Here is a 576,716-nt window from a genome sequence, read left to right as displayed (position 1 = left end):
TAATACAACCCTCTGCTCAAAGCAAGATCAACCCCAACTAAATGATAAACTGACCTATTCTGCTGACTCCCTCTGAAGCATCTGGCACCGGCTACTGTCTCAAGACAGGATGCTGGGGTAGATAGGCCACAGGTCTACCCAATGTGGCCGTTCTTTTGTTCTTAACTAATAAGACGTGATCCTTGCCCAAGAAGCATAAAATCCAGTTCAGGTGCAAATAGTGCATGGTGGGTCAGTGTGAATGGACTATGAGTATTTTTTTTTTTTTTTAAGGCTTCAGGGAAGAAGTATCTTTGGAGGAGTGAATTGAAGGAAGAAAGGGAAGGCTTTTTGTCACTAATGGTCACTTACTTGCTGAGGAAGCAATGGAGGAAAAGAGGGGATGAATTTCAAGTAGATCAGTGGAGGCTACTTGGGTTAAAACAGAAAGTAATGTGTTCCCTTCCTGTGTGTGAAGGTAGTGTCCTTACTAACAATGCAGCTAGTGAGTGGATAACTATAAAGGAGTGAATCAGTGCTCAAGATGCAAGCTGTATATTTGATTGTACTGCAAAAAGTGGCCCTACCAGCTAGGCGGTGCATGTGAATCCTTGTCACTGGGGGCAAAGGGTTTGGTAAAAGGATTGTAAATATGTTTGATTATGCAGCATACCTTAGAAGATAAAAGCACAGAGAGACAGATCTATCTCATTATTTATTTGCATCTCAGTATCATTAAATGATCTCCATTGAGACTGAGACTCCATTTTGGTGGGCACTGTCCATGCACATAACAGGACAGTTCCAGCTGCAAAGAGCCTACTATCTAGACAAGACTTACAAAAGCACAGGAGGAAGGGGTACAACAGATGTCCTGGGTGTCATGTTAGATCCATGATTTTTATTTGTTTGTAATGCACATTTTCTCTGGAGAGTCAAGTTTTTTAAAATAACTGTGTTATGGGAGATGAAGTTGGGTGAGGAGGACGGGCCGGAGGAGGGGATGAGTTAAGAGGAATAAAAAAGAGGAAGAAAAAGGATACTGAAGGAGGAGAATAGGATGGAGACTACCATGCAAGCCAGAAAGGACTATGGCTGGCAGCAAAAGGAATGTGGGTGAGGAGGCAGGAGGACACTATAATAAACAGCCAATCAGCAAATATTGTCCAGACAGATACTGGCAGACCCTGATGATATCACCATTGTTTAGAGGGATGCTTCAGCTGCTGAGGGTGATTGACTATGCTCCCTGTCTTGCTCCACACTGGGAGCTGCTGTTTTGCCCTTCCCTGAGGTGACGTGTCTGGGTGAGGAGGCAGCCTGGGGCCTGTTGCCTCTGAGGGAGGGCTTCTCTGATCAGGTATCCAGGGTGGAGAGCCATAGAGGAAGGCAATGGGATCCCAGATGGGCCTGCCCCATTCCCAATTCTGTTGTTGCTCTGGCTGCCTCTGTTTCTTCTAGCAACAGTCAGCAGAAAGGAGAGAGAGAAGGACATTGAAAAAACCCCCAGGTTTCCATGCTTCAGGAACTTCTTGTTAACTTAAAACAAGAAGGAATAAGTAAGCAATATGTTAAGATAACAGGAGTACTTGTGGCACCTTAGAGACTAACAAATTTATTATTATTTATTATAATATATATATTATATATATATGCATCCGAAGAAGTGGGTTGTAGCCCACGAAAGCTTATGCTCTAACAAATTTGTTAGTCTCTAAGGTGCCACAAGTACTCCTGTTATTTTTGCGGATACAGACTAACACGGCTGCTACTCTGAAACCTGTCAATATGTTAAGCTTTCCAAACAAGGGGCTGAGTAGGTGTTGATAGCTGGTCTGTGGGAATCTTTATCTTTTTTGCTGTTCACTCAAAGTGTGGTCAGTTCAGTCAGCACATTATGTTATTACCGACTTTCAATAAAGTGCAAGAGGCCTAGGCTGAGATAATCTAAGGGAATTAGGCACTCAATGTCCATTGAACTCCAATAGCAGTTGGGCACCTAACTCCCATGGGCTCCTTTGAAAATCCTAGCCCATGTCTTCAGGCAGTAACAACAAGCTGAGTGGTACCCAACAGCAATGATACCTTGAATGTCATAAAAGTGTGAAATGTAATATATATACCAAGTACATAAGACTGTGGTCTGTAGGAGCTGATGATGATGTAGATATGGTCCCTTCAAGTCAACCGTAAATTGCTGGCTTGCTGCAAAAACAAAAAATAAACATAACGGCTTCCTACAAAATTTCTGTAATTCTTGTGAATTCACATAGCTGACATTTTGAGCAGACCCCGCCCTGAGAGAGTTTGAAGTCTAGTACTTTGTAGTGCAAAACGCAGTGGAGCGTAGAGGGTCAGTAGAACCTGCTGTTGGAATCAGGCGCCAAGACGGAAAGAAGTGTGATCTGGCTGAGTGGAATGGTCTAAGGATGCTTTGCTGATGGGAGACCGTAGGGGTCAGTGGCAGCTCACCATTTCTGAGAGAGCAGTGGTGCTATAGGTTATTTCGCTTCATCAGAAATTCCTGGGTACTGTTTGAGTTAATTTGCCTGATTAAAAAGAAAATGATAATATATATTGAAACCTGCCAAAAATTAACATTCGGGAGCCAGTGCCCTCCCTGCTGATTTCATGAATTTCACAATGAGTGGCTTCAGGAGGGACTTGTATGCTTTAAAATTAAGCATGTCCTTACGTGTTTTGCTGGATCAGGGCCCTATTTTTTTTATTTTTTGCCTGTTAGAAGGAAAATGTCATTCCCCATGGAGAAAGTAAGATTCAGCTTTGTTGTTAACTTCTACACAGTGCTTTAAAAAAACCCTATTTTTGGTAATGTTTTAATTAAATCTGAAATTTTTCAAAAACATTGTTTTCCTTTAAACCGTTACGAAAATAAACGAATATTTTGTTTATATTCTATCTGAGGTACTTACATGCCCCATTCCTCTCATAGCTGAGGATCTCACAGGCTTGATTGTATTTATCCTTACAACAGCCCTGTGAAATAGGGAAGTACTATTCTCCCCATTTTACAGAAGGGGAACTGAGGCACAGAGAGACCACATGCCTTGTCCAAAGTCACTCAGGAAGTGTGGAAGAAAAATAGGACTTGAACTTGGGTCTACAGAGTCTCAGGCTAGTGCCCGAACCACCAGACCATCTCTCCTGTTGGAATGCCTCTCTGATATCACATATCAAATTCTTAGTGTAACAGAGTCCAAAATACCAATGATTGTGAATGGTTTTCTATTAGCAAAATTTTCACTGAGCACATAGATGGTTAAAGACTAGCCTAGACCCCTGCTCCCAGCAGGTATTATTCACCCTGAGTTAATGCAAGCAGTGCTGCTATTGCTTCCCCCCTCAGATCACTCCATCTGGGAAGGATAGCTTTAATATCCCATGGGACTCCATAGGAGTTCTGACCAAGGTGACTGATTAGGCAACATACTGAATGCGCTCATCACCTGGATGCGTTGTCCATGGCCGCCGTCTTATGGATTTTAAGGCCAGAAAGGACCCTTAGCTCACCTAGTCTGACCTCCTTTATATCACAGGCCATAGAATTTCACCCTGCATTGAGCCCAATAACTTGCATTTGACTAAAGCACATCTTCTTCCAGAAAGGCATCCAGTCCTGATTTGAAGACATCATGAGATGGAGAATCCATCACTTCCCTTCATTGTTTATTTGAATAGCTAGTCACTCTCACTGTTAAAAAATTGTGCCTTATGTCTAATTTGAATTTGTCTGACTTTCTTGCTATTGGCCTTTCCCTCCTAAGTTAAAGGGCCCTTTACTACCTGGTATTTTCATTGTAAGGTTTGTTTTATTTTTTTTTCCAGCCCTCTAATCATTTTTATTGCTCTTCTCTGCACCCTCTCCAATTACTCAGTATCCTTTAAAAAAGGATATTGGCCAGCATTGCCCAATTTGAGGGTTGTACTGGTCACTTCCAGGGGGGATAGAGCTTGTAACCATTTTCTGCTACCACAGCCTCTCTCAGGTGACTGGAAGCTTTGACCAGGGTTTATATCCGTGGAAACTGTCCTAGCATCTAGGCTGAATATGGCCTTATGTCTTAAAATGTTTTTTAGGACTCCATTTGAGGGAGAAGGGAGAGAACATTTCCTTTGTTAAAATAACAAATTTTCTTTCCCTCCCTTAAATTAAAGGGACATGGGTTAGGTCAAAAGACAAGGAGAGTTCCCCTTGTTAGACTTTTCACATTCTAGCATGGAAGTTCTACTGTGAATAACAAACAGATGCTGTAATAATAAATTATTCTTCTAAGCACCTTTAATTCCAGAATTCCTTTACAAGCATTTCTGAAGTCTCACAACACTCCTGTGAGGTAGGGTAAGTATTATATTCATTTCAAGAGCGATTACATGAAAGTACCTGGGATTAAGCGTCCAATCCCTCACCCATTGACTCAATGGGAGTTTAAATATTGAATTTAAAGGGAGCATAATTACCCAAGTGACTTTCCCAAGGTCATGCAATAAATTAATGGGAGCATGGAGAAAAGGTACCATATATAATGTATACGTTTCCTCTACAACCTGAGCCACTTAATGCATTTGATTTACAATATAAAAATTCAGAAAGCCAGGTTTTGTCAGTGACAAGTGTAAATTATAGTCTAAACGGCCTGAAATTTTGCCTGAAATTTTCACAAAGCAAAGTCCCACACCATCCAGGGTTCTCATAAGCAGAAGGTCTAAGCTTAAAATAAAATACTAAAACATTAGGTTGCCAAATACAAAGTATTTTAAAACAACTCATTTATTTCTGCTAAAGATTATAATAATTACAGACTATCAAGGTGGAAGGGTGAAATTGAATTGAAATGAATACTTGAATGGATAAAACACATTGGGATATATTCAGCTGTTGAAATGCCTGTGTAATTCCCTTTATAGTAGTTACACACATACAGTACAGCAAAATGAACCTCTTAGTATTATATATATCTTTTAATTAGTAGAGTTGCATCACATTTGAGTAAATAACTTAAACTAGTAGCACAAAGATATAGGGACAAATTCTGTCATATTGGCGAGACGGCTCCAGAACAGTTGCATGCTAAGGGTCCAATCCAACTCCCACCAAAAGCAACATGTCAATACTATAGCTAACGCAATACTCTTGTGCAACTGTATTCTGTTCAGCAAATAGCACATCTCTGCTCAACCCTCTTCCCATTTTTGCAGATGATTCTTGGGTTAATATATACCATTGCTAGAGGACATACACGCACCTGGAGGCCTCATCCTGGAATGCACCTTTCTGATTTCTGTTTTAGGCAGCTTGTGGGGTGGTTTCTCCATGGGTTTTTGGGAGAGCCAGAATTAGGACAGGAAACTCACACCCTACACTCTCAGCCCTGCACAATCACAAGTCTTCTGATATATACATAGACATGGATGCCAAAATTTGGCAAGTACTATAAGTACACCTCTACCTCGATACAACGCTGTCCTCGGGAGCCAAAAAATCTTACTGCGTTATAGGTGAGACAGCGTTATATTGAACTTGCTTTGATCCACTGGAGTGCGCAGCCCCGCCCCCCGGAGTACTGCTTTAGCACATTATATCCGAATTCGTGTTATATCGGGTCGCATTATATCGAGGTAGAGGTGTATAATAGAGTAGATAACATATATAATGGACACAGACAACACTTAACAACATAGATTAAAGTGAACAAACAGAGAAATTAGTATACAAGTGGAAAAATGAAATGTAGATGAAAGAATTTAACCTCTGGCAAAAAGCAAATGGCAGCTGAATAAAGTAAGCCTGACAAAATATGAATACAGTATGCTACAATATAATACACATGCAAAAATGGACAATCGGGGCTGATTCTCATTCACACAAAGGTGACCTTACACTACTCCTTATTTCTTGACTTTAGCAAAGCTTTTGATACGGTCTCCCACAGTATTCTTGCTGCCAAGTTAAAGAAGTATGGGCTGGATGAATGGACTGTAAGGTGGATAGAAAGCTGGCAAGATCGTCGGGCTCAACGGGTAGTGATCAATGGCTCCATGTCTAGTTGGCAGCCGGTTTCAAGCGGAGTGCCCCAAGGGTCGGTCCTGGGGCCGGTTTTGTTTAATATCTTTATTAATGATCTGGAGGATGGAGTGGACTGCACTCTCAGCAAGTTTGCCGATGACACTAAACTAGGAGGCGTGGTAGATACACTAGAGGGTAGTGATCGGATACAGAGGTACCTAGACAAATTAGAGGATTGGGCCAAAAGAAACCTGATGAGGTTCAACAAGGACAAGTGCAGAGTCCTGCACTTAGGACGGAAGAATCCCATGCACAGCTACAGACTAGGGACCGAATGGCTAGGTAGCAGTTCTGCAGAAAAGGACCTAGGGGTCACAGTGGACGAGAAGCTGGATATGAGTCAACAGTGTGCTCTTGTTGCCAAGAAGGCTAACGGCATTTTGGGCTGTATAAGTAGGGGCATTGCCAGCAGATCGAGGGACGTGATCGTTCCCCTTTATTCGACATTGGTGAGGCCTCATCTGGAGTACTGTGTCCAGTTTTGGGCCCCACACTACAAGAAGGATGTGGAAAAATTGGAAAGAGTCCAGCGGAGGGCAACAAAAATGATTAGGGGTCTGGAGCGCATGACTTATGAGGAGAGGCTGAGGGAACTGGGATTGTTTAGTCTCCAGAAGAGAAGAATGAGGGGGGATTTGATAGCAGCCTACAACTACCTGAAGGAGGGTTCCAAAGAGGATGGAGCTCGGCTGTTCTCAATGGTGGCAGATGACAGAACAAGGAGCAATGGTCTCAAGTTGCAGTGGGGGAGGTCTAGGTTGGATATTAGGAAACACTATTTCACTAGGAGGGTGGTGAAGCACTGGAATGCGTTACCTAGGGAGGTGGTGGAGTCTCCTTCCTTGGAGGTTTTTAAGGCCCGGCTTGACAAAGCCCTGGCTGGGATGATTTAGTTGGGAATTGGTCCTGCTTTGAGCAGGGGGTTGGACTAGATGACCTCCTGAGGTCCCTTCCAACCCTGATATTCTATGATTCTATGATACTCTGGTAGTGTAAAGGTGACTTAAATTGGCCATATATGTAATTTGAGACCACTTGAAGGCTGCCTTACATTGCAAGGGTGCTGTAAAGGGGCCTTCTAATAAAAGAGAATGAGGCCGTTAGTTTATAATGAGGGTGAGTTGAGGAGGAGGTGTTTGGATCTAGTTCCAGAACAGACTTTAGGCTAGGATTTGAGGTTCAGGTTTGAGACTGAACAAAGTACATTTGGAGTCTGGCTAAGCAGGTCTAAAAGCTTGCACGAAGTTGTGAGATTTCAGACAATAATAATGAAAAAACCTTATGAGATTTCTATCATCTAAAGCCCATTCTTAAGCTGAGCTGGTGAAGTATGGCTCCACTCAGACTGTTGCAGGAAAACAGTTCCTTCTGTCTTGGGATCTCTCCTGTAAATAAAACTGGAGAGTCAGGTTCAGATGCAATTATCTGAATCTCAGCACTCCATAAATTGTCAGCAGTGTGGAGTAAAGGTTCCTGCCTGGGTCCATTTTTAGTTTATGTTGAGCATGGTAAAATCAAAGAACAAAATAAATGTAAGAAGTAACTGAACATATACAGACATGCAATTCACATGTATGTAAAACCTCACCGATCTAAATAGATACTTGTATGGGTGAAATTCTGGCACCCTTGTAGTCACTGAGAGTTTTTCAATGTGTTAGTGAGTGAGTGAGAGAGAGAGAGAGAGAGAGAGAGAGACTCTCTCTCTCTCTCTCAGTGGTTTGAGCATTGGCCTGCTAAACCCAGGGTTGTGAGTTCAATCCTTGAGGGGGCCACTTAGGGATCTGGACAAAATCAGTACTTGGTCCTGCTAGTGAAGGCAGGGGGCTGGACTCAATGACCCTTCCCTTCCAGTTCTATGAGATAGGTGTATCTCCATATATTACACAGCAGAACTGTCACTGATTATTTTTATATATATAAAAATTAAAGATATGCCAAAAACCTGAATTTCTACACAATAAAAAAAGTAGAGCCCCAACCCAGATGGCTGTAGTCCATAACGATTCAGATATTCAGGCATTATACAATGTTATTTTAATAGTACAATGAGCATGTAAATTCCCAGTAATGGCATGTACTTTTTCTTCTTTATTTTGATGTTTTTTGCTGGGTATTCTTCTCATTTGGGTATGGCAGATCTTTTCTTCTGTGTAAACTCTGTTTAATTAACTCATTTTTTAAAAAACCTCCCTTCTATCAGTTTAGAAAGTCCCAAATTTTCTATGAAGTTAAATGGGAGCTGAATTTTTTAAGTCCTACTGTGTGCTATGATATTGTCAAGATAGCAGCTTCCTATTTGATTGCACCTTATTTATATCATACTTGAGACAGTTGTAATGATTGGCTGTTCAGTTATAATTAGATATAGTGATTAGCATTGGGTCTTTCCATCAGTAAGGATATATATCCTTTTAAAGGACAGAACCCACTTTTCGTACAACTTTTCTATGATGTCTCTGGAGACATACAGTAGATAATAGGCTGGCTGAGAATTCCCCTGGCATGGAGGAGCGATCCGCTGGCATGAAATAATGTAGCTGGCTCATATGAAAATTGACCCCCACAGGACAGTGTAGGGGACAGGAAGGAATGTATTGGGGCAGGTTGGAGGGGGTATTCATAGGGATCTTAACCAGCTGGTATAAGTTAGAGCAGACTCTACTTTACCTTAACTTATGCTAGAGAGGTGCGGCTAGCAAAAATAAATCATGAGAAATCAGAGAGCTACTGCTTGCTTCCTGACACCCCCACCTCTGCACTTTGCAGAAGGGAATATGGGCCATTATTTTCATGTCACCTGACTTGTGAGATGTCATGCTGTTTTGCAGCTTTATTGCAGTGTAAGTCAGGAACCTTACAGCTGCTGCTGCTATGGTTGAATAATGAATCTGAGTCTTATTTACTCACTTTAGACAACTGGCCAAAATATTTTTTAAAATAGTGTAAAAATCCCACCCCTTTCAGAGAATTAAGATTTTTGATTATACTGTGTGTGTGTGTGTGTGTGTATATGTGTGTGTGTGTGTATATATATATATATATATATGTATAAATTCCAAAATATTAGTTGTGTGGAAGGTCTAAAATATATATGTGTGTGTGTGTGTGTGTGTATAATAGAGAGAAGATTAATTTTTGGATTATGTGTGTGTGAGATAGAGAGGATTAATTCAGGTTTGGACAGAGAATCATTCTTGAGAAACTTCCTCTTTGCTCTAAGTATGGTACTTTAAGAATTGCTGCTAAATCTCCAAGGAAACCATTGCTATTTGTGACTCTGTTTAGTGGTAGAAAAATAATTTTTACCTGCTTTTCCAAGACTGACAAGTCATGACAGCTCCCAGAAGAAGTCTGCAAATCGATTATTAATCAAGTCTTGTAGTATTTTTAGTTATCTTTTCTCGTATATTTACATTGAACTACTGAGCTGCTCTATAGCATAGAAGTGGAAAAGACAACTGGTATCTAAAAACCTGGCCAAAAGATACATGTAATTGCAAAACAGTAAAAAAATATATATATATAAATTCTATATATATATATAGAAAATATAAACACCCTATCTCAGAAACTATTATTTTTTCTGTAGCCATAAAAATATGAATTTGTTCATATATGTATATTTGTTACATATGTATGTAATTATATAAAACTCTGTAAGTTGAGAGTGGATCCAGAGTCCACTAAATTGTCGCTGTCAGGCAGAACACTATCCTCTGTGCCAACCTTGGGTAAATGAAAATCTTTACCCATTCTTAAATCAGATGATAACAAGATCTCAACTTTCTGAGGATTTTTTTTAACCAGGCCTCCCAATAGGCCAGCGGTTCTCAAACTATGGGTTGAGCCCCCATTGTGTTGAAACCAAAGCCTGAGCCCCACCACCCAGGGCCAAAGCCGAAGCTCAAGGGCTTCAGCCCTGGATGACGGGGCTCAAGCTATTGGCTTTGACCCCCACCCAAGAGGTGGGGCATGGTCTCTGGCCCCCCAGCCAGGCAGGGTGAAGCTCAGGCGGGCTCAGGCTTCAGTCCACTCTCCTAGGGTCATATAGTAGTAGTTGTTGTCAGAAGGGGGTCGCAGTGCAATGAACTTTGAGAACCCCTGCAATAGGCCAATACATGTTCTTGCAGTCTCACAGCACTTTCTCCTACCTTTTCCCTCTGTCTTCTGCTTCACTGCTCCACCTTGCAAGCAGCGAAGTGAAGCTGACAAAATCTCTCAAGTGGGGTTTAAAGACAGGACATGTCATCATTTGCACACAGGGAGTGTGATTGTGTGGGATGGGGGTTGAAAAAGGTGGGAGAGAAGAGAGCAGTGATGAAATTAGGAAGCAGGGCTCTGTAGGGTAAGTGGTATCAAGCAAACTGTGCAATCAACGCTGGGCAGGGTGGTAAACACGGAGCAGGAGGAAGAAATATTACCTTTTTTGGTTTTTTTACCACTTCAGCCTCTTTATGGTTGTAAGGAGATCGATATACCCTACCTTAGACTCCTTACATAAGAGTGAACTTTGACTGAGTGACATCATTCCCCATGGAAAAAGTTTCTTGAAACCACAAAATAACCTACAGCTCTGGTTACTACTTTGAAGAAAAACTGCCTCAGCTGCAATCTTTTCAATGAGTATTCCTTTCTTTTAGCAGATTTTTTCCTTTGATTCAGTTACAGACCCCTCTTTGGTTTACATAATGGAGAATACTAAAACTAAAGTACCTTAAGTCTTGCCCAACTATGCAGCAAATGTAATGTGATACTCATTCATGACTCACTTTGCATTTTCACTATTGAAGTGTGGAAGTCTGAACCATGCTTTCAAGCTTGGTCAGATGTGAGTAATTATATTCCATAAATTACTTTCAAATGTAATAATTATTATTAAAGCTTCCAATTTATTTAACTAATTTAATTCACATATCTTTATCAATGACAGATTAATTTAAATAATGAGCTCAAGTTTATTCATTCTGTAAATTCATCCAAAAGGCTTCATAATTTAAATAGATCTCAATATATATGTGAACTTTTAAACATAGCAGGCCTGATATGCATGTCACAGTGGAGTAAATAAGGAGTAGCTCTGTTGAAGTCTGTAGAGTTTTACAGTGGTGAAATATTGACGTGAGAGCAGAGTAAGGCTCAGTGGATAAAGTTTTAAATATTTTAGGTTTCCAACAGTGTTCCTATTTTTATTTCCAGTGGTGCTTCCTAGGCATCAAAGTATAATCGCAAGATTTCCATCTGCCCCATTTTTTGGCCAATCATTCTTTTCATTGTCTTTTTTATGCCTCAGACTGTACAGCCCACTCCTTGCACTGTACAACTGATGTGCATTTATCTTACTGCTTTCCAATGGGCACTTCAGAAAAAGCTGCGAGTTGTTTTGGAACGTAACGAGAACAAGGTGGCGGTGGTGGGAGTTTGCCCAATCATTCACTTTATTTGGAAACGACCAAATGCTTTATATACATTGTGAGCCAAATTGAGATTTGACCCTGTGGTGAGGGTGCAGAGAGCTCCCTTCAGCCAAATGCCAGAGATGGGTCATATAACTGCAGTCTTTGAAATCCCCTGAGGACCAAGACTTCTCCTGCTAGCCATGCCAAAGAGGTCAAGGAGGAGGAGGAAGGCGGTGGTCCACTCCCTTTCTTCTGCACCAGAGTTGGCCAGGCTCCATGGTGAGTACATGATGCACCCTTCAAAAATTAGGCCAATGGCTGAGCTCCCTGGGAACTCCGGGAGGTATTACATGTAGCAGAAGCACAGTGCCTCTCAAGCTGGACCATTATGCCACTGCCTCAACCCAGGGCTAGGCCTTCAAGGCTCTGTTGAGCCACGGACACAGTGTATTTATGCTCGCAGCACAAAACTCCACTGGTGTCAGTGGGATCAGGAGTTCACTCATAGTTTACTATATTATACAGTCATAATGTCACTAGTTAATTTGGCTATTGAAAGCTTGATCCAGTAGCCCTTACTCATATGAGGAGTCCGATTCAACCAAATTCATCCCTCGGGTACTTCAGTGGAGTTACACCTTGCTTGAATTTGCCACCTTGAATTCAATTCACATGAGTAGGGCTGGTTACTAATAAATACACCATTATAAAGAGAGCTATTTTCACCACAAAAGGGATCAAAACCTGTTAGCTTCAGTAATTCAGTTCTCTCTCTCTCTCTCTTTTTTCTGTGTAGAATTTAGGTGTAATTGGCTGTTGCTTGTAATGAAGAAGCAATGCATCCAGTCAGGTATCTATTCTTTCTTTTTTGTATACTGACAAATACAAAAGATGTGCATATGTGTCTGAACATCATGACAATAAGGGAATTATGACGTCACAGATTTTGGGGTTTTTTTTTTATTTATTTTCATGGAAAACTATGATTTTTCCATCATTTTCTAGAAGCCAACAAACCATTAAAATAGTCTGGTCATTTCCTACTGAATCTGGAAAAATAGATCATTGCAGTATGTCTGTGGGTGAACCACTTTTTCTGTCATTCCTGGCAGAACAGACTCTAGTTTATTGTAAACTGATACTTAAACTGATATTACAATAGACATGGCTTTCTTGAGCTCATTAATTCATGCTGGTTTTCCTCATTTGGAACAAATATTTAGGCGTGGTCTATAAAAAAAATGTTTGTACTGTTAGGGGTGTGATCTTTCTACTGAAATAGTTAAATCGGTGTGGTCCTCTTAGTGAAGTTATGCTGATATAGTTATACTAGTATAGTTTACACCCCTTCCCAAATGGGAATAGCTGTATAAGCCCTGCTTGCTTGGAGTGGCACTCAGTCCCCCTCTAGTGGTAGGTAGGCTAGCTAGAGATTGATGAGCCTACTACAGCCTTGGCTAGGAAACACGTGTTTTTTGGCTCATGCAGTAGAAGCTCATGCGTTTAGTTCAAGAGATCCCAGGTTTGATCCCCACTGCCGATGCCTCTGTGTGCATTGGCATTACAATCGGTGGCCCATATGGTAAATTCAGGCAGTTCAGCTAGGAAGTCTCTGAAGCTTGGGCTGGGCTTCCCTGCCCAGGCAGAATATGTAATCCCTGCTTTCTCAGAGTGGCACTCTGTCCCCCTCTAGTGTTGGCTAGGCCACCTAGAGATTGATGAGACTACCACAACAGTGGTTAAGAGAGACATGTCTGTTTAGCTCAGGCAGTAGAGGCTAATGCATTAAGCTCAAGAGGTCCCAAGTTTGTCCCCTGCTGCCAGCCCCTGTGTGGGTTAGTGTCCTGGGTATAAGGTATCTTTATACTGATAGAGCTGTGTCCATGCAAAGGGAGGTTGTTATTGCTTTAACTACACTAGTATAGATAAAGCGGTACAGCTTGTGTCTGTAGTCAAGAGATATACAAACTTGTTTGTGACGCTTTTAAATATTTGCACTGGTTTATTTTCAGGCACATCAGTGGTTGTTCTATGTTCATTAGCTAAGTTGGAAGCCTTTGATACCCAGGCTTTGGTAGCTATGTCCATCCTTAAAAAAAAATCCACTTTATTAAAAAGAATCATGGATGACCATGAAGTATTCCTGGCTGTTCTTAATCCGTATGCTCACACTCTCATATATTCACATAGAGATTCACACTACTCTCCAGGACCTTTATCGTGCCCTGTCTTGCAGGTGGACCTGTTCTGGTGCAGTATCAGGGCCCTGGAGAGAATGACATATTGATTGTTAACTTTTTTTCTTCTTCAGAATCTGAAATTGAGATACTGAAGATAAAAACTCAGGGTGAAACCCTGGCTCCATTGACTTCAATGTTTAACTTGAAGTGATTACCCTAACAGATACAATACAAAAAATTCTATATTAAAGATAGACATAGGGTAAATGTTCACTTTGTCTCTGTTTTTATTATGGCTCCTTAAAACTCTACATGATTTCTCAAAACCAGAACTACAGCACAATTCCAAATCAATAGCTGATACTAAACTGCTCCATTTCTGACCCACATTCTTCCAACCTGTCAGATTGCCCCTTTCGACACAGATTTCCTACCTCGCTTACTTGTCCCTGAGTTGAATCATTGGCTGAGTTGAATCATCTATTCCAGAGTGTAGAGTATCACCCCTAATTTGTAGCTTGTAAAAATGTCCTGCTTGTTGTGACTTAAACCATTGTTCTTTTGTAGATCAATTGCTAGTATTGGAAGAATATTATTCAGAGATATTGCAAGTGCAGCCATATAGATCTTGATACTTCTGCTCGTGTGGGTACTCCTCAGAGAGGCTGCTTTTTGCTACCTGCCCCACTACTTACATACCCACTTATCTCTCTGTGCCTTGAGTTGCCTTGCTGACTCAGTGGATAGATGTGGTTAACAGGTATTTCAGGGCTTGCACATCTCTCTCAGTGTGATCACTAGACTTTAGTGTATGGCATTTAAAATCTACTTGTTTTTGCATGTCTGACATACCAAAAGGAAAAAAAAATCAACCATCAACTGCATACGCATCCAACATATTTTTTGCCACTATTTCCCCCATGTCTCATTCGGATCTAGCCATCAAGACCCACAAGTCAGCAAGCTTGTAAAGTGATTAAACTCATTTTCTTCATTTGCTGTGGCGCCAGCTTCCTAAGGTTCTTTATAAAAACTAGCTCAGTCATGCGGCAGGTTGAACTAGAGATTCCAGATGCAGATCATTACTCTCCCATAAATTATCTCAGCCTTACTCTAGTCAGAGTTTGAATCAGAAGATGACAGAAAAGATTTCTTTCCTTTATTTTCCCACTTGCCGCATTTAGCATTACTCCAGCTTGTAGAATGGAGAACAATGCATTCGATTTTATGATTTTATTAATATACGTGTTCAGTACAACCACAGTTTTAAAAAAGTTCTCTCCACTTCTAAAGCAAACTTACCCCCATCAGGGGAGTTTATGCCCCTAGAATTTCTCAAGTAGAGAGAGGCCCAAAACACTGAAAGAGAGGCAGTGTGGGGGACACCATGTTGCTGAGCAACTTTCACTTCATTGAGACGTGAGCATGTGCTTAAGTGCTTTGCTGAATAGGGGCCAGACTACAAGGGAGTTGGACTCCACTATTTTCAATTGTTTGTTTTCTTCTAATATGAACCTTTAAAACTGAATTTGGATTGTTTAAAAATTTGGAAAATTAAATTTGGGCTTTAAAGCATAAACTATAAAAAAACAGTTATTTTAGAAGGCATTAGTTAATTGTTAGGCCCTTACTGTTTATTAGAGCAGTTGAAACTAATCTCTTTGAACTAGGCTTTTCCGAAGGTAATAAAATGAGTGTCTTTGATGTCAGTGAGTCATAGTGAGTGTTTGAAGTGCATTAGTTACAGGTAAGATCAACTGATTGTCTTTGTATGGTGACTGATAATGATTAAGTGTGTGGAAGGAGCAGGGTCCTTGTGTTTTGTACTGGGAAGGTATAAATGCAAAACTAGCTGGTGGGAGTAGGGTGTCCCCTATAGGGACACCTCAATACTGGTTGTCTTGATCCTCCAGTTAAGAATGCCAGTTTTATGACCCACTTACAAAAGAGAAATAGAGGAGACTGATCATTAATTGAAGAAACAGAAGAAGATATTAAGGTGAATGGAAAATAGGTGAATAACATTCACTGTTCAGATGCCACAGTGCTGTTGGCTGATTCAGAAGATCTGATGAAGTTAGTGAAGATTATATATGAATATGGCAAAGAAAATGATCTAGAGTTGAATGTGGACAAGACAAAAACTAAGGTGGTATGCAAGGACCCTAGGAAAACATACAAACCCAGTGAACAACACAGCTGTATAGCAAATGAGAAATTATTGCTGTTTAGGACAGATCATTACAGAAGACGAAAGATTGGATATTGACATCAGCACCAGAATAGCAGAAGTGAAAAAAAGATTCTGAACGAATAACCATCTGATGAGAGAGGAAACAAATCTGAAGACTAAATTCCAACACTTAAAAGCTTAAATTTGGTTTGTATCAAATTATGGTTGTGAAACATGGGAACCAAACAATCAATAATAAAGAAACTACTATCCTTTGAATTATAGTGTTTTAGAAGAATTCTGAAAATACCATGGCTAGACCACTTAATCAACAAAAGAGTATTAGAGATAATTGGAACTCAGATCTTATGAAAAGAAAGATTCAATTTGCAGGGCACATTGTAAGTGGTTCAGTGGGTGATGCACATTTACAGGCCCTGGATGGCAGAAGAACGCAAGGCAGAGAAAGAAGATATTGGATGGACAATGAGGTATCCTGGTTGGATCAAAAGGCCTATTCAGCCACAAAGAGACATACAGAATGGGCTACCCATGACTGCAAACCTCCAGTAATAGAGATACCGAAGAAGAAGATCATTCCTCACACATATGGAGATCTCAGCAGGAGATGAGAATACCATTGTTAGACAGACAGGGTGAGGTACTAGGGGATTTGGTCATTAGAAATATTGATAACTGGCTCTGTTATGTCTGTGGGAACCATTTGGTGACTTCCCTACCAACTGCAAACATGGTGGATCTCACAAAACATCCAAACAGACTTTGTTGAGTATGGGGAGGATCTTATGGTGGTGTGTTGCATATCAGTGCCAGTGACACAAAGAAGTGTAAGAGAGTGATCCAGAAAACTACATTCAGCTTATTAGGAGAAAAGGCTTCGAGTCTGGGCCTCTATATTAGCTGGTTGAACAGGTGTTGCAGAGCACTCCAGTTGGACAGAGACATGTGCAAGGGATGTCAGTAACAGAAAAGGTACCTCTGTATTGGTAGTAAAAGGATTCACTGACCACACTTTTGCCCCTACTCCCTGAGCTTCTCTGTACCCCCCTCTGCGGCGTCAAAGACAGGCATCACAGAGCTTCATGAGACTTGAGGTGCAGAGTCCTGCACAGTCTGTCTGTTGGCTGCCCTCAGATACAAGGCAAAATTATGGCAGTTCTGCTGCATTTAGAGCTTTCCATATTTGTATGGTGGGCCAAGCATTTAACCTTCTCAGCAGTTGCATACGCCCTACACTTGTCCCTTATTAATACAGTTTGTTGAATGCATTATTCTTCAAATATTGCCTTTTTTCAACAAATAATTTTTCTAAATAAGTGTTTCTGATACTCAACCAGCTCTGCTTGTTGTTGGTGCTAGGTAAACCTCAAAAGTTCAGATAAGCTCTAAATAGATAAGATGATTTTCTGCAGCTCATCTGAACCAATTTGGTTTCCAATATCGGGCTAGCAACACTGTAAAAATGTGCTCTCTCCTGAGACTTCTGGTAGTTCCTGTTTTCAGTCCCAGACACAAAGCGGGAAAATAACTAATAAATAAAACAAAATTAAAGGTTACCACACTTCTTTAAACTTGAAAAAAGGTGTTTGGGTCCAACTGAAGACATTCCTCTTATGTGATGGAGGGATTTGATATGTAAAGCAGATCAACATCATATTTTGTTGGTTTTCGGTGAGCTATCCTGAAATCCTTTTGGAGGGTATAGACTATGATATTACAAGCCATAATCATGTGATAAATGAATTTAGAGCCATCCTTTTCATTAAAATGTGTTCTCTGAACGTGTGCTCAGCCACTTCTACCCATTTTTTTAAACTAATAGTTAAATATTTTCTCCAAAGATAAATGCAAGGTTATTTGACATACAGTAGGAGAAATTTGGAGTAACATGATATGACGAACCATGATCTCAAGAATGGCTAAGAGGAGAGATAATAGACTAGTGAAGTAATAGTTTCTGTTTCACTAAGGGCAGGTCGACACTACGGGGCTAAGTCAACCTAAGCTACGACGTACCTTAGGTCAACTTATTGCGGAGTCTATACCGCACTGGGTTGACGGGAGAAACTCTCCCATTGACTTACCTTACGCTTCTCGTTCTGGTGGCATACCGGAGTCGACAGGAGAGGGATCAGCAGTCGATTTAGCGGGTCTTCACTAGACCCACTAAATCGACCCCCGGTGGATCGATTGCCATGAGTCGATCCCCCAGTAAGTGGAGACAAGCCCTTAGTAGCTTTTCCAAGAGGACAGGGAAGCAGACTATTTTAAGAATCCAAAATGGCTGGAGGCACAGTATGTGATCTGAGAAAGGTGGTTGGTCTAGGAAGAAAGACTGAGTCCTGGTTCCATTTATAAGAACAACAAATTGAAAGCAAGAGTTTTGTGAACTGCCAAGTGCAGTAATGTGCAAGGAGAGATTTGATGGCCTGCACTGCTTTGTCAGGAGATTCTCCTCTCTATTGTCAAACTTGTTGCCCAGAGGGAAAAAAGCACCCTAAGAATATAGTTACAAATATAGTTGTGTCTGTCTTGTGTCTGTGGGGATGAAGGATTATACAAAGAAAATTGCATGGGTTTTCATGGTTGACTGAAATTTGAATTGACGAATTGAAAGTGGAAGTCTTTATGTTTCAGCTAGGCAAACCAGAGGGAGATGTTTCTGCTGTGTGCTGGAGAAGTGAGGTGAGCTTCCCTTCATGTAACCCAACATTTGTCATGTATTTCTAAGAATAACATGTATTGCTGTCATTTCAGCATAAGATTAGTCAAGTGTACTAGAGACAGGCAGACACACCTGGCAGACAATTTCAGTGAACAGGACATTCCGTAGTTACTAAAAGTGTTTATTACGCTAAATTATTGTTTCTCACTTCATTTCACATAATCATAACTTCTGTGGCATCTCTGTCTGTGACCTTCAGTTTAGATCAGAGGACACCGCTGAAACCAAACATGTTATTTACTTGAGTTTCTCCCCTTCCAATTAAATGAAAGATTTTTCTTTCTTCAGTTTCTTTTTTCCTTTTTCTTGCTTTGCTTTGCTTTTAGAGCCCCGTTCCAAATGTACCTGTACATTACCATTAAATTTTCAGAGATACCCTGACAAATTATTGTATGGGCGAAATACTGTGGCAATGTTATCTTCTTGCAAAGGCAACATGGTAGATATTTTTAATTTTTTTTTTTGTTTTTTGTTAGAAAAACAAGCATCAGGTAGATATTACAGAATTAGGAATACAGGTAAAAAACACAACAGAAGTGTCAGTCAAAAGTGACGCACGGTGACGTCATTATTTGAAAGTTGGATGTCTTTGCCCCATGGACGCACTAATTATTACCATTTTTATTTTTAACTCTAATTGAATTTTCTCTTTCATATCCACTTTTCATGTTCTTACCTTTCCCCTGAAATCATTCTTATCCTTCAATTTTTTTATTTTCTACACGGCAGAGTGTATTGTGGCCAAGCTGGCTCCTGGAATGGCATATATTTCATTAGCTCACTTTTACATTCTAGATTAAGATCTGCACTCTTTGTCTGGCAACTTGAAGAGACAGATGCTTTGCAGTATTTTCGGTAGAGGGATCAGTAATAAAAGTCAATCCTTAGGCCTAGACTCATTGCCATAGCAAATATACGCAAGGCAGCCAAGTTATACTTAACTCTCATTTCTCTGTACCATTAAGCCATAACTAGACCTTGACTTTATAGTATATACAGAGCTTTAAATGCTGGGTTCCTATACATTTAACACCAATGTAACAGTAGCGGGGTCATAGGAAGGTGACTGATGCTATCACACACTTCTGATGTAGATGATTTATTATGAAGAGAGAGAGAGGTCTTTGCATGGACTAGAACTGGAAATTTCAGTTGACTTCCTCAGCAGGTGCTCGGCCACTGAGCTAAAGAAGCATCTCTTTTGCTTCAAGCCCCAGAGTGTCTGTTGTGCTTTTCACACATTTCCTTATGGAACACAAAGTACAACACAGTCTGGAAATTTGGAACTCAAATAAAAAAATATTGCCATCAATATTCTCTGAATTATGTAGCTGCTATTAACATCAGGCTTACATACTGTAATTTTACTTCCTAAACTACACAAACATTGCTTAAATGTATGGATTTATTATCACATTTGGCATATATTATTTATAGCATAAGAAAGGTGAAACATCTTGCAGCATGCATGTAAAGATTAGGATTTATTGTCCAGGAATCCTTGAACAATTTTATCAAAAGCCCATTTCTAGGTGGTGTTTTTCTGCAATAAATCATACAGCAGAAATCTATCAGTGGACACTGGTAGGAGATAAATGAGAGTAGAGGAAAGAGGGTCATCACAGATTTTTTTTCTGTATCATGACCTGTCATTGGCAGAAATCCATTTATTATGGTTCACAGATTATTTTTTTTACCTACTCACTGGGTTTTCCAGTCTAAGGAGTGTTATCTAAAATAAAATGAAAACTTGGCAAAATGTAAGCTTTCAGAAACCATGAAAACAGAGATAACTTAAAGACTGTGAGGTACAAAGAGACATTACTTTTTTTTTCTCTTCTACATATCTACCAATTGTTTGGAAGGTTTTAGTTGGGGGAACCATAAACCCTTATATGAACTTAGGGTAACAGAACACAATTTATCTGGGAGGACAGGATACCAACAGAAAGATGGGGTGCCAATTCCATGGTATGCCCTCTCCTTCACTCTAGTCCCATAGAGCTGCTTTCCCGCCTCCTTAGGCAGCATGTAGCCAGATGGATATCTGTGCCTAAATTACTACTGATTGAGCCAGCTCTGAACCTCTGAGGGGGCTTTTGTGCAGGTATGGGTCACTTGCCCAATATCAGCATTGCTCCTATAGCTGCCATGCTGCTGGGGGTGGGGGAGAGAGACCAGGAAAAAAATGTGTGGAGACAGCTCTGCAGTTTGGACCAAGTTTTTAAAATATAGGCTATATCTGTATGCAAAATCTCTTGTGCAAATTGACCGCCATGGGTATTTGCATGCTTAAATTCTGTTATTTGCACAAGTAAGTGACAATGCACTGAAATTGTATGCACAAATTGTGCACACACAAAGGGAGGGCAGGTTAGGTCCTTCGGAAAATTTGGCCCTTTCACAAAATCCTTGACTGGATAAAGAGCTGAAGATGGGGGAGAGTGTATGCTGGTTCTCATTCCTCTAATAGGCTTACATTTTAGACCTGGTCCACAAGTATTTTCCTTTTCATAAATTAGATAAAGAATAAATGCAAAAACTGATATGTGCTGGGTTTACACTGGCACTACGTGAAATACATGAAATACATTCACTAAATGGCTATTCATCTGGGCTGGCTACTGTTTTTTCTGCCGCTGGTATCAAGAGAAGGATTGTCTAAGGCTGATAAGAACTGTTATGTAAGATTATGTCACCACTGGGAAGAACTAGCTGTAAGCAAACCACCAAAATAGGATCTTTCCTTTCTAATGTGCAACTGTCAATTCTGCCCTAACGTGAATGAGATACAGTCCTTGTACACAATAGGATTATTGCCAGATACATCCTTTGAGACTCTCTTTCTAATACTGCCCTATATAAACAAATAACCTGCATAGCACTAATGAAGCTTTTCCTTCTTCCTTTTTATTTTTTGTTTTGTTTTTTATTTTATTTAATTTTTTATTAAAAGGATCATTACAATAATTTGCCAAATGATTAGTATTCTTCCAGCATTCCTTTGGAGATTTTAAGGCTAAATGACATGCTCATCCTTCAGTAACCCACAGAGCACAAGAAAAAAACACCTTTTAATTATTTTCATGCACAGTATATATACAATCTTTTTAAATGTATCAGTGCTAAACTTACACAGAATTAAAAGATGAATTATTTGAAAGTGAACACCTTAAAGGGCCACCATCAGCTAAAAAAATCACAAGTGAAATCCTTTTCCCCAATTGTAATTTTGGTGCAGATTTGCAAAGGTATTTAGAGGTTCCTAATTCCCATTCAGTGACACCTAGATATGTTTGAGAATCTGGGCCTCTGTCATTGACTTCAGTGGGGCCAGGATTTCACCCCACATTTCTGTCTGAAAATATTTCACTTCTTGCTGCAGTAACAGATGTGATTACTAGAACTGAAAAAGATAACTGACAGAGCAAAACAGGTCTCCGTCTTTTATGTTTGTTTATACTGAACGTTTGCAGTACTTTTATAAAGCAAGGGAAACAAGGGAAACAAGAAGACTTTTTATCAATACACTAGAAGCAAGAGGAAGACCAAAGACAGGGTAGGCCCACTGCTTAGTGAAGAGGGAGAAACAGAACAGGAAACTTGGAAATGGCAGAGATGCTTAATGACTTCTTTGTTTCGGTCTTCACCGAGAAGTCTGAAGGAATGCCTAACATAGTGAATGCTAATGGGAAGGGGGTAGGTTTAGCAGATAAAATAAAAAAAGAACAAGTTAAAAATCACTTAGAAAAGTTAGATGCCTGCAAGTCACCAGGGCCTGATGAAATGCATCCTAGAATACTCAAGGAGCTAATAGAGGAGGTATCTGAGCCTCTAGCTATTATCTTTGGGAAATCATGGGAGATGGGAGAGATTCCAGAAGACTGGAAAAGGGCAAATATAGTGCCCATCTATAAAAAGGGAAATAAAAACAACCCAGGAAACTACAGACCAGTTAGTTTAACTTCTGTGCCAGGGAAGATAATGGAGCAAGTAATTAAGGAAATCATCTGCAAACACTTGGAAGGTGGTAAGGTGATAAGGGAACAGCCAGCATGGATTTGTAAAGAACAAATCGTATCAAACCAATCTGATAGCTTTCTTTGATAGGATAACGAGTCTTGTGGATAAGGGAGAAGCTGTGGATGTGGTATACCTAGACTTTAGTAAGGCATTTGATACGGTCTCTCATGATATTCTTATCGATAAACTAGGCAAATACAATTTAGATGGGGCTACTATAAGGTGGGTGCATAACTGGCTGGATAACCATACTCAGAGTTGTTATTAATGGTTCCCAATCCTGCTGGAAAGGCATAACGAGTGGGGTTCCGCAGGGGTCTGTTTGGGGACCGGCTCTGTTCAATATCTTCATTAACGACTTAGATATTGGCATAGAAAGTACGCTTATTAAGTTTGCGGATGATACCAAACTGGGAGGGATTGCAACTGCTTTGGAGGACAGGGTCATAATTCAAAATGATCTGGACAAATTGGAGAAATGGTCTGAGTTAAACAGGATGAAGTTTAACAAAGACAAATGCAAAGTGCTCCACTTAGGAAGAAAAAATCAGTTTCACACATACAGAATGGGAAGAGACTGCCTAGGAAGGAGTACGGCAGAAAGGAATCTAGGGGTTATAGTGGACCACAAGCTAAATATGAGTCAACAGTGTGTCCAGTTCTGGGCACCACATTTCAAGAAAGATGTGGAGAAATTGGAAAGGGTCCAGAGAAGAGCAACAAGAATGATTAAAGGTCTTGAGAACATGACCTATGAAGGAAGGCTGAAAGAATTGGGTTTGTTTAGTTTGGAAAAGAGAAGACTGAGAGGGGACATGATAGCAGTTTTCAGGTATCTAAAAGGGTGTCATAAGGAGGAGGGAGAAAACTTGTTCACCTTAGCCTCTAAGGATAGAACAAGAAGCAATGGGCTTAAACTGCAGCAAGGGAGGTCTAGGTTGGAGATTAGGAAAAAGTTCCTAACTGTCAGGGTGGTTAAACACTGGAATAAATTGCCTAGGGAGGTTGTGGAATCTCCATCTCTGGAGATATTTAAGAGTAGGTTAGATAAATGTCTATCAGGGATGGTCTAGACAGTATTTGGTCCTGCCCGCAGGACTGGACTCGATGACCTCTCGAGGTCCCTTCCAGTCCTAGAATCTATGAATCTATGAATAGTAAGTGTCACTGTTTCTTTTGTATAATCAGTTACATCCTGATCCGCTCAGGAAGAGTCCTGTGCCCCTGCTGAGCCATACTGATTTCAGCGGGATCTGGCACATCAGCAGAGTTTCACCTATGTGGATCCAGTTGCAGGACTGTGGTCTAAGTCCATTTTCCTGGTTGTTTGTGTGGGTCTTACACTGTGCTACAGGGGAGAGAGATGCATTACAAATAGGAAAATGTGATTGTAAAAACATGAACTGGCAGGCACTACTATTGAACAAGAATCTACTTTTAACTTTTTTCTTAATTGACTCGATTTTGAATTGTCTGTGTGGGCCTTTAACATACAAAACATTTTCAGATATAGTCTAAAATGACGTTATATTTGCTAATCTCATTACCTCTTAATACCTTAAAACTGATTGAGAACACTCCAAAGGTGTATAGAAGTCTTTGTTTTTCTGCTTTGCAGTACCTGTGGTCCAGGGTGTGCAACCAGTGTCGAGCTGCAAAACAGTAAGGTTCAAACATGAGTACAAACTGTCTGCAACCCTTCTTGGAAATTTACTATTATAAAATACTTTTACTATTACCATATCATACATGGTTTCTACAACTTGCAAATTGCTGGACTTGTTATATTCATGAATTTTGTGAATTGAATTAAATTTGCATTTTATGTGACTTCACAAATATATCTTCCAAATTCTGCTCCACCTTAACAAACTTACAAAAAAAAAATTTCAGACCTAAAATTACTAGTAAAATTACTTTATTTGGTGGCTTACTTTTAAATTAGTCTGAAAGATTTTAACACTTTGGATTAGAGTGGGGGGGAGGGATAGCTCAGTGGTTTGAGCATTGGCCTGCTAAACCCAGGGTTGTGAGTTCAATCCTTGAGGGGGCCACTTGGGGATCTGGGGCAAAATCAGTACTTGGTCCTGCTAGTGAAGGCAGGGGGCTGGACTTGATGACCTTTCAAGGTCCCTTCCAGTTCTAGGAGATGGGATATCTCCATTAATTATTATAGAGGAACCACAAACTAAATTGACTGTTGGCTGTTGAATCAATAAATATTTCACTTTCACATTCCCAATATTTTACTTTACAGTGAACTCAACTAAGCAACTATAACAGGTACACAAAGAGGGATATTATAAATATCAATCAGTACCATATATATAATAAAACCATTTCTATAAAACAGTAGTATCTAACAAATTAAATTAGGAGAAAACCTTTCCTGGAAACCAGTAAAATTCAGACATGAGAATAAACTGCAAACTTCCCTAGGACTGTTCTCAAGTGAACTTCTGATCTTAAATCTACGTTTTCCCTCTTCACTGTGAAATGAAAGCAAGAGGCAGTTTATGCTGCTGCAGTCCAGTCTTTCTTGGGGAAAGGTGGGTTGTATCTTTCTTGTTAGTATTTGTTGGTTGAAATCTTTAATTATAACTGATTGAATCTCCTTCTTCAAGATTAGGGGCCCACCTAGTTGTAGATACCCAGACAGTCTCTAGAGCTCAAACACAGATTAATGTGGGTGAAATTTCTAAGAGACCTTGCACTTTTACATATTATGAAAATCTAAACTACATTCCAATTGCAATAAAGTATTTACTTGAGGCAAATCCAATCTGGAGGTTGGACGGGCCCAGGTACGGCAGAATGGTTATTGTTCAATTGTGTAGGAAGGGCAGTCCACAGTATAGTTATGGACCCTCAACATCTGAGGGACACAGTATAGCAGGAGCTCACCAGGTGCCCCAGCAATGATGGATTTGAAGGCAGGGAGGAGCAGGAGTCAGTGAAAGGGGGGTTTGCTTCTGAGTTGCACCAACCGTTGTTCCTAAGGAACTGATGCACAGGAGGAGTGGGGGCTGTTTCATAGCTCTCAGGTGGCTCCACTGCTGCTCTATTGGCCTGCGAGGTGATGGAGGAGAAGTTTCTGAAGATAACACCTGCGGCAAGTCTGGCTGCCTGGCCATGAAGGTGAGGATTTAGGCCTTACTGATTACTTACTAGTCTGACGTTTGGTGTTAAATCTCTAAGAGTATCTCTGCTTTAGATTTGTAAGTGATGCTGAGGTGCAGGGAAGCTTCAGTAGCTAAGTATTTTCTGTTTTTGGCATTTAATGCAAATATATTATCTTCCGTGGCTGCAGTCAAAGACATTCCATTGCCTCATTTTCTCCATAGCTGCACAGGAAAATCATGATTCTTAAAGGGAAATATCATCTGCCTAGTGCTCCCTCTCAGGACTGGAATTTCAGTTCTTCTCAACCTGCTTTACCAAAAGAGGGGCCAGTTACAGTGCTCAGCTTCCATATATGGAGTCTTATACTCCCCTCAACCTTTGGGTCAAACATGTACTGAGACCATGAAAGTTCCACACATGCAGGTGACTATGGCCACCGAATTCCAGGGCCCTGTCTAGACTAGGGAAAAGGTGTTTTTTTTTTTTTTAAAAAGTGTTTGGTTAAACCATGTCAGCTGTTTAAAAATGTGTTAGGATCTAGAAAATCTGTCTACAGTTCTGTGGATGGGCATCTATTTAATAAAAGCCATCAGACATCTGTCACCCTTATTCTCAGTGTCTATAGAGAGAAACCCAGGACAAAATTGGCCTGGAGAGTGAGCTGTACTCTCATATTACAGGCGTTCCTGCCAGGTATGGGTTAAAGCACATTGGCTATGAAGGGTAGGGAAACTTGCATTGCCACAGCCTGTTTGCGGATACATAAGATCGCAGGTTCCAGAATTTATCAGTCCTGCACCTTTCATGCAGCACTGTATTCAGGTAAAAAAATTTTAGAGACCGCACACAATTTGATAATTTACTAACATCCATTCCTGAAGACACCAAGGGAGAGCTATTTATGTCAGGCATTAGCCTCTCTGATAGGAAGATATGAATGTCTGCCTTTGGTTGACCTCAGCCATGGACCCAATAGGCCGTGCAGCTCAATAAAGGGGCCATACAAGCCTAGAAGAGTTTGCAAAATAAGAAACAAGAAACCCAAATCTGCCACATACACACAGAGACCCCTCCTCTGAGTCATTGTGGACAGTTCTCTGAAAACATCCACTCAATGTGCAGCGGCAGTCAAAAAAGCAAACAGAATGTTGGGAATCATTAAGAAAGGGATAGATAATAAGACAGAAAATATCATATTGCCTCTATATAAATCCATGGTACGTCCACATCTTGAATACTGCATGCAGATGTGGTCACCCTATCTCAAAAAAGATATATTGGAATTGTAAAAGGTTCAGAAAAGGGCAACAAAAATGATTAGGGGTATGGAACGGTTTCCGTAGGAGGAGTGATTAATAAGACTGGGACTTTTCAGCTTGGCAAAGAGATGACTAAGAGGGGATATGATTGAGGTCTATAAAATCATGACTGGTGTGGAGAAAGTAAATAAGGAAATGTTATTTACTCCTTCTCATAACACAAGAACTAGTGGTCACCTAATGAAATTAATAGGCAGCAGGTTTAAAACAAACAAAAGGAAGTATTTTTTCACACAGCGCACAGTCAACCTGTGGAACTCCTTGCCAGAGGATGTTGTGAAGGCCAAGACTATAACAGGGTTCAAAAAAGAACTAGATACGTTCATGGAGAATAGTTCCATCAATGGCTATTAGCCAGGATGGGCAGGTATGTTTGCCAGAAGCTGGGAATGGGCGACAGGGGATGGATCACTTGATGATTACCTGTTCTGTTCATTCCCTCTGGGGCACCTGGCATTGGTCGCTGATGGAAGACCAGATACTGGGCTAGATGGACCTTTGAGCTGACCCAGTATGGCCGTTCTTATGTTCTTTGCCTCACTTTGTCTTTAAAAAAAAATCAAACAAACCTGAGCACCACCAAACCAACCATTGAGTTTGTTCTTCCCCTCCCTCTCTCTCAGCAAAGTCACACAAGGGAATTCCCACTTGCTTTCTCTAAAGAAGTCAACTTGCCTTCAAGCCACTAAGGACATAGGATAGCCAGCCTTCTGGGATTTTGTGAATAAAGTGTGTAATCACCCCCCAAAGGTGATTATCAATAATCTAAACTACAAGAAATTCATTTAAGGGCCTTAGGGGGATTAGAAATTTAATTTTAAATGTGAAAAATTTGAGGGATTTAAATTATTTCCGGTTTTTAAGTGTTTTGTCCTTCAAGGTCATAGGAAGTATCTGACTGGTGGAAATCAAAGAAGACAGGGCTATATTCTAGCCCACAGCTGGAGCATAAGTTAAACATGACTATGGCAAGCTTAAGTTAGAGCACACTGGCCATTCTTCACAGCTACTTTCTCAATAGCAGAGGAGAATTCTCCTTGCAAAGTTCCTCAGAGATTTCAATCATCTCCATTTCCCCACATCACACCCAGAAGAGTCCCCATGTTTATGTTTATCATGGATTGGAGAATTAGCTCAAAGTGTAATTTAAGGGAGAGATATTTTAAACATCTCTCCCTTAAATTTCTAAAATATCACCTCATACACAATAAAACACTCTGTAGGGGCAGCATAGATCCCTTTGTTACAAAAATTGAATGGATTCTTTATAAAAAATGCTGTTGGGGATGGTCATTTTAACCCATGAACTTTTGAAGAAATAAAGTGATAACTTTGATAATGACATAGGACTTTATCCTGAATTGGGGAGTGCTAACAACAAATAACCCCTAACCTTCCCTGCTGAAGTACCTCCAACGTTATTCACAATAGTCGTACCAAAGGAGGGTCATGGCCGGGATTTCTAGTATTTGAAATAATCTTGTCAAGGCTTTTACTGTTGTTGTGTAAAGGGCTGGCATGACTAGTCACCTTCAGTATATATTTTGAAACTTCATACCAATCAGGCCCAGAGAAAACATGGTGTATCATGTTTCTATCACTTAAAGATCTAATTGGGATATTGTTCTGTACATGCTGTTAGACACTGTAGTGACAAGAAGAATCTAGCCAACATTGGCAGTGAGCCAATACATACCTTCCGTGAACAAAGTGCAGAATAATTAAAATGTAAGCATTGAAGGAGCACTGCGGAGAGAACACAAAAATAGCCATCAATGGAGTGCTAGAAAATATATTTCTTAGGAATATCAGAGGATTGTTGTTGCATTCATTTGTTCCCCATATGCCTTTCATGGAAGGGGATTTTTCTTCTCTGTTCTTATGCTTTGGAGGAGTTTTTTATCTTAAATTCTCTGAATGTAATAAAGGATTAAAGACAAAGAGAGCTATAGGAAGCATGTTATAAAGGGCAGTTTCCTGTGTAATTGTTTTGAACAATACATAATATGGAAAAACAGATTCTGTATATAAGTAGATATTGAGACTGGTCAAATACTGGAAAAATATTAATATACTGCAAATACTAGGCCTTTTGTTCAATTCAAGAGTATGCAAGCCTTTAAGTCGTCATACATTCACCAAGCTTCAAAACACATCTGTATGACTAGGTTAAATATGTATTCATCCCACTGGGTGATCTGTGTTGAACCTCAAATACCAAAATCAGATACTCTGTGACTAATCAATAGGTTGCTATTTGGGTGCTCATCAGCCTCTTGTGACACTGGTCAGATATTTATGAATACGATATACATTTGCTAATCTCGGGATTGGTTCATGATTGCTCAACAGATAGCGATATATAGATATGGGGAATTATGAGTTAGAATCAAAGTGTAGGTGAACCTACAGAGGTTATTTTCATTCTTAGTTTCTATTCAGGCTGCCTATTGAACTGTGCACATTCCTTTCATGCAGATCGGCTGAAATGTTCTTGTGTAGCAGGTGTGGGAAGAGTATTTTTTAAGACCAAAATACTTGGCTTTTAATGGATTGCAATATGACCCTGTCAATCCTTGTTTAGTTTTCTAATATAGATATTTTGCTTCATTTACAAAGATTTGATTTGCAGTGTTATGTTTTAAAGCATTTTTTTTTTTTTTTTGGTAGTATGCTGTTAAGTACTGAGAACACTTTAGTATTCTGTTGCTGGTATGCAGAGGATTTACATGTCATCTCACCAATTGCACTAATGGGAATGATGCATATAAATTCCTGGCATGTGTAGTAAATAGAATCCTTAGAAATCCTTTCCCCTTTACAATGAAAATGACAGAATTTTACTAACATTTGTGTCCTTCCAAAAGGTAACTTTAAAATGGATTTTCAGTGCTACAGTTCCTTTACAGTATGTGCATTGCAGATGATTAGCAGATGCGGTCCTTATTTTCTTTTCTAATTTTTGAAAAACAATTCTTTATTCTGGAGGAAGAAAAGGTTAAACAGCAGGTGCCAGCTTTTTATCATTTTCTTTTTATGGAGTAAGCCATAGGGATATTATAATGGTACAGCACATAAGTACCTACATGGCAGTCCAAGGTCAAAAGGAGAGTCACAATAGACATATTTTATGTATACATGTTGAGAGTGCTGTCCCACGAAGCTCTAATCCTCTCTAATAAACTATTTTACTCTTTTTCAATGGCAAAACTTTGTGTTTCATGGGATTTTTCCAACCTGGTTTGAATGTTAAATTCAAGCTCACACTGATAGCAAAAAATTAATGAAGTTCTTAATAGGGTCACTTAATGATATTGTTAGGATTTGTAATGTAGGAGCTGCCAGCAAAGCATAAAGAATGAGTTGTTTTCCTTCTGCTGCAGCCTCAGCTGATTTACACCCACTTTGTGTTTGATGTTGGACAGGATAATTTCATCAGTCTCCAACCCTTGTGATCATGTCCCAAAATGACTAGTCAGGTGAAGCCCTAGCAGAAGATTGCTTGTCACCTGTAGGAAGTAGCTGTCTGCCATGAGTAGTCTTTACTCATAAATGTAATCATCTGTTAGTTATTCATTGAGCTATACTTCATGGTGGGGATGTAGTGATGAGGATAATGTACAAACAGCTCACTAGGAAAATGCTTTGAAACAACAGATGTGTCCATTAGAAACATTGATTTTTACATTGGGACAGCATCTTAAGCAGAGAGAACTTCCTTCCAAGTTCATTTCTGAAGGTTACTTAGGAAAACCCATTTAAAAAAAAAAAAAAAAAGATTCAGAGCAGTGTATGGCCTTTGGTTAAAAATAATGATTTTTTAAAAGTTTAACACCAATACTATTGCAGTGCTGTAAAGGAATCACAGCAAGATACAAATATATCTTTTGTGCATTATTGTTTGAAAGAACCAGTATGATCATATAGCCAAATCACTATGGGGCAAATCCTGTAGTCCTTACTGAGGCTAAATTCTCATTGAAGTCAACCAGATTATTTCTATCTTCAATACAGTGATGCATTTTCTTCACCTTTCCACACATGTTATCTGGCATGAAATAACTTCCCCTTTATCTGATTTTCTATTGAACCAAGCCTGGGATATGCCTTCTTGCTTTATCAGAAATAAAAGTCCCCTTTTGAAGAATAATAGCCAGTAAGAATTCTGTAAAAGTACCATAAAATTGCCAAAAATGAAAGTGATTCTGTTATTAGTCTGGTACGGCTGTAAATGATAAATTAAAAAGGCAACATGAAGAGACTGAAAAGTAGTGACAGCTAAAATGAGTACATTTTCCCCTTTCTCAGTGTGAGATCACAGTGCAGGAATATGTGAACTTAGAATCCCTTTGTGAAAATTGTGCTCGTTTTAGCTGTCACTACTGTAGGTGATGAGCACTCGCAACCTGTTGTTTCTTTTTTCTGCTTATAAGAAGTCAAGGAAAAAATTCTAGTGACCATGGAATAAATACACATATAGATATAATCACATAGATAATGGGGAATTTTCAGTATTATTACTGATTATGTATTTTAGGAAAGTTATCTAAACTTTATGACATGTTATATTAAAAATACAATGCAGCCAAACATTTAATTTCCTATATGAATAATTATTCATAAATTCAGAAAAAATCTTGTGCCAATTCCTTAACTATTCTAAGTTTGGTAGGGTCAAAATAGAATCATTTTTCCTTCTCAGATCTATTCACTAAGCCCTGCTTCAATATTCTTTTCCTAACAATAAATATCCGACATGGACTAAAGCTGCAAAATTTGGATCCAGAGTTCAAATACCCCAAAGTTCAGGAGTATTTGGATCCAGACTTCTGGTTTGGCGTATTATAAAGGTCATTTACAAATTTTGCATCTAGATCTGATTTACACGTCTTTTTGTAAATGATGAGATGATCAGTGATGCATGTGCAGGGGGATAATGAATTTTCATTTTTATGGATTCCAGTGATTTTGTTCTCTATGTTCCCCACTTGCATCTTTGGCTTGATTACTTTGTTTACCACGTTTTCCATTTCTTTTTGCAGGGAAGTCAGTTTGGCTTCTGAATCCTCAATTTTTGTTTGGATATCATCTTTCATTTCTTTGTTGCCATTTAAAATTTGCTTGAAGAATCTTCATAGAAGGTAGGTGAAGCAGAGTTTGTGTATTGACAGCCAGATCATCAACAGGAATGTGTGGCCAGGAGTGGTCCAGGCGAAAACTGGCCTAAACCCAGCCGTTCCCTTCTGTGCTTCTGCCTGGGATATTTTCAGTTGGAATTGAGAAGAATGTCAAAAGGAAAAAAATTAACATTTTCCTCATTCTTATAACTTAAAAAGTGCCCTTCCCCCAAAAACATTTTTTTTTAACTGTTAACAGAAAACTGTTCCCAGGCTGAGAGTTTTGTATGACTGTGTTCAGCCCAGGAGCCAACTTTTTACAGCCAAATAAAAAAAAAGAAAAAAAAATCCCTCTGAGAAAGGAGGTTCATAATGGGCATACTGATGACTGACTCCATCCTGACTATTACAGTGCTAGCAGGCACCACTGTAATAAAGGTGTTTCCTTTAATAAGGCTTTTCCATGTATAATGAATGAAGAAAGAGCCTTTGGCAATTGAAACAGCTCTTTGTGGCATCCAATGCCATTTGTCTCTATAAACACACATAGAAACTATAGTAATTGGCGTCAAGAATATTCCATATTCACCCCTGGAAGGCATTGCTTGACACAAGCCAAATCTTGTAGTTCATTGAATAGTCTTCTGTAAAGGTGTTTGTAATGTAAGTTATTTCTTTACTACCCTTTCTGAAAATTATACTAACACTCCATCCCTGTGCCTATGTATTGGACACGCAGCTAGAGCTAGTCTGTTACTGTTACCCCGTTTTCTCTTCTCTACCATTTGTTTGGTTTACCCACCTGTTACATCTTGTTTTAAACGAGGATTGTAAGCACTTTGAGGAGGGCACTGTCTTTTACTAAATATCTCAATAGCTTTAGGCCGTGCTACTGTATTGTAAATAATGATTGTCCTTCTGCTGCAAACTTTCAGGGATTTGCAACGTTTTAAATGTTCACTCTTGCTCTTTCAGTGAATATTTACTGCATGATGAGGTCTTCTGCTTTCAAATTGACTCTCTGCAAAGTTACTGCCAATACCATGATAATGAATGGGAGCAGTCCTTTCTTCAGGGAAGTCCATGGCAATAGTGTGACACACTGGGCCTGAGGAGATGCCAAATTCTGACTGTCTTACTCAATTTTCACTCTGATCGTAGTTGAGGAGCATTTGCCTGAGTAAGAGATGAGCTGGGGGCTAAGCACCTGACTGGAAAATGGGTGGTCCAGAATTTTATTCCCACTTTTGCTATTTTGCCCCTAAAAAGTAAGCAAATATCATTACCCCCAATTTTCAGATGGGAAAATAAGGCTCAGAGAAGATAAGTGCTATCCTGAGGGGCACTCAGAAAGTAAATGTCAGAACCAAAACTGTGAAGAACCTTGGTCTTAGTTTCCCTCTCTGTAAAATAGGTACACTGATTTTTACCATAAGCAATATTTTTAAAATGTACAGACTGTCAGGTGTCTATTGCAAATGTAGGAAGGAGGGATGTACTGAAGTAGTATGAGGGTCTATTCTCCAGGTTAGAAAACTGAGGCTCAGAGAGGTTAAATGACTTGTCTAGGAGGCACTGTGATCCGTTGGATTAGCTACCAGCCTACTGAGAGAAGACCTGAGAAGAAGCAGGATTAAAATTGACACCAACTAGCTGTGTGGCTTTGAGAACATCACTTCTCCTTTCTGAGCTTAATTTCCTCCTTCTGTAAAATGCTATTTTCCTATTTCCTAAGGACTCTGTGAGGCTTAGCTAAATTATACTTGTAAGAGCAAGGTAGTATTCAGGTGAGTAGGAGGCTGGGAGTAGAAATCAGAGTTCTGTTCTTAACCCACTAAACCATGTAGTTTTGGGGGAGATTCCCTTTTCCCTCACTATATTTTTGTAAGCTTCCTAACCCTTCCCCTCCTCCCCACCAAAAAAACCACTTCTTCCTGGCTGAAAATCCCCCAATGCAAGTTTTCATGAGTAAGTGACTTCTTAGATTTTTGTGTACCTCACTATGAAAAATGTTTTTTCTTTAAAAAATGTTTTGGCAAGAGTCTACGTTTCCAGGATGAAAAATACGGTAAAGCAAATTGATGAAAAAAACTAACACGGAAACATATTCACCAGTTTATCTCAACCCAGTCAGGTTTCAATTAAAAGAGAGCTAAACAGGGTGGAGGAGACTTCCAACTTTTAAACCTTTTTCTAGACAGCAGTGTTCATAGGCCACCTCACAGCACATTGCTTCTTCAGAGAGTCAATGTGTTTTGTCAGGGATTTATTTTTTAATTATAAAAACACACACCGTAAAGACCAATCATTGTTGCTGCTTTGCTGACTGTTACTGTCTTTCTTGGTAGTGACGGTCTGTCTCCTGACCACTGGCGTGGCTCTGTGGCTGTAATACATTGCCCTTTGCCTTGCATTTGATAGGGGGACTGCTCCCTTCATGAAGACAGCATTAAACCACAGCCACTCTGGTGGTGATAGGCGGGCATTGCCTGAAGTGACCCCAACAGAGCAACAGCAGTAGTGCTACCTGATGTCGAACTTGTAAAAATCTTTTATTTCTCTCTGTAGCTTTTCCTTTGGTTTCTCAGCCCTTCCCCTCTTTCTGGATCTCTTTTCTATCTTACTCTCTTCTTTCTCCCATTCCATTTTTGTTTTCCTGTCCCACTGACACCATGTGGCCCCTGGAAGTATGTAAACATGCAGCAATATCCATTTTTGAGGTTGTGTTTGTTTATGTTAGTAACAGGCTTTTTCTGCTACTTCAACAGTCTTAGCATAGGCTTGTCAGCATCAGTGGGCGCAAAGGGATAATGCCCCCACCTTGGCCTGGAATTGGCAACCAATCGATTATGATTTGCTGGGTTTTGTGATATTATTCCACATCTAGAGGGGAGTTTTCTAGCAGAATAATTCACTTTTCTCAAGATGTTCACATACTTCATCCTGATAGAAAGATTGATAAATACATAATGGTCTATTTGTTGTTGCTTTGGCTATTATAGACACTCAGCTAAAACACTGATTGGAGCAAATACAAAACCCAAAGATAGCTAGATATATGGACATCCTAGCAGAAATTAATTGGGACAAATCTCATTTAATAAAACTCTTAACTCATTTACAGACAATATCTCAAACATTCATCTCCATGAAACATAAGTGGCATGGATGACACTTTTCATTACAAAAAGATCCTGCATTACCAGGCAATTACTATCTGTTCCCTACCTCCAAGCCCAAGTATAGGCATTCATGCAGAAGAATTCCGCAGAGCTAAGGGGATTATGGTTTTCATTCCCAAGCACTGGAGCAGCAGTATAGCCACCAGTGCAGCCTCAGGACCCCAGTAGCTCCCACGTTGCTTGTGTCTACCATCCCCAGTTTTGCAGAGAGGAAACAAAACCAGTGGATTCACATCACCACAGTTCCACTGGCCCTGCCCTCACTTCTCCCAGGTCCCAAGCGACTGCTATGTAAGTGTTGAACACGAAACTGGTCTCTCCAGCATGCTAAAGTGTCCAGCCCCAGTAGAGGCTCCCAGCATCTTGCTCCCTTCTTACAAGGGAGCAGCATTTGCCCCATTCTTACAAGGATTCTATCACATCCTATTTACAGTCATATTCAATATACAAGTTCTTGGGCTAAGAGCACATTTTATAACAAAGTGTAAAAAGATGGCTTTTAGTCATTTTCAGATGATGCCAGTGTGAAAAGAACGAACTGTAGCTGATTTGTTTTGAATGCTTTTTTGCTGATAAAACCAAAAAACAATTTCAGGTTAAAAAGAAAAATTAGGCTCTCAGGTCATACCATGATACACAGTTTTGGCATTTTGAAAAAGCTTGAAACAGTTGTGATATTGATCTTTGTAACATGGTTATTTTAGGTATGTATTAACAACTTTTTAAGGATTTTCACCATACTTTTTTAAGGATATTTACTATTCATTTTAAAAAAATTGTTTTAATATGTATTCACATGATAGACCAGATTAGCTATACTACAATCAAGTAATTCTGGTGTACTGCATAATAATAATTTCCATTCTAAAGCCCCTCCCAACTCTATCATCTTCATCAAACACTCAGTCTCCTAAGGACCATTGTGCTAGCCAGAGTGACCACTGTTGATGGCATTGCATCAGGCATCCTGCGAATCCACAAATCTCTAGGGTACCCCTGAAGGCGGTGCCATGTCGGGTCAGGGCATGCACCCCCTTAGTGCTTCAATGGAGAGTTTGAAAACACTGTGTGCTGGTGTGGTTTTGTCCATTCTGATGACATGGCCGAACATGCGATGCTGCCTTTTGAATATAATGAGTGATTGAAGGAAGGTCAGATCTCTGTGAGATTGTATGAAATGTCACAAAGTCAAACCACTTTATGTTCAGGATTTTGCACTGACAGCGCATTTGGAATGCCTCTAGCTTCCCAACTCCTCTGCTGATTTGCGTAGGGTGCCCCATAATGTTCTTTTAAGAAAAATAGCAATACAATAAAATGTTAAATAAAAGACACACTCTTAAAATTCAAAACAAAACTAACGTGTATTTGATTGATGTAAAAATAGCACCTTCTTACTTGATAGATCTGTTCCCCTTGTGTTCAGATTCATATGCGCTTGCTTTCATGGTACAAAGTATTTTACTGCTTTTTACTCTATTGGTACCTCATATCATAACAAAAAAAATAATTATAACCTCATATTTCCCTCACAAATACATTCCCTGCTTAACCTGTGCATGTGTCAACCTTGAGTATCTGCTAATGTTGCTTAGGTTGTAATCAAGATTTTGCATCACACTGTGAGGGAGAGTCATGTGCGGTGTGCCCTGGTCTTCCTTATTCATCAGAAGCAGGAGGAAGTTCCTTGTGAAGCTGTGGAGTCTGTCACTGTCTGAGGCAATGTGTGGGCACGAGGGTATGGTTGAGAGGGGTACTTCCTTGTTTTTTGGGGTTTGCATTGGTGGGAATGTCATACTTAACCAGCTTCAATTCCTTTAAAGCTAGGTTTTTGTTTGTAGAATGTAAATGGAGTTTGCACAGCAATAGGCTGTGGGGTAGAGAAAGAATGAATTATATTCCAGGCAGCAGAGCACTAGTAAGCTACTGTGCAGCCATTAATGCAGCCATGGGTTGCAGTAGCTTCCACAGCCATTGTGCCACTTTGTAACCTCGGGTTTTCAAAGTTGGCTATGCCTCATTGTAGTTTCCCTGGCAATGTCAGCACCCTTTACCAGTCTGACACCTGCTCTACAACCTCCTCCCTCTCAAGCTACCAGACGTGGCTCTTGGTAGCCACAGCTCTGTGGCCACAGGGAAGGAGGACCAAGCTTGCAATGTGGCCTCCCTGTCCCAGGCCAGCTGAGTGGGACTGTGTTGGTTCTGCTGCCTTTTGGGTCCTATGAGCCTGTGGAAGGAGTGGGACTTGTTCAAGTCAGCAGAACCTTCCATGACTGCCTGGTCCAGGAAAAGACTTAAGGAGCCTTTGTGGTGACTTCAAAGACTCTTTAATCACTGCTCAGAGGAATGGATATTTTGTAATGGAAAATGCATCATATTTCAAAGCGTGTAGAGGTCAGAGGTGGCCTCTGGCCAAGCAAGAGGAGGAAGATGATAGGGATGACACCACTCCACAAGCAGTCAAGTTTACACTCACAACTCTTCTGAAGTACAACCTGCGAGTTAACAAACCTCCCCCATGACTGATCAGTGGGATGTGATCCATCACCCCACAGACAGTGGTCTGGACACTATGGTTTAGCTTGCTGTTAACCCCAGTTGAATGAGGGAAACATTTTATTCTATATATGCCCAGTTAATATTTTGCTGCGTTAGTGTTCACATTAGTTTAAATGGGAGAGACGTGTGGTGTAAGTCAGTAATACAGCAGAATTGGATCAACCAAAACATTTTGTGAATTCTTGTTAATTACATGGAATTGTTCTCCCTGCCCCCGCAAAAAAAAAAAAAAATTCTGAATAATTTTTTTTTCCGGTGTGACAAACATTTTCAATCTTTTTTCAAAACTGCCAGAAAACTGAATAATCAGTTATTTCCACAGCTCTAGCCAGCAGTCTCTTTCATGACTGTGTAATCCAGGCCAGCAGCAAGAGGCCTAGGAAACTCTGTGTGGTGAAGGCCTAGGCTGTGTTTAGTAACCTGGGAACCAGAAAGTCAGGGAGAACTACAGAAACTAGTCACTGTCGAGCAGCCCCTAAAATGAACCCTTTTTATATTAATTATAGCTAAGTTTTGTCTACAAGGAATAATACAGGCCCATGTGCTTAGTATTCATTCACAATAATTGCCCAAATTGCACCCCTCTGGTACTGGATTAAACTGTTATCAGTCTGTATAGAGTAATAAATAGTATGGGAATATGTATAATCATGTCTACAAAATGTAAACACACATACAAAATACATGATAGTGTGGTACGAAGGTTTATCGACAAGAATTTGGGTTGGCTGCATTACTCATGAGTGGCAAAGTCATACATGTCATCCAAAATTGGTACTAATAAAATGTTTATACCATACCCCACCATCATGTATTCTGTATGCGTCATGTATTTTACAGACAAACTACTTCAGAAGTGTTTGAGAAAATTTTAAAATTCTGTACTGGTTCTATTTTTGTATCTTTCTGCCCATAATACCAGGTACTCGAGTACCGTGAGTCCATCTGGATAGACTTTGAAAGACAGATAAAAGTTACTAATAAAATTACCTAAAATAGCTTTTTCAGATTTAAAAATGTGATCTTTAAAGGTCTGATATCTTGTAATCTAACCAAATGCTCCTAAATCCCAGTCCTAACTCTCTAAAATCATTCTAGTCTTGAGAATGAGAAATAATGGAACTGAAACCTGTTCTTCAAAGCTATGGATGATGCACATATCAACCATCCTAAATTTCAGATCAGTGTAATATGGAGAGGCGTGGAGGAGAAGTTTCATATTTATGGGACACAGGGGGAGAAAAAGTTCTCTGTGAGGTTTCTGGGTTGTTTTAAAGGCAGATGCTTGAAAGTGCTCATAGGTTTAGATGCTAGTAGTCCCAACAGAGGTGTATTAGTAACCAAAATGTATTTGAGGCTGACAAAGGTGAACTGTAAATGCAGATTATCACATGGTTCTGCAGTTTTTCACATGGATATTTCCAGCACATGTGGTCTGAAATCAACAAGGTGACGTTCAATAAAGACAAGTGCAAATTACTACACTTGAGAAGGAAAAACCAAATGCACAAATGCAAAATAGGGAAAAAACTGGCTAAGAAGTAGTACTGCAGAAAAGGACCCGGGGGTTATCATGCATCACAAATTAAATATGAGCCAACAATATGAAGCAGTTGTGAAAGGCAAATATCACTACATATTAGGAAAACTTTCTAATTGTAAGGGTAATTAAGTACTGGAATAGGTTACCAAGACAGGTTGTGGAATCCTGATTATTGGAGGTTGTTAAGAACAGGTAAGACAAACACCTGTCAGGGATGGTCTAGGTATACGTGGTTCTGCCTCAGTTGAGGGGAATGGACTAGATAACCTCTCGAGCCCTTATAACACCTACATTTCTATGATGGTTTTGTGTGTGTGTGTGTGTGTGTGTGTGTGAGAGAGAGAGAGAGAGAGAGAGAGAGAATTTTCATCTATACAGGCACATTACTGTCAGTTTGACAAGTCACCGGCAATGGCATATTTTAGGAGAAGCGTTCTATTTTACTAGTAACTGGAGGTTATGCTTTCATTTCCCGGGTCAACAATTAGCCAGTCTTAGCTAAAAATTTCTGTCCACAATTGTCTCACTACATTTAAACTACACAAAAAAAAAAATCTAATTTTTAGGTAAGGGGCAGAGGAAGAAAATTATTTAAAGTAAGAAGAGGGCCACCTAATTCCACCAACACCTAGCTTGAAATTATTCTGCATTTGAATGTAGAAGCTTTACTACCCACCTCCACATGAAAAAGTGGGTAAGAATACTCAACAGTCATCTGGATCAATGGTAAATGGAGATGGCAGTTCAGTTGACCTGCTCTGTGTCATGGCCTCCATTGCAAGTGGTCAGAGCCATCACATTCAGGATATATCTACACTGCAATAAAACACCCCTGGCTGGCGTGGGTCAGCTGACTCAGGCTCGTGGGGTTCTGGCTGTTGGGCTATAAAATTGCAGTGTAGATTTTCGGGCTCGGGGTGGAGGCTGGGCTCTGATCAAAGGGGGAGGGTCCTAGAGCCTGGGCTCCAGCCCAAGCCTGAACATCTACACCACAGTTTTGTAGGTCTGCAGCCCGAGCCCCATGACCCAACGTCAGCTGACATGGGACAGCCATGGGTGTTTTATTGTAGTGTAGACATACCCTCAGTTGTCACTACAGGGTGCCTGCAAACATAAGAGAAAAGCAGTGCTTTGTAACTACCACCTGCAAATTTCACATTGTTGGCAGGTGTTTTGCAATGAAGTACTAGAAAAGGATAATTGCTGGAGACAGAGTTGGCAAGAACAGCATATGGAAGACGCATTCGATTGCACATGAGTATGATAGGTGAACTATAAAAAAAACCCTGCCGTTAAATGTTGAACAGCTGAAAACTCTAGATCATCCATTTTGTTTGCTGTGGAATGGACAAAGGGGCTTGTGATGTGAGTAGTTCATAGTCATTGCATTGTTTGCATAGCAGAGTTACTCGTCTAGACCCTTCTGTGAGCAGTAGTACAAACTTTTAGGATAATAATGGTGAACACTGACACAGCTGCAGTGAAGACAGCGAAATCAGCTAATCGTTTACTTTATTTGCAATATTAATTTTATATTTCACCCTTAAGTAGAATGTGACATAAATGCTAAATTAAGCATTTAAAAAAATAGTTGATATCAATGTTTTACACATCAGCTTGCACTTACATGTGACATCTGTCTAAAGGCTTTGCTTGCATGGGGTGAGGATCACTTATGGTTCTGATACTTGTCAATTGGAATATCTGTAATAATTAACAGCATGTGTGATTTTACTGCAAACCTACGTTAGAAAAAAATGCAAAGAGGGAAGGAAGTAAAGATTAATTTTATCCCCTGCCAAATAGCTTTATGATTTATTGCCTCATGCAACCCAAGATTAGAGCCTGAGATTTTCCTTGTTCATAGTTTTCAGATTTAAGAGGGTCTGTCTACGTTAGAAAAAAAGGCTGTAGCCAAGATCTTCCTCACTCCCCACTCATTCACAGAGAAGGGGTTCCATCTGCACCAGATAGATCTACTCCCTCTCACGTGAAAGTAGTGATCAGGTACTGCTGTGGCATTGTTCTCCCACCCCTTTCCTGGCTGGGACTCCCACAGAGAGTCTTCCGTGGATACAGGAACCAAGTGAGGGGAGTAGGTGGAAAACGGATGGAAAGGGGCCAAGATCAAGGAGTAGGTTAGGCCTATGTTCAGTGGGGAGGAACCTGCATTGTCCCCACACCCACACATACAACTTGACCCCAGGGAAATGTCCAGGAAAAAGTAATCCCTAAACTGGGGAACCATGCTGAGTCCCCCGGGACATATGTAGCCAGTGGAGGCCATGTAGATACAGCTACATGTTGATCCTTCCAGATCCTTCCCATAGTTATTTCCAGAGGTGGGGTCAATTCAGTCCTATGTTGGTAGGTCTGCTCTAAAGATGGTATAAACATAGTTTGAACTACCATGGTTGAAACACAGCTTCCCTATCCAGTGTTTCTGTGTACTGCCCCTTACAACCAAGGACTGCTGTCTGCACGAAGTGGCAGCCATTCTGCATTCATTGCAGTACAGACTGATATGGAGGAGATATTTGGTCTGTTATAGAACATTTTTGCTCGCCCTTGAGGAGTTGTTCTTTTTAATCTAAAATAAAAGTGATTCAGTCTGACCATCCATTTACAGTTTGTGTATGGAGAAATATAACACAAATTGTAGGACTTTGTTTACACAGTCCTAGCAATTACATAGTTCTGCACATTTTTACAGTTGTGTTTTACAAAAAATGAATATCAACAAAACCCCCTCTTTTTATCTAGTGGTTTGAGTCATTCCTGATAACATAGATTATGTCTACACTACTGCTTATGTCGGCAGAACTTTTGTCACTCAGAGGTATGAATAAACTACTCCCCTGAGCGACAGAAGTTACACTGACAGAAGCGTCAGTGTGGACAGCAGAATGTCGTTGGGAAACCTTCTCCCACTGACATAGTTTCTGCTGCCAATGTATGTTTGCCAGTCTTCCCTCCATTTTGATGTAAAGACTCAAAAGAAAGGTTAGCCCAAGTGGGGCCTTCACCACTGACTGCTTTCCTGATTAACTTATCTTAACATCCAACTTGCTTGATTTTCTAGGCAATAAAATATCTCTAAAACCAAGAGAAACTGAAACAAAACAAAACAAAAATCACACTTTGAAATCCTCCCCCTTGGCAGCTCTCTCTTTTTCATTTTGGCAGACACTGAGAATTGCTGGCAGAACTGGTGGGGTTAGGCTAAAAGACAAATGGTTCATCGTGAATCCTTTAACTAAGCTGATATTTCAACACAAAGGATGCCAGCATTTTTCTTTGGCGTATGCTTTGTAGAATGTACATGACAGCCACATCGGCATTGTTAATATATTGGCATTACCTGGCTTATTTTTTTATCTCTCTATCACTCACACAAGTGAGTTTCATGAAAATATTACATAATAGAAGTCCATCGTTTTTTAGTGTTTATTTTTAGGTGCAAAAAATAAGACTAATTAAATAAATGTCAGGATTAGGGGGGAAATTCTTAGAGAAATAAAAATGGCCTCTAAATAAATCACATTTTATTTATCAGGACAATTATCTTGTGAACCACTACACTGTCATCACTGACTTTCAAGAATCAGGTATATTGGACGGTTGGAGTATTAGATTTTGGTGAACCAGTTCACCCAAAAACCAAACACAACCCCCTTTTTGAATGGTTCCAATATAATGTTTTGGTTTTGTTTACGTTTTTGACCATCTCTGCAAATGAGGCAACACTTTCAGGTTTCAGGAATTAGCTTGGTAGGATGGATCTAAGAGTCTTGATAAAAAAGAAACATTTCAAATTTCATAGATAAGACCAAATAACTTGAATGGAGCTAAGATTTCAGTCCAAGCACAAATAACAGCTTGATAAAGCCAGTAAATTTGAGCCAAAAGAAAACACACAGACACACTTGCATGCTGATGAGCCAGTCAAGATGAAGATGTGGTTAACAAACTTTATCTGGAGTTACCATGATATGCTCCTCTTGGGGAGAAGATTTTACAGTCACCAGGGGGAGACAGAATGTGAGGATTTATTGGTAATATAAAAATAACTGCTCTGTAATTGAAGAATGGAGAACACATTTTCAGGACTGATGACCAAGAACGCCTCGGCCAAGATTTCAAAAGTGAATTTATCAGGGTTTATCCATGTGTGATCGAATGCAACCTTGTATTCACACCCTACACACCATTGCAATAATTTTTATACAAAATATGCCTTGTGAGGTATCGTTTGAAAACTAATACCTTGCTGGTCAATATCATGGTGAAATGTGTGTAGCAACATTATATGTAAAGTTATGAACATAAGCTGAAATCATGACTGAAGTGCATTTACTGGACAAGTCTGGGGAGTGGGTAAATCTGTTTCTCAAAGACAAAGGACAAGCCGACACCTCTAGCCAGGTCTCATCAAAGCTGATGGACAATCAGCTATCAAGTGACCATTCTTTGACAAGGAAGGGAAGCAGGAACAAACAGATCTGCATCTTAGCATACAACAGCATGGAACCTCTTTCACCACTAGACTCCTTGTCTCCATCCTCACAGTGGGAATGAACTTTATCTAGGGGTAACCTTCAGAAAAATGCATTTCAAAGAGTGACTGAACTGTAAAAGTGAAAGGCAAAACCACCCCAAGTTCTCTTCTGTATCTGTCTCTAGTCTCTCTCTCCTTCACCTCAGAAGACAAAAGAAACAGACTTTGGACTTTGGGAGCAGATCTTGCCCTGAGAATTTGGTCAGCAATGTTACTGGAAACATGTGGTAAGGGACTTCACCTTGAGTCTAGTTTGTTAAGTTTTAGTATAGGAAGCATTTTGTATTTATTTCTCTTGTAATCATTTCTGACTTTAATTCCTTATACTTGTACTGACTTAAAACCTATCTCCTTGTAGTTAAATAAACTTGTTTTATTCTTTAATCAAAACTAATCCAGTGTTGTGAACTGTGAGGGTAACTCCATTTAGGGTAGCAATATTACATATTGATCCTGAGAGGGGCAATGACCTAATATATCTGGACTGTTCAGGACAGGGCTGGACAGTGCAGAACACCTGTTTTGGGGAAAAATACAGGACTGGGAGTGTGTTGAGGTCACTCTGCAAGTAGTAGCCAAGGGTGGTAGAAGCCGGAGTGTGACTAATGTGTGGCTGGCAGGCTGCAACTATGCAGACACTCAGGTGTTACCTGCATGCTGGCAGGCCCAGATAGGAGCTACAGCAGCAAAGCATTGTGAGGCACCCAAGTTTGCAGGGCAGGAGTGACAAAGCCCCTCATGGGTCTGGATTGCAACCCAGAATGACATCATGGGAATTCCAGGTATAGTTATAAACATTTGACCACAGCACATCTTATCACTATAAACATCAACCAATATAAAAGAAAGGTAAGTGTAATAAGGTATATGTAATAAAAATCATTTTGTTCTTAATCAGAATGGTTAGTTGTCTTCCCCTGACTAAGAAAGGTTAAAAATTGTAGGAATAAAACTATAAACTCTAACTTTCCAAATATTGATATTTACTTCAGGTTTGCTATGTTAGTGAGATTTGCAAAAAGCGACAAAGCAATGACAGGTTTTTCTACTTGAAATAAAATTGACTGTAGTGTTAGAATTTATTATTAGTAATAAGAATAAGAGACTGGAATGTAAGAACCTAAGAAGTCAATATGGAAAAAGCCCAACAAGCTCAACAAAGAATGAATAACAAACCATATATTTTTCAAGCTGTGACAGGGCACTGCATAAGAATACTTTAGGATGGATGCAAACAATGTGCTGGGGAGAGTGACAATAAAACAGGGATGGCAGCATAAGAAGAGAATGATGAATGCATTAATACAGGTAAAAGTGTTAGATAAAAGATTACAGGGAATGGCAGAAAATTCAGTCTAAACGGATCCTGAATAATCTAAAAGGAAACAAGTGCTAGGTAGTGTGGTGACACCAGATGTTCTTCCTCAAGGACATTGTCAGAATATTTCAGTGTACATATATAGAGATTAATATTTGTCTATAGCTATACATTTATAGATACTTATACTCTCTCTCTCTCTCTCTCTCTATATATATATATATATATTTTTTTTTTTTTGAAATCTCCGTGATAAATTTCTACAACCATGTGATAAACTGTATTTACAGGAGTTTGCACCTTTGCCTGCCTCATCTGCACTACCCTCACTAATCCTTTGCAATGGGACTTCTGGCAATACAGAACATCTAAGCTGTTTCCAACAGCTGTCATATTTGTTCAAATCTGCTATAAAAATATCTCCTCTTTTCCTTCCCATGTACTCCTCCAAATGTGGAATTTCCCCTTCAGTTTATCCTGCTTCCAAGATCCAGTCGTGGATTAGTGTTGTTTTTAAGATCCAATTCCGTTTATCTCTTAATCCACCAGGCAAACTGACCAGAATTGAAGGGTCCATTATTAGAACAAAAACTGATGTTAATAATATGGTAGCAAGATGCTTTATAAAAAAGAAAATTTCAATAGGTGGAAGAAAGATGTTATTCTTCTATACAAGAAAAAAAGAAAGGCAAACTAAACTTATTAAAACCTTAATTTTTAGTCCAGAAAATTTGTAATAGTACTGGATTTCAGATTAATGGATTCTTGACCAGAATTCTTCACAAAAATCAACATTCTTTAACAATTGAACCAACACAGAAAACAAGGAACCTAATCTGTGTGTTTATATTGACAATGAGAGTGCCTCTGTGATGCTACAACATAACTAAAAATTAAATTATATGTAGTGAGGCCTACATCATGATATTTTTGTTATGTTCTGTAGCCTATTCATTTCTGGAATAACATATTGATTGTTGATAGATTGTTTTATATTAGATTACAGTGACCTTGGTTAAGGGTTCGGCCTGTTGAACAACTACAGTACCAGGATTAGCAGAGTGAGAATCACCATAAGGATTATCATTATAATGGAGCACACAAAGAACGATGACCACAACTGATGTACTTAGAAGTTCTCAACTATCCTTTTATTAAGAATCTTACTAAAGAGACAAACAATGAAATACAACAGCAGAGAGAGAGAGAGAGCAAAGTTTTTAGCCCTATGACTAGCATCACTCACATCTTCTGCTAGGGGACCTTGGAGTGTCAGTCATTATCTTCCTTCTCCTCATCTTCATCATTATTACCATCATCACCAGTGGTTGCCATCCTACCGTCTTCCCATAGGTTCCCCCATCACACGGTCAGGCAACCCCTTTTATTCCGAGTTATCATTGTGCCTGCTAAGGCTCATACATATGCAGAAGGATACCAATCCTTTTTTCCTTATTCATACTTCTGCACCTCACTAATTTAGGGGCACCCCGTTTTTCATTGGCTATCCCCTTGGTTCCCAGTATTCTCATGAACATCTATGTCAATGAGTTACTGTAGCAATTTGAGGTTATTACAGAATCCCAGGCATCTTGGGGTATTAACTGTACACTGTGGCATATTTTCTAGACTATTGCTGCATAGTTTTCAGGACATCAGACGTAACACAGCAGTTCCCAAACTTTTTGCCAGCACAACCCCATTTTAATAAATTATTTCCTCCCAAGACCTAAGACAGCATGGGCCATTTTGAAGAGCAAAATGGCATCTTCCACTCAGTGTGACCTCGCATGCACCATACATGCAAGGTCACACCACAAGAGGGATGCCATTTTGCTATACAAAATGTTGTCCTCCGCACAGCATGACCTAGTACGTATGCATCATGACCTTGTTTTCAATGGGAGTTAGGTACCTAAATAATTTTGAGGATCTGAGCCTTAATGACTTCAGCGGGCTTTCGATCAGGCACTTTGATGCTAATACTCCAAAATTATTTTGTTTTACTAGTAGTTAGCACTCTCATGCTTCATCTCTCATGGTTGCCCAGTGACTTCTCTCTTTTAAAAAAAACAAAAAACTTTTTTTCTTTATTTTTATATACTATATTATTTAATATTTGAGATCTAGGGATGCCTGGGTGCCCTTCCCAAAATGTGTGTCATATATCCTAAGCCACTGAAAGGGTGAAGGAAAATGATATTGTTGATTCAGACCTTTTCTAATATAAAGGGACTGAAAGATGTGTCGATAGTCTTCAAGCCAGGTTCTGGTCTGCAAGTCAAAGCAGGTTTTGCACCCGTTACATCAAGTCTGAGTCTGGCCCTTCAACTTTAATTTACAGGGGGAAATTTAACAAGTAGCAGATAACCAAAGGATGATCCTTTTGTTGGTCTGTAAAACTTGGACCACTTGCTCAGAGTTAACTTATGTGTCTATACAATAATTTTATAATAAAACATGCGTTTGTAAATATTCCTGGTCCTTTAAATTCTACCTATCCTACAAAGTATGCCATTACAGAACATTCACTTCCTAATTTTTAGAAAAAACTAAAGATGCAGGATTGGTGGAATTCTAGCACTATGCCGAGGCAGTGGTACAATATTGCCTGAAAGGGAAGACAGCTGCCTGAGTCACCAGTAGATGAAGCTTATGCTTATTCTTAAAACTGCAGCTGTTTTACGCAACGTACCTTGTGTTGAAGTGACCCGTCTGAGAGATTTTCAAATTCTGGCAAACAAGTTCCTACAAAACACCTTGTGCTTCTTGTGTTCACCCACAAGGCCTGGGATGAGAATAGGGAGCCTGAAAGATTCCAATCTTTCTATATATATACAAGAATTTTAGTTTTAGCTGAGAAGGAGAGTAGTTGAGGTGGAAGACTTTGCAAATGACAATATTTCTCAGAGATTTTTTTCTAGTACCCTACTGCGTGCTACTGACTCGAGAGACCTATTAAATAAAGAGCGAGCACTAGCCTTTCAAAACTCTCACCATTCTATAAATAACCCACATAACATGTACAGTATGTTTAAACAGCATGACATGGTTTTTATGGAAGAATTTTCTCTGCAATAAAAGTAAAGTCAAAACATCCCATGGATGGCAGCTATTTTATTTATTTATATAGGAATATGAGAGCATATCAGGTGGCAAATTCTTCATGTTCAAGAGTGAATATAAACAATGAACTTTATGAGGCCAAAGCCATCCCAGCAAGATCCAAATGCAGCTTGAATGGAGTTAGCCAAGAAGTGACTGCTCAACATTTAGTAAAAGCCTCAGCTAAGTGAACAGTGAAAAAACAAACCATTCCAGCAGTAAAGATATCTGCCATCAACATTTTCTAGAGTTTGCCATCTGGGTCCTGCAGCCATCAATCAAGCCTTTTGTGTGACTCCAGCTGTTGACTTCTCTCCTTCAGAGTAGAAAGACATGAGAAAATAAAACAGAAGAATTAGAACAGCAGCTGGAAGCTTTAGTTAGTCAGCAGGAAAATCTCTTCCAGACATTAACTGGCTTATGATTATTTTTGATGGTATGAAAAATTCAAGATGTCCACATTTGTCAAAAAGTTTTGCCCAGTTCTACTCATAACCTGCTTTTACAGAGAAGTTGCATACTCTGAACTCCCCATGATTTTAGTGAAACTTGTGGATTCCCATCACCTCTTAAAAACTGGCTATTGTTCTTTAACAGAAAATCTCAGGTTTATTATAAAAGATTCTAGGTGCATCTAATTACAAAGAAGAGAAAATGACATAAATGTATGTGAAATGTAATAAAAAGAATAACAAAAACAACATGCAACGAAAAGAATAAAAAGGTAAATTATGACCGGATGCTTAACTACAGGGGAAAGGAACACAAGCCAAAATAGGGAACAAACAGGTTAAATAATATTTATATAAGTTAGATGTGTTCAAGTCAGTAGGGTCTGATGAAATTCACCCTAGGCTACATACGGAACTAGCTGAAGCAATCTTGGAACCATTAGCGATTATCTCATGGAGAACAGGTGAGATCCCAGAAGACTGGAGAACTGCAAACGTAGTACCTATCTTTATAATGCAGAACAAAGAGGACCCAGGAATTATAGACCAGTCAACCTAACTTTGATACCTGCTAATATACTAGAACAAATTATTAAACAATCAATTTGCAAGCACCTGCAGGATAATAGGGTTATAAGTAATAGCCAACATGGATTTGTCTAGAACAAATTATGTGAAACCAACCTAATTTACTTCTTTGACAGGGTTACTGGCCTAGTGGATACAGGGGAAGCTGTAGATGTGATCTAGATTGATTTTAGAAAGGTTTTTGACACAGTCCTACATAACATTCTCATAAGCAAACTAGGGAAATGCAGTCTAGATGAAATGATTATATTATATATATTATTATTATAAGATGGGTGCACAACTGCTTGAAAGACTATTCTCAAATATTAGTTATCGATGGTTCCATCTCAAACTGGGAGGACGTATCGAGTCGATAATGGAGTGGAAAGCATGCTTATAAAATTTCTGGATGACACTAACCCTTGACAAATTGATCAGAAATCAACAATATAAAATTCAATAAAGACAGGGGGAAAGTACTTCACTTAGGAAGGAAAAATCAAATGCACAACTACAAAATGGGAAATAACTGTCCTGCTGAAAAGGATCTGGGCTTATAAAGCATCACAAATTGAATATGAGTCAATTTGCACAATCCGCACAACTGATGCAGTTGTGACAAAGGCTAATATCATGTTGGGGGTGTATTAACAGGAGTATCACATGTAAGACACAGGAAGTAGTTGTCCTGCTGTACTCAGCACTGGTGAGGCCTCAGCTGCAGTACAGTTCTGGGTGCCACACTTTAAGAAAGATGTGGACATATTGGAAAGAGTCCAGAGGAGAGCAACAAAAAAGATAAAAGGTTTAGAAGACCTGACATGTAAGGAAAGGTTGAAAAAACTGGGCATGATTAATCTTGAGAAAAGAAGACTGAGTGGGGACCAGATAACAGTCGTCCAATATGTTAAAGGCTATTATTATAAAGAGGATGGTGATCAATAGTTCTCCACGTCCACTGAAGATAGGACAAGAAGTAACAGGTTTAATCTGCGACAAGGGAGATTTAGGTTAGATATTAGGAAAAACTTTCGAACTATAAGGATAGTTAAGCACTGGAATAGGATTCCAAGGGAGGTTGTGGAATTCCCGTCAATGGAAGTTTTTAAGAAAAGGTTGGACAAAGACCTGTCTGTGATGGTCCAATACTTGATCCTGCCTCAGCACAGGAGCTGGACTATATGAGTGCTCAGGGTCCCTTCTAGTCCTACATTAGTATGATTCTATTATTAAGAAGAAGGAAGCAGACATATTAGATTATAAACTCTTTGGGGTAGGGACTATCTTTTTGTTCTGTGTTTGTACAGTGCCATGCACAATAGGGTCTATGGCCCGGACTCTAGGTGTTCCATATTAATATGGTATTGATAATCTTGGCACCTTGGTGATTCAAAGTACGGATGAACAAAAATCATGTTCGGCTTTAGAAATAATTGGAAATAGGAAAATGTTAGTGTTGATTTAGGGTAAAAATATTCATTTTTGGTTAACTTACGTTTTTCAATAAGTATCAAATGAATTAACCTTTTAAAAAGGAATAGAAGTTATATTTCAGCAACTTTGAAATATATTGCCAGTGCTTTCCAATGAGAAAGCTGATCACTCAGTCCTGTGGCCAAACTTGGCCCCAGCTGGTGGTTATTACTACAGCTCCCAAAGAGCTAATCAGCCTATTAGTTGAATAAAGATAATGACAGTCACAGGTATTTATAAAAATCATTTAAAATATTCCTTTTAATGTTCTGTATATACAGTATATAGTACATAATGGTACAAATACATACATGACCTCCGCATGCACACAGTATTATTTACTGAATATTAGCTTCATCCTGAATTATAGCTCAGCACAGGAAAATTTCTTTAAAATACTATTTTCTGGGATTAATTTCATTAAATACAAACTTTTTATATATCCCCTACAAGTCAAAATAAGTAACGAAAAACCTTTATATTTGTCAGTGACTCTTAGAAATGTTATAATGAGTAGATAAGAACTATTTGTAATTAGCATGCTAATTGCTTGTATGCAAACGGCTGTTGTTGAAGTGGTTTGAAAAGTGCTTGAAAACAGTTTGTTTGCTTTCACTCTTAAGCAGGCTAAGCATTCCCACTTGCAGTCTTATTTACATTATTAATTTGCTTAACAAACATTTTTTTAATGGTGCAAACAGAAGGAGTGGAAGCCTTGTTTGGAGAGCTCTTGTGAAGAGTGCTGTTTGCTCTAGCTCAAGCAGATGAGCAGACACAATCAGACTGAAATGTGAGTTTTTCAGGCATATAATAGACCCTTGGCTTATCAAAGCCTCTTATCTGATTGCAAAAAAAATTATCAAAGGTAAACTTCACAGCTCCTGGAATTAAAAGACAAATGAGATGTCATAATTATCAAAGTGGCTAATTTAGAAAATTAAGCTATTCACATAGGTGACATAATTGCTTGTCACAATCACTCTTTTTCTCATTAGCCGCCTTCTCCTCAGCACCTACATACAGTGGAGCATTCTTTAGCCTTGGAAATGAGAGCATGTACTGTAATCTCTTCATAGTATTGATGTAGCCCCTGAAATTAATGCACAAATATCCTTATCAGGTTTATTGATTTAACAGGTTTAATCAAGTCTCATATTTCACAATTTGGTATTTGGAATTGTTTGTATTTTATCAGATCTCTTTTTTAGCATCTTTTAAAATTAAACAATTTAAAATTAATTAGTTAATTATGAAGGAAGGCTTTATCAAGCCAGCATGCAGTATGTTAATTGTTTTTTGGCAGCACTATGGTTTTAGCATACAATCAGGCTTTAATATATAATTTTTGTGGTTTGTATCTTGAAGATTAGATTGTCCTCCTAAATTATGAATGCAAATATATATATATTCATTATAAATAGAAATAAAATAGTATCTCTTTATATTAATGATTCATTTTATTTTTAGATTTCAGCCAATTTAAAATATCATCCTAAATAATACTCTGTATAAGAAAATCATTTGGAGGAAGTAGTTAGACTTCCCTGATAATCACATTGTTTATGAGTCAGCAAGTACAGAAATTATTAAGGACAATTTCTAAGAAAGAAAATGAGTCTGGTTTGCTATGTGTGTTTCGAGGCATGACATTGTAAATGGTCAAGGTTAAAGATTTTGGATTAAAAACATGACTGTGAGATTGATTAGGGTCCTACAGTCTTGTAAAGTTGGTAGAACATAGCTGACATGACTTATAGTTTGCTGAATTCCGAGAGATTACATTGATGTCATTCATTTGAAGAGATAGTTCATCCTGGATGCATATAGTGAAGCTGTCATCTGTACATTTCACAAATATTCATGTGGCTAACATGTTTTGATTAGACTAACACTGAATGACACCATTGAATGGGTCATGTGTCTGAAGAGCTATGTCATGTTAAAGTCAAAGCCTGTAGTTAAAAATAAAAAGCAAAACCCACAAAACAAAACAAGGCCACCTATCAAAACCAAGACTCTTTTAAAGGTTTCTGTGAACCTTCCATCTCCATGTCTGAGGTATATAAACATATGCAGTAACTTGTATTTTGCACCAAACCTAATAAAATCAATTAGGCCTCTGACAATACAAAACAAAGACAATATTCCCTCAGATTAATTATTTGTTCTGAGCTGACTCCTGCGCAGTTCTGCATGGATATGCTAGTAGGGAAATAGGGTTTATGGAACTTCCTCCCCACAAACAGTAACCGGGCAGGATTCCAACCTAGCGTTCATGAGAACGATAGGGAGAAACTATCTTCTCAACAGGGTACCACAGCCTCAAGGCTTCACAGTCCTAGGCAAATTGTATTAGGCTTAAGAACGCTTTATTTTTTTTTTAACTTGGTATATGAGGCGAACAAATATTTAACGTCAGATTTTGGTTTTTCTTATCTATTGAGTAACTCTTTCCTGTTGTATACGGTTTTATACTCTATTTGTTCTTCATGTATTATGTATAGTACTTGCTTTAATACAACTTATCCTGGGGACTACCAGACACACCATGAGCTTCCTGTCTAAATCTCTTTCATCTTCAGATAGTTTGGGGGGTGAGGGGAGGCTTGCAAAGAAGTCTAAATCTGTTATCAAGTGTCTGAAAGCAGGTGCTGATTTCCAACTCCTGAAGTGGTATAAAATGCCCATTTACATAGTGTCCTGACTGTAGGCCAAAGGTGAAACCAACTTCGGAGTTGGTGCTTGTACATTCCATCAGAGGAGTATTGACAGTAGTTTAGTATAAAGAAACATGTATGGTACATGCACTGATTGTTGGTGATGAACAGATTCCTTGGTCATAAACTTCTAAGGAAGTTTAACTGAATGGCATATATTCACTGCTAAAGACCAGGACCTACAATGTATAGATCTATAGTTAAGGAAAGATGTCATTGCTAACTAACTCTTTAACTGGAATATTTATAATAATTTTTTTCCTGTCAGACCTAAAAGCAAATTGTCAGTGCATTTGAAGCAGCTAGGGGTGCTGAATGGAACTGGAAAGAGGTCCCTCTGGAGAGGTCCAAAGCAACCTTCTTTGTAGCTTAGTCCAATTTCCAGCCAAATAGGTCAGCCTTCAGTGAGGTGCAGAAACTTATGCCTTGGCCTTGTGCATATGAGAGGGACATATCAACATGGGTAAATATTGTACTTCAGGTCTTTTGTTTGGACATTTCCTCCAGATTAATCAACAGTGCTTTAAAGCACATTTGAATTGATTAGATCTGGGATTGGCCCTGTGTGACGAACTGGGACTGTTCTTACTGTGGTCTGTGAGTGCTGACAGGGGAGTGTGGCTGAGATAGTCTGCATTGGGGGATGGGAGACTGACTGAAAATACCTGAGCCTGTAACATGAGAACCCAGGAGGGGGCTGGGGTGAGGTGACACCTTTGCCCGGGAAACTGAACAAAGGCTGTGGGAGGGGTTGCTGAAGGCAGAGTCTGGGAAGCTGGCTGGTGAGGTGGCTGGCAGGCAGGGAGGGCTCTGACCTCTGGAGGGGGGGCTGGGGTGCCCGAGGACCCCAAGATGGACCTAACTGAGGGGTATCCTGTTGTCTGTGCCTGCAAGACCTGTCTCGGACTGTATTCCCGTCGTCTAAATAAACCTTCTGCGTTACTGGCTGGCTGAGAGTCATGGTGAATCCCAGGAAGCCGGGGGTGCAGGGCCCTGAGTTCCCCCATACTCCGTGACACCCTGTAATAAAAGGAGTCTCTCCAGTGGCCCATTTTGGAAACCCCCTGAACAGGGATCAAATAGGTTTATGATGCCGTTTGACTATGAGTCTGATTTCCTACACACAGATAGAAGAAGCTCTTCACTCTTGAAAGTTTCTTCTGTAGCTGTCATTGCTGACCTGCAGCATCACATTCACTTATATGCGGGATAAAAGACATCATCAGTGTGGGAGTTAGTCAATACAGAGCATGCACTACTTAAAGATATTGCTTGCAACCATCCTTTTGTTTTCAAAGGGGTCACATGTTGGAGACAATTGTCTTATTACTTAAATGGAAACATCCTAACTGTGATTGTATGTACTTTGACATGTCCCTGCTTTTGTTTTGCTTAGAAAGAATAACAAGGAAGCTTCAGTAGCACCCCAAATGTAACTTGAAATCAAAGAAATATGTACACAAAGGTTGTTAATTGTCTTTACCAATGTTTACATAATGGAGATATTTTTTTCATTGCTCCACCTCAACATCATACTGTAGGAGGCCAGAGACCACAATGAGTTAAGCAGTAACCTGTGCTGGAAAAGGTGGTTGTTTTGATTCGGGTCTCTAGAAATTTAGCTCTTTGCTTATTGTAAAACACTTCAGTTTTGAAGGAAAAAATTTACATTTCTCATATTTAGATGCTTTTCCCCCCGTCTCCCTTTGCGAATCTCAAATCAAAACAGAAAAAAGTTATCTCCAAATAGAACTTGTTAAAATATTATCAAATCTGATTCAAATACAAACTCTTAATACCAGTAGCTTTTTGTTGTCATTTTTAAAGGATCATTTTCCATATAGAACCTTTTCATAAAGAAAAAAATAGTTTTGATTGTCAGAAAATACTTCCACTGGAGATATTATAGCAGTTTCGATTTTTGTATAACCTGGCAGTTTAAAATATGTTTTGTCACAACTATGAAAGCAAAGCATTTTAAAGAATTAGATATGCAATTAAGACAATCAAATATGTCATTTTGCAGTGAATATATGCCACTCTGTAACATATTAGGACAATGATGTCTTAGTTCACCAGATACAATTTTATTCCAAAGGTAGCCCTGCAGAATGAGCTTATATATTGTCTTTTGCACCTGCTGATGCAGGAAACAGTCTTTAAAATGGGAAACCAGTCTCTGTGTTTGTAACTGGCATTTTAACATAAAACTCCTGTATATTTTCATATTATAAAATAAACATACGCACCTTTACTTGTGCACATCATTGTTTCAGTTGAAAGAAAAGAAGGAAAATATGGTGTGGAAAAGACTAAATCATGATTCTACCCCCCCCCCCCCTCAACAAAACCCAACCATGAATACAAAGAGAGTGAAAGATGAAAAATATAGGGCCCGATTCTGTGTTTGGTACTAGACCCAAGGGAAAGTGGCTAAGCTTTGTAGCTTGTGGATTCTGTGGCTAGTTTGGTTCCTGACTAAAGTTAGGGCTGTTCTAACTTTCTCCTTTTTGCCTATGGCCCCAAAGGGACCTTCTGCCAGCCTAAAATAGCCAGAATATAGAGATGCTCCAATCCCATGCTCTTTCCTTTGCCACACCTCTTCTGTGATGTGTGATAAGGGCATGGGATAGAACCACAATGATGGCTCCATTTCACCCAGGGATTCCCCCTACAAAGAGCCCATAGTGTTAGGAATTCGCACTAGATCAAATTGACCAAGCATTTGTGTTTGATTAACAACACGAAACTTGCAGCAATAGCTTTTTCTACTTACCAAAATAGGTTACTTTTCAAAATGATCTACAAATATACACCTTATAAACAACAATAATATTCTACTGTATCTCTGAGGGGCACGGAGTGCTTTACAAACCATAGGGGCAGATCCTCAGCTGATGTAAATTGTTATAGCTCCAGTAACTTCAGTAGAGCTATGACCATTTACACTAGCCAATAATCTGTTCCTTAATCTTCACAACTCCCCTGAATTAGATGTTTTTATTATTTATTTATTATTTATTATTTATGTAGTATTTTTATTGTCTCCATTTCACAGATGGGAAAACTAAGACACGGAGAGTTTAAGTAATGTGACCAATGTCAGAGCTCGGAACAGAGCCCACAAGAGAGCTATGTGAACCTTCTGTACAGAAAACAGGTCTAATTTGCTAGATTTCAGTTTTTCATTATCTAGTCAAAACTCAGTTTAGGATTGCTAATTGTTTCCTGAGATTTGCATACCTTTTAGTGAGCTCATCCCAAGTTCAGAGTGAAGCTTGATCCAGCTTCCCACAAACCTAGATCCAGCTTCCCACAAACCTAAACCCGATGTTCAAGATCAGGCCTTCTCTTCCCTCAAGTAAGCATCACAACTAGAGCAGGGCAGGCCACTGTTTTCCCTTCCCACAACAACTTTTGAGATTTTGGATATTTTTCCCATCTGGCATTGGGACAAAACGTCAAAATCTTGAGAATTTTTGCAAATTGTAAATTCTAAAAAATGTTTAGTTTGGGTCAATCAAAATGTTTCATTTTGATAATTTCAAAACATTTTTGTTTTGATTTCAACCATTTTTAAAATTATAATTAGCTTACATTTTGAAATAAAAAGTCACTCCTAGCCAGAAAATCTAAATTTCTTTTTTGAAAGTATTGCAATGACACGTTTCAAAAAAAAAATTCAACTTTTTTTTTTTGAGTTGAGGAATACATCTAAACTGACCCTTCACCGTGAAACATTTCAGTTTCGATAAATATGCATTTTTCGGTGAAAAAACATTTTGTTGAAAAATTCCCAAGCAGATCAACTTCATAGAATCATAGACTTTAAGGTCAGAAGGGACCATTATGATAATCTAGTCTGACCTCCTGCACAAAGCAGGCCCACCCACTCCTGTATCAAACCTATGTCTGAGCCATTGAAGACCTCAAATAATGGTTTAAAGACTTCAAGGTGCAGAGAATCTTCCATGGTCAATATAAATACTGCTAATACACTCTTCGAGCTTGATTCACTCCTGGGCTTCCAATGCTAGAAGCCAGTTACACCTCTGCACCAGCAGGAGTGAATGGAGCCCTTGGAGGTAAGTCTGTCAATCTCTTGAATAGAGGCTCTGTGCCAAGGGCTCATCACAGAAAGGAGAAAGAAGAGTTATAAAAGAAAGGGAAAATGGCAGCCTGTAATAAAGACAGTGGTAGAAGTCCCATGACTCCCTCTTGGATTTGCCCTATTTCCTGAGTTACTAGTCTGAAAGATCCTGTTTATCATATACCCTGCTCTGCGTTGAGTGGATTACAGTGTGCTCTGGGATCTTTCAGTGGTAAAAATTGTGGGGTTTTGTTGTATTATATTTAAGAAGCTATGAATATAACATTTAATATATATTTATAAAGCCAATAAATGCAACTAATCATATGAGGCAAGTGCATAATCTGCATTCATCATCTAGAAAATGTCAGTTACAAAGAATTTTAGGTCTGTATGTGCCTGATCCTGCAGAAATGTACATACATAACTCTCATTCCTCTGGTTGGTCCCACTGGAGACAATGGACTACTCACATTGACATATGCTGATTTTGCAGGATTGTATAGTCATGTTGTTGGGGTTTACACTCATTTCATAGAATCCTAGAATATCAGGGTTCGAAGGGACCTCAGGAGGTCATCTAGTCCAACCCCCTGCTCAAAGCAGGACCAATACCCAACTAAATCATCCCAGCCAGGGATTTGTCAAGCCGGGCCTTAAAAACCTCTAAGGAAGGAGATTCCACCACCTCCCTAGGTAACCCATTCCAGTGCTTCACCACCCTCCTAGTGAAAAAGTTTTTCCTAATATCCAACCTAAACCTCCCCCACTGCAACTCGAGACCATTACTCCTTGTTCTGTCATCTGGTACCACTGAGAACAGTCTAGATCCATCCTCTTTGGAACCTCCTTTCAGGTAGTTGAAAGCAGCTATCAAATCCCCACTCATTCAGGGCCGGCTCCAGCTTTTCTGCCGCCCCAAGCAGAAAAAAAAAAAAAAAGCCGATTGGCGGCAGCTCAATCGTGCCGCTTCATTCTTCGGCGGCAATTCTGCAGCGGGTCCTGCACTCCCTCTCTTCCTCTTAGGTGGCACTTCAGCAGCAGCTCAAAGAGGAAAAGAGGAACTGAGGGACCCGCTGCCGAATTCCCGCCGAAGACCCGGAGGTGCCGCCCCAATACCGGACGGAGTGCCGCCCCTTTGTATTGGCCTCCCCAAGCACCTGCTTCCTTTGCTGGTGCCTGGAGCCAGCCCTGCCCTCATTCTTCTCTTCTGCAGACTAAACAATCCCAGTTCCCTCAGCTTCTCCTCATAAGTCATGTGCTCCAGCCCCCTAATCAGTTTTGTTGCCCTCCGCTGGACTCTTTCCAATTTTTCCACATCCTTCTTGTATTGTGGGGTCCATTGGAACAATGAAATCCTCTCAAAAAGGTCATGTTTTATCACAATCGTTTGTTATTAAACAATTAAAAATGCAATTATCATTTTTAAAACCCCTTGGATCAGAAAATAAGAGTGACGAGGAGTCCGGTGGCACCTAAAAGACTAACAGATTTATTTGGGCATAAGCTTTTGTGAGTAAAAAACCCACTTCTTCAGATGTAATACATCTGAATTCAGAATACAGACTAACAAGGCTACCCCTCTGAAAATAAGAGTGTTATGTGGACATTAGACACTTGAGAAGAGTTCTCTTTTCAAGGAGCTGTTTCCAGAATAACATGAATTAATCTTTTAATCTAAGGGTATGTCTACACTACGAAATTAGATCAAATTTATAGAAGCCGGTTTTATAGATATCGGTTTTATACAGTCGATTGTGTGTGTCCCCACATAAAATGCTCTAAGTGCATTAAGTCAGCGGACCGCGTCCACAGTACCAAGGCTAGCGTCGACTTCCGGAGTGTTGCACTGTGGGTAGCTATCCCACAGTTCCCGCAGTCTCCGCCGCCCATTGGAATTCTGGGTTGAGATCCCAATGCCTGATGATGCAAAAACAGTGTCGCGGGCGGTTCTGGGTACATGTCGTTAGGCCCCTCCCCCGCCATCAGAGCAACGGCAGACAATCGATTCGCGCCTTTTTACCTGGGTTACCTGTGCAGACAACATACCACGGCAAGCATGGAGCCCGCTCAGCTCAGCTCACCGTCACCATATGTCATCTGGGTGCCGGCAGACGTGGTACTGCATTGCTACACAGCAGCAGCTAATTGCCTTTTGGCAGTAGACGGTGCAGTATGACTGGTAGCCGTCATCGGCTATCTGGGTGCTGGCAGACGTGGGGCTGGCAGACGTGGGGCTGCATTGCACACAGCAGCAGCCCCTTGCCTTTTGGCAGTGGATGGTGTATTACGATTGGTATCCGTCGTCGTCGTACTCCTCAGTGAGTTCAATCAGAGGCACCCAGGAAAGTTCTTCAGCAGATTCCTCTAAGAAATACTGCACCAAACTTTCCACTCTGGGCATCTGATTCTTGACGATGATGGCTATCAATCGTAGTACATCATTTTCTGCCAAGCACCCAGAAGATGTCGATGGCTATCAGTCATGCTGCACCGTCTGCTGCCAGCTTAAGATGTAAAAAATAGATGGACCAGATTTGTTCTGTATTCATTTGCTTCCCCCTCCCTCCGTGAAATCAACGGCCTGCTAAACCCAGGGTTTTGAGTTCAATCTTTGGGGGGGCCATTCTGTGTGGCAGTTGTTTGTGTTTCTCCCTGATGCACAGCCACCTTTGTTGATTTTAATTCCCTGTACCTGTAAGCCATGTCGTCAGTCGCCCCTCCCTCCCTCCGTCAGTTTCGCGCCTTTTTTCAGACCAGACGCCATAGCACTGGGATCATGGAGCCCGCTCAGATCACCGCAGCAATTATGAGCACTATGAACACCACGCGCATTGTCCTGGAGTATATGCAGAGCCAGGACATGCCAAAGCAAAACCCGGACCAGCCGAGGAGGCGATTGCAGCGCAGCGACGAGAGTGATAAGGAAATTGACATGGACATAGACCTCTCACAAAGTACAGGCCCCAGCAATGTGGAAATCATGGTGTTACTGGGGCAGGTTCATGGCGTGGAACGCCGATTCTGGGCCCGGGAAACAAGCACAGACTGGTGGGACCGCATCGTATTGCAGGTGTGGGACAATCCCCAGTGGCTGTGAAACTTTCGCATGCGTAAGGGCACTTTCATGGAACTTTGTGACTTGCTTTCCCCTGCCCTGAAGTGCCAGAATACCAGGATGAGAGCAGCCCTCACAGTTGAGAAGCGAGTGGCGATAACCCTGTGGAAGCTTGCAACGCCAGACAGCTATCGGTCAGTCGGGAATCAATTTGGAATGGGCAAATCTACTGTGGGGGCTGCTGTGATCCAAGTTGCCAGGGCAATCAAAGACCTGCTGATATCAAAGGTAGTGACTCTGGGAAATGTGCAGGTCATAGTGGATGGCTTTGCTGCAATGGGATTCCCAAACTGTGGTGGGGCGATAGACGGAACCCATATCCCTATCTTGGCACCGGAGCACCAAGCCACCGAGTACATAAACCGCAAGGGGTACTTTTCAATGCTGCTGCAAGCCCTGGTGGATCACAAGGGACGTTTCACCAACATCAACGTGGGATGGCCGGGAAAGGTACATGATGCTCGCGTCTTCAGGCACTCTGATCTGTTTCGAAAGCTGGAGGAAGGGACTTTCTTTCCGGACCAGAAAATAACCGTTGGGGATGTTGAAATGCCTATTGTTATCCTTGGGGACCCAGCCTACCCCTTAATGCCACGGCTCATGAAGCCGTACACAGGCAGCCTGGACAGTAGTCAGGACCTGTTCAACTATAGGCTGAGCAAGTGCCGAATGGTGGTGGAATGTGCATTTGGACGTTTAAAAGCGTGCTGGCGCAGCTTACTGACTCGGCTAGACCTCAGCGAAACCAATATCCCCATTGTTATTGCTGCTTGCTGTGCGCTCCACAATATCTGTGAGAGTAAGGGGGAGACATTTATGGCGGGGTGGGAGGTTGAGGCAAATTGCCTGGCCGCTGATTATGCGCAGCCAGACACCAGGGCGGTTAGAAGAGTGCAGCAGGGCACGGTGTGCATCAGAGAAGCTTTGAAAACAAGTTTTGTGACTGGCCAGGCTACGGTGTGAAACTTCTGTTTGTTTCTCCTTGATGAACCCTCCGCCCGCCCCCCCCCCCAGTTCACCCTCCCCTCCCCCCTTCGAGCACCGCTTGCAGAGGCAATAAAGTCATTGTTACTTCTCATTCATGCATTCTTTATTAATTCCTCACACAACTAGGGGGATAATTGCCAAGGTAGCCCGGGATGGGTGGGGGAGGAGGGAAGGAAAAGGACACACTGCAGTTTAAAACTTTAAAACTTTAACACTTATTGAAGGCCAGCCTTCCGATGCTCGGGCAATCATCTGGGGTGGAGTGATTGGGTGGCCGGAGGCCCCCCCACCGTGTTCTTGGGCGTCTGGGTGAGGAGGCAATGGGACTTGGGGAGGAGGGCTGTTGGTTACACAGGGGCTGTAGCAGCGGTCTCTGCTCCTGCTGCATTTCCTGCAGCTCAACCATACGCTGGAGCATATCAGTTTGATGCTCCAGCAGCCGGAGCATCGACTCTTGCCTTCTGTCTGCAAGCTGACGCCACCTATCATCTTCAGCCCGCCACTTGCTCTGTTCAGCCCGCGATTCATCCTGCCACCTCTCCTCTCATTCATATTGTACTTTTTTGCACTCTGACATTGACTGCCTCCACGCATTCTGCTGTGCTCTTTCAGCATGGGAGGACATCTGGAGCTCTGTGAACATATCATCCTGAGTCCGCCGTTTTCTCCTTCTAATCTTCGCTAGCCTCTGCGAAGGAGAAACATTTGCAGCTGGTGGAGGAGAAGGGAGAGGTGGTTAAAAAAGACACATTTTAGAGAACAATGGGTACACTCTTTCACGTTAAATTTTGCTGTTCACATTACACAGCACATGTGCTTTCATTACAAGGTCGCATTTTTCCTCTTATATTGAGGGCCTGCCGGTTTGGTGTGAGAGATCACTCACGCAGTGCCAGGCAACAGAATTCAGCTTGCAGGCAGCCATGGTAAGCCACAGTTTTTTGGCTTTTTTAACCTTCATAACATGTGGGAATGGTTTCAAACAGCAGCGCCCTCATTTCCCATACCAAAGACCCATTGGGTTGGCCATTTAAAATGGGTTTGCAATGTAAAAGGAGGGGCTGGGGTTTCTGGGTTAACATGCAGCACAAACCCAACTACCCCCCCCCCCCAACACACACACCCCCAATTCTCTGGGATGATCACTTCACCCCTCCCCCCGACCGTGTGGCTAACAGCAGGGAACATTTCTGTTCAGCCGAGCAGGAACGGGCACCTCTGAATGTCCCCTTAATAAAATCACCCCATTTCAACCAGGTGACCGTGAATGATATCACTCTCCTGAGGATAACAAAGAGAGATAAGGAATGGATGTTGTCTGCATGCCAGCAAACACCAGGACCATATGCTGCCATGCTTTGTTATGCAATGATTCCAGATTACGTGCTACTGGCCTGGCGTGGTAAAATGTCCTACCATGGCGGACGGGATAAGGCAGCCCTCCCCAGAAACCTTTTGCAAAGGCTTTGGGAGTACATGAAGGAGAGCTTTCTGGAGATGTCCCTGGAGGATTTCCGCTCCATCCCCATACACGTTAACAGACTTTTCCAGTAGCTGTACTGGCCGCGATTGCCAGGGCAAATTAATCATTAATCATTAAACACGCTTGCTTTTAAACCATGTGTAATATTTACAAAGGTACACTCACCAGAGGTCCCTTGTGTGCCCTCAGGGTCTGGGAGCATGCCTTGGGTGAGTTCGGGGGTTACTGGTTCCAGGTCCAGGGTGATAAACATATCCTGGCTGTTGGGGAAACCAGTTTCTCGGCTTCCTTGCTGTGAGCTCTCTTCATTGTCTTCATCATCATCTTCCTCGTACCCCGAACCCGCTTCCCTGTTGCGTGTTTCTCCATTGACGGAGTCAAAGCACATGGTTGGGGTAGTGGTGGCTGCACCCCCTAGCATTGCATGCAGCTCCGTGTAGAAGCGGCATGTTTGCGGCTCTGCCCCGGACCTTCCGTTTGCCTCTCTGGCTTTGTGGTAGGCTTGCCTTAGCTCCTTAATTTTCACGCGGCACTGCTGTGCGTCCCTGTTATGGCCTCTGTCCTTCATGGCCTTTGAGACCTTTTCTAATATTTTGCCATTTCGTTTACTGCTACGGAGTTCAGCTAGCACTGATTCGTCTCCCCATATGGCGAGCAGATCCCGTACCTCCCGTTCTGTCCATGCTGGAGCTCTTTTGCGATCCTGGGACTCCATCACGGTTACCTGTGCTGATGAGCTCTGCGTGGTCACCTGTGCTCTCCACGCTGGGCAAACAGGAAATGAAATTCAAAAGTTCGCGCGGCTTTTCCTGTCTACCTGGTCAGTGCATCTGAGTTGAGAGTGCTGTCCAGAGCGGTCACAATGAAGCACTGTGGGATAGCTCCCGGAGGCCAATAATGTCAAATTCCGTCCACACTACCCCAAATCCGACCCACAAAGGCCGATTGTAGTGCTAATCCCCTCGTCGGAGGTGGAGTAAAGAAACCGGTTTAAAGGGCCCTTTAAGTCGAAAAAAAGAGCTTCGTTGTGTACATGTCCAGGCTTAATTCGATTTAACGCTGCTAAAGTCGACCTAAACTCGTAGTGTAAACCAGGCCTAACATGACAAACAAACTGGTTTGTAGTATTTATAGAAAAATTAGCAGTTATCCTGGGCAGGTAATGTAACATTATAGGGAGTCATCAGATGCCCACTATTACAGACAAGTATACAAGTCCAAATGTATACTAGACAAATTAGATCTTGGAGATATATTTATTCCGGGCTGTGATAAAAAAAAATTTGGATGCTGATCAAATCATCAGTAAAGTCTGCCTGAGCAGCCCTCTCTCTGACCAAGTGTTTTTATTCAGTGAAAAGTGGCTAGCTAAAGGTTATATCAATGCAAGGAAAAATACATGGTGCCAGAACTTTACATATGGCATTTGATAAAGACATGTACGATTGATGTCAGACATAAGTGGATTCAGTTTGAAAGGGACAGGACAGGCTTTAACTTTATTGAATAGCTATAAACATCCCATAGGAAGGGGTGCTGGGACTGCCATACTCCTTAAATTTGTCCCTCTCCAGCTGAAAGACCTCCAGTAAGGTTCTCTGATACTATGATACTGGGTGTGGTATAAAAAGTTAAATGCCAGGATGGGCTATAGCCTAATTCACTCTCATGCAGTTTTGTATACAACCACTAAATCCTTCTATAGATCGACCCCATCATTCGTCATATAGGACGAGTGATTCCTGCTCCAAGAGAGAAAGCATAGTCTCTGTCACACAACTGCTACAAGGTTAAATGCTGCACTCCGACTGCCAAATAATTAACCCTCTAGGTCCACCCTCTACCTGGCAAGCATCGCTTAAAAGTTTTTATTGCACGATAGAAAAGGAAAATAATATTAGGTTAATGAAACTATGTGATAGGAAAGGAAGAAAAAATTAGCCAGTGAACATAGATGTAGCAGTGCACAAACATTCAACTGCAATAAAAATGTCAGAAGCATGTGACAAATGTTTTTAGCCATCTGCTCCCCTGAACAGATTTAAAGCTGTTTTGGCTGGCACCCCAGCCAGCTAGTCTGATCTGTGGTGGTCTTCATGTTCCTAGCCAATGGTATATTGGCTCAGTGAGATTGGAGGGTGCCATTGGCCAAGCTAGGCTGCATGGATCTTTCATGCATCCCCAATAAGAATGCCCCAACTTGAAGGCCCCAGTTCTTTTTGGGTTCTCCAAAATTGAATGCTGAGAATAATAGCCCACTGTTTAGTGCTTTTTAGAGAGTGACAAAAAGTAGCTTTTGCGTGTTGATATTTAAGAATGCCCACTTCATTAAAACTCATCTATGTACTTTATTCAGTAAAGGAGAGTTAAGTAGAAAAGAAAGCATACTAGCAAAAGGTGCAGTATGTTTCCATGTAAGTTGCTAGAGAACTTGCTTACTAAAGATCTCCCTAAAATGTGAACTAAATATGCAACTTCTTTGATAAATGGATACAAAAATCATTATCTTTTGAATAATTATATGATTGGGTACATCCACATTAGATTGATCTAATATGCAATTAAATCATTTATATATGCAATTAAATCATTTGTATATGCAGTTCTCAGACTCATCATCAATAACAGGAGAGATGGCCAATGGCCAAATTTGCTTGCAAGAGCAAAATACTGTGTGTTGAAAAGAGGGTTTAGTCCTAATTGGAACATTGTCAAATAAAACTGAGATGCAAGTCATCCATTCAACTAACAACCGATGTTTATAGAAGTTTGTATATCTGTAGCTGAACAAATGTCTTAGTTTTATGCACAATTGGAAGCAGAGGCATGTACACTTTATAGTAAGGTCTAATCTTTCCTCCCCACAATATAAAAAGTGAAAATTGGGTGCTGAAATACTGTGGTGTGAATTCTATAGACAGACAAAAAGGCTGGAATGCAATGGTATTAAGACTTGATTCTGTAGTGGAGACTTCTACTAATATTTCTTGCAAAATTGAATATCAGTTTAAAGTTTCCATGTGCAGGGAGGGGCTTTAACTATTTTGTTTGGTGAGAAAGTTGAAGATCTTTAAGATGCTCAGTTATGTAGATTCCTAGTTATGTTTTTCCTTAAAAAGCCATACTACAGCGCACACATGTTGCATTTCTATTTTAATAAAGTATGTTCATGGGTATGTTCATTTTACCATTTTTGGCAATATTACTTTCACAAATACTGTTCCTACCTTTGTGCTTGTTTTGAGTGGTTATATTCACTTGAAAACAGGTTCCCGTCCTCAAATGAATAAATTGGATTTGAAATTAAAGAAGCTTCGCAGCTCCCATTGGCTGGGAACCACTGCAAAATAAAGACAATGGATTTAAAGAAGGCAGACTTTAGCAAACTCAGGGAGTTGGTAAGTAAGATCCCATGGGAAGCAAGTCTAAGGGGGAAAACAATAGAAGACAGTTGGCAGTTTTTCAAAGAGACATTATTAAGGGCACAAGAACAAACTGTCCAACTGTGTAGGAAAGGTAGGAAGTATGGCAAGAGACTACCCTGGTTTAACCAGGAGATCTTCAATGATCCAAAAATAAAAAAAGAGTCCTACAAAAAGTGGAAACTAGGTCAAATTACAAAGGATGACTATAAACAAACAACACAAGTATGTAGGGACAAAATTAGAAAGGCCAAGGCACAAAACAAGATCAAACTAGCTAGAAACATAAAGAGTAACAAGAAAACATTCTACAAATACATTAGAAGCAAGAGGAAGACCAAGGATAGGGTAGGCCCAATACTCAATGAGGGGAGGAAAATAACAGAAAATGTGGAAATGGCAGAGGTGCTTAATGACTTCTTTGTTTCGGTTTTCACCAAGAAAGTTGGTGGTGATTGGATGTCTGACATAGTGAAGGCCAGTGAAAATGAGGGAGAATCAGAAGAGGCTAAAATAGGGAAAGAACAAGTTAAAAATTACTTGGACAAATTAGATGTTTTCAAGTCACCAGGGCCTGATGAAATGCATCCTAGAATACTCAAGGAGCTGACTGAGGAGATATCTGAGCCATTAGCGATTATCTTTGAAAAGTCATGGAAGATCGGAGAAATTCCAGACAACTGGAAAAGGACAAATATATTGCCACCTATAAAAAGGGAAATAAGGACAACCCAGGGAATTATAGACCAGTCCGCTTAATTTCTGTACCCGGAAAGATAATGGAGCAAATAATTAAGCAATCAATTTGCAAACATCTAGAAGATAATAAGGTGACAAGTAACAGTCAGCATGGATTTGTCAAAAACAAATTGTGTGAAACCAACCTGATAGCTTTCTTTGACAGGGTAACAAGCCTTGTGGATGGGGGAATGCGGTAGACGTGGTATATCTTGACTTTAGTAAAGCTTTTGATACTGTCTCACATGAACTTCTCATAAACAAACTAGGGAAATGCAACCTAGATGGAGCTACTATAAGGTGGGTGCAAAACTGGTTGGAAAACCGGTCCCGGAGAGTAGTTATCAGTGGTTCACAGTCATGCTGGAAGGGCATAACGAGTGGGGTCCCGTAGGGATCATTTCTGGGTCCGGGTTCTCTTCAATATCTTCATCAATGATTTAGATAATGGCATACGGAGTACACTTATAAAGTTTGTGGACAATACTAAGCTGGGAGGGATTGCAAGTGCCTTGGAGGATAGGATTAAAATTCAAAATGATCTGGACAAAGTGGAGAAATGGTCTGAAGTAAATAGGATGAAATTCAATAAGGACAAATGCAAAGTACTCCATTTAGGAAGGATCAGTTGCACACATACAAAATGGGAAATGACTGTCCAAGAAGTACTGTGGAAAGGGATCTGGGGGTCATAGTGGATCACAAGTTAAATATGAGTCAACAGAGTAACACCGTTGCAAAAAAAGCAAACATTCTTCTGGGATGTATTAGCAGGAGTGTTGTAAGCAAGACACGAGAAGTAATTCTTCCGCTGTACTCTGCGCTGATTAGGCCTCAATTGGAGTATTGTGTCCAGTTCTGGGCACCACATTTCAGGAAGGATGTGGACAAATTGGAGAAAGTCCAGAGAAGAGCAACAAAAATGATTAAAGGTCTAGAAAACATGACCTATGAGGGAAGATTGAAAAAGTTGGGTCTGTTTAGTCTGGAAAAGAGAAGACTGAGAGGGGACATGATAACAGCTTTCAAGAATGTAAAAGGTTGTTACAAGAAGGAGGAAGAAAAATTGTTTTTCTTAACCTCTGAGGATAGGACAAGAAGCAATGGGCTTAAATTGCAGCAAGGGAGGTTTAGGTTGGACATTAGGAAAAACTTCCTAACTGTCAGGGTGGTTAAGCACTGGAATAAATTGCCTAGAGAGACTGTGGAATCCCCATCATTGGAGATTTTTAAGAGCAGGTTTGACAAACTCCTGTCAGGAATGGTCTAGATAATACTTAGTCCTGCCACCAGTGCAGGGAACTGGACTTGATGACCTCTCGAGGTCCCTTCCAGTTCTATGATTCTATGATTCATCTGTTCTAAAAAGCTTCAGTCATCCAGTTTGGAAGAGGAAACAATACATATGTGATCAATAACACATTGCCAATTGGAAGTGAACAGTTCGCAAACACCTCAGAGAATGAAAATTGTTCATATAAACTATTTGGCAAATACTTGCAAGTAACAAATATAGGTACCGAAATCTGAACTGATTCATGTACAATTCACAACTAGTCAAGAGGACTAACAGATAATCCAAATAATTCAACCAGCTCCAGTCAAGAGTAACCCCATTTTATGGCCATTCTACTGAACCTTTTCAGTCTGCATCTTCCTTTTTATTTTCATTTTAAAATATTGAAACATTACAGAGGAGCAGGGAAGGGTCCCAGCAGGATTCTCCCTCTGTTAAAAAAATTAGGGACAGGGGAATGTGCATTTCTAAAGAAGTAAAGAAGGAAGAATGGGAGGAAACGAGTTAGTCGGGGCAGCCAGAGGACATCACAACTTTCATACTATCTGGTATGAATTATACTCTTGTAGGCCTGAGACCCCCAACAACTTGTTGCTTCTATAGCTACAGTGACTTTATCTACTTACCTTTAGTAGCTATCTAAGGCATAGATATGTCTTGGTTTGCTGACAGTAGGGCTTAGAGCTGTGTGTGGAGCTAGTTTGATGTTAGTAGAGATCAATGTAAAATCAAGCTATTCACAGAATTTTACCATGGCTAAATACTACTTTGCATAGTGGGACCAGGATCCTGTCTCCCACAGTGACCAGAATCAGATACTTCAGAAGAAAGTGCAAGAAACCTTGTGGCACACCATTATGAAATAGTATTTGATCGTTCAGCTAAAGATTGTATGGTCGTGAAGGCACTTTTTACTTGCCTGTAAAGTGCTATGAACACCTGTGGCGCTATACAATAAATCATAATTATAATCTCCAACTGCTTTACCAATGTTCATCAGTCAAGCCTTACAACAACCTTGTAAGGTAGGCAATTTTCTCCCTTTCACAGATGGGTAAACGAAGGCCAAGAGGGATTAAGTGACACCCCAGCTTCATGCTCTAATTACTCCAATGATCCTTCCCTACAGGTGAGACAAGAACATGCAAAAAGCACTTTCTGCCCTTGTGAAACTCATTTTTCCTTTAGCGCATTGCCACCTTCTTATCCTATTTGATAAAAAGGCTCCAAATCTTGACAAAGTTAAACTACAGAAGATTTGTAACAGCTGAGATGAGTACATAGACCAAGGGCAGTTTTTGCCAAGCTGATGGTGGAACTTGGGATGGCTAATCATCCTGGAGAAACTCAATGCCAACATTTTCTTTCCAAATAAGAGGAACCTGGCACTACTCTTTGTAGTTTGGGAACCTATTTCTTATGGAAAGAAAACTCCATGGGATTGCACCGGGTGCAAGTCTGAGCAGAATTTGCCCTTTAGTTATCCTATGGGAGATTCTTGGATAATACTAACATTGTCCTAAATATTTACAATTAAAAGGGAAGCAATGCAAGTCTGACTTGATTTCAGTTTGGTGTTCCACTCCAAACAGGCCAGTTAACCTACCTGTGCTGAAAGACTTGCTACTGTTGGGTGAACCTGGGCCAGGTTTATGAGTCAGCGTCAAAATTGTGTAAAACTAGTTGTTTTTCACAATGTAACGTGAAACAAGAGTTTTCCTTTGTGATCTTGGGGTCAACTAAAACTAAAACTCTGAAAAGGGTGGGATGTGAACCATCCCAATCAAAAGAAATGTGGGCACAAACCTGGTGAAGTGAAGCCTGTGAATTCAAATCAGTACTAAGCAACACTTCATTTTAAGCATCACCTATTGATGAATTCTGCAGTTATTTATTAATGTACAGAATTTCCAAGCATGTTCTAAATAATATTCAGGACTATATACATTTTACAAATCATTTACATTTGTCTAGAGCATAGTACTACATACTTTGGGGATAGGAAAACCTAAAATCGATTAGACAGAAGAATTATAACCCTTTAAAAACATTGTAAAATCATTTGATGTATGTTATGAAGCCTTTTTTGTTTTATTGTTTTCTGTCTCACAGAGCTGTTGTGAAAATCAGCTTGTTGTTTGCAAAGCATTTTAAAGATAAGTGAAGAGCATGATGTTGCAGCTGGTACAAAAGGAATGTAGAAAAGGAATGTTGTGGCTAGTAGGAAAAGGAAGAAGAAACTGAAATAAATAAAATGATATTTAGATAGCCTATTTTTGGTCTTGTTGGGTTTGCAAAGGGAATTGGAGTTCTTAATTATTCTTTAAAATCTGGGAATCTTTCTGAAATAATTATGATGGGATTAATATGAATCAACTAAGCAAAAGAACCCCACATCCTAATCTCCGTTCATTCTATTAACACGTTACCAAAATATGTGGCTGATCATTGTTTCAGTGTCAAATGGATTGAGCTTTGGCCTTAAAATACAAGAGCAATGTAGGATAGCTCAGGTTGAGAATTTTATGGGGTTTGATTGGTTGGCTGTTCATTTTTAAGGAATGTGTGCATCTTTAATGTCTTGCTGAAAACCTTGATGACAAATATCGACACTGGGCTGTGCTTTAATACTGTCAGATTTTTAATTTCAGAAAGTGTAAACGTTGCCAAGTTTTGAAGGTCTGAACCAAGGATACTGACATAATTTTCAAAGGCATGGGTAATACCTCAGCACCTCCCCTCAACATAAAACCCAGGGGTTTGACACGAGCAAACCTCTCCATAATCCACTTCATGCATAACAATTCTGTCAGCCATCCTCACTGATTATTCGAGAATCCACATGCTGAATTGTGGTTTGCATATGAAGTTCGGATGATGTTATTTATTGCTGATACCGTTTCACCTGTATTTAGTTCCACTGACATGGAAAACACTGCAGCCAATTGTCCTTATTACAGTCCCTGTGTATTTCTTCCCAGTGCATTTGCACAGGGGGAAGATGTGAGCGTGGAGTGTACTTGACTGCCAGGCTGAATGGCTCTGTAATGTAGCTTCAGCATGGCATAAATTAAGCTGTCATTTTTTTGGCAGCAAGTGCAGAGAGGCGATTTTCCTGTACTGTAACATTTGAAACAACAATTTTCTGGCTCCAGTAGTAACTGACAGTTCTGTGTGATACATGCTCGACATTTGTGCTTCAGGGGCTGCAGCTGGAAAAAACCTTCAGGGCAAGGTATAGTCTTTATTAGCAAATTGAGCTTGCAGTCGCATAACATGAACGTTTCCTAACTCTTTCCAAGGAGGCTGTCACTCATATACCATGAAAAATTATATTTAAAATTTACTAGGTTTCATCAAGATATTTAACTGTGTTTCTTATATGCAAAACATTATTTTTTTATAATGACTGATAAATATATACATTGGGAAGATTGTTTACCCAGAGAGAGCTGGCCACTAGAGTTTGATGGGCATGTGTCTCAAGATGATGGTTTGAGGAGTGGCCAGGTTCAAAAATGATCTTGGAATTCATGGCCAGGTTCAGGCTGGTGAAGAAGTAGGACATTGATGAGGGGGCAACAGTACTGGAAGAGGGGCAAACTGCCCTTTCTTGGAGTGTCATTAATGAATGACTGTGAACATTTTTGAAGGAAACCTCACCTGTTTGTCTGCCCAGATGTAAGCAGCAGACTAGTTCATCTCAAAGAAGGTGAGGGGCAATTAATTAAGGAATCACCTGTGGTAACTTATCAATTTTGCAGACATCCCCTATTTCAGAATCTGAGTAAATGACTCCACTGACATTTAAGAAACCTTGGGACAAATTCTGACCCCACTTATGCTGGTGAAGTCAATGGAGTTATGCCAGATTTAGACTTGTGCAACTGAGAGCAGAAATTGGCTCAAAGTCTCTAATGTTACAAAGTGATCTTCTTACCATCGCTAAAAGATTGCTTAAATGAGCCCACTTTACCTTCAGATATTTTGACATTTGCATATACAGTACCTTTATTACCTCCAAGCTGACTTACTTCAATACGTTTCTAATTGGTCCCCTGGCAACCTCTATTAGCATTCACTTCATTCGAAGTACTACTGCCAGTCAGTCATTGTTGCCCGTTCTAAATGTTCAGGTCATAATATGCTCATTCTGAAGTCATTCCTTTGGTGTCTAATTCATTCTGGTATTGACTTTCAGATCCTGCTGTTAACTTTGAGACCCTGTTGAATATGGGCTTCTGATCTATGCATATTTTTATATTCCCCACTTGCACTTTTTTGTCTTGGAGTTCCTGGCTGACTTTGTCAAAGCCTCCTAAAAGATTTGGATGCCCAGTTTCCATAAAAAATAATGGGAATTGAGCTTCCAATTTCTGCTTTGTAAAATCTCAGCTGCAGTGGTTTTGTTGAATCAAAGGCTCTAGAGTTTGGGGGTTTTTTTTCAGTTGATGAGCTCAGTTTCTGAAACTGCTGCTTCTGAAGAACAGAAATGAACTACCCCAATTTCTCAAGCAAAATCTGAATACATTGCTGCCTTGGAAAGTTTGTCATTGTTTATATTCTCACCTAGCTCTGTGTTGAGTATTAGGCATGTTTTTATGAATTAGCTCCTAACTTTTATTATAGCAGCACTCAGTCTCATCAATATAATTAAGGGTCTGTCAATGCTTCTATTACATACCTCTAGTTTAAGAAGCTTAAAACTCAGCCATAAAATCTCTTTTGATTAAAACTTGGCAAATATGATCTCAGTCCGGAGTATGGGTGTGTGTTTTTTCAGGGGTGGGGGGTGGATTCTTCATTTTGTTATCTTTGAGTGTTTAAAATAAAAGAACTGAAATTCAGGAGGTGATTTATAGCACTCATAATAATAACTGATCATTTTTAAAGTGATATCTGCCCAATTCCCACCCACCCCCGAAAGCACTCAGGACTTGAGGTGTTGCATAAACAGTCAAAATGCAATACAATAAAAAATATAAATAAAGAGAGAGAATAAGAATTTCTGAAAACCAAATGGCTGAGTATTTAGATCATAATGTGGACTAATAATTTATCCAGATTTGCACAAAATAATAAAGTTTAAATCTGTATGAAAGTAGCATTATTTGGGGATGAATTTTCAGTGTGACATCTTGGTGGTTTACTGTACAATACCCGTACAAGCAAAACCAGATAAAAACATCTTGACCAAGTAGGCAGAGTTCTAAATCCTCTAGCATAGTGTTTCTCAACCTTTTTGATACCAGGGGCTGGCTTGCTGCCTTCCAAAACTGTGTCAAGCAGATCTTAAAGACTGACGCCAGTCCATGGGCCAGTCATTAAGAAACACTTCCCTAGTTGTATGGCGTCTCAGAGTTAGAGGACACCTCTGGAAAATGGGGAGGACTGGTTCAGATGGTCCATTAGAAGTTCTGTTAATTTGCTACTGTACTTTACAACCATTAATCAAAAGTCTACTTTCACGTTGATGAAGTGACTTGATGGAAGTCAGCAGAATTACCCCAGATGAGCACTCATCTTAGTTGACTTTGCCTCATTGGCTTTAATGGGAGGGAGACTAGTTGTGCATATGGTTTATGAAGACTTCTCTCTTTCTCATACTCCTCTTTTCTTCCAGAGGATGAGATAATAACACAGCAAGGTGGGAAAGTATGAGAATGAAGATGGGGAAAGAGTATCCTATCTAGGGTTTTCAGTCAGGAAAGCACCTATATTCAAAAAAGCACTAAAGCACATTCTCATTGAAGTCAAGAGGACTTTAACACATGCTTAAAGTTAAGCATGTGCTTTCCTGAATCAGGGCCCAAATTGGGATTTTCATTCACGTACAATCCTTCCACCTCAACTCGGCCATGGATGTTTAAATAATATGTTTTAAAATCTATTTAAATAATAGTGGGCCTCATGCCCCCAATAGCACATATACTGGTGATTAAAAAACATAGTCTTCTGGAAGATTGGGCAGCTTAACCCCTTCCATTCTATCATTTTCTTGTCATTCACTTGAAGTAGAGGGTAATGTAAGAGAAGGATGTATTTCTACATGATTTGTTCTTTAGCTGGATGGAATTAGATCATGGCATTCCCTGATTTAAGGCTCACAAACTGGTTGATCCTGCACAGTTTGAGTGTTATGTTCATGCCACTTTCTACATCTTCAAGTTATTCAAATAGACTGAAGCACCACACTATTCATGAATGAAGCATGAGTTCATCTGAAAAAGCACTACAGAAATTGTGTACATACTTAAAAAAAACAGGTGTGAGGGTGGTGCTGGGGAAGTTAACTTGTAAATATTTCATTCTACCAATGTAAAATTTGTATTCCAACACATGACTATAGCCCTGCATAAACAAGAGCAATATGGTATGCAAAGTGATATTTATTCCCATCTTTAAATAACATAGCCTGTCCACCACATTTATTATGTCAAATTAAGCTCCTGGGACAAGAATCTTGCCTGTATGCTCGGGGTTCTACTGATCGCCATATTTGGGGTCGGGAAGGAATTTTCCTCCAGGGTAGATTGGCAGAGGCCCTGGAGGTTTTTCGCCTTCCTCCGCAGCATAGGGCAGGGGTCGCAGGCTGGAAGATTCTGTTGTGGGTGGGTCAGCTTTTGTGGCCTTCATCATGCGGGAGGTCAGACTAGATGACCATATTGGTCCCTTCTGACCTTAAAGTCTATGAGTCTATGAGTCTATAAGTTTTAATATGAATCTTTTTAGGTCTTCTATCTTTCCTAAATGGTTTCAAGTCTTAGCAAAAGTGTCTCCACAAGTCTTGTTTGCCCATTCAATTTAACTGATAATTCCATTGTCTTTAATTGATCTTTCTACATAACCACAGATGTATCAAAAATACTGGGTTTCTAGCTGAATTGCTTCATGTCTGTTATTTTGCTCCATCTGATCAACAATGCTGGGTTTCAGTATTCCCCTGCTTTGTCAATGTTAATGCAATGGCAAATGATAAAGATGCCCTTTGCCAGGAAACATTGATAGCCCTTAATAATAAACAATTTATGCACTTCAGATTGCTGCTATATATGAGCAGGTTTAGTCAACCCCTGAAGAGAACCTGCACCTTCTCATTACCGGGCAGCAGTAGTGAGAAAGCAATTCACCAAGCCCTAGGGTTGGCAATCACCCGTATTTTCTGCTATGAGTAAATAACTTCAATTGATTTAATCATAAAAGAATAACAGGAAAACTACATTGATTTCTACATCCCTAATGTGAACATCAGAATATATTGACCAAGTTGCATGTAAGAAGGTTGTATCCATTTATATGAACTGAAGAAATGTCAATATTTGATCATTGCTCTAACAAAAAGAATATGACAATTTTGACTATCTCAGAATGGACTGAAGTAACATTATGCAGTACTATGGTTCATTATAGAGTATAAGTGATAACACTCTATACTATTCATTAGGTCAAAAAGAGCAAAATCCATAATTTCTGGCAAATGGATCGCCTATTAATTGTAATGGGCCATTCACAATCCTATAGTACATGTAATAATATAGCAGACCTTGTTTTTTATTAAAGAAATCAAACAGAGTGGTAGCAGGCTCATTTGTTATTCCTATAAACATAGCCACCACCACAAATGTTCAGTGCTAGCTAAACCCATAAGTGCAGAAACAACAAATTAAGAATACAGTTCCTTTTAAAAACTGTCCTAATATTTTACTGATGGAGCTGCTGAAACCATGATGCTTCTGCTGACAGCAAACCCTAAAATGATTTTTCTTTGCATTGAAGAATTTAGAATCATAAGTTGTTCAGTTAGAGGAACTGCTGTCATCTTTAAAAAAAAAAAAAAAAAAAAAACAGCCAGCAATAATTTAACTGTTTCATCTGTTTTGTTGGTTATTGTGTCAGATTGATAATAACAACATTGAATCTGTTGTTAAAGAGTTACTTTCTAAAACGGTACACAAACTTTTTCATAATGTGTCTCTATATTAATAGATAGATTGTCTCCAGAACCACTTCCCCTCCCATTTGCAGTCACATAACATACCTCAGGCAACTACACCAATTGCTAACAGGGCAAACTAATAGCTGGAAAGTAGTTAATGTATTTTTAGCTGGATTTAATGAAGTTTTGCAGCTGAAAACCAGGAGAAGATTCAAAACCTTGTGACCAGCGAGCTTTCTGCAGATCACAGTCTGAGAACTGATGATTCCAAAAAGAGAGACAGTATAAAATCCTGACCCATTCAAATAAATGGGAATTTTGTCATTGATTTCAATGGGGCCACAGTTTCACCCTGGGAACCCAACTTGATCTTTTTAGGTCATACATATAAATCCTGGAGTTTGTTATGAGTATCTTATGCAGCAAAAGTTGTAATATGATGCTTACAATTACAAAGCTTTTGTTGTAAACTGTATTTTGTAAACAGTTCATCACTGAGTAAAATAGGCATTTCATTTTGTTAGTTAAAAACACAAATTATAAATGGGATTTTCTCTCTTTTCTATATTCATCAGAACTGAGGCACTCTTATGATTGTGCCAGAAGATTCCTTTTGATGTCTCTGATCCTAATTCTGAAAATTCAACAACGTTGGGAGGTTTTTTTTATATTGTTGGACTTATTGTGGCTTCCTCATCCTCTGCTAAAACTCTACCAAAGCAGATTGGAGAGAACCCCAGGACACACCCATTTATCTGTAGTAAAGAGCAGGAATTAACTATGAATCACAGGAGCTTGTTCACAATGTCACCAAAACCTACATCTTCTTTATGGATCCTGTAAAGAAATGCTTGTGTAGAGTCAGAATCAACATCCCACTGCACAATACATAATTTGCTACAAGTGGATGAACCAGTTTGAAGAGCTGGAACATGATGCTTCTGAAATAATATGGAATCACCCTTGCGGAAGGTTACTAAAGAGGAGTGAAAAGTGGTAAGGAAAATAGGCACTCTCAAGCTGTCTAAGGCAAGAAAAGAAGAGGAAAGTGTTCTGAGAAAATACCACATGTCAAATTGACTGGTTATATTTGTGGGTCCTAATGTCAAAAAGTGAACAACTCAGCCCAGGTAAGAGCCTGATCCAAAACCCATTGAAGTTAATGGAAAGATTCCCATTGACTTCAGTGGGCTTTGAATTGGGCCCTGAAAGGGCTTTGCTTATGTGGAAATCTGCTGCAACATAAAGTAGGAATCTTGAGACCCAACATAGAATCATAGAACAGTAGGCCTGAAAGGGACCTAGAGAAGTCATCGAGTCCAGACCACTGTGCTGAGGCAGGACCAAGTAAACCTAGACCATCCCTGATGGGTGTTTTTCCATCCTAATCTTAAAAACCTCCAATAATGGAGATCCCACAGCCTTCCTTGGAACTCTGTTCAAGAGCATAACTACCCTTATAGTTAGAAAGTTTTTCCTAATATCTAACCTAAATCTCCCTTGTTTCAGATTAAGCTCATAACTTCTTGTCCTACTTGTCATGGACATGGAGAACAGTTGATCAAAGTCCTCCTTATAACAGTCCTTACCGTATTTGAAGACTGTTATCAGGTCCCTCTTCAGTCTTCTTTTTTCAAGACTAAACATGCCCAGTTTTTAAACTTTCCTTTTAGGTCAGGTTTTCTAAAGCTTTTATCATTTTTGTGTTTTCCTTTGGACTTATTCCAATTTGTCATCATCTTTCCTAAAGTGTGGCACCCAGACTTGGACAAAGTACTCCAGCTGAGACCTTGTGAGTGCTGAGTAGAGCAGGACAATTACCTCCCGGGTCTTACATACGACACTCCTGGTAATACGTCCCAGAACGATATTAGCCTTTTTTGAAATTGCATCGCTTTGTTGACTCATATTCAATTTGTGTCCTATTATAACACCCAGACCCTTTTCAGCAGTGCTACCACATAGCCAGTTATTTCATGTTTTGTAGTTATGAATTTGTTTTTTCTTTCCTAAGTTCAATACTTTGCACTTACCTTTATTGAATTTCATATTGTTGATTTTAGACCAATTCTCCAATTTGTCAAATTCATTTTCAATTTTAATCCTGTCCTTCAAAATGATTGCAACCCCTGACATCTTTGTATCATCGTGTCTTGTAGGACTAGGGTATCCTTGTAGCTGGCCCATTGCAAGCTACTACTGTGTACATCTGGTCAAACTTTTAGTTATAAATAATGTTAATTATGAATTTAATTTGTTTAATAATGCACCCTTTTTTTATTAGTAAATTGTTCACAATCAAATCCTTATTTCAGAGAGTGTATTTGTTGTTCACCACATAGTTCTGAAAAATCAATTTGACCTCTTGGTTGCTCACAATCTATTTGCTTTGAATGTTTGGTATTTATGTTGTGGGGTTGTGATTGGTCACCTGAGTCACATGATATTGTTTCTCCTTTATTGGATAATTTTGAACAGGAGAGTAATAAATGCCAGATAATGAACTTTCATTCTGCATTTTGGGCTAAACGATGATTATTCTTGTTAAAATGCATGAAACTTCTGGGGTTCATGAACTTTTTCACAAATACCTGGCAGTCATTGGAATACTTGTGAATAGGGAATAAATACGAGTGTGAGCCATAACAAACTGAACACTACACATGTACTATTCAATCAGCTATGTTGCTAGTAATGGGATGGAGTGGCAAACAGCCCATTGATGCCCTCCAACACTGGGTTTTGGCCATGTGGATCATGTGCTGTGTTTGGGCAGACTGGCCATGCCTTTTTTGTGGGTAACACATCCACACTTTCTTCCTCCCATTCGCTACAGGAAATCATTGTGGTTATTTAATCTGCGCTGTGCAGGAGGCTGTTGTGGCCAGATGATGTTATGTTTCCTTGAACAGATTAGGTATAGTGCTGAAGGGTTACAAAACCAAGAAAACCATATTATCAGTAATAGTGCTAAATGACAAATATTTCTTATTTGTAATAGTGCTTAACTTAATATTTCATGTATAGGCATTTTACAGCAATACGTAATTATGTCATTAATTCTGATGTCAAATTCATAAATTATAAGCCATGCCAGCTGTACTAACATGTCATCTTTAGACATCGAAATTGAAAAGAGTATATAATTGATTGGAGCTACATGTTGCAAGTGCGTTAATAATAATTAACATTCTTTTGCATTGCCATTGTGCTAGTTTTTGCTATCCAAAGTCCATAAACAGTCCTTGTTCTCTCTTAACTGATTGTTTCAGGGGAACTATACAATCCAGACTCCAACTGAGATCATCTCATAAATTTCCTCAAACTGATCAGAATTATCATCGTTAGAGTAGTACCCAGACCCGGGCCAGTGACCACTCATTGCTCATTTGAAGGAATAACATTTGTATGCATACATTTGAATTAAAAAAAAGAGTTCATGGAATTTAAATGACAGACAGTTCCTTAGCTTTCTCATTTACATTACACTAGGCTTGTCTACACTTACCGGGGATTGACATGCCGCGATCGATGCTTCGGCGGTCAATTTAGCGGGTCTAGTGAAGACCCGATAAATCAACCACAGATTGCTCTCCCGTCGACTCCTGTACTCCACCTGAATGAGAAGCACAAGGGGAGTCGACGGGAGAGCATCTCCAGTCGACATCACATAGTGTGGACCCCATGGTAAGTAGATCTAAGTACATTGACTTCAGCTACATTATTCACGTAGCTGAAGTTGTGTAACTTAGATCAATCTCCCCCCGTAGTGTAGACAAGGCTTAAAAATCAAGATGTATAGGAAACACATAGCAGGAGATTAAATACCCTCGTTATACAAGCCCAAAATAATGAAAATGTAGGACTTTTTATGTGTTTTTTTACCTAATTCTTGAGTTCTCAGTGGGAATTCAAATGACAAACCCACCAAAGTAAGAGATGGAAAGACCTGATAAGCCACCTAGTCTAGTTCACGGACAGTACCCAACAATTCAAGTTCTAGTGCTTTGTACAGTAAAGAGTCAGATGTGTCTGAGATGTAAATATTACAGGGCAGAGTGTGCTTAGTAGGCATAGACCTGCATCAGAGGTGGTGTGGAGGCACACCACTCCATTGGAAACTCCACCTCTCAGAAGGGTGCAACATGTATTCTGCCAAGCTTTGCAGCTGAGTCTTATGGTTGTAATGCTCTGAACAAAAACTGCAGCCTCTGACCAACATTCTGATTAGTGTCTGCACTTTGTTGCTTGGTCCCATTTCTGCTAATAATTTCTATTACAAATATTTTGTTCTTTTATTACTGTCTACTTATTTTCCAATATGGCATGACTAGCTAGATCTTTAATGTCTTTCCCTTTGTTTCCAGGCTTTAAAAATGTGCTTTGGTATGAAAGTGGATATTAATTTTTGTTATCTCTACAGGATCTTTATATAGTAGCTTTGTCCAAATGACAGTTCAATGATTATACATACCTATTTATATAAGAACCACTTTTCCCTCAACTAAAATGCAGCCACCTCTGGGTGAAACTCAACAACTGTTTAACAGTGTACAGCAACAGTTCATGACATAAAGTAAGAGTGAATACCATATCCAGTTGAAATTGCGTAGAAGATTTAGGCACTGAAGATATTATCTAATTACCAGAGTTGAAATTTGGGCAGGACATTGGGATTAACACCCATACTCTCATGAAAACTATCATGGATTCTTTAAGGTCACAAGTGGTCAAGACCATAGTTTTGTAGCTCATCTGAAAGACAGCTACACCTCAACAGCACAATGACCCGTAGACAACTCCGAGCCAGGACATTAGTTCAATATCTACTCAGAGGGAAGAGTGCCACCTACTGAATCACCAATGCCTCTTATTTCTTTCAAAATCCATTGCTTTCATAAAAAAAACCCCCACTGTTTGCTGTCTGATTTTGTGCTGCTTTACACCAATATTCAACCAAAATTACAAACAACATATGGAAAAACCATGCCTTTAGAATCTGTAACCCTGGTAGAAATTAACCCAGCACCCACCTCTATGCAAACTACATTTTAAAAAAAAAAATCAGTCCTGCATTGAATGGCTTCTGATTCAGTGGGTATTAATGTAAATCTGATATTTCAGAATGCTTGATAAGGAGCTTGTCTGAAAAAGGTGTTGTGCAAATGTAGATTGATTGACTGTATACCAGACATGAATTCAAATTTTTGAAAAACAAACCTGCTTACATGGAAATGCCAATAACTACCATATATTTAGTTAAATAAGAGCAATAAATAACCCTACAAAACGGTGATGCTAATTTTTATGTTTGCTGCACCATTTTAGCACCCTCATAAACCTGTAGTAGCTTTAACAGAAATATGGTCTAAAGCAGCATATTTTATTCTCCTACGTTAAAATAGAAAAGACCAAACAAGTAGAATATGGAAAGTCTTAAAACCATTTTTTGCACTAGATCTTGCTGAAATATTATTATTAATACATTTCACATCCTTTTTATTTTGGTGGCTGGTGATGGTACATTTATTATTTGGATTCCAGCTGTGGAAACCACCGAAGCAGACTGCATAAAGGAAATATTACTGTGTCTCTTAGCCAACCTTTCAGCAATCACACACTATGGCTTTTTCCAAAGGAGTGTTTGCTTTTAACTAAAAAAATAAAATAAAAGCTTGTTTGACCTTCAGGTGCTACTGTTCTGGAATGACATGAGCTATGGTGGCTGATACAATGAGGGGCACGAAAGAATTTAATATGGAATAGAGTTATTTTTCAGAGATTGTTGTATAAATTAAGTGCCACATTGTACCCTTCAACAGCCTCTTCTACAAGGGCCAGAGAGCCCACCTGGGTTTGCCTGGTGGAATTTTCAAAGTGCTTCTCTCAGGTGGAATTAGGGGTGTGGCCTTCAAACTCTGGTGATTTTATAGCTCCATAGGGAAAGGCATCTCCCACTGCACAGAGGGACTGCCTCTCTGCATTGCTGAAAGCCTCCTTCTTTTCCCCTGGCAGCCTGGCACCCTTAAGAACTGCAATGTCACTGACAGGCCCAGCTGTAGCTGCATCCTACTCTCCTTCGTGAGGGATAGGATAGCACTACAGAAAAGGCATTCTGGGAACCAGCATAAGCTATATTGGTATAAGGACTTCTTATACTGATATAACTGCACTTACATTAGGGCTTTTACCAGCATACCTATGTCAGCAAAATATCACTCCCTTAATTGACATAGCTATGCTCATAAAACTTTAAAGTGTAGACCAAACCTTTTTCTGAAATCCTGCTATTTTAGCCCATTTAGTATGCAAGTTACACCAATGTGTAAAGAAACCACCATTTAAGTCGCCTTTGAATTTGGCCCTGTATGCAAATATCTGTGATATTGGCTAACGGCTATTGTTAGTATTCAGCCTTCAGTACAATAGTTTGCTCTTATTCAGTTTCTGGGAACTGTATTTCGTCAGTGAAACTAGGACTTGTAATTCTCTACCAGTAGTGGCAGAGGTGGAAACTGATTTACTCTACAGTTTTTACCATTGCTATCATCAGTGGCAAACTACTCTCTGGACTTGGCTACACACACACAAGTACTGCTGTGACTATACTGGTATAATTAAATTCCATACTAGACATTGTACCAGTATAACTATATTGGTAAAATATATATATACCACTAACTAAAATAGCTATACTGGTACAAAACTTGTGTGTGGACCAGACCTCAGTGTTTCAAGTATAGACAAGGCCTCTAAGGGCAAGACATTACTGGAAGCATGGGAATGCACTGAGAAGACAACATCAAATTTAAAACAGAAAAGAGCAGAAATAAATGCAGAATTAATGAGTGGCATTCATAAGCAGTATCAGTCTAAAGAAGCAATCTTCAGAAGACTTGTTATTGTTGATGGTAGGCTATTGAACAGCATCTTATACAAGCCATTTTAACTACACTTAAGCTAAGTGAAAAACCAAAAAAGGGGAAAAAAACAGCTTACAAAGTTAAAAGGGCAGATTTTCACTTCAGCAGTTGTAATCATGAGTAACTGTAAATGTAAGATAATTTGCACAGATAATCATCCTTTGGGAAAAAAGTGCCGGTTTGAGTAAACATGATTTGAAAATGCTTTCCTTCACTTTGCTTCTCCAATCCATTCAGTCCTCTGTTATAGACAATATAATTTAGGTGCTACAGTACAAGGCTTGGCTAGCAGAGTTATTTATTTTAAAATAACTCAGACTGAGTATAGGCTCTTTAAACTAGAAGGAGATTGTCTGGATGATTTGTTGTTTACTCATTCAAGCTTCTTTCCCACCCACACGCTGTCTTCCTCAGTTGTAAAAATTCATTCACAGCAGGGGAACTTAATGGCTTTACCTGTCTTTAATTTATGCAGCATTTTCAAATTGTGCTATCCTTGCAGGTGTGACCAAGCTTTTGTTGAGGCTTTATTTTATTTTTTTAATTCTGATCTACCTGCTTGAATCTGTCAAGAGTCCATTTGTATGCACACAGCTAATGTGCTAGAAATAAAAGCCACAATCTGTCAAATAAACTCCCTGCACCTGTATGAAGTAGTTAAATTGTTCCATCTACCATTATTCTCTGAGATCAAAGGGTCCTCACTGTGAGGGGCTCCAAAGAAATAAAGGAAATGATAGACCTACTTGTCCTTGAGCTTAAAAAAAAAGTGAACTAGTTCAACTACCTGAAGGAGCTTTTGTTTGGCATGGGCACATGAACGCATTCTTTCACATTAAGAACCAAGAGGAAGAAATTCATTCACTAGTTATTATGGTGACGTAGCTGTGGCATTCATGTGTTTTTAACCTTGAATAATTTTTGTCTCTAAAGCTCCAAACAAGTTTTATCCTGTCCACAGGTCAGTTTTGTTACAAAGGCCAATTAGTGGTGCTACCTTAGCCTGCAGCAAAAAGCCAAGTAATGGTGGGGCAAGCCCCATCCAGAGGTGATGAATAGCCTGTAGAGCTATAATTTGAGAGGATGGGGGGAGGGGGACTTTGAAGCATTTACCTTACATGGAACTCCATTGTCACTGCAGGCTGTTTGATCTTAAAATAATTTACTTAATGATCTCACCATGGGAGCAATTGGCAGAGCAAGATTAGGTTGTAAGGGCCTAATGGACATGGGAAAACTTAAAATTACTCCAAGAAAGGTATGTACAGGACTAAGATTTTTCTGTGTGGATCCATGATTGAAATAGGCAAAAGCTACTCTGACGCTGACTTTGCACATATTGACAGAGGAAACAAGAAGAAATTCTGTATTTAATTAACATTTGAGGATATTTTAATACCTTTTTAATCCTCATGCTTTTTTCAAAGAACAGGGACATTATTTTTTTATAACAGGTTGAATATAGAATCCTTTAAAAACAAATAATGCAGCTGCTTAGAGCAGTCTATTGTTGAAAACACATAGTTAGCAAAATATTTCATTTTGGATAAATAGTGGATTGAAAAGTCTGAGGTAGAGGTTTGTGCTTGGGCAAAGTGTAACATGGCCCCTTTCACTCAGCAAATGCCATAAAATAAGAATTATTAGATGGTTTTATAATCAAACAGGAGAACCATGCTACATTTTGTGGAAATGGAATTTAGAATATACTGTATTCTAGATATACACTATTACATTAGTCACTGCCTTTTAAGTACTTGCAAATGGCAGTTGTAACCTTACACAGATATTCCATTCACTTGCAAAGGGAAGACCTCAGATACTACAGAAATGTTAATTAGGTGAACGGCAGAATTGTACACATTTTAATGGTGAATGCTCTATAATTATTTACTATGCCTTCATAGGCACACACCTTTATGTAAAATAGAAAGGATTAGAGAGTGTGCATGAGAGAGACTATATCACATGCAGACTCTAAGCTTTTTCTACTGTACATAAGTGTGTGTGTGCATTCAAAGATGTAGACATGATTTTACCATGATCACCATTAAAATAGAGACAGGGTGGTTGAGGTAGTATCTTTTATTCGACCAAGTTTTGTTGGTGAAAGAGAAAAGCTTTCAAGCTACACCACATTAAAATTAAAATACAGAATCATCTACAGTACAGATAAAAGGGCCAACTCCTGCTTGCCTGACACATGTTTCTAGTGTTTCTAGAGCCAAAGCAAGGGGAATAAACCCAGGAGCAAGGTAAGCAGTTTCTGGCTCAGAATCAGAAAGTAAGCGTATACAATAGTGACATCTGTTAGGACTCAGTTCTCTTTATAAGATAACCTATAATTAGAGCTGGTCAATTTATTTTATTTTATTTTATTTATTTATTTTAGAAATCATTTTGAAAACATTTTTTTCAAAATTTCCTGCAATTTTTTTTTGTTTTTGTTTTCCCCTTTCTCTCTCCTCTCCTTTTCCAGAGACTACATGGAAAATAGAAAAGAAAGCAAAAAGGGGAAATAACAACAACAACAACACTAAAAACTGAAAAAAGTTCATTTTGAAAACTGAAAAACTGAATATTTTTCTGGGCTTTTTAAAAACATTTTTCAAAAAGGAAAGTACAATTGCTTGATGAAACCTTTTGCTTAGGTGAAAAAAGATAATTTTCCATTAAAAATATTTTGATGGGAAACTTTCATCCAGCTCTATGCATAAGATAAACATGAGCCAAGTTCTCTTGCGCATTACAGCCACTTTGCACTGCTCCACTAGTATAACTGACCCCTGATGGTGTAAACACGCCTACATCACTCCAGCTCCCTGCTGTGGGCATCACAGGGAAATGGGGGCATAGCCAGAGCAAAGGGGCATGGATGCAATGTTCCTGTCCCAGGCCAGTCCTGGTCTGCACTGATGAATGAAGTCTTCTATATATCTACAGGGGGCAGCATGGCAAGCTTCTCACACACTGGCCGGCCGGCATGCCTCAGTCCTATCTGGAAGGGATTTCTTCCCGGGACAACAGGGGTAGTTCAGGCTCCACAATCCATGCGGTTCTTTTCCTCTCTGCTGAATCTGCCAATTAGTGTAAAGCAACAGGTGAGGTTGTGGTGTGGAAACTGGAGCAGAGATCCCACAAACTCATCTCATATAGGGGACATCAAACATCCATTAGAAATGGAAAACTTTCAATCCCTCCTGAGCTGGCCTGAACTCATACTGGTGGCTGGCTGATCAAAGAATTGTAACTCATTGGTCTGAGGCTGTCAGTCCCCCAGTAAGTGGGGTTCCTAGATGTATCTATTACCTCTTTTAAAAATCCCTACATTAAAAGAACATTAAGGTTGAAAAGTCAAGCAGAGTATTAGAAAATGCCAGCATTAAGGCTACTTGTGCACCTTTAATTCTGATCTTCTTGTGCAGATGTATTATGATGCAGTCTTTAATTGTATGATCACACACTACTTTTTCCTCCCTGGGCTGTCAGCAGGATCAGGGCCGCCGAAAGCAGGTTCGGGCCCCGGTGAAAAAAAATTTTGGGGCCCCCCAGCAAGGGCGGACCAGCTAAACAGGGCCGACGGGGGGGGGGGAAGCTGGGCCCCAGACCCCTTCTGGACCGCCGGGCCCCGGTAATTTGTACTGGCTTCCCCCCCCCCCCCCTTTCGTCGGCCCTGAGCAGGATGTAAACCCAGACATTCAGATCAACAGCACCAACCTCTTCTGCTTGAGCTAAAGGAGTAGGTTGTTATCCTCTGTGCAGCAGCCCCTAGAGAAGGACATGACACTCTTGAGCTGGCAGGTTGCTCACCTATCATGGCACTGCGGTGAAATCATGGGAGTCAGCATTTCTTGATTTTGTTCCTGGCTCTAGGAGCAGTGTGGTCGGGGGGTTACAGACAGCAAAGGCAGCACATCCATTTGGCGTTTACATTCTGAAAGGCAGTGTAACAAAGTGGATGAGATTTGGCAGTTATATTAAAAATTGTGATAACCTTGTACAACATCTCAGTTCCAATTCACTATAGCTTAGGTATTAGGGTGTCTTTTGAGCCACTAGTACATACTTGCTTAGGATACCACTGTGGTAGGCGCTGTATAAAAACCTAAAAGAGGTAGATCTATAATCATCATTAAAATGAATGGCAGTTACCATGGGCACACATTGATGGGGACCAAAAACCCCATAAAGTGTATATATACTCTCCTTCTCCCTCCCCCCACACCTTCCCAATCTTTTGCCCTTATGAGAAGCTTGGGAACATTTGGTTAAGTTTCTGCATCTTTCAACTTTGCTCCTCTAGTGCTCTGGGATTTTCCAGGCACACTGTACACTCTGGGGTGCTACTACTGAGGAAGTCCCAAGGAATGCAGTATTAAAGTAGGCAGCAGAGGGGCCAGCATCATAAAAACTAAGGAGCCTCCTCCTGAAGACTTCTGCTGCCACACTTGGTAACATGGGACGTGAAGGCTCTATGCTGAGGCGTCTGTTGGTCTCCAGCCTCCCTAAGGGCTGGTCTACACTGGGGGGGGGGATTCGATCTAAGATACGCAACTTCAGCTACGTGAATAGCGTAGCTGAAGTCAAAGTATCTTAGATTGATTTACCTGGGGTCCTCACAGCGCGGGATCGACGGCCGCGGCTCCCCCGTCAACTGCGCTACCGCCTCTCACTCTGGTGGAGTTCCGGAGTCAACGGGGAGCGCATTCGGGGATCGATTTATCGCATCTAGACGAGACATGATAAATCGATCCCCGATAGATCGATTACTACCCGCCGATCCGGCGGGTAGTGAAGATGTACCCCTAGAGATTAAGTGGTAGCAGGAGGAGGGCCACAGAAGCTCCCTTACAGAGTTCAACTGCCACCACTAAACAGGTTGTGGGGGCAGAGAGAAAGTAGAACCCTCAGAAGGGTCAGAATATATTTAGATATAACATATGATCTGAAACAAAGTTCTGATCTTATCATGATTTCCCCATCAGTATCTGAATCCTTCCCTTTGATACACACAAGTGCACACAAACGTGTGTGTATATGTGTGTAGATGCATCTATGCATATGTGTAGACCAAGAGGATTCTACACAGGTGGTCACACTACATAGCTGCTATGTAGATATCAAGAAATGCTCAGGACTTCATGGTAACCACAAGAGTGAAGATCAAATATTTGTGGTGATGTCATCCCTCATTTCTCTATATTATACTCCTTTTCATCCTTATTTTATTGTAATATCTTTATTCTTTTGTGATATAACTGTATATTAAATTAGACAAAAATTTACCATATAAATGCTTGCATAATAAAAATAACAATTAAAAAAGGTGAGGAAAAGGTTATGAATAAAACTCATTGCAGATAACAGCAGGGGTCGGCAACATGTCCATACACGGACACAAGTGTCATGGTCACCTTGGGCGGTTCCCCGAAAGCAGTTCCCCATCCCTGCTGTTGCTGGCGGAGGTGCAGCTGGTGGTGGCCCAGGCAGCTCTACACGCTGCCTCCGGCTCCACTCCCTGAGCACTGGGGGCGGAGGCACAGCTCAGGCTCAGGGCGGGCTGGGGCAGGGAGGGGAGTGCGCCGCCCAGGGGCCTCAGGGGCAGGAGAGAAGCAGGTGGCCAGGGCTCTCTGGTTTCACTCTGTGCCTGGCCCCGAGAGGCAGCATGTGCAGGCAGGGGAGGGAGGCTCCAGGGCAGAGAGGAGAAACGCTCTCCCATCGACACAGTGCAGTGTAGCCACCGCGGTAAGTGGATCTAACAACGTCAACTTCAGTTACATTATTCACGTAACATTATTCACGTAACTGAAGTTGCTAAAGTTAGCTCGATTTACTGCGGTAGTGTAGCCCGGGCCTGAATGACATAACCCCCCACCAATGTCTGACACTAAGTCCGGTAATTTTGTCAAGTGTCTGTCGCGCTATATGGTGGTGCTGACCCCTGGATAACAGATTAATACAATTCCATCTTTAAAATCTCTGCTAAAACTCTGCTTACCACTGAAAGGAAGTTCAAGAACTTGAACCAGGCATTAAAGAATTAGGAATACATCCTTTGGACAGTGAGTATTTTTATCAACCTTTACTAGCTGGCTGTCCTCCCGTGATAGGTTCAGGGCTGAAATGTACTTTCTACATGTTTGAGTACACTGTGGATGTAGGTGTCAAGTAGTACTTAACCACAACACAAAGAGGACTCACACACCTCCCAGTTCACTGACAACACAGCAATACATTCATTCATACTAAAGGAAAGAAGAGAAGAAAGGAAGAGAGAGATAAAAAAGAATGAGGTCAAGGTCAAGCTACTCACCCACTCTAACCCGCCCAGTTCCCCTCCCCAGAATTCATTCATTGCCTACTCTCGGTCAGATTTATTCCCACTGACCCAGAATCTGTCTTCTCTTCCAGAAGACATAATCTCCACCCATGTAGCTCTAAAATCCAAAATAATTCAATTTGTATACAGAATCTAGTGTTCATTTCATAGGCTGCTATCTCAGCCATGCAGATGTGCCATCCCTTGACATCTGATGCGATTCTACCCCTCCTTCTATTATATGAGTAATTTTTTAGCACTCAGAATTGTCACTGAACTTCATTTTCACAGATTACTGGACGTCCCCCAGCCTCCCCCAAAGTAATGAAGTGAAATACTGAAGGAGAGCCAATTGAAAAAAGGTTGCGCACTTCAAAGTAAGTTTGTAGAAGTTACCAAGGAAAGACCGAGTTCATAGTATTCACAAAAGATTGCCCCGTCTTTCCCCCATCACCAAAATCTATCTGAAGCATATGAGCATTACAAGAAGGGTGCCCAATAGTTTTAAGTTTGAGTCTTAGACATGTTTCCCAGTTGCTGATCAGCTGGGGAATTAGCAATTTCTGTGCTTTGTGTCTCTTCTAGTCTCTTTCATATATTTTTAGTGTTTCTAAGGATATTTTTGTTCAGGCAGAATCCATAAAAATCTGAGTAATTTGTGAGGCAAAGTGAGCCACTGATTCAAGTATCTACATGAGTGGTGGTGTTTGAGATGCCATAGGACAGGGGTCGGCAACTTTTCAGAAGTGGTGTGCCGAGTCTTCATTTATTCACTCTAATTTAAGGTTTCACGTGCCAGTAATACATTTTAAAGTTTTTAGAAGGTCTCTTTCTATAAGTCTATAATATATAACTAAACTATTGTTGTATGTAAAGTAAATAAGGTTTTTAAAATGTTTAAGAAGCTTCATTTAAAATTAAATTAAAATGCAGAGCCCCCCAGACTGGTGGCCAGGACCCGGGCAGTGTGAGTGCCACTGAAAATCAGCTCGTGTGCCGCCTTCGGCATGCGTGCCATAGGTTGCCTACCCCTGCCAAAGGACATACTTGGATAAATTATTCGGAGAGTGATCCATTCTGGGGTATCATCACCACTGATTTTTGCCTAGGTGAGATTTCTTTTGAGTATCACAGCTTCTTTTCCCATCTTTTCAATTTCTGCTTATTTTGATTGTTATAGAATTCTTTTTCCTCTAGTAGAATGTTTATGTAACCCCATATGAAAGATAAAACATCTAAATAAAATTGTTGTCAGTTTTATATTGTATACTTATATACTATTAATGTGTCATTTTAACATTTGTGTTTTCACCAAAGGTAGGTGCTGGTAGCATCTGTATCCTCCTGTGGACAAATAGAATTTTATGTTCTTTTGGTATACTCTGAGTCAAACTTGGTTTGTTTTGTAAATCTCTTCTGAGACTAAAAAATCAAACCAAATATAAAGGTTTAGGCCAATGTTTTCAAACTTGAGTGCCTGAAGTTAGGTAACTATATTCATATTTAGGCACCTATAGAGGCCTATCTTTGACACAATTAAATGCCTATCTTGGCTTATTTTACTTATATGCCTATCTTTGGCACACAAGTTTGAAATTTTGTCTTGTGTGTACTGCGCTATACTTACTGTAAGTGAGGTTGTATAAGAAATTCCAGTTTGTATTATATACTGTATTATTTGAAAAATAATGTATTATATAAAGAGATATTATTTAAAGTAAGACACAGGAACAGAAAAGGGGTCCAGATAAGGAGCTATAGTTAACTATACATTTTATGACTTTTAATTACTTGTTTTTTCAATGTTAACATTGCAATTAATGCCTTTTTTTCAGAAAATATCCTTATTTTATATTGGAGTTGTTTGTTGTTTGTTTGATTGCTTTGGAACCTGTAAATTCCATCATCTGGAACTGTCCATCTCCCTTTGATTGAGCCCACCTTAATGCACATGAAAATACTTAGGGCAGGCGTACACTAAAAAGTTAGGTCAACCCAACTATATCTCTCAAGGGTGTGAAAAATCCACACCCCTGAGCGACATAGTGAAATTGACCTAATACCCAGTGTAAACAGCGCTAGGTAGACGGAAGCTGTGCCACTGTAGTGGTTTAAATGTAGACATGGCCTCAGTTTATATTTATCAACTTTAATTGTAAAGAACTAGAGCTTAGAATTTCATACCTATTTAACACACCTGGTTAAACATCACTTAAGTACTTAGCGTTAGCTGAATGTGTTCCATTTGTAACAGAGAAGCCTGCCCCTTTACGGGCCAGAAGGCCAGGGGTCAGTCACCTCTCTTCAGTGCCAGAGTTCCTTTTACAAACAGGTGGTTGGGAATGGAGGGAATTAGATTCCTATAAAGGGCTGAAAGAGCATAGCTGAGGAAGAGCTACAGGAAGCAAGGTGGATCCTGTGGCTAGACTTGGAGTGGTGGTGGAAGGGGGGGAAAGAGATGCCCAGAGAAAGGCCTCTGAGCCCCTGCAGCCTGCTTTGGTCAAGGGTATTATGGGCATTTGGTAGTACGTATGTTGGGAGTCCTATGTTTAAAGAATAAAACTGTACCCTGAAAAAAGTGCCTGAAGAGACTTTGGATGTGGTGTTAATTCTTTCTGGGCTGGGGGAGACAGGTTTGTAGCCCTACACCATTAAGTGTAGCCGTGGTCCTCTGGACCTGCTGCTCACACACAGGGAAGAATTGGTAGGGGAAGTAGAAGTGGGTGGCAACCTGGGCAGCCGTGACCATGAGATGGTCGAGTTCAGGATCCTGACAAAAGGAAGAAGGAGAGCAGCAGAATACAAACCCTGGACTTCAGAAAAGCAGACTTTGACTCCCTAAGGTAACTGATGGGCACTTGGGCAGGATACCCTGGGAGGCTAATATGTGGGGGAAAGTAGTCCAGGAGAGCTGGCTGTATTTTAAAAAACCTTATGGAGGGCACAGGAACAAACCATCCCAATATGCAGAAAGAATAGCAAATAGGGCAGGAGACCAGATTGGCTTAACAGAGAAATCTTCGGTGAGCTTAAACACAAAAAGAAAGCTTACAAGACGTAGAAACTTGAACAGATGACTAGGGAGGAGTATAAAAATATTGCTCGAGCATGCTGGGGTGTAATCAGAAAGGCCAAAGCACAATTGGAGTTGCAGCTAGCAAGGAATGTGAAGGGTAACAAGAAGGATTTCTACAGGTATGTTAGCAACAAGAAGAAGGTCAGGGAATGTGTGGGACCCTTACTGAATGGGGGAGGCAACCTAGTGACAGATGATGTGGAAAAAGCTGAAGTGCTCAATGCTTTTTTTGCCTTGGTCTTCACAGACAAGGTCAGATCCCAGATTGCTGCACTGGGCAGCACAGTATGGGGAGGAGGTGAGCAGCCCTCAGTGGTGAAAGAACTATTTAGGACTATTTAGAAAAACTGGATATGCACAAGTCCATGGGGCCAGATCTAATGCATCTCAGGGTGCTGAGGGAGTTGGTTGATGTGATTGCAGAGCCATTGGACGATTGTAAAAAGCAAATATAGTGCCCATCTTTAAAAAAGGGAAGAAGGAGAATCCGGAGAACTACATACTGGTCAGCCTCACCTCAGTCCCTGGAAATATCATGGAGCAGGTCCTCAAGGAATCCTTTTTGAAGCACTTGGAGGAGAGGAAGGTGATCAGGAACAGTCAACATGGATTCACCAAGGGCAAGTCATGCCTGGCCAACCTGATTGCCTTCTATGATGAGATAACTTGCTCTGTGGATATGGGGAAAGCGGTGAACGAGATATATCTTGACTTTAGCAAAGCTTTTGATATGGTCTCCCACAGTATTCTTGCCAGCAAGTTAAAAAAGTATGGATTGGATGAATGGACTATAAGGTGGATAGAAAGCTGGCTAGATTGTCGGGCTCAACGGGTAGTGATCAACGGCTCGACATCTAGTTGGCAGCAGTATCAAGCGGAATGTCCTAGGGGTCCATCATGGGGCCGATTTTGTTCAAAATCTTCATTAATGATCTGGATGATGGGATGGATTGCCCCCTCAGCATGTTCATGGATGACACTAAGCTGGGGGGAGAGGTAGATATGCTGGAGGATAGGGATAGGGTCCAGAGTGACCTAGACAAATAGGAGGATTGGGCCAAAAGAAATCTGATGAAGTTCAACAAGGATACGTGCAGAATCCTGCACTTAGGACAGAAGAATCCCATGCACTTCTACAGGCTGGGGACCAACTGGCTAAGCAGCAGTTCTGCAGAAAAGGACCTGGGGATTACAGTGGACGAGAAGCTAGATATGAGTCAACAGTGAGCCCTTGTTGCCAAGAAGGCTAACGGCATATTGGGCTGCATTAGTAGGAGCGTTGCCAGCAGATCGAGGGAAGTGATTATTCCCCTCTTCAGCACTGGTGAGGCCACATCTGGAGTATTGTGTCCAGTTTTGGGCCCTCCACTACAGAAAGGATGTGGACAAATTGGAGAGAGTCCAGTGGAGGACAACAAAAGTTATTAGGGGGCTGGGGCACATGACTCATGAGGAGAGTCTGAGGGAACTGGGTTTATTTAGTCTGCAGAAGAGAAGAGTAAGTGGGGATTTGATAGCAACCTTCAACTACCTGAAGAGGGGTTCCAAAGAGGATGGAGCTCGGCTGTTCAAAGTGGTGGCAGATGAAAGAACAAGGAGCAATGATCTCAAGTTGCAGTGGGGGAGGTCTAGGTTGGATATTAGGAAAAACTATTTCACTAGGAGGGTGGTGAAGCAGTGGAATGGTTTACCTAGGGAGGTGGTAGAATCTCCATCCTTAGGGGTTTTTAAGGCCCAGCTTGACAAAGCCTTGGCTGGGATGATTTAATTGGGGTTGGTCCTGCATTGAGCAGGGGGTGGACTAGATGACCTCCTGAGGTCTCTTCCTGCCCTAATCTTCTATGATTCTATGATTCTAAGTGGACTTTGCTAACGTTATGCTAACGTTATCCTGATTAAACTGCAGTCATTTCCAGTTGCTATCGTTAAGGTTAAATCTCTTTCCTGGGGGATATCCCAGTAAAGCATTCATCATGATTCAGCATGTACCAGAGAAGTAGAATATATATATTATAATATTTTACCTTTCTGTAGCACTTTTCATTCTGAAGTATTTTGGAAATTAAAGATATACAGCACCACTGAACTGTGGTGGCCGCTCAGGTGGAAGGCAGCAACTAGCTGACTCACAGGATGCAGGGGAACCGGAGCAGGGGAAATTTTGTACAGTGAAACATTAAAATATTCCTGCAACCATTTTGTCGAGAAACTGTAGCTTCCCAATGATTGGAGCTGAGTCTTGAAAGTTGGCAGGGGGTTGTGCTGGTGTCAGCGATGTGCTTTTTGCTGTCCTTGTGAAAATCTGCCCATATTTGGCCAAATTATGAACTGCTGGAAATCTCAGTTTGCAATGCTCAGTACAGGCATGTTTGAGTTTGGCAGCTAAGTTCTCTAGAGATTCTGAACACACTGAGCATGCTCCCTTCCCTCACAGTGCTACCTGCTGACCAGACTACACATGTGACAACCCAAAGAACAACCAGTCAGGGAAGCAGGGGCTGAGCAGGACTTTCTCTGAAATTCCTCCTCCCAAATGTCAAGGGTCACTGGGCATCAGAACAGAACAGGGAGATTGTCTGTCTCTCCTGTGCTCTCAATGCTTTTGCTACTGACGCACAGCACAAGAAAGAAACAGCATGACTGGAATGCAGAGGAGTAAGGAACTGGGCTAGGGGGAGACTGGGACAAAGTAATGGGGAATGGAGGAGAGACCTGGACAAGGTGCCAAAAGAGTAGGGTAGTGGATTGGGAACTGGGACAATTTGCTGAGGGGTGTATGTGGGATGAAGAGCTGAGGTGGGAGGGAGCTGGCACAATGAGATGGGGATGGGGAGGTGGAGAGTGGGACTGAAATAAGGACAAGCTGGAAGGGCCAAGGGCAGAAGAGGTCAAACTTGGGGGAATAGACAAAAGGGTCTGTAAACACTAGAGCACATTCTTCTCTAGCACCTGGAACGGAACCCAAGATTCCTGAGTCTCACCATTCCTCTGCTGTCAGCAAATAACTGTGAAACCCACTGGCAAAGTGTGTATCATCCCCCTCTAGTGCTGGTCCACACAGAGGATGACAACCTAATATTGATATCAGTTATTCCATTAGCTCAAGTGGCACAGGTCCATGCAGTGGATCTAAAGGTTCAAACCTTGCTGACGAACCATGTGGGTGGCAATCTGATGACACATAATGAAATTTCTGGGTTTTTTTCAAGTTTGTTTTCTTAAGCATCTAGGAAATTGCCTACCAAAAAAAAAACCTATTATAAAAGGGCAAGGTTGCAAAATCACTCAAAATTTAGGAAATTATATATGAAAATACATATATAGGAAATGCAAGCATATACAATGATAAATTCTCTGAGAAATCAGTCAATAGGTACCTCAGACTGGCACCCAAAATTGATGGACATTTTTGACATTAATGTATCTCTGCCTCAGTTCCCCATCAGTAAAATGGGGATAATAACACCACCTCACTTCAGAAGGGTGTTGGGACAATAAATTCATTAATGTTTGTGAAGTACTCACGTTTTACAGTGACGAGTACCATAGAAAAACCAATGAGAAAATAATCCTCAGATCAGGATTTGAATGGTGTACAGTAAATAAGGTACATTGCCACACATTTAATGATGAGGATAAACAACATGTTGAATAACTGCTCAAGGGAGCACCATCCATCTTGTGCTCTGAATGAGGCAGGGGTCTTGTGGAAAAAATATGTGCTCATGTAATTAATGACTGTATCATAATGTATATGCAAAAGGGGGCTGAATTAAGGTTGTGCAGGCAACCTTACTTCTGGTATTTCCTAGCTTTTGAGTGGTGGACTTTGCAACATTAATATTCCTTTAACGTAGTTTTTTGTATGTAATATATATTTTGTGTGTGTGTATATACATACATAGACAGCTAACCACACCACAGATAATACCACTGTTAATAAAAAACAGAATCCTGTTAATAACCCTTGTTCTTGTCTCTCTGATGTTTTTAGGAAATGTCAGGGTAAGAGGCATTTTAATTTCTGCTCTGGCATTGTGAATCTGATTTCATCTAAATACAGAAAAAACCTTATTGATCTATCATTTATGCCACAAGCATTTCTGCTTTTAGCATGATTAAACAAAAGAGACACATACCGAAGCTCTTGTTTGAATAATGCAGCATTGATATTTTACATCTTGGGCTGCACTTCATTTTGTCCTCGGCAATGTGTGAGGACTTGAAAAGGATGCAGACGTTGCTTGCTAAGGAGTGTGTCAGTTAAGATATCTTTTCCTAAAAGATACAGGCATTTCAAAAAAGCACATTTTTAAATAGTTGTCGTCCTGTGCTAACCCAGGTCACCCCTCATGTCCTCATCCTCTGACATCATGAAGCTTGTAATAGTATATTTATGTATGTCTGTTCTAAAGGCGCTCAGTATTTTACTGTGTAGGTAATGCTTTACTCACCAATGATATGTGGCAACATCTTGGATGGAAAGTGGTAGCTATTTAACAATACATGGCAGCCCTACACAGCATTTTATTATAGGAAGTGAAGAATACAATATTCAGTAAAAATTTTCAGGGGAATATATAGGTAGCATGTAATTTCCTCTGCTAGAATTTGACCAGGCCATCAGGGCTAACACCCCTTTTCTTGTAAAAAGTGCTTTCAGACCTCCAGTGACAACTAGTGCTCAGTATGTGCGTTTTATGAATCATCTACTTTGTACAGTTAGAAGTAGAAGTTCTACTGATGCCTCTGTGACAGCCCTTTCTCTGGGCCACCTTAGCCCCTTGCCTAACCATGTGGCATGCTTTTGTGAGCTGCCCATCCTTGCCAGCAGCTTTGTAATCATACTTCCTTCTTTTGAGAGGAGCTGGTTCCAAGTGTCTGTGTTGATTTCCCCAAACTGTGCTTGTGCAGCTGAGATTGTGTCATTGGACTGGGGCAGTGGTTGTCCATGGCCACACTTTGCACTGGTTGCTCACTTGATTGAAGACATTGAGTTTAGAACTGATCATTGTGCTCATGCAGTCAAACGCTTTGGTTTCAAAATCAGCCTAAAGAAAACTGAAGTACTATAACAACTTGTGCCGGTCGAGGCACATGTCTACCCAATTATTTAGATTAACAATTCCCCTCTCGAGTCTGTGGAGAAGTTTTGTGGCCTAGGGTGTGTACTGTCACAGAAGAGGGCATGGATCAGTGTTCACATTGCACTCCCCGTCAGTACCTGGCCCAAGCCAGGAAGCTAATGATCCAACCAGTGAACCAAATTCAGTAATGGATCCTGGTCACGTGCCACCTCAGGCATGTTGCTCATATGCTAAGAAGACTGTCACAGAATACCACAGTTTAGGAGATTATTCATCACATAGCCAAGGCCAGCTCTGCATTTGGAATGCTGTCACACCACCTATGGAATGATAGGGGCATTAAAACAAGCATTAAGCTAAATGTCTATTGGGCAGTTCTATATGGTTGTGAAACATACACAACCTATTGCTGCCACATTAGGAAACTTGATCAGTTTTACAAAGCTTAAAAATAAATCATCAGGCAAAACTCAGCATTGGCAAATAAAGGTTATATGGGCCCAAATCAGACCTGATTTAAGTATGTACAACTCCATTTAGCTTTATGCGTTTAATAATATAGCATTTGCAATGGATTCACTTGTACCTTTGAGGCAAAGTAACTAATAATTTGGAACTGAATGAGAGCACTCGTTTTTAGTTTGTGGCAGTCAAACACACCCGTTCTTTATACCAATATTCACAATATTGACTAAGGTTCAAATTCTACCTTCAGATATACAAGAAACTCCTGGTGACGTCAAAAAATCCAGGGGTAGAATTTAGCCAAAGTGTTTAACTTTAGCATTTGAAGGCAAAAAATAAAAATAAAATTTAGCCTTTTAACAGATTTAAAACATATATTCAATATGTGCTATACAGTTTTTTTTTTTAATTACTGACTTTTTAGGAATATTTTCACAGAATATTGTACAAACCACTGAAGTTCCCCATATCACTGTCTAGAACCAGCAACTCTTTGTGTACTGTGTGCAATAATCTGTAAAATATATGCAAATAATGTATATGTAAATTTAGTTTATCAAACCTATTCTACCTACCTACCTACCCACCTACCTAACACATGTCTGAAAAGTATTTATATAGACTAGAGAATGTATTTTAATATTATCAGTTTCATTGCCAAAGCCTTTTGCATTATATATACAGAAAGCCTGGAAGGTAAATGACCAGTCTTTTGAAACTTAGAATAAAGATGTTTAAATACTTTTCAATTTATTAAAGTGTTTTAACACCACTCATATTATTCATATTATTATAATTGAATTGCTTTAGAATGAGGTTAGTGCTCTTTATAAAACCTGCTTTTTAAAACCCTACAGGAAGGGTCAAAGACCAGGAAATGCTCTCACTATAATTCTCATTTTCAGCTGAATTGGCCATGGCAACAGGGCTAAGAATGCAAGTTTGAATTTCATTATGTTCTAGAAACCTTTAACTTTGCATCATAATGACTCCTGTTGTAATAGAAGCAAGTTGCAGACATTTTTGATGTATTTGATATATTTAATTTATAATTTAATAAAGTTTCATTTTAACATAGGTAGTTACTTTTAAAAGCTAAAACAAAAAACTCATTCATTTGATTGCTACTAAATACATCCTTTTACATTTTACCTGTAAAATGCTCTGTGTTTGGTGACAGGTTAAATGTATACTATACACAAGGAGCCAACATTTGTCTTTGTAATACCACAGCAGCTTTAGCAGTTTTAGCAGCATTCTTATTATTTTAAGCCATCTCCATTGTCTTCTAAACACCATAATTAGAAGCTGAAAACTTACGGCAACCAAACTCAATAAGCTCTCATTATGAACAAAATATTCTACTGTTGCTCAACAAGTGACCCTATGTAGCCCAACATGATAAAGCATTCTTCCTCAATTGTGGGGCCATAAGTCCTTGCAGTGCTTTCAAAGGCAAATTTCCCATTAACTACAGTGGGAGTTTTGCCTGAGTGAGGACTTCAGCACTGGGCTCATTGGGGCAATGTCCTTTAGGCACTTCCATTTCTTTAGCTCTAATTATTCTCTCATTGGTTCTTGTATTTGACTTTTCATCTTGGTGGTAGTGGTGGTGATTTATTTTCCTGTGGAACAACAGGAGCTGAGCATCTCCTCAGATAAGACTGTTGTCTTGCAAGCACTTTGAGTGATAGATTACTGAGACGTAATGCTTGGGAATGGAATGATTTAAATGGGTGAGCCGACATACTCTCTATTGATATACTCTAAGGCTGTGTAAACCATGGAGCAAAACTGAGCAGTTCTGGCATCCTAAGGAGACACTAGCTAACACAATAAAACTGTCAACACACTCTTAGTAGTGATGCTATTTATAGAATGTCATTTCCAAATGTTCATAGAGTCTTTATTACATCTGCCTTTTAATTTTCTTAATATACTGCCAGAGAAACGCTAAAGACTGAATCCTTCCCCAAAATGCTGCAGAATTGCTCCACAACTGCAGCCCTTTCTGTTCCTGCCATAGTTGCAAATAGCCCTGGTTCGCCAGGGATCATCCCAGGTTTTTGCAAACAGTCCCAAATAACCTAATATTTCAGCCAGGAAAAAAGAGAGCAAGAGAAACAGAACTTAGTTTCAGCCAGAAACTTTTTAAACAAGTTCTGTGCCTTCTGGGGCTGGGTGAGGTTCTTAGGCCTGGTCTACACTAGGAGGTTATGTCGAATTTAGCAGCGTTAAATCGAATTAACCCTGCACCGTCCACACAACGAAGCTATTTAGTTCGACATAGAGGTCTCTTAAATTCGACTTCTGTACTCCTCCCCAACGAGGGGAGTAGCGCTAAATTCGACATGGCCATGTCGAATTAGGCTAGGTGTGGATGGAAATCGATGGTAATAGCTCCGGGAGCTATCCCACAGTGCACCACTCTGTTGACGCTCTGGACAGCAGTCTGAGCTCGGATGCTCTGACCAGCCACACAGGAAAAGCCCCGGGAAAATTTGACTTCCTTTTCCTGTCTGGGCAGTTTGAATCTCATTTCCTGTTTGGACATCGTGGCGAGATCAGCAGCACTGGCAACGATGCAGAGCTCTCCAGCAGAGATGGCCATGCAATCTCAGAATAGAAAGAGGGCCCCAGCATGGACTGATCGGGAAGTCTTGGATCTGATCGCTGTGTGGGGCGATGAGTCCGTGCTTTCCGAGCTGCGATCGAAAAGACGGAATGCAAAGATCTATGAGAAGATCTCAAAAGCCATGACAGAGAGAGGATACAGCCGGGATGCAACGCAGTGCCGCGTGAAAATCCAGGAGCTGAGACAAGGCTACCAGAAGACCAAAGAGGCAAACGGACGCTCCGGATCCCAGCCCCAGACATGCCGTTTCTACGAGGCACTGCATTCCATCCTAGGTGCGGCCGCCACCACTACCCCACCACTGACCGTGGACTCTGACGATGGGATATTGTCGACGGCCGCTTCCTCGGAGATGTTAGCGGACAGGGAAGATGAGGAAGGAGATGAGGAGGATGAGGCAGTCGACAGCGCTTACAACGCTGATTTCCCAGACAGCCAGGATCTCTTCATCACCCTCACAGAGATCCCCTACCAACCGTCCCCAGGCGTTAACCCTGACCCAGAATCAGGGGAAGGATCAGTCGGTAAGTGTTTTAAACATGTAAACATTTATTTTGAACAGAACATTCATATTAACAGTGGGTTTTTCATGATTTGTTTGCCCTAGGCGCTTAACGTTTCAGTCCTTGGCAGTGCAACTACTGCAAAAAAATCTAACAATGTCCGGTTTATCATGATTGGTTTGCCCTAGGCGCTCTACTGTTTAGTCCTTGCCAGTGCAGCTACAGTAAAATTCGGTCTATATGTCCGGGGATAGAGCTGAAATCCTCATGGGACATCTCCATGAAGCTCTCCTGGAGGTAATTGGAAAGCCTTTGCATGAGGTTCCTTGGGAGAGCGGCCTTATTGTGTCCTCCGTAGTAGGAAACGTTTCCGCGCCATGAGATCATCAAGTACTCCGGGATCATTGCCTTGCAGAGCAGGGTGGCATACGGCCCTGGTTTTTGCAGGCTTTCCCGAAGCATCCGTTCTTTCTCGGTCTCTGAAATCCTCATCAGAGTGATGTCGCTCATGGTGACCTGCTTTGAATTAGGTAGGGGAATGTTAGTATTGGGACTGCTTGCCTGTTCCTTTACAGAACTGTAACCGGCGGTTTACAGCCACACGGTGGAGGCGGGAGAGGGGCAGCATACAGGGATCTTTCCCTGGGACAGCCGCGAGGGGGTGGGACAGGGGCAGAGTTCATGCTTGCCGGATTGCTGGCAGCAGGAACTGGCCAACGCTAGGAGCATTGCTTTGACCGTGAAAGGAGGCCAGTGCTATTATTAAAGTTTTAAGCAGCCACAAGTCTATGGCTCACCATGTCAGCCTGCTACCCAAATTCCGCTGTCCTGCCCCGCTTCTCTGATCTGCACTGCAAGACCCCAGGCACTGAATGCGAAGGCCGATAATTCGACCTTGTCCTGAGTGCACATGTGATAGGTGCTGTGCATGGTCTTGTTCACAGAGAAAGACTATGTTCTTTGTTCACAACAAAATTTATCTTTCTGAGGAATTCACTCCCTTTTTCCCATCCCACAGCTGCGACTGTCTCCCGACCTACCCTGGCATCACACTCCCAGAGGCTGGCGCAGATTAGGCGTAGAAAGAAAAGGACACGGGACGACATGTTCTCAGAACTTATGGGCTGCTCCCGAGCCGAGGCAGCCCAGCAGACCCAGTGGAGGGAGAACATGTCCCAAATCCATCGAGCACACATTGAATGGGAGGAGAGGTGGCGGCAGGAAGACCAGCAGGTGACTCAAACGCTGCTTGGACTAATGAGGGAGCAAACGGACACGCTCCGGCGCCTTGTGGATGTTCTGCAGGACCGGAGGCAGGAGGACAGAGCCCCGCTGCAGTCTATCTGTAACTGCCCTCCCCCGCCACAAAGTCCCATACCCCCCTCACCAAAAGTACCAAGAAGGAGGGGCGGCAGAGTCCGTGAAAACTCTCACTCCACCCCTGCAGACTGCTCAAGGAGCAGAAGGCTGTCATTCCCCAAAATTTGATAAGTCCTTTCCTTCCCGCCTCACCCAAGCCCCCGTCCCAGTTTCATCCCCTAACTGTGTAGTTGCTAATAAAAAATACGTTCCTGTTAATTACTGTTTCCATCATGTTCCTTTTGAGGAGAGTCTGTTTGAAGGGGGGGAAGGGGGTTGGTAATTGGACAGGACAGTCACCTTTACCAGGGTACAGACGCGGGGGCAGGTTCAGCAGCAGGTCACACACACATTGCAGTCACTAGGCACCCTGGTCAGTCTGAGAGGTGGTTTTCATGTTCTGTGGGGGGGAGGGCTATGTGACTTTGTGGCGGGGGAGGGCAGTTAGAGCTCTTATGCAGCGGTCCTTATCCTGGATCACAGAGCCACGCAGCAGGGGATCTGTAACCGTCCTCCCCCTGCCACAAAGTCACATAGCCCCCACACACAGAGTCCCGAACAGGAGGGGTGGCAGGCTCCGTTGAAACAACCAGTCCACCAGTGCGGAGCCTGTCATTCCTCGAGTTTAGAAGCGTCCTTTGCATCACTACACTACACCCGCTCCCCACCACAGTCTGCATCCCAGTTTCAACACTTTACCGCGAAAACAGTAATAAAGACAACTGTGTTCATTAACAAATTTCCAGTGATTTTATTTTTAAACGTGTGTTGGAAGGGGGGACACGGGGTGAACGGGGTATGTAACTGGAGAGGATAGTGAACATTCACTGGGTAAAGAAACGGGGGCAGGTTCAGCTTCTCTGTAAACAAACTTAATAGTCACAGGTTACCCTGCTCACTGTGGAACCTAGCTTTCAAAGCCTCCCGGATGCACAGCGCGTCCCGCTGGGCTCTTTTAATCGCCCGGCTGTCTGGCTGGGCGTAGTCAGCAGCCAGGCTATTTGCCTCAACCTCCCACCCCGCCATAAAGGTCTCCCCCTTGCTCTCACAGAGATTGTGGAGCACACAGCAAGCTGCAATAACAATGGGGATATTGGTTTCGCTGAGATCAGAGCGAGTCAGTAAGCTTCTCCATCTCCCCTTGAGACGTCCAAAAGCACACTCCACCACCATTCTGCACTTGCTCAGACGGTAGTTGAAGAGTTCTTTTTCACTGTCCAGGGCGCCTGTATAGGGCTTCATGAGCCAGGGCATTAGCGGGTAGGCTGGGTCCCCGAGGATGACTATAGGCATCTCCACATCCCCAAGAGTTATTTTGTGGTCCGGGAAGTAAATACCTTCCTGCAGCCGTCTAAACAGACCAGAGTTCCTGAAAACACGAGCGTCATGAACCTTGCCCGGCCATCCGACGTTGATGTTTGTAAAACGTCCCCTATGGTCCACCAGTGCTTGCAGCACCATTGAAAAGTAGCCCTTTCGGTTAATGTACTGGCTGGCCTGGTGGTCCGGTCCCAGGATAGGGATGTGAGTTCCATCTATAGCCCCACCGCAGTTTGGGAATCCCATTGCGGCGAAGCCATCTATGATGACCTGCACGTTTCCCAGGGTCACTACCTTTGACAGCAGTACCTCAACGATTGCGTTGGCTACTTGCATCACAACAACCCCCACGGTAGATTTGCCCACGCCAAAGTGGTTCGCGACTGACCGGTAGCTGTCTGGCATTGCAAGCTTCCAGAGGGCTATGGCCACTCGCTTCTGGACACTCAGGGCTGCTCACATCCGGGTGTCCTTGCGCTTCAGGGCAGGGGACAGCAACTCACAAAGTTCCAGGAAAGTTCCCTTCCGCATCCGAAAGTTTTGCAGCCACTGTGATTCATCCCAGACCTGCAGCACTATGGGGTCCCACCAGTCCGTGCTTGTTTCCCGGGCCCAGAATCGCCGTTCCACAGCATCAACATGACCCATTGCCACCATGGTGTCCATGGCGCGGGGTCCCGTGCTTTGTGACAGGTCTGTGCCACTCTCAGACTTCATGTCCTCACCGCGCTGCCATAGCCTCCTCGCCCGATTTCTCAGCATCTGCCTCTGGAAAAGGTGGATGATAAGGTGCGAGGTGTTGACAACGGCCATAACTGCAGCGATGGTCGCAGCGGGCTCCATGCTCGCAGTGCTGTGGCGTCCGCGCTGTCACTGACCAGAAAAGTGCGCGAACTGATTGCCCGCCGGCGCTTTCAGGGAGGGATGGCGGGAGTGACGGTTGGATGACGACAGTTACCCAAAACCACCCTCAACACATTTTTTTCCCCAGAAGGCATTGTGGGCTCGACCCAGAATTCCAATGGGCAGCGGGGACTGCGGGAACTGTGGGATAGCTGCCCACAGTGCACCACTTCCAATGTCGACGCTTGCCCCGTTAGTGTGGACTCACAAAGTCGAATTACTGTCCTTAGTGTGGATACACACGTTCGACTTTGTAATATCGATTCCACATATTCGATTTAAGTAAAATCGAACTACTCTCGTAGTGTAGACATACCCTTAGTGGGGATGTTGTATAGGCAGAAAAGGCAGCTTTGGTGGGGTCCTGAGAGCTAATAAAGAATGGACATGTCATGTCAAAATATTCTCTTCATCAAAGTGTGCCTGGCTGCCATTTTAACTTCTAGCAGTGTAATCCAGGGTAACACATTTTGAGGGGTATGGCGAGCCCATCAAATGTGCCTAACCGCCCCCACAGTTTTCAACTCTGGTCCTGATGGGTATGGAAGCCCCTCAAACTATGCCCGCCCCCAGATTTGCATCCGCCCAGGCCTCATTTTGATGCCTTTCACCTTATGTGTCAAATGTGCCTTCCATGGGACTCGTAGAGAAAACTGGGGCATGGACACATTTTGATGGGCTCGCCATACCTGTCAAAAGGGACCCTTCTATAGACCTGATCTCTTGTTATAACCTCTCCCCTTCTCTCTTTTCCTCCATGCCATACAGTGGATGTCCAGATAATGTCTGCATTCCATGGTGTGGACAAAAGGGTCTGGGATATAGAGGAAACCGTCTCCCTGGGGGTTTTATCCCCATCTACCAGAGCTCTAATTTCATGTGTCGTTGCAGGATCCCTGCATTGATTCAGTGTACTTGAGGCAAAGTACTGAAACTGAGGGCAAAGGGCAGGAGAGAACAAGGGCCTCACTCAGACTTCAGTTCCCCCAGCGCACACGTGCATACATCCTGCACAGGCTCACTAGATATGTTCAGAGAAGCTTGCCCATACTCAGTCGCAAAAAGGGTGCATTTTGAAGAAGGGCACATTTTGACATGAAAGGTGAAATTTCAAACCTTCCCAGGTCAAAGGAAAGAAACAAACAGGGGAGAAGCCTGCTGGGCTTCCCCTGTACGAGAAGAGTAGGACATGCTCCTCGAATATACTGAGGGAATGGGTCTACTGCTAATATTATTTATTTATTGATTGATTTTATTTGATTTGTATTACCGTAATGCCCTAGGATCCACAGCCATGGACCAAGATCCCATTGAGCTAGGCACTATACAAACACAGAACAAAAAGATGGTCCTACCCCCTGAAGATGCCAGAGTGGTGTAGGGAGAGAGACTGCAGTACACTGGGCCGCTTCTGAAGAAGACAGCTACAAGTAAGGGGAGACACGTGTTGGGCAGGGAAGTTGTTTGGGGAAGAGCTAGACCTCAATGGATCTTGTAGCTGCTTACCTGCCCTGTAACCTTGTGAGGCCTAGAGATCTGACATATTCCTATCCAGTGATCTGGGAACAGCCTACCTGAGAGACTTCCTCTCTCCCCATGATATACTTCTACAGCTGAAGTCAGTGAAATGCAGATGTTAGAGCCGCCCTCAATGTTATGGAGAGATGGCTGCTAGCAAGGCATCCTTTGTAAGGGTCTCAGAGCTCTGGAATACTCTTCCTCTCTTAATCTGAAGTAGCCTGGTTGTTTTTTTTTACATTTAGGGTACTCTCAGGGGCCCATTTGTTTCAACGGGCTCTTGAGGAGATTAGTGTACTGGCCAATATGTAGGGGAAATGTTATTTGTATGAAGAGCAGCTCTTTGGTGTTTTAAAAAAAAAAGGGTGAGATGATGAAAATTTGCATTTGGTTTTGTAATTTTAAAAAACTGGACAGGCTCTCAGAACTTTATATGATCACTTTTTATTATTATACATTGAAATAATAAATATTAACATCACTTAAAATTACCAGGGTGTGAACATGCTACAGCTTCCTTCAGGCTTACTGAAAAAGGGTAAAAAATCTTAGCAAAAATCTTTGGGTGATCTGGTCTGTTTGTAATTGTAATAAAGCACAAAAGCTGGTGAAATTCTTGTGCTTTCAGTTTTCATTGTGCAAACTTTGTACAGAAATGAACAGAATCTCTTTCCTACCCCCAAACATTGTTCAAAAAACACCTTTACTGAGTAAAAATAGAACAGAAAGGGAAAGGGTGTATTTGATACTGGTGCCTTTCTTTTACTTATTCTTACAAGATGCCAAGGCAGAATAATGGAACATCTCTTGAGAGTGCATTAAAGTGTGAGTGATTTTCAAACTTTTTTTCTGGGGACCCAGTTGAAGAAAATTGTTGATGCCCATGACCCAACGGAGCTGGGAATGAGGGGTTTGGGATGTGGGAGGGGCTCAGGGCTTGGGCAGAAGGTTGAGGTGTGGGGGTGAGGGCTGCAGGGTAGGGCCGGGAATGAGAGGTTCAGGGTGTGGGAGGGGGCTCAGGGCTGGGGCAGGGGGTTCGGGTGTGGGAGGGGGTCAGGGCTCTGGACTGGGGGTGCAGGTTCTGGGCTGGGGCTTGGGATGAGGGGTTTGGGGTGCAGGAAGGGGTTCTGGGTTTGGGTGGGGCTCAGGGTTGGGGCACGGGGTTGGGGTGCGGACTTACCTCTGGTGGCTCCTGGTCAGCGGCACAGCTGGGGTGCAGAGGCAGGCTTCCTGCCTGTCCTGGCACCGCAGACTGCACTGAGCCCTGGAAGTGGCTCCTAGGTAGAGGCACGCAAGCAGCTCTGTGCAGCTCTCACCCGTAGGCACCGCCCCCTCCAGCTCCCATTGGCCAGGAACCAACCAATGGGAGTGTGGAGCCGGTGCTCAGGGCAGGGGCAGCGTGCGGAGCCCTGTGGCCACCCTGCCTAGAAGCCGGACCCGCTGCTGGCCACTTCCAGGGCGCAGCATGGTGTTGGAACTGGGTCGCAACCCGAACTTTGAAAAACGCCGCATTAAAGGATGAAACAGAGAGCCACCATATCTGATTGGCATTTTCTGTAAGGATCTCTTAGCAGAAGTAGCCAATACTGGTGCTCATTGATTTGCAACCATTCTCCAATCACATTGTGTTCGTTCTCAAGTGCTGAGGAGAAAAAAAATGCTTAGAGAATCAAAGGAGAAAATATATTGTATAAACTAATAGTATTTAAGACCTTGATAATGTAATCGTTCAGAATTTGGAACTTCCGTTGAAGTCAGTGGGAATGTTTGTGATATCTACCCATCTGTTTAGGTACTTTAAAAGTCCCAATTAGTATCATATGTGAGAACCTCCCACATATTTGAATGTATAAATAATAACAACAATCTCATTCTCTTCCTTCCTTCCCAGCATTAAGAGAAATAGCTTGATAACTTTATGGTTGCTTTTTATATTGGTCAGTGTGAGCGAGTGTGGTGTGTGTGGAAATAATTCACTGAGGGAAAGCAAAGTCAAAGCAAAGAGTTTTGCCTTTAATTCTGCCAGTGAATTCTGCAGCCATTGGTATCACTTGTGGGAGTGAGTTCCGTGCTTTAGGTCCAGTGGTGCGCTCACAAGTCTCTCCCTGTAGGCTGGCAGTTTCTTTGTTCCAGTGGAATGTAACGGTCACAGCAGGTCATGATCACTTCTCCCTCCAAGATCTAGGATGTGGCCCTTAAATTTCAATATAACTGTACCAAGGTAAAGGAGAAGTGAACACTGAAGGTAGAACTGCAGGTTCTTCCATTTTAAAGCAACAATCCATATCAGTGTACAAAGGCACAGGAGAAGTAAGCACTGACTCTGTTCACCCGGAGGAGGGAGGGATAGTAGTACAAAGCACGCTTTTTTTAACTACAACAGCAATCTTTTAACAGCAGCACCCACTCAAAAACACAGAACTCCGAGGCTGATAATCATCTTTCAGCTTAGGTTATTGCATGCAATTTTTCACATTCATTCAGTTTTCTTCATACTGCTCTTAGTAAGGTAACTCCCTTAACAATAAAAGCTTTTATAGCAGCCCATTACACTGGAGAACTAACCACTCCTAGGGTTTTTTTATTGGCTTCTTGGAATATTTATAGCAGTCTTTGTTCTCCCTCCAAGCTTATGCATTTGGGTGTGTATGGCTATTTTTTTGGCAATTGGGTATGACATTTTACATCTGTGAGGCTTTAAAGTTTTATATTTGTTTTCCTCTATATATTGTTTATTATTGGCACGGAAACCAGCATTTCCCCTGCCTCTTCATTGTTTAATACTTGAATATTCACTGCTAGACAATTTTCAGTCCAAGTTGCCTAACATAAAATTTTATATGCCGCCATGACACTTCTTCCTGATAAACTGGTTACACTGTACACAGATAGGTGGAGTGATATTTAGCTCCTTACTAACAAAGCAGAGAATCCCTTTGGTCACAATGAATGGATTCAATTTCCAATTTAAGAGTTTCATAGAAAAATCTCACAATACAATAAATTAGCGCCCTTGCACAGATCCACTCAATATTCATTGACGTTATCATGATAACAGCACATGCGCCTTACAGCCAAAACAATTCCAAAACATTTTATACAGTGTATATAATAGAGATGGACCAGAACTAGGACTCTGGATATGAAGACCCCTAACCTTTGCTTTTAAAATTACACTTCTACCCCGATATAACGCTGTCCTCGGGAGCCAAAAAATCTTACTGTGTTATAGGTGAAACGGCGTTATATCGAACTTGCTTTGATCCGCCGGAGTGCGCAGTCTCATCCCCCCCGGAGCGCTGCTTTACCGCGTTATATCCGAATTCGTGTTATATCGGGTCGCGTTATATTGTGGTAGAGGTGTATTGTATTTATTATAATTATTTTAATCTTGTATGCTTTCATCGACAAAGGCCCTGGTCCTGCATGGCCCATTTACACAAAACTCCTGCTTTAAGTCGTTGGGAGTTTTGAGTGTGCAAGGAATTTAGGAAGGGGGTATATTTTTAGTTATACCTTTTCAGTATATCAAAAGGAAAATTCAACACTAAGCCTGAGGGGAACAATGCCTTCTTCCACCTCCAGCTTGCTAGGAAAGTCTACTTACAAGGATTTGGCCACACGGTTATGAGCATTTGCCACTTCCAGACTGGATTAATGCCATTAACTACAGGTTGAAGAAGAAAGCAGTCTTCAGTTTATGCAAAATATAGCAGCCTGCTTCCTCAGCTGGATGAGCTACCAGGAGCCCTGTGCGCCGTCATTTCAATGTCTTGAGCCTGATCTTCAAAGCCATCATTAGGCATTACTGAGCTACATCAGTGACCGCATTTCTGTTCTTGACCTGCCAAGACAGCTGTGCTTCTTTGGGACAATGCAGCTCAAAATACCAACAATGAAGCATATAAGAACTGAAGATAAAAGCATTCTAGGGTAAGGGGGTCCAGCTATAGGATGATCTTTCAGATATTCTAACTGTGAGACTTTTCTCACCATGACCAGAGTGGGGGTGATAATGAATACCTGAACAAAAATTGAATATCCTAGGGAGAGCTTCCTGTAACTAGGAGAGAGACTTAAAGAGTCGAAGACTCCACGAAGGCCAGATCTACACTAAAAAGTTAGGCCGGTCCAGCTGCGTTGCTCAGGGTGTCCCTGAGTGCCATAGTTAAGCCAACCTAACCCCTGATGTAGATAGCGCTAGGTCAAAGGAAAAATTCTTCCATCGATGTAGCTAACGCCTCTCAGGGAGGTGGATTACCTACACCGACAGGCGAACCCCTTCCATCGGCATAAGTAGTGTCTACATTGAAGTGGCACAGCTGCTGCACTGCCATACCCCTCAAAATGTGCCACTGCAGCATTTCAAGTTTGACAAGCCCAAAGTCCTCCAGACATACTGATATGCAGATCCACTTCATCTGGAAAGTGCTTAGATGCTACTGTGATGGGCATTAAACCTTAAGGAAAATGGATAGCTGACCCCTGAAGATATCACAGGGCTGGCACAGACTTGCAGCTGACTTCCTGAAGACACGGAAGGTAAAAAAAAAACCCAAACAAGCAAAAAGCCCTCTGTTTTCTTTGGAAATGAATATGCAAATTAAATACCAGACATTTTCATGGCCCAGTGCAGGCTGCGGTGGTGCTGCTGTTTGTAAATGCACCCAGACAGCTCTGAGAGGGTGGTGGCTCCTCCCTTCTGAAAGAATTTTCCTAGAAATTCAGAACACTTCACATGACTTAAGTATATCCTAAAAGTGAGAGAGGTACTGTAAAAGCATTTACAATGAGACTATAAATATTTGCATACCTTTAGAGGTTTATACCTTATAAATCTTTGAAAATAATAGTGAAATACTATTTTTCCTTTCAAACATTTTTAATTTTCATACTGCCAATGCATTTTCTTGATTGAGCTGGAACACAGGGACATGTTGAGGTGCAGTATGATTGGGCTAGTTTGAATTAATATCCTTGTGAGTTGAAAGAAAGAAAGAAAAAAGTCAAAGAATACATTAGAAGTCAAAGCCACAAAGAAGTCAGAGAATATATTACTCTTCCCAATTTTAAAATGCAATGTATAAATATGATTTGTTTTCTGGTAAATAGCAATCATGTATAAAATGGGAACAAACTATGGAAAATAATTAAATAAAAGTCTATTCATGTGAAATCCCAGGAACTTTAGTGTTGTGGAACACTGTTGGGCAGCTTCAGATTTGTAAGCTCTTTATCTCAGCTGAAAGGTGAAATTAGCAGCTTTCTCAAAACCCTAGGAAGCTATTGTGTCAATGCTACACTGTGGAGACCACTGTTTGATTCCAGTGCCACTGGTTTAGATGAGCACTGCAATCAGGAATGTTAAAAGTGAGTTTTTGAATTGTGTTGCATGAAACAATGGCGCTTCTTACAAACAAAGAAACGGAACGAGGACCGTATTTTAGAAACATTTATAGTAGTATAACAATATTATACATGCCAAATGATGTAACTGAATTCAGCAGCATAAAAGCCACCAACACAAGTAAAACACTGGGAGTGGGGAGGTGGAATCTGAATAAAGAGAATGAAGTAATAAATATTTCAACGTAAGATGCTGGACATCTTACTGAATACTTAATTGTTAATATTGTGAAGAATAACAGAATAAAGTTGTCTCTAAAAATAATTTACAAGTCCATAGCTTCTCCTCTTGCGTACAATATTCTATTGGCTTTTTTAATTTTTAAAGATAATCTACAAGGTATTATTTTAATTTGGGCAGCAAATTGCATCACTGTTCATTACACTACCTACAATGTAAGTATAAAATTATCCAATTTTGCTCCATTCTTTTAATTTACTTTCTTGAAAGTTGCTAACAAAGCATCTTCAGAGGATACATGATGTTTCATATTACAGGAGGGCAGATTTTGGTCTCATTCACACTGATGTAAATCCAAAGTAACTTCACTGATCTGTAACTGTCATGTTGTGGCTACTGTTCACAAATTTAATTTTTTTAACACATCCAGGACATTTGCAAGTATTGTGGTAAACCAGTCAAAAAAGCTATATTAGAATAATTATATTTTTTGCTACCATGCGAAAGCATCCAAAGCAATATACTGTACAAGTTCATTACCAGAAATGATGAGAAATAAAATAGTCTTCCTGCTACACGATAGGGTTTATGAGACTATCCCTAGATGATTCATTAGTTTTAAACTGACATGAAAATCAATTAATTTTAATGGGGAATAACAGATTATGTGTTTAATAATTCATCTAATTTCCTGAGGCAAAGCGAATTAGACAATGCAATGTAAATCTAATAACAGTTGTGACCACATAATTTGACTGTCAAGAGCAAAGCTTAGTGAAATGATCAAGAATGAAACAGAGAGAAAAACATTAATTGTGTGTAAACTGAGTGACAGTCCCATGTAACCCTAAAAGGCTGTGAGTTCAGTGTAATTATTTCTATTCAGTCTTCTTTTAAAATTGTCCTACTATTTTTTTAATTATGTATTCACATTAATTGGACAAATTAATAAATAACATAAAATAACTTTCCTACACTTTCAATTTAGAGGTAATTTTCAGTTGCTAGAGACTTTACAGAGTGCATGAAACTATGTGAAAATTGTTTTATAGTCTGCATTAATTAAACAATAATGACCCCCAGATCAGGCATTTCCTGGTTGTTAATGACCAGCTGGAGGAGTTGAGGACCCGAAGCAGAGCAGAGGGTCCTTAACCTGGTTGGTCATTAACGTTCGGGAAATGCCCGACCCAGAGGTCATTGTTGATGTTATTCTAAATCATGATAATTGTTATGTTTTTCCATACACAAAGAGCAGGCATCTACATTCAGTCTGAATTATTTCAGATTAAGAGGAGCAACAAAACAGGAAAGAACAAAAGTAAAGGCACACAAGAGAGTGCAATGTGCATCTCCTCTGTAACATACTGCATCACTGCCTCACAATGTGGTAGCTGCAGACAGAGGGCTACTAGAAATGTTAAGGTGCAGTGCACAGAAAACAAGATCATAGCATTTACTAGCTTTATATCATACACCACACAGTAACAATAACGCACTAAGAAAAATAAAGGGATTACCTTTGTATATGTTAAAAATATATACATTGAAGTACATGTTGCCATGGATACAGGACTCTGTTTAGAGTACTGATCTTTTCCTCACAGCTTAAGGACACCATAATAACCAATAGGATTACAGGGCTTCAGTCTTAGTGTTGGTGATGTAATTACTAAAATAATCTAAAGAAATGGTATGAAAGGCCCAAAGTGCTTTCCTTCCCACTACCACTTATAACAGAGTCAGCACATTCTCAGATGGTTTTTATAGTTAAAATTCTGTGGAGTGTAATCAAAGCAAGTCGAACACCAAGCTTGTGATATGACCCTACTACTCTTATCTTCTCTTCTCCTATACTTCACGTTAGTTAATTTTAGAGTTGAGCCTGAATCAGTACCCTGAATTTAAACACCCTGAACTCTGGAAGTAACAGGATCTGGACATCAACCTGCAGTTCTAGATGCAAACAAGATATCAGTGTCCAGGTCCAGATTGGAAGGGCCTTCTTGAGTGTTTCCTACTACTGACACACACCATTTCTGATTACTCCTGCCTGCTCCCCTTTATACCCCAAGTTTGCTCCACCCCCTACCTTTTGTTCTCTCCTTTCTTCAGGACAGCACTACCTGCAAGGCTGCTGCCAGTGCAGGGGAGTCTACACTGATAGCTGCCTCTACATGACTGCTCTGGGGGCTGTAAACCACAGCAATATCTGCCTCCTGTTTCTGGAGGTAGGAGTAGAGGGAAAAGGGATACAGGGCTCCATCTGCTTTTCTCCAAGGTTGAGGAGAAGATGAGAAAGGAGTCCTGAACATGGCCCTCTCTGGTGCCCACTGCCACCTTGCAGCATGTGGTCCTTGGTGTTTTCCTTTGGGGTCAGTTCTTCTCTGCTACTTTTGTGCAAGGAAGTACAGGAAGGTCAAATATGGGGAGGGGAGATGAAGTGGGAGAGAGGCACAGATATAGGCTGGGTGAGGTAAAAAAGATGAATAGACATGGGGGATTGAAACCCCTTGCATGCTTCCAGATGACCCTTCTGACTCCCCGTGCCGCAAAGCACAAGCAGGAGATGGACGAGGTGAATACCACCTCCCCAAAGATGCCAATGGTAAGTGCAATATCATGTTGGGGGCCAGTGTCTTGCCTGCTACTATAGAAACAATGCTCATAAGAGCTGTGATTGAGTACTAGAGCTGGTCAGAAAAACTTAGATGGAACCGTTTTCCATCAGACAATGCTGTTCCACTGAAGTCAAAATGTTTAGCAAAATCGTGTTGATTTTGCTGAAATTTTATTTTGGAAAAAAACATTAAAAAAAGTTCTGATAATGTCAAAACATCACATTTTGACATTTTCAGAATGAAAAATGTTGATTTTCCATTTTGTAATGTTTAACTGTCTGCACTTAAGCCGCTTTGTAATGATGGGTCGGGGGGTTGCATGTTGTTATTTTATTCCACTATATGTTTATTCTATAAGTAGAATAAGAATTATTTAAAGGGGAAAGTGAGCAGGGGAAAATTTGGAAAGGGTAAAGTACTTCATATTTCAAAAGGCCATGAATCAAGAACTAAGGATGGCCATTGAAAAGGCAAAATATGATGATTAGTGTTGTGACACTATATATTTCATCATGCTAGAAAGTGGCATTGAGAGATACAGATAAGCTGGGTAAAACAGCTGAAAGTCCTTAGGGAATTTTAAATTTATTGTTTTTAACATCAGCATTTAAATGAATCCCTTGAAATAGGCTTATAGCAAATGAGGAATATTTATTCATAGCTATGTGTACATTAAATTTAAAGAATTGCATGAGGTCAGTTTCAACAGATTTCTATTGATTCTTCTAGTTAATAAAGAGTTAAAGGATGAAGTGAGTTTTTAAAAAATATAAGTGCTCTGAAGGTGCTAGAAAGGAAAAGCATAGTACTAAGTGGTCATGTGGCTAGTGCCATTCATCTTGGTAGTGACTATCTGTCAAAAGTGGCAAGAGCCCCTGTTAACAGCCCTGACCTGTGCTGTAATGAAGGGAGAGTGCACAGCAAAGTGTCCATTATCAGGCAGTTGGGAGCAGTAAATTGGTGTAGTTTGCCTCAATCTTGCAGCAAGTTGAGATGTAACATAGGTGGGGATCAGCAAGAGGCAATTTTATCCTATGATCATTTTTGTCAGATCACATCAGAGTGGGAACTTAGTCAGATTCAGGCTTTCAATTAAACAAGTCCCCACACTAAGTGACCACTCCCAGGAATGCTTTCTCTGGTCCTTTATGAAAAATCATGTAAATACACCTGCTGATATTTGGACAAGAAGCAGTCATGGAGAGTAAGGTAAACAACACACCTACATGACAGTCATGTACAATCAATCACATCTTGCACCCACTCAGCAGGGCTAACAGCATGTAATAAAAATAAGCCACCTATGTTACTGATACAGTACCACTACTGTGTTTACACACAATTCTAACTAGAAAAATCTGTTTAATATCGTTTGCTCTTTTTTTTTTTTTACAAATAAAAGCTCAGAGATGTTCACTCTTATTATAATGAATTATCCAGTTCCAGTGCCACTTTACTGAGTACTAACCACAAAAATCTATGCAGTGTCCAATGTCTGATTCAGATGCACAAAGACAAGCACAGTAAGTTAAGTCTGAAACTACTGTGCAGCCTTAACCTTAGAGAGCACTCAGTAAATTGCAGTAGGAAGCAGAAGACAAGTGTACTTGTCTCAGCTTCAGTTCACTCTTTCTCCCCCCATCAAGAGCCTCTATCATAATCCTCCACCCCCACCCCCCCATCCCTCCTAGGGGCTGGGGCAGGTTCCCTGATCATCCTCCATCCACCCTGCTAGTTCACTTCCTCTCCTCCGATATATAATTCCACACACCTCCCTACTGCCACCCACCTGGCCAGTTCTCTCCCCACTAATGAAATTTACCTGCCTCCCACAGCAGGTTCCCAACCACACTGTCAGGTTAGGAACTGCCAGCAGAGGTAGAGCACATGTCTGGGGAACAATGTGGTGAGACAGGTCAGGAATCTTTCTTACTCTGAATAGCAACATTCCCTAAGGGCCTGTTCTGACACTTTTCCCATATGGGAAAATCCTAAAGAATTTAATAGAGAATGATCTTCCTACAGACATTTTAAACTAACTTCTTGATTTCTATGGTAAATATCTATTAAATAGTCTATATGGAAATTATACAGGATGGCTCTGAAATTCTAGAGTAAGAATACAAATTTCTATTCCATGTTGTGATTGTTACAGGGGCACTTGTAGTGCCCCCTGTGTAAGTCGCCTAACAATTTACATTAGAAGAGATAATTGTGACCTTTTCTGAGACGCTCTAACACCTGTTGTTTGCAGTATGTTTTTGAAATTCTGCAGGGGCAAAGCCCTCCGGCTAGAAAAGTGCCTTTTCTTTATCCCATTAAATTTAATTCAGGATTTGCTGAGATAAATATAGAAAATCAGCTTTTCCTTTCTGTCATGTGCATGCCTCAGGAAAATTTTGGCAGCATGCCAAAAAAAATGACAGAACAGGAACATTCTGAAGCTGAACCCATCCAGCTGATAAAGCAGCAGCAGCAGCAGATTCTGCAGGGGGAATGCCTGGGAGCTGGCAGAGCAGCTGAAGCTAGGGTGGAGGAGAGATGTGCCAGGCCTTGCCTAGTGACTCCATAGACCCAGCACATATCCAAGCAGCCCATCGGGGGGTACCACATGGAGCAGGAACTCCAACCAACTCTTGGAGTGGGAGAAAGAAAGCCAGGCTGAACTTCTCCTAACTTCACCCCCAGCTACATATTCCCCACTCAGCCCGTTGCCTGCTAATGTAGTTAGTCCTGTAGCTCCAGCGGTAGCAGTCTGTGTTGCAGTGCTGAAGGTTCAGCGTTCAAACATGGATGGTGATGGATGGTTGTTATGGTTATACATAATAGAATTTTCTTTACCTTTTCCATAAAAAACAAAAACAAAATAAAACAAACCAATCCCCCTCCGCCATCTCTAGGAAATTACACACACACATTTTTTGTTGAAAGAATGTTATTAAGGTTGGGAAATCAGCATGCTAAATTTAGGAAATTCCAGATTTACAGTTGTTGTGCAACTTTGATTCGGCTCCCTTGAGTGGATGCATTATGATACAATCATGAATTACATGATCATATTCTATTTTTTTCCAGAGGACCCCTACCTCATTCAGTACACTGGATGGGTGCATGGGGGAGCAGAGTTAAGGCAGATTGCTGACTTTTCCTAACTTTGGACTGCTTGATTTACCAACCTAAATAACATTCTTTTAACATAGTATGTTTGTGTGTAATAGGATTCTAGAGTCATTTCTATAGAATTCTGTTACATTCCATGACCAGGGCCCCTGCCTTATAAGGCCTTCTGCCCTGCCAGTAAGCAAACATGGAGCACAGAATGAATAGAGACCCTAACTCAGCACTCTTCTCACTGCTATGGACACGTTTCAGAGAGCTCAGGCAGGGGCTTGGGAATGTTGTTTTTTAGAGTTGGGGACTGAGGGGAAGAGGAGCAGGCTGGCACTGTGGGTGAAGTGTGGAGGAGCAGCTTTGTGGTTGGACCCCCCCCCCCCCCACCTTCTGAGCTGGAAATAGCAGAGTCTGGGAAGCCTTTAAAGTAAATGAGAGGCAAAAAGCCAGGGAGAAATGTGCTCCTGATGTAAGGTGGGAGTCAAGTGGAGTTCTGCTGTGCTCCATTCTATTTTATCCTCTGTCAGTCTTTAATAAAATATAGATATGTAATTGGGGGGAGGGAGAGATAAGGGAATAGTCTCCTCTCTGCCTAGCTACTTTATACTGCATGGAAAGTATAAACACCACTGTGGGAAAATCCTTGAAATATTTAGGGACAAGCTAACAAGTAGAGGAAGGCGTTGCAGTATTGCCAGCCCCAAACATTCAAAAAAATCATGAGATTTTTAAAAAATAACCTATTTTGGTGTCTTGTTCTTTGTCTTCTAGTTTTTGAGCCTTTAGGATTCAAGTTTTCAAGATTTTCTCTACTACCAAGAGGTCAAGTAACTGTATTTTTTTTTGTTTGCAGTGAAAGCTGAGATTGTCTTGTAATCAAATGACTTCAGGAGCTGGTGCTTTGAAAAAACAACAACAAATATTGTCACACGTAATAAAATCACAAGAGTTGGCAATACTGGAGTTTTATCCTTAAATCTGTATGTCCTGGTTTCAAGAAGAGGAAACTTTCAGATATATCAGATGGAAAACAGATGTCTCTTACCTTTTAATGAGAGTTTTAAAATGCCATATTTGCAAATCATCACAGATAATTGTGTTTAAACCTGAGTTTTCGTCTTCCCAGCCCATTTTCTCTTCGTACTTGATCCTGTAATGAAATCATTACACTGAATTTATGACATCACATTCACTCCATGGCAACAAAGTGTGATGTTTACCAACCACGGGGATTAAGGTGACTTCACCACAGGATCCAGCTGCCTGGGGTGAGGAAAAAGCATTTACTTCAGACACAAATATCTGAAACCATTTCAAAGGAAAAAAGATGAAATTACAGGCAAGCTGCTTTTCATAGAAAATGTTCCAGTTTTTTTCAAATGTGAAAATGTCTTTAAACTTATCAGTTGAAAGAGATTTATTGCTTTAACTTCTTTCATTTTTTTATCTTTTTATAGCAGTATTTTTAAAAGTTAATAAAAAGCAGAAAATGTGCCATTAAAAGGTTATCCTTTTTTGACTCAAAGTGTTGTACGTTATTGTAAATAATTCACATCTTCACAAGCCAACCAGTGTTCTCAATTCCCCTATGTTCTGAGACACTCTTTTCTTCTTTTGCTAGGAGTTTCTTGTTGTGCAATGTAAGAATCCTGATTGGCTGATGAATTGAAGTGGGGAAAAAAAATAATTTCTCCGGATGGAATGTTCCATTCTAACAATTCCAACAGGATGTGTGTTTTTCTTAAAGAATATAAACAAAAAAAAGGGAGAGAATGTTTTTCAAAGTTGTTAATGTATACTGTACCGTAATAATAATAATAATTTGTACTTACATGGTATCTGTTATCTGAGCATCTCAGAAGTTTTACCAACACTAATGAAATTTAGTTTCACAGCTGTCCTAGAAACTGAAGAAAAGAGTGAATAAGGCCCACATTTTCAAAATAATTTTGAACATGATCATTTGCACCCATTTATTGCAACATTTTCAAACCTCAGTGCCTAAGTGTGGATTTAGGAAATGAACTTTAGGCACCCACATTTAAAAATTGTATCCAGAATTTTTGTGCAAATGGCTTTTGCATGTACACACTACCAGATCTCTGTGTGCAAATGCTGTTTGCACTCATATACATCCACACGTGTCTTTTCATGTCTGATTAGCCATGGCAAAGTTATGGCTAATACCATAGATGGTGGCCACTGTAGTCACACTGTGGCTCATAACCCTGAGAGGCTCCTGCCCGGGAAGCCTGAGTGGGTGGTGAAGTGCTATTGCGGTGGCTTTGTGCCACCAGGGATTATTCCCTTTCAGGAGGACCTTTAGACCAGGTTTCTGGCTGCTTTTCACCACCAGAGAAGACCTGAGAATTGGGTCCCGTATTTTCACAGTCTATGCCTTTGCCCCATTTCCTTCTCCCTGGTTATGTGTCCCAGTTGGTACATTGCCTATTTCCAATGGACCTATTTAGAAACAAATGTATTGAGAAGCAGATTTCTCCATAAAGAAGTGGTGATGTTCTGCCCCCACACCCTAAATTTTGCACCCATTTCCAATATCTACTGCTTTCTATGACCATTACTAATGGGTCTAAATAACACCTCCACTAGTAGCTTATTAGCATGTAAAGGGAGGTGAACTTTTTACATGCACTGTAGCTCAAGGTGGAGAAATGCATCTTTTAGAATTGGAACTCCAGAACACAAATGATTAAATCATCCCTATTTATACAGCAGGAAAAAATTCACATTGGACAGGTTGGACACCATCTGTTATCAACAGTACCACTGTATTGCACTACAAGTTACTGATTAAAGAAATACCTGACAGTGAGGGGCTATTTTCATTCCCTATCTTTGGATAGAAACTGAATGGAATAATAATTGTATGTACTCAACTGATACATAAGTATAAGTCTAATTTTGTGCAGGTTTGGAGAGTTTGAGTGGTTGTTGTTGTTTTTTAGCCTCAACATTGTGTAAATCAGCTTGAGACTGAATTAAACAGGTGGCATACCACCTGTACATGATGATTAACAGTGCTTATGCAATAATTTATGTGAAAATGCTATCGAACCCTGATAATATCACATCTGTTACTACTGTAGTACTCACTGTAGTGCAATATAATTTTAATCAGTGTATTAGCTGTTTGAAAAAACAAGCCTATGTTATTGATCTATCCTCCAGGAGTATTGGTTTGATATGAAGTGTCTGTTACAGCCTTTACTTTTTTAGCCTATTTGTCCATATTTTGTTTACTTGAACAAAAAATCCTCTAAACTTGCAGTATTACCAAGAAATTCAACTTTTGCCATAAACAGTTCAGAGGTTTATCAGGAAAAAAAATGCTCTAGAATATTTTCGGTATGTAAAAATCAGGAAATGAACCAAATGTTCTGCAGGTATTCATTGTAATAGTGGACTCTGCTTAGACTTCAAGATTATTTTATATAGAACTGCTTTTTAAACTTTGAGCACACACAAATGCATGTTTTGATGAAGTCAAAGAACCAGAGTCTCATATCACACTGGTGTAAATCAGGAGTAGCTCTGTTGAAATCAATGCATTTACACAAGTGTAAAATCGATGTGAGGTTAGAATCAAGCTCAAAGAGCCTGGCTCATCATCTTGTGTGGTCATTTACATATGTGCAGTCAGTGCCAAGTGGGTATAAAACACCATGTTTGTGTGAGCAAATGGAAGAATATTGATTTCATAACATTCTACACCCACTTTGCACAGGTGTACGTGACAACAAGGGGCAATATAATGGAGAATCAGGCTCAGTGATGTAAATACATGTGCATTTGTGTGAAATGTTACCAAATAAGTATTCTCTGCTCACACCATGGTTGCATTTTAGATTCCCTTTGCATAGGTGTAAATGACCATGTGAGGTGCAGTGATTGAAGGATCAGGCATGTAGTGTAGAATCTGAAGTAACTAAACCCATGATATTCAGACTGCTGTCTGATTAATGATTTTTAAGTATCCCGGGTTTATGCCTGTTTTATTCTTCTCTAAAGAATTTTAGTTCACTGTTTACAATAATTTTGTGATATAAAGAGCCTAGCAGTAAAACATACTTTCTGTGTAATCTGGTGATTAAACACACTGGTATATCACACTAAGGGGACTGCTAGAAGCCATGCATTTTGATATCTTTCCCTTTCTATTTTTATAGGGACAAAAATGACCCTTTTCATGAATGTACATTTTTTAATCATCTTTAGGTAAAGCTGCTGTAACATGGAAGTTAAATTACAGGCAGTACCGAGATTCCACTTTATAAAAAGTGCAGAATGTTTTTGTATTCAAGTCCACAAGGAATCTTCCTGGTTAACAGTGGAATCATAGGTAATTTTCTTAACTCATGAACCACATATGAAGAACATCATCAGCTGTTGTAAATGCATAACCAACAACAAATCATTATGTATCTTTGGTTTAATTATATGGGCTTATTACACACCTGTACTGTCGAAATGAAGCTGGTATTTGCACTCATGTTTTTTTCTCTATCCAAACAACATTAGCATTATAAATCTTTTCAAAGATTCATACAATTACCCCAGTATGCAGAATAGTTTTGACTGCATTCAAAACAGAAACTGAAAAGATGCACATATTTGTATGCATGTTATATTAACATATATGTGTTGTTTCTTGGGTAGGTCATTCACCACAGCGAATAGGAACCATATTTTCCCACCAAGACCACAAAGACTTGTGAATCAAACTGTAATTTAAGAAAAGGTTAAATAAAATCCAGAAAAAATTACCATCAGAATAGTAGTAATAATAAAAATAATTTAATCTTTCTTTCTTTCTTTCTTTCTTTCTTAATAAATAAATAAATATTGGAGAAGACACCATTTTGTAAACAAGAAGAATAAATGTCATCACATGATACTTTGCAAACACATATTTAGGAGGGTATTTTTGAAGGTAAAAAAGAGTTAAGTGCCTTTGAAAACTGCCCCTTTAGTTTAAATCACGAAATGAGTAAACATGTCAGACTTGATTCTCCTCTCCTCTTATAGCAGCATAAATCAGGAGTTAGTCCACTGAAATTAGTAGAGTTACACTGGTGTAAGACATATCAGAATCCAGCTCATGTTTTTTAAAATATTTATTGAATGCTCCACATTGAGAAGTTAACTTTGCTAAAATATCTTGTGACTACACATCTTCTTCAGCTAGAACAATTACATAACCAATATAAGCTTAAAAAGTTAAAAATGACTGCAGTTGAAATGAAACTCAAGACACTTATTAGATTTAGTGTGGGTAACATTACAATTATAAATTGTGTAGCAATGTATTAATCCCATCTTTACTTATACATTTTAAATTCCATTTCACTACAATGATAATTACCATTACTTTCAGGCATTAAAACTTTATGGTTACAGGGCTATATTACACCTGTAACCTGCTACAGTTAGCTAAAGTTTTCACATTCTTTCTTTACCGGTGCCAACCTTGTTTTCCTGGGGGGAAATGTGAGGTTACGCTGTGGAAGACAACACATGTTCTGACAAATATAATCCTATTATCATAATGAAAATAATACTGTTATGAAGGAATAAACAACAAATGGTGCATGAAACTTTGAGAAAATTAAAATTCTATTTGCATCTCCCAAAGGATCTAATACCAGTCCCAGAGATGAAATTTGATAGTTTCTCAGGTAGACAAAAGCTTACTGAAATAAGTTCTCCTCTATGGAAGTTTAATGTGCCAGCAAAGGAGAGTGGCTGAACAATATACTTAACTTGCAGTTGACAGAAGACTAAGGCAGTTGGCTGTTCTGATGGAAAAATCTAAACTTTTTTTCCTATGGTCAATTTTTAAAAAATTGTTTTTGTAGCCACGGGAAACTACTGTACATGAAAGATTTCACAGCTTTGTTTTTGTATAAAACGTCTGTCCCAATTCAACAAAAAAGCTCTGACCCATCTTTGTTTTGAACAATCTGCTTTTTTCCATGGCTTTCACAGTTTTGCAAAACACTGTAGCAAGAAAGATTTCTTCAAGCAAACTTGGGCCTTTTAGTCCCTTTAGGTTTAGAAAGTCATTCCTTACAATATTATCAGGGGTGAATTTCAATCCAATGCAGAGGGCCCTATGCTCCACTTAAATTTTAGGTTAAGATCTTAAGTGGGGGTGAAGTGGTACATAGGGCCTTCCTGCAGGTCCTGGCAGTGGGCTGAATTTCAGCCCTTGTGAGCATGCAATCAGTCTGTCCCCATGCCTTTTTCAAGAGCTTTTCTTCTCCTTTTAATTTTCGAGCACATGTATGAACTATTCATCCTGCCCTCCTTTTATCTAATATTACATCAGGATTGTTCCCCTCTGGTACAGAAACTAAACACATGTCCACTCAAGATTTTCAGTACATCTTTGATTAAAACCACTTGGCAGTCTACAGATATACAGATTCAGTGTAGCTGCTTACACAGATAAAGTGGCCTCCACCCCTTTCCTTTTGAAGTCCACCTTACCCTTCATCAATCTTAAAAGCAGTTAATAAGTATCCACAAATCACATCTTGGATTTGTGTATAAAATATATGTTACTTATATATATAGTATCTTGCAAACCTTGTTTCAATAAGTTGTTACGTTTTGTGCAAAAAACAGCTACAAAAAGTACTATAGATTGTCCTTTGCTCTAAAACAATCAGACTGATAATTTTGTTTTCTCTTTATGGCCCTGTTGTTAAAGGTCCAGATTCTCATCTACACACACCGCTTTGACAGTGTAACTTACTCCCACTTGAAGGGCTCTATACACTGCCAGAGTGGTGTAAAGGGTCTTAATGTAAATGTGCCCCTTCAAGCTTATCAAAGCAGCCACAGAACTACTCCTGGTACATGTTCCTTAGTTTTTCAGTTTCAGTACATTTTACATCTAAGCTATGGATAGTGATAGTAGCTCAGTATTATTACTGTAGTTCTATATCTGGTGCCACAGCTACTGTTTTCTGTCACTACTTCTCTGTATTCACCCCCTATTCATAGTAGAACATACAGCATGACAATCAGTTAGGAGCTTCTTCAAATACCCAATTGCTGCAATGGAGTGACTTCCAATATTAAAATTCTAGCCTAACCCACATTTGACTTGGGGAGTCAGTACTTCTTAACAGGATAAATGAAAGAATCCATTGAAAACATACATAACATATATTTTCTGCCTTCAGCTGAGTCCCTGTAGTTAGTTGGCCTCTGGACCCTTGGATTTTATGTCTATCCCATCACTTTCCAAGCTGTAATTCACTTGTTGTCTTTCAGCACTATGCTAACATGAATAGACGTTTTTACAATACAGAATCCTATGACTAACGCAAACAAGTATATTTGATCACTCATAATGTTCTCCTTTGTTATGCCAAGGGTGTAATATCCGTTGCACAAAAGGTGATGGAATTAATTGACATTTTGTGATTAATATCAATAAACTGCCATTTCTAACAAAAATTCACCATCTCTTTTGTAAGATATATCTTTTGACAAAAACATATAATAAAAAATGCAGGTTTAAAATTGTTCTCCCAAGCAGTCTTCAGTCCCTAGGTTGTCTACACAGATCCTTTAAAAACAGATTTAAAAAAAATCAAAGCATAGTGAAAGTGACTTACCATTCTCTATAGGGCACTGGACTGTACCCTACTGCTTCTCCAAAAAGATTGCTCCAGCATGAATTCTTCTCCCCATGGACACCTCAATGGGCTTGATTTCTTGGGGGGGGGGGTGGTATTTGTTTTCTTGGGAACCTAAATCCCAGGACTGGGTTTTCGTTGAGGTATTTTGTTTCTGCTACAGACAAAGGAGGGGGAAGTGGTGCTGTCTGGTTCTACTCCCTTGTCACTCCATGTCATCTTCTGATTCATTCCAATCATGTGAATTTTGTCCTTTCTATAAATAACAGTGATGTTAATGTTCCAGTGACACATAGAATGTACATGACACCTAGCAACATGCATTCCTTTCCAGCATCTTCACTTTTCAAAGGCATCCTAGTTTTTCCAGTTAAAGAGCCCTCCATTTCTCTTCAGTCTCACATTGCCTCTCATTAAAAGGCTGGGTTTTAAGAAGCACAATTTAAATCTGGGTTACTAATCTAGAAATTCTACTTAGTTTGAAGATGATTTCCTAGCTAAAACATCTCCACTATTTCTCTTGCTGAGTATGTGCTGTCCCTTTTCAGAAATGTTCCCGCTTTTGGTCCTGCTTTTTTTTTTTTTTTTTTTTTTTTTTGGGGTGGCTATTGTTCCTGAAGTTGGAAATGTATTTAAACAAGTAACATAGTTGATGCTACTTTTATGCAGCAGTTTGTAGCGGTGCTTTTATTTTTGTATTGGATTGTCAAGTACAGAGACTGGGGAGGAGCAATCGCAGTGTTGCCTTTGAGGCATTTGGTGCAACAAGTGACACTGATTGCTATATGATGATCCTAGATCACGTGGGTCTGAAATGGGAGAGAGAACAGAAGTCAGACTTAGACATAATGTGACTAAAGCAATAAGAACCTATCCTCGCTCTCTCTTCTTTTGGAAAGTTGCGCATGTAATTACTGTGATGGTTTTGCGAATCTTACATCCTGCCCTTTTATTTTCATTGATCTGGCTGCAAGCAGACTTTCTATAAGTGCACTGCTGTTAAACACAATCAGTATGTAATTCAGACATAGGCCAAGATCTCTTTTTAAATTTGTTTGGTCTATGCCATCGGCTGATTCCTTGGACCCTGTTCTGGTTGCTCTAAAGGCGCAGCTAAGGATTCCCCCTGTCACAGTGACACAAAGCTGGTGTGGCTGGTTCTTGTCAGGAATGAAAACTTGCAGTTGCCCCTGCTCAGCCTCTGGGCAGCTGATGCGCATAACTGAGTCAAAGCTGGGCCATCTGATTGGCTGAAGAAGCAAGCAAGCCTACACTTAAGCACTGGACACTCAATGCACACACCTGCAGCTGCAATCTCTCCTCTGCCTGCCTTGCTCCAGCTCTGAACCAGCCTTGTTCTGAGCCTTGCTCCTATCCTGCCCAGTCCACTCCAGCCCTGCTCCCCTTGGAGATGTTTGGTTCCTAGCTCTGGCTGGCTCTGACCTTTGGTTCTGGCTCCTGGTTCCTGAGTCTGGTCCTGTGATACTTTCTCAGGGCATCCAGAGCTTTAAGCCATCTTGTTACTTTTCTGCCTCAGCAAGAGATAGTGTGTGTCAACTCTTTGACAGTCCAGTCTGTTAGCTAGTCTAACAAACTCACAGAACTCTGCCCGTCCTTTCCTTACTTTGCAGGTAATTCTGGATGTCTCTAGTATGCAAACCCCTAGAAGAGTGTCCCTCTGCAGTATCCTGTCACTGTCACTGGACACTCACAGTGAGCAGACATTATTATCGCAAGAGACGTGATTTGTAAGTAAAATTAAGCCTCGCTCATGATCTTGCAATAGACGTCTCAAAGGCCATGGATTTTTTTTTTCAACTGCAGCTGGGGCTAGGGCTCCCGTTCTCAGCCCTGGGTGGCTGCTCCCCTGCCAGCCTGGGAAGTGGGAGAGGGGATTCCATTGCAGCCCCCGCCCCCAAGCCTGAGGATGGTTGATGAAGAACCCTAAGAAGAGCAGAGGTGAGGCCAGGAGGGTTGAACTATGGCCTGGGGGCTGCAGGGGGGCTGAAATGAGGGGGTGGGGGCTGATGGGTGGGGAGGCTGTATTGATTGTGGGATCTGAGCAGATGGGGTGAGTGCTGGGAGGGTGAACTGAGGGTGGTGGGGGTCGATGGAGTGCGGGGTTTAACTGATGCGGTGGGGATGATGAGGGACTGAACTGAGTGGGGCCTGAATTGAGAGGGTCTGGGGGACAGGATTTCAGAATTCTGAGTGTTTGAACTTCTGACTGTCTGATTAGCACAAGTATAAGAGATGCAAGCCTTTACATATGGCCTGTGATTTGACTGCAGGTTCAAAAGTATGTGCACAAATGATGTCCATGAAAGGAAGGCTGTCCTTAGGAAAATGGGGTCCTTGGATGACAAGCCAGGCCCTAAACTAGGAGTTTTGAACAGCGTTAAGACTGGAATTAAATAAATAAATAAATATATATATATATATATATAATTTAATTTAATTTAATATATATATATATATATATTCCTCATTTTATATCTATATATCAATAGCTATATATATATCTCACAGTGAGGGATAAAAATATCCCTCCAAACAGGATTGTAGAAGAGAACAAAACCTTCACATAAAGAGAATAAAAACTGATGAGATCATAAACACAAAAACGGGGGAAAATAGAGATAAAAATTGTAGGATTATTTATTGTAACTTAAGTGGAAAAGTCAGTGTATGTTCCATTTGTATTTCTGATTAATTTATCACTCTAGAATTGCTATTATTAACTGTAAGGTCAATATTATTTCTGACAAATAGTGTCAGAAACATAAATATTGGCTTCTAATATTAAAAATATGCTGTGAAAAGCAAGTATTGTAGAACAAACAGAAGGTATTAAAATTCTCACTTACCATAATTTCCCATAGGGGGATGTCTTTACAAAACAGAATAATATCTTTGAAATACCACTGGAGTCACAATAACACATTATTTTATTAATGTTAGAATTACCTAGGTGTTTCTAGCTACTGGTAACATTAAAGGTAAGAAACTTCCCAAACCAAATATATATATATATAAAGTATGTTTAAAATAGGGTTTTTTCCAAGTATAATAGTCTTTAGTTTGATTTTTTTTTTTTTTTTTTGTCCTAAGAAGTTATTTGTTAAATAGAAAGCTATGGTACAACACCAAGTGTAAACTTTCTAGGAAATACAGTGGAAGTAAATACTAATCTAGGGTCTGCTCCACACTTAAAATGTAGGTTGACATAGCTACGGTGCTCAGGGGTATGACAAATCCACCCACACCTTAGCTATGTTGATCTCACCCATGGTGTAGATGCAGGTAGGTCGATGGAAGAATGCTTCCATCAAGCTAGCTACTGTCACTTGGGAAGGTGGAGTTTCTACATTGAAGGAAAAATCCCTTCCGTCACTGTAGGCGGTGTCTTCACTACAGGGTTACAGCAGCATAACTACAGCGTTGTGGCTATGCCACTATAGCACTCAAAGTGTAGACATGAGAAATCCAAATCTTTGTCTTAACTGATCCGCATGCAGCATATTGTTATGGGAAAAGGTGCTAATGGCTTGCATGTTAGATGTCATTGATGTATAAGCACTCAAGAGGAAGCCCCTGATCAAAGGAGGTAAAACTGTCATGCAGTAACCATACCCAATTTTGTACATTTGAATGATAGAACCAGTGCACTCACCTGTATAGCTATAGGTTTGGCACACTTAGCCTATTCTGAAAAATAATATATCATTTCCTATGTCCTAAAGACATATTCAACATATTTTAAAATTTACACCTCAGTCTTGCACTAGGATCCGCTAGAACGGACTCCTTTGCCTGTACAGAGTCCCATTGCTTTTAAAGGGCCACAGAGATCTGTGTAAACGTACCTCATGCAGAATTAAGGCCATGTTTTGCAATAAGTAAACTGTATTTAAAATATTATAAAACTGATCGTTCAATATTTGTAATATAGCCCATCACATGCGGGGGCATATTCTATACTGCTTCTGCATTCTGTTTAGTGCAAGAGGATGGGAGGGAGCAGTCGGTGAGCTGGTTATGGATCCCTGATTCTGTGGGTTTGTCTGCACCTGTCCCAAGCCTTGCATATGGTCCCTTGGGAGCCATAAGCCAGCTGAGGCTCAGCAGAGCTCCAGTCTGACACAGCCCCAGCCTGCATTGATAGGGGGTTTAGGAGGCTGATGCAATAGCTACGGTCCTGGCTTTACACTTGCTGGGCAATTCTCAGCTGCCTAGCTACAGCCAGGATCCAGCAGACAGCTCATAGGCACCATACCTCAAGAGAATTTGGTGCCCAGATTATTTGAGAGATGCCCAATCAGATGCCAGGTGGCCTAGTGGCTAGAGCGCTGGACTGGGATTCATAAGACCTGAATTCTGTTAAATGTTAAGAGCTAAGTATTATTATGTGAGCTAAGTATTATTATCAAAAAGAATGAGGAGTCCTTGTGGCACCTTAGAGACTAACCAATTTATTTGGGCATAAGCTTTCGTGGGCTAAAACCTTATGCCCAAATAAATTTGTTAGTCTCTAAGGTGCCACAAGGACTCCTCGTTCTTTTTGCTGATACAGACTAACATGACTACCACTCTGAAAAGTATTATTATGTGACATACAAAACATAATGGTGGAAAGAAAAACAATATAGACCAAAGTTTTCAAACTTGGGTGCTTACAATTAGGCTTCTAAAGCCATATTTAGGCACCTAAATACAAGCAAATTTTAGAAGTGCAAAACATCTACAAATCCTGTTGAAGTTGAAGGGAGCTGCAGGTGCCCAACATCTTTGAAATTGAAGTTACGTATAATGAAGTGTCTAAATATGGATTTACCAGACTAACTTTAGGCACCAAGGTTGGAATATTTTGGCCATAGATTTTTGTATGGACTTCTTCATATTTTGATTCCCAAAATAATCATTTCATTGCCAAATAAAACTTCCAATCAAACATTGTCCTACCAGGAAAGTTTAGGGGAACAGTACCATATCTCAGAAACACAAAGAGGAACACAGTGTAATTTTCTTTATAAAACTAAAGTCAGTGCATCATTTTTTATAGGCCATGGCAGGCTGTGTGACACCATGTAATTTTTGAGGTATTTTATACTTTGCAAGGAAAACAATAACAATACCTAGTGTCTTTTTAAGACTGTTTTTGCTGCCAAAAGCATCCCATTTGCTTTGTCATGATTACAGCAGTAAATCTTACAGTGAAGGTATTTAATGATGGCTACAAAGATTCCTTTATTTGACCTTGCAAAGAGACGCTTTAGAACTTTACTGAGCATGCATCTGTCTGCATCTCAAGGAAATCAAAGAACACTGTGTGAAGCCTATTTTACCCAAGTACCGGGTACAGGTATAGCTGCAATAAAAGAGCACTGGTTCCAGGTAAGCACTAAGCCGCCATATCACATTAAACTATCTCCAAACCTTTCTGTGGAATGTTTAATTACATAGTAAATTAGCATCTGTATCTGGCTTTGCAAGGATGAGGGGGGACACAAAAGCCTTTGCACCGTGTTACCTCTTAGTGCTAGGGGTGCACAGGCCTCCCCAAAAGGAAAGAGGGGAGAGTGGCAGGTCAAGACCCTGACATCCCCCTTCCTTCTGGCTGTCAGAGTTGGCTGAATGCAGACTGTACCATTCTAAAGCATGGGGCAGCAGACATGCCTTCCCCCCCCCCCCTCGCATATTGAGGAGATCCTGAAAGGAAGGATTGTGCCTCCTGGAAGCATGATCCCGCCTGAAGCTCCACCTGGAACAATGTGGCTCTGCACCAATCCCTGCACGGAGCAGGGGTTAAATTAGGCCCATCACAAGAGAGGCTGAGCTAAAACTAATCGTGCTTGTCAAAGACCAGCTTCTCTCAGGGTTACTCGTCTGCAAGTGTGACATTTACACAGTCTGGCACTGAAAGGCACAGTCACTGCAGCTTAGATCAGGAAAGCTAAAATGAATGGACTTATTTTTAGAAAGTCAGTTTTTGGTGAGTGATTTAGTTATTTGAAGAAAACTTCAATCTCATCCATGGATCTCCCCTTCAGTCAGAAAAGAATTGGGAATTGTATGGGAGGTGAATTTACAAGGAAGGCTGAGGAGGAGGAGGAGTGGGTGGTCCAGAGTTTGAGATGAGACTAGGTTTAGAGAACATCGTCCTGACATTCTGCTTTCCCCTCTCAAGCCTGTGCATGGTAAAGTGCAGTTTGTTTAGAAGTGTGTTAATTGGAGTTGGGCAGAAAACTACAGAGAAATTCAAGTATTGGGAATTCTGTTCTTTCCAATCCTGAGGATTCACAAACACACATCCACATTCACAGCATTAACTCACCATCATGGCCCTGTGCACGAAGCCTGAGTAAATAGGTTCTGCATGTGGGAGTGGTTCTAGAGGCTTGGAGGGGAGGGGGATAAAATCCACAACCTGTCAACCTGCAGGCAGGGTGTAGAACGGCTTCATAGCCACTACTCAATCTCCTGGGCTAAAGTAGACTGTGACCTCTGTGTTTCCCCTAGGCAGGGGTTTATGGTCGCTGGGTCTGCACAATCACAGACCCAGTGGCCCTGCTTATTCTCCGGTCTCAGTGGCGTTCCATATGGAATGATCTCAACTAAATGCAGAAAATGTCCTCCTTTGTGGCCTGCACACTCACTCCACAGCCACCTTCCTGATTTTGGAGGAAAATCACAGCAGTCCTGCTGTGATGTGTTTCTTCTGTGTTACTTACCATGATGGGAGAATTTCATACTCCTTTAATCAGTCTACCAGCTCATCTACTACACTGAGCCATTCTTCCTTCAAGGCAACTTTCTTTCTTTTTTTCTTTCTTTCTTTCTCCACCTCCTTAGAAGCATAAACCCATTCCCCAACTCTGTGTAACTGATTTAAATGCTTGCTTTTCTGAAGCATTGTACAATTTAATGTAATCCTCTACTACTGCATATGCTAGTCATTGTTACTGCTACATTGTACTGAACTATCTTTTTTTATACTGTTTTCTTATTGATGTGTATTGCAAGCCATTCTTTCACAGTTATAAAGGAGATAGTCAATTGAACAGAAATATAATATAACTTATCTATTTCATCTATTTGAAAATCAAGATAAAAGAGCACATCATAGTCTATGCTCGGTCTTTGAAATGATGGAATATATGAATTGAACGTTCATAGAATATAATTCTTTGAACTGAAAGATTACTAATGAAAAGGCCATTCACTCTTTAATGCCACATTTTTCAAGATAATGTTAAAGGGACACTATGCAATAGTCAAGACCAGTGCTAGACACTTGGGGCCAGATTTTTAAAGGTATTTAGGTGCCTAAAGGGGCAGATCAGCACTTAGTGGATTTTCAAAAGCACCTTAAGCAGGTTACATACCTTGATTTTAGTTGTAAGTTGGCATCTAACTCACGTAGGTTTTTTTATAAATCCCATTAAACACCTATCTGTATCCTAGATGCCTAAATACCTTTGGAAATCTGCCACTTGGTGCCATAGGCTAGCTTGGGGTGCAGAGCACCCTTAAAAGAGCAAACATCCTCTCGCACACAAACAAACTGCCCCAGCTGGTGGATGGGCTGGCTAAGCAGGATTCACCTCTAAAAATTAGGCATTCTCAGCAGTCTTCTGAGCAACCTGCTCCAACTCTGGCAGACCAATTAATTTCAAGCTGATCACATTCAAATCCTTGAGTTCTTCAGGCCAGTCATCTTCCTTAACTAATTCCCTTAATTTTCCTTTTGAAATCCCTAGCCGCAGCCCTATTTTTGTTTATCCTTCCATTTAATTTCAACTCATGATCACTCAAAACAAGTTGTCCTCTCAGCCAGTTCTTCTATAAGGACCTTGGTACTTACCAATATTAAATCTAAAATGGCATCACCTCTTGTTGTTTCAGGGACTATATGGTGAAGAAATCTCTTGGCTATCACATCCAGGAATTTAAAGTCCCTGCCATTTTTAGTAGCATTTGTCCTCCAATCTATATCTGGGAAATTAAAGTCTCCCATAATCACACAATTCCCAGTTGTATTTATTTCATTAAAAATATTAAATAGTGTCTCTACATATCCAAATTATTCACTATCCCAGTGGAGCCTCTGTTACCTTTCTTCTGCAAAGTGATTTTGACCCAAACAGATTCTGTTTTATTATCCATTCCATTACTTCTAATTTCTGTATTGTCTACCTCATCATTTAAAAGCAATGCTACTCCACCACCTTTACCTTTATTTCTGCCTTTCCTGAACAGCACATACTCTTCACTACCTGTATTTCAGTCATGACTACTATTCCACCAGGTTTCCATTGTCCCTATATCTGGTTTCACTTCCTGCACCAGTAGTTCTAGTTCCTCCCGTTTGTTATCAAGCCTCCTTGCATTGGTGTACAGATATTGTAGTTGTTTCCGCTTGGTCCCATCCAGATTCCTTCAGCAAATTAGATACAATCATTTTACTGCTGGTATCACTTACCTGACTGTTACTGTCATTGGTATTGGCACTACCTTTCCTCTTGTTGTCCATTTTCCTTTGTCCATTTCTGTATTCTCTTTAACTTTATTTTCCACCTGCTTAATATTAGAGTCTCCCCCGAATTCCTAGTTTAAAGCTTTTTTAATCACTTGTGTCAGTCTCCATCCCAGAAGTCTTATTACCCTCCCTACTCCGGTGGAATCCATCCCATGAGAACATCCTGTGTCCATGAATGCCGCCTAGTGGTTGAACATCCCAAAGCACTTCGTAGAGTACCACTGCCTGAGCCATCTGTTGATCAGCATAATCTTGTCTTGCCTTTGCTCTCCTCCTCTAGTGAGAGGTAGAATCCCACTGAAGATCACCTGCACCTCCATTTCTTTAAGTGTCTTCACCAGCCTCGCATAGTCTTCCGTGATACATCCCAGAGAGAATCTTACAGTATAATTTGTTCTAACATGAAGGACAATCAGTGGATTCTTTCCCACTCCTATTAGGATTCTCTGCAGCCTTGGTCCACATCCAGTATCTTAGCTCCTGCCAGACAACACACCCTTCTGTTCTCCAGATCAGCTCTGGTGACAGACCTGTCTGTTCTTAGCAGGAAATCGCCAGTCATATAGACCTGCCTCTTTCTGGTATTGATGAGACTCTCAGACATTCCCCTTTCTGTTTTTTTCTGGCTGTAAATCTTCTAGTCTTCTGTTTCACCTGCAGTCTTCTGTGAGTCGTGCTCTATTTTTTTGGAGCTCTGAACTTTGGCTATCTCAATTGTCTCTTTCCATCTTCTTGTAAGGCTAGCCTTGCTCTCCCATCTTCTGTTATTCTCTGCCTCGCCCCTTTGTTTTCCAACCCAGTGAACCTGTTCCTCAGCTCTGTTTCTCCTTCCCTAGCTGATCTTTTCCTTTGTCTTGTTCTCATAGTCATGTGCTTCCAAGGGCCACTTTCTTCATCGAGTAGCTTACTATCAGAGTTCTCTTGTCCAGCATTCATCTGCAAGTCTTGAGTTGTCCCTTATCAGCCAAACTTGTATTCTCATAAAAAAAATCAAGTTAGTTTGACAGGATCTAATTTCCACGAACCAAGATTTAGTGGCATTAATTATATACCCTCCTTTAATTCTTTATAAATCTAGTCCTATATCAGTTGCTCCATTATCCTGCCCAGGATTGATGTTTGACAATCCTATAATTAGCCAGGTCATCCCGTTTACTTTTTTAAAATATTGGCACAACATTAGCATTCTTCCAGTCTTCTGGAACTTCCCCAGTGTTCCAAGACTTATTGAAAAGCAACATTATTAGTCTAGTGAGCTCCTCAACCAGCTCTTTTAAAACTCTTGGATACAAGTTATGTGGACCTGCTGATTTAAAAATGTCCAACTTTAGTAGCTGCTTTTTAACATCTGCCTGAGATACCAGTCAAATGGAAAGAGTGTTAGTAATGGTTCCTGCATGTATCCTTGTCCCAAACTCTTCCAACTCTTCTTTTAACTCAGGTTAGTAGCTTGAATTCAACCGAAGGCTCCCCTATAAGTTTTAACTCAAGCTACTAACCTGAGTTAAAAGCCAACTTGACATGTATTCACTGCTATTTTAACCCAAGTTAGCTGTTAGCTAACTCATGTTAAGAACACACTTTTTATTATTTGCAGTGAAGATATATCTCTAGCATAAACCAGGCCTGAGTTCAGCTACATGATGCCCATGCTCTTTATCACTAGTTATTACCACATGTGCAAGTTCCTATTTTGAAATCTATGACAGAAAATGTATTCCATTCTTGTTCCATCTAATCGATAAGGTTGTTTCAGACACAATAGCAAATTCACAGAAATTACTATAGTTTTTCAGGTTATACTAAGGTGTTCACGAAATTGTCATTAAACTTTCTTCTCCATGTTAACACTAATGGTCCTGATCCTGCAAACACTTATGCACGTGATTAACTATACTCATGCAAGCCAGTGGGAGTGCTCACAAGTAAAGTTAAGCACACACATACGTGTTTGCAAGACCAAGGTCAATACTGATGGAGACTTTGACTAGGGCTGATCTACACTACTGCAGTAAATCAATCTAACTACGTAACTGAAGTCAACGTAGTTAGATCTACTTATCGTGGTGGCTACACTGCATTGTGTCAATGGAAGAGCATCTCCCGTCGACTTCCCTTACGCTTCTCAGAGAGGTGGAGTACACAAATCAATGGGAGAGTTCTCTACGATCGATTCAGCATGTCTTCACCAGACCCACTAAATCGACACTCGCTGCATCAATTGCAGCAGTGCCGAACTATCGGTTAGTGTAGACATGCCCTTTTTAGGTAAAACTGTGAGAGCAGTAATGGATTCAAACTGTGTAGGAATCTCTTCCCCCACCCAACTTCTTGGCCAAAGAGAGGTGCACTTGTACCACATCTCTGTAGCCAACTCACTTTCAGAAACACTTATGAACATCTAAAAAGGCCAAATTGTGCCCACAGATCCACACCCCATATCTCCAAAATTCTTAATAAGTGATGGGATTGAGAGGTGATAGCAACCTCTGCACTTAATGTATGATATGCCAGCATACTGCCATTCCCCCAAATATGTGGTTATCCACGTCATCTGGTGAGTTCACAAGAGAGACCATGGATTTAGCCAAAAATTTCAGTTCTTCATGTCCCATTGTCTTTCTTAAACAGTGTTAGACCCATTTTGAAAGTGTACATTAGCAGTGATATGGAATAGTCTCTCATTGCTCTGTACACACAGCTTCCATTAATGTCAGTGGGAATTGCACATATGAAATGAGGGAGGTAATAGCCCATTCTCAGCTTTGGCCTGATCAGAGATTCAAAAGCAGAATGCAGCATTTCTGTGGGGCTATTTATAACACTTCCTGTAAAATTATTTCAATGGCCAGTCCCTTGTAGAGGGGGAGAAGCTCTCATGTTCGCCACTCCCTCACTTTCTGTTGGTGGAATAGCTAGTGTAAGTCTCCCAAAGATCAAGAGCATTACATCTCTGTTATTCAAAGACTGGGGCTATCAGCACCCATTTCCCTACAGATGGTGCAATTCTTTTTATTCACCCATTCTGACTCAGATCTGAGCCAGAACGCCATATCCTACTTCAGGAATCCATTTTACGCACTACTCTGAGTGTTTCTCTTTAATGAAATACTCTGCATTTCACAATGCAATAAAGGTACTGTGATGATTTAGTAACCAGGGTTAATACCCCCATTTATTAAACTAGTAAATAAATCATTGTTATAAAGTCATGATAAATGAACTGGCATTTGGCAATTTTCTCTTCAGAAAATGTCCAACATTTGTTTTTTTTAATGGCTGTCGCTTACCTCTCTGTGAGAGGAAAGAAGATGAGTGCTTTTCTTTTACCTCTTGAAACTTTGCTTCAGTGAGTCACACATACTCTTATGTGGGTAACAGAGTTTTCTGCTCTACATATGGACAAACTCTGCCACACACAATGACAATGGCAGTATAACCAGAAAGTGACTGTCACAGTATTGCCAATCCCAAGCATTCAAAATCATGAGATTGGCTTAAAAATCCATGTGAGCCTTTATAGGGTCACATTTTCATTCTTTTCTCTACACCCTTAATCACATGACTCCAGGAAGCTTTAAGTATATACCACATACTCCCCGACTCACAAAAAAACGGCAATTGACAATACTCTATAGTCATGGCGTGTCCCTGCTAGGCACTCTAACTGCTGCTAACAAGGGACAACTATGAAAGCAGCATTGCTTATGATTAGCAGAGCCAGCTGTAGTACTTTCCTCAAACATCTTACCATAGGGCTTGTGGTGCTGGAGTTTAGAGTGATGTTGAATTATTGTGTCAGATCAATTTCCACTTTTTAGATAGTATATTTTATTTGATTATAATCTTATGGGGTGGGGGAGGAGAATCCCCCACATTGCTACACACAAGAAGTGGAATTTGCCAGATTGTGGGGCAGTTTGGAGGTCATTGCAGAGGTTAACATCCGCAGTACAGATGGGGAAAGTGAGGCATGGAGAGGTTCAATGAGTTGCCCAAGGAGACACAGTAATTTAGCAGAGATGATAATAGAACCAGGTATATCCTGACTCCCAGTCCTGTGCCTTATTTACCTGACTGCACTGCAACAGTTTTATGCAGTTTATATGTATATATGATACAGTTTGTGTATCATCAAAAAGAACAGGAGTACTTGTGGCACCTTAGAGACTAACAAATTTTTTTGGGCATAAGCTTTCGTGGACTAAAACCCACTTCATCAGATGCATGCGTATATCATGTGTATCATGTGTCTGTTTTTTCCATGGGCTTTGTAAAGCTTAAGGAAGTCATTTATGGAGGCAAAATAATGCAAGATCTAATCATTTTTCATTATTTCAATTCCTAGAAGGTGCAAATATTATGAGAAGACAGATACTGTGTTATTTCAGCTCACAAATATTTCCCTGGGGCCAAGAAAAGTTAATGAAACAAGTACAAACACAAATATCAAAGTATTTGGATTTATTTGGGTTCCTATGGAATCTGAATTCACAGCAGTAGCAAAAAGTAACTTTGCTTATGCACACACAGTGGCATTAATACTTAAACATTAGAAGCCCAAAGGTGATTTTAAAATCTTTTAGACCTGCCCAGGCCTGAGTTCAGGGTTCTACTTCACCTGCAACAGATGATGAGATCAGATACTAAATCAAAGCGAAAGCAGCACAGATGTTAGTATATATGTCTACTAATGCAGAAGCAACACAGTACCCTGAACTCAGGTCTTGGGTAGTTAAGTGAAAGAAGAACCAATAGTCTCCTGGAAGTGCTGATAGACAGAAATACTTGTAATTCTGTTACTGATTTGGGCTCCTCAGTATTGTAATTAATTTATTTTTTAAAAAATCAATTCACCTTTAAAAACAATGTGATATGCTTGATTAGATATGGACTGCATATAATATGAAAATTTTTTATGTTTGGATCTACATTTATTATATGAAAATCTAATTCATTGTTTTCTGATGATATCCAATTGCATCCTACATTTAGGTCACCTCTTGCAATTAGTGTAGCCTCCTGATCAGTGCACCCCAAGCAACTTCCATGTCACTTGTAAAAATGATTTTTTTATTACAAAGGCTACCTGCTAGCAATAGTGTCCACCCCTCCACTTTGACTGTCTTCTCACAATATTGTAATAAACCAGGAGGATGTTGCTGATGTCCATGCAATAACACTGTTGTGAAGTCAGTGTAAGCAAGAAGAGAATCAGGCCCCATTTGCCTTTAACTGTACTGTATTTTTGGTTTGGGGGTTTTGTTTTTGTTTTACTATTATATGTTGCCTTGTTTTACTGCATCTTGTTCATAGTCATGCTATCCAACAGTGGTTGTGGATAGTTCATGATATAGCTAAGGATAAGTTCCAGTTTCCATTCAACCCTCATTCTTTTTCATTGCTCAGAACTTTGACAAATTCCTTTGGCTATGATATAAATAATAAAAATAATTATATTTGTTGTGATGAGAAACAAGAAGTTTTGTGCACCAAATGAAACAAAATTAAACACAACTGAAATGCAGTCAAAATGTATATGATGGTATTATTCATATTTATTTTTAATTTGAGAGATTCTATAATTATACTATTGGGATTAAAAGTATTATAATTAAGGATTCTTTTAATATGGGACTAACGCACTGTAGTATGCACACCTGTTTGAGACTATTTCTACTGCTCTCAGATTTGAAACTGTACAGTTATTGTATGCCTCAAATTATTAATTTATTTTAGAGTGAGAGAAGGTATTTTCTTCAGTTCTATTTACTTGTCCATGATATTATATATAAGGATATTCAATTTTGTGTCCCAACTAAGTGCTGCTTTTAATGGCTAATAGCTGCTAATGGCACCAATCATCTACTATGTTTTCCTCAATAGGTAATGTCTTATATGTATTGTCTAACTTAATCTTGTTACAACTCAGCTCTCTTCTGCCTAAAAACACCAGACCGTGATATTTCATGATGTTGCTGGCACCATATCATTTACAAATGGCCCACATACTTTAATGTCCATTGAGGTAGAAAGAAACTTGTCTACCATAAAGCTTTGTAAAACAAGTGAAACAACTTCCTACATTACATTAAAGGCAGCTCAAGGAAAAAAAATAGGGTTTTATAATGGCCCATTGTTCCTTGATGTATGGCTGCATTATGCAAACACTTAGAGAAGCAGTATCTGGATATCTTTCCGCAATTAAACTATTTGAAAACTATCTCTTCTCCATCGACAAAACATTTTTACTGAATAAGGGGGACTTGGAAGGGGAAGGGGAATGGGTTAGCTCACTAAAAGTATTTCAGTGTTGAGATGAAAAAATCCTAATTTTTAAGTAGCTCAGTAAAGATGAGTGCACACCAAAGCATGTGTGTGTGTGTGTATATATATATATTATATGACAATCTAACTCATTGTTTTCTAATGATATCCAATTGCATCCTACATTTAGGTCACCTCTTGCCATTAGTGTAGCCTCCTGATCAGTGCACCCCAAGTAACTGTTGTATACATTGTGTATATATATATTATATCTAGAGATGGTCCCAAAAATAGGCCATTGGATTCAAACCTGTGAGATCCAGATCCAATTTCTATAGAGATCTGAGATTCATGATTCAGGATCCATTTCTCATTACATGTACAAAAATTAGCCTGAAATAACTTTAAAGTGCTGTTCTACTCTCTAAAGTGACTCTCAAATGGTATTGAGAGGTTTGGATCTGGATGTTACAGGGAGATGATAATCAGTTGACAAGCTAAAAGATGGTTATCCTAACAACCAGCTTCTCAACCTTAACTTCACATATGAAAGTCAAGTTGCTTATTTACTACAGGCAATAAATGAGCAAAAAGAAAAGGGGGTGGGATTTTAAGCTCCAATTCAATAAGCTTCTTGGGCTTACTCTTAAGTGCTCATCAGTAGAAGCCATAAGTGTCAATCCTGCAAGTTGCTCCATGAGGGAAAAACACAGGACTAAAGGTCTGTCCATTCTGATCAGCTTGCAGGATTTGGGACCTTACCTTTGGTCCATATTTTTAAAGATATTTAGGTACCTAGAGATGCAGATAGGTTGCAATGGGATTTTCAAAAGTGCTTAAACACCTAAATCCCATTGTGGGAGTTAAGCACTAAGGCTCTTTCGGAAAAAATCCTTCTAAGGGCCTATCTGCATCTTTAGGCAACTAGATACCTTTAAGAACAGGCCCTTGGTCCCTAAAGTAAGCTGATCCATCTGTGAATATATTGTGGCAACCAGCGGTGTAGTGGCAAAAAAAGAAGTGGGTAAACTAACCTAAACTAAACTGCATATTCCCCATATGAGAAATGGGTATCTCGACTCACTGCTTGCGGCAACCAGTCTGCTGACTGAGATGGTACAAATTTTATATAGATTTTTTTCAGAGTAAAATCACACTTTATTATTTTATTTTTTGTGCATATACAAATGTGAAAGATCTGCCTTGCATACTGAAATCAACAAAGACCAAGAAGTGCAAAGAAAACGTAATAGTCAACCTGTTCCTGTTCTAAGTGTCTCAGATGTCTCTAGCTAGTTAATATTGCTATATACTTGGACTCTTCTTTCCCGTGGTATGTAACTGCTGTTAATGTTAATGGAAGTTAGGAATGCTCTTGAAGAGGAGAGTAGACCCCTTTATGTTCTGCAATCCTACAATGCAGTGGGTTAAAAATGTAGGGCTAGTCTTAACCTTAAATTTCCTGGGTGAAATCCTGGCCCCACTAAAGAGTGTTGCCAATGACTTCAGTGGGGACAGGATTTCACCAAATGACTTCTGACTGTAAATGAAACTACTATTATTTGAGGCTATTTATTACATTACTTTACTTTTATTTTTAAATAAAACGTAAAGACCAAGACACATTCTCCCACAACAATGTATGGGACCAGACACAACTGAATGCCACAAATCCTTCATGGACTTTCTGATTGATAGTTTATATAATGTGATTAAGACATATTTTTAGGTAACAGACCAAATCATATGCTGCCACTTTAAGTTGCCAAATTTCCATTTTAAAATTTAGGATTTTTTTTATATAGCACAATACAAAGAGCAAACAACATTTTGACCTGGTAAGGTGTGGGTAAGCAAACTTCCATAAATGTATGTTTATCTTTAGAGAAATAATCACACATCTCACTTCAAACTGAGCAAAAATGGCTTTTAAAAAAAACTGTGGAACAAAAATTAGCTTGCAGGCTGAGACCTTGTCTGTCCATTTTCTGGCAGAAATAAATTTTCCAGACAAAGTTATGAATTCCTGAAGAAATTAGTTTGACGGACACACTGACACCATTTAGCTGTTCCAGCACTTCATGAAGCTGTTATACAATGAATATCTATTTATCTTTAAGATCTTACTCATTTTCAAGAACAAGACACTTTAAAAAAAACACTTTTGTTTATACAAAGAATTGGTTTGGGTTTGTTTGTTTTTTACTAACCCATTAATGACATCACATCACGCGGTACTTAAACTGGAATATAGGTGCAAAAATGACAAATGTACAAAATGTACAAAAGATTACTTAAGCTATAGTATGTTAAAATGAAGGTAAAGAAATAGTTTTAAAATCTTAAAGCAAACACCTGTATCTAGTTCATTTCTTGCCTTATTAGGTTTTTCAAGATGCATACTATATCTCTTTGCTTTTATACATTAGAAATACATCTAAGATTGCTTCAGATGTTTCTAAAAGTAGAATGAAACATAACTGTCAATATTAGGTCTAATGCAGTCTTTGTGATAATCTTCTTAAGGATATATTATATAGAGAGATGTGTGTGGTATATTTTAGTCATAATTCTGTATTTGCATCATGGAAACATATATTGGGGTGGGTGTGCGTACAAACACACACACCACCAACACAATATTTGGACAATTATGAGATGTTAAGAGAGTTTATTCATGAGACAGATCACACATTCTTGTTTGCTAAGAAAATTAGGTGGTGCGTTAATTAATGCTGAATTGCAGTAGATTTCCAATGTAAGTACTTATGACATTTATAAGAATGCAAAATGAGTTCAGTCTGATCAATGTTATTACAATGAATGCCAAATGAATTAATAATGCTGGAACACTTAAAATGAAGAATTACCAAGGTTTGTGATATAACGCATATGGTTAATTATTATGTAATTAAAAACCCTGTAAGCTAAGAATCTCAGTAGGAAGAAAGCAAAATTCAGTCTCTGTGGCACAGATTTAAAAGTGGAGTCAAGCAAGATGTGTGCTGGCCTCACAGGTTTTAACTTTAAACAAATGTACTGTGTACTGTGTTACAGCCCTTTAAGAACACTGTCAGCATTTTAATTACCAGGGTCCCGTTGAAGAAGCAGTTTATAAATAGGTTTGCCTGCACTGGAATCTCATATTAAAGCTCTCTCGTGTCTTTCTGTTGTTGCAGTTTATTGTGTGCCTCCAATCTATAGCTTTACAAGAATTCACTTATAGGAAAATGGAGAAGTAGCCAGCCCCAAGGCTCTTTTAGCATGGTACTCCGAGTTATACCATTATGTGGGAGACATTCTGTACATAATTGAAAAGAAACTATTTGAAATATAATAGCCCAACTGCGTCTGAGTAAGTTATTGCTTCACAACTGCTAACGATAACCTGTATTGCACTTGTAATATTTATGCGTGTAGATGGAATACATTGCAACAATTCATATCTATTATAGACATGAAGGCATAAATGGGTTTAATCAGACATGTAATTATTTTTATGCCTCCAACTCAAAAATATGCATAAATGAATTTATGGTTATTTGGCAATCACTGGGAATAGTGTTTATAAATGTTGAAACAGCTGTTGGCAAATGTATGTGCAAAAGCAAGGAAAACAGCTTTTCACACCTATTAGTCAAGTTAGCAATAAAGGAACTACTCTTCCTTATTTAATACCTTAGGGCCAGATTCTGAGCTTATTTACACCACTGTAAATTCAAAGCAACTTTCCTGAAATCAGTCTATTTACTCTGAATTTATGGGAGTGTAAGCGATATCAGACTTTGGTCCCAAATCTTTGAATAGTTGTTTCATCATCTTTGATATTGTCTGTAAATATGAACACATATAACAGCAATTTCCTGTGGTATTGAGAGAATATTTTATTAAATGAGGATTTACTATACATTTCTCTGTCTTAACTCTTTCAGTTTAATTTCATAGTTGAAGTTGTCCATTTTGGTCGTGTTTCAGCAAAGCACTTAAAACTCTGTTTAAAGCTAATTGCATACTTATATATTTTGCTGAACAGAGATGGATTTAAGTATGTGCTTAAAATTAAGCACATGCTTAAATGCTTTGCTGAATCAGGGCCATTATGCTGCCTTGCTTGCTCATTCTCATTTACTGTGTTATTTGTGGTACATTCTACTTTACACAGAACACATGCATTTAAAATAATGGATGATGGTGATATATATAGTTCTGTCAAGTATGTGAAATCTGGCATCTGTTTGAATTTCTCACAGATAACTGTGTGCTGGTATACTGTACCATTTGTAAAGTTTTACACTGTAACAAGTAAAGCTAATCCTATGAATACATAGTTAGATTATTCCACACAATAAATTGCATTTCAGTCCATCCTGTACAAATAATCTAAAAACATCTAATTTGCTCTTTTTTCTTCCAATTTTAGATTTGAATTTTGTAATTTTGATTTGACAAGAACTGATAACAATGCAACTGAAATGTTCTGTAAACTAGCATATTAAATATTATCTGAAGGAAACAACAGCTTAGGCAATATTTTGCATTTTTTTGAATTCTATATTGAGCAGGTTTTTTGCACTGAATTGTCCAGTTGTAAAGCATTTTGTGTTATAATGTTAAGGCAGCAAACAAACAGACAATTTCTCTTTGCTGTATATGTGAACTTTGAATTAAAAGTATGTTTCACTTTACAGTGTTTAAAGGGTAGCTACCAACTAACAGTGTACTCCACAGATTTAACAATCTCTAGTATCTGACTCTCTCAAATGATGGGTTTCTCTTTAATTCATGTATTGTATGCTATTGTAGAGATCAGTAACATTTTCAATAAATTATACATTGACCAGTCCTAAGAGCTTCTGCCTGTTGTTGGAGTATGTTCTTCTAAAACCTTACTCTGTGAAACACACACTCAACCCGTAAAAGCTGCTGCTAAACGCCTTTGAAAACCATAGAGTGCCCTCTGTTGATCAAAAATGCTGCACATATTCCTTCATGAATATTAAAGCCTTTGGACACCAAATCTTAACAGCTTCATTTTTTCTAAACATCAGTAACAAAAAACAAAGCAACTCTGGTAAAAATGAAAGTAAATGTATACTATTTGGATACAGAATGTGTAAAATAACAAAAGGCTGAACACAAATGCCTTGATATATATATATATATATATATATATATATCCATGCACATGATACTGATTGGGTAAGTACATACCTTGAGATGCTAAGTGAGGTGACTTCTTTCCATATATATGTGTGTGTATGTGTGTCTTATGGATTAATTAATATAATGTGAAATAATATATTTAAACAATATGTAGAAAAATTTATATGAGCTATACTGGTAAATGTTGCAGAACCCAACTAGTAACAAAAACTGTTTTGTATATTGATGATTACCTACTCCTCTCAGGCTCAGAAAAAAGCAAAACAGCTGAGTGCAGCTTTTAGCTCCTGTGTTGTCTTTGTATGACATGGAAAAATTGATGGCCTGGTTTGCTGGTATCTCTTTCAAATAAGTTCCAGTGAGCCTTGATAAAACAGTAAATTTCATTGCAATTTTTGAGCAGTAATTCATGGAAGGGTGAGTACATCTCAGAGTTTGTTCAGCCTTTTTCCTTTTTTGTGTCTCTTTAGTTTGTAGGCTGAGTTAAAAAAAGCATCTTCACCGTTTAAAGTTGTTTCATGTGTTAGCTGATTTATGATGCCAACACTGAAAATTATTAATCTGCATAAAACATTTCCTGTAGAATAAATACATGTTTTCCTTTACATTGTTGTTGAAATGTTAATGCCAGAATGGATATAAATTAAAAAAAACACAAACAAAAAAAACCCCTTGATTGTTTAAGAAACTTGAATAAATAACTTAGTTTGCATCTTTAGAGTTGCATAAAGTTGACCTATTTCTAGAAGTAATTGTTCTGTTCTGTTTTGTGGTAGAGAAAGATACATTTTCTATTTGTAGAGTCCTTTTTAAATGACCAAAGAATGGAAAAATAAAATATATCATGTAGCTTGATTTCTTTATATTATATTATGGCCTGGATATAGCAAATGTTGCAGAATTCTGCTTAGAAACAAGCTCTGTGCTGAAGGTCTGTGCCTTCAGAAATACAATATTAATCATAAAACCATAAATACTGGAAACATCCCAAATCATCATTAAGGTGCTGGCAAGTATAAACAATGTGATAATTTTGTAACATTTATTTTCTGATATAAATTTATAATGTTAATTCAGTCGCTTGGAATTTAAAGAAGAAAAAAACAGAAACTCAGTTATTTAAGGATCTTTCTCCATACTTGCTTTATATTTATTCTCCAAATAGGATTTTTTTCTAATGCTATAATTAAAACATGTATTCATGAAACCGATGTTTTATTAAATTGAGAAGGTGATAATATATAATCTTTTTATGTACATTCATCATATCGTTTTTGCATATAATCTTGCTTTTGTCAGGTCCATAGATTACAGCATTTTCAGCTGTGAATTTAAACATCTCATACATGCTTTTATGAAAAAAAGGAAAAGATACAAGAAATGGTAAAAGGAAACACTAAAGTGTTTTTGTAAATTAACAACATTTATTAATGCTGATTTACACTTCTTTGAAACATGTTACTTAACAATTTTCTATTGCCATAAGCAGCTGTCGGCAAAACTATTCCTGTGCTATTAAGATTTTTTAAATGCAAATATTATAAAGATTTTAATGGTATGCAACTGGAGAAGATTAACAGCATTAATACTACTACCAGTACTGAAATACAACTCTAAAACTAATGGAAAATAACACATAATACTATAGCGCCTGAACGAAAAGAAAAATGTGTTTGAAGTAGATGTTTAAAATCAAATTGTCTTTTGTGTTTACAGAAATAATTCATATAATTCTTTTTTGAAAATGAACTCTAAACAGAAATCACTTTCTTTGTATATGATTCTAACTGCAAAACATCCCCATGACAACAAATATCCTAGGCTAGGTAGTAGTTTTGATATCCCCGTGTTTTAAATCTGATACAAACTGGCCACAAGAGGGCACTCAGTTTTTGTTATTGTGACTTGTGTTATGGTATCTGTGTATCTTAGACCTGTGTTGATTTACAAACAGTATTCTCATTTTTCAATATATTCTTTTTTTAAATGATAAAAATAGTATGTTTTGTCATTGAAGAGAATTAAACTTTGCTGATTTAAGATTAAAAAAACTAAAAGGTGAGTGAACAACTCTAACTTTTCTCCTCTTACACAGGTATCTCTTCATCATCATACTGTGGATGCTTTCACAAACATTGCATCTTGTTCTGCCCAGTGCATATGATACATTTAAAAATACCAATCAGCCAGATTTGCTTGAGGAGGCAGATGTGTGCAGTAAGGTCCTGGAATGACTGCTGGATTTGAATCCCAGTGGGCCAGAAAGTGGCATAAGACGAGGGGTCACAGCAGGATCCTACATTACATACCTAACCCCAACACATCTGGTTGATTGGTATTTGTTAAATGCACTACCTGCAGACCCAGGAACTGCAAGGAATAATATTTTTTCAGCCATTTATTTACTGCAGCCTGATTTTTCATTACATAAACAGAAGTTAACATAGCTCAATCTTCCAATTCGAGCTCCAAAAGAGCCCTTCAGAAGGAGACTGACAGGAAATGTACTTGTGATTCCTGGGTGCATCCAATCCTTTGCTAGCACCACCCACTTTCAGAAGTGTACTGGATTGTATTCTCCAAGCCCTACAGTGAACTGAGGGATGCAGGTATCATGCATCGCTACAGTCCTTATCTCTAGAGTCTTTCTGCTCTGGAAGCCCTGTGAAATGGATTATTCAGGCAGAAGCCAATTTATTATGGGGCTAAATTAAGCCCTGTATCTTCATTTATACTACCTTTATCTATGATTTTCAGGATTTTTCCCAATGAGGCTGGCTCTAAAACTTTCAAATATAAGGCTAACTTGTGACCAGCCCTTGTGAAAGTGCACAAGGCGAGAGGCACAACCTTCCTTGCCTTCCATGTGCACCTCGCACCCACTCATGGGAATCAGTCACAAGTGCAGTCCTTGCGCCCCCGGAGAGAGAGTGGGTGAAATCCTGGCATGATTTACACCAATAGGAGTTTTGCCACTGACTTTAATGGAGCCAGGATTACATCCCACAAAGTTCTGACTGGGTGCCGCAGTCTCCACACTGCTCCCAACACCAGGCTCAATATAAATTGTCAGTCTGACAACAGGGCACAATTTCCAAGATCTGTCAGTTCATCTGCATTCAAGGTCTAGCTATTTTTATTTCCTTATTGTGAGAGACGGTGACAGCTATCTAGATCCTTGTTCAATTTAGATTTTGGTCTCGGTCTATTTTCAGGATTAGTTAACTTTATGTAGAACCTGTCCCAGTGGCCCTTTTGTTTTGTGTTCATTTATTGCAAACGATAAAATATCACCAAAAAATAAAAGGCGAACCGAATATTTTTCCTGTGAGAAACTCAACTGCTGGTGCACAGGGTCCTGAGCACAGCCTCCCGGGGTGATCTGGATGGTTAAGAAGAGATCTTGTCAAAAGAACAAGAGTTATGGAACAGGCCTCTTTCTGACTGCAAAGCCTTTAGCTATTGCTAGATCGACACTCGAGAACTCAACCACACATGTATCGATTTCATAGAACTATTTAGGAGAACACTTTCATGCTTCCCAGGTAACTGGAGGATATCTTTTGAGTTTTCATTCTACAGTCTACAGTTATAGGATTACTTTTATTTTTTTTTCTATATCTGGGTGAGCGATGCAAAGGAAAGTGAGGGATACATATTGTACGGTCGTGTGTATTAGGCCTGAGCAGGTGTCACCTTACTATCTCTCTCCTAGACTTTGCCTGTTAAGAGAGTGCCAAATCTTGAGGAATTGTGCCAGATCGTATTTTTATAAGTGTTTGGTATTTGCATTACATATACTTATTCTGTGATACAATATCTGGAGATAACAAAAATTGTATAGATTTTTTAATTGTGGTTTTTGTTTCTTAAATTTGCTTGTAACTTCTAGGATCATAAAATCTTCTTAGTTATGCATTATGAAGTATTTCAGTATGCAGTGTTGTTGCAGCCGTGTTGGTCCCAAGATACTAGACAGGCAAGGTGGGTGAGGTAATATCTTTTATTGGACCAACTTCTGTTGATGAGAGAGACAAGCTTTCGTATTTATATAGAGCTTACGCAGACCTGAAGAAGAGCTCTGTGTAAGCTCAAAAGCTTGTCTTTCTCACCAACAGAAGTTGGTCCAGTAAAGGATATTATCTCACCCACCTTGTCTCTCTAGATTATTTTAGATGTTTCTGTCACTGCTTGTGGACACTCTCCACCCAGCAAGTCAGCCTCAAGGGAAGACGACATTAGTTCAACTCCCCATTTGGTATTAGCCTTGGAGATGCAGTCTCCCTAACATCAGCTGAGAGTCTGCAGCTGTGTTTTGGATTGTATTTCACGCTCACAAGGATTTCTTCAACCAGCAGCTTTGTCTCAGTCTTACATCTCTAATCCCCTTATTAAAAAGCCAACTCTTCATTGAGTTATGGACAAAAAAGAAAAAAAGGGATCTGTCTGAGCATCACTGGAAAAAGACATCCAGTAAAAGCAGCTTGGGGAAAGAGTGGAAGATAGTGTCAAATGATCAATCTTCAGGTATAGCCTTCAGGTCTCTTTCCCTACTGTCTGGGCTATGAGGATTTTTAAAAGGTACACATAGCATTTGTAGTTGTATATGCTAATGTAAGGGTTAAAAAAAAAGAGAGCCTTGCTATTTATTTCATTGCAAAACTGATCACCTGCAATGATCAGAGAGGAATATCCCTTCACTCCATGTGCCACCACCCATAAGTATAACATTGCGTCATTAGTTAGCAGCATTACCAGGATTGCAGGTTGCCGTCCCTCAAAGCACTAGCTATTGGTCACTGCTGGAGGAAGTATACTGAACTAGATGAACTAATCCTTTGCGCTGATATGCAAATATTTGAAACTAGGAGTGAGGAGTTAAAAAAATGCTATCAGCTCCAATAAGTGTAAGCACACAATATCATATTAATATTGAATTCATCCCAGAAAAATGATTTAAGTTCCAAACCAAAAGAATTCCCAATTAGCCAACCAGCTTGGTATCCATGAAAAATGTAGATTATGGATGGGTGATGAGATCTTATGCAGCCCCAGAATTTTTAGCTAGAGCATTAGTAATAAATAATGCCTCTGAGTGTACATGCTGTGAAATTGCTTTCTGTTATGAATACATCTCTTCATTATCTGCAGGTGCCGCAGTGAGAATGTTGGCACTGTTAATCACTCTCAAAGTGGGGAAATTGGAAAGATTTCCTTGGCTTACTGATGGGGTCTGGTTGAAATCTCAGTGAATCTAGACAGTACATGATGTCCAGAAATTTAGTAGGGTGCCTAGATACAGAATGGATATGTCATAGATCTGAATGACATACCTCCACTCCAACCTCCTTTCTCTCCCGCTACCCTTTGGAAAAGTCCCAACTTTAATACAGAAAGGCTGTGTAGGCAGGGAAATGTTTTACCTTGTCTTATAATCTATCTATCTAGGGAATAGGTCAAAGAAATCAATAGGGCTCTTCTGTCTGGGTGGGATACGCTGCTCAGCCATCACTCTCATATTTAAGAGTGCCAACATGCTATCCTTGGAAAACAGAGGTTCTCCAGCTCTCGACAGAAATGGTACAGCAAAAGCAACAAACAATACATGTTTCATCATGCTGTTCTTTCGATGAGCCTTGACAATGATCTTCATCACCTCACAGGGTGAGAAGTTAGTTTTGCTTCCATGCCTCCTGATACTTTGGTATCTTTACAAAATCCGACAAAAGGTTCAATTAGCACCAGTGGTGTTTGTGTTTTGTGGTCTGTAGATCATCTTTATTGCTACTCTTTTTCTCCTCAAACTTGTCACCTTCACATCAGATAGAAGTTAGTGTCAAACTAACTCTTAGTGGGAGCATTCCTTATCTGGTTATTATAAGGTTATATGAATGTGTGTCAGACATATTGAGAACAAGTATATACCCATATATAGGTGTAATGTTTCTCTATCTGTAGTTCTCTAATTCTTTCAGTTGATTGCCTCTGTCTGTAGCATCATGTAATCTAACTTCACTCACCCTCTCATCTTGTGCTTGCTTTTTAAAAGTTGTCTAAGTGGAGGATATTGCATTACCTCATAATAATGTGGGCTCACTCGGAGCCAGACAGAGCAAATTTGATAGTTTCATGATGGCCAGGGCTGCTTATACCAGCTTTGTAGAGAAGAGTTTGCTGTACTTTGTTGGTTTGGGCAAATTGTATTTCTTATTTTTTAACACAGTCACTGCCCTTTCTAGGATCACTGCCACCCTTGAGTGAAACAGGCAAGATTCCTGCACCCCAAATTCTGTAAGAGAGAAGACAAACTTTATGTAATGTTGTTACGGTACATTTTTCACCACCATTATTTGAAAATCAGAGAAATGCCACATTGGGCAAGAGAAGAAACATGGTGAGTTGATAAAGCACACAAGGGGTGTCTATTCAAATTCAAGAGATTTCTGTTCTGTTCCTGGCTCTTAGTCAAATTACTTAATTGTTCTGTGCTTCAATTTCTCAAGCTGTAAAATGGGGATCATAGTGCATACCTACCCCACAGGGTTGTTCAGGCTTAATCCATTAATGTTTGCAAAGTGCTTTGAGATCCTTGGATGGCACGAGAGAAATACAAATTATTATACAAGAAAGATTTTTCTTTTTCTTTTTTGTACAATATCTGGCAATCATAACATTTACACAAAACAAGTTTATATTCACTTGTACTTTAAAACTAATGGAAAATAACTGAATCTTTTGTAGTTAAGATTACTTTTCATTTGCAAAATTCATTAGCATTCGGTCCGCAGGCATAGTAGAAAATCGTTTGACAGATATATGACAGTTACACACTGAAAAATTATTTCATCTATCTTCTACACAGTTATTGTTCTTCATTTAAAACACTTCTGTCAACCATGTGCATTAGCATATCTCATGTCTATGTATATTGTAATAGAGAAAAACAAACAAAAGAGTCTGCATTCACAATACCCCAAACTGTGATCTTGTCAGATATCCTACTAAGTAGCATTGGACTGGTTCAGTAGCTGAATTGCTGCTTTTCCCCATTCGTTGGTGTTAGACTAATACTCCAGTAGCACAGTCACAGTGCCATCCAGCACAACTGGAGTACTACAGAAGGTGCTGTGTTTTGTCACAGCTGTAAAATCAAAATTATAATCACTTTTGGTCAATTAAAAAAATCCAATATTTTTTACAAGAAGAGGAATATTAGCCTTGGTGTCCTGTCCAAATTCCAGCTTGCTTAATTATATTCTTCATATTTCTGTTACATCTCTTGTTTCAGCTAGATACAGTAATATCCACTTCGAGCCTAACTCTGTTTACACTGACTTTTTAAGGCATCTTCATACTGCCAGAGTGGAGTAAAGGGACCTTAGTGTAAATAAGAAATCAGGCTCTACATGTCTTAAAATATTGCTTTGCACTGTTAAATAGTTGCAGCAATCAATCAAGGGGCAGCCACACTTCTGTTATGGACACGGTCATTCAAATATATATCACAGAAGTGTCAGTGGCAACTCTAAAATTAAGTTTGCACTGAGAATGGCACTTACAGCAGGAGGGTCATCCCACTATTTTACAATTACAAAATGCATTTTGGACTCATAATTTAATATGTGAGGTCTTCAGGTAACAATTTTCTATGCCATTTGCAGGAGTGCCCACTCAAATTCTTCATGGGGGGCGGGGGGAGCCAGAAAAAAAATCACCATTTTAAAAAATGTACCCTTGGTTACTTAACTTTTTTTTTCTTCCGTTTCTTCATAATTTGGGGTTTAAAAAGCATTGATACGTAAAACCACACACAAACACACCCAGATAAAAACTACATTAACATGGAGTTAGGACTGAGAATAAATATCAGTAATTTAGAGTACAGACATTACTGATATTTTGTAATTATTCCAAAAATAAGCATTATAAACCTAGGAAATTCAGAGTTAAGGTGAAACTTAAATGAAATCCAAAAATGTTAATATAGTTAAAGTGCCCAATCAACCTTAACTGTGCCCTACAAGTGATGCCATTATAACTGGGTTCAAAAAAGAATGCGCTAAATTCATGGAGGATAGGTCCATCAATGACTATCAGTCAAGATAGTCAGGGATGTAACCCCATGCTTTGGGTGTCACTAAATGTCCAAATGCCAGAAGCTGGACAACAGGGGATGGATCATATGAAATTGTCCTGCTCTGTTCATTCTCTCTAAAGCATCTGGCACTGGCACCTGTCAGAGACAGGAAGCTGGGCTAATTGGACCATTGAACTAGAATGGCTATTTTTTATGTTTATGTAATAATGATTAATGCATTTTAGTGTTTGTGGTCCCAGATTAGATGCAGCATATTTTAAAGGCACATTCCCCCCCCCCCCCCCCGTGCCACTAAAGGGCAGAGTTAAGGTTGTTTGAGTGCCTCAATTGAATGTTTCCATATCTTACCATGTTTAAATTTCTTTTACGTTTAAACTTAACTCTGAATTTCCTGGGTTTGTAATACTTGTTTTTTGGGATGAATACAACATCACTTTTATCCTTAAGTTACTGATATGTACTCTCAGCCCTGGTCTACACTATGGGTTTAGGTCGAATTTAGCAGCGTTAGATCGATTTAACCCTGCACCCGTCCACACGACGAAGCCATTATTTTCTACTTAAAGGGCTGTTAAAATCGATTTCTGTACTCCTCCCCTGACGAGGGGATTAGCGCTGGAATCGACCTTGCCGGGTCAAATTTGGGGTAGTGTGGACGCAATTCGACAGTATTGGCCTCTGGGAGCTATCCCACAGTGCACAATTGTGACCGCTCTGGACAGCAATCTGAACTCGGATGCACTGGCCAGGTAGATAGGAAAAGCCCCGCAAACTTTTGAATTTCATTTCCTGTTTGGCCAGCATGGCGATCTGCAGGTGAGTGCAGATTTCATCAGCAGAGGTGACCATGATGGAGTCCCAGAATCGCAAAAGAGCCCCAGCATGGACTGAACGGGAGGTACGGGATCTGACCGCTGTATGGGGAGAGAACTCCGTTCAAAAAGTTGAAATGCCCAAACATTTGAAAAAATCTCAAAGGGCATGAAGGACAGAGGCTATAACAGGGACCAGCAGCAGTGCCACGTGAAACTTAAGGAGCTGAGGCAAGCCTACCAAAAAACCAGAGAGGCAAACGGCCGCTCCGGGTCAGAGCCCCAGACATGCTGCTTCTATGATGAGCTGCATGCCACTCTAGGTGGTGCAGCCACCACTACCCAACCCCTGTGCTTTGACTCTGTCAATGGAGTAGCACGCAACAGGGATGCAGGTTTTGGGGACGAGGAAGATGATAGCTCACAGCAAGGAAGCAGAGAAACCGTTTTCCCCGACAGCCAGGAACTGTTTCTCACCCTGGACCTGGAGTCAGTACCCCCCCGAACCCACCCAAGGTGGGCTCCCGGACCCACCAGGCGGAGAAGGGACCTCTGGTGAGTGTATCTTTGTAAATATTATACATGGTTTAAAAGCATGCGTGTTTAATGATTAATTTGCCCTGGCATTCGCAGCCAGTACAGCTACTGGGAAAAGTCTGCTACCATGTCTGGGGATGGAGTGGAAATCCTCCAGGGACATCTCCATAAAGCTCTCCTGGATGTACTCCCAAAGCCTTTGCAAAAGGTTTCTGGGGAGGGCAGCCTTATTCCGTCCTCCATGGTAGGATACTTTACCATGCCAGGCCAATAGCATGTAGTCTAGAATCATTGCATAACAAAGCATGGCAATGTATGGTCCCGGTGTTTGCTGGCATTCAAACAATATCTGTTCTTTATCTCTCTGTGTTATCCCCAGAAGAGGGATATCATTCCTGGTCACCTGGTTAAAATAGGGTGATTTTATTAAGGAGACATTCAGAGGTGCCCGTGCCTGCTGGGCTGTTTGCCTGTGGCTGAACAGAAATGTTCCCCGCTGTTAGCCATGCGGTGGGGGGAGGGGTGAAGCGATCATCCCAGAGAATTGGGTGTATGGGGGGGGGGGTGTTAGTTGGGTTTGTGCTGCATGTTAACCTGAAAAACGCAGCCCCTCCTCCTTTTAAATGGCCAACCCATTTTAAATGGCCAACCCAACGGCTGGTTGGTATGGGAAATGAGGGCACTGCTGTTTGAAACCATTCCCATATGTTATGAACGTTAAAGAAGCCAAAAGACTGTCTTACCCTGGCTGCCTGCAAGCCAAATTCTATTGCCCGGCCCTGCGTGAAAGATCTCTCACACCAAACCAGTGTACCCTCAATAAGAGGCAAAATGCGACCTTTTACCAAAAGTACATGTGCTATGTAATGTTAACAGCAAGGTTTACCGTGAAAGAGTCTACCCACTGTTCTCTAAAATGTGTCTTTTTAACTACCACTCTCCCTTTTTTTTCCTCCACCACCTGCAAATGTTTCAACGCTCACACCATCTTCTCCTTTCCAGAGGCTAGCGAAGATTAGAAGGCAAAAAAAATGCACTCGCGATGAAATGTTCTCTGAGCTCATGCAGTACTCCCACACTGAAAGAGCCCAGCAGAATGTGTGGAGGCAGACAATATCAGAGTCCAGGAAAGCACAATATGAACGTGAGGACAGGTGGCGGGCTGAAGATAATAAGTGGCGGGCTGAAGATGATAGGTGGCGTCAGCTTGGTGATAGAAGGCAGAGGCAATGCTGAGGCTACTGGAGGAACAAACTGATATGCTCCGGCGTATGGTTGAGGTTCAGGAAAGGCAGCTTGAGCACAGACTGCCGCTACAGCCCTGTGTAACCAACTGCCCTCCTCCCCAAGTTCCATTGCCTCCTCACCCAGACGCCCAAGAACGCGGTGGGGGGGCGTACGGGCACCCAACCACTCCACCCCAGAGGACTGCCCAAGCAACAGAATGCTGGCATTCAATACGTTTTAAAGTGCAGTGTGGCCTTGTCCTTCCCTCCTCCCCCACCCCACCCGGTGTTTCCCTCCTCCCCCACCCCTCCCAGGCTACCTTGGCAGTTATCCCCCTATTTGTGTGATAAATTAATAAAGAATGCATGAATGTGAAGCAACAAAGACTTTATTGCCTCTTCAAGCGGTGATCGAAGGGGGGAGGGGAAGGTGGTTAGCTTACAGGGAAATAGAGTGGGGGGGGTTTCATCAAGGAGAAACAAACAGAACTTTCACACTGTACCCTGGCCAGTCATGAAACTGGTTTTCAAAGCTTCTCTGATGCGCACCGCGCCCTGCTGTGCTCCTCTAACCGCCCTGGTGTCTGCCTGCGCGTAATCAGCGGCCAGGCGATTTGCCTCAACCTCCCACCCCACCATAAACATCTCCCCCTTACTCTCACAGATATTGTGGAGCGCACAGCAAGCGGTAATAACAATGGGAATATTGGTTTTGCTGAGGTCTATCCGAGTCAGTAAACTGCGCCAGCACGCTTTTAAACGTCCAAATGCACATTCTACCACCATTCTGCACTTGCTCAGCCTATAGTTGAACAGCTCCTGACTACTGTCCAGGCTGCCTGTGTACGGCTTCATGAGCCATGGCATTAAGGGGTAGGCTGGGTCCCCAAGGATAACTATAGGCATTTCAACATCCCCAGTGGTTATTTTCTGGTCTGGGAAGAAAGGCCCTTGCTGCAGCTTTTGAAACAGACCAGAGTTCCTGAAGATGCGAGCGTCATGTACCTTTACCAGCCATTCCACGTTGATGTTGGTGAAACGTCCTTTGTGATCCACCAGTGCTTGCAGCACCATTGAAAAGTACCCCTTTTGGTTTATGTACTCGCTGGCTTGGTGCTCCGGTGCCAAGATAGGAATATGGTTCCGTCTATCGCCCCACCGCAGTTTGGGAATCCCATTGCAGCAAAGCCATCCACTATGACCTGCAATTTCCCAGAGTCACTACCCTTGATATCAGCAGCTCTTTGATTGCGTTGGCTACATGGATCACAGCAGCCCCCACAGTAGATTTGCCCACTCCAAATTGATGCCCAACTGACCGGTAGCTGTCTGGTGTTGCAAGCTTCCACAGGGCTATCGCCACTCACTTGTGAACTGTGAGGGCTGCTCTCATCTTGGTATTCTTGCGCTTCAGGGCAGGGGAAAGCAAGTCACAAAGTTCCATGAAAGTGCCCTTACGCATGCGAAAGTTTCACAGCCACTGGGAATCATCCCAGATATGCAACACTATGCGGTCCCACCAGTCTGTGCTTGTTTCCTGGGCCCAGAATCGGCGTTCCATGGCATGAACCTGCCCCATTAACACCATGATGTCCACATTGCCGGGGCCCGTACTTTGAGAGAAGTCTGTGTCCATGTCCTCATCACTCGTCACCGCGCTGCCGTCGCCTCCTCGCCTGGTTTTGCTTTTGCACGTTCTGGTTCTGCATATACTGCAGAATAATGCGCATGGTGTTTACAGTGCTCATAACTGCAGCGGTGATCTGAGTGGGCTCCATGCTTGCCGTGCTATGGCGTCTGCACTGAAAAAAAGGCATGAAACGATTGTCTGCTGGTGCTCTGATAGAGGGAGGGGTGACTGACGACATGGCTTACAGGGTTGTCACACAGAATGGCCCCCTCAAGGATTGAACTCAAAACCCTGGGTTTAGCAGGCCAGTGCTCAAACCACTGAGCTATCCCTCCCCCCACTATTAACAGAGGGAGAGAGGGAGGGGGAGCAAATGAATACAAAACAAATCTGGTCTCTTTATTGTTTTGATCCACTCCATCTCTCTTATACATCTTAGGCTGTCAGCAGATGGTGCAGTACGACTGCTAGCCATTGTCGTCTCCTGGCTGCTCGCCAGAAGACGGTGCAGTACGACTGCTGGCCATCGTCATCTCCTGGCTGCTTGCCAGAAGACGGTGCAGTACGACTGCTGGCCATCGTCATCTCCCATTTATATCCAGGTGCCCCCGACCGACCTCACCGAGGCCGGCCAGGAGCACACATGTCTGCCCAGGCGCCCCCAACCAACCTCACCGAGGTTGGCTAATTTGCACGCAGGAGATGACAACGACGGCTACCAGTCGTAATGCACCGTCTGCTGCCAAAAGGCAATGAGCTGCTGCTGTGTAGCAATGCAGTACCACATCTGGCAGCACCCAGGAGACATACGGTGATGGTGAGCTGAGCGGGCTCCATGCTTGCCATGGTATGTTGTCTGCACGGGTAACCCAGGAAAAAAGGCGAGAAACGTTGCCGTGACAATGTTTTTGCCCCATCAGGCATTGGGAGCTCAACCCAGAATTCCAATGGGCGGCAGAGACTGCAGGAACTGTGGGATAGCTACCCACAGTGCAATGCTCCAAAAGTCGACGCTAGCCTCGGTACTGTGGACACACTCCGCCGACTTAATGGTCTTAAGTTGGGACACACACAATCGACTGTATAAAATCGATTTCTAAAAAAATCTACTTCTATAAATTCGACCTAATTTCGTAGTGTAGACCAGTGGTCTCCAAAGTGGGGTGCACGCACCCCAGGGGGTGCGCAAGATGATCCATTGGGGGTCGCGGTGGGAGGAACGCCAAGGAGGGAAGGGCGGCCAGAGGAGGGAGGGAGGGAGCGAGCAGGGAAGCGCCCCACCCCCCAGGCAGGGTCACCCGGAACTCAGGGGCTTGAGGGGCTGCAGGTTCCTGGGCTAAGGGGGCCCCCGGGGCCCTAGCCTGCAGCTCTAAAGCCCCTTTCGGAATGCGGCCCTGAGTCCTCCGGCCCGTGGAGGAGCAGGAGCAGCCATGCAGCCAGCGGCTGGAGAGAAGCGGTGCTTTCCCCTTCAAAGCCGGCCAGAGAGAAGCGGCGCTTTGAAGGGGAAAGCGCCGCTTCTTTCCGGCCGCTGGCTGCACAGCTGCCCCTGCTCCTCCTGAGTCCTCTGGCCCGTGCTCGCAGGGCCGCATTCCGAAAGGGGCTTTAGAGCTGCAGGCCAGGGCCCCAGGGCCCCCTTAGCGCAGGGCCCTGCAGCCCCTAAAGCCCCTGCGTTCTGGGTGGCCCTGCCTGCCCGGGGGGGGAGGGGCAGCTCCCAGAATCGTGGCTCCCAGAATCGTGGCCATGGGTGTGGTGCAGCGCTGTGCAGAGCCACCTGCACACCCCCTGCACCAAACAGGAGCTGCTCCAGGTAAGTGCTCTGCACCTCCTGAATGCCCCAGCCCTGCACCAAACAGGAGCTGCTCCAGGTAAGTGCTCTGCACCTCCTGAATGCCCCAGCCCTGAGCGCCCTCCCGCACCCTAACTCCCTCCCAGACCCCGCACCCCCACCCTGAGCGCCCTCCCGCACCCTAACTCCCTCCCAGACTCTGCACCCCCACCCTGAGCGCCCTCCCGCACCCTAACTCCCTCCCAGACTCTGCACCCCCACCCTGAGCGCCCTCCCGCACCCTAACTCCCTCCCAGACCCCGCACCCCCACCCTGAGCGCCCTCCCGCACCCTAACTCCCTCCCAGACCCCGCACCCCCACCCTGAGCGCCCTCCCGCACCCTAACTCCCTCCCAGACCCCGCACCCCCACCCTGAGCGCCCTCCCGCACCCTAACTCCCTCCCAGACCCCGCACCCCCACCCTGAGCGCCCTCCCGCACCCTAACTCCCTCCCAGACCCCGCACCCCCACCCTGAGCGCCCTCCCGCACCCTAACTCCCTCCCAGACTCTGCACCCCCACCCTGAGCGCCCTCCCGCACCCTAACTCCCTCCCAGACCCCGCACCCCCACCCTGAGCGCCCTCCCGCACCCTAACTCCCTCCCAGACCCCGCACCCCCACCCTGAGCACCCTCCCGCACCCTAACCTTAATCCAGACCTTCGAATCGCTGTCACAAAGTGTTAAACCAAGTTTTTCAGAAATAATGAAGCATATTCAATCACATTGCTCTCACTAAAAAATATTGTTAATAATATTTTTTTTGTGAGAGCAAAAAGGGTTTTTGTACCATTAAATAAAATTAAATTAAAAAAATAAAAAATATTATTTCATCTTTATCTCATCCTTTTTTAATTTCTATTTTGGTGTATGTTTTATAATGTACATAATATATTAGTACAGTAGTAGATGTATATAATTTATACATAAATAAATATGCATATATTGGGGGTGCGTGCTCAAAATTTTTTTACTGATGGGGTGCACGGTCAAAAAAGATTAGAGACCACTGGTGTAGACATACCCTCAATCTTAAATCCATCTTAACATAGTATTTTTATTAATTGTCCTGATTTTGATAGGAAACTTGGATTTTCTTACTGAGCTAGTGTCTCCCATTAAAAGCATATAGCATATAACTTCTAATTGTAGAAAGTTTCTGCATCAAAAAAGGAAAAATATATTGTACACCTCCCAATGCTTGAGATTGATATGAGATGTTACATGTGATATAATATGATATTGACACTCATCAGTTATAATGTAGTCTTGAGGATACTCAGATGACTCTTCCAGGGGAGAAGGGTCCTACATTTTTAAATTAACAATTTAAAACAAAAATCTTTAATATGGAAGAGACATCTCTGGAGGAGATTTTTGGGGTGTGGGTGCTGGGAGACGGGTGGGAGTTCCATCTGTTTTCTCAACCCTGGTTGCCTCATGTTTGTTTTGTTGTGTTCAATAAAATTGCTGGTTCCAGGTCAACTAATGAGAGAGATTAAACAAACAATCAAAACATTGTTGTCTAAGGATGAAAGTCAGCGCATCACGTCCACTCTGTCCTGTTTGACAAGTATGTGAGGAAATCGCTGTGTGGTGCAGAGGTGATTTAGTCCCACTACCCCACCCACTCCTGCCCCCATGTGAGGGATAGAAAAGGGTGTGACTAGCAGAACAGGCTCCCAGGATTCTCTAATCTACACTGGGGCCAGTCTGGCTGCTGGTTGTGTTCATGAACAAGTGAGCACAAAGGTCCTGCACTGAGCCCAGCTCGGCCACATGTGAGGGTCTGGCCTAGTGTTAGGAACAGAAAATCAGCTAGAAATAATTGTATAATTTTTTGACTACATTTGAAGTTTAATAACAACCATTCCAATCATTGTCCCAGTAGCATTCTTGCAGATTCTTGTATTCTAAACCTTCATATTTGAAATACATAGAACCATCTCAAAGAAACAGCAACAGATCCTAAAACTAGGGCAATATCCATTGTCACTTTAGATAGAATTGGAGGTTTTGGCACGAAAGAGTGGATCATTCCAACATACATGTTTTGTAGGATTTGTTTTTGTGTGTTTTCTGAAAAATTGTCTTTGTTTTTTGCTCTCACTTTGTTTTATGTTTTGGTGTTTTCTTTTATGTTTTGTTGTGTTTCTGCTTTGTACATGTGCTCCACTTTATTAAAGGGTCACGTGAAAGGTATGTGCAAATGAGGCCCCCATTCACTTTCATGGGAGTTGCATTTGTCAGCATCAGAATAGTTGTTTGCTTTGGTCCCTATTTTATGCAGGGTAGCAATAGTGGGTAAAAATGTAAATTCAAAGGTGCAGAAGTCAGAAAAAGGTATTAGGTTTTCAAGCCTTTCTACATTTGTGAAATATCCAGTGTACCTATGTTTCTGCATTATTAGGTTGCAGATTTCCTTTATGGCCTGTGAAGGGAACTTAAAACAAAAACAACAGTTATTGTGAAATGTTGAAAGGTTTGAGTTCACTGGGTCACGTGTCCAAGGCAAGTGAATGCCAATCAGCATTAATGCATACCAAATGTTTAAAGTTTTTACAATTCTGACAATATTATATACTATTGTGCTTTTATTGCAATTCTCTGTTAGCATGCTAGACAAGTGCACTGTACTGTTGTGAATAAAATGCAATTAAGGAGTTCACTTTTTTCTTCTATGCTCCACAATTTCCCACTTTCTTCTAATCTATTTAAATTCTGTATTACTGCTGCTTCTGCCAGGTCAGATCTCCCCTGCTATGCTGAGATAACACTTAAGAAAATCCTGTCTCTTCCCAGCATGCAAAATCCTTCAGCTTCTGAAGTGCCTTTTCAGAGGAGCTGTAAATAGGTGACCACAGGAGTGTCTGAATGCATTAAAAATCAGAAAACTAGGAGGGAATTAGAATGAGAGGGGGTATAGAGAAGTGCCTTTTTCAGAAGAGAGAGATAAGGAAAAAAGTGTACAATGAAGAAAAGTGATGATGGAATAAAGAAGCAACTACTGAAGGGAAAATTGGGGAAAAGTGACAACAAAGGGCCTGATTCTCTGCTGCGTTGCATCTTGTATAGTCATGCACACCAGCCCGTGGTGAGTGTCAATCATTCTGACTGGGCAGTATTTTACAACCACTTTGCACTTGTGCAAGTGGCTGCAAGGGAGCAGAGACTCAGGCCCACAGATTGACTAGAAGGAGAAAAAAGAGGGAGAGAGTGAAAATGGGCCAGCAAAAAGGACTCAATGTATAACACAGTTTTCAAAATAGAGTATAGTCACATTCTCAAGAGCCACTCCCACTAAGAATTTTGCAGAAACTAAAGTTTGCTTAGCATGGGTGTGATGGGATGTACCAACCCTGCACTGGGCCAATGGGGCTTGATCAATCACTGTGGGGCCAGGAGATCATGACCCCTCACCCCTGCTGTGCGTGCTGTAGGTGGAGGAGACAGATAAAAGGAGGCAGCTCAGCACAGTTAGGGCTGGTGGAAGAGGAGGAAGGACATGTGTTGCAGGTTCCTGCAGAGGAACCTGTATCTCTCCAGGCTCCTGGGACTGTGGGCCAAACTATGCTATGGACGACCAGCTGACTGCAGAGACTGACTGGGATGCTGAGCTGCAGTCAGCCGAAATGCCCGAAATGGGCCTTATGGTAGGAAGTGACCCAGAGAACATATTAGAAGCTGATGCTTGAACCCTTAACAGGGAATATTCTCACTTCCTAGGGCACTGGGTCAGAACCCGATGGAGTAGGGTGGCCCTGGGTTCCCCTACCCACCCCCCTCTGCACTGCCATTCGGCATGGCTCCCAGCGGGCCTAGCTTGAGACTGAGCATTTGCTCTGCCCCATCTCAGGCGCTACAGACTGTTTGCTCTGCCCTGCCCAGGGGGTCAGAGCCCCCAGCTACTATTGTCTGCCCCAACCAGGAGCTCTGGGCTACAGACTGACCATTTGCTCTGCTCCTCCCAGAGGGACAGAGCCCCCAACAGCTTTATTTGCCCAAGCCAGGAGGCTTGGGAAGCCATAGACTGAGTGTTTGCTCTGCCCCGCCCCAGGGACTACAGACTTTGTTTGTTTCTTGGACCCTGCCAAGAGGGCCAGAGCCCCAACTGCTATTGTTTGTCCCAGCCAGGCGGCTAGAGACTGAGCGTTTGCTCTGCCCTGCTCCAAGGGCTACAGACTGCTTAGTTACTCAGCCCCGTCAGGGCCCCTGAGTACCCTCATCACAATTGTTTGACCCAATAGGGAATCCCAACAATCGTGTGATGGGGTGTACCAACCCTGCACTGGGCCAACAGAGGTGGCCCCGCTCAACACGCTGATCCCCCCGTGACAATGGGTATCAACTTCCTCTGGAAAAAAAGTGGACGAGACAAAAGTTCGCATTGTTGCTACTGAGTTTTATCAGTTCTGATGCAGAATGCATCTGTTCTCCTGTCTCCTTGTTCCTTCAGAAGAAACTCTCTGATAGAATTATGCATGCTTAGCCAAGGATGACAGTGCCTTGTCTGCCTTGGGTACTTGGATTCAGTGTGTCTTGGTTTCCTGACTTTTGTAGAGCCTTGGTTACTGTTTGCTCACATGCAGGCACCTATTGAGCTGTCCAGTCTCCCATGATGGCATCTTCTGCCAAGTTTGTCAGGTGGATTAGAGGTTCTTTTTTGTGTGTGTTAGAAGGAAGATGTACTTTGCTTTGAGACTGGAGGGTTCTACTTCCTCTTCCTGTAATTCTGAGGTAGAGGCAACATTTACCATCTTGAAGAATTTAGCTGCAAACTCTTTGCGAGGCATTTATTGGTCCGATTTCTCTGTCTCCATGCTCTTCTGAAGAAGAATCATCTAAGGAAATTGAGGACATCATCATTTTTATGTTTTTTTAAATCTACACTTCTTTTTTACTCTTTTTGGGGAAGGGGAAAGAAAAGAGGGCAAGAAATCTGTAGAGACGTTTTTGGCATCCCATTCAGAGAACTTGAAGTGATTAGAAAGAATCTCGGCTGTCTTCTCTTAAAGTGGTCATGTTCTTTCTTAATTAAGGAATTTTTCTGGTCTGAAGTTTGGGAGGGTTACCCTGGTACCTTAAAGCTCAAACTCATACTTATGAAGAAGCTGAGAGGGTTCAGGAAGACATGGGGCGGCAAAGCTACATTAGCCTTGAAAAAAAGATATGGCAGCTGGAACAGACTGTCTTTGTAGAATACTGCTAAAGGGGATTTGGAAGCAGTGAAGGAAGGCATCCTTGCAGAGGCTGACAACCCTAAGAAACTGATTAGAACTCTGTCAGAGTGAAACTACACTGCTAGACACAACCTTTTTTCCCCCCTCAAGAACAATGGTAGAAAAGCACTTTTATAATCAAAAACAAAATTTCTGCTATGACAGGGAGTGTCGCAGATGGCCTGCAACTCAGCGGAGGCAGGACATCTGGGAGTGTGATTGGGGACACAGCTGGCCAAATATTGAGGGCTTTATGTCTACACTCTAATCCTGTCTACACTGTAATCCTGTTTGAAGAGCATTATATTAATGTGAGCTAGGAATCTTAGTTCTTGCCTGCAGCATCCATATAGGTGAGTTACACTGCAGCAGTCTGGTGCGCACTGCTACTCATGCCCCTGTAACCCAAACTGTGGGTCAGTGAAGACAAGCCCAGGTCTCTGCTGGTTTCCTCCCCATCACTACCAAGTACACGAGAATCCCCATCAGAGAGGACTGCCAACCATGCACGCAGCTGAGAACAGAGTTTTGATTGACCTTTCTTAGGATCAGAGCACAGAGAACTTCCAAGCGTTGCTTGCAAAACAAATTCTTCTCTTTTTATGTCACTGATTTCTAAGACTTGTTAGCTTCTTAACAGGACTTGCTAGCTTCAAACAGATAAAACTACTGAACAAAATTATCTTGTGTAGAGCTTTTAAGGTGCAAATACAAACAGAGCAAGCATGTTTTTTCAGATCTCTGTGGTTTATTGTTTCAGTGTGTACAACAGCTAGCCATGTAATTTCACTGAAATACCTGTCAAAGTTTCTTGCATTATTTAAGTCTGATGATGGGTAATTCTAATGAAAAACTAACAATAATAGACTATAAGAACATAAGAATGGCCATACTGGGTCAGACCAAAGGTCCATCTAGCCCAGTATCCTGTCTTCTGATAGTGGCCAATGCCAGGTACCCAGAGGGAATGAACAGAACAGGTAATCATCAAGTGATCCATCCCATCACCCTTTTCCAGCTTCTGGCAAACAGAGAGTAGGGACACCATCCCTGCCCATCCTGGCTAATAGCCACTGATGGATTTGTCCTCCATGAACTTATCTAGTTCTTTTTTGGAACCCTGTTATAGTATTGGCCTTCACAACATCCTCTGGCAAGGAGTTCCACAGGTTGACTATAGAGTCCTCTGGGTTATGGCTTTACTCTAAATACTAGATTCTTTCCCATATTTAGCAAAAATAAAAATAACTCCAAAAAGTAGGTGTATGTTATGCACCGTACAAGAAGCATGATACACGACTCCCTCTGAAGAATCCTGATTGGGAGAGTAGGACAGCCAGTTGGGCCCTAAATGTCTTGGTGGGAGAAATGAGACTTCCAGATGCATCCTAAAAACCTCAGAGGAGTTTACACATTGGCTACTCCTTGAAAATACAAAAGGGGCATAATGGCTGCCAGGTTTTCACCTCCCCCAACCAAGAAGGCCAGGTTCAAACCTTCCTTCCTCAACCCTAGCAATGTCAACACAAAGCTACATCTATCTGACAAAGCATTTACACCATGCTCATCATGGTGAGAGCCTAACACGTACGTCATGCCTATATACCATCCTAATCAACAACAAATGCAACAGGAATGCATACAAGTCCACCTCTATGAGGGGCCTGTCCACCACTGTAGAATAATCCTGAGGCCCCATTATCACCACCACAACTGTGAATGATGTGCATAGGTAAACACTGTAATCACAAACACAGTTACATGTTCCCATCACATATAGCTCATGAAATGGCACACTTAAGTAAACAGTTGTGTAAGTCATCCACTAATACAGTGCTGCAGCCAATTACTCCTCCCGAAGTATGATTAGAAAGCGTATAACACTTCAATACAGAAATAAATACAAATGCGCTATATGGAACTGCAGCAGGCTTCACGCAAGTTGACCTGTGGTCAAACTCCTCCAGAGAATCTGGAAGGATCCCAACATTTTAATTTTAGATTGGTAATATATTTTATTATTTTAAAACCTCCCACATTTTGACTTCTTGGGCCACAAACTTTCCTGGTGATCTGCACAATTCATAAAAACTTTTAATCTAAACTCTTTTTTTTTTAAAGGCAACTCATAAATGTATTGCAGTCTTATGGCATACCATTCAGATTGATTTATAGGAAACATCTTGAATTTCTTATAGCTGAATTAACAAGCACAAGCCAGGTAAGCCATCATATTAAAAATAAATTTACTATGGGAACTGTATATTAAAAGTTAAATAATGGCTTGATTTTTAAGCTTAAACTGAAATATTTGCTTTTCTGCCAACTAGTCAAAAACAATCTCTAAATGATTGCATTATTTTTGCTTCCAAAATATTGTTTTTTGTTCACTGAAAGTCATAATCATTTGGACAAAACATATAGAATAAAAAGTGTTATTTTACATACTCTGACCTGCAGAGTTATTACAATGTCACCTTCTCACATCAAAAATGGACAGGTATAGCCTTAACCTGGCATAAGGATGCAGTGATTTTTTTCCAGCTGTAATCATTATGAGAAGTGATATACAGATATCTATATTTATAGCATGTATACACACAGATGCAATATTTTAGTATTTGAAAAACAGAGAATTACAAAAAAATTGTGCATGGTACTATTTTCATATGCCTCCTGAAAAAACAGGCTGTCTTGTTATTTAATACACTACTTGCTACTTCAACTGCACAAGCCTTGAAAGGTGAGCAACAGTCTCATTAATACAATGTAGAACCTTCTAAGAATGATCTAATATTTTTCTAATCATAATAATGTCTGCATTTTAAGCTTTTGCAATCTACAAGGCTAAATGCAAATGCCTTAGATCAGTGAAAAGGAGGGATTCCAAACTGTTCAGTGCTATAGAGAATCCACTTCTCTTCATAAAGTTCTCCAAACCTTAAACTTGGCACTGGTTCAGGATTGAATATTGTCCATCCTGCACCTCAGAGCGGTGTCATTTTCAGAAAATATTCTATATTTGAGGGAAAGAAGGAAATATTTTTGCAGCAGAGATGATATCAGAAGTGACATCATCATAATCAGTAGATATAGGTGAACTTCAAAAGATTTGAGTTTGTTAAATATCCACTTATTCATTCAACCAGAAATACCCAAGAAGTATTTCTTATGGTATAGCCACACCTTCACATTCACTTTCAGCTGAATGAAGGCATGGGAAACAAAACAAAAAGAAAAAAGTTAACTATTTTTTTTTCAAACATTAAATGATTCATTTGGGGATCAGTTGAGATTTTGGACAAAATCTCAGGTCATGTCTTTTTATTTGAGCTAGAATATCCATCCCTAACAAGGAGACATGTGAAGCAACCAATCTGGCTCTTACAAATTGATTAAGACTGTTTTTACGTTGCTGAAACCTATGCAAAGTTCTCATTCTGCATAAAGATCCAAGTAGTTCCCTTCATGAAATAAAAGGGAAGCCTTCTACCCATATTTAGAATCCTCACTCTGTTTATGACCAGGGAGTGCTTTACATTAATCAGGAATGCCCATTATTTGGGCAGGAGATTTTTATTGAGTTCTTTAAAGTGGGTTTTGGATGAGTCCTCTGATTGACACTGGGTCAGTTTGCTGTGCTGCATCAGTTTACAGTGTTTTGCATTATTAGTATAAAAAGTGCTTCGTACATACACTTGGAAAACTGTAATAGTGCATTTTATGAACTAGATACATAAATCAATGTTGTGAATGCCAGCCTCACCTCATGCCTCCCGGAAGGAGTTTACAGGATCTCATGCTGGTCAAGAGCTTTTTGTTCCCTTACCATGAGGGGAAAAGACATATATGAAACAAAGATAGATGGCAGCTGGGGTTGAGGGAGGAAAATGCAGGAGACTGTGATGGCCCTCACTCAGGGTTGGTTGGTAGGGGAGTGCTGCCTAGTGGTCAGGGCTTAGGCCAGTGACGTGCAGGGGGGTTGTTGGTAGGGGAGGCCAGGCCCTCCCACTCCACCAGGCTCCAACCCAGGGCCCTCTGAGGGCTATCAGTGCTCTTATAGCCAGAGATTCTTAAGGCAGCCCTCCCTGGGCCACTTCCTACCACTTACCTCCCTGTGATTATCCCAAGGTTGCTGTCTGAGGTAAGGCAGCACAAGGGTTATCTGCTCACCACAAGGCACCTTCTGGTGGCTGTGTGTAGCGAGGTTGTTCTTGTTGGGGCTGACGGCAAGTTACCTTGGGGCTGTTATTACAGCATAATTCGGGGGGAGCTAGTAGTGAACTGGCTTTGACCGGCCGGGCTGGCTGGCAGCCACTCAACTGAATAAACAAGTAGAGATAAGGAAGGCCAGAGAGTGTTGAGTGTGGGAATAGAGAGCAGCAGTGTCTCCTGCCAGAGCCTGCTTGTGGTGAATACAGTTTTTCTATTGTCTTTCGAATTTTCACTTCAGACAGCTGGAAAGTAGAAAGCAGATTCTCTTCCTCTTCTCTTATCTTTTGTTACAGTCTCTCTGACTAGGTCTCCTTGACATACCCACTGCACATAAGCCAGTAAGTGTTTAACAAGGCATTTTTTCTGGAAAGGGCCTATTTATGCAAAACCTGTTTAATATTGATAGGAACTGAGTCACAGACCGCCTTTAATTGCTAAATCTATCTGTTAATTTAAAAAGAAAAATGTGCATGGAGGCATTTTTCTGAAATAAATACAACTTACTCTTAATTCTTAGTTTATTTGCAGTTAGGATCAGATAGTGAAAGGATGGGCATTTCCCAGAATCCTGACTCAGTAATGTGTGGCAAGTAATTTCCTTACAGGACCATGGAGAGTGCATTTATTGGCCCTGAGAGGAATGTCTCCGCACTTTGCAGCTGGAATATAGTTCAAATAAATGTTTACAGGCAAAAGAATTGTTAAACTGAAGATAAGGCTGAAGTACCTATCAATGACTTAAGGGAAAAATCCCTTAAGAGAATGTTGTATTTATCTCAGCCCCCTGACATTCCATCCTGCACACTTGTCATTCCTTGCCTGTAAGATATTTTGCTGAAGGGGGTTTCAATAAGGACTTTAGTCTCTACAGCCTTTCACTATGGAAATTGTAAAATAGGAGTTCTCAAATGTTTCCATACTGTAGACTACATCTTAGCAGAGAGATGGTCTCACAATTTGCTTTTCCTCCCCTTCACAACTGCACAAAGCCTCTTCCTCCCATTGGTCATTGTGTATGTACTGCCTCACCTTCTCATTCATGACTGCATTACATCCCTGTGTCAGCTGCAGCAATTGTTTACATAGGGAGGTAATATTAGGAAAGCATTTAATGCATTTTTAGCTCTGTCTAATGCGATTTTAGCAGGTGAAAACAAGGAAAGTTGGCACAGGGTAGTCAGCCAGCTCTCCTCTGCGGACTGCAGTTTGAATATCTCTGCCTTAAAATTTTTAAGGTACGTAGCTGCCTACGAAGATGGACTCTTGAGTGGGACTTTGATTTTATACAAAACATATGTGTGAAACATAAACCAAGGACCTGATTCTGCTATCCCTACTCATGGTGAATAACACCTTAATCTGCAAGAAATCCCTTTAGTTTCAGTGGAGATATTTTGATTCAAATGGGACTAATCATAGATTAAGATACTATTCATTGTGTGTACCGGTGGCATAATCTGGCTCTAAATCTCACTATTGCATATGAAAACTTGTATACTTTGGAGCATTTGTCCTAAACAATTACTCTGAATATGGTTATTTTGGTGAAGAGATGTGAAAGCCTGTCTTTTTCTAATGACTCAGTATGGTCTTAAAGATAGGAGTAGTTGTGTGTTGGGAATAGGATTGCCTCCTGTTTTTCAGTGAGTGATAATACAAGGACAAACTCTGTAGAGCCAAATTAAATTAAATTACAAAACTGAATTTAAAAAACTCCCCCTAGTGAAAGTCATCAGTCCTTTACCAAGACTAAAGCTGAAAACAAATTTGGAGTTTCTAGCAGAAGCTGATTTGAATTATAAAGAGCCACAAAATCACCAGAAAAAATGATCGGGAGGTGACATCATCTTTTTTTCCCCTTCAGATTTCCCAAATACCTTGTCTAATCTTGCCTCTAACCTTTCAGAAAAATTCTATCTTGCCAGAAGATCAGGCTTATGAAATTTCAGGCAGATGCCTTGGCAAAGTTAGGCCTTTAAATAAAAGGTTGGCTTCACCCGTTACTACTGAATGACTAAAATCTATCCAAAAATGTAGCCTTTTAAAATTTGTGTAGCTTTAATTAATCAGGTAGCACTTTGATGTTATTAACTCTTTTAGAATAATTCATGATTTTTTAAAAAAAAAACTGTACATCTATAAATCCAAATTCTCAAACAAAAAGAATTCTGGCAGTCAACCAAATCCATCAGAAGGTATCAAACAGGAAATAATCTCTGCATGAGAAAAACTTATTCTGAAAAAAATTGCAGTCCAAAAATTGAGTAAATGGAAAAATTACCAACCTGTAAAAAAATAAGCCTACTCATATGTATAATATATGTAGCTATAAAGAATGTCTGTGTACACACTATATATATCTCTATATATTATACATATGAATAAGTTTATTTTCCTGCAGTATGGCAATTTTTCCACTCAATTTCTGGACTGCAGTTTTTTTCAGAATAAGTTTTTTTTATCAAATAAGTTTATAATTTGTCTAAGAAAACAGTACAGGGCATGACAGGTGTTTAGTTACAAGTTATTATTAATGGGGGGGGTGAAGATTTGAAACTGGACTCTAAGAGCAGCTGCAGAAAAGTTTTTTTTTATAAAGAGAGAAAGCAAACACTAAATTGTACTAGAAAACAACAGATTTGAACAAGTTCCAAAAGAATACCTGAAATTCCAGATCCTTTTCTCAGGCCTTCAGCAAAAAGCCTTTTGTAGTTGTTGTCAGTAAAGAAATGCTATACAGCTTGAACAAATCAAACACTTTCCATTCAAGACTGTCTCAGAGGAATGGAACTAACTAAAAGATTAGATGGAATCTGATTTTTAGACCTGAAATTCATCCTTAACAGGATTCCTTTTAATAGCAAATGCTATTTAATATTATTGATGTGGGCGTTACAGTACCCCAAAGCATGTCACCTCCTCAAGGAGCTGTATAATTCCTTTAGTAAGATGACTGTAAAGAAGTCTGCTCCCTCTTTGATAACTGACCCAGAGGGCATTTACTGAGTTCAAAGAGATGGGAAAGATAATTTTTCCCCATAAAGGCAGCATCTACACAGAATATAGAGCACAAAGTATCTCACTTTTTCTTTCTTTCTTTCTTCAACCAGAGGATTGATTTAATATGTGCATACAAGCATAATCTTTCTTTTCAAGGCTATTGACTCAGCTTTATTAAGGTCCATTTTTTTAGTATGCAACTGTGAACAACTGCAATGGATTAACCCTTTCTGTTACCTATGGCCAACACTAAACCTATTCCCTCTGTCTCTGAGCTGGCTCCACCAGAAAGCAAGAACTAAACCCCACTGTAAGCTGCCTAGGGTGCTGGGACTGAATTTAATGAACAGTCGAATTTCAAGTGAACCTGACAATGCATTTGGATACAACATCCAGATTGCCCACAGCAAAACAAATGACCAAGTCAAATCAAAAGGAAAATTAAGTAACTTCACAGAAATTCATATATGTATCTTGTTTTCTCTCTTTTGACTGTGGGACGTTTTCCTCGGCCCTGGCCCATATTAACAACAAGGGTGAAGAAACATAAGCCAGAACAGTTCATACACAGTTCAAACACAGGTTAAAGAATATTTATATAAGATAGATATATTCAAGTCGGCAGAACCTGATGAAATTCACCATAGGGTACTTAAGGAATTAGCTGAAACAGTCTTGAACCATTAGTGATTATCTTCAAGAAGTCATGGAGGACAGGTGTGGTTCCAGAGGACTGGAGAAGGGCAAAGTACCTATCTTTAAAAAGGGGAACAAAGAGGACCCAGCAATTATAGACTAGTTAGCATAACTTCAATACCTGGAAGAATACTGGAACAAATTATTAAACAATTAATTTGTAAGCACCTAGAGGATAGTAGGGTTATAAAGAATAGCCAGCATGGATATGTCAAGAACAAATCATGCCAAACAAACCTAATTTCCTTCTTTGAGAGGGTTACTGGTCCAGTGGATGTGGGGAAGCAGTAGACATGATATATCTAGATTTTAGTAAGGCTTTTGACACAGTCCCACATGACATTCTCATAAGTAAACTAGGGAAATGGGATCTAGATGAAATTACTATAAGGTGGGTGCATAACTGGTTGAAAGACTGGGAGGGCATATCTAGTGAGGTCCCATAGGGGTCAGTACGGGATCCAATATTATTCAATATTTTCATTAATTACTTTGAGAATGGACTGGAGAGTATGCTGATAAAATTTTCAGGTGATACCAAGTTGGGAGGGGTTGCAAGCACTTTGGAGGACAGAATCAGAATTCAAAACGACCTTGACAAATTAGAGAATTGGTCCAAATTCAGCAAGATGAAATTCAATAAAGGTAAGTTCAAAGCACTTCACTTAGGAAGGAAAAATCAAATGCTAACTACAAAATGGGGAATAAATGACTAGGTGATAGTACTGCAGAAAAAGATCTGGGAGTTATAGTGGGTCACAAATTGAATATGAGTCGTCAATGTGATTCAGCTGTGAAAAAGGCTAATCTCTCTGTGGGATGTATTAACAGGAGTGTCATATGTAAGACACAGGAAGTAGTTGTCCTGCTGTACTCAGCACTTTGTGAGACCTCCGCTGCAGTACAGTTCTGGGTGCCACACTTTAAGAAAGATGTGGGAAAATTGCAGAGAATCCATAGGAAATGAACAAAAATTATAAAAGCTTCAGAAAACCTGACCTATCAGGAAAGGTTAAAAAACTGGGCATGTTTAGTGTTGAGAAAAGAAGACTGGGTGGGGATCTGATAATAATTTTCAAATATATTAAGGGCTCATGGAAGGAAGGACAAGAAGTAATGCACTTAATCTTCAGCAAGGCCAATTTAGGGTAGATATTAGGGAAAATGTTCTAACTATACGGGTAGTTAAGCTCTGGAATTGTCTTCCAAGGGAGGTTGTGGAATCCTCATCATTTGAGGTTTTTAAGAACAGGTTGGACAAACTCCTGTCAGGGATGGTCTAGGTTTTCTTGTCCTGCCTCAGTGCAGGGTACTGGATTTGATGACTTGTGTAGGTCCCTTCCAGCTCTACATTTCTATAATTCTATGATTAAGACGTCTCTTCTGAGGCAACTGAAACATGACAGGAAAGTGGCCAATTCAGATGCCATGTATGGAGAGAAAAGAAGTGCAGCTGGTGACCCATGATTTTATTAGTTGGATATATATTGGTTGGACGGTCTAGATCAGTGGTGGGCAACCTGCGGCCCGCGGGGACGTGCTGGCTGCTGTTTCCCGCAGTTCCCATTGGCCAGGAATGGAAAACCACGACCACTGGGAGCTGTGGGCGGCTGTGCCTGCGGACAGTCCGTGTAAACAAACTGTCTCGCGGCCCGCCAGCGGATTACCCTGATGGGCCGCAGGTTGCCCACCACTGGTCTAGATAATACTTAGTCCTGCAATGAGTGTCGGGGACTGGACTAGATGACTTCTCGAAGTCCCTTCCAGTCCTATGATGCTATGCACTGGTTTGTAGTGTTGCCATATTTTAGTTAGGTTGAATAATTGTCCATTTCTGTTTGTCTTCCTTCTTATCCCCATCTCCATTACTTTTAGCAATTCCACTATCCTTCTTAGCCTACAGACTTGCAAGTAGGTAATTTTATTAATGTCTCCCTGGCTCTCCCTCCCTTCCATATGAATCCTTTTGCTAATTCCTGTTGGCTTCTCTTCTACAATATCTATGAAATGCATCCGATCCTCTCCATTCCCACCACTAAAATATTTGCCTAGGATATAATCATCACTTCTCACATTAACAACTGAAACTGTCTCTTCTCTGGACTTCCACCTTTGTCCTCCATCTTCCTTCTGACCAAAAAGTTGCTGCAGAAATCATCAACTTTGCTTACTGATCTGATCATATCCAGCCCTTTTCCTTTTTTTTAAATGTAGATTTTTATTTAAGTCATATCCACACATCCTCTGTAAATCAGCCTAATAATACATGTTTCCAAGATGCAGTACAGGTTGTATTTTCAGTGTTCAGCCTCTGAACTTTGCAAATGCAGTTATTTTGAGCACACCCTTCCAATAGCTTATCTTTTGTCTGTACACAAGTGTTGACTTTTTGTGCCTACAAAACTCATTGGGGGCAATATTTTTCTTGTAGCTTTAAAATTCATTTTAATTATGTTAAAATGTCATTTTCTCCTGCAATTGTAAAATATGAAAAATTTAATGGAGACACTTATATTTGTAATTTTCCACTAGCTACAAAAGAGGCAGGAAGACAATCTCTGCTATGAAATGTCTGAAAACTGCACTGCTTTGCTTCTGTATTTTTTTTAATGTCCTCCAGTCTCCTCTCCGTAAATATCTTTTTAATCTCCAACCCCTTAGTATACTATTTTTTCTTCTTAGAGCCCCTCTTAAAATGATTTGCAATTGAGGTAGCCCTTTTGTCATCAATTAAAAGTTGCTACTGTGGTTATACATGGCACCAAGCCAGCATTACAGTAAAGACATTTTGTCAATCACCTTTTTAATTTTGGCATAGACACCAGCATACTGATATGGCATTTCTAATTCTACCCTCCTATTTTGTCACTCTGTGTGCACTTATTATCTATCATCTGCTACATTAACCCAGGAGTTTCATCCCTTCTCATTTCAGAAGTTGAGCACTGCCCCAATGGAATTAGAGAAGTGAAAACCGATTCACAAAATGTTATGACAAGGAGGAAGCTTTGGTCTGTATTAATAAACCACAGTATTTAACAAAGATAATTAAAACATGACACCCCCTTCCTGTATATTCCCCTCTACATACATGTACACTTCATTAATTAATCAGTCATTCTATGTGCTGTTCTGGAGTTGCCACCTGTTAATGGAGAGTGGGGAAGTCCCAGATTTTCTTGCCACAGGACCAACATGTAGATCAGAAAATGAATCCAACCCTCTATTTACCTCTTTGTCAACAATATTTCCACAGCATTGTCACACTGAAGAGTTAGGCCTCAAAAAACTGACAGACTTAAAATTGCAACATTTAAATAAATAATGTTGTGTTTGTCTTGTGATATTGGAACCTTAAGGGACAAGCTTCCTCACCACCAGTTTGTGTGAAACTATTTCAGTTTGAACGTGGCCTGACATACGTACAAAAAACATGGGCCTCCCTATAGCTGCTAGAGGGAGATCCATTGACCTCTCTTACTCCCTGCAGTAGGGGAGCTCATTATACTTAACTTTCTTCTCCATGCTACTTTCTTCTTCTGCTTCCCCCACTGCCTTATGTTCCCTCTCCTCAGTCTCTTCCATCTTTCCATCACTGTCTCTTGCCCTCAGTCTTTCCTCACTGTCCCTGCATTCCCACATTCCCTTGGCCCCACCTTCCTCCCCCATTATTCCCCTTCTCACCCAGTCTCATTTCCCTACCACCAATACACGTTCCATTTAAGCACCTAATTGCCATTTGTGCCTTGAAAATCTCTCCCACAGTCAACAATATGGAAAAGCAAATATTTACCTTCCATGTTACACAAACAACCCTACCACTGATCCACAAGACATACTTACCAATTTGAAGACACATCATAAATATATATTAATTACTTTTTAAAAACTGCATTAAAAGAACTTGATTTAGGTTGCAAGTCAAGCACTCAGAAGTTAGGAAATGCAAAGTTTATGGTTGTCTTTGGAGCCTTAATTCTGCCCCCTTCTGCATACGCATTATGATATAGTCTTTAATTACTTGATCACACATTTTTTCCACAGGAACTCTGCCTTATTCAGTGCACAGGATAGATGCGCAAGGTGACAAATTTAGGATTTCACGGACGGTAGAAGTGCAACTACTCACAGAATGTTTTACCCATCAGCAGCTGTGCATGAATCCTTCTCCATTGTAAGATAACATCTGACAGAAAAGTGTTGTTCCTGATAGAGAAAGGTTTGTAGGTAGCTGCCTCCTCCTCCACTCCACCCCAAATCAGTCATGTGTGTCCCTGGCCTCCTGTGACAGAATATAAAACTGTGTCCACTATTGTAATCTTTGTACAAAGTATGCCTTGTGAGGTATCACTGGCAATGTCATAATTTGCTGGTCATTATTGTCCTGGTATAATGTGTGGCAACATTGTATGTAAAGTTATAAAGTTACATTCCACTGCATGGTGTTACTAAAACATGTTCCAAGTCTGGGGAGTGGCCAAACCAGCTCCTCAGAGACAACAAGCAAGCTGACGCCTCAGCCAGGTGTAAACAAGGCCTATGGGCCATTATCTGCTAAGTGGCCATTCTTTGGCAGGAAAGGGGGCAGGGGCAAAAAATCTATATCTTAGCAAAGAAACAGCACGGAGTTCCCATCCACAGAGACTGCCTGTCGCCATGCTCCCAGCTGGAAAAGTTTCTCAAAGGGGGAACCGGACTATAAAAAGAAGGGGCAAACACCCTCAATGGACCCCATCCTGCTCTCTCATTTTCTCTGCCCATTCTCTCTTCGCCAGTAAGCCTGTTGAGAGCATGTGGTGAGAAAAACTTTCCTTTGAATTTAATCTAGTTTGTTAAATTAGACACTAGTTGCATTTTGTCTTTATTTTTTCTGGTAACCATTTCTGACTTTCATGCCTCATTTCTTGTATTAATTTAAAATCTAGCTCTTTGTAGTTAATACACTTGTTTTATTGTGCTATCTAATCCAGTGTATTTGACTTGAAATGTTTGGGAAACTCAGGATGTGTGCATATCATTTCTATTAATAAAATGATGGACTTTGTATAAGTTTGTATTGTCCAGAAGAGGGATGGGCAGTACAGGATATACATTGGGGGGGGGGGGAATCTAAGACAGGGAGTGTGTTGGGGTCACCCTGAAGTATAAACCAGGCTGGTAAGAGCCTAGGTGTGGCTCAAACACAAACCAAGCTAATTTACATGCTAATTACTGTGAGCAGTCCAGGACTGGAGGCTACAGCAGCAAAGCAGTGTAAAGGGCACCCCAGGTTAGAGGGCAGGGAGACACAGCTACTCACTAGTCTGGATTGTACCCTGAGTATGTCACACCGCCGATAAGTTTTGTGTGCACAGAGTATAAACTTTCATTTATAACATGAATAACAGCTAAAAATTATCATAAATCCAACATTAAAAAAATAAACCAGCATCAGATCTTCTCTACCACTGTTTGTATGGATAGACAATACATTGTCAGAAATATTGGTCAACAATTAAAAGTAGAGCTGCCAAGGAAAAATTTCAGCAATAGCCCAATTTCAAAGATATGCTCATAAAAATGTATGGAGATAAACCAAATAAAAAGTACATAGAAAATTCACAGGGCATAAAAACTGCCCTATGTGAAATTTCATACCAATTGGTCACATACTTTCATAGATAACCAGGCATTTATGCCCCATTTTCAGCCAATTTTAGAATGGAACCCTAGTTGCTACCAAAACCTCCATAATTTATACATAGAAACTCCTGGGTACATACATTAAAAGGATTTGTAAGTACGTCTTGCTGATCAGAGTTAAGATTGTTTATTAAATCTGTATGGTTAATTTTTTTTGCTAGTGTGAGCAGCCCAATTTGCTTTCAGTTCCAGGTCACACATTGTGCAGTGTCCAAATTCACCCTCTTTTGAGGATTTGGTTTTAACAACTCATAAATTAACAATGACACAAAGTTCAGCCTTTTTCCTGGCTTGGTTCCTCCTAGAGTTCCCATTTCAAGCCTGCTCAGCCCACAGCCTAGTTCCTCTTTCACTGGAAAGCCATTCCATGGTCCCTTATGTTTGAGTGGGGTAATGAGCAGCAGATCCCACCTAACCCTTCCCCAGCAGGATCAATACCTGTTACAAGATGGGGTGTTTCAGGTAAGCACTTCTGTGCCCTGTGTTATGCAGGAAGTCAGACTTGATTATCAGAATGGTCACTTCTCATTTAAAAATCTATGAATCTTTGTTATACCTACTTCTATTTCTGTAGATGTATTTTAATTATGACTGAAATCACTTGCTTCTTTAGCCTTTGAGAGTTAAGGATAAATTGTTTCAGAGCAGTGATACAGGCAGTCACTCAGCTTCTAGCCAGTCAATATTTTTAGGGCATGCAAACATTAACACACAGCATGCAAAGTACTTCCGGTGCTACTTCTCACTCATAATACTGCTTTGCGTGTCCAGGAAGTGAATAACAGAAGATAGCATTGTTGGAAATCAAATTAGTTTAAAGTAGCATTACCATTTTCTTTTTAACAGTATTCATTTTTTTAAATTAGAATCAAGATCAATGGTTATACAATTAGTTTATTTCCTTTTGAACCAAAAATCAAATCCTTAGACATTCCCTGGAGTCCCAATATTTGCAACCCCGACATTATTTGCAACTAGGACTTCAGTGCAGTATTGATTTATCAGTGTATTTTCTCTTACTGATGTCCACTGGTACATTCATGGTCTATGTATATAGAATTTGAATGAAATTAATGATACATTAAAGATTTAGAATATCTACTTGAAAAACAAAACAAAAAAAATTATTTTTTCATGTCTTTGCTTTGAAATTTCTATAGATCTTATTACTGCTTTATGCCAGAGATTAATTTCAAAAAGACAACATAAATAATTTTTACTTACAAATTGTGGCACATTGTTTTCAACCACCTCCAACACTGTACTCAATATATGTGACTCAGGAATATAGACAGATGGTAAATTTCCCCATGGCAAAGTACATTAAAACTTTCTGTATATACAGGCATATTAATAAGAGTTTTTACTGTTATACTGCCAAACAATGCCACTAACCATACAGCAGTTTGAGGAGAGAAGACATTACCATTTTTATTTCAAGGACCACATATTTACAGTTATATTATTTAAGTGCTAAAGGTCACATGAACGCCATGTTATAGCTTGCAGTTCATCTTTCTAAGAGACCAGTTCTCCACTGAGTGCTTTCAACTTTCATTAAAGTTGTATTGACTTTAATGTGAGTTGAAAGTGCTTGTTTCATTCCAGGATTGAGCCCTAAGTATACTAAATTGTGCATTTAATTGTGAGCTGTATAACATGCTGTAGTTTTAGATCTCATATAATATGTTATTAGGTAGAGAGATCCTCTGAGTATTACCCTGTATAAAACATTTGCTAAATAAATGAGAGGCTTGCAGTGATAATGTAGGCCAACAAGAAGGTGTGAGTAACAGTAGGAGGAATAGTTCTACTTTGTGTAATGACCCATCCACTCCCAGTCTTTATTCAAGCCTAATTTAATAGTGTCTAGTTTGAAATGTTTGAGAAAAATAACAAGGATACTCTGTCAGAACCCTAATTCTGACACAAAAACAATTAGCTAATTTAGAGCTAAGGTTGCTCAAGTATATTTCCTATCAAGGCAATCACTAACAGTTAGGAAAATTACTATTCACAGCCACACCAAACCAACTCACATCCTTGCCATAAAAACATCATAATATCCAAACACGCTCACAGACTCCTCAATTCCACACAAAAATCACTTTCAGTTCTCTTCTAGAACCACCCGCAATGCACCCATCCAATCACATGGATTGGATCACATCAATATCACACAGAAATGGAGAACCTAACTTTGACCTTTGCTAAATTAAGCTATATTCCTTATAAACATACATGTAGTGGCCCGATTTTCAAAAGTACTGACAATCCACAGCTCTTATGTTGTTCAATAGGAAATAAGGATGCTCAGCATTTTTGAAAATCAGGCCATATAATATTATTTGCACATAGAACATAGGAGGTCAGAGTTAAAGGGTGGGATTGTATACTGCATCTCCAGAAGCTGCAGCATACACAAGTGCACCAAGGGGAGGGGCAAGGATGGCTCTCAGTCACTGTTGTTCTCTTGGGATTCTGGGTTGGCTGGGGGCTGATACAGCCCCAAGCACAACGTACTGTCCAAGAAAATAGGGGGGGAGGGAAATCAATGTCTTAAAATATGGCCCATGGTGTCAGTAGTCTGGTAACTGATCCACATACCAGTTCTGAGGTAAATTGTCTTTCATCTTAGGGTGATACCAGATCAGAATACCAGAGAACTGATTTCCTTTTTCGAATTAAGCAAGGGGTGAATGTATACGTGTGTGTGTGTACATATGTGTACGTACACACACACACACACACACACACGTACATATTATCCCTGTTTTACAGCCTACATTTATAGATGTGGGACTCCTGAATTAGTCTGTTTAAAAGTAATAACTCTCTTTTAAGTAGTTCTTTGAAGTATGTGAGTGTTGTAAGTGAATGAGGGCTAGAAACTTTTTTTTTTTTAAATGAAAGCTGAGATTTTCACATAATCATATGACTTCAGGGGCATGGACTTCAAGAAAAGCAATAAATACTGCAAGACTTGTATTAGTTAAAATTGCAATAGTTGACAACACAGCCTGAAACAGAATGAGGTGCTGACAGGGTGAACATTGAAAAGCTTGGACTGAGGAGGAGTTCAGCACTGAGGCGAGTGAGTTGTTAAATTTATTTGTTGGTGAAGTAAAGCAAAGAAAATTTGTTAAATAAAATAAACAACTAAAAATCCTTAGACCTCTTTCACCATATTTGCCATATCTCTTTTGTGCCTCATCCTCTCCTTCTTGGCTCCTCCACCTCTTGAATTCCATCTCAGCTCCATCTCCACTGACCATGTCTCCTGCCCCATGACCAATCCAGGCCAATCCAGTGAGGGTGGAATTCAAGAGGGGCCATGAGGAAGACGTACACTCCCTGCTGGTGATATCAGAACAGAGTTGAAGGCTCTTCCCCTACCAAAAAATACCACGACAGGAATTACTTCAGAATAATGAATAAACCCTAATGTTTGTCATAATATGTAAATAGGCAAATAAATAGGATAAACTTTGAAATTGTATGCCATTAATGGAATTTGTATCTGCATTTTATATTCTGATTGAGTCAATCTTTCCATGAACTACATGATGATTTCACAAGAAATAACAAAAGTATTTATGATATTTTCTAGAATGTACATTCTGTCAACATTAGCTTCATAAAATTAATAGACAATGTTTTCAGTAAACATTAATAAATTAGCCTTATGCATCTTTTTGTGTGCCATTTGCAGACAATGTCTTGTACTTGTAATTGTTCTCTTCCTCTTATTAGTTTTTCTTCATTTTCTATTCCACTAAGTTAACAAAAACATCTTGGTTCAGAGCTCATCACTCTATTTTTTGGGTGTGTGGGGAAACAACTATTGCTAAATCCAAAGTATATAAGCTCTCTATTCTCAGTTCCGAAAAATCAGCACAGCCTTTCTAATAAAAAACAAAAGAGGAAAAAAATATAATAAAACACAATCATTATTCCCATCCCCTGAGCATACTAATATATAGTTAACCAATTTGCCATTGTTGACATGCTTATATTTTCTGGAGGCTGCCACTTGTGATCACAACACCTGCTTTATTTAGAGATAAAACATTTTTTTAAAGAGGCAGCCTACCATTTTTATGACAGCCTTTCTTTTCTGAGGCATGATTCTGTTTTTGAACTGAAATCATCACAACTGAGATACTTTCATAAACAGCTATAATAATGCTGCAAAGAATGCAGATCAAGCCTAAGTACAGGTAATATTGAGCTTGATCCTTTTTCCACTGAAGTCAGTTGAAAAAGTTCCATAGATGTCAGTGGCTGCAGGATTGAGCCAATGGGGTGAAATTCACTCACATGTCAAGGGCCAGCACAAAGCCCTCTGCTTCTCAGATAGTTTCATTCATATAGTGGGTATGCTGGCTGAGGAGTCGCATATGGGTGCAAGGGAATCCCCTATGTGTTGGGGAAAAAGGTCTGTGTGTCAGCCTTGTATAGGCCAGCACAGAATACTACACTGGGAGGTGGGCTGGGGTTAGTGCAGGGGGGAGCCGCCGATCCAATATGGAATAGCAGCCATGGGGGGGGGAGGGGCGTAGAAGGATGTGTGTGCAACAGCCCTGCACCTGGCCCTGTCTTGTGAGAGGGTAGATTTCACCATCTCAGCCGCTCTGTACTCCTCCCATGTAGAGCCCAAATACATGGGCTTGATGTGGGTAGAGTGTACGTCAGCCACAGCTTACAGATATAGCCTGATGGGTACTACACTTTATCCCAAATGTATTATGATGCTTTGAATTGCACCCTTAATAGGTAATGAGTTTGGGAGAAGAGTGTTCCCTTAGTCATGAAGACAGTGAATGGCAGGCTGCTGTGATAATCAAGAGGTGAAATTTTTAGTGTCTGGGTCAGATGTGTCAGGGTCAGATGTGTCAGGGAAATATGCTAGGGCACCGAGAAAGACAAATAAACAACATAGAAACATGTTTTAAAAGATATTATTTCTGGTCAATGATCTTCATTATAGTCTCTCCAATTGATTGATTTAAAGATAACTCAAGAAAAGGATTTCTAAATCTTTTTGTTTTATGCGATACTTCACTACTAAAAAGTGCATTATATATCATACCTATTGTCTTCATAATTAACTAACCATGGGTTAGTTCTGTCTGAAAGAATTTGTCTTACATTATTTAAATTCCACATGTTGTTATTGCCAGGAATATTTAAAGGGGAAAGAAAAATGGGGAAAAAAATACAAACAATTGAAACCAGACTCTGTAAAGTTCTTGCTGGAGCAATTTTAAACTAGATTAAGAATAATAGAGTTGTATGTTATATTGAACAGCACTAAACTTCTCTTTATTACACACAGCTTCTTAGTAATGTTATATGTTTAATTGCCTGTTGTTCTAATACTATCTACCTAATACGTATCCCTCTTAAAATTTGACATTTAAAATGTATTTCAATTAAAGTCTAGCACTTTGAATTTCTGGAAAAGAGGAACTTGCTATTGTACTTTTATAGTACAAGATAATTGGGTTTGAACTGAAAAGAAATGAGATTCTTGAGCACTAAGGTATAAGAAATTCCAAGGTATTTCTTCTGCATTTAATACTATCAGTTTACTCATTATAAAAACAACATGGTGTTAAATTATGGAAACATAAACACATTGCTTGAGACCAAGCTATATTCTACAAAGTAAAGTCTGGGTTGGGCATTTTGAATAATTTGAATGTCCTTTAAGCTTAGATGAAAAATAGTAACAATTATTTTTCTGAAGATCCATATCTCAATGGATGCCAGCTGTGTGTGTCTGTGCGCCTCCAAATGGGCTTGAGGCGGGACTCTAACAAGTCTGCAGTCTACTATGCTATCAATACTGTTTCTAAAACTTCCCGCAAAAGGCACTTCAGAATAATGTAAGATTTACTTACTTCACTTTCTACATGCCACCTGCTAATTAGTTCAGCTGCGCTCCACCCCAGCTGCCAACCTGGGAAGAAAGAAACCCAGTGAGGAATTCAAGCTCAGATCCCTTACATGTCAGGGCATGTTTGTGTCCTTTGAAAAACATTTATTCCATCTCTTGGGTAGCTCCCGTTTCATTTTTCCTCCTTAGCCATAAAACATCCATGAAAGGGAAAACGATTTTTACATATGTCTACCAAACAGACCTCTAACAAATTAACTCAACAAATTCCGGAGAACATGATCATCTTCCTGCTTGATTTGAAAGGCTAAGAAGTCTTTTGACACTGATTCAGCAGAGCAAGACTGTGATACAGATAACACAGAACATAACATCTGTGAAAACTAGACTCCTATCAGCTTCAAAATTGTATTCATTTGCGCACAAGCCAGACATTCCAAAGATCTTGGAAAATATTACTAGACTGGCTTTTTATGTTCTAAAGGAAAGCAAAATTTACCAGAGAGTACCTTCATATGCCAGTCAAAAGAAATGCTCCACCTCCCTTGACTTCCAGCCCTCAGGGTCTCAAACTAACATGAAATTCCTTAATTTAAGCTTGCTTCCATGTCATCTATATGACTTTTCAAAGCTTTAGGGTCTTTTGTGTCCTCAGTTATAAAAGGCATCATCATGCTCATCAACAGTGATCATTATATCTTTTTTCTCTTTTGTGACCTGTATCCAAAATCTTTACTAGATGATAATTTGTTTACATGCTAAACAAAGTATTTTAAACCCTGCTTTAACTAAACTACTCAATAGCACATTAACTAGGGAGGAAGGATGGTCCAGTGGTTAGGCTGCCAGCCTAGGACTCATCAGATTTGGGTTTAATTACTTGTTCTATCCTAGACTTTCTGTATTACCTTAGGCAAGTTACTTAGGGTGTGTCTACACTTTGAGTTGCAGGGGTATTCCCAGCTGGAGGAGACATAGCTGCTGTGCTAGCTAGGAAGTTAAAAATATAGATGGTAGTGGGGGGGCATAGATAAGGTTGCCCTGCTTTTTCTTTCTGAGTTGATGTTTGTTACAAGGTGTGTGTTTATGGAACCACCATGAATCAACATTCATAATATCATGTACTTTTTCACAATCGGGAGCTAAATTTTGCAGAAAGGCTCTGGCTGAATTCTGCAGCAAATTGGAAATTCTGCAGCAGTGATGAAAAGTGCTATATAAGAGTTAAGTATTATTTAATGAGAAATTGAGGTAATAACTGAATTAAATATGAAAATGAATACTACAGTCAGTACATTTTTCTTTACCTTATTTATTTTGCTATTGAATTCAATGTATATTAATACTGCCCTCAGTGTGCCATAGATTTTTTTTTGACAGTGCATTACTGCATTACAGAAGTTATCTGAGGTATGTTCAAGGGGTTCGTGGCGAGCTGGAGGTTTTGATAGCTGTGGCCCTCAAATCTTTATCTACATCACAAAATTACTTGTGGCTGGCAAACTTTTTAAACCACATCTGAAATTATGTTGAATGCTCTTTGTCACTGGCTATGTTTGCAACTAAACTCTGATCAGCTCTGGTTTCACTGCACCCACTGCTGATTCCGTTTGTCCTCAGTGGGTAATTTTGTTACTGTAGACATAGGCTAAAGATGCTCAAATACTTTCAAATGTCACACTGATACCTTCAGTTCTTTTTTAATGTGTCCAGTATTGGTTAATGAGCCATGTCCCTTCTCTTTGTGATATTTTCTTCCAACAGATGATTTGTTTAAATACAGCAAAAGCCCTTGCTGGGTTACCAGCAAAGCTGAGCTCAAGTCAGTGGCCAAACTGTAAAATCTGAACAAAACAGTTGATTAGTTTCAAACGAAAAGCTGAATTTTGTTTTTGTTTTGTTTTTATAGATTCATAGATTCTAGGACTGGAAGGGACCTCGAGAGGTCATCGAGTCCAGTCCCCTGCCCGCATGGCAGGACCAAATACTGTCTAGACCATCCCTGATAGACATTTATCTAACCTACTCTTAAATATCTCTAGAGATGGAGATTCCACAACCTCCCTAGGCAATTTATTCCAGTGTTTAACCACCCTGACAGTTAGGAACTTTTTCCTAATGTCCAACCTAGACCTCCCTTGCTGCAGTTTAAGCCCAGTGCTTCTTGTTCTATCCTTAGAGGCTAAGGTGAACAAGTTTTCTCCCTCCTCCTTATGACACCCTTTTAGATACCTGAAAACTGCTATCATGTCCCCTCTCAGTCTTCTCTTTTCCAAACTAAACAAACCCAATTCTTTCAGTCTTCCTTCATAGGTCATGTTCTCAAGACCTTTAATCATTCTTGTTGCTCTTCTCTGGACCCTTTCCAATTTCTCCACATCTTTCTTGAAATGCGGTGCCCAGAACTGGATGCAATACTCCAGCTGAGGCCTAACCAGAGCAGAGTAGAGCGGAAGAATGACTTCTCGTGTCTTGCTCACAACACACCTGTTAATACATCCCAGAATCATGTTTGCTTTTTTTGCAACAGCATCACACTGTTGACTCATATTTAGCTTGTGGTCCACTATAACCCCTAGATCCCTTTCTGCCGTACTCCTTCCTAGACAGTCTCTTCCCATTCTGTATGTGTGAAACTGATTTTTTCTTCCTAAGTGGAGCACTTTGCATTTGTCTTTGTTAAACTGCATCCTGTTTAACTCAGACCATTTCTCCAATTTGTCCAGATCATTTTGAATTATGACCCTGTCCTCCAAAGCAGTTGCAATCCCTCCCAGTTTGGTATCATCCGCAAACTTAATAAGCGTACTTTCTATGCCAATATCTAAGTCGTTAATGAAGATATTGAACAGAGCCGGTCCCAAAACAGACCCCTGCAGAACCCCACTCATTATGCCTTTCCAGCAGGATTGGGAACCATTAATAACAACTCTGTGAGTACGGTTATCCAGCCAGTTATGCACCCACCTTATAGTAGCCCCATCTAAATTGTATTTGCCTAGTTTATCAATAAGAATATCATGCGAGACCGTATCAAATGCCTTACTAAAGTCTAGGTATACCACATCCACAGCTTCTCCCTTATCCACAAGACTCGTTATCCTATCGAAGAAAGCTATCAGATTGGTTTGACATGATTTGTTCTTTACAAATCCATGCTGGCTGTTCCCTATCACCTTACCACCTTCCAAGTGTTTGCAGATGATTTCCTTAATTACTTGCTCCATTATCTTCCCTGGCACAGAAGTTAAACTAACTGGTCTGTAGTTTCATGGGTTGTCTTTATTTCCCTTTTTATAGATGGGCACTATATTTGCCCTTTTCCAGTCTTCTGGAATCTCTCCCGTCTCCCATGATTTCCCAAAGATAATAGCTAGAGGCTCAGATACCTCCTCTATTAGCTCCTTGAGTATTCTAGGATGCATTTCATCAGGCCCTGGTGACTTGCAGGCATCTAACTTTTCTAAGTGATTTTTAACTTGTTCTTTTTTTATTTTATCTGCTAAACCTACCCCCTTCCCATTAGCATTCACTATGTTACGCATTCCTTCAGACTTCTCGGTGAAGACCGAAACAAAGAAGTCATTAAGCATCTCTGCCATTTCCAAGTTTCCTGTTACTGTTTCTCCCTCTTCACTGAGCAGTGGGCCTACCCTGTCTTTGGTCTTCCTCTTGCTTCTAATGTATTGATAAAAAGTCTTCTTGTTTCCCTTTATTCCCGTAGCTAGTTTGAGCTCATTTTGTGCCTTTGCCTTTCTAATCTTGCCCCTGCATTCCTGTGTTGTTTGCCTATATTCATCCTTTGTAATCTGTCCTAGTTTCCATTTTTTATATCACTCCTTTTTATTTTTTAGATCATGCAAGATCTCGTGGTTAAGCCAAGGTGGTCTTTTGCCACATTTTCAATCCTTCCTAACCAGCGGAATAGCTTGCTTTTGGGCCCTTAATAGTGTCCCTTTGAAAAACTGCCAACTCTCCTCAGTTGTTTTTCCCCTCAGTCTTGATTCCCATGGGACCTTACCTATCAGCTCTCTGAGCTTACCAAAATCTGCCTTCTCCATTGTCTGCCTTCTGCCAAATCCATTGTCTCTATTTTGCTGTTCTCCCTTCTACCCTTCCTTAGAATTGCAAACTCTATGATTTCATGATCACTTTCACCCAAGCTGCCTTCTACTTTCAAATTCTCAACGAGTTCCTCCCTATTTGTTAAAATCAAGTCTAGAACAGCTTCCCCCCTAGTAGCTTTTTCAACCTTCTGAAATAAAAAGTTGTCTGCAATGCAGTCCAAGAATTTGTTGGATAGTCTGTGCCCTGCTGTGTTATTTTCCCAACATATATCCGGATAGTTGAAGTCCCCCATCACCACCAAATCTTGGGCTTTGGATGATTTTGTTAGTTGTTTAAAAAAAGCCTCCTCCACCTCTTCCACCTGGTTAGGTGGCCTGTAGTAGACTCCTAGCATGACATCACCCTTGTTTTTTACCCCTTTTAGCCTAACCCAGAGACTCTCAACACTTCCATCTCCTATGTCCATCTCTACCTCAGTCCAAGTGTGTACATTTTTAATATATAAGGCAACATCTCCTCCCTTTTCCCCCTGTCTATCCTTCCTGAGCAAGCTGTATCCATCCACACCAACATTCCAATCATGTGTATTATCCCACCAAGTTTCAGTGATGCCAACAATGTCATAGTTGTATTTATTTATTAGCACTTCCAGTTCTTCCTGCTTATTACCCATACTTCTCGCATTTGTATATAGGCATCTAAGATACTGGTTTGATCTTTCCTCCCAGTTTTGTCCTGACCCTCCTTTCTTTCTGCCAATATAGCCCACACTCCCTCTCGTTTCCGACCCATCTCCCAGGTCTCCATGTTCCCCACTTACCTGCGGGCTTTGCTCACCTGTCCCCGTCGAACCTAGTTTAAAGACCTCCTCACTAGGTTAGCCAGTCTGTCTCCAAATAGGGTCTTTACCCTCCTCGAAAGGTGAACGCCCTCTCTGCCTAGCAGTCCTTCCTCAAATAGCATCCCGTGGTCTAGGAAGCCAAAGCCCTCCTGGCGACACCATCTTCGCAGCCAGGCATTCACCTCCATGATGCATCTGTCTCTGCCTGGGCCCCTACCTTTGACAGGAAGAATCGAAGAGAATACCACCTGCGCTCCAAACTCCTTCACCCGTACTCCCAGAGCCCTGTAGTCACTCTTGATCCGCTCAGTGTCACACCGCGCAGTATCATTTGTGCCCACATGGATGAGTAGCATGGGGTAGTAGTCAGAGGGCTGGATAATCCTCGACAATGCCTCCGTAATGTCTTGGATATGGGCTCCCGGCAGGCAGCATACCTCCCGAGATGAAATGTCAGGGCGACAGATGGGCGCCTCTGTCCCCCTCAGCAGAGAGTCTCCAACCACCACTACCCTACGTTTCCTATTTGCAGTGGTGGCAGCAGACCTCCTAGCCTTAGGGGTACGAGGCTTCTCCTCCTTTACTGTAGGGGGTGATGCCTTCTCTCCTGTATCAAGAAGAGCATAACGGTTACCTATTGCCATGGCGGGAGGGTTCGGAGCAGGGGTGGAGCACTGCCTGCTGCCAGAAGTAACCAGCTGCCAGTGTCCACCCTGAGCCATCTCCTCCTCCACCAGTGGTGTATCAGCAGTCCTGTGTACTGGGACAGCTACCTCAGCTGTCTCCACATGGACACTGTCCAGGAATTGCTCGTGGATTCGGATGCTCCTCAACCTAGCCACCTCCTCCTGTAGCTCTCCCACCTGCTGCCTGAGAGATTCCACCAGCAGGCACCTTTCACATTGGATGGCCCCCCCAGCCTGGATATCAGTAAGTGGAAATTGCAAGTTACAGTCTCTGCAAAACCACACCAGGATCTGGGTAGAAGCATCCATGCTCAGGCGCTCTGTCTGGCTACAGGCCCAGGTGGAGGAGACAGAAGCAGTGCTGGCACAGGTGTTGCGGGTCTTCCTAACCATCGTAAGCCTCCCTTTGTCAAACTCCCGTCTGCAGCCCCCTGTCCGCTGAAAGGGTTGTTTAAGCAAGAAGTTGTAGGTTTTAAGGGGAATAAATGGAAAACAGATAGAACCGGCAAGGGACCTTCGCCCCTTCCCACTCCCCTTGCGAAACTCCCTTGCGAAACTCCCTGTTAGCAGCCCCTGTTCGCAAAAGCTCCCTGGTCGCTTGTGCGCTGCTTTATAAAGCCCTGGCCTGTATGAATGCCCCGCCCACTGATTAAGGCTCAGCCACTTACCAGAGGCTTCTAGCTTTCAAACCTTCCTTTGAAGCTCACAGCTTCCAACCGCCAGCCACAGCACACGGTCCTTCAAACAACCAACCAACCAAACAGACTGACAAACACAAGCTCAGCACACAGCAAGTAACCCCCAAACACAAACAAACACACACACACAGACAGTCACTTACCCCAAAAGGGTGCTGTATTGCTCCTCCTTCACCTGGAGAACTCCCTTGCGAAACTCCCTGTTAGCAGCCCCTGTTCGCAGCCCCGGTTGTTCGCTCTTGGGACACAGGACCTTCCTCCTGGTGTCTGATAACGCTTGTGCTCCTCAGTCCTCCAGCAGCACACCCTCTCACTCTCAGCTCCTTGTGCCTCTTGCTCCCAGCTCCTCACACTCCCCTCAATGAAACAATTTTTCTCAATGAAACAAAAAAAACAACAACAAAGAAAATCAATTTGTGTTGAACAAAACTTTTCAACCTTGGTGCTCCCTCATTCCTGGGTTGACTGTGTACCATGCTAGTCCCTTGGAGTAGCAGGCTGCTCTAAATTATTCCTGTTGCCAACAGTCGTAAGGGACTAATATGGCAGCCAGGGATCCGTGGGGTATAGCAAATTCCCAGCCATGCCCCCTACACTGGCAGCTGGAGATGGGAAGAGGACTTAGTATAGGATCCTCTATGCTACTAGAAGATTCCCCCTCAATGTGATTATTCTTCCACGATTGGCTATGTCAGCTTTAGCGACAGAATCCACCATTATTATGGTGCTAAGCCTCTGCAGATCACAAGAATCACCATATGCGCCGCCCATCCCTGGCACACTCCTCCTCCCATATGTTGCCCATAAAGCAACCAGAGAAGGGACCAAAGATCTGGTACCTAATCTGTCTACTGCTGAATCTTAATTTAAAATGATATTTTTCAAATATATAAAGAGATGAATGTATTTTATATTAATTTTTGTTTTGAGGTTACTTGTCGCTTTGGTTTGTTTTATATTCAATTACCTAATATAAAAGAATGCCAAAAATGTAAAAGATCTCTTCAGTTGCATGGAACTAACTTACTTTTGCAGTGTTCATCCATTTGTCATTGCAAACATGTATTTCAGCAGGAAACCACATCAGATGAATTAGGATTTCCTGTTCAGCTTTCAGAGTAGCAGAAAGCTATTGACATGTCTAGCTAGTTCAGAGTTGTTATCTACCATTACAGGAGATACAACTTTGACATAAAAACACTTTAGTAGTTCTTCACTGGAAGGCTAAAGTGTCTGGGCTACATGGTGTCAAATTAGTTCTGTCCACCTCTGTGGATTGCTTGCAGCAACATGCAGCTACTGGGACTAGCAAAGTACAATAAATTGCAGCCTAAGAAAGCTGTCTTTGATGTCAGGCAACTGTGCTTGTGCTCTAAAATAAAAAATATGTATGTACGGTCATAAATCAAGGTGCTCTTCTTAGCCAGATGGAGACCTGTTCATGGCCATGCTCTTTTTTCCAAGCAAAAGAGCTCTCTTATTTCTTAGCAACATCATCTTATAACATCACATAATTCCAGGCAGTATCAGAAAGCAATTTCCTTTTCTCTCACACACAATAACTAAGACTGGAAGAACAGAGAAGAATTTTATGATTTATAATTTGATTTTTAACACTATGTGGGTGAATTATAGCGATCTGCATGAAGTTCTTTATAAAACAGAAAGCACTTCTCAGGCCTCTACCATAATTCAATCACACACAAAAAAAGTGTGTGTGTGTGTGGGAGGGGGGAGATATGACCAGTATAAAATGGCATAGTCATTTTCTTGACTGGTTTTTTGACAGCTTTTCCTTTAATTTCTTCTTTGTTCTTTTTTAAGTGATCACTGAATCCTGCCACAAGACATAACACTGAACAGGGGAAACTTAGTACAAAACAAGAACAAAGATAAATAGGAGTGTTTCACAGAGGTTTAATTTTCACTACAAAGATCAGTTACGTTTAAAATGTTCTAACTACTAGGTGTTTTTAAAGCATGGGGCCCCATCCATGAGGACAGAGGTATTTCCTATCTTGTCCTTCTTGGATGCCTTCCATTTATCTTCCATCTAAAGATAGGAAATGTATCTCCTTCAGGCTCATTTTTGTTAGCAGCTCAGCAATTTCATTTGTACATTCCTTCATAACTCTTGGATAAATGCCACCCATTCCTAGTATACAGTGTTGTTGTAGCCGTGTTGTCCCAGAATGTTAGAAAGACTAGGTGGGTGAGGTAATATCTTTTATTGGACCAACTTCTGTTGGTGAGAGAGACAAGCTTTCAAGCTTACACAGATCTGAAAAAGAGCCCTGTGTAAGCTTGAAAGCTTGTCTCATCTCAGAAATTAGTCCAATAAAAGATATTACCTCATCTATCTTGTCTAGCTATTCATTCCTACTTACTTATTGCAGTTTAAATTGTCAATTTATTCCACCACCACCTCATTTGCTACTTCAAGTGCTGACAGTGCCTTATCTTTGTTATCTGCAACAAGTAGCTCTTGAGTAGGTGTTTTCCTCCTTGTCTTATATGGTGAAGCCTTCAGAGAAGCTAAATAGATTCTTCCTTTGCATCACTGTCCCTTTATTCCAAGTAGCCTAGTGGAACCCTTGACTCTTGCAGGCTTCTGACTGCATATATAACCAAAGAATGCATTTGTCTTTGGATATTTTCTTTTCAAATTCCATCATAGACTTCCCAGCTTCCATTATATAATTTACCTGACACAATTTATGTCTCTACCTATTGGTATCACTTGGGCTGAATTTTTACTTTTATATGGATACTTTTTTTATTTGAATAAACTCTTTAACCAACATTGTTTACCTTCTTTTCTGCTTGTTTCTTGGTTTTGGAGTACACATGCACCCTGTCATTCTAGCATGGCATGCTTACATATATAGATTCCAATCTGATGCTAAGGATTTTACTTTCTTAACTTTTGTCTTCAGTTTCATTTTTAAAACAGGGTTTGTTTGTTTGTTTTTTTAAACTTTCTAAAATTATGATCACTTTACTAATCCTTTATTATCTTATGGTTATTCTTACTTAGTCACTCAGTTGCAATTACTTCTTAAACCAAATCTTGTTTGTTACTTAGAGCTAAGTCTCTTGTGTGCCAGCAAAGCCAGATATTCCTAGAAGCAATTCTTTATGGTGTCAGGAACATGCTTCTCCAAACTGTGCCCTGAATAGACATTTGATCAATTAAATTTGAGTAGTTGAAATTATTTATTAGTGTCCTCTTTGATTACTCTTTGTGTCCTCTTTGATTACTCTTAATATTGCACATCCTCTATCACTATCCTTATCCAGAGGTCACTACTAAATTGCCATTCTTATGAGTTGGAATTTGTATCCAGATAGAGTACCTGGCATCTACCTCGCCAATCAGAAATTTTATTTCAAAAGAGAGAGCGAGATTGCAATTGAATCAACTTGACATTTTGTTTCTTTGCCTTTTTACTAAAGTTTGGGGTGCAAATTCCATCTTGAGTCCCCCTCCAACACCTGCAGTACTTGGGGACTTGACACTTCCAGGAGGTACCCCTCATCTTCCTCCAATAAAGACCACTATGACTACTGAGAGTTCATTCAGTATCTCCCCCTGCAGCTCACTGCTGCGTTTTTCTCAACTCTCAGTCTCCAAGTGCAGTTTGTGCTACTGGGAACTGGTAGGAGAGGAGTTAATCACTGCAGGTTCAGCCTTCTTCCACCTCCCATACTCTTGGTTCAAGGGGTGAGGGCCCACGGTTCGGCTAAGCTGATTGAAATTAGTGGGCGTAACAGCGGCCTTTCTTTCAGGCACATGACAAGGCTTGAGTAGGTGTGTGTGTGTCTGTGCTAGAGTGAGAGCTTTTTGGTTTGAATGCTGGCTGAAAGTGGCTTGGAATTGTGGCCAAAGAACATGTCTGCTGTTGTTTGATTCCTACTGTGTTCAGGGAAACAGGACGTTAGGCTCCTAAGTCACTTTTGAAAATGGGACTTAGCCATCTAAGGCCATATCTGCACTACAGATGGTACTGCAGCACAGCTATGGCACTGCAGCTGTGCCACCAGAGTGCAGTAGTGTAGACATTTCCTACAGTGACTGAAGAGGTTTTTCCCTCGCTGTAGTTAATCCACCTTTCAGAGAGGTGGTATCTAGGTTGACCAAAAAAAAAATTATAATTCCATCAGCCTAGCCACTTCTACACAAACGGTTAGGTTGGCTTAACTACAGTGCTCATGGATGTGAATTTTTCACACCCCTGAGTGATAGTTAAGTCAAGCTAAATTTTAAGTGTAGACTACGGCTTCATTACGTAGGCCTTACAATGCTGAGCACAGCAACACCTAATACCTTTATAAATTTGGACTAATGTATCTGTGAGAAGAGTCAGGTACATGAGTACATGGGCAGACCAGAAGGTGAAAAGGAGAGAAAGCTAGAAGGAACCTACAAGGACATAAGTGGTAATTTGGGAGCAGCAAAAGCAATTTAGGAGAGAAATGGGGATTTGGATGGAAGAGTCACATTGGAGGGCAGAGAGAGATGAGATGAAAGATAGGGAAAAGGAAAGGAAGTATAAATTGATGGGGGAAAGAGATTTTAGTAGCCAGCAGAGGAAAAAGTTAAGAGAAAGAAAACAAAAGCTTACAAGATTGAAAACAAAAACTAGGATAGATAAGAAAGAGAGAAGTAGAGATGAAATAACTAAGATTGGACTCAATTAAGGTTGGAAGAGTGGGAACAATTTAAAAAATAAAAGGAACAGAGCCCTGGAACTATGGAAGAGAGAACAGTTAAAGGGCTGGGCCCGAAAGAAAACTGGGATGGGTATTTTGTTTTCTCTGCCCCTATTCTTTATTGTACAATTCCCCATGTTTTCTTTCATTTCTTCCAGTAGCAATTAGTGTGGCTGTCTATAACCCCTGTGTCAAGAAATATGTGCTACAGGGATTGATCCAACTCCCGTTTAAATAAAAAAATCAATGAGTTCAGTGGGAATTGGACCCAACCCACCTAGAGCTCTTTTGCAGCAGGCAGGGGAAGATTGCACACTGGGTCTTGTAAGGCTTTTTATCTGAATGGCTAGAGACAAGACTCAGACGACTTGAGGAGGAGCTGGAGAAAGGAGTCAAGTCATGAGGTAAATATGGGATGTAGCAAAGGAGTAGGGGTACTAAGTAGTGTATGAGGGGGCCCACTTTGATATAGTATGTATGGTAATTAAATATAAAAATCATTATACCTTACTGACACTACCCTTATTTCAATTCCCACCATCTGTCCATCACTGGCTTCCAATGTCACTTTCCTCTATCACCCAGTTAGACTGGGATAAGGCTGGCAGAATTGAACACTTGGGGGCTGATTTTAAAAGGTATGCAGACAGAGGCCTAGTGGGAATTTCATAAGTGCTTATATAGGTTAGGTGAAAAAGAGGGAGTTTTTTCATTATAATCTCTCTCCCCCCCAGCCTAGCCTTTATCCAACCTTTCTTTGTTTGTTAGTTAACAGATCTAACTCCACGGTTTGGAACAGGACCTTAAAAACCAGCAGGGGAGGATAGTTCTTGGGGTAATGGTGTCATGTGCTCTCCCCATGAAAATCCATCCAGATTTGGCCGAGTTATAAAATGTGGAATATTGCTATTTGCACATGGGAATTAGCAATTATAAGGCACTTGCAGTTTCATTTTCTGAACATTCTAGCTGCACCACACAGGCTCCCCAGTGCTGCCTAGAAAAGCCTAGAAGTGGCTGGGCAATTTTAAAATGGGTTTTGTGTCCTTTTTTTTATTCCTTATGATGCTTAAAGCCTACAAGATGTTTCTTTTTGCTGTGTTTTTCACTTTAGAAATATCATTAGTGGCAAGCCTGGTTTTCCTTTTTCTAGAAGACTTGTTGGAGGCCTCAGATGGATATTGGTAGCTTTCTCACACCTTAATGGAGGGATAAGTTTGATAGACATTTATCAAATAAGTTATTCCTCCAAAATACTTAGGTTTTGATATTAAATAGATATTAATAAAAACTGGTGTCTTAAACTTTAGTCTGACTATTCCCAGTCTTCATCCTCTTCTGGTGTCATAATTTCATAGCTCTTCTTTTGTTTGGAGTATAAAGTGTTGTCAAGGTCTGGACTTGTAATGAAAATGAGCAGATTTACAAAAATAGAAAAAAGGTTTTCCTGCCTTCTTTATACATTACAACATTTTTAAAAAGGGACACAAGCCTCTTTTATGAGACATGCATAAGGAACATAGCTAGGGTGACCAGATCACCACACTAAAATGGCACCCTAATGTGTTCTGATATCAGCCCTGCCCACAGTCCACCCCCACTCCTCCCAGGCTGCGCCCCCTCTCCACTCAGCCCCCTCCCCGCTCGGCCCCCACACCACGCCCTTCCTCATCCCCCGGCCTGCCGCTGGCTTGCTGCATCCCTCCTCAGTCCCCCACCCACCGCTCGCCTCCTCACCCCCCCGCCCGCCACTCACCCCTACAGCGCCGACTTCCCCTCTGCCGGGTGGGTGCTTGCCCATCCCCCGCCTCTTCCCGCCTCTGCACTGCCCTCGCCCCGCCCCCATTCCACTCCCTTCCCCCAAGTCCCTGCCCTGCCTCTTCTTCACCTCCTCCCCTGAGTGTGCCTCATCCCCCCTCCTCCTCCCTTGAAAGCGCTAAGCACCGCCAAACAGCTAGTAGGCGGCGGGAAGCACTGGAGGAGGGGAGGAGTGGGGATGCGGCGCGTTGGGGGGAGAGGGGAGAGGAGGAGGGAGGAGCTTGGCTGCAATTTTTCCCCATGGGTGCTCCAGCCCCGGAGCACCCACAGGGTCAGCACCTCCCTCCCACTCGCCTCCTTACCTGAATATTGGGACAAATGGCATCCCATCATACATTTATCGGGATGCGGGACAAAGGGTTAAATATCGGGACAGTCCCAATTTTATCTGGACATCTGGTCACCTTAAACATAGCCAATTGGGGATGGACTCACGCTGTTTTAAATCAGCAGTATAGGTCGACTAGTTGCAACAGGTCATTAATAACACGGGGGTGGCTTGTCAAGTGCTTTGAGATGCGTGGCAGGGAGGCTGCCATAAGATTACAGGGCAGCGGTTCCCCATTTTCTAGCTGGTCTGCAGCCAAGTAACGGTAAGGATGTGCAAGAGTTTCAACTGCTCATCCAACCTGGAGCCCCCCAAGCCCAAGGCTGGCTCTTAAAGCCTCGCCCAGTGGGCACCATAGGGAATTGAATGGCATCTCCTTGGAAACCCTCAACCTCCCCGCAGGGCCGGTGCAAGGATATTTTGCGCCCTAGGCGAAACTTCCACCTTGCGCCCCCCCCTAAAATAAATCACATATATTATACACAATACACTGTCACAGAGTAACGTTATAATTTAGAATTTATGTTTCCGTGCTTTAAGTTTAGCAAATTTAGAAACAAGTTCCTCCAAGTCAATGCTGTGAGCAATGTCATGTTCTATTGACAAGATAGATAGCCCAACAAGTCTTTGTTGCAACATTGATGTTCGCAAGTATGTTTTTATCAACTTGAGCTTAGAGAAGCTTCGCTCACCACTGGCCACAGAAACTGGGAGAGTCAAGAGGATGCGAAGAGCAATAACTGTGTTAGGGACACTATCTGCCAGCTTATTTTCCCATATGAAGTTCAATACATCTTGCGGTGATGAACTCCTTTGGACTCGTCTTGCAATAGCTTGCAATTCACTGCACAAGTCAAAGGCATCAATATCTTTGGATTCACCATGCTGCAAAGCTTGCTCCAGATTCAAGCAATGTTCCATAATTTGCTTTGGTGTTTTATTTTGCAAACTGTAAACATCATATATGAAGCCAAATACTGAACTAATTTGCTGCATCAATGTGAATCTTTCTTCAACCAAATGTATTGCTGTGTCAATGACTGCAAAGTAAAAGTTCACTTTGAATTTTTCTTTTGGATTATAAATAGGTTCATCATCTGCTTCATATGTGAACTGCTTCCTCTTCTTTCTAATACGGATTGGATCTGGTTCAAAAAGTGCCGGTACATCCAACTCCTCCGCAAGTTCACCTGCATCTACCAATGTTTTCTCAAAGGCTGCATCACTTCTGCGGCCCACAAGAAACTTCTTGGTTTCTCCAAGTTGTTTAATGGCATCACATATGTCGAATTCTTTTGCCTGAAGTTGTTTGCTAGTCATGTTGATCTCAAACAATATGTCATACCACAAAACAAGAGAAACAAGAAACTTGAAACTAGAAATGGCTTTTGTAAGAGCCTTTGCATCAACTCGTGACGTATTGCCAGATGATCCTGTTAGAGTAGTGTCTTCATAGATGTCTATCAGAGCATCATAGATGTCACCAAGCTGATAGCGAAGAGGTTTCAAGGCATCGATTCGACTTTCCCATCTTGTTTCACTCAACGGTTTAACTGTGAGATTAGATACGTGGCGTGTTAGAACTTCCCAGCGATGTGTAGAAGCTGAGAAATAAACATACACACGTTGAACTAAATCAAAGAAGGCGGTTGCCTCCAAGCAACACTTCGCAGCATCATTAACAACCAAATTCAATGAATGTGCACTGCAAGGAACGAAAAAGGCTCGTGGATTAATATCCAAAATTCTTCGCTGGACACCATTTTCTTTCCCTTTCATATTGCTCCCATTGTCGTAGCCTTGACCACGCAAGTTTTCTATAGGCAGTGACATCTCTTCTAACTGGTGAAGAATAGTTTCTGTCATACCAGCTCCAGTTGTCTCAGTAAGCGACACAAATCCCAAGAAGTGTTCCTTTATGCATACTGATTCAGTCTCATTCTCGGTCTCTGAAGTAGGCCTATCCACAAACCGAATGATCGTGGTCATTTGTTCAACGTGGTCTGCATCTGGTGTACAATCTAGAATGATCGAAAAGTATTTTGCAGCACGAGCAGATGCTATGATTTTTTGTTTGATGGCATTGGATAGAAGCTGAATAAGCTCATTCTGTATGTCTTTCCCTAGGTAATGTACATGCATCTCCTGGTCCTTAATCCTGCAAAGATGCTCATCCATAAGCGGGTCAAACAAAGCTAGATATTCGACAAATTTGAGGAAGTTCCCATTACCAGAAGTGTGCAGTTTTTCATGTGTTCCCCGAAAGGCCAGGTTTTGCACACCAAGAACTCTGACCAAAGCAATCAGACGTTTTAGTATTTGCTGCCAATACTTTTCTTCTTGCTTAATCAAGCGCAAATGTTCTTCATCAAATGTTCTCTTGTATTTCAATCGCAGTTCAAGTTCCTTCCATGTTTGAAAATTCGTCAAATGTTCACTGCTTTTCTCGTGCCGTGAAAGAATTGCAGACATGTTTTTCCAATCCCTTGAGCCTTTTTCAGAAAGAGATGATGTGTCAGTAGTACTACTGCCAAACAACTTGCAGCAGAAGCAAAAGACAGAATCACTTGATGTGGAATACTGCAGCCACTGACGGTGCATTTCTTCTCCATTAACAAGTCTACGTTTGTAATGAATTGTCAAGAATTTTCTTTGCTTACTATCTTTGGGAAAATCGAACTGCTGAACTTGTTCCGGCCCATGTTCCACCAGAATTTGTCGGACTTGATCATTGCATTTGGCCCAAGTAGCAGGATCACTAAAGCTCAAATTCAAACGAGTGACATTTTCGCTTTCACGGTCTTCCAAGTTTTGATCCTCGCATGTCTCATTTGATTCGTCTTCAATATTCAGATTACGTTCTTCAAACTCTTCTTCAACTTGTGAAACTCTCATCCCCACCTCCATCTCTGCTTGATCCTTTGGCATTGAACTACCTTCATCTCTGGCCAGTGGATGGAGATATTTCAGAAATGAATCTTCTTTCTTTCTTTCTTCTTTTTGCTTATCAGCCTTCTGCTTACGAAATTGTGACCCAGACAATTTTTTTTTAATCCGCCATGAGGCTGCATCAACTGAAAACGAAAAAAAAATGAAATTTTATTCCTATCAGTTCTTTTTCTTGTTCACTATTAAAAGTAAAGGATAGAGAATACATGTCACTTACTATAAGTCACTATTTGAATTTCATCAACTGTTTGATGTAAATATTGATTAAGAGATCAAGATGACTTTCCCTTAAAATTAAGCAATGTTGATTATAATCAGAAATACACCCTTTTTAGTCACGTATACTTCCTTCCTTCAGTCTTTCATATCAAAATCTGACTGGGAGTGCTGCAGAACCCATTCTGTCCAACCATCCATGCACCTCCAAATGATTAAAAACATCAAATGGTACAAACTCAATTTGAATGAAAAGTTCCATTTTCTAACTAAATAGGTCACACACTCTCAAATGGTTGCCAAGTGCTCTCTGTGGTGGTATGCTCATCTGCTCTACATGCCTACTAACTTCCCTGTGAGAATAATCTTTGACTTTGATCCAATGAAAGCAGGATGGAAAAGCTCCCCCACCCCACCCCGAAGACCTAAGACATGATGGCTGGATGACATAAACAGACACCTGTCCCTCACAGGCACTACCTCATAACATGCCAATTTTGCTAAGGACAGAACATCATAGAGGAATATTATGCATTCAGTGGTCTCTACACTGGCCAAGCAACAGCATGACAACTAACCTAACCTAACCAGTCCATCCAACTTTTTTGACTGCTTCTTGGGCACTGGTGAGCGGTAGCGGTGCCAGACTGAGCCCGGTGACAGGGGTGCACTACAAGTCTACAAACCGAGGCGAGGTGCTGGGCCTAGAGTCCTGCTGAGACTGCAGTCCTGCGCCAAGTGGAGCGCAGCCTCCATGAGGAGAGAATTCAAACAAATATCACGCTCCTTCTGCGTGATTCCCCCAAGCACTTTTTCAGGCAGCTGCTATGGAGGTCACTCACAGGCTTAGGCCTGCCTGTTGCAGGCATAACACAGCTGCAGGACTTAAAACCCAGATACCGGGCATGACAGAGGCTGGGGCAGGGAGAGGGGTGCACTGGGGCAGCTCAGCTCTGCAGGCTGCCGTCCTCTCCAGCCACCCACGCACAAGGGGAGCAGGAGCACAGACCAGCCACGGACCAAGAGGAGCAGGAGCACAGGCGCCCGAGGCCGAGCTGTGGGGAAGCGCTTACCTTGCCCAACGCACGGGCGTCGGGGTCCTCTTTCTTCCTCCACTGGACCTCTGCCCGAGGCTCTTTTGTTCTCCGTGCCCCCCCGCTGGGGCTGACCGTAGAGGCTGAGCCAGGAGGCAGCCGCCCGTTTCCTCCCGAAGCCCTGCTGCCACGCCCGTCACCGGGCTCGTGCCACGTGCGTTAAGCTGAGCTGTGGAGCTCTGCCCAGCCGCCGGCGCCCCCGCCGGCAATGACAATAATTGCATGGAGCGGCCGCTGCGCTGGGAGAGGGAGTCTGAGCCGCACGTGTCAGCGCGCCGCCGGCAGCCCAGCCCACGAACGCTGTAAAAAAAAATTGGGGGCATTGCTTTTTGGTGCCCCCAAATCTTGGGGCCCTAGGCAACCACCTAGTTTACCTTAATGGTAGCACCGGCCCTGCCTGCCCCCTGGGAGCTCTGGTGCAACCCAGCTGCGGCACGCTGCCCAACCTATCCTGCAGCCTGCCCGAGGGCTTCCCTTAGCGCATGCGCATACCAGGAACTACACATCCCAGCATGCTCCTCACTGCTCCTGGGCCAATCCGCAAGGCGAACCCACTTCCCTCCCTTCTCTCCCCATCCCACCGCCGGGTGTGAGCAATAGCCCTGCGGGGTGGGAAAGGACACCTGTTTCCCCGGCAAAGTGCTGCCGGCTGGTGCCAGGGCGCAGGGAGAGCGCGCTGGGAAGGCTGCAGCGTCTCCGCAGCTGGGCCTACAGAAGAATGAGGCGCGGCCACAGAGAGACCGACACAGGGGGCAGCGGGTCCCTCACAGAGTTGGGGGTGGGCTGAGCCCGGGGTGACTGAAGGGCAGGCGGGGGAGGGCCGCGTCGGGGGACTTGGCGGTTACAGCCCAGCGCCTTCCCGCGCGCTGTCAGTCAGGGGGCGTTAGGTACCCGGCTGCCGTTTGATTGGCTCATGCCGCGCGAGCCCGCCCACGTGTTCTTTTTCTTGTTCGCGCGCGCTGTCAATCAGCGCTCTGGCTGCTCGCGACGGGCACGGAGGCGCTTTGCCGCTCACCACCCCCGGCTTGGCTCCGCCCCTTCCCTGCCTCGCTTCGCGCTGTCAGGCAGCGTGGGGAGCCCTGCTGCAGGCGAAGGTTGACTTCGCTTAGCTCGCCTGCTCCGCAGCTCGCGCAGCTTTGGCCCCGCCCTCTCCCTCCCAGTGCGAGGGCCCCGACTGCCTGCTCTGGGCTTGGGTCGCGCGGAGCCGGCTCGGTAGCTGGCTCGCGCCGCCCTAGCCTAGCCCCGCCCATTTGCGAGGAGCCCAGCTCCGTCGGAGAGGAGCGGCCGAGTCGGCTGCTGGGCTCGGTTTCCTGCTCAGTGGGCGTCAGTTGGGCCTCGCTGGGCCCCGCCCCTCCTTCCCCCCCGGCTGGCTCTGAGCTGTCAATCAGGCGCCGGGCTCAGGGGCAGGCGGCGGCGGCGGGCGGAGAGAGGCAGCTACGCCACAGCCCAGCGGCGGCCATTCGTGGAAAAATAGGCCGTCCCGCTCCTCCCAGCTCCGGCTGCGACCGGCCTTCTCCCCGCTACCCCCACCCCACCCTCCGCCTCCTCCTCTTTCTCCTCCCCCCCAGAGCGGCGCCTCAGCGGGGCATTAATGCGGGATGAGCGGTATGTAACCCCCTCCCTCCCTGCCTCCCTCAGCCCGCTCCACCCTCCATCCCTCATCCCCCTTTCTTCTCCGCTCTCCCCTCCATGCCCCTCTATCCCGCCCTCTTTCAGTCCTCCTCTGGCCCTCCTTCTTCCCCCCTTTCTTCTCTTCCTTCCCTGCCCACTCCGCTCTCCGTCCCTCCTCTTTTCCTCCCTCCTCCATTCCCCTTTTCTCCCCAACCCTCCCTCCTGTGCACATCCTTCCCTCCTTCATTCCTCTTTTCCTCCCCTGTACAGCCCTCCTCCTGCCCCCTAAAGCATCGACGGCCACTGAGTGGCCGTCGATGCTTTAGGGGCAGGAGAAGGAGGAGGGTTGTGGGTGGGTTTTTCCCCCTGCTGTCTGGGAGAGGAAATCAAACCTCCCCTTTCTGGGTGTTAACTCTCCAGCCCCCATGGGTTGGGTTTCAAACCACGTTTTTGGGACTGGCTCTTTTGTCATAATGATTTGGATTGTGGTTTTCAGAGCGGTAAAATCGAAGGGACTGGGTACCAAAGAGGAGGGGCTAATAGGTTTTGCTTTTGTATAAAGAAAGGTAAATAATTAATCTGTTATGCTTTATATTTTTTGCAGATCAAAAGAAGGAGGAAGCTATGCCCACAGAGGGAGAGAAATCTCCTGAGGCAGAGAACAACAATAATAAAAAAAATAAAACTGGAGGCTCACAGGTAACTCATGCACACAAAAAGGGAACTGCACACCTCTTAAAACGAAACGTGCAGTTAACTGCATTTCCCGTTCAAGGTGTCTTTCTTTGGGGTGGGTGAAACATGAATGGTAATCTTGACTGCCTGGACATGTTTTTTGGGTGGATTATACTTTAAACTGATAAATTGCTTCCTGTGTATTGAAGAATTTTGTAAAAAGGACTGGATTGAGGAAGAAACACTTTGGTAGTAGTTTTATTTATTGGTAATAAATGGCCTTATTTTTCAAGCATATGTGAGGATCTGAGAATGTACTTCCTCATTCAGTACTGTATGATCTCGCTGTGTACTAAAACATCTTAAACATTTTTGTGTTTCCTGAATAAACTTTGATAGTTGAACTGTCAGAAATAACTCACACCTACTCTTCTTTTAAATTTGCTGCTGTTTTCTCTGTTTATGGGTAGGATTCTCAACCTTCACCTCTGGCGTTGCTGGCAGCCACTTGCAGCAAAATAGGAACTCCTGGTGAGAATCAATCAACTGGACAACAGCAGATTATTATAGATCCAAGCCAGGGTTTGGTGCAGCTTCAAAATCAACCACAACAGTTAGAATTAGTTACAACTCAACTTGCTGGAAATGCGTGGCAGCTTGTTGCTGCTGCTCCTCCTGCTTCAAAAGAAAATAATGTTGCTCAACAAGGATCTTCTATTGCTTCAAGCACAGCAAGTCCCTCCAGCAGCAACAATGGGAATACATCTCCTTCAAAAACTAAATCAGGTAATTCTGCTACTAACCCTGGACAGTTTCAAGTAGTACAAGTACAGAATCCAAGTGGTAGTGTCCAATACCAAGTGATCCCACAGATTCAGACAACGGAAAGTCAGCAAATTCAAATCAATCCTGCCAATGCTACAGCTCTACAAGATTTACAGGGTCAAATTCAGCTCATCCCTGCAGGGAATAATCAAGCTATCCTCGCAACTGCAAATAGGACCACTTCGGGGAATATTATTGCTCAGAACCTGGGAAATCAGACAGTTCCAGTGCAAATTAGGCCTGGTGTTTCAATACCACTGCAGCTGCAAACTATTCCAGGTACTCAGGCTCAGGTTGTAACAACCTTGCCTATAAACATTGGAGGAGTAACTCTAGCATTGCCTGTGATAAACAACGTGGCAGCAGGAGGCGGTTCTGGACAGGTTGGCCAGACTGCTGATAGTGGAGTTTCCAATGGGAATCAGGTAGTAACCACGCCTGTCACCACTGCTTCTGTTAGTACTATGCCAGAATCCCCTTCCTCTTCTTCCATTTGTACAACCACTGCCTCAACATCTCTGACTAGCAGTGACACTTTAGTAAGCTCGGCAGAGGCAGGCCAGTATGCAAGCACAGCAGGCAGCAGTTCAGAGCATACTCCTGAAGAACCTCAAACAACTGCCACAGAATCAGAAGCCCAGAGCTCCAATCAGCTTCAGCCTAATGGACTACAAAACGTGCAGGATCAGTCAAGTTCACTTCAACAGGTGCAAATTGTAGGTCAGCCTATTCTACAGCAAATACAGATTCAACAGCCGCAACAGCAGATTATTCAAGCCATTTCTCCACAGTCGTTTCAGCTCCAGTCAGGGCAAACTATTCAGACCATCCAACAACAGCCTTTGCAAAATGTTCAGCTGCAAGCAGTGAGTCCAACTCAGGTACTCATCAGGGCTCCAACTTTAACACCATCCGGGCAGATTAGCTGGCAAACTGTGCAGGTTCAGAATCTTCAAAGCCTTTCAAATTTGCAAGTTCAGAACGCTGGGTTACCCCAGCAACTAACCATCACCCCAGTGTCTTCAAGTGGGGGCGCAACTATTGCCCAGATTGCGCCAATGGCTGTTGCTGGTACCCCAATCACACTGAATGCTGCCCAGCTTGCTTCAGTGCCTAACCTCCAAACAGTAAGTGTTGCCAGCCTCAGTGCAGCGGGTGTTCAAGTTCAAGGAGTTCCAGTTACCATTACCAGTGTTGCAGGTAAGTGTTCTAGCACATATATTTTCTTATATTTAATAGTGTTGGGCATTGAGCGTGGTTTTGCTTATACTTCTGGGTTTAAAATTGTAAGAAAATTAACATTTTTTAAATGATTTTTTTTTTTTTAATGATACGGAGATAGATCAGGGGTTCTCAAACTGGGGGTCAGGACCTCTCGGGGTTATGAGGTTATTACATGGGGGTCAGGCTCCACCCCAAGTTCTGCTTTGTCTCCAGCATTTATAATGGTGTTAAATATATAAAAAAGTGTTTTTAATTTATAAGGGGGGGGGAGGGCTCAGAGGCTTGCTATGTGAAAGGGGTCACCAATACAAATGTTTGAGAACCACTGAGAGAGATGTATCCAGATCTCCCATCTGAGGCCTTTTCTAAATATGGAACTTGATTTAATTTGATTAAGTATCATTTGAAATTATATCTGAATAAGTGTTGTTTAGAACGTGTATGACAGAAAAAAGGACCGTTTACCAAAGGTGTGCTTTTTAGGTTTCTCTGCGGTCTGAGATTCTAGTAGTAAAACTTGATATATTTATCCAAACTTTCTGCAACATTAAACTTTTGGAGAACATTCAACTCTCTTGATCTAATGCTGATAATTGCTATTTTCGATGACAGGTGAAGGTGGAGATAGCAAGTGAACTTAGATAATCTTGTGGCCAGTACTCACTTCAATTGATTATAAAATTGCTTATCATTATGTAATTTCTGCACTGCCTTCTACTTCTATAAGCTGACCCCTTTACAGTCAGGGTTTTGCAAATATATCATCTGGACATAGAATGAGTGAAATGCTCTGAATTTGTACATATAGAACAGTGATTCTCAACCTGCAGGCCGCTTGCAGCCCAATCAGCACACAGTTGCGGCCCATGTGATATCTTCAGGGCCGTACAGGTAGTATATATGTTGTGTGGATGTGGCGCACATAACACACAGAGAGCTGCATATGTGGCCCACGATGGTAAATAGGTTGAGAACCACTGATACAGAGCATAATTCCCATAGTCTGTTTAAAAATTACTCTTAGCTGTGATTCAGTGTTTAGTATTGGAAGTCTTAATTTATGTTGTAATATGCTTGTCTGACTGCTCTTCTGTAGGTTAGGAAGAACTGTTTTTAAATACCTAAATGCTGCTGATAAACAAGAATTTTTTTCATAAATATTCTGCAGGGTCTCTGCATTTCCACAGTCAGGAAGAGGGGGAAACAGGGTGGTAGGGGCACGTGTGTGTGTGTGTGTGTGTGTGTGTAATATATAACATTTTAAAGTAAATTTTCATATGTAAAGTTTTGGCAAAAAAATTCACTTTTTTTATTACTTTTTAATTGACACAATATAGAGATTTTTCCCATTTTAGTAGTAAGGAATAGAAAAATCTCCAGTGTGTAGACATAGCAAATTACCACTAGAAAAGGTTTGCTAGTATAGATAAACCTAGTGAAGATGCAGCTTCTACCAGCAAAAAATGTTTTTGCCAGAATACTTTATACACGTTTCTTGAGCAAAATAAACTGTTCTGGCAAAAGCACTCTTTTTGTCAGTGAACTGAATCTGCACTAGAGGTTTTGCCAGTATAAAAAAATATATATTTTAAAGACACTCCATCTGACATTATTATACTGTCAGAAGTCTCTAGTGTAGATCTAGCTTTACTGTTGTACATGTATGCATATGCTAAGCAGGACGTTTCATGCCAAATGAATTAAAACTGTTATAGCTGTAGGCCTGAGGAGTCTTCACCTTTTTTCAGGGGGGGATTAGCCATCATTTCTATCTTCTGATAAGCAGACCTGAAAGTTAGTGTAGTTTTGTATCTCCGGTGGTACTTTCTTTTCATGGTTTTAACTATCAAGAACTAGTCTGTAATGATGGCATCATATCTGTGTATTTTCATTTTCCTCTGCAATATGGCATTCAGGTCACTTGCTTGGATTATCTGGGTACAGGTCACTTGCTGGGATTATCTGGGTATATCTTACTTAATCAGTTCCCTTCCATTGTAGGGTCCTTGGGCATTGGTGCACCTCTGTCACTTCTAGTCTCTATCTGTGGCATGTAATAGTGTGGTCTTCTATGGGCTCTAATACTTTAGTCTGATTTCAGTTGTTGGATTTAGTGTGCAGTTGCAGGGTGGTGGTTGTAGTCTGTGAGATATACAGTAGGTCAAACTAGATCTGATGGTTCCTTCTGGCCTTAAACTCTGACACCGTGTGCTGCTATTAAGACTCCTGGGTTTTTGAAAAAACAGTAAGTTTTTTCAGTGGTGTCTCATCTCTAATCAGCATTACAATCTTGACCTTTTGGCTGCTCTGGTTCAAACAAATGATATTGCACTCTGGGAATGGATTACATAGTTCTGCTGTTGTGCTAGCTGGCCAATTTGGATTGGAAAATTATATGCAAAATCCCCCGTCCACGACAGTCAAAAGAACTCGTTAGCATGGAACTCGTACTGGGAAGAGTGCTTGGGGAAGCAGTATAGGAAACAACAAATTTTCTGTTTCCTGTATGCTGTTTAGGCCTCAACTGTGTACTAGGCATAAGCAGGGCCGGCTCTGGCTTTTTTGCCGACCGAAGCCAAAAAAAAAATAAAAAATCGGCGTGGCCAGAACTGCAAAGCAAAAAAAAACCACACAAACCTGCGGCGCGGCCGGAGCCAGGGTGCAGGGGGACTCCCTGCGCTGCAGACGTGTCCCAGCTGACGGGGGGGCGGCCAGGGCTTCAGCGGGGCGCTCGCCACGCGGCCCCGACTGCCGCACCGCCTGCCGGGAGGGCTCCGCGCCGCTCTGGTCGATGGGGAGGGAAGGACGCGTACTGCCCTGCCGGGCTTGCTACAGACCTGGCACCGGCTGGGACAGACTGAGCGCACAGCCCCTCCCAGCAGGGTGCTCCCCTCCTCCGCGCCGCTGCCCCCTAGAGGGCGGCTGGATTGGCAAACAAAACAAAGAAAAAAAGCGGACGTGCCGCCCTAGGATTGGGCGGAATGCAGCCCCGTAGAATCTGCCGCCCCAAGCATGAGCTTGCTCGGCTGATGCCTGGAGCCGGCCCTGGGCATAGTTGGGAATTTGACTGAAAGGATAATATTGAGTTCTTTGACCATGCTGCTGTTCACACAGTTTACCAGCCCAGGTTATGAGGTCTTCTCTTGGAAGGAAGAGGGAGGAAGACATAAGGTGAGGGGAGAGAAATCAAATGGCAGTTGTATGGTACTATGGAGGCTTCACAGTAGATGAAGGTTCTTGCCTCTTGTCCCTTCCTCCAAAAACATTAACATACACAGCACACTTGCTTAGTGTTCTTGTGAATGAGGTTAGGTGTGAATATTGATTAAATGTCTCCTAAATATACCTACATCTTTCCTTGAAATATTTCTCCTTTAATATGAGTATTGTGGGATAGAGGAGAGGAATAAAAGTTAACTGAATTTTACTTGTGGCTGTCACTAGTGCAAAGCCTTAGTTAATAGTTTAAATTACTGTTCATTAGGAGACTCCATAGACTGCTAATTCACTATGATCTGATGTCGCATGTAGAAATTAGATTGGAGTTTTGTGACTTAATGGAGATTCTACCACCATTTATAAACTTAATATTTTAAAAAGACACTGCTTTTTGCTAGAAATGTTCTCACTTGCATAATAGAGGTGCACTACTATAAGCTAATAATTATATTCCATTGTCATAGATCCATAAATACAGATGAAAAGGGGAACTGTCATAATTGTCTTCAGGTAGTGTATTTTTTATTTTATTTGTTTATTTTTTGCAAAGTAATGTTGTCCTTCCTCAATAAGTTCTGTTTTGGCTTTGGCAATTTGTTTCATGTCTATACTACGGTGGGGGTCACACCAGGGGCTCCTTGCATTCCTCCATTTTACCTCCTCCACCCACAGCTCTGTGTGCCAGACTCACATCCCCCTCTATTTCAGGGATTCCTGTGACTTCCACCTCTCCAAACATGGAGCTCTCTGTACCCCTAATTTCCCTCCCCCAATAGCAGAGGCTCTGTGTGGCCCCTTATTCTCCCCTGTGCTGTATGCCAGATTCCCTCAATCTTTCTCTTATAGGGGTTCCCTGTGGCCTCCCATGTCCATCTCTTCTCCCATGCTTGAGGCACGGTGTGCCTCTTTCCTCCTCCCGTCTTATCCCAGAGATTATGTACATACTTTCCTCACTCCCATTATTCTTTCTGTCTGGGAGATAGATCATTCAAGGTGTCAACATGTTAAATTCTGTTGGGAGGATAGGCAGAAAGGAGATTGTGGTATTTTGTTGGAAGGCACTAATGAATGCCATTAACCAGTTGTTTGACCTATAGATAGTTTCAAAGGTACACCTCTACCCCAATGTAATCTGACCCGATATAACACGAATTTGGATATAAAGCAGTGCTCCGGGGGGGCGGGGCTGCGCACTCCAGCAGATCAAAGCAAGTTCGCTATAATGCAGTTTCACCTATAACGCGGTAAGATTTTTTGGCTCCCGAGGACAGCGTTATATTGGGGTAGAGGTGTACTTAAAACTCTGGCTCTGTTAATCATAAGAGGGACTCCATGTTTCCCTTTCTGGCTTTCTGATTTTTCCCTAAAATCAATAGGGTTCTGGCAATGAATGCCTAGAACACTTCCTGAAATTGTGGAATTGATTGGGTGTGGGTGATCAAAAATTATCATGTTACAAAGGCACAAACAGAAATGCTGTCAAGTTGAATGCCAGGACTTTGCAAGCTTAGTCAATAAAGTAGTAGTAGTGCATAGAGGATACTTTATTAATCATTAAATATATGTATGGCATACTTTACTAGATAGCAATAGATTATTGTAAAAAGGCTAACTTTTAGTTCTTTTGATAGTCCAATGTAGTTAGCTGCTATGTAAATTTGTATTGGTTTTATGCTGTTCATTCCACTCTCATTTGTAAATGTTTACATCTGGTAATGTCAGATTTATTGGAATTCCAACTTTCATCGTTGAATTCTGACACCATCAATGCAATTAAGCTTTGTCCAGCATTTATAGTGAAGACATCTATTGTAGCATCCCAGTGTAATAGTTAACCCTGGGCTATTCTAGCAGATAACACCATGGGTTTGCTGAGGTTATCTGCTAGATTTCAAACTGATGTGGAAAGGTCAGATTTACATTCTGAAAAGTTGCTTTCACCTAATGCTCAATATGTAGGTCATGAATGGATTGTGGGTTGAAACCTTGAACTTGCTGAGAGCGCCTTAGTGCCATGTAGTTCTAGTCATCCAGAATGCCTAAAGACACATAGGGCCTGATCCTGAAGTCAGCGGAAGTTTTGCCTGAACATGGACTGTAGGCTCTGGCTCAGAAATTGGATGTCTCAACTAACATAAGACAAGGAATCATTGCATTCTTCCAATCTGTTAATAAAAGGATTGATCTTTACCTGATCAGTTTAGAATCCAAGGCTTGATCTTGGTTTCAGTTCTTGGTAATATGAGGACTGTAAGATTGGGCTTCTAGTTAGAATGTCTTGTGTAACTTTCAATACATACCGTGTGTGCTAGATCATGCTGTCCTTTGGAATATTTTATTATATGTATTGCAGTAGTGCTTAGTAGCCACATCTGTTATGTTAGTATTAACATAATAAAGTGGTCTCTGGAATACAGACTCTAACTCAACGTTTTTTAATTTGGAGAGTCCCCACCCCTCTCTCCAGTGGGCACAAAGAACTTGCTAGGGTGAGGGTAACAGACAGACAAGCCCTCTGTTGTCCAGAGTCTTAGCATTAACTAAGGTCTCTATTTTGGTAGGATTGTGAAGAAAACCTTTAAAAAATTACCAATATTCACTGATACAGCAGTGTCTACATGAGTTTGCAGAGAACATGATACAATAGCTGTTTGTGAAATGCCCTATTCATTTCAATATGTGCTAACTCAAATTCTGATTAACAGTTTTGCCATTTAAAGTATAATTATTTAATTGCTCATCAAAAAAGTAAAGGAAACTTGTGAAAATCTACTATATCATCTCATTTCAGGAAAGCTTTTAAGAATACATGATAAAGTTGGAGGGGCTGTGGTTGGTTTCGTTTTTCTGAAGAGATGAGTGGGAGTTGGACTTGGCATTCAGAAGTTCAGGAAATGCTGTTGTAACTTGACCAGAAATATTGTATTTTGCAAAATTTCATTCATGTGATGTTTGCAATTAATTTTTTTCCAAAAAATTAATAAGTTGGTAGACCACTTCTATTTCAGTGTTCATGTTATAAAGACCTTTAGTATTCCACCATTAGTTGTTCTGAAGCAAAGTTTTTTAAGTTTGTGACAAATGACAGGAAAAACTAACTATTGGGTTTTTGCGGTTTTTTAAAATTCTTCTCACATAATGGAGACAATAAGAACCAAATGATTGAACTGAAGTGTTTTGTAATACTTGAATTTCCCCCTCACAGACACTTAAAGTATTTAGGAAAACATATACACAAGAGGGGTTAAACTAAGTTACTAATATGCACTATTAAAGCTTGAAAACTCCACTTGCCCACTTAATTATAGCAAGTAGGAAGCTTTCTTTTTCACTGCTATCAACTTCTATAAAGAAAAGCTTCTAGTCATTAGTTACAACATATATAAACTTTGTAACTGAAGCAGTCACCTTCAACATCTGGGGACTGATATATCCAGTACATCCACAGCAATTCTCAACTTTGTCAATATAGATACTTGTGGGCAACAGTGAAACTAGCAAGGAAGTGGAAAGAGGGAGAAAAAGTTCATAGCCAAATCCTGGCAGGCACACTTCAGCCAGAGGAAAACAAATAGTCCTAACTACAGTTTTTGGCAAGATGTTCAGCCCTTTCACGGGGATAAAGCAGTCTGTTTCCCATGTTCTCCTTGCCTCTTTCTCATGGGCTGGCCTGAGATTCTCTTGCCTTCCAATCTAGAGATGTAATGAAGCCAGGAGAGAACACTTTCTTCTGAGAACCCCAAGCTACATCATCTTCATTTTTTTATATACCTGCCTGCACGAGTCCAGGTAGGGATCTTTCCAGCTGGCAGACTGAGCCATTTCTCCAGGGCAGGCTTAGTGCCTAGTTTTTTGAAGGCATTAATCCTTTTCTGTATCTGAGTGAATGGCTATGTACACTCCATGTGTGGGTGAGGAGGAAGGTAATCAGCCAGAAGGATTTTTTGGTAGGTTAGGAAAACTGTAAAAGGCCCTTTGGATCTCCCTCTTCTTCCCCTCTTCCTCCCTCCCCCCCCCCCCCCCATGTTAATTTATATGCCCTTACTAGAGTATTTAGGAGAGCTTGATACCAAACCTTCCTGCTCTTGGAAGCTGTATGTGACAGAAGATTGCTTATACCTCTTGGCTCTGGCAAATAGCTACACTGGTTACTGGTCTTAACAACCGTAACAGCAGGTGTAGTGCCCATAATACGCACCCTTATAAGACTCTTTGAAGATCCCTTAGGCTCAGTAGTCTTAGGCTACATAGACAGTTTTATTATATACAAGTGATTTCTCCTCTTCTCCCTCCCCCCGCATCCTCCCCTCCCCAGTTTCCCTAAGCTGCTCTGGCTTGGTGGCAATGCAGAAACAGTTTAGTTAGGGAAGAAGTTCCAAATTAATCATACAGTCCTAGCTGTGAAAGTACCCTGTCTTAAATAAGGTCTTCACACTGGACTGTAAACTCCTTGAGATAGACATCTTTGACTTGCCTAAAGCACCACAAAAGCCTAAGGTAGCCTCTACATTAAAATATTACTTGGTCTCACCAGAATAAAGTTGTGCAAAAGTCTTCTGTTTAGCAAGGTAGTCCTGAATGCACAAGGACATTCAGAGATCTGGAACCCCAAAAGGTATCCCTACTTCAAATGGACTATTAGGTCACCATGTTATGATATATAATATGTCTTCGGTATTTTTTGTTTGAGACACTGTACCTTTCCACTTTCTTGGCAATGAAAATAGGCCCCCCACCCCACCCCTATCTGAAATTGCTGTCTCAGAAACAGGCTAAACAAATCAGCGTGGAGCTACATCTGAACTATTTTATTTTGCAAAAGATACTGGAAAATAACCATATTGAAAGGGCATACTTTCTCCTTTGATTAGGGATGGACACTTACCTGTACTTTCCCACTAATTGTTCTGATAAACACTGCTCTACAGCCAAAATGCTTCTGAAATAAATGTAGTCAAACTTTACTAATTCTGGGTCACTGAGAACGAAAATGATGCTTAAAATTGTTGATTGGCTCTAGTTTTCAAGATATGCTATTGGGTCAGTATATACGACCCTTGACTTGGGAATGGCGGAGGATAAGTGAATTATAAAGGGAAGGGATCTCAATTTAAACCAGAAATGACTAAAATAGATCTTTGACTGGATCTATGAATAAATCTATGACTGGGTTTGGACAGTACTTGCTTTTTAGGCAAAACAATGAATGATGCAATCTGAAGCTGGTATTGCGTCATACATGATATGAATTGCATCGTGTTATTCCTAGAAGTCATGGATGATGCAATCATAACGAAGCTTACATCACTCTGCTGAACAAATTGCCATATATGAGCTCTAGAAATCATACAGTGTCGTGCTCTCTTATTTGTCAGTGTTTGATTTTTGCAAAGGGACACATTTCTGTTTAGCCAAAGTGAGCAGAGATGCCTCGTACTTGTGTGAACAGTGCAGATAACTTCTGCTATGTTTGTGGTGAAGTGACTTTTGCATCACAAAAGCGCAGTATAACCACTATGGTTAAGAAAGCCTATCACCTTTATTTTGGCTGCAAAATTGGAGATCAGGACAAGAGGTGGGCCCCACACATATGCTGCGACACTTGTGCAACAAATCTTCGCCAGTGGTTGAACAGGAAAAGGAAATCTTTGCCTTTTGCAGTGCCAATGATTTGGAGAGAGCCAACAAATCATACCAGCAATTGTTACTTCTGCATGGTGCCTCCAGTTGGGAAAGGTGTGTCAAAGAAGAAAAAGTGGACTGTGCATTATCCAAACATTCCATCAGCTATACGCCCAGTACCCCACGGAGAAGGACTGCCGGTTCCTGATGCACCAGAATCATTCTCACTTGAGTCAGACGAGGAAGAGGATGAAACTTCTGGTCCTGAACCATCAATGTCACAGGACCCACATTTTCTCCCATCCTCCTCCTCTGAACCACACCTCATAACACAAGGTGAACTGAATGACCTTGTCAGGGATTTGGAGCTACCCAAGAGTAAGGCAGAGCTGTTGGGCTCCAGACTACAGCAGTGGAATCTCCTGGCAGGTGATGTTAGGGTTTCCATGTTCCGTGACCGTCAAAAGGATCTTGTCCCATTCTTCTTCATGGAAGGTGATCTTGTAGCCTGCAACAACATCGATGGTGTGATGGCAGCCCTCAACATCGTTCACGATCCAGATGAGTGGAGGCTGTTCATTGATTCATCGAAGATGAGTCTTAAAGCTGTTTTACTGCATAATGGCAATGTTTGCCATCAATTCCAGTTGGTCATGCAGTCCATATGAAGGAAACCTATGACAACATGAAACAACTTTTGAGGTGCATAAACTATGACCAACATCAGTGGCAGCTTTGTGGCGATTTGAAGGTTGTTGCTCTCTTGCTTGGTCTGCAGACTGGATACACAAAGTACTGCTGTTTTCTCTGCGAATGGGATAGTCGTGCAAGAGATTTCCACTACATCCAGAAAGATTGGCCACTCCGACAGTCATTGGAGCCTGGGAGGAAAAGTGTTCAGCATCCACCACTTGTTGAATCAAGGAAGATTTTGTTACCACCCTTACACATCAAGCTGGGTCTGATGAAGAACTTTGTCAAGGCCATTGACAAAACACAAGCAGCTTTCAAGTACCTCCGTGGAAAATTTCCAAGGTTAAGTGAAGCTAAGATAAAGGAAGGTGTCTTTGTTGGTCCTCAGATTCTTGAATTTCTTCGAGATGATGCATTTGACCATGCACTGCGAGGCAAGGAAAAGACGGCATGGAAAGCCTTCCAGTTGGTGGCAATAAATTTTCTCGGAAACAACAAGGCAGACAACTATAGGTTGTTGGTGGAAAACCTCCTCAAGGCATACAAAAGCCTTGGTTGCAACATGTCACTAAAGATACATTTTTTTGCACTCTCACCTAGATTTTTTTCCACCGAACTGTGGAGCAGTGAGCGACGAGCACGGCGAGCGATTTCACCAGGACATTGCAACAATGGAGAAACGCTATCAGGGCAAATGGAGCCCATCAATGCTTGCAGACTATTGCTGGACAGTGACAAGAGATGCTCCATTTAATGAATACAAGAGACAAGCCAAGAAGTGCCGAGTAGACACTGAATAGGACTAAACTATGTACAGAATAGTTTTTTGCCTTTTGTTTCATAATAAATTTTATTTATCTAACCCTTTTGCTGATTTTTAAAGTGTTACATAAACAGGACAGGTGAAATATCATGTAAAGCAACCATAGACACATGAAAAGACCTAGGTTTACAATTTATGATTAAAACTCTATCTACACAATATACATAGACATAAAATGTAAAAACTTAAATATCTTAGAAACAGTAGCCAATCAGTTGTTTTAATTGTCATATTTGAATTCAGCACATCAAAATACATAATAAATAGCACATTTTATCTCTGAAGCAGATGACTTCTCAAAAATTGTAGACCAGTGAATAGGTCATGAACAAGCTCAAAAAAGACAAACGTTTTCATAGTTGGTATTGGCAATGAGAAGTATGGGTTATTCTCTTAATGGATTGCTGTGAATGATTCAGCCTGAGGATTTGCCCACATCTGATCACACAGACTCAGGGCACCCTACATACCAATTCAGGATCCAATCTGTTTGCACGGCTGCTGAGAAGTTTGGTATTGAGCCCTCCTAAATGTTCCAAAGAGGGCATACAAATTAAAGTGGAAAAGGTGGAACTTGGGGTAGTTTTACTTTAATCCTAGAGACTTGTGGGTAGTAAGAGCTAGGCAAATAATTTATGGTTTTTATTTTTGTGTTTTGGTTGGTTGTGTTTTTCCCTCTTCCCCCCATTGGTAGTTTTAAACAAAAACTCAACTCTGTTTAAGGTAAGAGTGAATTTGAAAATTCCAAAAAAAAAAAATCAGCAAATCAAAAATGTCAGTTTTGGGTCGAATTAAATGTTTCAGAACATTTTGTTTCTGGATGTTTTTAAAGGTCTAGATTCACAAAGTAGGAAGGATGGTGGTGCCCCCCTTTATAAACTTTAGCCCATTGTTCAGGGTGATCGCCAAGGATGTGAAAGACCTGAGTTTATTTTCCCCTTTGCCTGATGTGGAGAAGGGATATGAAACTTGAGTTCCCCACATTTCAGGAGAGTGCCCCTAGTGAACTAGGAGATATGCTTAATCTATACTCATTTTAGTTAAGCAATTAAATAGTTTAACTTACATTTTTTAAGATTCTTAAATTTTATATTTTTTACATTAGAAAATGGTGAGTGATAAATTTCTTATCTACTAGATAATTGTGATTTGTGTTAAGCCCTACTTGGTCTTTAACTTTAAATTTAACTTCAATTTAAAGTGCACAAACAGCATTTTCAAATTGTTTATTAGTTAAATAAAATTACCTGTATGGTACATAAAACTTTTTTCTTAAGTGCAAAATGTGTTTTGATAAACTGATTTACTAAACAGAGAAACTGATTGTTTCTGGTCACCATGGCCTTTAAGATTTTAGAACTAGCAGATGTCGTTCTCTCTCACACACCTTGTTTTTATTCATAGATTACTCCCGAGGGAATTATGTGCCAAAAAAATAAAAATTCTGCACACACAAATTCTGCAAATTTTATTCGTCAATAAATAAATGTGGAGGCTCTAGCATGGCAGTGAGTGGGGAGCATAGGCAACTGGCTGCACGGAGGTGGGAGATCAGCCTGCAGCCTTCCCCAGGACACAGACTTAGCAGTGAGGCTGCACCTGACCCTGACACAGCACAAGAGCGGGCCTGCCCTAGAGGTCTGTATCCTGGGAAGGTCGGGGGGAGGGCCGCAGGGTTATCTCTCACCTCACAGTTGCCTGTGCTCCCTACTCCATGCTAGTGCCTCCACATTTATTTATTGATAATACAATTTGCAGAATTTTAAAATATTAGGTGCAGAATTTTTATTTTTTTTCTCTCTCTTTTCATTGTGAGATGAGTGGCATTTCAGCCTTTTTCTGCAAACCTCATGAAACTTTTTTTAACCCACTAGACCAAACTTAAATATGTACTTTAGGTACCAGGCTGAATTAGGGCATTAGTTTAGTGGAGGCCTCACTTTAGATTTGTTTTCTTTTTAGCAAATTCTGTAGCTGAAAGAGGTGATTAAATAATCCTTGAAAAAGATGATACTTTCCTCAGCTTCTGGTTTTATACTGTAGCAGGGTGCTGGTGCAAAAGCATCTAATTAGCCCCTCCCTGGTCAGCTCCAATCAAGGGAAGCAGATTGGGGCTGATGGAAAAGGCCTGATGCTGGCCTGAGGACTGGCAACACCTGCTGACCTGACAAGCGAGGGGCTATAAAGGCTGGGAGGGAGCCAGAAGGCAGGGGGCAGCAAGAGAGAAGTCAGTCAGTCAGGGAGGGAGTTGGAGGACTCCTAGTTGAAGGCTGACTCTGCCTGTAAAGCTTATATGTAGATGGACACTAGTGGTGGGACAACCTTAAGTAAATAAAGACATGGGTGTTGCACAACTCTGAAGCCTCTCTCAGCCTTATTGGGGAGAGCAAGTGGGCCCCAGGAAGAGGGGCGGGTTGTGAACCCTGGTACACATGGGGGCTTGTCCAGGATCCTTTAACAGAGACACAGTTTGGCGACCTGGAGATGGAGGGCACTCTGCAGTGGCTCACGGAGGAACACGGGGAGATTCAGAAGACACTGCAGGCCTTTCAGCAGTCCTCTGTCAGATGGCCCCGGCGGATGACCCCAACGCCTTTTTGGGTACCTTTGAGCGGGTGGCCCTGGGTGCGGGATGGGATAGGATAACCTGGGCCCTGTGGCTAGCCCCATATCTTGCTGGAGAGGCGCAAGCGACATATATGGCCCGGACGGACAGCCAGGCTAGAGACTATGACGCTATGAAGGCATCCATCTTGGACCGCCTGGGGCTTTCATTGGAAAAATATTGGCAAAAGTTTTGGGCAGCCCGGTGGGCAGGGAGCATGCGGCCCCAGGCCTTTGCCCAGGAATTGACGGACTGGGTCATGCGGTGGTTGAGGCCCGATGCCCAAACAGTGGGGTAGGTTATGGATCAGGTGATCCTCGAACAGTTTGTGCAGTGCCTTCCTGATAGCATGCGGGTTTGGGTGCGGCGACATCAGCCTGGCACCGTAGAAGCTGCCGTCAAAAGGACGGAGGAATATGCAGAGGCAGACTTCCCCCCGACGGAGCGTCGAACCCTGCGAGACACAGGGGGGGGCAAGAAACCCCATAAGCATCTCGCTGGGAAGCCGGTAAACAAGCGACGGGAGGAGCACAAGGGAACCCCTAGCTGCCCGGGACAGCTTGTATGCTGGCACTATGGACAGCCGGGGCATAAGAGCCCTGACTGCCCGGTGATGGACTGTGAGGCTGCTGAATTCTGTGGTTGGACCAAGGCTGGGGGGCGGAAGAAGAGGCGTGGAATAGTCCCATCCCCGTGTGGGTGGGGAGAAAGCCCCAGAGGGGTCTAGTGAATACGACAGCCCTCTTCCCTCATACAGCGGCACTTGGTAAAGCCACATTGGCTAATCCCTGGAGAAAGGATGATGGTGGAATGCATCCACAAGGATAGGGAGTATTGTCCCATGGCCCAGGTACCCCTGGAGGTGCAGGGACGGTTTGCCTGGAAGTGGGTGGGGGTAATGGAGGGGTTGCCATACCCCATGATCTTGGGGTTGGATTGGAACCCTGCCCCAAAGGGAAAGAAGGCATGGGGAGGAGACCAACAGAGAAAGTGAGAGAGAAGGACCTGGAGGGAGGAGGCCTGGCCCCTATGGGGGTGGACCCTGAGAAAGGGGAGTCCCCATAACCTCAAGGGGGAAAAGATACGAACCCTAGACAACACAGCCAGGATAGAGACCCTACTGGAGTGACCGATGAGGGAATGGAGGTCCCAGGACGGGACCACCCAAGGGAGGGAATCCCTGTGATAGAGGAAGAGAAGCCAAAGAAAGTTCAGAGGGTTGGAACCCAAAAGGGGGAGGCTCAAACTCCAGTAGGCAGAGGCCCTGAACTGGAGACACGGGGCAACCTCGGGACAGATTGGTGCCAATCTGTCTCCCCCACCAGGGAAGGAAGGAAGGAAGAACATCCGGGACAACCTGCCTGAGGTTGCAACTGGTGTGATGACCTCTGGGCGGAGGTGGACTTGTGGGGTGGCCCATCCCCTACCCAATGCAACTTTTGTGGGTGGGGCATGCCAAAACCCCACAGGGTTGAGCCCGGGGACCACCCAGATGAGCAGGGAGGCCATCCCCAGAGTAAAACCCCAGGCCGAGAAAAGCAGGGCCGAGCAAGATCAGGCCTGGCATCGGCTTAAGGGGGGAGCTATGTAGCAGGGTGCTGGTGCAAAAGCACCTAATTAGCCCCTGCCTGGTCAGCGCCAATCAAGGGAAACAGATTGGGTCTGATGGAAAAGGCCTGATGCTGGCCTGAGGATTGGCAGTACCTGCTGGCCTGACAAGCCAAGGGCTATGAAGGCTGGGAGGGAGCCAGAAGGCAGGGGGCAGCAAGGGAGAAGTCAGACGGAGGGAGCGGGAGGCCTTCTAGCTGAAGGCTGACTCTGCCTCTAAAGCTTGTATATAGATGGACACTGGTGGTGGGACAACCTTAAGTAAATAAAGACACGAGTGTTGCACAACCCTGAAGCCTCTCTGAGCCTTATTGGGGAGAGCCAGCGGGACCCAGGAAAGGGGGCGGGTCGTGAACCCTGGTACAATACATAAGGGAAAACAAAATCAAGTTCCACTTCAGATACGCTATTTTTCTCCCCCTGCCCCTTCCAACCACAAACATTGTTTAGAAAACCAGCTTTGTACTTTGGATGTGAAATGGGCTTAAAAATCTACTTTCAGTGGACCAAGAAATGGATAAAGATGCCTATATTCTTCTTTCATGATGTTCTCAAATGCTTGAAGCTTTTTAATAATCAGTCTATCCACATATCAGACATACAAAGCATCCATTGATAAAGCCCTTTCTAAAAGCATGAAAGTATATTCTGCAAGGGGCTCATGTTCATGGGATAAGAAACATAAGGCTTTGCCTGTGGAATTCACAATGGTACCATTTTAGATTTGCAGTTACTTCAGCAAGCTTTGTAAGACTGGCATTCTCCTCTTGATTGATGCAGCCTTTGTTCCTTTTGGGTGCCCTCAGTCTAAGTTAAGCAAGTAAAATTAAAAATACAAAATCTATACGAATAAATTTCCCAGGATTGAATTTCTTAGATTTGCTGCCTTATTTGATATCTTGTCCTTATTGCTTGCTATTTTCCATCAGTGAATGCATGTTTTATGCTTGCAACTTTTATTTTTCATATTTGAGAGCATCCACTGGTTTGGACTCACTATTCCTATATACCAATGTTCTTGATTTTAAAATTAAGCTTGTAGAAGTTCTATTATACCACAACCTATAGCATTTAGATATTCATTAATATTTTCTACATAGTTTTAGTTTCAGACTTTGAAACCCTTTCTGGCAAAGGGATCGTGAACTCTGGTGTGCAGGAGCCTAAAGTGCCTCCATTATAATGGATGGCGCATGTCTAACTGTGAACAATAGCCAAACAAGTGCATGATCTCCGCTATGAGAAATAAAAATTATAGTTAAGAAAATTAATTTTCTCCTTATCTTAAAAACAGCGAGGACTAGAAACTTCAAATGTGGTCTGGTGTGAAGTAGTGCTGGCTGTCATTTTCAAGAAAAGTAGGTATATGTTTGGCAATTCCTGATTACCCCTGAATGAATTCCCAAATGTTACATGAACACTTGTTGGTACTCCCTGTTCACTAAATAATTATAGACCTTGGAGGTTTATATTAAAAATCATAAATGCAAGCCCTTTTCCTGGAGGGAATAGTCTTCAAAATGTAAATGGATTGCTGAGTGTGTCACTATGATTCCTAAGCTTAAAGAAAAATTTCAGAGTTCTGCTCCTTTCCCCTTACAATCCAGACACTTTTGTCAGTGATGCTAGCCTCCTCTGCTCCTGGCAGCTATAGCACTGAATTAATTACTAATTAACAACTCCAAAAGTAACTCCTGGTGGGCAGCAGCATCTCCTTCCCTTCTTGCAGAATGGGTACATAAACATACTTTCAAGTTGTTCTTGATTTTTGGTGGCTACAGCAACAATGAAACCAAGAGGAAAAACTGTCTGTCCCTTCTCCAATACCAGTGCACTTACCTCCAACTCTCCTTCTTGCTGAGTGAAGAAACCATCTCCTGACACTTTTGGATGCTGATGAAATTCAGTGACATTATCCTCACCATGTGTTACATTTAATTTTGGAAGAGCATGCTTGGGTACTACTAAACACTATAGAAAGATCTGTTACAAACAGCTACTCTTTCTCCTCTACCCCCCCAAAAATCAGTTAGGCATGCCCCAGTATCTAAGAAAACCAGCCTCACGCTCTTTCAGCAGCTTTTTTGTCTCAGTGGGTTTCCCTCAGATTTCTGATGCAGTCTCCTGCTGTACCCTGAGGGCTGTCCCAGATCATGGAACCAGAACCCAGGTCATCTGCAGTACCCATTATACAAACTGCTTCATTTTTCTTTGAGTATCTGATTAAGAACTCTTAGGATTGGCAGGTTCAGAGGGAAAGGGAGTGGCAGATATTGCACTTAGAGGGGGATGTGGTACTTCTCAACGCAACACAAGTGTCATGGAAGTCACTAACCAGGAAGACCAAGGTACATGCCATGCAGATCTTGAAATCCTGGATCTTGGGCATACTAATAACCTAAACATTGTGGGTTTGAGGTGGTGGGGGAGCGAAGAGGGGAAACACCTAGACTTCTTCTACCATTATTTAACTAAAAAAAACTAAAGCTAGCTGGAAAAGAAAACTATAGAGAAAACTGGAATTTGAAACAGCAATGCTAGCACAGCTGCATACACTGACAAGTTGAGTCTTGGACCAAGGCAATAGAGTGGAACTGGAGAGATAGTAGGTCTATGCTACCCTTCATGCCCTTGGTTTGTAGCTCAGGCATGGACCAATGAATGCTGCTAATTTTAAATCTTCACGTCTTAGGTGCGTGGAGTGCACATACACCTTGAGTGGAATACACATAGGAACCATCACCAAAGATATTTTGTATACGTCAATCCCATGCTGAGCTCATGCACCCTATGTACAGATCAGAATCTTTTAACAAGTGGCTGTCAGAGCCACTCGTGCACCCTACAATAGCTTTGCTCTCCCTAGCTCCACCAGGCATAAAGGGTGGAGCACCTCCAGGAGTGGTCACATTTTTCCTTCACCACCTGGAATCCTGGTCAAAAAATTCTAAGCTGCAGGGAAGGAGGGCGGGCCGTGAGATCCACGTGTATAGAACATCTTGAACAATTGGTTACTGTAAGATAAGAAACTGTTCTTTGACTATCAGTACACACATGGATCTCATTCTCAATGTTTAGCCAGCAGTTAACTCCTCCAGGAAATGGGAGCGAGGAGCTCATCTAAACAATAATTGCTGAAATGCCTGATCAAACAGCATCAGAACTGGAGGCTGATGAGGATGAATAGTGGTTGGGGAATGTGTGAACAGAGCTCTATGAAGCTGAAAGCTGTGGAGCAGCTATGGGAATTCTACTAAGACATGCTGCCCAGGTCACCTGTGGCATGGTGGAATGAAATGAGAGAGGGAGGAGTCAACTTATAGATATCATAGGCTGTTCTAATACAGTCTATGATCCATTTTGAAAGTCTTTGTGCTGAAATAGCTTGCTCTTTGGACCTATCTCTGTGAATTGCAAAGGTAATCAGACAGTACTCTTCTCGCATCCAAAGTATTCAGTTTTGCCTCCCTAGAAGATGAACAATGGAAGAACACTAGGAAATGCATCTTCTAATTGATATGAAAGTCAGAGACCACCTTAGGTATAAATCTGGAGCAAGGTCTCATAGTTACTCTGTCTGCATAAAATATTATAGCTGGGGGACCCATCATCAGAGTCTGAATCTCACTCTCTGGGCAGAAATGATTGCTACCAAGAATGTAGTTTTAATTGTCAGATAATATAGTGAACACAGTGTCATGGGTTCAAATGGTGGCTATATCCATGAAGTAAGCACAAAGTTCAACTCCCACGAAGGGGAAATTTGCCTGACAAGTAGAAAACTGAAGACAATTCTTTTAAGAATTTGTAAACAGTAGGGTGAGACAAGGCCAAGCTATTTTGGACTAGTGGATGATAGGCAGATACTTCTGCTACATGAACTTTGATGGAGCTAACTGAAAGACCTGACTACTTGAAAGACAAGTAGTTCATTATAACCAGAATCAAAGTTTGTAATGGACCAAATCTGCACTTAGAAGACTGTGAGGAAAAACATGTTCATTTTGCACTATATGTACACTTAGTGCAGGGGTGGGTAAACTTTTTGGCCCGAGGGCCACATCTGGCAATAGAAATTGTATGGCGAGCCATAAATGCTAACAGAATTGGGGTTGGGGTGCAGGCGGAGGTTAGATCTCTGGTTGGGGTGTGGGCTCCAGGGTGGGGCCAGAAATTAGGAGTTCAGGAAGTGAGAGGGGGCTCCAAGTGGGGTGAGTGGGGGCAAGGGCTCCAGCTGGGGGTGCAGGCTCTGGGGTGGTGTTGGGGATGAGTTTGGGGTGTAGGAGGGTGCTCTGGGCTGGTACCAAGGGGTTTGGAGGGTGGGAGGGGGATCTGGGCTGGGGCTCGGGGTGCGGGAAGGGGTGCAGGGTCTGGCTAGGGGTGCAGGCTCTGGGGTAGGACTGAGGGGATTAGGGTGCAGGAGGGTGCTCCAGACTGGGATTGAGGGGTTTGGCGGGCGAGGGATTAGAGCTGGGGCAGGGGGCTGGGACGTGGGGAGAGACTCGGGTGCAGGCTCTGGGCAACACTTACCTCAAGCATCTCCTGGAAGCAGTGACATGTCCCTTCTTCGGCTCCTACACGGAGGTGCGGCTAGGTGGCTCTGCACGCTGCCCCGTCTGCAGGCACTGCCCCTGCAGCTCTCATTGGAGCACCAGAGGGGGCCATTGAAGCACGTAGGAGCCAGAGGGAGGCCATGCCGCTGCTTCTGGGAGCCGCGTGGAGCAGCCCCTGACCCTGCTCCCTGGCTGGAGCGCCGGAGCGGGGCCATGCCATGGCTTCTGGGAGCCGCGTGGAGCAGCCCCCGACCCTGCTCCCTGGCTGGAGCGCCGGAGTGGGGCAAGCCCTAGACCCCGCTCCCCAGCGGGAGCTTGAGGGCCAGCTTAAAACAGCTGGCAGGCCGGATTCAGCCCGCAGGCCATAGTTTGCCCACCCCTGACTTAGTAGAGAATTTTCGAATCTGAAGTAGAATACTGGATCTTCTACTGAACAACTTCTCTCCGCTGATGTCAGCCACATAGCATCCATGCTATCGGGTACAGGGACAAAGGGTCCAGGTCAAGGTCTAGACTGTAGCCCTTAGAATTTGTGCCCATCCAAGGTGGATATGTTATAAAAAGATGATCTGAGAGATATAGTAGGTCTGAAAACCAAAACTGACATGGCTGTGCTGGAGACCTAGGAAGGTCACCTCTCCTGGGGTCATATCTGATCCCCAAGTGATCCACTTTAGGACTAGTGGGGGCCCTAGGTTTGTTGTGCTTTGTGTTTCCATCTGGTGGCTGGTATAAACTAGTAGACCTTTTGATCTATAGGATGCTACACATTATAGTTGCCGGGAAGCAAGGATCAGATTATAAGAAAAAATCATTTTATTCCATGAAAACTAAGGGCAGATTAAAAGGGAAAGGAAACAGGCAGAGTTAACTAAATGAGTAATCAGCCAATCCTACAAGAATAATTTAAATAACTCAAAAGCCCAGAACAAAGTAAAAATAGTTTCCCACCCCCAAAGTCTTCCAGTGGGCCTTAGCTGCTGTTTGGAGTTGGTGCTTGAAGAAGAGTCTGGTACCCATCTCTGGGAAGTCCTGGTTGTCCCCTGTCATGCAGCTGGCAGTCAGTTCTTCCTGGCGAGAATTCATCTTGGGTGTCAGTCTTTCCTTTATGGAGAAGTGTGCTGCTGGTCAGTCTCAAGCTCTGGCTATCCCCCAAATCCCAGTGCAGGGGAATTATACCAGGCTTAGCTGGAAGACAGCTCTTTCAGGTAGAGAGAGACAAAATGGAGTCTCAAGTCTTTTGTGGAAAAGAGAAACTTAGGAATTGCATCTTCTACTGCTGTAACCAGATTCACTATAGACCAGGGATCGGCAACCTTTGGCACGCAGCTCGCCAGGGTAAGCACCCTGGTGGGCCAGGCCACTTTGTTTACCTGCCACGTCTGCAGATTCGGCCGATCACGGCTCCCACTGGCCGCAGTTTGCCGCTCCAGCCCAATGGGGGCAGCAGGAAGCAGCGTGGGCTGAGGGATGTGCTGGCCGACGCTTCCCGCCGCCCCCATTGGCCTGGAGTGGCGAACCGTGGCCAGTGGGAGCCGCGTTCGGCCGAACCTGCAGATGCAGCAGGTAAACAAACTGGCCCGGCCCGCCAGGGTGCTTACCCTGGCGAGCCGCGTGCCCAAGGTTGCCGATCCCTGCTGTAGATAGTTCTCTTCACAAATGCTGTCCCTGCCTGAGCTCAGCTAACATGTCAGGGTGGTCCCAGCCATGGACAGGCTTTCTGGGGCCTACAGTTGGTTGGCCAAATACGTCAGTCAGTTTCTGGTCTGGTAACTCTACTGTTTCGCCCCCATTGCTGGGCTAGGTCTCAAGCACAGATTAGACAGGCAGTCTCAATTTCAGTTCCCCAAGGCTGTGGTGTGTTGCTGGAGGCTGCTTTTCTCAAATCCCCAAAATGGTGCACACGGCTACATGAGTTGGAAAAATTAGTTGATTTATTAAATGAGCAATCTCTTATACAACAAAATGGCCATATCTTAAGGTGAGGCCTAGAAACTTGAAATTATTTATGAAGCTCTGGGTGACAGTTAAGTGGCAAATTAGGAATATCAGACTGTTCCACTAACATAATGAGGACACTTAAGGTCTACTAACCAAGCACCTTTTTTAAGTTTCACTTTCTCTTGGAGAACTAGCAAGATTCATAAAAGGTATGCCCTTGACAAGTTTGACAAAAGATCAATGGACTTCAGAATTCTGGAGCTTCAGTACCCCTAAAGACTCCAAAGGGCATTAAAAGTTTTATATGCAGTACAGGAGATCATCTAAGCTCTGTATAAATCAGTAACTCCTCTGAAGCTCTTATGTTCCAGGAGCTCATTCAAATTGCCTGCAGACCTTATAGAGGTTAAAGGAATTTAAGTAGTGCTTGTAAGCTCCTTGGCAGGGATCATCTTTTTGTTTCTAGCACAGTGGGGTCTTCTTTCATGACTAGGATTCCTAGGCAGTACAGTAATAGAAATAATAAATAGGTCTTCAGGTATAGCTTGGAAGGTACCGTACATTTTGTTGGTGGTCTGTCAAGACGGAGACTATGATATTCTAATTAATATGGCTGCTAACTAGGATGTCACCTAGTTTTAAAAATGTTTTATTTGGACATAAACATACAAGAACATTTCATGCGAGTATTAATACATTTTATTCATAAACTGTTATCTTCTTAAAGCACCCCTTTATGTCTGATCAACCTCTTATGTATTTTTGTTTATATTCCCAAAATGTTAATCAGATATTATAAACACTACTTGATCCTAATTTAAGACTGGCTGTCACTTTTTTCCATTGGAGGGATTTTCCATACTTTATTTCTCATGCCAATAATGTTGAGGGAATCTGTCCTTTTCCAAAAAGCAGCTACCACACATCTTTAGATACATAGTTGCTAATACATACAGGTACTTTCATATTGCAGGGATACGAATATTTTCCTTGATAACGGAAAGAGAAAATTAACCTCAGCTTTACAAAATTTTTGTCTGATAAAGATGTAAAGCAATTACTAAAGAATGCTGAAAGTTTTAAAGAAACATTCGTACGTTGTAAAATTTAAGGTAAAACAAAAAAACAACAACTACACAAAGGTTAGAAGGAATGAATACAAAGCTGAGATACCTGAAACAGTCTTAGCTTGCCTTCTTCCACCAGCATCTTGTTACCTAATATTCAATATTATCTTTCAGATTCTGTGTTTTATTTTCATTAGTCCTGTCAGACGATTACAAAAATTAATTGCAATTAATTGTGAGATTAAAAAATAGTCACAATCGCAGTTTTAATTGCACTGTTAATAACGACCATTTATTTAAATATTTTTGGATGTTTTCTACATTTTCAAATATACTGATTTCAATTACAACACAATACAAAGTGTACTGTGCTTACTTTATATTATTATTTTTGATTGCAAATATTTGCACTGTAAATTTTTTTTAAAAAATAGTATTTTTCAGTTCACCTATACAGTAGAATTTCAGAGTTATAAACGCTAGAGTTACGAACTGACCAGTTAACCACACACCGGAAGTACACAATCAAGCAGCAGTAGAGGGAAGGGGGGAAAAGCAAATTGAATACAGTACTGTTAATTGTAAATTATGGGGTGGGAGGAGGGAAAGCAACATTTTTCTTCTACATAGTAAAATTTCAAAGCTGTATTAAGTCAATGTTCAGTTGTAGAACAACCATAATGTTTTGTTCAGTTACGAACAGTTCAGAGTTATGAACAACCTCCATTCCTGAGGTGTTTGTAACTCTAAGGTTCTACTGTACAGGTACTGTAGTGCAATCTCTTTATCATAAAAGTGCAACTTACAAATGTAGAATTTTTTTTTTACATAACTGCACTCAAAAATAAAACAATGTAAAACTTTAGAGCCTACAGGTCCACTCAGTCCTATTTCTTGTTCAGCCAATCACTAAGAGAAACAAGTTTGTTTACATTTACGAGAGATAATGCTGCCTGCTTCTTATTTACAATGTCACCTGAAAGGGAGAACAGGCTTTCACATGGCACTGTTGTAGACGGTGTTGCAAGGTATTTACATGCCAGAAATGCTAAACATATGCCCCTTCATGCTTCGACTACCATTCCAGAGGATGTGCTTACATGCTGATGACGAGTTCTGTTCGATAATGATCTAAAGCAGTGTGGACCAATACACATTCATTTTCATCATCTGAGTCAGATGCCATCAACAAAAGGTTAATTTTCTTCTTTCATGGTTTGGGTTCTGTAGTTTCCGCATCAGAGTGTTGCTCTTTTAACACTTCTGGCTGTACGTTCCACACCTCGTCACTCTCAGATTTTGGAAGGCACTTCAGATTCTTAAACCTTGGGTCAAGTGCTGTAGCTATATTTAGAAATCTCATATTGGTACCTTCTTTACATTTTGTCAAATCTTCAGTGAAAATCTTCTTATATCGAACAACATATGCTGGGTCATCATCCAAGACTGCCATAACATGAAATATATGGCAGAATGTGAGTAAAACTATAGAGCAAAAGACATACAATTCTTCCCCAAGGAGTTCAGTCACAAATTTAATTAACATATTTTTTTAACAAGCATCATCAGAATGGAAGTATGTCCTTTGGAATGGTGGTCGAAGCATGAAGGGACATGTGAATGTTAAGCATATATGGCATGTAAATATCTTGCAACACCGTGTACAACAGTGCAATGCGAACACCTGTTCTCCCTTTCAGATGACATTGTAAATAAGTGGGCAGAATTATCTCCCGTAAATGTAAACAAACTTGTTTGTCGTAGCAATTGGCTGAACAAGAAGTAGGACTGAGTGCACTTGTAGGCTCTAAAGTTTTACGTTCTTTTGTTTTTGAGTGCAGTTGTGTACAAAAAAAAATCAACATTAAGTTACATTTTCATGATAGAGATTGTACTGCTACATATATGAGGTGAACTGAAAAATACTATTTCTTTTCTTTTATATAGCGCAAATATTAGTAATAAAAAGTAATATAAAGCGAGCACTGTACACTTTGTATTCTGTGTTGTAATTGAAATCAATATATTTGAAAATGTAGAAAACATCCAAAAATATTTATAAGAAGTTTAAATTGGTATTCTATTATTATTTAACAGTGCAATTAAAACGGCAATTAATCGTGATTAATTTTTTAATCCAGTTAATTTGTTTTGTATTAATCGCTTGAGTTAGCTTCAGTTAATTGACAGACCTCATTTTTAAGCTTATGGATTTAATAGAAGTTAAATGAACCACTTATTGTGGAAATGTTGTGAAAAACACCCAGTCGTCCCAGGATAAATCTGAATTTCAAACTTTCCACCATTTTCCCTCCTCCCCCCCCCCCCCCCCAAGTACTTCAGAGAAAAGCCTGTAATGTAGACATAAGCCAAGTGATTTGACCCTGCTGAGGTAGAGATGACCGTCCCGGTGCGGCCTTGACTGGAGCCAACTGGTCTGGTTAGAGCTCTTTCAGACTAAGCATGTGATCGAAACAACTGAGAGCAGCAGGAGGACCCACAAGAGCTTACGATAAAGACCGTATTGCCAGTGCTAAAGGGTCAAAACTCATTAGTCAAGTCCCATAAATCAGGAGATTTAAAAAAGAAAAAAAGACTATTCATTATTTACATACTTGTTTCTGAGCCTTAAGGGTACACTTCATGTTTTCAAACTGTTCTCCACAGCCACGAGGAATAGGAATTTGATTTATTTAAAATGAAAGCTGAGATTCCTGTGTAATCTGATTCCAACAGGTGAGTCTTTTAAAACACAAAATGTTATGAGCGTTACCAGTGTGGGAGAGGGGAGCTGCCTCTTCTGAAGAAAGTAATACTGTCTTTGAGTGAGAGGAGAGGGCCAGACTCCTTTCTTTTGAATGATTTTGTTTTTTCTTTCTTCTTCCTCGGCTGCTACCATTGATCTAGTGTACAAGTAAGCTGGCTTGGAGGGAATTAACTCCTCCTCCTCCCTGGCTCTATAGACCATAAATGTCCTTGGCCACTCTCACAATTTGCCCCCACCTCTTTCTGTCAAAGGTTATTTTTCCCATTGATGGTAATTCATATTAAGAACTCTTTGGTCTTGCTTAGTATTATCCCTCGATCTTCTTTTTGGTTGAAACCATAAGGATGTCCTTCCAAGAGGTGCTTAGCTAACTGTTCTGTCTTCTGACATTCTAATTACGTGCCCTACCCGGAGAAGTCATTGGGATTTCATTATATTTATTATATTTGGTTTTTCATAGACCTCCCACAGTTAGCTATTCTATCTTCTCCACACATCATTCTCCATTACTGGCCCAAAAATTCATCTCAACACTTATTTTCTAAGGTATTTGGCTGGGTGTCTTCGTTCTTAGGGTCTCTTATACATATAAAACAATAGGCCATATAATGGTCTTGTATAGCTAAAGTTTAGTCTTTTTCAGTAGTTGTTTGAAGCTTAAAATTCTCTTCAGAGAAGTATCAGGCATTCCCACTCTATAACTGCCTTAATTTTTTCCCTTACCAAATTGTTATTGGTAATTAAAGCTCCTAGGTATTTAAACTGTCTTAACTTACTGATATTTATGGTCATCAACTGCTTAGTGAGCTTGTCCATTATCTTCTCATCATCGTACAACCACATATTTGAGTTTATCTTCATTGATTTTAAGTCCCATTTTTTCTAGCTGCTCTCTTCAAGTCTCCAGTCATCCTTTGCACTGTATCTCTTCTCTCTCTCCTATGATAACCAGGTCATCAGCATATTCAAAAAATTAATACAGGCTATTTAAATTCACTCACATCCTGAGAATTTTGCTGTGATAATACCACATTTTTCCATAGGCAGAGTACTAGGGATAATGCCTTAGTACAGTATTGCTGCCAGATGGGGCAGAGATTTAATTCCCTATTCATACTCAACTTTTTGAACCACAAACACAGTTGTACCATCCTGTTAATTTTGTCAGCGATTCTGAATGCTTTTATTATGGCCCAGACGTCATCTCACAACATACTATCATATGCATCCTTAAAGTCTATAAAAGCTATGTATGTATTCTGATCATATTCCCATCTTTTCTCAAATAGTTGACAAATTGAAAATATTTGATCCACAGTGAACCTATTTTTTTGGAATCCACACTGATAATCTATCTTCTGTGTAAAGAGTAAGACCTGGTCTACACTAAAAAGTTAGGTTGAAGGAAGCCGCCTTAAATCAACCTGTTAATGTAAGTGTCTACACTACCGGGTCCTTTACGCCGACCTACATCGCCTCTAATGTCGACTTCTGTAATCCATCTGTGCGAGAGGCGTAGCACTTAATTCGATTTTTATGGGTCGACTATGAGGTAGTGCAGATGCAGTGTTGTGTAATTTGAGTTAATTGGCCTCTAGATGGTGTCCCGCAATGCTCATCTGTGACTGCTTTGGAGATCATTCTCAACTCTGTTGCACTGCAGCCAGGTACACAGGAAACAGCCCCTCCCCTGCTAAAGCCCCAGGAATTTTTGATTTCCCATTTTCTGTTCGATCAGCATTGGGAGCATGCCAGCTTGAGCATAGCTGATCATGGAGACTACACACCCCAAACGCACTCCAGCTTGGTCTGCACAGGAGGTGGTGGATCTCATCGCTTTGTGGGGAGAAGAGTCTGTGCAGGCAGAGCTCCAATCCAGCAAAAGAAACGCTGACATCTATGCAAAGCTCACTCATGGAATGGGGGAGAAGGGCTACACGAGGGACACACAGCAGTGCCATGTGAAAATAAAAGAACTTGGCCAAGCATACCAGAAGGCAAGCGAGGCGAACAATCATTCTGGTGCTGACCCCATACATGCCGGTTCTACAATGAGCTGCATGCGATTCTCAAGGGTGACCCTACCAGCACCCCCACAAGTAACATGGACACCTCACAGGTGTGTGAGTCTAGGGACAACCAGGAGGACGATATTTTGGAGGAGGAGAATGGAAGACAGGCGAGCAGTGGATTCATTCGCCCTGAGAGCACGGAAATATTTTTAACCCTGGAGCCCTGTGGGTTGCAGGACATCATGCTAATGTGCCTTTACTGTGTTCAGCATGGATCAGCAAGTAGTTTAAAGAGGCTGATAGGGGACTTGGGCCCCACATGATAGAGACTGCAGTTTGGGAGTGAAAACGTTCCCCTCCACCCTGTTCGTAAACAGCTTCCCATGGTGCTATGGGGAAGGGCCATTGTTGGACTAGCTACCTCCGCTCCCGACATGAGCCTGCCATAAACTTCATTAAAAGTGCGGTCACTCATGACCGGGGGGGGGGCCAGGACTACTCACCATGGCTGGAGCAATAAAATAGCACAGTAATGGTTACAGATTCTGATTATGTTATGGCTTGCAACTAGTGTAATAAGGTTTTTGTTTGTTTATTTTTTTATGAAAACGGCCTTGCTATGAAAACATTTTATTCATGTACAATGGCTCCTTTATTTTTTCCCATGACTGACAGCTGGAAATGTGTCCTTCAGCATGTCATCAACACCTGAAAGTAGACTTTTGCTGATTAGGAGGAAAAAAAGAACGTGGGAGGACATGTTCACCGAGATAATGAACATCTCCAGGACAGCTGACACAGAGCTGAGAGCGTGGAGGATTTCATTGTCCGAGAAGTTAGACATGGACGTGGAGAGCAGGAAAGCTTCCAATGAGCAAGAGCGTGCGATGCAGGATGAGACATGTTGAGGCATCTGGTTGATCTACAGGAACAGAAGCAGGAGGGTAGAGTCCTTTTACAGACCCTGGTGGACAGCCAGCCAGCATCGCCTGGTGCAGAATCACCCTCCCTTAAGCATTCCAGGAGGCATGGGCGAAAAGTCCATTATCCCTTTCACTTAACTCAGGGGGAGGGTACAAGGAACAGAAGGTGCCCATTCACAGACCTTTGATGGTGTGGAATGCAGTGTTATGTTACACAGCTGAAAATGTTTCTCCCGTTCCAACTTTACAACCCCTTTTCCCCAAGGTTACCTTTTTTTCTGTTCTCCCTTTTTATTTATGTTTGTTAAATAAAAGTAAATGGATTTGAGAAATAAATGTTCTTTATTGAGTAGAAGCAGTGGGCATGAGCATGTTGTCTCAGGGAAAAACATGCCATTCCACTCTTTTGATTGGGGGTTGGCTTTACAGGGACATTAATACAAGCCAGGTGAAGCTTTGTGAGAGCACAATGCCAACAAGCAGCTTACATTACTGAGACTCATGATTGAAACGGCTTTTCAAAGCCTCGCGGATACGCAGCATCCCTTGCTGTGCTCTTCTTATTGCCCTGGTATCTGGCTGCTCAAAAATGGCTGCCATGCGATCTGCCTCAACTGCCCACCCCGTGGAAAATTTCCCCCCTTTTTTTCCATAGATTTTATGGAGCACACAGCAGGCAGCTATAACCATGGGGATGTTCTCTTCACAAAGGTCCAACCTTGTTAGTAAACGTCTCCAACGCCCTTTTAAATGACCAAAGGCACATTCAACCACCATTCTGCACTTGCTGAGCCTATAGTTGAACCGTTCCTTACTGCTGTCCAGACGGCCCGTGTATGGCTTCATGAGCCATAAGAGCAAGGGGTAGACTGGGATAACTATAGGCATCTCAACATCATGAATGTTCATTTTGTGGTCTGGAAAGAAAGTCTTGGATTGCAGCTTTTTGAACAGACCCGAGTTCCTAAAGATGCGCGTGTCATGAACCTTTCCCGACCATCTTACATTGATGTCAGTGAAATGCCCCCTGTGGTCTACCAGTGCTTGCAACACCATTGAAAAGCATCCCTTTCAGTTTATGTACTCTTTGGCAAGTTGGGCTGGTGCCAAGATGGGGATATGCGTGCCATCTATCGCCCAAACCACAATTAGGGAACCCCATCGCGGCAAAACCATCCTCTATGTCCTGCACATTTCCCAGACTCACGACCCTTCATAGCAGAAGTCAATTAATGGCCCTGGACACTTGGAGCACAGCAGCTCCCACGATTGATTTACCTACTCCAAATTGATTCCCCACTGACGGGTAACTGTCTGGAGTTGCAAGCTTCCAAATAGTGATCACCACTCGCTTCTTCACTGTCAGAGCAGCTCTCATTTTTGTGTTGCTGAACTGCAGGGTAGGGGAAAGCTCTGCACAATGTTCCTGGAAGATGGCCTTCCGCATTCGAAAGTTCTGCAGCCACTGTTCGTCATCCCATACCTGCAAAACAATGCGGTCCCACCAGTCAGTGCTTGTTTCACGGGACCAGAAACGGCGCTGAAGAGTTCAGCTGCTCTGTGACTGCCAGCAGCAACTGTGAATTGTTTTTTTCAATGGCTTGCAGCAGGGCTGCTTGCAGGACATCGCTATGTTCCGCGCAGTGGACCCTACTTCGGCTCTGGAAATACTGCAGGAGAAAGCGCGAGATGTTAGAGATGCTCACAGCAAGAGTGCACAACTGAGCAGGCTCCATGCTTCTGGGGTTATGGCATATGCGCGGCGGTTTTAAGGTGCGAAAACCACTGGGTTGTTTGCTGTTGATATGAGGGAGGGAGCAAAGTGCATCATGGGATGTTGACTCAATGTTCCCATTCTCCCCTATGACAATGTTTTGGTCCCATGAGGCATTGCTCAAACTTCCCAAAACACACTGCGGCAAGTTGCACTTTGGGATAGCTACTAACGACGTACTGCCTTGTGCATTGATGAAGGCACTGCTAGTGAGGATGCACCCCATCGAAACAATAAGCCTGGTGTCACACACAATCGACTTAATTAATTTGGAGGTTCAAGGTCGAATTACATAAAGTAGACTTAATTTTGTAGTGTAGGTAAGCCCTAAATCTATGTAAGAGTATCAAAGATAGGATTTTATAGGCCATAATGAGGAGAAACATTTCCCTCCTCACAATAGTTTTTTAAATTCCATTTTGTCACCCTTTTTTTCAAAATTGGGCATATGACCAGCTGCTTCCATTCCTTTGGAATTTTTCATCCCTGTAGACCAACAAAATTACTTTTGTAAAATTATAATCTTTATAGGGAACTAAATTCATTGGAAAAGGAGGGAGAGAGGAAATAATGAAGAGAGAAGGAAGTGTTTCCTGTTTCCACTCTCTCCTCCCTCTGAAAAACAAATAGTACTGTTATCTCAGGGAAGAACATGCCATTCCCCTCTTTTGATTGGCTTAGTTCTCACGCTAGGTGGTTTTTGGTTGTCTTAGATGAGTGAATTCTGTAGACAAGTATGGCAGACTTCAAAGCAATGTTGGTTTAAAAAAAAAAAAAAAGCAGATTCTGAAGTAAGAAATATTTCTGCCAAAAATCCATTTCTGCAGTATTAAAGCAGAATGTTCTAGATTTTGTTTTCTATTATATGAAATACTCCAGTTGATCAAAAAAGAAAAATTATCTACAATTGCAATAAAATTTAAGCTCTCTCCTTCAGTATGTGATGAAGTTTCTAAATGGCAACCTGCCCTATAGAGGGAAAAGGTAACTGTGAAACAGTTGTTAGGTACAAAAACAATGTAACAAGGAAATTGCTGTTTTTAATTTGGAAGTATTTACAACTGCTAATGTACCACTCAGTGTGCTAGATAACCCAGCTCTGCATTTCTAATTGGAGGCAAACCTAGACTCTATTGGGGCCCTACAGATGTCTCAGTGGTTAGTAAATATCTCTCTAAAGTTTTTGATGACCATGTTGATGAAGTAACTTGACAGCTGCCTGTAGATTTTTATCTTTGATAAAACAACTGGTGCCCAAAATAACTCTTATCATTAATATACCTGCCATACTTTCACTCAGCAATGATGTTAATGTTGAACAGCCAGATGACCTCTGTACAAGAGTTTGCCGGGGTTCGACCCTCTCCGGGGCGGCGGGGAGCCACACCAGCTCACTACACACCAGTGAGCTTGGGAAATTTGTCGGGCTGTGGGGTCTCCCTCGGCAGCTCTTGCTGTAACCGGAAGAACACGGTAAGCCCGGCCCTGCTCAGGGCGGGCAATAACGCTACGTCAGGAGCTCAGGCCCTCAGTCAGGACTGAGCAACAAACGAGTACAAAGTATTAAGCCCGGGCCCTAGGTCAGGGCGGGGCAACAAACACTGAGTCAGGAGCTCAGGCCCTCAGTCAGGGCTGAGCAACAATAGTAGGCCCCAAGCCTCAAAAGGCCTGGGAGAAGGGAGACTGCAACCCACGGGTTGGGTGGCAGGGGGGACGCAGGCCCTCCCACTCCACTGCGTCCCATCCCGGGGCCCTAGCAGCGGCAGAAGACCCGCTGCTGTCGTGGGGATCCTGGCCGCAACACACTGACATAGGCTTTGGCAGTGCTGCAGCCAGACTGGGGTCGGCTGCCCCCGGGCTACTTCCACACTCCCTCTCGGGGCCTACCTGGGTCCTGGTGTCGGCCTCTGGGGGATCCAGGACCATGGGTTCGTCAGAGCAGGAATTGATCAGCAGGCCCGGCGGCTCCTCTGGATAGCAGGCACCCTGGGCCATGGAGTTTTCCCAGCTAGGCTGGAGACATCTGGTCTCTCCAGCAGCTGGGGCCTTATTGAGCTCTGAGGGCGAGCCTTTATACTTCCGGGTTGCCGCCTGACCCTCTGGGGGGCGGGCTCTGAGCTCCCTAGCTCCGCCCACTCCGGCCTCCGGATGGGCTCTTCCCCTCCGGGGCGGCGGGGAGCCACACCGGCTCACTACAACCTCTCAAAGCTATTGTATTGAATGTGTCTCTAGCTATTAATTTTAATGCATTTTCAGAAGCAGTATTGCAAACAAGTTCTTTGCATAAGAGTGTTTGTGACAGACAATTCTGTGCATGTGAGCAAGAGTTGGGAAAAACTTGAAACACACATTGTTTATGGGAGTTCAAGTTTGTGCAACATGAACTTAACTCCTGAACTTGCTGTGGGACATCTAGATGGAGAATTGTAAATACTTTAAATCTTGGTTTGAGGGAGAAGGAGAGAAGATAAGGGGAAAACCTGCACAGCTTCTTCTGCAAGGAGAGACTTACTAAAAAGAAATCCTCAAGCATTGCTACTCTTGCTGGCGATCACAAACACTACTTGTAGTCTTTCTATTTTCCACTATGCAGAATATTTAAATAACTAAATTTTTTTCCCCAAAAGAATGCTGCAGGTAATAATAGGTTAACTCTGTCCCTGCCACAAAACAAATTTTACAGTTGGGAGGCAGTGGAGCTCACATCTTTATTAGTGTAAGTGTTGAAGTAGGAGGTAGAGCAAGTAAACTCCGTTTGTGTAAAACAAGATACTGGATTTTGCCCCTCAGAAGTCACAGGGGAAACTTCTAAGCACAGGATATAGTGATAAGTAGTGTATTTAACCAAAAAAACACTGTTAATATTATAATTTTTACTACTTCCATTTAAAAAGTTTTCCACTACTTCTGCATGATCATCTCATGTTTTGCTGTATATTAAAAAAAGTTCAACTAGGTTGTCTCTTGCCTTAAGAGAAATTAACAAACTTGTGTTGATAGTTTCTCTGAATTGTTGGAATAATATGAAATGTTCTTCACCTGCTCGGAGATCTTATGGGCAAAATCAGGGCAGCCATCCAAAAGAACACGAGGCATTATCTTGTTTGAATTGCTAACTAAACCTCTAGTTTGCTGTGTACTACAATGATCTGTTCCAGGAGCAGCAACACATTGTGAAGAACCACTGAGTACCAACAGCTGGATTTATTTTATTATATTGTGTTCTTGGAGTTTTATATTGTATACTATATTGTTCTCAGTGGCTCTTTTACTACAGTTCAGTACCTGCTATACCAAATATGAAATAAGTAAATCATTTTTTTAATTAAATGAAAAACACTATGAAATGCAAAATCTCATTTCTGTCAGAAAATTTTTGAAGCTACGATTATTGCCCTAAAGAACATAGCTAAAATTTTAGAATTCAAAAGCTATTAATTGACTTAAGCTCCTGAAACCTCTTAGGCCCTTTTGCATATTTTACTCTCTGCTGGTGAGGAACAGAAATACAAATAGAAAACCTTTCTCCATCTTTTTTAAGAGGAGATTTTAAGAGTTGACAGCATCCATTTTATAAACAAGACTGCTGATATACCATTATTGCTAATTTTAAATTCAAAACTATTTCTCACAACAGCTGTAGCTTGGCTCTCTTGTTTGTCTATAGGGGCATATTTAGTGGTGTGCCTCCCAAGAGCTATGACACAGCAATCACAGGCCAAGTGAGGGACAGAAGTGGCTTTACAGCCCCCAGTGTTAACTGGAGCAACCTCAGTGACTGCTCTAGCTTATAGTAGCATCCTTGGAGCTGCCTATTGGGTGGCTGTGCAGCAACCCATATTCTCTGTAACACTTGGCATTATACTACTCCCCATCCTGCTGCAACTCACTCCCTTCACTAGGGAATGCATAGTACTAACAGGGTTCCTGTACTGGGGAATTTTTGCTTGGCCACTTGTAACACTTATATAGCCCTATTTGTCACTAGTGCAGGGCCAGAGAGTAGTATAGTATAGTATCTTATATTGAATACTGTTTAACTTGTGCCAAAATATGTGTTATGGCTTTTGTGGGATGTAGCCTATAGGATAGTTTAAGTTAAGAAAAAATAAGGTGAAGTTAGGTTTTGGGCCAAAGTGTTGAGGAGCATGGGAAATTGAAGTTACTAGCGTGAGATAAGTTGAAGACAAAGTGTTATGAGAAGAAGGTAAGAGTTAGTAAGGACATGACCCAGAGTTGTGTTCCCATTATACTTTGGTTATAAGTGGCTGGAGCAAGGTTTTTAAAGTGTTTTTGAGAATTGTGAATGTTTTATAAAAATGCTATCTATATTGCTAGTATGGGAAGGACATTGGTGCAGATGTTAATTTTAAATAATTGGTAACGTAAAGAGCCAAGTGAGAAGGTGGTGAAAATATAATTATGGTAAAGAGCAGTTTAATATTAATTAGTATTATAATAGAGTATAAAAGGAGTAGTTTTGTTAAATGGAAGGAGAGCTCCAATCAAAAGGGTACTGTTAGGTTCCAAGATTATAAGGCTGTACTTCACTCTGTTGTCAGCAACTGATCACCAATTCATGCACCATTTCATTTTTGAGTAAGAGTATAATTGTAGAGTTGTGTAAGTAGCAATTGCATGCCTGTTTGTTTAAACATTTTTCTTTTTAATAAAATTTGTATCATTCATAGTGTTGTCTAGTGGTCCTCTACTAAATACATTTTCTCTAACTGACCTAGAGGCTCAAACCTGAAAACTAAGTTGGGTTTTGTTGCACCCTTATCTACAGCAACTTAATATTATTTGGGAACATTTCAACATAAAAGTTACAAAAGGGCTACAGGGAGCCTAACTTTGCATTTATTTTGCACATTTAAATTATAAAACATAATTAGGTATTCACAGTTCTTGTTTAAGTGCAAAATGGTACCAAATTTCTAGAGAATCACACACTGAAATAAATGCAGAGCTTCAGATATATTCCCATTAGGAATCTACCACCTCAACTTTTTTTGGTTTTGTGAGAACATGACTAAACTTAATCCAAACTCTTGGTGTATGTATCCAGATGCCATGAATGGGAGCATGCTGGGGAGAAAAAAGGAGTGGATGGCTCTGAATTGAAATGGTGGGGGGAAGGGGAGAGGACTTCTATAAGCTGATGATGATACATACAAGCTTTTCAGTCCCAATCCATTTCATCTAGGCCCTCCCATGAGAGTGTCTGCTCACTTCCATCCTTAGGGCTGAAAGCCTGCTCTGAGTGTTTCATTCCAAAAGAGTGTAGCTGTTTCACACTGTTCTCCCCACAACCCCAATTGCTAGCACTCTAAACTGGCACACTTTCCCAGCCCCTTCTCTGGGACCTATTCTCCAACCTTAACAGTGATACAGATTCAATGCTGGAATACCTTTTTTATTTTTATTTTTTAACAGGTTATTCCTGTGATCTTTGTGAAGGGCCCATTGCTGGTCAGCTTTTACCAAGTAGTAACAGCAAAGCTTTAGGAGATACTTACACTGCTTGATCCTTAAAGCAGATTTTAAAATACACTTTTTCTAGTCAGTCCACTTTTGCTGCACCTTTCCTTCAAGATCCATCTCCTAAAATGTTTATTTCTTCTATCCTTCTGATTTTCCAGCAGAATTATGGTTCTTTCTCCTTTCTGCTGCTGCTTTGCTTACATTCTTGCTTTCACCAGTATTGGAGGAGCAGCGGGTTTGCCTACTCCGTCATGTGAACCAAAATGATGTTATAGGAATTTTCCCTCAAGCCCCCAACTCTGTGCTGCCTGGGCTAAAAGGAAACCTCTGTTTTGTATTTATAAGAACATGAGAATACTAGGTCAGGCCAATGGTCCATCTAGCCCAGTACCTGTCTTCTGACAGTGGCCAGTGCCAGATGCTTCAGAAGGAATGAACAGAACAGAGCTATTACTCAGTGATCCATCCCCCATCATCCAGTCCCAGCTTCTGGCAGTCAGTGGTGTAGGGAAATGAGGTTGCATCCCTGACCATCTTGGCTAATAGCCATTGATAGACCTGTCTTCTATAAACTTACCTAATTCTTTTTTGGCCCTTACAACATCTCCTGGACAACAAGTTCTAGAGGCTGACTGTGCACTGTGTGAGAAAGTACTTCCTTTTGTTTGTTTTAAACCTGCTGCCTATTAATTTCATTGGGTGACCCCTGGTCTTGTGGTATGTGAAGGGGTAAATAACACTTCCCTATTCACTTCTCCACACCATGATTTTATAGACTTCTATCATATTTCCCCTTAGTTGTCTCTTTTCTAAGCTGAACAGTTCCATTTTTTTTAATCTCTCTTCATATGGAAGCAGTTCTATACCCCTAAGCATTTTTGTTGCCCTTCTCTGTACCTTTTCCAGTTCTAATGTATTTTTTGAGATAGGGTGACCAGAACTGTATGCAGTATTCGAGATGTAGCATGGATTTTTTATAGTGGCATTTTTCTGTTTCTCATCTACTCCTTTCCTAATTGTTCTTAACATTCTATCAGTTTTTTAGACGTCGTACAGAGGTTTTCAGAGAACTATTAGTGATGACTCCAACATCTCTTTTAGTGGCAACAGCTAATTTAGAACCCATCATTTGTATGTATAGTTGGGATTATTTTTTCCAGTGTGCATTATTTTGCCCTTATTACCATTTGATTTTCATCTGCCATTTTGTTGCCTAGTCACTCAGTTTTGTGAGATCTTATAATATTACCTTTGTAACTCTTCGCAGTCAGCTTTGGACTTTACCGAGTAGTTTAATATCATTTGCAAACTGTGCCACCTCACTTTTCACCACCTTTTCCAGATCATTTATGAGTATGTTGAACAGCTACAGGTCCCAGTACAGATCCTTGGGGGACCCTGCTATTTACCTCTTTCCCTTACGAAAATTGACCATTTATTCCTACCTTTTGTTTACTATCTTTTAATCAGTTCCTGATCCATGAAGTCCTTCCTTCTTATCCAATGACTGCTTACTTTGCTTAAGATCCTTGGGTATAGGGCCTTGTCAGAGGCTTTGTGAAAGTCCACATACACTGTCACCTGGATCACCCTGGTCCATATGTTTGTTGACACCCACAACGAATTTTAATAGATTCTATTAGTAGTTTGAGGGAAAGGTTAAAGTCTCACCTTCACCTATCATCTCTCCCCCTGTCCCAAGGAAAAGGACTATCTACCAGCTTTAATAGTCAGAATTAAAAATCCAGAAGATGACATATTCCCACTTTACTTTCAGATAACTAGGCTAATGATAAGAGAGGTAAACAAAAAAATAAGAAGTAGAAAGATAAATCTTCCTATTTCTGTCATAGAGACTATGCAAGGTAGTTTCTGGCAGAGCTGGGACTAGAACCTCTGTTTGTTATGGATACATCTGTCATCCACTAAGCCTCAGTGGCTTTCATTTTGAACATGCCAAGTCTATGGCCTTGTCTACACTGGGGGTGGGGGGTGGGGATCGATCTAAGGTACGCAACTTCAGCTACGAGAATAGCGTAGCTGAAGTCGACATATCTTAGATCAACTTAGAATCACTTACTTCGCGTCCTCGCGGCGCGGGATTGACAGCCACCGCTCCCCCGTCGACTTTGCTTCCGCCTCTCGCCGAGCTGGAGTTCAGCAGTCGACGGGAGAGCGATTGGGGATCGATTTATCGCATCTACATTACACGCAATAAATCAATCCCCGATAGATCGATCGCTACCCGCCGATCTGGCGGGTAGTGTAGACATACCCTGAGTAATTGGCTATGCTATCTGTAACCACTACTCTAATACCTTTAGAGAAGAGTCAGGGACAAAATCCTGATACTGAACATTTCACTGTTTTCTAGCATTTATTTGTGTAACTTTCTGGCATATGGTTGCTGCTACCATTTATTCCTTTACCTTTAATGGTAGAAGTTTGCACTGTGGATCTTAAGGTCTGGAATTCAAACTGTGCTGACTATCTCTGTGTGGTGGTTGGAGGAAGGCAGTCATTACAGTTGCATATGATGGAATTTCTATTTTTTCAGTTTTCATTTTTAAAAACTTAGGTAATTAAGTAAAGTCATTAAAAGTATATTGCTCACGTTGCAAAGTCAAGCACTCAAAAATTAGGAAGTGCCATAATTTCATAATTCCATCAGAATAATTACTATCTGAGCATGTAATTAAAGATTATTTAAATTCAGCCATACATTGGGGCAGATTTAAGGTTGCATGGGCAATCTTAATTCTGGCATTTCCTACCTTTTACATGCTTGACTTTGCAGCATTAATGTTCTTCCAATATAAATTTGTTTTGAAGAAATCCTAATGGAATACATCAAGATACTGCATATTTTTATGTATAAATGAAGTTTGTGACTCAGTTGCTTGCAAAAATAGTAGGTTAATTCCATAAAATAACTTAAAAAATAAATGTGTGTGAGTTTTAAATAGGAATATGGTTTCCAAGGTTATTCTAGGGAAAAGCATCAACAGTAGAAAATAAATTCTGTGTAATGCTTTGTTTCATATCTTCTACTGATGTATCTCTTCAGTCTCTAAAAAAAGAAGATGCCTGTAAAACTAGTTATTTCCTGTTGAGAGCACACATTTTGCTTTACTGTACTCTTTTTATAATGAATTACATTAATCGAGGCTCTCTAAAGTTGTGTATAAAGTCTGTTTGTAGTATACTAAAGCACACTAGTAAACTTACTGGGTTTAAATTTTTTTGTGCAGTTTTCATCCACCTACAGTGGATAATCTCTTGAACAAAAGGTATATAAAATATTATGTTGTGACCTTTCTGAGATGATCACTAAAACTTATGAAGACTTTCTTATTTTACAGGTCAACAGCAAGGACAGGATGGAGGCATGAAAGTACAGCAAGCCACAATAGCTCCTGTAACTGTAGCCGTAGGAGGTATTGCTAATGCAGCAATTGGTGCTGTTAGTCCTGATCAGATCACACAAGTGCAGTTACAACAAGCCCAGCAAGCTTCTGACCAGGAAATACAGCCTGGCAAGAGGTTAAGAAGAGTTGCCTGCTCGTGTCCTAATTGTAGAGAAGGAGAAGGAAGGTAATGTTAGTTTGTCAGTTAAACTTTAGGTATCTTGTGGGCCTGCCTTATTTTGGGGGCTTTTTTCCTTGTATTACTGTCATGTTTCTAATCATGTCCATAGGAAATCATACTTGTAAATTTTCTATTCAGAAAGAGGATTATAATCAACTTAATTTTACAATTTCATTTTTTTCCTTAGAGAGCTGATAATATTTTAAAATAAAATCACCTAACTGCTTAACTTTTGATCCTGTCAGAGGCAGCAGTGAGCCAGGAAAAAAGAAGCAGCATATCTGCCATATCGAAGGATGTGGAAAAGTTTATGGGAAAACATCTCATCTCCGGGCACACCTTCGTTGGCATACTGGAGAAAGACCATTTGTATGCAACTGGATGTTTTGTGGCAAAAGATTTACACGGAGTGATGAGCTGCAAAGACATAGAAGAACCCACACAGGTTAGTCAACTGTCTGTATTCGATAGAGTAATTCCTTTAATGATGGTGGCCGTCGGTGAACAGTGATTTTAAATCAAGTTTCAAGCTGTTTCCCTGCATCTGCATTAGAAAAAGATTGAGTTTAGGACCTGGTTAACTAGCATGCATTGGCTAAAAGCCTGACCTAAACTTGATCAATTTTCCTAATCAAGACAAAGCCTTCGGGCTTTTTTACACAGGGGTTTAATCCACAGTAACGCTGGTTGGTTTGATGTGAAAATGTCTGCATGCACACAGCACAATTCGTTAGAGTGTTGTAACTCCAAAAACTCTGGAATACTCTTTCAAAGTGTATTACATTTAATGCAAATTGAGTTAGTGTGGTGCATTGTGCATGTGCACACAGTGCTGCTGTGCACTACTGTAGCAGTCCTCCAACTGGTATCCCACACTGTTTGTGGGCATCCATTACTGATCTGTCTGTTTACCTGTGTGCCCTCCACTGCTCTCGGATTAAGTTGACTGGATTTCCCTCCTGCATTTAAAAACTGTCATGGGGCCAGTATTTGCCCGTTTGCTCCTGGAATTTAATATATCAGCATTGGTACAACATGCCTCCAGCAGTTGCTTAGAGCTGTGCTGAGACGCTAGATCTTATCATTATCTGGGGAGCAAACTCTTGTGAAATAAAGATGTGTTTGTGGATTTTATCAAGTAGATGTCGATGAGGGGCCACAACCAGGACACCAACCAGTGCCAGATAAAGAGCAAACAGCTAAGAGGATTTACATTAAAATGAGGGATCCCAGGAAGAGGTCTAGCAATGGAAATGTAATCCATTTTTTGAGGAGCTGGACAGTATTTGATTAATTACACCACTGCTGAACTCAAATCGGTTGTGGACCCTGCTGCCTCCCCTACAGCCTTCCCCTGAGGACAAGCAGCAAGAGTCATCAGAGGAGGATCACGAGGAAGGCAGTGAAGAACTCTCCCCAGAAAGCCAGGATCTCTTTGAGACTCAGGATCTGATTCTGTCCGCATAGGAAGCAAGGTTATAGTTTGCAGGCAGAAACCCAGGCTGGGACTGAGGAGGCACACTCAGCTGTCATTCTACAAATACTGAGGTGATAGTTAAACAGTTCCTTCCTTCTGTCCACGTGGCCAATGAGGATATGTCGACACTGCATCTGAGAGCAAACCTCCCAGCCCAGATACAGTAGACCCTCAGAGTTACGAACACCAGAGTTGCAAACTGATTGGTCAACCACACACCTCATTTGGAACTGGAAATATGGAATCAGGCAGCAGAGACAAAAATAAAGCAAATACTGTACAGTATAGTAGTGTGTTAAATGTAAATTACCAAAAAAAAAAAGGGAAGGTTTAAAAAAAAAAGATTTGACAAGGTAAAGAAACTGTTTCTGTGCTTGTTTAATTTAAATTAAGATGGTTAAAAGCTTCATTTTTCTTCTGAATAATAAAGTTTCAAAGCTGTATTAAGTCAAACTTTTGAAAGAACAACCATAACATTTTGGTCAGAGTTACAGACATTTCAGAATTACGAACAAGCTCCATTCCTGAGGTGTTCGTAACACTGAGGTTCTGACTGTATATAGGGGGGCTTGTACTAACGTGTTAAAAATAGCTGTGTAGATGATACGGCTCAGGGTGGAGCCTGGGCTCTGTGGCCATGGAAACAGTGTCTACACAGCTATTTTTAGTGCAGTAGCACAGGCCCTTTTAGCATGAGTCTGTGGAGCTGGGCTGGGAGGCTCACTCCCAGATGTAGTGTGGCCATACCCTATATGGCAGGGGTGGCCAAACCGCGTCTCATGAGCCGCAGCTTGCAGAGCCCTCCGCTCCCCCTTTCTCCGCCTATCAGACTGTTTGGGGGGGCTCGGCGCTTCTGCCCTGCAGCAGGGTGGTGGGGCTAGGGGCTTCTGCCCAGCAGGAAGGGAGGTCTCAGGGCTTCAGCCCTGCGGGAGGCGCCTGCCAGGGCTCGGGGCTTCTGTGGGAGTAGGGCTGAAACCCCAAGCCCCGTCAGGTGCGCCCTGTGGGGCAGAAGCCCTAGCCCTATCACCCCGCCACGCACGCCCTGGCTCTCGAATGTCTGAAGATTGTCATATACGCTTTGGAGGGTCAATAAGTTCTTCTTTGATGCTGGTTCCTATGTGGATTCCAAACACAGAAGAGTAGCAAGCAGTGGTCAGCGTGGAGGTAGGCGCAAGGGCTCCGGAAAAGACCAAGTCTGTGGGACAGCATGACCGACTGCCGCATTCGTCGTTGTAGAGGGAGCAATGGCGAAATGAGTGGAGAAAGGTGTGTATGGAAGACCAACTGGCAGCTCAACAAATGTCCTGCCATGGAATGTTGGTGAGGAAGGCCAACGTGGCGGCGTATGCCTGCATGGAGTGGGCCGTGATTCCCAGTGGAAGTGGAATGCCAGATAGCTCATCGCAGGGCACAATGCAGCGGGAGATCCACTTAGAAGCACCGGTGGGATTTGCAGAAGCCGCAAGTGCAGTATAGATAAAAGGCGAGCACCCTGCAGACATCGAGGGAATGGAAAGCATGCTCCATGGGTGAGGCATGAGGTTTGGGGTAGAAGACTGGAAGGTGTATACTTTGGTTGAGGTGGAAGGAGGAAGCCACCTTGGGTAGAAACTTGGGGTGTAGACGTAAGGAGACTTTGTCCTTATGGAAGACAGTGAACGGTGGGTCTGCCATTATGGCTACCAGTTCACTGATACAGCAAGCAAAAGTGATGGCCACCAAGATGATGACCTTCATGGAGAGGTGAGGGAGGGAGCAGGTAGCGAGGGACTTTGGTAAGAGTAGAGAGGATCAAGTTGAGATCCCATAGCAGGGTGGGCCTTTGTACAAGAGGAAAAACATTGAGGAGGCCTCTGAGGAATCAGGAGGTCATTGGGTGAGTAAAGACAGAGAAGCCATCCATGGGACAGAGAAAAGCACTGAGCTCAGATAGGTGAACACAGATAGAGGAGTGCGCCAGGCCCGATTGGCGGAGATGGAGAAGGTAGTCCAGGAGAGAAGAAATGGAGACAGAGTCTGTTGGAATGTGGCGGGCCCTGGCAGTAAAGCGATGCCACTTAGCAGAATAACAGGTGTGAGTGGATTAGCATCTGCTGTTAGTGAGGATGTTGTGGATGGGTGCAGAGCAGCCCTGGTCTACACATGATCCCCAACCAAATACCAGGCCAAGTGAAGAGGGCGCGGGTTGGGGTGTCGTAGTCAGCTGTGGTCTTGCATCAGGAGATCCGGGATGGTGGGGAGGAGGATCAGGGGGCGAGTGGAGAGGTGGAGGAGATCGGTGTTCCAGTACTGGCGAGGCCAGGAGGGAGCTACGAGGATTACTGGAGGTTCTTTGAGATGTGTAGTCCCTATCTGGATTCAAATCCCGCCCTCCTTCCCCTCTGCTCCGGGCTTTTCTGTTGCTGAGTAAGAGGGAACTGGAACGGCGTCGACCGGCGCAGCCTCTTAAAGCCTCAGATGCGCCATGTGGCTGACGCATGATACACACGCAGATCAATGGACACGACTATGAACAGTTCCGGCGCATGGCGCCATATGCGCATTATGATTGGAATCCAGATAGGGACCACACATCTCAAAGAACCTCCAGTTACAGTAAGTAACTTCTCTTTAGCCACCCCTGCTATATGGCATCATTAACCACAGCAGCAGAGGATAAGGCAGCTCTCCAAGTATAACCGGAGCAGTCTCTACACCATTAATGCCCATAGTGATCCTGGCAGCAAACTGTCTTTGATTCATTTAGGTAAATCCAACTGAATTCCGAAAGAGCCTAGCATCATGGACCTTTCCAAATCACGCTCCTTTTATGTTTATAAACCTGCCTTGGTGGTCAACCAGCCCTTGGAGCACCATGGATAAGGCTGCAAGTCTGTCACGGAGGTTGTGGGAGTCACGGATTCCCTTACTTCACCAACATCTGGCTTAAAAAACCCCATGCAAAGGAGATCTGCAGGGCAGCACCATCCTAATTGGCCATCCAGCACTCCAAAGGAACCCCTGAATCTCTTCAGAGGAATGGCTGACCTCGATCCGTAGGGGACAGTATGGAAGCTACCTGGGTCCCCTCTCAGCAGTTTTTATCAAGTATTTTAGTCATGTTCTCCTTCCATCCTCTGCTAGGTTCTAAGTTTATGAAAGAGAATTCTTATTGAGAAGCTAAAATTCAGACCCTGCACGGAATAATCACAACAGAGGAGATATAGGCTGCAAGTATATCTGTTGAAAGCATTTTAAAAGGGAAGAGTAGTTTATTCAATGGGTCTGGAAATCAGACATTTACAGAAGATAAGGTTGTATCTATTTTGCAACTTTAGATACATCCAAACACTTTTAAAATGTTTTTGAATTGGGGGGGGGAAAGGCTTGTTTGAATGACTGAAAGAAGTTAAATACCTTTAAATATCTATTTCACTGACATTTTTGTTTGTTTTTGTTTTAAATTAGGTGAAAAAAGATTTGAGTGCCCCGAATGTTCTAAGAGGTTTATGCGGAGTGACCATCTCTCCAAACATGTCAAAACTCATCAGAACAAGAAAGGTGGTGGAACAGCCCTTGCTATTGTTACTTCAGGAGAACTGGACTCTTCAGTTACTGAGGTTCTTGGCTCTCCAAGAATTGTCACAGTTGCAGCCATTTCTCAAGATTCAAACCCAGCAACCCCTAATGTTTCAACAAACATAGAAGAATTCTGAAAGGATCATTTATACGGACACCTAGTGCTGCACTTAAGTTTACATACCTTTCATGATATGGAAGTGGGCTGGTAAAGTGGATTACAGAGCAGGAAATCATGTTTTCAGTCTTGACTTCTGTAAGTATTCCAAGTTGGAGGGTCAGGATGAGAAGTGTACACTGGTGCAACAAGACAAATTTTCAAAAATACAAACAGCGCAAATTGACATACTGGATAAACAGTTGGGGGAATACTGCTTCCATACTGTACTTTTTTAGTTATGTGGCTCTATATTATATAATTGTTTTAAATGACAATTTCCCCTCTCTTTTAGCATTTGTGTGTTGTTGTGTTTGTAAAATCAGACAATATCAATATGACAGGGTGGATCTTGGTTAGGAGTGTTGTCATTTGGAGATACTTTGTTTATAATCTAAATCTGTAATATTTTCAAGGGAACTTGTTTTCCCATAAGGCACAACAAAAATGCATAAGAATTAAGTGGTAATTATTTCTTTGCTCAGTTCTGTGGAATCTGTACATTGATTTTGGCCGTCTTTTCTCAAGTTTAGAAATTATTCAAATAGCAGTTGAATTTACATGCTGCAAAGCAGATCTGAGGTGCAGCTCAGATAATTTTGACCACTACATTATAGTAGTGTGTATAAATGACAATCACTGAACTCAGATTTCTCTCTTTCTTTGGAGAGTTAAAAGATATTTAGATTTAATGTATACATTAGAAAAAATTAAACTACAGAAATATATTAACATAAGATTTTACAGAATTAATATCTTTATGTAGGATAATAATAAAATATGTCAACTTGTGTGTTTAAGTTTTGATATTCCAGTTCATTACATTTTAAGACATCAGGAATCCATTTGTTAACTTGAGTCACAAAACTCATACTTTTGAATATTTAAATTTTATGAGAATACTTGGACATTAATTAGACAACTGAATTGTTTAATGAGTGTTGTAACTCATTCTCCAGTTCTCTCCTGTATATATAAATTATTATATTATGGTGAAGATGAAGAATTCTTTATACTTTGACTAAACAGCCAAAGAAAGGACAAATTATGACATTTTAACAACAAAAAAGGTAATTGTAAATTAATGTATTTTTTCTTTCTCTTCCTCTAAAGATTAATCATCTTATTTTCTTTCCAATTGTAAGTGCATAGGCTGGTAAGGAATATCCACCACCCATTTTCTTATATGATCAATAATTTTGAGCCTCCAGCCACAAGAGAAACTGGAGCAAAAAAGGAATATAAGTATCTTTTTATCATATAGCAACTAATTTAAAAGGTTTGATTATATTTCCAATATCTATTAACTTAATAGAACATAATTGTTGGAGAAATAAAACAACTGAGCATTTTTTATGTAAAAACTCCAGTGCATACATGGAGGAAAGATGGCCAAATATTTCACACTCAGGATTTTGAATTATTTCCCATAGGCGTAAATGGAATGTTTTACAAATGTAGCCATTTGGTATCTCATGACAGTCCATTTTTTTAAATTTATACATCAAAATATTTTTGTGATATAAAAGGGAGTACAGTGCAAGAAGGATTATTCTTTTTCCTGCAGGTTAAAGATGAACAGTTTATTTGGGAAATGTTTGTATGAGACACATAACAGATACCTTGTGCATTCCCTCAGAAAACATACTTCTCATATGAATACTTTATCAATCTTGTGATGTTTCATGTATTTTTGAAGAAAGAAATACCAATCATTGTTTACACTGTGTACACTTTAGGCCAGCCCTTTGTAGCGAAATATAAAGCTGAAGGTCTTTTATACTTTCAGTTTACATTAAAAGCTTTGAGATTAAAGGAAAAACAATTTTACACTGTGGTTATAGATTTCAAGTTTCTTAAAGCTTTTGTAGACTTGTAACAAAGTCTTTAAATTTTAGTTGGGTTTTGTACATTCTTTTGTATATTTTATTTAAAGTACTCTCAGCTGATGTATCTGGATTTAAAACATCAGAATCAATTAGATTACTACATTTAATACAAATGAACATTAGGTAGTGCTAATTGTTAATTTTGTTATATAAGAACTGAAACATCAAATATATATTTTATCATTATGCTTCACAATCAGTGCTATAAATTTCTTTATGCAAAGAAAAACTTTCCTAATGTTATGATCATGTTTCTTAGAAGTTAACAGTTTTTATAAACTGAAGGTATGAGCATTCTGCACAGCCATTTCATATTTTTTTCATGCATACTTATGTATGCAGATAAGAAACTGAAGTCATTTTTAATCTACAATGAGTCCATATTACAAATGTATCAAAATCTAAATCCGGTTGACTTCATAGTATCTAAAGTACATTCACTTATGTTAGCAGGTGCACATTTTAAGGCTGGAATTAGAAACATTTTGACAGTCTGTTCTGCATACCATTCTGAGTCCACTTTTCTGTCTTAGAAGGATCGTAAATTTCAATGTCCTTTATTTGACTCAGTGGGGTATAGCTGTTGTAAGTAATAGGGCACAGATGTGCAGTAGTATCTTGTTTAATGGCATTTCACTGTTCATTCCCTTTGCCACTGTTATAAAATTTTGCTTTATTGTAATTATCAGTGCAAAGTGTATTTATCATGGTAGAACTCCAGTGTTAGAATAGTTTTTTTCTTACAATATACATTCTTTGGTTAGTTTTGTGTATGTGTTGCCGATTACATTAGAAATTGGTGTTAAGTCATTATTTATCACACTCTTTCACAAGAGCAGTAATAAAAGTGTGTAATTTAGGAGAAAAAGTTAATTTGTCAAACTTAGGTAAGCATGATGTTTAGGTCCTATTTTTCAATTTTATAACTGTTTTATTGCAACAATATTTGTATTTAAGTCTTCATTTTAATGCCTTGTGGTGTTTTTTAATGCATGTCACTGAATTGTCATCCCGCATAAATTGATGTGCAGCATAGGGTATTAAATCTACATAATGATTTTGAAACAGAGAAATAGTTGATGGTAAAAATGTAAATGTTTTGCAAAAATTCCTTATAAAAAAGTTTTGTAGTAATATTTCACTTGTAAATTGTTTTCTAAAAAAATAGAAAAATGAAATAAAAAAAAAAGAGAGAGAAATAAAACCAGATTTCCCACATTCTAGAAGTTAGAACTGAATTCTGCCAGCAAAGCCTCTAAGGCATTAATTTGACATTTTTATATTGCTGATTTTTTTTTTTTTTGGTAGATTTAGAACTAAAATTATGTACAAGTTGTTGCCTGCAATAACAATTTTGCAAGTAACCTATTAAAATTCCCTTGAGTTAAAAATGTTTCTTCATTTAATTACTTATAATATGAAGCAGTAATAAATTATGTTTGAATGATCTGCTCATCAAGAAAAACAGTGGAAAGCAAATGCTTCTCAATGGAGAAGCATTGGCAGCAGCCTCGGGATTCATGTAATTAAGACCTATACTTGCTGGTCTGCGTTCCCCAACTGGCAGACTCCCAGCAGGGAATTAAAAAAGCAGATTCCAGCTCAGTGTGAATTTTGTCATGCTTGTTCAGCTCTTGGAATGGAAGTTATAGTTATGCCTGAACACATTCATTTTTATTAAAGAACATTACAAGAGGTGACTGAAGGAAACATTTAACTAAGATGAGAAATAGAAGAAACTAAGAAAAAAAATGTGAGAATTGCAATTTTTTAAAAAGAGACAACAGATGATAAAACCAAAATGTCTCAATTGTGTTTCAAATTAGAAATGAAATATAACAAATGTACTGTTTCCATAAAAAGGATGAAGGTACTCACTTGACTTGAGTACTCCAAAAATTATGCTGGATTTTACTTTGTTTCAGTGATCTAGATGGATTTGTGCTGCTGGAAAACAAAGTAATTATATTTTGCACTTTTGTAATGCCTTTTACCCATAAAACTTAAAGCATTTTATAATGAAATCTTCCAGAATTCCTGTGATGGACATACATAGTATTATGCCCACTTTACCAATGAAGAAACAGGTACAAAAAAATTGATTGACTTGCTCTGTGTTTCACACAAAATCTGGCATATATGGGAATAGGGTGGATTTGATTTAAATCATGACTTAAATCATAGTCAGGAAGACTCGATTTAATCATGGATTTCTACATAAAAGCGCATTCTTATTGGTTGTTATAACCTTAATACATATTCTTCACAACTCAGAGATAGATGTAGGTTTCATTTTTAGAAGGTACACACTATACATTTTTAAAGTGATTTATTTTGAAAACTTTTCAGATTAGTTTTACAGCTATATCAGAAAATGAATGATTGTTTGGTTATTTCATTTACCAAAGGTAATTGAAGCAGATATTTATGAAGTCATTGGGAGGTGAACTATCTCCAATTCAACAGGTTAATCATTAATATTTGGAGGATTTTCTTGTCATGCTGTATTTGAAGGAGAACATCACCAGACAGACATTTAAATTGTTTTATTTAACTAAAACAACAACGTTATGTATTCTGGATTTTTTTCTTCAGCAGCAAACATATAATATTTTAACAAGACAAGCATATGAATTTTTGAATTTAGTTAAACGTTCAAGTTTGTTAAAATTGTTTTTAACTAAAATAGTTAAATGAAATATTTAAAAAAAAAAAAATTAAATCGACCATGTCAGCCAGGTCAACATGAGAAACTTAAAATATTGGCTTCTTCAGCTAACTCAGTCATCTTCACCTTCATTTTCCTGTTTGTTCATAATCTGGAAAAGAAAAATAAGCTTTCCTGCTTTTTCAGGTCCCAAATGATTTCTCAATTTGGAATGAATTAGTCCAAAGGAAGAAAATATTCTTTCTACACTGGCCAAAGAAGCTACTGCAGTTAAAAGTGAGATTATCACTTCAACAGTCTCTGAATCCAAGTGCTTAAGTGACTTCCACCAGTTCACTGGTGTGACTTCCTTTAAAATATCATCAGCAAACATATATTTCTTGAATGGTTCACCCTAAGCTCTGAAGTTTATTGTAGTTGGCATTATGGAGGGATGATTGCTGGATGTCCATGTCATAGCCAACTCCTCTTCTTCAGCAGTTAAGGTTTGACCCAGGTACCGAGTATTGAGAATATTTGCAAGAAAATGAGCTGGAAATAGTGCTTGTCCCATTCGTTTTTTTAATTCTTGTAATTTAACTCTGTCACTGCATATTTCTCTTTTTAAGCTCTGACTCAGTTCCTTCAACAGCGTCAGCAATAAAATCGCTATTTCCCTGCATTTTGTTCAAGGCTACAGAAATAGGCTTCAGGGTACTCAGCATGTGTTCAACATTTCTCTTAAGCTCAATGTTGAGAACTTTGACTATGACTGTGCCATTTATTTTTTCACGATTTTGTTCGCAAACTGTCATCAGATTAGGCCAGTTCTTGATATAGTGCTCAAAACAGTCCACTACTGAGTTCCATCACACATCTTGTGGGAGAGTTAGTTTGGGTTCCTCCCACTTTTTTCAGAGCAGCTGCTGCAAAGTGGTTGTTACGGAAGTATTTTGCAATTTCAACAACATTAGCCTTTGTTCTATAACACTGAAGTCTTTGGCTAGGAGGTGCATCAAATGAGCACTGCAACCGTATGTTATTAGCTTGGGACTCTCTTCACTGTCTTTTAAATTTCTTCTCATCTTGGATACATTTGTAGCATTGTCTGTGACCAAGCTGTGTACTAGACATTTGAATTTTTTTTCACAGTTATAGCTTTTACTGTTACTTCTTGTAAGTATTCTGCTGTGTGTGCATTTACTGATGTATCAATTGTTTCTGTAAGGAAGACATACCCTTCTTCTGTTGTCACACAAGCACTTACAACAGGATCATTGTGGACATTGCTCCACCCATCAAGACTCAGGTTAACAATTTCACCCTCTAGACCTTTTGCACACTGCTCAATTTCTTTTTCATACACTTTATCCAGCAATTTGCCTGCGACATCTGCTCTGTTGGGTGGACTGTATCCTGGTCTAATGACTGAACCACGTTATTGAAGTGTGGGTTCTCAGTCATACAGAAAGGAGAGTTTGTTGCATAAACAAACGCAGCCATTTTTTCATCAATTGCCTCTTTTTGTAATCTGTTGGTTCTTATCACAAACTTATCTATGGTTGTTTCTGGATGATGGAGTTGTTGTTTTTTTCTTTTTGCTACAGATGATATACTGTGGCTATGTGACACGTGATGGACTGAAACACTATCATTGGCAGATAACTCTGAAACTATAGAAAATGATGGTGATCTTGAAGGTGGATAGTCTTCAGAATCCTGTATGTTGAGGATGGATTCTCCTAAACAAAATAAGTCAATGCAGTTATTTAATTATTATTACCATACTGCTCATTTAGTATTTCTCAATGCATTCACTGACACTCAGTACTACTTTAAAGGTGAAATTGTAAAAGGAAGATCTGCCTATTTCAGCTATTTATTTTTTATCACAACTGCATCTAAAATGATAGTACCATAGAGTAACAACTATATTTTTTGCTCAAACATGAGAATTCAAGAATAGTCCAGAAGGGAAGACAGGCAGTCCTTAAGAAAGAAGTATGAAATAAAAAAGTTTACCAACCTGAAGATCCTGCATGTTCAGACATGTTCCTTTCATCAGCTTCAACGCAGCTTCCTCATGAGAAGGAACACTTCTCATGATGTTGTTTCATTCGGGCAACCAGGCCTTGCATTTCTTTGTTGCACTGTTTGCATTTTCATGCATGCATGTCTTACCCACAGGTAGAGGAACTTCATTAAAATATTCCCAAACTGGGTCTCTTTTATGGCCTGCTGCCATTATAGATTTTCCCTTCTAGTGAGAGAATGGTATGGTAGATCTCAAATCAATGAAAGGTACACTCAGAAAGACCTCAAGACTTCTGGAATATGCTGCTCAGTTTCACCTTTATTTCTACTGCCTGGCCCTCCCTTCTCACATTTATCTCCAGACTTCTTCTCCTTGTCCAGATCTAGTCCGCCTCCAACGATCTTCTATTCATTGAACTTTTTGAAACTTTGCACTTTTAGAGAGAGGTAAGGGATTGACTCTGTGTTCACAATTTGCAGAGGGACAATAGGGTTGAGATCTGTTATTTCTCACCTCTATATATTATTTATTTATTTATTTAAAAACATTTTTGCTGTTAACAAGCATGTTATCTCTGGAGACACAAATCCACAGTTTGAGAACTGCAAAACTAAGCATCTCTGATGGTATCTTCTAGACTGAGAACTGAGTCCCATTGGGTAGATAGAAAGATTAACCTAAATAATCTATACAGAAGCCCCTGGAACCCCATAAGATTGGGTCCCTAATCCATGAACTATTGGAACTCATTTAGAAAACTTCTCTTAAACATTACATGAATATGTCTCATACTATAGAATTAGAATTTATAATCCCTATTCCATAATGATATCTTTGAGCTATAATGTATCTTAATTAAAACTATCTTTAGATAGGTTTTTTCCTCAAAAAGCATTTTATCAAAAAAAATCCGATTTAAATTTAAAAAATCTGATTTTTTTTTTAAATCATTGATTTTTATCCACCCTGGATGGGAACAGAATCTAAATTCCCGAGTCCTAGTCTTGATTTAAGACAACCATCCTTCTCCTCCTCTAATACAGACCTAGAATCCATGAGCTTCATTGTATCTACATGTTTGATGAGATGTGTTTAATTTCAAGTCTCATTAACTTCTGTTTGAGTAGAATGATAACTAATATTACACAAAGCTTTCAACTGTAGCCAAAGTCTAACAGATTTTGAATTAAGATCTATAGTTTCATGTAACCTATTACTAAGTCTATATTACAAAGTATTTTTAAAAAGACATTTTACAGGGACACAGGATTCTTATTTTTAGACGTTTACTGCTACTGAATGTTCTAAATTTTCTTAAATTGTTGAGAAGAGAAAAATCCTTCACTTTGCATCCATCACTGTAGTGTAGTATTAGAAAATGTAACACAAAACTTAAACCAATTAGGAGACTAAGGATAAATATTCAAACTTTCATTCCGTCCCCTTTATGTATGTGCCTTAAAATGTGGCCTTTCTATCATCTACTTTTGGTCAAATGTAAAATGTAATTCCAAATGGAATTTCTTATACAAGCTTAGATACAATAGTAATAAAAATAATGCATTGTACATACAGTATATACATTGATATACTTTTGTGAAATAGATACTGTGCAGGTAGGCTAGTAACATAACATTTTATATCCAGTTAAGTGGCAAAATACAGTATTAGAATTTTTCTGTAATGACCATAGATCAGCTCCGTACCCACCCCACCCCCCGCCTGGCTCCCACACCCCAGCTACTTCGCACCTTTCTAACAAACCTAGGAATTCCATTAGATTAAGGGGAATCGTCAGGTGGCATAGTAGGCCCTATATCATTTTGCCCCACCCCTGTTGTCTCATGAGAGAGGGGTATGTTAGGAGTTTCCTGAGGAAAATGAGATGTGTCGAGAGCAGCGTATCTCAAATGCAGCCACCGTGGTCGCATGCAGCCACCAGGGGCTTTTTCTTGTGGCCATAGCCTCCTAGGCAATAACTGGGGGGGGGGGGACACAAGCAGTGGCCCCTACCTCAGGGCCACCAGCAAAAGTTGGACCCTGCCCCCCCTCTGGGGCCACAAATGCTGGATGAGCAGGCAGCCAGTGAGTTCCCCACCTTCCTGAGAGTGGTGAGGCTCAGACTTCAGCCTTGGTGTGGCGGGCGGCAGGCTCCGGTCATGGGACTTCAGGCTGCAGACCTAGACCCCCGCCATGGGTGCCGGCCCTCGGCTTACCACCCCCCTGCATTGCCTCTGGCCCCTGCTGCCTCCCCGGCCCCCCACCCATCCCCTCCATCGCCACTGGCTCCCACTGGCTCCCTATCCACCTCCCCATCCAGGGCTCAATTTGTTCCCTAGCTTGCCAGGGCCGAATAAGTCTGCTGTGAAAATGGATACTTGTATGTTTGTTAATATCACTTTTCACAAAAGCTAGCTAGTAAGTCTGCTGTGAAAAGTGATATTAACAAACATACAATTACTTTTCACAGCAGCAGACTTACCAACTAGCAAGTCTTTAAAAAAAAGAGTCAACCAAAAAGTAATAGAAATAACAACAACAACAAAAAAGACAAGAATGTGCAAAGCACCTTATTTGTCTTTCTGTTCTGTTTAGGTCCAGTAAAGAATAGAGACGACTGTACATTATTATTGAGGCTGCAAAAAAAACTCTACATAAATAAATTACAATGTTTTGGACATGTATATGTGCATATTTATTTCCTCCCCTCCCCCCCCCCCAAAAAAAGTTGATTAAGTGTTTTAGGAAAAAATGTCAGAGCGGCCACCAGCGAGAGTTGGTGGCCGCACTCTGAGGCCACCAAAAATTTTGTTGTGAGAACCCTTGGTCTAGAGCACTGCTGAGCTACAGCGATTCTTGGCTGCTGGAATAGCTCCTTGGGGGCCATTGCAGCAGGATACAACTTAAAGCAGACCGGCTGTCCCATACACGGTAAGGATTGCTCTAAATTGAGCTGAGTTGGCCCCACAATCAAGGGATGTAAAGGTGGCCTAAAGCCACCCTTCAGGTGGTCCATTAACACAGCTGAGGATGTGGCTCCATATGTCTGTGACACAAAGGAAATGATTTGCCATCACGAGAAGTGTTGGGAGGATTTTCATTTTTTTCCCCAGAGTTCTCAAATAATGGGAAAAACACATCTGTCCTCCAGGAACACTAAAGTCCAGGCTTCCCAGCCTGCTCATAGAGGGCTTTAAGTGGCTATGATATCTAAGAACATCCATCAGCTAGTTCTTATTGCTCAACTGGAATTGCTTTCTTAAATAACTCCATTGGCATTGCTGAGGTGTTTTGTATTGTTTCATTGTTTTTACCCAGATTCAAAAATACCCATCCACAAATGACTCTGGATCCAGGAACTTGTATGCCTCACTGCCTTGTGTAGAAGTTAATGTTGAAGATATGTTCCATAGTTATCAGGTTTCGAGTTTAGCTTGTGAATATACTTTCTTTTTTGAAAAGTCACTAACACTGAACCACAGTCTCAGTTAATTGCCTCCAATAATGAGTACAACAGCTGTCTCTTCTCTAACTTAGAACACTGTACTCATCTTCTTCTCCTGATTGATGTGGTAGCCTTTGAATTTCCCGTAGAAGGGAGCCCCTTTGGGATGAAATTGAGACCCCTGGGTACCATGTAATTTTGGCAGTCCGCAAGGTCGCACCAGCTTGAGTAATATTTCAAGAGCTGTCATTTTCTTTCTCTTGAGTCTGCTCCCCTCCACTGCAGCCTGGCCTGAACTACTCTTAGCCAGGATTTACCCAAGGCAGCCTGCCAGCCCCAATAGGATTTCAAAATGTCTGAAAAGCTCACTAAAATGGCCAGTTAGCAGAAAAATTCACCCTGTGAAACAGCCCAGTTTGTATAGGTAATGGGGCTCTAGCTCCCCACTTCAGGAAAATAATTCCAAGTCCACCTCCCCACTCTCAGGCTCTCATCCCCTGGCACTGTGCTCTGCTAAATTTGTGTCCCCCACTAAAAGCTACTCCAAAGGTAGTCCCTTGTGTAGGCTGCCCAAAGGAAATAACACTTCCCAAGGATTTCTCTTTGAGCCAGTTCTTTATCTGAGTAGGCCCTTTGAGATGGATGGGGACAGCAGTCTATCCCCATGTATTATGGAGGCACTTGGTAGCATAGTTAGGGTTACATTTTAAAATAGGTCATAGATTTTCTAAAAGTTGGTGCTCCGTTGGTGTGAAGTTTTTCTGAACTCTTCAGGTGCTGGTTTCTGTGTATATTCCACGTGCACCGGAGACCAGAGATTTTGAGCAGGTATGTCTGTTGGTCTTCATCTACACAGTTACTCCCTTTGTGCTATGTACTGAAGGTATAAGGCAAGGTGCATGCAGACTGACGTCTCTGCTGTTGCACGTCCTGAGTTGGAATCCTCTGCTTCCAAAGCTGCTTCATAGTCGTCTTGTCTGTAAATGCATATTGTAAATAGTTGTTGGTATTTTACTGTTTTTAGTGTTTTTCTAGTTATAGATAGTATAGACCAACTTCTTCCTCACCTCAGGGACCCCCACTTTCTCCTCAAAAGAAGGACTGTGCCCAGAGTTCCAGGGTTTAACAACTGTGTCTTCTGCCCCATTCCTTCTCCATCAGCAATAAAAACCAGTGCTGCCTTTGCTACCCTCCATTCCCTCACTGCCAAGTGCAGCATCTCCCATTCCATCCTTCCCCTGAACTCCATCCAGGTCCTCACGTGGGGGTCCTTAAGACTCACGTCCTCACATGGGGGTCCACATAAACCTGACCAAGAGGATAAGGCTTGAAGGAGGAAGGATCGGATCCATTGGTACCGGAACTGGCTCCAGCTTATAGGCCAAAGGATAGGCATCTACCATAGACTCCTAGACTTTAAGGTCAGAAGAGACCATTCTGATCATCTAGTCTGACCTCCTGCACAACGCAGGCCACAGAATCTCACCCACCCACTCCTGTAACAAACCCCTAACCTATGCCTGAGTTATTGAAGTCCTCAAATCGTGGTTTAAAGACCTCAAGGTGCAGAGAATCCTCCAGCAAGTGACCCGTGCCCCACGCTGCAGAGGAAGGCCAAAAACCTCCAGGGCCTCTGCCAATCTGCCCTGGAGGAAATTCCTTCCCAACCCCAAATATGGCGATCAGTTAAACCCTGAGCATGTGGGCAAGACTCACCAGCCAGCACCCAGGAAGGAATTCTCTGTAGTAACTCAGATCCCACCCCATCTAACATCCCATCACAGACCACTGGGCATATTTACCTGCTAATAATCAAATATCAATTAATTGCCAAAATTAGGCTATCCCATCATACCATCCCCTCCATAAACTTATCAAGCTTAGTCTTGAAGCCAGATATGTCTTTTGCCCCCACTACTCCCCTTGGAAGGCTGTTCCAGAACTTCACTCCTCTAATGGTCAGAAACCTTCGTCTAATTTCAAGTCTAAACTTCCTAACGTCCAGTTTATATCCATTTGTTCTTGTGTCCACATTGGTACTAAACTTAAATAATTCCTCTCCCTCCCTGATATTTATCCCTCTGATATATTTATAAAGAGCAATCATATCTCCCCTCAGCCTTCTTTTGGTTAGGCTAAACAAGCCAAGCTCTTTGAGTCTCCTTTCATAAGACAGGTTTTCCATTCCTCGAATCATCCTAGTAGCCCTTCTCTGTACCTGTTCCAGTTTGAATTCCTCCTTCTTAAACATGGGAGACCAGAACTGCACACAATATTCCAGATGAGATCTCACCAGTGCCTTGTATAATGGTACTAACACCTCCTTATCGTTACTGGAAATACTTCACCTGATGCATCCCAAGACCGCATTCGCTTTTTTAACGGCCATATCACATTGGTGGCTCATCGTCATCCTGTGATCAATCAATACTCCGAGGTCCTTCTCCTCCTCTGTTACTTCCAACTGATGTGTCCCCAATTTATAACCAAAATTCTTGTTATTAATCCCTAAATGCATGTCCTTGCACTTTTCACTATTAAATTTCATCCTATTACTATTATTCCAGTTTACAAGGTCATCCAGATCTTCCTGTATGATATCTCGGTCCCTCTCTGTATTAGCAATACCACCCAGCTTTGTGTCATCCGCAAACTTTATTAGCACATTCCCACTTTTTGTGCCAAGGTCAGTAATAAAAAGATTAAATAAGATTAGTCCCAAAACCGATTCCTGAGGAACTCCACTAGTAACCTCCTTCCAGCCTGACAGTTCACCTTTCAGTACGACCCGTTGTAGTCTCCCCTTTAACCAGTTCCTTATCCACCTTTCAATTTTCATATTGATCCCCATCTTTTCCAATTTAGCTAATAATTCCCCATGTGGAACCGTATCAAATGCCTTACTGAAATCGAGGTAAATTAGATCCACTGCGTTTCCTTTGTCTAAAAAATCTGTTACCTTCTCAAAGAAGGAGATCAGGTTGGTTTGGCACAATCTACCTTTTGTAAAACCATGTTGTATTTTGTCCCAATTACCATTGACCTCAATGTCCTTAACTACTTTCTCCTTCAAAAATTTTTCCAAGACCTTGCATACTACAGATGTCAAACTAACAGGCCTATAGTTACTCAGATCACTTTTTTTTCCTTTCTTAAAAATAGGAACTATGTTAGCAATTCTCCAGTCATACAATACAACCCCTGAGTTTACTGATTCATTAAAAATTCTTGCTAATGGGCTTGCAATTTCATGTGCCAGTTCCTTTAATATTCTTGGATGAAGATTATCTGGGCCCCCCGATTTAGTCCCATTAAGCTGTTCGAGTTTGGCTTCTACCTCGGATGTGGTAATATCTACCTCCATATCCTCATTCCTATTTGTCACCCTACCATTATCTGTAAGCTCCTCATTAGCCTCATTAAAAACTGAGGCAAAGTATTTGTTTAGATATTGGGCCATGCCTAGATTATCCTTAACCTCCACTCCATCCTCAGTGTTTAGCGGTCCCACTTCTTCTTTCTTTGTTTTCTTCTTATTTATATGGCTATAAAACCTTTTACTATTGGTTTTAATTCCCTTTGCAAGGTCCAACTCTACATGGCTTTTGGCCTTTCTCACTTTATCCCTACATGTTCTGACCTCAATAAGGTAGCTTTCCTTGCTAATCCCTCCCTTCTTCCACTCCTTGTAGGCTTTCTGCTTTTTCTTAATCACCTCTTTGAGATGCTTGCTCATCCAGCTTGGTCTACAACTCCTGCCTATGAATTTTTTCCCCTTTCTTGGGATGCAGGCTTCTGATAGTTTCTGCATCTTTGACTTGAAGTAATTCCAGGCCTCCTCCGCCTTTAGATCCACAAATTCTTCAGTCCAATCCACTTCCCTAACTAATTTCCTTAATTCTTTAAAGTTAGCCCTTTTAAAATCAAAAACCCTAGTCCCAGATCTACTGGGAGCTCCACACTGGACTCCTCTTCAATGGTACCATCCTGCTTCGAGAAGGATCTGCTAACCACCATGCCTGTAGAGCAGTGGTGGGCAACCTGCAGCCCGTCAGGATAATCCGCCGGTGCACTGGGAGACAGTTTGTTTACATTGACCGTCCGCATGCACGGCCACTCACAGCTCCCAGTGGCCGCGGTTCACCCTTCCTGGCGAATGGGAGCTGCGGGAAGCGGTGTCCAGCATGTCCTTGCAGATCACACCGATTCCTACAGCTCCCATTGGCCGGGAATGGCGAACTGCAGCCACTGGGAGCTGCAGGCGGCCATGCCTGTGGATGGTCAATGTGAACAAACTCTCACGGCCCACCAGCAGATTACTCTGATGGGTCTCAGGTTGCCCACCACTGCCCTCGAGGTACTGGATCCATTGACACCCGTTTCTGGGCCCCTTGCACTCTGGGATGTACTGAAACCTTTACCTCTCTGGACGATATTTATCTTTGTACCCTACCCTCCTCCTCTGTTTATGGGTCCAGTCCTCCTCAGGGACATCTGTACATCATAAGAAGCCACCTTGAGGGGAAAGAAATTGTCCCCATCCCTTGCACAAGTCAGAGCAGGTATCCACCAGTACCATCGGCACCTCTGGTAGAACGTGAACCCACCATCTTGTCATCCAAGTCTGATGTTCTAGATGAACCTTCACTTCACAGGGAAGCCAGCTCATGCAGAGGTTCCAGGATATCTGGAGCTGTCCTAACAGATATGACTACCCAAGAGACCAACAGTACCCAGTGCCTTGGGGCCCTCTGCAACTGGTCAACCCTTTATACTGGCCATAGTGGAGTTCATGGCTTCTCTATGCTAGGCAACCCGGATCTGTGCACGAATCACAATGACCCTCTCCTTGTAGCCGACACCAACTGGCTCCGTTGGAGAAGGCAAAGGAAGAAATTGAGCCAGATCCAACAGTACTGGTGGTTCCAGTGGGTATGTCATCTCCCTCCCCTGATGATGCAGTTACTCCATTATCACCATCCTCATTTGATCACAGACAATACTCTGAGCTGTGGCAGAGGGTGGTGACTGAACTCAAGATCCTAGTAGAGAAGGTCCATAACACATAGCATAGGATCCTGCTTGTCTTACAATCCTCTGATCCTAGTCAGGTGACCCTCCTAGTCAATGAGGCCATAATGGAACTGGCCAGGGTAGTATGCCATACCCCATCATCCTGTCCCACACCCTGAAATGGTCTCACAGGCAATATTTTGTACTAGCTAAAGGGGTAAAGTTTCTGGTTACTCACCCATGCCCAACACATTAGTGGTGCAGGCAGCCACAGAGAGAACCAGACTGTGGCACGTCAAGGCAGCCCCAACAGACAAGGGATCCAAACATCTTGATCTTCTTGGGAGGAAGGTATTTTCATTGACAGCTTTCAGTTCAGAATTGCTGAGTACCAAGTTCTGTTAGCAAAATATTTCACTAATTACTGTAAATTTGTGGAGTACAAGGACAAACTTCCCCTAGAGGAGAGGGCCCAATTCCAAGCCTTCACTGATGATGGCAAGCTGGTGGCTAAGACTTCACTCGATGCAGCAATAAACCCAGCAGATAATGCATCTAGAGCTGTAGCCATAGTCACATGACATGAATCATAGCTTCATTTTTCAGTATTCCCCAAGGAACTCCAGAATACCATTGAGGGCTTGCCCTTTGATGAGTCCAATCTCTTCAGCGAAAAAACTGATGAGTAGTTACACTTATTAAAGGACTCCAGGATGACCCTCCATTCCCTGAGCATTTATACATCAACCCTAAAAACATCACAGGCAGGTATATAAGCAGACCTCCCCCTCAATGGATGATGCCCCCCTGTTATCCTGGACAGACCAACTGAGTTATGCCTTTCCTCCCATCCCACTGCTATCACAGGTTCTGCAGAAGATTTGTTATGGCAAAGCTTATGTCAATTGTGATCCAAGAACCCCTTAATGCTAACTGGCAAAGGAGCATCCTGATTCTGGTATGTACATTCTTGTTCATCAAAGAATATCATGTGAGGTCTTAAATAAAAGCGAGGGTGTCACAGGTTATTAATGTTGTGAAATGCAAGTACAAATGCTATGTAATGTTATGTGTATCTTCTGAAAATATGTTCTTAAACTCTGTATAAAGATATGAGTCACCAGCAGAAGTGAAAAAAACTGATTTTTATGTCAGAGGTGTCTTCACCTGGCGCTATCAGAATGTAAATTAAGCATTGTACACTAATACAATGGTTACTATTTACATACAAAGTCAACAGAGAGCTGTGAAGTCAACAGGGAAGTAGGACACAGGAAAAATAAGACATAGATGGTTATCCTATGTGAGTACAGACAATGAGCTTTGGAGAGTGTAAATAGAAGGCAAAGATGACACTTCCTCATCCTGCACTTGGGAAGTAAATGGGGAGTGTGTTTACATTCATGAAAACAGGATCTCAGCCAACCTTGGTTGAAACACTGCAGTGGACTTTGGGGGTGAGATTAACTCCTTTAGATAGGAGGTTAGCCTGTTAGTTGAGTTTAGTCTCCAGGAAGTGTATTATGACTTTGTTTTAAATGTAAGCATTTGTTTTGAATGCTCTTACTCACTATCACTTGAATCTTGATAATAAACTTATTCTGGTTTTCACTGTAAATATATCTAAGTCATGTGATATGAAGAAAGATGCTGATGCTGAGTTGAATCACACAAGCTGGTGTGCATACTGTTCCTTTGGGTACAGCAGATTTCCTACTACTGTGAAAGCTCAGTAGATAAGGGGATGAACACTACAGGGGGAACGCTTTTTGGCTTTTTCATTGTTGTACCAGAAAGGCTGGCTGTGGGTGTTTTCCAGAGTAAGCCCATTTGAAATACAGATCCACAGTCAATATTCGTAACTTCAGATACAAAAATGATACATGCATAAAATAGGATAATCATATTCAGCAAATCATAACTTTTCCAATGTCACCTTACATGACCTGTCTTGTACAAAATGCATCATAATTATGTTATAATCATATAATAATAATATTAGTAGGATGAATATGGGGTGTAGTGTCACAGAAGGTTTCCCTTCAACTCCTCCCAAACTTCATTCACAAGGTAATTTTCGAGTTTCACATAAATCAACCTATTCATTTGCCAGCATTCTATTTGAAACCTCGTGTTTCCAATGAGGAGAGGAGACTTCCCTCTTTCAATGTCAGATGGACTTTAGCATTCTCTCTGCAAAGAACGAAAACAATTAGGAAATCACTGTGGGTGTTTGTTGCTATAGTAGATCAACCGTGAGGACAAGTATTATCCGCTCAGAGACTCTCTAAGTGGCTCTCAGGCTGCATCATTCTTTGTTATTAGTTGGCTGTCATTACTCCCTTGGACAGGGTAAGGGCCCATTCTACTAGAGCACAAGAAACCGCAACAGCATCTCTTCAAGAAGTACCTACACTGGCCTCTTCTGCAGATGCAGCTGTTCAGACAACAGTTTCACAGACACCTATACCAACTGCATCCTCACACACACATCCTCCACTATGTATACTGCTTACCAATCACTCATGTGTGGAATGCATATAGGGACTGGCACTTAAAGAAAAAATGGAGGTTACTTACCTGAACAGGAGGTTCTTCAAGATGGTGGTCCCTACTATTCTACTACCTGCCGGCCTTCCCCTCTGTTTTGGACCTCATCTGATTTGTGGTAAGGAGAGGAAGTGGAGAGGCATTGGTTGACACCACCCCTTATATCCTTTGTATGGAGCACAAGAAGAGCAACTGCACAGGTGCTGACCAATGGACACTACTTGCGAGAAGTCTCTGGTGCATGGAGTGTATGTGTACCCATGTGTGGAATACATACTGAGACCACACATCTCGAAGAACCTTCAGTCACAGGTAATTAACCTCCATTTTTCTATGTAGCTTTGTTTGCTTTATCTTTATAATTGTTAATAGGAAGTCTTTGAAATTGGGTTCTGACTGAAATTTGTCTTCGACTGTCTGACCTTTCATTGTTGGCTGATATATTTTAAAAAGCATTGTCTTTTACAAAACAAAATTTGATAGGATGTATATCCTCAGTATATCTGGAGCAGCATGTAGTTTTTAAAAACACTTAATTTGAATTTAGGATCATTTGTAGATGTTATTTGTAATATCTGATAGTGCTGACAGCTAAATTTTATGTATCATGTACATAAATTTGTTGGGCTATGTGCAAGTATGCATGGTGGGCAGTGTGCATATAAATTTGATAGACTTTTGGATGGGCTTGATGCACCATGCGTTCATGCAGTCTCTTGAGGAGCTACAATTTTCAGTCAGATTTTATTCTACAACAGAGAAGGGTTTTATGGTTAGCTGCTGACCTAATAGACATGGGTTCATATGCAGTTGCTGATGGATTAAATCTTTTCAGTAACCACTTGCACTTCTGTTCCCTCCCTCAGGAATGCCCCCCTCTTATGCAACCCTCCATCTCTGCTTAAACTTTAAAAATAAGTAAGTTAATACATAAAAAATTTAATTATGAGGGTGGTACATGCATAACAGAACTGATGCTAACTCCCAAAAGCCAAGCAATGAAAGGTTAAGCCACTGAACAGGACATGCCTGCTTCTCCACTCATAGGCGCACACCACTGCAACAGCTACCGTACACCAGACCACAACTTTGCTCTGCCCCATAAGGAATACCAGCCTTCCACCGTCCTCTTCACCAAACTACCCTCTCAGCTCTCACAACACAAGACATTATTACACAAGACATCAACAACTAATGGTGTTGGAAGAGAATTGTTTGTTAAAGGAAAAGAGCAAGTTGGGGTGTGGAGAGGGTCAAGTTTGGGGGGCAGGGTTACAGATGTGCTATTTTCCTGCAGTCTTTGCATTTGGCAGTGAGGCTTACCCCTATTAAAAATAGCCATTATCTTCCACTGTTTCTAATGGGACTGAGGCCAATCAAACCGTAAGGAAGGTGATCACTTTCTGGGCTACTGGACAATAAACCATGAGGGGGCATGGAAATGGAAGTGTGCAGTAGGTAAGATTTAACATGCAAGAGGCAGGAGACTGAAAGGACTGGAAGAGGAAATGGGACATTGTGGGACAGGAAACGGGGGAGTGTGAAAGAGAATGTGGAATGTGGCAGGGAAGGACTGGGTGAGGCAGAGACCAGGAGAGGAAGGGAGGTTCTAGCAGGAAGGTGTGTGTATGTCTCTCTCTCTCTCACACACACTCACACACACACACCCCCCTCCCTCCCTCCCTACCTACCTTTTAAAACCAGTCGGTAAACTTTATGGGTCTGAACACTTGGGATTTGCAATGCTGAAGATCATACAAGAAATTACCTTAACCTTGACCACAGTAATAGGGATAGTAAGTTTTCAAAAATCAAAATCTCTCTCCAGTCCTCCATAGACAAACTCACTGAAAGGGCACAGGGGGTTTGAGAATCAGCTAACAGAAGGAGACCAAATAATAGCAACCTCAAACAACAGACACAGGTCCTTCCCCCTTAACCTGTAACTATCTGCTTACATAACTTAAAAGACAGGCAATCCATTTTAAAGATTATCATAAAAAGAGATTTTTCCTACGGAGTTAACCCCCCCCCCCCGATTTTTTTTCTGTTTTACAGCAACATTGACTTTATCAAGGAAACTGTTCGGTGATTAGATATATTATAGCCAGCAATCCTGAATATCTTTAAAGGAACACAAATCTTTGTTTAAAAATTCTGAAGAAGCTCTGAAATTTTCAAAGGTTTAAGAGCAGAAAAACTGAAGTCAAAATGTCTTAAGACTTCTTTTTCCATTTTAATTAATGTTTGTGTGTAATTAAAATGGAAATATTATTTAACCAAAACATAGATCAATTTCTTATTGTTATGATGTATACTTCTATTCAACACTATGCTGATTAATAGGGAATGTCTCCTGTAATTATTTTATGACAACCTAACATTTGGTACTCTACAGACTATGTACTAATTAAGGAGTCTATATAAAATAACACTGTTATCATTTTCATATAGATAGACCCCCTGAATTATCTCAATAGTCCTCTATTTTGTTATGGTGAAGCTTTGTCTGCTTCATACTCTGTTTAAAAATTCTGAAGAAGCTCTGAAATTTGCAAAGATTTAAGAGCAGAAAAACTGAAGTCAAAATGTCTTAACACTTCTTGATGATATAGCCTTGAATTAGTACATAGCTTGGTAGCCCATGGGGCTACTCTCAGGTTTAAAGTTAGGCACCTACGTAAAAACACTGGTTAATCAGAGCCTAAGGCTGCTAAATAGGGTAAACTCATGCTCCTACTCTTACTCAAGGAGGCATTTTACCTTATTAATGCCCAACACAACCAATCTAAAAGCTTCACATTACGTAATTTAGATTTACCATGGTTAATTTTATTTAATATTAAACTCAATATGCAATTTCATAGTGCTTGAAAAGCTCCCTCTCATAGAAATATTACAAAGGTGTAAAAAGAGTAAAGACTATGTAAGCTTTGTACATTATTTAATCGTTGTGAGTTAGCTGGGATTCACTGTGGTCTTATTATTGCATAGCCGGACACTATTGTCAGCTGGACCTTTGTTCTGCCTTAATAGTGACTGTTTAATAACTGCCCTACTCACTTTGTATCAGCAGGGTATTATATATAGCTGTAGTTTAAGAATGTTATTAAATTTAGAAGTTTTATTTAATTAGTCAGTGACAACAGACTGATTACCCAATAATTTACCTGTGGAGGTTACCCTGAGAGGCAATATACATTTAAAAATAATTATTTAGACGGGAATTTATTGGATACAGACATTAATCTCATTTGCATTCTTGCAAATTCTGTACATGTAATTAACCATCCCATGAAATATAAGAGTTATTTCATTCTTGAAAAAGAGTTCAGGAAACACACCTAGCAAATACATAAGCACACAATGCAATGAAAAAGATCGAGTGAAGCAAATATTTGCCGTATTCTACTCTACTTGTTGAATGGAAATTATTTGTTAAGGAATAGTATAAGAGAAATTTATTGGAAAAAACAAAACAGATTTGGAGGTCTGTCACAGCAGCAAAGAAAGTCCCAAAGAATTCTATCTTTTTGTAATGCTGGAGAAATTTAATTTCAGACATTACATAATAACCTACACCAATCTGTTCTACAATTGTCCATGTTCATTTCCTTATCTCTGTGATTTCCATTCAGATGGTGTCCTTTGTTACCTCATATATTTGTTCTATCCGTTGAACCACTTGCAGTAGCTATCAAAGATTTTCCAGACGCTCAGAGCATCTTAATAATAAATAATAATAAAGAACATAAAATGGTTCTTTGCAGATGACGTACATTCAGTATCTTAAAGTGTTTTAGAGCTCTACAACATAATATGTTTCATGTAACTATGACCTTCTCACAGGTAGGCACTGTCCTTTGCTGACCATCAGGACAATTGAGTATTGTTGACTGAGTGCCTGAGAAATTAAAATTGAGTAAGACTTACACACCAGGTATCTAGCTAAATTAATGATGCTACAGCTTCTTACATATCTTAAATTGAGACTTTCAGTCTATGTTTGGCTGAGTCAACTTGATAAAAGGCCTCCATATACTGAACAACTTGCAATATAAACAAGATAGACAGGATATGGAGCAACTTTATAGGAAAAGGAGTGTAGCGGGGTGGTTACCCCGCTCCTGCCCCGAAGGGCTTAAAACAGTTCTGGGAGAGGGCTGTGGCAGGGGAAAGGCTGGGCTGATTGAGAAAGCAGTCACAGCTGCAGCCAGTGCAATCAGGGCCCAGCTGGCCCTTATAAGGGGGCCAGAAGGATGAAGAGAGTCTCTCTCTAGCCTCTGAGAGAGAAGGACCTGGCTGTCTGGGAGCTGAGAAGGGTACCTGAGGTGGAGCAGTGCTGGGGATGGGCAGAGGGAGCTGGGGAGCTCCAGCCTGGTAAAACCCCAGGCTGCAGGCCTTGCTAAAAAAGGCCAAAAAGGTACTGGGGCTACAGGGGGGCAGCCCAGAGACAGGCAAAGGCAGCAGGTCCTAAACCCCTTGCCGATGATGAGTGGCCATTACAGACTGCAGTCTGCCCCAGTGAGCGGGGGCTAGATGGTGACTGGCAGTAGCCACTGAGGCAAGGTGGGGATAGAGGGATGGGGATTCCCCTGGGTGGGGAGACCCAGACTGTGGGTTACTGCTGGGGGCAGAACCCTGATGTAGAGGGGCATCGGGGTCTGGGAGGGACACGGGGGCCAGCCGCAGGCGAGACACCAGCCTGCAGAGGCCGCTCCGGAGCAGGAAAAGAGCTAATTCCCTGGACAACCAGCAGGAGGCGCCACGCCGGTAAGTCGTCGCCCCGCCACAGGAAGGAAACACAATCTGTTTGTTCAGGCTCTAAAGTTACTTTGGCCTGATGATGAGACAGGAAGATATTAAGGGCTAGTCGGTTGGGTCCCATTCCTAAGTTATTAGTAAAGCTGGTCAAAACATATTGATTTTGAAATTTTTGTTAGAAAGGAGGATACATGTATTGCCAAAAAAAAAAAAAATCTCAAATTCACCTCCTTCTATTTTTTTGAGCAGTTCAAGTTTCTAGAGTTCTGCTAGTGATGGTCCCTATTGTATTCCACTGTGGTTTGCACATGAGTATCATCCTCCCAGAATCAGTGAATTTGAAAGTAGTCTTAGTTGGTCCATGCATGCACCCTGGCCTGCCTCATGCTTCTGACCAAGGTGATAAAGGGCGGGAGGGATCGACTGCCTCTCCAGTTCCTTCTCACCACCACATGGTCTGGGTCAGGAACTTTAGTGTCCTCAATTCTGACGTTGTTCTGAAAAACATTATTTTAGCTGTAAATAGTTTGTAGTTTTAATAACATATAGATTTAGTAGTTCTGATAGTTTTAGAATTAGATTAGAGTATGTGGTACCCTCGTCCCCCCTGTACCCCATTTGGGTACGGGACTATGTCCAGAACTCCAACCTTCAAACTCTGCGCCTCCTGCCTGAGTTCCTTCTCTGTCAGCAACAACCATCAACACCGCCTCTCCTGCTTGGGAGAGGCTCACATTGCAGCTCAGTGCAATATTTGTCAATCCTTCCCCAGCCATACCCCATAAGGACAGACACTTCGCCTCTGTAAATACCTCATGGAGATGGCCATAATACCTCAATTGGACCCAGGCCTAAACTTGTTGATGGTCAGTTTATAACCATTTATTCATTGGCACTTACCTGGAAGGGAAAGGAGTTATTTAAGTTATTTATCCCTCTGGTGTATTTATAAAGAGCAATCATATCTTCCCTCAGCCTTCTTTTGGTTAGGCTAAAAAGCCAATCTCTTTGAGTCTTCTTTCATAAGGAAGATTTTCCATTGCTTGGATCATCCTAGTAGCCCTTCTCTGCACTTGTTCCAGTTTGAATTCATCTTTCTTAAACATGGGAGACCAGAATTGCACTCAGTATTCCAGATGAGGTCTCACCAGTGGCTTGTATAATGGTACTAACACTTCCCTGTCTCTACTGGAAATGCCTCGCCTGATGCATCCTAGGATTCCATTAACCTTTTTCACAGCCGCATCACATTGATGGCTCATAGTCATCCTGTGATAAACCAATACATCCAGGTCTTTCTCCTCTGTTGCTTCCAAGTTCCCAGTTCATAGCAAAAATTCTTAGTTAGTCCCTAGGTGCATTACCTTGCACTTTGCACTATTAAATTTCATCCTATTTCTATTACTCTAGTTTTCTAGGTCATCCAGATCTTCTTGTATGATATTCTGGTCCTCCATATTGACAATATCTTCCAGCTTTGTGCCATCTACAAATTTTATTAGCACACTTCTACTCTTTGTGCCAAAGTCATTAATAAAAATGTTGAATAATATAGGTTCCCAAGATCTATCCCTGAGGAACTCCACTAGTAACCTCCTTCCAGCCTGACAATTCACCTTACAGTATGAACTGTTTTAGCCTCCCCTTTAAACAATTCCTTATCCATCTTTCAATTCTCATATTAATCCCCATCTACTCCAATTTAACTAATAAGTTCCACATGGGAACTTATCAAATGCCTTACTGAAATCCGGGTAGATTAGATTTACTGCCTTTCCTTTGTCTAAAAAATCAGTTATCTTCTCAAAGAAAGAGATCAGATTGGTCTGGCATGATCTACCTTTTATAAAACCATGTCAAATGCCTTACAGAAGTCTAAGTATATTACATCAGCACTATTATCTTTATCAACCAAACTTGTAATCTCATCGGAAAAAAATATTAAGATAGTTTGACAGGATATATTTTCCATAAACCCATGTTGATTTGCATTAATCACATTGCCATCCTTTAGTTCTTTATTAATCAAGCCATGTATCAGCTGCTTCATTATCTTGCCTGGGGTCAATGTCAGGCTGACTGGCTTATAATTGCCCAGGTCAACCCATTTACCCTTTTTAAAACTTGGCACAACATTAGCTTTCTTCCAGTCTGCTGAAGTCTTCAGTGCTCTGAGACTTAATGAAAAGCAACATTAACAGTCCAGTGAGCTCCTTGGCCAGCTCTTTTAAAACTCTTGGATGCAAGTGATCTGGACCTGCTGATTTAAAAATGTCTGACGTTAGTAGCTTCTGTTTAACATCCACCAGATATTCTAGTGCAATGGAAAGGGTATTATCACCATATGATGAAACTGAATCATCTGATTTCCCCCCCAAAAATAGAACAGAAATATTTATTGAACACTTCTTCCTTTTCTGCATTAGTGTTCATAAGTCTACCCTTTTCTTAGAGTGCTTGCTCATGTCCATTCCATTGTAGGTGTGTGTGCCCGCCACATGCACTGGTGCCGGAACTTTTTCCCTCAGTGGTATCCATAGGGGACTGGCTCTGGCGCTCTCTGGAATAGCACACATATACGTGGTATAAGGGGCGCTGCCGGCTCCCCACCACCACCCTCAGTTCCTTCTTGCTGGAAACTTGACTTCTAAAGGCGAACCCTGGTGTGAAGAACAGTGTAAATGGTCCTGTTACCTGATTTCTGAAGAAATTAGTAAACGAAGAAAATTGTAACTTAAATTGCAGAAGGGTGGGAAGTATTGATTTATTATACAGTATCTTTAGCTTAGCAACTCAAAAGTCCTTGGAGTGACAGGAGGTTCACTTTCCACCTGACCTGGTTTGAGTACAACATTCTGAGAGAGCAATTATGAAGGTGACATGTTTTTCTTTAATAGTCTTCTATTTTAGCTGTCATATTTATTTATCCACAGAACAGAGTGGTAGTGAGGGCTTCTCTACAATGCCTACCAACATGCCTTGACCTGATTTACTCCATGGGTTCTCTGTCAAGATTGCCATCAAAGTTGCCAGTTAGGGCCAATTATGATGATGATTTTTGTGATGTCTACAATCAGGGTTACCACCCATCCATAAACACATAAACCATGTATTTTATTTTTTAAAAGGTGAAAAGCCTATGCATGTTGGAAACAAAGAAACAAGCCCTTCTGAGCAGTGAATGGTTGCCTACCTTGCAAAGGGAGGGCATGATTGCTCTGCTCTGGTGTTCACTCTTCTCCTGGTGCTGCTGCCCTGGATCTAGGGATAGTGCAGCCTTCTGGAATAGATTTCCTACCATAGCAGCAGCAGCTGACTACTCTGACAGGTGGAGCTGCTGCTCCATTGCTGCCTGGAAATGATGTGCCAGGTGCACAGTTGTAATAAAACTCTGTCAGGCAAGGAGTCTCCCCCTGTGTGTTCTGCTTGAATAAACATGTTCTGTTTCTATCTAAGCCTCAATATACCATCCATTTACTTATTGACTCAACACAGAGCAGTTTCAAGTGGGTCGGTATGTTCTATTTCCACCAGCTGCCCTATGCTTCCCTCTTCTCTACTGCCCTCCATACCACAAGCCAAGTTCAGTGACCTTTCTGTGCTGCTACTTTTCTGCACTTTTCTCCTAGCTATTTGGCCCCAATGTGGCTATAAGTAGGTCCAGTTGTGTCTAAATCTGTGGAAGAATAGTGGAATGTAATCTTCACTTGCTCTGAGGTGAAGAGAGTGTGTGAGGCATGTACTGAAAGCAAAGGGGTGGATTAGGAGCTGGTACCACTGGCACTGAACAGAGATGGGGTGGAGGGAAAGAAGAGAGGAGAAGATGATGTGTAATTTAAATGATAAAGCTAAATATTTTCTAATCTTATTTTTATTTAAAGTAGTTTTATTTTTGATGAATAGCTTCCTGTTAGCATTTTAAAAGTGTGTTTGAGAAACACTTTTGCCATCTCCCCAAATATTTTTCTGTGGGTTTATTTATGTATCTATTGATTGGGGGGGGGATTTTCCTTTTTTGGTAATCTTGTATACAGCTGTCCACTTGGGACTGGACTGAGACTACCCACCCATTTCTGATAGGCCACTCATGGTATCAATTCTCAGTCATCTTGGCTATATTTGAACTGCTGACCTATAAGAAAAGGGTTCTGTAAATTATTACTAGAGCCCTACCAAATTCATGGCCATGAAAAACATGTCAATTTGAAATTTGGTCTCCCCTTGTGAAATCTAGTTGGTTTTTATTATTTTATTTTATTTTGTGTGTGTGTGCTTTTACCCTATACTATACAGACTTCACAGGGGGAGAACAGCCTTTCTCAAATTGGGAGTCCTGACCCAAAAGGGAGTTGCAGGGGGGTTGCCAGGTTATTTGGGGGGGGGCGGTCACAGTATTGCCACCCTTACTTCTGCACTGCCTTCAGAGCTGGGCGGCCAGAGTGGTGGCTGCTGACTGAGGGCCCAGCTCTGCAGGCAGCAGCGCAGAAGAATGGCGTAGTATAGTTTTACCCCCTTACTTCTGCACTGGCAGCGGCTCTGCCTTCAGAGCTGGGCTCTTGGCCAGCAGCCACCGCTGCCCAGCTCTGAAGGCAGAGCCGCCACCAACGGCAGCGCAGAAATAAGGGTAGCAGTACCGCAACCCCCCTACAATAACCTTGTGACCTGCCCACAGCTCCTTTTTGGGTCAGGACCCCTACAATTACACCGTGAAATTTCAGATTTAAATAGCTGAAATCATTCAAGTTATAATTTTTAAAATCCTATGACTGTGAAATTGACCAAAATGGACTGTGAATTTTGTAGGGCCCTAATAATCCACCAAAGGGTGGCATTTAGATATATACAAATATTGCATGCATATATATCTTTAAACTAACCAGTGCACTGTACTTAGAATAATGTGCTTTCTTGGAATCTTGTTACAATCTTACATGCATGTTCAGGTTTGAGTATTGGGTATAAAACATGCTGACTAAATACTGTACTGTTTTAAAAAGTGCAAAGGTGGAGCATTATTTTTCCACACTGACATTTTATACACATGTTTTGCGGTCACTTAGTCTTAGTTACATTTTGTTGTTGCAACACCAAGCAGCCGAGTTGTTAATTGCAAAGTTGCCATTTCCCCCCGCCATTTAAAAAACATAAGCGCTGTCCCACAACCCTGGCTGTTGGGAGTCACAAGGAGGAGCGCGCATTTCACGCCTAAATCTCCTCATTCTGCCCTTCCTGTGCTCCAAGGGCGTGGTATCCCTCCTCCCGCCAGGCGCAGACAGACAGGCCCCTCACATGCAGGCTCCTATTCAACTGGGCTCTCGGCTCACCCGGGAGGGGACCAGCGTCCTCCGAACTCTGAGAGGCCAGCCAGAGCCTCACCGAATGGAGCCTGCACCATTGCGCGGGTGCCTGGCCGGGTCGGGGGAGCGGCCATGGAGGAGGAGAGAGGCTGAACTTGGAACTGTATCAGAGAGCGTGAAACCCTCCGACCTTATTCGGAGCCCCCCAAACCCAGCTGGCTCCACAGAGAAGCTGAAAATTCTCTGCCGCCCCCTCCCCGAGTCCGGTGGGTGACGGTGGCTGGTTCCCCAGGAGGAGGTGCCCTGATTGGGAAGAGGTGTGATTTACTCCCTGGAGAGGCGGGGCCGGCTGTCCCAGTGGCTCCGTCATCCCCAGGGAAACCGGACGCCGCTGCCCTGCAATTTATGGCAGCTGAGGCTGCAGCAGGCAACAATGTAACTAGTGCCCTGGCTGCTTGTCAGGGACCACAGACAGGGCAGTGAGGTAGCCGCAGGCGAACTGCAAATACAGGGCAGGGGAGGACGGAAACTTTAGAGAAGCAACTGTAGCTGAGGGGATTTGTAATGCGGGACGAGCTGGGGCTGTAGAGGGAACTGAACTGCAAACCACCCGGGCCAACCAGGGCTGGTGCATTTGCCAGGGGACACAAAGTGGTATCTGCTGTGCAGGCGGGAGTTTGAAGGAGAGGGACAAGTTATTCCCTGAGCAGCAACTTGCGCTTCAGCGGCTCCCACCAGCCCCTCCAATTCTTGGGCTGGAGATGGAGGAGGAAGAGGCTGCGCAGGAAGAAAGTTTCTCAGAGGAGGAGAGGGTCCAGTTTGTGGGGCGCCGTTTGGCACTTTTGCTGAACTTTCAAGCAGAGAAATGGAGCAAATATCTTGAAAATGAGGAGAACCAGAAAATCCTGGCGGAGTTTTTGGATAAAACCGAACCAGCTTTCTTGCTGTTTTGCTCCCCTCTGGCAGGAACGTTAACAGCTATGCAGAAGGTAAGGTGCTGAAGTTTGAATTACAAATACGGTACCCTGTGGGCTTCGGGATGCTGCAAATATATTTGCTAGTGTTTTATAGCACAGAGACCTTAAGACATGCCATGAAAAGCATGATCCCACGGCTTGGCTCTTTCAGGGTTAGGACTTCCCGATGAATGGAGTTAAGTATTAGTAGAGATGGGATAAACTCTGCTCCCAATTTAATTTTATCTGAACCACCATCACCAACAATGTTTACACCCTTCTGGTTTTGTCCCCGCTGCAATGATTCTAAGGGGGAAATAAGTGGAAATATATGAACAAAGTTTATTGAAGTTAATTTCACTTTAATCTTTAGTTTAGATGTTCTAGCATTAATGCACTCTGTAGAAACCACTTTGGTGTCAGCCATTCCTTTCCACCCCTCTGGTGCTCTTCTCCCTTTTCTTAAGGGTCTTCCCTTAAATAGTGATATTCAGACTCAGGCTTTGGAGGAGCAAGTGGCTTTTTTTAAAGTGTCTCCTGTGGTAATTTGCATCACATGATTAAAACACTGATTTAATTATTAACCAATCAGGATATTTTACTGTGTTATTAAGTTATCAGCTTGTACTATTAACTTCTTTGCTGTGAGAATGGTCATATATAGTACTGTAGTAATTGGAAACAATGAATTCACAGTACTATGGCTCTGGGTAATGTTGATTGCTAATTTGGCTCCTGAATCACTCAGATCTGAGTATCACTGGATTTAAAATGTGATTTGGTTAAGGTGGGATCAGATTGGGACAGACATGCCCTTACACTTGTGAGTATGCAAATAGAGCCATTTAAGTCAATTGGATTACTTATGGGAGTAACTGCTCACCAGTGTGAGTATGGGGGCCCAGTCTGGTCCATAGTGATGGAGAGGACTCAACCCTCTAGACTATTAGCCTATCCTGTTTAAAATACATGGGTTAAATCCTGGCTCCACTGAACTCAATGACAGTTTTGCCATTGACTTCAGTGAGGCCAAGACATCACCCATGGAATGTAATAACTAACAAACTACTGGTTTTAGCTAGGAACGCAAGTAACTGAGAGTACTTAATATTGTATATGTGTGTTCCTTAGTTAATACCTCAATTCCTAAAGATATCAATGCACTTAGTTAAAATACCCTCTGTACATCTACATCACTGGAGATTAAAAATATAATAGTTTGTCCTTGAATTATCTTGATCATTGGCTATCAGCTGCCGGAAACTTATCATTAACACTATAATGCAAGTAACTGTCCTCCAAGACAGTTTCTACCACCAGAATTGGGTCTCTAGGGGAATAAAAGGAGTTACTTTGTTCAGTATACTATCCAGTTTCCCTAAATTAATTTTAAAAAATCTCACCTGTAGCCCTCTTTCCACATATTTCTTGACCCTTGGAGTACTATTTTGCTATCGCTTATGTCCCTTGCCAAAGAATCGAAACAGAAAATCTAACTTAATTATATCAAACCAATGGGACAAAAGTACACACAACAATAATGGGTGCTCCAAGCCACTGCCTGATGGGGGCCATTCCATGGCCACTCTGTGCCACTTAATTATAGTAAATGTCATTAGTTTGTCTTAAAATATCTTCACAATACTGCCTTGAATGTGTGACTTAATCCAGAAAAGGAGCACCTTTGTGGCTTTGTATTTTAAAAACCGTTCATAGGACAATTTTATAAAGCCTGGCTCTGGTCAAAGCCTCTTGTGGCAAACCGGATCTAAGTTCTGCTGCAAGCCCAGCTACTTTCTGTGGCAGACTGAAAAATATATGGTCGCTTAAACTGAGGGTTTTTAATTAATTAAATATGAATATAAATAACAGTCAGTACACTAGCTCTGTCTTTCTCTGTATTTAAATTCAATTTATTTTACACTATCCCCACATTTTCAGTTATTGTGCAGATTTTGTACTGGCAACACGTAGGTTTGTAGCATTGTTGAAATTTTTTGGCAGCTGGTTAGGAATGTCTTGGAGCTTTGATTTCAGCTGTCTGCAGACCCTGGAAGATGACAACGTATCAGTTGTTGCATTCAGTTTGTTTGTACAGTTTCTTTTGCAACCAGGAAGTCTAGTGTGTGTGGTGTTTTTTTTTAAATGAAAGGTTAGATTCTGGAGCACGTTCTGAACAAGGGTGGAATCAATGGCAAATTCAATAACTCTCAAATGATGAAATACATCCACCTCAAAGAAATGTAAAATTGAAAGTTTAGGGCCAGATTGTTGTCCATCTAACACTTTCATGAAGAGGGATATGGTTTTGGGAAGAGTTAATTTATTGTTGGATGTGAATTAATAATTAGGCTAAACTGCTGTCCGAAACATTCATTTAGCTTGTATTGAGTGTAAGTTATGGGCATATATCAGGGGATAGAATTTGGCCCTATATATCATCGGAAAGTACTTTACAGACATCACGTATGGGGTTCATTTCGCCCACCCCCGAGATGCAAGCACATTGTTGTCTGAAAATGTGGCCATAGTTCTCTATCAATATGGTATAAAATAGGGTTTTTGGTTCTTGTTTTTTAGGGTTCTTTTTTTTTTTTTTAACTGGTGCCTATTTGCAAAAGATCAACCACAGGCAGGTGAAAAACCAGACGTTAAAGCAAGTCCAAGGTCTGGGTACAGATTTTTGGACACTCGCACAGCACAGGGATTCTGAAAAGGTGCTTCAGAGTCCCAGGCTGCTCAGCTGCCAGCTATTTTTGTACCTCTGTGCCCTGCTCCCTCCACTCAGTCCCGACAAGCCTGACCAGGACCTCAATATTGTATCAGAGTGGTAGCCGATATTCAATATTGTATGTCACCTAAAAGGCAGCTATTGGTGTTTATTCTCTGACTACTTTGTACTGTAAAGATCATATTCTTGTAGAACCGATAACCTATGATTCTCTTGTTTTAGATACCCAGTGATATAACACATAAATTAGTTTGCATTATGAAGACCACGGAACGCATTGGAACAGACAACTACAAAAAAGAGCTGGTATTTGAAGAGTTGTCTGCAACACCACTTGAGCATACAGTTGATTTCATAGAAGAGGTATTTATAACTAAACATTTGTGATAAAACTTAAAATTTGAGTCTTGCATTTATTATAACTTCTACCAGATAGTGGACAGCAGAAAAATAATGCTTACACTGGTAAAAGAAAAAAAATTATAATAAAACTGCAGCTACTCTGTTGCTTAGACATGTCACAAAAGGATGGGTAGTGTAATATATGTTGTTTTATTATTTATTGTAATTGAAGTGATTTCATTATCTGAATTGTTGCGAAGCTTGGAGCACACACTGAACATTTTGTATAACCTGCTTGTAATAGGTTACGTGCTTGCTTCATTCTGTTCAGACATCTAGAACCCGCTTTCAGCAGCCCAGATTTTGTGGGGGACATTGTACAGTACTCCTCTTGTCCAAAGGATGTCAGCATGAAAGATGGGTTAGGAGTCAGTTCTCCTGTGGCTGATTATTATCTCTCATTCAGGAATATTGAAATAGCAGATGGTAGTTACATGCCAAAAGTTAAGAGTATATGCAGTCATTACTCCAGGTCAGAACTATGTTAATTTTAATAATTAAAAATAGCTTTCACAGTCACATGAGCAAAAAATTTTTTGCATCTGATGAATCTAGAACTATTTCATAGGAAGGGCAGGGGCACTGAAACAATTTGTATGGTGGGGTTGCTGACAGCCATTGAACCAAACTCTAAACCCTGTATATGATGGAAACCACTTCAAGTCCGGGGCAGGAGGTGCGGCAGTCGTCCCCCCTGCAGCACCCTTAGTTCCAGCAACTATGAGGAAGGGAGTATAGGATCGGTGAGGAGGGGTATATAAAAAGTTTTCCCCGCTAATAGGAGTTCAGTTCCAGTAGAACTCAGCCAAAATTTTACTCCACTTTTGCTGAACCTTCCTCTGAAATGTAAATCAAAAGATAAATAAATATATATGCAAAGTTTTAAAATCTTGTCACTTTTTGGTTATATTCTATTTCTTAAAAGGGGGAATATGAAAACAAGTAACCGAATGAGATAAGTTGCATAGCATCAAACAGACATCAGAAATCATTCATTTGGTATACATGTAATTTCCTGTTACATAGATACATAGTCATATTATCCAAAACACTTTACTTTCGTTTTTACAGTCTGTGTTGGTAGGCTCTCAGGATCAAATTCAATGCTGATAAAAGTAGTGCAACACGTTTGACATCAGTGCTTGCACCAGGGTTGAATTTGGCTCTGAGTTTTAAAGTTGCATTTGGAATCTTATGGTTGGAAGAAAAGCATTTTTTTTTTTTTTTATATTACAAATGTAAATGCTTGGTTCCCCAGATCTCCAGGCATCACTTCTTTGTGTTTGGGTCTATAGCAAGACCACTGTCTCCTTTTAAAATTGTACTTAAAAATATTTCATATGTTAGTCACTGCTTCTCCTGGCAGTCAGTTAAGACATTCACATGTGGTCAAATTCTGGCCTGAGTTACAGTGCTATAAATCCACTGAAGTAAATCAAGTTACTCTGGATTTACACCACTGTTACTCAAGGTAGAATTTGGTCCTTAGTAAGAAAATAGTCAGAATACAAAAACTTAAAATTCCTGGTAAGCATTAGAAAAACAGGACTTTAGGAATTTAAATATGAAAATGAACACAGTAGAAATGAGAGTATATTAATACTTTTCCAAAAATGTTCCCTTTGCATGATTCTTTTTCAATGTTATAAATGTAATTTAATTTTTCAAATTCTTTGATTAATTAGGAATATAATCAATTGTATTTCAGTAAGGTGAAAAATATGTGCAATTAAGATGTAGTAATCCAAAAATTATTTTTAAAAATTCTTAGTGATAGACGCTAAGACTAGATGGGCACTGTAGATTCTCACTATGTTGGCCAGTGACTTTGTTGACCCTGAATTGATCATTATTTTGGGGTGGCAATGTCGTTTGGGAGGAAGTTATTGTCTTGGCCAGTGGAAACAAGCTGGTTAAGAGCAAAAGAGGCAATAGAACTTTAGCAAACTTGCACTGGAAAGATAAAGGATGAAATTCTGGCCCCATTGAAGTCAGTAGGAGAACTCCCATTGACTTCAATGAGGCAGGGTTTCTCACATTTAGTTGGGAATCTTTTTTATAGAGGCTGGCAAAGTCAAGTGGTGTGTTTTTGTTTGTTTGTTTGTTTGTTTGTTTTTTTTTAAGTTCATGGAGAGAGGGAGTGAGGCCACAAATTCCACATTTACTTGGGAGCCTATTGTCCTTTGTGAAAGCTGATGTATTTGGTTTGTCTATACATTCAATTTGTTCAGATGTATTTAGTATTAAAAATTAATTACTTTTTTTCCTGGTTTGTTGCTATAGAGGATGTACAGCAACAAACAAGCATTTGGAATTTAGTTGTAACAAATCATACTGATAGTGCTACTCTAGCTGTTTACCTGACTAATACATTCTGCAGAAATCAACTGAGAATTTCACAACAGTAGTACCTGTTCAAATATTTGATTTAAAGATCTTGCATAACCTGAGACGACTCATGTGTTGCTGATTATCTACATTAGAGGGCATGTCAAAGACTTCAGCAAACACTGAAAACAAAAATGCAGTTACTACTTTTTAAAAGTAGTAAAAGGATGGATGGATGAGAAACTGGAAGGTCAGTCATTTTAAAAGCAGCTTCATTATGTCTGTTTAGTATATAAACAAGAAATTTCATTGAGTTCCTTATGTTCTCATTTAAAAAGTTGTTCACAATATGCAATAAAATTTCATACCACAAGGGAGTATTCAACAAAAATAAGAATGAAAAATCAAACAACTTGCTCCTTTTCACTTTCCCTTCTAAACAAAATCAAGCCGTAGCAGTTTCCATAAATCTGGAAAGGTTAAAGAGTAGCCTTCTTAATAAAGTCTAACTCTGACTCATCCTTCATATCCCATTTAACACTAATCTGTTCCAAGGCACAGCCCTTTGAAGAAAAATATGCGCAAATTCTAAGACGGCTCACCAACCATGCTGGGAATGGGTGCCAGAGTCCTGTAACCATCTGTTGAGGCTTAAAAAGGAATTCCCAAGGGAGATTAGTGTTGAGAGAGCTGCAGGGAGCCTCTTCTGTGAGAACTGTGCTGATGGGTCACCAGGGCCAGCCAGGAAGGAGGACTGGGGAGACCTGCTCCTGAAGGAAGAGGGAGCTTTGAACTCAGGGAGTGGGATATGGACCCTGGGCTTCAGAAAAGCAGACTTTGACTCCCTCAGGGAACTGATAGGCAGGATCCCCTGGGAGGCTAATATGAGGGGGGGGGGAAAGGAGTCCAGGAGAGCTGGCTGAATTTTAAAGAAGGCTTATTGAGGGCACAGGAACAAACCATCCCGATGTGTAGAAAGAATAACAAATATGGCAGGCGACCAGCTTGGCTTAACAGAGAAATTTTCAGTGAGTTTAAACACAAAAAGGAAGCTTATAAGAAGTGGAAACTTGGACAGATGACTAGGGAGGAGTACAAAAATGTTGCTCGAGCATGCAGGGGTGTAATCAGGAAGGCCAAAGCACAATTGGAGTTGCAGCTAGCAAGGGATATGAAGGGTAACAAGAAGGGTTTCTACAGGTATGTTTGCAACAAGAAAAAAGTCAGGGGAAGTGTGGGACCCTTACTGAATGGGGGAGGCAACCTAGTGACAGATGATGTGGGAAAAAGCTGAAGTACTCAATGCTTATTTTGCCTTGCTCTTCACCGACAAGGTCAGCTCCCAGACTGCTGCACTGGGCAGCACAGTATGGGGAGGAGATGAGCAGCCCTCAATAGTGAAAGAACAGGTTAAGGACTATTTAGAAAAGCTGGAAATGCACAAGACCATGGGGCTGGATCTAATGAATCCAAGAGTACTGAGGGAGTTGGCTGATGTGATTGCAGAGCCATTGGCCATTATCTTTGAAAACTCGTGGTGATCGGGCGTGGTCCCGGACGATTGGGAAAAAGGCAAATATAGTGCCCATCTTTAAAAAAGGGAAGAAGGAGAAGCCAGGGAACTACAGACTGGTCAGCCTCACCTCAGTCCCTGGAAAAATCATGGAGCAGGTCCTCAAGGAATCCATTTTGAAGCACTTGGAGGAGAGGAAGGTGATCAGGAACAGTCAACATGGATTCATCAAGGGCAAGTCATGCCTGACCAACCTGATTGCCTTCTATGATGAGATAACTGGATATGGGGAAAGCAGTGGATGTGATATACTTTGACTTTAGCAAAGCTTTTGATACGGTCTCCCACAGTATTCTTGCCAGCAAGTTAAAGTATGGATTGGATGAATGGACTATAAGGTGGTGTCATGAACATACAGCTAAGGGTAGCCTAAAATCCCTCCTTTACCTGTAAAGGGTTAAGAAGCTCAAATAACCTGGCTGGCACGTGACCAAAAGGACCAATAAGGGGAGAAGATACTTTTAAATCTGTGGGGAAAGGTTTTTGCTTTGTGCTCTGTGGTGTTCTCTCTAAGACAAAGAGAGAGACCAAGCAAGTAATCCAGCTCCTACTGAAATGATACATCTAATATTACAGAAATAGTAAGTAATAACAAGGAAATGCGTTGGATTCTTTTGTTTTAGCTTGTGAATTTTCCCTATGCTAAGAGGGAGGTTTATTCCTGGGTTTTTTTGTAACTTTAAAGTTTTGCCTAGAGGGGAATCCTCTGTTTTAAATCTTATTACCCTGTAAAATTACCTTCCGTCCTGATTTTACAGAGGTGCTGCTTTTACTTTTTACTTTATTATAAAGTTCTCTTTTTAAGAATCTGATTGGGTTTTTAGTGTCCGGTCTGTGGTCACTTTGGTTACCTATTTGGTTGGTATATTATTCTCAAGCCTCCCCAGGAAAGGGGGTGAAGGGACTTGGGGGGGGGGGGGATATTTTGGGGAAACAGGAACTCCAAGTGGTCCTTTTCCTGAATCTTTGTCTAACTCACTTGGTGGTGACAGCAATACCATCCCAGGGCAAGAAATTTGTGCCTTGGGGAAGTTTTTAACCTAAGCTGGTGGAATATAAGTTTAGGGGGTCTTTCATGCAGATCCCCACATCTGAACCCCAGAGTTCAGAGTCGGGAGGGAATCCTGACACATGGATTGAAAGCTGGCTAGATTGTCGGGCTCAGCGGGTAGTGATCAACGGCTCGATGTCTAGTTGGCAGCCAGTATCAAGCGGAGTGCCCCAGGGGTTGGTCCTGGGGCTAGTTTTGTTCCAGATCTTCATTAATGATCTGGATGATGGGATGAATTGCACCCTCAGCAAGTTTGCCGATGACACTAAGCTGGGGGGAGAGGTAGATACGCTGGAGAGTAGGAATAGGGTCCAAAGTGACCTAGAAATCTGAGTCCTGCACTTAAGATGGAAGAATTCCATGCACTGCTACAGGCTGGGGACCGACTGGCTAAGTGGCAGTTCTGCAGAAAAGGACCTGGGGATTACAGTGGACGAGAAGCTGGATATCTATCAATAGTGTACGCTTGTTGCCAAAAAGGCTAACGGCATATTGGGCTGCATTAGTAAGAGCATTGCCAGCGGATCGAGGTAAGTGATTATTCCCCTCTATTTGGCACTGGTGAGGCAACATCTGTAGTATTGCATCCAGTTTTGGGGCCCCTCCCCCCACTACAGAAAGGATGTGGACAAATTGGAGAGAGTCCAGCAGAGGGCAACGAAAATGATTAGAAGGCTGGGGCACATGACTTACGAGGAGAGGCTGAGGTAACTGGGCTTATTTAGACTGCAGAAGAGAAGAGTGATGGGGGATTTGATAGCAGCCTTCAACTACCTGAACGGGGGTTCCAAAGAGGATGGAGCTAGGCTGTTATCAGTGGTGGCAGATGACAGAACAGGGAGCAATGGTCTCAAGTTGCAGTTGGGGAGGTCTAGGTTGGATATTAGTAAAAATTATTTTACTAGGAGGGTGGTGACGCACTGGAATGGGTTACCTAGGGAGGTGGTGGAATCTCCATCCTTAGAGGTTTTAAAGGGCTGGCTTGACAAAATCCTGGCTGGGATGATTTAGTTGGGGTTGGTCCTGCTTTGAGCAGGGGGTTGGACTAGATGACTTCCTGAGGTCTCTTCCAATCCTAATCTTCTATGATTCTGTCATTAGGATTCCTTGAGGAATGTCTCTCTAGAGAGAAGCCCAAAGGTTGGAATGGGACTGGCAGAGTGTCTCTGCTCAGAGGGAGCTAGGGCCTTGTCTACAATGCAGAATTAAGTTGACTTAAGTTACATTGATAACCATATGCTGCTTTAATTACATCGGCTGTGCATGTCCACACAATGCTCCTTGTGTCAGCAGAGTGCATCCACAGTCAGTCCTCTTGCATCAACAGAGAGTTGCATTGTGGGTAGCTATCCCGCTGTGCAACTCGCCACCATCTACCGCTCGGAGATCTGGGAACAGATTGCAGTTTATCATGGGGGTATGCTCACTGTCCCATGATGCAGTTCTTTCCATCCCATCATTCCACTGACTTCATTTCCTGCCCTTTTCATAGTCCCTGTGAACTATGCACCCACCATCTCTGCCTGAAAGCATGGATCCTGAATTGCTGACTAATCTGGTAATGAGTGTTAGGAACACAACGCCGTTGGTCCTGCAGTATTTCATGAGCTGGGAAACAAAGTGAATCTGTGATGCCTGCCCTGCTGTGTGCAATGGAAAGAAACAATTCAAGATTGCTGCTGGCATTCACAGAGCAGCAACACATGGTTGACTCAATACTGGGCTCAGAAAACGAGCATTGAGTGGTGGGATCGCGTTGTGGTGCATGTATGGGATAATGAGCAGTGGCTGCAGATATCTTGGATGTGGAAAGCCACCTTCCTGGAACTGTGAGCGGAGCTTGCCCTTGCCCTGCATTGGAAAGACCCAGAATGAGAGCAGTTGAAAAGCTAGTGGCAATTGCGGTGCGGAAGCTGGCATATCCAGACCGCTACTGGTCAGTTGCGAATCACTTTGGTTGGAAAGTCCATTGTGGGGGTGATACAAGTGTGCAGGCCATTGATAGCCTCCTGCTACAAAGGATTGTCACTCTGGATAATGTGCAGGAAATACTTGATGGCTTTGCAGCAATGGGATTCCAAATGGTGGTGGGGCGATAGATGGCACACACATCCCAAGTTTGGCCCCAGACCACCTTGCAACAGAGTACATCAACCAAAAGGGCTACTTCTCCATGGTCTTGCAGGCGCTGGTGGATCACTGGGGCAATTTCACTGACATCAATGCAGGTTGGTCAGGGAAGGTACATGATGCATGCATAATTAGGAACACTGGACTGTATAGAAAGCTGCATGCTGGGACTTCCTTTCCAGACTGGAAGATTCCAATGGGGGATGTGCAAATGCCCATAGTGATACTGGGAGATCCAGCCTAGCCCTTGCTCCTGTGGCTCATGAAGCCTTACACCAGTAACTTAGACAGCAGCAAGGAACGCTTCAACAACATTTTCAGCAGGTGCTGAATGACCATTGAAATGTGCCTTTGGCAGATTAAAAGGTTGCTGCTGCTCCCTTTTTGGCAGGCTATACCTAAATGTGGAAAATATTCCAATGGTCATGGCAGCCTGCTGTGCTCTGCATAGCATTTGCAAAGCAAAGGGGGGAAATTTCCCCAGGGATGGAGTGCTGATGTGGATCGTCTGGCTGGTGATTTTGAGCAGTCAGATACCAGGGCAATTTGAGCTGCTCAATGGGAGGCTATTAGAATCAGGGAGGGGCTGAAGGAGTTGTTTTTTTTTGTTTTTTTTGACAAAGAGCACCCGTAATGTGTCTTTATGTGATGCAAACATCCTGGCTGCATATATTCCTAAAACTACCGATGTTTATGAACTTTGACGGAGATCCTAAAATATTTCCACATTTATCCCTACAACGTGCTGCAATATTTACTTGCTGCCTTTAAATGACCCCTGTAATGCTTTCTTCCTGTGCTTTTAATTGTAATGAGCAAATGTTCCTGCTTATAGCCACTGTTTGAACTTTAGCAGCAACTACTGTGTGCATGACACAAATAAAGATTCATTTTGTTTCAAAGACTAGACCTTAATTAAAGGATACCCCCCCACCCCCGCGCAAACAGGGAATATGGCAACGAGGAGCAGTCTCTTGTTTCAGGATTTCACAGCTGTGTGTAACTCCAGCTTTCATCATGGAAACCAGTCTCTAGGGGTGGATTGAAGGGATGCTTTGATGGAACGGGAACATGCAAGAAATATGTTGGAGTTTAGGGGGTCATGGAATGGCTATATTGGCAATATATTCTATGTTGGCTGCAGGGGGAGTTGTGCACACATGTGCTCAGACTGCAGCACTATGAGGAACCTGAGGCTCTCTCTGTCCCTCCAGTAGCTTTATCATCCACTCCTGTCCATGTCTCCTTTCCAGGCTATCCAGCCTGAGTTTTTTAGTAATTGTTTTCCTGCACGCTCTTGCTTCACTATGTGCTGAGGCTGTTGACTGCAGCACTTCTCTAAACATATTCTCCTTACTCCTCCTGGTTTGCCTCCTTATCTGATGGAGGTGCTCTGCCGGTGTTGTAGGAGTTGGTCTTCAAGGGCACATCTGCAGAAGCCAAAGAAATAATGAACAGAGACGGTATTGAGAGTGCACTCAAAGCTGTAAATCACAGAAGTGTCACACACCTCTTTTTCACTGTCCCTTTGCTAGCACACACCTGAGTGAGAGTCCCAGACATGGTGAGTTCGGCTGGCTGGGGGGAATGCAGTGAGGGGTGGGAAGGGGAATGGGCAAGAAGGGACAAAGTGTCTGGAAGGCTTGTGAAGAGGGTCACTACACGTGCCTAGGGAGAGATTTCTGAATATTAGCAACCTTTTCCACAGGCTGGGGTAATCAAACCTGATGTCTCATAACCCAGGATGTACAGGTGCATCTCCTGCATGTGTGCGGCTTCAGACCGCGTCCGTATGCTGCTCGCCTGTGTGCTGCTTTGGTTCCTGCAGAAATAATTGCCGGCTGGTGCGGTAAAGTTTCCTACGGCGGGGGGAGAAACAAGGCAGCTCTGACAAGGAACATTTGGCAAAGGATTGTAGAAAGTTTCCTAGAGATCTCTATGGAGGGTTTCCGGGACATCTCAGTGTATATTAACAAACTTTTTCCGCTGGGCCCCCACTGTGTAGCTGCATAGGTTCTGTTGTTAATGTCTATTCTTATCCCTCTTCTACCATATAACAAAATAAATGAGACCTCAATGTCCTATCACCGTGCAGTATCAAAGCAAAATGCTCATTTACCAGAGCTTGCCTCTCCTGCTGCGTGAGTGCCAGAACCGGAGTCCTGGGACTGGCTAGACCCCGCTGGAGTTGTCGCATGTCCCACATCCTCCTTCAACTCCACTTCCTTATCCAGCACTTTGGATATATCCAGCGTAAAAGTGCTGACTCCACTGGCTGCTGTCTCCAGCCCTCCCGAAGTATCCATGGGGCTCGTGGTGGTGGTGGTGGGGTCACTGCCAAGGATGGTGTGCAGCTCCTTGTGGAAGTGGCATGTCTTTGGCACTGCACCAGAGTGACGCCCTCCTGTGCCTTCTAGTACGCTTGCCTCAGCTCCTTGATCTTATGGCACTGCTGTGTGCCCCTTTCATGCCCCTTCTCCTGCATGCCATGAGCCATCTGGCTATAGATGTCAAAGTTCCTACAACTTGAGCGAAGTTGTGACTGCACAGCCTCCTGTCCCCCGGACCCAGCAGATCCAACAGCTGTGGTGTACTCCATGTGGGAGCGCATCTGTTGTGGAAAGCTGGCATGGTTAGCTGGGAAGATGCTGTGCAAACAGTCCACGCTGAGGAAATGGAGGGGAATTTTCAAAAATCCCTGGGCCTTTAAACTGGAAAGAGGTGCATGCCTGTGTACCTGTAGGGCAACACAGTTCAAACTGCTGATCAGAGCAGTCATGATGGGCATTGTGGGACGCCTCCAGGAGGCAATTAGGGCAATATAAGCAAATGCACTGTCTACACTGACACTGTGTCGCTCTAACTACGTTGCAAAAAGGTCTGTTACTCGTCCACATGGTTTTATTTTATCAGCGTAGCAGGGGAGTTCAGTCTGCCGGAGAACCATTCTTGTGTGTACACCTTCACTGTTTTGTAGACGAAAGCTGACTTTTGTCAACAAAACTGTGTAATGTAGACAAGGCCTAAGAGAGATGGGACCTGAAGCTCTAACCCAACGGTAAATGGAAAGCCCTAAGGGAAGGAGGGTCTTGTGCCTGGAAGAGCCAGAGGAATGTTATTTATTTTGTAAGGATTTAATAAATTAGATCCCAAGCGGAAGAATGCTAGTTAATAAACACAAACACTCCTGGGTGCATGAGAGCCCTGAAGATTCAAGGAGGCTGTGTGGTAGTAGAAATTGTACCTTACCTGGCTCATCTTTTCACCCACATGGGAAGTTCACTGTTGTGCAGAAGCAGTTGGAACTGCATCACAGAATAAAGAGGATCTTTTTCTTTTCACTTTTCTTTTCTCTTCTCTTCTCTTCTCTTCTCTTTGCTTTTTTAATGCAGTTTATTAACAGATCCATTCTTTGATAACAGAAATAATATAAAACTTGTTTTATATGAACTTAAATAGAGAGAAACTTAGTACAGTATATACACAATTATAAATTGGCCTTGTTGAAGGGGTTTCTCCCATCCTTAATTTAAGAACTTTCTTTGAATACAATCAGGTTTGATGATGGGTGACAATCCTCTTTCAGTGAACTCCAAGAAGTTCCACCAGATTTCTAAGTGGTTATCGTTTTAAGAGGATCTCTTTCACACACCTGGGGACCATAGTGATTACTGAACAACAAAGAGGGGACTGAGGTGCAGTGATTGCAGTGCCATTTTGTGGGGTGGCATGCTCTGGGTATGCTTTGTGCCACATCCTCTCTTAACATACACTTTACCATGATGCCTATAGGACACTACAGAACAACTGACAGTAGAAAGGCAGCTGAGGAGCTCAGGCCACTGTTGATCTGTTCATCTGTCTCTAACACAACAACTAGAATCAAGGTTTATAACTACAAATTTTGCACTCAGTCTATGCAAAAACATAATTATACCGTATCACTGTTTTCCCTGTCCTTCGCCCTTCATTTCACCTCCCTGTTGTGCCTTGTTTTAAACTAATGCCCCTAATCCTACAAGGAGTCCTGCACAGGCAGAAGTCAGTGGGGCTCTGTATGAGCTGTTTGTAGCATTTGAGCCTAAGTTGGTGAGCTCATTGTTTGTTTCATGGCTGTACAATATTGAGCCTAATGGGGCCCTAACCAGACTGGGATCTATGTGCACTAATGTAATAAAAATAATCCTAAAAAAGGTCCCTTTGTGACATTGGGATGCAGATTTAATTTACCTCTTCACGGTTTAGACCTGATTCATAAAAGCACTTAAGCAGGAGCTATGTTCTACCCACATTTGGCAAAGTGCTTAAGCACATGCCTAATTGTAAACTTCAGTGAGCAATAATCATGTGCTTAAGTGCTTCAAAAGTACAGTGATATGCACTATAGAAAATGTAGCTAGGAGTTAGGAAATGTTTGTTTATATGAAGGAATTAAAGGCTTTAAAAATAAATGTTTTGAATATGCAGTATTCAGTCACAGACAAAACTACACATTTGCCCTAATGGAAAAAAATAATTTTACAAAGGCTTATTATAGAAGGGTATTTTTACTCAAAGAGATTATTCTAAATATAATGTTGAACCTGACCAGAAAATTTAATTATATTTAGGGATTACTCATTATTGGTTTATTAAACCAAGACACTTGGGGACTGGGATGTTGATGATAATTTTGTGCCCTCTGATGGGAAAGGTTGGATGCAGAGACTTGGCTATTATTTCTCTCCCTCTTTTTTCCTATTTTTTTGTGGGGAAAAGGTGGAGGAGAAATAACAAAAGTAGTATAGTTCATGCTTTCTGAAAAAGAACCTCAATGTTGGGCTCAGTTGATTTGTGGGGAGTGTAAATACATATTTATATTCTTTTTGTGTACAACACAATTGGAATAGGTTTGAACACGTGTATATCAACAGAAAAGTATATATTAAAAATCAAAAAGTTGATTTTGATTTAAGTAATCATTTGTTTCTGACATATGCTTTAGTTTAGTTTTGGTGTGTGTTTGTTGTTCCACTCAGGATTTAAAGAAACTGTATGTTGTGAAGTACCACTGAAAAACTTTAAACATTTAACTGATTTGTAACTTTTCTTTCCCTGATCTGCCTCCAGGTTTTAGTGCCTGTTCTTTCCAATAAGAAAAACCATGGATCCTGGCCACATTTTATTTCACAAGATATGGAACGCCATGTGGAAATTATGAAAAATAAGGTGCATGTTATGAAGGGAATGATGTCAGGAAGAACCCTTCTTCCCATTCCAACAGTTGCAGCAAAGGCTGACTTGCATCAGATGTGCACTGAAAATAAGTAAGAAACACAACACATACAATACAACTAAGAGCCACTGCACCTGATGAAATAACAGGAGTACTTGTGGCACCTTAGAGACTAACAGTCATTCAGCCACAGAAATTTAAACTGGTATTAGTTGCATTAGTGAAATAAACGTATCAGTAAATGTTAACAATATCCCTTTTGATATTAAACTTGGAATATTAATTATATTGAATTTGGAACACTTTGGTTATAATATCACTCCCATGAACATTTTAAAGAGTGTCCCAAATTATGTTGCCTCAAAATGCAAACAGAGATTTTTACAAAATAACTAAATTAAACATTGAAATTGCTCTCTGGCATATGAGAGGCTACATAGAATGTATCCTCAAGGGCTTCTAGTGGTGGCTAATTAACTGCAAGAGCAAGGCAAAAGTTGTTTGTGTATTCACCAGAATCGCTACATGAAATTATAGCCTCATAGTATGAAATATGGATAGTTATTTTTTGGATTAAATTTTTGAATGTACTGCCAATAGCTACTACTTCCTCTCTGTGGCTCAGATCCAGCAGAGTGCTTGCATACAAGTTTAACTTCAATCACATGAGTAAACTTATTGCCTTCAATGGAACTATTCAAGTGCTTTAAAAGTTAAGCAGGTGCTTAAGTGCTCTGCTGGATTGCAACCTGTTCTCTCGCTCCCCTTCCATGTTCCCCTATCTCTTTTCCACTTACTATGTATTTCCCTTTCACTCTTAGTGCTCTTCATTCAACATGACTTCAGTGGCTGTTTCAATGGGAGCAGCAGTGATTGGTTGAATGTTCTAATTTGCAGGGCTGGTGTCATGCACAAGGATTAAGAGGGGTTTAATTTTAAGACTGCTTTTCATGGAATTATGTGTATATATATAGTGCCTGGATTTAAGGACAGTAACAGTAAAATACTACTTGAGGGAAGGAAAAATATTTAAATAGTGATATAATCCCTGAGAAGAATTATTGCACAACAAATGTAATTTTTGTATCCCTTGGGCAATATTTTACAATGCTACTGTTTGAAATACTAGATGCTATTTGTTTTATTACGCTCAATTGTTATTACATAAAAGTACATGTGTTGTTTTAAAGGGATGTGTGTGCTACATTGCTCAGGTTATTTCTTTTGTTTTATTTCTAAGAAACTCAATGTATCACAATATGTGCACTGATTTATTCTCTAATATTTAGTAGCCATAATGCTAAATTATTTTAGACCACCTGCTGCTGTTTCAACCAGAGTTAAGAAAATAGAAAAATATGATACAATAGTGCCTTTTGTCATCATTTACCTGAATCTTTCTGATGTTAATTGGATGGACTGAAATATGGGACCAGATTCTCAGCTGGTTTAAAATAGTAGAGCTCCACTGCAGTCAATGAAGCTATGACAGTTTACACCAGCTGAGGGTCTGCCCTGATCTTCTATTATATTTAGACATTATGGTGGTTGTTTTAAATTCTGGAAGATGTATATTTAGACGTCCAGGAAAGTCCGTCCTTTTTGATATCATCCTTTGAGCAGGTAGTGGTCATTGCGGTTTCAATAAACAGTATTAAAGCACCATAAATTTACATGGCAATGACACATTCCAGCCCCAAAGAGCTTACATTTTAAATAAGACAAACACATGACAAGAGTTCAGGACAGGTTGTCTGCACAGATTATTGATGAGGGATTGCTCAGAAGGGTAGGATTTATTCTTATTGTTGTAATATGTGGGGCCTCAATCAGGATCGAAGCCCCGCTTTGCTAGGTGGAAAGAGAAGAGAAAGGGCTTGGTGAGTGAGGAACTGAGGGAGTGTTCCAGCAGCGTGATGTAAGCATGAAGCCAAAAATGGGAAAACGAGCTGCAGAGTGGAGTAAGGTGAAAGGACTGGGAAGGAGAATGGAAAGAAATTAGATTAAATTTGGGGTTGCAGGGCAAGATTATGTAGAGCCTTGCAGGTGAGGACCATCTTCTTGAATTTAATGTATTAAGCGATAGCAAGACAACAGGAGCAGTTTGGTGTGAGAAGGGCAGTGGGAGAAGATGATGATTTCATGCAGGCATTTTAGACACAGAAGAGGACAGGAGAGGTGAAAGCCAGGGGTCCCAGACAAAAAGGAGAAAGTTAGGGCTCATCTACACACAAACCTGCACTGAAATAACTAAATATGTTTAAATTCACAACTCTTGTAAATAATGGCTTTTTAACCCCTTAAATGACATTGAAGTAAAAACGTTAATTTTTTAATGAAGAATATCCACACACCGACTTGCACTGAAACAACAAACGTTGTGAATTTTTAAACTAATTTAGTTATTTCTGTACAAGATCGTGTATAGACCTGCTGATATCTCATAGTCAGAGATAGATGCACACCTTAATAGTCGGTAAATATAATTTACTTCAGCTTTGCTTTCACCCTTCCTTGTCTTTGTGGGCCCTGAACTGTATATTATAGCAAACAAACAGGCTGGAATGTTACTAGAAAGAGTGCATGTTAGGAAATATTAAAGGAATAGTCATAGGAAGTGAATTTTGAACTCATAAATGTTGAATATTTGGACTGGAAACCTGAGTGTAACTTATAATCATCCAGTCAAGAAATGGGAACAGTATCATGTGACTTGGAACCAGTAAACTAAACAACAAAACTTTGATTTTGAATACTGAACACTCACAAACCAAGAATTATTCATGGGGAGTACACTCTACCCCGATATAACGCTGTCCTCGGGAGCCAAAAAATCTTACCGCGTTATAGGTGAAACCGTGTTATATCGAACTTGCTCTGATCCGCTGGAGTGAGCAGCCCCGCCCCCCCAGAGCAGTGCTTTACCGCATTGTATCCGAATTCATGTTATATCAGGTCGCGTTATATCGGGGTAGAGGTGTATTTGGCCAATATCTTTGAACAGTGTATAGATCTCAGGAAAATTGTAGTCTGTTTACTGACAGTCAATAAACTCTTTTATTCTTTCCTCATAAATCAATCCTTTTGGCTCGCTGATCATTTAGTTGTAGTGGTTTGAATTTATCTTTCTGGTAATGTGTTGGCCAGCACTGGACTCAGTATTCTAGGTGCTCACACTAAAGTGTTCATGATAAAGTGTAAAGAGAAGGACAAGGACACCTATTGCCACACCACTGCCCCAGAACACCACCTGTAATTCAGCAAAAACACTGATAATTTTTTTCTATTTTTCAGACAATATCCATATGCTAGGACAGTGCTGCATGCAATTGAATCTATGGTTATTAAATGGTCGCATCAGATACGTGACATACTAAGAAGGGATTCTGTTCAACCTCTTCTGCAAGGCCTCCATTCAGATCCCCAAACTGAGCTCAACTTCTGGAAGACAAGAAAAGATAATTTGTTGTGCATATATGATCAAGTACGTATTTTCATGCATGCAAATTGAGCCACTGTTTTCAGTGTTTCAAATAACCTACATAGAAAATGGGCACAGCTGAAGATCTGGATTTCTGATTAATCTGGCTCCATAGATATGCCCAAACAAAATGGAGTTAAGGATGGGTGATGGTGTAAATAACAGGAACTGATAGTTAGTGATGAAGGACTACATGGCAGCGGGGAACTGTCTGGATCCCTTAATTGTTCATTTCTAAATTATCTAACGTGTGTGTGTGTGTGTGTGTGTGTGTGTGTGTGTGTGTTGTCAAGAAAGCATAATTTTTTGTGGTGGTTAGCCAGACTCCACTGAAACACGCCTTCAAACTAAATTCATTAAATGAGCTTTTTGTTTAGGAATCACCCTGTTTATTTGGTTGGGTTTTTTTTTTTTAATGATCAACAGAAGTTTAGAAGAGGTGGTTGTGTAAGATCTGGAGGAGGGGAAATGTATTTCAGCATTTTCATGCCCCTGAGTCCCCTGCATCCCTCTCTGTCTTCCCCTGTTCCCTTTATGTCCTGCCTCCCCCCAGATCAACTTCCTCCATGCTCTTTGAAAATAATAATAAAAAATTGGGAGGAGGTGGCATAGGTGGGGGGGCCACACGCAACTTTCTGAACCCACAGCTTGTTTTAGCCAATCCTTTAAAACAAACAAACAAAAAAACTTAGTTATTTATCATTTTGCATCAACCCATCCTACTAGGAAAAAACTTTAATAAATGTGCTTTATCTCCCTTTCATTTGTTCCCCATCCCTCCAATTCATGTTTAGCCTTTCCTCTACTCTGTATCTTTCTGAGGTACAGTAACGCTTACTATGCCTCTTTCAGTCTATATCTTTGCACTCTCTCCACCCGAAACAATACCACCGAAATAAATATACGAATAGGCATTTTCCCTCACAGGTCCAGTAAAATAAAATTGGAGTTCCTAGGCCAAGCCATTTTAGAGACATATGAAGAGCCAGAAAATAATAAGGAAAACTTTATGAATGACAAACTTGAATGACAAAGAAAAAAATTGAAACATCATGGTTGAACCTGTACAGGGGATTTAACTACACATGTTCCATTAATTTTAAGATGCGTATGGCTAACTTCCCTGTGCCGATTTGAAAATCTCAATCCGGAGCTTTAGAAAACTTTTCCTATGTCTCCCCCCGCCAGAAAATGCTACATAGGGGGAAAGATTTCTTTCTGAAGAAATTGGGCTTGAAAATCAGGCTTATAATGGGAAAGTTGCTTCAACCTTAGCTATGGAATGGAGGCTGCTGCTTCAAAATACTGACTTGTTAAAATGGATATTACAAGTCTTCCAGCCGTGTTTTGTTAAAACTTTGTGCAGCTGTTCAGATTATTTACATTTTAAATATGAAATATTGTTTGGAGGTGGAAAACAGATGTTACCATCCTCTTTTTAATTCTGTATTTCCACTACCCTGGTTATTAGCAGTGCTCCAGTATAAATTGGATAAACATGAGCATAGAGAGCCCTGACCCATTACCCACTGAAGTCAATGGGAGTTTTCCATTGGGCCTGATCCAATGTCCATGGAAATCAATGTGCATATACAGTACTTGAGATTTTTTTTTTAAATACTTTGCGTGAAATCCTGACTCCATTGAAGTTGGCAGTAAAACTTTTGATTTCACTCTCTATATCCAAGTAGACAACATACTCCACTTTGTGACAGAAATATTCTTAAATTTAATTTGGTCTTTACTGAAATTTTTTGTTTGTTTGTTATGATTCTAGCTTCAGTCTCCCGTTGTTCAAAAAATGGTTAAGATCTTAAAAGCCAAAGAGAGCAGCTATTATCCTACTTCTCAGAACATTTTGAAGGACGTAGAAGATGGTAAGGGTAGCTTGAATGAAATTTATATTTTGTCTACCTTTATATGTTTGTGTTATAGAATAATCTATAATACTGTTTGCAATAACACTATAATTATGCCACTGCTAAGCTGTATCTGTGCCGGAGGAGCATGTACACATTAAATCAAACTGCTTTGTATTTAGACTTTGCTCATTATTTACTTTTATAAAGTTTATGTGGACACTTTTCCTTCCATAAAAGTCAGGGAGAGATATAGCACTAATTAAATAAATTAGTGTGTGTGTTTCTAAACATTATTTTGAGTCTTCACATGTACTATATCTGTTATGCAGACTTCATTGTTAACATGAATAACTGTGCACTTAGTATTTTAGCTAAATATTCCTTTATTATTAGTTTGTATTTTATATATAGCAAATTAAGTTTCAATGAAATATAATAAAAATGCCTTGTACTCTTATAGTGCCATTTATCTTATGAGTTGTTAGCTTAGTAAGCAATAATATTTAGCTCTTACATAATACTTCTCATTAGTAATTCTCAAAGTGCTTTACAATGGAGGTAAGTATTGTTAGCCTCATTTTACAGACAAGAAAATGAGACTCAAGGAGGTGAAGTGACTTGCTCAAGGTCAAGTGGCTGAGCCGGGATTAGAATCCAGGTCTCATGAGACCCAGTCCAGTGTGCTCTCCACTAGGTCGTATTGTCCCAGTTCAGCTTCATATCCCTGTTAAGCAGGTAAATTATGCCCGTTTTATGGATGGGTCTCTTTCTCTCTTGTATGCAGATGTCAGCGCTTGATGTCCAGGTTCCATAACCAGATGATACCTTCTATATCAAGGGAGGCTAGGTGTTGTAAACTGCCCTTTAGATGCCACTCTTCTGCCTCATGACTACTTATCTGCTCTGCTGCTCCACAGTCACAGTATGGGGAGGAAAGCAGGCCGAGCCAATGTATGGTTGCAGCAATTCTGTTTGAGCCAGAGAGTAGCCTAGTAAGCCTGGTCTAGGATCTTTGATCAAGGAGACAGGTGCAGTGATGAACTCCTGAATTTACTTAGTGTGTTAGTCTTTCCCATCGATGCTTCCACACTGTAAGGATGTAGTTTTCAGCTCCCTAGTGGTGCTGATTGTCCATGCATGCTAAAGGGCCAGTAGCACTGTTGTCCTGGAGTGTGTGAACTGTTGTAGCAAAGGGATGTCGAGAGATCAGCCATGGTGTCACACCACAGAAATGGGATTCCTCTCCTGAAAACAAGGAGACCTTTGAGTTGGCTCAGAGTGTTGTTCTCTGTCTGGTTGACTGATGCCTCGTTCTCAGAGATGTAATAGGTTGGTTCATCTGTCACAGCTCTCCAGGCAGACTTAACAGTAATGGCATCTTGTTAAAGGTCTGGCAGAGCTGTGTGTACTAGTACATGCAAATTGAAGGTTTGTGTATAGTTCAAACAGCCACTAATAATACAAGTGGTTGAATTCAACTCCATGTTGACAAGCTGAGTGTGGTGGCTGCACCCCCAGATGGCAGAGCAGTATTCTGCTGGATCAAACACCAAGGCCAGTACGGATGTATGAAGGACCAAAGGATCTGTGCCACAGGAGGCTCCTCACAGTTTTCATATCCAGGCAGTACAGGAAGAGAACTTCATTTTCAGGTGTTGCAGGTAAGGCCAGTATGTCAGGCTATGCTGGAGTTTTACTCCCAAGTATGTGAAAACTGAATGGAATGGCAGTGGCTGTTCTTGGATATGAATCTAAATGGGTTGATTGGCAAGAAGATTGTTTAGATGGAAGGTAGTTGCCAATTTCTTGGTTTCATTGAGAATTAGTCTTCATTGCTGGAAGTAAGTGGTCAAGTTCCAGTGTCGGCAATATAGATGTCATCAGCATATACCTACTTCTTGGCCTGCATTTCAAGAAGGTCATATGTGTATATATTGAACAAAAGGGGAGCCCAAACTGACCCTCATGGAAGGCCATTTTGGAGACATTTAAAGTGACTGACTTTCTCCCCAACTTGCAGGATGAAGCTTCGGTTGCTAATCATACCTTGGATGAACCACATCATCAGCCTACAAGGACTACAGTAGAACCTCAGAGTTACGTACACCTCAGGAATGGAGGTTGTTCATAATTCTGAAATGTTCGTAACTCTGAACAAAACGTTATAGTTGTTCTTTCAAAAGTTTACAACTGAATATTGACTTAATCAGCTTTGAAACTTTACTATGCAGAAGAAAAATGCTGCTTTTAACCATCTTAATTTAATGAAACAAGTACAGAAACATATTCCTTATCTTCTCAAATCTTTTTTTTTTTAAACTTTCCCTCTTTAGTAGTTTATATTTAACAAAGTACTGTATTTGCCTTTTTTTTTTTTTTTTTTTTGGTCTCTGCTGCTGCCTGATTACATACTTCCGGGTCCAAATATGGTGTGTAGTTGACTGGTTAGTTCATAACTCTGGTGTTCATAACTCTGAGGTTCTATTGTAGCTTGGCAGTCAGCCCAACATGCCACACAGTTTCGTGGGCAGAGTTTCATTCCATCAGATTGATAAGGACTGCACTGACGTCAGTGGCATGCTGTGAAATTTTTAGTAAGGCATGCAATTCTACACTTTCATGCAAGGTGTGACCTCCCATGTTCGAGTCCATGTGCTTTCGAGGAGCAGATGGAATCGTCCCATGGGCATAGCAGGTCGGGAAATCATATTCAGGGCTTTCATATTCTTCTGGGGCATCTAATGCATGTGTTGCATAATTAGACAGCATGCCACTGACCAACTTTCTTTCCAGGCTCAAATGCATTTTCTGTATCTTTAGTTAGAAGAAGTAGCTGATCTTGGGTGCATTGTCCCCTCCTAAATCCAGCCTGAACATGAGGCTGCTGAGGTTCAACTAGCTCATTAATCCACATCAGGATTAGTCTTTTAATCAATTAATAGATAACACACAGCAGAAAAACTGATCAGTAATTCTTTGGGTCTGTCAATGGTTTCCCTTGCTTAGGAACAGCTATGACCTTTGCTATGTGCCACGCTTTTGGGATGCTGCAGTTCTGGGTACAAATCAGAAATCGAAGCAGCCAGCTACTTCTTTGAGTTATTGTCCCTATGGGTTCTCCACAGGTGCACACATATCCTGACATGAACTCTCAATAAGAGATTTTTTTTTCTGCTAGTAGTGTCTGCAGGTACACACCTGTGCCATATGCCTCTTTGTGCTCCAGTATGAGGGCATATAGGCAGAAACAGACCCACACCACTCCAGTACCTTCTCAACCACTGTTGGCTTGAAATGGAGTTCTGATCCACAAAGCCCTGCTCAAACTGAAACAAGAGAAAGCAGTGATAATTTTCATAGCATCGGCAGGGCTGGGACAGGTGTTGTTCCCGACCCTGATCCATCTGGTGACATGTCTGCCTCTGCATGTCCTCTAATGACTGACCTAGGAGTCAGACTCCATAATGCTCCCCAATATATCATCCTTGCACCTCAAGGTCTGGCTCCTCGATGGTTCTTGGGTCTAGAGCAGGAGTGTTCTCCCAAAGTCCAGCTGGTTCTTTTAAATAGCAGGAAACCTACCACATATAGGACTTGCCTGCAGAAGTGGAAGCACTTCAAACACACTATATCTCCTACTAATTTTTCCCTTGACATCCATCCTCGACTATCTACTAAACCTGAAATCTATGGGACTGTCCCTGAGTTCTATCAAGGTTTATTTAGATGCCATCATGGCATTCCATTCACCAGTTGAAGGTTTGTCGGTCTTCACACATCCTATGACAGCAAGATTCCTTAAGGGCGTCCTTAACCTGTTCCCTTCAGTGTGGGATACTATCCTATCCTAGGACCTCAATTTAGTGCTTAACATGTTAAGAGAACCTCCCTTCAAGCCTGATCACTTCTCTATCTGTCCTTCAAGACATTGTTCCTTGTGGCAATCACATTGGCCAGAAGCGTAGGGGAACTGAGAGTCCTCAGGGCTGACCCACCATATATGGTGTTTGTATCGGGACAAAGTTGCATTGTATCCCCACCCTCACTTCCTCTCTAAAGTCTCATCAGAGTTCCACATCAATCAGGACATTCAACTACCGATATTTTATCCCAAGCCCTACTTGTGCAGAGAAGAGACCAGTCTGTACACAGGATGTAAGACAAGCCGTGGCTTTCTACCTTCACCATACTCAGCCCTTCAGGGTTTCCCCTATGTTCTTTGTTTCCTTTGTTTAGAGGATGAGGGGTCACTCTGTCTCCTGTCAGAGACTATCTAAGTGCATATTGGGGTGTATTTTGGCATGCCACGGGTCCTCTGGAATGCACCCCCCTCCTAGAGTCACTACTCATTCCACAAAGGCTCATTCTAAATATGTTGCCCTCCTTAGGAAGGTACCCACCAATGACATTTTCAAGACAGCCACCTGGTCCTCCATTCATACATTTTTACAGCATTATGCCTTACTCCATGCCTCCAGGGTGGATGCAGTCTCTCGTCCCCTAGCACCCCACCTCCTAATTGCGCTACATTGATGACATCTTCATCATATGGACCCATGGGAAGGAGGCCCTTGAAGAATTCCACCTGGATTTCAACAATTTCCACCCCACCATCAACCTCAGCCTGGACCAGTCCACACAAGAGATCTACTTCCTGGACACTACAGTGCAAATAAGTGATGGCCACATAAACACCACCCTATACTGGAAACCTACTGACTGCTATACTTACCTACATGCCTCCAGCTTCCATCCAGGACACATCACACGATCCATTCTCTACAGCAGGGGTCGGCAACCTTTCAGAAGTGGTGTGCCGAGTCTTCATTTATTCACTCTGATTTAAGGTTTTGCATGCCAGTCATACATTTTAACGTTTTTAGAAGGGCTCTTTCTATAAGTCTGTAATATATAACTAAACTATTGTTGTATGTAAAGTAAATAAGGTTTTTAAAACGTTTAAGAAGCTTCATTTAAAATTAAATTAAAATGCAGAGCCCCCCGGACCGGTGGCCAGGACTCGGGCAGTGTGAGTGCCACTGAAAATCAGCTCGCGTGCCGCCTTTGGCACACGTGCCTTAGGTTGCCTACCCCTGGTCTACAGCCAAGCCCTAAGATGCAACCGAATTTCCTCCAATCCTTCAGACAGAGACAAACACCTACAAGATCTTTATCAAGCATTCTTAAAACTACAATACCTACCTGGGGAAGTGAGGAAACAGATTGACAGAGCGAGATGGGTACCCAGAAGTTACCTATTACAGGACAGGCCCAACAAGGAAAATAACAGAACACCGCTGGCCATCACGTACAGCCCCCAGCTAAAACTTCTCCAGCACATCTTCAACGATCTACAATCTATCCTGGAAAACGATCCCTCACTCTCACAGACCTTGGGAGGCAGGTCAGTCCTCGCTTACAGACAGCCCCCCAATCTGAAGCAAATACTCGTCAGCAACTACACCACAGAAACACTAACCCAGGAACCAATCCCTGTAACAAACCCTGTTGCCTACTCTGTCCTGTATCTACTCTAGCGACACCATCAGAGGACCCAACCACATGAGCCACACCATCAGCGACTCATTCACCTGCACATCTACTAATGTGGTATATGCCATCATGTGCCAACAATGCCCCTCTGCTGTGTACATTGGCCAGACTGGACAGTCTCTACGTAAAAGAATAAATGGACACAAATCAGACATCAGGAATGGTAACATACAAAAGCCAGTAGGAGAACACTTCAATCTCCCTGGACATTCAATAACAGATTTAAAAGTAGCCATCCTTCAACAAAAAAGCTTCAAAAACAGACTTCAAAGAGAAACTGCAGAGCTACAATTGATTTGCAAATTTAACACCATTAATTTGGGCTTGAATAGGGACTGGGAGTGGCTGGCTCACTACAAAAGCAGTTTTCTCTCTCTTGGTATTGGCACCTCCTCATCAATTATTGGGAGTGGACCACATCTACCCTGACTGAATTGGCCTTGTCAGCACTGGTTCTCCACTTGTAAGGTAACTCCTTTCTCTTCATGTGTCAGTATATTTATGCCTGCATCTGTAATTTTCACTCCATGCATCAGAAGAAGTGGGTTTTTTTACCACGAAAGCTTATGCCAAATAAATCTGTTAGTCTTTAAGGTGCCACCAGACTCCTAGTTGTTTTTGTGGGTACAGACTAACATGGCTACCCGCCTGATACTTGGCAGTCTTTGAAACTGTTCTAAACTCTGTACTGGATCCACTTCCTCAGCACCCTCCTCCACTTTAAGGAACTGCTTAGGAATCTCCTCATGTGAAGCGCCCATTGGAGCAATAACTCAAAGGAATGGTTACTTAACTTGCACTGTAACTGAAGTTCCTCAAGATGTTTTGTCCCTATGGGTGCTCCACTATTTGCTTTCCTTTCCCCTTTACTTTGAAGTTTTACCATGTTCTGAGTCTGAGAAGGAACAGGAGTGGCGCGGGTCTACTCCTCACTAGATGCCCTTGTATTGGAGCACAAGCAGGCATATGGAGCAGGCTTGGACCCACGGGCATGATTAGCAGAAAAAATCTCAGGTTGAGTGTGCACGGGAGTGTGCATGTCCTCATGTGGAGCACCCATAGCGACAAAACATCCTGAAGAACTCCAATTACTGTACAGTGTGTGACAGGGTCAGGCCAGATGGCTACAGAAGAGTGCAGGAAGGAAGGTACATTAGCCTCAGGATAAGCAGGTCCCTCTTCCCCTGGTAACTGAGCAGGGCTTACTCCAGGTTAATTAGGACACCTGCAGCCAATGAAGAACCTGCTGGAATGGGTTAAAAGCCTTCCCTCCCCCCCACCCCCCAGCCAGTCAGTGTGGGTGATAGGTGTTGTGAGAGTGGAGGCAAACTGCTGGAGAGCTGAGCGGTGTGGAAGCAGACAAGGATCAGGGGAGAACCCCACAGTTGTAGAGATTCAGGAGAAATCCTACCCTAAACAGGAGCTAAGGACCCTTCCAGGTCCAAAGATGTGAAGAAAAGGACCCTGCCAGAAGGGGAGAGCCTGAGCCGTGCGTTTGGTGTGGTGCTGCCACACCTGGAAGGGCTTCACCAAAGACTAGGGGCTCTCCCTCCACCGGCAGGAGGGTCAGGAGGAACCCCACCCAAGCAAAGTGGGGACAATAAGCCAAGGGGTGTGGGGAAGTAACCCAGGGAAGCTAGCAGCTTTCCTGGGAACTGACAGCGTGAGGCTGCTACTTGTAGGGTACCTGAGTTGGGGCCTGGAGTAGAGGGCAGGACCGCCCCCCGCCCTTTTTCCACTCACTGGATGTCCACCGAGGAGGCCAGAAGTTCTAGTGAAGCAGTGAGGGTCTAGCAGGCCCAGAAATGGGAAGGCCGCTTGGAGACAGAATTTCTCCGCCCACTATAAACAGAGGGTGGAAATTCTGAGAGACGAGACGCTATCCTGACCCACCACTAAAAAGGAAGCACAGGACCCACCAAGGTGGAGAAGAAGCCCTGCTACAAATGTAAGTAACCTCTCCTTTTAGTGATTGGTCCAAAATGAGCGACAAATTTGCTATGGATATTATATAGACCAGGAGCCTTGTTAGGCTGCAGTTGATGTATTACTTGGTCAAGCTCTTGATCAGTGAAAGGAATCAGACTCGTGTCTACATCCTGAGTCTCTATCTCTCACCAACCACCATGTTAACTGTATGGCTGAAAGCTTCGTCTCAATTAGGAGCACTGCCATTGGCCACCAGCTGGGATGTGACGGAGTTTGCTGTGATTTGGTATTTCCTCTTGCCCAGACTAGAATCTCAGCTCAGCCTCTTAACAGTTTGCCAGACTTTGTGACTAGAAATGTAAGAAATTCAATTTATAAATAATTTCTTTCTGTCATTCTTGCCTGGTTTGATCTTGAAGGTGAAAAAGTCTCTATTTTTATCAAATACCTCCTGTTCATTCTTGGCGGATTTAAATTCCTGATAGGAGTCTGGTTGCATGAGATGACCAGCCAGGAATGAATTGTTGATGAAATCCCAGAGGTATAGATTTCTTTGTATCATCCATAATTTTATCACAGAAAGCTTGATAGATGGCACTGATGTTGTCTGGCATATCTGATTCTGAGTCTTTACCCACAAAAGATTCAAACTCAGATTGGAACAGATCCCACCTTGCTTTTCAGAAATTCCACCAAGATTTTTGGAGGTTGCTTGTAGTTGGAATTTGCATGCCCATTGCAATCAAGCATGGCTAGTGCTGGGATCAGGAAAACATATCAAGCACTTCATGCTCTGTGTTCAGTTGTAGAAAAGGTGAGGTCAGGAGAAGAATCTGAGGTCCATCTCTAGCTTTGGAAAGTGGGTGGCTGCTTAGGATTGTATAGAAGATGCAGGTCAACTATTGATGCCCACTCCTCTAGCCTTACTCTGTCCACATCATCAAAGTATCCTGAGAGGGAATGATGTGAGTTAAAATCACCACATTAGACTGAAGGTCTTGAGAAGAAGCGCAAGACAGAAGTTGGCCTATTGGCAAATGGGGGTTTGTAGATGTTGACAAGATGATGTTGGTGAAAGACAAGTGTGGACAAATAATTGATGAACGAACAAGCAAACAGTAAGCGCTGGAAATAGTATTTTGAAGAGCTATCCAGTGTACCAAACACCGTAGATGAAATGGTCCTGGAGAAGCTTCTTAGCACAAATGAGGGAGAGCAGATGCCGTAATTCTTAGAAGAAGTCAATATCTCAATAGAAAGTTTGAAAAAGAAATACGTGCCGGGGGTGACGACAAAATCACAGAGCTGAGGTAAGCAGGCGAGGAAAACATATAAAGGTGATGAAGAAGTTATTCAATAAGATTTACAAATGAGCACGCACTGAGTGAAGGCAAGAAAGCGATCATACCGATCTATGAAAAAGGAGAGAAGAGTGAGTGCAAGAACTCAGATGAATCAGCTTATTATGTGTGTTGGTAAAAGCATTCACCAACACTTTGCAGAGGCGAATGAAGAGGTCTGTGGAAGCAGCACTTGCACAGGAACAGGCCAGATTTAGACTAGGACGAAGTACAATAGATCAGTTATTTGTGATCAGGCAGATATCAGAGAAGTTTATAGAACATTATCAAAAGGGTTACAACAATTTTATAGACTTCAATCAGGCTTTTGATAGCATTTCACAGAAAGGGATATGGCAAGTTATGAGAATGTATGGCATGCCTAACAAATTAATCAAGTGGATAGAAAACATCTACAGCAAGTCAAGGAGTGTGGTAAGAGTAGACAAGAAGCTGACAGAATGGTTCAGGATGACTGTAGGAGTGAGACAAAGGTGGACCCTGTTGCCAAATTTGTTCAACTTGGTACTAGAAGCAATAACGCCTGTAGCACTGAGAGATGAAATGGGAGGAATCATGTTATGTGGTAGGACCCCGCAAAACCTTAGATTTGCAGACAATATTGACCTGACCACGTTGGCCAAGGAGGGTTTACAGACATATAACTGTCAACTGGGAAAGCAGAAAATTTGGATTGAAGATCAGCATGAAGAAGACAAAAATTAGGGCAAATGGAACACATGAGAAGAGGTAAAGATCAAACTCGGAGACAATGAACTAGAACAAAGTGGAAAAATTTGTGTACCTTGGAGTATAGAAGAATGGGAATTGTGAAGATGACATAAGAAGAATTGGACCAGATGCTACTGCATTCAGAAGACTGCAAGATCTGGAAGGCTAAAGACATTCTTATAAAAACAAAAATCAGCGTATATGAGATAACTGTCATGCTTATACTGCTGTACAGGGAGGCATGCTGGAGCATTAGGAAGGCCTATGAATGAAAAGTTTTGACTGCAGACATGAATTGGCTGAGGGGAATACTGAGAGTTTCAAGACCACAGAAGATAAAAAATGAAGAGATAAGAAAATAGCCAGGGCAAGAAATAACGCTGTTACAGAAGATTCAAGAAAGACTGCTGTGACGGTTTGGACATATATAAAGAGAGCACCTGGAAAGGATACCATACATGGCGATACATACCAGAGTGCAAGGAACTAGAAATCGAGGAAGATCAAGGATGTGTTGGATAGACGACACAGTTGAGAATGACAGAACAAAAAAGTTTAAAGAAGAACAAAGCTGTGTAGCTTGTACCAGATAGAAAGTGGTCGACAGATTTCAGTTGGCCTCATCATTGCTGTTGAGCTGACAGATGCAAATCAAAGAAGAATAAGAAAAGAGTAGGTCCTTCATTTTTATAACCTGACTTCCTATGACATCATTTGTACCTGACGAGACAGGAGTTGCTGGAATACCTTCTCTGATGTAGGATGCCATCCTGTATTGCCTATGATGAAGCTGAGACACAACAGCAAAGCTAGGAATTGATAGTTGAGTGTCAATGGTAGTGTGTTCCCTGAAGCAAGGTAACGTGCTTCATGTTCCAGGGCTGACTGAAGGAGGATGTCCTTCTTGGCTGCTGAAACTCCCTCAGTATTGAGGTGCAGCATCCTGAGCTAATGTTTGTGACCTCTGGCCTGGAAGAGGACCCCATTGGAGGACCACTACTTTGGGCTGTATTTGTCTTTGTCTTTCACTTTTTTACAAGAAGAACTTGAGCTCCAATTTTGCATTTTTATCTACTTTAGCTTCCCTTTTCGCTACTAACATGGAGATGTTGTGTGACAGTGGTAGGTTTGTTCCTCTTTACTTTTTATGACTCTGTAACAATAGCACTTACCATAGGCACCGATTCCCTGGGTGTTCCGGGGCTGGAGCACCCACGAGGAAAAAATGGTGGGTGTTAAGCACCCACTGGCAGCCCTCTATCAGCCTCTCCTTCCTTCCCCAGTGCCTCCTGTGCAGGAGGCTCTGGGGGAAATGGGGAGGAGCAAGGACATGGTGCGCTCGGGGTGGCGGCGGAATGGGGTGGGAAGAGGCGGTGGGGCAGGAAGAGGCGGGATGGGGATGGGGTGGGGGCAGGGCCTGGGGCAGAGCCAGGGGTCGAACACCACCCGGCACGTTGGAAAGTCGGCGCCTGTGGCACTTACCCAGAACTGAGTTCTGGCACATGTGGTTCTTCCCTTCGGGCGTCTGTGACCAGTGGTGAATATAGTGTGACAGCCCGCCTACAGTATTTATTTTAACAGTTGGAACAAAGTGTCAGAGAAAAACTATTTTAAAACCACCAACAGTCCACATGCACGTCTATCTTACGTGAAGTCTTTCGAGCCCCTGATGGTAACTTAGGCAGGCCTAACCTCTTCAGAATCCTGAGCGGTATGCAGGGTATATCTACTCTTCCAGTTGAAGGTGTAAATTCCAGCTTGAGGAGATGTATCCCCACTAGCTTTGTTGATCTAGCACAGTGAAAATAGAGTGTAGCTGTGTCAGCATGAGTGGTGGGAGGGACTAGCTGCCCTGAGTACATTATAGCATCTTGGGTGGGTATGTATTTGGGGCAGCTACACTCCTTTGTGGACTGGCTCTATCAGAGCTAGTGTGGGTACGTCTCCTCATGCTGGAATTTACACTTTGAGCGTGAAGTGTCAACATGGCATCCTTAGGCTGGCTCCCCCGAACACTTCCCCCATCTTTTAAGAGTCCCTTTTTTAAACTGCTGTAGTCCTTTTGGTCTTTGGTGTGTGCAGGACTTTTCCTATCATGGCATTGTCTCAAAACATCCTTCAGACGTTTGGGATGAAGTGGCTTAAGTTCCCTCACAGCCTCTTGTTACATTAACCCAATATATTCATACACCATTCCAATAACTAGGTCAACATTCAGTATTCATACATTATTACAGAGCAGTTCCTACTCCATCACACAATGGGCTCTACTCTGGTGAAAATATCCTCAGTAGTTGTTATCCCATTGAGGATTTACAAACCTCTGGAGTACAAGGTCACAGAGGCCTTTCCCTATGTTAAAGGACTGCTTATGGGACTGCCAAAGCTTGCTCCCTTTTCAAAGATAGTCACAGATCCTGCCAGTTGGGCTCATGGGAATGATGTTGGCATGGCATGTTGTGTCCCTTGATACCCTAATGCAAAGGGGATAGGAAGGGAGACTTCTTTCTTGACTGTCTGACTTTGCTGATAGAGACAGGAACACACAAACACACTGCTCTTTGCCAGTGAGCATGGTTTGGAAACATGCTGGTTCTCCAACAAACACAGTTTTTAAAGAAGACTACAGGCCTCTGACTTGTCCCTCTTGCTGGAATTACCCATGCCTATTACCTAAAATGTAGGTCTGCAGTAACTTCTGCGTCACTCTAAGCTGGTTGGCTGAGGCGGGGGAACAAACAGACAGAAAAGAAAGAGTTGTGATACACAGATCCCTAACTCCCAGCAGTAGAACTGGTGAATGGGGAGTTGTCTGAGCCTTGTGCTGTGTGGTCGAGCTTCTGTGCCTTCACCACAATACTGTCTCATGCCCCAGAAACCTACATATATTTCTCCCTGGATAAAGACTGTTGTCATTTTATATCTGTGGGGAAAAAACAAAATTGATTAAATTTACAAAGTTACACTCTCCGCCATTGACACTGATAAGCCTTCTAATTTTTACAGTTATTGCATTGAAAATATATTCCTTTTAGACTAGAATAATTTTTCATTCTTCAATGTAAACAAGCTGATTTAGAAACAATCATATCTGAGGTTTTATCATTTTCTTTTTTTCTTTTTACAGCACTTATGGAAGCCCAAGATATTGAACTGTACCTGAGACCACTGAGAAGACCCATTCAGTTTCTTCAGGAGACAGAATTCCCCAAGATCCGTGCTTTAATTCCCCCTTTGTTTCACACCATCTGCCTGATCTGGAGTCACTCCCAGTTTTACAGTGTGCCGTCACGAATAATAGTTCTACTGCAAGAGTTCTGCAATCTGTTCATTGACCAGGTAGCTCAAAATATAAATCATAAACTATATGTACCTAGTAAATAAGGGCCAGTCAATAAATGGTATGCTAATAACAAAAGAATATGAATTTAGCCTGTGTTAGTTAGTTTTTCTAATAAATAGCACAATTAGAACATTAATCATGTTTCTGCAGAAATCTCAAATTACCATTTCACTACTAAACCTGCAGCACAGCCAAATAATTAGAACTATCAGTGCTGCCATTTCACAAGTTCTTTGTTAAAAAATGCAATAATCTCTTTGCATAAAGAAGAAAAAGTATTCTTCAAAAATCATGCAGCGCTCGGCAAGTTGTTTCTTCTGTTGCCAGGCAGGTCTAATGTCTCTTTTCTTAGCAGGTATAATGAAAATTATTTGCTTTATCAAATTGCAAACTTGTGATAAGAGCTATTCAAATGAAGAAAATATGGATTTGGCAAGCAAATTGTCAGTGAGTGACTTTGAAATGCTGCATTTTCTATACTCCCACAATCAATAAACCCTCCCTATTTAGCAGGGAAAGTCCCACTAATGTAACACATACTGATCCTTTCCCACTTTTTCCATCCAAACATCTTTCCTAGCCCAACATATCTGAGTGGCGCTAAGACATGTGTTCATAGTGGTATCTTTTAAATATAGCCATTTCTTGAGGTCCAGTGTTGTGGACACTGTTCTTCTGGCCAAGCAAATACAGGACTCCCTTCAAAAACAGTCAATAGCATTTGTTAATTGGCCAAAAAAGTCACCTTTGAGGAGCATAAGAGAAACTGACTCCCTAGCCTACTTCAGAGCATGAGTGCACAGGTGCCACAGCATTCTAATCTCCTGCTGGCCAGGGAATGAGAGATGAAGAAACTGATTCTCCTTTCACACTAGACATTACTCCTGATTTATGCCACAAAGACAGAGACTTGTCAGAACAGGGAGCAGGACCACTAGGAGACAGCTCTGGGAGGACCAAATGTACTGTTGCCGCTGTAATATTTGCATTTCATGTTTACAGTAGAATTGCAGTGGTGCTTAGCTTTTCTCAGAAAAAAACTGGTGTGAGCACCTGTGCCCCAGAAGAAAATATATAGTTATTTTTGTGAATGCAAGATGTGGTAGCAGCGTGACAGAGGGTAACAGCAGTGGCTGCTGTGCCAGTATGCACTCATGTAGCCAAGCCTTGGGAGGAGAATTGGGCTCCAGAAATCTACTTTGTCTCCCACATTAAACAACACTATGCAACTGAGCCTTCCCTGTCTATTTTTATTTATAGAATAGATTTTCAGTGGCCTGTTCCCATTTTGTCATGCCTTCATTTTTCCATGCCATCTCCTTCCCTGCTACTATGTTTATGCTGGATTCTGGAAGGTTGAGTTACAAAGTTTGAATGTTCACGTTTCCATTGAAGCTTTCCTGAGTGCTCTAGATTTCCTGTAGTGACTATTACTACATTCTGCCTTTTTTATTTTGTATTTACAGAGTAATTAATCTAGTCTTACTATTGCTACTAACATGGTTTTTAAAATAAAAAAAATACGCTAAAAGCAGAGGCCACAGAAACCACAGTATCTATGAATGCTCCAAACACAGAAGACAGATTCTGTTTAAAAAGGGAAACTGTTAGTAGCCTAGTGTTAATGATGTAGGTGCGATTCTGTTTTACTTCTTAATTCTGATCTCTGACAGAATGCGCAGCAACACTTAGAACCAGTTAGAAGTGATGCTGACTGACTTGAAAGGAAACCTCAAAGAATATATGGCCACTTCTATGTTGGCTGCAAAGTAAGGCATGGAGAGTGTTGGAGTTAAAGATGAAAAATAACTGGGGGTGGGAGTATAATGTTTTATCTGTTTGTGAGAGAGGAGTGGTGAGGGAGTGAGGAAAAATAAAAGCGAGATGGCAGCAGAGCCGGGATTTTCCCAGTCTGTTGTATAGGTAACTTCTCATTTGAAGTATACTAATTTAATAAATTCAGTTCTTAGATCTGATGTAACAACCATTAATTACAAGTTTGCATCAAATTTGAATAAGCCTGACCAGGCAAAAACAATAATGCTTTACTCTTGTATATAGACAGAGAATTTTCATCCAAGGGTGTTGGTTCATTTTCACAACACCCCAGTTATTGTTGTCATCCCCATTTTACTGTTGTGGAAACTGAGTGCCCAAAATGGTACTGAAACTTATGGGTCAGTGGTAGGTCTGTGGATCTGTGTAGGTATCGGATTGCTTTTTGACAGTAGAACCCAGTCTACTGTCTAACTGTGAGACCACTCTGTCTCCTGGTACTGTTCTATAGCAGTCCCATCTAGTTTTTTATAATACAGGCCTGGGTGTCCAGATATCAGGATTATTTCCAAACTCTGTCACGGACTCAATTTGTGATGTTGCGCTGCTTCATTGACCACTCTCTGCTTCAGTTTTATTATCTGTAAAACAGAGATACTAATACTTGCATACCTCACAGGTATGTTGAGACTTAATTCATTAATGCTTGTGAAGCACTTTGAAATAATCTGATGGAAGGAGCTATTGAAGTACAAATTATTATTTATTATTGTTGTTTTATTTATTTATTTTAACAGTATATTTGCTTACACCAAAGGTAGATATTTTTACCATGCACTGATTCTATATTACTCAAGTCAACTGAAAGTCAAAATGGGCTTCTATCTCTGTATTTAAAATGTTTTTATCTAGTTATTTCATGCACTACTTTAGCCATTAAAGGAGTCAGTAATAATATATTTACTGTTATTAATTAATTGTACCATACCAGTTTTAGTAGAGTAATGCTAATAATTAAATACTTTTTCAGGGGCTTTGAATGTAACCATACACAGTTATGTAATAGCAAATATATTTATTCTCTTGAGGTCTGTCTAGTGAGGCCTTGATTAAATTTAGGGTTACCATACTCAAAAAAGAAAAAAAGAGGACACTCCACGGGGCCCTGGCCCCACCCCTTTCCCACCCCCGGCCCCGCCCCAACTCCGCCCCTTCCCCAAAGTCCCCGCCCTAACTCCCCCTCCTCCCTCCCAGCCATGCGAAAAGGGCTGCCCGAGTGCTACCGGCTTCACGGTTTGCCGGGCAGCCTCCAGACTCTGCGCCCCCGGCCGGCGCTTCCCCAGCGCAGCTGGAGCCCGGGAGGGGAAGCGCCCAGCTGGGGGCGCAGGGTCTGGAGGCTGCCCGGCAAACCGTGAAGCCGGTAGCGCTCGGGCTTCGGGCAGCCCCCATGCCTCCGGACCCTGCGCCCCCGGCCGGGCACTTCCCCTCCCCGGCTCCAGCTGCTCTAATCCTCCCCTGACTCTTCGGCTCTGTTTAAGAGCCGAGCTGCTCGAGCGCTACCGGCTTCGGGCAGCCCCCATGCCTCCGGACCCCAGCCGCCGGAGCAGAGCAGCTGGAGCCCGGGAGGGGAAGTGCCCGGCCGGCGGCTGGGGTCCGGAGGCAAGGGGGCTGCCCGAAGCCGGTAGCGCTCGGGCAGCTCGGCTCTTAAACAGAGCCGAAGAGTCAGGGGAGGATTAGAGCAGCTGGAGCCGGGGAGGGGAAGTGCCCGGCCGGCGGTATTTTTCCCGGACATGTTCGGCTTTTTGGTAATTCCCCCCGGACGGGGGTTTGATTACCAAAAAGCCGGACATGTCCAGGAAAAACCGGACGTATGGTAACCCTATTAAATTGGTTGTACTGAATGGTTCACTAGAGCAAAGTACTTAATATGAAAATAGACAATGAGGATAAATAGTTATATACAGGAATGCTGTCAATAAGAGTTAAACTTAGCTTTGCTTTGTTGAAAAAAATAGTAAATTTGTAAAAAAGAGCCTAATCTCATATTTAATACTCAGACAAAACTCTGATTCATTTCAGTGGAGAATTTTGAGAATAACTTTAAATGTAATCGAGATCCCACTGGTAAAGGCTTAGTCCAGGTCACTGTTGTAATGAGCAAAATAGATAAGCAACCTTTGTGTTAGGCTACAATTTTGTTAAATTATTTCTTAGATTCGTTGGAAATTGCTTTCTATTTTACAAAGAAAGTTTTTTGCTTTGCAGTTTTTCCTGTTAAAGAAAAGTTCAACTATAGTTAATTACATGATTTACTTCACTACTTATTTAAAAATATCTATAGCTAGAAAACTACTATCTTGAAACCTCTGTAATTCTATCCAGAGTCTATATGCAAAATTATTACAAAAACAACGTTAGAATGCTAAGATTGCAAAGTCAAGCATTCAAAAGTTAGGAAATATCAGAATTAAGGTTGCTTGGGCAACCTTTGTGTGTTTGTGTTATGATACACCCTTTAATTACATGATTATTAACTATTTTGTGCACAGTTGGAACTTTGGGATGGAGGAGTTCCGGGTTCAATTTAGTCTTGAGGGGAGTGTTCTCTAGTGGTTAGACCCTTCTGCTCCCCCCACGCCCAGCCTGTCCCTTTCTCTCTCTGCTCCTGTCCCCCCAGCCTATTCCTGTTCTCCCTTCTCTTATCCCTTTTCCTGCTCCTGCTGCTCTGCTTCTAACCCGTCTGCATTTGAGTCAGGATACTTCCTCCTTCTCCAAAGGTGAAAGGTTGAGAGAATTTTGCTTCTACCCTCTAACAATGCTCTATTGAGCATGTGCAAATGGCGATTTTCCAAGTTTTATAATTTGGTCAGATTTGGCTGCATTTTCAGTGAGAAAACAAAAGACAACTTGGTGACTTCCGTTGCCAAATTTCTGGTCCCTGCTAATAAAGAACAGAAGTGCTAGAGCATCTCAATGAAACACTTGTAAGAATTTTTTAACATGAACAAAACAATGTCTTTATTTCACATTTAGAAATGACAGAACTATTTTTGCAGAACTTGAATAAATGAATAAACATTCAGTCTTAGCCTGATATGGAAAGCTTCATCTTGAACAATTAAAGTTATAAGTAGCAGGGTCTAATAATGGAAAGTGTTGGGCAACATTATTATTGGTGTCAAGTATCAGAGGGGTAGCCATGTTAGTCTGGATCTGTAAAAAGCGACAAAGAGTCCTGTGGCACCTTATAGGCTGCCAGCTTCGCCTATAATAAAACAATTACTGTGACATAGCTATTTCTGGTTTTCATTTTGAATAGCTAAAGAGTCCATGAATGAGCCCTCTTTAAAAATTAAAATAAATAAAAAAAAAGCTCCAGTAATGTACAAAATAAAAAAGTCATACAAGTCTGAGGCTGGCAGTTCTAACTGTGTGTGTAATAAAGATTAGAGAGCTAAGATAGGAATTTATCAATAAACAGAGAAATCTGTCTCTAACATTAAGTAATATTTTTCCCAAGTGTTGCTGATCTGTTTTTGTTTGTGTTTTTCCCCCCACTATGAACAAACCACTGCACTGTCACTGTGTACAAAGATAGCACGCCAGGGCTGGCTTGATTCCATGGGTTACGTGACAAATCTGACATTTTGAGGACATGATATGCTGCAGCAAATATTGATTTTTTTTTAAACGTGTTTTTGTTTAAATCATCTTAAATGTAACTTGGGAAAATTGACAAGCTAGAATTTTTAGGCCTAACAATTTTAAATTATTAGTATATTAATATATATATTTAAATTAATTTAAATATTATTAGAACTTGCATAGAGAGTAAGAAGTGTCTTTTTGACTGAAGTCATGGCTAGCTTTGATAAGCAGTGACTTTTTTGGTCTTCCCCTATCATCTTTTTTTTTTTTAATTCTAGGCTAGATCCTACCTCTCACCAGAAGATCTTTTGAAAGGAGAAATTGAAGAAACATTGGAACATGTGCAAATAGCTGTAAATACCTTAAGGAGCTTTAAGAATTTCTTCTTTAGCCACAGAGAAAAGTTGGCAAGTTACTTCACCAATGGCAAGGAATTTAAACCGTGGGATTTCCATTCTAATATGGTGTTTGCCAGATTTGACCTATTTCTCAACCGCTTAGTGAAAATTGAGGTATTATTTACAATTTGCAATTATATTTATCCATTTTTCAAGCAGTGTAGATTATCTGAGAATGCCTGCACCACATCTGAAGTGTGGGGGACATTGTCCAGGCTTGCTGGAGGAAGGTAGCAATGCTTTGAGTGGTGGTGGTGGGGGGAATTCAGAAACTGCAGCAAAAAGGTGGGTGGGGGTCAGCTTGGCCACACTGACTCATCCCCTGGGAGCGTAGGGCAAAAAGTTTAAAAGGTGCAAGCCCAGGCGTTAGAAGCCCTTTCTCCAGGTAGCAGGCAAGGCAGCACCCATCCTTCCTCCCTCCCCTTGAGGTGGCGAATATCAGGTTTGGTCAGGACCTGCTGTTGGCATTGCGCTAGTCACTTCTTTTAGGGTGCCTCGGAAGGAATTTTTCTCTCACCACCAGATTGGCCTAGGTGGAGTGGATTTTTTCTGCCTTCCCCACAGCGGGAAGTGTGGGGCGGATGTCCAGTGCAGGTACTCCACTGTGAAGGCATCCAGTGACCAGATAAATGGCCTGGTAAAGGACTTAAAAAGGAGGTGCTGGTTAAAGGAACGGAACAGGGGTGGGGGAAGGAGGTGCTGGTTAAAGGAATGGAACGTGGGGGGGGGGTTCGGGGCTCCTGTGATTGGTATGGCAGGGAGCCAAGCCCTCTTTCTTATAGCCCACCTTAACCCTCCTATGGCAGGGGGGGGTGTTAATGGTAAAGTCCAAGCCATGGGTTGTCTGGGGGACCTGGATGGAAAATGAAGGGGCCTGGTGGAAGTCCTGGGTAGTTATCTGAATGAACATGGAGTTGCCTGCTGCACTGTACACTTTTATCTGCCAGACAGGGCCGGCTAAAGGCACCAGCCCACCAAGCATGTGCTTGGGGCGGCACCTGGAGGGGGGCGGCGCGGTGCGGCGCTCCGGCCGCCGGGGAGAGCGGAGCCCCGGCCGGGCTCGCCGCCCTCCCCCCGGCGCTCCGGCCGGTCGGGGAGAGCGGAGCCCCGGCCGGGCTCGCCGCCCTCCCCCCGGCGCTCCGGCCGGTCGGGGAGAGCGGGGCCCCGGCCGGGCTCGCCGCCCTCCCCCCGGCGCTCCGGCCGGTCGGGGAGAGCGGGGCCCCGGCCGGGCTCGCCGCCCTCCCCCCGGCGCTCCGGCCGGTCGGGGAGAGCGGGGCCCCGGCCGGGCTCGCCGCCCTCCCCCCGGCGCTCCGGCCGGTCGGGGAGAGCGGGGCCCCGGCCGGGCTCGCCGCCCTCCCCCCGGCGCTCCGGCCGGTCGGGGAGAGCGGGGCCCCGGCCGGGCTCGCCGCCCTCCCCCCGGCGCTCCGGCCGGTCGGGGAGAGCGGGGCCCCGGCCGGGCTCGCCGCCCTCCCCCCGGCGCTCCGGCCGGTCGGGGAGAGCGGGCCCGCGGCCGGGCTCGGCACCCTCCTCGCGGGGGGTGGGGGGGGGAGCGGCGGGAGGCTTTTTTGCCTGGGGCGGCAAAAAAGCCAGAGCCGGCCCTGCTGCCAGATAGTCCCAGACACCTCTAATAATAAAGTTGTGGACTGATTAAATCCATATCAAGTGTCTCCTGTCCTCCTTTCGGTATAGCCGGACAAACATGTTTTCTTTTCTTCCTGAAAAGAGTTGGAAGTTTGTGTGATGGGTTCATTTAGCTGCCTCTGCCATGGACAGTGTCCAAGACTCTGGCAGTAAGTTCAGGAGGAGAGTGTGACGTTGCACTCCATATGTTTTATGGAAATATAAGTGTGGATATGATGTAACTGGAATATGCTTCATGCAAAAGGTCTCTTGTAAGGTATCATTACAAAGTGTATGAACTACCGAGTGTGTTCATCCTATTTGTTTGCATGCACTATTTCTATGTCTGGAGTCCCAAGCCATCAGAGAAAACGGGCTCAGAGGTAGTTTCAGCACATCAGTGACAGTCCCAAGGGGGCCTCTGTGACCGAACCCATCACAGTGTGCATTTCTAAATACATTATCAAACAGTTCCCTTAATCTCTCTGGGATACAAGACACTTATTTCCTTCATGTGAAATTGGAGAACATAGAAATTAAATTTAATCTGGCACAGACTACAAAGAAGGTGACACTAGGTTCAGCCTTACTTCTCTGAATAAAATTTATGTTTAACTTTCATGTTAACATTTTGTTGCGCATAATGACAAGAAATCAACACATTATACATGAAAGTGTTTGTTTATATTCCACTAATTCTTTCTACCTGGATGCTGATGAAATTAAAACAAATTTTACAGTTATGTATTTGGATTGGATAATTTTAATTTGTTTCCACTTGGGTTCTAATCCTGTGAGTGACTCTCTGCGTAGATGAACCCTGTGTCTACATGGAGTCAGTTGGAGAATCTGGACCTTCCTTTTTTACATCCTGGTTACTCAAAGCGGTGCAGATTTTAACTCCATTTTTGTTTTTGTTTGTTGGTTTGGTCAAAATGAGTCAAACCAGGCAAAAATGTCTCAAATATGATGGTTTCCATTGTTTTGTGTTAAGGCACATAGTTAATTATGTTTTTCAATGATTTAGGATATCTTTGTTATCATGTTGGAATTTCAAAAGCTGGAAAAGCTGGAGTTTGGTGGAGTCAAGGGGAAAACTTTGAGTGAACAAATCTACAGGATGAATGAAGAATTTATAGAAAGCTGTAAAGTTTTTAAGGAGAAAACATACGATCCTTCAGATTACAATAACGTGGTAATGTTGCACTTGTCATATTGGTGTTTCTTATTTTTTTTCTTAATAGTTATGAAAAGATTTAATGGTTGTGAAAGTGAAAAATTTATTAGAGCCAGGCAGAATATAGGTAAGCATTATACAGTTTTCCCACGCAACTTTGCTAATGCACCCAGGACTTGACCTCCATCACTTCTTGCTATTCTATACTTGTCTTCTCAAGAGCAGTTTTCCTTGTGTTTTCTCCTACCTGAATTCTTTGGAGGCTTTATGAGGTGCACAAGTGGCGAAAAAGCATCTATCAGGATCTTTTGAGGATTTGAACATTGGTCTTCAGGGGGGCTCCACCCACTACCCATGGAGATGGGACACCCTGGGTCCAGTTCCCCATCTCCAATGACTCTTGTTGAACAAAGGATAAAGAGAGACTGAGGCAGCCCCCCCATCAGTATCTTCCATGGCTAAATGGTTAGAGCACTCTTCTGAGTCATGTGGGAGAGCCCTGTTCAAATCTTTTCCCCCCCGCTCAGGTAGAGAGGGGAATTGTACCTGGTCTCCCACATCCCAGCTGAGTGCTCTCACCACTGGGCTAAAAGTGATAAGGGGGGGAAGTGGTATCACCACTGCTTGCTGCCACTACAAGATTTTTAATGGGACCCAATCCAGTAGGTGGCCTCTGAACACACTTACTAAATCAGGCCCTATTGGTGAGAGAGGCACTCCTCTGCCTGTCTTCCCCTGGTTCCTGGATTACACTGGGGCTTAATGGGAGATAGGCATCAAGATGCCTAGAGTGAGGTAGCAGTGTACATGCCCAAAGGTAGAAACTTAGGTGCCCAGGGAACTTTTACCCTGAAAACTTACTCACTGAGTGAGTTTAGGCACCTACGGGGTTAAGGGGCAGCTGAATGGGGACGGTGTGGATCTCAGTAGTCTCTAAGTACCTTAGTGGATCAGAGCCTTTGTCAGTTTGATAGATTCTGATTGCATGGTTCCACACTGACCAAATGGCATTTTGAGTTTCCATGTTTCTCTCTCCATGAAGCCAAATCAAGTGGGAAATCCTGGCCCTATTGAAGTCAATGGAAGTTTTACCAATGACTTCAGTAGGGCCAGGACTTCACCACAAGTGTTATCAGTTTACAAGTTAAGAGGTTTTCTAACACCACCCCTGCAAACTCTACTTGCATTCTGAAAGTCAAAATAAGGTTTTTTTCTTTCTCTTCTGTCTTCACCAGTAATAAAGATTCTGCATGCGCAAATTATAACCTAGCTACATTTGTGTAACTCCTCTGTTTTCAGATTATGGCCATCATGACATCTGTTGCAACCCACTGCCGTCATTGTGTTTGTACAGGTGCAAATGATTGGAATTTAGGTTTCCTTTATCCTCCTTGTGGGTGCTGCAGGGCTTTCAGCAGTAGAGCTCACTTGTTAATTATTTTTGTCACTAAAGTAAGCAGCTAGAACTCTGAATGCACACAGGGAGCACATCTTTTGGGTAAGGAGATTCCCTTTTTACAGACACTGTTTAGAACAGAACAAAATATTAAGATTACGCAAATGATTTAATATATATTAATAGGGGATGGAAGAAAATGAGGTACTATGAAGCATGGTGATTTTTGCAAATATCTGAAATATTTTCGATTTTTTTTTTAAATTGTAAAAAAATGCAAAAATCATGCAAGTATAATTTGAAATGTATTAGATTTTATTTTTCTAACTTTTTTACTATATTAACATTCATAAGGCGAAAGCCTGAGCCTACTGAAATCAATGGAAGTTTTGCCATTGACTTCAGCAGGTTCAGGATTTCATCTGCAATATGCATATTGCAAAATATACTGTTTGATAAGAATAATGAAACCATTCTTACTAAGATCAGGCTAAAATTCTGGCAAAATATTAGGACCAGATTCTAGTCCCATTAAGGCTATTTTGCACTGCATGAAAACCTTAAAGCCATTCTGGAAAAAAGAGTTGGTTGTTATGACTCTTATGATACCTCTCTCCTAGCCCTAAGTGATGGTGATTTGAGAGAGCATGAGCATGGCCGGGGCGGCTCTATGTTTTTTGCCGCCCTAAGCACTATCTAGCCTTCAACTCGTATTCCCCTGCCCCTTTTAAAATATTTATTGAATGCTCCCTGTATCAACAGGTATAAAAATGTGATTAAACATTAAAGCTTCTTTAATGAAGGTTCTAAACCTTAATTAAAATACAGCTATTGTCACTTCTCACAAAATGGAGATTGCAAGTTGTTATAAGTTAATCAGTTGTTAAGGCATTGATTCCTTATTTAGTGACTATGCAAAGGCAGCATTCGCAGTGTATCTGAGAACACTCATTCTATATTTAAAGCCTATTGACTTTTCAGCTTAGTGCTAACTCAAGCGTATTCAAAAAGTATTAACTTTCTTTTTTTATGGTGAGCATTCTTACTTTTGTAGTCAGCCTTAGCGTTGACTGAAGAGACAGAAAAGTAAGACCAAGCAGCAATTAGCTGTAATGTTTTTCTTGTCATCACTAAAACATTACTTTTATTCAGGTTTTCAGGAAATGTTTGCCTTTGGGTTTTGTAATGCTAACAAGAAGCTTTAATAAACAATAGCTGTCACGGTAAAGCTAATGTGTGTGCAGAAGCTTCAAAGTTCATACTATTCATTGCACAATATATGAGCTATGTCAAGCTATTTCCTCACAAATGTTCTACATGCATCTCAATACACAGCATATTGCACATGGTTAGTTAATATATAAATTATTGGAAATTCAAGAACTTCTTCAAATGATCAGTTTTGTTGACATGACTCGTGATTCTGTTCTCAATCAAGACCAAAGAAAATCTTTGTTCTTGGAGCACAAATCTAGGCTACTTACCGTAATCTGATATAGGAATATGCCACATCTCACTGGTAGAAACATATTTGAGTTTCTCTAATTGTCTAGATGTGGGATAATACATATAGTCCCCCTCCCCCATTTGTTTTCATCTCATTTGATTGTTGTATATTAAGACTATTTTCTATGTGCTATTTTTGGAGATTATAAAGAAAGAACTAAAAAGACAAGAAATGATTTAAAACTTTTTTTCTGAAGATGTCTGATTTAATTTAGCTGCCTATCTTGTGCACAGTCCGTTACCTTTTCTTATTCTTATTGCTTTACTTCCAGCATCTATCAAAGATGCATTGCTGGACTTGCTTATACTGTCAGCGACCCCAGATAGCCAATGTTTGTGAGACTTAATTAATCTAATTAACATTTGTGTAAATCAAATTTTTTAAATGTGTAAAAAATATACAACAAATGTAATTTTTATTGTGACTATGACCATACTTGCAGCTGCATGTGACTTAGAGAAAATCTTGCTAAAAAGATATTGCAGTGTTTCTCAAACTGGGGTCGCCGCTTGTGTAGGGAAAGCCCCTGGCGGGCCGGGCCGGTTTGTTTACCTGCCCCATCTGCAGGTACGGCTGATCGCGGCTCCCACTGGCCATGGTTCGCTGCTCCAGGCCAATGGGAGCTGCTGGAAGCGGCGCGGGCTGAGGGACTTACTGGCCGCTACTTCCAGCAGCCCCCATTGGCCTGCAGCGGCGAACTGCGGCCAGTGGGAGCCGCGATCGGCCGAACCTGCGGACGCAGCAGGTAAAGAAACCGGCCCGACCTGCCAGGGGCTTTCCCTACACAAGCGGCGACCCCAGTTTGAGAAACACTGAGATATTGGAACTCCTGTCTCTGGGTTTCCATTCAGTTATAGCATGAGCAGACATTAAGGCTCTTTTTCCTGTCCTATGGTACTTTACAGAAGGTGCCCAACTCGGAACATGCTTAGGCACCATGATTGTGCAAATTAGTCTTTTGAGTCTGACAAGAACCATAGTAACTTTTATTTTTTTTAAATGGTGCTAGTGACCGTGAATTTGCCTAGTTTTTTTTATTTATGATTGTGAGGTCAGTCTGCATAACTGGCCAGCCATAGATGAGGGCAAGCAATGGGGCTGCCTGCGGTGCTCTAAGCTAGAGCCTACTACTGGAATTTGGAATGTTTGCCCCCAGTTGCTTGTTTTTAGTAGGTGCCAAGTTCTGCTTTGCTCAAGGCTAAGTTACACCAAAGGTCTGACAGACTGGCTTCTCAAAACTGGTATCACGGTCACATAGGGCCTGATCCTGCATCAGTGAAGTTGATGGGAACTTTGCCATTGACTTCAGTGGGAGCACACCCATAGTGACTTATTTTGTTGTTGTTTTTCCTCTCGTTCTTTCTTATCGCCCCTCCCCATCAGTACTCCAGGGAAAATATCCGGCCCTTCTGGTAACAGAATTGCATAATTATGTAGGATACCCCGGTTCAGGACTGGGCCAATGAGTGAGCATTTGCTCTGGAGGAGGTTCTTCTTCCTCTGCAGTGGAAGGATCCTAATCACTCTGCAGCAGGGTCATGCCTACACTGGTGCCAGCACAGGACACAGCAGAGGTATCTTGGGCCTCCCCTGTTCAGGGACTGCACAGATGGTGCGGCCTTTGGAGCAGGCTAGGGCAGTCCTCAGAGCTTCCCTAAGTTAAGTCCCTGCTTCACTGACCCTTGCGGAGCCTACTGGGGTTCAGAACTGCCAAGTTGTGAGAACGCCCCAGGCATATGTCTCGCACCCTCTGCCTTCATTGGCCCACTTCGGCTCCTCCCTAGAACGCCCCTTGCAGCTGGGAGTGCTGCAGAAGTAGAGCAGAGATAGCCATGCGAGCACAGCACATGGCCATTGGGCTTCCCTGTACCCGGCGTATTTCCCAGAGGGACGTAGGCCTGCTCTATGAACCCCATTGAGGCAAGGGGTCCTAGCACAGTGATGAAATGATGTCCTTCTGGCCTGATTCTCCTCTCAGTGGTGTAAATGAGGAGTAACTTCATTGAAATCAAGAGGAAATGTCTGCTTGGAGGGTGAGGTACATAGTGGAAAGAGAATCCTGTCCATGAGCTCTTCTCCATGGGAGGCACTCACACTTGTTCTTTAGCCAGCTATGTTTTCAGCTGAATTACTTAGCCAAATGGGAAGTCCAAACCTATAAACAGTGCTCTGTGTAGAAAGAGCCCCAATATATTAACCTAAACTTGAGCAATAATTAGTTAACTGTTATCTTTTAGATATTAACGGAGTACTGTGATATAGAAAGCTCTCCTGTAGCAAACAATGGTTATTCTGTTGCCTAATATACAGTAGCTGCTGATTCTCTGGTTATCTTAAATAAGCATATAGTATCTTTGACTCTAACTCATTGCTTACTTAGTTGATTTGAAAGTTAATGTATTTGAGCAGAAGTTTGATGCCCATATATCCCACTTTCTGATAACAAGTAAAGAGATAAGCTAGGCTTGTTAAAACTTGTTGGGAACCTCTGTTTGACTGAAGGGCTAATGGCATAGGAATGAAAGTAAGGAGTAATGTTAGTTGGCACACATTCAAGAAAAACGTAGACATTTCTCTCCTTACCACACCAACTCAACAAAATATAGAACAACTCGGTTTTCTTTTCTAATTTTTGTGCCATATATCCATGTATTTGGCTTAGAATAATATCACAAGTCAGTACAAATAATGCAATTATTAACTTTGAATCCAATTCGACTATACTGGGATTTCTTCATAAGAACTTAAAAGGATGCTGTCAAAATGTCAGAGAGAAAATTTTACTATTTATTTCTATGCCTTTAAAAGGTGCCTATCCAATAGTCCCTTGTGCCTGCATATCAGTTTAAATATTACTTACAACATTTATAATAGAGAAAGCCAGTCCAAGCAACCTAGCTGCATATAGTTAGAGCACCAAAATAATCAAACAAATCCCCCATTCCCTCTCACCCACTAAATGACCTGGAAAAGGGATGGGTTTTACACAATGCTCTGACATTAACAAATTAAGGTTACTTCAAACTGAGGCTGGTGGTGCAGTAAGGGGGTTAATTCAAAATTTGAGAGCAACTCAAGAAAAATGTCCTGCCAGTAGCTCCTTCTCAACAGAGGGCTCTAGCTTGAATGCCTCTACTGGTCACAAGTGTAGAAGTACACCATGGAGTCTATCAAGTAAGCAGGTCCCAGTCCATTGAATAGACTTTGTCAGAGGCACTACTGTTACTTGTGAAAATTTTCTTCACATTTACATTAGAGCCCACCCTCTGGTGGAAAGAGAGAATATTCATTTAACTGTGGCCTTTTCGTGACCTTTTTTGTTTGGAGCAAAGAATACACCATTGTAAAATAGAGACTAGAAAAGCTTTTCTGAAAGCTTTTTACAAATCTGTAATCAACGTGGTTATCTCCCGTTTGTCAAGAGTGTGACTAAAATGAAAAGTCTTGGGAACCGTTTGGTTGATGGTGCAAATCTCCAGATTCAAGTTTAGGATTCTTTGAGGATTTTGCTGGGTTTATATGGAGCTACATATACCAGATGCTGTAGTGTACATTTCTGTAATTTGTGCATTTGCCACTGTTTTCAGTGGACAGCACTGTATCTGGTTTATCTGGAGAACAGGAATTATGCTTACTGAACACATTCACAATAACATATGTAAAACCTGAAATTTCCATTTTTTTCCTAAAAGAGAAGAGATCCTGGGTGATACCCCTTAAGCCTATCACACGTGTGATCAAAAGACCCCACATTGCAGCAGTCTTTGGAGTTAAAGAAGGGTGGATGCTGCCCCCACTAGAGACTTCAATGTCAATCAGAATTTACCCAGGCCCCAATCATCGAAGGTACTTAGGCTCCTAACTTCCACTGAAATCAATGGATCTGGGCCCCAGTGATTTATCTCTGTTAGATGCCTTGTTTGGAAGCATTTTCAGATGCTCATTCCCATATGAGTTAAGCATGCTGCCTTCACTACACTTAATATCTCCCAGCGTACATCCCTCAGTGTCAAAAATATAGATTGTAATTTATTTGGCCTCTTTTTTTCCTTTCCTCCCTCTTCCCAGGTTCTGATTGCCATAATTTTTGTCATCAAGTTTTTTACATGCTTTAGTGTTGTTTATTGATATTTCCATCCCATTCTTCTGCAACACTGTTCTGTGAGTTGGTCTTCTGTGCACCTATTCCAGATGGATATAAACCAGGGGTGAGCAAACTACAGCCTGTGAGCCGGATCCGGCCTGCCAGCCGTTTTAAGCTGGCCCTCGAGCTCCCGCTGGGGAGCGGGGTCTGAGGCTTGCCCTGTTCCAGTTGGAGAGCAGGGTCAGGGTCCGCTCCATGCGGCTCCTGGAAACAGTGGCATGGCCCCCCCTCCAGCTCCTACATGCTCTAATGCCCCCCCCCCCGGTGCTCCAAGAGCTGCTTGAGGTAAGCGTCGCCCGGAGCCTGCACCCCTGAGCCTCTCCCCATGTCCCAACCCCCTGCCCCACCCGTGATCCCCCTCCCACCTCTGAAACCCTTGATCCCAGCCTGGAGCACCCTCCTGCACCCCAAACCTCTCATCCCCAGTCCCACCCCAGAGCCTGCACCCTCAGCCGGAGCCCTCCTCCTCTCCCCCTCCCGCACCCTGAACTCCTAATTTCTGACCCCACGCCGGAGTCCGAACCAGAGCCCTCACCTCCTCCCGCACCCCAACCCCAATTCTGTGAGCATTCATGGCCCGCCATACAATTTCCATACCCAGATGTGGCCCTCAAGCCAAAAAGTTTGCCCACCCCGGTATAAACAAACACACAAATTTTATTTTTAAATTCCTTTTTCCAGCTCCATTAAGGAGCGAGCAAACATTGACGACATGGTTTGGTCCAAGGATCTCAATAAATCAAATCACAGATAGTTTGTCTGTTTTGGAATCTTTATTGGTGTTTTTCTGGAAAGAGTTCTGATAGTTGTATTCCTTTTAGTAGATTAAAAATTTCTTGTAATACAAATTAAAATTAGAATTTTTTAAAAATATATTTTACAGGAATTTGAAGATGACTATGTTGAGTTTAAAGCCAAAATCCTGGATTTTGACAGACGTCTTGGGTCAATCCTTTGTGTAGGATTTCTTGACTGTTCTGGTTTAGAATCCGCATTCAAGGTCAGTTCTGAACGAACATAACTATAAATCAGTTCTTTGTTTAAAAGTCACCATGGTGCTAGATAATGGAGTTGAATATTTTTAATTTTTAATCCAGACGAAATATTACTGAGTCATACAAGTGGCTCATTAATATTCTCAAATACTAGATATAAAGTATGATAATAATAGGTTCTCGAGTGCAATTCATCTTTAGCAGGTTATTCTAGGACATCTCTATTCAAGTTGAAAGTTGGAGACTAACGACCGTCAGCTCCTGTTGAAGTCAGTGGGAGTTTGTGAATGACTTCAGTGTGAGCAGGATCAGCCCTAATATTTTTAATACTACAGACATTTTTAATAAAGTTATGAATGCAAGTCCCTTCCAGACATGGATCCACAGTTAAGGCCTGCTCCAAAGTCCATTGAAATCAATGGAAAGGTCCCCATGTCAATGGCCTCTGGATCAGGCTCTTGTCCCCCTATCCCCAAAAGCACGTAAGTAAGTGTTTTATTTTTAAGTATATAAGTAGTTCCATTGGGCTCAATCCTGCAAGGTGATGAGTCTCCTGGCCTGAGGCAGAGGCGACGTGTTGGGAAGGGGGCATGCAGGATCACATGCCTCCCCAGATTTCTGCCTTCCATTTCCAGCATGGGGGGCTTGCAGGGCAGAGCCATTACAGTGCTGGGGGCTCAGCAGGAACAGCTGAGTCCTGGGGATCTCCTTCACTCCAGCACTTAACTGAGGAGCAAAGAGGGTCCCCGTGCTAGCGCTGCACAGGGCTCCGGGCAGCTTTGGCACATGCAGGGCTCGGCTCCTCCTGGGCAACGCCCTGTGTAGGAGGGTCTTGGACTTTCCTGGGGCCCTGGTGCAGCCAGAGGCAGTGAGGGAGGAAGGAGCCTGCTGGGCAGGCTGCAGGTGTGCTGAGCGCTCCTGCCAGGAGCTGGTTCTCTGCACAGTGCCGGGAGCAGGAGGTGTTCCACCAGGGGTTTATGGAGCAGCAGCAGGGGTGGAGGGCTGAAGGGCCAAAGCAGAGATGGGACAGTGAGGGGGGAGGCAGTGAGAAGGAGAGCATGCAAAGGGCCAATGGTGGGCAGCAGAGGCGATGTGTGGAGTGGTGAGGAGCCCCCCAGAACCTTTAAATTGTGCCCCCCTCTCTATCGACAATTACCTGTCGTCTTTGCCTGAGTGGCAGTTTAGCTCATCTAGCACTTCCCAGAAGTCCTCAGCCCCTTGGGGGAGTGGGCCCATAGAAAATTACAGCATCTTTGTACTTTTCTCATTGTTTATAAGCTTTTGTGAAGTAATCTTTTCTGGTATTTGTATATATGAGTACTTTTTAAAACATATGCACTATGCTTAGCTTATTTATCTGTTTTTTGTGGCAGTGGATTTTCTGTGAGTGGCATGTTTAGTACTATAGGTGGAAATTTGCCTTGGAGCCCCCAATTAATGTTTTGTGTGTTCTGTGCATTGAGTGCAGAGGGTGAAAGCTAAATAATCTCAAATGGAAAAATAGTTCTATGATTTTTTCACTTTGTCACTAAAACCTGCTGCTTTATCCAGCCTTTGAAGAACTGTTTGTTTGGGTTTGGATTTTGTAATGTTAAACATAAGGTACAGAAAACAATAACTGTCAGGACAAAGTCAATACTGTGATTTGTTAGTCAGGTAGTAGCTACACACCATGTAGATTACACTCAAATTGTGTCAAGGTAGGTCTTATAAACTGTTTAATAATGCACAGTGTGTCTAGGACAATTGTAGTTAATATTCAACTAAATAATTTGAAGTGCATTTTTCTAAGGTTGCCACCTTGGATGCAGTTGAATGTATGCTTTGTTGTAATTCCTTCTCTCCTTTTTAAAGTTATGCTATTTCTTCCAATGAATTTGGATGCACTGAGCAGTGTTAGGAAGCAGGGTAGTTTTAAAAATCCAGTTAATGAGTAATTTATGGACTTCAGATCTGTTAACCTTTAAATACTCCAGGCATAGCATATGCCATGGAAACTGAATCTAATATCTTCACAGAATGTAGCTGTATATCCTGCTTCTGGATTGTCAAATAGTAGACTTTGTTTTAGAAAGGCATTAACCTACATAAGAACGGCCATACTGGGTTAGACCAAGTAGCCCAGATCTAGCCCAGTATCCTGCCTTCTGACAGCAGCCAATGCCAGTACTTGAGAGGGCGTGAACAGAACAGGTAATCATCAAGTGATCCATCCCCTGTCACCCATTCCCAGCTTCTGGCAAAACTGAGGCTAGGGATACCATCTCTGCCTATCCTGGCTAACAGCCATTGATGGACCTATCCTCCATGAACTTATCTAGTTCTTTTTTGAACCGTTATAGTTTTGGCCTTCACAACATCCTCTGGCAAGGAGTTCCCCAGGTTGACTATGCCTGGTGTGAAGAAATACTTCCTTTCATTTGTTTTAAACCTGCTGCCTATTAATTTCATTTGGTGACCCCTAGTTCTTGTGTTTATGAGGAGTAAATAACACCTCCTTATTTACTTTCGCCACACCGGTCATGAATTTGTAGACCTTTACCATATTCCCCCCGTAGTCATCTTTTTTTCAGGCTGAAAAGTCCCAGTCTTTTTAATCTTTCCTCATACAAAAGCTGTTCCATCCCCCTAATCATTTTTGTTGCTCTTTTCTGTATCTTTTGCAATTCAATAGATCTTTTTTTGAGATGGGGCGACCACATCTACATGCAGTATTAAAGATGTGGGTGTAACATGGATTTATATAGAGGCAATATGATATACTCTGATTTATTATCTATCCCTTTCTTGATGATTCCCAACATTCTGTTAGCATTTTTTGACTGCTGCTGCACAGTGAGTGGATGTTTTCAGAGAACTATCCACAATGACCCCAACATCGCTTTCTTGAGTGGTAACAGTTAATTTAGACCCAATCATTTTGTAAGTATAGTTGGGATTATGTTTTTCAATGTGCACTACTTTGCCTTTATCGACATTGAATTTCATCTGCCATTTTGTTGCCCAGTCACCCAGTTTTGAGAGATCCCTTTGTAACTCTTTGCAATCTGCTTTGGACTTAACTAAATTGAGTAGTTTTGTATCTGCAAATTTTCGTCTGCAAATTTTGCCACCTCACTGTTTTTACCCCTTTTTCTTGATAATTGATGAATATGTTGAATAGTACTGGTCCCAGTATACAGACGCTTGGGGGACACCACTATTTACCTCTCTCCATTCTGAAAACTAGCCATTTATTCCTACCCTTTGTTTCCTATCTTTTAACCAGTTACCGATCCATGAGAGGACTCTTTCCTCTTATCTCATGACAGCTTACTTTGCTTAAGAGACTTTGACGAGGGACCTTGTCAAAGGCTTTCTGAAAATCTAAGTACACTATATCCACTGGATCACCTTGTCCACATGATTGTTGACCCCCTCAAAGAATTCTAGTAGATTGGTGAGGCATGATTTCCCTTTACAAAAAACATATTTATTGTTCCCCAACAAATCATGTTCATCTATGTGTCTGATAATTCTCTTCTTTACTATAGTTTCAACCAGTTTGCCCGATACTGAAGTTAGGCTTACCCGGCTGTAATTGCCAGGATCACCTCTGGAGCCTTTTTAAAAAATTGGTGTCACATCCTCCAGTCATCTGGTACAGAAGCTGATTTAAATGATAGGTTACATACCATAGTTAGTAGTTCTGAAGGAACTCAAATGTGAAATTGCAGAACGCTTGGATGAATACCATCTGGCCCTGGTAACTTATTACTGTTTAATTCAGGGGTGGGCAAACTACGGCCCGCGGGCTGGATCTGGCCCACCTGCCATTTTAATCTGGCCCTTGAGCTCCCGCTGGGGAGCGGGGTCGGGGGCTTGCCCCACTCCGGCGCTCCAGCTGGGAAGCAGGGTTGCCGTCCACTCCACACGGCTCCCGGAAGCAGCGGCATGGCCCCCCTCTGGCTCCTACACGTAGGGGCAGGCAGGGGGCTCCAATCTGCATGCTTCCCCTGCCCTAAGCACTGTTCCCGCAGCTCCCATTGGTCTGGAACCGCGGCCAATGGGAGCTGCAGGGGTGGTGCCTGCAGACGGGGCAGCGTGCAGAGCCGCCTGGCCGTGCCTCCGCATAGGAGCCAGGGAAGGGACATGCCGCTGCTTCTGGGAACTGCTTGAGGTAAGCGCCGGCCAGAGCCTGCACCTCTGAGCATCCCCTGTGCCCCAATCCCCTGCCCCAGCCCTGATCCCCCTCCCGCCCTCTGAACCCTTTGATCACCCCTGGTTTAGTTTATCAATTTGTTCCAAAACCTCCTTTAATGACACCTCAATCTGGGACTGTTCCTCAAATTTGTCACCTAAAATGACAAATTTGGGAATCTCCCTCACATCCTCAGCGGTGAAGACTGATGCAAACAATTAATTTAGTTTCTCCGCAATGGCCTTATTGTCCTTAAATGCTCCTTTAACACCTCAATCGTCCAGTGGCCCCACTGGTTGTTTAGCAGGCTTCTTGCTTCTGATGTACTTAATTTTTTTTTTTGCTATTACTTTTGAGTGTTTGGCTAGCTATTCTTCAAATCCTTTTCTGGCCTTCCAAATTATATTTTTACACGTCAGTTGCCAGAGTTTATGTTCCTTTCTATTTTTCTCAATAGGATTTAACTTCCACTTTTTAAAGGATGCCTTTTTGCCTCTCACTGCTTCTTTTACTTTGTTGTTTAGCCACAGTGGCACTTTGTTGGTTCTCTTACTATGTTTTTTAATTTGGGGTATACATTTAAGTTGAGCCTTTATTATGGTGGCTTTCAAAAGCTTCCATGCAGCTTGCAGGGAACCTAAAACTAAATGTTTAGATGAACTAGTGGGATCACATTAGATCAGGAAACCAATGTCTCATCGGGAAAGGAGGAAGATCTCTGGACAGTGAGAAAATGGAAGAGAGAAGATCTCAGAAAGATCAGAGCAGTCTGCAGGCTGGGATTTTGAAAGGAGTCTAAGGAAGTTACTTGCCCATCTTCATTTGAATTTGAAAATCCCAGTCCCATGGTTTTAAGTGACATATATTAAACATTCACACCAGAAGCCTTTTGCAGTGCACTCGTTTAGTACAATTTAATAGCATATTGGCAAATATGTAGGGCCAGATTCTCAACTGGTGCAAACTGGGGGTGTAGCTCCATAAAGATTTGGCCCACATGCTTCAGGAATGCTATTTTTGGTGTGAGGTTTTAAGTGTGAAATAAGATTTAAAAGGTACTTTTAATACAAATTTGAAGTATTATAAATGATGGAATCTGACACTCTTTAATTTTTATAGCTTTTAGCCATCTTTGGCTATTTTCTAGAGAAACCTGTTATCATGAAGATTTTTAGCCCAAATTACAACATCTTACTGCAAATGTTTGATGAAGAGCTGGATAATTGCAAACACTTGTATGATGAGCACATTAGGCAGGTATGTAGCAAAGCAAAAATAAAAGCAATATTTTCCTGTTTTTTGTTAGGTGTAGCCAATGAACTCTTAATTCATAATTGCTTGTATACTCATTTTGTTATATTAATACTTGCAGGTGGAAGAGGGGAATGAAATAATAAACAAAAATATGCCATTTACTTCAGGAAACCTTAAATGGTCCAAAGCACTTCAAGAACGAATACAGACATTCTGGTCAAACTTCTTGTATCTGTCTCACCGGTGAGTGTTCACACTCAGTTATTTATGACTGTAGCATTAACAGCCCTTGAACATGGCATTGCCAATTATTGGTGAAAAAGAGTAATTTGTTTATGTAAGGGTTGTCTGTCTCTCTCCCAGGAATCTACCAAATATGCATTGCTTACATGATATGATTTTTCAGATTTGTAAATATTGTCTTAAGGTAAAGGGACCTCCATGGCTTTAGCAATTTACTTCATTTTTTATTCACTGTAATAACAAGATTTGAGAGATGGAGACGTTTTGTTATCAGACTGGAATTGACAAGAACTCCAAACATAGCTATTGTTTAAAAAAAAAAAAAAAAAAAAAATAGTCTGTATTTGTAGATGAAATTTTTGTGGCTTCACATACAATTTTATTATTTATTTTTATTATCATAGCACCTGAGAGCCCCAGTCATGGACCAGGATCCACTTTTAAAAGAGGCCTCTAAAATTACACGATAATCTTGCATGCCATTTTAGTGTAAATGTTTTTCTATGTGCATAATCTTTTATGTTAAAACAAAAATAGCATGTATATGAAATGTTGGGCAGTTTTAGAGGCTGTATTGTGGCCCCTTTGCAACTGTGGCACTTTTTTATTTACCTCCTTGTTTGTGCATTGGAATTGTTGATGTCAATACAAGTTGAGGAACAGTTTTAGGGCCTGAATCTGCAAAATGATCCACGCATATAGAACCTTGAGCCAATGCAGCTCTCTTTGCAGGTTTGGGGCACTCAGTAGTAAGTGCTGATACACACAGAGTATGGGTATCCTGTACAACCTCAGAATTGCTTTTTAATATTTGTAAAAAGTGTTGTCTGAGTGAATCACAAACAAAGCAAAGCTGAGAACATCTTAGCTTTTGAGACAACACTGACCTGTACTCTGTTTAAGCAAAAAAATTATTCTACATGAGTAAAAGTTTCAAAAGTGCCTAAATGGGACTTTGGGGTGTTCAAAACCCACACTGGGGCTAAGGAGCAGACTCTGCCCCACTGCACCTGCAGAGCCTGCTGCAGCAGGAGCTTCAAAGAGAGCCAGACAGCTCAGAAGGGAGGCAGACCAGATAAGAAGGACAGACCTATCTTGAGAGCTCCCGAGCAAGGGCACAGCAGAAGCCCTTACTGCAAAGAGGGGCCTGCAAGGAGCAGTTATCCCAGGCCCTAGAAGAGTGTCCAGGGAGGAGACCCAGGAGAGAGGTAGCTGGGAGCTTTCTCTCTTGGGCTGAGGACCGAAAGAAGCTTGGGAGATGGAGTCCTGAACTGGGAGTCTGACTGAGTCAGAGGCTAATCAGGGACCGCAGCCTGCCCGAAGCCCTGGATAAAGGCAGAGTGTGATAGCCCCAGGTGAGAGGGAGGAGAGGGCACAATCTGTGACCTTGGCCCAGTGTGAAGCTGAGCTGAAGTTTGTTGTTTTTTCTATTTTCTATTTTCTGTTTAAGTAAAGAACGTGGAGGCCTTGTGGGAAGCAAGTGGTAGGAGGTGGCCCAGGGCCAGGGAGTTAGTCCTGAAGCAGTCTGAGGTGTTTGCTGCCTCTGCCTTGCATAGGGCCCTGGGGTTGGAGCCTGGTGGAGAGGGAGGACCTGGAGTCCCGTAACTTCTGAAGTTCCTTTTTGAGGTAGAGGCATAAATTCCTCTCCTCTCCCACTTGGAGAGGAGTTGAGGACAGAGACACTATGAGCCCTGAGTCAAGAACATGCCAATCCAGTGGGCTGAAGACCTTTTCTTTTGTGGGGATGTTGGACTTCATATAGATGGGAGAGAGCTGGCACCCAGTGACCTAAGTGCTAGGCAGCACCACTGGTAAGCCCAGCCCCTGTGACAGGGCTTAAGTCACTTAGGTTGTTTTAAATGTTTGTATCCTATCTCTTCAGTTCCAATATATACTTTTTAATATGAGGCAACATCATGGATGGAGTGTTCCACTAAGAGAAAAATATATGTACTTCAATAGTGTAACAGAAACCAGCACTATTCTGAGATCAGTGTGGGACAGCCTTTTGGAATATTGGGCAATAGGTACAACCACTGAGGAAGGCGAGGGAGCGTGCCTTCTCCCTTCCACACAGCTTTTTTTTTATTGTCCTCAGTGAGGCTGTTAGGTCTAATGCATTCTCACTCTTGGTCTCCATTCAACTTTTTATGTGGTTTGGCTGATGAGACCAGAATTAACTAAGAAAATATTTAGAAACAGAGGACATTGTTAAAATTTAGAGAATGTCAGAAGTGAGACTTTTGCATCTAAATTTATTTGGCAATGTTATTGTTAATTATTAATGAATAAAATGGATTGAGTGATTTGTTTCTCTCCCAGAATCCTGGAAGGTCCTGAGACTGCTTTAGTTTATCAGAAATACATAGAGATGTTAACTTTAATTGACCAATTTGAAGAGCAGATCTATTGTGAATGGAAATCTCAGGTGGATGAAGTTTGTCAATTTAATTTAGATCAACCACTGATTAAACGCAATCCTGAAAATGGTCTCCTAAGTGTGAATTTTGACTCTAAGGTACAATATAAAGTATTACAATTAAATTTGTGTTGTTCAGTGTTTTTTCCCCGTGAATTAGAAACGTTAACAGAATTATAAATTGGGAATATTCCTAAAGTGAAATTAATATTTCAGTATATGATTAAATCACAATGCTTGGGGAAAATCCCTTTGTTTTATGCTACAGTTCCTATGATTGTTTATATTATTGTCTTAGTTTTTCAGTTGGAAAATATGGTTGCCCTGTGCCAGCATTGGAGAGAATTTTCACCTTCAGAAATAAAGAAGGCAGTTGTAGTATTGAATGCTTTCTCTAGAGACTGCTGGAGGATAATAATAATAGTTGGTAGTTACCTTACAGTATAGATAGCACTTTAGATTGCTAAACCCTGCCCGATCTCACCCTCACGCTCCTGGATCTAATTGAAAGAGGTTCTATTCTACAGAGGTTCTTATAACATGCTCACCACCATAGTATCTGAGCACCTTACTATCTGAGGTTACACACAGAATTAAACAAAAAACACGTATCTTCTGAAAGGAGATTTAAAAAAAGATAATACTGCTTTGTTTCTTATAGCTAGTGGCTTTGTTGAGAGAGGTGACGTATCTCCTGATGTTGAATCGATCTGATATTCCAGATTCTGCATTAGCAATATATGAGAAAAGGAACATTTTTGCTAAGGTTTGTGCTTTCAGGAAGTATGAAATGTATCCTTTTTATTGCAAAGTTTTGCTGTGTGTGTGTGTGTGTGTGTGTGTGTGTGTGTGTGTGTGTGTGTGCTCGCTCTACTTGTTCTTCTGTTCAATATGGTTGAAATGTGACTTTCTTTGCATAATCTGGGGTAACCGGGTTTTGTGTGAAGAACTCTGCAGGAGACAAAATAGATCCTGCAACTGGCAGGAAGGTAATGGGGTTGTAGCATAGCTTGGAATAGTGGCTAGAGCAGGGGTGGCCAACCTGTGACTCCGGAGCCGCATGCGGCTCTTCAGAGGTTAATATGCAGCTCCTTGTATAGGCACTGATTCCGGGGCTGGAGCTATAGATGCTAACTTCCAATGTGTTGGGGGGTGCTCACTGCTCAACCTCCTGCTCTGCACCAAGCCCTGCCCTCACTCCACCTCTTCCCCTAAGGCCCCTGCCCCTTCCCCTTAGCCTACCATGACCTCGCTCCTTCCCCCCCCCCCCATAGCCTCCTGCACACGTGAAACAGCTGATTGCGGTCGGAGTGGGGAGTAGGTGTTGATTGGTGTGGGCTGCCGGCAGGCGGGAGGCTCTGGGGAGCAGATGGGGGGCTGCTGACGTATTACTGTAGCTCTTTGGCAATGTACATTGGTAAATTCTGGCTCCTTCTCAGGCTCAGGTTGGCCACCCCTGGGCTATCCACACAGGCAGATCCAGTTCAGGTTGGCAGATCCACTTTAACTGCATAGTTAAAGTGTGGATCCAATAGCTCCTTGACTCGTCCAGCTCCATGGTCCCCCACAACCCATTTCATGCTGTCCCATTTGGGGCCAGAATGGTTCTCCTTTCCAGTGAACAGGGGTACGGTGGCCCTACTGAATAGCTGCTTTGCCAACATAAGAGCCATGTAGGCATTCAAATGGCACTGGGGGCCCTACTTTAGAGGAATTTTACCCTATGAATGTCTTTTTACACCAACAGTATATTGGAAACCTTGAACTCATTGTTCAGTGGTACAATAAACTTAAACAGACTGTTCTGGAGGTTGAATATCCTCTGATTGAAACTGAGCTGAGAGCCATTGATGGTCAGTTAAGAGAAGCAGAAGAAGTGTTCACGTGGCAGAAAGAGAATTGCTGGAAATATATTGAACAAGTGAAAGCTACAGTGTATGACTTGGAGCAGAGAGTTCAACAGTCAAAGGAGAATATTAAAACAATTCAGCAGATTATGAATGCATGGGCAGAACACACACTCTTATCCAGGAAAGATAATAGGAAAGATGCTTTGTTAAGTCTGGAGGATAAAGAAGATAGACTTGCTAAGAAATACAAATTTCTAAAAGAGGATGGCTACAAGATTCATCAGCTTGCTGAGGTAATTTCTGCAATAATCATACATGGTTTTTAGATCTAATCTTTCTAAAAAAACCTATTTTAATTATTATTATTCATAACCACACTTGTATTAATAGTATCCTGCAAAGAATGTGTTAATTTAAAGGATAAGTGAGGGTATATCTAGAGTAGCAAGAAGAGGTTAAATATTTGGCGTTCTATAATCTGCAAATTGTTAGCGTTCAGTTAAATTCGCTGATGTATACTTGACTGTTCAATTATTGAAATAGTTATACAAATTACATAACAGTCCCTTTAAAATTAACACATTTAAAGACAAATAGGGACAAGATGGAAAAATAATCTTGATACTGATTGAAATTAGCATTGCTTTTTATTTCATTAGATGAGGAATTATTGTCTAGATTGAATTACGCACAGCCATTGTCTCAGTTTTGTTACCCTGGTGCCCTGTGCTAAATTTTTCCTTTGACTTCTATAGGTAAAATCACCTTGCAACTGGAACTATATTATAGTCTGTTTCAGAGGGCATATTTATAAAATAATTTCTTTCTAAATTTGAAGATTACATGAGTTATGTACTTAATTAAAAATACAGAGTGTTTTATTTCCCTGTTATTTATGAATGCTAAATAAAATGTAACAAACCCCCCCCACAAAAATTCCTCAAACATCAGCTGCTGTGCCACACAACTACCGGTAATCTGCAAGAAAGTAATTCTTTCTGTATCGAAGTCCTGACATGAAAAAAGATTTCTCACCCCAATTACTTGCGTGCCTCGCCCCCTTTTTTGCTGACTTCCTTGAAAGTTCTCTGCTTGTTTGTTTCTGACACAAAGTGTATGTCAGATGAAAGAGAAAATAGACTTTTTCTTTATCCAATAACTCTTTTATGCCATTATCTTGAAACTATCTTCTGGTCCATATTCTAATCTGTTTATTGATAGTGTCAAGTAAAGAGTTGTTTTTATTTAAGAACTAGACCAGATGAGGATTTTTATCTTTTTGAAAATATTATATGTAGATAAACCTAATAAGGGCTTACACTGGAATGCAGAACAAGCAGTGATATGCTGTAGTAGTGTGCAGTGATATTCTTTCAACATGGTGATGCTCCATTGTAATTCAGGCCCTGAACTGCAATCTGATACATACAGAAACCCTGTCCCTGCACAGAGTTACACTGACATCAAGGGAGCTGCAGACAGGTGCAAAGTCCACCCAGGCAGATCAGATTTTAGGATCAGGGCCATATTTGTTACAATGGGTATCACTGGAATCTTATTTTGTCCTAGTACTTACTACATGAAATGGCATTGAAGCAGTTAAATATTTTGAATGACAAATCATTTGCACTAGATAATTGTATGATTAAAACATTTTGTAACTTGTTTTTTCTTTCCCAGGAAAACTTAAAGCTCTTCAAAGCAGATTCCTCCTCAGACTCTTGGAAGATTTATATAGAGTACATTGACGACTTTATAGTTGATGGTTTCTTTAACACAATAATGCACAATTTAGACATCTTCTTGGAGAACACAGAGAAGGGTTTGAAGCCTGCTCCATTTTTTCAGGCACAAATGATCCTTAGCGCCCCGGAGATTGAATTTAAACCTTCACTTGATAAAGAGGCTGGAGATGGCTTTTATGACCTAGTAGAAGAACTTTTGAGCAATGTTTTCAAAATGTCTGCCCAGGTGAAAAGAGTAGCAGCACACTTGGAAGTAGAAAATTACCAGGTATTTTATACTTTCTCCATATACATGGGAGTAATGGATCTAATTTAATTTAAAATAAATGCGGATTGCAAAATATTTGAGCTCCACAATTAATGCATCATTGTGAGGGAGGGACCACAAGCCTCAAAGCTGGGCCCAAAGGCAGCGCTCAGGTCACGACTGCTACCCAGCAGCTCAGTACCCGAGTAACTATGTAAAGGTCCAGGGAAGGTCCACAAAGTGACCTTTTCTTTAACCAAAGCTTAATCAGTTGTGGAGATGAGGAGGGCAACATCCTCTACCTGGAGACTTGAATTCTATTAATTCCCTGAGATGTTCAGCCTCAACTAACTTGCTGAAGATCTCCATTCCTCTTTTGAAATAACTGTTTGTTTTTTTCAGTTCTGTATATGGCATAGTATCCAGAAATATAGAGAGCTGCCCAGGTTGTTTGTTTATGGAATCATTGAAATGTAGGGCTGGAAGGCTCCTCAAACGGTTATCTAATCCAACCCCTTGCACTAAGGCTGGACCAACTATACTTACACAATCCCTGACAGATGTAGCTTTGCAGTTTTTGGTGGCAGTGGTGATGGGGATTCCTGAGTTTTGCAGTCATATAGCAAGTGTAAACTAGCTAATGATTTATGTATTAATATTAACACAATACTTAATATAGTTGGTTTACAGCTGTAAAATAACTACTTCTCTTTTCATGCCTAGAGCGATATGGACAACATGTTAGATCTATCTGAGATCAGGCAGGAGATTATGGACAGAGTGGCAGATGTAATCAGGAAAGCCCTGGACTACAGAAATTCTCTGGACACCTACGCTTATCTCTGGGTAGATGACAGGGCTGAGTTTATGAAGCAGTTTCTGCTGTATGGTCATGTTTTAACTTCCGAAGAGATAGAAGCTCATGCCGATGAGGGAGTGCCTGAACAGCCGCCTACTACTGAGCAGTTTAAAGAACAGGCAAGCAAGCAGATATTCATTTGCAGCTTTAACTTACTTTATATTTGAGTGAGACAAGGTAGGTGAGGTAATATCTTTTATTGGACCAATGTCTGTTGGTGGAAGGGACAGGCTTCTGAGCTACACAGCGTTTTTCAGGTTTGGGGAAGGATATCCATGTCTGAGCTAAATACAAGTTGGGACAGATGAAGCATAAGGGGTAAGGCATGTTGTAAGAGGCCACTTGAAATGGAGTGGGCAATAAGGGTTAGATTGCTATGCAAAAGAGTTTTGAAGTGGGCTGCTAAGGGTTAGCAGGCAGTTGTGTGTTACAAATTGTTGTAGTGAGTTTAAAACCAGTGTCTCTGAGTCCATAATTTTTAGTGTCTGGCAGCATTATCAATTTAAGTTCCCAGGCTCACCTTTTATTGTGCAGGTTTCCTTTGAGGATGAGTATTGAAAGATCAGATGTGGAGTGATTGTTTTGTGAAAAGTGTTCGCCTACAATTGATATGGTGTTTTTGGCTTTATCATTTTTCTGTGTGAGTTCATTCGAGAGTGTAGTGATAGTCTGGCTTCACCCACATAGTAGTTATTGGAGCATTTGATGCACAGGATGAGGTATACTATATGTTGTAGGCACATGTAGGACACGTGGATCTTGAAAGATGTGTTTGGGGGGGAGTGTTGATCATTGTAGAAGTGGAGATATGTCTGCAAGTTTTGCATCGGTTGTTCTGGCAGGAAGCACCTAGTGCTGCTCTAAGTTGGTGTGTCCTGGTCTGTGGGGAGCTTGCTCCTGATCATGAGGTTGGTGAGGTTGGGGGGTTGTTTGAAGGCCAAAAGAGGGAGTTTTGAAAAGTTTTTTTCAGGATGTGGTCCCCATCAAGTATGGGTTGTAATTATTTGATGATATGTTTGTGTATGTAATATAATCTTTTATCTGCTGTAGATTGACATCTATGAGAATCTTTACATTCAGATGAGCAAGTTTGAAGACTTCAGAACATTTGAAAGCTGGTTTAAGGTGGATATGAAACCTTTCAAAATGAGTTTGTTAAATATTATTAAGAAATGGAGCTGGATGTTCAAAGAACATCTTTTGAGATTTGTCATTGGCAGGTAAAAATGCATCCTATTTTTTTTCAGAATAATTCTAACTTGCTATTTTCTTCTTAAGTCATTAATATCTATTAAATAATGTAATGCTTCAGTGAGCTGAATTTTGCTCCGATTTACACTCTGTGCAACCCTATTACCTTAAACTTGTTTGACAGGCTGTACATCCAGGCAGAATTTGTGCTAGTGCAGCTAATGTGCAATCTTAAAGCTGGGTGTGTTAAAATATTTGTGTCTAATGGGATAGACTTTTAACAGTGTTTTTTTAATTAGGTGTAAATGACCTGACTTTCAAAACTGCTGAGCACTGGCAAATCTCATTGCTGGCAATCTAAGCTGCAGGAGCTCAGCACCTTTTAAAGTCAGGCCAAAACTGTTTTAAGATACTCTGAATGCAAAAGGTAAGTAATCATAATGGAAATTAATTTTAAAGCTTGTACATTGGATCACATTCATTTAAAAAAAGGTTTTCAGAGTTGAAATCTTATTTTCTTCTCTTTGATAGTCTGACTGACCTAGAAGAGTTCATAAAAGTGACAGATACTGGACTCCAAAAAGAAGTGAATGAAGGAGATGATAATCGACTAGTAGAAATCATGGGGCATCTCCTGGCTGTGAGAGACAGACAGGCATCTACTGATGAGCTCTTTGAACCTCTAAAAGAGACTATTACACTGTTGGAAAGCTATGGACAGAAGTTGTCAGACCAAGTTTATGTCCAGTTAGAGGTATTGTAGGATTAAAAATAAAAAAGAATACTCTGTACTTATGTATGTATATGGCCCCCCCACCATTCTGTCTGAGCATTTCACAATCATGTAGAAATTTATAATTGCAGTCACTTTCTTCCCAGCCATAGGAAAAGTAGCTCTTATTAAAATTTTAAATTATTTGTTTTCTTTGTGTGTGAAGAACTTATTGAGGGGGAAACCAAGTCAGAGAACTTTTTGCAATTAGTTCTGAACAGAGTGAGGACCATAGTCCATTTTTGCCACCTCAGACTGAGAGTTCCATAGACTAGGTCCAGCTCCTGTGAAAGTTCTGTCTCCTGCACTTGGAAGCCACCCCCTAGTAACTGGCTTTTCATGGTTCCAGTGAAATATGGCTATTATGATCACGGCTGGAGAAGGAGCTTCTCAGGCAGCTAGGGCCAATCCCATGAAAGACTTGGAATATCAGGACAGAAACCTTGCACTGAACTGTGGATTCTATGAGGAGTCAGTGGAGTGCTGAGCTCATAATGGTCTGTGTTGATAAATAGGCTATTGCATTTTGTACCATTTGGAACTTTTTCTGGTTGTGTGGCTTCAAAGACAATCAAGATTCAAGTGGGGAAGGGATAGCTCAGTGGTTTGAGCATTGGCCTGCTAAACCCATGGTTGTGAGTTCAATCCTTGAGGGGGCCATTTAGGGATCTGAGGCAAAAATCTGTTAGGGATAGTACTTGGTCTTGCTGTGAAGGCAGGGGACTGGACTCAATGACCTTTCAAGGTCTCTTCCAGCTCTATGAGATAGGGATATCTCCATATAATAAAAAAATTAAAAAAAAGGGTTATATATGCATGGGTCACTGTAGCAAGGTCTGAGGCTGATAGAATGAGGTGCAATCTTCTGGTCAATTGCTGATGGAAATTGGTGCTTTAGGCCACCATGTTAATTTGGGCATCCAATAGCATTGAGGAGTATGAAAAGACTCCAAGACTGCAAACTAGGGCAGATGCCTTCGCTATAATATTCCTATTATTGAGGGCAAGTTTTCCAAAGAGCTTCCCTCTTCCTACCAACATCTCAGTCTTGTCTAGAAAACTTTGAAATTTAAATTTGAAATTTCTCTTGGGGGTGGGGGGGTTGAGACAAAAAGGAATTTGCATAAAATATTTTAAATTTCTTATCTCATTGCAAAAACAGCATTTCATGCACAAAATTCTGAGTTCTAAAATGGTCTGGAACAACATGTGAACTCCTTTTGGAAAGAGAAGTTACTTTTGTAGAGGTTTATAGTGAGATCAGCAGCTAATACATAGGCAATACACATCCTGTTTTCCAAAACTCCATTTGGCTTGTCACATTTATTTTTACTTGCATTTATGAAATGCAGTAGGGGGACCTCTTTGTTACTAGTGAGTTCTTAGCACCCATGACTCATCTTAGGGTGCGTACCCCCTCTGTCTGCCTATTGGGGAGTCAGAAATTCATCTAGAAAGCATTCCAAACACTTATCAGTAACAGTCAACTTTATCAGCAATGTCTCTGTGTCTATTCCTGGGGGAATTCTGCATCACAGCACGTGCACAGAATTCATGTCCCCTGTAGATTTCTTTGCTTCCCCGCAGAAAAATTACTTCTTGCAGCTTCCCTTTGCTTCCCCATCAGAACGGTCACATGCCCCTCCCTGGCAACACAGGCAGGTTAGTTTGGGCACCTGGAGCAGCCAATAGAGATGTAAATCACTGCCCGAGATTGGGGGGCTGTGCAGTTAGGGGTGTGTGTGTGAGAGAGAGAGAGAGAGAGAGAGAGAGAGGGACACACTCTGTCCCTGTCACTCGCTATTGCAGCAGGCTTGGCATGGAGAGGCAGGGCTTCGGGGTGTTACTGGGGAGGTAGGCGTGGGACAGGCACTATCCCCTCAGGCAGAGCAGAATCTAGCAGCCTGCCTGCTTAGTGAATTGTTCCCATTTTCTTTGTGAATTCCCTGAGGAGTATAAAACAGGTGTAAAAGTTTTAAGGCTCCTTTACATTGACAGAGTGATGTAAAGGACAGTACGGCCTTATAAATTCTTATGTTGCTTTCATGATTAGAACTGGTCTACATTTTTGGACTGATAAAATTTCCTATCAGTATATGCTCCATGAACTGTTTGCTACTGACCTTTCTGGAGATAGTCAGTAGCTAATATAAATTGTGAGTTTGTTTTAGCGTGACCAGATGTCCCGATTTTATAGGGACAGTTCTGATTTTTGGGTCTTTTTCTTATGTAGGCTCCTATTACCCCCCACCCCTGTCCTGATTTTTCACACTTGCTGTCTGGTCACCCTAGTTTGATTCCCCAGCCCTCACTTGCTCTTCAGTTGCCTGTGATGTAACACTGAGCACATGGCTGCATATATTTGTTGACTAATAACTAGAAATAAAGGGTCAAACCTAGTTACATTACTGTTAGGCAAGCGGGTTTGGGGATTTCCTCCAATGTTCCCCACTCTCATTCTCCATCCATTGTATTGTAGTTTAAATAAATTACCGAAATAATTGAAACCAGAGTGATTATATTGTATTATTTTGACAAAATATGCAGAATTTTGCAGAATTTTATATTGTGTGCAGAATTTTTAATTTTTTGGTGCAGAATTCCCCCAGTAGTATATGTGTCAGTCCCAGACAAAGGTTACCTTCACTTCCTTGCTGAGGCTAGGCAGCTTTCTGTGTGATCTTTTTTATAGCAGCTTTCATCTGTCCCTCTCTCTCCCAGCACAAACAAAACTGCTGCCAGCTGCTGCCATATCTTATCCAGCTTTTGTGCCAGCTTCAGCCTCTCAGTCACGGAGTGAAGCATCTCATTCCCTTTGAGCTCTGTCTGATTCCTACATGCAGTGCAATGCAGGCTTGAAGAACCACATGCTTAGGCTGCCTTGGGTTTGTCCCTGAGCCCAGAGCTGATTCGCTGCTGGTATGTCCCTGCTGCTATTACCATAGCCAATTGGTGCTCATGTCACTGTGTGCTGTATCTTCTTCCCAGGAGAGCTTGCCACAGGAAGTTGAGCCTGCCATTTCTCTGCCTACCTCCTGTTTGCTCATTTCCCTCCCACCAATGAGAGGGCCAGGACCAGCTTTCATAGCACTGTCCTTGTTTTTTGGAGTGGGGTTTATCTTTTCCACTTCGATCTGGCTGCCAAACTACAGATAGCCTGTGTTTCTTATAAAGGGTAATGTGTCATTGTTCTGCTAAGAAGCTCTTGCCTAGAAGGAACTAACTTGAAAAATTAGCAATCTGGAACTCATATTTTCCTCAAGGGTAGATCTTCCATGAAAAACTGAAAATTAACTTATTAATTTTAAAAGAACTTAATCTTGTCTTAATTGCATTTACAGAAGTTAATTGTTCTTTCCCCTATTTGCTTCAGCTGAATGCACGAGTTTTAGCTACACTTAATCACTTTACCCAGTGATTCCAGCATCACAGTTACAATGTTTTTATTACAGACTACCAAATCATTGCATTATCTTACTGAGTCATTTCTGGAAATTACTGTTAGTTATACTCTTCCCCTCCCCCTCTACCCCTCACCTCTCCATATCAAACTTCTCAAGATCTTTTGTTGTGATATCTAGAAGTCATCAACCAACTACTGTTGACTTGGTTGCTGATTTTTATGGATATAACTTCTGGAAAAAACTTTCAAATGACTAAGAACCATCAAAGTTGTGCACACAGCAAAAATATGTAATCATATGATCTTATTCTTGTTAACTTCATCCTCTTCCTCTCCAATAATTTCTTATGCTTACTTAATCATAGGACTGGAAGGGACCTTGAGAGGTCTTGTAGTCCAGTCTCCTGCACTCCAGGCAGGACTAAGTATTATCTAGATCATCCCTGACAGGTGTTTGTGTAACCTGCTCTTTAAAATCTCCAATGACTGAGATTCCACAACCTTCCTAGGCAATTTATTCTAGCGCTTAACCACCCTGACAGGAAGTTTTTCCTAATGTCCAACCTAAACCGCCCTTGCTGCAATTTAAGCTCGTTGCTTCTTGTCCTATCCTCAGAGGTTAAAGAGAACCATTTTTCTCCCTCCTCCTTGTAACAACCTTTTTATGTACTCGGAAACTGTTATCATGTCCCTCTTCAGTTTTCTCTTCTCCAGACTAAACAAACACAATTTTTTTCAATCTTCCCTCATAGATCGTGTTTTCTAGACCTTTAATCATTTTTATTGATCTTCTTTGGACTTTTTCCAATTTGTCCACATCTTTCCTGAAATGTGGTGCCCAGAACTGGACACAATACTCCAGTTGAGGCCTAATCAGTGTAGAGTAGAGCAGAATAATTACTTCTCATGTCTTGCTTACAACACTCATGCTAATACATCCCAGAATGTTTGCTTTTTTTTTTTTTTGCAATAGCGTTACACTGTTGACTCGTATTTAGCTTATGATCCACTACAACCCCCAGATCCTGTTCCACAATACTCCTTCCTAGGCAGTCATTTTCCATTTTGTATGTTTGCAACTGATTGTTCCTTTTGAAGTGGAGTACTTTTGCATTTGTCCGTATTGAACTTCATCCTACTTACTTCAGACCATTTGTCTAGTTTGTCCAGATCATTCTGAATTTTAATCCTATAATCCAAAGCACTGGCAATCCCTCCCATCTTGGTATCGTCCGCAAACTTTGTAAGTGGCCATTATCTAAATCATTTATGAAGATATTGAACAGAACTGGACCTGGAACTGATCCCTGTTGGACCCCACTTGATCTGCCCTTCCAGCTTGACTGTGAGCCACTGATAATTACTCTCTGGGAATGGTTTTTCCAACCAGTTGTGCACCCACCTTATAGTAGCTCCATCTAGGTTGTATTTCCCTGGTTTGTTTATGAGAACATCATGTGACACAGCATCAAAAACCTTACTAAAGTCAAGATATACCACATCTACTGCTTCTTGTTATCTATTTGTTGCACCATATTTCAAATTAGATTAATTTTTCAGGGCAGGGATTTCACGTGTGTGATTGTGTATGTATAGCATAATGGGCCTTAATCCTGACTAGACTGGATCTAGACTGTTCTCAGTGATACCTGATGACAGAACAAGGAGCAATGGTCTCAAGTTACAGTGGGGGAGGTCTAGGTTGGATATTAGAAAAAACTTTTTCACTAGGAGGGTGGTGAAGCACTGGAATGGGTTACCTAGGGAGGTGGTGGAATCTCCTTCCTTAGAGGTTTTTAAGGTCAGGCTTGACAAATCCCTGGCTGGGATGATTTAGTTGGGAATTGGTCCTGCTTTGAGCAGGGGGTTGGACTAGATGACCTCCTGAGGCCCCTTCCAACCCTGATATTCTATGATTCCATGATCCTGACTGCACTATTACAATAGTATAGCCCCTGAATGGCCTCTGAATCTCTGATATGTCGAGACAATGAGAGTTCACTGCTCCAGTCACTGTGCAAGAGGTGCCCAGTACCTAATAGATTAGGTTTTATGTGATTATACTTAAATCTGCATGGAATAGCCTAGTGAAGTACATTTTAGTTATTCTGTATTTTCAGAAAAGTGTGTGTCTTATTGTGCTGCAGCTATTAAAATCAATCCTACCAAGCCACTGCAAGGAAAAAACCCTGCCACATCTAACTTACTATTAAAATGTCCTATGCAATTTCTTTGTCCAAAAGAGCTGAGTTGTGAAATAATAATGAAAGTTAATTGTTCCCTGAATATTAGATAGATTTGGGGTCATACCAACAGTTTGTATAGATGGCTTCTAAGTGATCTATTCTGCTGTGTGAAATGTTAAAGGTCTCTTATGAGATAATTTTACGTTGTTCAACAGGAATTGCCTGAAAAATGGAATACCACCAAAAAAATTGCTGCGTCTATAAAGCATGAAGTGGCTCCTCTTCAGACTTCTGAGGTCACACTGATCAGGAAAAAATGTGCTTCATTTGATGTAAGCCAAACTCTGAATTCAGTTTTCTAACATGTTTCCGATGAGAATAAGATCATTGACATAATTTATTGCCTGTATTTCTTTTCGTCAGGGGAAGCAGATAGAATTCAGAGAGAGATTTCGAGTGGAAGCTCCCTTTTGCTTTGATGCAAAAAATCCGTATGTACTTCTAGATAAGGTAATGGGAAAATCACAGAAATGCACATTTTCCTAGAAATCTTTCAGTATAAAATTAAAGTTTCAGTTTATGCATTAAAATAATTGCACATTTTGTATTTGACATGGAACCAATAGAGCTTGAGATTTAACTGCTGTATTTCTATCTGTAGCTCTTAAAACCACTACCAAAAACATATTGCATTTGTTTTTTAGTTTTACTGTGTACTTGCATGTTCCATTAAAAAGTATTAGTGTGATGCACTATTGAATGCAATTTGTACTATGTATTCTTTTTGAAGGAACATGCAAGCATACTGTACCATATAGTACAAAATGCATACAAAGGTGCATCACACTGATGCTTTTATATATAGTACCATTTCAGGGTTTTTTTAAATTTTTACTCAGTTCGCAGAACAACTTTATACTGATAATGAGAAAAGTGACTTGTTCAGAGGGGCAAAATTTGTGTATTTATTACAAGAAATCAAAAAAACAATGATACATTAAGTGAAATTCTACATTGTAGTCCCTATGTTTTTGTGTATATACGTATGGAATATAAATGTGTATACGACCTTGTAGTCCTTTGAAATATCAAAGACTGAAAGTGAAACATGTAACATCTCTACAATATTTGCTGCAGGCTTTTGTTTTGATATACTGATCTCACTGTCATTCTGAACTTACCTGTACCAATTTTATAATTCTATTCATGAGTGTTCTTTTCCTCTTCAAGGAAAATCGAGAGCTTGAGGCATTGGAAGAAGAAATGTTACAAATGCAGAAATCTGCAAATCTTTTTGAAGTGGTTGTTCCAGATTACAAACAAATGAAACAATGTCGCAAAGAAATACGGTTGCTCAAGGAAGTGTGGGATATTAATATTTATGTTACAGTAAGAGGTTTTATTTGTTTTTTAAAGGCACATTATAGCTCTGGAAACTATTCTAAATGCACTATCTTAAGGGTTCCTTGAAGCATTCATAGTTTTATTCTAAAGGAAGTTTAAAAGCTAAGTTGTAAATGTGGGAACTTTTTGTTGTTTTCAATTTTTAAAAATATATATACCATCTTTTTATAAATAGAGTATGAAGATCAAATATTGCTATTCTCAATTTTAACTACTTCCAAAATGCTCGCATTAAAAAACAAAACAAAAACAAAAAACCTAAAGTTTTGGGTTTGAACTGAAGGGAAGATTGTAAATACATATCAGTTACCTAAGGAATAAAAAGAAACATTGTTACAGAAGTTTTTGTTTTTGTTTTGTTTTGGGGTCTTTTTTTAAAAAGACAGACCAAAAATGCAGAAAGCAAGAAAATTCAGTGTTAGGGTAAAGGAAATGCAGAGTTAAAACAAATATGCATTGCAAAGTATGGAAAGAAAGAGTTTAAAATACCAAAACAGCCTTAGCTCTGCCTTCAGATCTCTGCACCCTTCACACTAGCAGTGAAATTCTGGCACCATTGAACGCAATAACAAAATTTCCATGGATTTCATTGGCACTGGGATTTCACCCTATGTGTTAATGACAAAAGTGGCGGTAGCACAGTTATTGTAGTTCACATACTAAACACTTTGATAGTCTAGCAGGGGACCCCGGAAGCTGGGTTCATCTACAACCCTGTTTCCTTTTGGTATTTCACCTGTGGTTGCAGAAATTTTAAACCATGTCCAGAATGAGTTATGCAGTAAAAGATATGTAGCCTAACCACAAAGGTATACGTTTTGTTTGCCATCTCAATGGATAGTAAAATAGGGAGAAGGCAGAGTTATGTTATACTAAACACATTGCATATTGTATTTTGTGTGGTATCCATGCTGTATATTAAAGCAGCATTAAATCTGACAGGCTATGTTGTAAAGTTAAAGAGAAAACCAGTGAGGGAAAATGTGAAGCACTTACATTCAGTAGATACTTTCATGTTACGTCAGCCTTGTAAAATTCTACTCACTCCAAGAAAGTGGATATTTTTTTCCTAAAACCAGACGGTCAGTGTTCTGTTGTTTTTCTTTCCCCATTAACATGGTAAAGGATAGGTGAATAGGTGTGGGTTTTTTTGTTTGTTTTTGGCAGGTGTGGTAAGTGTTCATGGCAATTTCAGGGCTCTCTGTGTGTATATCCTATCATATCTAGAAATGTAGATACAGTGCTATGTGTATATAATAAATGTATATACATACATGGTTCTACTGGCATTATCAGAGACTGAAACTTGAAATGGCTTTAATTCCTGTTTTATGTTTTAGCCTTGAAGACAATGGGTTATCTGGTACAGTTTGGGATGGCAGTGGTGGTGCAGGCTTGAAAAGTAGAGATACTGTTTCAAGAACTTGGTCTACCACTGGATGATAGAACCACCCATCATATCCATTTATCTACTATATAGCAGAAGCTTGTTTTCACCGACTGTTGTTGACACTTTTATCTGTACTTACTGTTTCAGAGCAACATTGATGATTGGACTAAAACCCAGTGGAGACAGATTAATGTGGAACAGATGGATGCAGAGCTCAGAAGGTTTGCCAAGGCAAGTTCCATTGCTGTCTATTGCTGCAATTTATCTGTCTCCCTGCCACCCCTTTTTCACTTTCCCCACCCACTATCTGATGTTTCAGTTTATTTGTTGCTTTTGTCCAAACTGAACATTCTGGAACTCTTTTTTTTTTTCTCTTTAAACCTTTTTATCCTTCTGGCTTAGGTTCCTCATGCTGTGCGTGTATATGGTAAAATCTCACTGTCACTTTTCTGAATTGAGGCAGTCAGAAAATATAAAGAAGATGGGGCTCTATGTGAGGGCTTCTGCAGATGAAAGCCATTAGTCCAGAGATCAGTGGAATTTGCAGGTGTTTGTTCTGTATTTGGACAGATTTTGCTAGTCCAGGAGCACTGAGAAGTCTGTTGGAGACTTTCACTTGTAGAGGGAAGGATATCTTTTGAAAACATGGAACTTCTTCCCTTAAAATATTAATAATGGTTTTCTGATGGGAGTTGTACAAAGGAGAAGGCAATAGTTGTATAGAACATGGGGAGATTGGATCAGAAACAGGAACTGAGGTACCAGGAGAATTGGCAGGATCATCTCGTACATCAGTGGTTCATGGGGAAAAGTGAAAGAGAGGTCTCTATGGGCATGGATCTCCCCCCAGACTGGTTTTACACCAAATTAATTTGACTTCAGTGGAGGTACTCCTGACTTATATTGGTGTAAGTGACAGAAGAATCAGGCCCATTGTGAATTTCTCTTAATTTTAAACCATGGTTTTAAATAAATAATGTCCCTCTAATCCGGACAACTGCTACACACTACATGTATGTCACATTCATCACATCTCTGCATGTACCAAAGATTTCCCCCTAGTTATGCCAGTCTGTTGGAAGTAGCTTCTTACATGCAATGAACTAACTTATAAAAATATTAGACCAAGATCATAAGAGCCATAATAAAGGAGAGAGTTCTGATTTAATCAGAATCTTTTTATATTCACTGTGTAAATATATTCATTTATTTAATTTCAGTTTATTTAAAACTGGTTTATCCAGAGCTCTAGGTTAATCTACAGACCTTTTCAATAAAACAATAAAAGTAACAACATGGACCAATAACCCAACTAAAACCATCCATAATCTTGTCATAATTAAGACCCCCATACTTATGTACAGAAGATACTCCCGGGCGAATTCTGCACCACTGCGTGTGCACATAATTAATGAGCTGCGCATATTTTAAACTTTTTTTTTGCTCAGAAAAAAGCTTTTGCTGGAAAGTTGCTGCAGTTCCACCTTTTTCCCACCGGAGGGCGCTGTGGCGATAGACCAGAGCAGCAGCTCCCGGCCAGCTAGGGAAAAGAAAGAGTCTGCCTTCTTCACAGCACCTGTCGGGCCAGGTCATGAGACAGGGGCTATGGGGAGACAGAAAGCGTGGGGCTGCTGGGGGTGGGGGTCACACACAAGGGCTCATAAGGGCTAGTGGGGGAGGGCAGACTGGGGATGAATGGGAGTGGAGGTGCAGGGCCATAAGTGGGGTGGGGGTGCAGGACCACATAGGGATGGAGGGAGTGGGTGTCTGAGTGGGGGTGGAGGGACATGTGGACAGGGGGTGCAAGGACACATGGGGGTGCAGGGACACCTGGGGAGAGGCTAGAGGTCAGCCAGGAACTGCATGGGAGAAGCTCCCTAACAATCCCTCCCCGCCCCCCAAAAAACCCTGTTCCATACTTTTCCCACTCATACCCAACAACCCTCCAAGTTCACACCCAGGCTCCTTCCCAGCAATTACTTCCCTTTCATTCAGCTCCTCCATTACCCCTGACTCCCCCAAGCCTTTGCACTGCTTCTGAGGGGTGCAGGAAATACGGTTCTGTATTGTAGTTTAAATGAATTATTACTCAGAGTTCTGTATTAATATGCCTAGCAACGAATCTATTTTAAAAACATTTCCTGAATCTTTTTTTGTTGTCTGTATTGTTACAGACATACTTGCTGACAAGTATTTTGAAATAAATGACCAAAAATAATTGAAACTGATGTGATTATATTGTGTTATTTTGACAAATAAAATATGCAGAATTTGAAAATGTGCACAGAATTTAAACTTTTTGTTGCAGAATTTTTATTTTTTTTTGGCACAGAATTTCCCCCCCCAGAGTAGGAAGAGAAGTTTTGGAAATGCATTTTTTTTACACTATCAAGAAGATGAATGGTGACTATGATAGCAGCATGTAACCATGACCATTATTTTTATCCTGTTTCCTAGGAAGTGTGGTCATTGGACAAGGAAATTCGCTCCTGGGATGTATACATAGGTCTGGAGTTAACAGTGAAGAACCTAATGACATCACTGAGGGCAGTAACAGAATTGCAGAATCCTGCAATAAGAGAGAGACACTGGCACCAACTCATGAATGCAACAGGTGTAAGTATCCAACAACAAACAATGTTTTCTCAAGCCATCAGTATAGTGGTACTTGGTGGCATCCAGTGTATAATTAAGCTAGTGGTGCCAAGAATGAAGGAATGAAAGGAGATGATTGGTCTCCGGGATCAGTCAGAGCATATCCTGCTGGCGCAGAAAGGAGGGTTTTGGATTCCTCGATTCCTTCTGTGTTGAGAAGTGACTTCACAGTTTGTGCTAGAACAAAAGAAAAATCCAATCTTCTGAGGTCATACCTGGCTCTCTAAGTAGAAGGTTTGTCAACTAGATTTGAAGGGAGGGTTTGATTACGGGAAGGGATGATCTCTTTTCTGTGTGTACCGTGTCCAGTACAGTGGAGTCCAATCCTGATTGAGGCTGTTATAAATATATACAAATAAGCAGCAGCTGAGTGCTGCATTCGAGAAGCTCCAGAAAACAAAGATGGGAGGTGCCGTAAGATGCCTTTCCAACTCTCAGAATAAGTATGGGAACAGTGTCCTGGAGCATTCTGGCAGGATTAAAATACCGCTAATAATTATTGTTAAAAACAAGATAATAATGTGGATAAAATGTTTCAAGGTTGTGATGGAGCCACAGATTAAATGAAAAATGCTAGAGAGAGGGAGGGATGCAAGTGAAATTTATTTATTTTATTTTTTTGAAGACACACACAACTATTCATAGCAAAGGCTGAAAAAACAGGAGGCTGGATTGTGGGGCTGATGCTGGATAAGACAAAAAAGAAGGAAGCTGGTGTAGGAAAAGGGTTGTTCATTTTACATAAATGTTTGGAAATAGAGCTGGTTGAAAAAGGAATTTCACACACAAAAAATCAAAATTGTTTTTGTTTCATAGGATTCAAATGGACCAACTTTTTGGGTTGGGGATTGTAATTTGTCATGATTTTTTCCCCAAATTTTTATAGAATTTTCAGCAATTTTTTGAAAAAGGAAAAAATAGAAAACTGAAAAAAGATGCTAACTTTTTTTTATTTCTAACTTCACTGAAAAACAAAAATAATTGAAAAATTTAAATATTTGTTTCACAATTTTTTTTAACTTCAATAGGAGGCCATTTTTGGAGGAAAATGTTTAAATGGAGTAATTTTTCAATCAGCTCTAATTCTGAGTATGCATGACATGACTTCTGAATTAGAAACATAGATGATGAGGGCAAAGTATGATTTGCTTGAGGTGACAGATTTGACTAAATCAAGACAACTGGAATATTAAATAAAGAGGGTTTAGAGTTCATGAAAAAAATGGACTTACCAAAAGAGGAGGAGAGGTGATAATATGGGGAAGGGAAAATATAATTTACAGAGTATTTGATGCAAGCAGGCAACTTCCATTGGTTTTAGTGGAAGCTGCACAAACATGTCTGACTTTGCCTCTTAGGTCTTGTCTACACTAATACAAATGAGGGAAGCTTTTAGTTCATGCCTGCAGCATTCACACGGGGAGTTCCAACGCAGCACATTGGTACTCACTGCTATTCACACTTCTGAACTGTGGGGTGGTGTAGATGTAGCTTTTGTCTCCAATCCTGAAAAGATTTACTCATGTGCTGGCATCTATGCACTAAAAGTACTACCATTGACTTGAGGATTGCTCAGTTTCCTGCCAGTTCACTCAAACAGTATCTATGCACTGAGTTCAATGGTAAAAATAGCCACGAGAGAATTATAGCTGTGGCTTGTCTAAGGATATTGGTTCCTGAGGACACTTAAATCAGATTTTATGAAACCTCAACATAGGTGCTGTTTCTTTATACTTCTTGAAATAGTACTACATTGAGAATTGCACCACATTTACAAACCATAAAAGCCTGGCTTAAATCTTAGACTTTACAGATCTCTAATTTTCCTAACATCTATATTAGGAGAAGTTTTTGAGATTATGGGCAGCACTGTTCCTTACATTAAAAGCCTATGGACTGCTTCAGCCATACTCCACTAGGGAATGTGTGTCCATGTTGGACAGGTATCTCCAAATGGGATAATCTTATTTCCAGTACAGTTGATGGAGCAATACAAAAGCACAGCGGGTATCTATGACATTCCAGGGTGCAATCCAGACTCGTGAGTGGCTGTGTCACCCCTACCCTGCGAACTATGGTGCCTCACAAGGCTTTGCTGCTGTAGCTCCCACCTGGGCTGCTCACAAGACAGCCTTCCAGCAAGCAGGTAACACCTGAGTGTCTGTGCATAGCTGCAGCCTGGCAGCCACATGTCAGTCACGCACTGGTTTCCACTAGTCTTGATTACCACTTGCAGAGTGACCTCAATACAATCCCACGATTTCCCCCCAAAACATGTGTTCTGCACTGTCCAGCCCTCTCCTGGGCAGTCCAGTATATTAAATTTGTTGCTCCTCTAAGGGAATCAATATACAACAGTTTGCTACCCAAAATGGAGTTACTCACACAGTTCACAACACTAGATTAGTTTTGGTTAAAGAATAAAACAAGTTCATTTAGCTACAAGGGAGATAGGTTTTAAGTGAGTACAAGTATAAGGCATTAAAATCAGAAATGGTTACAAGAGAGGGGAAGATAAAATGCTTCCTAGTAAACTTAACAAACTAGACTTGGCTCAAGTTGAAATCTCTTACCACGTTTCCGGTAACATTGCTGACCAAATTCTCAGGCCATGATCTGCTCCCACAGGCTTGTTTCTTTTATCGTCTTAGGTGCAAGAGTGAGAGATGGATAGGGAGAGAGAATTTGGGGTGTTTTGCCCCTCACTCTTATAGTTCTGTCTCCTTTTAACGATACATTTTCCTGAAGGTTACCCCTAGATAAAGTTAATTCCCACTGTAAGGATGGAGACAAAGGGTCTGGTGGTGAAAAAGATTCCATGCTGTTGTTTGCTAAGATGCAGATTTCTTTGCTCTGGCCTCCCTTCCTTGCCAAAGAATGGCCACTTGAAGGTGATGGCCCAACAGCTTTGGCACCTGGCTGGATGCGTCAGCTTGTCCTTTGTCTTTGAGAAACATGTTTATCCACTTCCCAGACTTGTCTGGTAAACACACTTCAGTCATGATTTCAGCTTATGTTCATAATTTTACATATAATGTTGCTACACACATTTCATCATGCTATTGACCAGCAAGGTATTAGTTTTCAAATGATACATTACAAGGCATATTTTGTACAAAGATTTTGTTTATTTTACAGGTCAGATTTTCAATAACTGAAGGCACAACCTTAGCAGACTTGCTGGGACTACAGCTGCATAAGGTGGAAGATGAAGTCCGAAGCATTGTTGACAAAGCAGTGAAAGAGCTGGGCACTGAGAAGGTGGGTCAATCCCATTTCCCTTTCTGTTATACTTCGGCATGACAATCCTTCATATTAATTTACTCATGAACCTGGACAAAACTTAGCCATAAAGAAATTTATGGCTGACACAAATAGTTTCATGTAACCTAGTTGGAATGTGATATGTGATCAGTGGCAGTAGATGAAAGTGTTTAATTGCTTTGCATGTGGGGTATTCACAAATACTGCTTTTTGAAATATAACCATTTTATTTTGCAACCTGAGGCATCAAACTTAAATATATAAAAGTTTTACTGTTACTGTTTTTAACTAGATTCTTACAGAGATCAGCCAAACATGGGCTACCATGGAGTTCTGCTATGAAGAGCATTACAGAACCAGAACTCCATTATTAAAATCTGATGAACAGCTTTTTGAAACTTTAGAGAACAATCAGGTAAGACTTTGGTATATTAATATTACCAGTACATGTATACTCATTGTTCCTGATGCATTTTTAATAGTTTAAACTCACAACTTTTTCTATAATTTTTATTTACAGTGAATCCTATTTTCCCCAGATGTTAGTCTATAAAATTATATGTATGCTGTTTAACTATATATATCTTAAGGAAAATTCCTGTCTCTGTGTAGGAGTTAGCAAAATTACAGCTCCTTGGTCTTATATTTTCCGAGTTTCTTTGAAATCATTTAATAATATGTTGTCCATTTGCAAGGCTAGATAATGTCTTTTGCTCTGATATACAATAATAATAAGTTGCAAGAGAATTTGTAAAAGTTTTCTTAGCTATGGCTCCTGTGCTTGATGAGTTATTTTGATTACCACTTTTTTGCTGCTCTCCTTTTGTTTTTTCTAGGTTCAGTTGCAAACAATTCTGCAAAGTAAGTATGTAGCATATTTCATTGAACAAGTCACAAGTTGGCAAAGGACATTGAATGTGGCAGACTCCGTTATTTTCATTTGGATGGAAGTTCAACGCACATGGTCTCATCTAGAAAGCATCTTCATTGGCTCTGATGATATCAGAACCCAGTTGCCTGAAGACGCTAAAAGATTTGATGGAGTTGATGCAGACTTCAAAGTTAGTAAGACATAATTTATCATAATGTAGTGAAATGGTTCCTCTTGTCTTCTTCTTTTAGGAAAAGTAGATTGTCCATTATCTTAAATACACGTCTTAAAATATTATTGGTATTTTAATTATACAGTGTGGATAATTAGACTTCATTAATAATGAATAAGAAGAAAACCAAACAGCATAAAGGTTTTTTGCACTGTTGTAAGGAGCAGCACACCAGGGTCAGCACAGGGGAGAAGAATCATGATTCAGGCTATGTCTACACTACAACTTCTATGCCAAAATAGCCCCTTTGTGTAGATGAAGCATACAGAAGGGGGAGTTCTGTCCCACATAAGAATGCTACCTCCCTGAACAACAGTAGGCTGACAGGAGCCTTCTTCAGTCAGGATAGCTGGAGCCACACTTGAGGTTTTGTCAGCATAAGCTCTGTTGATGATGCGGGGGGTAATCTTTTTCACACCCCTGATCAACATAGCTATGCTGGTATACATTTTGAATGCAGGCCAGGTCTCAGATAGACTTCCACCCTGCTTTAGGGGGAAGTGATCTGCTTCTGGTCCTTATCAGATTAATACCCACATGTTTAAGCATGGAGGAAGAAATTAATGTTCCACCCAACCTCTGACCCTCTCTGCCCGATCCCATCCACTGGTTTGGGTGTGGGAATAGAGCAGATATACAGCACCTGTTTCTCCCTATAAACCCAGACCTAAGGTGTGACGAGTTTTCTCCATCTTATGGTTATATAGGCAGGGACACAATCCAGTCCATAGTATGGGGATGATCTCAAATATTTCCAGTAGTTCAGTCCTGGTTGTAGTGGGAAAAGACCTTTAGAATTTGTTTTTTCATCTAATGGAGGCATCTTGATTTAACTGAAATCGGAATCTTTTGGGCTTGAATCTCTGTAGCCCTGGATCTCGTGTAGTCATTTAGGCCAGTGCAAAGGAGTTGTAAAACACTGCCATTCTGATTTTGTAGAATTTTATGCTCACTTCTCAGCCTTTTTGCATAGGTGTGAATGACCACATAAGATCCAAGGCAGTGGAGAATCAGGTCGTTTATATTTCAGTCCAAGCAAAGAAATATAATGGGAGTTAATACTTTTCTGCTACTGTTTTGTCACTCTTTTTGTTGGAAGGGATCACGTGAAAGTGATCATGAAAGTGCAGCAGAAGTTTCTTTCCACGGGCACAATTGACTTGTAGTGTATTTCTACATTTATTTAATGCTTTTACCTTCAATTTAAAAGGCTATAAAATGAAATAAATAGTGGGCTTTTCCTTATTATTTTTCCATTAAAAAATGGAACCAGAAATAAACTAATTCGTACCATTCACTCCAACTCTTGCACACCTTTATTGACTCATTTTAGCAAATGGTATGAAAAGGAATATCTTGGTTTGAATTTTAGATGTTATAATTAACACCTCTTCACTTTTGCACAGGAATTAATGATTGAGACAGCAAATACAAAAAATGTGCTAGAAGCAACAACCAAACCAAATCTATATGAAAAACTTGAAAGTCTGCAACACAGGTAAAATTGAAGCTATAATTTTGAATATGTTCAAACGTGTAGGTCAGGAACAATCAGTAAAGGAGTGCTGGGAGGCTGGCCTTTGTGTTTGCTCTTTTGTGCAGGTTGACAAGAACATACTGTTTTTGAAGACTTAGGGCTTAAGTCGATATAACTTACCTTGCTATGGGATGTGAAAAAGCCACCCCCATGAGCGATGCAAGTTACAGGGACCTAAGCGCTGTCCAAACTAGTGCTTTGCCTGTAGGAGACGCTCTCCTGCTGACAGAGTTTCCGCCTTTCATGGAGGTGGATTAATTATGCTGATGGGAGAGCACTCTCCTGTTGGCTTAGAGCATCTTCACCAGAAATGCTACAGCGAAGCAGCTGTATCGTTGCAGCTGTGCTGATGTAGCGCTTTTAGTGTAGACTAGCCCTTACTTTAGATCCCAATCACTTCCTTATGCTATGTGGCTGATACTTTATATATAGTTTCTTCCCATCATCAGGTGACACTGACACTTTAAAAAGAGAGCTTACCATTTGAGGCACTTTTTAAATATTGATGGTTTAGATAATATAAACTTACCAATTTTTTTGTCAATTTGGTTTTTAAATAGTTTAATTTTAGATTAAATTTCTCCCCACCCATCTCTTTCTGGTTGGATCTGAGGGGCTGGGAGATTTTTTTTCTTTTTGCGCTCTCGCTCTGTGTGTGTGTGTGTGTGTGTGTGTGATAATGCTTAGGGTCAGAGATAGTGGACAGTATCCACCATAGAGCCTCCTGGAGCATGGCACTAGGTATGTCTGGGGGGAGCAGTGAAAGCTTGCTTTGATTATAGGGATGCATTTTGGGAAGCTAAAATGATTAGCTGCTGGTCTGGTGGTACTGTTGCAGCTAGCACTGATAACAAGCCAGTGGGAGAGGTGGGCTGCTTTTTCTGCATAGCCTAAACCAGGGGTTCTCAACCTTTTTCTTTCTGAGCCCCCCCCTACCTCCAACATGCAATAAAAACTCCACGTCAGTCACAACTGTTTTTCTGCATATAAAAGCCAGGGCTGACATTAAGGGGTAGGAAGCAGGGCAGTTGCTCGGGCCCCACATCACAGGGGACACCGCAAAGCTAAGTTGCTCAGGCTTCAGCTTCCACCTTGGGTGGTGGAGCTCAGGGTCCTGGGCTGCAGTCCCTTGTGGTGGGGCTTTGGCTTTCTGCCCTGGGCCCTAGAGAATTTAATGCCTGCCATGCTTGGCAGCCCCCCTGAAACCTGCTCATTGCCCCCTAATGGGCCACGGACTCCTGATTTGAGAACCACTGGCCTAAGCAAGGTTGTTGGTTTTTTTTTTTTTTCTCAAAGCAGCCTGAGACTTGAACAGCTGTCCAGAGCCTCGCTGCCCCTGTGAGTGGCAACATATGCCACTCCTCACATTATAAGAAAAGAGAACATTGTAGTACATCTTCCGAGTAGCAGCCACTTCCTTTTCCCTGGATTTAGCTGCTGGTTGAGGTTAACAGACCACCTCCACCCAAAATTTCCACCTCCCCGGTCAACAGTAGGGTGTCTGTCCCCACCCTGTACTCCTTCAAGCTGGACCCTTTAGGGGAGTAAGCTGGAAAGAGACATCCACTTACCCAAAACCGTGTGCCCTCATGGTCTTTGCTGGTACCTGCCTCCATGCAGCTTGACTCTTCGGGACTTCCAGGATCAGCTGAAAAAGGAGCATGTCCTGGTTCAGTCAGGCAGCATAATGTCTGAGAATTTCCATGGAGGGAAATCTGTAAAGCTGCCACCTGATCATCAATTGTCACTTTTATAAAGCACTTCAGATTTGGCTTTCATTCCTTGGTCCAAGTATCCTTCATTAGGAGGGTGTTCCCTGAACCGTTTCACCATACGTAACCTAAAAAAATAAGAGGAAATCCTATTATTCCCAGCTTATCTCTGTTTCTCTACTAATTGCTCCTGAATCAATATAGAAAATGTATTATCTAGTTTCTTTTCTGCAAATGATTCTCTCTCCCACCCTATTCCCCACTGGGAAGTCTTTGGAGTGCTTCTACAATGGCTTCTTAAGGCTTGTTGTTGGTTTATACCACCTAAGCGATCCACTTTTAAATACCCACAACTTAATTCTTATTTTGCAACTTCTTAAAAGGAAATTTCCCTTTGTCATATAATTCTGAAATGTAAATGTAAGTAACATTTTCTTTTTATTTTCAGGCTTTCTCTTTGTGAAAAAGCTCTTGCGGCGTATTTAGAAACCAAGCGCTTAGCTTTTCCTCGGTTCTATTTTGTTTCTTCAGCTGATTTACTGGACATTCTCTCAAAAGGAACACAGCCAAGACAGGTAATATTGCCTGCACATTTTTGCAATTTCATTATGTCCAAAGAAAAACATTCTCAGTATTAATTGTGAAGTGATAATATATGGCTCCATGCTCCTTTAAAGTATGATTTCACTGTAAACAAAACATAAATATTTGTAAATAATACAGTCCCTGCTTGCTTCTTTGTTTGTTTTTTGTGGGGAAAAATTGTAAGTGCTTAAACAGGGTGTCACGTTTTCTGGGCTGGCTTACAACTGAAAGTGCCAATCTTAGGTCAGACCCTCAGAAAAGAGGGAAGACACCTCAAACTGGTGGAATATTCTATCATTAGATTTCACTAAGCCAGTAACAAATGTGTGCTCTGGATTACTATATTAGTCTCACTGTGGAGCCACAGACAGTCCCCTTAGGCTCTCCAGCCTCTCTTTACTACCCAGACAAACTGGACTTTGTGATGAAGGGTTATTAAAACCAAAAATCACCTTCTATTAAGTTACTCCCAACCCCAAAGGGTCAGTCACTTACCCCAGGTCAATGGATACTCTCGATCTCACACCTAAGATAATGCGGACAGCCAATTTCTCTAGTAAACTAACTTTAGTTTTATTAGCTAGGAAAAAGAAATGAGTTATTGAGAGGTTAAAGCATGTAAAATACATTAACAAGTGAGTCAATGTTTGTAAGTACTAAATCTCTGCTATTATATTGGAATCTGCTAGTTTTTCATAAGTCTCTCAGGGTTACCTATAGAATAGCTCTAGAGATCTCTGTCCAATCACTCAGTATTCCACCCTGTCAGAATCCATCAGTCCAGAGATACAGGATCACTCATATAGCTGCCTTCCCCAGAAAGCAATCTGGCTAGTGTCTCCATCACAGCATGGGTTTTTCCTTTGTTGACTAAACACAGAATGGGTCTGTGGATTTCCCATTGTTGAACACATTGGCCCATGCTTTGAAATTAGCATGCCTCTTCATTTACTGTTCCAAGGCACCAATTCTGTTTGATGTGCAATCCAATTACAGATACATACATAATGTGTTTATTTACAGCAGTCCAAACAATCTTTCATTAGTTTTCATGAAGTTTTACACATTTAAGTAAATTCTCATCCTAATACTAATGCACCTTTGATCTAGGATTACCTAATTACAGGGTATACTTTAATGTAACTACATGTAATGTGATAGCAGACAACAGAATACAGATAGGCAAAAACAATACAATCAACATCTCCTTTTGATCTATTCTAGCAAATGAATTGGCTTGAACACACAATGACCTTTTAGCATTTCTTTGATATTTACATACACCCTATTGCTCTAGCCTGAGCTGGCAATCTGCTAGACAGCATCACCCAGGGAGAAATGAAACAATCTTTAAGGGAGGAAGTGTTGCAAGTGCTGTGCCTTCTCTTACAGGAAATATTTTGCACATGCCATCTGTAATATCTCGTAGAAAGTCAAAGATGGAAAAGACCTATGAGATCATCAAGTCCATCCTGCCTGTGGCCCAGCATTTGTTAGAGATCAAATCTCAGGCATGCTACTTGTAACAATGACAAGTAGTGCTGAAAGGTCTATGGTGTTTGTTATATTGTCACTGATTGAGCTTCTGACTATTGTACTTGGAATGTTTTTGTAACCATGACTCTGTTTGCTCCCCTCAAACAATAATCTGCCAGGTTGTGTGACAGCTAAAGGCTCATTTATATTGAAGCATCTGCACTTGAATGTTATTCAGAAGCTTTACATCACCTTATCTTCAAGCCAGATGATATCCCAGTAGTGACTACTTCTGCTGCAGCCATTAATTCTCAGGGTATCAGAATTATTTCTGTGCCTTAGGTGGAGCGTATTTAGAAGGGATGTGATGCCTAAAGCAAGGAATAATACTTTACCAAAGAATAAAGGACTCATGAGGCTCAAATAATGATCTTTTTAAATTCTCATAGCTTCCTTACATAACTAAGGCCTGGTCTACACTGGGGCGGGGGATCCATCTAAGTTACGCAACTTCAGCTACGTGAATAACATAGCTGAAGTCGACGTACTTGGATCGACTTACCGTGGTGTCTTCTCCGCGGTGAGTTGACTGCTGCCGCTCCCCTGTTGACTCCTCCTGTGCCTCTCGCAGCAGTGGAGTACAGGAGTCGACGGGAGAGCGCTTGGGGATCGATTTATCGTGTCTAGACTAGACGCGATAAATCAACCCCCGCTGGATCAATCGCTGCCTGCCGATCTGGCGGGTAGTATAGACATACTCTAAATCTTAGGGACCTGTTTCATCCTTAAAACTGCACACTCCAGTAGAGAGACCAAGGCCACTGAATTGCCCACTCATGCTAGAGGTGGGCCCTTCTTGTCAGGCTTGTGGCATACGGGCAGGGCAATGAGGAAGTTTTTGCTCTACTACTTCTCACGCCACATTTATTCTGTGGACAGTGAACTTCAGTCTCCCTGGCTGTCAGGCTGGCATTTTCCCCATGAGCACGGGATGTCTCTTAAGCAAAGCATTCAAATATAGGCCGTATACCCTAGGATCCTGATCTTGCATTCAGGTCTTCGTGGGCAGAGCTCTGCACCTGTGTGGCGTCCTACCGAAGTTAGCTCCCAGTGTAACCTCAGGGCTTCCACAATGTTATGGAGAATTTGGCCTTTATTTCTTGATTATCTTTAAGACCTAAGACCAAAATGCTGGTCCAGTGTCCAACTCCTGCTAAGATCAATGCAAGTTCTGTGTGTTGAAGGCCTGTAGAATCAGGCTTGTATGCAATTGGAAAAAAAAACAGAGTGAGAGAATGCTTATTTACCTAATTATCTTAATCCACATAAAGATAAATGTGGGTTAAAAATAGAAAATCTGAGCAAATGTATGGTGGTTGATTTTCTTAAACCTGTTGTATTGTCTGGGAACAGGTGACCCGTCATCTTACCAAACTTTTTGACAACATTGCTGATCTTCAGTTTCAAGATAATGAAGAGAAAGCTACAAATATTGCACTGGGGATGTACAGCAAAGAAAAGGAATATGTTCCATTCCATGCAGAATGTGAATGCATTGGTCAGGTACATTGTGTTATTTAAACTTCCTTGGAGGGCATTTTTTTTCTCTTTGGAGTTGGAGGAGAGGCTAAGTGAATATCCTCTTCTGCTAAACTTACTGGATATTTAGGGGAAAATACACTGGGTGATGATGGACATCATATAAAAACATAGTAAACCCCAGGTAGAAAAAGGAACACAGCTCCCTGCCTGCAGAGTAGCAGGGACGGTCCATCTGTGTGCAATTAATTACTTCCCCCAATTTACAAGAGGCAAAAAGAGATCCAGGGAGAGGGCTGCCAATGGGAGGAGGTCAGAGGAGAAATCCGCTTCTATATCGTTTGTTTGAGACTGTGCTTAGGTGGATGAGTTCTTGTGGTGTTTTCTTAACATTAAAACACACCTCACAGGTGTTCAAATTCTATCCAGAAGTGACAATCACTTGATCAGTCTCACACAGATTAACCTGTCACACTTTTTTCCTGAAGATTAAAAGATGTATTCAATGGAGAGGAAGCAGTAGCAGCATTTTGAGCTCTCTCATCAGCGATGATCATGGACTCATAAATGATGATGGCTGAAAAGATGTCCTGGGTTTTGTACTCCAACTGATAGTATGGAGCAAGATTTTCCCCTACATGGTTTTCAGGGTTTTTTTCCTAATTTCTTCTTAAACATTTCTAATGATGGTATCTATAATACTTCTCTAGGCAGAGGATTCAGTTGCTCCCTTGAATACTGACTGCACCGATTCACAAAACAGTACTAAACCCAATCCTGATGGCATGGAAAACGCCTTTAATTAATGAGCTGTAAAGCAAGAGAGTGGCAACCACAAAATGTTCTGTGGATTCACTTTCTGCTGTGAAGAGCCTTCCAAACATTGATGGTTGTGGTTTTTTTGTTTAATTTCTGTGTTTCTTGCACCCCTCTGATACTTGTCCCATTCTGGACTTCTGGGTGCTGAACAAATTGATATGCAAATTCTGTTTCCACATGGTCACGCTCCCTCTCTTCTCCCACCCCTCCCCTGTGGGGCCTGGTTCGCGGCGCTCGATATGAAGGATGCCTACTTCCACGTCGACATCCACCTGTCTCATCGGAAGTTTCTCTGTTTCACAGTGGGGCACTCTCATTATCAGTTCCAGGTCCTACTCTTTGGTATTGCCACTGCTCCATGTGTGTTCATGAAGGCTTTTGCCATTGTCACAGGTCACATGCGTCATCTTGGTTACTCCGTGTTTCCTTACCTGGACAACTGGCTCCTCATTGCACGGTCGTGTACCTGTGTCCTTTCCGCTGTCTAGACTCTTTGCGCCCTCCTCGCTGGCCTGGGTATCTGCATCAATGGGGACTGGTCCGTTGTCCTCCCTACCCGTATGCTCAGGTTCATCAGGGTGCATCTGGACTTTCTCGCAGGCTGTGCCTTTCTCCCAATGGACCTTTTGCTGCCATCACTTCACTCATCGCACAGCTCTGCCACTACTCTCATACGTGACTCCGCCAGTGCCTTTCCCTCCTTGGCCGCATGGCAGCCTGCACCTCCATTACTCCTCATGCCTGCCTGTATATGCGCTGCCTCAAACTGTGTCTCCAGTCAATTTACAAGCCTCAGATGGACCACTTGGGCAAGCAGATTCCGCTTCCCCCTTCTGTTCTAGCTTCCCTCACGTGGTGGACCAACCCATCCAACGTCCTAGACGGCATCCTGTTCACTCTCCTCTCACCACGGACACCTCCCTTGTTGGGTGGAGTGCTCATCTGGAGGGCTGTATGGCCCATGGCATCTGGACACTGCAAGAGGCATGGATGCACATCAATATATTGGAATTGCGGGCTGCCCACCTGGCCTGTCAGGTGTTCCTGCCCCTTATCGAATCCTGCCACATTCAACTGCTGTCCAACAAAATGGTGATTGTATATATCAACAAGCAGGGCAGTGCCCACTCCCACTCCTTCTGCACGGAAGCCATCCTCCTCTTGAACTGGTCCCTCAGGCACAGGGTCACCCTCCATGCCATGCACCTCCCAGGCACCAGCAACTCTCTGGTAGACATGCTCAGCAGGTCCTTCTATGCAAATCATGAATGGAAGCTCCATGAACCCACGCTTCACTCGGTCTTTTGCCAGTGGGACATACCAGGCAACAATCACAAACCACAAATATCCCCTCTTCTGCTCCAGAGGAGCCCTTGGACCGGGATCACAGGGTGATGCCTTCTCCTTCCCTGGACCACCGAACTCTGCTATGCCTTCCTGCCCATTTCCTTGCTCCTGCAAGTCCCGCACAAGGTGCGGCAGGATCATGCTACCGTCATTCTCATAGCCTCCTCCTGGCCTTGCCGGTATTGGTTCGCAATCTCCTCCACCTCTCAACTTGCTCCCCAAATCTGCCTTCACACCCTCCTGAATCTCCTCTCACAGGCATACAGCCTCCTAAGGCACCCCAACCCGGGCCCTCTCCAGCTCTCGGCCTGGTATTTGGATGGGGCTCACGTGTAGACAGGGAATGCTCTGCCCCCGTGCACGACATCTTCACTCACAGCAGACGGCCGTCTATTAGATCCCGCTACCAAGCTAAATGGTGACACTTCACCAACTGGGTACACCACCACCGCTATCCTCTGGAGTCCATCTCCATTCCCATCCTCCTGGACTATCTTCTGCACCTTTGACAGATGGGCCTCACACATTCCTCCGTCCACGTCCACCTGGCGGCACGCAGTGCCTTTCTCCCCGCTGTGGATGGGTTTTCCATCTTCACTCACCCAAGCACTGCCCGCTTCTTTCACAGCCTTCTAAATGCCTTCCCATCCATGTGGAAGCCTACTCCCTCTTGGGACCTCACTTCCCTCACTAAGGCATCCTTCTCACCCCTCTCAATCTGCTCTCTCACCCATCTTGCTATGAAAGTAATCTTTTTGGTGTCCATCACCTCAGCACGATGGGTTAGCGAGCTGGCAGCCATGATGGTCAACCTGCCCTTTACTCTCTTCCACAAAGACAGTTTCCTTACACCTGCACCCTAAATGTCTCGCCAAGGTGGCCTCCCCATTCCACCTAAACCAGTGCATACACATCCCAATCTTCTACCCTAATCTGCACATCTCCCCCAGGGCACAAACACTGCATTCTCTCGATGTCTGCCAGGCACTGGCCTTTTATCTCCAACGCACCCACACCTTCCATGCCTCGCCCTGACTCTTCCTCACCGTCGTAGAGCACTGCCGGTGCCATGCCCTCTCCTCACAACACCTCTCTAAATGGCTCTCCCATTGTACCAAGGAATGCTACGCTCTCTCTCATATTCCTCTCCCCCGCCCCTGGAGTCATAGCCCACTCCACGTGGGTGCTTGCGGCCATGTTGGCCTTTCTCATGGGCGTACCGTGGCAGGACACCCCTATGGCGGATACAGCAGTTGGCCGTGCCATCCTATAGACTGTGACTGCTTGCAAGTCTGTGCACCCGCCTCCAGGCTAAGCACTGCTTGCTACTCTCCCACATTTGGAATCCATATAAGGACCATCACACGAAGAAGAGGAGGTTACTTACTGTAACTGGACGTTCTTCAAGATGTGTGGTCCCTATTTGAACTCCAATACCTGTCCTCCATCCCCTCTGCTGCTGACTCCATTGCTTGCGGGTAAGAGGGACCTGGAGCGGCATCGACCCGCACAGTCTCTTAAAACCTTGGATGTGCTGTGTGCCCAATGCACAACGCACATATGGGTCAACGGGCATTTCTACAAACAGTTCTAGCTCCGGCACATGGTGGCATGCACACCCACATCTGGAATCCAAATAGGGACCACACATCTTGAAGAATCTTCAGTTACAGTAAGTAATCTCCTCTTCTTGAGCATACTTATTGACATTTATGTTCCAACATATATTTAATAGTAGAAAGTAGGAAGACATGCTGTGTTTAGACACTCGGGGCTATGGAAAAGACAGGTTATGTTACATTAGATGTCTGGGAAACCTAATAACACCACATGAGCTGTCAAAAAAATATGCACCATAAATTTTGAGCCCAGTGGCTCTGAGTAAGGCAAGTATGGGCAACAAATAAAAAATGAGGCAAGGCAAGAGAGCCCAAAAACAAAAGGGACAAATGCAAAGTAGAAGCTACTTGTGTTGATTGTGCACAAAAACTACTTTTTTGGTTATGTGGTTAGTATGAAAAGGAAAGAGTTACAAAAAGATGGAAAGCCTGCTTATGTCAACTACTTTAGAGAAATTAGTCTTCATGTAATTCTGCAATGCTATCAAGGTTAGTATCTGTCTGGGTTTCCAGCCATGTAACTGTTTGGGACAGTTTCAACTTGGAAATTCACATATCTCAAGGCTTTCTACTTTGTTTTTGTTTTGGATTTCAAATACCCTTGTTCCTTATTTATTTAGGACAGATCCTTTTCTCTCTCATTGTCCCTTGTTAGATTTGCGTGTGTGTAACCCTAATCTGCTGACAGGGAAACAAGCACACTTTAATCAAAATATCTGTCTTGAGCTTTTAATTTTTGCAATAATTGGAGAAATGTCACTGTATAAGCCACTTACTTATTGATCAAAATACCTTGTTATCTCTTTTCTCATCAGTGTGCTGCCTGGAAGAAGAGAGAAGTAGTTAGTTGATTCTATCTCAATCTGTATGTCAGTCATTTTCTTTTTCGTTTATTGTTAGAGGCGCTCCCCTGCCTTTTGTGGTCTGGACTGGCAGATGGTGTTGCCCTAACCAGGGATCCTTGTTCATGTCCTGGCCCAGTTTCCATCATCTTTCCATTTTCTCACTTCTTATCCTTTTCTGTCTCTGTTCTCTTTTTGTTTTGGTTGAGTGTTGTGATATTTTTTCCCTCCCTCTCTTCCCTGGTGATTTCCTTCCAGGGCAGCTTTCCCTCCTTGTTCTCTACTCACAGAAACTTACATGCTGCTCAGAGAAGCGGTTTCCATTAAGGATCCCTTGGGCTGCTGCTTGAGCCTGTAGCCCTGTATACGTGAGCTGTTCTTGCTGCCAAACACATTATGGGAGCTTCCATGAAACAAATATAGGGAAAGTAGGTGGTTTTCAAAAAGCAGTGGCTAGGAAGGGATGGGGATGGGGACAGGATGGATCTAAGGTCATGCAGCTTTCTGAGGTAAGTTTGTGCTATTTATTTCTACCTCTCCCCACACTCTACTTAGACAGGCACCAGTCAGAGTGGAAAATACTGTTGCACACCCTGAAACCTTTAAACAATATTTTATGTCTTCAACTAGTGGTCATATATACTCAGCAAGGAAAGTTGAAATGAGACTTGACACTGCATAATCTGTAAATACAAACAGAACATGTAAGCAGATATTAGTCTGAGATCAAACTTAATTTTAAGCCATTTATCGCAGCCAAAATCATCATCTTTCAATATGGTTAAATTTCAGACAATCAGGTTAAATTCCTTAATGCTCCTGAAACTGAGAAATGAAAACCAAGGAGACAAATAACTACTAGCTAAAACTACAAGCACTAATTTAAAGAAAGTTATGTTTTCCAAATGAAGAAAAAATACATAGTTCTTGTTAAATATGCACCATAATTCTTGTTAATGTGTTTAATTTTAGGGGGAAATGTATGTGACTAGAATGTTTCACCTATATCTGGTGTTCTTATGGTTATGTTCATTTTCTAGGCCGCCAAGATCCATAGCACCAATTTTTGGGCTTAATATTTTGATTGGTTTTCTAAGCCCATGTAATTCTTTGTTCTTCATTGCACAATAATTGTTTCCATACTCTTTATTTAAAAAAAAAAAAAAAAAAAAGGGACAGGATTAGTGATGGGATACGTACAGAGCCTCGTTGGGTAGCATCTGAAAGTAGTTACCATCTCGTGACTGTTGAATGACAAGAATTTGTTGGGCTTGATCCACTCCCCATGTTAGTCAAGAGTTCACATTAGAAAATTGCTCTCACAACGGGCACTAATTGGCAACCTTGTTGATTGTCTGAGTAGGGAAGCCAGAGACTGAATGTGCAAGGTGACTCAACTTGCCTCTTAAAGGTGGTTCCTCCAAAACAAGGTTTTTGCATGTTGAAAGAGTGACATCAGGAAGACTGCATTGCCAATGCCCACTCTGTACCAGTTCTTTAGATTATAAAGAACTTTTCTGTCCAGGGTTGTTAGGCCAACACATTTGATGAGCTTTAAAGGCAAACACATACACACACACAAACAACTAAGTGAATAAAATAAAACGATGCTAGTATCTCAACACTCATAAATCGCCTTGCAGTACCAAACAACCATGAAAAGGCGAAACATGGAAAGAAAACGGGTTCTAACTGGAAGTTGAGAAAAGGGTTTGTGTGTGTGTATATTTTATTTTATTAATGAGTACAAAGAAATACCTTGACAAATATCTGTTTAAATACTAGTCATGATACCAATAAAGTAGGAAGCTACTCCCTCATTAAAATATTCTGAACACTGATGCAGCATGTATCTTTTTCAAAAGGTGGAGACCTGGTTACAACAACTTGAAGAAACCATGTGTAAAACAGTGCATCGTTATATCATGGAGGCTATAGCTGCCTATGAAGAAAAGCCCAGAGAGCAATGGATTTTTGACTACCCGGCTCAAGTTGCACTTACCAGCTCACAAATCTGGTGGACGACAGATGTAGGAATAGCATTCAACAGGCTGGAAGAGGGATTTGAAATGGCCCTGAAGGATTACAATAAAAAACAGGTATTGATGTCTTGCTTATATTGGATGAAAACAAGGTTCCATTTTCATACTGTACTGATCACCCAGAAATGCTTGGCTGGCATGTTAAATGTTTTTTTAGTCAGACTGTATTTATTGGCTATCTGCTATTGCCATCCTCTGAAGAAAAGGAAATATGCCTCTTCCTTCTGATTCTCTCTCCCTCTATAGATGATCCCATTTCTGTTTCTCTCTCCAACAATGAAAATTGCCCTTATAGCTTTCTGTGGGTTCATTTTGGAGCAAGAAGAGGAAGGGTAAAAGCCAAGGTGCTATAAAATAAAGGATTTTTTCCATAATTATTAGCATTTCTCAAACAGGGATGTTTGTGACCTAAAACTGTCCAAATCTGGAAATGTAGATAATACCAAATCCAGCTCTTTGAGGTAGGTATTTTTGATAGTTAAAGACAGATGGTGGGCATTTATTCAGAAAATGTGATATGGGCCTTTATTTTCAAAAGCTATTGGTGATTTTGAGAGCCTCAGTTTTATGATCTGCACCTTGAGTCCTCTTTCAGGGGCTTGGTTTTTAGAAAGTGCTGACCCAACCGTCTCTGAAAACTAGGAATACATTTGTTGTGGGGGTACAGGAAGGATCTATGGTCATTCAGCATTCCAGAATTGCTGCTATTCCTATTGTAAGGCATCTCAAATTGAGCACCCAAAAATTGGGACACCCAAAGATCACTAGTAATTTTGAAAATGTAGGGTGTACTGAATACTGGTAGACAACAAAAACTTGATTGGACCACCATGCTATTATGGAAATTTTAGGGTGCACACACCATACACGTGCCTGAAGAGTGGGTAGGTAATAATGCATATGTAAGGAAGCCAAAACTTGTGGGTCTGTTAGGACCGTGCTTTGTTTGATTTGACAATAAAACCATCAGAGTTCAGTTTGAAACTTTGGTTAGTTTTAGTTCCAGTCCCCAAATGGGTATTTCTTGCTGTTTTAATAGCAGCTACACTGTTACCCATAATTCTCATTTAAAAATAGTGTTCTAATGTTAGCATTCTTTTTTTCTTTCAAACTTTCAAATTAAATAGCTTAATTTTTAAAAACTGGATCTGATTTGATTATAATGGATGATCTGCCAGAACTAAATAATTTTCCCCTCATATCTGCAAGCTGAGAATGAAAAAAATTTAACGCATCAAATTATGTAAGTCTTACCAATGCCTGATATCGTGCCATCAATTTTTAAGTAGAATCCCCCCGTCTCCCATTGAAAGAGGTAGAGAGGTCTACTTAAAAATTGTTGACTTGCTATGGTTTTGTGGTATTTCTTCATCTAACAGATACATACTGTGCCTCTTGTCCTTTTGCTGGGTGGAACATGGCAGGGGTGCTGTCAAGGAGCCCATTCCCTGGTTCTCGGCCCTGAAGCAGGCTGCTCTAAACTGTGCCAGCTAGCAGGGATTCCTCCTGAGGCACCGTACAACACCACTTTTTGTGTTCCAGCTATTCCCCCTCTGGGGCACCCTACCTTGTGGGAGGATTTTGCTCTCTTAGGAGTGCAAAGAGTATGGAGTGGACCCGAGAACCTTATATGCATTAGGCAACTTTCTAAGATTCTATAAATCAATAACATTTTTTGTGGGGAGAAGTGTCTGAGATTTATCAGGGTGCAGAGTAATTCAACTTGAAATTTTGCCATTCAAATGTCCTTTGTAATCAGATTAGTGAATCCCATAAAGTTATGGTGTGGTAGCCTAAACCCAAGATAAATGACCCATTAAAAAAAAAAAACTTGCTATAAAGTAAGGAAATTAGGAATTACAGTTGTAATTCTGAAAGAAGTCATTGACACTTAGGTAACTATCAGACCCTTAAATCTGGGGACTACAAGAAAGCTGACGTCTAAATTGCATTATGCCAATAATGAAAAAGCATAGCTTTTGAGGTCTCATTCATTCTTGAATCCTTTTTTGTAGCAGGGTCTGAACACGGACAAGCACGGCTGTATCATACATCACTTACACAATACATTATATGCACTCTATTAATGTTATGTTTGCCTAATTAAACATGTGCACAGCCACAGGCTATCATCTTCTTTACTGTTAATGTGAAGTGTTGTGAAGAAAACACATTCATTAAGGATATTTTCACAGTGCAGCTATAAGTAACTTCATTAATATCACATTTATTAATTCCTCCATTCATTGTGTTGTACTTCTTTAAACCTCAAGCCTTTGTACTTTCATACAGTATATTTTCAAGTTCTTTGTCCAGTAAAAACATCTGAAGCAAAGAACCATTTCCCCCTTTTCTTGAAAGGGGAATAGATCTCACCATTCAGAAGGTTTTCCTGATATTGACTATAAAAGTTCCTGTTTAACTTTATCCCAGTGTCTAGAACTGATATGCCCAGAACTGATGTAGTGTTCCAAACATACTTGGTAACTTATAACCATGCACGTGCAAGATAGCTTATGTGGTAATTGAATTCATTATATAGGCAGAATGTATCTCCCATGGTGGTGGTGACTGGGGCAGTGGAATGAAATGTTGCAACAAAATTATTGTCATCTTTTTAGATCACTCAGCTAAACGCTCTCATTGCTTTGTTGCTGGGAGAACTTGCCTCAGGTGACAGACAGAAGATCATGACCATTTGCACTATAGATGTTCATGCTCGAGATGTGGTGGCAAAACTTGTTGCTCAAAAGGTAAATTGTAGGGTGTAACTTTTTTCATACGATGTTTTAGGGTTTAAAAGGAAAAAAGAAAAGGACTTTAAGCCAAGCATGTGTCCAGGCTTGCATGAGTGCATAAGGAAGGGGCAGATGATATGGTTGTGGGCACAAAGACTACCTGCTTCCCAGCCATGTACCGAACCACTGGCCATACCTCTCTCTCTGGTACATTGCCTTCTGGAGTCTTGTACTTGGGTGATGAATCAAACTCAGAACTCTTTTTTTTTTTTTTTTTTTTTTTACCCATTTGTAGGATGGTTCAAACCAGGTTCAAACTTTGATCAGCAAAGGGTTCCTTTCAGAACCTTAGATCATAAAACTATGATCACAAGTTATCCTTGGGTAAGCCAAGTCTGTTCTTCAGATGATGGGTTCCATGAAGGCATGTCTGGAACTAGTCTGTTTTTCTGTGTAGCTTCTCCATCTTCGAATATTTAGCCATTAGTTGTTTTGTTCTGATCTCTGTTTAGCCCTCCAGAACTGGAGGCCTGTCTGTCTCACATGGTGGTTGCAGGATAAATATATTCCTACACACAAAACTTTGTTCTGGTGAAACTGAAGTTACAGGTACGTGTCAGTGGTCTGAATGCATATTACCTTATATTGGACGGAGAGTGAAGAGGGCTTGGGAGGTAATCATAGGTGCTGGAACCAGGGATGCTGGGGGTGCTGCTGCACCCCCTGGCTTGAAGTGGTTTCCATTATATACAGGGTTTACAATTTGTTTCAATGGCTCTCAGCATGCCTGGAAGTAAGTATAATCCCTTATAATTGCTTGTAGTAGTTATTACTTGTAAAAGACTAGGTGTGAAACCTACTGATGACAGTTAAAGCTTTTGGGAGTGTCTGGTTTCTTTCATCTCCACAGCTTCCACATGACATAATGTTTGTGCAATGGTTTTAGGTCACTAATTCCCAAGCTTTTGCTTGGCTGTCACAACTACGCCATAGATGGGATGAGGCCCAGAAACACTGCCTAGCCAACATTTGCGATGCTCAGTTCCAGTACTTTTATGAGTATTTGGGAAATACCTCTCGGCTAGTTATTACACCTCTGACTGACAGGTACTGACTGTTAATAATGAACTATCTCTGCTTGATCCATTTAATAGAATACAAAGTTAAACTTTCCATAGCAAACCTCTGTGTTCTTTCATAAATATGTTTAAGGTCCTTCTTAATATGACAAATGCAATACCTTTATGTGCGTGTGTATAAATAAAACAAATGGTATGATCTTCGTGTTTGTAAAATAGATAAAATTAAATATATTCCCTAGTTGATGTGCTATAGGTTCTCAGTGTAATCTGACAAGTATTGAAATTAGTGTATGTACCATTCTACACAATTGGCTTATATCTGTAAAATAAATATTTCAAATTAAAATGTTGCACTTCACTTTTTACACGGTCCATCTCATGCAAGATCCTATTCTAACATATATGCACAAGATATACAATTAAGGTTTTAGTGATATCCTAAATTTCCCAGCTTTTGTGGTTTTAAAATCTCCACCATGTTAGTAACATTCTTTGCATGCCATAATAATGGTCTCTCATTGCTTAAAGGTGTTACATTACTCTAACACAGTCTCTACACCTGACAATGAGCGGGGCTCCTGCAGGGCCAGCTGGCACAGGCAAAACAGAGACCACCAAAGACCTGGGCCATGCCCTTGGTATGATGGTCTATGTCTTCAACTGTTCTGAACAGATGGACTATAAGGTATGGTATTTTATCAAACAGTGGTTTCAGTACAATTTTATTTTTTTAACATACAGTGCATTAAAAAAAAACTTTAATCTTTCTGAAAATAAATACTAAATGGTTGAGCCTATCTTTTAGTCCATAGGAAACATCTACAAAGGTTTGGTCCAGACAGGTGCTTGGGGATGCTTTGATGAGTTTAATCGAATTTCAGTAGAGGTCCTATCAGTGGTGGCAGTGCAAGTAAAGACTATACACGATGCCATTAGAAATAAGAGGAAGAAGTAAGTATTTTAATGTCATTTCTTTTATAGGCCTTTGCAAAGGCATAAGTACAAAAATTTAAAAGTATATTTCTAAAAATCCTGCTATGGACATTTGCTAGTGTGTATATGGTGTGTGGGTGTGGGTGTGTGTATGTCTATAATATATGTATATCTAGAAGCTAATTTAATATTATTAAAATTTAATTTAATTATTATTATTATTATTATTATTAATATGTAATATTAGCCCTCTCCCCCAAATTATAAGAAGAAAACACCTAGAATATGGGTGAAATACTGGCCCCATTGAAGTTAATGGGAGTTTTGCCATTCACTTTAATTCTAGGATTTCACCCTATGTAGAGTTATTACATACTATGGAGCAGGTCCTTGGCTGTGGTAAAATTTGTCCTAATTCCATTGACTTCAATGGAGCTATGACGGTTTATATCAGCTGAGGATCTGCCCCATTTTTTTCTGTATCTTTGTTTTATTTTTTCTCTTGGATTGGCAAGCACCATAACAACCTACCACATACCTCTTCTTGGTCACAATTACCTGCACAGATTTTTTCCTAAATCAGACAATCTGTCCTCCATTTCAAATGGATTTTTTTTTAAGATGGAAATAATTGTTGGCCTCTAATCAAACTGCAGTATTATAGCAAGTCATTTACTTACATCATGTCATGGCTATTGCAGATTTTTATTCCTTGGAGAAAACATTACACTGAAACCATCAGTTGGGATATTTATTACCATGAACCCAGGATATGCTGGTCGAACAGAACTACCTGAAAATCTCAAAGCTCTATTCAGGCAAGTATACTGTAGATTATCATTTAGAGTACTCATGCCACCTAATGTCACTGGCCTGGTTTGCAATGTAAGACAGTTTGTGCTTATTTCAGAGTTTCTGTGAAAATGTTCAACACGGTTATTGTTTCTGCCCATACAAGTTGATAGGGGTGGATGCACTTAATAATGGAACTTTTTTTTTTCATATTTTTTCATATATAAAGTGTAAAACTTTTGAATACTTAATAACATGGGAGATCTACACATAAAACATACATGTGCACAAGGATATCCACTATTTTGTGAGTAATTGCAGCAATTGTATATGGAAATCTATGCAGATAGGTTGAAAGGCACCAAATTTACCTGTTTATTAGGGCTCTCGATTAATCGCCGTTAACTCATGCGATTAACTCAAAAAAAAATTAATCGTGATTTAAAAAATTAATTGTGATTAATCGCACTGTAATCGCAATTACCAATTGAAATGTATTAAATATTTTTGGATGTTTTTCTACATTTTCAAATATATTGATTTCTATTACAACACAGAATACTAAGTGTACAGTGCTCACGTTATATTATTTTTATTACAAATATTTGCACTGTAAAAATGACACTATTTCTTTTGTTTATTTTTCAATTCCCCTCATACAAGTACTGTAGTGCAATCTCTTTATCATGAAAGTGCAACTTACAGATGTAGATTTTTTTTGTTACGACTGCTCTCAAAAACAAAACAATGTAAAACTTTAGGGCCTACAAGTCCACTCAGTCCTACTTCTTGTTCAGCCAATCGCTAAGATAAACAAGTTTGTTTACATTTACAGGAGATGCTGCTGTTTGCTCTTTATTTACAATGTCACCTGAAAGTGAGAACAGGCATTTGCATAGCACTTTTGTAGCCGGCATTGCAAGGTATTTATATGCCAGATACGCTAAACATTCGTATGCCCCTTCATGCTTCGGCCACCATTCCAGAGGATATGCTTCCATGCTGATGATGCGCCTTAAAAAATAATGTGTTAATTAAATTTGTGACTGAACTCCTTGGGGGAGAACTGTATGTCCCCTGCTGTTTTACCCATATTCTACCATATATTTCATGTTATAGCAGTCTCGGATGATGACCCAGCACATGTTTGTTTTAAGAACACTTTCACAGCATATTTGACAAAATGCAAAGAAGATACCAATGTGAGATTTCTAAAAATAGTTACAGCACTCAACCCAAGGTTTAAGAATCTGAAGTGCCGTCCAAAATCTGAGAGGGACAATGTGTGGAGCATGCTTTCAGAAGCCTTAAAAGAGCAACACTCCGATGTGGAAACTACAGAACCCGAACCACCAAAAAAGAAAATAAACTTTCTGCTGGTGGCATCTGACTCAGATGATGAAAATGAACATGCGCTGGTCCGTTCTCCTTTGGATTGTTATTGAGCAGAACCCATCATCAGAATGTATTCATGTCCTATGGAATGGTGGTTGAAGGTGAAGGGACATATGAATCTTTAGCGCATCTGGCACGTAAATATCTTGTGATGCCGGCTACAAGAGTGCCATGCAAACGCCTGTTCTCACTTTCAGGTGACATTGTAAACAAGAAGCGGGCAACATTATCTCCTGCAAATTGTAACCAAGTTTGTTTGAGCAACTGGCTGAATGAGAAGTAGGACTGAGTGGACTTGTAGGCCCTAAAGTTTTACATTGTTTTATTTTTTAATGCAGTTATTTTTTGTACATAATTCTACATTTGTGAGTTCAACTTTCATGATAAAGAGATTGCACTACAGTACTTATATGAGGTGAATTGAAAAATACTATTTCTTTTGTTTTTTACAGGGCAAATATTTGTAATAAAAAATAAATATAAAGTGAGCACTGTACACTTTGTATTCTGTGTTGTAATTGAAATCAACATATTTGAAAATGTAGAAACCATCCAAAAATATTTAAATAAATGGTATTCCATTATTGTTTAACAATGCGATTAATCACAATTAATTTTTTAAATTGCATTATTAATTTGGTTAATTGCTTGACAGCGCTACTTTTTATATGCTTGAACAGATGTAAGTATGCCCACGTACATATATGTTTCATATGCACTTATTGAAAATGTGGCCCTTGTTTAGTTAATAAATTTTTGGGTTGGTGATTATTGGACAGACATGAAGCATAAGCACTGCAAAACTGTTTAATATATTTTTGGTCATTTTAGGAGCCTTATTTAAAATACGTGTTGCATAATACACCATATTACCAAAGAATGTAATTAAAATGTAAGAAGTATAAGCTTTAACCTTTTATATTCTCTTTAATTTCCTTTATGTGTTACATATATAATTCTAACCTGTGGTGGTTCTTAAATTGTGTCAAAATCCACCTCTGTGTAAACAGGTGTGCCTCCATTTAATCAACAGAATGGTAACCACCTATGCCAATGGTGATTTTAATCTGATGGTTAGATTTGAGATTCTACTGGGATCTGACTGGAAATATATTTTGACTTCAGTGGAGTGATACCTGCTTACATAAATGTTGACTTTGACCCAAAATCGTTACTTTTGCCTTAGTGCTTTTCATGATTTCATCCAGCCTCAAAAGAAAATGAGTGATTTTGAAGTTCAATCACGTAAAGTACTGAGGTCCAGTGGAGTAAGCTGTAAGACTTTTTAGGGCTGAATTGGCGCTCCAAGCTCTCACTCACCACCTGGGATTTGTTTCTCAGAGTCGTGCATCTCTGTGGCTGATTTTTACAATGTAGAACCTTAGGGCAGAAATGAGCCCTGTGGTTTGTTGTTGTTGTTGTTTTGGGTTTTTTTTAGCAGTGCATGTTTGTTCACTCATATTACTTTCTTCTACAACTATTAAGCAATGAGGATGAATAGCAAGTGAGTGCTTGTCTGAAGACTGCTGGGGGAAGCACTTCCCAAAAGCACAAGACCTCATCCTCAACTAAAGTGGTGGTTGCATGCAAATAAATAAATAAATAAATAAATAAATTTTAAAAAAAAGTCTAAAACCCCCAACATCATAAGAACGAAACTAGAAAACACTGTTGTCCCACCTTCTCTAGTTGCTCCTCCCAAAGGATAGAAGCTGTTCCAGAGGATCCTTCTGAGAACAGGGAATCGTTTTTTAGTCATGATGACAAATTGAAGCAAAGCCTCCATGAAGTGAAGCAGTCACTATAGTGCTAGAGCGAAAACAACCAAGTATTGATAGATATTTAACCCAAAGAGGGTGGAGTGACAACTTGCAAAACTTGATAGTTATGGGCAAGTGGCTGCAGTAGTGAAGAAAACAAAGTCTAAACTTGGAATTTAGAGCCATCAAACTAGTTCTTGTTCAATTTCCAAAATGCTGTCCTGCAGTTCCACATTCTGATGCCATCTGACAACATGATGGATATGTCATACCTTTTCAGATAGGTCTGGTGTCCTATTTTGCATAAAGGATGGGATTTCTTTATTCCTTTTCATATTTCTGACTCTATTTCTACTCGGTACATTACTATGGACTAGTGGAGCTGATATGAAGCACAATGGAAAATATTTTCTGTGATTATTTTCTTTCTAGGACTGTCATCTCCACTAGTCTGACCCACCCAAAGATAGTGGAGTATAGAAAGATAATGTAAATTTTATCCTCTTATAACAGAAGTTCATCAGCAAGTGCAGTTTGAGGTCAACAGAGAACTGGCTATTAACACAATACTAGAGCCCTGCAAATCCATGAATATCCGCCGACTGGATGCGGATACAAATTTTATATCTGCACAGGGCTCTACTAACTCCTCTTGTCGCCATCTACTAAAATCTCAGAAGAGATAGCTAAAAACATATCAAATAGTAAACTAATATTCCATGCATGCCATTGCTGTGTTTGTCACTTGAGTTATGTTCTGTTAGGTAGGATATAGATGGAGTATAAACCTTCATACTTTAGGATACAAGGCAACTACTAATAAGGATTACGAAGAATTTTCCATATGGATACTTTTATTCCAGAATTGTCCACGACAGGGTTTTTTTGCACCTTCATCTAAGTGAGAAAAATTCCTTGGACTACATGAAGCACTTGTTCTGAACCTTTTTGTTAGTTTCTGTGTTCCTTCATGATTGTGAATCGGAGAAGTTCATTTGATCGCAGAAGGAAGGAAAGGTGTTCCATAAGACACAATCTCTGTTAAAATGTAATCCACTCTATGGAAAAAATTAAGAACTTCTACATGTTTCAAATAGTGATTTAATGAGGGGCCTCTTTGACCTTATCTCTCTTTTTGTGTCTGTTTTTGGTTTTGTGTTGACTGAGATGTTTTAATGGCTGAATGGCTTGCCAATGTGTACTCTGTTTTAAAAATCAGGAATAAAATATAAAGGTTTTTTTTGTTTAAAAAAAAAAGTAAACAAAGTTTTATTCCATCTTAAACAGTCCTCCAGGAGGATTCAATCTTGAAAAGAGCAAATCCAAAATGGTGACCAATACTTGAGTGGCAGGATTTTGTATGTTCCAGTATTCACTGTGCCTTGCAAGTATCTGCCAGTCCATCACACTAAGTGACAGAATCATATATTGTTCTGAGGCACTAGCGCTGAGGAGGCTGCAATATCTGACTTGAAAGCTCTGTACTTTTCAACCATGTCCTTTGTATGTAGCAATGTTACTGACTGCTAATAATCAACAGTGCCTAATTAACCATTATTTTTTAATCTGAAGCGGAGTCCTTGTTAGCTCTGACTGACGCACATAATTGTGACTCTCTTGAGCTCTGTTTAAGAATGTTTATACACATCAGTCACTCGATTGAGGTGACTTGTTCTTGCCATGCTTAAATACTAATATGTGTATTTTGACTTTTTTTTAAGACCCTGTGCCATGGTTGTCCCTGACATTGAACTGATCTGTGAAATTATGTTGGTTGCTGAGGGATTTATTGATGCACGCTTGTTAGCCAGGAAGTTTATTACCCTGTATACTCTCTGCAGGGAGCTGCTTTCTAAACAGGTGAGGATCTATTTTTGGACTTCTGGACTAGATATATGCTAATTACCCGCCACCCACCTCGATTTTGAAATAGTGATGTTGGGCAGAGTGAAATTTGCATAATTTATAATTTTATACATATTTTTTAAATTGCATGTAGATCTTTATTATATCAGCTAAGGTGATGCCCAGTAAAACAGTTGTTGTCATTTAAAATAGTGGCTCCATGCATTCAGAAGTGACTTTTTTCCCCAGTACTTAGTGTTTTTGTAATGCATTAATTTTGGAATAAATAATTGACTATTAACTGTTCAATACGTAGTGGAACAGTTCCACGTGGTGGAATTAAATCATGCTGTTGAAATGTATTTATACTAGGATCTATTGAAAAAAGAAAAACTACTAGGCAATGTAAGAATTACGATAGGTGATTTATGACTAGCTATATTTGGATGAGAGTGTTAAAATTTGCCACACAAATACAGTAAAGAGAACGTCAAATGCAGGAAGTATAGTATCATTGCTAAATTATATAGTAATTGCACTAGGAAGAAGTCTTATTCACAATACTTACCTAAAAACACCCCAAAGTTATAAGTCAGAAGATTTATTATTTCCCCCCTTCAACTTATGCTATTTATTCATTTCCAAAAGTATAGCTTGTTACAAGTAAAGGTGTTCTTTATATTCAGTTTTATTAGTCAAATGAGCGCTGTCTGAACAACCCTTCAGCTTTTGCCCGTAAATCTTGACAAATAAAACCATTGTGAAAGAAAACCGTTTACATTTCTACATGCATAACTTTTGTAATTCTTGCCTCCTATACTAAAGTTCCCCCTCACATTCTTTAAAACATGGCTAGAGACCATTCTGATTTGAAATCTTTTATATGTTTTTGGCATGTAGTAAAAGGGAGATATTATTATGTGATTACAAGAATGTGAGCCAGGGACTCCTGAGTTCCAATGCTACTTTGAGATGGAATCCCTTTCTGGGCTTGGCCAAACCACTTAACTAGTTTGCCTTAATCTTGTCATCTGTAAAATATGGATGACAATGCTCACTACTAGTACTTAACATCTATGGTACCTCAAAGAGATCTTGTGAGATTTGGTTATTAAGTGTTTTGAAAAGGTAAAAAGGTTTTAAAGGGATGATTAGTATTGTTTTTATTTTTGTTTTTCCCCTATAATTTATTTTGGATGCTTAGCTCATTCTTTTAGTATGTTATCAGATCTTTTTTTGAATTGTGCAGCATTGAGTACTCACAGATAAACACCTGTTTGTGTTCCGTCATTTCATAAAACCACTTACATTCAACAGGCCAGATTCTGCTGTCAGATACACCAGTATAAATCAGCTCATTGTAAATCTTCTAAAATCAATGATGTTACGCCATAGTCTAAAATAGTCCAATATGCTGTAAATTCTAGTTTGTCTCTCCATGTAGCTATATATCAAATTGTGTATACTTCTAAGAAAGATCATTTCATAAGGTTTCATGAATAGTCAATGTTTGTTTGTTTTTTCATAGGATCATTATGATTGGGGACTTCGTGCTGTTAAGTCAGTCTTGGTGGTTGCTGGCTCATTGAAGCGAGGAGACAAGAACAGACCTGAGGATCAGGTTAGGTACCTTATGTACAAATTTAAGTTTAACAATCATAAGAACTTCTGATACTGTGTTTTATCTCTAAATCACTGGGAATAAAGACAGAATCCTGAAGAGAGGGAGGTGGGTTTAAAGCCCTGGCTGATATGATAATATGTGATTTACCATCCTTTTCCAGGTACTTATGCGAACCTTAAGAGACTTCAACTTGCCTAAAATAGTGACAGATGATATCCCAATTTTCATGGGCCTGATCAGTGACCTGTTTCCTGCTCTGGATGTTCCAAGGAGGAGGGACCTGCAATTTGAACAGATGGTTAAACAATCTACCCTGGAGCTTCACTTGCAGCCTGAGGAGAGCTTTATTCTCAAAGTAAAATAATTCATTGCTTTTAATTACGCCCCTTGAGAGTTTCAATCAACATAATTGCAGTCAAGTTGTATTAGACATGAAGGTTAACTTTCAGTACATCGCAGTGTTCCTAATCTGTCCTGAAAGTCTAGGATTTTCAAAGGTACTGTGTCATGACAACATATTGCAATTTAATACAAGTAGATTCATGTTAGTAAATACACCTCTACCCCAATATAACGCGACCTGATATAACACGAATTCGGATATAACGCAGTAAAGCGGTGCTCTGGGTGGGGCGGGGCTGCGCACTTCAGCGGATCAAAGCAAGTTCGATATAACGTGGTTTCATCTATAACATGGTAAGATTTTTTGGCTCCCGAGGACAGCGTTATATCGGGGTAGAGGTGTATGTAGTATATACTGCCCATATGGAGACAGGGAATATTTCTTGTTCAAATACCCCTTTGTTGTTGAAGATTTCTCTTAACATACAGTACAGTAGGTTTACAGTACCAACACTTTAACACCAGCAAATAAGTATTATTATTTATAGCATATAGTGTGTTTATTTTAGAGAAGACCAATGAGTGATGGCAATACACAGTGCAGTGGCAATAATGGGAATGGAGAACAAGGGTTAAAGAAGTAAGATCATGTAGTTCTTTGAGTTCTCTGCAAATTCCCACTCATGAGTATTGCGCTGCCTAGTGGTGCCTAATGGTAGAACCTTCTCCTAGCAGTGTCCCTTGAGGCGCTCTCACTCGCCCCCCCCCACCTTTCCCCTCACTGTCTCCAAACATTCTCAGAATGAGGCTGTATCCGAGGGCGCTGCATCCTCTACTACCTCAGCTCCTTCCAGCCACATGCTTGGATAGACGTGAACCACTCCAATCTGCTCAGATCCAGAGTTCTTTCTCCTTCAGTGTTCATTAGTGTTTTATTGTTGTTTGTTGGTAGGTAGGTAGTTATTAGTGTTTCGGTTCTGGGTGATGGTGGAACTGAAGAGGAAGAAGAAGCTGGGATTCAAGAGGCATGCTACATGCCCTGCTGTCTTCCCAGTGTCGGATGTCAGGTGCCTCAAGAGTTTCGGAGAGAGTCACTCTCCATCTGGGTGTTGTATCTGTTTGGAGACAGGCGAGCCCATTTTATCAGTGCATGGAGGCTTATTACATCAGACAAATGGGTTTAAGAAGTTATATAGAAAATGTCTCTTCCATACAGTTTGAAAGACTACACCTCTCCACTTCCACGTACCTTTCCCTTTTCAGGGTATCTTCTTGTGAGGATATTCTACTTTCAGAGGTAAAAAAATTACTTTTGATAGCAGCTGTTGAGGCAGTACCTGAATATTGGAGTTGAGTTATATTCCAGGTACTTTTTGGTGCAGAAAAAGGATGGGGGAATTGTGACATTCCCCTCGTGTTATCTGGACTGGTGATCTGCTCGGTCACTCCAATCCTCAACTCTGGGAGCCAGCCTTACCCTCCTCTGCAGTGAGAACCGCCACTCCTGGGTTGTTCCCGCACAGCCTCTAGCATGTAAGCTGCTCCCAGTTACGTGAGTGAGCACTTTTGGCCAGCCGCTGCCTGGATTGTGCAGCCAAATGACACTAGCCAATATCTCCAGTCCCAGACACGACCCTAGGAACCTCCATCTGGCAGTGTCCAGTTATGCCTGCTGACGCTGCAAGCTTATATGAGTTTGTCAATTTAACAAAGAAATTGATATGTACCAGGCATCAATGGGAAAGACACTAACCCATGAAATAAATTCAGGAGTTCATCGCTGCACCTGCCTGCTTCTCCACTTGAATGTAGATCCTAAACCAGACTCAACAAGCTACTCTGGCTTATCCAGCGTGGCCACAAACATTCACTGGCTTGGCCTGGTTTCATCCTCACGCTATGACTGGGAAGCAGCATCACAGACAATAACTCATGGTGGAAGAGTGCCCAACCTGACATCTGGAGGGTGGTTTACAACTCCTGGCCTCCCTTCATACAGAGCCCATCCTCTGGTTATGGAACCTGCACATCAAGCTCTGATATGGGCATATGAGGGAAGGTCCATATATAAAGCCTTCCATTATTTGCAAGAGGATTTTGGTGTTCAGCAGCCTACAGAAGTGCCTTTTCTCTATCTCATGAAATTGCATTCAGACTTGTCTAAGATAAAATGTTGTTAATCACAATTCCCCTTCTCTCAGTCGTGTTCCTCATGGAAATGTTGGCAGCTTGCCAAAATCACTGAACGTTCTAAGGCCAGGTTCATAGCAGCACCAGCCTATGTTGTACTGGGAATACAAGGAGCATCTGTAGCAGCAGAAAGAGGAGAGGAATGGAGCTGGGCCAGACTTCCTCACTCTATAAACTCCTGGACCAAGCACAGGGCCCTAGAGATCCTCCCACTAGTGGCACTGCCTGGGGTTGCGGCTCATCCTGGGCGGGGGTGGGGGCGGTAAAGATAGATGGACAGGGCTTCACCTAACCACCTTCTGGACCCAGCACGTAGTGCCAGCAACCATATCTCCCACTCTGAGGGAAACACATGAGTCAGGAGCTCCCCAAACTCTAGGGGCTGGGGGCAAGAGACAGAGAGCAAGGCTGGGCTGGGACTTCCTTCCCCAACCACTACCTGGACCTGCACCCTGGCTCCGGCCGCGCCACAGGTTTTTTGGTTTTTGTTTTGCTTGGGGCAGCAAAAAAGCCAGAGCCGGCCCTGGGTGCAGGTGGTTTTACAGTTACACTCACTAGACTTTGTTTTTACCTTTTCTGTGCCTTACCATAATAACTCAGCAGAACTTACTCAATAGGTGTGTGCAGGGTTTTGATTCGTGCTAACAGGGCAGGTCCAAAAAAGAGTACTGACACCTCATTACAGGAAGGAAAGAGGTTTTTGTGTGTTAGGAATTTAGGAGAGTGGAACACTAAAAGGCTTTTTGATGGGCAGCATGTATATGTTCAAAGGATTGTATCTATTCAGTGGAATTTTTTGTATTTATACCTATCTGGCAAATTATTGCTGCTATGTTGTTCTAACTCCTAGCACCACTTAACCTGTGATATGTGGTTACTGTCCTTCACACCATACAACAAAATGTTTGATACTCATTCTGTAGCCTCTGGTATGGTGATGGTTCTCATTTTCTTTTACTGGTCTCCATGATTGTGTAAATCAATTAGTAGAAAAATGAGATTTGTTTTCATTTGTTGAGGTATATTCATTCATCCAAACAAGACTGGGCTTTGCCCACAGCCTTAGAAGACAAACTCGGTTTCCTTGGGTATACACATTTTTAAGTTAGCTACAAAGGCAACAGTTCATTTTCCTGACTAAGGGAAAAGGTGGGAGGGAGATAATATGTGGGAAATAAGTAGTGTCTTGGTGATAATGGGAGTACAGGAAAACAAAAAACCATTAGCTATGTACTAATTCTGTTCGGCAGGTTGTTCAGCTGGAGGAGCTTCTGGCAGTGCGTCACTCTGTCTTCGTGGTGGGAAATGCAGGCACAGGAAAGAGCAAGGTACAGTAGACGGCACATTTTCTGTCTGTCTTTTATAAAGAGTATTTCATTAGTTCACAGAGAAAAATATTCTCTTCCCTTCAGGCTGCAATATGATACCATATTGCTCAGGCATTCCCAGCAGCAGGGGTATGAAGTGCAATCACAAATCTCAATGTTAAAGTGTAGGTTTGTCTCCTACGTATTACATGCATGACTCAAAATGAGAATAGTCATGGCAATGGATAATGGAAACTATATTTGGCAAATAGGTTTGAGTGTTTGTTTTGGGATGTCAAGCTGGAGGGTGTAGTTAGATTACTAGCCAGGAAGAGTGAGGTCAACGTTTCTTTATTCCCAAAGTAGTAGCTGAATATTTTTGAAAGTTGATACTCTTACACCTCAGCTACTACATTTTGACAGTCATTATATAATGCCACATTTTTTCAATATTATGGACCTTCAGATAGTAAGCAAAACTAGATGCCCTGGTCATTACTGTATATTATCCCCATTTTATTCAAGGGAATCTGAGGCCCAGAGAGATTAAATGATTTGCCTAAAGTCACACAGGGAGTCTCTGGTGGAGCTGGGAACTAAACCTAGATTTCTTGAGTCCTAGTTCAGTGGTTTGACAAGTCCATCCTCATCCAAGCTTCTCCATTGGACCAGCTTCCTGTGGTTTACCAGAGTGAAGCCTTAGCTGGGTTGTCAGATCAGGATTCCCATTGGTCACTTTTATCTGTTCTGTGGGAGGCCGGTGGCAAAGTAGGGCAGAGAGGAGTGAACACAGGGAAACTAAGACATCTGTGGATGGAGGTTGACAGATCTGTCATTATTAACAAACAAACAAAGATGCTAGAAACTTTTGGTTTGAGGTTCAGTTACTAAGTCACATCCGTTGATCTTTTTCCCTCCTGCCCTTCAGGTTCTGAGAACTCTGAACCGAACATATGTGAACATGAAACAAAAGCTTGTGTGGAATGACCTAAACCCAAAAGCTGTGACCACTGATGAACTGTTTGGTTTTATACATCATGCAACCCGGGAATGGAAAGATGGCTAGTAGCAGTTAACATTACTTTCATCGCTAATGTCTATACAGTCCTCCACCTGGAAAAAAAACAAACAAATAAGGAGCGTGTCTACCGGCCAAGGAGTCCAAAGCAATGAGGGTTTACTATATATTTCCATGCAATGAGATTTGGGATCATGGCAAGGGTGGCCTTGGAAAGAGAGGAGAGTAATTGATCCTTTGCTATGTGGATCCTTTAACCAGTTCCCAGCTGCAGAACAGGGGTGCCGAAGTAGAGGGGAGAGAGAGAGAGTGATCCTGCGGGCTGCTGCAGTGTCTCAGCAGCTTTCTCCCTAGCTCCCATGGAACCTCCTATACCTAGCCCAAGTAATTAGGATTGATGCAGTGGAAAGGGTCTCCCTCTCAAACAGTACTATCATGCAGTCAAACCAGAAATCAGCCATTTTTATATCCAGTTAATTTGCTGTATCACCTGCTCACTGAGCATATTTCTTCTTTAATTTGAATGGCTGTTTAATAAGCAACCAGAAGGAAACCCGTTCTTACATTGTTACAAAATCTCTTGTGTTTTTAATGATGCAGTAATATTTCAGGAATATTTGTTCCAAAAGGTTGTATTGAAGCACCATATTGATTGGATTTTATTTAAACATAATTTGCAGGTCTCTTCTCATCTCTTCTAAGAGAGCAGGCTAATATTACCCAGGATGGGCCAAAATGGATCGTCCTAGATGGAGATATAGATCCTATGTGGATTGAGTCACTGAATACTGTCATGGATGATAACAAGGTGAGTAACAGGAAAAACATCCAAAAATATTTAAATAAATGGTATTCTGTTATTGTATAACAGTGCGATTAATCACGATTAATTTTTTCAATCACACGATTAATCACGATTCATTTTTTTAAATCACTTGACAGCCCTAATTTTAACCCTTCCTTTTTTATCTTCACTATTGCTAATTAGTGCAATGCCAGTTGGTAACAACCTGATCTCTTTCATACCTGATCCTACACAATGGCGATGTTTAAAGTCATTCTGTCTACACTGTAAAGGTATATGCACCTCTCAGTGAATATGTATGTGTAATGCGGGTTACAAATGTACTTTGAGATATGACTCAAAGCATCAGCCAAAATATAGTAATTATTATTAATGTTAATTATTGGCATTTGCAGAGTGCTTTTCCTTCAAAAATCTAAAGCAATTTTACACGCATTCATGAATTAAGCCCAACAACACTACTATGAGGTTGGTAAGTATTATTACACCTGATGCACAGAAATTGTAAGTGACTTGCCTAATCAAGTTAGTAAGAGAGACAGGAATAGGCTAGAAACCTCTGACTCCCAATCCTGTACTCTAGTCACATGATTGCTACAATGCAAGAAAAACAACAGTGTTTGCTACAAGAAATGCTACAATGTAATTAAATACATTCTAAACTTAATTTTATAAACATTATTGTAGCTCATACCTGACCTTTAAACACTCTTCTTTTTTTAAGATTAAATGACGTAAAAATTATCTTGAAGTGTAATAATTATCTTGACTATATACACACCACTAAAAATAAACCTATATGGATTCTGCTGTCTATAAAAATTAACTGAACTGACAAGCATATGGTATGCCATAAAGTATGGCCTCTAATTTATGCTCTAATGTGTTTTTAAAACAAAAATCATGGCCTTAAATTTTAAATTTGAAAGAATCCTATCATGTCCAGATTCATTCTGAAGGGTGTGCCTGCCTGCAAATATGTGCTATAAATAAACCTGAAATCTACATAGGTCTAATATGTACAGGCCTATTCATGATATATGCTTGTTAGAATGCATGTCTTAAGTTGCCTTTGTTCAGTGCTTTACTGGTGATGTTTAGGTCCTGACCCTTGCCAGCAATGAACGTGTCCCTCTGACTCCATCGATGAGGCTGCTGTTTGAGATACACCATTTAAAAACTGCTACCCCAGCTACAGTGTCTAGAGCAGGTATTCTTTATGTAAACCCCCAGGACCTTGGTTGGAATCCGTGAGTATTTTATCTTTTAAAGATACGTTCAAAACAATGATAAAACAATATTATCAGTTAGTTTAATAGGAATAGAATCCATTAATTTACATGATTGACTAATTCTAGTTATGATAATTTAATATCATTTACTATTTATAGATACTTGTACACATGCATGTGCATGCAGACGCAGTTAAAAATTGCCAGCATTGGGATTATCTGTTCCATATTTTATATATCCTTTACATCCCTGGTTTATTTGTCCATCTCAATGTGGGCAGTTCTGAGTCTGATTCTCAGCTATTTACAATGCAAGCTTGACAACTGCAAGAGGTAGGTCTCAAGCAGTGAACTGACTAGACACACTAGAGGCATCTGTTAGCCTTTTGTTACTATCCCCTTATTTTGCTCCACTGATACCTGTTACGAAAAATAGAGTTGTGAGAGGTGCCAGATCAACTTCCCATTTGTCTTCTGAACCACGTTTTTCCCTTCTTTGATTTATTTTAGAGTCATGATTCTGTGAAAATTGATTACAAAAACTGTGTGCACGCAGTCAACATTTTAAATTTCAATTATAAATTTTGATGAAAAATTGAAATTTGGGAATTTCCTAATGTCTCTAATTTGTATTACAGTAGCGCCTAGCAGCCTCACCTGAAATTGGGTCCTCATTGAGCTCGGTGCTGTACAAACATATATTATAAGTGTTATCCCAGAAGAAATATAGTGAACATGAGAATTTAATGTAAATAGTGGGAGGTTGGTCTAAGTATGCAAGATGTCCAACAAGGCAAATAAGTATTGGAGGTTAACATTAACATATGAATACAGTACTAGACTAATCTCTCAGTAACAATTGAGGAGTATTGAGATGGGTTTGGGAGGGGTGACCCTGAAAAGTCAGGTATCAGAGTGGCCAATCTAACATAATATGGTCATACCAGTTTAGAGAACATTTGGTTAATATTCCTGAACTTCCATCCCTCAATGTGAGTTTAGAAGCATTAACAATGGACAAATCAGATCTTTCCCCCAAATGTTTATCAGTAGCTCCAAACATGTGACTAGTCCAGCCACAGGTCCATGTCATGATTAGCATCATGGTAAGGGAGTTTACTTATCCGTTGTGGTAGGAGCTAGAGGTTGAGTAAGTGTCTCTATACCTATAGATATATTATGCTCTTTCCAGTTAGGTCTTATGTTATGAACAATACTGAAAATAATTCTAATAAGTTACATTTAACTTGGACAAAACTGAATCATGTATAAAATTTGGATATTTGTATTTACAAATGGCCTCTTCTGTAAAATATAAGGCTAAATCCTAGCCTTACCTCCAGCAGCTTTGTGCTGTTCCAGCAGCATGACAGCAACCAGAAAGCTGGCTGGGGCTGGCATAGTTATGTCACCCTCTTCCCTGCCCTCCCTAGAGGAGAGGATGTGGTCAAGGAAAGAGGGTATAGTTGGGTGCCACTCTGCTCAGTTGCCACAACAGCCCCTTGGGATGCAATGGTTACGATGAGCTCTGCTCAAGCAAGTGCAGCTGCAATGGATCTGGAACAATGAAGTGGCAAAGTCAGCAGACGACACAAAATTATTCAAGATGGTTAAGTTCAAAGCAGAGAGCTAGGCGTTACAAAGGGATCTCACAAAACTGGGTGACTGGGCAACTAAATGGCAGATGAAATTCAATGTTAATAAGTGCAAAGCAATGCACCATGGAAAAAATATTTCTAACTGTACATATACAATGAAGGGTTCTAAATTAGCTATTACCACCCAAAAAAGAGAACTTGGAGTCACCGGCTATAGTTCTCTGAAAACTTCAGCTCTGCGTACAACAGTGGGGAAAAAATGGCTAACTGTATTTTAGGAACTACTAGGAAAGGGATAAAAAAATAAGATAGGAAATATCATAGTGTCACTATATGAATCCATGGTGCACCCACACCTTGAATAATGTGTGCAGCTCTGATTGCCCCATCTCAAAAAAGGTTCAGCGAAGGGCATCTAAGATGATCAGGAGTATGGAATGGCTTCCATACTAGGAGACACTAAAAAGATTAAGGTTATTCGGCTGAGAAAAGAAATGACTAAGGGGATATGATAGAGGTCTATGATATCGTGAGTGGTGAGGAAATAGTGGAGAGAGAAGTTTTATTTATTCTTTCACCCAATACAAAACTGGGGTCAGCCAATGAAATTAATAGACAGCAGGTTTAATACAAACAATGAAGTACTTTTTCACACAGTGCACAACTAGCCTGTGGAACTCATTGTCATGGGATGTTGTCATGGCCAAAAGTATAACTGGGTTCAAAAAAGAACTGGATAAGCTAATGAAGGATAGGTCCATCAATGGCTATTAACCAAGATAGTCAGGGACACAGCCCCATGCACTGGGTGACACTAAACCTTTGACTACCAGAAGCTGCGAGTGGAAGATTGGGTACATCACTTCATAATTGTCCTGTTCTTAACCATCCCCCTGAAGCTCTGATACAGGCTGCTGTCTGAGACAGGACACTGGGCAAGATGGACTGTGGTCTGACCCAGTATGGCAGCTCTTGTTCTTATGGAACTTGTGTACTGTTCCAAGCACTACTGTGTGTGGACAAAAGGTACATCACAAGTGTGTAGTGTTGCAAGGGCCTGACTCTAATCTCAGCAAAGCTATTGTGTGTTGGACTTCTCTGGACTTCTCCCCTACAATATCTGGTATCTTTCTGTTGTGTTTTGCAGGTATGTTGCCAGTTGGATAGAAACAAGAAGCCACCAATCTGAAAAAGCTAATTTAACTATCCTCTTTGATAAATATGTGCCTCCCTGCTTAGATCAGCTCAGAACAAGCTTTAAAACTATCACCCCTATTCCTGAGAATAGTATGGTGCAGGTATGCATTAGAATTATATTAAAATATAGGTCAGTAAGTATAGATAACAAAATTCCTGAAATCTATCCTGAATATGCAATCTTATTTTTGGTGCACACGAAGGCAAGCTGTTAAAATAGGTGTGTGTCTGGAAAGTGTGTAAAGTTAATAGGTTCTACATCGGGATCGGCAACGTTTGGCACGCAGCTCGCCAGGGTGCTTACCCTGGCGGGCCGGGCCAGTTTTATTTACCTGCTGATGCGGCAGGTTCGGCCGATTGCGGCCCCCACTGGCCGCGGTTTGCCGTCCCGGGCCAATGGGTGCGGCGGGAAGCGGCACGGGCGAGCGATGTGCTGGCCACGGCTTCTCGCCGCCCCCATTGGCCCAGGACGGCGAACCACGGCCAGTGGGGGCCGCGATCGGCCGAACCTGCCGCGTCAGCAGGTAAATAAAACTGGCCCGGCCCGCCAGAGTGCTTACCCTGGCGAGCCGCGTGCCAAACGTTGCCGACCCCTGTTCTACATTTATTTTATGGAAAAATTAAATGTCAAAAATGGACACATTTTTGGAGTCCCACTTCTTTCCATAATTATTGGGAGTGGGGAAAGAGGCAGTGATCCAAAGATGTCCTCCTGCTGGGGTCCACTGTAACAAGAAGAACTATTTAGGGGTTGCGATGCTGGACTGAGATCCAGGACATCTGAGTGCTAATCTTGCCTCTGCCACAGACTTCCTGTGTGACCTTGGGAAAGTCATTTAATCTGTCCGTGCTTCCATTCTGCATCTCTAAAATGGGGATAATAGTTCCCAACCTCACAGGGGTGTTGTTAAATTTATCCACCTTTGTGAGATGCTAAAATACCATAGTGATGGGAGCCATATCAACACCTATAAAGAGAGAAAAATCCATTGTGTTGATGTCCAGTAAATATGACATTGGTACCAATTATTGAATGATAGAAGAGGATAAAACTAAACACTGAACACCAGTCAGCCAGCACACAGCTTTCATGTGAGTCATCCTTACCACTCTGAATGTTTTAAATGATCATGAAGCAGGGTTCATGTGGAAAAAAAGTGTGTGATCATATAATAAGACTGCATCCTAACATATACACCTGCACTTTGTCATTTTCTGAATTTCTGATGCTTCACTTTGTATTTTTGTAAAGCTGGGTGGAGGAATTTTGACAGAACCACATTCCATCGGTATATATGGTTCTATTGAAATTGAAATGCTTGGCCAAAATTTTGTTTTGGAAGAAAGACAGAAAAAAAGAAGTCCTGACAATGAATGTCAAAACATTCTGTTTTGACATTTTTATAACTAAATGTTTCAATTTTTCGTTTTGAAACTACTTTTCATCTACAAAATGTATTTGTATTATGTATTCTAATTTTGCCCAAATGAAATGTTTTGACACAAAATGAGAACGTTTGGAATTTTCCTTTGCAGAGAATTTCAAAATGTTTGGTTTTCATTCCAATTTGGAGTGAAGCCAAATCTTGAAATCCTTCCTGAAATGGAACTTCCATTCTCTGCACAGATCTGTTTGTAACCTTAATGTTGTTTTAAGGTAGTCTTTCTGTGTGCAATAGTAAGTTGATTGCATGGTTAACTTGAAATTATTCTGCAAAAAGCATAATGAGTTATACAATATTTATGTATTTTTGTTATGTGATTTTGTATGTTGATCAATTTATCTTTAGGAATAAATTGGAAAATTTTCCTGAACATGAATTCTTTCTCTATAGTCTGAGTGCTTAATAAGGGTTTTTAGACTTGCCCATTGTTTCCAGCAAAGAGGTTCTGTCCTGTCCCACATGGGATGTTCTTAACTCTTTTCTTTCAAAGGCATGGAATAAAACATCTTTCAATGATGGCAGAGTAAAGGGCAGTGTGGATAACTTACTTAAATTTCTTTTATTCTATTCAGAGATTCTGGGGTGTTTTTTACAATTTTGTACAAATAGTGTAGACAGGAAAAAATATTACAAGCAGAAATACCATGCAGCAAAATTCTGTGTCAGAAAGAAACTAAAATGAAAAGATGTTATGAATTAAAAATACAGTAATATATAATCTGAGTAGTCCTTTTAGCAGTTTAAAAGAACTCATAGAAATTTCTATTTTTATGGGAACAGCCTTTTGGTGTTTGCTCTTGTGGAAGCTATTTTTATTTTGGTGTATTTAATTTGCAGTACTTGCATTTAAGTAGGGTTTATTCATATGGAGGAGGGGATTGACTGACTGACTCTTGAATCCTTGTGTAGACCCAGAGTGTTACTTAGTTTGATTTAATGTACAAGTGGAGAGGAAGATACAGCAGACAGCACTCAATGGTAAAATTAGCCTAACAAACTTGTCACTGTGGTTTCTCATTTTTCCTTCTTTAAATGCCAGCCTCCTTCTCTTGCATTATATAGTCATGATTGCAGGATACTTAGTCTTCAGCTCAGTACATCATGTTGCCCCTGAGAATGAGTCACCATCACCACCCTCAGCAGGAGCAAGGATTCAAAGAACACGCTCTTCACCATCTTTTTTTTTTTTTAGACTCTTTGTTCTCTGTTGGATTGTTTGCTGACCCCTGAAAATGTGCCTCCTGACTGCCCAAGAGAGCTCTATGAGATATACTTTGTCTTCGCCTGTGTTTGGGCTTTTGGTGGTGCACTCTTTCAAGATCAGGTATGCTAGAGAGCAGTTTACACAACCAAATTATTTTGCTATGCATTAAAGAAGTATTGGGCTAAATTGTACCTCTTCAGCCAGCAATGGTGGTTGGGGAGTGCAGAGATGCACTGCCCCCTGGGTGCTCCTGCAAATGCTGCATCTGAGGCAGGCATGAAGCATCTGAAGGTCAGAACAGCCCTTACTTATTATTCGGTATTGTAGCGCCTAGGAGACTCAGTCACAGACCGAGATCCCATTGTGCTAGGGACTGTACAAACAGAACAAAAAGACTGTCCCTTCCCCAAAGACTGTTATCTTTGTAAGGGTGAGACAGGCACTTCCCTCTTATCGGCTCAGCTCTGGTGACACATGACTATGGCTCAGCTTACAATTTTCTCCCTGCCTCTCTGCATGTAGGAGGCTAGCACCATTATCTGCACTAGCCTGGAGCATTAACTGCACTCACAGAGTGCAATGACTGATACCTGCAAGGGGGCAAAATGGGAATGGAGTACGCTCTCCAGTACATCATGATACATCCTTCCTCTAATTGAGACCATTCCTGAGACCTTTTGTGAGGATCCATCACGTGCTGTGGGTAGGAATGCTCTGTTGGATAATATCCTCAACAGGCATTTAGAAGACCTTTTTTGGATCAAGATGTCTGCTGGGTCCTGTAATTTCTGCCCAGCCACACCTCTGTATTAAAGATTAACATGACTGAATTGGCTCCATTTTAATACAAATAAAGTACACTCCCTGTGGATGTGTGATGGGGTTTATAATGTCCAAGAGGTAAAGGAGGAACTCACATAGACATTAAGAAGCAGGAAGTGCCCCAACTGGACTGATAACAGCTGTTATCAAGGCTGTCCATCAGAAGCCTGGGGAAAAATCTTTCCTTGGAAGAAGAGGCTGACCTCAACAGCTAGAGGGGTCTTGGGGCTCTTTAGAATTCTTTCAGCTGGCCCCTGGAAAGTTATTCCTGGATAGTAAAGAAAAACAGCAAGGGCATGGTTGAAGCAAGTCAGCCCTCTAATCTCATCACTATTTAAATTTGACCTACACTTAACTGCTTCCTTTTTGGCAGTGAGGTGGGGAATGGGGAAGGCGGGTGGGTTTAATCTGGATGGCTCCTGATTTCAGCCTTTAAAAGAGTGACACCAGCTGAGCATCAGTCACTTCAGTCAGAAGGTCCATATGCCCTGAATTAAACACTATTTGAGTGTCCTTGATTACTGCAACTGCATTAGGGTGTTATAAACAATCATCACATTTGTTTGTGTGCCTGCGGTGTTTGTTTTGAGTCTTTTTTATATGCCTCTGTATTTACACACTGTAAGAACTTCATGCTGTAGACATAACACAGTAGACCATAATATGTTAAAGAACAAAATAACAAATTTGTAATATTTTTATAGCTTTCAAATTATCAAGCTGAATTCAGCCGCTGGTGGCTCAAGGAGATGAAAGCAGTGAAGTTTCCATCCCAGGGTACAATTTTTGATTATTATCTTGACCCAAAGACTAGGAAATTCTTGCCCTGGACTGATAAAGTTCCAAAATTTGCTATGGATCCAGAAACACCTTTACAGGTACAATATATGTGTACTGAAGGCATGCATAGATGAACACTGTTTTTTGTAGTTTTTTATTTTTATTTTTATCATTGATTTGAATATCCCCTTAGATGTCTGAAAATAACATTCTCCAAATACACCTCTACCCCGATATAACGCGACCCGATATAACACGAATTTGGATATAACGTCGTAAAGCAGTGCTCCGGGGGGGCGGGGCTGCGTGCTCCGGTGGATCAAAGCAAGTTTGATAAAACGCGGTTTCACCTATAATGCGATAAGATTTTTTTGGCTCCCGAGGACAGCGTTATATCTGGGTAGAGGTGTATAAGTATTTGGGTAGATCTTTATTATTGGCTCCGTACTCCTATATCTGAGTGACTTGGGGATAATAACAACAGTTAGCACTTACATACTGCTTTACATTATAAAAGCACTGCACAAACACAAATTAGTTGACACAATACCCCATGAAATAAGTGATTATGATCTTTATTTCATAGATGAGGAAACTGAGGCACAAAGTCAGTTTAATGAAGTGGCCAACAATATCCAAGTTATTAATGACCATATCGAATAGCACCGGATCCAGGACAGACTTCGGTGGAACCCCACTAGATAAATCCTCCTTTCCCGAGTTTGATAGCAAACCATTGATAACTACTCTTTGAGTATGGTGCAAAGAAAGACTGTACTCAGAGTAGTTATCAATGATTTTCTGTCAAACTGGGTGGGGGGGGAAGAGGAGGAAGTATTTAGTGGGGTCCCACAGAGGTCTGTCCTGGGTATCGTACTATTCAGTATTTTCATTAATGTTTTGGATAATGGAGTGGAGAGTGTGCTTTATAAAATGTGTTGATGCGGGGAGGGGTTGCTCATGCTTCGGAGGACAGAATTAGAATTCAAAATGACCTAGACAAATTAGAGAATTGGTCTGAAATCAACTGAATATAGGACAAGTGCAAAGTACTACACTTAGGAAATTAAAAATGCACAACTGCATAATGGGGAAGAACTAGGTAAGTGGTAGTATGGCTGAGAAGGATCTGAGGGTTATAGTGAGTCACAAATTGAATATGAGTCAGCAATGTGATACAGTTGAGGAGAAGGCTAATGTAATTCTGGGGTGTTTAACAGGAGTGTTGTACGTAAGACATGAGAGGTAATTATCCCACTCTACTCAGTGCTGGTGAGGTGTCCAGTACTGGATACCACACTTTAAGGAAGATGTGAACAAATTGGAGAGAATCCAGAAGAGACTGATAAAAGGTTTGGAAAACCTGACCTATGAGAAAAGGTTAAAAAAAAAAAAAAAATTAAAAAAAAGGTTATGTTTAGTCTTGAGAAAAGAAGAGCGAGCAGGGTCCTAATAATAGTCTTCAAATATGTTAAGGGCTGTTAGAAAGAGGATAGTGATCAATTGTTCTCCATTTCCACCGAAGGTAGGGCAAAAAGTAATGGACTTAATCTGCAATAGGGAGACTTAGATTAGATTTTCTGAAACCCTTTTAATTATGAGGCTAGTTAAGATCTGGAATAGGCTGCCAAGTGAGGTGGGGGAATCCCCATCATAGGAAGTTTTTAAGAACAGGTTAGACAAACACCTGTCAGGAACGGTATAGGTGCAATAGGTCCTGCCTCACTGCAGGGGGCTGGTCTTGATGACCCCTTGAGGTCTCTTCCAGCCTTACAGTTCTGTGATTCTGTAATAGGGCAGACTCATAACTGCCACTATTACAACCATCCATTACAACATTAACTCTTCCCCTCCCCAACTTTCTGCACATGCTCTTTCATCAACTACCTTCTCTCCACACTAATAGCTATGGATAGTTGGTGTGGTGGGAAGCAGTAGGTTTGATTAAGACTGTGATAGAAAGCTGGTGTTCCTAAAAAGGTTGTGGTGGATGGTTTGTGGTATACAGTAGCTGTGTTTATGGTAAAGTGTGTGCCTCTGGGTGGAGGAGTAGAAATGATATACTACTATTTACCTTACCTTTTTAATTTCCTTATTTTGTGTGGTTTTGTATCAGATATGTTATATGTGTAGCTATCTGAAATGAATCTCAACAATTTTTTGTGTGTATTAATTTCCTAGGGTTTTTTAAATGCTTAAATGAGAGTAGGATTATTATGAGGCAGGGTGGACATGTGGGGAAATAGAAGTGTGCAGCTGCTGTTGAAAAACATTTTAATCTATTAGCAACCACACGAAACTTCTTTGTTGTAGGATAAAGTCTGACAGAAAAGCATATCTCCTGGAGAGGAAAAGAAGGTTTATCTGGCAGAGAAGATTTTATGGGCTCATGGTGCAGAAAGCTTATCCATTGGCAACCAATGGAATATTATCTTTGTTATGATGAACAACAGCCAAAAATTAATATAAATCCAAATTAAAAAGCCCCTACCCATTGCACTAGATCTATTCAACAGTAACCTTTCTACTAATTTCTGTGTAGATAGTGTTTTTTTTTAAAACATTGGCTAGATTTCTTCTAGAGTTCAATTTCAAAGACTTCCTATTAAAAACTATGAAAAGAAATAAAGTATTCAGAACATTCAAAGGGCATAAAAATTAACCCTGTGTGAAATTTCACATCAATAATCTGCTTACATTTAGAGAAAAACAGAAAGTTATGTCCCATTTTAAGCCTGTTTAAAATTCCACCCAAGCTATATATCTGGGGCCACTACCAGATATCTCCATAATATTTTAAAAAAACAACAACCCTGAAAACATCACCTGTCTTGTATTAACTTAAGCAAAGAGTAAAAACCGTTGCTTCTCTCTCTCTCTCGATTTTTCAGGCAGTCCTTGTTCACACATCTGAGACCACACGTCTCAGATACTTTACTGATTTGCTGCAGGAGAGAGGCAAACCAGTCATGCTTGTTGGAAATGCAGGAGTAGGAAAAACAGTATTTGTAGGGGATAGACTTGCTGCTTTCTCCGATTATTACACGGTGTCTAATGTTCCCTTCAACTACTACACTACGTCATCGGTGCTACAAAGTAAGTCCCTCATAAATATTACGATATAAGAAACCTGGATAATTCTTTTGGTGGAAGAGACGAGAATTCAACCAACGGTGGCTATATGATTATTAAGATACTGCATACCTACAAAGTGCCTGCCTGGTACAGTAGTCTGTGTTTTGTCAAACCAAAATGTCTTTCATGAATTATGTATTACAGGATGAGTAATGGGATGTTAAAACTTATGTATGTATGTATGTATGTATGTATATGTTGTTAAGTGATTAGGCCTAATGTAGATGTGCCACTTCAAATAATTGCTTAGTGAAGCCAAAAGGATAGAAGTTGTCTGAGTAATAGGATTCCATTTCTATGGCGTTGAGAGTGGTCAGTATTTTACAGATAGAGATTCATTAGGAAGAATTTTCCAGTTCTGCTGCCTCAAATGATCACTCAATAACATTGCAGTGAAATATTTGTGGTTGTAGAGAGGGTAGAAAGAGAAAAGAATTTTGAAAAGATACATTAAAAATGTGTTTCCAGTAGTTTGGTCTCACGTTGCAATGCTGAGTGGCACCAGTCTTGCATGAAATGGAAGGCCATTAGAATGGATCTTTAGAGTTAAAACAGATGAGTCCTGAAGAGCAACGATTAATGTTTGAATATTTTCTTTAAAAGCTAGCAAATGCGAATATAAAATTAATTCCCTGAAGCTTTAGCAATGCTCAGCTTTATGACAATTGTTCTGGCTGATGAACAGGAGAAATCAGACAATCTTTAGAAAGTTGACCATATCTGCCCATGTCGTCGTCTTCTTCCAAGGGAGAGTACAGCTGTTAATGGGTATGCTGCTTGTAGCCCTCCTCTTTTTACAGAAAGCATAAACTGGAATGATATAATTACTTAGGAAAGAGAGCAGCATCAGTCACTATGTACAAAGCTGAGAAAAGCATTACAGAGAAGTTAATAGCTGAATTCTTATAATTTCACAGTAAGATAAAAAATGTTTTTTTCCTCTTTTGGAAACTTCATCAAAATTAGTCAATGGGGTAAAAATTTCAAAAATGTCAGTCACCTAATCTAGACTTTCAGTGAAAATTTTATGCAGTCTGTTACTGCCAATAGCTCGGATTATCACTAGGGTCTTAAAAACCTCCAGTGAGTATATTTTCTAGGGCTGTCAAGTGATTAAAAAAATTAATTGCACTGTTAAACAATAATAGAATACCATTTAATTAAATATTTTTGGATGTTTTCAATATTTTCAAATATATTGATTTCAATTACAACACAATACAAAATGTACAGTGCTCACTTTATATTTATGTTTGATTACAAATATTTGCACTGTAAAAAACAAAAGAAATAGTATTTTTCAATTCCCCTCAGATAAGTACTGTAATGCAGTCTCTTTATCATGAAAGTTGAACTTACAAATGTAGAATTATGTACAAAAAATAACTGCATTCAAAAATAAAACAATCTAAAACTTTAGAGCCTACAAGTCCACTCAGTCCTACTTCAGCCAATCACTCAGACAAACAAGTTTGGTTACAATTTGTAGGAGATAATGCTGCCCATGTCTTGTTTACAATGTCACCTGAAAGTGGGAACAGGCGTTTGTGTGTCATTGTTGTAGCCAGTGTCTCACGATATCTATGTGCCTCATGCGCGAAAGATTCATATGTCCCTTCATGCTTCAACCACCATTCCAGAAGACATGCGTCCATGCTGATGACGGGTTCTGCTCGATAATGATCCAAAGGAGAGCAGACCACCGCCTGTTCATTTTCATCATCTGAGTCAGATGCCACCAGCAGAAGGTTGTTTTTATTTATTTATTTATTTATTTGTGGTTCGGGTTCTGTAGTTTTCTGCATCAGAGTATTGCTTCTTTAAGACATCTGAAAGCATTCTCCACACCTTGTCCCTCTCAGATTTTGGAAGGCACTTCAGATTCTTAAACCTTGGGTCGAGTGCTGTATCTATCCTTAGAAATCTCACATTGGTACCTTCTTTGCGTTTTTTCAAATCTGCTGTGAAAGTGTTATTAAAACAAACGTGCTGGGTCATCATCCAAGACTGCTGTAACATGAAATAAAAGGCAGAATGTGGGTAAAACACAACAGGAGACATACAGTTCTTCCCCAAAGGAGTTCAGTCACAAATTTAATTAACGCATTAGGTTTTTAACAAGCATCATCAGCATGGAAGCATGTCCTCTGGAATGGTGGCCAAAGCATGAAGGGGCATATGAATATTTACCATATCTGGCACGTAAATACCATGCAACACCGGTTACAAAAGTGCCATGCTAGTGCCTGCTCTCACTTTAAGGTGACATTGTAAATAAGAAGCAGTCAGCAGTATCTCCCGTAAATGTAAACAAACTTGTTTGTCTTAGCAATTGGCTAAACAAGAAGTAGGACTGAGTGGACTTGTAGGCTCTAAAGTTGTATTGTTTTGTTTTTGAGTGCAGTTTGTAACAAAAAATCTACATCTCTAAATTACACTTTCACGATAAAGAGATTGCACTACAGTACTTGTATGAGGTGAACTGAAAAATACTATTTCTTTTGTTTATCATTTTTACAGTGCATATATTTGTAATAAAAAATAATATAAAGTGAGCACTGTACACTTTGTATTCTGTAATAGAAATCAATATATTTGAAAATGTAGAAAATCAAAAAATATTTAAATTTCAATTGGTATTCTATTGTTTAACAGTGCGATTAATCACGGTTAATTTTTTTGAGTTAATCACATGAGTTAACTGTGATTAATTGGCAGCCCTAATATTTTCTCATTGATTTTACCCAGGTTTTTTCCTGGCTTCTGTTGAATACTTCTGTACTAAAGCCAGCTAAACAACTGAGTTATTTTTCAGTTAACCTCGCATCTTACTTTACTGTTCTCTGAAATATTCTTAAATGCAAGTTAACATCGAACCCTAGGATGGATGAATGTACTTTTCGCAAAGAGCAGGATGGAGAGATTTGATTTCTTCCCTCCTCCTCCCTCTCTTCCCCCCTTCCCCCGCGCACACAGCCAGATCCTCAGCTGATGTAAATTGTCATAGCTTCTCTAATGGAGGATCTGCCCCACAAAGGATCAGATATCTTTATCTCATTGGGATTTGTTTACCATTTGCAGCAGAAAACCATGAACAAGGTACTAAAGCACACAGGCATAACACTTTCCTTTGTAAATAGATTCAGATGAAAGGAACTCCTAGGCAACTGCTGCTGAAGGCTATGTATTCTTTGTGCAGGGAAACTTCTTAAGTAAACCAAATACTTAGTCAAAGTCACAAGTGCTTACTTGGTGAGTTTCCAAACCAGTCATTAATACCACAGCAGTTAGTCTGCATCAATAGGTGTTGTCATTAAATTAAAACTTCTGTCCTGTATAAACTTAAAGGAATTTGGATCAATAAAGTTCATTATAAACTAGGCAAATGCCTTCAGATTTTAAATAACCATTTAAAAACAGGTATCAGTCTTGTTTTTAGGAATTTTAGAAAAGGAATGTAAAATAAACAAGCACTTCCATGGCTTATCTAGAGCTCTTCTATCTCCAATGCTGTTCGAAAATCAAGTGCCCCTTACTGAAAATGCTCTACCAGTAACCCCTCACAATTAAATTAAGGGACAATCAGCTTCAGTCCCACAGCTAATCTCAGCTATTGGAGTATCACATGGCAGGTATGGAAACAAGTTTACCTTCCTTTTCAACAGCATGTGATCTTTTTTGCAACCAGCTGGGAATTCAATTCTGTCATCTAGCCTAGAATGTTACTGCCTCATGTGTGATTTCTGATCTTGTTTAGAGCTGCGTTCTTTCACATACAATACATTGCAGTGATTTGCTTTAATTCATTATGTATCTGTCTTGTATTACTATTGCAAACAATTATTTATGGTCCCAAACCAGTTGCTGGAAATAAATATTTTTCAAAGCTGCTTAGAGAATTGGAACATCTAGTTTCCACTCATTTTAATGGGACCTAGGCATCCAAATCCCTTAAGCAACATTGAAAAAATGTCAGCTGAAAGGCAAGATAAAGTAGGGAAGTATTCTGAAATTTTTCCCTTGAACACCTTTTCTTTCAAAAGGCAGGCTTTGGCCTTAAAGATTTTGGAGCAGAAGGCCAGAGGCATCACAATTATAGCAGACTTTTCCCAATCCCATGATTATAAAGCTACAAAGGTTCTGAGATTCTTCTGCATCTGACTTATCCTTCAATGAACCTCAGTTGTTACTTGTTTACATCTCTCCTCCACACTCAGCAGCCGTCCTTCTAGCTGAACTTACTACATGGGATTCCATTCGGGGACCTGTAGAGGGGTTTTGTTAGGGTCGCCCCTCTCTGGGGCGGCTGGGAGCCAGGCCGCCTCACTACTGAGGTCCGCTGAGTCAGGGAACTAGCCGGGTGAGGCAGGAAACAGTCAAGGGCTGAGGCCCTCAGGAAGGGGCTGAGCTAGGGTTACCATATTTTAAGTGTCCAAAAAGAGGACACTCCACGGGGCCCCGGTCCCGTCCCAACTCCGCCCCCTTCCCTGAACGCTTCGCCCCCCTGCTCCTCCCCCTCCCCTGCTTCCCGCGAACATTTGATTCGCAGGAAGCCTGAAGCAGGCAGGCAGCAGGTAAGCTGGGGCTCGGGGCGCGAGGAGGTGCGGCCCAGTCCGGCCCCCGCAGCCGAGCGGCTCCCTCCGGCGGCCAGCTCTGGCCCCAGCGTCGCCGGCCTGGCCCGGCTCGGCTCGGGCCCTGGGGCGCCGGCCCGGGTTCCGGCCCCGCGCTGGCCCCTGCCCGGCCCACAGCCCTGGGCGAGCGGCGCTGGCCAGCGGCCGAGCCGCCCCTGTCCCAGCGGCTCTGGCCGGCTTGGCTCGGGCCCCGGTTCCGGCCGAGCAGCTCCGGCCCTGGCAGAGCAAGCGGCGCCGGCCGGTAGCCGAGCACCCGCTGGCCCCAGCGGCTCCGGCTCCGGCCCCAGCGGCTCCAGCCCGGACCCAAGCCCCACGACCCCTCCCTCCCTATTTTCCCGGACATGTCCGACTTTTTGGCAATTCCCCCTGGACGGGGATTTGAGGACCAAAAAGCTGGACATGTCCGGGAAAATCCGGACATATGGTAACCCTAGCTGAGCAAATAGTTCCAGAACAAGCCCAGGCCCTGGGTCAGGGCGGGGCGGTAAACAAACAGTCTAGAGCTCAGGCCCCAGGCAGGGCTGAGCAAATAGTTCAGGAACAAAAACCCAGACTCCCGGTTCTGGCATCTGGGGCGAGGGGGAGACTGCCACCCGTAAGTGGGGTGGCAGGGGGGGACGCAGGCCCGCCCACTCCACTGCGTCCCAGCCCGGGGCCCTAACAGCAGCAGGCAGCCTGTTGCTGTGTCAGTGAGGTTCCTGGCCGCACACTGACATCGGCTCTGGGTGTGCCGCAGCCAGACTAGGGTCGGCTGCCCCCGGGCTACTTCCTACCTCCCCCTCTAGCAGTACCTGCGTCTGGTCAGTGTCCTCCATGGAATCAAGCACCATGGGCTCCTCAGGGTACTTGGCGAGCGGTAGTCTTGGCAGCTCCTCTGGGTCGCTTCTCTCCGGTAGGCTTAACAGCTTCTCCGGGATCTGGTCGGCACCAGGCCTTGACTGGTATGGCCAGTCCTTGGGTCGGTCACAGGCTGCAGGAGTCTCCCCAGCGGGAGCTAGGCCCCCAGCGTCTGGCTTCTCTGGCAGCCAGGCAGCTTCTAAGCTCTGGGGTGGGGCTTTTGTACTTCCTGTCCTGCGCTTTGACCTTTGGAGGGCGGGCACAGGCTCCAGTGGCTCCGCCCACTTTGGCATCCAGAGGGGCTCGTACCTCTCTGGGGTGGCTGGAAGCCAGGCTGCCTCACTACAGGACCCCATTACCACATTACCTGAATTGGCTAGAAGAGTCATTGTTGACAGACATGAGGCACTTCCTCCCTGTGCCAAGAAACTAAGCGAGCTAATACCATGATGCACCATCTCCTGCTGGAAACTGTAACACGTGACTTATTTGTGAGGGGATTTTTTTCAGGCTGTTTATTTAAGAAACAAAATTAACTAATATAAGTTAGAATCACAGTAATATCAAACACCCACACATAGGTACATTGCATTCATGTGTTCCTGTACAAATATAGTTTATTTCCACTTGCTTGCAGGCAATCCTAAAAACCTGGTAGAATTTTTTTAAAAAGTCCAATGCCAACTCTTACATTTTGCTCTCTGCTCTAATCCAGAGATACTGCACAGCCCAATGCAAATGAAGGAACACTACAATACATTAAATAAGGAATTAGAGTAGGTTATCCTATTCATTCTCATTTGCTCTCATGAACCCTACAATCCAGGTGAAAAAACAATAACTCTCAAACCTCAAGTATGTGCCTTTTGGGTCACATTTTCAAACAAATGAGGTGCATACACATTTACCACAACTGTACATATAAATCAAGTAATTGCTTGTGAAAATGGCTAATTCTGATAATTTGCATGGGCAATGATCTGATTTGTGCATATAATCAGCCTAATGTTCTTCATTAAGAAAGGTGCTTGCCTGATTGTTTTCTGAAGTGCTTTTGTTTGAAACTTGTCATTCATGCTTATATGCATTGAAAAAGTTTTATAATCATTGTTTATTTGCTATTCGTCTTGGGAAATGTTAAACTACAATAGTGATTACATTGCTATATCTTCCAATTATTAACAAACATATTTCACTGTTTTCATGTTTTCTATGAATACATTACAACGTTGGTATGTTTTTAAAATTCAGAAGATTATTTTAATAGTCCAGATCCATTTATCATGTGAGGGTGTGAAGCCAGAACTGTTCAGGATATAGGAATGGTTCCCCAGGTGCTTTGGAAGGCTAATCAGTAATGACACTATGAACCTGATTCACAAAGAAACTTAAGCCCGGTGAATATCCCTAGGATTTGTCTAGAAAATCACTGGGATTCACAAAGTTTGAGTTTGGCGCCTGGATCCCTATACAAAGAATGAGGAGAGATGGGCAACTCAGATGGGATTCACAAAAGCCAGCATGCTAGGTGGCTCTGTGCCTAAAATTGCCTAAGGGAGATGCCAAGCTGAGGGGTGTGTACTAAGCCCCACCCTCTCTGACCCACAAAAGCTTATGCCCAAATAAATTTGTTAGTCTCTAAGGTGCCACAAGGACTCCTCGTTGTTTAAGTCCAAACTGCCTCCCTCTACTTGGGATTCTCAGCTGCTAAGACTCTCTCTTGGCATTAGGCACCTATGCAGTTTTGACAAGAAGCCAAGGGTGGGTGGGGGAGAGGAGCTTCCTCATAATGTTTACCCCCATGGTTGTGATGCTGTCCTGGAATCTCTCAGGTGAGTGCGCTAGCCACTGGGTTGTGGGATATTCTGATGTTGGATTCCCTCCCACTCTCCTGTTGAAATTGTTTCACGGTAAATAATTTTTTTTTTTTTTAAACATTGGAGCATGGGGGACTGGATCCTGGATCTAACCACCTGACTACAGAGTCTTTCTTTTTCTCTCCCCTCCCCCCCTCAAAATGGTGAAGCTGTTCCTATGTGGATAAATAATGAAAGAATCATTGGCCCAGAGAGACAGCAAACATGAGAAACGAGTTAGGCACCTTCAAGATTTGGGAGCAGCTGAGTGGGGGCTTTGTGAATCCCAGTGAAGCCTGATTCTGTGATTTAGGCACCTAAAGTGACAGTTAGGGCGAGATTGACAAAAGGACTAAGGTGCCTATCTCCTTAGGGAATGTTGCTCAAATCAGATGAATTACTGTAGATTGCTAAACTCATTTTGCTGTGCAGTATATTTATTAAAAATGACTTGCGCAATCCAAGATTTAGCTTTTCCATTTTAAAAGGTAATTCTATTACCTTTATTACAAAGCCACGTATGCTTACATCAGGTATATGAATTATTAGATTTTCCAGCTTGTACATAATTCTTTTTTTGTCTCCCTCACCTATCAATTACATAGTCTGAATATCCACCAAAGAGGTTTAACCTGCTTGTATTCTTTTTTACTGCAGTGGCTTAGCAGCAGCAGGTTTGTGTTGGATATTTGATTTTAACAGGCTTCAGACTTAATTGTAAAAGGGGAAAAATAATATTTTGTACTTCTATGATGCCTTCAGCCAGATGATCACAATACACTTTACATACATTAATGAATTAAGCTTCAGAAGTTAATGATGCTACTTCTCCATAAGAAATATAAATGCTGTGAAGATGAAATAGAATTATCACACTCTGGCTTAGTTTGCTGACTTATGTTCATGGCTTACAAACAGATAAGTTAGATAAAAACATAAAATACTCTTTTAGTACATTTGCAGTCTAACACTACTTTTATTCTTAGAATCTAAAATTTTAACACACACAACCAAAACCAGAGAGAAGGGAAGCAGGCTGTTCCGTAAGACAGAGAAGCACAACTCACCCTACCTTGCTGTTAGCTGGCTCTTTCCAGACTGACTCTGAATGTATGCTTTCCTACAGAGCCCTGTAGCCTGCAAGCAGGACCAGGAAACACTTTAATTTTAAGGGAACAACCTGCAATTCTAACACGCCTTTCAAAAACATCACAGCTAGTTGTTGGCTTGTTCGTTCTGTCAACTTTGTGTTCTTTCCAGTGGATGTCTTGGAAAATTTGGGTTTGTTTTATGCTGTAGTCCTACAAAGTGATGTGCATAGATGGACCCCTGTACCTGCGCAGAGCCTCATTGACTTCATTAGGTTTCCTCACGAGGTGCAGGAGTCAGCCCACATACAGCACTTCACATGACTGGGACCTAATGGCCAGCTTTTTAAAGGTAGTTAGGTACCTAAAGAGGTAGATCGGCACTTTCGACAATCTCATTAGGTGCCTAAGTGCCTAACTCCCAGGGAAATCAACTAGCTGCTTAAAAATCTGTCCCTAAGTGATTTAATTTTTCCCTGAGTGAATTAATTATGCATTTTTGATTGTTAGTCTCTGCATTGTTTGAGTATTATAACTATTTGTCATATACTTCATAACATTTTAGAGATTCTTGAAAAAAGCCTAGAGAAAAAAGCTGGCCGTAACTATGGTCCTGTAGGAAACAAGAAGTTGATTTATTTTATTGATGATATGAACATGCCTGAAATGGATGTGTATGGAACAGTTCAACCTCACACACTGATTCGACAGCACATAGACTACGGACATTGGTAAGCAATTACTACTTGTTTTATGCTAAATCAAAATTTTATTGTTATGGGCTAAAATCTGTAACCATTCTTCCCATGACAAAGAAAGAATTAGCACAAGTTTTAAACTTCTAATTTAGTTTTACTTTATATTTTCCATAGAGCAGGAAAATTGTGTTATTATTGTGATGGTTACAGTGGCAGAGTTGGGAGCAAAGGAATATGCATAATATCCTTTTGCCGTAGCTGGCTATGGAGGAAGCTGCTTCTTAACTCCAGGAAATCAGTGATTGACTTTGCTCTAAAGCATGAGCGTTGATAACCCTTGAAAATGTTTATCCTTGCTTGTGTAACTGCAGATGATGATATTTTTTGTTGTTCATATAAACGTCTATTGTTTTTTATAAAATCCTATTACACTCCTTGTCCTGATTATATCATGCAGATGTGAGTTCCATAGGGTAACTATAATAACTAACTGCCTAAACTAATTTCACTCTGTTCTTTAGCTTATTTGGTTGAATTCTTGTGAACCCTTCATTACATTCTGCTTTTCTCCATTTCCTGTCGTATTCATTAAAACTGCTTTGATAGGTTCTAGGCTGAGCTCTAGAAATAGAGGGGGGAACATCTATAATGTGTTCGGACCTTTAATAATATAATAATTGTATGGTGGTAATGCCGAGGAGCCACAGTATGGTCCAGAACCCCATTGTGCAAGGTGCTGTACAAACACAGAACAAATAGTCCCTCACCTGAAGAGCTTAATTCAGGATATCAAGAGTGTCTAACTACAAAAGACCATTTCAAAAATGAAGATGAGGATAATCCAAAATTAAAGGAAAACTGTGTCATCTTGCACTGTTCCTTCAGAAAATCTTTCCTCTGTCCCAATGAGGCAGGCTTAGTTTTGCCCTTTACTTCTTTCATGTAGGAGGGTACCTTACGTTAGTTGTTCTTACTGCTGATTGGCTTTCCAGAGACACCCAGAGAATGCTTTCCTCTATTGTGACGGACCTGAGCGGGGAGGGAGCAAGTGAACTGATGAATGAACAAGCAAACATTCTGTTAAAAAGCTATTGCCAAGACACACACACAAGCACACCTCTACCCCAATATAACGCAACCTGATATAACATGAATTCGGATATAACGCGGTAAAGCAGTGCTCCAGGGGGGCGGGGCTGCGCACTCCGGCGGATCAAAGCAAGTTCAATATAACGCAGTTTCACCTATAACGCGGTAAGATTTTTTGGCTCCCGAGGACAGCGTTATATCGAGGTAGAGGTGTGTATATATATTTTGGCGGTATTGAAAGGGTTAATGTGCCATCTCAATTCCTTCTCCTTCACTATGTGGACACTTTTTTCATATATTTACATTTTAAATTATTTGTTCTTTCTCCCTACTAGGGAGTTAGGGACATATGTCCCTTGGGAACTATGCAGCACAGGGAAGTTTGGTGACGGCCTGTGTGTCTCTTCTCTTTCCTGGCACATGTTCTTTGTAAGGACCCTCATCAGAGCTGGGGCTGGGATGAGGTGTTAGTAACCCAGACTTTGCACCCTCGATAATCTGTATGTTATTCCCTGATAACCAGAAACTTATATGCTCAAACTCTGTTAACTATTTTTTTTTAACATGATCTTAATAAAATTTTTAAATCTTTGCTATTCCCAAGTCTTTTAAAGTAGATTCAGTTTAACTCAGTAAAGGACATAGGAAGAAATATAGTGTACTCAGAAATGACATCTGATGTCTTCTGAATAGCTTCAGCTATTCAGGGGAAAAGACAAGCAGAGAGGAAAGTGAATATTTAAGTCTGAGATATCACTAATGCAGTAGACTCAATCAGCTCCAACTCAGAAACCTAATACTTTTTAGAGCCATCTGCCCCAGGTTATAAATTGCCCTAGCTTTAGATATGTTTTTAGAAAATGTTCCTTGTTTCTGATTTTAAATATTATGAACATGTAAAGCTACTGAAGCTATCTTCTTTAAACTTGGCTTGATTTTTTTTAAAGTCTCAGTTCTATAGAACAAGCTGAGTTAGGAGAAAGTTGACTTAGTAATTTTAAAGTTTTGAACATTTATATCTGGTAAATTAATCCTAAACCAGAGTGTACTTATCTGAGTTCTAATCAGAGTATATGGGAAAGGTACATTTTTCAAATGCTTAGATAATTCCAAATGACTGCATTGAATTTGTTCAGACTTTAAAAACACAACCCACTCCCCTTTTGGCATGAGACCAAGTGTGGAAAACTTCAGCCCAAAATAAATTTGACAGTAGTAATGAGGAGCTGAATAAGGAGGTTTAGAATGGAAGTTGATATTCTACATTAACTATAGTGGGATGCTATATGCACCCACTCTAATAAGTGTGCATCTGTCTGTCTCTGTTTCTCTGTCTGTCTTATTTAGGGCTTGATTCTGCAAAGTGCTAGGCACGGTGTCCTCAGTCCAGAAAAGGACTTAATCTCATGTATGTGAGTAGTCACATTGACTTAAATGAGACTACTTGTGCTGAAAGTTAGACATGTATGTAAACCCTGGCAAGATCAGGGCTTATATGAGAAAGAAGGACAATACAAGACTGTATGATAAGAGGTAAAGGATTTATTGTCATAAATTTGCAATGGCAGCATTACTCTTGAGTAGAAAAGCTTATAAGTGTTTTGGTTTGTTTTATTACTTTTAAATTGGTGGCTGCTGGAAGATGCCAGAGGTTTGTAATCCCAGTGGTGATAGATTAATGGGCAGAGTGTATATAAGAAGTTTAAAGGAACTAGATAAATACAATTTATCATACTATCATCACCACATATTGGGTGTTTGAATATTGTGCTGTTTGTAATGCTGAATATAATAATAATACGTGTATCCAATGAGATGCATAGAGGTTTGTGCCAAAATTTTCAAAACAGACTCTAATTTTGGGTGCTTCAATTTTTGGGTGCCTAAGTTCAGATATGTAGTGCCTGATTTTAAGAGTCATGGAGCAGCTGCATCTCTTATTGCCTTTTTTTGAAAATATGAGTGCTATTCACTTCTAAAAATGAGACCCTAAGTTTTCCAATTTAGGCTATCAAAAATGAAGTTACCCAATATTAAATTGGGTTAAATTTGGAAAAAGTGGCCTAAATGACTTGCCCAGGTCACACAGTGAGCCAATAGCAGAGCCAGGAATCAAATCCAGGTTCCCTGACTCCTTGTCTCACGCCCCGTCCATTGGGCCATATTGCAAAAACCAAGACGTGGTCTTCTAATCACACCTATTGCCTTTTGTTGCTTTCTGTCAAATATGCTTGATACCTGTTTTCACGGTGCTCTGCACATGGAACAACTTTCCCCTTCCTCTGTGCCCAGCATATTGTTGGCTCTCTGTCTGTGATGAAACCTGCTCATTTTAGCTACTTTTACTCTACAAAGGCTCTGGGAGTATGTCTACACTGCAGGTGGGAGTGAGACTCCCAGCTTGTGTAGACAAACTTCTCATGGTAGTGGAGCTCGCTCTAGTGCGCTAAAAATAGCTGTGTGTATGTTGAAGCACCAGCAGAGCCTTGAGCTAGCCACCTGAATTCAAACTCACCCTATTCCCTGGGTCCGAGCTGGGGTGGGTAGCCTGAGTCTCCACTAGTACCGCAATGTCCACACAACTATTTTTAGTGTGCTAGTGCAAGCCCCATTACCATAAGTCTGTCTACCTGGGCCAGGAGACTCGCTCTCTGCTGCAGCATAGACATACCCATTGTGTTCCCACACTCATTCTACCTCCTTCATTGTACTGTACTATATCTGTCCAAGCTAGACTGGGTGCTAGGACCTGTCTGTATTGTAAAGAGTCATGCTAGAGCTGATTTGAAATATTTTGGATGGAACAATTTTCTGTCGGAAAATGCAGTTTTGTCAAAATCAGAATGTTTCACGAGACTAGGTTGATTTTGATGAAATTTTCAATGGGGAAATTTTGAAACAATTCCAAATCAAAACAAAGTACTTTGTATGTTAGACACAGGAGGTAATTGTCCCGCTCTACTTAGTGCTGGTGAAGCCCCAGTTGGAGTACAGTGTCCAATTCTGGGCACCACAATTTAGGAAAAATGTGAACAAATTGGAAAGAGTCCAGAAGAGAGCAACAAAAAAATAAAGGCATAGTAAACCTGACCTCTGAGGAAAGATTAAGAAACTGGGCATGTTTAGTCTTGAGAAAAGAAGACTGAGGAGGGACCTGATAACAGTCTGCAAATATGTTATGGGCTGTTATAAAGCGGATGGTGATCAGTTGTTCTCCAGTCTACTGAAGATAGGAGTAATGGGTTTATCTGCAGCAAAGGAGATTTAGGTTAGATATTAGGAAAAACTATCTAACTATAAGGGTATTTAAGGTCTGAAATAGATTTTGAAGGGAGGTTGTGGAGTCCCCATCATTGGAAGCTTTTAAAAACAAGTTGGACAAACACCTGCCAGGGATGTTCTAGGTTTACTTGGTCCTGCCACATTGCAGGGGGCTGGGCTTGATGACATCCTCAAGTCCCTTCCATGCCCTTTATTTCTATAATTCTATTACTCTCTCATTTTGTTTCTACTATATATAGATATAGATTGTTTCAATATTATCTAAATGAAACATTTTGTTAAGGTCATTTTGTTGTTTCCAAATCAAATTTTTTCAGAATTTCTCTTCTACACAAAATTCAGAATTGCAATTTTCATCCTGAGTCAGGACAAAAACAAATTTTGAAATGTTAGAATTTCTATCTTCCAATTAGCACTAAGCCATGCGCTACCTATGATGCGCTGACAGTAATTATCAATCATTTTAAACTAAAGTTGTTATATTTTCTATCTTCTAGGTATGATAGGCAGAAGTTAACTGTAAAAGAAATACATAATTGCCAATATGTTGCTTGTATGAATCCAACTGCTGGCAATTTCACTATCAACCCTCGACTCCAGGTATGGTTTCAAGTGCTATATCATAATAACCCTATATTTATTATTTAATATGTTAGATATAATGTTTAGAATTTAGCTTTTCATTGCAACAGACATAAACACTACAGACGCTTCCCAACTTACGCAAGCGTTCTGTTCCGGAACGCCTTTCGTAACTCGAATTTTGCGTAAGTCAGAAGCGTATACCCGACAATTACGCAAAAATAAATAAATAAATAAAAACCCTCCTATTTCTAGTTTACGGAACATTTTCCGTAAGTGCGGATTTGCATAAGTCGGGTTTGTGTAACCCGGTGGGCATCTGTAATTTGGATATGGTCAGTCTCTTTTCTCACCTTGAACTCCCAGTGATGCCAATAGCAGCTCTATGCTCCCAACCAGCAGATTTTATCAAAGTGTATAGATTGCTGGTCTGTATGGGTATTCCCTGTGTGTGCACATGTGCTCTATGTGCCTGAAACTCTTCAACAGCACTATCTGCTGGTCTTTGCTTTCACCTCTGCCTCATGCTCCCAAGTGAGGGCATAAGAAGCAGCCCAGACCGACTGCCTCTCTAGTTCCTTTTTACTGCTCTCAGTCTGGGAGGGAACCTTTCTGTGTCTGTAGCCTTCTAACATTCCTTTCCGACATCAACTTTATAAATACATTTTAAATAGTTGCTATTAGTTTAGTCTTAGTTAGATAATTTGGGGATCAGGATTCCTGCTCCTTTTGTTCCCCCATGTATCAGAGCACTTTGTATGCCAAGGATTCCAGGCCTCAAACCCTGCCTGGCCTGTCTTCAGAACTTCCTGATGAGTGACCAGCATGAGAGCTGCCTGAACTGCTTCTGAGGGCTTATCTTCACTACCGGGGTAAGTTGACCTAAGTTATGCTACTCCAGCTACGTGAATAACGTAGCTGGAATCAATGTAACTTAGGTCGACTTATCCTGGCGTCTTCATTGTGCTGTGTCGATGGGAGACGCTGTCTGGTTGACTTCCCTTACTCTTCTCGGAGAGGAGGAGTACTGGGGTCGACTGGAGAGTGCTCTGCCATCGATTTAGTGGGTCTTCACTAGACCTGCTAAATCGACCCCTGCTGCACTGATTTGCAGCAGCGTCGATCTCCCCGTAGTGAAGACCAGTCCTGAATCACACATTCCTTTGAAGTGTGATATCTGCCTCTCCTTTCCCTCTCATACTAAGCAGTTTTTGGAGTTCTGACTCCATAGGCATCTAATGGAGCTCTCCATGACACCCATTTTGGATCCATTTCCACTCCTCATTTCATCAATCTGAACCTCCAGCACTGACATTTTCCAGCTTGGAATCCTCCAGTAAACCCAAGGACTCCTGTGAACAGAGATATGAGGGAGGGTAAGGAGGAGCAGTCGTAAAAAGAGATAAATCATGCACAAGTCCTCTAAGAAGAGGATTACCTATCCTTTCCCCTCCCCACCCCCGGCACCGAGTGAGATTCCATGTCCTGATTTCCATAGAGATCGCTTACAAGGGTTGGGTCTTAGTCTGCATCAGAGCACGTTGTACTGGTAGCACTGGATCCACTGACAGCATTGTCTTCATCTCCAGTTGAGGTAGTGGCACCAGTCTTTCCTTCTCCCCCGGAGGATTATAGACAATACCAGGACCTCCCGAGGAGGATCACAGACACCTTTGAGATCCCATTGGAAGAGATTCAGCATCTCACCCTTAAACTTCTGAACATTCTCCACTCTACGGCTCCTTCCAAGGTGGCGTTCCTGATCAATGAGGCCACACTGGATCCTGCTAAATCTATTTGGCACACACCAGCCACCTGTGCCCTGACCCCAAAAAGTGTAGAGAAGTACTTTTGCCCTCCAAGGGAGTGGAATTTTTGTTGTTCCACCCTAACCTGAACTCTGTCATCGTCCAGGCATTTGCACCAGCCCAGGTCCACTCTCTTGGACAAGGCTATCAGAAGACAAGATCTCTTCAGCAGAAAGAACATCTCATCAGCCAGCCCACTCTTCCATATTGCAAACTACCAGGCACCGATGTCATATATTACAACAAATAGAGTCCACCAATAAAATGCCGCAAGAATGCAGGCCCCAATTCCAGGCCATCCTGGGCGAAGACAAACTGGTTGCCAGATCATCCATTCAGGCATCACTTGATGCGGCAGCATTGCAACCTCTATAGCTATGAGGAGGGCCTCTTGTTTCTAGTCACTCGGGACAGAAGGCCCAGGGGACAGTTGAAGATTACTGCTGCCTAGGTCTCCTTGTTCTTTCAGAGGGTGCAAGGAAGCAGGGAGATGGGAGGCAAGGCGTACATCAATGAATACATCAGGAAGTCTGACCAACCAACCCCTAGGCTTGAGAGCCTGAGCTGCAGCCCAAGTCGCAATGTCCATACTGCTATTTTTAGTGCGCTAGCTCATTCCTTGCTAAAGCGAGTTTGTCTACCGAGACTGGGAGGGTCGTTCCCAGCCGCAGTGTAGACATACCCTGAGTGGCACATAGCAGTCAGCCTCTTTGCCTCAGTCTGTGGGAATTATCAGGTGGTCATTGACTTCACTTCTGTCTGCCCTCAGAATAACAACAATCTTATTTTTTTTCTTATTTTTCAGAGACATTTCACAGTGTTTGCTCTGAACTTCCCATCTGCTGATGCCCTGAACACCATCTATAGCAAGATCCTTGGTTTCCACTTCCAGAGGCATGTTTTTAATCCATCAGTGTTAAAGAATGCTCCAGCCATGATCCAAGCAGCAATATGGCTTCATCAAACTATGGTTCAGAACTTTCTGCCAACTGCGGTTAAATTCCACTACATCTTTAACCTAAGAGACCTCTCAAACATCTTCCAGGTCTGTATCATAGACCGACTTTCACTCTAGGTATAACTTCTTATTATTAATAATATTTATTTATGTTTATTATAGTAGTGCTTAGGATCAACCAAGAGTAACCATTGTGCTAGGCACTGTCCCAATAGTAACGGACAGTCCCTGCCTTGAAGAGTTTACAATCTAAATAGACAAAACAGACAGACAGCAGGAGAAAGGGATGTAATGCTCAGAGTGATGGTTTTCAAACATCATGTTAAGGCTATGATTTTGGGGATGGTGGTGAGGTTTTGTTGGGAGGGAAGTGTCTAAATGAAAATACAAAGGGAGAGGGGATGTAAAGGTTAGAAGGTGGGGAAGCAAAGAAGGGTGGGGGAGTGAGGCTGAAGTAAAGAGATTGAGGCTAGGGAATGGAGAAAACAGCCAATCAGTGCATGGGAGTACAGAGTGAAAACTGGATTCTGCTAGCTCCTGCTAGCTTGAGAGTTTTTTTGTGGGGTGGGTTGGGAGGGGGGAGGGAGTGATGGGTCCTCCCTGGAATATTCTCTTAACCAACCTACATGTTTTAGGGGGGAGTGGTTTCTGCATGGGTCTGGTCCCACAGAAAAGAAAGGGTACCACTCCCCCCAACACGCACTGTGGTAAGTAAGCTAATTCAGTGTGTTTTGTGCATATGTCATCAAAATCTTTCTCAAATAGGAAGTAGTTAGTTTTTTTATATCGAATACTTTTTCCCATTAATATGTGCTTTCTAGTCTGACATAATATATGGGCTTTCATCCTTGTACAAATAGAAGGAGAATTTTAGGACCTAGCATTCTGAGACTGTAGCACTATCTGTAACTTCCAAAACCGCAGGCTATGATTTATCTATTGGAATGAGAATTAACATGTAAGGTAACAAGGAAAACCTTAAGTCTTGGTATACTGATGTAAATAATTCACTCTAGTGAATCAGAAAACTTGCAAACTCCTGTAATAATTCACATAGTCCATTTCATGATGGAATAATTCTCATGTGAGGTGCTCAAGGCTGGAATTCTGAAAAGTTAAATAGAAGGCAGGAAAGAGGTGAGTAGTGCTGAAAATATTAACGGGACCATCACTAACCCACACTTCTGTAAACCTCAAATGCACACAGAAAATGGATTTTTGTGTTTGCAGTTCACCGAAATACTAAGGGGATGCCTGTACTACAAGCACTACAGTGGCACAGCTGCAATGCTGCAGCTATGTTGTTGTAGTGCAGACACCTGCTACCATCGCTGTAGTAAATCCACCCCCTCGAGAGGCGGCAGCTAGGTCAATGGACGAATTCTTCCATTTAACCTAGTGGTGCCTACACTGGGGCTTAGGTTGGTTTAACTTTATCTCTCAGGAGTGTAATTATTTTTCTCATCCCTGAGCATCCCCAGGTCAGCCTTAGTTTTAGATGTAGGCCAGGCCTCCAACTCACAGACTAGTGAGATTCTGTTGCTGTGCTGAGGCAGGTCGAACACTTGTGATATGTTCCTATGATGGAGTGTACCAGGCCTTTGTTAGCCCCCTGCTGGAGGCCCCATGGTCTTACCACACCCAACCCCAGGAAGGAGCAGCCAATCAGGACCCAGCAGGCTCAGATAAAAGGAGCTGCAGGGTCTGAGCAGGTCAGTTCCTGGCTGGGGCCAGAGGAGCTGGGAAAGGTGCTCTGTGCTGGTCACAGGCGCTCAAGGGAGAACCAGAAGACATGTTTTGATGGTACTTGCATTGAGCAAGGAGGAAGAGGATTTGAGAACTTCAGCCCTGAGGTGTGGGTGAAGAGAGAGAGAGAGGGGCTACATGGGAAAAGGCCTGGGGAACAGCAGCAGCATAGGGAAAGGCCTGGGGAATAGCAGCAGCGAAGTGAAGGAAGCAGTGCATGGTTGCTGTATGCAGGATCCCTGGGCTGGGACCCAGAGTAGAAGATGGGCCTGGGTCACCTCCTCTCTCCCACCCTGCCAGCCACTGGCAAAGTGGCCTAAGTCCCGAGAAGGTGGCAAGGCTCCTTTAAAAACCCAACCAAAGGATTGGATTAAAAAGGGTCTAGAGATGGGGCTGAGGACCCTGGTGAGGGCTAACAGCATATTGAACTCTTTGCTATCCCGGAAGGGGCTCATCCAGTTGACTATGTGATTTGGCCAGAGGGCTGAGCCACTGAAGGCCTACCAAGCTAGGCTGACAATTTACAGAGCATGACACGGGCAGGAAAGGCCTGCAATACCACACCCAGTTGCTAGGAGGCCCTCCTGAGGTGAGTGCTATGTCATCTTGGGTTTGTCTTGACTATGATAAAAAGGTGTTATTTTTAGAATAGTTACCTAGCACTCTAAAATTCTAGCATATACAAGGCAAGTCATACTTTGTGTGTGCTAAGTAGTTGAGTTGAAGCCTTGGGCTTGGATTAATGAGTTTGACTTCAATTCAACCAACTAACACATTCTAAATAGTCTCTTTCTTCCTGGCCAAGACAACCACTTTCAGATTTTCCTCAATAAAGCCTCGAAACAGGGCTATTTATAACTGACTCCTAGTGCTGGTTGTCCTCTTCATCCTGCCATGCACCAAGTCCTCACACCTCACTGATCCACACTTGACCTCCTTCTCTTCAGTGCAGATTAGTGAGGTTCTACTGAATGTTTGTTTGATGATGGATTCAATTTTTTCACAGAGTTGATAAACTGAAACACTTGCTAATCTGCAAAGGGACTTGAATGCAGATTCAAGAATTTACAGTCCAAAAGACAAATTATATTTCCCTATCAATTAGTACAATCAATTTCTGAAAAAATAAAATGTAATGAGAATGGAAAGGCATTTTAGGGAAATTAGGTGACTCATATTTTAGGAACTAAAGGAGCAGAAGCTGACTGGCATTCTAGAGTTTGGCTACTTTTGCTGTTTAGTGACAGAATTTTTTTAAAATGTGGCTATATTGTATTGTTTTTAGGGAATTTTATTTGCTACACCTGAGTGTTTAAGGCAACCAAATGATCTTGTATGTCTTTGGCTTCATGAGTCTTCACGTGTTTATGGAGATAAACTGGTGGAACCAAAAGACTGTCATTTTTTTCATAAAAAGCTGATCGACACTGCACACAAGTATTTTGAGGTAAGGCTATATACTGGAAATATCTTCTTCTGCAATGTTGATTAAATTAAAGTTGTTCAGGGATATGTCAAATTTACTGCAACTATAAATAACCACAAAAGTCCCATACTGTAGCCCAAGAAATTACAGCCAGTGAATGTGCTGATTCAACATACTCCCTTTAACGTCATCTGTTAGCAGGGTTTCTATCAAAGAAAAGTAAGCACCTGACTGATGTGGTAGCGGGTACTAGCTTTCCAATGACCATAACAAGTAAGGCTTTTTCAATGTGATATCATTAATTCTGGTCTCTGCAAAGATGGTAATTTTCTTCTTGACTATAGTTCTCCACTCGTGTTTGATTAGCTGTGAGGATTTTCAAGTATCTGCTGCACTGTTGTTAGCACTTTTAAGCAAACGCTCGAGACCATCCTTAAAATGGAGGCAATGACCTTCTCACTGAAATGAATCTTCATGTAGTTGAGTGTATTTGAGGTAACAAGATGGTGTTTATTTGATCAGTTTTTTATCATAACTGTGATACAAATATATTTATTTAATACCTTTCTAGCTTTTTCCTTTGGAGACTAATTTTTTATTTTGTATTAGAGTTTTTCTCCAATAGTTTGACTGATTAACAAAACGTATGCAACTATTTAGTGCAAAACAAAATTATCTTTATTTCTTAGTTTTTAATTTCAGCATTTATTTGGGCATCAGATCACTTAGTTATAACAATGTATAGATTTGTCATCTGGGCATTTGCAAGTACCATAAATATAAGCCAGTCTTACGGAAAATAAACAATAATTAGATACACAGTAAACAAGGTTTGCAAATAAATACAGGTTATGGTTTCAGATTAGATTTTCTGGGCTAAATTCTTGTCTGATTTACAATGCAATTACAAGGAATATGCCTTTTCCTCTTACTTTATTTTGTTTTCTTTTAACAACCCTTTCATTAAACTTTACTACAACTGTCTCTCCCCTTGCCTAACATGGCATGTACAACAAACAAAATGTATATCTAGTGCTGTCCATTATATCAGGCATGGCATAACATTCTATTGGGAATGCAGCAGAACGTCAGCAAGATACAATAGCTGGATATTAAAGCCTGTAGTTTCTTCCTGAATAAATGGGTGTATTGGTGCCAATACCAAAGTGTGAATTAACTATATAGTACTGTGATTCTTCAAAAACATTTATTACTCTGAAATATATCCATTCTTTACCAGACAAGGCAGTGGGACTATCTGAAATAGAGTTTGTCAAAAAATGCATGTGTATTTATTGTGGGGAAAGAGTTTTCTTGAAATTTTTTGCTAAAAAAACCCAACCCCTGTCCCAGATTTCAAACAAACAAACCTGTTTTTGACACTTTGGGTCTTCCGCGCCCCCCTTCCCCCCCCCCGCCGCCTCCCACACACACACTTTCACCCTTTTCCCCTTTACATTTTGCCACTGAAAAAAGAGTGAGAAGAGGAAAAGCAGGTATTTGGGGGGGGGGGGGGGACTAAAAATTGGAAATCTTTTGTGGGCTTGGGGGGGTTCGTTTATTTTATTGTTGAAAAATTGGAAAATTTAGAAAAATGAAAATTTTCTGCAAACAAAAATTAAGTAAGGTCATTTATTGTCAGAAAAAAAAATTCAAATTAAAAATTTTGATCAGCTCTAAACTGAACCTTCCCAGCAAACTATTTGACAGTATTGTGGGCTTTTGTGACACTGTTGGACTAGCCATTAAATGTGACATTTCCTATGTTTTTTGGACATTCTTTTATTATTTTTTCTCTCCCCACTTGCTAGGGTGTGGAAGATCATCTTCTGCTCCAGCACCCGCTCATTTATTGCCATTTTGCAAATGGGGTAGCCAACTCTCATTACATGCCTGTCAAGGAACGGGAAGTACTGAGGAAGATACTTACAGAGACTCTAGAAAGCTACAATGAGCTTAATGCTTCTATGAACTTAGTTTTATTTGAGGATGCCATGCAGCATGTGTAAGTAGACTTTTTGAAAAAGCCCATTTAAAGACTTATTTATGCAGAGTCCATACAGTCAAGTTTAGAGGAGATACTGCTATCAGAGACTTATTGGGTAAGAAATTGCCTCTTTCGCTAAGTAGAAGCACTTACGCTATAGGTTAGTAGCATTTTTAATAAAATGATTATTTTGAGAAGACCATCCAGCAGTGTTCAGGGTGAGAGAACATCACTGATACCATTATGGAAATGCACGTCAAGACTTTAGTTAAGGTTGAGTTCCAGTTTACCTGTAAAGCAGGGATTCAACCTCTTTGTTTTTGTATGAACAGCATTTACCCTTTGAGTACAGAATGATTTTTCTGAGAAGTTGCAAGTAACCCCATTAATTTATTCATTAAAATAATTTTAAAAATGGGTCCTTTGAGAAATTTAGTGTGTCAGCCTTTTATTTAAGGAAAAGAGGGTGGAAATATGAAAAAATCAATAGTCTTTAAAAATCAGGCTAATCTAATCTGGGACAACAAACAGTAAAATCATATTCGTATTGTATGATGTCACTACAGAGCAGAGCTTAGGGGTTTTTTGGGGAGCCTTAACTGCACATTTCCATACCTCAATGTAAGCATAATCTGAACTCTGTGTTTCCTTGGTTTATAATACTTACAACGACCTGTAAGATGTTTTACCCTTAAATTACTAATATGTACTCTCAACCTTATCTCCATCTTATTGGTGTTTTTGTATGGGACTGTATATTGGAATCCATCATGGGGAAAAAATTGCAGTGCAGTTTCTGAGATCCAAGTTAAGCTGCAGTAGTTATGTTTACTGGCAACTGAGCAATTTTTCTTTTTTCAGGAGCTAATGGAAGGATTCTGCTCAGTCAGTGGAGCACAGACTCAAAATAGCTTCTACTTTTCACCATTTAGAACTTCTGTCTAATATAACCAGTCTCTCAATTAATGTGCAGCACTGTGATTCTCAGGGAGTTATAGTGATCCCTGCTGACAAAGCTTAGTTTTGCTAATGCAGTTCCTATTGTTTGTGAAGTCAAAACTTCTAAAATGGAACTTTTTCTCATTGTTAAGTTGTACTAGTATTTCTGCCTCTTTGTTGTGTTTTATCTAGCACATGCTCAGTGGGGCAGGTACTGTGAGAGTCATCCTTAACAGAGCAGTCCATTGAGAAAATCTCTGCCCAAGCAGAGTAAAAAGTAGTTTAAATTAGAAAAATAATCCTATGGATTTTTTTCTTTAAGGTTGTAGACTCAGTTCTCCTGATTGGGAGATTTAAGTGATTATCAGAATGCCGAAGCCTTCTCTTGAAATGTTGGTAGTCCATTAACTTCTTACTGATAAAATCTAGAGACAGCAAATAGTGTCTTGTGTGTCAGGCAAAAGTAGCGGAGCTTCTTAGGGAACCTCAGGAGCAGCAGCCCTTGAAAGGTACATTTGAAACTAAATCCCCTAAAACTTTCCTCCCTGTTGCTATTACTCTTACGAATCAATTATCCAATCAATTTAGAGACTTGACAAGGATAGCTTTGCCCATGACAAGGATAGCTTTGCCCATGAGCTCAACATATCAGTCTTGGTTTAACAGGTTTGCTATTCTCCTTTCAGGAGGTATCCGTATTAGACACCGATCCTCTTCTACTGCTTAATTCAAAAGATTCCACTCAAGGATAGTTGTCAGGAATGATTTCTGGAATGGGATATGATCCGGTGTGATGACAATGTCTAAATTATCATTTAGTCTAGGATACTCAGTGAGGCAAAAGGTCAAGGTGTCTTCAGATACCTCTGTTATGGTGATATTGAACAGTAATAACCCTAGAATCAGATGACTGAAAATCTTGAAATTTCAAAAGACAATTTTCAGGATTTTTTTAAAATAATGAATTTTTTTTTTAACTAACTCAACCTAGACTATTATTTATAACATGTCTGTTTTCTCTTTAACTCTTAGAAGCACTGATCTGTGGATTGAAAAATATCAAAATACTTCCAACAGATCCTCGTGAAACTAAATCATGATTATTCTGAGCCAAATTCTCATCTGCTGTAAACTGGCACAGCTCCATTGACTTCAGCTGAGAATTTGGTCTGTGGTTTAATATCACCTTGGTTTAGGATGTTTGCTGACTAGTCAAGTTCTTTCTTTAAACTCTAAGCTAAAAATGCCAGGTGTAAATTGAAGGCTGATCTTCAAACATGTCTTCATGAAGTGATTCTATAGCAAAATTTAGTTAAGCCCTTTGTCTTGATGGTCCAGATCTCCTAACACTAAATGCCTGATGTGCTCTTAAATGCCCGATCTATGCCCATTGAAGTTAAATGAAAGTCTTTTTACTTACTTCAGTAGGCATTGATTAGGCATTTAAAATGTTGCTTAACAAGAGGTCACCCTAAAAGTTGTACATCGAGTGAACGCAGGTAGAGGAATGGTGCTACATCTATGCTATTTGGGCAAGGAAGATTAATCTCCTCTACCTATCAAGATTTCCAAATATTGGAGAAAGTTGGCAATAGAAAGATGAAATGATGATAGCCTGTATATGGAGGTCAGGAGCAGCCTAATACAAAAATAGTTACACCCTTAAATTAAATATCCAGGGAAATTAGAAACTGAATTAATATGGTCCTTGTATTCTATATTGTATTCATTTTTCCATCATCAGGTGCCGCATTAGTCGTATCTTGGAAGCCCCTCGGGGTTATGCACTTCTTATTGGAGTAGGCGGTAGTGGAAAACAAAGCTTATCTAGGCTGGCCGCATACATCAGCTCCCTTGACGTGTTCCAGATCCTGCTGAGGAAAGGCTATGGGATCCAGGACTTGAGGGTAAACCAATAAATAATATTTGATTCTCCCAAGAATTAGTGACTTTGAGAAGTTGCTGTTTGGAACCTGTGTAATGAGGATAAGAGTGCAGGAAGGGCAGTACAACTTGAGATTAGAGCTGGGCAAAAATTTTCAGACCAAAAAAAGGTTAAAAATACCCCAAAACCTGAAAAAGAAATTAAGTATTTTGTCTGAACCAATATTTTTCAACTTTTTCAGTTCTCTGAAAAATTTAAATAATTTTGTTCTGGGTCGACCCTAAATAAATTTTTTTTATTTGTTATTTTTCATTGGCTAGTGAATTGAAAAATCAGTTATTTTCACAACTCTTCTTTCAGTAACAAAACTTGTGGTTCCTGTGGTTTTCAGCTGTGCTTTTTAAATTTTCTTTAAAGAGAAATTGTAGGTGGAAGGGTACTTTTGTGTCTATTTACATATTTTACAGTATTTTGGTAGTTTCCCTTAAATCTTATGGGAATTCCTCCCCTGCCCCAAAGGTAGCTATTTTCTAAGCTACAACGATCTGGGTAAAAACTATGGTACTTATAATTATCCCCTTTGTTATTAGTTTTTGGTGATCAGTTGTAAGCTCATTAAGTGGAATAATACTGTTACATGGACAATTGCAGGGCAAAATTCTGTCCTCTATTACATGTGAGCCATTTAAATTAATGGAGTTATTCATATACTTAAAGTTAAGCATGTGCTTAAGTGATTTGCTGGATTAGGACTGGATTGCTGAGGACCTTGGGGCTTGAGTCCTGTGTGCCCTAATAGGGGAAGAGGTTATATGGAATTTCTTCTGCCCCACATTCCTTGTGGAGCAGCAAGTGAAGATTCCAAACCTAATGGCCAGAGTGCTAGATGAGGGTCTGTGTATGACCCTGGTTGGTGCACTATGGCCCCAAAAGAAAATTATCTGCCAGTTTGTACCATGGTCAAACCACCAGAGCATATGCTTCATTGGCTATTAAGTGCAAAGGGAAGGTACAACAGTAAGATATGCTCCAGAGCACACTCCTCCCCCAAGCCATCCTTCCCAACACCAGCACAAAGGCTGAAAACACACCGCATAGTGGGTTCTGCTCTACTTCCCATCCATAGAACCTTGTAGGGATATAATAATAGAAAAGGCAGGATTTTGCCTATGGCAAGAATTTATATTGTTATGCTGCTTTTCTTCCTTATTTTAAGAATATTAATTTGAAACCACCTGGAAGTTAAGGGGATTGCATGGAGTTTGTAATGGCAGAATTTGGATCTCACTGAGCTGCTGTTGCCACCTTATGGAAAACTCTGTGAAGCATTCTAGCTAGGGACGATTCCAAGTATAGAGCCATTCGTTTTTTGTATTCTTCAGTTTTTGTGTGAAATAATCCTTGTATCCTGAAGTCATCATCTTCTGCTCATCTTCCTGATCATTTCTACAATTAATTGTGATGTCCGATTCGGAAGACAATGGCTTCAAGTGAAGACTTGGGGCTTTTCTACACTGCCCTGCAGTTCACACTACCGGGGTGTGAATGGTAGTTTGCCCCAAAGTGCTGTGCTCTGATTCCTTCATGTGGACAGTATGGGAGCAAACCAGAAGGTTCCTAGTTGACATCCTGTTTGATGACTATGTTAAGATGAACTAGGAACCTTAGTTCACGCCCGCAGCGTCTACCCAGGGGGAGTTAAAGCATAGCATTTTGGTGTAAACTGCAGTTCACAGTTTGGGCTATAGGGCTGTGTGGCAGTGTAGACATAGCCTAAGATGTAGCAGCAGATGAACTTTTGCCCCAAACCATTGAGGAGAGGAAATGAGGGAGGAACCTGCTGACACCTGTCAGACCCAGAGGATCTCCCTACTACTGGACCACGTGTCTGGCTGAGCATATAAACTGGCATTGTATATAATCTATATCACAAAAGAAATGAAATTCAGATGCAGGTGATGTCTTATGTTTTTATTTATTTATAAATTTACTTTATAAATTATTTATTCTGCATTTGTACAATGCTTAGCCCAGTGTGATCCAGATCCATAACTGGGGCTCCTAGGTGCTATTGCAATACAAATAACAACAATAACATACCATTCCTCTCTTAGTGAAATCCTTCAATGCTATTCCTAGCAAAACAAACAAAAAACCTTTTGCATTCTGCATACAACAGATACAATAAGAAAACCAATCAAAAAGATTAAGCTGGCTTTTCTGTGTAATGCCCAGATATTATTAGCATAATTAAAACTGTTCTCGAGAGGGAGTTACTTGGCAGAGGTGTTACAATATAAGTTTTCACTATATTAGGAGGTAATTTTTATTGATTAGCAGTCTGTTTTCATCATCACCACTTGGTCTTGTCAAAGCCACCATTTTTGTCATCAGATGTCTAAAACTGGAGGTAACCTGCTTTTTTCCCTTTGGATGCAATGTGGCAAGCTAAAAAGCTGTAAATAAATTGTAAAGGCAACAGGTCATTGCTGTCAATTACATGCATTTCATGCCTTTTTTCCCCTGTATCAACACTTTAACAAAACATGAATGATTGCCTCTTTTCCTTACAGGTAGATCTTGCCAATTTGTACATCAAGACTGGAGCCAAGAGCATGCCCACTGTGTTTTTGCTGACAGATGCCCATGTTGCAGATGAACGCTTTCTTGTGCTGATTAATGACTTGTTGGCATCAGGTGATTAGAACAACACATTTCTTGAAAGATCTTCCCCAATGACAAATGATCTGTGGTTTCAGTGAACTTTAGAGAGAGATTATTTGTCTTTGAGATGTTTGCAGGGAGAATCCTTTAGAAGAAGCCATTTAAACCCAGCTAACTTGAGTATTATACCTAGTTTCCTTAAGGAATCAGTGCCCCTTTGAGAAGGCTAATAACAAGGTCATGTAATTCATAGATTGTAGACTTCATGCACCTGATTCTCTTCTTCGCGTATGCCATTTTACACTGGTGTAGTTCCATTGATTTAACTGCATTTATTCTGATTATACCCGTGTAAGAGAGAGGAGAATTGGGCTCTGTTAATATTTTAGGATATGGATTCTGAATTTGGAGATCACAAACAGGACAAGGGCAGGTTATGACCAGCATCCCATTCCTTATAGCTAGAGGGGAGTCCTGAAACTCTTTTCACTTGTAACATGGGGTCACTGTCTGGAAAAAGTTGAGAACTACTGTTTTAGAGGACAGCACGTGCATGAATGTACTTCATGGTTCATAGAAGTAAAACACAGATTATTTTTCACTTGAGAGAAAATTCTCTCTCTGGATAAAAATGTATGAGTAGCGCTAGCTGTTGTTGTTTAATCCCATAGCACAGGGGTCGGCAACCTACGGCACGCGTGCCAAACACGGCACGCGAGCCGATTTTGAGTGGCACGCTGCCTGCCCGGTAGGAGGAGGAGGAGCCGGAATGCACCACGCTGGGAGAAGAAGCAGGGGAGGAGGGAAGCTTGGCTGCCGCAGGACCAAGCTCCTGCCTCCTGTCCCCGCAGGGGAGAGCGGTGTGGGGGGGTCCCGGCCCCCCGCCCCACTCAGCCCCCCCCGCCCACCGCTCTCCCCTGCAGGGGCAGGAGGCAGAAGCTTGGTCCTGCGGCAGCCAAGCTCCCTCCTCCCCCACTTCTCCCCACAGCTTGGTGCATTCCGGCCCCTCCTCCTCCAGAGGAGCAGAGCCGAGCGCAGCGTGCTCGCTGCTCTATAGAGCAGGCAGAGAGAGGTAGGGACGGGCCTTGGGGAAGGGGGTGGAACAGGGCATATCCCTCCCAGCCCCCTGCCTTGAGCTGCTCAGGGCAGGGGGCTGGGAGCACCCCCACGAGCCGAGCACCCCAGCCATCTGCCCTGAACCCCCCCACCCCAACACACACCCATCCCTCTGCCCTGAACCCCCCCCACCCAGCCTTGTGCCCTGAACCCCCCAACCCCAACACACACCCATCCCTCTGCCCTGAACCGCCCCCCCCCCCCAGCCTTGTGCCCTGCACCTCCACATCCCCCAGCCCTCTGCCCTGACCTCGAGTCCCCCCCAACACCCAGCCCTCTGCCCTGAACCCCCCACACACCCAGCCTTGTGCCCTGCACCTCCACCCCCCCCCAGCCCTCTGCCCTGACCTCGAGTCCCCCCAACATCCAGCCCTCTGCCCTGAACCCCCCCCCACACCCAGCCTTGTGCCCTGCACCTCCACACACCCCAGCCCTCTGCCCTGACCTCGAGTCCCCCCAACACCCAGCCCTCTGCCCTGAACTCCCCCCCCCAGACCCAGCCTTCTGCCCTGCACCTCCACACACCCCAGCCCTCTGCCCTGACCTCGAGTCCCCCCCAATACCCAGCCCTCTGCCCTGAACCCCCCCACACCCAGCCTTGTGCCCTGCACCTCCACACACCCCAGCCCTCTGCCCTGACCTCGAGTCCCCCCCCCACACCCAGCCTTCTGCCCTGAACCCCCCACACCCAGTCTTCTGCCCTGCACCCCCACACACTCCAGCCCTCTGCCCTGACCTTGAGTCCCCCCCCCAACACCCAGCCCTCTGCCCTGAACCCACCCCCACACCCAGCGGGCTGAGCAAGCTGGCGGCGTAAGATCAGCATTTTAATTTAATTTTAAATGAAGCTTCTTAAACATTTTGAAAACCTTGTTTACTTTACATACAACAATAGTTTAGTTATATAATATAGACTTAGAGAGAGACGCCTTCTAAAAAAACGTTAAAATGTATTACCGGCACGCGAAACCTTAAATTAAAGTGAATAAATGAAGACTCGGCACACCACTTCTGAAAGGTTGCCTACCCCTGCCATAGCACATAGGAGCCCTAATCATGGACCCGTATCCCATTGTGCTAGGCTCTGTACAGACAGGACAAAAAGATGGTCCCTGCTGCTAGACCATATAAAACATAGTTTAGTTAATAGTTTGGATTCTTGTTTTTTGGGACTTTTATGATTTCTTCCCTCCCCTCCTCCCCCCGCCCCCATGCTGTTATGCAGGAGCAGTTCCAGATCTATTCAGCAATGAAGATATGGATGGCATTATTACAGGAATTAGGAACGAAGTCCGAAGCCTGGGTCTGATTGACACCAGAGAAAATTGTTGGAGATTCTTTTTGGACAGAATGCGACTGCAACTAAAAGTAAGGAAAATCACATGTGAAAGAAACTTTGTGAAACCAGCAGCTGGTGATGGAAAATTGGATTATTTGAATATGCTATAGTGTGTGTTTAGACTCCAGGACGCTACACGTAAAGATGTACATTTCCACATGGGTAATGCCTTTGACAATGAGCTTACATCTATATAGTGGCTTTCATGCAGAAAGATCTCAAAGTAATGTACAAACGGGTTACAAACTATGGGCCTAATTCTTCCCTAAATCTGTCTTGACGTTATTGGGAGTTTTACCTGAGTAAGGATTGCTGGACTAGGCTGTAACATTATATGCGAGTGTATTTAGATACAGGCCTTATCAACACTTGGACTCTAACCACTGGTTAGCTGCACTGGTGTAAATCATGTCTGCAGTAAGCATTTGCACTAGTGATTAAAATTTCACTTTAGAGTCCCCTTCACTCCCTATCATAATGCAGTTGTTTTATAAGTAAAATGTTGGAGCTGTTTAACAGAGCAACACTACAAAGCAGTTTAAGGCAGGATGTGAAGAAGAATGCCATATCCTATTGAAACCTATTGTTGGGGAAATGTTATGTAGGCAGAACGTAGTTATCCATGTTGGACACTGGAAAACAGAAGCCAGCCACTCTGCTCTTGTGAAAAGTGTCATGGGGGTCTTTAAAGGCTTTAAGGTCACACACACCTCAATTTTACATCTCCTCTATACAGATAAAAAGAATATCCTGTTTTATAACCATAAAAAAAAAAGCTTTGAAATGGATAAAAATCCTTGTACTGCTGGGGTTAAGCTGATCTCTAACCAATTTTCACCTCTCTTCACATCCACTTACTCTCCGCTGCTTTTTTGTATCTTCTGCATTCCTCTTCTGTTGCCATCACTTCTGTCCTCCACTGTTGATTTCTTCTTTAACCCAGGACTGTGGTGAACATTGGATACTGGATTCTAGGAGGCATAGGGAGGATTTGGTATGAATTGCATTCTCTGCTGCTTTTGATCATCAGGGTTGTAGTGCATCAGAGCTGAATGGGGAAAGTAGCTGCCCACTTTATACCTAGCTCTAGTTAGTGTTGTTAGTCTCTCAGTCTCATGAACATCAAATTCATAGGCAATTTTTTTTTTTAAGAAGGGAGGAAAAAAGCTGTGAATTCTTGCATATCCCCTTCTCTTCCCTTTGTATCCCTCTGATTGCTCCTATGATTTCATTATTTTTAAAAGGCCTTTTTAAAAACCTGCTTTCAAAATGCCTCTTACCTTGCCACCATTTTGCAGGTCTCCCACTGTGCAAATTACCATTTCTGGAGACAACAACAGGGGGTATCTATTCACTTCGCAAAGACTGCAAAGTAGAGATGTTGTTGTTCCGTAGGAGACATAAAATTCATGAGTTAACACGCTGGCAGATATCTGTATGTACTTATGGTTATAGCTGGGTGACCCTCCTCCTCCCTACCTCCTTTCCCGAGATTTTCAGTGTAAACACAGATTAATAAGATATAAAAAGGAATACATTAAGTATTTTAATCAATTCCTGAACCTCAAGCTTAATGAAAGTAAAAACATCTCTTAACTATTCAGCATTTTACTAAAATCAACACTATAAATTAAGTCCCTGTTTCCTTTGTGATCACTGCTCATCTTGTACCCTCGTTAGGTCTGGGAGGAGTATCTGGATTAAATCTGGGCAAATTTTTTTTGACAAAACACAAAAAATGTGCATTTTCTGGGGTCTGAAACTATTAGTTGTATTTGCCTAATTTTGTTCAATTGTTTTGACTGGAAAAATATTTGAAATAGTCTAAACATTTTGTTCCCACTTTGATTCAAAATGGCATTTCAATTTTAAATACGGACAGTTAAAAAAAACTACTCAAAAATGGGTGAAAATGGCTAAAAAAACTGAAAACATTGTTTTGGGTTGACTCAAAATGTTTTGGTTGATTCAAAACATTTTTTTCTGGTTTTCAATCCATCAAAAAAGTTTCTAAAAAATTGTTTCAGTTCAAATTGAACAGGATTTTTTCCCCATATTTTTCAGTTTGGTTCCAGAACTGAAAATCCATTATTTGCTCAGCTCTACTCCAAATTCAAGGAGTCAAAGCACACAGTGTACCTATTTGAACCACAGCATTAGAAGTGCAAAAGGCAGTCATTTGGGGCATAGACAAAGAAGGTTTTATAGAAGGACAGAAAGAAAAAAAGAAACATGTATGAAAGCTGTGGAAAGGCTGACACAGCGCATTGAAAATATTTGCTTAAAAAAATCAAACATGGAAGGCAAGAGTAAAAAAGGAAAATGCCAGGATAAGAATGACAAAATTTTTCTATTTGGGCTTCAAAACAACTCTGCTATTAAAGTGTAGGGCTGACATCAGTTTTGCTTATGTTGGTATACATCCTAACAACTTTTGCTAAGGTTACTGTTGTTTCAACCAGTTCCCCTCCTCTCCTCCATGACTGTTCATTCCTTCACTTTTCCCACCTCCTGTCTCCTTAGTTATCTTCATCATTTGCTATAGAAATTAGCTCTGAAATTTTTTGAATTCTGGGGCCCTTGCCTACTGGTCACCAAAATAAGCACTGGTGGCAGTTTGTTGGCTACATAAGAGCAAATGCAAGAACACATTACTAGAATGTAAATTTTAAAATCTCAAAAAGTTCTGTGTGTGAGGACTGGAAAGCAGGTGGGATGTGTAGATAATTCAATAAATCCACAATTTATATGCTAAGAGGAAGTTAAAAGAAAGCATAAAAAATACAGTACCTTGTAGATACTAGTGAGTTATTTTGAGGTGGAAAAACCAAATAAGCTTAGGTAGAAAAGCATCTGCACCCCAAAAGTGCAATATAAATAATAATTCCACAGGTTTAATTAAATAGGTCATCAAAAGTAATTATTATACGATAAAAGTAATTGTGCCTAACATTTAGAAAGGAGAAAAACTACTGGTTGGGATGGAAGACTGAGAAACTGTTAAATTCTGAGTTGCTCCTTGCTTAGTAGTGTGTGCAAGACTTTGGATTTTGATTGTCTTTGCATCAAAGGTACTCAGAAAGCTGGGTATGAAATTTGCATGAATGTGAGGAACAGAGGCTTGGCCTACACTACAGCATTATGTTGACATAAGGCAGTTTATATCGACCTAATTATGTCAGTGTACACACTACAGACTTGCTCCTGCCAATGTAAATGCCCTACTACACCAACATAGTAACTCCACCTCCACAAGAGGCGTAGGGCTTATGTCGGTGTAGTTAGGTCGATGCAGTGTCCGTGTAGACACTGCAGGTTACTTACATTGGCTGTTGGCTGTTATTTTTGTCAATTTCACGGATGGTGGGCAGGGGGCTAGGTTCCTGCTGGGCTGCACCCACCGGGCTCCCTTCTCCAAGCCGGGCTGCCTCTGGGGTCCTGGCTCCCCCCTCGCAGATAGACTGCTGCCCAGACTCCCACTGGGAGCCCAGGTGCTGCCCTGAGGCTCCCGGCTCCCCGCCTGGAGCAGGGCTGCGCCTGCCTGGCTCCCCAGTCCCAGCCAGGCTGTTGTCCAGACTCCTGGTTCCCCATTCCCTGCTGGGAACCCGGCTGCATTGAAGCTCCCTGCTTCCCACTGGGAACATGGCAGCAACTCAACAGGGAGCTGAGAGCCCCAGCAGCCTGACATGGAGCGGGGAGCCGAGAGCTGCCCTGGTGGCTGCTATGCTGCTTGCGGGAAGCAAGCTGCTGCTCCTCTGGGCTCCCAGCAGGGAGCAGAAAGCCGGGATCCTTGGTGCAGCCGAACTCTCAGCAGGGAATGGGGAGCTGGGAGCCCTGTGGCAGCCTGGTGGGAAGCCAGGAGCCCGGGGGCAGACCTGCTCCTCGGGTGGAGCGGTACGTGTAGCTCAGAGCTCAGGCTCTCAGCCCCCCACACTGCCCCTCTTCAGTAGGTGGAAGTTCTCCTGGTGAGGACGCACCACCAACAGAAGAAGGGCAGTGTGGACATGAACCACTGCAGTAATTACTGCAGTAGCTGTAAGTTGACCTAACATAAGGTAGCTTACGTTTTTAGTGTAGACATACCCTTAGTTAAGTGGGAAAGAAGTAACAGCTTCATGAGACTGCAACATAGAAAGGGAACGTGCAAAGGTGTAATAAATACAACTTGGTGTCACAAATGAACTGAGTGGTTGCAGAAAAGTAGGAGGGCTGCATGGAGGAGGGGAAACCTATTTGAAGATCACAGAGGAGGAGGGGCATGAAAAAGTTCAGATAATCATCCATACTTTCGAGATTCTCTAACAGAACCTCAATTCCTATTTTTGTTCACTCAACTTATTATTGCTGACACATTCTCAAGTGCCATCCAGGATAAATGTACACGTGAGTTATGGGTAGAGGAATTTGAGGTAAATAGGAGAGGGGTGTTCCCTCTGTCTGTATATAAACGTGATCAGCTAGGGAAAACAGAGTGACTACAGCAAATCAAATCTCCATTATAACATGAAATAGTCATTCCTCTCCCCCCCCTCCGTGCCACACACAGAAATAAACACACTGAGATCATAGCTAAAGGGAAGTGAAGCATTGTGCCAAGCATGATGGAAATTGAATTGCTACATGTGAGCCACAATTAATTAGGAGTAAAAAAAAAAAAAAGGGGGGGGGGCTAATGGAATAAAAAATGGTGAGGGGTGCAGTGCAAAACTGAGACCATGATCCCAAATGCGTGGATTTGGGGCCTTAATTTTGTTTTTTATTTGTAGGATTTTTCCCAGTAACAGCTCCAGTTGCCATCTTACTAGCTCAGCTGGTATTTTCATGTTGACAGTTGTCTTGTCTTCTTTACTTCATCTTTCCTTTTCCTCCTCTCCCATCACTTTCTTCTCCTCCCTCACTGCCAGTCTTTCACTCTCTCCTCCCCCTCCCCCCATTTCCATAATGATTTCCAAAAGGACTGTTGAAATTGTGCTCTTTATGCTAATCTTCTGGCCAGTAGCGTTTCCCTCTGAGAACAGTGCCAGCAGTTGTGTGAAGCTGCCAATGATCACACAGTCCTGCTTCTGGAGCCAGCACCATCCGGAGGAAGCACCACTTTGCCCCTACACCAGTAATTGTGAATTCAACAACAATTTCCTTGTCCCATTGGTAGAAAGGGGTGGAAGCACAGGGGAAAATCCCCATACCCATGCACTGATTTCAAGCCCTTCAAAGCTAGAACAGACCAATGGCAAAGTGACAAAAGCCACATAGGGGGTGTGGTGGCACCTTAAAGACTAACAGATTTATTTGGGCATAAGCTTTCGTGGGTAAAAACCTCAGGTTTAAAATCTGTTAGTCTTTAAGGTGCCACCAGACTCCTTGTTGTTTTTGTAGATACAAACTAACACGGCTACCCCCTGATACATAGGGGGTGGTGTTGCAACAGACTCTAGAGGTGCCAGTCAGTGATGAGGGTCTCCTTGTATGAGGCATGGCAAACAGGTATAAGAAAAAGACAGTCCATGCCCCCAAAGACTTTACAATCTGAGCATAATCTTCATTATCTGAATGGTAGGTTTCCCAGGGTGGGGTGATTACTGCTGGAATTTATTCACCTTTGCCCATAAGTACAGATTGATTGCAACAAATTGTCCATATGGGTTACTCCCACATAAGAATTTTTAGAAAACTGTTCTGCAGTAGTTAGCCTTTGGTATTTTTTTATAGTGCAGCCCTCATCCCAACTTGTCTTTCTTTCCCCTCCTCTCCCAAGGGTCTGCCATCCCTGCCAAATGTTATTCCTGACCAATCCCCTCTATTTTTCATCCTTTTTGACTTCTCTTATTTCAGCCCTCTGTCTTTTCCCCCACCCCAGCTTCCTTTATTTCTCTGCTTTTCTTCCTTTTCAGCTGGCCTCACTTTGCTTCTTGACAATTTTCTGTGAATACATTATAACGGCAGTGACAGATGACTAAAGAGGCAGAATAAACCTATCATCTATCTAAAGTGCTCCGCCAGTCTCTGTCCTGGCTTCTGCAGTTATTAGGAATGATTATAATCAATTCTGGACATTTTACAGTTTTATTGAAAGTACTATTTGGGTATTTTTCCACTGGAATTAATAGTATTAAGATACTTACTCAAACAGATGTTGATACCACATGATTTGAAGTATTTCTAAATAATAAGAGAAACAATGCATCTCATTCTAGGAGAGTAGAAATGAGCAAAAAAAGACTCCTTCCCACTTTTGACAATCTAATGCTTGACATTCAGTTAATTATGTTAAATCAAACATAACACCCTAAAAAGATGTTAAGTACAGTAACTGTCCCCTCCACCAGCTCCTCTGGAGTAGCTTTTGCAAGACACTGATATCAACAAATCAGTCTCATCACGGTATTAATTATTATTATTTATTTTATTATTTATTTTTTTTATTTTAATTTTTTATCTTTTTATTTATTTATTTTATTTTTCTTATTTTATTATTATTTTTTACTTAGATATTTTAGCTCTGATTTGGAAGCTGTATTCTGCTTTCCAGAAAGAATAATCATTGGAAATGTATGTACAAACTATGAGCCCTTTTCTTTTTTCAGATGCCTTTTGAGCTTGCAGGGAGATATTGAACCAGTATTAGATATTACCTTAACCTACATAGACTGTTAGATTGGCTATCTGACTCTGTGAACTCTAGCTGTCTGTTGTTGACAAAATTTTACGGTCACATTACTGATTTTAATATACATCGAGCTAAGTAACTGATACTAGCTTGGGGAGGAAGGAGAAACAGGCAGGCATTGTTTGTATAACATACAATATAGTGAGTAAAACTTATTTGCATCAGGTAAAATTGTAGTTTGCCTAGGTTCATTAGCTGCTAGGCTGATTGGAATTTCAGCTGTGAACCCACTTGCAATGGCTCATTGCCATGGTTCACTACATTCCTTTCTTTCATCGCCTCAACTTGCCTTGTAATTCTTTACTCTCTTTTCCCTCCTCATCTCTGCAGATCATTTTGTGTTTCTCTCCAGTTGGTTCCACGCTGAGAGTTAGAGCTCGGAAGTTCCCAGCCATAGTTAACTGCACAGCTATTGACTGGTTTCATGAGTGGCCGCAGGAGGCCCTGCACTCCGTCAGCAGGAGGTTCATTGAGGAGACGGAGGTGATTGAGGTACAGAGTTTCAAGCTCGTCAATCAGACGAGAAAGCAACACAGATCCCTTAAAGATCAATAATTGAATATGCTGGAAAAACAATTTCTTCTTTATTCCTTTTGCATATTCGTTGTCTTTTAAGGTTATAAAGCTTACCCCAGCTACTGACTGCATTTCTATGACATGGGGTCATGGGAGGGGGAGGGAAACAGTGCTGAGAGTGCATGGCTTATCTTCCCCAAAATTTCCCTGGATGTTGGGCTTTTGGAGATCCCACAGAAATGAGAATGCCCCAGGCATGGGATAGATTTAACCTTGTCAGTATAATTAGAGGTGTTCACTCGCACAGTAATAGATGGGGAGCAAACATTTGCAGTCTACAACCCAGATTGGTACCTCAGCAGAGCTACATGTTTTCCATCCACTGAAGTTCTGGACAAGTTGAAATCTTCCCAGCAGCTACACACACAATGCAACCCGCAGTTTAAAACCTGGGGACTGAGTTATTTCCTCCCCTTACACTGGAGTCTGAAACTTGACCCACCCCAAAAAATCACATGACAATATGTTTCCTTTTAGGCTTTCAGTGTGTAAAAAAGCCCAAACGTTGCTCCTGTGATGGGCAATGAGGCTTTTAAACAGCCTGGCAGCATTTTTCCAATTGTGTTTTTAGTCCCGTATTATCTTGTGGGCAGTATGGAGAAAGAAGAAAGCTACTCATTAAAAGACTTTTAAAGGACATTGACCTCCTTCTCTCAAGGGTGTTTTGTTTCTGTCCCTCTTTCAGCCTGATAGGGACGTGAGGGTGTATAACTGATCAGGCAGCTGGCATCGTTACCGATGCTGATGGCAGAAATTGATGTGACAGCGTAGATAACCCAGTTCCTGATATTATAGTGCTTGCTACTATATAGTTCACATTAAGCCAGAAAAGATGTTTAACCTCTTTCAACAACTCTGAAAATATTCCTCTGTGAATTTTGCATCCTAGGGTTTTGGGAAGACCATAGATCCTCTCCCTTTTCACAATGGCAGGTTCTGAGTTGTTTTTCTAAAGTAGTGTGTAAGTGAATTTGGTGGCTGTGAAGGAGAGGGACTCTTAGCAGAGGCTGGTGTGCCAGCTTCTATATGCAATGGTGGCTGGATCCTAACTTTAATAGATGCTTTACTATTCTGGTATTCAATCTCCTTTGGACAGAGACTGACAAGGGTATGATACCAGCTTGTGCAGTGGTTTTATGATGTAGACAACTATTTTCACTAATGAGCTACATGCCAATTTGAACTCTGATCTCCAGATGTGAAAAGTTGGTGTATTAGCCCCTCGCTCCCTACATGTGTCTATTTTTAAAAGTTAGAATCTAATGTGTGTAGAAATTTAATGCAGAGAGGGTGCTGCTACACAGTTTCATTTATAAGCAAGAAAGATGTAGGGAAATTGTTGGTTTTGGTTCAGTGGCAATTACTGTGTAGCAACTCTGACTTTCAGGGGATCGTACTTCTGTTTTCCTGGGTCCGTCTAGTGATGTAATGGATTTGTAGAGATCAGAAGCACAGGATTTCAAGAGTGCAGATGAAGAGCCTAGCATCTCAAGTCAACTATCCCTTGGCATTAAGGAGAAACCCATAGGGAGAGTTTCCAAGCAACTGAATGCTGTGGGGATGGCAACTGAAGGTCTGGCAGTGGCAACAGGCAAGATACCACTTAGAAAAGAGCTTGCAGAACTTGATGCCACCAGTTAGATGCAATAAGGACTGCAACTTTGGGAAAAGGAACAACAAATTTTGTGCTGGATTAATATATTTTCTGTTGCTGATAAACATCTGATTTCTGTGATAGACTTTAGTTATTAGCTGAAAAGCCTGAATACGGAATAACATTTTAATGTGAAGGAGATTGCCACATTTGCAGCATTTGTACTCTGTTCACAAGGGAAAAATACAGAATCATTAAAGAATAAAGTAAAGACGGGATGGAGGGGCCTCTTTGGTGATCTTTACATTCTGGTAGCAGAGCTATGTTGTGTCCTTTACCTCCTGTGCCATTGACAGTGATCAGTGCCAGGCAAGTTGTGATATGAAGAGTGACCAATGACATCTACTGGCTGTGGAGAGACTTGCTTCACTTCTTATCTCAGTGTCTCACATCAGTGTTTGCTGTAGCCCGCTCTACAGTGGTATACTGATGCCTCTTATAGGATTCTAAGAGTAAGAGAGAGAGAGAGAGAGAGACTTAGAAATCCTTATTGTTTTTGATATAAACAGCCTAACCTTGCCTTGTAAGGTACTTAAAGAGATTTTAGTGTTAGGGCACCTGAATATTTTATTTTATTTTATTTTATTTTATTTATTTATTTATTTATTGCTGTTTTATCAACTTACACATTCCTGTTTAGTTTAAAGGAGAAATGAGGATAATGTGCAGAACAGAAAGCATGTTTATGGTGCACTTTCTTTTGTCTAAAGGTTTAACACATTTATTTTGATTTGAATGAATACAAATTTGATCACTTCCTTAATAAATTTTAACCCACTCCATTAAGAACACAACATGTCATCGCAATTTAGGCGTTTAATATTAATAGACCCTTTGTTAAGAATAATGTTTTTACATGGTGCAAAGTACCTGCTTTGGACATCTGGAGATAATTCATTAACAGGAGGAAATATGTATGTGCATATGTGATTCTCTTCTGTACACAGGCACAAATGAGTGAATAACTGCCCCTAAGAAATATTTTCCCTGTTCAGCCTAATAATGAAATAAATGGCAATTGACCCAATAGACAAAATAATTTGACATTTTATCATCACTGGACATTTATTTTAGGACTCTGTCTCAGCACACTCTCTTCTCCGAGGAGCATTTGATGGCCGAGACTGTGCAGATAATGTCAGTGGGTATGTGAAGCCAATTAGAAGACTAGCATGGGAAAACAAAGTATAAAAAGACCAGCAAGGGGGGCGGGAGTGGAAGGGGTAGGGCGGACCTGGAACAGAGAAGAACAGAGCAGCTATAACAGCTGTCTTTTTGAAAAAAAAAATAACTAAGGGAGACAGAAGAGAAGCAGAAATGAATCAGAAAGGCAGGTGAGGTGAGTAGCAAAGAGGGCAGCTGAGAAGGAGTGGAAAGTGTTGTGAAGAGGGAAAGATCAGAGGGTAATGGGGAGCGAAGGAAGGGCCAAGAGAGTGGCAGAGGTGTATTAGGGAAGCAGGGTGGGAGAGGATCACCCTGAAGAACAGAGAGAACCTTAGCTGGTATCTGGCCGCCTCTGTCAGCTGAAAGGGATTTAAGTGGGTGGGTTTTTCCTTTTTTCGTTTGTAGTGCTGCTGTGTTTCATGGGTAGTTCAATTTGCGTCATTTTAGATATTTAGATATCCTTTTATCGCCTCTTATCAGAGGAGGCTTGTTTTAGCCACAGCTCACCTTTGTCCAGACTGTTGGCGTGTATTATGATCATGCCATCTAGTAACTTGGGAGGATGAATGCCAGATCTACAGTTAAGCACTTGGTTATTGATATCACCTACACTCAACTTTTAATTGTCCCAAACCTGTGTTTTAAGAAAACCACAGTAACTACAAGAGGTTTTAGTTTGAGGCAGGTTTTGAAACTGTGCTTTAAAAGAAAAAAAATCACTACAAATAAAATAGTACAGCTAAGTGACCCCTTTAAAAATAAACCTCTGAGTTTAATGCCAGCTCTCTTGTGGTGAAATGAAACAGAAGAAATTCAGGCCGATGGAGAGTAACTGGATTTTGGGGTTGGTTTAGGGTTCAGCATTTAGGCAGCATCTACAGGTGAAGAGAGAAAACAAGCTTTCTCCCCACCTCTAGAGTGAAATCCTCGCCCCACTGGAGCCCATAGGAGTTTGAAACCAAAGGCAAATTGGGCAAGGATTTTACACCTATTGTTTAAAAAGTCTCACACTGCATTTTGGGACTGGGGGGGGAAGGACTGGCAACATCCCAAAGCTTCATTCTCATTGGTTACTAGAATCTCTGGAAGCAACTAGGCAATGGTTATTACCTATCACCATGTTCAGTGGGACTGAAAGTGTAATCAAAGAACTTCACTTGGACTAACAGAGGACTTACAATGGCTCTTCTGCAAAACCCACATCGATTTTCAGTAAAGTCCTTTTTGCTTTATTTCTGAATTATGTGTTTAAAAAACTCAGCTATTTGACTGATCCTAGCAGCAGGATTTCACCAGACCCGCACTCAGTTCTTTCTCGTCTTACTTCCTGTGCAAGGGCTATAAATACCCAGAAGAGACACAAAATAAAATAGATGAAGATCAATGGAGTGGTAAATGATGATGAGAATAGGGCAGTCATGCAGAGCAATCTAGATCGCTTGGTAAACTGGGCCCATACAAATAAAACCTTTAATACAACCAAATACAGAATTGTACATCTAGGAACAAGGACTGCAGGCCACATCTACAGAATGAGGGCCTTTATTATGGAAAGCTGTGACTATGAAAATGATCTAGGGATCATAATAGAAAAGCAACTGAACATGAGCTCCCAGTGGGATGCTATGGCAAAAGGGGCTAATGTGATCCTTGGATTTATAAACGGGAGTAGAGAGCAGGAGTGTGTGTGGGGAGGGGGGGATGTCTGCCTCTGCATATGGCACTGGTGAGATCAATAGTGGAATACTTCATACAATTCTGATCACGTTTTTAAAAGGATGTTGAAAAATTGGAGAGGGTGTAGAAAAGAGCCACAAAAAGGATTCCAGGGCTTAAAGTGAGAGACTTAAGGAGCTCAATCTGTTTTGTTTATCAAAAAGAAGATTGAGAGGCATCTTGATTTACAGTGTTATAATTATTCTCATTAAGAGAAAATACTGGTACTGTATGGCTCTTTAATCAGGTGGAGAAATGTATAACAAGATCCAATGGCTGGAAGCTGAAGCAGAAAAGTTTAAATTGTAAATAAGGCACATGTTTTTAACAGTGAAGGTGATTAACCATTGGAAAAAACTACCAAGGGAATTTGGTGGATGTCTTCAAATCCATACTGGATGTCTTTCTGGAAGATATGTTTGACAAAAGCCTAAACAAGTTAGTGGGCTCAGTGATGGGTATCTGGGTGAAGCTTAATGGCCTGAGATATACAGCAACTCAGAGTAGATGATCTAATGATCCCTCTGGCCTTAAACTATGAATCTATGAACAAAGTGTGCCGCTGAGAAAAGCAAGTGACTTGCTTTACTCAACAGCATCCTCTCCAGCTGTAGGAGTCTCACTGGAAGGGTACTGGCCATAGCGTGGTGTCGTGAGGAAGAGAAAAGGCGCTTAAAGTTGAGAGATACTGGGGAGGAAATGGAGAGCGTCAGAGTAGAAGTCAAGTTGGTTCTGGTGGGGGGGTTTAAATGTTTTACAACAAAAACTCAAATTGATAAACATTAACACGCAGCCTGGCAAAAAGAGAGAACCCCGAGTAGAGATGCTGAGATTTAAATGCCGTATATTGGGTGTACAGGGTTAATGCTCCGTTATAAAACTTTGATTGGGGCTGAAATAATGCTTGTAAAGTGTGTTCTCTGAGGTATTAGCCCTCTCTGTCTAATCTTAGTATGCCACATAATCTTCACATCCCACAACCAACTGTATTTTCATATATCAACTGGAAACATAAAATAAGGAGATCCACAATTAACCTCTCTTTCCTCAAACAAACAAACAAAAAACCCTTCCCACTCCTTTGAAGTTCTTCTGTTGTGCTCTCTTGCACTGTAATGCTGGAGGTTTGGTACTAAACTGTGCACTTCGTTTAAGAAAATTTGTCATTCTACCCCTTGAGGTGCTGTATCTTGCATAAGATACAGTGAAATCCAGCATAATATGACATAATGGCAGCTTGAAATATCTTCCCTTCCTGGCTCCCAATACTAACAATGGGTAGGTTTCCCTCCCTGTTTTGATAACTGCCTAAATTACACAATCAAGAGGTTCAGTAGCATCAGTCATTTCTGCTGTTGCTTAGTGTATTTTCGGCTAACGGAACTTGTTGGCGAAAGCTGAGATCTGTAGTCAGCAGGTAGAATAGCTGGTTTGGTAATGACTAGTTTAGATCCTGAGAAAAGCAATAAATAGCCTTCCTTATTCAGACAAAAGTCTTCTTAACTCCAGTAGTGACCCAGAGCGGATACAGGATTGTCTGAGCTCTTGCATGCGCAAAAGCCAGTATGCCGAGATCTAAAATAAAGTGATTTCCTTGGTGCATCGGAAGTAAAAAAAAGACTTTGCCTTTGTATTTTGTTATAAATTAGATACAGACTCCCCCCCCCCAAATTCTCTTTAGGAATATTGAATATTCTTGATTCAGAATTTGGTAATCTTGGTTATTGGATTGTTGCTATTTTATACTTCCTAGTGATCAGCAGTTAAATAAAAAATTGAAAGTATCAACTAGCTTTACATAAAGAAGACCAAACTAGCAATAATAGTTTTCTTTGCCTACATCTCTGAATGGGCTTATACTGAAAAATGCCATGTAGCATTAAAAAAAGGAGAGAGATAAATGAATGGCAGAATAAATAATTTATGCTAATGAAATTACTGCAATTAGTAGTTCCACAATGACCCTTTTAAAAGCCACAGCTGTTAATGTCAGGAAGTGCTGTCACTGCTGACCTTATCATAAGAGAAAGTGACAAATTGAAAATGCAGGGAAGACCAATCATCAAAGAGGTCTGTTCGGGAACGATTAGAGTTTTCTGAAAAACAGTGTGAATTACAACCAGCTGCTCTCTGGCTCGGCATATCTCCCATGCTGTGCCATTTTGTTAAGCTTGATAACGATAGTTATTTTGCCCCATTGAGACAAGTTGTCTCAGGCCACTTGCAGCTCTACCGGAACCCACTTCTTCCCTCACTGATTTACAAATGAAACTGTTGTTAAAGAGTGCTTTTCAGGACTGCTGAGTAGAGACCTCTCATAAGCATCATGATTGGGTAGGGGCCAGTTACTCCCTAAGAAGGTTGCCCTTGGCTAGGATGAATATCTGTACTGCAATGTTTGTGTGTATAATAGACATTTAAAAGTAAAAGACTGAAACAGATTTCTGCTTGTGACCAAATGTGCATGAAATATCTTTGTTCGTTTCCTTGCTTTAAGAAACACATTTCTGTATTTTATTTTATATTAGCTGGGTTATGCTACCTTTGTTCCAACAAAGGATGTGGAGACTCTTATTTATTGTTTTAAAGACAATTTATTTCAACTTTCCATATATGCAATCGTTCTGTATTTGGTTCCTGCTTCTGATTTCTGTTATCGCAATCACAGATGAAACTGTTTTTTGTTGTTTTTTTTTTAGCTAGCTTTTAAAGCCACAAAATATAATGAGGCTTCTCAGTGAGAAAAATTGTAAGTCTATCTACACCAACCTGATTGTAATATTAATGATGTAGGTTTGAAACGTTTAACTGCATCAGCAACCACTCATGAGCAATTTTCCAAAAGATCTCTAAGCATTATTGACAATGCTTTGGTAAATTATGTGTGACTTTCCTAAGAGTTGGTGTAGCTCATTTAATTCATATTAATTGATTTTTAGGCTTCCCTTGATTAATTGAACTCGGTTCGTCTTGTACAGAATGCAATAAATAATCATTAAAATGAGGGAGATGTGACTCCACAGATTATAAAGTTAAGTACATTAGAAGTCATAGAGGACAAAATGGAAAAATAAAGTTTAACCCAAGAAGTACTTTCCCAGGCTCAAAGTTCTACAGAATATATATGCATATATGCTAGTGACTCTAATATTCTTAGACTTGTATTTTTTTTAAAAAAAAAAGCCCAAAACATTTCTCATAGAAAATGAGCTTTTCATTCCAAGCTTTATCCAGTGAATAGTGCTCCAGATCAAAGCCCCAGGGTAGCATATTTTATCTGTTGGGAATTTTGGAATGACAATAATTTAAAGACATGCACTTGGAACGCTCCTTGTCCTGTCCTTTCCTGTCCTCCCCACTTAATATAAACCGAGTGGATGAAGACAGAGTTTCACTTTTGTCCATATTTTGTGTTTGGCATGGGACTACATGAGTAAATATTATCCCTTTCAAGAGCTTTAAATATGCTTTGCCTGCTTTGATTATCATGTAGTATATTGGAAGAGGTTATACATTCTAAAGGATCATAAAGTAGGATTGTCAAATAAAAACTATAGGAAAGAAGTTATGAAGAAATACTCCATTGGAGTACAATATACATACATCAGCGGCTCTCAAACTGTGGGTCGGGACCACAAAGTGTGTTGCTACCCCATTTTAATGGGGTTGCCAGGGCTAGCTTAGACTTGCTGGGGCCTTGGACCAAAGCCCGAGGGCTTCAGCCCTGGGCATCAAGACTCAGGTTACAGGCCCCCTGCCTGGGGCTCAAGTCCTTGGGCTTTGGCTTTTCCCACCTCCCCCCCACCAGGGGCTCAGGCTGGGTCAGGCTTCAGCCCCCGCCCTCCTGCAGTCCCCTAGTAATTTTTATTGCCCAAAGGGGGTCGAGGTGCAATGAAGTTTGAGAACCCCTGACATACACTAAGCAATGGATTAAATGCCTGACCCAATACTCATTGAAGTCAATAGAAAGACTCCCTTTGACTTCAAATGGCATTAGATTGGGCCCAATCCTGTTCTTTTGAAGTCAATGGTGGTATCACCTATTGACTTCAAGTAGGAACTGGATTGGGGATTATGATATATGTAGGAGTCTGTGGGGATCAGTGGAACCAGAGCAAGACCATCATGCACACTTTTTACTTGACCTGAAAATGATTTTTCAATCAAGAGTTCTAGAAGTGAAATAGCAAATTCCTAGCACATTAACTCTACACTTAATAGTACAATGGTGATTAATTATAGATCTTACCATTTTTAGCCTTCTGTTGGTGTTTTTTAAAAATAACTCAAATCAGGGATGCCGGAATGGGGGAGCGAGGGGGTCATGGCCCTATCACTTTTTACCAGCTGTAAGGGTGAGCAACAGGAGAAGGGGTGGAGAGGAGCGAGTGGGGGATGGGGTCTTGGCGGAGAAGAGGCGGTGCAGGAGCGGGGCCTTGGGGAGAAAGGATGGCGTGAGGGCAGGGGCTCACGGAGAAGGGGCAGAGTGGGGCAGGGCTTCAGGGGGAAGGGGCGGAGTCTTAAATATATGGTGAAATTATACATAGTACTCAACTGCTGTGGCAATGAAAGTCTTGTGAGTACTGAGAGAGAATTATTCTAAATTGTAAAAAGCTGGGGAGATAGTTTGATTATTTGAATTCTTTGTTTAGTGTACTGAAATTGTTATGCTTTTGAAATAGAGTTTGAAAATTATTATTGCTGGCGATCCTTTCTTGGTTGTGCAATCTCTTCTGAGGTATATAACTGTCTTTAACCTTTGAAATATTCCTTTGCCCTGGCATTTAAATTTGTTTCTGTTCCTTCGATGTTTTCAGCCACATGTTCAGGATTCCATTTGCCTTTTTATGGCCTATGCTCACACCAGTGTCAATGAGATGAGTGCAAAATATTATCAGAATGAGAGGCGGTACAATTATACCACTCCAAAAAGTTTCCTGGAGCAAATCTCACTTTATAAGATCCTGCTGGAGAAGAAATACAAGGAGATGTCCAAGCGCATGGAACATCTGGTGAATGGCATTCAGAAGTTAAAAACAACAGCTTCTCAGGTAAATTATCACATATGAGGAAAGACATACTCTTGTCGTTCTCTCTCCTCTAAGGAATGAATATTTTTTCAATCCGCCCCAGGCAAAATTTGGTAATCTTATATTGAAATGTCTCTGCACCTTTTCGGTAGGCTGCTGAGTTCTGGCACTACTGGTTCAGTGCTGTACTAGGTCTTTGAAACTGGATTTTATTTTATGTATTGCCTTTCAAACTCCAGGTACCTGTAGATATCTGTCAAAGAAATGGGTTACTATCTTAACATTTGAGCTAGATTGTGGCTCAAAGTCAGAGCCTACCCTGGAGGGGTGAGAAGGGCTCCAGAAGAAATTTTAAGAGGCTCAGAGCACATACTACAGTAGCAGCAGGGCCACCCTGGGAGAAGGTACAGATATGCTCCTTTCTATGATAGCTGGCTGGCTGATGGGGAAGGGAGGATTAGAGGGGTGAAGCCATCACTTCTTCCCATCTCTTTTTAGGAGGCTAATGCTAGCTAGCTGTAAGCAGTGCCTGTGCTCCCCACCAAACGGACTCGTCTCTGCACAGGGATACCAGGAGTGGGAAAGCTCTTTGGATCCTCTTTTCCCCTCTCAGCCTCAGACACATGCTCCTGGCTGGCAATTTGTTTGCTGAAACTACAAAGTCTCTATGTTTATAGATCTATATAGAACATTTAAACATTCAGTTGCAGTGTTTGCACAGCATTGCAACTTTGTGCTAGTGCATGAGAACCGGGGGGACAGACTTTACTTTTTTCACATTCCCTCAGCTTGGACAATAGGAATAAACAGCCAACATTAAAGACTTTTATTACTGTATTAACAGTCAGCTTTAGGATGCCACATGGTGCTCATGAAACAGTGCCTCAAGAGAGTTAAGTGAGAAGATTCCCAGGGTTCTAACAGAGGCAAAGGTGGGGAGAGGTTGTATAATAGGTTTTTTGTTGGGCTTCAGAATTTCACCTTAACGTTTTCCAGCAAACAAACAGAAGAGCCCTCAGACCTTCTGCTGGCTTTGAGGTTTAAAGCCACTAGTACTGACTTGACACCTGTCTATATCAGGTTATAGTGAATCTCTTCTGATTTGATACAGAATCAGATCATGGCCAACAACCAGATAAAGTGCTTGGATGAGTAAAAAAAACCAAAGAATAATATATATTTAAAGCCCTTCCATTATGCATGGAAAAATACTGTTGGCTATTTTTATGTGGGTGACTAGCATGTCAAGCAATAAATTGCTCTTTCAACAAACAGGTAGCCTTTGTTAAACAAAACCTGATTTTTTTAATGGAAACCCTTCGGCAAATCTCCATTAAAATTAACTATGAAAGGCTTTTCAGAGTGATTAATGAGCATTTTCCAACATGTCCTGTTGCTGCTGTTTATACAGTTGCATCTATGTCAGGGCTCGCAGCACCTTGTTGAGCTGCTTACACATTTGGTTTCAAGAACAACCTTGGTCTCTCAGAAACTGGACAGATCACGGTTTGCGCACATCAGAGGAGCCGTTGAGGTTTTGGTGGGTGTGGTTTGATTGTTTTGTATAATTTGTTAGTTCATTTAGAAAGCAACAAACTTCTCCTCTGAGCCACAGAAATGGGGCTGTAATATGGAAACAAATCATAACAAGTGAAGATGAAAAATAAGGGATGGATACTATTTTGCTTTGAAATGGAACTGAAAACAAAGTTCAAGTACAAGTTATATCCAAGTGTTATACAGCCCCCTTCAGGAAATGTACATGTTCAAGAAGTGTGCTTGATTAATGACTACTCCAAAACATTTCTTCTCTGTTGCACTGTAGGTAGAAGACCTGAAATCCAAACTAGCCTCTCAAGAGGCAGAACTACAACTGAGAAATCAAGATGCTGAAGCTTTGATTACTAAGATAGGGCTTCAGACTGAGAAAGTGAGCCAGGAAAGAGCCATTGCTGATGCAGAGGAGCGAAAGGTCAGTCTCATTCCTCCATTTAGGGTTGTTGAGCTATATTTAACACAAAATAAACCTTTGTAGGTGAACAGTTTTGAACAACTTCCTCTCTAGGGAGCATGAAGTCTAAAGAATTATTATACTTATACATGTAACTGCATTTCAGACCATGATTATCATTTGACCTTTCTTTACATTATGCATTTTCTCAGCCTTTTAGCTCTTTTAATGATATGAAAGAACAATAAATACTGAGCTCATTCAAGCATATAATGGATATGGATCTTCAGAATCAGGCTTATTTGTAATACAGTAATGGTCACAGAGTCTTCTCTGAGAACTTTAGGTTTCTAAAGGCTTTGTGGTTTTAGTTAAATTGAACAACTCAATTGATATCAAAGTCCATTCCATTGCCTTACACTTATTTCCAAATTTTGAATCTTAAAATCCTTCTATGGGATGTATAAGTAGGGTGACCATATGTCCTGTTTTGGCCAGGACAGTCTCTCTCTCTCTTTTTTTTTTTTTTTTAAGTCCTGTCCGAGCCGTCCCGACTTTTTTGGGAAAAGTGGGCATTTGTCCTGTTTACTCTTGCCAACTGATCAAATTTGCAAGAGCAAATGGGAAAAATGCCCACCTTTGTCAAAAAAGTGTGAGCAGCGATGCCAGCCCCGTGTAGGGCTCTGATGGGGGGCAGGCAGGGCTCGAGTGAGCAGCGACACGAGCCCCAGCCCCAGATGGGGGGGGGAGGGGAGTTGGGCGAGCAGCTCATGCCAGCCCCATGCACCAGGGTGGGGGGCGCTCGGACTAGCCCCACGCAGTGTCCCGTTTTCCCTTTCGGAAATATGGTCACCCTATGTGTAAGCAGTTCAGAATCTGCATTATTTTTCTCTGCTCTGCTCAGCATATGGAATTATCTATCAATTTTATTATTAAAAAGATAGAGAAACTAGACTCAAATTCAGGGTTTTATCCTGAACCAAAACGTTTAAACCACTAAATGAAGCATCCTATTTTTGCACTAAAAATACAGTGAATATATCTTTATACTATAGTAGCCATTGATCTATTTCAGTACCCTAATGGACTTCTGCAAGCTTGGCATTTTGCTATGAAAACTGATGTAGCAAGTCTATGTAGCAAGAACTATGATTCTATGATACAAGGGTTACTATTAGGTGTACTTTATTTTTTTTAATGCAAATTTTTTAGCCTCATTCTGCTTTCATTAAAGATGGTGTTTTTTTGTTTTGCCACTGATACAAATAGAAACTGTATCAGACCCTTTTTGTATCTCTCCGGCTTATGCTAATTATGGACTTTAACCTTTGCAAATCAAATTTTATACAAGAATTTAAAAGATTTGCCATAAATGTTTAAAATCAAATTAGTGTCATTAAACTTGCACAGGTTGGATTGCTCAGGAGAAGCTCCCAATTTTTTCAACCACCTTTCAGTGGACTTTTTATTACATCTGTTCTGCATGTTCCTGATAGATTTAGGATTGAGGAATGTCCTTAATACAATTCAAATTACTTCATTAAGCAATTAGGTACAACACTTAGTGTGATTATCATGGGATAATCATGGGATTATCATGGGATAATCACACCCCAGGCCATTTTTTTCGGGCATGAGGCTATGCCTCGAGCCTATAACAATTACCACATTCCCTTTAGTTGTCTTATTGCTCTTCTAAAATGTTTTAATTGGGATGAAGGTATCTGTGTGTGTGTTACACTAATCCCAAGATATTTTAAAAAGCTGCAGATGGTCTATAAAGATTAATCTGCACCTGTAATTTTTTTTATAAAAAGTGATAAGCAAATGAGAATTCAAGCAGTTTATAAATATTTTTCAAACCATGGAATGTTGGCAATTGGTCACACTTATTTTAATTACTTTAGTTTAAAACCTTTAGAGTGGGGAAGTGTGACAGGGTCCCTGGTGTGCAGCCTGGCCTGTGGAACCACTGAGCCTCTCCAAACCCACCAACCTGATGTATCCCTCACATTTTGATGCTGATGTCAAGCTACAAACATCTAATAGGCACTGAACTTACACAGACATCTACAGGCAGGGACACACCTGTGATACATGAATGATCTCTCAGCCACTCATGAACTATCAATAGGGAGGCTCCAGCCAATTCCCTCCAGCTCCCCATCCTGGCATCCCAGAACTGTACCATCTTGCACTGGGTCAGAACCCTCGCCAGTGCAAATTCATTACCTAGTTTGCCACTCCTTTGTGGAAAAGTGGACATGCACCAGCCTTTGTAACCTGAGCAGATTTCCCAAGCACTTTAGACAACTCACTGATAAGGATAAAACATCAAAATGAGTTTATTAACTACAGAAAGATAGATTTTAAGGATTATAAAGGTCAGAGATAAACTAAACGTTTAGGATTAAGGTAATTAAGCAAGTGTTAAATCAAACAGCTTTGACAGATGATACAACCAGGTTACAGTTCCTCTATACACAGACTGGACTCTCTTTCTAGCCTGGGACCAGATTTCCCCAGTTCAAAGCCTTTGCCTTCCAGATGAGTTTCCAGGTGTTCACATGGGGAGGGGCGAAGAGAGGCCAAGTGATGATGTCACTTCCGCTCTTTTTTTATTTTCTTCCAGTTTGCTGGAAAGATCCTTGCTGTTATGATGGGATCAGGCACTCCCCATTGGTCAAGCAGTCTCCATTTCATACGTGACTTCTCTAAGGAGTCTCTGGGACAGTGGATTCTTTTCTTTATGGGTGTTGAGCTATTAACGCTGTATGGCTACTCCTTGTTGTAACTGAAAGGCTGGTTTTGGGTGTTCCCAACCTCACAACATATTTCAGTAACAATACTTCATAACATCACTTACAATGACAGTACATACAATCCAATGGGATATTAATGTTCAACAGATAAAGACTTTTAAAACGATACCTCAGAAGGTATATTTTGTACAAAACACCATAAACATATCACCATGGTGAATATGGGGATTCCAGGGTGCTACTGGTATAGAATATCACAGGAAGCTAATGGTGTAGGGATTTTGTAAGTTTTAAAGCATTTACTAGATGCATGCTGCCTTTAGAGATGCCCTGCCTATAGAGGAGAGGGGAGGGATGGGGTGGTCGGATCACATTAGAATCATCCAGAGAGGAAGGACGAGTCTGGATGGGACCAGACCCATGGTGTAAGCTGGAGTTTGTACAGGAGTCAAGAGAGTCTGCTTATAGGTATCACTTCTTTTGAGCTTGTAAACAGTGGCAGCAGCACTGCAGCTACTCTGTGGGCAGCTGCAGTCACTCTACCACATCAGAGTAGCTGTACAGCTATAAATGCATTGTGATATATCTTGCTTTCTAATAAGGAACCTGCCCCCTTCAGAGCAGAAAACAACACTGTCACACTAGTACAGAGTAGTATAGGTATTGTGGATGCTGGAATTACATTGGGTAAGCATGGGGAGTGAGGCTGGAACCACTCTGGCTCCCCCCTCCAACTAGAACAATGCTTTTTGTTTGAGTGCTGCACTTGGGTCATCATGATCACTAGTCCAACTACTTTTTACGTGTGATTGTACATTTTATTTCCAGCTTTCCCAGCAATTCAGATATTGCTTAGGAGCTCTTATCTGTAGGAACTTCTGCCCTGAACTGGACCACCAAAATGTTGGAGATCAGTATTAAGTCTACCTCCACTTGGAGTAGTGGATTGATTGAAATCACCTTTCTGTCTCCCATTCCCTTACTTTTTTCTTTAAAAAAAAAAATATATATATATATATGTATAGCTTCTTAGCTGCCTCTAGCCACCAAGAAGCAAAGAGTAATAGCACAATAAACAAGAACAAAGAAGAGAAAATGAGGGAAATCAGAAAATGGAAATAAAACTAAAGAATAAGCTTGTGTGATATTTTAATTGTCTGTTCTGTTTAATGGAAAGTACTGCATCATATTTGAACCACTGCATGGTACTGTTTATGATGCAGGAGAATTCAGTTGGTACATGTTCTTACCATTTTTAAATGGTGCTACATATGTTGTATGCAGCCTTGTTGTAGTCATGTAGGTCCCTGGATATTAGAGAGACAAAGTGGGTGGGGTAATATCATTTATTGGACCAATTTATTGAAGAGCTCTGTGCACCTCAAAAGCTTGTCTCTCTCACGAACAGAAGCTGGTCCAATAAAAGATATTACCTCACCCACCTTGTCTCACCACAGCTGTCGGGCTGATCTGCTGACTTGTATCTTCCCATATTAGTGCAGCTTGTCTAACACAGAATTTGTATTTTTTCCCATGTACAGTAGTATCAGTATCTTAGGCTAGCAGGCTTGCAGCACATGGAGAGAAAGTGTGAACAAAGGAAGAGCTGAAAACTATACACAGTACTTAATTTTAAAGTACGCTTTGTCTGTGATGCAAACCGATGAATGCTGGGAAATTCAACCTATAACTGTCACCAACTCAATCCTGAACTCATGTTGTTTTGGAGGTGGGGAAAGGCAGGAGGGACTGTTAAGCTTCACTTTGAGTTTCCTGGTTTAGCAACATGTCACTTAATCCGAGTTTATTCCTAGTTTGTTGTTTTCCTGGGTTTCGTATGTGTGTATATATGTATTATAAATACACACACACACACACACACACACACACACACACACACACACACACACACACGGCTGCCAGCCCAGATTATTGTACAAACAACTACTGTAGCTAGGACATTATCTATTCATAGTAAAAGTTCTTGTGGAGACTTTTTACTGCCAATGTACTGTAGCATCTATCCAAATATTAATATCCCAATCACTGTAATATTTTTCTTTCTCTGTAATTAGACTTTATTCAAGCAAGACCAAACAGGAAATGTGTGCGTGAGAAGCTATTTCACATGAGTTGTGAGGTACAAGGATAAAGACCAAACTAAGTACAACTGACTTCAGCCCCAGGCAGCATATCCTTAAAAAATAAGCACAATAACCTCCCAAATATGCAATTGTAAGTGATGCCGAAATCCTGTACTAAGGGCTTGTCTATATGAGAAATTTGCACTGATATAACCCAAATTGGTTTTTAAACTGATATGTTCAACCATTGCACAAGGATGTGTGAATGCTCTTATTTCAGTTTTAAGAGTGGCTTAATTTGGTTTAGGTTAAGCCTTTCCTAATAGACTTCAGACAAACTGATATAAAACTCTCTTAAACCAAAATAAGAGTGCTCACAAGGAAGCTGTATTGATTTAACCATATCTGTTTAAATTCCCACCTGAAATTGAACCAGGGCAAATACTAGGGGAGCCCATTGTACTGTGTCAGGTTACTCATGGGGTCTCCGTAGAATCCCTGGATATGGCAGCGGAGACCATCAGTAAGTGTCAGAACAAGAGAAGTCTCACCTATATAGTAGTCAAGACATAAAATGGGACAACCCTATAGCTAGAGCGAGAGAAGCTGTGCTGCCCAGCTACACAGAGACTTCTGGGAGAGAAGCCTGCAGGCACTGCCCAGATGGCTATGTCTACACTACCGCGATAAGTCGACGTATGCTACGCAACTTACGTTGAGTTACCGCGGGGGGTTGGTGGGAGAAAATTTCCCATAGACTTACCTTACTCTTCTTGTTGGGGGTAGAGTACAGGGGTGGACTGGAGAGCGATCTGCAGTCGATTTGGTGGGTCTTTACTAGACCTGCTAAATCGACCGCTGGTGGATCGATCTCAGAGCGTCGATCCCGGCTGTAGTGTGGACCTGCCCTTAGAGACTGAGCTTCCTGTTCCCCGACCAAACCTGCAGAGGCAGGATCCCTACTGCTGCAGCAGCTGGTGTGGGAGCTAAGAGAGTGAGAAGATCTGGTGTGCTGCTGGGGAGCAGGGGGAATCCTGATATCACAGGGGTAACTTGGAATATCCCTCTGCTACTCCCAAGGAACGATGGGGCCTGCTGAAATTCTAAGAGCTAGCTGCATCAAAGGGCCCCAGCTAAACCAGGATTCCCAGCCAACAACTCACCTACACCGGGTTATCTACTCAAGGACCTGGATTCTCCAAGAAGCTTAAAATGTATTTTGAGGGATCAGAATAGCTTAGTGTGGAAGAATCTGACAGGTTCAGACTTGGATGAAGCCAGACTGTATGAGATCAGACCGGTGGAGTAACCCTGAGCCTGTAGGGAGCCAAGACAGACCTCTTATCGGCCAGGTCTCAAATAATTCAACTCACATATTAGGTGTCCGATAGTCAAGCAGGAGTTCTGTGGTCACCGGGGAGACACTGAGGTGGTACTTGTGCAAGTGACTGTCCCACAGCATCTAGAAGGGAAAGTTACTGGTGACCTGGGCTATTTTTGATGGTCATATTTGTTTCTGAAATTTGTTCTTTGCTCTGGGGTAGGTTCTCGGGGCACTCAGGACTGTGAGTCACCTTGTTGCCACCTGCCTGCGGTGCAAGGAAGCCTTGCCTGTGCCAGCAGGGTTAACACCCTGACACAATCAGCCTGTCAGCTGCTCAAACACTCTCTTCTAAGCTACACCAGCCCTGACAGTTGAAAATAGCTGCACCCCAGGCCCCAAGTCCCTTCAAAGTGTCCCCCTGTGATGTTCAGCCCCTGATCACTGAATGCCCACAGAAATCCCAGATCCTCCATTTCCAAAGGAATGGTGTACCCTAGTTTTGCCTTAGAACACCGCTCCTGCATCACATGCAGCATTTAAGTTCAGTTATAATAAATCAAAGAGAAATTTATTTAAGAAAAAAAGAGATTCAAATAAAAACCAGGGGGAACAAACAGTTACATACAAAACAAAACCATAAAACATGAACTAGGGCCTACACTTATTAACAGTTACCTTTCCTAGCTAATAAAGCAGATTCCCACCCCCAAAGTTCAGTCTTTTGTAGCACTCACTAGCCCCAAGGAGCCAGGACCCAACCTTTCATGAAGCATTTCTGCTCCTCAGAGAATGGATCTAGAGTATCTTTCTCCATCCTGTTCATATATTGAATCAGTCTGTTGTCTTTATTCACAGACAGGGTGACCCCCTTGCTGTCATATCCTTCCTTTCCACTTCCAGATGGTTTCAATGTTTATAGTTTATCTTTGACGGTTTTCTATTGGCTTCTTTGGATTGTTGCAATGGAGGACAATAAAGCAACGCATTACATATTTGGCTAGCCTGTGCGGGGTGACAACACCCTCCAACTTGAATGGGCCTCCACCGAGACATACGCTTCTCTGGTGACTCATTTTCACGCCATACCATAAGAGCATAATTTTCAATATAGTTACATTACTCCTTAAATATCACAATGGTTATGAGTATCAATAAGATACACACTTTCAGTAGAGATCTCACATGCTACCTTTTATGGATAAATACCATGAAAGCAATGTATTGGGTATAGTGAGTTTGTCAGGACTGAGACAGGAGTTTCAGTGAACCCTTTGCCAGTTGGCACCAATGGCATTTCTGTGTCACAGTATGGCCAGGCCTCTCCTACCCTCTCTCCAAACTCTCCACTTTCCATCATGCAAACCGAGCAGAAGCTCAGCACTCCTTGCTTATCTATCACCACCCCAGTTTTAAATCCCCAATTTCAGGGGGCAGCAGTGAGCAAAATTACCCTTTTCAACCAGCCCCCAATCTATTCTTCTTCTACGGAATGACAGTTTTTCAGAGATCATTTCCCTGAATCAGTCCCCTCCCTCTATTCCCCTCTTCTCCCACATGGCAGAGCTGGTCAAACTGATTAGATAGGCCATGAGGTGCTCCTATGTCTAAGGAGACTGTATCATGAGGCAAAGACTAGGAGCTCTCCCACAGTCGCTCGCAGCTCAGGGGCCGTCACTTGGCCAGGCAAAGGGACTCAGACAGGACAATATTTAAGACCTCTGGGCTTACCCAGCACCAGCCAAGACTCTTCCAGAGAAACCTCTGCAAGGTTCTTGGGACTACACAAATCAGACCATCCTCACTGATCAAGAACCATTCAGGCTGGCTCTTTGGAACTTCCAGGATCCCCTGAGAAAGGAGCACAACAATTTGATGCCTCTTCTATATATAAATGGGCAAGGAGTGTAGTCCTTGCTCTCTACACAACAGAAAGAATATGGGGAAACCACACAGGCACAACTGGATTCTAAATAATGGTATTTATTAACTGTATACAAATACACAAGACTTCTCTAGCTACCTATGTACGCTGTTGCTCTACCAGGCTTCCGAATGTCTTCAGAACAGAAGATAGGGAGGCCCACTTGAGGGCTCCCAAATTATTGGGATTCCTATACATTGTGAGGTGGGGACAAGAAACTCACGTGTATTTGCTGAAGTGGGCCAGATTGTCTCCTGGGCAGAAGGCCACCCCTAGCTGCATCAGAGTGATTTACATAAGAGGGACACTGAACACAAAAGTGGGCTGTCTAAGCTATCAGCAGAGAGACTACATGGAATGCTCCCTGAACCTAGAACTATTACAGTTGATTTCCAGTACCCCAGGCTATCGCCAGGGAGATCTATTTGCATACAATCAAAATGCAAAGGTGAAACTCTTATTCACCTGAGAAGAAGACCACACCTCACTGGGATCGGACACTCTGACTCAGATCTGTTTTGGCTCTGTGCTTTCCCTGCCCTTCTGCTAGGAAGAGTCACTCAGAAGGTGAAAAAAGAGGAAATTATGGAAGAAGGCCATGGTACTGAGAACTGTTTCTATTCAGTCTCTCACCTGACAGGATCTCCTGTCCGTTAGCCAGGTCCTGATTTTGGAGCGTGACAGCTTGGCTAACCTAGATGGGTTACTCTTCCACAATAATAGACTATCTTAGCATCCCACAGGCTTTTCACCCTCTTAGCCACACAAGAATTTGGACAAAATTCTGCTGATACCAGGCTAGAAAGACAACTCCAGGAAACTAGTCATCCTAGCTCTTCCGGATGTCTTGTAAGATGGCCTAAACTTGGGCCAAAGATGACCTACCATTATATCTCATGTCTCAGCACTAAATAGTGTTATAAACACAGGCTCTTCCATGTCTCTGGTAGATCACCCAATGGTAGTCAGGCTCTTTAGGGGAGCATGTCTACCAAAACTAGCAATCAGACCTGCCTTCCCTACCTGGGATCTTCCCACAATTCTGTAGGCTCTCATGACCCATTCAAACAGATGGCATCTAAGTCTCTGCATTTCATTTCCGTACAGACATGCTTCTTGATCACAGTCATATCAGAAAAGTCTGAAGCCTCTGCTCTTACTACATCTTCCATAACAGTCATTTTTCATACTACTGAATCATTTGTTACCAAGATAAACTCTTCTTTCCATACATCACAGAAAATTGTTCTTCCTTTGTTTTTCCCAAAGCCTCTACACCTGTATGAAAGAGTTGTTCAATTTTACCTTAGGAAAACTGATTTGTTCTGCTATCTGTTCATTTCTTTCACCCTAAATGTCTGGGCCTGAAAGCTCCTCCATAGCCAGACATCAAACCAATCCCAAGGGGATCAGTGCCCATTCAACATTCTTCATGGCAGCATCCTGGGAAGAAAGGGAGTCAACCATTGAGGAGGATCTGTCTCTTCCTGCCTCTCCTCCTGTGGCAATATTTGTGTGAGTTGTCATGCCAATAAAGTCTCACTGAATTGAATTGAATTGAAATTGTGTAAAGCTGCTATGTAGTCACTCCCAACAACACTGTTTTTACAGAGTGCTATTGGGTTCACCTTCGTTCTTCTACAGAAGGAAAATTCCTTGAGTGGAAAGTGCTCCAAGCCATGGTACCTAAATAACTTAATTATACTATTTTTAGTTTCCTCATTCTATGGATGTTGGAGGCCACTCATACTTGTCCATGATGCTCTGAGAAAGAGCCATGTCCCTTCCACTTTCACACCAGATGAGTGCTTCCACAATTGTAATGAAACACTAAATTTTTACTAGTAGATTAAAAATAAAACTTTGTAACAGTAGCACTTTATTCAGCCACATTTATTATACGCTTCTGGAATGAGAGCAGGAGGAGTGTGGTCAAGGTGTGGAGCCTCATGGACAAGTCTGAGGTGCCTATGATATTTGCAGGAAGTGAATAGCAATCCAAATGTCTTCGAATGGCAAAGAGGTCATATCCAAAAAGGAAATTATCAGGTAACAAATTTTGCAGTGTATTTCCAGGGTGGTTTCAGGATAAGAATAATTGCTCTGTGTAGGTGGTAATTTAGCCACTGGTATACAAGTTCTCCCATACAAAGTGCCTTGTAGCTGTTCTGAAATGGCTTTTTAAATGCATGTTTATTTAATTAGTGGGTATTATTAAAATAGAGCTGACACCATTAAGTTATCAGAAAGCTTAATTTATTTCCACAGTACAAAAGCAATGTCATAAACCAGAAGCTCTGGGCAAATTTCTATTTTTTAAAATTCATGCTGTTTTTCAATTACACAATTACAAAAATCCCAAAGTGGTCTAAATGTCTATTTTCTTACCTGATGTATTAATACAATCAAAACCAATTTTAAAAGAAAAAATATATTCCAAGAATAAAACACATTCACCAAATTTAAGCCTGGCATACATTTTTTATTTTATATTTAGTTATAAAACTGTCAGTGTAAACGATTATGATGGAAACTATCAGAGTGTTTAGCTATGACCCTGATCCAGAGTATATTGTGATTACATAACTGGGCAAATGATAGCATAACTTAACCTTTTTGTCAAGATGCCAGATAAATCTGTCTGAGATCCACAAATGTGGCAATTTTTCTGCCATTTTCTAGCTCCTCCATTTGCCTGCTCACTTTTTTGCCTGTATTCTTGATATCAATGTGTTTTTCCCTCAAAGAATTTCAGTGGGTATCCTCCATCTTCTTCCATGTTTCTGCTCAGAAAAGGATAGAACAGGAAGAGGGAGCAACTTCATGATTCAGGACAGCAAAGAGAGCAGCTAGGGTGAAAGGAACGTGGCACTCTGAACTCTTTATCAGAAGTAATGGGGTTTATGTTTTGTCTGGATGCAGTGGTCTGCAGAAAGAGGAGGCTGCAATAGTGGTCTCCCTATAAGCTTGGGGTTGTAAGTAACCTGCCATGTGGAGCTTTAACTTAGCAGAGCTCAGTCACAGCTGGAGATCTGACCCATTGTCTCTTTCTTGGGATTATTGTATGTTGGGAGATTTTTGGTTCTCCTGATACAGTAACTGTAGGAGCATAGGATCTGCCACACAGTTTATGTGACAGTGCCTAATGTAACTGACTGCATGTGGAAAATTAGGTCTCAGGGTAAACTCTTAAGATTCTTTGTTTGAATAGGTAGTGGCAATCCAAACAGAAGTATCTCTGAAGCAGAGAGAATGTGAAGATGACCTGGTGAAAGCTGAACCTGCTCTAGTGGCTGCTACAGCAGCTTTAAATACACTTAATAAGGTAAGAACCAGGCAGTTTAATGGCTGTGAGGAACTTCGTTTAAAGGATTTTAATAAGCTATGTATGTCTCAGCCCATTGGTCTTGTTGCTGTACTGATCAATGAAAGATCAGGAATGAGCTTGTTCCCCAACCTCCCTAGACTGGCAGCCCCTGGGAATTTTGTAGAAGCAGCATAATTAGTATGAAGGAGCACCTTGAACCTCTTGAGTTCTGGCTGGTTGGAAGCATCACTGTGACATAGGATCTGCTGTGTGTGTGTGCAGGACAGGGGGAAGAAGTGCATGTGCCCAGAAGAAAACTGACAAAGTCATATGATGTGTATAGATTATTTTACCTACTGTTATTGAAAGTAGTAGCACTACAGTATAGTACAAGTGTATAGGTTATTTTACTGTGATTTATTTCACTGGCGATAAAGTCAAGTCACATCGAATAATCTATATTAAATATAATATCGACTGCAACAAGAATAATTAGTTGATTTGGGTTCAAATCCAATAGGAAATTTGCATGAAAAAATGGCTTTTGCACTTTACGCTGTAGAAAATTGTATATGTATATAGAATCCATACAGAACATTGCTTGTTCATTTTAGTGCTCCTGGACAGTGATGGCTTCCTTTAACTATCATGCAGATAGTTGCAGCTCTACTTAGTATATGAAGTAATGACCAATGGGATCACAAGCAACCAAGAGTCATCAAAGAGTACAGCTGTGCATTCTTAATCTCTTTATCAGAATGATTCTGCTGTACCTCTGCTGCACCAGCAGTTGCATTATTTCTCTGTAGACATCTCTCGCTTTGCGGATGGCTAACTCTATGTTTGGCAGCTTTCTGCTGATTTTTTGTGTGATTGCTCTTCAGGTTAATCTCACTGAATTGAAAGCCTTCCCGAACCCACCAATTGCAGTAACAAATGTTACTGCTGCAGTCATGGTATTACTGGCTTATAAAGGCAAAGTGCCCAAAGACCGAAGTTGGAAAGCTGCTAAAGTCTTCATGGGAAAGGTACTGGACAGTGGGAAATCATCTGTTGGCTATGTGTGGTGGGTGAGAGGAGGGCTAGTTAATTAAATATTACAGTCAAGGGTAGTTTTGAGTCAAATGTAATATCACTTTCTTAAAGACTTAATTGAAGGAGCTGTATGTCGTATTGTTATAAATCATGTCTCCCCGTGGCTTCAGTAGCATATTGAAGTCAACATGAGCATCAACTGGGAGTTACTCATTATTTGCAAAACTGAGAGCAGTCAAGTATAAGAGGAAGAAAATTGTATACATGTTTTTACCTGATATTAGACAATTTCCCAAATTAATTGCAAAAAATGACTCGGATGGTTGGGGTTTTTTGAGGGGGTGTGATGGGAGGGGTTCTGTAAATGAATGATTCCTGTGAAGATGTGCTTCAGGCCACACTTTTTTTTTTTTTTTTTTTCAAATTTGTATTCACTTAGTGCTCAGTGCAATCTCCAAAAACAAACTAAATGCAGAGTGCCAATTTTGCTTTTATATTTTAAGGTCATGAAAGCAGGAGTTAACTTGTGATCTTGGAATGTTCTCTGCAGTGTAAATGGATTGGGTACATTAGGTCTCTTCTTCTTGCAGGTTGATGACTTCCTACAAGCTTTAATTAGTTATGATAAGGAGCATATTCCTGAGAACTGTCTGAAAGTGGTCAAAGAACATTACTTGAAAGATCCAGAATTCAACCCAAATTTGGTCCGCACAAAGTCCTTTGCAGCAGCTGGTCTCTGTGCCTGGGTTATCAACATAGTAAAATTCTATGAGGTACTGTATATCAAAATATTTGGTCTCTGACTGGACAAGTAGGTGGGTTTGGATGGATACTACAATAGACGCTTGTGACTATTTCAGCAGACTCAGTGTATTATTTTCAGTGAAGATACAAGATTAAATGCAGATGGAGGTTGAATGGAAAACAGTGCTAAGGCTTGAAAACTTCATTTTTAAAGAACAAATTTGTGGCCATTGGGGTTTGTAATTGTCATTATGATGCAACAGTGGGGACAGATCGTATATCTTTCTTCTCCAGATACACATTCCCCCTTCCACTTGAACTAAAGGAAAACCTCAGCTAGCTGTCTACATGACAGGCAGTCTGAGACACAGTTGAGCAATTCTGATTCTCCAGTAGATGCCAGTGATATATATGCAAACTAGTGAGCCCGTTGCAATATGATGGCTGGATGTCATTTAATTGTGAATATTAGAAAATCTACTTGATTACAACGTACTATTTAAATTAAATGCACACTTTGCCCTTCAATTCTGAGACCAAAAAAATCATTTCACATGTGAATTGATTTGATTTGCACAGGAGACCTGTTTTCCCAAATTGATGCCCCCACCCCCATCCCCCCATTCTGTGCTAAGGAAACAAAAGTTGGAAAGTGTTCAGTATGAGTGGGCAGCGTTCATTTCTATTTAAGATATCCTTAAATACGCTACTGTCAGAATTACAAGGGATAACTCCTCTCCTAGAAAGCAAGTAACATATGTGTATAGCTATAATTATGTATTTAATGTAGGTTTGTTTGTATTTCACTACCATGTACAAAGGTAAAGCAAATGTATGCAACCTGTGACTTACAGGTTCATTGTACAGATTAGAAGCTCTTTCATCAGGTGTCATTTGCAGTTTTTGTGAATGAATACAAGATCTATTTTTTGTCCTAATAAAACTATACTCTCTCTATTTCTCAAGGTGTTTTGTGATGTGGAGCCAAAACGTCATGCATTAGCCCAGGCAAATGCTGAACTAGCAGCAGCCACTGACAAGCTAGGAGCAATTAGGAAAAAGCTTATTGTAAGTACTGTCTGAACAACGATAGTCCTCTTCCAGTATCTTGAGCTCATTTCATTGGCTTGTGTCCGTCTCTATGGCAAGGCACTGACTCTGTCCAGAAAGATAACTGGTTTTATTACTTCCCAGCTCTGAAATGCCATAAAGTCCTTGTTTTAGTGTCAAAGATATGGTTGTATTAAGCTTTATTACTACTTTTCCTATAAACCTATTGAAGGGCATCCTGCATTTTCAGTTGGAGCACATTAGGCCATTAACAAGAAATTACAGAATTTCCCCAAAGCCATTCTGCTACATATAACCAATAGACTTAATAAACAAAAATGGCAATTGATATAAATAACAGAATGATTTGTATGAGCTGTATATCCCTGCAGAATCAGTTGTTATATGGCTATTGACTTGTTGGTGCCTAGAAATAACTACCAGAATGGGCATTGGAAGCTCATGCCCATCTACATTTATGCTTGGCATTAATTACATAATAAAAATGATATTAAATCCCCTCTGAATCTTTAAGAAAAACATTGAGAAACTTGGAGATGGAAACCAGGACCTCAGCGTCTTCAGACCATCCTGTCTTCTGAGTTATTGGTTGTACCAAAAAATATATTTACCACTACATATTTATTGAACTCTTTCTCCAGTGTTTATATTCAGAGCCACATATGCTTACTTTCTGGACAAAAATAACTCTTTACTGCTTTCTTTACTCCTGTCAGCCCTGCTGAATCAACTTAGCTGTGAGAAAGTGATCTGGGATGCTGTCCTGTCTTGCTCGTTGTCAGATTGTTAACAAAATTCCAATAGAAGGAGCAGATTCTATCCTGAGTCAGACCTGCGCAACTTCATTTCTAACTGGGGAGAATTTGGCCTGCAGAATCCTTGTTATCAGGGAGTGACATACAGAAGGAAAGGACCCAGGTTGACTTTCAGATCCCAGACTGAGTTTGCAAGGCTGGCAAATAGGTGGTTGAGAGGAGGGGGAATAAATCCTTTTAAGCATGTGTGATGGTAATAATGATCTGGAAGTCATTGAGAGATAGCAAATGTGGGACTCCCACAGTGCCTTTCTTCGTCAGTTTTCAGAGTAGAGAGCTTGTGCTTTCTTGTTCTGTGCTTAATAGCTCAAAGAACTTTTTACTGTCTGCTTATTCTTCTTATAATTCAGTAAAGTCCCATCTCTGAGTCCAGTTTCTGACCCTTGATATATGTGCATTTCCCATTTATTTTTTTCCCTTATGAATTTCTCTACATGTGGTCATGTGCTTATTTTGCTTTAATTATGGTGAGTTTCCTGTAGGAAAAGTTTTACGCCACAGGTTAAGTTACAGTTCCCCTTGCTGTTATCTGTTTCCCATATATGGCCAAATATATCATCACATTGCATATTTAACATGAATATTTTTCTCAATAGCCATATAGAATACACTTCCTTTTGCAGAGGGGCTGGATGTGGTTACTTTTTCTAGTAAAACAGACAATAGAATGACAGGTTACAGTTCTGTCTTTTAAAAAGGTTAGTCAAGTCCAGAGAAGATTGTGAGGAGCTTCAGAGGGATTTCACCAAGCTAAGTGAATGGGCAAAACTATAGCAGATGAAATTAGATATTGATAGGTGCAAAGTAATACATGTTGGAAGGAATAATTTGATCTCCTCCTCCACCTTTCCAGGTTCTAAGTTAACGGTATCATGTGAGGAAAGAGACTTGGACATCATTATAGACAGTTCAATGAAGACCTCCGTTCAATGTCAGCAGTGGTCAAAAATGCAAACACAGTGCTAGAATGCATAAGAAATTGTTGTGTAATTGCTGACTTGGTCTATTGATTAATTTCTTAGACTGCAGTGATCGATCAGGGCTCAGTCTCCTGGATGGCCACAGCATCAGGAAAATTATTACTAATATTGTTAGACTGAGGGACCCGAGGAGCACACAAGAAACAATTGCAGTTTATCACAAGGCCGTTTATTAACCAATCCGCTAAGCAGAGAAACAATCCCAGAAACACTGAAATCCAACAGCAGGGAGAGAGTGCAAAGTGTTTAGCCCTGTGACTGGCCTCATTCACATCTGCTGGGGAACTCTAGAGTGTCTGCCACCTCCTCCTCATCTTCACTGTCACCATCACCCTCAGTACGCGTCATCCTGATGTCTCTTCAGGTTCACAGGCCGGGATACAACTTCTATAATGTGTTATGCTAAAGCCCACTGCGGTTGATACATATGTCTGAAAGTTTCAACCCCCTTTTCCTTATCTGTGCTTCCATAGCCCACTAAATTTGGGGTGCCCTGTTTTTCAGAAGCTAACTGGTTACTTACCTTTATACTTATTAACATTTACATCCCTCAATCACCATAATAACTGGTTGTTACCACATTGCTGACACCCTATGTCTGCAAAAATTCCCCAAATATTACAACCAGCTTTAACTGGTTTTATCTGGTACATCGCAATACATTTTTCCCCAGACAGTAGCACTTAACACATTTACTATAACAGCACAATTTCCAGCACAAGGTTATTTATCAGTTAGCTAGTCATGTCAACCCATTCTTCAGCCTGAAGCCCTGTTTGGCTAAGCTAAATATCTTACAGGCCTGAGTCATGTATGCCCTATATTAAAATATTAATTAATACTTATATTTCACATCTGTATTCGAAATATACCCAATATCTTTTATCCTTGGCTATAAAATGGAAGGGAGAACAATGCAGAAAATACAGCACCATTATATAAATGAATGGGTATGGCCTCTTTTGGAACACTGTATGTAGTATTGGTCACCCCATCTCAAAAAAGGATCTTGCAGAATTAGAGGGGGTTCAGAGAATAATTAAGGGCATGGAAAAAGTCTCATATGAAGAAAGATTGAAAGATTGGAATTGTTTACCTTAGAGAGAAGGCAAATAAGAGGGGACATATAAATGTATAAAATAAATGGCATAGAGAAGTTAACTTAGGAACTTCTATTCACTCTGTTATGTAACACAAGAACAGAGAGAGTAAATGAAATTGAAATGTGGCAAATTCAAAGAAAATACTTTCCATGCAATGCATATTTAACCTGTGGAACTCCTTGCCACAAGACAGTAATAGATTTTTTTTTCAAGGCCAAACGGGATTGTTATGATGATCTAGTCTAATCTCCTGCATAATACAGGCCATTGTATTTCACCCAGTAATTTTTGCGTCAAGTCTGTATCTTGTAGTTGAGCTAGTGCAGGGGTCGGCAACCTCTGCCACGCGGCTCACCAGGGTAAGCACCCTGGCGAGCCGGGCCAGTTTGTTTACCTGCCGTGTCGGCAAGTTTGGCCGATTGCGGCTCCCACTGGCCACGGTTCGCCGCTCCAGGCTAATGGGGGCTGCGGGAAGCTGCGGCCAGCACATCCCTCGGCCCGTGCCACTTCCTGTAGCCCCCATTGGCCTGGGACGGCGAACCGTGGCCAGCAGGAGCGGCGATCGGCTGAACCTGCCGACGCGGCAGGTAAACTGGCCCGGCCCGCCAGGGTGCTTACCCTGGCGAGCCGCGTGCCAGAGGTTGCCGACCCCTAAGCTAGTGCATGTCATTGAGTCCAAGAGCTGAACAGGATTCAAAGAGGAATTAGACCTTTGTATGGTTAACAAGAATATCCAGAGTTTTTATAACAAATATTAAAAATGAACAAGAGTTTTGGAAGAGAAATAATCCTCTCTGCTTCAGGCCTTAATGCAGCCTCGAACTATTGAGAATTAGGAAGAAACTTTCTTTGGGGGCAGGCTATCCCATAAGAAACTAAGGGGTTTCTTACCTTCCTGTGACTCATTCAGTGACAGGATGCTGAACTAGATGGACCATTGGGGGTTTGATTTAATGTGGCAATTCCCTTAGAGTAAGGGAATCATGAGTACTGCAAGATCTCCTGTTGAGCTGGAGAACTCCATGTTTGCTTCTTGCAGCCCACATCCCCTCAGCTTCTATTATGGGGTGGTTTGTTCATAGACCAGTGGAAAAAATCTTGTAGTTTATCCAAATGCCTTATCTTTTTCAGCAAACTATAGGAAAAAGGGACTCCTTCCCAATGTGTTTTGCTGTTTTACATGAGTAATCTGACTTAAGTAGCTCATTTGTATAAATTACAAATACACTCAAAAAGGCATCCTGAAGCGATATGGCATTATCAGATTTCGAAATGGGCTCACAATAATTCACTTATTGTAATGTAGCACTAGATAAAGGAAAGACACCACTTGGCTGTTACTGCAATGTATTTGAATTGTCCATTTAAAGGTAATAATATCTGTTACTGAAATAATTGAAACATTTTAATTAAAACTTTGTGCTTATCTGACAGTATTATATAAGGCTTAAAAAGATTAAAGTCATTATAACACTGCAGTCTAAATCACCAAGAAACGTATACAAACAAATACCTTTCAAGGATTGTCAACTATATAAAAATAAAAATTTCTTAAAAAAAAAATATAGTTAAAACTAGGGCTGTCAAACTATTAGAAGAATTAATCGTGATTAATCGCGCTGTTAAACAACAATAGAATACCAGATTTCAGAGGGGTAGCCGTGTTAGTCTGTATCAGCAAAAACAACGAGGAGTCCTTGTGGCACCTTAGAGACTAACAAATAAATAAATTTGTTAGTCTCTAAGGTGCCACAAGGACTCCTCGTTGTTTTTAATAGAATATTTTTGGATGTTTACTACATTTTCAAATATATTAATTTCAATTACAGCACAGAATACAAAGTGTACAGTGCTCACTTTATATTTATTTTTATTACAAATATTTACAGTGTAAAAAACAAAAACAAAAATTCAATTCACCTCATATAAGTACTGTAATGCAATCTCATGAAAGTTGAATTTACAAATGTAGAATTATGTACAAAAATAACTGCGTTCAAAAATAAAACAATGTAAAACTTTCGAGCCCACAAGTCCACTCTGTCCTACTTCTTGGTCAGCCAGTCACTCAGACAAACAAGGTTGGTTACAATTTGCAGGAAATAATGCTGCCTGCTTCTTGTTTACAATGTCACCTGAAAGTGAGAACAGGCATTCACGTGGCACTGTTGTAGCTGGCATTGCAAGATATTTACATGCCAGATGCACTAAATGTCCCTTCATGCTTCAACCACCATTCCAGAGGACATGCTCCCTTGCTGATGATGGGTTCTGCTTGATAATGATCCAAAGCAGTGCGGACTGACACATGTTAATTTTCATCATCTGAGTCAGATGCCACCAGCAGAAGGTTGATTTTCTATTTTGGTGGTTTGGGTTCTGTAGTTTCCACATCAGCGTGTTGCTCTTTTAAGACTTCTAAAACCATGCTCCGCACCTTGTCCCTCAGATTTTGGACGGCACTTCAGATTCTTAAATCTTGGGTCAAGTGCTGTAGCTATTTTTAGAAATCTCACGTCAGTACCTTCTTTGCGTTTTGTCAAATCTGCTGTGAAAGTGTTCTTAAAATGAACATGTGCTGGGTCATCGTCTGAGACTGCTATAACATGAAATATATGCATAATCTGGGTAAAACAGAGCAGGTGACATACAATTCTCCCCCCCAAGGAGTACTGTCACAAATTTAATTGATGAATTATTTTTTTAACAAGCATCATCAGCATGGAAGCATGTCCTCTGGAATGGTGGCTGAAGTATGAAAGGGCATACAAATGTTTAGCATATCTGGCATGTAAATATCTTGCAGTGCCACGTGAATGCCTGTTCTCACTTTCAGGTGACATTGTAAATAAGAAGCAGGCAGCAGTATCTCCCGTCAATGTAAACAAACTTGTTTGTCTTAGCGATTGGCAGAATAAGAAGTAGGACTGAGTGGACTTGTAGGTTCTAAAGTTTTACACTGTTTTGTTGTTGAGTGCAGTTATGTAACCAAAAAAATCTGCATTTGTAAGTTACACTTTCACGATAAAGAGATCGCACTTCAGTACTTGTATGAGGTGAATTGAAAAATTCTATTTTATCATTTTTACAGTGCATTTATTTGTAATAAAAAATAATATAAAGTGTGCACTGTGCACTATTTTTTTGTTTATCATTTTTACAGTGCATATATTTGTAATCAAAAATAATAATATAAAGTGTGCGCTGTGCACTTTGTAGTCTGTGTTGTAATTGAAATCAATATTGAAAATGTAGAAAAACATCTAAAATATTTAATAAATATCAATTGGTGGTCTATTGTTATAAGTGCGATTAATCACGATAAAAAATTTTGAGTTAATCGTGTGAGTTAATCGATTTATTGACAGCCCTAGTTAAAACCACTTCCATACAGAAAGCTGGGGAAATAATCTCCATGTAGTAAAAGTTAGATTCTAGGAGCTTCAGCTACAAACAAATTAATCTTATTTTATTACCAGTCTTATGATAAAGACCAGTCAGAATTCTCTTCCCAGCTTTGCCACAGAAGGTTGTCAAGCTTCCCCACCTATAAAAGTTATGGGATGTCCTGTGGCTTAATTCAGTTAGGTTAAATATTATGAAATATTAGGTTAGATAATAGGAAAAACTTTAAGTATAAGGCTAGTTAAGCTCAGAGGAGGCTTCCAAACGAGGTTAAGAACAGATTGGACAAACACTTGTCAGGGATGGTCTAGAGTATACTTGGTCATGCCTCAGTGCAGGCGGGGGCTGTGCTAGATGACTTCTCAAGGTCCCTTCCATTCTACATTTCTGATTCAATGATTATAAATCAGTTTGAGGTCCTCAGATGTAAGGCACAAACCAGGGTTACTATACATATTTCCTATTTTGATAGAATATACACCTACCAATTCCAGAAAGTCCAGCACTTCATTTTTGACCTATCTATCACCCAGCATTTCACTTGCCATCTCTAGTTTATGGGTGTTCTCAGTTTTCCAGGGTTAGTTTCCTTTCTTCTGCATCTAGTCCCACTGCAGCATTCTTCTCCCAAACAAGTTGCTATATGCAGTCTAGGATGAATAACCTGCAGTTGATCTAGAATTTGTGGACCCCCCCACTCTGCCACACCCTGTCCCCCAAACTTTTTTCCTTTTTATACTCAAAATTAGCTGGGATCCCCAAGGCTTGTCTACACTGGAAAAGTTATATTGTGTTAGATCACATGTTAACGAACATGATGACCCACCTGACTGAGTTGTACTGAGTTGAGACACAGGCTGTCATGTAGAACTGTAGGGTTAATCATGACCTGCTGACAAAATGTTTAACATCTAACATGATAGACTTTGATACAGTGGGGGCCAGATTCTATTGTGAATTTACGTCCCCTTTATGCCACTCAGGCAGCATAAGTGAGTCATAGTCTAGCTGTAAATGTACAGAGGATTCTCTGGGGTAGGGGAACCCTGCTTAGTGCATATGAGCTGGATTCAGGTCTGTGCCAGGGATGCCAGAACAGGGGGCATCGGGGGCCATGGCCCCATCACTTTTAGGGAGCTTCTAACACTCCTGGTCTATGCACATGCCCCCCAGCATGTAGGTAGGTAGCCTGTAGAGGGAGGGGGGATGCACTGGGGGAAGGAAGGTGAGTATTGGAGTTTAACTATGCTACACCAATCTTCCCCCGGCACAGGGTCTACTAACCATCCTGTATCAGTGGCTGCACGACAACCGTTCTAGTTTGTGTTGGAGCTGATTCTGACTGTCTTCTGACTGTCTATACTGCAGCCGGAGTGAGCCTCCCAGCCAAGGTAGACAGATGTGCACTACCTCTGCCTGAATTAGCATTCCAAAAACAGCAATGTGGATGTTGCGGCTTGGGCTGTGGCCCAGGCGATCCCCTGGGTTTGAACTCATGTGGCTAGCCCTAGTCTCTGCCAGAGCCACAATGTCCACACTGCTATTTTTAGCATGCCTGATAGAGTGAAGCGGGTGCAAGTCTGTTAACCCAGAGGGAGGCTGGCTCCCAGCTGCAGTGCAGATATACCCTCTGACATCCTGCTTCTCCCCCTGCACTAGGCAGAGCTCTGGCACAGGAATGAATCTTGCCCTGAGTATTTAATGTGTTATAACACATGTTAACTAACACAATGTAACTTTTCAACATAGGCAAGGCCCAATACAGTAGCTCCCAGCTGATATACCTATCTCATAGAACTGGAAGGAACCATGTAAGGTCATCAGGTCCAGGTCCAGCCCCCTTCCTTCACTAGCAGGACCAAGTACTGATTTTGCCCCAGATCCCTAAGTGGCCCCCTCAAGGATTGAACTCACAACCCTGGGGTTAGCAGGCCAATGCTCAAACCACTGAGCTATCCCTCCCCCCATGTGCTACCTTCTACAGGGCACTCCATTCGCAGTCTCTTCTGAAGTGCCCCAGGTTTGACAGTGAATACAGTTCACCAGGGATTTGAAGGTAGGCAGTACAGGAGAGTGCTGTAATAGAACCGTAGGGAAGAGTCACATTGTGGGGGATCTGGACCCTGTAATAGTGGGCATGGAGAGAAGGCAAATGTGATCATTTAGGGGAAGAGAATGTGAAATGGGCACCCCACAGACCAAGCACCAGACCTTACCCCCCTTCCAGCTGCCAAAAACCTTCTGTAGCCAGCCTTCCTGATAAGATCCTTCTATCCTTTACTTTGTTTGTGGCCTTCCACAATACAAGAAAAAATGAAAAATTGGGGCTCTCTAATATTTAAAGATGGTCACTCCTGATTTAAAGTGCCTGCCCTTCTCTCTCTACATCAACAGTAAACTCAGTCTGAGTGAGCCCAGGAAAGCTTCCAAGGCTAACTAATCACCAGGTGCCTATACATACCACCACAAGCAGGTATTCCACACGTGTAAAATAACTTACACCAGTGTCAAATCAGGTTTCAGAGTAGCAGCCGTGTTAGTCTGTATCCGCAAAAATAACAGGAGTACTTGTGGCACCTTAGAGACTAACAAATTTATTAGAGCATAAGCTTTCGTGGGCTACAACCCACTTCTTCGGATGCATATAGAGTGAACCATATATTGAGGAGATATATATACACACACATACAGAGAGCATGAACAGGTGGGAGTTGTCTTACCAACTCTGAGAGGCCAATTAAGTAAGAGAAGAAAAAAAAACTTTTGAAGTGATAATCAAGATGGTTCAGTACAGACAGTTTGATAAGAAGCAAGTGTGAAAATACTTACAAGGGGAGATAGATTCAATGTTTGTAATGGCTCAGCCATTCCCAATCCCTATTTAGCCCTGAGTTGATTGTGTCTAGTTTGCATATCAATTCCAGCTCAGCAGTCTCTCGTTGGAGTCTGTTTTTGAAGTTTTTCTGTTTTAAGATAGCCACCCGCAGGTCTGTCAAAGAATGGCCAGACAGGTTAAAGTGTTCTCCCACTGGTTTTTGAGTATTATGATTCCTGATGTCAGATTTGTGTCCATTAATTCTTTTGCGTAGAGACTGTCCGGTTTGGCCAATGTACATGGCAGAGGGGCATTGCTGGCACATGATGGCATATATCACATTGGTAGATGTGCAGGTGAACGAGCCACTGATGGTATAGCTGATGTGATTAGGCCCTATGATGGTGTCACTTGAATAGATATGTGGCCTAATCACATCAGCTATACCATCAGTGGCTCGTTCACCTGCACATCTACCAATGTGATATATGCCATCATGTGCCAGCAATGCCCCTCTGCCATGTACATTGGCCAAACCGGACAGTCTCTACGCAAAAGAATTAATGGACACAAATCTGACATCAGGAATCATAATACTCAAAAACCAGTGGGAGAACACTTTAACCTGTCTGGCCATTCTTTGACAGACCTGCGGGTGGCTATCTTAAAACAGAAAAACTTCAAAAACAGACTCCAACGAGAGACTGCTGAGCTGGAATTGATATGCAAACTAGACACAATCAACTCAGGGCTAAATAGGGATTGGGAATGGCTGAGCCATTACAAACATTGAATCTATCTCCCCTTGTAAGTATTTTCACACTTGCTTCTTATCAAACTGTCTGTACTGAACCATCTTGATTATCACTTCAAAAGTTTTTTTTTTTTCTCTTACTTAATTGGCCTCTCAGAGTTGGTAAGACAACTCCCACCTGTTCATGCTCTCTGTATGTGTGTGTATATATATCTCCTCAATATATGGTTCACTCTATATGCATCCGAAGAAGTGGGTTGTAGCCCACGAAAGCTTATGCTCTAATAAATTTGTTAGTCTCTAAGGTGCCACAAGTACTCCTGTTATTTTTGCAGTGTCAAATCAAGCAGTGTAATAAAAAGATAAAGATTTTCCACATCAGTTGTGAGCACCAGTCCCCATTACTACGATGTAATTAACTGCCTACTTTTCCTCTTTATATAAATGGGATAAGAATGGTGAGAGTTACTTTTCTGTCAAGAATCTCTTGATTCATCATACTGAAGTAGACATTTACATTTTTCCTACAGCCATCCAAACATCAGTCCATCCATTCACTGACCTCTATCCTTCAATGCACTCCCGTTCCCCATCCCAGTCTTTTGAAGAATAGAGTTAAAGGCAGAGTGTCATTAGTGAGCTCTGTCTCTAGACTAGACTCATGGATTTCCAAATGGCTCCCTGCCCTATGTCCCAGTACCTTTTTATTGGCCAGCAGAGAAAGTTGTAAATATTTTTCAAATAGAATTTTTTGTAGATAGCAGTTTTCTATAATGATTAATAATCATTGCAGCCGTTAGTCATTAATCAATAATATATAGTCAGCTTAGGTGACACTATGAGCTTCACCTTTCACTTTTAATGCCTTCTAAAATATATTGTAAAATGACAAATTAAAATCCTTGTCAAGTGCAAACAATATCATAATGGTTTATTGTAGTTTTTTTTTAAAATGACAGATATACCTACTGGTGCAAATGCTGTACATTGTTTAAATATTTGTTGTGTTTTAACACCAATTAAAATTACTAAAAGAAAAATTAAGCGCACAGATTTCTTCTGAGTGTAAAACCTTTAAGGCTGGGTTTACATGCACATGCCCAAGCCTGCAAACACTTACTTCAGTGACGGTTCCCAATATTTTTAATGGGACCACTTATGATACTAGGTACTATACTCTGAAGTAAATGTACGGGGGAATCAGAGCCCATATTAGGAAATACAATAAATAGAAAACAATTCCATTTAAAAAAAAATTAACTGATAAATATTTGACCCAGCAGGACTCGGCAACCCCACTGTAAAGACATTATAGTCCATTACTTCAATAGTGTTGGGGGCATACTATACCGGAAGCACCAAAGTAAGACCATATGCTAAAAACCCTTGTGTAAATTGTTTATACACACACAGAGATAATACGGTGTGTATTAGAGCTCAGCCTAGGCAGGGTCGAGCTAGGTTGATATTTGGATGGGAGATGTTGTTTTTATTATTTATCTTTAAAATTGTTTGCATAACACCACAAATTTATCCATCACTTTATAATGGTGTAAAATACATTTCTTACCTTAAAGAGATTACAATCTAAGGGCCTAATCCAGCTAGCATTTACTACTGAGTGCAAGTGCTTGCTACCATCAGTGATCTAACACAGTGGTCTCCAAAGTGGGGTGCGTGTACCCCAGGGAGTGCGCAAGAGGATCCTTCGGGGTGCGCAGCAGGAGGAGCGCCGCCGGAGCAGCGCCGATTTTTTTTCCCCCTCCCTCGGCAGTTTGGCCGGGAGCAGGGGGTGCGTGCTCAAAAAATTTTTGCTGATGGGGTGCATGATCAAAAAAGTTTGGAGACCACTGGTCTAACAGAGATTCCAGGGCAACATTCATAGTAGTACATGCTTTGCTCAGTAATAAGTGTTTAAAAATGAGTGTGCATCATCCCATAGAATTTAAAGAGATTTAGGATGAAAAGCTCTGTATAACTATAGTTATACAAACATTGGTGTAGCTGACAGGAAGTGTATTGTATTATAATAGCAGTTTACTTTAGGTATGTTGAAGGTCATGAAGCTAAAAATGCATCCCGATCAGAAAATGCCATAGAAGCAAGAAATTGAGATAGATTGTTCTTAGAGGAAGATCACTGGCCAGATTCATTAGTACTTTCCCCATGACAGGCACTGCTTTCACTCTTCGATGATTTTTGTTCAAGAAAATGTATGTATAATTGCAATATTGCCAATTCTCGTGATTTTTTCATGAGTGACAGGATTTTGGCGGGAGCTGGAGTCCGGTTTCTCAATAATGTGAGAAGCTCCAGTCTTCTAACCAATTTGAGCCCTGCCAGGCGGCAAACCCCTTCTGATTGGTTGCTTAGCCCCAGCTGGTGGGTAAATGGGGCAGGCAGCCAATCCAAGCTGCTGCAGGAAGAGAGCTCTCTTCCCCTTCCCCTCCCCTCAGCAACCTGAATCTACCCTCACAGGAAGGAAGGGAGGGAACAGGAGGGAGCTACAGAACCCAGTGGTTCAAGATGGCTCCATTTCCTCTTTTTCCCTTTTCTTCTGTGAGCAACAGGGACAGGGTGGAACCGTTGCTTCTGCATCCCCTGGCCTGGGAAGGGGCAAAGGGAGTGAAGAACCCCAGAGCTGCTCCCCACCAACCTGGAAGGCTGGGGGGCTGAATAGATGGAGGGTGGGTGCTGAACTGATGTATGGTGGGGGCTGTCGGGCGGCTGAACCGATGTGGGGACAGGATTGATTTGGAGGTTGGGGGGCAGAATTAATTGCAGGGATGGGGATGGGCAGATGTGGGGGTGAAAAATCTCCTTACCCAATAAATGTGGGAGAGTGGGAAACACTAACTGTCTCTCTCACACACACTAGGGATGGGCAGGGGGAGTTCAAAAGACAGACCCAAAATAAAACACAATATAATGTTTGGGATTTTTTTTAAATCACATGAATGTTTGGGGAAAATCTCATGATTTTTTATTTTTTGAGGTTGGCAATACTGTAATCGGCACTTCTCCAGGAAAAAAAAAAAAAAGGAAACTCCTGACTGTGTTCTGTCTTTATGATGCTAAATTCCCAGTTGCTGGCCTCTGTAAATGGGCCCTGGTCAATATCTGTCAGGAATTGGGGCAGGAGCAGTCAAGCCTAGTGATCAGAGCCAGGATACACAAGCCAAGGGCCAGAACTGAGTTACCTGGAGTCAGGGAAGGCAGGAGCAACGTTGAGCTGTAACAAGGCCGGGTGTATCTACACAGCAGGTCAGTGGTCTGCCTTGATGCACAGATAGCCTCCAGATGTTTTCCCTAGGTCTTAAATAGTGTACCTGGGCCAATAAGGGAATGTGGTAGGCTCCTCTAGCCAGGGCCTCTCTGGGAAGGACATCCAGTGGTGCTTGGCCTCACAAGGCTCACAGCCCATCAATCACTGCTCTGCCAGATCTGTTGGGTGGCAGCATGGATGTGGCAATTGCTCATGGACCCACAGGCCTAGGTTCTGTTTCCCCAGATCCTCACAGTATGGTGGTTACAGGGTGAGCTGTGCTTTAGACCCCCTTTTAGTTCCTGTCAAGTGCATCTCTTTGGTGACAGGTTTCACTACTTTCACCCCTTTCTGGGTAGAGCCACGCAGTCCTACCACTCTAAGGGTATGTCTACACTACAGGATTAATCCGAATTTATATAATTCGAATTTAGGAAACCGATTTTATAAATTCGAATGTATTCGGCCACACTAGGCACCATTAATTCGGTGGTGTGCGTCCAAGCTACCGTAGTAGCATCGATTTCCAGAGCGTTGCATTGTGGGTAGCCAATAACATCTAATTGCCAATAACATCGAATTGCGGCCACACTAACCTTAATTCGGATTAACAATACCGATTTTGACGCTACTCCTCTCGTCGAGGAGGAGTACAGAAATCGAATTAAAGGGCTCTTTAATTCGAATTAAATGGCTTCGTTGTGTGGACGGGTCAAGCGTTAATTCGAATTAAAGCAGCTAAATCCGAATTAAAGTCGTAGTGTAGACCAGGCCTAAGAGTGGATCTCTGGGCTGCAGCTCCTCTGTTTACCAACTGTGATAACAGGACAGACCCAGCTGTGTTTGGCACCTGTAATCCATCTTCCTCCAGGAGCCTGTAACCAGCAGCTGATTTAAAACCAGCAGCTGACTCAAGAGCTGCTTCTAAGCCAGTGGTTTTCAACCTGTGGTCCACGAAACCCTGAGAGTCAACAGACTATGTCTAAGATTTTCAAAGAGGTCTGTACCTCCATTCAAAATTTTTAATGGGTCCGCAAATGAAAAAAGGTTGAAAACCACTGTTCTAAACAAAGCATTATTTATTCACCCAAAGGTACATAACAAGCAGAGCGCAGAGGGATAAAACTTCAGAAGGCCTATATGCCTGTGCTATACCTAAACTTTTTTTTATTTCCTTGCAAGTTTTGGGTAAGTTCTATTCAGCCCAGACCCCCGTTCCAGGTTTGGAGGAGAAAGCCCATGCAGCATTCTCTGTGTGTCTCTGTGGCAACTCCTCACTAGAGATGGTTAAGACTTGGAATTTCTGTTATGTGGGAAATTTTGACATTTCAAAATTTTGTTTTCATTCCATTCTTGACATTTCCCATGAAATGAAAATTCTGAAAACTTTTGTTTTGGAAATTTTTTGGAATTTTATATTTCATATACTTTTTTCTTTTTCTTTTTATATTCCTTAATGACATGTCATATTATGCAATGATACTACTGATGTCATAATATAATAGTTGAAAATTTCTATTGTTTTTATTTTATTACTAAAATCATTAAGAGCATCTGCTATTTAGTACTAATTGAAACATTTTAATGTATTTTCTAGATAGTCTCCGCTCTTTGTGTTGTGTTGAAACAGTTTAACACAGTGTTACCTCCTTGGGCCATTGTGTCTTTAATGGTTTAGTGCCACTTTGATCCTAGGCTTGGGAAAAAATAACCTGGTCTGACTGGAACCAGGCAGGTGGGCATTCCCCAATAAATAGCTCCTGCATTGTTTCCATGAGGACCCTCTGTATTCTCACTGGTGGCACCTTATCTTTGTCATTGTTTTGCTTCCTGTTTGTTCCCCCTAACAGTCTCCTTTGATTGGACTCTATGCAGTCAGGCAGGATAATATCAAGCAGGTAAACTGAGATACATATTTCAGAGTAGTAGCCATGTTAGTCTGTATCAGCAAAAAGAATGAGGAGTACTTGTGGCACCTTAGAGACTAACAAATTTATTTGAGCATAAGCTTTTGTGGGCTAAAACCCACTTCATCAGATGCATGCAGTGGAAAATACAGTAGGAAGATATATATATATATATATACACAGAGGACATGAAAAAATGGGTGTTGCCATACTAACTATAATGAGAGTAATCAATTAAGGTGGGCAGTTATCAGCAGGAGAAAAAAAACTTTTGTAGTGATAATCAGGGTGGCCCATTTCCAACAGTTGACAAGAAGGCGTGAGTAACAGTAGGGGGGGAAATTATAGCCACCTTAATTGATTACTCTCGTTATAGTTAGTATGGCAACTATATGTATATCTTCTGTGTATATATATATATCTTCCTACTGTATTTTCCACTGCATGCATCTGATGAAGTGGGTTTTAGCCCACAAAAGCTTATGCTCAAATAAATTTGTTAGTCTCTAAGATGCCACAAGTACTCCGTGTTCTTTTTGAGAGACATGGTATTCATAAAAGATAATACAGATATCTCCATCATTCTCCACAGTCATGAAAGAAAAATGTTTTTAGCTTTGTATGTTAGACTCTTCTTACTATTTGCTGCATTCAGGACTCACTCACAGTCCATTAAATCTGATAGGATCACAGTTTAACATTCCATCTTTCTCAAGTGTCCCTTTGGAAGCCCTCAGAGGATTTTGTCACACAAAAGGGGTCATCTTTAATTTCCAGGCTTAAAATCATCATCATAAACACCTTCATAAACAAAATAGAAATCTTGTGGGTAATGAGGCAGCCAATACAAATCACCCTTACATATCAGGATCTAACCTGGCATTCCAGCTGTTCCCTTCTTTCCAACATTTTATTGTTCTCATTGTACTGCTTGAATTCTTTGAAATTTTCCTGATTGTCTGTTTTCACTCCCATGAATTTGCCTATCCAAACTACTGATCTTGGTAATTCTAGTCTAAAACTTTTCTTCCCGGGAAATCATTCTGTTGTGGAACTGTGTACTCTTTGATTCTTGGCAGCTCTTCTTCTAGTACCTCTGAGATGGAGTTATTTTTGTGCAAGGCAGAAGTTAGCTAAGCAGTTTCTAAAACCGCTTTGGGACAGCAAAATGGCTTCAGAAGACCTCTCTGCAACTGCTTTCTTTCAAAAGTCTTTTTTACTCTGTTCTTGTAATGCCTCACCTGGATGTTCATATGCAAAAATGAGACTCTCCAAGCTGGTTACTTTTTTGTTAAATCTGCCATTCAAGCATCTGACTTTGATGCCATCTTTCTTTCATGTTTCTTCACTCATTTATCTTTTTATTTTTTTACTGTGCTAGGAAGTATTAATTTCCCTTTGGAAGTATAGGGGAGAGGATGCCTGGGAGATTGAGAAACGAAATCTATGATAAATACATTGGACTTTTTTTTTTCAACCTTCTATTAATGATTGTTAAAGGTGACCTGTGAAAGGAGAAGAATGTGTTTGTGTCCTTTTTTGATTCTTTGTCATAAATAAGGCTACAATTTAGTCATGGGTATTTTTAGTAAAAGTCATGGGCAGGTCATGGGCAATAAACAAAGTCACGGACAGTGACCGATGCTGCTTGTTCTGTGGGGGAGGGGGATGCTCTGGCTGTCGCTGCTGCTCCTGGGGGGGGGGGTCGGGCGGCGCCGTTGCTGCTCCTCCAGGGGGAGGCGGCCCGGGGGCGCCGCTGCTGCTCCCGGGACCAGCTGCCTGGGGCCGTCCAAGCAGCAGCCGGTGTGGCTGGCCCCGGGGTCACCCCAGCTGCTCGGGCGGCCCTGGGGTCAGCCACAACAGCCACTGCAGAAGTCACGGAGGTCCCGGAAAGTCACAGAATCTGTGACTTCCATGACCTCTGTGAAAGACTCACAGCCTTATTCATAAACAGAAGGTGGCTTTTAATTTTTGGTTGTAGAAGTCGGGAAAATGTCGGGTCTTCCCTAGCTTTTTGGACTTGTTGGAAACTTTCAAGGATTATTGAGAGATTTCTTCAGCTTTAATGGAAGAGTTGGGCTGATGAATCTTTAATAATAATAATTAATTTAAAAAATTCTCCAAGTGTTTCTCAGATGTTTCAGTTAAAGAGGGAAGAATTAGAAATAGTTTTGAACATTCTTGTCTAAAAATCTTTTCCCCTCTCATTTGCTCACCTTTCAGTCTCTTGTGATACTACTAGTTCTTCAGTTAATCATAGAATCTTCCAGGTTAGAAGAGACCTAGGATTCTCATGTATAACAACGAGCAGAGAGGAAGAATCATGGTGGTCTTTTGGTTAAAGCACTGGACTGGACTTGAGATCTGCATTCCCTTCCCGCATCCACTACAGACTTCCTGTGTGACAGAGGGCATGTCACTTGATGTCCCTGTGCCCTGATGTCCTTCTGTAAAATGGGGATGATTACAATTCCTTTCCCTCATCCTTTTGCTGTCTGTTTTGATTGTAAGCTCTTTGGAGCAGGGATTATTTCTTGCTATGTGTTTGTACGGTGTCTAGTACAATGGAGTCCCAATCTTGGTTGGGATCTTTATGCCTTACCATAATACTCATCCTCATCATATTAAAGCAGAAATCTGACTCCTTATAAAAGGAGTAACTTCAGACTTACCCCACCTATCACTGTGGTGCAGTGTACTCTTCACTTACCTAGTGATCTATGTCTGCCAATGTATGCTTAATAAGACCCTCTGGAATGTGTGTGTGTGTGTGTGTGTGTGTGCATGCACACAGCACACAAAATCTGCCAGGAGCTCCATAGGCATATAGGAAGACACAGTTCCTGCTTTAAAGACTTCACATCCTTCAGAATGAACGTCATTATATACATGTAAAATATTATTAAAGTACAGAAAAAATGGCTGAGGTTACAAAACCTATATCTGACTCTGTTGTGCAGGAGCTGGATAGCAATCTATGCAGACTCACGGCTTCATTTGAAAAAGCAATAGCAAAAAAAGTCCGATGTCAAGAAGATGTGAACCGAACCAACAAAACAATTGAGCTGGCTAACAGACTTGTCAAGGGACTTCAGGCAAGTAGATTTTTTTCTTAATGCTGTTTTCAAAATTACTAATTAAAATATTCCAAATATTTTAAACTATTTTGATTACATTAAAAAATTCTAGTGCGTACGGTATTAAATTCTCAGGTGACAGATTATTTAAATCAATTCAGTAAAAACAAGCAAGCAAACATAACTTACCTTGCCTATTAGGTTAAGAGGCAACCAAAATCTGACAATACTATCAGAGGTGTCATGCATTTTTTTAAAAATCACATGCCCCTCACTAGGTTATGTTTACATGGCCCCCAGAGAAAAGTCTCCATAACTAAGTCACCACATTTGTACACAACGTGAACACATTGTGACAGCATGGGCAGCCTCTGGTTAATGAGCAGAGAGACTGAACAATCCTCTAGGTCAGGATTGAGTCATATTGCATCCGCCCACATTGCACTTAGTCTGTAAATAAGTAGAATACACTAGTTGGATTTTTTTTGTATTGCTGTTGCAAAACTATTCATATTTAATAGGAACTAAATGCATTTTTATTAAAAAAAACATAGTATAAATTTCAATGTAGCCATTATCTTTATGTGTAGACAAATATCATCATAGCAAAACAGATGCCTGTTTAATGGTCAGTTTCTATACAGCCATTCAAGTAAGACATAGTGCTGCTATATGGCTTCCCTAATTACTCTCACAGATAATGTTGTCTTGACACAATATGTAGAATTTATTACACATCCTTCCTTGGTAAATTAGTATTAACAATAATAAAATAATAAATACATGGAAGATGGTTATACTACTTACATTCCTATGCTCTTCTAAATCTAAAAAGATTTTTAAAAATACAATAAAGTTTAGTTTAGGGCTGTCGATTAATCGCACTGTTAAACAATAGAATACCAATTGAAATTTATTAAATATTTTGGAAGTTTTTCTACATTTTCATATACACCTCTACCCCGATAAAACGCGACCCGATATAACACGAATTCGGATATAACGTGGTTAAGCAGTGCTCTGCGGGGGGCGGGGCTGCGCACTCCGGCAGATCAAAGCAAGTTCGATATAACGTGGTTTCACCTCTAACTCGGTAAGATTTTTTGGCTCCCGAGGATAGCATTATATCGGGGTAGAGGTGTATATTGTATTCTGTGTTGTAATTGAAATCAAAGTGTATATTATTTTTATTACAAATATTTGCACTACAAGAATGATTAACAAAAGAAATAGTATTTTTCAATTCACCTCATACAAGTACTGTAGTGCAATCTCTTTGTTGTGAAAGTGCAACTTACAAATGTAGATTTTTTTTGTTACATAACTGCACTCAAAAATAAAGCAATGTAAAATTTTAGAGCCTGCAAGTCCACTCAGTCCTACTTCTTGTTCAGCCAATCGCTCAGACAAACAAGTTTGTTTACATTTACAGGAGATAATGCTGCCCGCTTCTTATTTACAATGTCACCTGAAAGTGAGACCAGACGTTCGCATAGCACTTTTGTAGCCGGCATTGCAAGGTATTTACATGCCAGATATGCTAAACATTCATATGCCCCTTCATGCTTCAGCCACCATTCCAGAGGACGTGCTTCCATGCTGATGACGCTTGTTAAAAAAATGTGTTAATTAAATTTGTGACTGAACTCCTTGGGGGGGAGAACTGTATGTCCCCTGCTGTTTTACCTGCATTCTGCCATATATTTCATGTTATAGTAGTCTCGGATGATGATCCAGCACATGTTGTTCATTTTAAGAACACTTTCACTGCAGATTTGACAAAACACAAAGAAGGTACCAATGTGAGATTTCTAAAGATAGCTACAGCACTCAACCCAAGGTTTAAGAATCTGAAGTGCCTTCCAAAATCTGAGAGGGACAAGGTGTGGAGAATGCTTTCAGATGTCTTAAAAGAGCAACACTCCGATGCGGAAAGTACAGAACCCGAACCACCAAAAAAGAAAATCAACCTTCTGCTTGTGGCATCTGACTCAGATAATGAAAGTGAACATGCATCGGTCCACACTGCTTTAGATGGTTATTGAGCAGAACCCATCATCAGCATGGACACATGTCCCCTGGAATGGTAGTTGAAGCATGAAGGGACACATGAATCTTTAGCACATCTGGCACGTAAATATCTTGTGATGCCGACTCCAACTGTGCCATGAGAATGCCTGTTCTCACTTTCAGGTGACATTGTAAACAAGAAGCGGGCAGCATTATCTCCTGCAAATGGAAACAAACTTGTTTGTCTGAGAGATTGGCTGAACCAGAAGTAGGACTGAGTGGACCTACAGGCTCTAAAATTTTACATTGTTTTATTTTTGAATGCAGGTTTTTTGGTACATAATTCTACATTTGTAAGTTCAACTTTCATGATAAAGAGATTGCACTGCAGTACTTGTATTAGGTGAATTGAAAAATACTATTTCTTTTTTTTTTTACAGTGCAAATACTTGTAATATAAAAATAAATATAAAGTGAGCACTGTACACTTTGTATTCTGTGTTGTAATTGAAATCAATATATTTGAAAATGTAGAAAACATCCAATTTTTTTAAAATAAATGGTATTCTATTGTTTAACAATGTGATTAATCACACGATTAATCGTGATTAATTTTTTTAATCACGTTTAATAGCGATTAATATTTTAATCGCTTGACAGTCTTAGTTCAGTTAGATTTCATAAAGTCCTTGTTTATGTATTCTGCAAGAACACAACTCTCTTCTTTTCCAAGGAATGCCTCCATTTCTGCAGACAAGGTGGATGAGGTAATATCTTTTATAGGACCAACTTCTATTGGTGAGAGAGACAAGCTTTCAAGGTCACCTGAAGAAGAGCTCTGTGTAAGCTTGAAAGCATGTCTCTCTTACCAATAGAAGTTGGTCCAATAAAAGCTATTACCTCACGCACCTTGTCTCTCTAGTATCCTGGGACCAACAAGGCTACAAAACACTGTATTTCTGCAGTCAGGCAGTAAAGACTGCAATCAAGGAGATTAGGTCAGTTTGAAAAGCAGAATGAGGGAGTTTAATTTACTGAAACCATCTGATGTGATTAAAACAAACCAGTTTTTGTCATCTAGTTAATTTCAACTTGCATGTTGTCAAACACTTAAAGAAGAAAAAAATGATTCTGTTTGTTACAGCACAGTGAAATCACTGGTGTATTTTCTTATTAGCTGGGAATGAACAGTTTTAGTTGGAGCAAGACAAACCTCAAATTCTCAACATTAGCCAGATGTTGCAAGAACTTACTACCATGTGTAATCCCACTGAGTTCTCAATGGGTCTATGCCTGGTAGTAATCACTAAGACTTGGTTTTAAGGGTTTATTTCAAATGTGAAGAAAATTATTTACAAAGACAGAGAGTTTTCTTTAGTGGTAGTATTGTGTAAGATAAGAAAAAGTATTTTAAAGGATTCATTCAAAATGTCATCTTTTCCTCTGAGAATAAATTCTTTTTGACTAGAACAGGAGACAGTTAACTTCTGAAAAGCATCAAGACTGATGATTTTGTCTATATAGCATTGACCTGGAAGCTCAGCCATTCAGACTAATAAATCAGGCAATTTATATTTAATCATTAACTAACTCCCGAGCTGAACAGCTGTTCAAAATTAGAAATGGGTCACCCCGGCCAGGATGACATTACAGGCAATCTATAATACATTAGAATAAAATTATAGTGATTTTTAACTGTCTGGAAATTTATTACACTCCATGTTCCAACTCTTAAACCCTTGTTATCCAATGTCACTAGTGATTTATGGTTCTTGGGTAGTATGGTAAAATTACTGAAGATTTAAATAGACTATCATTCTATGTTTAGTAAATCTTCAAATTTCAAAGCTATTTTGGAAAATGAGGTGGGTGCACTTTGTTTATGACTTACCAACCAGTGACAACAAGGAAGGAGAATGGATAAATCTAAAAGCCCTCTTGTACATTAATGGATTTATTGTCTGGTTGACTTAAGCTAATGATTTAAGGAAGAATCTAATAGGGTCTACAAAAAGTACTGGATATCTAAAATACTTCAAAATGAAGGTGCTTGATTACAGAAGTAATTGTTAGTGCTTTAAACAAAAACAGTCCTTATTCTCACCATTTGATGGACATCTCTTATGCATGAGAACACATTTAGAATTAAGCACCATCACACGTATCAAGTTGCATTTCATGAGTTCACACCATGAGGCTTAAAATGCTCACACAATTAAGAATTGTGGTTTGGGTAAAGATACTTCAGTTATCTTTGTGGATAGTTGGGATGCACGTTGTTACTCCTGAGGGCATTCTGTGCACAATATTTTAAAATTCTGCAAATTTTATTTGTCAAATAAATGTGAAGGCTCCAGTGTGGCATTGGGGAGCACAGGCCACTGGTTGCCCAAAGGTGGGAGATCACCTCCCCCCACCCTGGACACAGACTCAGCGGTGAGGCTGCACACAACCCTGACACAGCGCAAGGACTGGGACTGCCCCAGAAACACCTCAGGGCCCTTCTCCTCCGTACCAGGTGTGGGTTGAGAGGGTTATGTGTGGGACAATGGATAACACTCCAATATCCATCCCAAACACATCACCAAACTCATCCATTTCATCCTCACCTACAATAACTCTACATTTAACAACAAACACTTTGCTCAAACATGGGAACAGCAAAGAGTACCAGGATAGTTCTCTAATATGCCAGCCTCTTCATGGGCCACTTCAAGGAAGAATTTTTTAAAAATGCAATATGAAATATATGGTATACCTGAGATACATTGATGATATTTTCATCCTCTGGACAGATGACCTAAATTCCCTCATAGATTTCCACCACAACTTGAACAACCACCACCCATCCATCAAATTCTCTCTAGAGCATTCCCTGACTGTCATCTTCCTGGACACCACAATCCATTTCAAAAATAGAACCCAACAGGTAGCTATAAACAAGAATCCCATGGATCATCAAGCTTCTCTCTACAGTAGCCATTCCATCAAGAAATCTGTTATCTACAGCCAGGGTCACAGATGTCACAGAATATGCTCCAAAGAAAATTTCAGGATACACATGTTAACACTCTTAAAACTGCCTTCACCAGACAAGGACACTCCACCACAAAAGTAGATTGCATCATGGAATGGGCCACCCAAATACCTTGAGAGAAACTGCTTCAACACAGTTTAAAAAACAACAACAAACCACTATCCACACACCCCGAGTTGTCATCTACCACTCAAAGCATATGGGATATCATCCATCAAATACAATCCATATTCAATGGGGACCACATACTGAAAAAGAACTTTTCCAAGCCTCCTCTTCTGGCCTTCAAACACAACCCACCAATCTTGCCAAACTCATTATCAGAAGCAAGCTCCGCTCAGACCAGGACACACAAACCCAAAACAGCACCAGACCCTTCCAGAATAACAAATACAAAACCTGCAGCCATATCTGAACTGCTATATCATCTCCCACAACACACCTTTCAAGATCCATGGGTCCTATACATGCCTATCACAGCATGTGCTGTACCTCATCTAGTGCATCAAAAGTCCCAACAACAACTATGTGGGTGAAACCAGACAACCCTTTACTCTCGAATTCATTCTCACAAAAAATGATAAAAGACAAAAGCACCCTATGGCCTGTGAGTGAACACTGTTCACAAAACGATCATTCCATATTTGACTTTTCAGTCCTTTTCCTGAAAGGAAACCTCTGCAACACCTTCAAAAGATGTGCCTGAGAACTTAAATTCATAACTCTGCTAGCCACTAAAAATCATGGACATAACAGAGACCCTGGTTTTATGGGTCATCACAACAATTTGTAACACACTTTGCTCTCTATTAATCCTCTTTCATCCTATGACTGGAGAGATGTTAAGTGCCCACTTCATTTATAAGTGGTCTCTTAGAATATGTGAACCTTTTATGCTTAACAATCTGTCCCACCTTGTATTTAGCTGTGATATTCTGGTTCTTCTTCGAGTGATTGTTCACGTCCATTACACATTAGGTGTACGCGCGCCGCGTGCACGAACGTCGGAAACTTTTTCCCTCAGCGGCTCCCGTCGGGCCTGCAGGGTCTCCCCTCCCGCCAGAGCGGCGCCCCGCTCTAGCGTATATATACCCCTGCCGGCCCGACCCTCCCTCAGTTCCTTCTTACCGTCCGGGGCGACGTTGGAACAACTCTAACTCTCGTCTGAGAGTGTCCCTTAGCATAGTAATCAGTGTTATCTTCAGTTATCAGTTCTTTAGTAGTTAGTGTTAAGCTGCAAGCCCCCTGGCTATTTAGAAAGACTTAAACTTCTTTGTGTCGGGTGTTTGACCAACCCCGGCACCGGCCCTGGGTGGCGGGGCATGCCGCACGCCCAAGGCTTCAAGGCTTGTGCCACGTGCCGCAAGCCTATGCCAGTAAGCGACCCACACGACTCGTGTCTCCGTTGCCTGGGGGAAGCACATCAAAAGGAGCGCTGCAAGATCTGCAAGGCTTTCAAGCCTAGGACTAAAAAAGAGAGAGACTTTCGCTTGAAGCAGCTGCTCATGGAGACAGCGTTACAGCCCTCCACTTCAACGGCACCGTCAACCTCGGTGCGGAGTGCCCCGGCATCGGTTCGTGATCCGACGCCGACGGGGCAACCTAAGCCCACGGCACCGAATCAGCGGGAACACCTCCGGCACCGGTCGTCTTCGCCGGCTAAATCGAAGGGCCAACCCAAGGCCCGAGGACGTTCCCTGCACAAGAGGGTAGCGACCGCGAAGACCACAAGTGCTCCTAAGGCCGTTGCGGCCCCAGCACAGATCCCGGTGCCAGTGGCTCCGGCGCCGAAAGGCCCGTCGAGCCCCGGGATAGGCGCGTCGAGTGAGGAGGAAGGGCTGGAGGAACTTTTGGAACAGCCCTCCACCCCGGACACATTTGAGGCAGCAAAGGACCTAATTGAATTGTCCGCTGAGGGCACCCTCCGCGCTAAGGACATTCCGCCGAGACTGCCATCCAAAGGCAAGCCGGCAATGATGCGCCCATCACGGTCGCCATCTTGGCACCGTTCACGGCGCCGGTCCCGGTCGAGCTCCGCCTCGGTGCACTCCCGGCTTCCCTCCGCGCAGAGAGACACACAACCGTCGGGCCCCAACAAGCGCAAGGCACCGACCCAGCAGCCCTGCTCGAGTAGGCACCAGGACGTGTCGGTTGCGTGATCCCCGAGACCGTCCTCCCGCAGTCGCTCCCGGTCCCGGGGTCACCGGTACCAATCCAGGTCCAGGTCAGCAAGACGCTACTCCCAGTCCCGGTCACAAAAGCACCACTCTCCGACCCTGGACCGGCACCGTTCCACGGCACCGCCGTGGCCCTCTAGATCACCGTCCGTAGTTTCGGAGGTGGACTCGGGCCATTCCAGCAGATATGCCCACAGGGCACAGGCCAGTAGGGAGCACGAAGCCACGTGGCACCCACAGTGGGGCCATCCAGGACAATGGCCATTCTGGACCCCTTGGGCCTACCACCAACAAGGCCCCCCGTCCAGGACCTCGAGATCTGGCCCCTCGGGACACCGGTCCCGCTCTCCACAGTGGCGCCCACCCTCTCGCAAAGAGGCCACGGTCTCCAGGCCGCCGGAGAGAGAAAGGGCTGACTCGGCACCAAGCCCGGCACCGTCCCAGACCCACGTCAGGGAACGCACTCCCGAGGAGCACCCAGCCGATGAGGAGTTGCAGGAGGAGGAAGACGCGCAAAAGGCCATGACCTCCTCCTCCTCGCCAGACGAAGCCGTGGCGGGCACAACCGTGTCCGGCCCTCCCCCGATTGACCATCGGGCGCACCAGGACCTGCTCCGCCGAGTAGCCCTCAATTTGGGGTTGCAGGCAGAGGAGACAGTTGAGCAGGAGGACCCCATGGTCGACATTCTAAGCCCGGAGGGCCCCTCCAGGATCGCGCTCCCACTCATAAAAACGGTCCAGTCCAATTATAAGACAGTATGGCAAACACCAGCCTCCAGTGCGCCTACTGCAAAAGGCGTGGAGAGGAAATACTTTGCCCCATCTAAAGGGTTTGATTTCCTCTTCTCTCATCCAACACCATGTTCGCTGGTCGTCTCTGCGGTCAACGAACGGGAGCGACATGGCCAGCAAGCCCCGGCCCCCAAGGCCAAGGAGGCAAAACGCTTGGACTTATATGGCAGAAAGGTCTACTCGTCCAGAAGCCTCCAGTTGAGGATCGCAAACCAACAAGCGATTCTGAACAGACACAACTTCAATTCCTGGGCATCGGTCTCCAAGTTCAAGGAAGCCTTGCCTCAGGGCTCGCAACCCGAATTTACGGCCATAGTAGATGAAGGGAAGGCAGTAGCCAAGACCTCTCTACAGGCCTCCCTTGACTCCGCGGATGCAGCCGCTAGGACAATCACGTCAGGAGTGGTAATGAGACGCTCGGCGTGGCTACAGGCTTCCGGCCTTCCCCCAGAGGTGCAAAACACCCTCCAAGACCTTCCGTTCGAGGGATCAGGCTTGTTCTCGGACCAGACGGACGTCAGACTGCATAGCCTCAAGGACTCTCGAGCTACCCTCAAGTCGTTGGGGATGCACACCCCAGTGACGCAGAGGAAGCCCTTTAAGCCCCAACCTCTGCAGAGACAGTACCACCCTCGTCCTAGACAGGAACCGTACCGCAGGAGGGGCAGGGATAACAGGTGTAGACGCAACAACACGCCTAACCAGGGCCAGAATCATGGCCAAGGCAAGCCGCAGCCGGGAAACAAACAGGGGTTTTGAAGCTGCGATCGAGGACAGAGTACCAACCTCTATTCTGGATGCCCCTCTGTGTTTCAGGGACCGCCTGTCCCATTTTTACCGTGCTTGGTCACATATAACATCGGACCGCTGGGTCCTGCGCACGGTGGAGGCGGGCTACACCCTTCAGTTCTCCTCGCCCCCCCACTCCCATCCCCGTCCCTCTTCAGGGACCCATCTCACGAGCAACTCCTCATGCAGGAGGTACAGACCCTCCTCACAGTAGGAGCGGTGGAAGAGGTTCCTCCGGACCTCAGGGGGAAAGGGTCCTATTCCAGATACTTCCTCATTCCCAAAGCAAAGGGGGGCCTCCGTCCTATTTTGGACCTACGCAAACTAAACAAATACTTGCTCAAAACACGTTTCTGTATGGTCTCCCTTGGTACTATTATCCCGTCCCTGGATCCGGGAGATTGGTACGCTGCCCTCGATATGAAAGATGCCTACTTTCACATCGCCATCCGCCCGGCCCACCGGCGGTTCCTGCGCTTCACCATCAACCAGTGCCACTTTCAATTTACGGTCTTGCCCTTCGGCCTGGCAACGGCCCTGCGAGTGTTTACAAAATGCATGTCCGTGGTGGCAGCTTTTCTTCGGAAAAGACGGATGCGCGTCTACCCATACTTGGACGACTGGCTCCTTGCGGGCCGGTCAGAGGCCGAGGTTCGCTCCCATGTGACGTTGGCACTACAGGTGTTCTGCAAGCTCGGTCTACTGGTCAATGTACCCAAGTCATCGCTGGTCCCCACGCAGAGACTGGACTTCATAGGGGCAGTCCTGGACTCAGTGGCGGCACGGGCAAGTCTTCCCGTATCGCGGTTCTTGGCCATTCAGAAGGTCGTGAGCTCCATCCAGCAATTCCCCACGACCACGGCCAGATGTTGCTTGCAACTCTTGGGGCACATGGCGGCCTGCACACATGTAGTCGGACACGCCCGCCTAAGACTCAGGCCGTTGCAGTTGTGGCTGGCCCAAACGTATCGCCCCAACAGAGACCCCTTGGACCTGGTCATGACGATCCCGGATCGGGTGTCGAACTCCCTCCGCTGGTGGCTCGATCGGCAGCAGGTTTGCGCAGGGGTCCCTTTCGCCACCCCGCAACCCGCTCTGACGTTAGTAACAGACGCGTCGGACCTGGGTTGGGGGGCGCACCTGGGGGACCTGCGGACTCAGGGCTTATGGTCCAGGGAAGAAAGGTTGCTTCATATCAACCTGAAGGAGTTGAGGGCAGTTCGCCTCGCCTGTCAGACCTTTCACGCTACCATAGAAGGCCACAGCATGTCAGTTCTGACGGACAACACTACCGCCATGTTCTACATAAACAAGCAGGGCGGGTCCCGGTCCTCTCCCCTCTGTCACGAGGCGCTCCTCCTCTGGGACTTCTGCATAGCCCATTCAGTCCACCTACTAGCAACATATCTCCCGGGGGCCCAAAACGGGTTAGCGGACCGCCTCAGCCGGTCCTATCACATGCACGAGTGGACGTTGAGACAGGACGTCCTGCATTTAATCTTCCGGAGGTGGGGGTTTCCCCAGGTGGATCTCTTTGCCACCAAGGACAACAGCCAATGCCCTCAGTTTTGTTCATTCCAGAACCTCAGTCCGGGCTCATTGGCAGATGCCTTCGCAATTCCATGGGGCGGGAGCCTGAGGTATGCCTTCCCCCCATTCCCGCTCATCCACAGGGTCCTCCTCAAAACCCGCAGGGACAAAGCGACAGTCATCCTCATCGCCCCGGCATGGCCACGCCAGCACTGGTTCACGACCCTGTTGGAACTGTCCGTGACCACTCCGATCGACCTCCCCCTCCATCGCGACCTCATCACGCAAGACCAGGGTCGCCTACTCCACCCGAACCTACCGTCGCTACATCTCACGGCGTGGTTTCTCTCTGGCTAAACGATATGGAGCACAGGTGCTCCCATCAGGTCCAGCAGGTTCTCCTTGGTAGTAGGAAGCCCTCCACAAGAGCGACCTACCTCGCCAAATGGAAACGGTTCTCCCACTGGTGTGAGCCTCATCACATACAGCCTCTGCAGGCCTCAGTCCCATCGATTCTGGACTACTTGCTGCACCTCAAGCATCAGGGACTCGCCCCCGCCTCAATTAAGGTGCATCTGGCTGCCATATCGGCGTTCCACCCTGGGGAGTTGGGGGCTTCGGTGTTCTCTAACCCCACAGTAGCCCGATTCCTCAAGGGGATGGAGAAGGTGTTTCCCTACTCGCGCCCGCCGGTCCCTGCGTGGAATCTCAACCTGGTCCTCACTAAGCTCATGGGGCCGCCCTTTGAACCCCTGGCCTCTTGCTCCCTCATGCACCTCTCATGGAAGGTAGCGTTTCTCGTGGCCATCACATCAGCTAGGAGGGTTTCGGAATTGAGGGCCCTCACTTCGGAACCTCCCTATACAGTTTTTCATAAAGATAAGGTGCAACTCAGACCGCACCCGAAATTCCTTCCGAAAGTGGTCACGCATTTTCATATGGGACAGGACATTTGTTTACCGGTGTTCTTCCCTAAGCCCCACTCGGACCCAAGCCAACGCAGCTTGCATACCCTCGATGTCCGTAGGGCCTTGGCTTTTTATCTAGAACGGACCAGGCCATTCCGCAAGTCGACGCAACTGTTTATTTTTTTTTTTTTTTTTTTTATTTATGTTCGTTGCCGTTGCAGAGCGAATGAGAGGCCAACCTATCTCGATGCAACGCTTGTCGGCATGGATTGTGCTTTGCATACGCACGTGCTATGAGCTCGCTAACGTACCAGCCCCGGAGATCAGGGCTCACTCTACTAGGGCCCAAGTGTCCTCGGCAGCGTTCTTGGCGCAGGTTCCACTCCAGGAAATCTGTAAAGCGGCCACCTGGTCGTCGGTGCATACGTTCACAGCCCACTACGCGATCCATCATCAGACCAGAGAGGACGCGGCGGTCGGTAGAGCTGTGCTTCAGTCGATTATTCCTTGACTCCTCCCCTCCTCCAATGGTAAGCTTGTGAGTCACCTAATATGTAATGGACGTGAACAATCACTCGAAGAAGAAAAACGGTTACTTACCTTCTGTAACTGTTGTTCTTCGAGATGTGTTGTTCACGTCCATTACACTTCCCATCCTCCTTCCCCTCTGTCGGAGTCACCGGCAAGAAGGAACCGAGGGAGGGTCGGGCCGGCAGGGGTATATATACGCTAGAGCGGGGCGCCGCTCTGGCGGGAGGGGAAACCCTGCAGGCCTGACGGGAGCCGCTGAGGGGAAAAGTTTCCGACGTTCGTGCACGCGGCGCGCGTACACCTAATGTGTAATGGACGTGAACAACACATCTCTAAGAACAACAGTTACAGAAGGTAAGTAACCGTTTTTTACCTTCTCCAGACCTGAGGAAGAGCTCTGTGAAGCTCAAAAGCTTGTCCCCTCCACCAAGAGAAATTGATCTAATAAAAGATATTACCTCACCCACCTTGTCTTTTCAGTATCCTGGGATCAACATGGCTACAACAAAATTGAAAACAAAAAATATGCATCGTTATTTGAACCAAACCTCTAAATCTTTGAAGTTCATCCTGTGACGGGTTTGATCACAGAAACCCACTTGGGACTGTCACCTGATGTGCTGAGACTACCTCTGAGCTCATTTTCTCTGCCAGTTTGGGCCTCCAGAACCCTGCCTTGTTGAGCCAGACATGCCAGTCTGCTCCAACACAGACCCAGGGTCTGAACCACGCATCCCAAAGCTGCAGGCTTAACTGAAAACAGCTTAAGAAGTGCTCCTGTCTCCAGCACCCAGACAGCTTTGTAATGATACCTTACAAGAGACCTTTTGCATGAAGCATATTCCAGTTACATTATATTCTCACTCATTAGCATATTTTCATAAAATCATATGGAGTGCAACGTCACACATCTATCACTGATATTGTGCATTTCCTTACACCAAATTATTGTTGTTCAATACATTTTTAAGTTATTTTGAGGTTAACTCTTCTGCCAACTCTGAGTTTAATGAGGTAGTCAATATATCTGTCCATGAAATGTTATAATTTTGTATTTTAGGCTGAAAAAATTCGTTGGAGCCAGTCTATTAAACATTTTGAAGCTCAAGAAAAGACACTGTGTGGTGATGTCCTGTTAACAGCGGCTTTTGTGTCCTATGTTGGATCTTTTACAAAACAATATCGTCAGGAACTGGTGGAACATATGTGGATTCCTTTCCTTAAATCACAAAAGGTAAAACTTATTGTACAAAATGGTGGCCCATAATGGAAGCTCAGGTTCATTAGCTTCTCTGTAGTTCAGAATGTAAAAGTACAGTTCTGCTCTTAAAAGTTGACTATGAAATGTCTTTGTAGAGCTCAGTGTTTGTCTTTCAATGGCTTTGTATCAGATTTTCTCAGAGTACAAGTAAAATATTGTTTTCTCTAACAGTAAGGCTTGCAAACTCTACTTGGGGTCTGAATGCCAAGTGAGTTTCTTTCCCTTTTACACATCTTCATTCTGTAGGCCAAATTATATCCTCTGCTAATCCAGTGCAATAGCAGTCGTTACTGATGGGGTTGTGTAAGGATAAAATTCCATTTAACTTTCAGGTTCCAGAAGAATTTTGAAATGGCTTTCATTATATTGATTATTGCAACATCCTCCTCTCTGACCTCCTGAACACACCCATCAATTCAAAATGCAGCCACTAAACTAATTTCTCTTGCCTGTTGATTTTATCATGTAACACTGTAACATGACAACATGTACCATGTAACTTATTTGGCTCCCTCTACTGGCTTTCTGTCCAATATATCAAATTTAAGCTTCTTATCACCAATTTCAAAACTCTGTCACTCTGCCCTTCCCTGCTTATACTCCCTTATGAAGTTTTGTGTTGCCCCCCCAGCCCCTCTGCTCTCTGAGTGAATGTTCCCAACCTCTGTGTGTTTCTTAATCTACCCTTACAGTCCTCATCACTGTAACATTTCAGCACCCAGGGCCGGCTCAGGCTTTTTTGCCGCCCCAAGCGGTGAAGGGGAAAAAAAAGGGTGTTTGACCACGCCGCTTCATTCCTCAGCGGCAATTTGGCGGTGGGTCCTTCACTCCGAGAGGGACTGAGGGACCCGCCGCCGAATTGCCGCCTAAGACCTGGACGTGCCGCCTCTTCCCATTGGCTGCCCCAAGCACCTGCTTCGTTCACTGGATTTTATCCTCAAAATACCCCTGGGAAGAAAGGAAGTATTATCATCCCTATTTTCAAATGGGGAGCTGACGCAAAAGGGTAGGTTAACTGATGTGCCCAAGGCCACACCAGAAGTATGTGGCTAAGCTGTGAATTTAATCCAGGTCTCCTGAGTCCACCACATCCAGTGGTGTATCGACTGGACCATCCTTCTTCCCTCATCCACCTGTTTGTCAGATTCTCACACAATCACCTCTGTGACCAATATGACCTTCCTGATCTTTTCTGCAGGACCCATTTCTGCCTTGCAGCCTCTAGGTGACTTGTATGTAAATTACCTATTGTTATTCCTTGCCCCCTGACTCTCCGTACTTCTTTGTCTTTAGACTGTGTGCTCCTTGGAGAAGAGACTACCCTTAACTCTTAGCACATTGTGATCTCTACCTTAAATTAATAATAATAATTTCTCTAATACACTCTTTAAATACTGGTATTGCTAGTCAAATCAGCTCTTTTACTGAGTGGCAATTTCAGATGTGTTCCCCATGGAGAGAGAGAAATATGGTTAATGAGTTGTTTTAAAAACACAGGTGCTAGCTAAAAGCTCTTCTTTATGAAAAGTAGAAGATACAGTGATGCAGTCTCTTAGTTTTGTGCAGGTTTGGGACATTAGATAAAGTTACATATTAAAATAATACCTTGCTTTGTAAGAACAAACCACCATCACCACCACAATGCTATGTCTGCTTCCAAACAAATTTATTTCAATCCTTGAAACTGACTATACTATTTGTCATGTTTTACTTTGTAAAATTGATGGGTGTGTGATTAGAATCAGGGTTTAGGCAATGTTAAAGAAATACATCCTTTGCCATAGTTCAGTAATAGTTCTTACCCAACAACAAAATTGTTGCCACAGTAACTAAACTGGAGATTATCTAATCTAAATTGGGGAATAAGAATAACCTAGGGAATTATAGTCTGTTTAACTTTGGTACCCAGAAAGACAATGGAGCAAGTAACCAAATAATCAATTTGTAAGCACCTAGAATTTAATAAAGTGATAAGTAACAGTCAACATGTATTTATCAAGAACAAATCATGTCAAACCAACCTAATATCCTTCTTTGACAGGGTAACAAACCTTGTGGATATGGGGAAGCAGCAGATGTGATATATCTCGACTTTAGTAAGGTTTTTGATACTGTCTGACATGACCTTCTCATAAACAAAGTAGGGAAATACAACCTAGACAAACCTACTATAAAATGGATGCACAACAGGTTGGAAAACTGTACTTGGAGAGTAGTTATCGATGGTTCACAGTCAAGTTGGAAGGGCAGATCAAGTGGGGGTACTGCAGGGATCTGTCCTGGGTCTGGTTCTATTCAGAGTTTTCAACAATGATTTGGATAATGGCATAGAGAGTATACTTATAAAGTTTATGGATGATACTAAGATGGGAGGGATTGCAAGCTCTTTGGAGGGCAGGATTAGAATTCAAAATAATCTTGACAAACTGGAGAAATGGTTTGAAATAAATAGGTTGAAATTCAATAAGGAGAAATGCAAAGTACTACACTTAGGAAGGAATAATCAATTGCACAAATAAAAAATGGGAAATGACTGCCTACGAAGGAGTACTGCAGAAAAGGATTTAGGGGTTACAGTGGATCATAAACTGAATCTCAGTCAAGGTGGATAAAAATCAATGATTTTAAAAAAAATAAAATAAAAAAAATCGGATTTTTTTATTTTTATTTTTTTTATAAAATGCATCCAGCAATCATCCTTCCATAATGCTAACTATAATAAACTTCAGCGCTAAGGGTGAACCATTCAAGAAATATATATTCGCTGATGATGTTTTAAAGAAAGTCATACCAGGGAACTGGTGGAAGTCACTTAAGCACTTGGATTCAGAGACTGTTGAAGTGATAATCTCACTTTTAACAGCAGTAGCTTCTTCTGCTGGTGTAGAAAGAATATTTTCTTCCTGTGGACTAATTCATTCCAAATTGAGAAATCGTTTGGGACCTGAAAAAGCAGGAAAGCTTGTCTTTCTTTTCCAGATTATGAGCAAACAGGAAAATGAAGGTGAAGATGACTGAGTTAGCTCCAGAAGCCAATATTTTAAGTTTCTCATGTTGACCTGGCTGACACAGTCGATTTAATTTTTTTTTAAATATTTCATTTAACTATTTTAGTTTAAAACAATTTTAACAAAAACAAACCTGATTTTAAAAAACTTGAACGTTTAACTAAATTCAAAAATTCATATGCTTGTTTTGTTAAAATATTATATGTTTGCTGTTGAAGAAAAAAATCGAGAATACATAACGTTGTTGTTTTAGTTAAACAAAACAATTTAAATGTCTGTCTGGTGATGTTCTCCTCCTAATACAGTATGGCAAGAAAATCCTCCAAATATTAATGATGAACCTGTTGAATTGGAGATAGTTCACCTCCCAGTGACTTCATAAATATCTGTTTCAATTACCTTTGGTAAATGAAATAACCAAACAATCATTCATTTTCTGATATAGCTGTAAAACTAATCTGAAACGTTTTCAAAATAAATTACTTTAAAAATGTATAGTGTGTACCTTCTAAAAATGAAACCTACATCTACTCTACTCAGAACTTATAAGGCCTCAATTGGGGTACTGTGTCCAGTTCTGGGGAAGATGTGTACAGGTTGGAGAAAGTCCAGAGGAGAGCAACAAAAATGATTAAAGGTTGAGAAAACATGACCTATGAAGGAAAGATTGAAAAAAAATGGGTTTGTTTAGTCTGGAGAAGAGAAGATTGAAGGGGGACATAACAGTCTTCAAGTATGTGAAAGGTTGTTATATAAAGGCGGGTGATAAATTGTTCTCCTTAGCCACTGAGGACAGGACAAGAAGTAATGGGTTTAAATTGCAGCAAGGGAGATTTAGATTAGACATTAGGCAAAACTCCCTAACTGTAAGGGTAGTTGAGCACTGGAACTAATTACTTAGGGAAGTTGTGGAATCTCCATCACTGGAGGTTTTTAAGAACAGTATAAATAGGCATCTGGCAGGGATGGCTTAGAAAACACTTAGTCTTGCCTCAGTGCAGGGAACTGGAGTAGATGAACTCTCAAGATCCCTTCCAATCCTACATTTCTATGATTTCTATGATATGGTACATTCCTTTTAGTGCTACAGATTTTGCAAATCTGGTTCACCATAAAACATCATTTCCTGTAAACATTAATTCAATACTTAGACGTGTGTGTGTGTGTGTGTGTGTGTGTGTTGGGTGGGGAGGAATAATCTGTCCCCCTCCCCCAAAAAAGTGTTAAGTTTTGGAATTCAATTCCAGCTGCTATTTGCCAGAAATAAAAACCTAGGGTGAAATTCTGATACTGTTGGAATCAGTGGGAGTTTTTCCATTGACTTCCATGAGGCCAATATTTCACTCTTAGAGAGGAAAGTTCTGGTATCCCATTATCAGTCCTCAGACCAATAGAGTATACTATCTATTTGGAGATTTCCTTAAAACACTTGCTTTTTTTTTTAATTCTTCCTGTCTTGCGTGTGCATCCCCATCCTCCTACCTTCATGCTTCATAATATAAGATTTTCATTTCTTTTAAAGCACACAGAAGCATGATAACACTTAGAGTAAGTATGACTATCTGATGGCTATTTGGCTTGTGTGAAATGAGTTGGAGGTGGCAGTGCAGTTCCTGGTCAGTTGTCTCCAATTAGTGAGCTTATTGGCTGTCTTTACAGAGAAGCAATAGCAATGGAGATTGCCCTGTCCTGTGATTTATGTAGGTGACCTCTTTATCCCATAGCTGAAGCACATTAGCAAAGTAGTGCAAGAAGCCTGTTATGCTGCTACCCATATCGTGTACCTTTTCTGTACATAATGAGCTTTATTCTCCAGAATTCAATTTATTCATAAATGATCTGGAGAAAGGGGTAAACAGTGAGGTGGCAAAGTTTGCAGATGATACTAAACTACTCAAGATAGTTAAGACCAAAGCAGATTGTGAAGAACTTCAAAAAGATCTCACAAAACTAAGTGATTGGGCAACAAAATGGCAAATGAAATTTAATGTGGATAAATGTAAAGTAATGCACATTGGAAAAAATAACCCCAACTATACATACAACATGATGGGGGCTAATTTAGCTACAACGAGTCAGGAAAAAGATCTTGGCGTCATCGTGGATAGTTCTCTAAAGATGTCCACGCAGTGTGCAGAGGCGGTCAAAAAAGCAAACAGGATGTTAGGAATCATTAAAAAGGGGATAGAGAATAAGACTGAGAATATATTATTGCCCTTATATAAATCCATGGTTCGCCCACATCTCGAATACTGTGTACAGATGTGGTGGTCTCACCTCAAAAAAGATATTCTAGCACTAGAAAAGGTTCAGAAAAGAGCAACTAAAATGATTAAGAGTTTAGAGAGGGTCCCATATGAGGAAAGATTAAAGAGGCTAGGACTCTTCAGTTTGGAAAAGAGAAGACTAAGGGGGGACATGATAGAGGTATATAAAATCATGAGTGATGTTGAGAAAGTGGATAAGGAAAAGTTATTTACTTATTCCCATAATACAAGAACTAGGGGTCACCAAAAGAAATTAATAGGCAGCAGGTTTAAAACAAATAAAAGGAAGTTCTTCTTCACGCAGCGCACAGTCAACTTGTGGAACTCCTTACCTGAGGAGGTTGTGAAGGCTAGGACTATAACAATGTTTAAAAGGGGACTGGATAAATTCATGGTGGCTAAGTCCATAAATGGCTATTAGCCAGGATGGGTAAGAATGGTGTCCCTAGCCTCTGTTCGTCAGAGAATGGAGATGGATGGCAGGAGAGAGATCACTTGATCATTGCCTGTTAGGTTCACTCCCCCTGGGGCACCTGGCATTGGCCACTGTCGGTAGACAGATACTGGGCTAGATGGACCTTTGGTCTGACCCAGTACGGCCTTTCTTATGTTCTTATGTTCTTATGTTCTTAATTACCAATTCAATGCCATTCATGAGCACTGAATTTGTCCTCCTCTTTAAGTGTTAAAAGCTATATACACTGCAAACTATATACACATATGCTGTTTACTTGATTTAATAAATCCTAAAGAAAATATTTATGAAGTTTCTTAAATGAAAAGAAAACATCATTTAAAAAGTACCACTGTAAATTATAAGATTATCTGCTTTGCATTATATATCCTGTTTCTTTTGGCATCTGATAGGCCACAGGAGTCTTACTTTCTTTTATATATAATAAATCTCTAATTACATTGGCTCCTATTATTTTGTACATCACACTGAGTCTTGCCTTGCTACTTTACAATCTTGCTGGATTATTATATTTCATTCTGATTCAAAGGTTCCTATTCCAATAACTGAAGGCCTGGACCTGATTGCCATGTTGACTGATGATGCTACGATTGCAGCATGGAATAACGAAGGACTGCCCGGTGATAGAATGTCAACAGAAAATGCCACTATTCTAACACACTGTGAGCGTTGGCCTCTGATGATAGATCCCCAGCAACAGGGAATTAAATGGATAAAGAATAAATATGGAACTGACCTTAAAGTCATACGTCTAGGACAGAAAGGGTATGTGTGCGCACTGAAGAATTAGCTCTTGTATTTACTGCTATAAATTTCCCCTAATTTTTACAAGGACTTAGTGTTTGTTGTGTTGTATTTACTTGTAGATTTGAAATATTATAATACTGCTGCTTATTTATCCATGGTAGCATTTCCCATTTTAAAAGCTCTGCTTGAAAAAGACACTTTCTGCTGTACTGTTTTCAAGTGCTAAAGAGAGAATAAAGTTAATGTTGGAGGTGCATTGCACGTGAGGGCAAATTGGTTTTCCCATAAATAGGGTGCTAAAAGCAAAGGCTTTGTTTAGTTTCCTGATTACTGGACATTTTATATAGTACAGTTTAGTATATAGGATAATGGCATATATGTACCTAATGCAGAATGAGAGACTCGGTTAGGGTGACCAGATGAGAAACATGAAATATCGGGAGGGGGGGGGGGTCACCGGCGGAGCAAAAAAAACCCGAGAGCCGGCAGCGGAGCAAAAAAAAAGAGCCGGAGCATAGGAAAAATTGGTAGGAGCTGAGCACCCACCGTACTAGCTCACCTCCACCTCCCCTGAGCAGGCTGCCGCAGCCTGCTTCTCCCCGCTCCCTCCCAGCGCTTGCGCTGCCATACAGCTGATTTGCACAACCCTGAGAGGGAGGGGGGAGAAGGAGGAATGCGGCGTGCTTGGGGAAGAGGCGGGGCCAGAGCGGGGATTTGGGGAGGGATCCAATGGGGCAGGGAGTGGGTGGAGGCGGGGCCGGGACTGAGTGGGGGGGGCACGAGCCCCCTCCGCCTGTGCGCCGGAGTGCAAAATATAGGGACAATTCGCGTCCCAACCAAACATCGGTTGGGACGCGGGACAATCAAGTAAATATCGGGACAGTCCCGATAAAATTGGGACGTCTGGTCACCCTAGACTCAGTCTAGTGGTAGTACACAGAAAACTGCATTCAGTAACAGATTATCTAAAGCGTTTTGAATTCTGGTAGCTAAGTTTGAATGGAATTAAGTTTAGGTTCTGTGGAATGGGTCTGTTTTTATCTCCTGTCATGCTGACTTTGATTTATTGAGGGGCTTGTGGTCAGTTTTGAACTGAATGTTATTTTATCTGCTGCAGTAAAATATCTTTGAAAACTACCACATCTCTTTAATAACTTTCAAAACCTTTTAAAGACTATCGTACTAGAAGAGGCTAGGTTAGTTTATTTTATTGAAATCCAGGTACAACAGATAGTTACATAGCACAGTACAGCACATGGTCTCAATAATGCCTCATTTTTAAAAGCTTTGAACAATTTAGGTCCTGTCTGCCTCCCTGAACTCATTTTTTTATACTTTTCCCACTCAACCCTTTCTCCTTTTGCTTTCCCAGGCCATACAAATAATTGTCCCCTTTGTGACCTCTTCCCCATGTCTTCCCTGCAGCCTCTTTATGCCTGAAATGATGTAGTTTGGCCCATATTATTATGATTATTTATTTGAATTACTGCTATTTATTTGTCTTGTGGTAATGCCTTGGAGCCCCAGTCATGAATCAAAACCCCACTGTAATAGGCACTGTGCAAACACAGAACAAATCACTTGAGAGAAAACATCACCTGCATGTGAATTTGATTTCATTGTGAATTTTCAATGTAAATGTTCACATCAATAGTTCTTCAGGGTAGGACCTTGTCCTTGTACAAAGCCTAACTCATGTTTGTTACTACATAAGCAGTAATAAGGAGCAAAGACTTTTGCCTCAAATGCACAGAATTATTAACCACTGGAAAATATCTTTTTGAGTGCAATACAGCAGGTTTTGATAGAGCTCTTATACAAATATTTCTCATTTGTATAATCTAAAGCAGAAATATATTGCTCCATAACTAGCACATCATCTAATAGGTAGGGTATGGTTTTTGTGTTAAGGCTTTTGAAGACCATTGAAAGAGCGTTGGCCTGTGGAGACACCATCCTAATTGAAAACTTGACTGAAACAGTAGACCCAGTACTTGATCCCTTACTTGGAAGAAACACAATTAAAAAAGGGAAGTAAGTATTCTTGAGCAATCAGGATTTTTGCCTGGGAGTTGCTGCCAAGGTCACTATATATTTTTCTTTTTCTTACCTTCTCATCATAACTTTCTATGCAGCATTTTTGTTTTGCTTTTTTAATCAAGGTGATGACTTAAAACTGGTGATGAGTAAATATCAAATAATCGGGCATCTGGATGTGGTTAGATAAGCACCCAAAAGTTCATATGCACATCAGAATGTAAAACCACCAATGCCATCCCAATCTTCAAAACCTGTGTGGAAATATTATGACCAGACTTTCTTGTGGGTTTTCTCATGCTTTGTTTTCTAGCCTTAGCTAGAAACTGGAAGTGCAGAGACGTGCAAAATTAGGGAAAGGTAAACAAATTTTGTTGAACCCCAGCAAAAATTTGCTTTATTTTTAGAATAGTACTTTCTATTTTAAATGCCTCCAATGTTTATTAAATTATTTATAGTTAAATATACAACACTTAAAGTAAATTTATTCATGATTACTCACAAATTATAAGGATTTAATAAACCAGAATAGATACACGAAGGGGTCCTATAGCAATTTTATTTATGATAAAAATGTTGCAGCCAGATCTAAAACCCATTGAAGTCAATTAGTCTTTCTACTGACTTCAATGGGCTTTGACTCAGGAACTAATTGATAGCCCCTTCCTGGCAGTGGAAATTAATACACACTTGTACCTCTAGACATGGGCCTTCCATGGTCAGAGATGAGGTACATTGGTGGGACAATGCTGTACCTGTTCTATGGCTGAATGGAAAATTTCAGTCTCCAGTGCTTTGCAGCACTTTTCATAATAATTTCAATTATTATTTTATGAGTATTAAGATTTTAAAATAAATTTATAGCACATCAGCAGCTGCTGCAATTACATTGGAGAGAAATTTTGGTTACATCAATTTGGAGTAAATCTTTTCAGTTGATTGATCTTTTCAGCTGAAATATGGCAACATGATCTCTGGTCAAATACAAATTTTCATTTTTACAGGCTGTGAAAAATCTCTTCAAAGGTTTTGAATTCTGCGAGAATGAAACAAATAGCAAGAGTTTGTTTCCCCCCGATACTCGGCTAAATGTGCCCTGGGTTCTTTGAGGCCTTCCTGGATAGCCACCAGAGTCAGGCAGAAGGGACCATAGTTTCATATGTCCCTCAAGCAGATGAGGCCGAGTGAAATATGCTTGTTTTATTAGTGATTTGATTACTCACACACCAGGAAATTAGTGGGAGGCAAAATACTGCTATTTGTGTTTGCCAAAAAAAACAACCACCACCCCCCATTTTTTGGCAGGTAACCCAAATTTTCTCCTTATTTGTCAAAGTTGCACATAAAAGCTATGGAGTGTACACAAGTTCAGCTTCTTGAACGCATCACTTGTTCAGGCCTAACACCATTTTATGCAAGACACAGCATCGCCCTGCACCTTACCCCCTTGAAATGTTTCATTTTCATTACATTTTAGGCAGTAACTAAAGAGTCTCAAACAACTGCTCTACTCTTCCCCAACTATCTCTACCCACTGCATTCTTGGTTAGATGATGATCATTAGTTACTATTTTTCAGTCCACAAAAGTTTGCTAGGTACCTCACGATACAAATAAGATAACACAAGGACTGATTCTGCTTGCACATACACCAATGTAAATCTCAAGTAATTCTATTAAGTCCTAGTTACGCTGGTATAAAACTGGTGTGATCAGAATCAAGTCCCATGGTCCTGAAAGTTTTACTATCTAATTTCAGACATGACGTAACAAAGAGGGTTATAAAATAGTAGGGAGGAGTTGAGGTGGAAAGGGCAGGGGTCGCAGCAATATAATTATACAGTAACTCAGCAAAGGCTTGCGCATAGCATGATGGAGCAATATATATAAACACTAGTCAATTTAATATTTAGTAATCAGTGTGTTCAAGTGTTCTTTCCAGGAATGAATAAAAGGTCATCCAGTTAACATTTCAAAGATATTACACACAATGAATCATGGAAGATGTGCCATGTTTACCTCCTGCGGCAGTGGAACTATGCAGACCTCCCCTAGCAAACAAGCAAAGTTTTCAGCATTCTGTTTTTTAGTAGTTTTGTCAGGCATTTGTTTTTTCCTCCTAATAAAGAAAGACTAGAAAGATGTTTGTGATAGATATGGTGCAGTCCAACAGTTGAAGTTCATTAATAATTGGAATGTTGTAGAGTATGAAGTAATGAATACTAATTACTCCTTTCATGTCTGACAGCTCCCTGCAGACCAATACATCAGCCTAGACTTTAATTTGGTTCTAGTAATGGTTTCATCAATAGTACATTAATTCTGTGTTTGAAAAGATATACAGTTGAACCTGACCCACACAGTAGATACCACTGTCATAAAATGGCCACATACTGACAACAGCTGGATAATTAGAAATAATTAAATCCACTGAGCTTCAGACAATCCTAATTTTAAGTAAAATATGTCTTATGATATCAATCGACAGAAAGCATAGCTGGGAAGATATATCAACTTGTAGTCCTTCCAAAGCAAATTTATTAGCTTACATATTTAAAAACTTGCTGATTTGTGAAGCAACTTCATAAAATTATATTCCCCCATAGTTAACTGAGGTTATTCTTGAGCTTAAATCCTGTACAGTCACTCTATAATGAACATACCATAATACCAATTTATGGTATTGTTTCTGAATGAAGACTGCTGTCAAAATTCTCAGTTTTAGAGAACCTCATATATATATAATCTTCTCATACAACATGAGTGACTGCAGTGGGAATGGTGGGTATTTGGCATCTTTGAAAACCAGGCTTACTATCTTTAGGCACCTACGCTTTAAAATGTTGGCCGTGCAAATGTATTTGCTGCCTAACAAACACCTTAACAGGGAGTATGTACTGGATTGTGATCTCCTTTTCACAAAAAGGATAGGGGTATTATGAAGTACAAATTGTACTTTGAGATGTTTTCAGGTTTGATTGTGCATATAGTTGCAGCATTAGTCTGATAACATTGTGTCCATGCATACGAGACATGACTGTTATGTATTCTTTAGGAAACAGCACGACAATTAACTCAATTTCTATTCAGGAATAGCTTTCATTTCCTTGAATGTTTTGCCAGCTGTGCAACTTTCAGGCAGAATTTTTTTCCACAAAACTAGTTTGACCAACTTGTACAGTCTGCCTGCTGAGATTGCTAAGTAACAGCTTCAGTCTGCATCTGATTAGTTCAGCTTTGCTCTCTGCATTAGTTGCTGGACTTCACAAGTGTGAGGCAGAAGCTTTTAATTTAAACAGCAGGGCTTGAAATAAAGCTTTTTATAAGTCAATTGAAAGGTGGTCCCCTCCCCCCCCTCCCCCCCAAAGTAGGAAAATATTGTTTCTCTTGCTTTCTTGTCCAAAAATCTATCTACCACCTCTCTTCATCTTGTCTGGGGCACTCTGAAAGCAGTAGTAGTAGGAGTCTGATGTATTTTATACCATTTAGAGGCACAGCTCTTTAACGGGAACTATCCATCTTGAAATTATACAGGAGGTCAGACTAGATGATCTAATGGTCCCTTCTGGCCTTAAACACTATAAATCTATGAAATACGAATCTTTTAATTTTAAGTAGTCAAACTGTTTACTAAAAAAGCTGTTGTTCAACTTTCAAGATGGATCGGGGATTCTCACCTTTTTTCATACAATGAGGCCATATTCTTCCACTCAAGACTTCCTCCTCAGCAAGTCTCTTCTCCTAGGGTCTTGGGTGTTATCCTACCTTTTCTCCCAGACAACTTACCAAGGGAAGAGCTGTTCCTTTGGTAGATTGGTTCAGCCATGGTAATTAATCCTCAGGATGTGAAGTTTCAGCCTCCAGATCGTTCAGAGTATCTTCCAACGCAGGGGATTGCCTTCCATAAAGTGGGTCTCTTTGAGTATGTCATCAAAACTTTCTCTATTCTTGGTCCTTTGATGCAGGAGCCATTCATTCCTTTCACCTGAGATTGGAAGAAAAAATGGGGTGTTGCTTTGGGTGTCAGGTCCTAAGAGAGAGAGACAGAACAGAGATGATTTTGTTGGCTCTCTTGGTGGTCTCTGTGTTCTCAAACCTAATCAATCTCATACTGAGCTGGCCCTGGAAACTCCCCTTATTCCATATCTATTCTCCCAATGATTAATTCCTTTTGTCCACCTCTGGTGCCTCAAACTAATGCATGTAACTGACTGAAACTGCTTTTTAGATTAAGGCTTCTCTGAAGTTGCTGAGTAGCGAGCAGCAGAAAAGTTGAAGCTGATGAGAGAGAGCTCCTTGGTATTTCTGAAAATCAAGTCATTTATTTAGGTACACAATTATAGATTTAGGCACCTAACTTGAAGCTCCTATTTCTGAAAATGTTGGCTTTTGTGCCTTCTCATCAGCTATATCCATTGTTCATAGACCCATCAGAAGACAGGAGTTTAGTTCCCATCCTTACATTCCAAGATTCTTAAAACAAAACAAAACACCACCACCAACAAAACATTGTTGCAAAGACCTCGCTATTTTCTTGGTGTTACAGGTGCTTTGGGATTAACCTCTGGGACATGTATCTCTCACTTTATTTTGAGGTAGCCCTTTGGGCTGTGGTAATTTCTACTAGAAAAGTGGGGGTGATCTATCATTATTTAATTTTTCTCTGAAAGTCTCTAACTAGAAGGAAGTGGAGGTTCCGCAGCTTATATATAAAGCTTGTTTGCAAGGTCTTCTGCCATGTTCCCTGGCAGAGGGAGACTTAATGCAGTCTGTTGTGATTGTCTCAGTTGGTAGGATGGGAGATGAAAAGACTATAAGTGAAGGAATTACCAAAAGTAATCCTTTGTAGTAATTCCTGTAGAGCCAACTCTTGTACTACCTCTCCATTCAGAATTCCACTCGTAGCGCTTACACACATTATATTATTTCATACTCCAGAATTAATTTCTAGATAGATACAATTCATGGAAACAATGAAATGATTCTGTTGGGTGTTTTCCCGCCCCTCTGGTTAACATCATTGTTGCTCATATTCTTTGAACCATGAAAGCGCAATAACAAAACATTTATTTTTCCCAAATCTGCAACTAACAAAAAAGTGAGCATAGCTGCAGTTATAAAACCTACTGAGTCATTATGTAGTTTTTGCCTTTCATAGACAATAACCACACAAATTGATAATTTATTACTTCTGTGAATTGAGAACTCATAAAATAATACTTCTATACAAGAGTCCAGGGCTCATTTAACAGCCAGACTTCCTTTCATTTCTGTAAGGTAGTATTGTTCCCTTGATAGTTTTCCCACTGACAAAGCTAATTGATGTACTCCTCTGTCAGAGACCTGGTTCCAACACCCGTATATATGTATGTTGCGCTGAGGTCAAAATTACCCTCTTAGTTGTGCTCAGGTCTGATGTTTTGCTCTCGGTATCAGTTTAGAATTCCACATTAGGAGCCTAACATATATCATAGAATCATAGGGTTGGAAGGGACCTCAGGAGGTCATCTAGTCCAACCCCCTGCTCAAAGCAGGACTAATCCCCAGACAGATTTTTACCCCAGTTCCCTAAATGGCCCCCTCAAAGATTGAACTCTCAACCCTGGGTTTAGTAGGCCAATGCTCAAACCACTGAGCTATCCCCCTTGCCTCCCTCCCAATGTGTTGCAAGAACACGGTATCAGAGTTGAAATCTGCCTTGCTGACCTGAGAAGTGAATTTTATCCTTAGGTATTAAATCCCACCCAAAAAATGATAAACTGGATGCTGGATCCTTTTTAGTACGGTTTTATATAGGATTTGGTTAATTTTCTTTTAAAATCCAGGCCATTTATATACAGGTGCCTAAATAAGAATTTAGGAACCTAACTTCATGCTGCCAGGTTTCAAAAGTTTGGCTAGAGTTTATATGCTTTTTGCAGGCCAACCAGGTTCACCATCTGCCATTATTTAGAGGCCTTTTTTCCTCTGATTCTCTAAAGTTGTAAGCTCAACGGCAGTTTGACTGAGCTAATTGCTGCGGTGTGCAGGATACCACCTCCCTGTTATTCAATCTCATTTGTATTTTTCCACTTCATGGTGCTATGGAAAAGAGGTAAAATAATAAGAGACCAAAGACTACAGAACATTAATTTTTGTTTTTCAAAACTATGCCATAAAATAAGAGGGCTAGGTCAATGTTATCTTATCTCCATGTCTCATCTTGATGCTTTAGTAAGGTCTCCTGGTAACAGTAGCACCACAGCATAGTGCATGCTGGGACATCATAGTAAGGGCAGAGCCAGCAAGCAATGCCTTGCTTAAGGGATCTTAAGTGACATAAAAGATAAGTTTAGAATCACTCACTCTGTGCAGCATGTGACCTAGTAATTAATTTGCTTTAAACAAAACATTTTGTCGGCCACCTTTCAAAATCCTCTTCTGTTCCTCAGTCGACGGCCCTTTGTCTCTTCCTGTCATTTGTCAGTTTATCATAACCATGTATTTCTGTTTATTTCTTTTTGTTAGCCTTTATAGCTGGAATATTTAAAAGATGCTAAAGAAAACAATTGTAAGAACACACACAGTTCATGTAAGAATTATTTGAGAGCTTTGTCCAAGTTCATGGTAAGGAGCAAGGGCACAAGGTTGCCTCTGAACTGTGAACTCTTCTATACTGCAACCTGTTTCATTGCCAATAAGCCACAAGTGTATGCTGCTATATGAGCAAGTGAACCTATGGAAATGAAAAGGATGAAATGGTGGGTGAGAGTCTAAACTTCATTTGCTTTAGGTGAATTTTATCATCCTCATGTTGTGTCTCAAACTGCAAGTACTGAGCATTTGGTTTGTGTCTGTTTTCTGTGGCATTAAATTTGTACAGTACTGGTCTTATGTAATGTAGGATATTTGTGAATTGCTTTATTCAGTACTGTTCCCATCACTTTGCATGTTAACTATTGTCAGGTATATCAAGATTGAAGACAAAGAATGTGAGTTCAACAAGAATTTCCGTCTGATCCTTCACACGAAGCTGGCTAACCCTCACTATCAGCCAGAATTACAGGCTCAGACCACCCTTATTAATTTCACTGTCACAAGGGATGGGCTAGAAGACCAGCTGTTGGCTGAGGTTGTTGGTGTTGAAAGACCTGACTTAGAAAAACTTAAGGTGAGACCACCTTTTGACCAGTCAGTTGCTGTTCCTCAGGATCTAAGGCCATCATTAATATACCCAGTTGAATCTACTGAGCAGTGATTGTCAATAACTTGTATATCAAGTAGATACCGAGAGGTGCGTGAAGCACTTCCTGGAGTCCCACTGAGTTCTCAACTCTGCAAGTCTTGGAGTTTGGTTCTAACATAAAGTAATGCTAGAATTTATATATCATGATCTTATTCCTATTTTTCTTTCTGCTCTTCCATTTTCACCGTGTCTGTGAATGGTGAAATGGATTAACCCCGTTCAGTGTATTTTGTGAGTCAATGGTCTTGAGCCAATAAGCACAAACTAAATTTCATGCCAACCTGTAAGAGGATATGACTGCACTAGTAGGCTCTAGGGCATTGGGTTAATTGTACTAAGAATCTATTCTTGCTATTTGTGCAATGCAAAAATGTATTTATGGCAATAATAACACATTTTACAGTATTTATGAACAGAAATATTTGTATAAATGGTTGAAAAGGGGTCTTGATTAGATTTGGCGTATGATTACTGGATGTTAAATGAAAGATTAAAAATATATAGGTGAAAAATTAATAATAAAAGTACTTCATATTGCTATAGCACATTTCTTCCAAAGATCTTGAAACACTTTGCAGACTCAAATGAGTCAAGCCTCACAACACCAGTAGGAAGTTGAGACTATTTTACCCATTTATAGAAGAGTAAACTGTGGTACAGTTGTTAAATTACTTTTCAAGGAACAGAGCTGGGAACATAGTCTGAAAACTTCTGAGCCAGATTCTCCCTTGCATCTGAGCTCTGCTTGGGGCAGAGTTGTGGGGACAGCTGTCAGGGATGCAGTTATGCTTCCCTGATCATCTGAGTCAGTTTCTGCCAGCCTCATAGTCCAGTGGAGTGCCCCCAGTAAGGGACCATATGCTGATTGGGTGTTCCCCTAAAGGATCATAAACCAATGGATGATCAAGGTACCATAGCAGACCTCTGCCATGCTTTCTCTGCCCTAGCCTGCATGCTGAGGTGAGGGGGAAGTGGCTAATGCAGGAGTTGGCTCCATCAGCTTTACAGGGGAATTTCCTCTGCCAGGGAATTCTCCACTTGCCAGTTATGACCAGATCCTGCTCACTTCGTGCAACCCTGAGCAGAACAAGGTGGTTAGAGCAGAATCAAGAATCAAGCCAGGTTCTTGGTGTCATGCTTTCATGTTTGACCATGCTTTCCTCCTGACTGGTTGCTATAATTGTAACATACTTTTTCATTAGAATAGAAGATACCATCTCTTTTTCAGAAACAAAACTGAAATAGAGTGATGTGACAGAATGGAGAATAAAGGCCATAGATTCTGCAAAACAAATGGTCATCCTTTGCTGCTGTTGTTTAAGTCTAAATTTTTCATTCCCTTTGTTAGTCTCTCCTGACCAAGCAACAGAATGATTTCAAGATTGAGCTGAAGCACCTGGAGGATGATCTTTTGCTTCGTCTGTCAGCTGCTGAGGGTAGTTTCTTGGGTGACACAGAACTGGTAGAGAAACTTGAATCAACGAAGTCGACAGCGGCAGAAATAGAGCACAAGGCAGTAACAATCTCTGTTCTTTTATTAGTTTTAAAAGTTACCTGTAAAATTCAAATTATTAATTTCGTATTTTAAAATGAGGGGTTTTTAGAATTATCCACAAGTAGACTTTGCTTTGTTTTAATGTTGCTGTCATGCTTAGTTGTTTGGTAAACGCTTTATATGCAATGACTATATTAGTGGCATGCGACTGGTCACATAAATCACATGGTATAATTTTTGCTTTCTGGTTGCATGCCTGAAACTTCATAAACAGGATGAGCACTAGTGGCATGAATTGTGATTAAACATATTTGTCACAAATGAATATGGGTACTCTCAAAAAGAACTGCCATTCCCTAACATTTAAGTGAATGGAAGGTCTATATGTATGAAAGCTCATGGAAATGCAAAGGGATGTGAATGTGGCTGAATCCAAAATCATTTCAAAATCTAAGAAACCTGCTTTCAAGTAATTTTTCTCACTATTTGCCTCCTCTGAGACTAATTAACAGACTAGCTAGAGATGATAAGAACGGCCATACTAGGTCAGACTAATGGTCCATCTAATCCAGTATCCTGTCTTCCAACAGTGGCCAGTGCCAGGTGTTTCGGAGGGAATGAACAGAACAGGCAATTGTCAAATGATCCATCCCCTGTCGCCCACTCCCAGCTTCTGGCAATCAGAGGCTATGGACACCCAGAGCATGGGGTTGCATCCCTGACCATCTTGGCTAATCGTCATTGATGGACCTATCCTCCATGAATTTATCTAATTCTTTTTTGAACCCTGCTATAGTTTTGGCCTTCACAACATCCCTTCGCAATGAGTTCCACAGGTTGTGCGTTGTGTACTTCCTTTGGTTTGTTTTAAATTTGCTGCCCATTAATTTCATTGGGTGACCACTGGTTCTTGTGCAATGTGAAGAAGTAAATAACACTTCCTTATTCTCTTTCTCCACACCATTCACAATTTTATAGACCTCTGTCATATCCCCAGTTAGTCATCCCTTTTCCAAGCTAAAAAGTCCCAGTCTTTTTAGTCTCTCCTCATATGGAAGCTGTTCCACACCTTTAATAATTTTTGTTGCCCTTCCCTGGACCTTTTCTGATTCTAATTTTTTTTTTTTTTTTTTTGAGATGGGGTGACCAGAACTGTATGTAGTATGCAAAGTGAGGGTGTACCTTGGATTTATATAGTGGCATTATGATATTTTCTGTCTTATCATCTATTCCTTTCCTAATGGTTCCTAACATTCAGTTAGCTTTTTAGACTGCTGTTGTATATTGAGCAGATGTTTTCAGAGAACTATAAACAATAATTCCAAGATCTCTTTTTTGAATGGTAACAGCTAATTTAGATCCCATCATTTTATATGTATAGTTGGGATTACGTTTTCCAATGTGCATTACTTTGCACTTATCAACGCTGAATTACATTGGTCATTTTGTTGCCCAGTCACCCAGTTTTGTGAGATCCCTTTGCAAATCTTCACAGTCTGCTTGGGACTTAATTATCTTGAGTAATTTTGTATTATCTGCAAATTTTGCCACCTCGCTATGGTTGCTATTACCAGGCAGTTTAGCTATATTCATCTCTGGGACCAGATCCTGTGCTGCATTTAGGACTAAATCAAGAATTGCCTCTCCCCTTGTGAGTTTCAGGATTAGCTGCCCCAAGAAGCAGTCACTTATGGTGTCAAGAAACTTTATCTCTGCTTCCAGTCCTGAGGTGACATGTACCCATTCATTACGGGAATAGTTGAAATCCCCCATTATTATTAGAGATGCTATAAAAATAGAAAACTCAGTCTCCCAGAGCATTTCATAATCACCATCACTGTCCTGGTCAGGTGGTTGGTAGTATTTTCCTACTGCTATATTCCTATATTCAAGCATGGAATTTCTATCCATAGAGATTCTGTGGTACAATTTGATTCATTTAAGATTTATTTGACTCTATTCTTTCTTTCACATATAATGCCACTCTTCATTCCTTATATATTTTGTACCCTGGTATTACCATATCCTGTTGATTATCATCAAGCCACCAAGTTTCTGTGTTGCATATTATATCAATATCCTCATTTAATACCAGGCACTCAAGTTCACCCACCTTAGTACTTCGACTTCTAGCATGATGATGGGCTTGATTAATAAGTTCCTTAATAAAATAAAGGTAAGTTTATAGTGTTGTCATGCAACCAACCTTTCTGCATCAAGAAAACAAATATAAAACTCAAACCACTGACATAATAACTTCTCTTAAACTGCTGTTTTAAAATTATAGTAATGTATAGTAAAGAAGATCAAATCAACTCTGATTTCTAGCCAGCAAGCCTGGAGCGGGGTGACCAATTTAATTCTACCTGTGCCAAACAGTTTGTTTCAGATATGTCAGCTGTATCCATGTTGCGTTTCTCACTTTGCAATGTTAAGAATTTGTCAGTTACATATGTGTGACTTAGGCTATGTCTGCAGTTAAAATGCTACAGCTGCACAGCTGTAGCACTTCAGTGTAAACACTACAGTGATGGGGAAGGGGGGTGGTAATCCACCTCCCCAAGAGGTGATAACTAGATTGATGGAAGAATTCTTCTGTTGACTTAGCACTGTCTACACCAGGGGTTAGGTCGGCTTAACTATGTCTCTTAGGGGTATGGATTTTTTACACTCCTGAGAGACGTAGCTATGCCAATGTAACTTTTCACTTTAGATCAGCCCTTAATTATTCAGATCAGTGTGATAGTTATGATAGATTTAAAAATGAACTAGGTAACTATCATCCTACAGGTAGCTGAAGCAAAAGAAAATGAAGTTAAAATTAATGAGGCCCGAGAGCATTACAGACCAGCGGCTTTGAGAGCGTCTCTTCTTTACTTTGTTGTTAATGACCTGGGCAAAATTAACCCCATCTATCAGTTCTCACTGAAGGTAAAGCTTTATTTCTGGTGTGATACAAAAGACCAAGCATGGGGGGTTGATTACAGCAATTAGCAACCGTTTATATTTGTATCAGCTATTAATATTTGCTACGTAAGGGGTGCTTGTGTGTGAGAGTGAGGGTTGTGCATTTTCCCACCAATTCCTCACAATATTGAACTTCCCAATAATCTCTCTTTTGTCAGATGTTTACATTCTGATTATGTGAGTAATGCTTACCTTATTTTTGTTAAATCTTCCTGCAAGGCCAAGTGAATAGAGAGATTTGAAGCATTCACTAAACAATGTATTACAATAAATATACTAAAAGTGACTGGCTGAGGACGGAAACTCTCCTTCCTTGAAACCACCAGCCTTTTCACTTTGAGGGAATGTGTTGGTTTTAGGATGTCCAGTGGGTGGGAAAAATTGGTGGAGTCAGTCAACATATGTTGTTTGCTCCTGAGTTAAATGAGTAGACTGAAAAATGTTGTCATTTGTGATCCAACCCCTTCTCCCCCCTTGGAGAAAACTTTCTCCAAGCCTACTCTTTCGGGGGGAGGGGGATGATCTTGTGCAGTGTCTCCATTTTGTACTGCTCAGGCACTTACTTCGAAAAGCCTTACATTGGAGATCTATTAAATTGCTCTTAAAACAAACAAACTAACAAAAATCCTTTTAAAAACAATGTGATCCTACATCTCATTAGGCCTTCAACACAGTCTTTCATAAAGCAATTGATCGGGCTGAAGCATCAGAGGATCTGCAGGGGCACATCACCAACCTGATAGAAGCTATTACATACTCTGCCTTCCTTTACACCAGTCAGGGACTTTTTGAAAAGGATAAACTCACCTTCCTAGCCCAGACAACTTTTCAGGTGAGGGGGGAAAAATTTCAGGCGGTAGTGGTGGGGAGTGTGGTTTATTTTACCTATTTCTTATTTACAAGAATATCAGTGTCGGAGGATACATCATATCTTCCTGTGGTTGTACAGCACCTAACATACTGTGAATGCTACTGCAATATAAATAATATTATTAACGTCCACAGGTATTTTATGTACGTCTTTATTATCTTTGAGCATTTAAAAATGTTCTTATACTCCTCTGCATACATTGTAGGGATGAAAATTATGGAAGTGCTGCTTGCAGTTCCCTAGGTACAGTTGTGTAGAGTTTGGCACTTATAGCAGAGATTCTCCAAGTAATAAAAATATCTTTTGATTTTGGGCTGAGATTATACATAAAGATTCAGGCCAGGTAGGATACAAGTAAATAATAAGTAGGTCCTACTTGACCCATCAGCCCCTGATCTTGGGGCTGGGTGAGACAGATTACACCCCCTACATCGTTTGCCTTTCTGACAATCTGGTCCCCCGGTCAGCACGCATGTCACAGGCTGTCTTTTATCCATTTCAAAGTTCCTTTGTTCAAGAGTTCCTGCCTGAAGGCCTGAGGTTTTGAGAAGGTCTCCTGAACCTGGTCATATTTCTGATGCATTTCTCCAGAGGTGATAGGAGGTAGTCTTCCAACAGTGGATTCACTGTATTGTCCATCTGAGCACTAAGAAATTGAATTAGTCATTGCTGGATTCCTGGGTAGCTGGGGAGAACTCCAGCTGGAATTAACTCTCAGGATAGAGATCGGTTTCAGAGTGGTAGCTGTGTTAGTCTGTATCAGCAAAAACAGCGAGGAGTCCTTATGGTACCTTAGAGACTAACAAATTTATTTGAGCATATGCTTTAATTCCCATTCTTCACAGTGTGCAAGGGGAGGAGAGACAACACAGATAGTGGTGGTAGGCATTTAGTTAAAAAGACACATTTGAATTGAAGATTTTTATTGTACATTCAACCTATGGGCTAGATTTGTCTCCCCTGATATAGTTTTGTGGTATTCCTGACGTGTTTAACTTCTGCAGATTCTTAAGCTTTCATTTAAAAAAAAATAAAAAAGTTGCCACCCCTTCTCATTGCAAAAAAACATTCCAAATGTGAGTCATTGTGGTCTCCCTGAGTCTGAAGAGAGCCTAGAACAATGACGCTGACAAGTGTGAACTTCCTGTCCCTCAGTATGTGTTCAAAGGGGGGTGGAGGACAAATGTAGGGAATTGTATGGAACTCAGGTTTCCTTAGCCACTTGAGTAGTGCTATTAAAAAAAAAATTCTTGTACAATCGAAGCCCAGAATAACTCTGATCTTTAAGGACTATGGTTTTAAATTTGTTTTTTTCATATAGCAACTCTTTTTACTGTAGTTAAGAATCATAAATCATAGCTATTATTGTAATCTAGCGATTTTTAAAGGACTTGGGTGCTCCTGCTAGCATAGAGCATAATGACAATTTTAACTTCTTCAAAATTATTTAGTTCAGAGGTTGTTGGTGGGGTTTTTTGGTGTCTTTTTAACAGTCTGAGGCAAGTTCTGCAGTGTGTACTACAAATGTAGTGCTAAGTTTGAAAATGTAATCTATAAGCTTTGTGAATAATGAAGGTCTAGGAATTGATCTCACTCCATTTCTTCTTTTATAATATATTTCTAGTCATTACTTTAAAATAATTGGCTAAAGCTAAATTCTTCTATTGGAGCTACAGAAGATTGTCACCAGAATTTTCAGTGTTTTATGCTGCCTATTCAATAATGTCTGTTGAGTGGTAAATGTTTTAAGTCACAAGTGACTGCCAAGTAAACCTGATGACCTTTTTCAATTTTGTATGCTGTCAAGATTCTGCTGAGAAGTAAAGAGATAGAACTCCTTGAATTGGATTTCCTGCTTCGATTCACAGTCGAACACACTCACAAGAGCCGTGTTGACTTTTTAACTCCTCAGTCATGGAGTGCCATTAGGGTACGTTTGGAGAATTGCTTTTCAGTTTTAAATTTTATTTCATGTTGTTTCTGGAGACCTCCTAGAGCTAGATAATGTCAGATAAAGTCATATATTCCATAGTAAATTTTAAAAATTGCAGTGCTGTTAAATGAGTTGTCCTTGCATTTTAATTTTTTTCCCCTGAGATGATAAAATCATATGTTTATTTCATGTGGAAATGCTGATTTTCTATAATCTCTGCATTCCTCCAGAAACGTAATTCTAATCTTCACACAGCTTCTTACTCTCAGAAAAAAACTAATCTTATGTGTTACAGTGTGTGGTAGCTGGGTATTTAACTGTAAACAGATTGTATGGAGATATAAAATGGAGTAATCTTTTACAAAAAACATTTATTCATATAGGCTGTAAGTATAAATTGTGCTTTAAATTAGGTCATAGGTGTCAAATAATATTACTAGTAAATATTATTAGTAAAATGTATTTCATTATCACCCCAACTATACGTCATGGGCATATCACCCGTTTGGTGTGTTCCAGGCCATTGCTCTAATGGATGAGTTCCGAGGGTTAGACAGAGATATCGAAGGGTCTCCTAAAAGATGGAAGAAATGGGTGGACTCAGAATGCCCAGAAAAGGAAAAGTTCCCACAGGAATGGAAAAACAAAAGCTCTCTTCAGAAACTTATCATCTTGAGGGCACTGCGCCCAGATAGAATGACCTATGCTCTTAGGTATGGTCTTTGACATTGTGTGTATGCATGGAACCACACATGAAGATGGCTTATTGGATGTGTAGCCCGCCTTGCTGAACTTTTCAATTATGGGAATCTAATTTACAAGCTATTTGGTCAGTCAGAGCCTGAGATTGATTATTGGCCTTTGTGGCAATAGTACAAGGCCTATCTATTCTTTTTCAGGTATTTGTGAGAAGGTGGTGGGATCAGATGGGGGTGATTGACTGATTATAGGGAATTGGCTTACTTATTTATAGATTGGTGATTTTATTCGATTCTATACATGTGCACTGAGCCACAAGGAGGGCCTCATTTATAATTCTTTTTAAAAATCTATGCTCCTGACTGCCCACTTTTTAGTCATATTTCTCTTTTAATATTCATTCTTTTTCTAGGGATAGCAGATAGATTCATGGGATGGTAATTCTCCATCTCACTCTTCTTTAAAAATCTGTGATCCTCAAAAAATTTCAGCCTTGTATACTTATCCAAAACCTCTGAGGTTTTTTTAAATCCCTTGCCTCCCAAAGAATAGTACCTTTCGCCCAACTGCCCAAACCCTACCAGCTATGCTACCATAGGTGCTGGAACTAGGGGTGCTGCGGCTGTGGCAACACCCCCTGGCTTGAAGTGGTTTCCATTATATACTGGGTTTGAAGTTTTGTTCAGTGGCTTTCAGCACCCCCACTATACAAATTGTTCCAGCACCCCTGTATGCAACCCGTGCTCACCCCTTCCTAGGAAGAAGCATTCCCTTACTGATTACTTGCTGTGCCTAGCTGTCCTTTCTATCACATAGTCATTGTCCCCTTTCCTGAACAGACATATGCCAGATTTTTCTGTACCCTCTTTACCACCTGGCTGCCCTTCCCTTCCTTAGCTTGCTTCCCTGACACTTTCATTAAAGAAAACTGCTGCTAGCCTAGGAGCAGCAGGTTATGTAGTCTGAGAAGAATGCAGGTCCCAAGTCTGTAATTGTGGATATTCTTGATGTCTTCAGTTTATACTTTATATTTATATAGAAACTTTGTGGAGGAAAAACTAGGTTCCAAGTACGTGGAGAGCACCAGGATGGACTTAGCAAAATCATATGAAGAGAGCAGTCCAGCCACTCCAGTGTTTTTCATCCTCTCCCCTGGAGTAGACCCTCTTAAAGATTTGGAGACACTTGGTGAGCCTGTTTTCAATAGGAGTTGTGCTTGCACAGGAGAAGGAGAGTAAATATCTATAGGCCCAATCCTGCTGGGCATTGAAGACAATGGGACTTTGGGCTTTGGTTTAAAGGGAGCAGGATTGGGTCCTAAATTTTAAAATCTTAAACAAAACCAAAACAATGTGTCCTCATAAAAGAATAGAAATTAATATGACAACGTTGGACTGGGTTTATTTTTAACAAAAGAGTTAAGTTGTAAAGTTTCCCCACCCCCCACCTATTTGTGGTAAATGGAGTGGATGAAAAGTGCAAGGCTATTAGCACTATAGTATGAAGAAATTTTTAGACTGAACATTCCTCTGCTTGGCATAATGCAAGTTTCTTTTGTACTGTTTTCTACCTTTTGACTAGATGAGGGCCAGAGGGCAATTTTCTCCATGCTCATGTAATCTTGTGCCCCCTGTGACTAAATAATGGTCATTATACAAACTATATTCAATTGTGTAAAGCACTGTCGCTTTATACTTAGGATTACTATTCCCCACAGACTCCACTGAGAATACCAGGTTAATACAGCTGTGACCTGACTGTGCTCAATTTAAACTCAGGCCTCACAAGGTGAGAGGCTTGTGCATTTACCCACTGAACCAATCAGTTAAAAAACTGATGTGATATCTACCACATGTTGCTCCTTTTTTATAAGGGAATTGCTTTGTACCCCCTGTAAGAGTTTCTAAAGCTCAGTAACAATGCCTAACATCTATCAAAATGTCAAAAGGTTCATTATCTTAAAACCAAGGGAACAGATTTCTGCAGGCTTTTTCTAATACCAGCAATAAGGCTGCTGTTGAGAGCTCGCAATTTTGCTTGTTGAAATTGTAAGGGTTTAGTGAAGTGCTTCAGAAGAACTTATACATATTTGCACCAGTGATAGTGAAATTAATGAGATGTTATCATTTTTTCCCCTTTCTGCTCTGTTCGATTCCTACCCTCGTCACTTCCCTTATAGGCAAAAAACTTGGGTTTACTATCGACTCTGGAAAATTCCATAATATCTCTTTAGGACAAGGTCAAGAGATGGTGGCAGAAGAGGCACTAGAGGAGGCTGCCACACATGGGCATTGGGTCATTCTCCAAGTAAGTGTTAAACAGCACAATAGATGATATTGGTGCACTCAGTTAGGTGAATGGCTGTGTTTGCTAGTAAAGTGACTGCAAGGTAAGGATTGTCCAACAAGGAACAACTTTCTGTGGAATTCAAAAAGGCTACGAACAAAACATTTTGTTTTGTTTTTCTTTTGCCTTTGCAAACAGCAAGGTAAATGTTCACATATATTGAGTGTTCATGGCATTCTGCCTTTACCCTCACATTTACAAGCACTACCTTTGTATTCCCAGTGGGGCCAGGAGAGATAATACAAGAAGGCTCCCTATGGCTAGGCATGATTATGTCCTCAGGAACACTCTTCTCCTACATAATTAAGAACTCTTGTTCCATTGAGTAGGCCATAATGGAGTCGTCTAATAAAATTAGAATGGCTAGCCCTTGGGAAGCTGTATAATCAGCACTGGAGTGCTGCTCTTCAGAGATAGCAGTAGCAGCTTTGGCTAGCATTGTGTGAATTGAGAATCCACTCTCTGCAACAAACAAAAAGCTCTTTACAATGCCCTGGTGAACTATCATTCTTGGTGCAGCCACAGAAGTTGACAGGAGCACTGGGAGTGTTAGTGTCACTAACGCAAGGTGCTGTGACCAGCAGTTTTACATTATATTGTATAGTGTGCTAATATATGTAATGGTCACATTGTCCTGAAACACTACTGGAAGTGTTGGTTCCAGACCTTGCCAATAAAAGGTATTAGGGGAGCCATATTATTCCTTCTAATTCTATTTTTACACCATCAGCACTGCATCAGCTTGTCAACCTAATTATCTGCTGCAAACGTTAGCTGCTGTTTAGTTGTTCTTGTAATAAAATAAATAATAGGAGTGACTAAAGGCCCCAACTGAGGTCAGGGCCACATTGTGCTAGGCACTGTACTGAAACAGAGAAAATATTTTTAAAAAATAATTGAGATTTTAATTATAACATTTTCACTGTTTTTTCCAACTCACTTTACCGGTGAGCTATTCAAGCTTATCTACCAGGAGGTGTGCCTTTCAGCTAATATTAATATAGTTCTTACTAAGCAAAGCAATGGTATTATCTGAGAAAACAGAGAGAGAAGGAGCTGAAAAGTGGTGGATTTCAATGTAATTTGAGAGTGCTCAGCACCTCACAGGCTCAGGCCTAGAAGCAGGGGTAATGAGGGCAGGGGTAATGAAGCCTCAGGTGACAAAGGTGAAGGCTTCTCCCCAGGCACAGTGTGTCCCAATCACTCCGCCTCTTCCTGCCCTGTAACAGGCCTTTATAGCCCCAGGTGTAGCACTTCCCCCTTCAACAGGAGCACCTGGGCCCACCTGCTCTGACTCGGGAGCTTTTGGCAATATAGTGCTTTTCAGCTCTTCAGCTCGTGGTGCTTTTGTAGTCTAACAACCTAGAAAATCACACACCATTCTTGTCTAATATGCCCAGGCTGGTCACACCTGAAGCATACAAAGGGTTCCCCTCAGCCACCACCTTGAGGGCTTCCACTAGACTGTGGGACTACCCCGGCCCCCTGTAGCTCTTGTATATTACCCCATTTTTGTCCATTTGAGAATTTTCCCTTTGAGAGCTTCCCTGGGCCACCACCTTTGGCTTCCCCTCAGTTTACCATCCTGCCCTGGCTGCTCGTTTCCCTTGGCCTCAAAGAAGGCCTCTGCCCATTCAACAGCTTCTCCCTTCTCTCTCACCCAGCTGTTGGCTTCCAAGGGGACAATCTTTAGGAACTGATCCAGGACAATTTGGTCCATGATTCTCTCTCTCTCCAGCTGGCCTTGGGGCAGAGCCACGGAGGCATGAGATCCTGTAATTTCTGAGCCACCACTCGTGGCTGTGCCCGTCATGAAAATGGTTCTACCTGAAACCAGTATTTCTAGGCCTCTAGAGTCAGTCCCTCTCGATCCAGAATGGCTGCCTTCACTGCCAGATAGGAGATCACCTGCTCTTTGCTTATTGCTCAGTAAGTGGCCTGAGCTTTGCCCATCAGGAATGGTGCTACATGAGCCATCCAGGTTGATCCTTCTCATCCTGCGTTGCTTGCCACTCTCTCAAACACTCAGAGGACACCTTTGGGATTGTGTTTTGGTCCCTGCTTTGACTGAGGCCAGCCAGCTCATGGTTCCATCACCAACCATGTTGCCCGGCATCCCTTAGCCCAACTGTTCTGTAACCACACTCGTTGTTGAAAGGGGGCATCTTGTCACCTCTGTTTAATGGCGAACTGTGCCTCCTGCTGTTTCTTCAGGTTCTTCATCAATTGTATGAGCAGAACCTGGGTCGTCTGCTGCTGCTCTTGTTGCCACTGTACCGTGACCATCTGCTGCTGCTGTCCTGTTATAAACAGGCAGATCGCAGCCTCCATTTTTCCTCTTTCCCACGCAAATGTGGTACAGGACAGTCAATGTCATGGGCTCAGCTTTCTCTTCACTGGGCACCAAAGATCCACCTTACTCCCTCCCCGCTAGTATCCGGGGCTGATTTGAGATGCCCACATTCTCCACCATCTGTGACACAACAAGGCTTCTCCCATAGCTGAGAGGCATTCCCTGCCACACCCAGTCTCCTTTCCTTTAGGTATATTGTCCAAACGTAAGCCAATAAACAAACAAGACACCAGCCCCTTAGCTCACCTTTTGTCCTAGGGTTTCATGGACTCCCTTCCCTAGGATCTCTGGTAATCCTGCTTCTGGCAGCTTTCTAGTCCCAGCCAACTCCCTTCTCAGACAGTCCTCCTTCAGCTCTGCTGCTCTTCTGGAATAGCAGCTCCAGGGCAACCTTCCTGGCCCCTTATGCCAATGGCCACCACAGGAGTTAGTGCCACTCCTCTGGGGTTCCTCTCCCCAGGCACAGTGTGTCCCAATCACTCCTCCTCTTCCTGCCCTGTAACAGGCCTTTATAGCCCCAGGTGTAGCACTTCCCCCTTCAACAGGATCACCTGGGCCCACCTGCTCTGACTCAGGGGAGCTGAGCCAAGTCTATTCACAGGGACCAGCTGCCCCATGACGGGGCCCAGTTCCATAAAACACTTTAGTATGTGCTTAAGAGCTTTGCTGAACAGGGATGAAATTACTCATATGCTTAAAGTTAACCATGTGTTTTAGTGCCTTGCTAAATCAAGGCTTGAAACCTTCAGAGGCTAGTGAAATATCTGCTAATGTAACTGATGTCCTTCTTAGAATCTTTAATTTTTCTGCTTCTGCATCACCATTTAATAGTGCTCATTTAATAGTGAAATGTCATTTGGAGTTGAGTGCCTGATCCTTTTCATGAAACTGACTTAACAGTGTATTTAAAGCTATTTTTAATATGTGTGTATACTTTACTTCTGAAATAATAAACCTATTCTTATCTCACAATGACTGTTCCATGTTTTCCAACAGAATGTTCATCTAGTAGCCAAGTGGTTGGGGACCTTAGAGAAACTCCTTGAACAATACAGCAAAGGAAGCCACTCTGATTTCCGGGTCTTTATTAGTGCTGAACCAGCTCCAACCCCAGAAGAACACATCATCCCTCAAGGAATTCTAGAAAACTCAATTAAAATTACCAGTGAACCCCCTACTGGGGTGCTAGCTAATTTGCATGCTGCCCTCTACAACTTTGACCAGGTAAGAACAACATTTACATAATCTATGGGTTTGGGTTTTTTAATTACTACAAACTTTTGTAAATAACTGGTCTACCAGGGCTGGGAGCTTGTTGCTGGGGTCACGGTATCCATTCCATATGAAAACAAAGGTCACAGAAGGCTAACCAGCTCTGCCCTATCCTGCCTCCTTGTAATCAGTTTCCCATCATCATGGGGCAAAGTGCTTCAGATACTATCCCTGATTGTATTTCCCAGTATTAGGTAGTGGAGCGCAGTATAGGGTTAGCCAACACAATGCTTTCCTTTTGTCAGTCAGGGAAGCAGCACATCAGACATGTAGCTGTATTGGCCACCTCAACATCAGAGAAATGTCATGGCCCAGCATTTGATACTCTGCCTCTCAACTAGTGATCTAAGAGTGCCATGTCAGCTCTCCCTTTCCTACCATGACGTCTTCCAACCCGTGACAGCTCCCCCACCGCTGCAAATTCCTGCCAGTGCCTGTTAAATATAATCTTCCCACCCCTATTAGTAGTAGTAGTAGTAGTAGTAGTATTTTTAATTCTCACAAAGGGATTGTATAGCCCAAATCATGGTGGTGTATCCTTCTCTATTATCAGTAGGTACCATGTGTCCATCCATCTCTTTTCCTTGGTAGCCCTAGCCCAGATCTGGTGATTTTCAGAACATACCCAACTGTTTTCCCAAGTTCTTCCGGAGGTGGATGGATGAGTTGATTGAGGGTGATTTGAGGGAGCAGGGAGGCTGGTTGGGTGATATGATGTTGGAAAGAGGCAGGAAGGACTTTTCTTCTTTGGTTAGATCTACGAGCGTCACTGTATCTGGACACCCTACTTTTTTTTTTTTTTTAAAGTGGATATTATGTAATGCTTGTTCGTTCCAGCAGCACATTACAGAAAGGACTGGCTTAACGAGCCACTTGCAGAGTCCCCCAGTGTCTGGGATTCCCCAGATGTTGAAGAGTCTCCACACTGATTACTACAGTACTTCAACACACTAGGCATGGCTGCCTAGTGTGTCAAACAGCCCTAGGGCAATGGGCAGCCAGCATAATGTAAACCTTGAGACTGACATGTACCATGCACATGCACATGCTGAGCAGACAAAGGCCAGTCTGAGCATCAGGCATGTATGTAAGTGGGACTTTGCACAGTTCAGGTGGCACAAAGTGTGTCTTCTGGCCACAGTTGGTCAAGTTCCCCTTGTACAAGGAAAAGTCCACAGGCAAAAATCTAGCTTGTACAGTGGGACTGGCTCCTGTGCCAGCCACTCCACCACTTCCTCAGGCATGGGGGAAACAGTTAGCTGCTGTGATAGTAAATTGGTATTACTGAAGATTGTTTAACTGAAAGGCATGTGAATGGCGATCTATTTCAATGTAACAGCAATTCTGGGTCTTGAAAAGTTTGTATATTTCTTAATTTACATAAATTCACCTAAATTATAGAAACTCAAACTACATAAACTAAATTTCAATAAGACCTATTAATAATCTCTACAATGAAACCTGCAGGTAATTTTTTAAACCTCAGTCTTGTTCCTTTTTAAATATGGTGAATATTATTTTCTTTTATGATGATGAAGCAAAACCCCTTATTTCCTTACAGATGAATTCTAAGGTTGATGAATTAGATACTTAAGATAAATCCTCTCTTTCACTTGCCTTTTAATGTTAATATTTGTAACATTCTTGATCATCCATGTTAATGTATATCCCATAAGGCAGCAATATGACTGCAAATTGACAGAAAACAGTGATTGTTATATGCGATATCTTGACTCTCTTATTGATAGCCTCTACGATTAATTTTATTATTTATTGTAACTTCAAGTCCATTTAGTGGCCTTTTTCTTTAGTTTTGAGTCTGATTGTAATATTACAGCCTTTTTTTGCAAACCAATTGTTTTGACTCTAGTTTGAAACTATAAAAAAAAGCCGTCTCGCAAAGAAAGAAAACCCAACAAAATGTATATAACCAATTCATTAGTTGTCCCACCTCTCCCCAAAAGAAAAGCCTTAGTGAAGAATTTGACCTTACTCTAAAAATAGAGTTGGCTGAGTAGACAATATTTATGAACATTTGCTCCATTCTAAATTATTCTTAGGTTGGACCATGTCCAACCCTTTTAATTTGCTGGGCACAACGTGATTTTTTTTAGCACAAATGTTTAGGGACTGGCTGCATACCCTTTTTATGAATTCCTGTGCTTGTATACAAATAAGGGTATTTGCTGTTTGATGTTGGTCTTTCATTATTCACCTGTATAAAATTTTTCTGAAAAACTGCTGGGAAGGAGAGAACAGGAAGAGGAAGCAATGGCCAACTGCCTCAGGGCCTTGCCAGCAGGGAGATATAAGGGGAAAAGGGGCTTAAGAATGGGGGAATAGCATTCCTTGGTGTCCACTCCACAACCTATTTCTCCCTTGACACCCCGTTCCTCTTGGAGTCTGTTACTCTGGGAGGACTTGTAGATCACTTTCCAGTTTCAGTTCAGGACTGCCCTTCTACAAATGGATAAGCTGTGGATACAGAATCAAGCTCATCCATCTCATTGAAATGTGCCAAGGTAAAGACTATTATAACTGTATGTACTTTAGTATTCTAGTGATTCAAATATTTGATGTGCAGGAATTTTGTCTCTAGCACACATGAAGAAGGGCCTGAAGTTATTTGCCTTGATAAAAATGAGGCATGATGGTGAAAATTTTAAGTGCCACTTTCTAAGAAACCCCTTTGGGCAACACAGAATACAGAGAGCTCCACATCAGGTTTTCTGGGCCAGAGAAATGGTGGTTATGATGTGAGGGCGGCAGAGGAAATGAAGGAGGAGATCCTGGAGGATTCCTAGGGGAAATAATCGTGTGTACTCTTGGTTAAGCAGACAGTTTTTATAGTGGCAATTTTTGTTGTACAACTATATAGTTGTTTATAATACATCGTCACAGCATATTTTATTTTTTTTTAGTAGAAAGCTGAAATATATCGGTGAAGACTGTTTTTAGCAAAAGCATGTTGCACGGAGTTGTTTAGTTAAAATATTACTGATTGAGGGTGACTTTTTCAAAAATGGGAAATGCTGTTATGCCTAGGAGGGTTGTTTATCTGAAATGTGAATCTTAAAGCTGGCACAAAGGAGAAATTATTGCAACTTTGATTTTCTGACACCTTAATTCATCCTGGGATATTTAAAAGGCATCTAGTAAGAAATAGTTCTCATACAGACAGGACATCCTGGAATTTGAAGAGATACTTTAATTTAACTCTGTTCCAAATTAAAATATGGCTCACTTGTTTTTTAAAGATTTGAACTGTATTATCAATTTCTAATGGTGAGATTTTTCAACAGGAAACTCTAGTTGTATTTTCTTATGGTCGTCAGTCAATGGTGGTTGAGGCAAACTTTTGCACTACAGACTCTTTGGCAGATATATCAAGACTAAATTAAGTACTTACTGTCATTATTATGTTTCTTGTAAAGTTATTTGACATTTCAGTAGGAGCAACTGCAGTTTTAAAAAATATTCATTACACTATAGCCAGCCGCAGGTAGGACAAATTTTGTGTTGTGTGGATTTCTATATGAGGGTCAGGAAGATTGAGTCCAATTCATAAATCCTATTCTAATATTGTATTTCTGATTATTTAATTCACTAATTTGCCCAGAAGAAATTTTGTTATAGGACTTGATGCTCCCCGCCATGAGTTGTCTCCCAGTCTTTGTGTGGGGGAAACATGTTTTCCTGCTCACAATTTCCTACTCATTCTTCCATTAGGGAAGGTGATTTGCCTTGACAGCCAGAGATTTAGCCCCCAGATATTTTGTATACCTAAGATGTATATGGATATCAAAAATCAGTTGTAATATTAATTACTTCTTACACACAATTATGGCAATTCAAAAGAGTTTGGGGGCACAAGGGAATGTAGATTCAGGATCATACTTTAGAAAAATATTTTAAAGTTTGACTCAGGAACTTAAAAAAAAGAAGCTGTACAGAAACTCCTATTTCCAAGTTTCTGTCAATGAAGACTAAAGAAAACAATTAAATTACAATTACCAAACATACCTTTTTTGGAAAAGGCACATAAAATCTGAGCGAGATTGATAACTTCTCTATGGAATTTTAAACTACTCTATAGAATTCTATAGTGGGAATACCATTCTCTGTGAGATTGTCTTTAAGGTGGTCTATTTTATAAAAAATATCCTCTATTAAATTATATGGTTTTTAAGTAATAAAAATCATATATAAAAAAACTTATTTAATTTCTATAGTCTAATTGGGTTAAATCCTACTAAATTCTATAGGCCTCTTCCATAAGGGCAGTACAGTGCTCCTTCTTATATAAAAAGATAAATTATCTGGTCAACAATTCTGTTTAACTATAATAAAAAGTATATAGAGTGAAAAATACTTAGGCTCCAATCTTGCAAACACCGCTCCATTTGCTTAACTTCAAATGTGTGAGTAGTCCCATTGGCCCAAGTAAGGCAACTACGCCTATAACGTAATGGTCATTGAATAAAAACATTGCTTTTCTTCTTTGGCAGGATACACTTGAATTGTGCTCCAGGGAGACGGAGTTTAAAAGCATACTCTTTTCTCTGTGCTACTTTCATACTTGTGTGTCTGGGAGGCTCAAGTTTGGACCGCAAGGCTGGAATCAAAGATATCCTTTCAATACTGGAGATCTCACCATTTGTGTCAATGTCCTCTACAACTATTTAGAGGCACACACTAAAGTAAGAATTAGTGGTCAAGTAACCTCTTACCAAGATTGTTCTGAATCTGTCAGTCTTGGATACTGAAGGAGTGGGACATAATTTCTCTGTGCAGCTGTTATTAAAATAGCTTACATTATATGCATCTATTGCTGAGTATGAAAATATACCAGATCAAAGGTTTTTCAGTAGTGGATGCTTGAACTTCATAATATAGGTCAAACCAGTTCCACATCAGCAGCTTAGCGCAAAAAAAAAAAATGTCCTTCATTATGTTAACAAAAACAGTGGTTTACATGTGCATATATGCCAAATTCATTAGGCAGGTAATGAAGCATTTGCACAAATGTAATTACATACAGCAATTCTGACAGTTCATAACACTGCATTAATAATCACTACAATTAGTTCTGATGATGGAAGCAATTTACAACACGTCACATGTATAAATAATGGTGCATTTCCTGCATGTGTCATTATTATGTATTAAGGATACCACCTTGTTGTGACTTTCTCTGTAATGTTCCCCCGAGTGGAAGTTAAGGGTAGATGAGTGATTTTATTTCTAAGCGATAGCATATTTTACAGTTGTGTGGTTTAAATGCTCAGTTAATGTCATTTTTTAAGTTCTGTAAATCCAAAGCCTGAATAATAGCAATGATTATTCAGCATTTAATGGGGTAGATAGTAAGTAGGTCCTCTGATACCACCTTTTTCAATAACTTAAACATTTCGGAGATCAGCAGAGGGTTTTTAAAAAAAATATGTGACATGTTACGTTCAATGACATACATTTACTTGTGTGTCCCGGTTTGTAGTCATTACATGTATTTGTTCTTGTTTTCCTTTTTTTCTTTTCACTGATCCTTTTTGCTAATAGGACATGAAATTGAATTTCCTTCATTTGGTATTTAGTGTCACATTTGAAATAATTGCTTAATTTTATAGTGATGATTTAACAATGGTTCTCATTTAGAAAATGACTCTGTAAAATCAACTTATTCTAACCCTTATTTTTCTTTACTGATAAATCTCCTTTTCTCTTTAGGCTCTGTTCTCAAAATAACTACTCATAAGCTTAATAAGTAGCTACTAGTAGCTGAAAGCCATGCTGTCATATAGGTATAATTTATAAAGTCGTGTGTGTTTAAAAAAAATTAAAAAGAGGCCAAAAATGGCTGAGAATTTAAAAATTGGTTGGTAACAGACCACGAATCTCAGCAATGATTGAATCTAATGATATTCTAAACAAAGAGCTCTCAACCATACTTCTTTTTGCGTCCATCACTTCACACTGACTCGACAGATGTTGCTGGTTGTGTGGGTGGTTCTGTTGATTTGTGTGGATGTCAGTTGGGTGCACAGGTGTGGCAGTTTGGCCAAGTAATCCACCATTTGTTCAGTCTCCCATATATAACCAATTAAACTTTTACATGCAAATTAGCTGTAAAGTAAGGATGGTGATTGGTTGAGTTACTTCTGATCTCATAGTTATCAATGGGCCAGTCTACAATAGAAGTACTACATCACTACATCTGGTGAAAACACTCTATGCTGATGGGAGAGAGCTCTCCTGTTGGTGTAATAAATCCACCTCTGTGTGAGGTGGTAGCTACATTGGCGGGAGAAGCTCTCCTGCTGACATAGCGCTGTCCACACTGGCGCTTGGATTGGTATAACTTATGTCACTCGAAGGGGTGGCTTATTCACACCCCTGAGTGACGTAAGTTATACCAAAGTAAGTGATAGTGTAGACTTGGCCTACGACTCTTGGTGTGGCATAGACACATGCCTTACTGTAGCTGTCCACTGCCTGGGTATAATCTGTAAAGTAAAAAATGGTTGAAAACTTAGAAAACTATATGGTAACAGACCACAACAACCAGAGATTATTCAATCTGGTGATATTCTGAATAAAAAGAGTTTTTGGCCATACTTGTAGCTGCCTCCGTTGCTTCATACGGAGTCAACAGACATTTTAGGCTTCAGAGGGACACACAGTGTGACATTCCTGGAATCTTATTATATAAATACTAGTTCAGGTGGGGGGGCAGGAGAGAGAATTACTTAACCTTGCCTTTTGGTAGTATTGCATACTTTTCATATTAATAATTTGTGGGTGAGCAGGTTATAGCACATTGCATTGTAGCTTTATGGTCATTTTAAAATGTAGATACAAGAGGAAAAAAGGAGTCTTAAGAGAAATCAAATGTAGTGTGAAGACAGAGCCAAATCCTGCTCACCTTACTCATGGGACTACTTGCGTTCGTAAGTTAGAGCAGCAAGAATTGACCCACGGAGCACAAAGTCAATGTTGAAGACTGGGAGACAGATTCTCAGCTGGGGTAAAAATTGTCACAGCTTCATTGAAGTCAGTGCTGCTATGACAATTTACACCAGCTGAGGACCTTATCTTTGGACACTTAATTCTCTTGTGGCTCTTAGCTGACACAACCCAATCCATTTCCCCATGGGTGAAATTCCCTTCGCCCACACAAAGCCCAAGTATATGAGCTCTCTGCAAGTGGAATTCAGAGTGGTTGTGGAAACAAAATCAACACAGGGCCCAGGTGCACAGCTGCTGTTCAACCCACTCCTTCACCCACCACACTTGTTTTTCAAGTATATGGGATAGAACAGTGACCAGCTGTGTAGAGTATTGGGGCCATTTGATCCTTCCACTATGTGGCCTTCTGTACCAGTATATACGAGACCTTTCCTGTGGCATGCAATTGTATAGGCGCCCCTGTGCAGCTGCTCAGTAGGTAAACTCCTCCTACAGCATAGCCCCTGTGCAGGACTTGAGTAGTGTGGAGGTTGAATTTCAGTCTCCATGAACACATCAGGCTAATTTCCTACAGAGTACAATGTTAATTATGCAGACCTGTTATCCAAAAAGCCCTTTTATCCAAAACAGAGAACATGTCCCTGATCTCTCGTGATTACACTGAAATTTCTCTCTTAAATCAGAAGCCTTGATTATCTAAACATTGTCAATGTCCCCCATGACATGTGGCTAATTGAGGTTATACTGAATTAGAATATTGCTATACTCTTCTAAGACGCAAACACTTTGAACAAGGTTATCTGGCACAAAGAGAAAAGGCAATTTCCTTACCAACAAATACCAGTGTATTGAAATAAATATATAGTAGATTGAGGAATGTATTAGTTGCATTTTTATAGCCAATAAGGAGAAAAACTTGTTTAATTGTGAGTTTATTCCTTTTTATTCTGAACCAAAAGTTGTTAATATTTTTCTTAGAGATGTGCTGTTCAGCCTTTCCTGAGACAGTATGTAGCATAGTTTATTACATTCTGGTGACTTCTTTCTCTTTTTCATTCAGTTCAAACCAGTTTAAAAGGAAGGTGCAATAAGACTTTCACTTATTCAAATTCAAATAAACTTGTAGCAAGTACACTGGAATAGCTGTAGCTATTTTACTTGTTCAGTTCTGTCACATCATGCAACATACAAAGCCTATAATTAAGTTTTTATTTGAACTGTTAGGAGGCAAATACTGCCCCTGAGGGTGTAAAGGTTTCTGTCTGGAAAGGCTTCATCACAAACTGGCATATCAAGGATAGCAAAGAGAGGCTTTGAATCTTGCTAAGCCAAATTTAAAAAAAAAAGACAGTGGTTTCTTGAGTAAAATATGCTACTATCATTAATCAGAAACTGGAGGTATGGCACTATGACCATAACTGCAATTAACATAATCCTCAAGCAATTTGGTAGTGATGGCATAAATATTAATTCCATTTTTACTGAAATTCTTGAATGCATCCCAAATTCAAACAATATAGACTTTCACTTCCTCAGCATTTTCTAGAGAGGAGATATAAAAAACTACAATCAGATAAAAGTTTTTGTTTTCCCCCTTAAAACAGACATAGTAGTTAGTAGGTTTCCTTCCAGTTGCTCATAAGGACTATGTTTTCAAAGGTCTGGATAGGGAAATACATATATTTGTCAATTAGTTATGTTCTCTTACCTCATGCAGTGTTTTGAAAATGTACTTTGCTCCTTAAAAGATTTTTATAAGGGGTAGGATAAAAATCATAACTTATGACTCAATTGATATTGGTTTGCACAATTGGTGATTTTTAACTGTAACCTTGATATTTTTTAATCAGCTATTTATATATACACCTATAACTGGAATTTTAAAAAAAACCACATTGCAGTATGGTTATTTTCTAAATACAAAATAATGAGAGCATCTAATGCATGCAACTTCTCAGGAAAGTGTTTTGATTTTCTTTTGTTCTGATGAAGCATTTTTCATGCATTATTATTCTGTGTGACTTTGATTTGTCCTTTGGAAAGCTGAGTTGTTGTTTGTTTAATTATGCATTCCATTATCTTCGGTAGGTTCCGTGGGAAGATTTGCGTTATCTCTTTGGTGAGATTATGTATGGTGGACACATCACTGATGACTGGGACCGCAAGCTGTGTCATATGTATTTAGAGGAATTCATGAGCCCGGCTATGGTAATTTTTTATATGTACATAAAGAGCTCTAATTTTTAAATATTACAAGAAATAAAATATTTTATATTTAGTTTTAATACATTAAACATCATGATGAATATTTCTTCAATGATCTGATTTGCTAAGAGCTGAAGCATTTTGAGGTGACACTCAGCCCCACCCCATCCATACAAAAATCTTGTATATCTGTCTTGGAATAAATGATCCAATTTGTAATGAGTGCAGTACTTCACACACAAAAAATCGTCTGCAAGGCTTTTGTGACTTGGTATATTGCTTACTTAAGTGCTTTTGCAAATACCTGTAGTTTAGCAACATGTATTAAGTGTTTTGTAACAATACTATATAGTGTATTGAGTGGCCAACTGAACTGCATTCTGAACAGTGTATTTAGGTAACGGGTTTTCCTATTAAAAATTAACCCCTCTTTGATGCACTCATGTTTTGAAAGCTCTTGGTGGGGTAAAAAAGCTGCACAATTGAAAGATATTTCAGTGATAGCACCACAGAGTGACACACATACCAGACACCCAAGAACCTACACGTACTTGTCTTATATTTTCTTTTCTTGCTCATGAAAAGCATCAGAGCAGAATGGCTTTCCCTCCTTTTCCGGTGTTTTCAGAATATGAGAAGCAGTAATAGACCGCTTCTCCCTTTCTGCCACTCCTACTGAATTTCTGACTCTTTGCTGCAGCTATAGCAAACCACTCCACACCAACACCACCACCACTAACAGATGTATGTAACACAATGTATATTAATCTTAGAAATCTGGAGTTGGACAGCATTGTCCATCCGTCCAACGTGCAAAATTTCCAAAAATGTTTCTAAAACCACAGCTTCTGCATCATAAGCAGAGTTAGTTGTTTCAGTGTTGAGAGAGAACATAAAGCATGAAAAATCCTGGATTTACCTAATTTTCTTTCTAGAAATCCCAATGACTGTGTTAGTATTACTTTACTCTAAATTTCTCTGGCTGCTTCTCTTAGGTTTATTGACTAGTCAAAGAGTGGAGAAATGACTATACTGAAAAGAGTGGTGAACAGATTTTTAAAATGGCCTTTACAATTTTATTATTTTGCCTTGTCCAAACAGCTTATGGGTGGGGGGCAGTGGAGAATTAACATGTAAGCCTTGAGCAGATCATTTCTGGAGCTTGGATAACTTAGGGGAAATGCACTTTTAACCCTTGGCACTGCAGTTGAAGTCTGCCTTGAAGGTTCTAAGTGAAATGAGTATGCTTGTGTCTCCTCAATCCCTAATGAGCAGGTTTTCATATGTCAAAAAGCCACACTCAGTTTAATACAATTGGAAGTCACTATTCAGAAGAAGACGCTGGAGTTAGTTACCATGGAGATGGAAGGATAAACACTACTGTACTTCTGACCTCTACAGAGGCTGATTTCTCCAAATGACAGCTGAGGTCATGGGGTTAGTGTGGGAAGCTCATTCCGCTGTTCCTGCTCTGTGTCTTGCCTATGGATAAGTAAAGAATTACTGTTTCCAGCCTAGGCAGTCCATTAACCTTCACAAGCCTGAACTTTCATTCAAATAATTGTAAAATAAATGTAGGTGGTGGAACCTGAGGAGAATCACTGGTATTTGTATGCCCTTTGGAAAGTTTAGGTACCCAACCCTGAGTACAGATCCACTGATGTTTTAAATAATGAGATGATACATTTTCAAGCTTTTGTTGTAATAGGACAATGTTACTCCCCTAAATTACCAGAGGAAACGAGAACTCCTTTATGGATTGGCAGCCAAGTAAACACAAACGGATATGGCAACAAATACATTTAATCAGTGTGGTTGTCTTTTTATGTTTAGCTGGAAAAGTGACTTGTCTTTACTTATTGGCACTCCTGGTGAATTCATTAGCTGCAAATTTAATCAATAAGGCAGGATGGAGTGAGTGTTGTACTGAGATTTTGCCTTATGTTGTATGTGGTGGTTGGTATGTGGCCAAAGACAAAGAAGCAATGGGTTCCCACTATAAACCATAGCTTGCAGTGTCCTGTTGTGCGTATGAACCCGGAAAAAATACAGTTAGACCTATTTTAAGTGCCCACCAAAGGGGGCTTCCCGTCGACTCCGGAACTCCAGCTCGCGAGAGGCGGAAGCGGAGTCAACGGGGGAGCGGCAGCGGTCGACTCGCCACCGTCTTCACGGCGGTGTAGCTGAAGTTGCGTATCTTAGGTTGACCCCCCCCCTCCCCCCAGTGTAGATCAGGGCAAAGAGACTAGACAATATAGACTAACTAAGAGAAGTGGCCTTTAACTGAAGGTAGAATAGAATTTTACTGGAAACCTTAGGGCTATTTTAAAGTGGTATCTTGAGATGATCATTGTAGGTGAGGTCTGTAGTTAGGGTTGCCAACTTTCCGATTGCAGAAAACCGCATACCCTTTCACTGCCCCTGCCCTGCCCCTTCCCGAGGCTCTGCCCCACCCCTTCTCAGAGGCCCCGCCCCCACGCACTCTATCCCCCCACTCCCTCCATTGCGTGCGCTCCCCCACCCTCGCTCACTCGATCATTTTCACCAGGCTGGGCAGGGGGTTGGGGTGCGGGAGGGGGTGAGGGCTCTGGCTGGGGGTGCAGGCTCTGGGGTGGGGCCAGAAATGAGGGGTTCGGAGTGTGGGAGGGGGCTTTAGGCTGAGGGAGGGGATACGGTGTGGGAGGCAGTACAGGCTCTGGGCTGGGGGTGAAGGCTCTGAGGTGGGACTGAGGGGTTTGGAGTGAGGGAGGGGGTGCAGGCTCTGGAATGGCGTTTGGGTGCGGAAGGGGGCTCACAGCTGGGGTTGGGGTGTGGGAGGGGGTGTGGGCTGTAGGAGGGAGTTTGGGTGTGGGAGGGGGCTCAGGGCTGGGGCAGGGGGTTGGAGTGTGGGAGGTGTGTGGGCTCTGGGAGGAACTTACTTCAGGCGGCTCCCTGAAGTAGCCATCATTTCCCTCCAGCTCCTAGGCGGAGGAACGGCCAGGCGACTCTGCACGCTGCCTTCAACCACAGGTGCTGCCCCCGCAGCTCCCATTGGCCGCAGTTCCCGGAGGCAGCGTGGGGGCAGAACGCAGAGCCCCCCACAACCGTGCCTCCACCTAGGAGGGGAGCTAGGGGTGGCGAGTTATATGGGCCCATGGTGCCCATGCTCCAGGAATATTCAGGGCCTGGGGGCCCAGCTCCACCAATGTTCAGGGCCTAGTCTCTCTCCCAGCTCCACCTGCCGCCCCTGCATGCCTCCCCGGGAGTTTCTCCCGGCCCCGCCTGCCTCCCCCAGGTGATTTAAAAGGGCCTGGGGACCCCCGGCTGCCGTCACCACCACTGGCAGTGCAGTGGGGCTAAGGCAGCTTCCTGCCCATCCTTGCTCCGTGCCACTCCCGGAAGTGCCCGGCACGTTCCTGCAGCCCCGGGGTGTGTGTGTGTGTTACTATGCCCTGCCCCCACCCTGAGCGCTGACTCCACAGCTTCCATTGGCCGGGAACTGTAGCCAGTGCTGTAATGAGGGTGAGGCGAGTGAGGCACTTGCCTCGGGTGCGGAAGATGAGGGGCGCAGAAAGTCTCTCCTTCGACAGCAATTCGGTGGCAAGTTCTTCCCTCCAAGAGGGACTGAGGGACCTGCCACTGAATTGCTGCCGGTCATTGGCAAGGGAGAGGGGCGGCATGTCCGGCTCTTCAGCGGAAATTCGGTGGCGGGTCCCTCAGTCCCTCTCGGAGGGAAGGACTTGCTGCCGAAGAACGGCGGCAATTCGGCGGCAGGTCCTTCCGTCCGAGAGGAACCTGCCACCGAAGAGCCGGACATGCCGCCCCGTCCCTTGCCTCGGGCACAAAAATTCCTAGTTACGGCTCTGACTGCAGCCAATGGGAGCTGGGGGGCAGTGCCTGTGAGCAGCGGTGTGCGGAGACCTCCCGGCCCCCCCGCCTAGGAGCCGCTGCCAGAGGGATGTGCCGGTCACTTTTGGGGGCCGCCTGAGGTAAGAGCCTCACCCTCTGCTGCACCCCAATCCTCTGCCCCAGTCCAGAGCCCAACCCCTCAATCCTCCCGCACCCAAACTCCCTCCCGGAGCCCAACCCCCCTCCTGCACCCAAACTCCCTCTCAGAGCCTGCCCCCAACCCCCTGCCCCAGCCCAGAGCCCGCACCCCTCCTGCACCCAAACTCCCTCCCAGAGCCTTAGGCAGGTGTTGGGAGGGGGCGGGACTTGGACCCGTTCTGGGCACCACCAAAAATTATACAAACCTGCCACACCTTGAGCCAGAGGGAAATTCTGTCCCCTTCTGGGAGCCACGTGGGGCCAGGGCAGGCAGGGAGCCTGCCTTAGCCCCGCTATGCTGCTGACCAGACTTCTATTGGCCCAGTCAGCTGTGCTGACCGGAGCCGCCAAGATCCCTTTTCGACCAGGCATTCCGGTTGAAAACCAGGTGCCTGGCAACCCTATCTGTAGTGCAGGTTCCACAGTAAATGGCTGGATGTAAGACCAGAATAACTTCTGATTGTCTGTGGCTTGTTCTTGACTTCGCAAAATACCAGAATGCCTTTGAAGTTTAGTGTGGCTATATGGAATAGACCCCACATCAAAATAAGTGGCTGTCTTGAAAAAAGGCTCTTGTAACCAGAAAATTTTTTTCAACAAGATGACACTCCAGACTGGAGTGGGACCATTCTGGCCTGTAACACAGAATTCAAAGGACTCTTTGAAGTCCTTGCAGCTCAGAAGTGAGAGTGCAGGAAAGCAAAGAGCTAATGCAATTGTATGTGTGTATTATTGCTTTTATTTTCCCTATGTTATCGCTGCTAGGTAGGCCAGACCATGGACAGCACATCACACCAGTGCACTGAGCTGCACACTGGCTGCATATTCAATTCTAGATCTTTTTATGACCCTGATTCTTATTTTTAAAGTCCTAAAGGGGTAAGGGCCTGCCTACCTCAGAGACAGACTCTCTCTGCAGCTTGCCATGGCAACTGTGTTCTATAGAGACACTGCAGCTGGTGGAATCCAGGTTCAATCCAGCAATAAGGAACAAGGCTTTCTCAGCTGTGAAACTTATTACCATTGACTATCCAGTTGAGGCCAAACCTTGCCACTTTCAGTGTGCAATACAAAATTCCTCTCTCTTTGCAAGACACTTACCAGCTGAGAGGTGGAATGGAGAGTAAACATGGCCTTCCTCTGCATTTCACCTCTTGGATGTTAGGAGCTAGGTGGAACGAAGAAGGCGGAGGCTGTAATGCACACAGAAACCTGCCACCTGATGGTGACTAAGCAGGTGATGAGTTGGGATTGCTGCTCCTGTCTGGCTAAATATGGCTCATATCCAGTTATTATGTTACCCTGTCTCCACCACCACCCACTCTGGTGTGCTTTTTTTCTCATGCACCTTGTAATGTCTTGTCTTTCAGGCAGGAGCATACATTTGCTAGATGTCTGTACTGCACCCTGACTTGGCTAGGCTGTAGATGATATCACAATATAAATATTTAATGATGATGATAATAAACAATACAATCTTGTGGTTAAGGCACTTGACTGGGACTCAGGAGATCTAGGTTCTATTCCTGCCTCTGCCACAGATGTCCTGAGTGATTCTGAGCAAGTTACTCCAGCTCATTATGCCACCGTTTTCTCACCTATAGAATTGGATAGTAATAATTCCTTACCACTCAGGGCAGTGTTGAGGGGATAAATTCATTAATATTTGCTCTGATATTACAGTAATGGGGCTGCAGGTGGGTATATAAAATGGCCCTAACACCACACGTCTGAAAGTGAGGGATAGTACAGGCACCTCAATACTATGGTGATGGGATCTTTAGAAATGTGTGTCGTTAGTTCATAATTGTAATAAGAATACTTAATAACCATATTTCATTGTGGCAGAAGGTAGTTGGCACTTCTAACAGGCTTCCAGTGAACTTAATTCCTGGCAATGGAATTTTTTTTTATTTTTTTTTTAAGAACTGACAGTAATGTTATTCGTTCTCTTTTTGAAGCTTGAAGGAGAACTTGCATTGGCACCAGGTTTCCTAGCACCCCCACATTTGGATTATGCTGGATACCATAAGTACATAGATGAAATGCTTCCAGCTGAAAGCCCAGTGTTATATGGACTCCATCCCAATGCTGAGATCGAATTCTTGACAGTGACATCAGAGAATCTTTTCAGAACTCTCTTGGAAATGCAGCCCAGGAATTTATTGGTAGGAGAGGAATCAGGACAGTCTCCAGAGGAAAAGGTAAGGTGGTGGTTTTTCTTAATCATGTTTCCCATAGGAATGTTTCTCATAGTGCCAGGGGATACCACTAAAAACGGAGCATATATCGTATCACATTATTTCACTGAGAGAGTTAACTTCTGATAATGGGAAATTTACCCAGTTTACCAAGATAAGCTCAGCTATTATAAATAACAACAACAGGTCAAATTTAAACTTGGTGTAACTCAGGGTTGCATCAGGGATGAATTTGGGCCCATAAATAAAATAAGAGAAATGTTTAATTTTTAATGGAAACCACTGATGCCATTATCCCTTTGAATGAAAGCTGGGGTGCCAGTGAATAAATCTATCTTCATTTTTTTTTTAAAGAGCAAAGAAACACTGACTTAGAAAAACATAATGTTAAGGTTTGTCTGATTCTGGTTTTCTTCCCCTTCCCTGCCATTTTCTATAAATTGTCAGTTAGGAAGCAGGTAACATTTTACCTTGACAGCAGGGCCGTAGCAATAAAGAACGTGGCCCCCTCCGAACGGTGGCCCCCTCCGAACATATGTCCGGGCGGGGCCCCTTACAATGCAGAAACTGGAATGCGGTATTTATTTTGCCACTTTTAGGGGCCCCCTTCCTTGTGGGGCCCCCTCCGGTCGGAGGGTACGGAGGGCGCTCGCTACGCCTCTGCTTGACAGCTACTTCAATTTTTACTTTAAGTGCCTGGTACTGATGTGGTTAAGATCAGGCTTCAATTCCCAGCTCTGAAACAGAGTTCCCATGTGATTCTGAGCAAATCATTTAGGGGAAAATTTTCTGCTGTGTCCAGCTTCCACTGAGTGCAGCCGAGTGGGGGACTGTCAGGAAGGCACTTATGGACCCCTGATTTTTCTGCCATGGCAATAGTCCCCTAGGGCCTCTATGCCAGCTGGGGATAGCGAGAGCAAGTATGCTTCAGACAATCCCCCTTGCCCACAGCTCTGTGGAGATGCAGCAAGAAGGTCTAGGAGCCAGAACACCTAGGTCTAAGCTTGCTGGCGACTCTCCCTCATAAGGAGTATCCCTAGCAGGGGACTTGCAGGAAGCTTCTGCGCTCTTTGGGCCACCTAAGTGGTGCAAATAGAGCAGATGTGGGAAGAGAATCTGCCCCTCAAACTTTCTGGGCCTCAGATCCCCATATGTACAACATATATTTAATAATGGGATAGGCGTGCTGAGGGGATAAACCCATAAATCCTTAACTGGCAATCAGATACTGCAATAATGGGGGCCATATAAGCACCTAAATAGAGAGAGCTCTTGGTGGTGCTCTATGTGCTGATATATTATGCAGTTCTATTTAGTGTCAGGAATAACCCAGGTATTTTCATACAGCCAAAATTGCTTCCACTAGAAATAAAATGACTAGTTTTAGGCATGACTGCAAAGCAGCATGGAGTAGTAACAGAGTACATGCAGGAAGGGGTGAGATTGGTAAGACACATAAACAAGTAATGACAGAGGTGCACCCCAGTATCTTAACTCCTTGACATTAAGAATCGGGGTTTCACAATACAACAGATGAAGACTGATCATGCTGGTTTCAAGAGGCTCCTCTCACTTCACTGCTAGGCAGAGCAGCACCTATGCAATTTTTCAAGATGCCCAGAGTTCTGAGATTCCTGGTAAAGTACCATCAAGTGGCTATTTGGAGGCCTAGAGCAGGGGTGGGGAAACATTTTGGCCTGAGGGCCACTTCTGGGTATGGAAATTGTATGGCGGGCCATGAATGCTCATGAAATTGGGGGTTGGGGTGTGGGAGGGGGCGAGGGCTCCGACTAGAGGTGCAGGCTCTGGGGTGGGGCCAAGGATGAGTTCAGGGTGCAGAAGGGAGCTCTGGGCTGGGGCAGGGGGTTGGGGCGTGGGAGGAGGTCAGGGGTGTAGCCTCCAGGTGGCGCTTGCCTCAAGCAGCTCCTGGAAGCAGCGGCATGTCCCCTCTCCAGCTCTTACACGGAGGCACGCCAGGCAGCTCTGTGCACTGCCCCCGCAGCTCCCATTGGCTACGGTTCCCGACCAATGGGAGCTGAAGAGCTGGTGCTTGGGGCAGGGGCAGCACGCGGAGCCCCCTGGCTGCCTCTATGCATAGGAGCAGAGGGGGGACATGCTGCTGCTTCTGGGAGCCGCGCAGAGTGAGTCAAGCCCCCGACCCCGCTACCCGGCGGGAGCTCGAGGGCTGGATTAAAAGGTCTGATGGGCCAGATGCGGCCCGCAGGCCGTAGTTTGCCCACCCTGGCCTAGAATATGCATAATGAGCTGTTTGCCACTAGATCCTTGTGGACTGTTATCCATATCACATAAGGCTACCTCACAATTGGATCTGTTGTTGGAAAGCTCAGCGGTGAAGCCAAGGACTGAACTGGTATGGGAAGTCCCGATTTCAAATCTCAAAAGGTCCCTTATAAAACCAGCTTTCAAATATGTCATTTTATTATTATAAATTGCATTTAGTCTAGAATTTGGGGAGGGAAAAAGTGAAACCAGGTTTGTATTACATTTGCTTGTTTAAGATGTAGAAGACAAAATATCTGATCAGATTGTAACCTCTGTGTGTGTGTGTGTGTGTGTGTGTGTGTGTGTGTGTGTGTGTGTACACATACATGCCAATGTGCATGCAAGTGCGCACACACTCTCTCTCTCCCCCCTTCTTCCCCGCTAATAGATGTAGGGTGCTCACATTTATAAGTGTTCCAGTTTCATCAAGAAAGAAGAAAATCTGCCATCTTCTTCCCCAGAGGGGAACTTGGTACTTAAAGCTCAGCCCAATGCATTTTGAAATGACTAAGTTGTTAAAGTTGAAATGGCATTTCCTGATTTTGACTATAGAGGACTTATGTTCCTTTGATATCCAGTTTGCATTCATACTATTACCATACTCAAAATCTAATTTCCATAAGGAAAAAGCAGATGTTTAACTCAGCCAAATTTGGATGGCACTGTTGATCCCTATAAAGATACAGTAGAATGATGGAGTGGGGATTTATTTGGCAATAAAAAAAACTTTCCCCATTACTGCTTAGCTTCCTGAATTCCTGACAACTAGCAAACTACTGTTAATGAAAGCAACTTGACTATGATTGTTTTAATGAGTTTGGCGCACACTATTTTCATAATTAACTTAAAATATGATTCTCTGTTCTGTGAAGGCAGCTTGTGTCATGTCTGTTCAGGTCATGACCATTACCTAGTCGCATACAAATTATAGGGGACATTTGTGAGAACTACGTAATCTTGTATTTGTACTTTCCTATGCAATTCCTTCCTGTGTTTTGCTTCCACATAAAAAGCTGCAGGAGAAAACTTAGGTAGAAATCGCTGTACCCAGAGATCTGTTGCATGTTCCTCTCTAAGAGTGGACCAATGAGACTATGGCCAGAGCTGGATCAAGACAATTTGGTACCATAGGCACACCACAACATGGCTCCTCCACAGCTCCTTATGGCCCCGCCCCATGTTGGGAGTCTCAGTGGTGGGGAGCATTCCTCCCATTTCAGAGAGGCAGGAACAGCAGTATGGGGCACACTCTTTCCCCCAGAATTGGCAGCAGGGGCTCCCCCTCCTTGGGAACAGCAAGTGTCCTCTCTAAGGCATGGGTGGCAACCATGGGGGGCAGCACTTACCCCATCTGTGTGGGGCATCTACTGGGGTGGGTGCACCTGCTGCACTCTTCCCTCCCATGCCAGACACACATCCCCTGCTATAGTCATGTTTGCAGAAGGCAAGGCAGGCAGGCAGAGTGAGTTAACACCCTTTGAGATGCCTGAGGCAACCCTCATTTTTTGGGGCTATTGTGTCAGGCACTACAGCCACAGGCAAATATTGCAACTTTGGTTACACTCCAGTCATGTTTTCAAGCTTGTCTTTGCAACTCTAAGGGGTACAAACATACATATATATTTTAGTGAAACATGAGGTTCTGATGTAGTTGACTCAAGACCCTGGTTGGGCCTATCTGACTTAAACCAGCCCTGATTATGGGGTGACCTGGGGCTGGAGTGCCAGGAGACTATACCTCTCAAGCCATGTGGATCTCTGCCACCTTTACATGTCTTCCACGCTCTCCCTGTGCTTTCCCCCCCTCCCCCGCCCCCCGGTGGACTGGGGAATATGTCTTAGCAACTGATTGTCACCTGTCCACTGTAACTCCTTCTGTCCTGTCCCTTACTTCCCTGCTTTTCTGTGGCCACGCGCCCCCTCCCATGTTGCCAATAGGCCATGGAGATTTTGCAGAGAGGAATGCAACAGTTACGCATAGAGGGATGAGACTGCTCCCTACATCATCTTTTTCCCAGAGGGTTGGACCCTCTGTGGCTGTTCCAGGTTTGCTCCTATCTCACCACACACAGCATGGGGGCTTTAGGGTCTAGTCTTGCAAAATACAGGAGGTTGAACTGGCGAGTCAGGTGCTTTTAGTTTACAAGTCCTTATTTAGTCAATAAGGAATGATCTGCGCTCTTGTCCAATTCCAGGGCTGGGCAATGAAAAATCAGTATTAGATTGTCAGCTGTTTGGGGCAGGGAGTGTTTGTCTTGCACAGTGTCTAGCACGTGTGGGGCCATTAGGCGCCACTGTAATACAAATAATCTTGGTCTTGTATGTTTAAACATGTGTGAATCCCTAATGCAGCAATTTCTGATCACTCTGTCTGTATTGATGTGATAAGGTTAAGAATGTCCTGGATGATATTCTGGAGAAACTTCCTGAAGAGTTTAACGTGACAGAAATCATGCAGAAGGCCGCTGTTCGGAACCCCTATGTCCTTGTTTGTTTCCAAGAGTGTGAGAGAATGAACCTCCTCATTCGGGCAATACGCAAATCACTCAAACAACTGGACCTTGGTTTGAAGGTAAGAAAAGAGAATTTCTTTTACTAAAGAATAACTATTCAGAATTCTTTGACGCCAAATATACTTATTCTTCACAGGGGGAGCTGACATTTTCTCCTGACATGGAAGCGCAGCAGTCAGCATTGCTTTATGATATTGTGCCAGATGCATGGACCAAGCTGGCTTATCCATCCACCTATGGCCTTGCACAATGGTAAGTATGCTTCAGCACCTTACCAAATAGCATAACTCGTGTTGTTTAATTACCATGGAGAATGCTAGTATAGCTCTTTCTCATGTATATAAAATCTGTCGTTTTAATTCAGTTCATTTTCACTCGAGACAAAATGAATATTGCTGGAATACTAATCTTTAAATTGTTTCTAAACTTTTCCTTCTATGCTTTCTGCAAAGTTGGAATTATACAGTGCAACCAAGAGGGCCTGTCATTTTCAAAAGGAATAATGTCACTGCAGCCCCGACAGACTAATTGGACGGTGTTCCTAATCGCAGATCCACACTGGCATCAGTCCCTCAGCCCTTTTCATGCTGGGCTCCTTGCACTACTGTCTTTGTGCTTGTCTAGATTCAGAAAAGAGCTAATCCCACCCTAACCTTGGCCTCTTAATCTACACATATCTTTTGACTGCTTCAGCCCTATGCTTTCTTCCCACAGAGACAATGCAGAGCTCAGCTGGTACAAAGCATCTCTATACTTGATTGAATTTCATCCTTATGAAACTGTCACTGTTGTCCACATGACTATGTCAGCATTGAAATACCTGCTGCTTCTTGTTTCAGGATTAATGACCTCCTCATGAGGTGTCGAGAACTTGATACCTGGACACAAGATCTTGTGCTCCCTGCAGTGGTGTGGCTTTCTGGATTCTTTAACCCTCAGTCTTTTTTGACTGGTGAGTTAGTAATGGCTAATAATATTTGAAGGGACAGAGTCATATAGTTTCAACTCCAAATTGTAAGTTGAAACAGTTTTTACAAACCGGTTTTATTTTTAACCTAAACATGCCTTTAAGGTGTTAGCAGTGTTTCATGATGCTATATTATGCTACTGCATGAGAATGGATGACTGAAATTGGCTAGAAACAGACTGGTTTATTTTCAATATTCTAGTTGAAAAGACTTATAAATTAAGACAAATTAAGATGTTTAAAATGTTCACTTTTAACAATCTAATGTGTTCTAGAAGTGTACGATATCATGTTTGTTATTCTTGACACTGCCCTTTAAAAAATGTGTTGGTGACCTTGTTTAGTACATCCAAGGCCTTTACTACCTATGTGAGCTACTACCCACATGCTCCAATCCTGTATGGAGTACTTCTTACTCATGCAAGTAGTCCCTGTGACTCAGTGGGATTAATGGCACGAGTAACAGTTTGCACAATCAGGCATCTGGAAATAGTTTTTTTTCCCTCCGTCATAAGTCTTCAGTCTCCAAATCATCATGTTAAAGTCTGGAGGTGAGAAAAGGAAAGAGATGCTGAGTAATATTTTTGTGCTTGATTAAAGAAAAGAGATGTCTTAGACTTAGTCTGCTAATGTAACCATAGCTTTTCCATTCAGTATTCTTTAACCTAAATGTGTTAATGTACCACTCTGTTTCACTCCTTCTGTTCTTGTAAAATATTTTAATAGTGTAAAGGAAGTGAGAAAAAGTCTGGCATTCTTCCCAGTATATGTACTGCTACAGTACAGGATAAAAATCTTCAGCATTAAAGTTTTAAACTGCTCCCTAAGGCCTTGTCTACACTACAGGGAAAAACCGATCTAAGTTACGCAACTTCAGCTACATGAATAACGTAGCTGAAGTCGACGTACTTAGATCTACTTACCGCGGGGTTCACACTATGCGATGTCGATGGGAGACGCTCTCCCGTCGACTCCCCTTGTGCTTCTCGTTCAGGTGGAGTACAGGAGTCGATGGGAGAGCAATCTGTGGTCGATTTAGTGGGTCTTCACAAGACCCGCTAAATCGACCGCCGCACGTCGATCCCCCGGTAAGTGTAGACAAGCCCTTAGTCCCCATGGTTTACAACCCACATGCATGATTTCAGAATCTAAAGCAACTACCTAGATCTCTAGAAGCCATTGTCAAGCTTCAGCAGCTTTTCATTCTACCCACTAGTTTGTAAAACCAAATTCCTCTCAGGGACTTGCCACCCCACCAGTTTCAAGTCCCTGACTGCTGGTGTCTCAAAATGTTTAATTCTGCAGAATCCCAAGCCCTGTCAGTGGACAGTTGGTGATCCACAGGCTGTAGTTTGGAAATCCATGCACTAATGGGGGTTACACAATGAAGAGAGACTTGTAAATATGCTTTAATTCAAATTCTCAATAGCCAGTAAAGACATTCAACTAGCCATTCACATTAGACCACAGATTCCTAGAGCATAGCTCTGAGGCTTATACAAACACACACCCCTTTCTCTCTCAGCCCCTGTTGATCCAGTTTGCTGTCAGGTATCATGATTTTCATCAGAGCCAGTCAATATTACTCCTTAGTCATCCAACTCACTGAGTGACACAAGCAATGAATATGTAGCTTCTGCAGTATTCCTAGCTTGGATTACGAATCAGAGAGCAGGCACCTATTTTTGTGCTCAGATGAAAATGTATTTTGCTCTGTTGCAAGAGAGCTGATTGGATGGGGTGTTTGGTTTGTTTTTCATTTCTTAAAAGTTCAAAAGCAATTTATACAATTAATTTCTTGCAAACAACTTCCAGAGCCCCAATTGTGTAGCTTTAGGCTCTAACAAGCCTGGGCAGGGTGCTGGGGGAGCAGTTGTGGCATTAAAATTATTGTCTCTGGTGAACTGCTCAGAGTAATCTGTTGGCTTTTTTAAAGCTATTATGCAGTGCACGGCCCGCAAGAATGACTGGCCTTTGGATAAGATGTGTCTGACTGTAGATGTTACCAAAAAGGTCAGAGAAGATTATGGCCACCCACCTAGGGAAGGAGCATATATTTGTGGTCTTTATATGGAAGGTAAGATGTCTGTTTAAATTGCTCAATATCATCCGCCTCATAATGACTGATGTTTGTTTGAATTTTTCTGCATGCCTCATGTATACACTCTGCTACTCTAAAGTGGATTACTTTCGCCACATGGAGTTAGATCTAAGTTCACTGGTGAGTTTGGGACTGATGATGGATTTAGTTAGTCCTTAGTTTGTTTAGACCAGGATTCATACATTCAGACATGGCCAGTGTCTCTACTTAATAAACTTACTCTACCATTAACAAAGCATTAAACCTGACTGTATAACAACAGAGCAGCAGCTCCACCACATAGTTAAGGTTAAGAAACACTTCCTGTTTAAAAGACTCCAAGGCTCTTACTTGGATTGTCTTGAAATCAGTGCTTCAAGGGGGTGCAGAGTAGCATTAACGGGGCAAATTTGGTGTCATTTCAGCAAAGGGTTTCTGAGATATGGCTCTTCTAAAAATTAACAGTTTGCAAAATCACCTGGTACTTCTAACATAGGTTTGCCCTCGGGTGTGGGCAAAAAGATCAGTCACTCTTATCCTTCCGAAAATGATCTCAACCACCTGGAATTTCTCTCAGTAAATTCCCTTTGGGGAAGCAATATTGAAAAAGTTATCAGGGTAAAGTTTGAATCTTCAGGTTGGCATGAGCTAAACTGACCTGCCTAAAAGCATGAAATATGCACAGGCAGCAAGAACAGGGATCTTCTGAAATTAGGTGGTTTTCAGGCCGTTCACCACAGTAACTGCATGGTTTAATGTGTCATGCCTTGGTCATTGAACCTGAGCTTCACCTGTGCACTCCATGTTTGAACCCTATCTTAACAGCTTTCAGAGAACATGGGCTGTTCATGCTGGTTGAACGTGCATGTTGGTTGTACTTGCATTCTGCAGGGGCTCATTTTGGAAGTTTTTACTGAGAGCAAAACTTCTAGTTTAATAGATTTTTAAGTGCTGTAAAATCAACTTTCAGACCCTTTCACTTCAGAAATGTTGTCAAGGAATGAGCCTTGTTTAACAGACAATGATACAATCTTCTATCAGGCAGTTATGGTAATGGAATCGTGTTTCCTGCACAATGGAACTGAGCATGATCAAAGGACGACAGCAAGTCATTGGGTCAAGGGGTTCCTGATACACATGAGCTGTTCATAACATTTTGAGGTTCTGATTTTTTGGTGCAGACCTAGGGAATACTTTCCTAGGCGGCTTCTTGCAGTGGAGAAGGGGTTCCAGGATCACTGCCCCTGATGCTTCTAGGATGGAAGTGGGATCAAAGCATTTAGCAAAGGTTTCTGCTCTTCCCCCATAGTACGGAGAGCAGGCATACAATGCAGAAATGGGGGTGAGGAGCTGGGACTAGGCATGTTCAGTGCAGTTCATTAAGATGAATGAAGTAGTTCACATCTATCTGCAACATGGAAGGCTCAGAGAGATGTGGAAGAGCCCCTTCCTCATGCACCAGAGCCCAGATCTGGATTTTTGCATCTCTACATAGCAGCTGGTACATGCGTTCCTTATAGCCCCGCTAATGGGTGAGAGGGGCTTGAAGTTGCAGGTGTATCAATGCAGGGTGTGTTAGAACACTGCAGGGAAGAATGAGGTGGAACGAAGAGAGTTGTGTTGTGCAGTGAGGGATTCAGCTCTGTCCTCTCCTTACTCTATGCTAAACCCTTTACCCTGAGGATCCTGTGTATAGGCAGGAGGGGGAACTGTGGTGTGCTAGACAAGGAGATGATGCAGAGGTAGTGAAATGACTAACATGCAGTCAGTATATTCTAGGGCACACGAGGATGCTGAGAAGTTAATCCAAAATGTTATCTTTATACGTTTTGGAATATTTAATAACAGTTAACATTTTTGAAAGGGCACAAGGCAAACCTTAACTTCAGCTACACTCAATGTAACACAAACTTCTGAATCCCAGGAAATACAGAGTTATGGTATATGCCATTCCAGCAGTATTACCTTAACCTGTGAGTGATGTCCCAACACACATACTAGATGTTACAAGAGTAGAGAGGTTATTTAACTTTGCATTTGGCACTGGAATAGCGTCCACAATTCAATAAAGATATTGATAAATTGGAGAGGGTTCAAAGAAGAGCTATGAGAATGATTAAAAGATTAGAAAACATGCCTGACAGTGCTGACTCAAGGTGCTCACTCTATTTAATAAAGAGACTTAAAGGGTGACTTGATCAGTCTATAAATATCTACATGGGGTATAAATATTTAATAATGGACTCTTCAGTCTAGCAGAGAAAGTTATAACATGATCCAATAAATGAAAGCTGAAGCTAGAGAAATTCAGAAAGGAAATAAGGTGTAAATTTGTAAACATCAAGATTGGCTTTAGGAATTGCTTTGGGCCAGTTCTGTGTTGTACAGGTCTAGACTAATCACAATAGTCCCTTCTGGCCTTGGAATCTGGGAACAGAGCAATGTAGGACAGCGTATTCAAACACCTTCTCTTTACTCAGGCAAAACTCTGGTTTACATCAGCTGTAGCAAACAGGTGTTACCTCCCCACTCCCTGGACTACACTCAAACACTAAGCCTAATCCATACAAGCTTGTTCCTACCCTCTCTTTCCCTTAAGTCTTAGAGACCCTGGTCATATATTTCACCACAACTGGCAACCTACAGAACTCAACACTTGGAAGGGTACAAAGCGACCACAGGGCAACTTTAACTTTGTGGTCATGCACACTCAAGCCTACTGTAGCTCTTAGCTGCATGCAGATCTGAGAGATGCAAATATTTTTGTTTCCTATTAAGCTATGTTCCTAAAAGGTCAGTACAACATGAGCTTGCCTTTGTAAGTCTAATCATTGGTTTATCCTGTCTTGTAGCGTGTCCAACATCAGTATGGCTTTCTACATCTATCAAAATAACGCTCTCCTCAATTTCCTTATAAACCTTACATCAAGGGTTGTGAACGGTCAGTCTCCACCCCAAACCCCACTTCACCTCCAGCATTTATAATAGTGTTGAATTCAGGAATGAGGGGGGTAGTTTGCACGCACAAAGTAACAATACGTACTGGGTTGTTTTTTTTAAGAGTGATGTAAATTTGAAAAAGCTTCCTCCTCTTAGGGCCTATTCCTGTGAGCTGCTGCATACCTTCAACTCAATTGAGGGCTCTTGACAGCTTACAGGATCTGGCCTATCAAGTGTGAACACCTGCCACAGCAGGTATGAGCTTGCTGAGCTTAACCCTAGTGTGCGGAATAGGGCTGACCTTCACTAGCTACATCATGGTAAAAACTTACCTGGGCCTTTTCTCCATTGAGACTTTACAGCCCACTGGAGTGAGTTGGCTTGCTGTAATCTCTTTGTAAGAACACACTTTTTTCTTCTGTCAGCCTCTAACTCCTGTGCAAGTCTATGCCTTGTCTACACCACAACAGAAGAGCCAAGGTCAGCTGGCTTGGACTGCAGGGCTAATGTAGCCATTTGGGCTCAGGCTGGAGCTGGGGTTCTGAAGCCCTGAGAGAAGGGAAAGTTTTAGAGCCCAGGCTTCAGCCCAAGTGTCTACACTGCTGTGTTAAGCCCTGCAGCCTGAGCCTATGACCTGAGAGTCACAGCTGTGGGTTTTTTATGGTTGTACCCTGAGTTACTCCATTTAGATTAGTGTGAGAGGAGAATCCAGCCCTCTTCTAGTTGTAGAAGTATGTTGTATCACGTTTCCATAAGAATAGACCACAGTCATTTATTCTGGATGGAATGCTAATAGCTACGCTTAAGATAGAATTGTGTGATGAGATGCAGTGTGCACAACTGCACCATGGCTCACAGATTACCTACAGTTTTGCCACGTCTGCTCTATCCTCAGGAAAGGTATCTACTACTAAGCAACTATTAAGTGCAGCATTGCAATGTACAAATGATTCAAGTTTCCATTTTGAGTGCCATTTGGAACTGTGTGTCTGTTTTTGATACAGGAGCACGATGGGACATCCAGTCAGGGCTCATAGCTGAAGCCCAGCTCAAGGATCTGACTCCAGCAATGCCAGTCATCTTTGTAAGAGCTATTCCAATTGATCGACAGGAAACCAAAAACATATATAAATGTCCAGTATATAAAACTAAAACCAGAGGGCCCACATGTGTTTGGACTTTCAATCTGAAGAGCAAGGAGAGGTCAGCTAAGTGGGTACTTGCAGGAGTAGCCTTACTCTTGGCTGTTTAACAGTGAGCCGACAGTCATATGTATTGTCACACAGCATGTAGTCAAAAGGAGATAAATGTTTTTCTCACAGTCAGCTGTTATGTACACTTTATCTTGCCCCATTGCACCCTACTGTGAAGAGTTATATGATGCTCTAATGAATGTTGTACAAATCCTCCACCTGTGTCTGTCTCTATAAACTAGATTTATACTTGTTAATCAACATTTTCCCTCACAGAGGCAGGTTAAACTCTATATTCATACTGAACCCCCCCCCACACACAAAATACTCCTCTATTGAAAATGCTTTATTATCTCTAAAACATCCAATATTTTACACAAATTTTGACAATCTGAGGCTGCAGTAATATGGGTTTTTACAAAGTGTTGTTTGTAAAGCCTGCCTTTAGCTAAGCAGACACAGAGGAATTATTAAAAAAAAAAAAAGTACTTAGCACTGTACAATTAAAAGGGTCAATATCACTCTGACCGCAGGTGCATCACTGCTGAACCAACTACCTTTTAAAAATAAACTAAACAAAATGTTTCCACAAGACACCCCTTGCACTTACAAATTCTGGTGGTTGAGGGGAAAAAGAGGAACAGATGGATGGTGAACTGAATTTCAGTAAAGTTTTCAGAAGGACTCCCTCCCATCTTTGCAGGGGCAAAACTTACTTTTGCCCACAAACTGAGGCATGCAGTTACTCGATTTGCTCATGCACAAAAAGGAAGGCTTTTGAAAACTTAGCTCTTTAGGTCAGGGAGTGGTAAAAGATGTGTAATAATACTTTTTTGGCCTAAGCAAACTATTAAGATCTCACCCTCCTCCCCCCACTCGTTAAATTTTTAGTGCTACACAATTCCCTTCACAGCCTTTGGAGTTAAGCACCTACTTGGTTCTGTAGCCCTACTGAAAATTAACCACTGAAGTTTTAAAAGTGCTGTTCTGCTCTATATACAGGTGTCGATGCATAAAAGAACGTTCTGCATGTAAATTCCTCATACAAAGATTTCTCAGGAAATGTTTTAGTAAAGACCAATCAGTAAAAAAAAAAAAAATTCCAAAGCTATATTCTACAATTCTATCTTGTATAAACATCATTGTAGTAAAAAAAAAAAAAAACTTGTCTGCAGGTCAGGCAGCTGTGCTCAGCATCCTCAATTGTCTTCACTCAGTTGCTTTTGTAAACTAGAAAACAGGTAGAAAAATGTTATACTTTATGGGAATCTGATACTTTCAAAAGCATTAACTAAAGCTTTGATATCAGATGGTCACAGCTCCACAGAACCAGACAAAAAATTGAGTCAATTTAACAAGAAACAAATATCTAAGTCTAACTCTTATAATATGAAATATTGGTTCAGTTTCCAAATTGCCTTATTCATTTGCACAGTAAAGTTGATGGTCAAGGGGAGTTTTGCCATCAATTTCTGTGGGTCCAGACTGAAAGTCACAAGTACCGATTTAGATGTTTTAGCAAGTTTCAATATTTTGTGATGGACTTCGGTCTGGGTTAACGCCCCACAAAGTTATTTTTAAATGAAAACAACATTTTGAGAGCCTGATTAGAACTAAGGCAGCACATTTAAAAGTGTGGATTTCAATTCTAAAGCAGTTATGTAATTATCTTACCTTTCAAGATATTCTTTAACATTGTCATAACCATAAAATTTTGCCAAGTGGATGAGCATTCCTGTGGCACAGCGGCCATCACGCTTGCGACAGTAACTGCAGTTACAGACACCACGACAAGGAGGGCAAATCCAATCCTGAATTACAGACAAGGAGAGAAAGGTATAGGGGTAGAGTTATCTACAGAAGTATTAGATGCAAACCGGTCTTCTCCAACCCCATTACCCACCCAAAACAGAAGAAAGTGCCACTTTTATGTAACAATAAAGGTATATTCATAAACAAATACTTTAGTGGATATTAATCAATCTTTTGATAAAAAAAAGTTTGCAGTACTGAAGCAACAATGAATATCCATTCTTGGAATTTTTCAAAGCTCACACTCAACAAATTCTAGTAGTACTGATTTCCCTAGTGTTGTAACAGAATATAAAAAGCAGGACTCTTCTGTTCCAACACCCTAGGATCAGGTGATAAAAAACCTCCATTATTAAGATTCAGGGTAACTATAGCTGAGTCATGTTGAAAGGTTGGTCCAATTAGCAGCTCCAACCAGAATACAAAGAGGTGGAATGTGTCTGAGCCAGATGACAAGGCAGAAAAGGTCCTCAGGCAGGACCCCAAGGTTAAGATTTATGTTTAAGTTACCAGTGAAGCCAAATTCCAGGAAGGGGTGGGTTTGGCCACTAACTCAGAGGCTGTATGAAAGAGCCACACGCGACATTCAGTTAATCTCAAAGAAAAACATTTTTTAAATGATAATTTTTTAAAAAAGGACATTAAAAAACAGGGGCTCAGAGCAAGGAGAGGAGGTCTGCTGCCTGCAACATGTTACTTCAGGAGTGTTAGACAAAAATGAAGGTGGCCATTGCTCTGGGGGGCAGACCTAAGACCTTGTACAAAAATGTTGGGCTTTTTTGTTATTAGGCTCAGGGTTAACGCCTGCTCTGTCATGCTGGAAGGTGGGAACCAGGATAGTGTCTCAGAGGGGAGAGCAACAAAGATGCAAGCTTGGAGAGGAAACTTAGGCTGAGTTTTATTCTGTTAATTGTATGTGAATTGCCAAGGCAGCCAGACCCCATGAAAGCGGATGGATTTGGACATGACGGGTCTATGCACTCTGCTGAGAATAGGATAGGGGCTCAGGGAAAGAAAGGGGACCCAACCCTAAATTCTTGAGGTTCTTTCCTTCCCAATGTTTAAAGTTTAGAATCTGAAACAAGTAGCTTGCATTGCAGACCAGACCAGTGAAAGCATCAGGGAAGGAGGCAAAAAGCTAAACAAGAACTTGGGAGAATCAGGTCCCCGTTCATCTTCTAAACCTCATGAGTTTTCTTTCCCCCACCTGAAAGCAACTAAGAGCAGGCCAAAAGCCCTGCTCTCTCATCCCTGCCTCAGCAAGATAAATATCAATCACAGCCACACTACTCAGGCTTTTATGTGGCAGAATGTTTCAATTTCATGTTATCCAAGAAATCCGTGACGATTGTGAAGCTAACAAAGCCATAATCATACTATCTTTTTAACCCAAAGAATTGGATACTTACTGGATCCAGAAGTGCCGATTTCACGTCTTCACCATATCGATTACGAAGACACGGTCCACAGAACTGTCCTCTCACACCCCCGCACCCTTGATTACGACAGACTGTCTTAGTATCAATTGTCTTCTGCCGACACTGGTGGCACGTACTACCCTAAAGTTGGAAAGGAGGGGGAGAGAGACACGTAAAAATTTAGCATTTCACATCATGTTGAACTTCTTGACTCCAGCTGTTGGAATTCTCTAACACACCTCTCAGCTGGAGGTGGAAAACACTAAAATTTCTCCTTGGGAACCAGAGGCAACTAGATTAATAAAACATTAGGAAAAAACACAACTTCCACCACCATGATTATTTCTACAGTGCTCAAAAGTACGCTAGGTATTTTACAAAACAAAGATGTTTGTAAGCCTGTCCTGAAGGCTTAGGAATCTAATGTGCTACATGAGCCCTATGTTATATTTCTGGTTCCAATCCACCCATGGCAAATGCTAGGAACCCACAGAGTGACTCAGCAGTTCAATATCCACCATTCTAAAATTCCAGGGTATTAGATAATCTTCATGCAGTGATCCCTATGACAGCATCAGGCCCCAAAACAGAGGGGCTCATGTTCATTTTAAATCTGTGCACAGATAAGGTGGCAAAGTCAGTGTTTATAAGAGTAACTCTGCTTATGCAACAACATGCCACAGACATGTATTAATGTCCTTTTGAATAACCCTCTCTCTTCCAGGTTTCAGCACTCCTCTCGCATGATAACACTTCAGAGTAATTTATGGCAAGGGAGACAGGGGAACACAAATGGGATGTGGAGCAATTTGCTTCTAGGTCGCTGGCTTATACTGCGCCCAGATCATTCATGGCTATGTCCACTTCCATCTAATAGCCCTTTGGTGGAAGTGAATTAGTGGTCTCAATATAGTTCCCACTCAACAGGTAACAATAGTAGAACATGGCCACAACTGGCACCTGTTTGCAGACAGCAAGAAATGGCTAAGCATAGATATCTATCACAGTAGATAAACACAGCACTGTAGTCTCCAGGGCTCTTATTCTGGCACTTTTCAATGAGCATTAAATTCACTTCATGAAATGAAGTAGTTTCATCTTATGCCCCTCACTCTAAGCAATCAAAAGGAAAAAGCAGGCACCTACCAGGACTTTATCATAGATTTTATCTTTAACTGTAATTGCGATATTCTCCAAGTCCTCATCAGTAATATCTTCAACAGGACGGTAAGATAAGTATTTAGATGACCTCCTTCTTTTGCGCACTCCACAGTCACCCTACAAAACAAACTATCTCATCATCTTTTGTCTTACGATGGGTGATGTGCTTTTACCTTTAGATCAAATATGCTCTGACTATAAGAACAGAACATATAGCTTGGGTTTGTGGTGACCTCCAACTCCCTATCCTTCCTACCAACCCAACCTTTATTGCTCTCATCAGCTCTAGCTCCTCCTCATTCCCCTACCCCTTCAAACACCCTCAAAATCTCTATCCTACCACCACATCTTTCTCTTCCTCTGAGAAAATCTGCCATCCTTCATACATCTGGTATCTTTCTCCAACGAACTCCTCCCCTTTTTTCCTCCAATGACAATCAACCATACTATCCGCTTCCTCCTTCACAGAAAAAGATCACTACCATCCACCTTTTTATCTCTTTCCCCTCCATCTCCAGCACCCACTGAAATCCACAGCTACGCTCACAGCAGCCTCTCTTTCTCCCCTCCCTGACTCATCCTCAAGAAAGGTGGTGCCATGTCCAGCACCTTCCTCCTTATCCAGTTCACCCCTTCATTTTCTTGAGCGATGCTCCCCATGAGACTCTACACTCCCTCTCCATGTAACTTATCTGCCAGCCACCGACTTCTCCCCAACCATCCTTCTCTTCACTTTGATACACCAAGCTCTCCTTCTGCTTCTCCTTCCACCCCCGTCCTCCAGAGGTTTCAACTTTCACACTGATGTCCCATCCGACCCCTTAGCCTTTGCTCTCATCTCGTTTGTCCTTCAACATTGTATCAGCTCTCCAAAATGGCCGCTCGCTCAACTTCATCTTCCCTCAGCACTATTCCCTCTCTGATTTTCCAGTAACTGAGTTCCCTCTACAACCAGCACCTCTATTTCAACTTTGCCCACCTTTTCGTATCATGATCTCCCAATCCATCAGTGTCTAGGACTACTCTGATTCTCTGAGCCCTCTCCTGATTTTCCCCTCCCTCTCTTGTTGATTAATAAAATTGACTCTACTTTCTCCTCCAACACTGATTCTTTTGCAACTCTCAACAAATCTCAACCCTGGCTTACCCCCAACATCCTATTTCTGCATGCCTGATCTACTGAATGCATCGAGAGCATCATGGCCACATGGACATCCACCTGAAAATTCATTCTCTCCTCATTCCCTTCTGCCACATCCCTCACCTATAAGTGTTAATTTTCCACCTCTGTCGTTGCCATTAATATTTATGTTGTGATAGCGCACAAAAGGACCCAAGCAGGATTACAGTCCTATTGTGGTTCAGCATGGCACACAGACGTAACAAGAGATTATCCTTACCACAGAAAGTTTACCATTTAATAGCAGACATGACCCATGAATATGACTGACAAAAGGAGGGATGGGGTAGGAGGACAAATGTAACAAAAATGTAAATCACATGGCTATAAAAATATTTTGTTCCTTATTTGCAAATTCTGACTTCTTTCTAAAGTTCTCCTCCATCCCCTCTCCACACAGGTTCTTACCAATTCTTAAATTGAAGTTCAACAAGCTCAGCCTTGATTTCTGCTCCCTTCTAACACTCTCCCTACTCCTCTGCCGTCACCGAGAGTGAAACTGTTCACTTCTCCTCCCATTCCCTCCCACCTCCTTATCACCCCACTCCATAGCCTGCCTCCAACCTAGCACACTGTGGGCACTACTGGATTTCAAATACTAAATAATACAAATATATCTGATACACATTCAAACGGGATGGGTTACATACTGAAATAGCTTGGGTGACTAGGGAAGGGGGAGGCTCCAGGATCCTTTTTTCTCCTGCTTCTAATCCCAGCACCAAGGTTCTAAATGCTAGTTAGCTTTCTGCTGCATTTGTCCCCACTCTGTATGCTGGCCAGCTCAAAGTAGCATGAGTGACATCTCCAAAAGACAAAGGTTAGTAAACAAACTAAACTGGCAAATACCCCACTGAGTCTCTTCTTTATTAGGAGATTTTGTTGTCTGTAATTATGAAAGTGTTCTGCAAATTTAGCCGCAGACACAGTGAAGTTTTCCAAGGCAAATTTCTCTGGTGGACGAGCATTTCTGGTTGGGTTTGTACGACGCTCTATCTGGCCTTCAGAAAATGTTCTCCTCGGGGTTTTCTTCTGTTTCTAGAGGAGAAAAAAAAACATTTCTATTAGAATTGTCTCATCAGCCTCACTGTTGTGTGTTTGGGATGGGAAACTACCAGAGATTATATGGGCATGGGACTACCAGACCTATACCTCGAGATGCGGAACTTGCTGCAATACTCTAATTGTTACTTTAAAAAGAAATGAAAAAGTAAGCATATACCTACAAGAGGGGAACATTGCCATAAGGATAGGGGCATTCCAACAGTCTATCCCTAAGGTTCTTTCCAGAATAAAAATACTGAATACATATTACTGGAATCCAGAGATTTATTTAAAGTAGGTTTAATACATCACAATAAATACTTGAAGTGCAGCCAACAAGTAGCCAGCCTTTCACATATTTTATAATTTGGGTCACAAATGACTTAATTATCAGGGCAACATTTTACAAGGACTTCCCAAAGTCAGGAACATGGGTGTGCAACCCTCCTGGAGTATGCGTGGACTTGGAATCCTTGGTAAATTAACATTAGCCCACAGTAATCACAGAGAATTAGGGATTTCTATGCTGGTAGCCAAAAAAGAGATGCTCCAGAGGTAGAACACAGAAACATCCTGCTATTATGCAGGACTGAGCTTTCCCATCACAGCTCTAATGGAAACACGGACTTTTAACAGAAAGGAAAATTAGCAAAAAACAGACAGGATCTGAAAACAAACAGTAGTTTCTTCACTCTCTTTAGCTTTCCAGCTACAAGATCCTATTTGCCGTCCAACCATCATTCTCAAATATATACGTTTGTCTAGTGTCTCATGAGCATCTCTGGGTCTAAGTTAATGGGGCAGTGCCTAATTTTAGGTCTGTTTTTTTTAATATACATTGCATAATTTGAGCTGTTTCTTTACCTGTATATCTTGGTAGCCTAGCCCTGCCTTTTTACATAATATATAACTAATATCAAGTCAATACAAATAAAATTACAAAAAAAAAAAAAAAAGGATAAAAATATTCATCAGAAGACACACATTTCATTCGTTCAGCAACAATATATATTATATTTAACCAAATACTGAAACTTACAGAAGGAGTTGAGGTGGCTGTTTTCACTGGAAACAGTTCAGGTATAGAATTCAGTTCCGCTAACAACTGGGCAAGCTGAAATTAATAAAAATACCCTATTGAAGTCTCACTGCAAACTTGCAAATATTTAACCTACTCAGTCCTTACCATGCTCTGTTTTCACACACATTCTGAGTTATTTCAAATACATTAAATCCCAGTGTAAGTAACCACTCTTTAAAACACTTCATTTAAACCTCTACCCCTAAATGTTCAAAGCTCTACAGCAGGTTTTAGTACCATGACTCCCATTGATTTATACTGAAGTCGTGCAGCTAAAATCACATCCAACGCTGTCAAATGTGGCTCTAAAGAAGTGTGTTATACCGAGGTTACAGTATCCATGACCAATAATGACTGAAATGTGCAGTTAACATGGGAAAGCTAATCCCTTGACAACAAGAGTGGATGTAACTGCATCGGGGATTACAAGAGGTTTCTTGTGGGCTATCTTGGCACATACTTTCCTAATACAAAATTGCGGACTTAGGCTATGTACACACTACAGCTTATTTCGGTATAAGTTATGTCACCCAGGGGTATAAATAAACCAGACCCCTCAGCGATGTAAATTACACCGACCTAAGCGCCAATGTCGGTGAGCAAAGCCCGCAGGTAAGTGGGGAACATGGAGACCTGGGAGATGGGTCGGAAACGAGAGGGAGTGTGGGCTATATTGGCAGAGAGAAAGGAGGGTCAGGACAAAACTGGGAGGAAAGATCAAACCAGTATCTTAGATGCCTATATACAAATGCGAGAAGTATGGGTAATAAGCAGGAAGAACTGGAAGTGCTAATAAATAAATACAACTATGACATTGTTGGCATCACTGAAACTTGGTGGGATAATACACATGATTGGAATGTTGGTGTGGATGGGTACAGCTTGCTCAGGAAGGATAGACAGGGGAAAAAGGGAGGAGGTGTTGCCTTATATATTAAAAATGTACACACTTGGACTGAGGTAGAGATGGACATAGGAGATGGAAGTGTTGAGAGTCTCTGGGTTAGGCTAAAAGGGGTAAAAAACAAGGGTGATGTCATGCTAGGAGTCTACTACAGGCCACCTAACCAGGTGGAAGAGGTGGATGAGGCTTTTTTTAAACAACTAACAAAATCATCCAAAGCCCAAGATTTGGTGGTGATGGGGGACTTCAACTATCCGGATATATGTTGGGAAAATAACACAGCGGGGCACAGACTATCCAACAAATTCTTGGACTGCATTGCAGACAACTTTTTATTTCAGAAGGTTGAAAAAGCTACTAGGGGGGAAGCTGTTCTAGACTTGATTTTAACAAATAGGGAGGAACTCGTTGAGAATTTGAAAGTAGAAGGCAGCTTGGGTGAAAGTGATCATGAAATCATAGAGTTTGCAATTCTAAGGAAGGGTAGAAGGGAGAACAGCAAAATAGAGACAATGGATTTCAGGAAGGCGGATTTTGGTAAGCTCAGAGAGCTGATAGGTAAGGTCCCATGGGAATCAAGACTGAGGGGAAAAACAACTGAGGAGAGTTGGCAGTTTTTCAAAGGGACACTATTAAGGGCCCAAAAGCAAGCTATTCCGCTGGTTAGGAAAGATAGAAAATGTGGCAAAAGACCACCTTGGCTTAACCACGAGATCTTGCATGATCTAAAAAATAAAAAGGAGTCATATACAAAATGGAAACTAGGACAGATTACAAAGGATGAATATAGGCAAACAACACAGGAATGCAGGGGCAAGATTAGAAAGGCAAAGGCACAAAATGAGCTCAAACTAGCTACGGGAATAAAGGGAAACAAGAAGACTTTTTATCAATACATTAGAAGCAAGAGGAAGACCAAAGACAGGGTAGGCCCACTGCTTAGTGAAGAGGGAGAAACAGTAACAGGAAACTTGGAAATGGCAGAGATGCTTAATGACTTCTTTGTTTCGGTCTTCACCGAGAAGTCTGAAGGAATGCCTAACATAGTGAATGCTAATGGGAAGGGGGTAGGTTTAGCAGATAAAATAAAAAAAGAACAAGTTAAAAATCACTTAGAAAAGTTAGATGCCTGCAAGTCACCAGGGCCTGATGAAATGCATCCTAGAATACTCAAGGAGCTAATAGAGGAGGTATCTGAGCCTCTAGCTATTATCTTTGGGAAATCATGGGAGACGGGAGAGATTCCAGAAGACTGGAAAAGGGCAAATATAGTGCCCATCTATAAAAAGGGAAATAAAAACAACCCAGGAAACTACAGACCAGTTAAACTTCTGTGCCAGGGAAGATAATGGAGCAAGTAATTAAGGAAATCATCTGCAAACACTTGGAAGGTGGTAAGGTGATAGGGAACAGCCAGCATGGATTTGTAAAGAACAAATCATGTCAAACCAATCTGATAGCTTTCTTCGATAGGATAACGAGTCTTGTGGATAAGGGAGAAGCTGTGGATGTGGTATACCTAGACTTTAGTAAGGCATTTGATACGGTCTCGCATGATATTCTTATTGATAAACTAGGCAAATACAATTTAGATGGGGCTACTGTAAGGTGGGTGCATAACTGGCTGGATAACCGTACTCAGAGAGTTGTTATTAATGGTTCCCAATCCTGCTGGAAAGGCATAACGAGTGGGGTTCCGCAGGGGTCTGTTTTGGGACCAGCTCTGTTCAATATCTTCATTAACGACTTAGATATTGGCATAGAAAGTACGCTTATTAAGTTTGCGGATGATACCAAACTGGGAGGGATTGCAACTGCTTTGGAGGACAGGGTCATAATTCAAAATGATCTGGACAAATTGGAGAAATGGTCTGAGTTAAACAGGATGAAGTTTAACAAAGACAAATGCAAAGTGCTCCACTTGGGAAGAAAAAAATCAGTTTCACACATACAGAATGGGAAGAGACTGTCTAGCAAGGAGTACGGCAGAAAGGGATCTAGGGGTTATAGTGGACCACAAGCTAAATATGAGTCAACAGTGTGATGCTGTTGCCAAAAAAGCAAACATGATTCTGGGATGTATTAACAGGTGTGTTGTGAGCAAGACACGAGAAGTCATTCTTCCGCTCTACTCTGCTCTGGTTAGGCCTCAGCTGGAGTATTGTGTCCAGTTTTGGGCACCGCATTTCAAGAAAGATGTGGAGAAATTGGAAAGGGTCCAGAGAAGAGCAACAAGAATGATTAAAGGTCTTGAGAACATGACCTATGAAGGAAGACTGAAAGAATTGGGTTTGTTTAGTTTGGAAAAGAGAAGACTGAGAGGGGACATGATAGCAGTTTTCAGGTATCTAAAAGGGTGTCATAAGGAGGAGGGAGAAAACTTGTTCACCTTAGCCTCTAAGGATAGAACAAGAAGCAATGGGCTTAAACTGCAGCAAGGGAGGTCTAGGTTGGACATTAGGAAAAAGTTCCTAACTGTCAGGGTGGTTAAACACTGGAATAAATTGCCTAGGGAGGTTGTGGAATCTCCATCTCTGGAGACATTTAAGAGTAGGTTAGATAAATGTCTATCAGGGATGGTCTAGACAGTATTTGGTCCTGCCATGCGGGCAGGGGACTGGACTCGATGACCTCTCGAGGTCCCTTCCAGTCCTAGAATCTATGAATCTATGAATGTCGACAGTGCTATGTCGGCAGGAGAGCTCCTCCCACTGATATAATTACACCAGCAAGCGGCGGTAGCTAAGTCAACAGGAGACCTCTTTCCCGTTGGTTCAGAGCGGCTGCAAACTCTGTCGTGTAGCCATAGACTCAGTGACTTTTGTTGGCTGGTCAGAATTTTCTCCTAGTCATTCTTTATCAGAACCCAGTGAAAACAGTCAGAAGCTTCCCTTATCCAATACCCCAGCATGAGCTCTCTATTAGTGAGGCCACACTGCCTCATTCCACACAGCAGATTGGAGCTGGCCTATAGTAATCAGGCTTTTTGTGTGTATGAGTATAAACACATCCCTTTGCAAAACAATGTACTAAAAGACTCCTGTTGGTCAGCATCCCCCTGCACGGCAAGTGTGATGTCACCAGCACGGTGCACCCTAAGCAAAGCGGCAGTAATACTCTGTTGTACTTGTACTATACGAGAGACCCTGGACCTGGGCCTCTCTTGTCTACATCACCTTGGCTGGCCATTTCAAAATAGTATTGACTTACTCTGAAGGGACTCACATTCTGGGCTTCAACAGCTGCTGGCTTTAGGGAGCTTCATAAGAGGGGAAGACCTTAAACGGGGAAAATGGTGGCGATTCTTGACTACCAAACATCTGAGACAACCATGGCAGAACCGCATGCGGCATGAAGAGTGCATGACATTTCTCAGTAATGACCTAATATGCTTTTAATTATCTAACAACTGTCACATTTAACACCCTCATTAGTGATCTGGACAAGAATAAAGAAGATGTTAATGAAATTCACACAGATACTGGACTGGGAGTAGCTGTAAATACCAGTAAGGACAGCACAATTATACAGAGGAATCTAGATAGATTAGAAACAAGAGTAAGGCCTTGTCTACATTTACCAGGGGTTCAATGTGCAGCAATCGATGCATCGGTGGTCGATTTAGCAGGTCTAGTGAAGACCCGCTAAATCGATCGGAGATCACTCTCCTGTTAACTCCTGTACTCCACCTGAATGAGAAGCGCAAAGGGAGTTGACGGGAGAGCGTCTCTAGTCGACATCACGTAGTGTGGACCCCGTGGTAAGTAGATTTAAGTACGTCGACTTCAGCTATGTTATTCACGTAGCTGAAGTTGCATAAATTAGATCGATCTCCCCCCATAGTGTAGACAAGGCTTAAGAAACTATAAAATGAGCTTTTACTTGGAAAGATACAAGCCAGTAGCCCTGGGGGAAAATAATCAAATATTCATGCCCAATGGGAAGCAGAAACATGAGAAGCAGTAAAGCTGAAAGGGCAACAGGAAACCCAAATGAGGTATGGGTTTGTATCACAATATCGCAGAGGAAAAGGCCAATGGGACTTTGGACTGCATACCCAAAGGCTTCATGACAAAGAGCAGGAAGGTAATAGTCCCCCTCACACACACTACATTAGTATAAGAGGAAAGTTTTAACTCTAAACTACACTTCTCAAACAAGTGAGCATACACTTAGAGATGCAAAAGTCTTGATTGCTTTATCTTATTTTTCCATTTAGTAAACTGCAATAGGTTTCTCAGCCAATGTAGTAAATTAGCAACTCTGTTGTATAATGACACAATAGATCATATAAAGTTAATGGATGGCAATGCTTTTTGATAGGATCTGGTTATAAGGTGTGTCTTCTCTACAGAGTTAACCTGGACCCTTACTCAGTTGTTGCCCCCTAATCCTGCTCCCGTCCATACATAAAAGCCTCTGCCCTGAGTTTTGTGGTACTTTCAACCCAAGCTAGCCGGCAAGGCTCAGGGTATATAGGCTAGAACTCAGGTGAGGATTTCAGTCAGGCAGGTAACCCACACACTTTGTAGTAAGGACACAAACTAAACCACTCCAATGCCTTCCCACAATTCTCCCAGTGAGCCCAGGACAGACAAGTACTCCCACAATTCACTGGGAGTGTCTCAGTTTACTGTAGCACAAAGAACCATGGGATATCCTCCCAGAAGGCCTAGTGACACACATACAAAAGAGTGCAGCACCAGTGTGGACATAGTAACTCAAGTGTGGCTTTGCAGTGTGGCTGCTCACAACCAGGCAGAGCTAACCTGAGTGCTCAGACTTGGATGCCAATCACCCAGTAAACTCTGTAGTGAAGACATGCCCTTAATGAGTACTGGCTTTTGTCTGCTTTGTCTTACCATGGCTTTATTTTCTTTGATGTTTATGGCTCTTTTAAGCAGAGCACTGGAGCTTTCTTCACGCGTCTCTTTGACATCCTCCTCAGACTCTGAGGCAGACCCCTCTAGTTTCTTCCATCGCTTGCTGCTTTTCTCTCTTGTGAGAGTTTTAGGGGGTTTATTGTCTTGCAAGTGTAGCTTGGAAAAAGTTGGTTCAGACACCTTCTTCTTGGCAGACTTTCTTGTGGGGAACTGAAATGCCACACGAAGGCCAAAGCTTCTTCTCTTGGGGGAAGCCTTCTCTTCTTCCTCCTCCTCCTCACTACCCAGTAAAGATAAATTATTGTTCTCTCCATCACTCAAATCTGACTCCACTGGCTGAAAGCAGAGATAATTAATATGTTATACTGACAGCTGTCACATGGGAACAGGCCACTTTTTATCCTCATTATTAGCATAGACTATTACTAAGTATCAGAATCTGAAAAACTGGAAACTTCATCTTGTGTTTAGCTAAACCAACAATTAAAAAAAAATAACTGTTCACAGCGGGTGCAATTCTGCCCTTTGCAGAGACCAGTGCAATGCCCATTAATTACGTAAGGATGTGGGACTTAAGTAACACAGATTTTGTGCTGGACCTCTGCACAAGACTGAATTTCATCCGCTGTGAACAGTAACCAATCCTCCTTCCCTTAAGCAGATGGTACTTCATCACATGCACTAGTAGATATTTTCCATCTCTGGCTTTTATGATACATTAATAAAAGATTAAATATTAAGGAAAATTTGTAACACAACATTTATCTTCAGCACAAACATTTGACATTGTTAAATAACACAATAAATTTCAACCAGCTGTATGAAAACAAGAGGATTACACAAAGAAAGAAGAAGGGGGCGGGAGGAGTCTGTATTGTATGTCTGAAAACAATGAAAATGCTAGCTTTACCGTCATTCCATTCGCATTGTTTACATCCAGGTCACTTGGAGCAAAGCCTTCAAACACTTCACTTTCTGAATCAGTGTCTTCAGTGAAAATTCTCCTCAGTTCCTCAGTCAGGTACTTGGATTGAAATCGAACATCCTGTTAAGCATACGAAAATCACAACAGTAGGACACAGTTTGCCATACAAAGAGCATTCATGTAACTTTTCCAATGCAAATCAGGAAATGCTTAATGTTAAGGAGTTACTGAGCAGATGGTATGTTCCTGTGAAAATGTTAAATGCAAAACCTGTCACAAGAAAAAGACACACTGGATTTCAGCCCTATCAGTTATTTCAAATGAACATAGATACTCTCCAGTTCTGCTATCTTTTTAAAAGATGACCTGTAGGATTTTTTTTAATTGAGTTTGTGTCTTTTCTGCTTCATTATGGTGCATAAAGCAGACCGGAGAAGGATTTGCTTTTTAAAAAAAAAAAAAATTATAGATTTTTTTTTTTAAACCTCAGAAATATCAACTCTGGTCTTCTCTGGGTTCGTTGGTGTTGCAGGGTCTCAGAAGATGTATATTGTTACCTTTCACACTTTGGTGGAAGAGGGAGCTTAATCAGCAAAGGTTCCCTCTCTCCAAAAAGTCAGTTCATCACCGAAGTTAATTAAGTGAAAACAAAATTGAAAAGTTTTAAACAAAACTAACTAAAAAATCCCTTTTGCTCAACTTCCACTCTCTTTCTTTGCTCTTGCAGTATCATTTTAACAACTCTCCAGTCATCACAGGGTTTTCCAAGCTAGACAGAAAGCAAATTTCTAATGTTAAAAACTAATGGAAAGAAAAATATTTTCCACAAATAAGTAAAATAAATAAATAAAAGATCCTCCAAACACCTTTCGGGTCTTGCTTGCATATCATCTACTTAAAAAAGGGCTGAAGCCCATTTTTCCCCTTTGCACACCATCTTTACACACAATGGGTTTACTATACATATAACAAAAAAGCAACAATATACGTCCCATGATGAGGAAGGGAGCTTTTAAAAGAAACAATATAGAAAAGCTTCAGAGCATCTGTCAATGTGTCATTATTGCTATCTTGAAAAACAGGACTAGCTCAGGGCAGGGGATGTACACACAATCACACCGCACCTGCCTTTTGAAACGCAGCATCCTTCACTTGAGACAGTTTACTTCCCCAGTTTTCCTTGGATGTTTTTAACTCCCACACAAGATACAGAAATGACCTCTCATACAACTGCACTTGGCTAAATATCTTTATTCTCTCCTTCAATTCCCTCCCATCCCCGACGTTAATTATACACTTCTTTATGTTGAGATAATATCTGGTGAAAAATAGATATAATAGATGAGTGGAAAAACTTGCAGGGGAATAGAGGAAAAATCATTGCATATACTGTTTCTTTACACTTAAAACATCTCCTACAAATTATTATGGGTAATTGGAGTGAGTTTTCTCTGAGCAAAATTACTTTGTTCTTTTGTTGATAGCTGCAGTGCAGCTACTTGAAAAAGGAGCAAACACAAAAGGGAAGTAACTTTAAGGGAAATTGTATTTCTCTTTGAGAAGAACTGAAGTTTGTGTTCACTCTGTACTTGCATAAAACTTTGCAGCACTGGCTAGAAAGACTGTCAGTTTGTTAGCTCTGTACAGTGACTGAAAAATAGGGAACGAGGACCAATGATGTGCAAGAACAGTAAAGTGTGGCATTTCCTATACAGAGGTGTCCTTAACAGTAATTTTACTACATAGGAAGAAAACAAGCAAGGAGAAACTAGTGCAACTAGGCTATGTCTACACTACAAGTGCTACAGCAGCAGACCTGCAGCAGTGCAGTTACACCGCAGTAGTGCTGTAACATAGGTGCTTTCTATGTTGGCAGAAGGGATTTTCCATCTATGTAGTTAAAACTCCTCTTCAAGAGGTGGTAGCTAGGTTAATAGACGAATTCTTCCATGGACCTAGTTGCACCTATACTGGGGGTTAGGTTGCCCAACTACGGTGCTCCAGGAGTGAAATATTTCACAGCCCTGCGCAACGTAGCTAGGGTTTAAGCTAATGTTTAAGTGACACAAAGGAAGAGATTACAGGAGAGACTTTCAGGAAACTCTACAAGGGAAGAGACATGCAAAACTCTATACTGATAATAGCATTTGTGTATCTAACTCCCTGTGAACTACTAAGGCACAAATATGACCCTATTTATATTGACCAACCCAACTTCTTTGCCCTTTCCTGCCTAATTCCACCCTGCAGAGCTTTTCTTCCCTTCCCACCCTTTTGCTCTTTCATTATAGGATAGTTCTTCCCTAGGTAAATCTCAAATTTACCTCTCATACATAACTTCCCTGTACTGTTGCTTCTTCCCCCTTCAATATAATTAAAATCTGCTCTTTCATAATTAACATCACTACTGAAACCTTTGTCCAAGCATTAGTCATCTTTTTGATTACTCTGTCTCTTTTCCTCACATCTTCCACCTGCAGTCTATCCAAAATACCACAAAAGCCAACTTCTTCCTTCCAGTGTGCTATGCCACCCCCTTTCTTGAATCTCTTCGCTAGCTTTGTCCCTTATCATTAAAAAAACAGATGTAAGTTCATCACTGTCAAGCGCAGTAAACTTCGCTCTGTTTCTCTTCTTTGCTCCCTGCTCTCTTCCCAGTGTCCTTCTCCTCACACTTTCCACCTCCAGTACTTCCAACTGCCAACTCAAAAAGTGAGTGTGACGTTGCACTCTATGATTTTATGAAAATATGCTAATGAGTTTGAATATAATGTAACTGAAATATGCTTCATGCAAAAGGTCTCTTGTAAGGTATCATTACAAAGCTTATAATCTACTGAGTGTGGTCATCCTATTTGTATAAATGTATCACTCTTGTATCTGAAACTAGAAATATGAAATATAACTCTGAGGGCCTATTGTAATTATGCAAAGTAGGGGCCATTAATGGTAGTTTGGAATCTTGATGGCTCCCATCAACCAGGACAACTGACTGCAGATGGCTCTGTTTTACCTGTAAATCTTCCTGTATACTTGTGTGCTGGCAAGTGAGTAATGAAGTCTTACAGTGACATGTGATCATGTCACCTGAACTGGAATCCATCTTTAACCTGGTGCTTTTCCATTGAGAAGGAGAGGGTGGGAACCCAGAGAGGGACAAAGGATTGCCGCCTTATGCAAAAGATATATAAATGGGTGGAACAGAACAAATGAGGCAGCCATCATGAGAAATCCCCTAGCTACTACCTGAGCTGGAACAAGGGCTGTACCAGGGGAAAGGACTGTGCCCAGACTAGGAGGGCATCCAGTCTGTGAAAAAAAACTTATTGAAACACCTCTCAGGCTGAGATTTTATCTGTACTCAGCTTTATTACTGTATTAGACTTAGATTCACGTGTTTTATTTTATTTTACTTGGTAATTCACTTTGTTCTGTCTGTTACTACTTGGAACCACTTAAATCCTACTTTCTGTATTTAATAAAATCACTTTTTAAATATTAATTAACCCAGAGTATGTATTAATACCGGGGGAGGGGGGCAAACAGCTGTGCATCTCTCTCTATCGGTCTGTATAAGCTTTATACAGGGTAAAATGGATTTATTTGGGGTTTAGACCCCATTGGGAGTTGGGCATCTGAGTGCTAAAGACAGGAACACTTCTGTAAACTGCTTTCGGGTTAAGTCTGCAGCTTTGGGGCATGTGGTTTAGACCCTGGGTCTGTGTTGGAGTAGACTGGTGTATCTGGCTCAACAAGACAGGGTGCTGGAGTCCTAAGCTGTCAGGGCAGGAAAGCAGGAGCAGAAGTAGTCTAGGCACATCAGGTGGCAGTTCCCAAGGGGGTTTCTGTGATCCAACCTGTCATAGTGAGGTTACAATGGAATCCCACTTCAGTACTGCAGACGTGCAACTGATTTATAACGACACATTTTACTGAGCTGTAACGCATTCTCCAGCGTAGGCTATCACTGAATGGCCATTATTCTTGCCTACAAGAATAATGCTATACATGCTATGTGGGCAAGTTACGAATACCAAACTCACTCTATGCTCTCCTCCTAATGCAGAAAGGAGAATGGATTTCATTCATATAAGACCCTTTTTAAAAGATCATTACAAATTAAAAGAAATTAAAGGTGAGTAGTTTTTTGTTTCTAATAAAAGGATTATAGATTTCCACTTCTGCTAAGAGTTAAGGTCAGCGCTGCCCTGAAACAAATTCAAAGAAGTTTTACTGTTCCAAACCAATACACTAGGGTTTATGATAAAATGTTCCTACCTTTTTTGCTGACTCCAATGAATCAAAACTATCAGAACTGTCTTCTGATGACAAGGTTTGCATGGGAGCATCATCTCGAAAACCAAGAAAATCCTCGTCATCGCTGGGAGAATTAAAAATGTCAGCCACTTCCTTGGGTATCTGTTTTCAATTCAAAATGAGATAGAAGATAAAGTCACTCATTGCAATAATAATCTACTAAAAGCTCTAATGGGAATAGCAGCCTCTTGTTCATTTGTCACTCTCTTATTCACATACAAATATACATTATATAGAAGCAGAACTGTATCTCAATAAGCCAAACTCCACAGGATGCTGTGCAGACTGCTTTAATGTGTAAATACAGGCCCCAATCCTACCGACATTTCTGCATGTGCTTACCTTCACTCAATGGGACAGCTCATGGGAGTAAAGATAAGCACAATACATAAAAGTGTCTGCAGGATTGAGGCTACAGATTTTAATCACAGAAATATGCCATATTGATCTTTAGAGCAAGGTTTAAGTAATATCTTCAAACTCACTACCACCTGCAATCTAATGACAGCAAACTGTTCAAAAATGAGTACTGTCACTGATTTCAGGCATTTCAGAAAGGTTTGTCTGTGCAAAGAGACTTCAATTGTTGGGTTTTATCCTTTTTGTAACGATATTTATAGTTATAATAAACAACTGTTTGCAATGTTTTTAAAAATAAAAATGTGTGGTGATGAGTATCAAATGCATAAGGCTTATTTTGGGCCATTCAATAAGACAAACCAAACGCATGCTGCCCAGAGCTTTGTCAGCTAGGAACCCATGAGTTAATCAGTTGGGAAGCTCTGGACAAAGACATCTTCCAGGTCTTCTTAAAATGACCAGGTTTGTGCTTAAACATACTTTCACACAAGGAGCAAATTCCAGGGGCGCAGCCCAAAGGCTAAGAAAGTTCTGCCACCAGCACCCAGAGCTTCACTTTTGTGACATTACATTCTAACATTCTGGATAAGCCTAACTAACGGTGGCAGGTCAGAGATGGCAAAGGAGATCTTAAGGCAGCTCTCAAGCCTATACCATTTAGAGCTTTTGCATATTGCCTGACTGAATGAATATGCCCAACTGTACAAACTGGGATAGAAGGTGCTCTGCATTGTGCTTACCCTAGTGCTTCAGAATACAAATTTATACACTGATTCAAGCTTAGCATTACTTGAATGACAGAATGCTTTAGGAAAGATATGTTCAGCTAAACAGTGTCTACTCAAGTGCCCAAACTGCTCACCAGTGACCAGGTAGTACATCCTCAGAGCAATGTGTACACTTCAGGCAAACTTCTCTTATTCATTGTATGGATGTATCTTGCATATTCTGAACTGGTTCCCCACATGCAAGTTCCAGTGAAACTGATGAAAGCACAAGAATGCAAGAGAGAGATCCAGAGCTGTTTGATGGGAAGGATGTGATCTTCAAACAGAGTTCACAAGGTTTTATGTTACAAGAGAATGCTCCCTATGTGAACTCAGATAGCCACATGGCATTCTGCATATCTCCATTAGCAGACAAAAATAAGAAGTTTCTAAATAACCCAAAATGATACAGATTTTCTCAATCTTTCATCTTTGCCAAGAGCAAAGTTTTTCCAAATGGTAATTGCCATTTTCCAAACATTGGGGGTGGGAAGAATCAATCACGTTACTGGCCAACTTCCACTTGGCAAGTGTGTAATAATACAAGAACATCTACGTGCCTAATTTTAATCTCATACTGGTTTTTTTGCCAGCAAAACTCCACAGATGTAAATAGATTCAATCCTGACTTACACTGGTTTAAGCAAGATCAGAATCAGTCACTAAACAACTGGCCCAAGCTAGCAGACAGAAAGCAGCTCAATCACTTCAGCTAATTCACTAATGCACTTCAGCTGGAGCTGCGCTAGCCATACTAGAGTTCTGGAATTCTCCCCAATCCCCCAATATGGGCAGCCAGAATCCCACTCCTTTGCTGTGGAGAAATTTCATTCTTCACTCAACAGAGAAGGGTTAAAAATGGAGCATTCTACATTTTAATGACTTAATGGAAAAACATACAAGGAGCTGTGAGCCTTGTTGCTATGAATAAATTGCTTCCAGGAACAACTGCATTAGTTCTTGTGCTATTGTACAGCTGAGCTAGCCACTGCTGCGATTACTGTATGCCTAACTAATTTCTTCTTCTTCGTCTATTACTTCTGCATCTGCACCAGAGGAGCCATTATGGGGGTGTAATTACCGATTATGAACAAAGGGAAAAAACCATGCTTTCCCAGTAGAGGACCTTTTTTTGATCTCTATGCATTCTCAGATACTGAGGGGCTCTGATTAAAGTAACTTGCTGCAGAACTTCAAAAGAGACTTTTAGTTTGTGACCCCCTCCCTTTGATTTTCAAGAGTCTCATTAAAATGTTCAGGAGTCCCCATTCCGGCTAAATGGTTTAATTTAATAGAAGCAAAGAAGGCATGATTTATATAAGGTGGACATAGTCAATGAGTCTGCATAGGACACCCTACTAGTGCATCATAAAAGTTATGTTCCTGGCACCAAGAGCTGTCATTTTCCTGTCCACCTCCTTTAAGAGATTCTGTTCAGTTCATCAGCGATTTACTAACTATTCTGCAGTCTACACACAGTGCATAACTGTTTTTTTTTAAACTCTATGCTCCAACTGTATCAAAAATCCAAAGTGAAAACAAAAAGAAAATATCACAATTTCTAAAGGGAGAGCAGATGATTTGGGGCTGGGAAAGGGAAGAGATGGAAACAGTGGATTGGTGAACTTGATGAAATTGAAGATTATTTTAAACTTTGCTAGTTTTTAAGTAAAAATTTTAAATGCATCAACTGCTGGTTCTCCCCCTTTTATGAAAATACTCTGTGCAACACAGCTGTCTCAGTCTCAACGCCCCTGCTCAGAGTTGAAAAGCATGAGCAACGCAAGACTAGAGTCAAACAGCTCTTAAAGCATGAGGGTTTTGGAGAAATGGACAGATCTGTAGGGCATGTGCTGGTCTCAGGCTGCACAAGCATGGTTTTTTTTTTAAAAGCTGTAAATGTAAGTTATAAGAAAAATAAATACATTCACTGTAAAAAAAAAAAAAAAAAAAGACTTTTTAAGCACCATACAAAGGCCGTGTTCAGCAATTTTATAAACGTCACAACATTCTGGATCGGGTGCGTCAAGCACTACATACACAGCTCTGGTGCTGCAGGCACAAAATGCACAGACTAATAAACATCTTTGTACATTTCTCATCATTTAGCTTATTTATTTCCAATAGTCCTAGAACTCACATAGCAGGCCAAATTTATTCCTGATGTAACACAGCACTGATAGCAACAGAGCTACACCAAAGATGAATCTGTGCCAATGTCTTTTGTATGGTGTGTCACTCTCTATTAGTTGTGAAAAATTTTGACAGCCATGCACTTCCATTCTCTTGTTAAGGATCAATCAAAATGCATTCAAGCAGCTAAATAGTTGTTACAATGTTAGATCCTATTCTTTTAATTCTGGCAAACAAAACATAAAGACAGCAAAAACATGTTTGCCCTAAACACATTTAAAAAAATTTAGCGAGAACTGCCTACTCAATGTACTTGCAGGATAGAAGCACCTCACAGAGTTTCTAACTTTTCACACTGGAATGCTGTATTAAAAAAAAACAACAGAGGGAGGAAAGGGAAATAACACTCCAAATATGCTCAAGGAGAATTTATACTGAATATTCCAACATAAAACACGTCAGTTAAAGCGAAATTAAATTTGCAGGGACATAGCAGAGATCTGAGCAAATATCTTTCAAGAGCATTAGAGTGACACAAAAAACAAATGTTGAACACCCAGGAAAAGCTTATAACAAACCAAAACCTTTGAAATGATGGACTTTCACAGGTAATATAGCACATTTTGGCTTGGAACACGAACAGTAGCCTAAATCTAATCCAAACCTGAACTTCACTTCCTCAGCCCATCTCCATTAATAGTACATCTTAAAATGCTTATTTATATTGCAGGAGCATCTAAAATGTCCCAAGTGCTTTCCAAATTAAGGTAAAAAATAGTCCCTGCCCCAAAGAGCATACAATCAAAACATTTCCAGAATAACCACACTTACTGAGCTGTAAATATACCTGGCCTTTGGTCTGACGCCTGAAAAGCATCCCAAGACACACAGGTACCTAATGCTTTGCGAGGTCTCAGTTTCCTCATCTCTAAATTTGAGATAATGAAGTATCTTATCTACCTTTTTTTAAGAATGTTGATATCTTTGTACAAGAGTCACTCTAAGTGCACTCATATTAGATACCAGATATAGACAGTGAAATTGATGGTGTTGCATTGGTGTAATTCAGGGAATCTGATTTAATTGATTATGCAAATTGACAATTCTGCTCCCATTGTAACCAAAGGCAGAGAAGATACACACACAAAAACTAGCTTAAAACAGATGTTACTATTTCAACACAATAAGAAAATACAAAGTTTAAGTGACATCTTGGTATTCAATATGTGATTGATGGAGAATGTGTATAATATTTTCTCTCTCTACAAGTCAAAACAAGATTTTCCTTACTGCCAGCAGTGCAAATTCCATCTGAATTGTTAGAGAGAAAAATCACCAGGTGGTGTGATTTCTGTTTTAGACGTCAGAAGCAGCAGTAAGATTCTGGAATCAGAATTTAGCAGGCAGCTTTGTTGATGCAAAGGGCAGAACAGAATACAGTTCACTGTTCTGCAACCCTGTGGTTTTGCCAGGCTAGGAGGAATAGAGACTATTTAAAGG

The 576,716-nt window shown here is 41.4% G+C and overlaps 4 protein-coding genes across 5 annotated transcripts; 2 read left to right on the top strand and 2 right to left on the bottom strand.

Annotated features, from left to right (window-relative positions):
* Positions 1-198,264: 198,264 nt before the first annotated feature.
* LOC135873811 (zinc finger MYM-type protein 1-like) lies at positions 198,265-202,060 on the bottom strand. The gene is made up of 3 exons (XM_065398426.1): positions 201,990-202,060; positions 199,510-200,825; positions 198,265-199,239 (listed from the first exon to the last, which is right to left on the bottom strand). The coding sequence occupies exons 2-3, from the start codon at positions 200,677-200,679 to the stop codon at positions 198,265-198,267; spliced, it is 2,145 nt and encodes a 714-aa protein (XP_065254498.1). The 5' UTR covers positions 200,680-200,825; positions 201,990-202,060.
* A 1,388-nt stretch (positions 202,061-203,448) lies between these two features.
* Positions 203,449-250,364, top strand: SP4 (Sp4 transcription factor). The gene is made up of 6 exons (XM_065398020.1): positions 203,449-203,615; positions 204,226-204,320; positions 204,767-206,321; positions 244,799-245,030; positions 245,270-245,469; positions 249,949-250,364. The coding sequence occupies exons 1-6, from the start codon at positions 203,609-203,611 to the stop codon at positions 250,194-250,196; spliced, it is 2,337 nt and encodes a 778-aa protein (XP_065254092.1). The 5' UTR covers positions 203,449-203,608; the 3' UTR covers positions 250,197-250,364.
* A 28,253-nt stretch (positions 250,365-278,617) lies between these two features.
* Positions 278,618-553,290, top strand: DNAH11 (dynein axonemal heavy chain 11). Its single transcript, XM_065398425.1, has 82 exons — positions 278,618-278,845; positions 281,766-281,906; positions 294,137-294,333; positions 297,537-297,726; positions 299,501-299,600; positions 312,267-312,478; positions 318,185-318,418; positions 320,952-321,119; positions 329,032-329,148; positions 334,443-334,580; positions 334,696-334,820; positions 337,143-337,338; positions 337,901-338,005; positions 338,987-339,382; positions 340,770-341,102; positions 341,805-342,059; positions 342,991-343,160; positions 343,663-343,885; positions 349,708-349,824; positions 349,916-350,002; positions 350,723-350,881; positions 352,434-352,517; positions 354,744-354,902; positions 358,080-358,202; positions 358,498-358,620; positions 359,042-359,266; positions 360,715-360,806; positions 363,006-363,132; positions 366,032-366,181; positions 372,650-372,883; positions 375,448-375,579; positions 376,511-376,671; positions 377,175-377,331; positions 377,452-377,597; positions 378,281-378,397; positions 383,248-383,386; positions 384,900-384,992; positions 385,156-385,350; positions 388,778-388,855; positions 389,763-389,895; positions 390,533-390,660; positions 391,759-391,907; positions 394,635-394,785; positions 397,322-397,453; positions 398,860-399,033; positions 401,827-402,031; positions 411,048-411,213; positions 416,049-416,151; positions 418,747-418,986; positions 421,931-422,092; positions 423,883-424,076; positions 426,742-426,904; positions 429,456-429,579; positions 431,888-432,030; positions 438,999-439,160; positions 448,596-448,829; positions 450,634-450,780; positions 462,062-462,175; positions 463,042-463,185; positions 463,783-463,965; positions 464,903-465,004; positions 483,012-483,146; positions 495,963-496,136; positions 502,443-502,678; positions 504,572-504,694; positions 511,642-511,846; positions 513,270-513,434; positions 516,207-516,347; positions 517,045-517,215; positions 519,062-519,184; positions 519,707-519,900; positions 520,926-521,074; positions 522,066-522,193; positions 525,582-525,809; positions 530,366-530,557; positions 534,912-535,031; positions 541,016-541,258; positions 545,928-546,110; positions 546,188-546,303; positions 546,891-547,003; positions 548,955-549,095; positions 553,043-553,290. The coding sequence occupies exons 1-82, from the start codon at positions 278,618-278,620 to the stop codon at positions 553,288-553,290; spliced, it is 13,407 nt and encodes a 4,468-aa protein (XP_065254497.1).
* Positions 553,291-554,401: 1,111 nt separating this feature from the next.
* On the bottom strand, positions 554,402-571,995 carry CDCA7L (cell division cycle associated 7 like). 2 transcript variants are annotated; one of them, XM_065399669.1, is made up of 9 exons: positions 571,918-571,980; positions 567,625-567,759; positions 566,694-567,050; positions 560,886-560,960; positions 559,652-559,834; positions 557,608-557,739; positions 556,453-556,602; positions 554,906-555,042; positions 554,402-554,461 (listed from the first exon to the last, which is right to left on the bottom strand). In XM_065399669.1, the coding sequence occupies exons 1-9, from the start codon at positions 571,978-571,980 to the stop codon at positions 554,431-554,433; spliced, it is 1,263 nt and encodes a 420-aa protein (XP_065255741.1). In that variant the 3' UTR covers positions 554,402-554,430. The 2 variants fall into 2 exon arrangements, with proteins under 2 accessions (XP_065255741.1, XP_065255742.1); XM_065399670.1 differs by lacking the exon at positions 567,625-567,759 and having other exon boundaries at positions 571,918-571,995.
* Positions 571,996-576,716: the final 4,721 nt, after the last annotated feature.

The sequence above is a fragment of the Emys orbicularis genome, chromosome 2, assembly GCF_028017835.1.
Source record: "Emys orbicularis isolate rEmyOrb1 chromosome 2, rEmyOrb1.hap1, whole genome shotgun sequence".
Classification (NCBI taxonomy): domain Eukaryota; kingdom Metazoa; phylum Chordata; order Testudines; family Emydidae; genus Emys; species Emys orbicularis.
The sequence above is the reverse complement of the archived record's forward strand: the minus strand, read 5'-3'. Positions and strand labels throughout refer to the sequence as shown.

What these genes read in the sequence shown, in the direction of transcription:
- LOC135873811 (XM_065398426.1), bottom strand. Translation starts at nt 200,679, where the DNA reads ATGCCAAAGGATCAAGCAGAGATGGAGGTGGGGATGAGAGTTTCACAA. An exon ending in TGAAAGGGAAAGAAAATGGT is followed by an intron (nt 199,240 to 199,509) that starts GTCCAGCGAAGA and finishes CTTCGCTATCAG; the next exon opens with CTTGGTGACATCTATGATGC.
- SP4 (XM_065398020.1), top strand. An exon ending in TGTAGAGAAGGAGAAGGAAG is followed by an intron (nt 245,031 to 245,269) that starts GTAATGTTAGTT and finishes TGATCCTGTCAG; the next exon opens with AGGCAGCAGTGAGCCAGGAA. An exon ending in ACATAGAAGAACCCACACAG is followed by an intron (nt 245,470 to 249,948) that starts GTTAGTCAACTG and finishes GTTTTAAATTAG; the next exon opens with GTGAAAAAAGATTTGAGTGC.
- DNAH11 (XM_065398425.1), top strand. Translation starts at nt 278,618, where the DNA reads ATGGAGGAGGAAGAGGCTGCGCAGGAAGAAAGTTTCTCAGAGGAGGAG. An exon ending in CGTATGTACTTCTAGATAAG is followed by an intron (nt 350,003 to 350,722) that starts GTAATGGGAAAA and finishes TTCCTCTTCAAG; the next exon opens with GAAAATCGAGAGCTTGAGGC. An exon ending in CTTGAAAGTCTGCAACACAG is followed by an intron (nt 360,807 to 363,005) that starts GTAAAATTGAAG and finishes TTTTATTTTCAG; the next exon opens with GCTTTCTCTTTGTGAAAAAG.
- CDCA7L (XM_065399669.1), bottom strand. Translation starts at nt 571,980, where the DNA reads ATGCAAACCTTGTCATCAGAAGACAGTTCTGATAGTTTTGATTCATTG. An exon ending in TCAAAGAAAATAAAGCCATG is followed by an intron (nt 560,961 to 566,693) that starts GTAAGACAAAGC and finishes TATTAATTTCAG; the next exon opens with CTTGCCCAGTTGTTAGCGGA. An exon ending in CAGCCACCTCAACTCCTTCT is followed by an intron (nt 559,835 to 560,885) that starts GTAAGTTTCAGT and finishes CTCTAGAAACAG; the next exon opens with AAGAAAACCCCGAGGAGAAC.